General features: G+C 48.0%; 4 protein-coding genes, 1 long non-coding RNA gene and 1 pseudogene across 26 annotated transcripts; 3 read left to right on the top strand and 3 right to left on the bottom strand.

Moving 5' to 3' along the window:
• Positions 1-56,109: 56,109 nt before the first annotated feature.
• On the top strand, positions 56,110-141,896 carry PRMT8 (protein arginine methyltransferase 8). Of its 2 annotated transcripts, none has more exons than XM_082421118.1 (10): positions 56,110-56,658; positions 89,353-89,538; positions 102,653-102,808; positions 104,958-105,021; positions 118,010-118,152; positions 118,724-118,811; positions 125,748-125,863; positions 131,085-131,235; positions 139,033-139,154; positions 139,895-141,896. In XM_082421118.1, the coding sequence occupies exons 1-10, from the start codon at positions 56,584-56,586 to the stop codon at positions 139,976-139,978; spliced, it is 1,185 nt and encodes a 394-aa protein (XP_082277244.1). In that variant the 5' UTR covers positions 56,110-56,583; the 3' UTR covers positions 139,979-141,896. The 2 variants fall into 2 exon arrangements, with proteins under 2 accessions (XP_082277244.1, XP_082277243.1); XM_082421117.1 differs by lacking the exon at positions 139,895-141,896 and having other exon boundaries at positions 56,360-56,433; positions 56,526-56,658; positions 139,033-139,863.
• Positions 112,778-116,606, top strand: LOC309640972 (forkhead box protein R1 pseudogene; annotated as a pseudogene). The gene has a single exon. The product of its transcript is annotated as a forkhead box protein R1 pseudogene (transcript).
• A 12,831-nt stretch (positions 141,897-154,727) lies between the features above and the next one.
• Positions 154,728-318,772, bottom strand: CRACR2A (calcium release activated channel regulator 2A). 8 transcript variants are annotated; one of them, XM_082421105.1, is made up of 20 exons: positions 318,553-318,772; positions 317,834-317,941; positions 263,487-263,731; positions 230,900-231,150; positions 221,490-221,601; positions 220,229-220,412; positions 216,566-216,712; positions 202,037-202,127; positions 198,551-198,646; positions 196,984-197,171; positions 191,498-191,569; positions 187,795-187,840; positions 185,695-185,801; positions 182,147-182,465; positions 178,182-178,314; positions 173,140-173,221; positions 172,923-173,037; positions 166,672-166,773; positions 164,466-164,542; positions 154,728-162,946 (listed from the first exon to the last, which is right to left on the bottom strand). In XM_082421105.1, the coding sequence occupies exons 4-20, from the start codon at positions 231,113-231,115 to the stop codon at positions 162,862-162,864; spliced, it is 2,172 nt and encodes a 723-aa protein (XP_082277231.1). In that variant the 5' UTR covers positions 231,116-231,150; positions 263,487-263,731; positions 317,834-317,941; positions 318,553-318,772; the 3' UTR covers positions 154,728-162,861. The 8 variants fall into 8 exon arrangements, with proteins under 8 accessions (XP_082277231.1, XP_082277237.1, XP_082277234.1 ...); XM_082421111.1 differs by lacking the exons at positions 317,834-317,941; positions 318,553-318,772 and adding exons at positions 271,369-271,651; positions 276,136-276,521; XM_082421108.1 differs by lacking the exons at positions 317,834-317,941; positions 318,553-318,772 and adding exons at positions 271,369-271,651; positions 275,269-275,396.
• On the top strand, positions 182,473-183,726 carry LOC309641265 (uncharacterized protein). Of its 5 annotated transcripts, XM_082421138.1 has the most exons (3): positions 182,473-182,860; positions 182,894-182,929; positions 182,966-183,726. In XM_082421138.1, the coding sequence occupies exons 1-3, from the start codon at positions 182,651-182,653 to the stop codon at positions 183,014-183,016; spliced, it is 297 nt and encodes a 98-aa protein (XP_082277264.1). In that variant the 5' UTR covers positions 182,473-182,650; the 3' UTR covers positions 183,017-183,726. The 5 variants fall into 5 exon arrangements, with proteins under 5 accessions (XP_082277264.1, XP_082277263.1, XP_082277262.1 ...); XM_082421137.1 differs by having other exon boundaries at positions 182,473-182,737; positions 182,792-183,726; XM_082421136.1 differs by having other exon boundaries at positions 182,473-182,803; positions 182,846-183,726.
• Positions 318,773-318,918: 146 nt separating the features above from the next.
• PARP11 (poly(ADP-ribose) polymerase family member 11) lies at positions 318,919-354,647 on the bottom strand. 8 transcript variants are annotated; one of them, XM_082421127.1, is made up of 10 exons: positions 354,439-354,645; positions 353,835-353,890; positions 346,253-346,409; positions 337,312-337,440; positions 336,334-336,454; positions 333,936-334,011; positions 330,833-330,905; positions 330,623-330,753; positions 323,425-323,576; positions 321,430-321,901 (listed from the first exon to the last, which is right to left on the bottom strand). In XM_082421127.1, the coding sequence occupies exons 4-10, from the start codon at positions 337,435-337,437 to the stop codon at positions 321,585-321,587; spliced, it is 996 nt and encodes a 331-aa protein (XP_082277253.1). In that variant the 5' UTR covers positions 337,438-337,440; positions 346,253-346,409; positions 353,835-353,890; positions 354,439-354,645; the 3' UTR covers positions 321,430-321,584. The 8 variants fall into 8 exon arrangements, with proteins under 8 accessions (XP_082277257.1, XP_082277256.1, XP_082277253.1 ...); XM_082421131.1 differs by lacking the exons at positions 321,430-321,901; positions 346,253-346,409; positions 353,835-353,890 and adding exons at positions 318,919-319,564; positions 321,265-321,365 and having other exon boundaries at positions 354,439-354,647; XM_082421128.1 differs by lacking the exon at positions 346,253-346,409.
• A 7,273-nt stretch (positions 354,648-361,920) lies between these two features.
• On the bottom strand, positions 361,921-502,732 carry LOC309640969. 2 transcript variants are annotated; one of them, XR_014252468.1, is made up of 10 exons: positions 491,604-502,732; positions 490,554-490,629; positions 392,740-392,957; positions 386,897-391,584; positions 386,222-386,419; positions 381,520-381,585; positions 371,383-371,906; positions 369,387-369,560; positions 368,941-369,108; positions 361,921-368,826 (listed from the first exon to the last, which is right to left on the bottom strand). It is a non-coding gene; the product is annotated as an uncharacterized lncRNA (long non-coding RNA). The 2 variants fall into 2 exon arrangements; XR_014252469.1 differs by lacking the exons at positions 361,921-368,826; positions 368,941-369,108; positions 369,387-369,560; positions 371,383-371,906; positions 386,222-386,419 and adding an exon at positions 378,333-378,434.
• Positions 502,733-576,716: the final 73,984 nt, after the last annotated feature.

The raw sequence follows: 576,716 nt of genomic DNA, 5'->3' as shown, positions 1-576,716 counted from the left end.
GGATTCCTAACCACTGCGCCACCAGGGAAGCCCCAGGGAAAGGTTTTTAAAGACAGGGTGAGGGAGGGGGGCTGTGGGATGTGTCATTGGCTCGTGGACATTCTTCTGATTGGTTGGTGGTGAGGTAATCGGGAGTCAGCATCTTCAACTTCTGGTTCCAACCGGTCTAGGGGTCTACGTGCTTGTGGGCAGCATATGGTTAACTTCTCCCGCCCAGTGGGGGCTTCAGTATCTGCAAAACAGCTCGAAGGACTTGGCTCAGAATGTTATCTATAGCCCTTGAGGAGGAACTAAATGTCCTTGACTTTGTTAAATGGCTAAACTATTACTATTTTGTCTTGCTTGACTGTTTTTCTTTCTTTCTGCATTTTCTCATTTCTCTGATTAGATTTACTCTTTGGAACTCAGGGAAGGCCTAGGAGGCTAAAGGTTTTCTACAGACAAGAGGCAGGTGGAGGGCATAGGGGGTGGGTGTCTGGTCCAGGAAGGCCCCATAGGGTCCTGCTCTGTTACACTATGGGGACTGCGCGGTTTCTTTAATCACTCTCCTTCTAATCTACTTTCAGGTTATCTTTAGCTTTTACTCCCAGAAACTCTTTCTGGGAGTGTTTGTGCCTAAAACAGGGGTTTTGGGAGTAGACAGACCTGGGTGTGAATCTCAGCTTTGCTGTTTACTGTGTGAGCTTTCGAACTGTCTCTGAGCTCTTCTAACCTCAGTGTCATCAGCTGCAGAATGGGGCCAGTGAACAGCCTGAAGTGACTCGGTGAGGTTCGCAGGGCATGCTCCAGATCAAGTGCTTATGTGAAGGGCCTGACACGTGTGGGTGCTCAAAGTAAGTCAGGGGTACCTGTGGGTTTGGAAGTCTTCGTCTGTCTTGCCTGATTTCTTACTGCTGTAATCGAAGGCTAGGACTCTCCAGGGTCTGGGGAATGCAGAGCTAGCTATGCCAACCCTTTAATACCTGCAGATAAAGACACAGCATCCTCTGGGGGGTGGAGCCTGGGGACACCCCAGGGAGGAGCTGGGCCTCCTGCCTCTGCTCTGTGAGCTGAACACCTTTGAGGCTCCCCATCACCCCAGGTGGGTATGTTGTGTCCAGAGAAGTAGAGGGGGTCTCATGCAAGGTCCCTCCCCTGCTTCAGCCCCGGTGCCGGGCACCCACGTGGCAGGCGAGCTCCTTCAGCGGCAGTTGTGGCTGCCACCACCTGTGTGAATGTCACTGGTACTTCTCCTCAAGGGCTGTTGTCGTTTATCTAGATTTATCTCAGTTCTCAGTGGCTGCAGCTGACAAGTGCCATAAAGCTGGTCTTGAACCGTCAGTCTCCTGTGATGAAAAACTGAGAACGCACAGGGTCTGGATGTCAGCCCCTTGTGTCCAACAAACAGGTCTCAAGGCAGAACATTCTCCTGACCACACCTGTGTTCATGGGCTGCCCCCCCGCTGCCCCCCAACCAAGAGGTTGACGTGGTTTTTTGTAGACCCTCTTCATTCTAGGGTCCTGGGGCCACTGGGGTCGTTCCTGAGTACTTCCACTGTTTCTCTCTGGAGGCTCCAGGGCCATCAGACACATGCACCCCGGTGGCCTCCTTGACAGCCCGGCAACCCCTGGGTGTCCATGCGGTTTGGGGCCCTCCATCAATTTGCACAGGCTTGCCGTGTACTCAGAATTTTCTAGGTCAGAGATGCAAATAGTGGCCCCCATCCTGGTTTTCGTCATTGGTTCATGGTGAAATAAGAAAAATAAGAAGAGTGGTGAGTTTTCATAATACTAGGCATAGTCAGTTTCAAGGACTGTTCTTTACCCTCTGAGATGGAGAGATTACCTTTTTTGGCATTAAAATGTCCTTTTGAAATTGGTGGTCATTTCTTTTTTGACAATTGGAAGCATTTAATTTTCAGTGATTTTTTAATTTCTGTGATTTTTCTGTTCAAGAACTTGGCCCACATGTCTACTGGGCGTTAACGTTTTCCTGTTGATTTGTAAAATAGTCTAGAGTTTAAAAACATCAACCCCTAAGGAAAATATTCGCAAAAGTATCCCAACTTGTCATATGTCACTTAATTTTATGGTCCACACTTTTTGATGTGTCGTTTACATTTTATATATTCATATTCTTTTTGCAATTGAGATAAAGCAGCGAAAAACAAGTCTCTTTTACACTTTATCTCAAATTTGTGTGTTATTTTTTCATTTAAACTTCAATGTCTTAAATTTATTGGTTTCTCCCCTATTTGTTTTTATGCCCTTATTTGGACAGATCAAAAAACAAGCAATCCTTTATGCAGTCCCAAACTTTCAGAATTTTCCTTACCTGCTAAATCCCAATGCCTGGAGACACTGCTCTAGGTGGCCTCTCCTGCCCCCTCTCCTGGGTAGCGCTGGTCTCAATGGAACAGGCTTATCGGCCCCAGTGTCACACCTCATTTAAGGGTGATGTCACCGACACAGCTGGGGGCATTGTCATCTGTGATCGATTTAAAAAAACAAAAACTGATGTACTTTCTGATAACTTCCTGATTTCTCTAAAATGTTAGATTCGCCTTTTCTCAGCTTCCATCCCAGTGTCTTTCCTGATTGACTTGTTGGCGTAAAACTCCACTGTTAGCTCACGGTTACAGCCTTCATTCTCAGCAACGGCTACTGACGCTTACACTTTTCAGTAGGCACTAATTCAATGTGTTATCATTTCCGTTGGCAACAGCTAGTGTTACCATCTGACTCAGAGTGATCCACGTGGGAAGTAAAGATGGGGGTGACTCTCTGGGACCTCACATTTATCCGATAGTCAGGAAAAGTGGTGCCTTCTGTGTCACCCAGATAAACTTGCTCCCATCCACCCATTTGCTCTCATGCGTGAAATTGTTGCCTTAATTTTGGAGCATTCATTGTTCTCTGTGGGAATTAGGGGTCCCAAACAGGGCCAGAAATGGGGAGGGTGGTGTGGCAGAAGATTTAGGCGCCGTGTGGTGTGGAGAGAGCCCTGGGTGTTTGGTGCAGCCAGCTCTTCTTCTGACTGTAATGTTTGTGTGACCCGGGGCAAGTCATCACTTGCGTGTGCCTCGTCTTTCTGCATCTGGAAGACAAATAGGGTGGCCTCTACTGGGATGCCCACACAAACCATTGAGGCACAGGATGAAGATATTAGACCTTGTGTTGATTCTTATTTTATCTTTAAAAATAATCTCTCTGGAGAGTGATTGGAGCCCTGTGCCGGCCCCCTGTATGGCTCCCCCTGTAGGGAGCTGAGGGAAGGAGGAGGTTCATTATGCGAAGGTGTTGGCAGTGGCCTCCCTACTGGTTTGTGAGCTTTCAGCACGCTGCAAGGTTTTGCCATTTCCCCAAGCCACGTTAAAATGTATTATCTAGTTTGAGCCAAACTAACCCTTAAAATGGATGAGTGACTTAAAGATTCCTCGAATAAATGCATGGATTAAAGACAACAGTGATTTTGCAAAGACAAGAAAACAGCAAGAAAAACAGCAGAATCAACCCTTCTTCTGTGCCTGGAACAATCTCTCCATCACTATCATTATGAGCTAAAAAACAATGAAAGACTTAATTGGATAAGAAGTTGACTTAAACCCCCCCAATTCTCTAAGCTTTAAAAATACAGACTTACTTCCTCTTGCTAATGATGTACTTTGTGTGGTGTGTCTCCCACCCGAGTACTAACCAGGCCTGACCCTGCTTAGCTTCCGAGATTGGGCACGTGCAGGGTGGTATGGCCATAGACTGTGTGGTGAGTTCATGGTGCCCTTGTGAGTTACCTTTCTCAGCTCTGAGGATCATAAAAGCAAGCATGAATTGATGTATCAAAAGTTTTATGTTTGAGATATTTGAATTGGTGTATGTCAAAGCATAATCCCAAAGTTTTTTTCAAAAAAATGATGCAAATTCTACCATATTGCTCTCACTAAAAATATGGTTGTGGCTAGCATTTTAAGGAGAGCAAACATTTTGCATAATTAATAAGTAAATTTCAATATATTGGGAACATTTAAAAATTTTCATGGCATCCTTTCAAAAAGCATTTTCTGTTTGCTTTACAATAAATATATTAATACAGAGGTACACACATATAATTTATATACAAAGAAATGCTTGTTTGGGGGTGTGACCCAGGATTTTTATTGATAGAGATATCCCATCAAAGAAGGGTAAGGATGTGAAATTGGCAATTGTGGAGCAATCTTCTGGCTGTGATGTTTTCCTTGGGATCTCCTTCAGAAGCCAGGTCACATTTACAGGAAGAAACATTTGGGAGGGGTATATCAGGATCTGACATCTAACATTGATTTTTAAAAGATCAATCATAATTTATTGAGATCAACAAATAACTTCCACCTTTTTGTCACTGAGGAACACAGAAACATTAACAGAGGGATACGGGTTTTGCTATTTCAAATGTCCTTTATTTCTGAACCGCTCAGAGATGCTATATATTTTTAGGGAGTAGTGGAGTGAATCATTAAATGAAAATTTACTACTTATAGAAAAGATAATACAATGGGAGCATCTTAAATGATCTCTATTTTCTAAAACTGTCCTGAAATTTATAATTCTATCAAGATGCAAGTAGAGCAAAAGCACAATTGCCATTTAGAAGTTTTCTAAATGAAAAATAAATGCAGATAATACAAAAATGTTTTGAGAAACAAACAGTGTCTTAAGGTCCTCTTGGTCTTTCGTGATTTTGACGGGTGTGGCCTCGTGGAGGCTTGGGGACCCTGGGAGGGAACTTACTCCTGTTTTGAGGGAGGGGGTCCAGGGGAGACCCAGCCCCAGGGGAGGATGGGGTGAACCACTGAGCCTGGGCAGGAGCCTGCTGTGGGGAGGCAGTGGTCCACCCAGCTTCCTTGAGTTTGTATCCATGGAAACGTAGGATTGGGGGATAAATGGAGGGAAGGAGGAGCAGGAGGGGGGAGGGGGAGGAAGTCATGGCAGCTAAGAGGGGCTTCTGGAGGGTGGGAGCCAGGCCTTCTACCCTGTGCCCAGGGATTGGGGAGCAATGTTCTCTGTCAGATGCTCCACCTGGATTACCAAATGCATGAGGACCCACTTCCAGGAGCTTGACTTTAATCACTGCTTCACTTACTCATTTTCTCAGATCAGCAACCCCCTGTGTAGGGACGAGGAGGTGTCTGTCAGCCTCCCGAGCTCCCAGAGGACCATCAAGAGCTTTCAGCTCACTCGACAGAATTGGGCTTTTGAGAAGAAGAAACGCTTCTTCTCCGCTTTTCTTCAAGGTCTTGTAGTCACCCTCTGTAGGTCTCCAACGCTTCATCTGCATGGCTCACCTTGCCACTTGCCCTTTTGCTCCACGTCATCATCTGCTTTGAATATTCCCAGAAGCTGGGTGATGGACCGAATCTCAAGGTTGGCAGGTCTAGGCTTCTAGGGACCCCTGGGCTTTGGTCTTTCTCCATCACAGGGTGACACTCTCACTGTCCCCTCTACCGGGAAAGCCTTTGAACTCATGACCATGTGGTGAGCATGTGTCCATCCATAACCATCAGGCCTCACTCCTGTGTCCCCAGGGCCCTGTGGAAGTCCTAGCACAAAGTGGGTGCTCAGCGCTCTCCATATTTGTGGAATAAATGCACAAAGAAGGGGAAAATCTATTGTTGGCTGTCCCTGAGGACTCACACACAAAGCTCTGCTGGCTCAGCAGACGGTTCTGTTCAAAGAGTTGAAAAGTCCCCTGGGTATAAAACATCTGTGTAACGTAATTAAAAATATTTAACAAATGTTCAACATTGGGTGACCATAAACCATTCCTCAGAATTTACGCTTTGAATTACAAAGAAGACCTCAACGTTGTTTGAAAAATAAAATTTTCTATTATCGCATTTCAGTAAATTTAGAAAACAAGTCACAAAAATCTAAAAACAACTCTGGAAATCTCAAAACTCTTCTAAATAAACTTTGAATCAGAAAAACAAAATCACAAAAACCCAAACTGCACAATTATTTAAAATAGTGACAGTGAAAACACTTTATATCAAGATCTGTGGAATAGAGCCAATGTTACACAAAGAGGAAAATTCATAGCATTTAATACTAAACTAAAAATGAAAGTGTGGTAATGAATTGGACACGTGAGCATCTAGCTAAAAAAGTTAGAAATGGAAAAAAGAAACACAAGGGAAGCACAGCAATGGAAATAATACTGAAACAAACTGTTTTGGAGCTCGGAAAATCTGAAGACTTGATAAAATAATTGAAGAGCAAATTGTAGGGTGGCTATTATTTCTTCTTTTAAACCGAGAAGGCAGAAATACAAACGTGAAAATGAGAAAGAATAAAAAACCAAAGACAGAGAGGAAAATGACTTTTCAGAGCATACCTTCCAGAACGCTGTGCAGTGGGGGAGAGACGGGAACCGGTGGCAGCTCTGTCCGAGGCTCCTAAGCAGCAACCTACCCCTGACCCGTTCCCCTCCCCCGGCACGTGATCTGCCCAGTCCCTCCTGGGGGGATGGGAAATAGGAAATTCCCATTTGGACCTACAGTGTGGCTGGGATCCCAGGGTGGTTCCTGGAGCTGTTGTGAATTCCCTCGGATGCACCCTCTACTGGGAGATATGAGGCCATACTTTGGCCTCATCTGTATTGTTCTGTGCCTACATCTGCTACCAAAGATAATTCTTAAAAAGTAAAATGACAGATTCTAGATCCAAAGTCTTTTATGGGTTGGATTATTATGAAGCTTGAGGAAAGTGTAGAGCTTCTCTCTGGGACATACGTGTGTGTTTGTGGGGTAAATGAATGAATGAATGAGTGGTCCAAGGACAAAGCCATTGTTTGATGACCTTGAGGATGATATATAACCCTGTGGGCCCTGCAGGTGTTCCTCCCTGTAGACCTTAAAACCCCAGGGAAAAAGCCGCAGCTCCAGGGAAGCGTTATGGGTCCTACGATAGCATTACATTTTATGAGCTATTAATTCTCAAATTCGACATGTCCAAAACCAGCGTTCTTAATGACGGCTCCCAAACCTGCTTCCCCTTCCCCTCCATCTAAGTGGCCCACCATCCACCTAGGGTTGCTCAAGGAAAACCCTAGGGGTCGTCCTTGTTTCCCTTCTCCCCTTACTCACATCCAGTCTACCATAAAGTCTTCTCAAGACTGCTTCTAAGACATTTCCCAAACCGGTACAACTTTGTCTCCCACCCTGGTCGAAGCCCTCATGGTTTCCCACCAGGAGCGCTGCAGCCAGCAGCTTCTTACATGGTATTCACCCTGCTGCGCCTTCCCTCTTTGGATTTCTCCATGTACCATGCGGAGTTATCTTTAACCATAAACAGACCACATCACCCTTCCTGGTGAAAACTTTGCAAGCGCTATCCATCCGACTTGTGATAAAATCCAGACCCATTTCCCTGGCCTGGGGGCTCCTGACTTATACACACAACCCGGCCCCTCCAACCTAGTCAGTGTCAGCCTTGCCTTTCTCCCCGACACCTGGTACTCCCTGGCCACAGCGGCCTTTGTTTCTGTTCCCCAAGTTTGTTCCTACCTTAGAGACTTGCACTGGCTTCCCTTCCCGTGATACACTCCCCCAAATCTTCTTATAACTGAATCTATTTTAATAACCTGCTTTCAGCTTAAACATCACCTTTTTGAACCCAGTTCAGAGTACCCTCCCCCCGCCCCACCCATTCACTCTCACATCTCCCTGTGGTATTTTCAGTATATTATGTACAGGGTGATCTCAAAGTCTTTGTGCTTTTCCCTACATCTATGGAAGTGGCCAGGAATGAGAAGGCTGTTGTCCTATTCCTGCTTAGCCTGGAACCCAGGCAAGGATTTGGGTTAATTTCCTTTCTTATCAGATGTGCTATGGAGCTTTGTTTCCCGGCCATTCTGGGTCAAGGAGAGTGCAATTCCCAGATGCTAGAAGACTCTTCTCCTGCATGCGATGCCTTCCTGGACCTCCTGGCGATCACCATCCCGGGCATTTCTCCGTTCTGGCACCTTGCTTCTTGTACTATTTTGGCCTGTTGATGTCTAAGGGGATGGGGACAAGGGGAAGGATGCCTGGTCCAGACAACAGCCTTGGGACCACGGTCTCTGGCAGCCCTGGAGCTCACCTTCCCAGGGCAAAGTCCCAGGGAGACCAGCACATTTCCCCCAAAGTCACCCCCTTTTAGTCTTTTTGCAAAATCTAATTTTCTGGCCACATTCTCAGTTCCCTCTAGATATTTCTTGTGATGAGGGTGTGTTGAGTGAACGTCTTGGTCAGAGGGGAAATGTAGAGGTCAAATCTGCCTCGGCGGGAAGGGCTTGGCATCCAGGTCGTGCCAATAGCACCGTTTCGATGACAGGAGCTAGGCTGGTACGTTCAGGGCAGAGTGTCGGTGCCGCTGCAACTCCTGGGGCAAGAGAGCAAAACAGGGAGAAACCCAGGCGATGCAGTGATGGGCTGGCCTGCTTCCAGGGCTGAGAGCGGGGGGACCGACGTGGTAACCTGGCACTGTTAGCTATTATTTGAATCTTCACTGTTATTGTTATAGCAGCTATGGTGTTTCAGCCACTAGCTTCTGATAAACTGGGTAAACAAGCGCATCTCGGGGTTACTCGAGGGGCATTGGGGCAGCGCCGATGGGTTCCATTTGCTGGTCTGATGGCCTGAACGGGCTGGGAGGGGGAAGGTGGCCATAGTAGCTGGCACACACAGCTCTTTGTTCTGACTTAACACCTGACATTGGCTCCTCCTGTGGATGAAATGCTCGCCAGCCTGGAATCCCCGCTTAGCGATGGCCCCAGCACACGCGCACGTGCAACCTGCCCGTCCATCCGTGGGACGTGTGATGGTGGGTGTTTCCTGGGGTCGGGTGTGAGGTCCGTCGGTCCCCTCAGGAGAACCATCTCTGAGCCGTGCACCTCCTGGTCCCACCAGCAGGGGCTCCTGTATGATTCCACCTGGATTTAGAGGCTCGATTGATAAGCCTTCACTCTAGGCCTGCATCCTGGCCCGGGATGGTGGGAGGGGCCGCGGCCCTCCTGGGGATGCACGGCACCCTCCTCCTTGCCGAGCTCACCTCCTCAGGCACGCGCACTGCCCGCAGGCCTCCCGGGCCTGGGCCCGTAGATGTTCACGGAGTCCAGGAGTGATTCTCCACTCTTGGGTTACTGACCAGAGGGGTGTAAGCGAGGTCTCTAAGGGTGAGACCCTTGCAGTCAGGTTGTCTGTCCATAAGTACGGACTCGCTCGTCACCCACCGCTGGCATCCCCACGCCTTTGCTGTTCGCCCCCAGTCTGCCCTGAATGTCCCATCTCAGCTGCTGCTGGGCCTCTGCGCCTCCTGATAGCTTCCGTCTCCTGTTCGTAGAATCACCGGCCCTCCTTCCCAACACCTCACTCCCCCATCCTGACCCCCTGCACAGCCTCACTCTGGCCCTGCTGCATAGGCTGCCTGCTGTTCTGGGAAGACGCCCATCCTGGTTTGACCCTTGTGGGTCGCCCCGTGCCAGCCTGCCTAGGCCCTCTGAGCGGGTTCTGGGAGCCGAGGCTCCGGGCTGGGGACCGGCTAGACCTCTTTAATTCAAGGGGGACCAATCAGACTTGTACTGGAAGCAGCGTCCCAGATTGTGTGTCACAGAGGCTTCTTGTGCAGCCAGCAATGCCTGTTGGAAGGGGCTGGCTCTCCCCCGACGCCTGGGAAATACCACTACACGCTTCCCATCAGCTCGGCCTCTGATGGAGGCTGTTGGTGGGAATAGCTGGGCAGTGACGCTGTTAGAAAATGGTGCTTTTCTCTTCCCGTTCCTCTTTTATTTTAAGCAACTAGCAGGGCCTCCTCCCACCTCAGTGTGCTTTAGTGCAGTGGGCTGGCCCCGTTTTCCAGAATGGTGTTGATCTACTGCTTCAAAAATAAACGTGCAACCACCTCAACTGATTCCTTTGGTAAGAAAAACAATTGTGCGTGTCTTTGAATGAACTAAGCACGAGGACCCTTTCTGAAAAATGGGGAGTGAACTCTGGGGCGTCCGTGCTAATGAGCTGGGAGGGTGAGGGCTGCCCTTTCTCAGCAGAATCTGCTCACCCACTGTGAATGTTCTGGAGAGCCCTGGTGGACCCGAGATAGAAAGAGTGTAAAGACAGAGAAGGGTGTGTGTGAGGGGGTGAAGGGCGCCCGGAGCATTTTATGCTGTGTCTAGACAAGAGAGCAAGGTCTCATTTTTGTTTTCCCAGATAGGTACTTTGTATCAGAATACCTAAATGATGAACCCGCTGATTCTCTTCTAAAAATAGATAGTTGATATTATCAGAGCTGTTCTTTCTTGATTTACAAATGTTAGTTTTATTGGTGGCATTGCATTTGTTTTATTTGGGGGGCACATCTAGTCCAGTTTTCGTTTTCTCCTCATCCTTTCGTACCTTCTCCAAATCTCCTGTGCCGTTTCGTACCTGTGTGCCTTTGCTTGTTCCCAGTGCCTGGAACGCCACCTTCTCCTGCTCCACTGCCCCCTCCCACGCCCCGTGACCAGATTCCTCCTCATCCTTCAAGACTCAACTCAGACATCACTTTCTCAGGGGGAGCCGTCCCTGTCTCCTTTATCTCCCCACCGCCCCCGCTCCGACGCCAACCCCTAACCATAGGCTCCTGCCCGCTGATCTCACTAACCCCGTGCATATATTTCCCTTCTTCCTACCCATATGTTAATTACAATTTCAGTTCACGTGTCTCTCTTCCCTTCTAGACAGTAAGCTTTTTGGGAACAGTGAATGCATTTCAGTCCTTGCTGCTTCCCTCGCAGTGATTCCAAACCCTGACACATCACAGGGTACCCTGATGTTGGTACCCTTCCCCCTGCACTCGCCTCTTCACCTGGCCTCGCTCTAGACACCGTCCTTTCTCGAGAAGAAACGACATGCCTGTGGCCACACCTGCCATGAAGGGTTCTTATTTTTATGGTGGCCAACGTGTAGACCTGCTCAGCAAATTTCGTTTTGTAATCTGTACCCTCTCCTGCCTGTCTCGAGAGTTCTCAAATGTTTTGGCCTCAGAACTCCTTTATAATCTTTTTTTTTTTTTTTAATATGACCTTTCAGTTGGCTCCATTTTCTTTCTTTTTTTTTTTAGATTGATTGATTGATTGATTGATTGCTATGTTGGGTCTTCGTTTCTGTGCGAGGGCTTTCTCTAGTTGCGGCAAGCGGGGACCACTCTTCATCGCGGTGCGCGGGCCTGTCACTGTCGCGGCCTCTCCTGTTGCGGAGCACAGGCTCCAGACGCGCAGGCTCAGTAGTTGTGGCTCACGGGCCCAGTTGCTCCGTGGCATGTGGGATCTTCCCAGACCAGGGCGCGAACACATGTCCCCTGCATTAGCAGGCAGATTCTCAACCACTGTGCCACCAGGGAAGCCTCCCTTTATAATCTTGAAAGTCACTACGGACACCAAAGAGCTTTTGTTTAGATGGGTTACATCTATTGATGGCGCCTGTATTACAAATTAAAACTGTGAAATTTAAAAAAAGCTATTAACTTAAACATAACAATAATATGCCCATTACATGCTCACATAAATATTTGTGAAACAAAAAACTTGAGTGAGGGGGTAGTGTTATTTTTATATCAGGGTTTCTCAACCATGGCACTCTTGAAATCTTGGACCAGATAATTCTTGGTATTGAGGGGCTGGCCTGTGCATTGTACAGCATCCCTGGCCTCTGCCCACTAGATTTTAGGGGCACCCCTCCTCTCAGTTATGACAACCGAATGTCCCCGGGGAGCAGGGTGGACAACCTCTCCCTGGTTGAGAACCACTGTGCTACATTTGCAAATCTTTTTGATGTCTTGATTTACGGAAGACAGCTGGATTCTTATACCTGCTTCTGTGATCACTCTGTTGTGATATGTTGTTTTGGTTGAAGTATGTGATGAAATTACAGCCTTCCACAGACACATAGTTGGAAAAGGGAGTAATATTTTAATAGCTTTCAAAATAATTGTGCATAGTCTTCTTTGGTGCTACCCCAAAACTCAACGAGTGGTGGTTTCTTAAAGCTTAGTCGTAATGTGGAATCTGAAACCAGTTAATGAACTTTTCCTACTCTGTTATATTCAAATATGTCCGTTTATCTTAACCTTTGGCTTTTTTACCCATGTGAGATTTTTGGAACATCACACATTACACTTCTTTGGAAAATGTTTGTGCAGGTCTTTTCCAGGTTGACACATCTCATTATAAAAGAAATTGTATGTGTTCATATTAATCTTATTAGAAAAGTTTTTAAGTACTGGGCAGCTGTCAAGGTCACAACGACAGATCCAAATTTTCCAAAATTCTAGTTTCCTCTGGAAAGATCCAATTTTGTCACTGGCCAAAAAAATACTGTGAACTGTTCTCCTTGAAGTGACCGGCTCACTGATTTTTGAAAAAAATGGCTCTCAAGTACCAGAGTCTACATAATTGTAGTATAAATTGTTCTTCTGAGTGAAAATACTGTTCCATGTAGAAAACGGCTGCTTCAGCCCACGACTCACCGGCATGTGGGCTTTTCCTCCTGACACCCCACCTCGTCCTGATGTGCAGCCCAAGTGCTTTCTGGGTACCTCCTTCAGCATCCCAGAGAATATTGTACAAAGTGTATCAGGAGTCGAGATGCAATAAAATTCACGTTTACTGCTTCATCAAGGGCATTCCTAAGGGAAACTAGCTTTTTTTCTTCTGCCATTCCCCCACCTTCAGCCCCCCGTGACGACCACAATGACCAGCCCTGCCTTGATTGGCCCTGGGGCCCAGCAATGCACCCACCGTACACTCTGCACCATCAGTGCAAGTATCAACACATTGGCAAAGGTAAACAACAGCTTAGATTTACCATGACAATAGTTTTTTGTTGTTTTTTAAAAAAATTTATTTATTTATTTATGGCTGTGTTGGGTCTTCGTTTCTGTGCGAGGGCTTTCTCTAGTTGCAGTGAGCGGGGGCCACTCTTCATCGCGGTGCGTGGACCTTTCACCGTCGCGGCCTCTCTTGTGGCGGAGCACAGGCTCCAGTCGTGCAGGCTCAGTAGTCGTGGCTCACGGGCCCAGTTGCTCCACGGCATGTGGGATCCTCCCATACCAGGGCTTGAACCCGTGTCCCCTGCATTGGCAGGCGGATTCTCAACCACTGCGCCACCAGGGAAGCCCCATGAAAATAGTTTTGATCCCGCTGAGCCCTGAAGGGGTTTGGGGGATGCCAGGGGTGACCAGTGGATGCCTTCTGGTCTGCACCAGCCTTGTTCTGCTTTGATGGTGAAGTGAAACCACTGCAGGAGTCCGTCTTGAGCGAACAGGAGCTGTTCATGTGATGTGCTGGGGAAGTGCCAAAGAAGGGCCCGTGGAGGTGATCTGATCCAGCCCCTTCGGGTTACACATGAGCATACTGAGGCCCAGAGAGGGGAAGTAACTGACCCGGAATCTCACAGCTACTTGTGGCAGAACCAGGCCTAGAACCCAGGTCTTCTGAGTCCCAGTCCAGTGCTCTTTCTACCACACGCCTTGGTTCTCAAGCACTCGTGGGGCCTCTGACACATGTCCACCAGCAAAAGGATGCTTGCGAAATGTGGGGTGACCGTACTTCCTGATACTTGCGTACGGACTGTCCCTTTGTAAGTTTGCTTTTGCCCAGCAACATTTGGGAGGCTGCATGTTATCTGCAGTTGCTTGGCCTACCATGACTCCACCTGGCTACCAGGTGGACAGGGGGCTTAGTGATGCGTCCGTGCTCTGACAGTCAGGCCCCCTTCAGAGCTGATTAGCCAAGAGAACCCTGTGGATTTTTTCTGCTCCATTAGGTCACATCACAATATGATTACTTAAGGACTCCACCTTGCACCTTGACTCACTTAAAAGAAGCCTCTGGAACATTTTCCAGGGGGAGCTGCCCTAACTCCTTCGCCTTGACCTTGCTCATTTCCCTGATCCCAGCCATCACTTTGATCTACTGTGCCTTGGGGCATTTCACGACAAAACTGCAGCCATTTTTCTCTGTCCAGCAGGTGGGGAGTAGGGAAGGTAGATGTGGCTTCTCCCCATAAGTAAGCTGCAGGACGCCGAGTCAAAATTATTGATGACGGTGAAGATGAGAACATCTTCCCGGTGACCTGCAATTTTCTTTAGGAAGAAAGTGCCAGGCCTGCTTGGCCTTCAGGCGGCTGAGCTGAGAAAATGGGGGACACCTTCCTCTTGGCTTCATTCAAATATCACGGAGAGAGGATGCATACATTCCCTCTGGCCAAATGCCAGAGCACAGGAAATTTTAGAAGAATAATCTGAAATGGAACTTGAAAATTATTTCCAGCCATGCGTTTCTTGTTTTTTCCCCACCAGATAGCTCTAAGAGCTAATGTCCTGAGTGGTCTCCTCAGAAGCTGCCCTGGGCTGGGGTCCCCCTGTCCAGGGCTGGAGGCTGGGCTAGGCGGCCTCTTCTGGTCCCTTCCTGCAGTTCCTTACTTGTAACTGAGGGCCCACATCCAAGGAGGTACCAGAAGGGCAGCTGTGTGGCCCGGAAGCCCCTTGTTTCACAGACAAGCCTGTTGCAGCCTGCCCGCACCCCCAGGCTTAGGAACGGGGCTTGCTGTCTTCTGGGCCTCTTCCCAGGACATCTGCCTCCCTAGGGTGGGATTCTGGGGTCAGGCCTCCCAAGGTGGAGGAGGCCTGGATTGCAAGACTGGTTCGTCTTGGGGCCCCTGAGGGCCGAGGAACGTTCAAGCCACAGCCCCGGTTACTGTGGGAAGGCTGGCCCCCCGGCCAAAGGCTGCCGTAGAAACATCTGAAGACCCGAGAGGCAAGCATCTCTAAGATGTGGTGGGGCACGAGGAGGGTACAAGAGGGGCCAATCAGAGGACTGCTCGGCAAGCCCTATGTATCAGTGGGCAGAGCGCAGCTTGGTTGGCATTTCAAGAGAAAAAAATCAAACAAAAGACATTCCAGCCTGTCCAGAGCTTACAACCTGATGGGGGAGACAAGTAAGAACTGGATGGGGTCATGTTTTCCTGTGATCAGAGAGCCCCTCCAGGACTCCTGGGGCCTCAGGCCTCAGCGGGCGGGACCACAGGCCTGGTGCTGCGTCCTGAGGGTGGTGGTTGGCACGTGTTCTTGGGTGACGATCAACAGGTGCGGCGCAGGACGTGGCCCCTGACTTCAGAAACCTTGCTTTCTGTTGGGAAAGGCCAGAGGCTACACTCTCCACGCCGAGGTGACCTCGAGGTGGGCCTGGGGGTGATGTGTCTGGCTCAACGACTGGGGGCGGGGGGCACAAAGTCAGGGGGCATCCTTAGAAGCGAGCTCCCTGCACAGCTGGAGAGGACCGGCCTAAAGCAGCCCACCCCGAGGGCGCTGCACCCAGTCCTGAGGTTCAGGCCTCCAGCCCCCGGCTGGCTCACATCAGGCCCCCCGTGACCAGGTCCTGATGTGGCTCAGCTCGGGTGGTACCCTGGTGCTCTCGTTCATTGAAACCCCCTTCTCAGGCCCAGCCCCCAAGCCTGGCTCCCGGCGGGGAGGGGCCTCCGGCCTCTGGTGGAGCACGACGGTCTTCAGGGCTGGGACGACGGGGTCGCCCGTGTCTCTCGCGGAAAGTTTACGACGGGCTCTTTCAGGTTTCAAGAAGCAGTGATAGGCTCAGGTCACTTCAGGTAATGGGGGCTTATTGTAAGGCTACATGAGGACATGGCCAAGGCGGGCGACCTCTGGCTCTCAGCCGCATGGAGCCCTGGACGGTGACGGGGGCCCAGCACCTGATCTCGCCTGGAGACTGCTTCCTGCTTCCAGCATTTCATTTGCATCTGTCTCAGCTCCTGCGGCCACCGCCTGCCCCCCGGAGGCTCTGGCTTCTCTGTCCTTCTGTCAGTTTCTCCTTAAGTTTCCTCTACATCCTTAAGAGGGAGGACATGGCTGGGCTCTCGGGGCTGGGGCCCCAGCAAGCCCACGTCCTGGGCCGCTGGTTGGCCTCAAGGTGGCCGCTGTTGGCTCCGGCACTAATCCCACGTCCAACATTTGCGGCCGGGGTGGTGGTGTCACAGGGTACAAAGCATGGTGACCCACATGCGAGGTGTGGCTTATGGATGCCCTCTTGAGATCTGGGCACATGCTCGAGGGGAGCCCGTGGCGGGGCCTGGGGTGAGGAGAGAGCTGCGAGCTGGGGTCAAAGACCCCGGGCAGCGCGGGTAGAGCCTCAGGGACACTTCCCCACGTTATTAGAGGTCCTCATACGTGCCCACCAAAGGCCCTTCATAGACCCCTAAGAGATGGGATGGGAAAGGACTGTCGGGGGCCCCAGTGCAGCAGCCGCCTCGCCTCCAGCTCAGGTGCTGAATCTCCTGGACCCCCGCCTGCCTCAGCCCCCTCCCCTCCCCGGGCACCAAGGCGTCTCCCACCTGCCCCCCCGGGCCTTATATGGGAAAGGCAGGCGGCAGCAGGAACCAGATAGGGACCAGGCTGCTCCCTTCAGAGCCAGGATTACTCATTTTAGAGGGGAGTATTTACAGTTTGATGGGAAGTGAATCACCAATCTTGATGAAAGACCACATTATGCGAAAGCTCTTTAGAGGAGGGGTGATGGGGGCTGGAAAGGAAGGGAAGCCACCGCAAAGGAAGTCGTTCACGGCTTAGCATCCGAGGAGGCGTAGGCCAGGGCCAGGGAAAGCTGGGTCCCAGTCCCTCACCCAAACCCGACCATGATCCACCCACTCGCCTTTGCCTTTGCCGCCAGCAGGTTGGCAGGGGAGAGCCGGGGTGGGGGTGGGCAGGGGCCTCCGAGCCTGGGGGTGGAGGCGTAGAGCGGGAGGACCAGGACCCTGAGACGGGACGGGGGAGCGGGGGAGCTGGAGGAGGGGTGGGGCGCCGCCCTTACTTCTGCTTCTGTGCCCCCTCCCGAAATTGGACCAAATCCTCCCGCACCCCCAACAAAGACAGGGCCATTCACTGAGGTGTGGGTGCTTCCATGCGCGCCAGGTGGGAGCTGCTCGGTGGGGGGTTTCGGGCAGCAGCCCCACCTGGCCACCAGGGGTTCTCTCCTCAATCGTGTCTGAACTGCCACCCCAGGCGACAGACAGGACGCAGAGACAGAGCCCGCTCTCTGGGCTCTGCCCTGGCTGAGGGCACATCTGGCCAATGGCCTTGACCTCCAACCCCGCTGCTGGTGGTGGAGGCCGGGGGAGGGACGGTGGAGTTGAACCTGTTAAACTAAAGATGGCTGGCTAAGTCCTCCCACCTCCCTTCCACAGACGGCCAGACAGGTGGGGGGCGGAAGGCCATTTTGCAGAAATGAGAGCCTGAATGCCCAGGAGGTCAGGTGACATGTCTCTGCCCTCCCCCCACCCCATCAGGGACACAGAGAGGGGACAGGGCTGCAGAATGCAGTGAAAAGAGCGCTGACCATGAGCATGCAGTCCCGGCTTTACATCCAGTTCTGCCTCTTGCTAGCTGTGTGACACAGGGGAGGTTCCTTAACTTCTCTGAGCCTAGTTCCTCATCTGTGAAATGAGGATAATACATCCCACCTCGCTGAGGAAATGTGGGGATCAAGCAAGGACGCGTCCATGAACTGTTTAGCCCAGCTCCCGGCCATGACCACGTGCTCCATAAAGGTCGCCTCCCTTCCTTCTCGGAACCACAAGTCCTGGCAGCCACATCAAAGTATCCTAGGGCAGCCACACCATGCCACCCCCAGAAGATGGCCACCTCCTTGCTGATTCACCATCCGCTGCGGCCCAAGCGACAGTATTTGCTGGGACAATGGCTCTCTGTCCAACCTGGGGGACAGGGCCATTAGATGAAATGTTCTCGACATTTTTCTGGATCACAGACCTCTTTGAGAATCTAATGAAAGCTATGGATTCCCCTCCCAAGGGGGTGGGGGGAAAACCCCAATACCCACACATCCACCCACACCATTTTCTATAGAATTTCAGGGGACTCCCAGAATCTCCGTAGCCACCTGCAAAACTCTTTTGCCAGATGGAAAGCCAAGACACATGAGCATAAATTGAGCATTGTGAGTGACTTGCTGTGTGGCCCAACTGTCCCCCAGTTCGCAGTCTTTCCCTTGTGAAGTGGCCAGGACCATCCTTCCGAATCTACCCAATGGGGTAGGAATAAGAAGTCAAGGAGTGAGCGTGGGTGATCAGGAAGGTGACCCTGGAGGGGGAGCCGTCCAGGATTGAGTCGTCTGTGCCTGGAGGACACATCGCAGTGAGGACCAAAGGACAAGGGGCTGAAACACTGGTGGTGGCCACCATCTCTTCCCTCTTGACTAAGGATTGAACAAGAGAGGAAAAAAAAAAAAAGGCCAGGGAGGGGAGGGGAATGTTACCAGACAGAAAGAATTGAAACCCTCTAGCAGGGAAAGTAGGTGAACAACAGAACAGAAGCTGTGAGCTCTCTTAACTCAAAGAATTCTTGGTGCGGCCAGGACTGGGGGGCCTGGCCCGCTGACTATCCCAGCCGTGGAGACACTAAGGCCAGAGAAATAGCGCCCCGGGGGGACGGTGCCACAGTGGTTCAGAGAGCACCAAGGGGCCCCCCGCCGGAGGCTCTGTCCATCTTTTGCAGAGAAGGCGTCTCATAAGGACGAGACGCTCTTTGGAGTTTCTGCTCCACCAGGATGCGAGTGAGGTCCGCAAGGGCTGGAGCCCAGGCTCACGCAGCCACCCTGTCTGTGGGGAAGCGCAGACAGCCCTCTCTGGCTTCCCTGAGGCCCCAGGCTCTGGCCGGCATTGGGGCGCCAGAGTCAGCCGCAGGTTCTGTATTCTCAACTCCTGTGCGGGGTGGTGGGGGTCGGGGGGAGCCTCCCCGCCATGCTGAGCACGCACACCATTGACTCCACAGCCACCTTGACCTTGAGTTCATCCTTACTGCATCAACGTGTTTTTTTTCCAAAAAACGTGATCTGAAAACCATACATAGTAGAAAATTTGGAGAATATAGAGCACCAATACAGGCAAGAATAATATAGAAAACCAATACAGAAAAGAAGAAAAGAAAAATCACCTGCAATCCCACCACCCAGATCTGAGCACTTGTTGACCTTTGATTAGATCTTTCCCGTCGGCCTCACCCCACCCCACCCCAATTCAGCAGAATTTAAATCACAGAGTTGCCAGCTTGCTGGGGCTGGGGCCCTGTGTCTCAGATTTCCTGTCTAGAAAATATAGCTACCTGCTAACAAGATTAGCCAACTGCTTTGCCGTTGTGATCGCATCTGTTTGGCCAGGCGAGAGGCGTGCCCATCATTACAGGCAGCGAAGATAAAGACAGTTGGAGTAAAGGCCTCTTTTAAAGCCGCGCAGCAGCCGAGCGAGGGAAGCTCGGGGCTCCTAACTCTTCACGAAAGTACGTGTTCCCGGACTTGAGCGCAGGTACATCCACACCAGCCTGCTAGGACCAGGCACCACAGATCCATCTGGGATCCGTCCGGACCCGTGCCCTGGCCTCCGTGACACAAAGTCGGAACAGCAGTCAATCCCCAAGACAGAGTTTACAATTTGCTTTTTGAGCCAATCAGAAATTTGGACAACACTTCCTCTGGTGCACACTCTCTCTGTCCCATGCCCCTTCCATTTGTAGGGCCTTCCTGACCTTTCTTAACGCGATGGGACCCTCCCCTTGTGTGGCAAGTAATAAACTCCGTGTCTGCTTTCCACGGCTTGGGTGGCCTTTGTGGAGTTTTCCCGTTCTCTGGGTCTCATGCCACTCACGTCTGCAGTCAGTGGCTAGTTACTCCCTCTCGAGGTTGTCACCTGCATCCCTCTTTGTGTGTGCTCATCACGGGGCGGGGGAGCTTTTGCCGAGTCTCTGGGGAGAAGGTCAAGGCCTGGTTTATTTGCCAACTTGCTCAGAGGGCCTCCGCTCGAAAATGATTGGCCCCATTGGGTTGCTCCTCACCCACTTGCTTTTCTAGGTGGGAAGTTTTCTTTTCTTCAGTTATGTGTGTGTAGAGGATGTAGGGGCGTGATAGTTTATGTGTGTCAAGGTGGCCCGAGGACCTGACGGCAGGGGCCACTATTCCAACTTTCACCTTTCGGTCAGATACCTTTTAGTTCCTCAACTCTTCTGGGGACACTTGTTTTGGAAATCAGAGCCTGATTTGATTGACTAGAAATACAAGAACTTCTGGGTGCAGTTACCAAATATTCACTCTTTGGCGACCAGCTCTGGACTGGGGTTCTCGGGGGCCCTTCAGTACTTCCTCTTTGATGGAATAGATGGGCCCGCCCACCTCTCCCCCTCCCCATTCTTCCCACATGTCTGGGCAAAGTTTTTTTTTTTTTTTTTTTTTTCCCCCTCTTAGGCATGACTTCAAGCCAACATTGAAAGAGTTCGCATTCTGTGGGCCCAGTGTATGGGGAGGGCGGGCGTGGGAGCTACTATATGGGCATCCCAGTGTAACACAGTGGCGGTCGCCTCTCCCTTCCCCCGTGGCAAACCAGCTCTGCTCTCCTGAAAGCCTTGTTTGACTGCAGACGCAGTCATTGTGTTTTCTCTTGCATAACTGGAATCGGAACCTCTTGAACCCTACCTGCAAATGTATGCAAACAACATGCAGAAGTTTGTGACAGACACTGCCAAAGGAAAACCTTTTGCACGTGGAGTGCAGCTGGCACCTAACACCTAGCGTGGCACTGTTGGCGGCTGGGGGCACAGGAGCAATGGGAGACCTTGGGGTCTCCTCCTCAACTGCCTTGCAACTCGGGGGGTGGGTTGGCCAGTGAAGGGGTGGACAGAGCTGGGGGCTCCCTGTCTCTTTCTCACTAATGGTGGTGTCTTCAGAGCCGGATGGGGACAGAATCTGTAGGCCTCTCCTGGGACAGTTCCAGGTGCCACATCTGGTGCTGAGAAAGCGTTAGAGAGGGCCGGAGCCCTCCGACCTCCCCATGCCATTACATTTACATTCATCTCTACTGCTTTATAGTTAACTTCCAATGAAAACATTTCTTTTGCCCCTCTGGGAGGTTAAGCTTTGGGTATTTTACTTTTCCAGGACCCCTACTGACTACCAGAAAACCATTTAAACTGTAAGTCTTAAAACTTGCAGGCACTTCAGTGAATATCTGGTGCGGCCCGTTTGTTTGACACACGAGAGGACTAAGACATAAGTAAAGGGCTTTACCTCGGTTCACAGACCTAGACTCTTAATCTGCCACTCATACACCTCTCTGGGTGACATTAATGATTGAACAGCAGGCTCTTGGCAATCCAGGAACCATTTGAGATATCCTGGGGACAAAAAATACTTGACTTCTTTTAAAGGGTCAACAGTTAACTTTACGAATGAAGACACACCTCTGTCACTCTTTGGAGTCTACATGGGCTGTGGATATCACCAGCTTCTAATTGTGCTTTTCCAAAGACCAAGCAGTAGGTCGGGCTGCCATGGTTTTTCTTAGACTTGCCAATAATTTCTGGGCTTTCCAAAACGACCTACTTTTCCTGATCACTCTACTTTCTGGCTGCTTCTAGGCAATGATGTAGTTAGAAGTTATGGAGAGGAAGATAAAGAAGGAAATGGCAGAATGGGGTGCAGGAGTAATGAAAATAAACATTTATTGAGCACTAACTATATTCCTGACATTATGCTTAGTGCTTTACCCAATATTATCCCCATTTTACAGATGGAGGAAATTGAGGTTTAGAGAGGTTAAGTAAGTTGCCCAAAGTCTCACATCTAGTAAGTAAGAGGAGCCATGACTCAAATTTGGGGCTTCCTGATTTCAGAGCTCAAGCTTGTCCCCACCATGTTTATGGGGCCATGGTGGAGGGAGAAAGCCAGCTTTCCAGGAAACTTCTCAACGGCCAGAGCAAAGAATGTTTCTTTTATATCCTGCTCTTGCTGTTTTGATGACTGGTCTTGATGGGATTTTTAGGACCACAGTGGAAGTGAGGGCAGGAAAAGGAGGACAGAAATTCCCTGGATTCGCCATGCTCAGGACTTGCTTCTTCTTGCCCACTTTTTCCTGGGGCTGATAGACCGCAATTTTTCCAGCAGGTATGGCCTGAGGATGCTGGGGCTTTACGTTTGCACTGGTAAAAGCACTTTTCAGGCTCAGATAAAAATTCATTTAGCTGTTTATTTATCCATCCAACCAGCATTCGTTAAACACCTCCTGTCAATTCTTTTTTTTTTTAAAAGATTTATTTTTTTATTGATTAATTGATTGATTGATTGATTGCTATGTTGGGTCTTCGTTTCTGTGCTAGGGCTTTCTCTAGTTGTGGCAAGTGGGGGCCACTCTTCATCACGGTGCGCGGGCCTCTCACTATCGCGGCCTCTCTTGTTGCGGAGCACAGGCTCCAGACACGCAGGCTCAGTAATTGTGGCTCACGGGCCTAGCTGCTCTGCGGCATGTGGGATCTTCCCAGACCAGAGCTTGAACCCGTGTCCCCTGCATTAGCAGGCAGATTCTCAACCACTGCGCCACCAGGGAAGCCCTCCTGTCAATTCTTGAGCCAATAAATTAGCAAAGCCACTGACCGACAAACCTAGCTCAGATTCAGAAATTCATAAGCTAATTGCAGCAAAGCTTTCTGTAGATTCTCCAGGGCAATTTTTTATAACCCTTTATACTTCCCACTTCTCAGCCAGTGCTTCACCAGCAGGACCCTCTACGGTGAAGGAAGGGGGAAGAGATGGAAATGTTGACCTGCTTAGCGCCTGAGCTCAAGGTTTTGGGAAAGATATGGAAGCCAAAGGCTAACAAGAGGCTTTGGCATTATTTGTGAATATCCCTTCTCCCTGCTATTCCATTTCCTTGGGTGCTTAAGCTAGGCTCCTGATTATAAGGGCCAACTGTTCACTTAAAAATCCATCCCAGCATCCTCAGCACAACCTCAGAACTAACTGCCGGCTGCCACTCACCTGCTCCAACGGAATTAACGGAAGCTGCCAGCAGCCCTGCCCTGACCTCACTGGACAGAATCACGTCCTCAGCGGACATGAGTTTCTCTTTCTTCTGAGACAGCCTCCCTCCTGTCTTGGAGCAGGAAGTGCTCTCACGTGCAATCCACGTTGCCTACAGAGAAGGGAGTTGGGCCTCTTATTTATCCTCACAACGAAGCCCATTTTGTGCTCACGTATGAGTGTCAGGACTGGTCCTAGGGAGAGCTGCTGGCAGGGCCAAAGACAAGCCAAGGAGAAGGTGTGCCAGGGAATTAAAGTGCTTGAGGAGGGTCAGCGGTCCCTTGACTGCAATCAACATCAAAAAGCATGGTCACTTTGGGCTGAACTGGTCGAAGCCAGTGAGGTCACAGAAATGTATCTGTTAGAAAGATCTGACTGGTCCTTTCCCCTGAGATCTTGTAGCATAGATACAGGCAGATGGAAAAGACATGCAAAGCATGCATCACTGCATGAGTGTAGGGGTCAGTACCTATTGGAGAGTGGTGAGTGGTGGAGGTCACAGGAGTGTGTGTAGAAGGAGTGAAATTAGCAGAAGAAAGGCCCTAGGATTCAGGGTTTGCTTATGGTAAAATCAGAGACATCTGGAAGGATGGAGCTAGAAACCCGACTCATAACTGGCCTTGAATGTGAGATTTATGACTGAAACAATGTTATCCTGAGAATTTCTAGTTTCTGGTTTCAGATGTAAGATTATGGCTGATGGGTGAATGTATACACCTACAGGTATACACGTGTACCTATCTGTCTTGGACTTTTGGAAGATTTTCTCTGGCTGAAGATTGTTAGCTAGGTTAGAATATCAAGGAAGGTTATAGTTGCTTTTTCTCCATGTCTCCAAGAAGTTGGACTTTCATAAACTCTAGTGGAGGTTTGCAGCTGCATAGAGGGAAAAGCACTGGATTTAAATTTGAATCTTGCCCCTGCCAAGCTGTGTGCTCTAGGACAAGCCATTTACCATTTTTGGCAGTGTTCTAGAGAGTAACAGCTATCTTGCAGGATGCTGTTAACGATCAAGAGGGAGTACAACCAGGAAAAAGTTATGTAAACTGTAAAGAGCTGTCATCACCTTACAATGGTGATGGTGATGATCTTTATACCCCTGGGATGTTGGCACACGTTCTCGCCTAGAGCAGTTGTACATGCAAGATGATCCTTCCAGCTTGACGATTCTCATAGTCAGGTTAAAGTATGCTGCTGTTACCTGGGGTTTAACACACCGGGCCCTACCACCTACTGCTTTATCCCAGAAGACGTGGGGCTGGGAAAGCCTCCATTAGCAATACTCAAGACCTTGGTTACAAATGAGTGGCATGTACAAGGGGGAGGGGATAGTTAACAGCCTTTGAGAGCCATCTGAACAGGCAAGTTATTTTTGTTCAGGAACACAAAGCAAACATTAGCGGTGAAAGAATGCAAACCACATCTTGCCTATTTAAAGCAATAAAGGAAGGGAGCACAATTACACAGGCAAAGAGGCTCTTTTGTTTCCCCAGCCATGAGTTCTGGTTAAAAAGTGCACACAGACCACAAAGATAGCCGATACCGTCTCCTCAACTCCTAATGCAATGTGTTTCTTCCGTGTACTTCTTTAAGAAAGAAAAAAATACCCTGAAAATAAAGCAGCGTCACACTTTCTCCAACTTGCTATATCTCATTTGAGCTTTCTGTTTATATTCTGTTGAGAAAATCTCAAGACATTATCTGTTTTCTCTAAAGTAGCAGTTGATTTTTCCCAGGCGTGGAGGGGGAGGATAAATGTAATTTTTCTAAGAACACACTCATTCATTTACTCACTATTAAGACCTGTCACCTCCTGAGCTCTCTCCTAGGTGGGGATTAACAAAAATAAACTAAACCCTGCCCTTCGGGAAGAAAAGACATACACCCTAACATCTCTCTTTGATTTGTCAAGAGAGAGGTAAGAGGTTTGGGGGTCAGAAAGAGGAGCAGTTATTTCTAGTATATCTGAGCTTCTAGGGGTAGATTGAGTGCCTGATGGGGAGATAGTGGGCATTAGCACTAGAGGTAGGCTTAAACCAGATCACAGGTGGCCTTGGATGATGGGTTAAGGCTTTGTGACTTAATGTTTAAGGCACAGGGTGTAACAAATTTTTTGAGTAGGGGAGTAGCAGGATCTGCTATCCAGTCTGGCTATAAATAGAACCTGAAATTTGGAATCTCAGTTTTGAGAATGAACCTAGAAGATAATTGCACGGGTGGATTTAAGGTGACTTGAGAATGTTTGAAAGGGAACAGCAGTTTGGGGTTGCCCGCCCACTAATGTCATACTTGCTGCTTCTGTTTATTTGGCATGGAGAACTAGGCACGTGTACCAAGGAGAGCTGGATTCTTTTGTAATTCACTCTGTGGCCGAGATAGACAATTGAGAAACCTAGAGGACGTGTCTGAAATGCTGAATGGGAGGAACTGGTTACCCCAGGCGGGAGATGTCTCTTCCTAAGAGGGGGGGCACAGAAGCCAGACACGATAACAGGCTCTGGTGACCAGGATGAATGCATGTTGATGAGGGAGGGGAGGGATGCTGGGGGCGCCAAGCTCTGGTGATCTCGGCTCAAGTCTGAGCGTTGCCACTAATCTGCTGTGTGACCTTGAACAAGTTGCTTTTCTTCTCTGGGCCTGAGTCTCCTCATCTGTAAACTGAGAGGTTAGACTGGATGGTCTCTAAAGTTCCTTTGAGCTCTGACATTCTGTGGGTCATGGAACTGAGCGAGGCTGCGGTCCCTCTGGCATGGCATGTGGTCCCCAAGTGTCTCTTCCCCCTCTTTGGTGCTGAGGAAGACAACTCAGCAGGGTGTGCTTTCCCCCAGATCCCCGGCCAGGTCTTACAACCTGAGTTCAAGTTCTGGCCTTGCTATCTGCCAGCAGTGTGAACTTGGGCAAGTCACTTAATCTCTGTTTCCTTTTCTAAAAAAATGGGTAAATTCATGTATCCATGTCCTCCAGCCAAAGACTCTTCCTTTTGGCCAAAGGAGATAGAGCCAAGCTGTATGACATTCATCTCTGACATCCAGATCTTGCCCATTGCTGAATTTTTGCTGGTCAAGATCAGGAGGGGGTCCAGAGACCGAAGTGTGTAGTTGGCCTAGGGGGTCAATCTTCTTCTGGTTCCTTTGCTGCAAGGTGAGTTGTTGGCTCCTGTGACTTGCTAATGGCTGCAGAATATCATCAAAGATCCTGGACAGAATATATCAACCAACTGCAACACAGGCGACCATTGGAAATAAAAGGATGTTTAGTTCTTGTGACCGGTCTCAAAGCCAGGGGGCCTAGATAAAACTCAGACAATGAAAACATGTCCCAGAATCCATCTGGGTCTGCTTTAGAGAGCCAGGTGGCTTTTTCTTGTACCTGGTCAGATACCATCCTGCTTGTCCTGAAGTATTGACATATAGGGATAGCAAGACCTGTTTGCTGTAACATCGGTTTCTCTTTGACTACCTAAGAAGAAACTGAGAGGTCTGTGATTATCCAGCATGAGCTAACTCTGGCTAATGACGTTTGAACTGACCTGCTGGATTTCTAGGGCAGAGGGTGCTGTTTTTTATGATGTCTGTTATGGTCAGAGACAAGTTTGGACCACCTTTCTCAGTCGTGTTAATCCCTCCCATGGGAACTGTGGCTCTCAGAGCCCGTGATGTGCTCTGTGCTTGCCTCTTTTGGAGGTCTCTGAGTATACTCTTCAGGGAAACTTGGAGGGCTGGTAATTTGAAGCACCTGAAAGTCTCCACTAGCTATCCTGAAGAGATAGAGTATGTTAGTGTGTTGGCAGGTGGGTGTAAGCATGATGTCCACAGGAGAAGTAATCCCCTTGTGGGGCACATACTGTACTAGGAGAATATTGTTTAGCACCATAGGGGTGAGTCAACTCTTTGTCCCTCAAGGTGGACAGATTCCTTGAGTGGATTCAAATAGTTCCTGCAAAGCAAGAACAGATGGACTCTTGTAGCTGGAAGAGCCGCAGTATTAGTTCCCCTTCCTGGTGGGCTAGGTTTTGCCAATAGGGTTGTAATAACCTCAGCAGAAACATCTTATTGAAGTGCAGACAAATTTCAATTTTTAAAGACTCAAGTTTGGAATTAATAATGTGAGAGAAACTTAAGAGCCAGAAGGGCCCACAGAAGGAAATCCACCTTCTTAAGTGTTTAAAGAAGTGTTATTGGAGTTTGTCAAAAATCAGTTAAATTCAGAGCAAGAGCTAAGTTTGAAGAAAAACACAAGAGTTTTGGTTTTTCCCAAGTGGCAGAAGAACATAGGGAGTCAAATAGCAGGAGGAGGAAGGTAAGGGAGCTCGTGCTGAGAAAAGAGAGCAAAGCACAGGGATAAGCAGTAGATGACACGCACGTGAAAGAGAATCTCAAGGGCTTTGCACACCCCCTACATGAGCCATTATCACTATTCTATTTAGTTGAATATAATATGTGCATATATACAATTTTTCTTTTTAAACAAGTTATGGAAATGGCAGGACTTACTTACATCATGAAACCAGTATAGAAAACTTAGGAAGGTTGAATCATGAGAATTTGAAAGCAAAATATTGTGCTGACATTATTTGTATAGGGCAACTTATTTTTGAAGAACCTGAATCAAGCCCAAGACTCTACCTCGGAGCTAAAGCCTTTTCTAAGTATCTCAACAATGTAGTAAAAATAAAAAGACTATTATGTAGGTATACTTTTCAGTGTCCACGCGAAGAAACACAATTGAATAACTTCCCTTTCAGACATTTTTGACTGTTCATCTGGGCTCTAGATATTCCTGGAATGTACACACAACTACTGATGGATATTTTTGATCAGTTATCTTTAGTTTTCCAAGAGAGGGAAAAATAGTGGGAAGGAGACCAAAAAATTAGAGGAAACTGTTTTCCAATAATATGAAATTATCATTATAAGGCTAACGAAGTCTATTCTGCATGGAGAGCTAAGGAAGGTGAAGATATAGAAAAGCAGAATTTGACATATGCACTCGGAAGAGTGGCTTCACACTGTTTTAGACAATAGCATGGGCCCTTGACAGTTGTATCGAGCTGTATGGTAAAAAGCCAGCACTTATTTATCCCCAAAGTATGGAAACTAAGGTGGGGGGTTGTGTCTTCTGTATTAAATGAAATAATCTCTGTCTTAGACAAGACAGATCTTCATGCAGTTTCCTCTCAGATGAACCATCTTGTTCTTGCCAAAATTCCCCCAAGTGGCCATTGCAATTCCAAATTGTCTCTCATGTTGTGTTAGAGAACTGAGAAATGGGTTAAGACAACAGAGAACGTGAAAGCAGCAGGTGTGAGGCCAAGAAGAGTGTCGTTTTAGGTTAAGAAGAAAGACCCCGAGAAAACCAGAAGACTCAGGAACGAGGCTGTGTGTCTTGGGACCATGGTCAGAGGCCAACGGCTGGTCGTCAGCGGTCAGGGGCTGACCCGAATCCTCCAGATTCCAGGCAGATGGAACTTTAAAGAAGGCAGTTCCCCAGAACAACACAAAGACAAGATTGGGGAAGGGGCCTTTGTAAGCTTTCGAAACGGTGACCTGGGGTAAAGTTGGTCCCAAAGGATGCCAGTCTGAGGAGATCTCCTGAACTCCTGCATCCCAGAGACCAGTGCCAGGACAGACTACTTGATACCATGTCTGTGCTCTTCCTGTCAGCTTTTCCACAAACAGCACTTAAGACATTAGACAGACAGACAGACACAGGAGCAGCAGTTAGAATGCTAGACAACAATTTCCCCAGGGAGCAACCCAAGTCTGACCAGACAACCAAGAATTCGCACAGCATCTCATTCTTAGGAGAACAGAATGAGCTCAGAGCCAAAGGGCCTCAAGGTGACCCTGGAACTCAGTTTGGGCCGAGCTCCCCTCCAGCCATGGGCCAGCTGGTGGGAGGCCTGGAGGCGTCGGATGTGAGGTCCACAGCAGAGAACAGAGTCTCTGGGTTCCAGGAAACGAGGCTTCTAGGCTGTGACTAAGCTCACGCGGCAGGGGACCCTCCGTTTCTGCCAATTGCCTCCAGTCAAAACCCACCTAGAACACGCCTGCAGTTGAACAAAAATGGGGTTTTTTGACTTGTTACAAGAAGGAAGAATGCTCACCTGTGGAGGGGGTGTCAGAAGAAACTTTGGGGTTTGGGCTTGTGTTGGGTGATTCTGGGGAGGGTGTAGTTCAGGATGGCGGAGTCTCTCTCTGGGTTGAATATTAATCAGGAAGCAGGTGGGAGGTTCTGACTGTGGATCTTAATAATTGTCACCTAGAAGTTGAGACGCTTGGACATATACCTAGGATGGGGAGACGCCTGACCTTTGTGCGTCTGCTTAGACCAGATCATGAAGTAGTCTTGTTTTTTGTCTTCCTTGTGGTCGGTGACTGTGTCTGACGTTGGTGTCCTGGGAGATTATGTCCAACAGAACACCCTGGTCCAGCGCCCGCCCCTACTCCTGACAAACCGAGGCCGAGCTATGGGCAACAGGGCAGTTCCTGAAGGTCTGGGGCTGCGTTTCTCTTTGTCACAGAGACCAAGTCTTCAGTATGGCTGGGAGACTCAAAACAGAGGACTGCGGAAGGATGTGTAGAAATAAACAGCACGAGGGAAATGAACAATTCTTACGTTGATACTTTCCTTATCTGGGAGTCGCTTACGCAGAAGCCTTGGCCACTGAGAAAATAGCCAAGAGATTGGAAGCAAGCCGGCCATGCTTCTGAGCACCTGAAATAAGTCCCCCAACGCCCCGCATTTTTACAGGAGCACAGGGTTTTACGCAAAATCGATCTGTTCTGTCTGGCACACATTCTAACTAGTTTCGTTATCATGCTCACAGTAGGTTAGAAATGCAAGGGGGTAGGGACGGGAACGGTCAGACGTGGGTAGGTCCTGAGGACATAATGCTGATGAAAGAAGCCAGATACTCAGGACTGCATTTCTACAGAAATGTCCAGAAGAGGCAAATCCAGAAGGACAGAAGGGAGAGTAACGGTTTCCAGGGCTGAGGGGAGGGGAATGGGGAATGACAATTAAATGGGTATGGGATTTCTTTGGCAGGGGGAAAGAAAATATTTGGAATTAGATAGTGGTGATGGTTGCGCAACTTTGTGAATATACTAAAAACCGCCTTAAAAGGGTGCATTTTGTGATAGGTAATCTATATTTCAATTAAAAAAAAATGTTATAATGAAGAAGATCTGGCAGCCTGGTAACGTGATAGCAAGAGAGGATTCAGACACGGAGATCTTTACTCAGAAGGCAGAGCCACCTAGAGCCCCAAGCTCTGCCTGCAGCCTCTGCCGGCTTCACCAAGGCCACCCCACAAATGGACACCATGTCCCTGTTGGTCACGTGTGGACCTGGGCGCCAGGGGATAGAAAGATGACTAAGACATGGTCCCTGTGCTCTGGAGGGGTGACACCTCACACACAGCAGTGGGCATCCGTACTGATGACCCCCTCAAGAGAAAGTTGCCTTATTTCCAAAACGTTTAGTTTAAGAAGGCAGAGGAGCAGGTCATCGGTAATAAATTTGTAAAAAAATAATTTCTTTCAAAACCAGCAACTGTTTAAAGAAATATGAAAACTTCTGGCGTCCAACGTCAGTGAGCTAGAAAGATACGGCATGCGGAATGGTTCGTTTCCCAGAGAAGCGGGATGCTCGCTGTGTCTGCGGAAAGGCAGACGTCCCCACAGACCTCTGTAACCCCGGACAGCGGGTGATTCCCCGTGTATTGCGAATCCGCCAGCCTCCTGCGTCTGGGATCTCACAACGGCTGCCCCCGTTGTACTAACTTTCGTTATTTTGCCAAAAGACTCTGTGTGCCTCTCACTCAGAGGGCCAAGAACACAGAAAGCTGTAGCGGAGGGAAAGAGGACCCAGGAAATGGGGGGCTGTGTTTGGGGGCCGCTCAGGGGAGGCCTGATTAAACTCCCCCCCCACCCCGTTCTCCAGGCTCTACGTCATCAGTTTTGCTCAGCGAGTGGAGATCCGTGTGTGCCTTTACCTCCAGGGTTTTCCAGGGGGAGGTGCAACGTGAGGGCCCACCTGGGACTGGTATCTCTCAGAAGGAAGGACCACGCACTGCTGTAAATCACTGCCTCAGGCAGACAGCTGCGGCCAGGGTGGCTTAAGAGGGGACCGTGGAGGCAGAGGGAGAGGGGAGTGGAGGCCTCTTTCGGCAAATCATCAGCCTGAGACATGGGGGTCCTTTGCTCGAAATCGTCATTTCGGTACTCAGGCCACTGCCAGGGACCCTAGCTTCTGACTTTGCCACAGGCTTTGGGACACAGGGCTTGCTTTTCCAAATAAACATTTAGGAGTTTTCAAAGCCTTGAACTCAAACCTGCCCGTGAAAACGATACGTTTAAAGGGAAGACTCCCCCCGGCCGACCCCGCCCTGGCTTTGACGTCGAGGCTTTCCACACTTGATGGAGTCCAGGGGCTGAAAAACCAAGAGCTGGGGACCCATGTCTTGGGGGACTAGAACCAAGCTGAGTTGGGGGGCAGAAGGAAAGGTGGTTTCTTCACAGAGAAGGAAGTAGTGGCCGTGAAGGTGCCTGGGGAGGGTTTCAGTGACTGACCTTCGGAGATTGCGTGGAGGCCCGGGGCTTCACCTGGGCTCCTGCCGCTTGCTGGGCTTTGGGCAGGAGTCGGGAGGGCAGGATGGGGTGAAAGGCAGCAGGAGTCTGAGTGTGGAGACTCACCCAAGCCCCCAGCCCTCTTCCGTCCTCTTCCCGTGACCCCCCGCAGGTTTAAGGAGCTCAGGGGTCGGTCAGACTCTCTCAGGGGCACAGAGGCCCTCTGGGGTGACCTTCAGTAATGGGGATTTATTGTAAGGATATTTCTGGAAATTGGAAAGATTCCATAAACACTGAGGGCGGATTGGCTTCCAGGAGTTTGGAACAGGATTCTGGATCTCAAGCAGCTCCAGGGATCTTGCTTATCCGGGCTTTCCGGCAAAATGGAACCCCTGGACCACGCCCCCTGGTGCTCGGGGCCCCGGCCCCGACCCTGCTGCTGTCAGCCAGCTGTGCTTCTGCTTATTCTCGGCCCCGAGAAGCTCACTTGCGCTTCTCTCTCTGGGCCTTTTAGCTCTAGTCACACTACCAGCTGCCTTTTCTCTCGAATTCAAATCTCTGGAAAGAGTTCGATTAGACCATTGTCACCGTGGCCCCTGTCAGTAGCCACTTCCACGGGAGGCCACCTCCGGGAATGATACACAGGCCATCGTGAAGTGAGATGTCCACCGGTCCCGTCAGCTGTAGCTTGGATGACAGAGTCGCAGCTGACAGCCGGGTGTCCTAGGTGGATGCAGACTGTTTGTGTTGGTGGTGGGATGGGTGTGTGTGCGGGGCGTGTCGAATGAGGGAGTAGCGGGTCTCCTAAGACTTGGCCTGTCTGAACTTTGTTCCAGCAATAAAAAATACGAAGCTAGTGCACACGGGAGACAGCCCTGCCCGCAGAGCTCTTTCTCCCAGAGTCAGGTCTCCCCGAGCGAGGCTGGGAAGTGCCGTCTCGTTCCGAACTCTCTCTCTCTCCCTTTTTTGGGTCCTGTAAGTGAGAACAAGAAGAGGCGACTGGAAGGTTTGCAGAGCTCTTTCTGGCTACAGGAGATAATTCTGATTGCCCTAAGGAACGGGCTTCACTCTGCCCCTGCTTACCTGACACCTCAGCCCATCCGAACCTGTTCCTTTTTACGCCAAACTGAACGTTTCTGAATTCCAAAGTAGTATTTGGAGCCTAGTGAGTCCTTAAATGTTTGGTAAATGAATGAATGGACGAATGAATGAAAGCCATCAGCCCCTCGAAGAGGGCTGGCTGGGAGGGAGTTGAGGCGTCCGACTTTGGTTGAAGAAAGGCCTCGCTTTGAATCGTGGCTCTGCCCCTTGCCAGCTATGTGACGTCGGGACAGATTACTTAAGTTCCCTGAGCCTGCCTTTCCTCAACTGTAAGGTGAGGATTATGCCCACGGCTAAGTGCTTGGGGCACCGCCGTGACCACAGAATTCCCAGCACAGGGCCCGAGGCGAGGTGCTCGTGTTCTGAGAAGCATAATGACCAGGCTGGCTCCAGGGGGCTGGCGGGCAGGGGCACGAGACCACCAGGAAATCAGCCGCCCGACCGTGTCTGTGGACGGGGAGGGAAGGCCAGGCCCAATCCCAAGCCGCTTGAACCCTCCTCACCCCCAGGGAGTTAGTAAGGCTGCCAGGACTGCGGTCCACTTCCAACCAGGGCTAGGCTAGCAGTGTGGCAGGCGGGCCGTGTCCCAGCCAGGCAAGAGCAGGATCCAACGTAGGGGTGACACCACCACTGGTGCCATGGGGTCCATGAAGGCTTAGAGGCCAGAGACCCATTGCCATGGGTCAATGGCGGGGGGGGGTGGGCAAATCGAAAAGCCGAGAGCCAGCAGGATCAGAGAACAGGAAGCCCGGGGGCTGGGGGCTGGGGGGAGACACCGGCTGCCCGGAGGGTGACCTCTGATCGGAGGCCGGGAGCGCCTCCCTTTTGTCTGCCCCTTCAGTCCGCCGAGTGCCAGCCTGATGCCAAGCAGGCTCTTACAGTCTGAGTCTGTGATGCAGTGCGGACCGGAGAGAGGGGAGGGGAGGGGAGGGTCTGGGCGGGGAAAGGCACTAGATGCCCAGCGAAGCCCCAGCGGGGACCCCTCGCTGCCGGTGCTGCGGTGCGCTCGTGCATTGGTGGAGGCAAGCTGTCCCCGTCACCGTTCCCCGCCCCCGACCCAGCGGGTCTCCTCCGTCACGGGCCCACCTGCCCGCGCCTCTCGCATCCCGACTTCTCATCCCTCGGTCCCCCAGCATCAAGGGCCCGGGAGTCTTCCTCCCAAGACCCCTAGTAAGTCCCCCGCGTCGTCACGTGCTTCTCCGTGACCCACCGTGTCAACCACTCCCGCGATAAGTATGTCACCTCCTCGGCCTCCTCGTCTGCCCAGTTGAGCCACCGCTGTGGGGGTGACACCTGGGCTCAGTCTTGCTGGGTGGCTGCTCTGCTCCTGCTCGGGCTGGCTGCGGGCGGCTGAAGGTCACACGCGCTCCCGGCTTCAGGCCAGCACGGGGCTTCCCAGCTGTGCTCAGTCCCTGCTGAGGCCCCAAGGTCCCGCCCACCCTCACCCCTGGTCCCCACAAGTGCCGTCCCAAACCCTCAGCTGTCTCCCTGAGCTCTGTTTCCTGCTAACTTCCCCTCCCCAGCCCCAGCTCCCGGCAACCTCACCTCGTACTTCAAGGTGAAAGTGAAGTTCAGTACGTGGGAGGACCGTTCTGCCCACTCCTCCTGGCAGCCCCTCGTCCCACTGCACAGGTGGAGGGCGCTTGCTCCCCGCGCCTCGGCTCTGAGGCCCATGCCCTCCCTGTTGCCTGGGGGGCTTATTCCGTGTCTGGTGGTTCTCTCCCTGCCTGAATCTTTTTCCTCACCGCCAGCTCCTTTCCCTTGGTGTTTGAACTCGCTCCTGGCTCTTTCAATACAATTTACGACAAAACCCTCTTTCAACCCCAGGTCCCTCTGAAACTAGGGCCCTGCCGCCGCTTCTCTTGACAGTTCAACGTTCTTGAAGGTACCGTCTGCGTTTACTGTCTCTACCGGCATCCCCTCCTGTTCACCTGCCAACCCTCACCATCCGGCTGTCATGGACTGCCCACCTCCGCTCTCGAAGATGCTGTGCGACCACTCAGTTGAAATCACTGCTGACCTCCGATTATAAAGCCCAGTGGACACCCCTCCCAGGCCCCCCATACCTCCAAGGCTCCTCCGAGGGTTGCCGTTGACCTCGCCTCCCCCGAGATGCCCTCCTGCCCTGACTTCCCTGACTGTGCTGTCTCCTGGTCTTCCTTCTGTCTCTCGAGCCCGTCTTTCTCAGTCTCCTTGCTGAGATCCTCTTCCTCTGTTCACCCCACTTAAAGATTGGGGTCTTCCAGAATTCCGTGTCTGCCCTCTGCCGTTCCCAACTATCACGTTCTGCTTCAGTTCAGATGTTATCGTAGCGCTGATGACTGTCACCTGGCGTGGGTGCCCGGCCAGAGGTCTTTCCCGAGGACCTCCTGTCAACGGGACCTCCTCCTAGCTACCCCCAAACTGAATTCCCTCCCTTAGGCCCAGCCTGCTCCTCCTTGGTTCCCTATCTGGGTAAATGTTGTCTCCAGCCACCCACTGGCCAGATCAACCACTGCACGAGACCCAGCTGTGGCTCAGCCCACCCGGGTGCCTGCTCTGCACGGTGGTTCCTTCCGCTCTGCACCCAAACCCAGCCCTTACCCTGTTGGTGGAGTTCATCCTTCATCTCAGCTGCCACGGTGTCCTCCAGACCCCTGACATCTCTTGCTGGGGTTTCTGCAGCCTCCGTCCCCCGCCCATGCCCCCTCCCATTCATTCTCCACGCAGCTGCCAGGATGAGCGTCTACAAATGCGACACTGCGTCCTCCCACTTAAAATTCTTCACGGCTTCCCCAGTGCCTTCGGGATAAAGTCCAAACTCCTTAGCAGGGTGTCCAAGGCCCCCCACGTCCCGTGGTCTTGATGAGCGTGGCGAGTGGGACCCGGAGACTGGTGCTCAAGTCCCGGCAGCACTTTTGCTGTGTGACTTTGAGTAAGTTACTTAACCTCTATGAGCCTCTGTGTTCTTCTGTGTCCAGCTGTTGGCGGCGGGGGGGGGGGCAGGCGACACCTGCTCTTTGGGGGCTGAGTCTGTTTCTGTACCTGTCTACTGACTTCTGTCTTAGGGCAAGTGTGCAGCCAGTGGGGCCCACTGTTTCCTGCCCTGGACCAGCGCCTGCTCTGTCTCTGGCCCATCAGCTTATGCCCCCGACAGTCGCCCGGTGCCCCAGCGCTGGCTCCTGAGCTCTGTCCTCCCCAGAAGCCGCCCCTATCCCATCCTTTCCTTGTTTCCCCGCCACTGCCACTGTCTGCAGCCCCCGCCGGGGCCCGGCGCCTTCCACTTCTATTTGCTTAACTCCTCACCACTGTTTAGGGTTCTTCTCGGGAAGCACCGGCTCGAAGTTTCTCCTGCACACACCTAGACTAGTTGCTGCTCCCAAATGTTTCCATAGAGTCTTTCCATCGTCCCGTCGAGGCCCTCACCTCCCGTCTCTCTCGAGGGCTCTTGGCTCAGCGAGGCAGCCCCGGAGGGTAGGAATCATGTCTTACTTATCTTTATATCCCTAGTGCCCAGCCTGGCACCTCGGGCTGTCCGTAAACCTTTGTTGCATGGACAGCTTAAACTTGGAATTGTCTCCGGGCGGTATTGGAATCCTCACTTTCATTATTTATCTGTTTATAATGCTCTCCTTCTTGTTTGTTTCTGTTCCTCCGGGGAGTGGGGGCTGTCAGGTCCATGAGATTGTAAGCTCCCTAAGGGCAGGGTCGCTGTCTGAGCGGTGCAGTCAGCACACAGGTGACCCTCATCAGTACTGCCGACTGCCGGCCTCGGAGAGGTGGGAAATGTCACGTGGGGAGACTGGGTCCTTCTCCCACTTTGTGCAGCGCAAACCCAGTGGCGTGGAGGGTCCAGGGCTGTCCCCGAGGCACCGGCTCATGAGAGGTGGCAGTGGTGGTATGGGGCCGAGCACATTTGGGGGGTGTGCAGAGCCGAGGCCTGGTTGCCTGGGAGGGCGCTGGACATTGGACCCGGGGACCGTCAGCCAAGGACTGACCTTTGCTACCCAAACGGTTTCAGCTTTTGTTTTAAAATCAGTTTCAGGCCGGTCAGAGCATCTCTGAATGTCACTTGCCACCAGCTGAACGAGTGACTTGCCTGTTTGTGTTGCGAGGGATCCCTGGGGGTTTCTTCTGCCTGATGACCTGGGCTGAGCTGCCAGCCCCCTGCCCGCCAGGTCCTCCTTGGCTCTGCAGCCTGCCACCGCCTCCCGAGTTGTTACACTCCTGGGGTACGCATTGCTTTGATCTCTAGCAGAGGTGGAGGTGGCATGCAGGCAGGCAATCTGCACAAACCTCCCTAAGTGTGGTCCTGCCAGAGCGAGCAACGGCTGTCCCCTCTGGCCTCCCTGGGAAGATGAGCTTGCCTCTTCCCCCTGGCCAGGGGTCCCAGCGCTGGGGTCCCAGGAGGCTGATCCTGGGGTGGGGAGGCACAGGCAGCTGCTGTGCGCAAGTCCTGGGAGAGCCCTGTGCCCCAGAACACTCTTGTTTGTTATGATCACTCTTCCCTGTCCTGTGGGTGTGTGGTGTGCGTGGAGGACGGGGCTCTGAAGGGTGATGAACTTCGTGCCTCTAGTTCTGTGTTTTAGACATATTTTCCCATGTCAGAGCTTTTAAAGGTGGTTTTCTGATAATTTGCCAAAAATGGGGTTGGGCTGGGTACTCAGCCGAGCTTCAGGAGTCATGCGCTTTGTCTACTAAAAATCTAGGCATGTTGGTAGCGGGAAGACCTCATTTGGGTCACTGGTTCTAAGACCGATTTTAATAAAAATTCCTTTATCTGCCCTCCCAAGACTGGAGTTTCCAGAGCAGAGGCCCAAATGTTTTCTGGCCCCTTTGGGAGCCAAGCAACTTTGAGGGGAGCTTCAGCCGGCAGTGGGGGTGGGTCAGGCCAGGCACACAGCAGCCCTTCTTGCTAGGAGCTGGGTGTCTAGGAATGAGGGAGCCTGTGGCCTCGCCTCCAGAAGTCTTTGGAAGGGGACAAGCCCTCCTCCACGTGCAGTGACAGAAACGTGAGCCTGTCAGGTGAGGCGGGGGGGAAATTAAGGCAGCTGGTCTCAGGCAGACGTCTTCTTTCAAGTCTGATTCTCCGCATGAAAGAGGTTCTGCTATTGGCAGGTATATAAACAGTGAACAGGCGAGCGCCTGCGAGCGCGTCTGCATTTACAGGCCCTGGAGGACTCCCGTCGAGCCCCAGCCCTGGTTCGGCCGCAGACATGTGTTCTCCCTCCCTCTCCCCTCTCTCTCTGGGGGCAGGCTTCTTGCTCAGGGCTGTGCAGACAGGTCAGGAGAAGAAGCAGATTGGACGAGTCCCTGCAAAACAGTCTTCTCCGGTGGAGCCCTCCCGGCTGGGTTCATCAGGATGGTCGCCCTGGAGCTCTGATGGCCACCTCTTGCCCTCTTTCTCTTTTCTGCCTGACAGAAGGTCTGCAGCTGTTTACAGGTTCTGGACGTGAGCATCCGAGCAGGCAGCAGGGCTGTGAGCCAAATAGGGACAGGGCTTGGAGTCGGGTCCTTTGTGGACGGTGGAGGGAGGAGGGGCCCTCAGGAACTGGGCTGGCCAGGCCCGCGTCTTGGAGAAAACAGGCAGCATCTTGAGCGAATCAGCATCCTGTATGTGTATGTATATTTGCAGGAACTTGCATTTGTAGGGTCCGCCTGGAGTGTGATTGGCTGTAGGTGGGAACCAATTTTCCTCCGGTGGTGCTGGATGTGAGGAGGATGGGGAAAGGGGGTCGCGAGGGCTGTGGGGCTGCAGGGGTCTATTTACAAGGCTACCTGGTTGTACAAAAATTATTTTTAAAAATCTGCTTCCTAATCTTGCTCCAGAAAAATGAAAGGCAGTGAGCCTGAAAATAAGGGGTACGGGGAAAGGCTGAGAACCGGGATGTGTCCATTGATTCATTCACTCACTCACTCATTCATTCATTCAACTAGTGTGCATAAGCACCTTCTGTGTGCTCAGCAGAGAGCGGGGCCAGGCACGGAGAGGGGGACACACAGCAGGTCTGGCTCCGTGCCCTTGGGGCTCACAATGGGGAAAACAAGAGGTACGGCCAGGACGCGGCGGAGCCCCCGTGCAGCACGAGACTGGGAGGTGGCTGCACTTTGTTCATCTTGGACTGGAGAGGGGGGACATGGGGTGCCCCGGGTACCTGGATTTCCCTGTGGTGGATATTCCTATGGCCTTTGAGTTTGGAAGCATTTCATCTGAGCACTTGTGATGGAGATCTTTAAAAGGACACCACCCTCTGCCTTAGGAAACAGAACCCATGGAACACAACTTCATCTCTTTTTAATGGTTTGGTCCTAACCTTCCCTTCCCTCGACTGTCCCCCAGCCTGTTCTTGCTTTGCCGCTGCGGTACCCTAATCGGCCGTAACCCTTACCAATCGAGGACCGACCGGAGGAAGGACAGAACCGATTTTGTTTAATGAGCAAGCTGAGCCTCGTATTCAACCTGAGGGTAATCAGCTTTGGCTTGGTGATTGGGGTGTGGCAGGGACAGTGCGATGACTGTTCTTGTACTCTTCTGAGAGCGTTTTCCTTGCCTTAAGCTGTGCTCTGCAGACTCACAGTGACTGGATGTAACTTTTGACTAAAGTAGGACAAAACTCTGTAAGATGCTGTGTCCAAGTGAGTGACATGGTGTATAGTACTTTGAGAGTTTAAAGAAAAAAAAAAAGATTCCCCTGGGGCTGGGAGGCCACAGGAAACGTTTTATGGAACGGAAAGTTAGCTAGACCTTGGGAATGGAACGGGGCCTTTGCGAGTCGAGGGGAGGCGGCCACATTATTGAGAAGGGGCAGACTGAACTCTCCAATGGAACCAGGACATCTTCATGATATGTACACATAACTCTTCATGAGGCTCTGTGTGATGCCACATCCTCCACCCCGCAGCCCACGCAGGAATTTATCCTATAGAACCTGGGCCCCTCCGCATTCCACAGGAACCAGTGGCACATTTGCTGGCCATGGGTGCTGCCTGGATTGTGAGTGTGAATCACAGGACGGAAACTTGTTCCCCCGGCTTTGACTCCAATGACAAAAAATGGGACAGCATCACTGAGCTTCCATGTGTGCTTCAAAGGCAGAGGAGGAAGAGGGCTGGTTTCATCTCCTTCTTGTGCTGTCAAAGGCCCATCCCCTTCTCTAGAATCCAACTTTCCCTAATATTTCGGAAGGATGACAAAGTTGCACTTGAAATCAGGAGCCACCAGTGGGTATTAGCTCATGTGCGCACCTATTATTAACGAAAAACGTGAGGGTCTTTTTTCAATGTATAAATCCTTGGGAAATCCAGAATAATAGGCAAAAGCAAAAAAAACAAAACAAAAACACAACAACCATTCAACTGGGCCTAAGACCCTTCCAACAGATGGCCGGTTGTCCATCCACTTAAAATGGGAGGGGGAGCTTGTTGAAATCAGTCACTGTCAATGAATCAACAGCTATTTTTCAAACGCAGGAAAATTTAAAATAAAATGTAGAGTGAGGCGTTAGAATCCATTCATTCATCTAACCACCCTTTATTGAGAGCATATCACTTCTTTGGCTCAAGATGAGGGTTTCAGGGCTTCCCTGGTGGCGCAGTGGTTGAGAATCTGCCTGCCAATGCAGGGGGACACGGGTTCGAGCCCTGGTCTGGGAAGATCCCACGTGCCGCGGAGCAACTGGGCCCGTGAGCCACAACTACTGAGCCTGCACGTCTGGAGCCTGTGCTCCACAACAAGAGAGGCCACGATAGTGAGAGGCCCGCGCACCGCGATGAAGAGTGACCCCCGCTCGCCGCAACTAGAGAAAGCCCTCGCACAGAAACGAAGACCCAACACAGCCAAAAATAAATAAATAAATTTAAAAAGAACTTAAAAAAAAAAAAAAAAAGATGAGGTTTCAGCAAAATTGGCAATCTCACCCTTCCATCCCAAACTCCCAGAAATGACAGAATATATACCTTAAAAAAATATAAGCAGTGCCAGAAATCATAAAAGGATGTCCCTGGTACATCAGAAATGGACGAATTCCTGAAGGATGGAAAGTAGTCAAGATCAGATTGATGAAGGAACTCACGGCTCCAAATGTCCCTACAGAAGGATTACTAAGAAATGGGCTCCGGGGCTGGAAGTGGCAGACGTGGGGCAGAGGGAAGGCCAGCATACATGAGAGGGTGAGCAGCTGGGGTTACCAGGAGGATCAGGCAGGCAGGTGAATCCCTCCACACCTCCATATCTGACCCCCATGGGGCAGGCAGTGGGCAATAGAGATTGCTTGGATGCTTGGGTTAGAGAGGCAGAGCAGTGTTCTGGGTGGCTGACACAACCCAGGAAGAAGATGTCCACTTCTACACTCCCTGCTCACTCACTCTCCCAGGAACAGGCACTTTCCCTTGCTTATGTTGGAAAGGCTGGGGTAAAACCTGCCCCACCATATATCCAGATCCTTCCCTCTGCTGACCAGGCCCACATGGACTTTCTGATACAAAAAAATGAGCGTGCCTCCAGGATTCACCAAAAAGATGTGCAAAAGGTACGGATTGCAGCAAACAAAAGTTCACACTCAAGGAAATGCTGACCGTGTAAGCAGAATAGGACTTTTCCAGAGCCTTTGGAATAAGTACAGCTATCGGATCTGTAAAAAGTCAGCCAGAGAGACCTTGGAAACTAAAAGTGTTCACAACGACACATGTAAAAATCAACAAATGGGCTGGACCAGCAGAGTGGATGTAACTGAAGAGAAATTCGTGCACTGAAGGAGTTCTCTGCAGCATGTGGTCTAAAGGACCACGAGATGGAGCTACGGAAAGAAACACTGAGATGCGGAGGGCACATTCTGTCCACAAGAAGTTTCCAAAGGAAGGAAAGGCTGGAATGGAAAGAATAAAATAGAAAAGAAACACTGCTAGAAAATCTACCAGGAGATAGAAAAGAAACCATTTAAGACAAAAGCCCAAGATTAAATAGGATGACCAAGTGCCAAGTAGGGAGAATGACAAACACCTATAACTAGTTACAGCACAACCACAAAGTCAGAGGAAGACTACTAGAAAAAACAGAAACAAAAACTTAACAACTTCCAGAGAGAAAGAGGGGGGAAAAAAAAGATGATCTAAACAGAAGAAGGATGAAGAGGACAACAGACCTCTCACTGGCTACACTAGAGGCAAAAAGGCAGTGGGACCACGGGCATGAACCCTCAGGGCTGGGGAAGACAGTGAGCCAGGAATCTGTCCCCAGTAAAACTCTCCTTCAAGTGTGTAGGGGAAAAGAGTCGTTTTGGACATTAGGGATTCAAAGAGTTTACCATCCACTGTCTCCCTCTAAAAAAATTAAAACTGATCACAAAAGGCAGGATAAAAGTGGGAGTGAAGAACCTCCTTTTGGCCAACTGCACACACTTCTGTCTCAGAAAGAGACAGTCAGTTTGCTCCTAGCTGGGGATGAGTGGACTCACCCATCATCTCCCCAGGACAGCTGGCTGAACAGAAGCAACTGCCACTATAGAAGGTCTTTGGCTGCCTTTGCGCGGTCACCATGGTAAAGTGTGCAATGGACCTAATGCTGGCGATCTCCTCTCAACCCCCATCAGAGCCCATGCTTTTGTCTCTGGAGCCTAAAGAGGCATGGCTACCTGGCTGGGGCTGCCAGCATCCCATGAAGTGTTTGCTGTCTCTTCATTCTCAAATCCATCCCATGAGTGTTCAGAGGGGCTGAGGCTGGGAGAGTCTCTCTCTCCCAGCCTGATGCTCTGGGTGGCAGTAGACACAGCTGTGTGACCTTTACCCATTGGAAGCAGTGCGATGACAGACTTAGGTTGCTAAGAACGTCAGGCATATGCCTGACTGGGAGGTCTGCCCAGTGGCCTGGCCAGTTGGAGAGACTGACAGCTGTGCTGGGTGGAGGGGGAAGATTCATCAGGAAGTGGCCCTGATGTCTCTGGGGAGGAACAAAGGAAGGAAATAAAAACTGTTGTAGGAGGTTACAGGTACTAGAAGTGCAGGCGAAGTCACAGGGTGCTGCTTTAGGACACCTGGCGGGTGGGAGAGGAGGCGTAAGGGGCTGCCCCAAGGTCCCCGGAGTCTGAGCTGGCCTCTGCGAGCCGGTCCTGGCTGGTAAGTGGTCTGGATCCCCTGGCAGGCCTCTGCACAGAGAAAGGCTCGGAAGCTCTTTAAAAATTCATGCTATTAAAGTAAACTTCTCCCTCCAATTTCTCTCCTCTGCATAATTGTGTCTGAGAAAACCAAGCGGGGTTAATGTTCCAGGCATGAGTTTGTGCTTCCGTGGTGGCCGCTGTTCGTGGCTGGGCCTGGTTCCCTGTGGGCCAGAGCTGGTCCCAAGCCTCCTTCACCCACATGGGCCTTGGCCCGGCTTCTCCTTGGCTCTCCAGGTTGGGGGAGGCTGGGAACCAGCCGTGCCCAATCGGCTGTCTTCAGAAGGGCCCCAGGAACTCGGCTAGTGTTCTTATTATAGTCCTTGACTGTGCGATCTAGTGGGGGGCCCTTGAAGCCCTATGTCCTGCCCCCTGGCTCCAGGCATCACTAGATTTAAACCGTTTTCCTTAGATAACTGTCTTCATTGTTTAAAAAAAAAAAAACCTCCAAAGACACAGCTACCGTGACATCTCTTGAAAAGGCTTTCCTGCTTTTCACTTGCTGATGGCCAAGAAAGGTTAAATCACTCCTGTGCAAGCCCACTGGGCTCAGGGGAAGGACCAGCCTGAGGGCTCTCCCCACCCCCGAGGAACGCTGGACGCACATGGCCTCGTGCCATCTTTGCCCCGGAATGAGGAGGCATCTTGGTTCTGGAACCTGCTGTGTATGCTACATATTACATGTTTTTACACGTTACCTGTTAGTGTCGGGTTCGGCCCTCCAGTTTCTTTATTCATGCTTCAGGCACTATCCACTCATTTAAAAGCATCTCAAGGGAAGTGGAGGACACTGTGGAAGTGAGGGCAGAGAGGAAGAGGCAGTGGTGGTGGAGAAGATGGGAGAGGAACAGGAAGGCGTTTGTGGCTGCCTTGCAAATAGACGCCCGGCGGTCCCAGTCCACGGATGCTTTGCGTGGGCACGGAGAATGCGGAACCCTGGCTGGCATATTTCTCCATAAATTCCCAGCTAGAGAGACCCTCTCTGCAAGCCTCACTTGGATGCAGTATTTTAGAACAGATGATTCCTACCAGGAGACCATGAGCATTTGAGATCCTCAGAGGGAAGAGGTGGCATTTAAGCTTTCTTTTTTTTTTAAACAGAAAAACCACTTTGCAGATAGGTAGGGTTGGGTGTTCTTGTGGCCCACGTGCTGGAGCCCTTGGAGCACAAGCTTTCCCAGTACTTTTTCTTTCCCTTCCTCATTTGTTTGGAGCTGGGGAAGCATCTCTCCTCCGGATGCCACCACGGGTTCCCAACAACAGAATGGAGAGTTGAGCGTGACCCACGGATTCAGCTCGTCGAAACTCTACAGCGGAAGAAGGGTGACCAGGAGCACCAGGGACTCGAAGGGCTGGGACAGACCTTAGTCACCCCCTCCCACTTCTCTCTTGATAACTCCCTCCCCAGGGTCTTCAGCAACTTGTGGCAGAGCTGGGATTACAATTTGAGACTCCTGATTTCAGTTCAGTGCTTTTTCCCAACCCCCCTCCCCAGAGCTCCATGCTTTGTCTGCAGCCTGCCGGCCAGGGCACAACTTATACCATCAGGCAGGAGCATGAAACCCCGGTGTAACCTGATTGGGAAGAGTGTGGGGTGAACTTCCACCCCAGAACAATGCTCCCATCAGCATGGAACTGATGCTTGACCTTCCACCATTAGAGATTCATTCCTTTGTCACTTGGAGGTGAGGCCGGCTTCCAGAGTCTCCTCCTGAAATTTACGTACCTCTGGGATGGCCACCCATGGCTGACAGCTAGCAACCCTCTTGGGCTGTTTCTCCAGGAGAGGTGATAGCTGATGGTGGTAGGGGTGGAGGCGAAGGCGGGACAGAAAGATATGAAACTCGCGGAAGCAGGAGGACAGAGCTGGGGCTGGTGTGAGAACGGGTCCTCCCTGTTGTGGACTTTCCATACATGCTACCACCCACCTGCCCACTACATGTAGGACAGAGCATGACCAGATACACTGGTGGGAAATTCCTGTCACCGAGGCACGAGCAAATGTTTGGAAACTGAAAGGGGACGACAGGGCTGCCCACCCACCTGCCCTCTGAGTACGCCCAGCCCGAGCCATCGACCCTGGGGCAGGTCCCCTCTGCTCCCCCAGGCTATCGTTTGCATGGATTGACCAGCATGGGCGCTTTCATCCATGGCTGAAGAACAGAGGTGCTTGTGCTGTTATTTTGTGATTGGAAGACAGGCGAAGAGACCGAGGCAGCAGAGGGGATGGTGTGTGTGATCTGTGTTCCACCCTGGCACGGGGCCTTGTGTCCTGGCAGATGAATGGAAGGGTTAGGGTCAGAAATGGAAAGGGCCGTTTCCCCAGAAGGCTCAGTGAGACTCAGAGCACGAGAAGTGAACTTGGGGGCTCGGCAGATCTGCCCCAGCTTCTGCACGACATCGGGAATTGCCAGGTGCACAGGGAGACAGCAGCCTCCACGGCCATCAGCATCCTCCTGAGGGACATTGACAACGTGGGCCACGGCAAGGCTCCGGGAAGCAAGTTCAAGGTTACTGGACGTTGACCAAGGGGAGCAGAGACGAAGAAGACTCAGTGTGAGTGCGTGCAGTGTGGTCCTGCAGGGCTTCCTAGAGACTCTTAGTAGGGTCTTCGGGGGGTTAGGGCACTATAAGGGATTCTCTGTCACATGAAGTTTCAAGAAGAGGAACTTTGGACCATTGTTGCTTAGTTGTGACACAGGGTGGAGTGGCCTGGTTATACTGGAGTTCCTCTTACACCAGCCGAACCCTGCCTGAGATGCTGATAGACAAAAATGCCTCTGATCCCAGGACAGGAAACGAGCCCTTGGTCTTGCTTAGACAAAGTCCAGTAGTTCATGGGTGCAATCTCCTTCTTCCCCACCCAAGTCAAGGCCATGATTCTACAGGACTGGAAACTTTGTCCCAAACTCGGCTTGGGAAAGGGCAGAGTTTTCAGGGACTGCATTATCCAATCAGGAGAAGAAAGGGGGAAGCCTACCCTTGTCTTATGAACTTGAGGGTAAAATGAGGCGGAAGGAGGGGGATGAGATTTGCTCAGAGCCTCCCAGCCGGAAACCGTGACTGGCTGGTTTATGGGACAGCGGGGAAAGATACAGGTGGAGATTTGTTTCAAAAATAAAAGGCCATCTTCGCAGGCTGCAGAAGAGTCAGGGTGTATAAGCAAAGTTGTTCTGATGTCATTCTCCCCCTCTTCCTCCGCCATCCACCTGCCAAAGTGCCGACTCCTTCCTTCCTGCCTGTGATTAATCCTAGTTTGTTCAGGATGCATTCACTGAGTCCTGAAGCTGTTGAGTGGCAGATTTGGCCACTTGCATAAGCTGAGTTTTCCAGAAGTTAAGGGAAAAGGGCAACGTCCTCCATACCTGCCAGTATGGTATGTGACCCAGGGTGACACCACTCAGAGCAGTTACTAAGCAGATGTGACAGAAAGAGCTGCAGCAAGAATACGGTTTGATAGGTGCCATTTAGATGGAGTGGCCCTGTCTCGAGCCATTGCCCGGTTGACAGATACTGGGCCTCTGGGGGTGTTCTGTTCGGAGAGTCGAACAGAACAGTGGATGCAGTTTTACAGAGTGAAGTTGGTCACATCCACACCCAGCACGCCGTCGCACCCGTTTACTGAGGTGTGCGACGAGCCTGGCTCTGGGTCGGGCCTGCTGCACCAACCTGACCCACGTTTGTTTTTTTTTAATTGAAGTAGAGTTGATTTACAATGTTGTGTTAATTTCTGCTCTATAGCAAAATGATTCAGTTATGTATATATTTTTTCTTTTTAAAATTCTTTTCATTATGGTTTATCACAGGATATTAAATATAGTTCTCTGTGCTCTACAGTAAGACCTTGTTGTTTATCTACTTTATATGTAATGGTTTTCATCTGCTAATCCCAACTTCCCACTCCGTCCTGCCCTTCTCCCCCTCCCCCTTGGCAACAACAGGTCTGTTCTCTATGTCTGTGTCTATTTCTGTTTTTTAGGTAGGTTCATTTGGGTCATATTTTAGATTCTACATATAAGTGATATCATATGGTATTTGTCTTTCTGTCTGACTTTCTTCACTTAGTATGATCATCTCTAAGTCCGTCCATGTTGCTGCAAATGGCATTATTTCATTCTTTTTTTCTGGCTGAGTAGTATTCCATCGTATGTATGTACCACATCTTCTTTATCCGTTCATCTGTTGATGGACATTTAGGTTGCTTCCATGTCTTGGCTCTTGTAAATAGTGCTGCAATGAATATTGGGGTGCATGTGTCTTTTTGAATTATGGTTTTCTCAGGGTATATGCCCAGTAGTGGGATTGCTGGGTCATATGCTAATTCTATTTTTAGTTTTCGGAGGAACCTCCATGATGTTCTCCATAGAGGCTGCACCAACTTACATTCCCACCACCAGTGTAGGAGCGTTCCCTTTCCTCCACACCCTCTCCAGCATTTGTTATTTGCAGACTTTTAAACGATGGCCATTCTGACCAGTGTGAGGTGCTACCTCACTGTAGTTTTGATTTGCGTTTCTCTAATGATTAGTGGCACTGAGCATCTTTTCGTGTGCCGATTCGGTCCACCTCTTTTTGCAGGTGGGGATTTTGGGGCTCAGAGAAGTGGAGCGATGTGCCCAAAGTCACAGAGGAAAGTATCAGAATCTGGATGTAAAACCAGGTCTGTGCTCTTCCTCCTGGTGGAGTTGTGGGGAGGCATGGCCTCTAGGCTGTGTTCAGTCCCCCCACTAGGAGCGTGCTCGCCTCTGGGCTTGGTGTGGACTCAGTGCCCGACCTGGCACTGCTTGGCCTGCAGTCACTGCTCTGAGGTCCCCAGGCGCCCCCTCCTCCCGTGAGGCCCTAGGAGAGAAGCGGCATGTCCACGGGAGAGGCCCTTAGCTTTTCCAGCATATTTCCATCGCAGGAGAGGGAAGCCCTTCCCTCCGGAAGCCACAGCTGCATTTGAATTAAACGGATACCTGGACGGTCCATGGAACCGAAGCCACTCTTTCCTTGCTGTGTGATTTTTAAATGTCACCCAACCTTTATGCAGTTTTTTCCCATGGAATAACCCTGAGAGATATGTGAGAATGATAACTGATTTTTGTTTTCCCCACAGGCGAATCAGCCCCAGAGTGGACCGCCCCTGATAGGATGAGAACTCTGGCCGGCTTCGCCAGCAGCCCAGCTGGCCGCTGTCTGGACCATTGCCCATGGCCAACGTTGTGTGTTGGGGACAACACATTAATCTGAATAAATTTTGAAGCCAAGACTCATGAGACAGGTATAAATTCTATTTGCACGTACCTGGAAACATAAAATGAGGCAGACAAGCGATTTTTGGGTAATCTGCCAATTTGCACGATTCATGCATTGATACGGATCACTGAGACCTGACAGGGTTGTAATTGACCAGAGCGCCGCAGCCTGGGCTGTCAAGAAATTCACTGGTTTTCCCATTGAGCTCTGCTCCTTGGTAAGCGTCTGGGAAATCAAGTGATGACTGATTATAATGACTGCTTGGTGATGACTTTGAGACCGCTAAAGTCAAACAGGACGGTTTAAAAAAATGGAATCTTCCCTTTGACCTCTGGAAAGCCCTAATCCTGGCCCAGTGCTGGAGTGACCATTGTAATGAACATTAGCTGCAGGCCCCCTTTGTAAATCTCCGACTGGACAGGAATAGACCTTCCATTTGATCACTCTGACACGTCGGGGGAGAGGGTGTCCCACTCCTCAGCCTTTGTTTTGGTCATCAGAGTTGAGTTTTGGTTTGAGATGCATGTGACCGGCCTTCGTTGTTATGTGGGTGTGGTTAGAAACATAATTCATGCCAGACATGAAAAGGACAAAGCAGAAAGGGGATGTGGGGCTTGTCTCATGCAAACCCCTTCTTTTAAAGAAGAGGCGGGGGGCTCAGAGAGGGAAAGTGACTTCCTCAAAGCCACCCAGCTATTGAAACGACAGAGCTGGGACGAGAGCACAGATCCGATGGCCCCCGGCAGTGATGCTTTTCCTCCGCATCACGCCGTTACTGTCCCACGTGGACAGACATGGTCTTCTCCGCAGCGATGCTGGGAAGGAAACTCACTTTTCTTAGAACGCTATTTCCTAGGAAATGTGCTTAATGCTTTATCTACATTGGTTCATTTTATTCTCCCAATGCATCTGCCAGAGAGCCATCACCAGGAAGCCACTTCTACACCGAGGGAGAGGCTACCTACTGGTCTGTAAGACCACAAAGCCCAGGCCCTTTCTCCCAGGCTCTGGCCAAAGGTCTCTTCTTCCTTTTGCTTCTTCTTCCCTTGGCCTCTCTCACACTTTCAGGCATCCTCTGATAGCCTGAAATGGGAGGTTTTAAGTGGTGTAAGGTTTCCTTGGGTTAAGGGGTCACGGGTGGGTCACATCTTATGGGCAAGTCTGAACACGACAAATGTTATCTCAAAAGGGACCAAACAGGACTCCTCTGGGAAGTGGAGGTTGTGGTTTTCCAGGTGGCGGGTTTCTGTCAGGCCCCCTGAAAAGTCGCAGTGGCATCCTGCCTCCAAGCCAGGCTCTCCTTCCGGCACAGCCTTCTGGGAGGAACGGGAAATGAAGGTGGCCCCGAAGGCCTGAGTATCCTCTGTGGCCATTGCACCCACGTGGCAGGTAATTGATGCCTACTTTTTTTTTTTTGTCTTTATTATTTTTCAGACTATAGAGCCTCTTGGTAACATCCAATTCATGCCCGGCTGCCTAGACTTGGAATCTGGTTTCCCTCTAGGGAAAAATACCCCATGTCTCAGCCCATCTCGTGAACACTTTGCCAGACTGTAGAGCTCTTGGTGTAGAAATGCCTTTTAAACAAGGATCGTGTCTTTTATCTCGTGGATCCTCCCCCTCAAGTGCTTAATCCAGGGCTTTGATTGCAGTAAATAGTTTTGTACTTGACACTGGAATAGCAGAGGGGAAGGAAGGCTGGATGTGCACCTTCCAAGGGTTCAGGCTACACTCCGAGGAATCAAATTTTGGAAAGGATCTGGCAATATATATTAAAATGATATCCCTTTTGGGAAACTATCGTATGGAAGCAAAGATCCTGTTCATAAGGGTGTATGTAAAAGAACATTTATTGCAAAATTGCTTAGAGTGACATTCAAGATGCTTAGAATGACTTGAAAATCCATCAGTAGGGTGCTGGTTTACGACAGCATGGCTTATCCACACGGTGAGATGTTTTACGGCTTTTAAAAATAATAACTTGGATTTACATGTAACAACATGGAAAGGAGTCTATCATACACTGTGTAACAAAGAAACCAAGTCGCTGAGCCATGCCTATTATTCCACATCTATACAACACATATACAGACTTTCAATTTATGATTTTACGACTTTACCGTGGTATGAAAGTGATGCGCATTCAGTAGGAACCATACTTTTAACGTTGAGTTTTGATCCTTTCCCGGGCTAGCGATAGGCAGGGGAACCCTCCCTCATGATGCTGGGCAGCGGCAGCGACCAGGTCTCCCCGTCAGCCCCGAGATCACAGTAAACAACCGACATACTTATAACCGTTCTGTACTCAGACAGCCGCTCTGTGTTTCACTTTCAGTTCAGTATGCAATACATTACATGGTGTATTTGACACTTTATTATAAAATAGGCCTTGGGTGAGATGATTTTGCCCAACCGTAAGCTAATGTAAGTGTTCTGAGCATGTTTAAGGTAGGCCGAGCTAAGCTGTGATGTTTGGGAGGGTTAAGTGTATTAAGCACATTTTCGACTTACGATATTTTCCATCTGGGAGGGTTTTATCAGGAGGTAACCCCATTGTAAGTCAGGGAAGATCTATTCATACGTTTGCATGAGAAACGAATGGAGGATACACAGCAAAATGTTAGTATCACCGTAGAGGGGTAATATTTTACATTTTAAAAAAATCTAGCAGAGGTTTATATTAAAGAAAAAACCCTTTGGGAATGGAAGAAATAGATCAGGGTGGTTAAGTGGTCCAGAAAGGAAACAGGTGGAATCAAGCACAGTTTTCTTTGCCGCCTCCATTCTCTGTGCACCTTCAGGTAGGGCCACCCCTGAAACTTCAGAGATGAGCCCTGCACTAGGGCAGGTCACAGTGTGTTATATGCCCCAAGAGGCATCAGTACTTAATGCTTTTGGGGGGCCAAAGCTGCGAAACTTCCCATCCATACAAGTTTTGGAAGCACACAAGAACTTTGGTATCTTGATAAAGAAGGTGTCCCCAGCCTTACCTGAATGGAGGCTACTATGCTTCTGGTCCAGGCCTTAAAGCCTCCAGGGTCTCCCTGTCCGTATCAATAGATAGCTCTTGCAGGGTCTTCCTGACTATAAGCCATTTATTATAGCTGTATTTAACCTATAAGAACCAATCCATATGACCTCTGATAGTACCTGAATCCATAACCAACTCCTCCTGGAAGATAGGTCATCAGGGTAGGGCTGTCTTTTCATCTTTTAGTCCAGAATGCCTGGCACAGTGCTTGGCTACTGTAGTAGTTGTTGTATAAGGGCCAATGGAAGAAAATGTGTGTTAAGTTACTGCACCAGATAGACTGAGTTGATATCTAGCTGGCTTTGGGGGGACTCAGGAGAGATTTTCCAGAAAAAGGCGAGCCTTTATGAAAGACTTGAAAAAGAGGAAAGGAGTGGCGTGTACAACTTCCACCAAGAAGAAAAAGCTGATTTTTGTTGTGATAGCATTTTAGAAAGAATATTTTAGTATCTTTAAGGGCTCTGCTACTGTGTCCCTCTTCTGCTTTCTCCAGAGAAGTTTGGGTTCCATCGTAGGCCACTGAGAAAATGTCTGGATGTCTTTTGAGTCCTTTTCACCCTGAGAGAAAGGCAGGTAAAAATAGTCTAGCTTTTCCGGGGCCTAAAACACCAAGGATTAAGCTCTGAATGCAGAACTACTAAGAAAATGCCTCCCAAATATAGTGAGAATAAATAGTCAAACCAAACAGTATCACATCCAGCACAAAACCACAATGAGTTGATTCAGTCAGACATTATCCGAGCAAGGAAGAAATAACATTCTGGTTTTAATGGCAAGAAAAAAAAAAAAAAAAGGGAAGAAACCCAAATTACTTTGCAGGCGTTGGTGGCACTCTTACAAGTTGTTTGTCGGAACACAGTTTAAGAACTAATTCAGCCTTGGGTTGGGGAGGATTAGGACCGCAGAGGCTCTTGTGCAGGAGAACTTCCCAGGTGTGGGGCTGTCTGGAGCCTCAGAACTTCCCAGGTGTGGGCTGTCGGAAGCCTCAGCCAGGTAGCCGGCTGCTACAGCCTTGGCTTGTCTCCCATCTCCCAGAAGACACGAAGCACACTGCTGGGTTCGCTGCTGGGAGGTGGTGATGGATAACGGCTGTGGCCTGATTCTTGAGGAGCCATGGATTCACTGCAGCGTGTCTCGGCCATATGTGAGCCCTGGCCACGTGTGAGGTTCCCTGAGGAGGAAGAGGGGGAAGACACACGATATTTCTTACACAGCCCCTTTTATTGAAGCAACCACACTTGAACAAGCTAGAATCTGGGCTTTCCCAGGCAGTATGGTCTGCAGGTCGGAGAAACGGCATCCTGGCCCCCAGGCACTGGATTTTGGGAGGCAGCAGAGGAACGGTTGGTTGGCTTCTGGAGTAGAGCTACTACACACAGTCTTCACCTTCCGGAGGCCTGGGAGGAGATGATTATGGGGTTGCAGCTTGGGGTGGATGGAACTTCAGAGGCCTTGCTCAACCTTCCAGGGTTTGCAGCTCTGCTACAACAGCTACACCAAATCATTAGTCCAACTGAAACCTTCTAGTGACAGGAGACTAAATTTCTCTGCGGCATCTCATACAGCGGGATAACTTGTCCAGTTATAGCCCTCCGCCAAGGTTTCGTAACAACCTCTGCATGCTCAGCCAACCACCGCACAGCTTCACGCTCTCAAGCACCTCCTGGTCCTCAAGAACCTCTGTGTGAGGGTTGGATAACGTGGGGGTTGTTGTAGTTTTGGGGGGACTCGCCTGTGACTTGGGGATCTTTCTCTGCGGGTCTTTTTATCTCTTCCAAACATCCTTATCCAACTATCCTCAACCATGACTACCCGTTAGCATCACCCAGGGACTTAAAAAAAAAATCCGGACGCCTAGCCCTCACTAGATCGTAGTCTCTGGGGGTGGAACCAGAGCACTGGCATTTCTAAAAGTCCCCAGATGATTCTCAACAAGGTTGAGAGCCACTCCCTTGTTCCTGGAACCTGGGTAACCTCTTGAAGATCATGCCGGCATCCTGGATTCGCATGCCGACTCTACCACTGGGGCAGTTCTCTGTGTTTTTGTGTCATCTGTTATGGTGTGGGGACAGTGACAGCATCTCTCTACCTCAAAGAGTTGTCGAAAGAACTTCATGAGGACACATCTGGGAAAGTCTCCAGCACATAAGGGCTCTATCAAGTTTAACTCAGAGCCTAGCACAGTGCCTAGCAAATGTTAGCACAATGTCCGTGTGGTCTGACCATAAGCCAGGCATTGTTTTAAGCATTTTACATGTACTATTCAATACATTTTGTTGCACTGAAGATCTAGCGTAAGAAAAATGACATAAGCAAAATGTGTCTTCGAGACCTCTTTACCCAGTAGGACCTACTGTTCAGACGACTCATTTAACTAACATCCTGGAGAACTTCCTGTACTCCTTGTCATATGTCCTTTTGCCTCCCAGCAGAGTCCTTTCCAAAGCTCTTCTACAAAAGTTCTCTCTATGTCAAAGCCTCCAGGGTGATTAAATTAACACCTGTTCAATGGTCATTCCAGTATCTTTTGTTGCCTATTGCTAAGCCCAGGGCCTATTCATGAGCTAGGTATATAAGTGATGCCCAGTAAGTTCTTTGTGGAAAGACTAAATCTTGCAAAAGACTATGTGACATACCTATGCAAAAGAGAAGGAGAAAGACCGAATTCTTGTAGACAGTGGGGATGGTGAGAAAATGCTACCGCAAAATGCCCACTATGTGCTAGGCACTTTTTATGCATCATGAATTTTCACAGCTCCAGGAGATGGGTATCCAGGTAATCTTTTGCTGTGTAGCAAATTACCCCCAAACTTAGTCTCTTAAAAGTAACAGTTATTTTGCTTGGGAATTTGTAAAGAGGTGGGAGTGTAGAAGGGGCAACTCCTCCCTGCTCCAAGGTAGCTCTGCAGAGGACAGGAGTGTCCCCTTTCAGGACTGCTCTGTCTTGTCCTCCAGCCACCCTGGAGCCACCCTGGTGGCCTAGCCTCCTCAGGCACAGCCCCGGGCTGGCTCGGGGTTGGATGGGTTGGACTACCAAACTCTTTGCTATGAGAATACAGCTCTCCATCTCAGCCTCTCCACTCCCCATTCCAAGGGGAGCCGTGCTTGGGGAGAAGCCAAGCCAAGCAAAAGATTTCAACAGAGAATGGAGGAAACACACCCACTGAGGTTCTCATAGCAACATAATCACGCACAGGCAGCAGCCTATTTCGGTGGGAGCTTGTCTGAGCTTCCCTCCCCGCCCCGGTTAGTCACAGAATGGATGCACTGCACAGGCTGCAGCAGTGTGAGGTGGGGTAGGGTGGGGGGAGAGCGCTGGGCTGGAAGCCAGGGGGCTGGGGAGCTGCTCTGAGATGCTCCGTCAGCTAGCTGATGGATCACAGACACGTGTCCTCTCTCTGATCTCGGGGTCCTTCTCCGTCAAATGAGAGGATAGGACTGAAGAATTGGGAAGATCCTTTCTGGTTTCTGTTGATTGTACAAGTACTGAGCCTCTCTTGGTAGGAGATCAGATGTCTCAAGATCTTTTGTCTCTGAGAAGGATGCTGAGAGAAAATGGGGTTCAAGAGGGTAAAGGTCACTCCTTAGATTCAGCTCATTTGCCCCCCACCACCTTCTGCGTGTTGGCAGGATGTGAAAGGGAAGGAGAATGACCAGGTGTTGCCAGACTCTGCTCGCTCACCCTGAACACGCATCCAGGTTTGTGGTCTGAGAGAGGAAAAGGTTAAGGAGGTTAAGGTCATTCTTTCATTTAAATGTACTCCTTCCTCAACACACACACACACACACACACACACACACTCACACACACACTCACACACACACTCACATACACACTCACCCATTAACTCAAGCCTCTTGCCCACTCTCCATCCCCTCCTCTCCTCTCCCTCCTCCACTTATTGCAACGTATCCTCTCTCTTTCCCGAGGACCAGGTGATGGAAATGTCTTTAGATCCTGGCCCATTTCGTCAATGGACTCTGGGGTTAGTTGAGGACAATCAGGCTCACACCTCCTGGCTGTCAAAGGTGACGTTAAATAACAAATAGGGCATGCATGCAGGACTGCTCTGCCTAGGTAAGCACAGGGGTGAAGTGAAGAGAGCCAGGATGCCCAAGGAGCCCCTTTTAGGTCCCTGCCCTTGACTTGTGAACTGAAAGCTTGAAAGTGCAGCCGTCTTCGAAGGAGTCAGCCCCAGAGGCCTGTTGTAATGGGGGACACAGAGCGCCCCCCTCCACCGTTTTATTCCCCACCCGCCTGACAGATGGCCAGTAAGACAGAGAAAAAGAAGCTCTCAAAGTGAAGACAGGAATGCATTGTATAAAAATTCACACCCCCTGCTGCCGCCCAAACTCCCTTAAAAAAGGATCAAGAGAATCCTAATGGGTACGTGACATCCTCCTTCTCTCCCATAAAAGGGACTTCAAAATCTGGTGATGCTGGGGGAGGGGTGAGGAGGGAGAAGAGAGATGTGTGGGCAGGGGGCTGCCAGGGAAGACCGGGGCAGGGGGAGCGCGGCGGAAGGCTCACGCATCCGACTTTCTCCCACCCTCTTTCCCAGGCTACCTCTGGCTGAACCTTGGTCCCACCCTCTCGGCCTGGGCGAGGCTTGGAGCCCCAGGCCGTTGGAGAGGGAGAGTGGGAGGAAAAAGGGGTCGTGATGCCACACGTAGCCCTAGAGTTGAAGGAGTTGAGGACCCTCCCTCACCCAGGCATCCACCCCTTGGCTCCCCAAACCCCAAACGCGGAGGGAGGATGCAGGCATTGGCAGCGGAGCGGGAGAGCTGGGTGGGGGGGAGGGCTGGGATGGGGGCGAGGTGACCGTGGCCCAGCCTTGCTCAGGGCCCGTCCTCGGTGGGAGGACGCACACCGGGTCCGAGGACCTGCCGGAGCCCAGCCCCGGCGCCTGCCTTCTCTGAGCCTCACGCGTGGCCCGGCTGCGTCCGCGCAGCCCTCGCCCCCCACCTCTCCGCCACCACCCCCCACCCAGCAAGTTGTCCACGGCGCCCGGGAGTGGAGGCGGCCCAGAGACCCCCGGAGCCCGGGCGAGGGGGCGGCCCGGGGCGCGGGGCCCCTCGGTCTGCGCCCAGCAGCAGCCTCCCGCCCGGCCCAACCTCCTCCCCGCCCCCACTCACCGGCTCAGCCCCCGGGAGGGACGCGCAGGAAGCGTGTTGCTTCGCCCGCTGATCGGCAGAAGTTGAGAGGAGTTGTCGGCTGCCTCGGCCGGCCGGACTTTGCGAGCAGCCGGCGAGGAGCCGCCGCCGCCGCCGCCGCCGCCGCCGCCGCCTCCGCGGAGCCTTCGGGGCTCCCTCCCTCCTGCCTGGCCCGCAGCGCGGGTGGAGAGAGGCGGGGAGGGGGTCGCGGGCGCGACAGGAACTCGAAACTGTGTGAAGGAATCCGAAGCCGATGAGAAGGGAGGAAAATAAAACAAAGTGGAGACTGCAGGAAAGACTCCACCGTGGTTGATGGTACCGCCTGATGCTCCAGCAGAGGGACTGGGTTGGGCTTTTATTTTATTTTATTTTTCCTCCCATTTTCTCTTTCTCTCTCTCTTTTAAAGCTACACCAGCTCTCTCTTTCTGCACTATCTCTGTATCACCAAACCCTTGCTGGCTCTTATGGGCATGAAACACTCCTCCCGCTGCCTGCTCCTAAGGAGGAAAATGGCGGAGAACGCGGCCGAGAACACCGAGGTAAGGAGGCGAGAGGCCGGGCTCGGAGACCCCGCAGCCCGCCGGGACCCCCGCGCCGCGCGCAGCCGCCGCCGCCGCCGCCGCCGCCGCCGCTCCGCACCTGGTGCCAAACTTTCCCAGCTCCATCCCGCTTGCTTCTGCCGGCCGTGTGCGCGTGTGTGCGTGTGTGTGTGTGTGTGTGTGTGTGTGTGTGTGTGCGCGCTGGGTGCGGGAAAGACAGTGCCTGTCTCAGGCCCCCTCCCTCTTGAAAATGCAAAAGAGTCGCTCTCACCCCAGCTCCCTCTCCTGCCCCCCGCTGCTCGCTTTCCACCACCACCACCACCCCAACCAAGTCCCAAACCCTGGGCGGCCGCGCTCCCCTGCCCTCCCCTCTGGGCTCCGTTAGGGCTCCAGAGTGCCGGTTTCTGCCGGATCGGGATGGGTGATCCGGGGGCCAGGTCTGCTCCCTGCGGCGCCTTGACCGTCTCCGGCCGGCCGCTGCCTCGGCGTTAGCCTTCAAGCTCGAGCTCTCGGTCCCCGCAGCACCGCGGAGAGCTCCTGGCCGCGGGGATGGGGGTCGGGGAAGGGGGCCCCGCCGCGCCGCGCCGGGATGGCACTTGGGCACCACCAACAGACCCTCGCGCCCAGATCCGGGCCGGGGAGAGGTCTGCCCTCCAGCACCTACGAGCCGCCTCTGGGACGCTAACCCCGGGGAGGGAGCTCGGGCCGCGGCCACCTTAAGGACCAGGGACAGCGCCCGCGCCTGCCGCAGCCGAGCCCACGCGGGCCGTGGGGCCTGCGCGCCGCGCTGCAGCGGGAAATGGGTCCGCAGCCGCTCGTCCCGCAGCAGTTCCCAGGAGGTCGCTCTAGCTCCGCAAATTGCGCTCTCGTCCCCCGCCTCCGGCAGCCCAGCGGCTGCCCTTTCTGTACTCTGGAGTTGGCTCGGAGCCTCAAAGAGCCCTGCTGGGATTTGCGTCCGGCGACTGGAGGCTGCGTTCCTTGGCCTCGCTCTGACCCTGCTGTCATTACAACTGGGTTAGCCCGTAGGCTCTGGGCACCTGTAGTCACGAAGGGGATCCGCGTGGGCAGCCCCCTTACCTTCGTGGAGGAACGGTGCGCCGAGGGGGGGGGGCGGAGTGGGGTATGTGTGTGAAGATCATCCCTTACTCGGTGGCAGGAAAAAGGCAGAGAGCAAATTCCCGGGCTCTATTAATAGCCGGGTGTCTGGTGGGGCTGCCGTGCACTTCACATATGGTTACCCATATGCAGCGTGGGGCGGGATGGAGGTGTGGCACGGGGATTGTCCCTCTGTCTTGCTGGGTTGCAGAAAGGGGCAGAGACCCTTCCCGATCTTCTTCCCTCGAGTTCTGAACTGCAGCTACCCCCTAACCCCACCGCGGAGGCAGCAAAGCTTTTAAAATCCCTGTTCTCTGAGAAACTAGAAGCAGCATGCATCTGGCAACTGTCGATTTCGAAACAAACACGCTCTGGGGGAGAACAGTGGGGTGTTCGGGAGCTAATGCTGTCGCCTTGAGTTAGGGCAAAGCATGCGCGCCTGCTCTCCCCTCGCCACTTCCTCTTCCCCCCTCACCCCGCCCCAGGCGAGCAGACACTCAGAATGATGTGTAGTGCAAGGCAGAGAGCTAGCCTTACCAATCCCCTCGCCCTCCTCCCTCCCATCGCCCACCTGCAGAATGGGTTTCTAAAACTAGCCCAGAGTCCAGGCTGCACTTCTGTAATCTGTTGGACCAGCGGGCACGTAGCAGTCCCTGCAGCCGTGTGGCTGGAGCGCTAGAAGCAAGAAACAGCTTCTCTCTGCCCATCCCCCTACCGCTCGGCTTCTAAAAAAAAAAAAGTTTTCGCAGGTCTCTAGCCCCCCGGTACTCCGGTTGTTGTGCCGTGTCTGGGTGCAGACCCCGGCCAGGTTCCGCAGTGTGCACGGCGACGTGAGCTTCCCCACCTCGGCCCGGGTTCAAGGAGTCCGGAGCAGGCAGAACGACGCGCGCCAGGCTATTTTTACATGCTTCCCCCGCAGCTCCGCGCTCCCCCTTCTCGGCAGTTGCACATGCCAGCTCTGCTCAAGGCATCAATGAAAACAGCAGTATAGGCGGCCGAGCTCCTGAGAGCAAAAAAAGAAAAAAAGAAAAAAACACAAAAAAACCCCACGTCGAACGCCTGGCACAAAGGGGGAGGGGCAGATCCAGCTGGGGCTCCGGGAAGGGGAGTGAGTCTGGGGTTCAGTTCTTCACAGCTTCCCCTGAGAAGGGGAAGAATTCAGACTTGGTCAAACGTGCCCACTGGAGGCCTCCAGGCAGCGTGACAATCACTTGGTTTTCTTCCAGGAACTGGCTGTTTTTGGAATGAGCCAGGACTAGAGCAGTACTTCCAAAAGTGAGGTGTTGTGGGTCTGCCTGCATTTATGGTGAGAGGGAGGGAGGCAAGGATGCCTCTGTGGTGTGTGTGTGTGTGTGTGTGTGTGTGTGTGTGTGTGTGTGTGTGTTGTGTCTATGGTGGTAGCGCTCCTTGTTTTTTAATTCAACACATCTTTATCGAACACTGACTCTGTGCCAGGAATGATTAGGCTCTCGAGATCCAAAGATGAAGACACCAGGCCCCTGCCCTCAAGGAACTCACAGTCTGGTGGACTGTAGTGCCGGATGGTCCAGATAGTTCGGTAGCACCTTTTCCTGCCTTTCCTTGGTGTGGTTTACAAGCACTTTATCTCATTTCATCCTCACCATAATCCTGTGAGATAAGCAAAGATTAGTTTTCATTTCTTAGCCCCATTTTACAGGTGAGGATGCCGAGGCTGAGAGGTCCAGCAAGTTCTGAAAGTTAGCTGGTCAGCTAGGACAGACAGCCTTGGAGCACAGACTGCCCCCACTTCTGATTCACTGCCCTTTGCCCTACATTGCTACTTCTATTCTATTATTATTATTATTATTATTTTGGCCACACTGTGCAGCATGTGGTATCTTAGTTCCCCGACCAGGGATCGAACCCATTCCCCCTGCAGTGGACGCAATGATTCTTACCCACTGGACCGCCAGGGAGGTCCCTATGTGACTTCTAAGAAGATGCCACGTTTGGATGGCAGCAGGAGAGAGGGATAGGGAGAGAGGATGTTTGGGAAGGGAGAGATGCGGTGTTGGGACAGGCAAGGGTGACAGGGAGAAGGTGACCTCTCGCGAGGTTTTTAGGGAGAGATGTTCTAATCCTTAGGCAGGAAGGAGAGAGTGGGGAACAAAACTACCTGCTTGTGAGCAGAGCCTCCCTTGACCAGTGAAGCTTGGAGCTGGGGTGAGGAGCATCCAGGGTGCAGGCTGGGTGGGCACGGAGAGTTCCGTTTCCGCTTTTTCTGGCTCTGTCCCTCAGATGCGCTTCTCCTCCTCAGCCGAGGGCATCATCCCCTGCTCCGCATGTGTCATTAGAAACCTTCTACTGTCTGGTCTCCTTCCCAGCCCGCTGTCTGCAGAGGCCACCGCCCTCACTCTGCCCTCACTAAGGCAACAGCCTCTCTCCTGTCGTCCTCTTCTCTAATCCAGCCCTCGATGGGCTTTCAGAAGCACAAACCTGCTCATGATCAGACATTGCTTTCAAAACTTACCATGTCGCCCTGTTGCCTTTAGGACACAGGATAAAGCCCATTTCCTTAGCCCTTCAGTACCTGCCCCGTGCAGTTCTCTGCAAACACTGACTTCATGTCTGAATGCCTTTGTGCTTCCTGGTTCCTCTACCTGGGCTACTCTACACACACACACACACACACACACACACACACACACACACACACACACACACACACACACACACACACACACACACACACACACACACCGCCGCCTCTCTGGAAACAAAAGATCTTCCTCAACCAGCAAGACCCAGTTCAAAGGTCTCTTCCTCTGAGAAGCCTTCCCAGATAGGCCATTTATCCTCCACCCCATGGTGAGTGAGTTTTCCTTCTCCTTCTTCTGTGCTCCTAACGCCTGTCTCTCACTTTTCCTATTACAAGATAACTGGCTTTTTTTTTTAAACATCTTTATTGAAGTATAATTGCTTTACAGTGGTGTGTTAGTTTCTGCTTTATAACAAAGTGAATCAGCTATACGTATACATATATCCCCATATCCCCTCCCTCTTGCGTCTCCCTCCCACCCTCCCTATCCCACCCCTCTAGGTGGTCACAAAGCACCGAGCTGATCTCCCATTGGCTTTTTATATGTCTATTTCTTCAGTTGGATAATGAACTTTTTTGGGGGAGGGTGTCTACCCTGGTCTTAACACTGTGCCTGACACAGAGTAAATGAAAAATGCTGACAAATGTTGACTGATTCAGGGGATTATGAACAAGCTCGTGAGCCTTCTGGGTGTTAATCACTCACGGCTTTCTGAAAATTGGGCCTCCCATCTCCCACTCCTGTGCTTAGGTTATTGTGGACCCTGAAAACTCAAAAAATGAGTAGAGTTTCTGGGAATCGAGGTGCTGCAAAGCTCAAAGCATGGGTACACTTTGGTTACCTGTGTACCTGCTTAATAGTCTGTTATTACTGACTCTTCCCGTGGGGTGTTTGTCTGAATAGCAGATAAATGGATTAATCACAATGTCCAATTATGAACCCTGGGGGATGATGGACCCTTCTGAGCTTCTGCTTGCTTTACTGGTTCTCGGTGAAAGCCTGATGCATTATGTACGGTGCGACTCCCTGATTGGGGTTTTCGCACCTCAAAGGAGAACCCCCAGGGGTGAGAAAACAGTTTTAGCAAAGGAGTCATTTTGGAGACTGGTTTTTGAATGTGCTATTGACTTACTGGCCTGGGGAGAGAGAATAATTATGGGCTGGGAAAATTCCTACAATAGGACAGTGGGGTTAGGGTACCAATGGGTGCTGCCTTGTGAGTTATGGGGAGAGCTGGGCTGAATTCCGACGTGGTGTACGTTGGTGGTTTTGGCTCATGGTTCCCTCTTCTCTGGGTTTTCGGCTCAAGCGTGTGGTCCTATAGCACAAAGGTGAGGGGAGGAGAGGAAAGAGGGCAAGAGGAGGCTGGACCCAGGCCCACTTCTCTGGGGTCTGCATCGTGTCTCTTTCCGACGAGCCAGACTGCCTGGCTTTACACTGAACTCAGTGGACGTGTTGTTATGATGAACAAGTCCCCGAACCCCTCTGGGCCTTGTACGGCTGTTGCGATGATTGAATGAATTAATTCGTGCAAAGGGTTTAGAGCATGGTGAGCTCCCGAGGCCTGCAGGATCGTCAACCTGTCAGCTTTTAGGAGTCGCGCCAGAAAAGTGCCAGCTGGATGAACTCTCCTACTTCCTTATTTCTCCAGCTGAAGTGATCGCCAAACCACAGTCTACATCCCTCAGCAAACACGGATTTCAGCCCTGAGCTGAGCTCAGGAGAATTAAGAAGATGCCCACGTGTCTTTTGCGCCCCCCCGCCCCCGAGAGACTTGGCTCTTCAGAGAGCCCTCCGTTGGCTTTTGGCTGTCAAAGAGGGTGAAACCACACTCCCGTCTCTGACTCGGGAGTGGGTTTCATTTCCTCCTCGGCGCAAACTGCGATGTGAAGTGATGATCACATTCCAGCGTGGAACATGCAAAAATCTGTAAAAACAGCATTTACACCTTGGAGTCTACGGTGCCAGCAGGAAAAAATGGGCAATGTGGCGAGATGTGAGCTGCCAAGGTAACTGGAAGTGGGATCGTGTTGTTGTGTGACAGGCAGGCGTGTTGTCCCATCGTGCACCGACTTGGCGAGAGGAGGGGAAGCGCCGGCGGGAAGGGCCCTCCGGAAGGTCACTCTGTCTGCGCTTCCAGCCCTGAGCCCACTTCCTGCACCCACGACGCAGTTGGCCCCTTGGTTGCTTGTTACAGAGCTTCACAGGAGGCAACTTCCCCAAACCCCCTGTGCATCTCAAGAGTCAGGAAGTTAGTTCTGCCTTAGGTCTGAGCTCCATCTCTTCCATTGCAATTGGAGTCACCTTGGTTTATGTTATTCTAAAAGGAGATTAAAAATCGTCTGGCTGCCTTTGCATTTTGGGCTGCAGGAGGGGTGTCTCACCCTCTTTACCAGCCTCTGTTCGGAGTGATTCCAACCCCTTCCTCTGAAATTCTGGATTAGCCAGGAGAGGCGTGTTTGGGAAGACATGCCCCTCCGGTGGTCCCCAGCCCGCTGGATATTTCACACATCAAATGGCTTTTCTCCTTCACTTGTTATTAGAAGTCCCTGAGGCATCACGGCTTTCTCCAGATTTGTAATGGGTGACCCATAAACAAAGATGTCTTTTTAAAGTGTAATTTTATAAGAGCAAACAGCTCGATGTATACATTTTCATAAAGTCATAGAATCTTAGAGCCGGATGGGAACTTCAGATCATTCAAATTAAGAGACGGGAAAACATTCCCAATATCAGAGTGCTTCGGTGTTGGTGTCGGGTCCGTGTTTCCTCTTAGGTCAATGCCATTTCTACCTCCTTTAGCACCGGCTTGACTGTTTTTACATTTGGTGCTAATTTTCTGGTATATCCTGATATGTAATATCGAAAACCAGTGTTTCCCTATGTAAGATCTAGGAATTGTGCATAGCAAGATCTCTCTCCTTTTCGTACGACATGTAAAATGCTTCGGCATATATCGTCTTGTTTAATGGGTGCCATCATACATTACATACATACACACATATGTTACATCCTGTACACCATACATAACTTGGCAAGTTACATATTATTGCCATCGTACAGATGAAGAAACCAAAGCACGGAAAGTCAGTGTTACTTGCCCAAGATCCCACAGCTAGTAAATGATGGAACTCAAAGTCTGGTTTTCTAGCCACTGAGACCTCTGCTTTTCCCAGTCCGCCGGGCTGTGAAGACAGCAGAAGGAACAGAATAGACACTTAAAATACAAAGAGAAAGAATGGAGAAATTAACAGGAGAAACAAAGAATGGTGGGTTGGGAAGAAACCGAGGAAAAGACACCAGCCCCGGCTTTCCTCTCCTACTTTCAGTTCTCACTGCTATGCCCCGTGGGTGGCGGGGACCCGGTATAACTTGTGGCCAGGACAGTCCTCCTTCCTCCCGGATGTCCCTGGGTCCGGGAGTCCTAGCTGGTGGGCCAGGCAAAACTCTTGACTAACAAAGTATACCTTTTTGGAAGCTGGACTGAGGCCACCATGTTAAACCTGAACCCTCATCCAGCTTCTTGCATGGGATGAAATGAATAGCAGAGACTTCAGGACAGGAACTTGGTTTTTTAAATTTATCTTTGTAGTTTTATTTCATTGTCTAGGGCTTGTGCAACAAAGTACCACAAACTGGGGGCTTAAATAACTGAAATTTATTCTCTCACAGTTCTGAAGGCCAGATGTCTGAATCCAGGCGTCAGCAGGGTGGGCTCCTGCTGGAGGTTCTTAGGGGGAAATCTGTTCCCTGACTCTTTCCCCACTTCTGGTGCTTGTCAGCTATGCTCTGGCTGGTAGACACAGCACTGCCTCTCTGCCTCCGTCTTCACGTGGCCTTTTCTCCTACGTGTGTCTGTATCTCTTCTTCTTCTAAGGACACTAGTCGTATTGAATCAGTGCCCACTCTGTCCAGTATGGCCTCATCTTAATCCGATTACATCAGCGAGGTCCTTGTTTACAAATGAGGTCAAATTCACAGGTAACAGGGGTTAGGGCTTCAATACATCTTTTGGGGGGACTTGATTCAACTCATAACGTCACCCAACATGGTGCCCACACGTAGTAGGTCTGAGTAGAGAGTGGCTGGCAGATGGCAACGAATCTGTAAAGAGGGCTCAGAATAGTTGCAGAGTCAGTGAAGGTTGTCTCTCTCCTTTTTTTTTTTTTTTAAATTTTTATTTATTGATTGATTTATTTATGGCTGTGTTGGGTCTTCGTTTCCGTGCGAGGGCTTTCTCTAGTTGCGGCGAGTGGGGGCCACTCTTCATCGCAGTGCGCAGGCCTTTCACTGTCGTGGCCTCTCTTGTTGCTGGGCACAAGCTCCCGACGCGCAGGCTCAGTAGTTGTGGCTCACGGGCCCAGTTGCTCCGCGGTGTGTGGGATCTTCCCAGACCAGGGCTCGAACCCGTGTCGCCTGCACTGGCAGGCGGATTCTCAACCACTGTGCCACCAGGGAAGCCCTGTCTCTCTCCTTTAAGTCTCTCTCCTGCTGCTTGCCCAGTGTCCACCTTGCCCACTGTTTCCGCAGAACCTTGGTCAGGCCCCCTTTCCTTGAGTTGCAGCAAAATTATAACAAGAGCTGCCATTTTCACCTCCCTATTTTGTGTTGGGCGTGCTGTTCAGTGCTTTGTATGCATTGCCTTGTTTAATTTACGCAACATTACAAAGCAACTCTTCTTATTCCCATTTTGTAGTTGAAGAAATGGAAACTCACAGTGGTTGGTTGTCTTGACGAAGATTATAGGACCAGTAAGTAGTCCCATACTACAGTCCTGCTGCCGACCGGGGCCTCTTCCCCCTCTTTTATTCACTTCCCCAGCGGGAAGCTTGTCCTCACTTTTGCCCACAGCAGGTCCCACCCACTGAGAGCCTCTTGGGGGCTGGAAGGAACTGGTAAACGTCCATGTGTGGGAGAGGGGGAAGCTGGCTGGAGCCTGCCAGGAGCCTGCCAGCCTGTACCCGGCTCCGTGTGTTCAATCCCCTTGTCCTCCCGGGGGATTTGCTTTCCATCGTTGCCAGAGAATTATTGTAGTGGTAGCATTGTGAGCCCATTTCTAGCTTCCGTGAAGGGCTATTCTGGAGGATGGGAGCGGTAAAGACTTTCTCGGCACCTTCCAAACAGTTAAGCCACGTGGGTCACTGGCTTCTGGGCCTGAGGCAGTTTTGTGCAGAGGTTCGGGGCGCAGGCCCTGGGGCTCGTGCCTGGGTGCAGACCTCAGCCGGGCTGGGTCCTGGCGTGCACGCGTTACACCGTCATCTGTGCCCGGTTTCATCATCTGTGTCGTGGTGGTAGCACCTTATCCCGCGGAGCTATTATGAGGGTTAAATGAGCGACTTTGTGTGAAGCTCATGTAGGTACACGGCAGACGCTCAAGATGAGCTACGATTTATCATCCGGGTTAGCCGGTGGTGTCTCAAAGGGGCGGGGGGCGCACAGATGGATAAAGGGCCTCCACTGGTGACGTGATGGACTCACTGATCCACACGTTCTCAGGAGGGGCAGGTTTTCCACGCCCCGCGGGCTGGCCTGCCCCACTCCACACGCACACTCAGTGTTGGGCTCCAAGGCTCCGGTGTTTGCGATGTCCACAGCAGGAAAACAAAACCTCACAGAGGCCCTAGGGATGGAGAGAAGTGGCAGATGGGCACCCACCGCTTCAGACCTCTTGGCCTTCTCCGGGCGCCCCCAAGCCCTGCTGCTGGGACAAGAGCCACTCCTACTGCTTGATAACTGGACTGATGTTCCCCACGTTCCCACGGCGGGAGAACAAGGCCTGGCAGGAGGGGAGGAGGGCAGAGGTGTCGCCCAGGCAGGCGCCGCAAATCGGGTGTTAATTACCGAGTTAAACACCCTGTCCTCTTGGCCATGAATCCAGTAAAGGACATTCACCGGGGGTGAGGCCCAACCAGAGGGTGGTACAGCTGAGACCAAACCACTATAAAGGGAACGGCGATTAGCAAATCCCTCCTTCAGGTCCCCATCTGTAGCTCTATTGTGAAGGATCATCTCTTGTTAGCTGAAGGGAAGGAAAGGGGTGGCCTTTAACAGCTGGGGCTGCCAGAAAATGAGAGGCTGCAATTCCCCCAGACGCATTACATCCAAGGGCTTCGTCTCACCCTGACAGGCAGTTATGACAGCACTTCTCTAAGGAGACGCAATCAGAGAATCCCACAAAAATGATTGCAGCCCATCACAAGGGTAAATGGGATCCTAATTAAGGGATGTTCTCTATTAACGTGCATCAGTGCAATTCTTGCCTTCAGGTACCTAGCAGGGGAGTGATGAATATTTATTGAATGGATAAAGGAAATAAACTTGCACATCACACGTACACCAGCCAACTTCCTTTTGTTACAGTCTGTCTACTCCCAGCTCTCCAGAGTGAAAGCTGCGGTTCCCAGTGTACAGTCGGGGAGGGATTTGGAGGCAGACCTGAGTTTGAGTCTTATCCTCATCCCTCTGGGATTAACACCCATTTTTATAATCCATGAAGATTAAATACAATCACAGGAGAAGACAGAAAAAAGAAACTCGACACATGTTTTCACCTTTTTCCTCCTGTTGTAACTTTGCGTTTATTTGCTTAGCTTTTGTTTTGCTTTTGGGGGAAAATTTGCAGTGCAAAGTGGAAAGAGTCCTTTCGGATTTCAGCGCGGGTGGATGTAGACGACCTCGTGCAGGCTGCGGGGCGGCGGGTGTGTTTATGCGTGGAGGTGTGGACACGCACGTGAGTCTGCGGGGCCGTCACGCAGAAGCACGTGCTCGTGCGCTTATGTACTTGTCACGCGTGGTTTGCAGTTCACAGCAGGTAACACACAATGAGGTGCATATTTAACCACTAGCCTGGAGCTCTGGGGTTGACCCAGGGACTGATGACTCAGTGTGGTGGGGTGTGTTGTATGGGGGGCACCTGGGGGCGGGGGGTTGGGGAGTGAGGCCCTGGGTGGGAATCTTGTAGAGCGGATCTGAGGGTCAGGGTCAGGAAGGTTAGCAGCCCTGGCTTTGCAGCTGATGTACGACCTTTGTTACGTAGCTCGCGTGCTGTTTTCCTCGGGTGGGGGCTGGGGGGCCACCCTCTCTGGCGCTACACGCTCTCCCCAGGCCATCTCACGCCTCCTCTCTGATGCGCTGATGATTCCCAGCCGAAGCCCAGACCCGGCCCCCGAGCTTGGACTGTATGTCTGGCTGCCCGCAGGACACCTCCACTCAGGGGCCACACAGGGACCTCAGACTCCTCAAGGCCCCTCCTGGTGTCACCACTTCCCACCCCTCTGCCCCCTCCTGCTTGTCCTCATCTTGCTGAGTGTGAAGTTACCCAAGGCACATGCCCCGGCTCCTCTGCCCCGTCTCCATGGCTGTCCTGGTGATTCTGCATCTCATCGGCTTGTCCTTTGCCCTGAGTTTGTCCTCCTCTTTCGGGTCCCATTTTGGCCGTCCTGGACACGCCCCCCCATCTCTTGCCTGGATCTCTGCATCACCTCCTGGATGCCCCCCACACAGCCGCGCCTGGCTCTGGTCTGTCCTCACAGCAGCACGAACATGCCTTCTGAAGTGGCGACCTGACTGTGCTTCTCCCCTCCTCAGACGCGTTCAGTGGCTTTTCCGTTATCATCGGAGAAGGACCCACCTCCTTGCCGTGGCTTAGCTGGCTCTGCAAGCTCATGCCCCTGAATGCTGTTCTCTGAAGTCCTTCCCTTCCGCTCCAGCTACACTCACCTCCTTCCCTCCCCTCATCACCTCCTACTCTTCCTTCAGGTCTCAGCTTAGATGTCACCTCTTCCAGGAAGCCTTCCCTGGCTCCACCCCCCTCATCTAAGTCAGGCTTAGCTCTCCCGCCATGTGGTCCTACAGTACCTGTGCATCCTCTGTCATGGTGCGCGTTGCTTTGTACTCACTGGCTGACTTCCTCGTCTACAAGTCCACTGTAAACTCTGTGAGGGAAGGGGCTCCGTCCGTGCTGTTCACCATCGGATCCCAGCACCTAGCACAGCGCCTGGTACCTGTTAGAGGTTAAAAACCTTTTGTTCTACGAGTGATCATTGTGACATATACCTTTCCTGCACTGAAAATGTTCTATGGATGCTGGCGTGTAAATCATTATCTATGGCTCCCTTCCTTCTACGCTGGTTGGGACTGTCAGTCACCCAGCGTCCCCTAAAGAGGAAGTCTCTGAGGTCATAGCCATCATCTGCCAACCCAAAGCAAGGCTGCAGGTAAGCTGCCCCAGACAGATGTTCACCGCTGTGCGACAATGGCAGGACTGCAGAGAGAATGGTGACACTCAGTGCAAACTGGGTAAGAGGAGATTTTCAGACAAACAAGGACATACGTTTCGTACCCTCCTGAACAGGCAAGCCTTAAGTCTCAGAAAGGGCAGAAGGGGGCGGTCAGGGCTATGCCTGGGCCGTGGGGGGAATTCCCTGCACTTCTGCGGTGGGAAGAGGGGGCGGAGAGACCGTGGAGATAGCCCTGCAAAACCTCACTCGAAGCAGGGCAGTCTCGGGGTTTGTATCAGACAATGTATTTTCTTCCCACTAGGCCTGATGCTTCATCATCGGCTGATGTGAGCAGGGGCCATGGTGGGGTGGGGGAGGCAGATATGTCCAGACAAGGGGTCTGAGCAGCCCTGAGGCTCCGGCTCCTAGCTGCAGGCTCTCGGGGGCCCCAGGCTCCTGCGCCGGGGCCGGCGCTCTGCAGGAGGATGCGACTTCGGGCCCAGCTGCTCCTGAGTGTTCTTTATTCACGGCTGTCTTAGGCCGGCACTGTCATTCACTCTTCTATTTATAAAGTTAAAAATAAGATGCTCCATATTCCAGGAGGGAAAGAAAAGCAAACCAGCGGCTTGGGCTGCCGGTACAGCAGGGCCCTGGGATTCTGTCCACACGGCCAGCTCTGGTGGCTTTTCCTGGAGGCGTCACTGAAGCTCGGCCAAGCCTGTGCCCACCTCCCTTTCTTCTTCCAGCTCTGCTTCAGCATCAGAGACCAGAGCTCTCAGCCCCGCCCCCGCCCCTGGAGGGTACTGCACACGCCCTAGTCAAGGCAGCTGGGTTCCATCCTGAGCACCAAGGCGGCTCGGCCTCGGCCTCCCTGGATTATTCACTCTGGTTCCTCGGGCCCTCAGCGGATACCAGGTAGCCTGGGAAGAGCCGAGAAGCTTGAGGCAGAACCCGCGGCCCTGACTCTGTTGCCATCTGCCCTCTGCCTCTCAGTCACCCGTGTGAGAAACGCCTGAGTTGGTCCTTGTCTATCGCACCTGATAGGGCGGCCCTGAACTAGACGGAGGCCAGGGCATGAGGACCTTTGGAAAGCGGGGAGGCTTTGTGCAAGTCTTAAGCTTTGCTGTGACTCCCCTGCTGCTTGCTGCAGGTGCCTTCCAGGCCAACCTTGTGCCTGTTTCCCCTTATCGAGCTGCCAGCGGGGATGGAGACAGCTATCACCATCCTCCACATGGCTTCCCCTTCCAGCCTTGCCCACGTGTGCTAAACTTGTGCTGTTGAGCACGCGAGATGCTTTCCCCTCGAGGTGGCAAATGGTGTAGAAAGTGGAGGTTTGGGGAAAAGCAAAGAGGTGCTGTCAGTCTGGGTTTGGCGGGGAGCTGACCTCTTCTAGGGTCCTGACTTGAACAAGGGCTGAAGGGGAGGAGGCTGGCAGGCAGGTGTTTGTCCGGGAGAACGAACCTCTCTCCGGAAACCTCTGCCTGCGCTTCTGCTCTCCGCCTGCCTGCTGGCTCGGGCTCTCCCTTCCCCAGGCTGGGCCCTCTGTGCTGCTGAGAGTGATGGCTCTTTCCTTTTCAGGCAGGAGAGACGTGCAGGGCTCACGGTTCAGCTGGCGGGGCAGGCAGCCTCAGCTTCTTGGCTCCGGGCTCTAGGGCCCTGCATCTTGGAGAGGCTCCCGTCTTGGGCAGTGGTTCCTTTAACCCCCGCATGACCAGACACTTGATGTGCCATGGGTCTCGCCTGTTCCGAACGTGTACGGGGTAGAGGGAATGAAAAGGAAGGTTTGAGTTTCAAACCTGTTAGCGCCATACTTCCTTGTCTTCCCCAGTGTGCGCTGCTGGACCATTATTTCTAAAGTACTGGGACCTGGCATGTCTCCCAGGATCCAGGCCAAGCCAGGATGTTGTATTCCTTTGGTACCATGGCTGGTGCCAGCAGCCGAGCACCATGCCAGGGACCCAGAGGAGGGGTGATGCCACGGCCATCCCTGCAATCACCGTCCTCTGACATCTTCTCGCCCCAGGCCTTGGAGGCCCCCTTGTTACCGACTGCAACGGCCTCTAATCTCACCTGGTCAATCGACGGCATCAGACGCTGTTTGTGTTTCGTTTTTCCCGATTCCCTCTCCTCTTTGGGGTCCTGCATCCTCCTTCCTCCCATCTCTCCCGCACCTGTGACTGTTCTCTCTCCAGCCCTCCCGTGGACCCTTCTCCCTTCCCCCCCCGTAGTGACGCTGACCCCGGCTTCCCGTCCCTGGATGACCTCATCCTCCTGCACGTCTTGTGACGTCCAGACCTGCACTCCTGGCTGGGTTTCTCTTCCTCAGTGTGCGGCAAGCACTTCAAGTCCACCCCGACCCAAACCGAGCTCCCTACCTTTCCTCCGAGCTTGTGCATCTGTTCCTGCCCCGGGCTCCTGCCTCCTTGAAGGGCACTAGTCAGCAGTCATACCAGGGGCCTCCCTACACTCACTTCCCCGCCCCCAACCCCAGAGAATTTGTAAGAGAATCCTGCCAAATCGACCTTCTTCCCATCCTTTACTTGCATCTCTTTCTCCTTATCCCGCTGCCTCCGATCAGACCATCATTATCCTTTGTCTGGATCACGGCAGCCGCTGCCCCGCTTCTGTCCCTGCCCTTGCCAGGTCGTCCTCTTCGTGACAGCGTGATGCCTGCACTCCAGGTGGCCTCAGTGGATGCCGGCTGAGCGAGTGCATGAGTTATGGGTAGAGACGCTTTGCTCAGAGGAGCAAAGGCGGGTGTTTGTTCTGCAGCTGCTGGACGTTGTGAGTTAACGTCAGGGTCACCGTTCTCCTTCTCTTCTGGCCCTGGTGGAGATGCTTGGGTATTAAAGAACTTTAGGTTTGAGCTCACGGGGTTCAGGAGACCTGGGTGATAGTCCAAACTCTGCAGCTTGCTTACTGGGGGACATGTCTTTTCTGAGCTGTCTTTGACCCTGAGAGCACAGCAAAAAACAAAATCGGGGAGCTTGAGGTTCTCTGCTGCTCCGCGTTTACCAAGGAGCCTTATCCTTTAGGAGGAAGAAGGACAAAGATTATGACAGGGCGTGAACCTGGAGAGGTGGCTGAATCGGTAAGGAGAGGTGCTCTGGTCGTTCCTTATGTGAAACATCGTTCAATCCACCCGGCATCACCCCACCCTCCCAGAAAGTGCTAATGGGGGGCTTCCAGGCTGTCCTTCTTCCCCTTGCCGTCGTGACAAAATGGGCTGGGTCTTGGGGGTTCCAGAAGCCTCTCTGCAGAGCTCTGATTTACTAACCCAAATAGGGCAAGTGCCTATTGAGCAGATAACTCTTATTTAAGTTTCCGTATGTTTCGGGGTGAGTGGGGATTTTGTATTCAGGTTGAGGGGCTGGCTGAGTGACCCCCAGGGAGTCCCTTGGACCCTTTGGGCTGGTTGATCACATCTTACCTGAAGCCAGGGGACAGGACCAGTGAGTCACTGAGATACCCTTCAGGTTTCCGGCGCTGACTCTGCTCTTCCCGTCTCAGTGTTCAGCGCATGAATCGTGCCTGTGACAGGGTGCATACCCTCTTCTCTCTCCAAGGTAACCTCCCTGTCACAGTGTCTGTCTACACCTCACTGTGCCTGGACCTTTTTGGAAAGCCGGCCACTTGCCTCTTGCGCGTCACTTTCCCATCAGTATCAGGGAAGTGTGTGGTACCCAGCATATGAGTAAAGAGAACACCACAAGTCACCAGTGGGAAATGTTTAATAGCGACGGTTTTAATTCAGTCCGTTGCCTCGGCAGAACCATTCCCTACAGCGTATTATTTTGCAGTACTTTATCCCGTCCAATTTTAGATAATGAATAGCCACAGTCATATCCATGACTGTGGCTAGATATGGCTCTAGTGATTTCATCCAAGGAGCCTAGTGTGACTTAACACATCTGGGAATCCTTTTCTAGGCCCCAAATCCTGAAGGACAAGGAGGGGCTGGGCAGAGAAGCAGGCAGGAGTGATAGCGACTGTCCTTTGGAGAGGGGGGCTCCGAGGAGAGGTCCGCTGTCAAGGTCAGAGAGTTGACTTCAGGGCCAAAGCCGGGCTCTGAGCCCTGACTGTCCCATGTGTCAGGTTGCTGTGTCTATTTCCCAGTCTCGGCTAAATCCATCCTCTCTCCTCTGCTTCCTGCAAGGTGTTCTCTTGTCCCCCCACAGAAAGCCAAAGAGCTCAGTTTCCTTCGAGGTGGGTGCCTGGATGGCTCCGTGCCAGAGCCCTGGCCGGGGCTGGAACCAGGACCCTCCCGCTCACCTTGCTGGGATCCCGTGCCAGGGACCAGATCCGTGCTGGGGTATGCCTGGTATTTCTGGCCGCAGGATGTGGTTTGGAGAGGAGTTGCTCACCCAGAGCCTTGGAGCCTTTCCGATTCCCCCAGCTCTTTCACTGGGGATGCCCAACATGGCTGGATTAGGGGGTCACCCTGCCCCAGGGGGAGGGGTATGCACGAAACGATGTGCCAGCGTGCTGGCGTCTTGCATCTGCTCCCCTCATGTGCTCTCCATCCTTCTCCAGCCTGCTCTCAGCCCCAGAAAGCTGAACGGCGTGGACTGCATCAACAGGCTCCCGTCCCACCCCAGCTCCCCCAGGCTGCTGGCGGGCAGGGTTCCACGGTGGGCTGCTGTGAGCTGGGGGGCCGCCAACGGGAGCATCCGCAGATCAGAGCAGGGAGGGGCGTGAGCTCAGAACAGCTATTCCTCCAGCTCCTTCCCTGCAGGGTCCACCGTCCACTCTTCCCCTAAACCGAGGCTTCCACGTAGCCTCTCACGCAGCCCTCACCACCTCTGGGCTCCAGTAACTTCTCTCTTCTTGACCCCTGACACGTAGAGGTCACCGTGGGGTCATCTTACCAGCACCGGGGGCTTCCGCGAAGCTGCTCTTACGAACAGAAATACTTGATGGTGTTCACCCAGCACTTACTCTGCCCCAAGCATCTTCCCAATCTCTTTCCATAGATAATCTAATTTCATTCTTAAATAGTCCTGAGAGTAGATGCTAATAATGTCCCTGGCTTGCGAGAGAGGGAACTGCGACTCAGAAAGATGCAGTGAATGTCCCCGAGTCACAGAGCAAGGAAGTGGCGGATGCTGGTTCCAAACACGAGCAGCCACGTCCCAGGACCCAAGCGCCTGCTGGTTACTGGTGGGATCCCTGGACCAGCCACGCCCGCCTCATCTGGGAACTTGGGAGAAATGCAGATTCTCAGCCCCGCCCCAGGCTGACCGGCTCCGAGGCTGGGGGGTGGGGCCCGCAGTCCCCTCTCCAGGAGTGGGATGTCCCCCGGGGTTTGAGGACCACTGCTCTCACTGACCCCCGCTACCTCAGCCGCCGTCCCTTTCCCCCAGCCTTGCGTGGCTGGACTGGCGTGGCTGGGTGCCCCTCCGGCCTGCTCTGGGGAACAGGCTCTGTCAGCGCCGGGCACTGCCCCGGGCTCCGGTGCTTTCTGTGTTTGGTGACTGTGACCAGCCCAGGCTCTCCTCCCAGCTGCTCCTCAGGGCTGTGTTCCTATTTTCTGGGCTTGTCTTCCACGGATCTTCTCCTTTCTCTGGGCTTCAGTGCCCCAGGTGTGAGCACAATGCTGAGAAGTAACAGGAGGACATGGGCCAGACCTCCCTGCACAGATGTTTCATTTGGCCTCCCGGTTCCTGCTCCCACAGGGGTGTCCGCATCCACCACCCCCCCCCCCCCCGCTTCTCCACGCGGCCCACGCGGTCTCCGCATACATGCCTGCTTGATCCACAGTCTCGAATCCGGTGCCGCCACTTTCCGCGGATGGGAATCCAAGGCCAGAGAGGGTAAAGGTTGGTCAGGGATGCCCAGCGAGGCAGGGGCAAAGCCGGGGCTGGAGAAAGAGCTCCCAGGTCCCAGCGTGGCCTTCGCTCATCGCGTGGTCCTTGCTCTGGGGCTGAGGGTCGCTGAACCTTCACCAGCTGCCCAGTCAGACACTTGCCTTCTCAAGATCTTTTACGAACCTACATAAAGGCGGGCCCTCGCCAGCTTGTTGGAGATGGGGTCCACGGTGGGGTGCTTCACGAGAGGGACAGATGTTTGTGTTCAATGGGGAAAATGACCAGGTGCTTAAGAGGGTCCAGAGCGCTGCACGGTGGGACCTGAGTGGGATGACTTTGCCGGGAAAGTGTTTTTGTGGAGGCAGGGCTGCCATTACTGGTTTCCTGCCCCTCAGAGTCTCGGCCTCGGAGCACTGCCCCTCCTGAGTCTGACTCCACGTTCCACCAGTTTCTGACTCTATGACCTTGAACCAGTGACTTGTTGTCTCTGAGCCACAGGTATGCCCTGGGAAAATGGTCTCTTGGGCTTGTCTGCATCCTCTTTCCCATCATTATAACAATATACTTTCTTCCTCCTCTCAGGAGTGACGGGACCTTGTGAGTGAATTTGCACTGAAGTGCTCATTTGACAAGTAAACGTTTAATGTGTTGTATTCACCACCACTCCCAGCCAAGTCTCTTGATTCAGGAATTTTGAAAGGGATAGGAAAGATAAAATGGGAAATGCTGCATCCAGATTTCATAGTTTTTCAAGCCACCAGAATAATCAGGTTTTGTCCATTTTTCCTTCTGCTCCTATCCATTTTTTTCTCCATTTTTTTCATGGTGGTCAAATACGCATAATATAAAACATAACTGTCCTAATCATTTTTAAGGGAACAGCTCAATGGTATGAAGTACATTCACATTGTTGTGCAACCATCACCACCATCCATCTCCACAACTCTTTTCGTCTTGCAAATCTGAACTTCTCTGCCCATTAAACAATAACTCCCGTTCTCCCCTCCACCCTCTGGCCACCACCATTCTACTTGTCTCTATGGATATGACTAATCTAAGTGCCTCATGTAGGGGGAAGCATACAGTATTTGTCTTTTTGTGTCTGGCTCATTTCACTTAGCATAATGTCCTCAGAGTTCATCCATGTTGTAGCCTGTGTCAGAATTTCCCTCCTTTTTCAGGCTGAATAACAGTCCATTGTATGTATAGACCACATTTTGCTTGTCCATTCTTCCATTAATAGACACTTGGGTTGCTTCCACATTTTAGCTATTACGAATAATGCTTCTATGAACATGGGTGCACAAATATCTCTTCAAGACCCTGCTTTCACTTACTTCGGGCATATACCAAGAAGTGGAATTACTGGATCATATGGTAGTTCTAGTTTTAATTTTTTGAAGAAGTGCCAAACTGTTTTCCATGGTGGCTGCAGCATTTTACATTCTCGGTGCAAAAGGTTTCCAATTTCTCCACATCCTTGCCAACACTTATTTTCCCTTTTTTTTGTTTTCTTTAATTATTAGCCATCCTAATGGGTGTGAGGTGGTGTCTCCCTGTGGTTTCAATTTGCATTTCCCTAATGATTGGTTCTATCAGTTTTTGCTTCATATATTTTGCATCTCTTTTATTAGATGAATAAACATTTGAAATTGCTGTGTCTACTCGATGAAGTGACCACTTTATCATTATGAAGAGATCCTCGTTTTCCTGATATTATTTGCTGTGAAATCTACGATCTCTGATATTCTTATAGCTACTCCAGCTTTCCTTTTATTTGAGTTAACATGGTATACTGTTTTTCATCCTTTTTTAAAAACTGTTTTTGTGTTAGAAGTAAGTTTCAAACAGGGAGGCATATGGTTGTTTTGAAAATCTAATATGATAACCTCTGTTTTTTAATTGAGGTGTTCAGACCATTTATAGTTAATGTAATTATAAATATTATATTGATCCTGTAGGGTTTAAACCTACCATCTTGCTATTTGTTTCTATATTACTTATCTGTTCTTTGTTACACTTGCGCTCTTTTTTAGACCTTTTTTGGGGGACGATACTTGAGTATTTCTTAAGATTCCATTTAATCTTCTCTGCTGGCTTATTATGTATAACTTTTTGTGCTTTTATAAAGTGGCTGCCTAGAGTTTGTAGTAAGTATATTGAACTTATCATAGTCTCTCTTCAAGTAATATTACAGCACCTCACATGTACTACAAGAATCATACAACAGTATACTTCCATTCCTTCCCTTCTGGCCTTTGTGCTATTGCTATCATACATTTTATTCCTACCTATGTTATAAATCCTAGAAGACATTGTTATTATTTTTTAATTTTTTAATAATCATTTAAAGAGATTTAAATAATAAGGAAAAGGTCTTTTGTGGTTATCCATAAAAGTTACTTTTCCAGAGCACTTCATTCTTGGTGTGGATCCAGATTTCCATCTGGTATCATTTTCCTTCTGCCCAAAGGATGCCCTTTAACATTTCTTATAATGTAGACCTGTGGATAATGAAATCTTTCACCTCTGTATGTCTATACAAATCTGTACTTTGCCTTTGTTTTTTTATTTATGATTTTTTTAATAGTAATCTTTTATTTATTTATTTATTTATTTTATATTTATTTTTAGCTGTGTTGGGTCTTCGTTTCTGTGCAAGGGCTTCCTCTAGTTGCGGCAAGCGGGGGCCACTCTTCATCGCGGTGCGTGGGCCTCTTCACTATCGCGGCCTCTCTTGTTGCGGAGCACAGGCTCCAGACACGCAGGCTCAGTAGTTGTGGCTCACGGGCCCAGTTGCTCCGCGGCATGTGGGATCTTCCCAGACCAGGGCTCGAACCCGTGTCCCCTGCATTGGCAGGCAGATTCTCAACCACTGCGCCACCAGGGAAGCCCTTTGCCTTTATTTTTGAAAGATATTTTCACTGGGTATAAAATTCCAAGTTGAGAGATTTTTTTTTTTTCCTTTCTGTATTTTAAAGGTGGTGCTGTCCTGTCTTCCTGTGTTGTTTCTTATAAGAAGTTGGCTGTCATTCCTATATTAGTTCCTCTGTGTGTAACATACCTTTATCCCCTGCCCCCGGATGCTTTTAAGATTTTCTATTTATCAATGGTTTAAGCAATTTGATTGTGATATAGTTTGGTGTGTTTTTTTCCCTCTAATTTCTTTTCCTCAGTGTTTGCTGAGCTTTTTGGATCTATAAGTTTATGGTTTTGGTCAATTTGGAAAATTTCAGCCACCATTTCAATGTTTCATTAAGTATTTTTCTGTTTCCCCTTCCTTTGGTTGCCACAGTCACATGTGTACTGAGTCACTTGAAGTTCTTCCGCACCTCACTGATGCTCTGTTTAGCTTTTTTTTCAATCTTTTTCTCTCTGTGTTTTATTTCGGGTAGTTTTTATTGCCTGTGTCAATCTTTTCTTCTGTGACATGTAATCTGGTATTAATCTAATCCAGTGTATGTTTTTAAATCACATATAGATTTTATCTCTAGAAGTTCATTTTCTACCTTCTATGTCACCACATAACACACTTAATCTTTCCTCTAGTTTCTTGGACATGTGAAATACAGTTACAATAATAATTTTAAAGACTCTGTCTACTAATTTCATCATCTTTGTCCTTTCTAGGTTGATCTGGAGAGATTGATTTTTCTCCTCATTATAGGTAGTATTTTCCCACTTCTTTGGCAAGCCTGATAATTTTTGACTGAATGCTAGACATTGTGGAATCCACACCTTGTTGGGAGCTGGATACTTTTACACCTTGTTGGGAGCTGGATACTTTTTGGATATCTTGTATTTCTAAGCTTAGTTCTGGGATGCAGTTAAATCACTTGGAGAGTTTAACCCTTTCAGGTCTTGCTTTTAAGCTTTGTTAGGTGGAATCAGAGCAATCTTTAACCTAGGGCTAATTTTCCACCACTGAGGGGGGGAAAAACTCTTCTGAGTATTTATGAATTATGAGGTTTTTCCACTCTGGCTTGGGGAGACAAGGACCCTTTCTGGCCCTGTGTGAGTACCTTAAAGTCGTCCCTTTATCTTCTTTGTCGTTATTTTCCTGGTCTCAGGTAGTTTCTTCACGTGCATAATTTGGTCAGTCTCAGCTGAAGACTTGAGGGGCACTCACTCCAGATCTCCAAAGCCCCCTCTCTGTTGAGTCTTCTACCCTCCAGCACTCTGCCTTTCAAACTCTAGCTGTCTTGCTTTCCTGATTCCCACCGCTGTCTCTTCCACCAAGGAAGATGCCTCACTCTGCCTGGGTTTCCACTTCCTACAACCCAGCTCAGATATACCAGGCAATAAGCTGAGCCATCATAGGGTTTGCCTTGTTTGTTTGTCATCTTTCAAAGGTAAAGTTTTTCATTGCCTGATATTCAGTGTCTTGAAAACTGTTATTTCACATGTTTTGTTCAGCTTTTAAACTGACCATCAGAATTGCCTGGGAGTGCTTTGAAAAATCCAGATTCCTGGGATCTGTCTATGGCTAATTTGAGGCCACCTTTGGAGTAGATCTGGATATTACTGGGTGGCTGACATTGTTCCTTTTCTAGCTGGAACATCAGTATTTTCAGTAAATACACTGGAACCTCTGATTAAAGGAGTTAGTCACTTCTGCTAAGAATCTGGGTGGAAAGATATTTATTTCGAGCAAATGGGTTTCCTAGAACTGGATGGAAAGTGTCCGGAGGAGTCCTTGGAAACCAGATGGGAATCTGGATTAAGCTGATGTGGCTTTGGTCTTGGCCTACAACTTGTGATTTTCTTTCTGATTTGTGACTCTGTAGCTCGTTTTTCTCCAGCCATTGGCTTACTGGACAGATGATGGGGCCAGAGACTCTGTGAAGGACCAGTTCTTGGGTCCTGAACAGCACCACTGTGGGGACTAAATCGGCCAGTCAGTTTCTCTGAAACTCAGCACCATTCCCTGCAATTCTGGTCTTGCAACACTTCGCTGTGAAGAGATTGTTGGAAAAGCGTCTACAAATACACTTGAATCTGTACTTGAAGCCACTTGTAGTCTACATGGATGGAAATATGGGGGTTAGTAAATGCATTCTGTATTTGCAAGATATTTCCGTCTCCTAGAAATCTTGGGAGATAAAACAGTTCTCGGTAAAGACATTTGGAGCACCACTGAACCCTCCAAAGAGTGTTGAGTATTATTCGGATTCTTATGATTATTCTTCTCAGTTTTGTCTTCCTTGCTGCCACCTCCCCGCCCTCTCAAGGGGAAAGAAAGGTCTCTGGTTGCATGGTGGGAAGGAACCTTGCATAATATATTTATGAAGGGCAACATTGACCTGGTAGAGGTGTAAGGATACTTTAATCATCACATCCTTATTGAGCCCCAGCTCTGTGCCAAGCATTAAGGGGGAAACAGTGACACGCAAGATCTGGGTACCGGTCTGAAGGAATTTCCTTCTTGGCTGTAGAAGCCACACCTACAATTGTGAGACAATTTGCATGAGACTGTTTGCCAATAAAAAAGGACAGAACGTAACCAGTAGCTTTGGACCAACAGATGCCACAGGAACCCAGAATAGGAGCAGGAGAGACCAGGTGTCAGCGTCTGGAGAAAATGACTGAGTTTCCATGAGGGTCATGTTCTTGAAGACAGCAACTGCATAATTCTCAGAAAGCTCTGGGGAAGAGGGGTAGAGCAGAGCCCAGGGAGTAGACGGTGTGGAGGGTGAGGACAAGGGGTCAGGCAGCCAGAGGAACAGAGCGCTAAGGGCAGCCAAAGCCACTGTGTCCAGTGCCAGAGGAGGGCCCAGGCAGCATTCCCAAATAACACCAGGGCAGAGAGTCAGTTGGCCAGAGATGCCAGTCTTGTTCTCCTCTATCACACTTTGGAATTGCCTCTGAATATTTACACACACAGCAACTTTAGTCATCACAGAAGCCCGTGGAAGAGGCAGGACACATAATTATTGCCATTTGACAGAGGAAGAAACTGAAGGTCGGAAAGGTTAAATGGATTTTGCATCATAACCTGAATAGGGAGAGAACCAAGACCAGAACCCACAGGTGCCCCGAATGTGTGACCTTCGTCTGACACCCTCTGCCTCCACGGTGACCCTGGCTGAGTGTAGAGTCACCTGCGCAGCTCAGGTCCCACAGGGATGATGTGACCCATATCTGGGATGAAGGCTTCATCCAACTCCAGGCAAGATGAGGGTGGGGGAAGAGATTGGCTGTATCTTTCTGCACATCTGTCCATAAAGGAAGCAGAGAGGGTGCTTGGTGACGTCCTTCAAGTCAAAGGAGAGAGAGGCCCGTGTTGGCTTGGGGAGGGGAGAGGGAGGGAGGGGAGGGGACGCATGGCAAGTCTGCTTTGTAAACCCATTAAGGAGGAAGAGCCAGGAGCCAAGCATCCAATTAACCTGACATCTCTTGCAGCCAAAATATCTGAGGATATAAGAAGAGAATTCAATATGTGGAGGCTTGGGGGAAAAGTGACTAATAGCTGGAAAACAGCCCCAGTTTATTTAAAAAACAGGTCAGGCGCAACAACTCCAGTAGATTCCTTCCCAGCAGTTCCAGATCTGGGAGACAGAGCAGGTGCCGTGCGGCTGCAACGCCGTCCTGATGTGAAGCAGGCATGGCCGTTGTGCCACAAGCAGACTGCCAGAGGGGCTGCCGGGAAGCGCCGGGAAGCACCGGGACACCGTACACGGCTGCCAAGGGCTGCCCTTGGAGTTGAGCCACACTGTGACCCTGGCCGTGACAGCAGGATAGGGACCGGCCCAGGCCACCCAGCCTGCAGGTGGCAGAGCCCTCACCCAATCCCGGTCCTTTTGCTGTGAGAGCCAAGGTGCTTTCCGTAGCCCGTGGCCGCCTCTCCTTCAGGTGACCTTGGCCCGGCTCTGGCATTGTCCGGGAACCTCAGTAGCACCGAGGCAGAGGCAGGCTGGCCTCTGAGGGCTGCGCCAGGGGTCACAGAGGAATGCAGAAGGCAAGAAGCTGTCCCCAACCTTGCCTGGACCAGGGCTTCACAGGGAGCCCCGGGAGGGCTTGTTAAAGTGCAGGCTGGCAGGCCTCACCCTCACAGGAATGGATTCTGCTGGTCTGGGGTGGGGCCTGACACCCACCCAAGGTGACTGACACAGACTGTAAGAGAGAAACGCCGCCCTCCGTCAGAGGCCTCAGACGGCTTCCCGCAGAACATTAATTTCTAGAGATGTTCATAGCTCTCTCAGGGAAAAAGAATGCCGCCGCTATTACATTGGTAGCACTAGACACCCTCATTCCCTCTGGGAGATTCACGATTCGTTTTGGCAAATTAAAGCCTTAAAAGGATTGCAATTAAGAAATCTCTTTATATTTTGTAGCATACACATATATCAAATCATTACACTGTGTGCCTTCAACTTACACAATGATATATGTCAATTTTATCTCAAGAAAGCTGGAAAAGAAAAGAAATCTCTTTAGCTTTTTTTTTTTTTTTGGCCCAAACTCACTTGACCACAGAACCCCTTGTTCCAGGAGTGTCTGTTCCGCGGGAAACAGTGTGGAAAAACGCAACTCCAGACAAGCCGTTCTCAGTCTCTGGGATGCAGCGGAATCACGTGTGCGGGCCTGTGTTGGAATAGATTGCGGGGCTCCACCCCAGAGAGTCTGATTTAGTGTTGCCAGCGAGGCCCGGGAACGTGCATTTCTCACAAGCCCCCAGGTCACGCTGATGCCAGCGGTGCGGGGACCACCCAGTGAGAGCCACGGCACGAGGCCCCTCTGTGAGCCCGAGGGCGAGAGGAGGGAGGGTGAGACCTGAGGGTGCGTGGCAGGACCCGGGGGAGGAGGGTTCCAGGGAGCACAGACTTGGAAGGGGCTTGAGTCTGAAGTGATGAAAAAGCACGTGAGGGCGGGCTCTGCTGAGACGCCAGAGTTAGCGTCAGGGACACAGTATAATAGAGAGATGCCAGCTGGTGACAGCAGCTGACGCTCTGTGACAGGCATCAGTGTCTGGCCTCACCGCAGGGGGCTCTAGAGAGAGTCTGTGCCTTTAAAAAGCCAACGCTAGAGGGGCGCATGAGGGTGACAGTTGACAAATGAGCAAGCCTGGGAGCGATGCACAGGGAGACAACTCCAGCTTGTAGGCCCAGCGGTGTCTAGACCCTTCTCCCCATCCCCGAGTCGTGCAGGCTTCTGAGCCCCAGGGGGAGGAGCGGTGAGCCAGGTCCTGGCATCTGCTCCAGCACCGTGCTTCCTCCTGGGGAGGCTGGCTGCAGGATTGCTTTGCTGAAACCCCCTCTCTCAGCCCAGGTGATAGGAAACACGGGTGCAAGGGAGTGGATGGGAGGGTGGAACCAGGCCCATCTCTGGCCAAAGGCAGGCATGAAAGCTTTGTATCTGTGGTGTGGTCATGGGGGACCGGAGAGTCCCAGGTGCCCGACACAGCCATGCCTGCCTCGCTGCTGCCCGACACCCACCCTTAAAATGTTCCCCCTTCAGCTGAGCTCTGGCCCCTACCTAGAGGCAGACAGATGGTGCTAGAAGATCTAGCTCCGGGTCACTACCGACCGCGTGGACCACGGTCAAGACGGCAGTCTTGTGAGTAAACACGGGGGGAGAAAAGGGTGATCCCAGGCTGGGTGGGGAGACGATGAAGGCAGCTGGGAAGGAACACGCAGTGAGACCGGGGCCAGGAGCCCCCCTGCTCCCACGCCCTTCTCTGCTCCCCCTGCACCCCCCCCACCCCCTGCAGGCCCCTTTTTGTCCCTCTGCGGGACCTCAGCATGGCAGGCCGATGCTGAGGACAGACTAAGGTTAGAAAAAGCTGTCTTGACATTTGGAGACAGAGCAGGATTTGGCTCCTCCAGGGGCGCCTTTTGTTCTCGGGAAAATCATTTGTACAGCTTGGGCCAGTGCCAGGGACTGCCATTTATAGCCCAATGGGCTTGGGGTGGCTTCGGCTGCCTGGTGCAGACAGCGCTGGCTGCTCTCCGCCCCCGGCCGTCGGCCTTCGCCTCGGGTCTCCCCCACTCCTCTCCCTCCTTAAAGCCTATCCTTCCTCGCCCCATCCCTTCCCCTATTTTCTTAGAGGTCCCAGTTCTAGATTTGTGCACGTGACCCCAGACACCTTCCCTTCCTCACATGAACCTCAGCTTCTCCTACAAACTGGAGCCCACTGTCCACTCCCTTTGGAACTCAGTCACCTTGGCGAGGTGCCTACCTGTGCCACCCTCCACCGAGGCATTGTCCTCTGTTTCCACATTGCCTTTGACCTTCATTCTTCCCTCCCAGGGCCGGGCTTCCTGCCTGGGCTTGCTTTGCCACCCACTTCTGAGCACAGGGCCTGGCTCCCAGCAGGAGCTGTCAAGCTTGGTGGGACTGAACTGGCCCAACCACGGTATCAGGGTCAAGAGCACAGCTTTGCTGTCAGACAGATAATAAATGGTTCACATCTTGGCTCTGTTACTTGCTAGCTCTGGGCTTAGCAGTTGACTGAATTTTTGAGCTTCAGTTTCTCCGCCTGTAAATTTCAGTACCTCACTTATTATTAGGCTTTTATGAGATAATATTTGTGAAGTGTTTAGCACAGTGCCTGGCACTCAGGGGGCCCTCAGTCACTGTTAGGGATCACCACCACCACCACCACCATCATCACCGCCACCATCATCACCATCACCATCACCACCACCACCACCACCATCATCACCATCATCACCATCACCATCACCACCACCACCACCACCATCATCACCATCACCACCACCATCATCACCATCACCATCACCACCACCACCATCACCACCACCACCACCACCATCATCACCATCACCACCACCATCATCACCGCCACCATCATCACCATCACCATCACCACCACCACCATCACCATCATCACCATCACCATCACCACCACCACCACCACCATCATCACCATCATCACCATCACCATCACCACCACCACCACCACCATCATCACCATCATCACCACCATCATCATCACCATTATTATCATCATCATCATCATCGTTATCATCTACCCTCATTTTTAGGTGCAAGTGGGGTTAGGTAAAAAAATTCTGTCCCTGAATCCCCAGCCCTGCCCATGGAAATCCCCCCCACCCTTTGAGGACCAGCTGGACACCTCTTCGGCAGGGAGCCATCCTCCAGTCTCCAGCTTTGGTGTTTCCATAGCCTTTTATCTTATCTCAGCATTTAGGAGCCTGGGCCTGTTCGCTGCAGTGGGATGGGGTGGACCAGGGGGATCGCAGGTGAAGTACTGGGGAGAAACACTGTGCTGAAGATGCCCTGGGAAAGGCCAGGCCTGGGGGCAGGACACAGCATCTGAAGAGTCCCCATCAGCAGTTGGTGCTAAGAATAGAAGACAAAGTCACAAATCCTCTCAGTGGAAGGTGACCCTGAGCAGACTGGGAGCAGGCAGCAGTGGGAGGTTTTCCACCCGAGTGGCGCCCTGAGCCCTGGGCCCTGGGGAGGGAGGGGGAGAGCAGGGCAGGGCGGGCCAAGGCTGGAGGCCACCATGTGGATATGTTACCAGAACCTGACAAAGAGTCTCAGGGGACCCCGTGGAAGGGACCTTGGACTCAGAGTTGAATGGAGCTCAGGGGTGCAGGAGGCCCCTGTGACCTTGACTGTGCAACAGCCTGGTCCAGCTGGGACTTTTTCTCTCTTTCATGTATTTAAGTGGAGTCGAGATTGGGGTGAGCTTCATGCACAGAGCCTCCTCCAGCTTTAGAGGCGACTGCACAACTTCCTGAACACAGCAGCCTCTGGACACGTGAGGCTAGACAGAGGTTGGCTTTGTTTTAGTGCCCTTGTCTGGTCTCTGGGTCACACATCTTCAGAGGAAGGGCAGTCACAGAACTGGAGGCATGAGGACACGTCCTCCCAAGCCTCTCCCCCCGGCTCCCCTGGTGCCGCCAAGGTCCTCCGAGAAGGATGCTTCCTGCTTCTCTCCCTGCCCCATCCTCACTCCCTCTACCCCCTCCCTGGCGGTCTCTCCCAAGTGAACCCCTCAGCTCCGCTCTGCAGATGCTTTCCAAATCCAGAGAGCCAGCCTCAGTTTCCCATCCGAGGTCTGGGATCACGTTTCCAAATTTCTACTTTTGGCTGTTTACAAATGTAGTACTTGTTAGTGGCATACATTTAAAAAATATATATATATAACAAGCACAAGGAAGGAAAGCTGCACTGTTCACAGCCCGTGAACAAGCACCGTGACAATTGCGGCCGATCCCAGTGCCTTCCCCTCCTCAGTCACAGGCATGAAAACGTTTTAATTCTAAAAATGCGATCACCCTGTCTACTCATCTCCCACTGGTTCTCCTCAACCCACAGTTTGTCACGATCGCGTTTCTGTCATTAAACACTCTTCTGCGACATTTGAAGTGGCTGTGTAGCCTCCAGTGTGGACGCACCATAGTTTGTACAATCGGTTCTGTTTCATGGAACCCCCAGGTTGACTCTTTATTTTCTGCCATGACAAACAGTGTCGTCACAAAATTCTTACAGCTACGTGCTCAAGATTATCCACGATCCTTTCTTTAGGATAAATTCCCAAAAATGGAATGGCTGGGTTAAAGATTTGTGCTTTTCAGGGCATTTTGTCAAATTAGTTTCCCAAAAGTCTCACTAAAGGTATATGCAAGCACCTATTTTTCTGCAACCATTACAAATGCAGTTTCAGTCTTTTTGGAAGGGGGAGGTTTGAGCTTATTTGGCATTTAAAAGTTATAACTTTTTGTGTTCACTTGAAGTTACCCGATTTCTAGAGAGGTTAATATTTTTGCAGCACGTCAATTTGCCGTTTGTGTTTAGCCTCATGTGAATTGACGGTAAGATCCTCTGTCCAATGTTAAATTGGAGACGTTCCTCTCGTTCTGGCTGGCTTGTCAGGGCTCTCTCCATATTAAGGTTATTAACCTTTGTCTGCCATGTATGTTAGAGACGTGCTTCTCAGTTTACCATTGACCTTTCGGCTGTGTTTATGGTATTTACCGGCTGGGACGGCATCACTGCCCGCCTGCCAGACATCTTTCCTTATATGATGCAATGACACGTCCAACTTCTCAGAGCCAAATCGAAGTTCATTATTTCCCCCCGCCTCACACGGCTCTTCCTGCTGACTCACTCATTTCTGTTAATGTCACCACCACTTTCCTAGTCACCCAGGCTTGAAATGTTGAAGTCATCTCTGATTCCAGCTTCTCTCTTCTCCCCTCCGTTCCGCCAGTTGCCAACTCCTGTGGGTTCTATTTCTGCTATTTCTCTTGCAGGCAGCCCTTCTGACACCACAGCGGCTCGTTATCTCTTGACTGGACTTTGGAACCAGCCTCAGAGGTCATACCTTGCCTCCCCAGCCCGAGTGCCCCCCTCTTCCTTCCCCCTTGCCCCTCCTGCAGGCTGCCAGAGCATCAGTTTTCCCCAACTAAGCTCAAACCTAGAAATCCCTGGTTACAAACTGCCAACAGCTCCCCGTCGTCTCGTATTAAAATACAACCTCTTAGCCTGGCTGTAATCTCTGCGAGCCGAATCTCCCACTATCCGGGCCAAGTTCCCCAGACACACTCACTGCTGTTCCACGCTTTTCCTGGTTGCTGAAGCCACACTCTCCAAGAACTCCCCCCCACTGTCGCCCCCCCCACCCACCAAAATCTGCGGAGAAAGCGCCCAGCGATCCCGGGCCTCTCTGACTCTCTCACTGAAGTGACTTCTCTCTCCTTTGAACCCCCAGAGCAATCTGCTTGACCTTCTCTTGTAGAGCAAATCTTTCTCCATCATCCAGTGGAGCCTCAGGGGTCTTCCACTTCCACTAGACAGCGTCCTTTGAGGGCACGGTTCCCGCACGTCTGTTTCTTCCACGGGACCATACAGCGCTCACAGCCGCCGACGTTCAGTGGGTGTTTGTGGAATAAAAGGCACCAGCCCGGGTGGTGATGCCTGGAGATCATGCTCCACTGCTGTTCCCCACCCCAGGCCCGGCCTCCTGGGACAGGGCACCCCGTTAGCCGATGGGCAGAGCGCAAGTCCCCTCTGCAGGAGGCCGAACTGGGCTGACAGCCTCCGGCCCCAGGGCCTGGGTCACAGTCACCTCTTTGTCCCCATGACCGGTGGTTACTGAGGTGAACGGACCCTGAATCCATCCATCCTTTGCCTCGTGATGCGATGCGTGATGCGTGATGCGTGGTGTGTGGTGCCTGGTGGGCACTTTGTAAGTTGGCACCGGCGAAAGAATCTCAGGGGACCCCGTGAAAGGGACCTTGAACTCAGAGTTGAATGGAGCTCAGGGGTGCAGGAGGCCCCTGTGACCTTGACCATGCAAGAGCCTGGTCCAACTGGGACCTTCTGTCTCCTTAATATATTTAAATGGAGTCATGATTGGGGTGAGCTTCATGCACAGAGCCTCCTCCAGCTTTAGAGGTGACTGCAGCCAGCACGGGAGTGTGCAATTGACAGTCTATTTTTAGCCTCCTGGAGACCGTGACCAACATCCCAAGTGGAGGGTGGGCACACCTGCTGCATTCTAATGAGGCAGCCCGTTGCCTCTGCTGCCAGACAGCCCGGGATCGTGCCGACCTGAAACCTGATGTTGCTAAACTGGGAAGTCTGCCTATTTCCCAGAGGCTGTAGCCTAGATACACCAGGAAAACAGGACCATCACCCCACCCTCCCCAGCTCGCTCCCCTCCAGCCTGGGACTCTGGGCAGTCTTGGGGCTGTGCCCGAAGCACGATGGAGGGGATGGACTCGGATTTCTTGATCTTGCTCTAGGACCTCCCTGTTTCCCTTGCTAGAAAGGAGATAGTAAGTCTGCATTGACCCAGCTTACAGATGAGAAAACTGAGGCATAGAATAAGGAGATGTTAATGTACTCTGAGTACTGCTGCTACTACTAATGAGAGCACTTACTATATGCCAGAAACTGTTCTAAACTCTTTACAAATATTAACTCATCACTGAAAATAGATTTTTCAGAATTCTGCCCCTTTTGAGGCCTTTGCTGTGCCGTGCACATCTGGATTTCCTACACTTCAGGGAAAGGTGTTTCTTCTCCTGGCAGAACGATGCTTCTGCAGTGAACTCTGAACCTCTGGGCTTCCATCTCCTCCTCTGTCCTCCCGTTAGCCCGTGGAGGACGAAGGGCTGGTCAGTGCCGGGCAGCAGCTGTGGGGTGTGGAGCTGAGCTGGCTGTCAGGGTCGGGGAACCCAGGAAAGGGCAGTGCGCTGGCAGGAGGCTGGCTATCAGTGTGGGCGCTTGCATTTCAGAGGAAACTTCCGCTGAAGTTCAGAGTAAAACTGTGAGTCAGAAACTGGGGGTGGGTGGAGCGGCAAGACAACAGGTGTGAGAAACCAGAACCTAAGAGACCTGCATTTTGGGGGCCAGGTGCTGCTTGCGGGGTGGAGAGAAGTCCAGGGGCTTGATCTGCCTAAGGACGCAGGTGGGACTCATTTTAAGAACTCAAACTCACGATGCGCTGGGCCCTTTTCTAAGCACTTTCCAGATACTAACTTGTCTAATCCTCAGGATGACTCTAGGACGTGCGGACCATTTTATTCACATTTTAGAGTTGGGGAAACTGAGGCACCAAGAGATGAATAACTCTGTCCAAGGTTGTGTAGCTGTGAGTGGCAGGGCTGGGATTCACGTTTCGGGGGGCTGGCTCTGAAATCCATACTCCAGCCACTCTGCTCTGGGATGCTATGTGATGCCATTACATCTTTCCCTTTATTCGCCTCTAAGGGATGGTATTATTGTCCCCATTTAACAGATAGGCAAACTGAGGCCCAGATCGGCTCAGGTCACCCACTAGTAGGAGATGGAACTGGGTTAAATTCAGGTTGGTTGGGCTCCTGGGTAGCACACCACCATCCCACACAGCACAGCCAACAGCTTGGGGACACCATCGCCCCTTCGCTGTGACTGCTGTGGCTGATTGGAGCCGGCTTGGGGCGGGGCGGGAGGGGGAAGGAGAGAGGGCGGAGTCTCAGAGGGCAGGACCTCATGAGTGCTGTTCACACCTGCCCCTTCTCTTCCCCGCAGGTGAGCAGCCCACCCTCTCAGCCCCCGCAGCCCGTCGTCCCAGCCAAGCCCGTGCAGTGTGTCCACCATGTGTCCACTCAGCCCAGCTGCCCGGGACGGGGCAAGATGTCCAAGCTGCTGAACCCAGAGGAGATGACCTCGCGGGACTATTACTTCGACTCCTATGCCCACTTTGGGATCCACGAGGTAAAGCATCCTGAGTTGGTGGCCGAGCGGGGCAACCTCGGTTCTGCTGTGGCCGCGCTGTTTCCTTGGACAGCATCATGTGTGCAGCTCTCTGCTGTCATTAAGGGAGTTTTCCCCGTGTCTCGAGGGCCCTGGCCCTGTCTCCATCCCGGGGGACCCACAGGCGGGGGGTCAGGGCCAGGCCTGGAGCAGGTGAGCAAGTGAAAACATATGTTTGGCTGTTCCTCAGCCGAGAGCAAGTGGTGCTTCCGTGGTCCTTGTTTTACGGTCCAGCACCCTCACCTCTTCCTGACCCTGAGCCTGGGAGGTCCGGGAGAACTGGACGTCCTTGGTCCTTGCTACAGGAGCTCGGGTGCTTTGCAGCTAGCGTCCCAAGGCCACAAGGACCTTCTGGCTTCATGATGTCCAGTCCTCAGTCAGGCACGAGCCCTCAGGTTCATCCTGGACCAATGAGCACTTCCAGGGAAGAATCAGCAGGCTTCCTTGGAAACCTGGCTCTGTCTGACACCCTGATTGATTCTCAGGAAATTCTTATGTCTAAATGCTGTCTTCTTCCGTAGCAGGGAAGATTGATGTTAGCTGTAAAACAGAACAGAGCTTCCCAACTAGAGGCTTCCTGGCTGCAGCGGGGGCCACAACAGTATTTTTACCTCCCTCCCCACCATCTCCGGCACTTTCTCACCCCAAATAAACAACTGACACGAGCCGAGTGCTTGCTCACGGCTGGCCACTCTTCTGAGTACATTATACGTGTCATTTCATTGAATTCCCAAGAACTCTATGAAGAAGGTATTTCTATTATCCCCTTACAGTGTGAAGACATATCGAGAAAGGAACAAAGGCTTGCTTGCTATGCAAATGCTTTTTGAAAATAAGTCTCAAAGCTCCCCTTTCAATTAGATGCTTCTGTAAACCCTTCCTGTATCCAAACAGTGATGCTGCATTGCCAGAAGCGTGTTTAACAAGTAATAGGCGACATGTTTTTGAGTGCCTGCCCCGCACTGGGTATTACTCCCAGCATTTTATGTTACTGGCTCGTTTATTCCTGAGGTCAACCCTGTGAGGTTGGTATTATTATTTGTCCCCATTTCACAGATGAGGATATAAGACCTTAAGAATCTTATCAACCTTCCTTCATCTTTGCTGGTTCCTTTCCGTGCAAGGTCACGAGCTGATAACACGCAGAGCTAGAAATGAAACCTTCACGTTTAGGGGGCCCGGGGCTTCATTTCCTAATTTCCAGGCCATACAGCCTTTCTTTCTTTCTGGAAACTTTGGCTTTGTTCCTGCTGGTCCTTTTGCAATTTCCCATGGAGGTAGAGGGTGGAGGGCTTTGGCCCCTCAGGACTGCTCTCCCCATCAGAGCATTAATTAGGCCTGGGGCCTGCAGGGGAGGGGCTGGGCCCTGGGTTTAGTTCTGGGGGCCTGGCCCAGGGGGGCCTGGGCAGCTGAGCCTGCAGCTTTTGGTGGGTCCCACTGGGGTGGGGTTGTGACGGTGCACGGAGCCCGGTCCTAGGCCTGAGAGGTGAGAAGGTCTGGGGGGCAGGAAGGATGCTTTCAAGAGCTTCCCTCCTCAAGACCCTGCCTCTAATTAAAGGACAGTCCTGTGTCCTTGGGCACCTGTCTCAGAGCAGATTGCTGGGAAGAGACAGCAGTTTCAGGGATCCTAAAATGCCCCCCTTGGGCCTGCCTGGACCCCCATTAGGGACCAGCCGAAGGCGGCGTGCCCCTCCCATCCGCCCTCCCGTCCTCAGGCCCCAGCCCCGCAGAGCCTCCTCCAATTGATTCCCCCCATCCCTCCCTGCAACACACGTAGGCACCTGGGATGTGCCCTCCGGTGCCGTTGTATCTCTATGATTCCTTCAGGACGGGGTTCCCCGGCACTCCGCACATTGTCTGATTTGTCTAGGTTTGATGAAACAGCGGCTAATCTCATCACTCAGGCGCTGCCTGGTCCCCACGAAGGCCGGGCATCCGGAGGGTCTGATCTCCACTGGGAGAAGACACCCAGGGTCACCAGGTACATATAGTACGTACCAGGCTCCCTCCATTTCATGTATTGCTAGAAAAATCAGACCTGTTCCTGCACATATACAAACACAGTGCAGACTGAGCTAATGAACTTGGAGTAAAGGATCTGCAGGTCACCATCTCATTTCTCTCCTTAGTAACCTGTCCTAGAATAGTTTTAGCAGCCCTTCGCAGTGGGAAGTGCTTCCGGTCACCCAGCTTAAATCCTTCTTGCTGCTGCTGGGGGCCAGGCCTAGATCCTGGCTCCTGGGGAAATGCATAGGTCTTTCACGCTGGGGCAGCTTAGCTGGCCTCCCTTCATCCCTGAGCTTCCCCTCCGGCCTGTTTGGTCTCCATGATCATCTGCTGTAAAAGGAAGCGAGGGCAAGTAGATGGCCTCCTACCGTCGTTGTCTGCAGACAGGGCCCGTTCATTTCTCGTTGTCAAACACAAGGGATCTCCTTTCCATGCCAGACGGCTCGTGGCGATGCCTTTGCCTCCTCGGTCTGGACAAGACCCACGTCTCACCATCCCATCCGGAGCCGAGCTGGCCATTTGGCAGCCTTTTCCCGTCATTAACAAGACGCTCACACGGGCGGGCAGAGGCACTGCCAGCTCGCTGATTAATAGTGATCAGTGAGTGTTTGGGAAACATGGTGCAGGCTGGATAGGGGTGGTTTAGTCTATAAATACAAACAAGAAGCGCCGAGTGGCAGGGGGACGCTACTGGGAGCTGGAGAGCACAGCAGGAGGTGCTTCTGGACACTTTTCTTCTTGCATCCCATGGCCTCTCCTGAGATGACCCCATGCTCAGCCTCCGGAGGTCAGGGGCCAGGGAGAGCAGGCCTGTGCATTCCGGACCAGGGCCTCTGTGAAAAGAAAGGAGTCCTGAACAGGAGCAGATGTGACAGATGTGTCCTTGTGCACAGAGGGGAGGGGCCCAGCCCCTTGACCTCTGAGGTCCTAGCTCTGAATTCTCAGCATCTTTATGGGGCCTCAGCTGCCAGAAGAATCAACCCCAGTGGGGCCCTGTTCCCAGCCCCCCAGCCCTGGGCGCTGAGCCCACTCCTGGCCAGCTCTCTTCTTTTCACAATCTTACTGCAGGGTTTTTTGAAATAGATTCTTCAGGGCCTCATTTCCCAGCAATTAGTCAATGTGCTGCCATGTGTTCAGTGGGAAGGAGATAAAGTCACCCACAGCTGGGGGTGGGAATTGTTTTCACTGAAGAGTGGCATGCTCCTGGCTGAATGTCTGGAGACGTCTTTGGGCTGTTCTCCTTCAGGGGTGATTAAAGCAGGGGTACGGGAAGGGTGGGGAGAGACAGCTGTTTCTTTGAACAGGGTGAGTAAGGGGAACTTACAACTTCTCCCCCGCCCCCACAACTTGTGCCTTCGGAATGAACTCCTGTGGTCTGGAGCCTTAAGGAAGGGAAAGGGGGGGCCGAAGAAGTGATGAAAGACAATGAATTAAAGGGGGGCCCTTGGGGGGATCCCTTTTAGCCACAACAGGACCTGCAGAGATACTGGGCCAACCTAATTCCATCAGGAAAGGCAGTGAGAACTTTGAACTACGAGTATGATTGAGAGATTTCTGAACCTTTGTCATTATTCTGCCTCCGTTCCTTACTCACCCTCAACAATTCCTTCACAGAGATGAAAAGGTCACAGTTTTCACAAAGAGCAAGAGCTAGCACTTTGGCAACACTAACTCTGCCTATTTAGTCATGACAACAGCCCTACGCAATAGCGGCTATTTTTACCCCATTCTCCAGGTGAGGAGATTGAGACATGGAATGCTGAATGATGTTCTGGGCTGGCCGGAGAGCTCAGAAACTTCGGAGCTATGATTCGTGTGCAGGAGTTGGGCTCCGTCCTTATAGAGCACCAATTTCACACCGTGCCCCGTGCCTGGTTCTAGGGATACCGTCTTACAGTCTTGTGGTCTCACAGTTCTGAGGCCTTGTCCTTTTGATGTTGAGAGGTCTTGCAGCGTTTCGTTCCAGAGAGCTTCTGGAGAGAGAGGCTAGAGCTCACTTTCGAAGTAGTTAAGAATCAGACATGAACTCAATTTAACCAAACCCTCACCTTATTCAGTTTCTAATATGACCAAAGATATAAGCCTTGGGGCAACACAGGAGGTAGTGCTGGGCTGAAAAGCAAACACAAATGTTTTTAGCCCCTGTGGGGCCCCAGGCCCTGTTACAGGAATTAAAGTCCCGCATCCCAATCCTACTCAACTCCTAAACCTGCTCAATCCCCGATTGGATTGAACTGACCAGCCCATCATTCTAGCTGCCTAACAAAAGAAAGGCTATTCCCTCCTGGAAAAACAACAACAACAAACTAACTTCAGGTACTATTGATCCTTAGACACCATCTATGGCATAAAATAAAAATGATTAGACCTGTGAAGAAACAAGAGAATTTGGTTCATAGTCAAGAGAAGAATCATCAATAGAAAGAGATCTATAGACAGCCCAGCTGTTGGAATGATTAAATAAAAATTTGTAAATAACTATAATAAATACGATTTTAAAAAATTTCCAGGAGGAGATGGATACATTAGGTGAAATTGAAATCCTACAACCGAAAAATACAATAGCTAAACCAAATATTCGCTGGATGGGATTAATAACAGATAGGATACAGAGAAGAAACTATCTATGACCACGAGGACAGGGAAAGAGAAATCATTGAAACTGAAGAATAGAGAGAAAAAAATTGACAAGTGAACAGAGCCTCAGTGACTTTTGGGACAGAATTAAGTGGTAAAACATGTGAGTAATTGGAATTCCAGAGGAGAAGAGAAAGAATGGGACAGAAAAAAAATGTTTGAAGAAATATAGATGGATAAATGTCTAAAATTGATTTTAAAAAAACCCCAAAAACAAAACCCCCAGCAACTCTCTGGATTGATTTGCTCAAACAATGAATCCACATCTGAAACAATCTCTGCAACTGTAGTCACCACCTGATTACATTTATGATGATCTGTAGCCATTCTCCAAGCTCCATCTCTCTTCTGCACAGGCCAAATCGGCAAATTGGATGCAGATGTGGGTTTCCTGGAATTAGTCTCCTGGATTAATGGATCTCATGGAGCTAATGTTCCAATAGTTCAGAGCCAGTGTCCAGTAATCCTCAAAAATCTGTTTATTTTCCTTTCTCCAATGCACACATGCTAGCAAATGCCTGCAGGTCATCTTGGGGAAGACTTGGAGAAAGATTAACAGTACACATTTCTGTCAACATAACAGGGTTTCTCCTCATGTGACATGGCCTCCCCTTCATTTAAGGGCTCCTACGTCTGTAAATTGGCTCAAGTCTGGGAATCCACTGAGGGGCCATGACTCCCTCTTTTGGTGATTCAAGCGTGACTTCCATTCACGAGACCTATAACTTTTCTGCTTAAACAGATCAAGTAAGAATTTAGTGTGTTTTCCACTGTTTATTTTCTAGAGGTACTTTAATGAACTGGCCATAGGTCTTGGTGAGCCACATTATCCTGAATACTGCTTTGGCTCTCCTATCCTTTACAGTAACCATGCCCACCTCATCTTTGGCGATTACACACTACAGTTTGGCCCCCGATACCCCAGGATCCTAGTTGGATATTGTTCCCATGGCAATTAGGAATCTCAGTTCCCAGTGTAATCTCTGATCTGTAGAGAAGGGCACACAGAGCTCTTCAAGGCTACTGGACTTCCCTCATAAACATCTTCCTCACAGCTGTGGTTAGAGGTCTGTTCTCTGGCGTTGGTGAGCGAGTCTCATGTGACAGATGCGTTTTAACATTCCAGTCTCCTGAAGTCTTTGGATACCTTCCTCTTCAGCAGATCAAGGAAGTTCTGGCATTTCCACTTCATTTAGTGTAGACTAACTTTTGGTCCATGTTTCAGTCAATCAACCATACCAACTGTTAGAGGCATTCCAAGCCCCTGGAGGTAAAACAGTGAATCCACAGTCTTTGCTTAGTGGACCTATGTCAATAGACTTGGCTCAATCCAACTTTATGTTCCCTCCATCTTGATCACTCACCTTTACTATACATACCCACATCTATTCCCTATATTTTAATCTATATGTTAGAAGTATCATGCAGTTCTTTTGGTGTGTATCACACCTCCTCGTGGGTCACTCTTTGTGCCTTGTTCTTCGGGGTCTGCGTGGAGTCAAATCCAGTTATAGGGTTGGTGGGGATGGGTCCTGAGGAGTATTAACATTACCTGGCAAGCAACTACCTCAAAGGACACCAGTACGAATCTTCAGGAAAAGGAAAACAAACTTTCTTGGGCAGGGGTAGAAGGTGTTTCTACTGGCAGAGAAGATGGTAACTTAGGGACTTGAGGTCCCAGCTTCATCAGAATCTGCCTGTATGTTCCCGTTCCAATTTTCAGGACCCCATTCTTTCCCAACAGATGACTCAACTTTAACAAAAGAGGCCTTGCAAGGATGGGAATTCAATTTGTGTTGTAATTCAGGCAGGATTAGACTTTGGCTTTGGTTTTCAGAAATCTTGACCCTGCAAGAAAATAAGGTTTTTGTTCCATTCTTTTATTTTCTTCCTTTTCTTTTCTTTTCTTTTTTTCCCCCAGAAGTCATAGAAGTTTTCAGGTGCTATATGAAGACCTTGAACTGGGAATTTAAATCCCTGAGCTCATCATTTTCTTTTTCTAAGTTTTCTAGCACAATTAGCAGCAACCAACCAACAAATCCACCCCATTACGTTCCTTACTTTGACTAAAATGTTCTAAGGTAGCAAATACTTGGTCATCCGGAGTCTTGTCTTCTGTAGGAACTTTGTCACTGGTGTCTAAGGCTAAAATTTGAGTAACTCTTTTGCCATTTCACCAGTGCCCTCTTCACCAATGGCAATAGATTTCTTAGTGCCTTTAAATCTAATCAGATCAGAAAACCAATTCCAGAAAACTCAGAACCAATTCAGAGAACCCATTCTTAGATTCTGCTCCTTAGGAGCTATTCTTGGTACGAAATTTTGTATCGGTCAGGGCTCAACCATGGAAGCATATGTATAAATTCAGTTCAGGATTGCAGGGAATTGGCTCATGCAATTGTGTAAGGTCTCCATGTCTGATGCTGAAGCTTGAAGGACAGGGAAAGGACTATGAATGCAAAATAAGGGGAGATCAGGAGTAGCTACAACTCATACGCACAAACTTGAACCCTATGAGGACGGGCTGAAACACACATCCATTCTATTGCCTTTGACCTTGGTGGGGAGCATATCCTATAGAGCCTGGAGTGTTCCACCTTGGAACTAAACACACACACACCTGCCTCAGGAGTCAGAGAAGCTGAAGGCAAAGGTAGAGCAATTGTAAGCCCAGCTGCTGCTTCATGCCAACAAGGTGGATCAACCCATCAGCAGTGACAAATGTGAACTGCAAAATGCTTCCTGCTTCCTTTGTATCTTCTGAATCTCGTGGGAATCTCCCTCATGAACCACCTTGACTGGAGATATAGTAGAAAGACAATTCTGGGAAATATAGCTCCACCTGGTAAGGTGACTGATTACACATGTGTGCACAGAGCTTCAAAAACATGAAGCAACATCTCCAGAGCTAGAGGGAGAAAAATACATCCCACTGTTGAAGATTTTTGAACACTTCTTTCTTGGTAATTGATAGAACAGATACACACACAAAAAACAGTAAGGATGTAGAAAATCTGAACAACACCATCAAACAACCCAACATAGTAGGTATTTATACAACATTGCATCCCCAGAGTACAGAATATACATTCTTTTTAAGTGCACATTGAAACATTCACTAAGATAGATCATATGCTGGCCCATAAACACATCTCAATTAAGTTTCAAAAGACTGAAATCAGGTAGGGTATGCTTTTTGGTCATAATGGAATTAATTTAGAAACCAGTAAACAGTAAATTATCTAGAAAATCTCCAAATATTTGGAAATTAGGCAGCAACTGAGAACAGGGTCAGAGAAGAAATCACAAGAGAAATTAGAAAATATTCTCAACTGAATGATAGTGAAAGCACAGTGCTATGGATCTGATGTTTGTGTGTCCCTCTCCCCCCCCCAAAACTCATGTGTTGAAATCCTAACTCCCCATGTGATGGTGTTAGAAGGTGAGGCTTTGGGGAGGTAATGAGGTCATGAGGGTGGAGGCTTCGTGAATGGCATTAATGCCCTTATAAGAGGCCTTGCTTCCTCGGTCTGCTTTCCATCATGTGAGGATACAAGGAGAAGGCAAACCGGGAAGTAAGTCCTCACCAGACACTGGATCTGCTGGCACCTTGATCTTGGACTTCCCATTCTCCAGAACTGTGAGGCATAAATGTTTAAGTCACCCACTCTATGGTAATTTGTTATAGCAACTGAAGTGACTAAGACATACAACATATGAGACTTTGTGGAATGCAGTTAAAGCAATCTTTAGAGGGAAATTTATAGCTTTTAAAAAAAATTTTATTTACTTATTTATTTATTTATTTTTGGCTGCATTGGGTCTTCGTTGCTACGTGCGGGCTTTCTCTAGTTGCAGCGAGTGGGGGCTACTCTTCATTGTGGTGTGCGGGCTTCTCATTGCAGTGGCTTTTCTTGTTGCAGAGCATGGGCTCTAGCACGCGGGCTTCAGTAGTTGTGGCGAGTGGGCTCAGTAGTTGTGGCTTGCTGGCTCTAGAGCATAGGCTCAGTAGTTGTGGTGCACGGGCCTAGTTGCTTCGCGGCATGTAGGATCTTCCCGGACCAGGGCTTGAACCCGTGTCCCCTGCATTGGCAGGCGGATTCTTAACCACTGCGCCATCAGGGAAGCCCCGGAAATTTATAACTTTAAGTGCTTCCATTAGACAAAAAGAAATGTACAAAACTAATGATCAGAGCTTCCACCTTACAAAGGTAGAGAAAGAAGAGCAAATAAAGCCTAAGTTGAAGGAAGGAAATAATAAAGATGAGAGCAGAAATCAATGAAGTAGAAATCAAACATTAGAGAAAACCAACAAAGCCAAAAGTTGACTTTGAAAAGACTAATTAATTTGATAACATTTAGCTAGACTGATCAAGAAAGAAAAAACAAAAATTATAATATCATAAATGAAGGCAAGGACATCATTACAGATCATATAGACATTTAACAGGTGACTAGAGAATATTATGACAACGTTATACCCATAAATTTGACAACTCAACCGAAATGGATAAATTCCTTGGAAATATACCTTGTTAAACCTGATGTAAGTATGCATAGAAAACTAAAATAGCACTCTATTAAATAGATGAAATTCATAATTTAAAATTTTCCCGCAAAAAGAACTCCAGACCCAGATGGTTTTACTGGTGAATTTTATTAGACATTGAAGAAAAATATCAATCTCATGCTAACTTTTTCAGAAAATAAATGAGGAGAGAACACTTCCTAATTTGTGTGATGAACCCAGCAGAACTTTGCCAGAGAAGGTAACAGAAAATTACAGGTCAATGTCCCTCACAAATATAGATACAAAAATCTGCAACAAAATGTGTATAAATAAAATCAAGCAATATTATAAAGGATAATACGTCATGACAAAATGTTGGTTTAATGAAACCAATCTATGGAGTTCAACATATTAAAGAACAAAGGAGAAAAGTCATATACAATTTCAAGAAATGTATAAAAATCATGTGACAGAATTCAACACCAATTCATGATAAAAAGTTCTCAGCAAATTAGAAATACAAGAAAACTTTTCCAATCTGATAAAAGACATTTATGGAAAGCTCACAGCCAAAATCATACTCAATGGTGATATTTATATATCATTGGAACAAAAGAAGGGGGTGTGTGTTCTGTTCAGCGTTTTACTGCATGGTAACCTTTGCAAGTGCAATAAAGCAAGAAGAAAGAACAAGAAATAAAAAACATATAAAGTAGGAAAAAAAGAAATAAAGTTGTCTTCATTCACAAGTGATAATATTTTTAACAAAGAAAAATAAAGGAATCTAGGGAATTCCCTGGTGGTCCAGTGGTTGGGACCCGGCACTTTCACTGCCGAGGCCCCGGGTTCAATCCCAGGTTGGGGAACTAAGATGCCTCAAGCCATGAAGTGTGGCCAGAAAAGAAAGAAAAGAGAAAAAAAGGAATCTACAGATAAATCCTACTAGAATTAATATGTGAAGTGAGCAGGGCTGCAACATATAAGGTCAAGGTATATACTAACATAAAACAATTGGAAAATGAAATTTTAAACATATCTTTTACAATACTATAAGGTATCATAAAATAAGATAGTTAAGAATAAATCTAATGAAAGAAATACAAGGCCTCTATACTGAAATCTATAAAACATTGCAGAGAGAAATTAAACAAAACCTAACTAAAGGGAGAGCTATTTTAGTGTTTTGGGTTGTAAGACTCAGTATTGCTAAGGGGTTAATTCTCCCCAAATAGATCTATAGATTCAATGCAATTCCAATCAACTCCAGGAGGCTGTTCTGTATGAATTAACAAGTTGGTTCTAAAATGTGTATGGAAATGCAAAGGATGCAGAAAAGCCAAAATCATCTTGTAAAAAGAGAACTAAGTTGGAGGATTTACATACAGTACTTTGTTTCAAAGTTAATACAAAGCTACAGTAGTTAAATGACAGTTAAATTGATATATTAATGGAACAGATCAAAAAGGCCACCCATATATAGTCAATTGGTTTTCTGACAAAGGTGGCAAGTTAATTCAGTGGGGAAAATGATAGTCTATTCAGCAAATGGTGCTTGAACCATCTATTTGTATGAAAAAAATGAACTCACACACCTTATACCATATACATATGTATATACATATATCCTTATACCATATATAAAAATTAATTTGATGTGAATCAAAGACCTAAAACTAAAAGGTACAACTATAAAACTTCTAGAAGAAAACATAGGAGGATATCTTTGTGACCTTGGGGTAGGCAAAGATTAGGCAGGACAGACAAAATTCTAATCATAAAAGAAAAAAACCAAAATACTGGTCTTTATCAAAATTAAAAACTACATTTCAAAAGACAAGATTGAGAAAATGAAAAGGCAAATCACGGATTGGGAGAAGATATTCATAACATGTATATCTAACAAAGAATTTGCTTCCAGAATATAGAAACTCCTACAATTCAATAAGGAAAAGATAAATAGCTCAAAAGAAAAAAAAAGGACAAAACAGATAATTTACAAAAGATATATATGAATAGTCAATAAAATCATGAAAAAATTATCTGCATCAATAGCCATCAGGGAAATGAAATTAAAGTTGCAGTGCAGTAGCAGTGCATATCCATTAGAATGACTGAAATGTTAAAAAATTAATAAGACTAAGTGGCCAGCATATGAAGAAACTTGAACTCTGGATCATAAAAAGACAACTATTTTGTAAAACTATTTGGCAATTTCTGATGAAATTAAACACCTCCCCTAAGACCCAGCAAACCCACTTCTAGGTGTTTACCCAAGAGAAATGAAAAGATATACAAATCTTCCTCAACTTACAGTGGGGTTACGCCCTCATAAACCCATCGTAAGTTGAAAATATGTTAAGTTGAAAATGCATTAAATACACCTGACCTACTGAGCATCACAGCTAAGCCTCGCCTACCTTAAGTGTGCTCAGAACACTTACATCAGCCTACACTTGGGCAAAATCATCTAACACAAAGCCTACTTTATAATGAAGTATTGAATATCTCATGAAAAACCACTGTAAGTCGGGGATGTCTGTATTCTCAAAACTACTTAAACAAGAATGTTCGTAACAGCTTTATTCACAGCAATCCAAATATCCATCATCACGTGAATGGATGTGAACATGTGATATGTTCATACAGTGGAATACTAGTCAACAACAACAGCAACCTTGGTTACATGCAATAAAATGAATGAAATCTCAGAAATTTTGAGAAGGAGAAGTTGGACACAAAAGTGTACATACTGTATGATTCCGTTTATATGAAATTCTGGAACTGGCAGAAGGAATCTTTGAGACAGAAATTAGATCTTTGGTTGTCTGGAATGGGGGAGAGGATTACCTGCACATGGGCATGAAAGGTCTGGAATGATGGAAATGTTCTATGTCTTGATTATGGTGGTGGTTACACAAGTGTACGGTTAGCCATATATTTAAAATCTGTGCTTTTTATTGTATGCAAGTTACATTAAAAATTGTACTAAAAATCCCAATACTATTGATTAGTCAGAGTGTTGGCTGATATCTTTTTTTTTTTTATAAGTTCTATTTATTTATTTATTTTTATATTTATTTTTGACTGTGTCGGGTCTTCGTTTCTGTGCGAGGGCTTTCTCTAGTTGCGGCAAGGGGGGGCCACTCTTCATTGCGGTGCGCGGGCCTCTCACTGTCACGGCCTCTCCCGTTGCGGAGCACAGGCTCCAGATGCGCAGGCTCAGTAGTTGTGGCTCACGGGCCTAGTTGCTCCGCGGCATGTGGGATCTTCCCAGGCCAGGGCTCGAACCCGTGTCCCCTGCATTAGCAGGCAGATTCTCAACCACTGTGCCACCAGGGAAGCCCTTGGCTGATACCTTTAATGGACGAAGATCCCTGTCTCACCACCATACACAGATAAATCATGTTCTCCTTGGGTTGGAGACAGTAGTAAAGGGTAATCTAGTTCCTCTCTTATTACAAAGCACTTAAATAATAGTGGATAAAAAAACATGTTTTCTATTCTTAAAAACAAGCAAATAGAAAAAGTACACACACACACAGCCTCTTTTAATAATCTGTTTCACGACAATTCTCTCATGATGGCAGAAAGTTCTGCTTCAGGTCTAACTTAAATCTCTCATGCTGTGTTTGTATCGCTCCTTTCTTTGGGTTTTTGATAAGTTGGAGCTTTCCCAGGTCTGGACGTGAGTTTCTCCTTTAATGGTACAAGGCGATCTTTCGCCTTGTAAGGGGCAGAGTTTTAGGGCGTGGTGTGTACTGATGCAGGGAGCCCCTGGCGCAGCTGTACTCTTCCGTGGCTCTGCCTCATGACAGAACTGAGGTCCCTGAGGAATTTGTCGGGACAGCCCTGGGCCCATGACCTGGCAGGTGTGCGCCCAGGTGCCCTGAATACATCAGCTCTACCTTTCCTTCCATACAGGAGATGCTGAAGGACGAGGTGCGGACGCTCACTTACCGGAATTCCATGTATCACAACAAGCACGTGTTCAAGGACAAGGTCGTGCTGGACGTGGGGAGTGGCACTGGGATCCTCTCCATGTTTGCTGCCAAAGCAGGGGCCAAGAAGGTGTTCGGGGTGAGCATGCCACTCCCTCCACTGGCCTCTGCGGGGGCGCTGGCCCTTCCAGGTCCCCCTCCTTGCTGGGGTCACACCCTCCAGGAGGAAGTCAGACATAGCTCTCAGGAGGTGGGCAAGCTCCCTGGCTCCCTGTCACCTGGGCATTGCTCCTGGCCTTGTCCTGGAATAGCTGACATTTGTGGAGGACTTTTGACTTTTCTGAAACCATTTTGGTGTCATCATTACCTTAGAGTCTTTAGCCCTACTGTGGGCTGTGGTGGCGGGGCAAGGTGGCTACACCTGAGAGCTCTGGTTGGAATCTCCACTCTTCCACTCCCGAGAAGTGTGATCTGGACAATTCACTTCTCTTCTGTACCTCGGTTTCCCCATCTATAAAATGGGCATAATTACAGTACCTTGCCCACAGGGTGACTATGAGGAGTGAGTGATTTTAATACGTAAACCAAGTGCTTAGAATGGCACCCGGCGTTAAGTCAAATGCTCAGTATTTATTAGTATAGTTGGGGCCCTAGGTGATAACAAGACGGTCTTCTTTCTCTGTTCTTTAAAGGCAAGTTGGTAGATTTAATTCTGCTGTTCTGGCTACTGCCGCCTCTCCAGCTAGAGGTGGTGCTGGTGGACCTTCTGGGAAGGCTCCCACAATGCAGCTGCACACAGCCTGAGGACGGGGGGCTGGGAGGGTCCGGAGCTGGGAAGAAACTGAAAAACAAGAGCTCTGAGCTTCCGACTGACATCTGAAAAATGCAGTGGGTCTAGGGCTGGAAAATGGGAATTCATCTTGATCAAAATTCAAGGCACACTGCAGTCAGTCAAACACACAGCACGTGCACAGGACAGCCCAGCGCAGAGGCGGCGGGGAGCTTTCAGTGGGGCTTCGTTAGCTCGGTCATCCTGCAGCCTGCCCTGAGGCCCCCTGGCTCCCGGTTGACTAGAGCCCTCCAAGTCCCCGTGTCCCCCATCAGTGCCTGTCCCTAAGCCCCTGGCAGGAACGGCATCCCCCTCCATGCCTGACCCGGAAGGTACCGGGGCCTTGGCTGGAGGGCGTCTCTGGGACACCTGAGCTGTCTCAAGACACCTCTGTTGTAGCCTTGACTGGGAAAGCTATGATGTACTCACCTGAGGTGCGTGTTGAGGGTACGGGGCCAGCCCGGACGCCCAAGGTCAAGTCCTGCACTCTTCACGGTACTGCCCCTCCCCACCGGCCAGCCTTCCTTCCTTCACAGGGCCTCCCCTGCAGGATGGGGGCTTCTGGCCAAGGGACTGACTCCCCTTCCAAGGCGCTCACAGAGCCTCAGGGCAGGACGTGCACCCCCTGTAACGCCCCACCCTCCCTCCCAGGGTGTCTCTGAGGCCCCAGCTCAGCTCCGGGATCGGACGGGAGCCCAGGGCTGAGCCGGGCAAGGCAGGGCTGCCCGTCCTTCTCTTCCAGGTGCGGGGCTCCAGCCGTAGGTCTTGGCAGCTGTCCCTCTGTTGCCAGCAACCTGGCCTCCCCGCCTGGCCCAGACCTCCTACCCTCAGGCTGGGGCTTGGTCTGCTGTTCCCACAAGGTCCTGCTCTCAGCGGATGGTCAGCGAATCTCTCAAATACCTTGGCCCTTTGCTTAGGAGATTTGGGGAGCCTGGAAAGGCTTCTAGATTCAAAAGAACCAATTCTTTCAAAGGTGGAGACTGCGGAAGGAATGAGAGTTAACAGGCGTCTGCCCATGGGGTGGGGAAGGATCTTAAGGTGCCCTGAGGCCCTGACTTGCCATTTTCAGATGGTCCTTCTTGTGGACCGTGCCGTTTAACCAGGGAGGGCTGGGGGTGGGCGGATGACCTCAGGGAGGCTCACAGCCACTCTGGGGGTCTCTGCCTCCCACCTCCTCTCCCGGGAGGGCAGTGACTGCGCCAGGAGAGTGAGGCCTGCCAGCCCCTCCCAGATCTCCCAGCTCAGAGACTGGGCCCTCCATCGTGGGGCAAAGGCGGACCAGCAGAAGAGCCACTGGCCCGTGCGTCGGGAGGGCTGCGGGTTAGGTTTTCATCTGCCACGAAGCAGCCGTGCAGCTGTGGGCAGGTCACCGCACCCCTCCAGACCTCTGCCCCTCCATCTGTTAAACTGGCCCTGGACATACGGTGATTCTTGCTCCTTTGCTCTGTGTCCTTTCCAGATTGAATGCTCCAGTATTTCTGACTACTCAGAGAAGATCATTAAGGCCAACCACTTGGACAACAGTAAGACTTACCTCTGCGTGCTTTCCCGTGGATGGAAGGGGCTGAGGGGGCTTGTACTTTCTTGTCCGGGTGGCAGAGACTGACCTAAGAGCGCTTGGCCTTGGAAACGTGGAGGCCAGCCGAGGCCCTGTTAGCAGGACTGTGCCCACGGGGCTCTGAGGGTCCCAATCCCTGCCAGGTCAGCCAAGGGCACGTCTGTCCCAGCTCAGCCTCCAGTGAGCCCAGCCTGAGGCTAAATCCTTCATTTCCAAGCCCTCTGCCTGGCCCCAGCTGCAGGCATCTGTTGAGTTTTGCAAAATGGCAGCCATTCCTCCACCTCTTCCCTCTCCACGAACCCTAGCCCTACCTCTCCTGACACCCACCTCGTGGCATCCCCCCCCAGACCCCAGGCTCTTCCTTTGGAGAACTGCGGTCCTCTCACGCCACAGGCCCTGCTGCTGATGGGGCTGTCTTGGCAAGTAGGTTGCCCTTGGGAGCGGGACCTCCTTGCAGCTGGAGTCTGAGTATAAAGACGTGTACGTTCCCTTCCTTTCTTCTCCTCACTCCTTTCCCACGTGTTCGTGACATCCCTGGCCCCTCCCTCTGGGACCCGTCTTGAACACACGCACCCCCGCGAGGGTCCCCGATCAGAAGAATTTCTGTATCTCCCATCAGTCAGAGGGATGAGATTTAGTCCCCAGGCCCTGTGCTGAGCGGGGCCAGATCACGCAGCGTTTATAAACTAGGAAAACAAGGTTGGACTTTTTTCCTAAGGATGATGAAGACTTTTTGAAGGATTGTAAGCAAGGGAGGCGCATTCTCTATGGTGAATGGGTTGGGATAGGCTGTAGGCATCAGAGTGCAGGTAGAGACTATTTCATAGCCCCGGGGGGAGGTTAGGCCTGTGGTGTGGCCAGGGTGGCAGCCGTGGAGGTGGGAAGAAGTGACCTCTTGGGCGATGCTGGGAAATAGAGGCCAGAGGACCCGCTGACGGACTGCCTGGGGCAAGAGAAACAAGACAGGAGCAGGGCTGGCTTTTTGCCTTGAGTAAGAGTGGATGGTGGAATGTTGAGTGACAGGAGGAGGAAGAAATCAAGGGTTCTCCTTGGCATGGGTCAGGTTTGAGATCCCTGGGGAGATGCAGGTGGACGTGTAGAGTGAATCTGGAGTTGCAGGGAGGGTCAGGCTCTGTGGTTGGGGGTCTCCAGCGTATTGATGTTATTTAAAGCCCCAGAACAAGTTCCCTCAAGGATAGTGTAGAGCTACAGGAGAGAAATGGGCCAAAGATGGAGCTCCAGCGCATTTCAACATTTGAAGGTCAAGCAGAGGAGAAGAGGCCAGCAAGAGGCAGAGAAGATACAGTCAGTGAGGTCAATGGACCTTCAGGAAAAAGAAATAAAGGAGGAGGATGCCAAGGGATCCAGTAAGATAAGAACAGAGACGTGACCGTTGAATGATTGTGACCATGGAGGATATTGGGGTTCTTAACAGGCGCAGACTGGGGAGGGTGGGGATGGAAGTCCAGGTAAAGTTGGTTAAGGAGAGACTGTGAAGGAAGGGCTATAAATAACTCCTTTTGCTGTGATGGGGTAACAGGAAAACGGAACTGTAGCGACAGGGAGAGATGAGGCCAAGGAAGGGAGTTGGTTTTTAAGGATAGGAGATATGAAAACATGTGTACGATCCCACTGTCCTGTAGATAGACAGAAAAAATTGCAGATTTGGGAAAAAGTAAATTCAGAAGCAAGGACTTTGAGAAGGTAAGAGGGGGTGGGATCCAGAGCACAGTGGAGGAGTGGGTCTTCTTGGAGAAGGGACAGCGTAGCCACAGTTACAGAGGGGACGTGGGGCGTGTGGGTCCGATGGAGGTGGGCTGCTGGAGGGAAGCTGGAGGGCTGCTGGATTTGTTGCTTCCATTTTCTCAAGGAAGAAAGAGGCCGTCGTTGGCGCGGGAGACGGGGAGGGGAGGGTGTGAGGGTTTTGGAGGGAGATGAGAAGTGATGGGATGGCCTTGCAGAGGGAGGGAGGGAGGGCTGGTGCGGGGGAGGGTCAGCGCCCGCTGGAGATGGCTGGGCACAGACCTGCAGGGGCCCCGTCCTCCCTGGTGTGTGGTTGCTCCCGACCACTTTCAGCGGCTCCGGTCGGAGCGGAGGGGAGGGCCAGCTGGATCTGGGCGCCGCTGGGGCCACAGTGGAGGGAGGGAGGGAGGGAGGAGCCAGTGGTTGATCTCAGTAATGGACCATGGAGTCTAAGCTGGGGGAGGAGGGAATGAGGGAGTGAGGGGCGGTGGTGGGCAAGTGATAGCGGGGAAGGGGCAGCGTGGAGGGGGCCGTGGGCAGAGTCCAGGCGTCCTTCCAGCCTGGGTTGGGGAAAACGTGGCTCACATCCCCCCGCCCCGACCTCCGGCTTGGCCTCCAGTCTCCCTTGGTTCGGGGGAGCAAGATGTCTCTGCACACTCGTTGAGAAAGTCCTTGACCTGGGCAGAAGGGACAGAGAGGGTACCCCTCGACTTGCCTACTAAAGATGGAGAAAAAAACCGGCCAATTCTTTCTCTACAAGGGAGATGGAGCCTGGCGTCCTCGTGTTTTCATCTGACCTCCCTCCCCCAACTCTGAGAAATACGGCAGGTGCTTCTGCCCACTTGAGAGATGTGGAGACTGAGGTTAGGAGACGTGGGGCAGAGCCTCTGCTCTCGGCTGCCGTTCCTGTGCTCTTTCCCAAAGTGTGTTTAGTTGGACAAGGAAGCACCGGGAGTGCCTGCCAATCCTGAAAGTGAAAGTTCAAACCTCTTAGGAGGGGAGGGTGTGTGCAAATACCTGTGGGATCAGATTCCTCTCAGAATTACTGAGTCTCGACCCTGGGGGCCCTCAGGAGCCTCCAGAGAATATTTGGATCCTCCCCTGCCTCTGCCCTGGTTTCACTGCCCAGTGATTCCTTCCCCCGGGGGTCTGTCCAGCCCCCTTACCCTGTATCTGTCTCTCTCGCTTCCAGCTGTTGGAGTCTGGTGGGCCAGCCTCCCTGGCTCATCTCGGTCCTCTGCAGAGGGTGATGGCCCTGCAGCCACAGCCGAGTGGGGACGGGCGCCCCAACGGGAGGAATCCCTGACCTCCGGGAGGGGAGGGGGCAGCACCCTCAGAGGTCCCTCTGGCTCACAGCTCGAGATCCCTCCTCCCCTCCCCTGCCTCCAACTCTTGTAATTTTTTTATTCCCCTTCCTTTTTCCCTTTCCTCCTTTTCCTCTTCTTTCTTCTAACCTTCAGAATATCCCAATTTCCAGAAAAGGGGCAAATACAGCTGTTTTTTCCTCTGAGCCTGGGAGCAGGCTGTTGACACGATGCCCTGTCATCCCTAAACATGTTAGTGCGTGTTTCCTACAAACAAGGGCACTTCCTACGTAGCCACACGCAACCATCCAAATCGGGAGGCCAGCTTCCACCGCCGCCGAGGTCTCGTGCTCAGGCTGCAGCTGAGGCGGGCTTCCGATGCGATAGCATCCTTCTCGGCAAGAGGACTTGGTTCTGACCCGCCCACTGCACTTTGTTGTCCTGTCCTGGTTTCCTTCAAGCCGGAACCGTCAGACGCCCCTTAACCTTCGTGGCCTTGATGCTTGACAACCACAGGCCAGTGTTCTGTGGGATGTCACTCAGTCTGGGGACGTGGGACACCGCCTCACGGCTGGATTCAGGTCACCCGTCGTGCAGGGATGCCTCGGCCGTGATGCTGCATCCTCATGGCGTGCTGGGTGGCGTCCTCGCAGTGTACGTGCGTCCTGTTGCGACGGCGTTTGCCTTGATCCCTGGCCTGGGTTATGTCCTCCAGCCTTCTCCCCCTTCATTAGTGATTAGTAAGGTTTTCTGGGAGAGGTACTTTGAACCGTGGAAATACTTCCTTCCTCCCCGTTAATTTCCTCTCTTATTCGATCGGTTATAACTGTTAGTGTCAGTACTTAACTCTGATGCTCAAATTCTCCCTGACTTGGTCCGTGGGAGCACCTTCGAGCTGCCGCTATGTCCTGCCCATGTACCCCCTTCACTTTGCGTGAGCTTTCTTATCCTCTGGCACAAATGTCCCAGGCTCATCTCGTACTTTCCACGTCTCTGTTCTAGAATCAGCCATTTCCCTGCGGAGTCTTGAATCCTTTTAGTGGACAATGGCTTTTAGAAATGAGGACATGGGGCTAGGTGTGCCCATTGATTTTAGGGTGTTGAGGCTCCCAGACTGTCTCCGTGGGAAAAATTTGTGTGTGCGCTCACATATGCTCACGTCTGTGGTGTCAGGTATGTGGACACGCGTTGACGTAATCATGTTTCCGCATCTATGCACATTGTCCGGACGCCTTCATGTGATACCCCTGCTTCTAATTCAGCACCTCGGGGTTTCCTCTCATCTTTCCCCCTTTTCCATGTGATTCTGTCCTCTGACAGTGAAACCCTGGCTCTCATCCTTCTTAATATGTTTACATACTGGGTCAGTCCCCGTATGTAAACAGTCGCCCACTGTCACCACCTCCTGCCCACGCACCTGCTACCCTGTGCTGGGCTCCGACCCCCATGCTGGGCAGCCCCCCGCATGACCACCTCGTCTCTGGGCTCAGGCTCCGGTGGGTGGAGCCACGCTGCCTCTGCACACAGGCCCCCCCAGCCAGGTCCCTCCAAGGGGCCTCAGATACCCCCTGGCCTGTCGTGTGCTAGTGGCATCTGGTTTGCTCAGCCCGCCTCATGACTCCCGGAGGGAATCGTTCCCTGCTCTGTATTTTGATGGCTCACACTTGATTCTGTGCGAAGGAGGTGACGGCCCAGGAGGGACAAAGTGTTGTCCCAGGTGAATAGCCACCCCCGTGCCCCGTGTCTGTCCTACTCCTCACACCGTCCTGGGGGCCTTTTCAAGGCAAAGCCGCCTCTATTTCTTCTTCCCCGGGGGGAGCAACAAGTGGGTGGAGCTGGCGAGGCCCCCGGGGCCCTGTCCTCGGCCCTAGCTCGCTCTGCCTTGGCACGTGTACTAGAAAGAGGACAGCTTGGCTTCCATGGAAATGCTTTTGAAACGCTGCAACAGCCAATTGTGTGGGTCTCGGGAGCGTAGGTGTAGAGACATAAATAACAACCCAGGACATAAAATACCTGCTACCCAGAATCAATCAATCTCCCTCCCTCTCCACCTCCGTACGGCTCCCGGGATGGGTTTGTTCCCAGGCAGACACACACCTCCACGCAGCCACCTGCAGACGTGCCGCCTTCACGTGGCTCCTGCCGCCGAGAGGCCCGCACATGTGCTCAGACTATCCTCTTGCACTCCAGCACCGACAGCTCCCATTTCCTCTCTTTCCCTGCCCAGGAGACCAGTGGGCTGCCGGGATGCTTAGGAATGCGGGTTCATTTGTGAAAGGTGACAGAGGAGCTCAGGGATTGAGACAATTTTTTAGTTCTAGAGAAAACATTATAATCCATCTACTCTTCAGAAAAGTAAAGGGAATAGTTGATGCCTCCTTTCTCTTCTTCTGCCCTGGGGCATCAGTGCCATAGATGGAGAGGCCTGAGAAGAACACGATGCACAGAGAGGCGGTAGGAGGGCCTTCGCCAGGTGGCTCCCCGTGGAGGAGACACCTCCATGCCCAGCTTGCAGGGCTCCTGGGGGATTAGATAGAATGCATGTGAGGCGCCTCGCACCACAGGCATTAACTGTAGGTCCTTCTTACATAAAGGAAGGACCTTTATGTAGGAAAGACCTACAGTTCTGCACTTTGCTCATTCCTGGCCACTCGCCCCAAGCCTCTTACAGACGATGCTTGAATTCTCCGTTCCTGTGACATCCCTCCATGCTTGCAGCCGTCCAGTCCTGGGATGAGTCCCCTGATGGGGACCCCACTACCAGCCGCCTGGGGCTGTGACCGTTCGAAGCACTTCCTTACACCGAGGTAGAGCCTGCCTTCCTGCAGCCTGACCGATGCTCTGTGTCGTCGCTTGGGGACCACAGAGAATGGGGGGGGGCGCCCCTTCACCTGGCAGCCCTTCTCCCACAGATCCAGGAGACACACCCCCAGTTCCCTCACACTTTGCTTTGGTTTCAGCCCCCTTCTCCTCCGGCCATGCTTCAGTGTCCCTCTCACCCCGCCCAAGGACCCAGCCAGGCGGCTGGAGGGGCCCAGATGCCGCCCTGCTAACATCTCCGGCTTGCTTAGCAGCTGTGGGGAACACCGTGCCACGCTGGCGCTGAGCTGGCATCAGCCACGATCTGCAATCTACCCTCACGTGGCTGCGAGCAGCAGCTCCTAACCTGTGTCCGGTCTGTGGACGCTTTGCGTCCAAACTGAGAATCACACTTTACATTCACATCAAACCTCACGTTGTTAGATTTCCTTACAAACTACTTGATCCTTCCTTACAAACTACTTGGACCCCCCAGAGCCTTACTCTTTGGGGGTCACTGTTCTCTGCGTGGTGGTGTCGTCTACACACTGATAGGAGCCCTGGGGGAGTGGGGCAGCTCCCATGGGCTGGTCCGGTTCAGCTCTGAATCAGCACCCTTGAATACAGTCGGGGAGCAGCTGTGAATCCACACAATCATTGGTCGGCTTCCCCGCCCTGAGGCCGTGGAGGGGATGCCTTGTCAGACCCCTGTGGAAGGCTGGCACGGTGGTTAAGAGCTCTGGCCGGTTCACACTCAGCTCCGGCAGATCAGTTTGTGATCTTGGATACCCAACCTCCTGTGCCTCCGTTTCCGGCTCTGTGAAATGGGAATAATAGTGGTACGGACCACAGAGGGTCATTGTGAGCCGTACATAGTTACCGTATGTAAAATCACGGCACGCTGGGGCGCGTAGTTAAATTTTCAGTGAATTTGCGGAACGGATGCGGGCATTTTTGTGGCTTGAAATTGGCCACAGTGGGAGTATTTACACGGAGAAATCAGCAGATGCTACAAATCAGGGCTTCTTTCCTGGAGAGCCCAATGGTTAAGTGTCTCTCAGCACAGCCCTTCGTAAAACACAACAGTGTACGATGTGCAGTTAGCAGCTAATAAATGTTAGCTATTGTTATGATTATTTCATTCATTAACTTGACTAATAGCCCTGTCCAAAGAAGGCATGAGATTAATCAGATATAATTGTTTTTAATGAACCTGTACTAGTGGCTCCTGGCAATGGCTGCTTTCCTAACTGATCAGAAGCAGCCCGTGAATAATCTGAGGAGTGGGTTTTGTGCACCACTCCGGGGGACGGGGGGAGTCGTCAGCCGCCCTCCGGGCCCTGCTCCAGGTGCCGCGGAGTTGGCAGAGGACGGCACAGACCAGGTCTTTGCTCTCGTGATGCTTTCTGTCTCAGGGAGGGGACAGGCACAAAAGCAAGTGGACACACAACATCACAGTAGAATTACAAACAGTGATGGCGCTTTGGAAGGACAGGATGGAGGAGTGGAGAAAACTGGGGGTTCTGCTTTGGGTGGGGTGGTCGCCCAGGCATGCCAGACCCGACTCACACCGCCCGGCGAGAGGTTCTCTCCCAGCCCTGCTGCCGGTGACGTCACGGGTGAGCCGGAATTGGGTGCGGTGGGAGCGTTTACACTGCTGACAGCGGTGGGTAACCGGGTCGTGATTCTATCCGCTCGCAGATGCAGGACAGGGGTCTCAGGGAGCTTGGTGACGTGTACCAGGCTGCAGGACAGGCCTAGGTTTTGGCTCCCCTTTTGACGTCCCAAAGTCTGCTCCTCTCATCAGACAAATGGAACAATAAAACCAACCACACACGTCCACACACGTTCCCATGAAGATGATCGAGGTAACATATGTGAAATCACTCTGCCAGCTGCTAGTCAAATGCTACTGGTGTTTTGCTCTCAGAATTAGGACTAGTTTGAATATCTTTTGTCTCTGAAGCCAGTACCCTCTTTTGAAAATTGCTTATTCATCCATCCATCCACTCGGTGAGGATTTCAGTGAGGAGTCAAGGGCTCTGCTCCGTCCTGTAACTAGGAAGCTGAAGTAGACAATGGAGAGGAGGGGATCAGAGGCTGGAGGTGGGTCAGGCCCTCAGGAGGGGTGTGCAGCCGGCTCTGTGTCACCCAGATAGGCGTGTGAGTCACGTGGCTTTGGTGCCACGGGGGCGGGGGGGTGGCGGCATCGGGGCGGCGCCACGGCCCAGTAACTCGCTCCCTGCCCTCACGCTCACGACCCTCATGCCCACTCTTCTGTGGCACAGGGTCTGCTCTGCGAGCCAGGGAGGGGCCTGCAATGGGGACACCATGAACTTCGGGCTCTGTGGGGTCAGCTGGCTCTGATGAACACAGTAGGGGCCCAAAGGAGATGGGTCTGGGCTGATTTTTTCTTTTTTTTTAACTTATTTATTTATTTATTTGTTCTTGGCTGTGTTGGGTCTTCGTTTCTGTGCGAGGGCTTTCTCTAGTTGCGGCGAGCGGGGCCACTCCTCATCGTGATGCGCGGGCCTCTCACTGTCGCGGCCTCTCTTGTTGCGGAGCACAGGCTCCAGACGCGCAGGCTCAGTGGTTGTGGCTCACGGGCCCAGTTGCTCCGCGGCATGTGGGATCCTCCCAGACCAGGGCTCGAACCCGCATCCCCTGCATTAGCAGGCAGATTCTCAACCACTGCGCCACCAGGGAAGCCCTGATTTTTTTTTTTTAAAGTCAAACGAGTGACCAGGAATCAGAGTGACTACATTTCTGTAATAATCACTCAAGACAAAAAGAAAAAAGATCCCACTGAAAACAACCCCCCAAAATATCTGGGTGTCTAATTTGAGAACTTGAAGTTACAGGGGAAAATCTCCCAGGTTAGAGTTCATGGGTCCCCGTTGTACACGTACGTATGACACATCCTTCTAAAACTTACCAGCCAGGGTCCTGTCACAGCTGGTTGAACAAAATTTCATCATCCTTATGGAACAGAAACAAGGCTCCAGAGGGTGACCTCAGTGCCATCCCGAGAAGTGACACAGTCTTAATGATGTGGGATCCAGATTGGGAGTGGGGTTCTGCAGCCGGTAGCTAATCAGAGCCTAAATATCAGTGGCTAAGATCCCCCTTGAAAAGGTTTGCCATGGAGACGAGATGCCCGGGGCTGCATGTGCCCACACAGGCCTCAGAGACAACCCAATGCCCTCACTTGGTTGCCATCAGCCCCACCACAAACGCAGCATTCTGCAGATTGGAAACTTACATTGGGGAGTTTCAGTGGTTGCTAGTGGCGACTATGGAAAACAGGAAGAATATCCCTGATGATTCAGGGGGGCGATTGTATTTGGGTCCATAGGGACAATGTAGCCTCTTTTTCAAAAATCAGGATTGAGGAACTGCTGCAATTTAGAGTCAGACTGGACATGAAGGCACTGCTTCTTCATTGATGTCAGCCGTCTCCACTGGCAAACTTCGCAGAATGCCTTACACATGCTCAATACATATTTGAAGACTCAGAGCATGTTGGAGCTGCAAAGTATCTTAGGGATTTCTAGGTTCACTCTCTCTCCCTTTTTACCCTGATAAGGAAATTGAGGAAAAGAGGGGAGGAACTATTTGATGGAGGTTACTTGTCAGATGGAACGAGAATATAAGTCTTCTGCCTCCAGGACCCAAGCGTAAGACTGTGAAGGTTGGGCACTGCACAAAAGCACCTGGACAAGGGGATGAAAGGGGTCTGGAATCCAGGCCACAGCTGGACTGAAGGGAGGTGTGCATTTTTCCTTTCACAAAGGGCCCATCTACTCAACAAGCCAAGTTGGGGGCGGGGGTCATGCCTGCTCCCAGAAATATTTGGATGCAGAAGGGTGATAAGTGGACAGAGGTCCAGGCTGTTCAGCATTGTAGGGGGTTAATTGATTCCTTCTGCCTTTGATAGGCAGAAACTGTGATTTTTGCTGTTCTGTGATCCACTGCACCTATGGTCTATCTTCTATCTATCTATCTATCATCTATATCTATCTATCTATCATCTACATCTAACTATCATCTGTATCTATCATCTACATTTATCTATCATCTATATCTATCTATTATCTACATCTATCATCTGTATCTCTCTATCATCTACATCTATCTATCATCTATATCTATCTATCATCTACATCTATCATCTATATCTATCATCTACATCTATCATCTATATCTATCTATCTATCATCTACATCCATCTATCATCTACATCTATCTATCTATCATCTATATCTATCTATCTACCTACCATCTACCTGTCATCTGTTGTATCCATGTTGATCAGGGTAAGCAGCTAATGGGTAGCAGGGCTAGTGCAGGAACAGCCTGCACCCTCGCTGGGGGGCACCCGAGGAATATTCTGTACATTCCTGTCTGTTGGGCTGGGTTAGAAGTTCTTGTCCACCTCTGCTTCCCACGGTCTATGGAGTCCTGTCTATGGAATTACGGGCGAGCCTTGTCCTAGGCACCCAGAGTGGAGGCCATGGGGCACCAGAGGCAGGAGAAAACATCTTCCTGGGCCTCAGGGAGGTCGTGATTAATGCAGGAGGAGGGACCGACCCATAGCCCCACAGTCACGTGCAGACATTACGGAAGAGCCTTCAAGAGATGTGCAAAGAGAAAGAAAACACTTTCAAATGTTTACAAAAATAAGACAAACCAGGCTTTGCGTGCAAATGATTAGGCAGGTGGATCCGGCATATATCTGCCAGTGCTTTTTCGGAGTAAGAACTAAGTTAGGTACTCTATTTGCATTTTCATAAATCCCGTGCCTTGTCCCCTTGTGGATGACCCTTCTGCATCCTGGGTCCTGCTCTAGCTTGAGCTCCTGCCCTTGGGTCTCCAGCCCCCAGGAGCAGAGCTTTGACAGCCCCCTCCCCTTCTGAGCCTTTTGGTGAAGACTAGCCCTTCCTACTCTTGCTTCCCAGGGGCAGGGCTTGTGCGCAGGAAGCAGGAGGACCACGCAAGCCGGGGGGTGATCAGGGCCAATGTGCCCTCAGCCACCCCCAAAAGAAGAAGACTCTGCCAAATGCCCAGAGGCCACAGTGGTGGAGTCGCCATCACTTTCTGGAGACCAGTATCCCCCTCGGAAGCGGTTTGCCTCTTCCCCCAGCAACTGGGAGCTCACAGAGGAGGAGGAGGCTGAGGAACAGGATGACAGCTCCGCGGTGGCTCTCCCGTCCCCTCACAAAAGGGCCCCGCTCCAGAGTCGGAGGCTTCGGCAAGCCAGCAGCCAGGAGAGGAGGCCCTGGTCCCGGCCCCCTCTCAATTACTTCCACCTAATTGCACTGGCAGTAAGAAACGGTTCCCCCTGTGGCCTCAACGTGTAACAGATCTACAGTTTCACTCGACAACATTTCCCCTTTTTCTGGATGGCTCCTGAAGGCTGGAAGAATACCGGGCGTCACGATCTCTGCTTCCGAGACAGCTTTGAGAAAGTGCCGGTCGGCATGCAGGCCCTGATCCTGCCTCTGGAAGTTGACCCACGAGGCGCACCGCCGCTTTGCAGAGGAGGCCAGCACCTTGGCCTTCAAACTGGGCTGGAAAATATCCAACAGTGCATGAGCCAGCCAGATGTGATGCCCTCCCTCTTCGACCTTTAGTTCCACAAACCAACCGTCAGCCCGTGCCTTATTAAAGTTATCTGCAGCAAAAAAAAAAAAAAAAAAGAGAACCCCACTTTGTGCCCAAAGTGCCTGACTACTACTCCTTCCAGAGGGGCCTTATCTGATTAAGCTTTGATTAAACACCATGCCCTGGAGAGCAAATCATCATTAGACACTGCTGATCGGCACCCCAGCACCATCCACTGTGAGGGCGGGGAGTAAAGCCGGTGACCTGAGTGCCGTTTGCCGTCTAGGAGTCTGTCATCCACATTAATTTTCAGGAAACTCAGATTCAGGACAGAGGTGGTGTTTTCCTTTGTTTTTTACTCCTGAGTACAGGCCATTGTTTAGTTTTCCCAGAAAAGCTCAGGCATTGGGTGGTTTTTTCAGAGGATGGTGCAAACAGAGTTTCCTTCCAGAGGAAAGGTTCTGATGGGACCAGCCAACCAATACATCACCCTGTGTCAATTGCACAGCCCGTGGCATCTAAGATAGCTTTTGCTCTGAATGCAAAACGAGATTCCAAAACTCTGTGTATGTCTACGTCAAATGATCAAAAACTCAACTGAGAAGTTTCTCCTGCCACAGAGGGATGGGTCTTGGAAGGGACTCAGGAGCAGAGGCCGTTTAGAGAAGGGCCTTTGTCCTGATCTTACCCCCTTTACCTCTCCATCAGCCGGTCACCAAGGAGACGGTGCCAGATAATGCTTGCCTTCTCTAGAGCCCCAACTGCGAGCCTTCACTTCACCTGTGACATTTCATTACATCAGTACAACCTCCCACTATGTAGATATCACTTCCCCTGGTTGTTCTCTGGGGAACTGGAGTTCGGTTGGGTCAAGTAACTTGCGGAAAGTCATACAGCTGATAATGAGAAGATCCAGCACTTAAACCCAGTTTTCCTGAGTGCGAAGCCCATGCTCTTGTCAAAACACCAAACTTCCTTCCTCTCCAGCTCTAGATGGGCACCCCGTGGGGCTGAGCCCAGGCTGTGAACAGATACAAGGGTAGGAGAGGCAGCTTCTCTTCCTGCTGTGGGTTTGAATCATCGCGGTAGCCTGACATGGGGTGGGGACGCCGATGAGTGTGAGAGTCGCTGCTTATCGGACCCGGGCTCTGTTTGCACGGTCATCATTTAACCCCTCTAAGCCTCAGTTTCCTTATAGAGGAGAATAAGAATAGAGTGTTTACTTCAAAGACTCGTTGGACGATGACAGGACAGGTGCCTGTCTTGGGCTTAGCACAGTGCCAGGCACATAGCAACTGCGCAATACGTTTTAGGGGGAACATGCAAAGAGTTGTCAATCCTCTTAGGGTAAACTAGCTTGGTGAAGGGGGAGGTATGCCACCTCCTAGAAGGAGAGTCAGAACAGCGCTGACGCCTGTAGATGGATCGGGTGCTGATGTGGGGTGTTCATGGCTCCCGGTCACGGTGCCCGAAAAGCGTGGCCGTGGGGTTCTTATTTTCCAGTCATCACCATATTCAAGGGGAAGGTGGAGGAGGTGGAGCTGCCCGTGGAGAAGGTGGACATCATCATCAGCGAGTGGATGGGCTACTGCCTGTTCTATGAATCGATGCTCAACACCGTCATCTTCGCCAGGGACAAGTGGCTGGTGAGCCTGCCGCGTGCCGCCCCTTCGCTGCTGCTCTGCCGGCCGCCGTGCTGCTCTGCCCTACCGCCTGCAGCCTAGGAAGAACACAGCCACCGCTTCCAGGCCCCTCTCTTTAAGCTAGATTTGCTTCTGGGGCCAGAATGAGCTTTCTTAGGTCTAACCTTGGCCTCTTTTGGTATAATTGACACCCATTCTTTGCTGTCCAAAGTCTGTGCCAGTCAACAAGTGCTAGGGACTTGCATGGCTGCCAGAGAGCCCAGCGTGCTTTGACCTTGGCTTCTCCAGGCTCAAAAGTTAAAACATCTTCCACCGTCCCTCACTGGACATACCTTTGCCCCTCCCCATGTGTCCCATTGACCCCACCTCGGCCCCTTGAGTTTTCCCATGTACCAAAGTCAGAAGTGAGCTTCCCTGCCCAACCCTAGTCCTGGCCAAGGTGACAGACAGTCTGCTGAGTGAGAAATCCTGGCAAGGGGGTGCCTGTCTGGTGACTCTATGTGCAGTTCAAAAATGTGATGTCTTTGTCAGGTGAATAGATTACGAGACCCATTTCTCCACAATTCATCAACAGAAACCTGGAGGGCTTATGTTTCCAGACCGGGCAGCATTGTACGTGGTAGCAATTGAGGACAGACAGTACAAGGACTTCAAAATCCACTGTAAGTCACCTTCTGATTGGCTGTTGAGATTTTTTATTTACTTATTTTTGCGCGTTTGGGGTGGAAAGCGCTTCAGAGGGCCGAGGATGTGCGGCTGCTCTCGCGGACACACCTGCTGTGCCTCTGGAGTTTACCTATGACGCTTTCTGGATTCTTCTCTCTGGATATTTTCCCCTGGTCCCAAGAGTGGGGTTCTACAGAGAGGAAACAAGCAGCGCGGCTGGTGGGAGATAAAGCGGGGAGAGAATGAACACAGTGCGAATGGAAAATGAACCAAGCAGTAGAAGCCGAGGTTTTGCAGAGCTTTCCGGGGGGCTGGAAGCTGTTAAGGGTCATTTATCCCCAGCGTCCACGCAGGGGCAGGGACCGCGGGGTCTCCGGCCAGGCCAGTCGTTTTTGAACCATGCTTTTGTACCCTTCAAACTTTTTAGCATAATACTGATTCTGCTTCACATTAAGTAAAATACGGGGAGAGATGGGGGCTGGGCATGTAGGTGTCAGGGGCAGGCAGGGGACTTATCCGCACCTGTGTTCATTATGTCCATCAGCTGAAAACGTGTTCTCTTAGAAAAAAGCGACCCAGACCCTCCAACGTTTTATCTGGTCCCCAAAGGGTTGTTGTGTTCTATTTCATTTAAAGGGTAACCATTCTCCGTGACCCAAACCTGGTCCTCCGCGAGATTAAACGGATTATGTTTTCATAAGGTTTAGAGACAGCTGTGTGTCCTCAGCCAGAACTAAAACGACCAAGGGGCAAAGACCCCCCCCACACAAGCGGGCACGTGTGCGATGCAACCAAAGCACGAGCAGAAATTCCAAACGGTCTAATGGGCTCTGCAGATCTGGGTTTCGGCCCCTGCAGTGCTAAACCCCCTTGGCAAGACTACCTACAGTGGAGGGGTTCCCAGACGGAACAGATGGGCCTCCTGCCCCCAGAGGCTAGGCCTCCAGAGTTCAACAAAGTCTTGTGCTATCTAATCATTGTTCGTGCTGCTGGCGATACCACAGCTGGGCTGTGCCACAGCATGAGTGCATCTGCGTGTGTGTTCACACCCTTCTGGAAATATAAACTCAGAGCATGAAGTTCAGAGATGGGTTCAGGAGAAGACAGAAATGGGACGATTGTCTGAGGCTCTGTGCCCTATGCCTACAGCCCTTCTGGCATCATTTCCAACATTCGATAAACAATGAGAGGTAGGGGGGCCGAGGTTAGATGATCCTGCTGTGAAGTTGGCCAGCCCTGGCTTCACATCCTATGGGTGACCGTGAGCAAATTACCTAACATCTCCGAGCCTCGGTGGAGATGAAATCCCCAATCCTGTAGACTTGCCATGAGGATTAAGTGAGGTGATATATATTAAGGGACGTGAGAGTTCTCGGTGCTGCATGCACCAGCCTGGTCTCCGAGTGTATCACTAAACCCCTTCCTGCTCATGGCTCTGGCCCCCGAGCCTCACTGCCAAGCTTGTTGGCCTCCAGTGGCTCAGAATCTAGGACAGATGTGCCCTCCTGATAAGTTTCAGAATGAGCTCAACAGTGAATGTTGATCAAATGCATATATAAATAGGACATATTTTGCCCTGGAGCTGCGTGGTAATGCTGTTTTTGGAGTTCTTGCCGTAACTGTATAAATCGTGTTTGGCGGAGAACATTCAGGCCCATTGTTTGTTCTCACGTGCACTAAATACTGATTGAGCTCCGACCCTCGACACAGCTCTTTAAGGAACTTCCTCATGGTTTAAAAGCAAACATACCTCACCCTCCTCCTCGCCTGGATCATGGACCTTGGGCTCACGCATCTTGCAGTGAGGACTGGACCAGTCCCGACAGGCGCTGGGGCACTGGCCGCTACTCAGGTACCAGCCCAGGACTGGAGACCATGGGGTGGAGTCTTGTCCTGCCCATTGCAATGTTCATACCTTCTGAAAAAGAAAAGAAAATTAAAAGTCAGCCCCATTTTTTCTTGTGGAATCTCTGTAGTCTGTCAACACCACTCCCCCCAAAACGAAAAATCAAACACACCTTTAAATTTTATTTAACATATTCTCAAGTTTTCTATTTAAACGTTTTCTTTTTTAATGCCCTGTTTCTGTTTTTAGTGAAGGAAGCAAGCCCATTTAGAAATCTGTTTTAAATAAACAGGGATTTTGATTGCTCTGAGCTCTTAATCAAGAGTGAAAGCATAAAGGTTAATGATTGTCAAGGGAACAATTGTAAGCAAATTCCAGTTGGCTCAAGAACCAGCTAAAAAAGAAAAATCTTCAAGTGGGGCAGGAGAGGGAGACACGCCCAGTCCCTTGCAGAAAGGAAATTAAGAAAACAGTTTCTCCCCTTCCCTCCCCCCTTCTCCTCCCCTCCCCTCCTTTCTCAACCACGTGCAACGCGGGAACACAAGCATGAGTGAAATACAGAACCTGCCCTCAATTTGCTCACCGACTACTAGAGAACACAGAGAAAGAGAGACATGATTGTCATGTACGAGGCTCACAGCACATATTTTGTTGAGTGAATGAATGAGAAAGTAAATGAAGGAATAGAAGTAAACCAGCAGACAGATGTGCAAGGTGGACGGTTTAACCCTGAGAGAGGAGCAATCATTAAAATTTTTTTTTACTCTGGGGATTTCTAGAATCTCAGAATTGGAAGGAAATTTGGTAGATATTCTATTTGATTTTTTTCCCAGTACATGAATCTAGAACCTGCTGAGGGTCAGAGGATGGGCACCAGCTTCCCCACCGACGAGAAGACGACAAGGAACCCCTCGTGTAGGTTCGGTGGTGCCTGTAGCTGAAGGGTTGAAGGGCAGAACCTCTTGGAGGGCTCAGATGCTCTCCATGGGTTTCCCTTCCACCACCACCCCGACATCCAGAGTTCTATTTCTAGCCTATTTTACGCCAGGAGCTGACTTTGATCTAAGAGCCTAAAATGTATTAAACTATTATACCCACCTTCCTTTCTGTCTAGAGGAGAAGCTGTAAGTGGCACCTGGTGGCACTTGCTCTGATTTTCTCTGAGGCAGTCCCATTTGCCCTAGCAGGGAAGCTCAAATTACTTGGGCCAGGGAAGGGAGGGATTATGTAGCTACAGGTCTCTCCAATGAAGAGTGAAATTTGTTTTCTGGTCTTTCATATTCCTGTCTTTGTTTTCAGGTTTATTATGTCCTCTGATATATCCATTCTGCTCATAAGCCCATTGGAAGAATTCTTCGTCTCTGATACTGTGATTTTCACTTCCAGCATTTCCATTGGCTCTTTTTTATAGTTCCCATCTCACGGATGAAATTCTTCATCTGTTCATGCATGTTTTTCCCATTAGATTCTTTTTAAAAAAAATAATAGGCAGTCTCTCTCTACAGGTTACATTCTTTTTTAAAAAAAATTTATTATTTATTTTTTGGCTGCATTGGGTCTTCGTTGCTGTGCGCGGGCTTTCTCTAGTTGCGGCGAGCGGGGGCTACTCTTCGTTGCGGTGTGCGGGCTTCTCACTGAGGTGGCTTCTCTTGTTGTGGAGCACAGGCTCTAGGTGCGCGGGCTTCAGTAGTTGCAGCACTCGGACTCAGTAGTTGCAGTGCATGGGCTCAGTAGTTGTGGCTCGCGGGCTCTAGAGCACAGGCTCAGTAGCTGTGGCTCGCGGGCTCTAGAGTGCAGGCTCAGTAGTTGTGGTGCATGGGCTTAGTCGCTCCGTGACATGTGGGATCTTCCCGGACATGGGATCAAACCCGTGTCCCCTGCACTGGCAGGCTGATTCTTAACCACTGCGCCACCAGGGAAGTTCCTCCATTAGATTCTTTAAAATATTTATTACAGGTACTTGAACGTCTCTGTTAGATAATCCCAACACCTGATCTCTGAGTCTGTTTCTATCGACTATTTTTTCTTTTGGTGATGGGTCATATTTTTCTTTCTTTTCCATGTGTCTTGTAATTTTTATTAATGCTGGACCTTGTGAGTAATGCTGGACAGTAGAGACAGATGCATAATTTATGCCCAGAGAAGAGCATGCCTTTTCCTCTTCCAGGCCATTAAGGTGGGACTTTTAGTCTATCTGGTCTGCAGTTATGGTAGGTCTGGGCTTTGTTGCTGCTTTAGTTACATTCATTGCACCATAGCATGGTCCTTTTCAAGAGTTTGTTTTAATACATAAACTAAACTTCACAGGTCCTTCTGATGTTATTTTTTTTAATCCCCAGAAAATTAATTTCAATATTTCCTGGTGGCTGATGACCCTCACCCCCCATTCACTCATTCAATAGACAAGACAGAATTACAACAAAAGATTAGTGTGCTTGATGTCTTCTATCCTCTCCCATCCCTGCCTCGCGTATGGTAAAGAAGCTAGTGGGAAATGAATGGTCAGCAGAAAGGAGAGAAAAAAATCTAATGTCCTGGCTGATCGGTCATTGAATAACTGCAAGTGGGGCAGTCTGGCTGGGGAGATAAGACACGAATTAACCCCTAAGAAGATAACTAAAACACGAGGCATTGTGAAGCAGGGCAGGCTTAAAAGTTTGGGAATACATTCCAATTAAAAAAGCGTTATCCGTGGACCTCTACTGTGCCAGATTCTCTGCTGTAGGTGCTGAGGATACAGGAGGAGAGGGCCCATGGTTGAGAGTCGTTGGGGAAGGCGTCACAATGGCCATTTGAGACTTTAAGTCCATTTGAAAATTGGACTGGAAGGGACTTCGAAAATCATTTAGCCCAAGGATTTCTAACTGGCTGGAATTGCCTAGGTAGACGTGAAAATTCCAGCTCACTGGGGCGCAAATCTGGAGATTCTGATTCAGCAAGTCTGGTTGTGGTCCAGGAATCTGTATTTTAAAGAGTGTCCCAGATGATTCTGGAACACAGAACCACTGAACCAAACTCCTCACTTTACAAAACAAGCCAGAGATAAGGGGACTGATCTGCCACGGTCACACAGCTTGGATGGTGGCAAAGCCAGAGCGCAGACCACATAAGGACAGCAACAATTGTGTATCAAGGGCTTTCTATGGGCCAGGCACTGTCTTATGTACTTTACATAAATTATCACATTTATTCCTCTTAACAACTCTATAGAGTAACTATCATGATCGTCATCTCCATTTTAAAGAAGAAACCAACTCTTTGGGAGGTTAAATTCTTGCCTAGACTTGCACAGCAAATAAACAGCAGAGCCCAGATTTGAAGCCCAAAGCCCAGGACTTTAACCATTACCCACATAGACTCTTAGATATCTGCCTAACTTTTTCACTGAACCTTAACTTAAAGCAGGGCCAGGAGAGGGAAAGAGCAGGTACGTGGCTGCAGGTCTCTTGAGAAAGGGTTTTAAACAAAGGCGGTGTGTTTTGGTGTGCATATTCTATCTGGGTGAGCATGGACAGCCATTTCCAGATTCTAGAAGGAGGTCTTCTCTGAAGCATGTGCTGTTGACACACTTCCCCAAACATAGGTAGGTTCAGTTGGGACTTTGGCACCAGCCTCGTGTATATAATGGGATCTGACTGGCATCTTATCCTCAAGCCAGAATTTCACAAGTGCTCACCCTCTGGGAGATGCTTATTTTCTCGGCCTCCTCTCCCCGAGGAAGGTCTTTGTGTGCCCTTGAAAAGAATCTGAGTAAAAGGAGCACAGCTTTCCCTGATCATTCACACCTCCCTCCTCCCACCCCCCTCTCCTAAACACGTGCAGGCTCATGAGTTCCCTAAGGTACCATTTGTTTGGTGAACATTTAAAAAAAAATTAATCCTGTAAGATTTTAGAGAATAGCGTCTCTACTGCAGTGTATTTCTAAACCCCTCTGAATAAACGGACAAGTGAGATTTCAGCTGGCCAGTAACTAAAGACTCCGCTCAGGCACGCTCTGAGCTGTGGGGAGAGCAAATGGCTTTCCTGGTTGCTCTCACGACTGAGTCAGTGCAGCTGAAGGATTAGGACCCAAGCCGGGTTTGAGCCCCAGCTCCACGGTTTCCCTGCTGTGGGATACTGGGCCAGATACTGCCTGTGAGCCGGATGCCAGCTTCTGCAAGCCCCTGTTTTCTCATCTGTCGTATGGAGGTATCCTCACGGGGTTGCTGGGGAGATTCAGTGAAGGGTCTGGCCAGGGCTAGGTGATCAATCAATGATTACCATCATTTAAGGGTGATCTTGGACCACCAGACCTGCATTCATTTACTCTCCAACCCTGCATCCTGAATACGTCCCCTGCTTAAAGCATCTTGTGAACAGCCCCAAGGGGCCAAGGAGCACCGTGGGGGTGCTTTGTGCCCCAACGGGGGGATATGTCTTATGAAATGGATCTTTAGTGAGAACATCATGGCGAGTGAGAAAGTCAAGGCCTCTCCTGGACCACCCCTGCCCCTGCCCCTCACTTTTTCAGTTGAGAAAATGGAGGTTCAGAGAGGTTAGGAAATTTGCACAAGGGCCTGGCCAGTCGGTGGTGGTGCTGGCATTCAAACTGCAGCCTGTTTCACTGAAAGCCCATGTTTCTTTCTGCCGCTTGAGAGGTTCAGCTGGCGGGGATGGGAGGAGGGAAAGAGATGGGCCTTGTAGGTGTGGAGAACGAATGGAACAAAGGCTCCGGGGTAGAAATGTGGACGGCAGAGGAGAGAGTTCGTAGGGAACTCTGAGGCTCAGAGAGGGGGCAGGAGAGCAGGTACAGGAGAATCAGGAATTTGGGTTCTAGTCCTGACCCTGTGGGAGTCTGGCTGTGTGACCTTGAGGAAGTTTCTCAGCCTCTCTGAGCTTTACTTTTCCTAACCCTAGAGCGGGACGTGTACAAGTGAGATGGTGTGAATGAGCGTCTGGCACATTGCAAAGCTCTCCACCAGGCAAGCAACTCTCCTCTCCTCAGGCAGGGGAACACAAGCTGCCCCCCACCCTCTAGGACTCAGGAGGGTCGGGAGACTTCTGGGGGTCCCGCTGCCAGCCCTCACTCCTCGCTCTGTTCCCACAGGGTGGGAGAATGTCTATGGCTTTGACATGACCTGCATCCGGGACGTTGCCATGAAGGAGCCCCTGGTGGACATCGTGGACCCAAAGCAAGTGGTGACCAATGCCTGTTTAATAAAGGTCTGCAGACGCTTCTTGCTCGGGCCTGGGTGTGCGGGGACCTTGCTGTGCCACCTGGATGCTTGGGCCTAGAGTAAAGGCCACGCCAGCTCCTGCAGGGCCCCAAGCTGTGAGGCAAGGTCACCTTGGCCAGAGCCTCTGGCAGCCCATGGTGACCCGTCAAAGCCGGCACTGTCACTGAGCAGAGCTGGGGCGAGAGAGCCACTGGACTCCACGTGGCACAGGTGGGGGGTGGTCGGTGCATGTCGCTTGGTGCTGTGAGGGGGGGAGGGGTGTCGGATGGGCTTGGAGGAGCATCAGAGGGAGGACATCCTGGAGGCTCAGGTCGGGGGAAGCCCCTCCATTCCGAGGGGGCCGGCCTCTCAGGCACGAAGTCCCACACCCCAACCCGCTGTGTAAGCAGCCTCACGCCCGCCCCTCTAAGCACACCTGTGACCCCGCCGCGCGAGGCTCCCCTCCTCCTGAGTGCCCTTGCTGGTACGGGCCCTCCCGGCTTGTCCTCCGAGGCTTTCTTCAGCGCAGACGGAGAACAGCTTGCCGGCATCCTCGGCAGACCTGTCCTTACCCAGTGCATTCTTATCGCTAACTATCCAGACGTGCCGAACTTGCCAGGGTACAGATCAAAGCCCCCCCAGACCTCCCCTCCCTTCCAGCCCCACACTCCTCCTAGAGGCAACCGCTGTCCACAGGAGGAGCTGATCTGTCCAACCCTTTTTCTAAGTATCTGCATTTACATATGCTAATTTATCTTCATTTACGTATGCTAATCTATCCTGTCCAACGATGGAACACTCTTGATATTTCACTGCTTTTTCTAAAGTCTAGAAAGACATCAGTCTCATAGGCTTCAAGTTAATGTTTTAATCGAAGAATCTGGGTTCACTGTGTCAGCTGTCGTCAGCCCTCCCAGCCCTCATCTTGCTGAGGCACACCTGCCTGCCCTGGTCCTGTGCACATCACTGCTTTTTCAGCAACGCTGGGGGGACGCGACGGGGAAGAGCCCAGGGGTGAGGGGAGGTGTCTGCAGGACTGATGCAAACGGCTGCTTTGTCCAGGTGAGAACGGTCCCTCGTCCCTGGTCACAGTCTTCCTGAGAAGAAATGCAAGCCTTGTCACCGTGGCATTTAAAAGGGACCTCAGAGGACAGATAAAACTAGATGTACCTCGTACAGGTCCCATCAGATAGACACCGCCTCCCTTTTGGAACATCCTGCCTGAGCATTCTGGCTCCAAGTCTAAGCCTTGGCCTCGCACGCACCGAAGGGTTTTGCTGCTTCTTAACTCGGCCCTTTCTGAGTCCAGGCAGGGTTGATGAGGTGCAAACGTCCTTTTATTTCTTCCCACCAGCCCCTCTGTCCCCGAAGCCTCTCTCTCTGGCTTCCCAAACAAGATCCAGTAAAGTACACCGCAAATAACTCACCCATAGTGCAAAACATTGCTGCCAATATTGTAGTATGAGTAGAAATCTCCTGGTGCAACTGACTGCCAAAATGACGCATGGCAGCTGTATGGAACCGATAGGCGTCTGCCCATGGTGGCATGGGGATAAGATTCCTTCAATGTGCTTGGGCCCTGGGTCGCTCTCTGCCCCTGCCCTGCAGGTGTGGCCACGGCACTTGTGCACGTCCATGGCTGGTCCCAGACTGGCCTGCTCTGTCCCCCCCCTCCTTCCTCTCCCCCTCCAGCCAGGAACAGGCAAGGGTCTCTCCTTAGTTACACCTGAGTGCAGCCTGGGACTGTGGGTATGGGGGGGCTGGAGCTCTGGGCCCTTCATGCCTGTCACCTTTCTTCCTGAGCTCTGAGAAGGGCAAGGACGGCTGTGTTTGCTTCTGCCACCAGGAGAGCCGTCCGTCAGCTCTCGCTAATGTGCTCAGCACCATCTTCCTGGGGAAAACACTTGCCCTTCTTCACACACTTAATTGCTATTTTCATCGCTATTAACGTTGCGGCTTGTGACACTTTATTATGATTAAGACTCTGTTTTGACCAGACTTCTGCTCTGAGACATCCATTTGTAACCTGATGTAGTGATGGGGACAGCATCGGCCGAGGCTCCTCTGAGTCACCGATGCCTGCGGAGCCCTGCGCCTGGTGGGGCGGCCTGAGGCCGAGCCAGGGGTCTCGCTGGGGTCTCAGAGAGGCTGCGGCGGCTGCTGAAAGAGAAAGCCTTCTGGCAAAGGGATCAAGGCTCTGGGGGTCAGGATAACGCGTCTGCCTCTGGACACTTTGGGCCTGAGAGGAGGGAGGGCCCTGACCAGAGGCCTCTGTGTCTCTGAGGCCCAGCCACAGCTGAGTCACCCGCACAGGCTGCCTGTCCCCACCCCAGAGACCAGCAGTCTCCTCCCTTGCGCCCATTCTAATGCAGATCATACTTCCAGCCTGGACGGTTTTTGTTCCTTCAGAGGCCCCTGTTAAGATGCAAATGTCCGTAGGACCTAGAGAATGCTATCAGGGCATTGGGGGCTGACATTGGTATCTGAGACCCTATAGAGACGGAGTCCCTGATAGAGGGGGTGTTTCTGTGTGTGTGTGCGCGTGTGCAGGCGTACCATTGCTCTTGTGCACGCTGAGAGTGGTGAAGAAGCGAGCGGAGGACAGAGCAGAAAGGAACCAGGTCCAGAGGAGTCACGGGGTCTACTTCCCAGGTCTCTCTCTGAGTCCAGGCCAAGAGGCTTGAATATTTTTAGGTAAACCATAGAAAGTCTTGGAAGGCTTTAGATCCAGGGAGTGGCATAGTGTGAATGCGTCTCAGAGAGATTAGTTGGTTGGTCTGAAGGAGAGGCCTGGGGAGGGGATGGGAAGGAGAGTCCTCAGGCAGGGAGACAGTTTTAGGAGAAGAGTGATGAGTGTCAGGGGTTACATCGCTCACTGAGGGCGCACAGACTATAACGTCCAGACCCCGCGTCTAAAGGGCTCCAGTCTAATGGTGGGGACAGGGGCAGAGGTGGTGAGACCCCCGAGATGAGCCAGAAGCAGGGTGGAAAGACCAGGCGAGGCCCGTGGCAGAGGGCGCCCGAGAGAAAGGGACAGGGACCTTGGAAGGAGCCTGGAGCCTGGCGGGCTGGCCCCAGTGGAGAAGGAGAGGAAACGTCAGTGAGTGTAGACAGCGCGAGCCCAGCCCAGTGGACCCTGCCGAAGCCCTTAACAAAATCACAGTTAAGCACAGCTGCTCTAAGAGTTCTGGGGCTGGAGGGACCTGCAGACACGTGGCCGAGAGGGATGGCAAACGTCATAAGCTGACAGGTACTGGGGCTAAAAAGATTTCCCCAACGGGGGCAATGGCCCAAACTAACAGGGTGACGTGTAATGAAGGACCCTCCCCCCTGCACTCGGGTCCCAGAAAAAAGGATTATGCGAGGGATGTTGTGGGGAGGGGCTTGGCCAGGGGGAGCCGGCAGAGTGCGCTTTGAGGTCAGAGGCTGCTAGAAGTGGGTCCCAAACCAGGAGGGTGAAGGCGTCAGACGTCATGACTCAGGAGAGGCAGTTTATGCTGGAGAAGAAAAGGTTTAGGGGACCCACGTGAGCAGGAACGGGCGTTGGCTTGTTCCGTGGGTGGAAGTTACAGAGGCTGGTGTGGGCCCTGCTCGCTAGTTCTGAAGCAGGACCTACTGACTGGAGACATGGGGAAGGATTGACCTCCTGGAAGGCGGTGAGTGCGTCCTCCCAGGCGGAGTGCAGGAGCCCACGGCGGCCACTACCTGGGCACGCTCCCCAGGGCTCTTGCATTCTCGGGGCAAAAGGGGACTGGCTTTCTAACCCCATCGAATTCTGCACGCCTGACCCGGGCTCACAGGGACCTTTAGTCCTGTTCCCCATCCTTGGGCTTGCATCTGAAGTGATGTCACCGACTTCGAGGGCTCCCACAGTCCCCTGCACCTGCAGCCCCACCCTCTTCCCAACCGACAGGTCAGAGGATGTCACAGCTGCCAGCCCGCACCGTGACAAGGCTCTGGGCTGGCTGGCTGCCTTGACCTCGCCTGCGCCTCTGCCCACTGCCCTCCTGTGGAGACAGGACTTGGCTTTGAAGCCCCCAGGATGCTTTGCATCAGGTTTTCCTTTATTCATCCTAGAAACGTGTAGAGATAAAAGTCTCTGTCTCTTCGCTGCTCTTGTTTCCCCACCCGGAGACCCCTCTCTCCTGGTCATTCCCAACATCTTGCATCATCCGGGTCTCAGGGGCGCCCCTGGGAACCGTTCCAGGCACACAGGTGTCTGTCTGGCCCGTACAGAGCTTTCAGGACAGAGGTCTCTGCCATACAGCCCGGCAGTGGGAGGTTCTTCCTTAGAGCTCACTGAAGGCGGTCTGGATGCCTCCCGGGCCTTGGAAGGTTTGCTCGGTCTCTCTGGAGCCGGCCAATGACAGGTCAGCATCCTTCACGCAGAAAGAACAGCACGTTGCAAACCATTGTTCATTACTCCTGCTCCCACGCAAGATTGATTTTCAGCCACTTCCCAGCTGAAACTGTTAGAATTATTAGTTCCTTGTGTTGTCCATTCCTAGCTAGAACTGAAAAATTCTCACCTCTTATTTCCCCCTTTCAATTTTTTTAACTGTCCGGGCTTGTGATAAATGGTCAGCCGACTTCCCCAGGCTCAGTCCGTGACTGTGTGGGCTTGGTCCGTGACTGTGTGGGCTCGGTCCTCACCCCTGAGAGAATACTCCGTACCTCGCATTGCTGGGAAAGGAGTAGTCGGGTCTGCCGGAATCTGGGAGGGCTTGACAGAGCACACGCTGCTGCTTTGATTCAGTGGGTCTGGGATGCCCTCCCCTCCCCTCCCCACCCCTTGGAACTTGCCCCCCCGGCGATGCTGATGCTGTCCTCCAGGGACCACACCGTGAGAGCAGCTAGATGCACCAGTGATGCCGAGGTGGACGGCTCTGAGGACATCTGGGTCGGGTTTACACGGCTCCTCTCATCCGCCCTCCTCTCCTCTCCCCTCCCCCGCATCAGCACTCGTCCCCGGCAGATTTACCTTCCTAATTCTGCTGTCCTCAGGCTCTGACTCAAATCTGTTTGCAGCATTGCCTTAGCGGACCCCACCCTAGAAAGGATGGAGGAGGTCATGGGGAGGGGGGGTGGGTGGGCCTGGGAAGTCCCCGCAAGAGCCATGACACCCTGGGGAGTCTGCCATCCATAGTCTCCCCGGGGAATGAAGCTGAGGCTGGCCCAGACCCGGTGGAGGCACTAAGGGTCCGCGTTCTCTCTTCTCTGGGCTGCAGGAGGTGGACATCTACACGGTGAAGACGGAGGAACTGTCCTTCACATCCGCCTTCTGCCTGCAGATACAGCGCAATGACTACGTCCACGCCCTGGTCACCTATTTCAATATCGAATTTACCAAGTGCCACAAAAAAATGGGGTTTTCCACAGGTGAGCCTTCCGCTGGCCTTGCAGACCCTCCTGGCCTCGTGCCAAGGCTCTGTGGGACGTGACCTCCCCGGCCTGGACGTGGGGCAAGGGCCGGGGGCATCAGCCAGGGGCCCTCACTCGGCACCTCCTAAGCCTCTCCAGCCCTGGAGGAATCGCACGTCCCCAGGGTTTTGGCTGCCCGAGGAGAAGGTAAAACACTTGTGGCTGGAGTGGGCAGAGCTGAGAGCAAGTGTCGGGTGGGGAGAGGCAGGCGTGGAGGCCACCTTTCAAATGCACGTTTGTTCACTTAGTGTTTCCCGAGCACCTTCTGTGTGGGTGGAGGATACGGAGGGGAACAAGATCTCTCTCTGTCCGCTGCCACGCCTCATGACAGGTTCAGCGTCTGCTTCCCTAGGCTGCAACCTGTCTCTACGTCTCCTTCCTGTCTTCCCAGCTTCTGCCCATCTTCGTTAAGTCCCTGACGTGCTCCAAACTCCTTCAGAGGTGCCTCATTGCCTGTAGCAGATTAGCCCAGATTGCTCCGCCTGGTAAATGGCAGGGGGTTGGTGCCCTGCCCGGCCCCACCCCACTTCCCCAGCCTCATCTCTCAGCACCCCACCCCTTCGCTGCTGCTCACGCAGCCCAGCATGCGCTGGCCCTGCAGCTCTCTGCACCCAGGCGTCTTCAGCCCCTCGGCCGTGGCCTCTGCACGCCCCAACCCCTCGTCCATCCAGGGGGCAGGAGGGTCTTCTGTCAGATTTGTCTCCTTCCCTCCTGTATTTGTCTGCTGGGGCCACTGTAACCAAGTATTCCTCATGGTTCTGGAGGCCTCTGGAGTTTTCTCCTGAGGCCTCTCTCCTTGGCTTGCCAACGGCCGCCTTCTCGCTGTGTCTTCACATGGTCCTTCCTCTGTCCTCATCCCTGGTGTCTCTGTGAGTGTCCTAATCTCCTTGCTCTACAAGGGCACCAGCCAGATTGGATGAGGGCCCACACTAAGGGCCTCGTTTTAACTAAAGACATTCTCTCCAAATACGTTCATATTCTGAGGTCCTGGGGGTCAGGGCTCCAGCACATGAATTCTGGGGGGAGACGATTCAGCCTATGGCAACTCCCCCATCCCTCTCCTCACCTGGCCACTTCCGGCTCAGGCTGCATCTCTCAGCTCAGGTATTATGATCCCCTCCTTCCCTCTAGGGTCAAGGTTAGGCCTCCTTCCCGGGGCTCCCTAACATCCTGTGCTTACGTCTGTCATGGCCACGCTTAAAGTGATACGGGTGCAGTCTAACAAAAAGATAACAAAAGGGTATAAAAAGGGGCATAAAGAGTTAAGGAAAAAGACCTCTCCCCCATCCATCCCAATCCCATGCCTGAGAGGCATATTTGTTAACGATTTATTTCGTAGCCTTCCAAAAAATTTCAGTGGTGCACAAGCAACTACATACCTATATACACTTTTTTTTTCTTTTTATTTGAAATAATTATCGACTCACAAGAAGTTGCAAAAATAGTACATAGATTTCTGTGAACCGTAGACCCAGCTGCCTCCGCTGGTGGCATCTTCCATGACAGGAGTACGACATCCAGCTACACTTTTCTTGGAAACACAGGTCGGCTCGCACCATACACACTGCCCTCTGCTCCCTGTCTTTATTTAACCATGTGTCTTGGAGATGCCGCCATAGCTGCAAGGAGATATATCCAATCTCTTTTTTTAAACAACTACCCGGGATTCCAATGTAGGCTGTGCCATTATTCACTGAACATTTCCATCGTTTTCTGCAGACCTGGGTCTCCCCACCGCTGGGCTCACATCTCATTAATCTCTGCCTTCTTAGCTCCTCCCAGCGGGGTGTGGCTCAGAGATTTCTAAACAAGTCTCTGTTCAATGCGTTTATGAAGCTAGGATTCCTGCCCTGAGCATGTGTTCATCCTGACCACTCATGGGAGGGCTTCCTGGGAATTGGGAGCTTGTCGCCGGGGCTGAGTGAGCGTGCACGTGGCGGGGATAGGTGAGTTCTACCAGAATTTGAAGATATGATGATTCACTTCCTGAAGCCATGGTGCCAATGGTCTCTTTCACGTGGTGACAGTGATCCCATTTGATCATGTTGTTTAATCCTTCGTCTGTGTTGCCCAGTTTTCTGATACCTTGTTTGATGTATTTTACATCTATACAGATGAATGATACTGGGTCTGTAGATTTGTTTTCTTGTGATCTCTCTCTCTCTGACTTTGCCAGCAGAGTAATTCTGATCTCATAGAATAAGTTGGGGAGTGTTTCCTCCTCCTTTATCTGCTGGAAGAGTTTTTGAAGGATCAGTGATATTTCCTTTTTAAATGCTTGCTGGAATTCCTTAGTGAAGGCACCTGAGCCTGGAATTTTCTTGTGGGAAAGAACGGACAAGAGACTTCACCTAATCTCTCACAGAAGGGCTTTTTCCAGAGTTGGTGTCTTCTGATCATCAAGAGCAGGGTCTTCTGGTCTCCATCAGCCAGGCCAGCGCTGGTGCCTCCTCATCCTGGGGAAGACCAGAGGGCCCCGATCCGGGTCACTGTCAGCTGCTACCCTCCCTACGGGAGCAGCAGACGAGCTTATCTTCTCGGTGGGTGCGCAGGAACAGCCAGCAGGGGGAAGGGATATTTTACCTGGACCTTGAAGGATGGGTGAGACTCAGCTTTGCAATGGTGAGGATTGGGGCAGTGAGGGCTGAGGAACAGCCCGCTTGAGGACGGTGCCTGTGACTGGAGGCCAGGGATGGAGCCACGGTGCCTGGCTCTGCTTCCTCCATCCCTGGGTGATGCCTCCCCCAGGGCCCGCCCTGCTGCAGGTGATGGGAAATTCAGGTGGCAAGGGTACTCTGGAAAGAGTTCTGTGTCTCAAAAGCCTGGGCTCCAGCCCCGTAGCTCCAGGCTGCGTTTTTCTTTCCCTGAGATGATCTGTTTCCGGTGGATGACAGTGTGGTTTTGGTCCAGCATGTAGCAGACGTCTTTACCATCTTGGCCATCTTTACCAGCTGGCATGGCTTTGGCAGTGGGCTTTACGCAGACCCTCTGCACTCTGACCAGCAAGGAAAGAATATTTCTGCTTTGTTTTTAAGGACCTCAGATGCGCAGAATTAGATTAATCCTGATTCGTGGTTCATGACATACTACCATCGTGGGATCACGCACAGTTCACTTTTGGCTTATTTTTTAATTAATACAAGGGACACCTGTGAACTTGCCACCTAACTCAGTAACTAGATTGTAAATAAAGTGTTATTAATTAGAATGTAATAGTAACTAGAATGCATTATTAACTAGAAGGTAATAATTCTAAGTATAATTAGAATGTAAATACATTAGTTAATATCAAGAGATAAACTATTGTTAATTAGAATGTAAATATTAACCAGAAATACATTATGAATAAATATAATATGATTATGCTTATAATTAATAAATGCAAGTAAAGTAATTCAGAGTCACATAATAAATCCCCGTGAGCTCACCATCTAACTCAAGGACTTAAATACTACCCATAGCTTTGCGGCTACCTGGATGGTCCCATCTTATCCCCTCCCGCCACATCGCCTCTAAATGAACATTGTCCTGAATGTTCAGTTCCTTATCCCCTGTTATTTTAAAAAAGTTTTATCACGCGTATGTGTAGGCCTAAACAAGGTATCGTTTGGTCTCAGCTGGCTTTGAACTTCAGGCGAAGTGCAGCCGGCTGTAAGCGGCTCCTCCCCATCGGCCCCCAAGGTTTGCAGCTGCTCCGGGAGACCCACGCGAAAGCACGTCACGGATTGTGCAGTTGAAAACAGTCCCCGTGAATGGCGCTGGTGTCTGCCTGCTGCGTCTCCGGGCAGAAGCTGCTGCAAACGGGCACAAGCACCCAGGGTTCCAGGCGGTGCCAGCACAGCTGCCCCACCCCTTGGACACAGCCTCGGAGGGCGGGGTAGGAAATGGGAACTGGGCCCCCTGGGGCTACCGTGTAGCGGCTGGAAGGGCAGTATCCAGAGAAGAAGCAGGCCTGCGCTAAGTCCTCGCTCTTCCAGGAAGCCGCAAGGCAGGGCGATCAGGCCGTGGAGGTGATCTTAAGTGAGCTCCTTTCCGGGCCTGGGGCTCAGTATGAGTGAAATGACATGGTTGGACCTCGACTGCCTGGCAGTCCCTTCCCAGCTTTGCCACCCTGTGACACTGAGCCATTTTCTCAGGTCAGAGAAGCTTCCTCATGCATAGTCTTTAATTCTCCAAAAAGCCTGTGAAGCCCCCAGGGAACACAATTACAAATTTACAGCTAGAAAGAGTATTAAATTCCAGAAAGAACTACCAGCCACTTAGCCACTGGGAAGAGAAAGAGGAAGCAGGATTCCACTCGCTCTCCAGAAGCACCAGGAAAACGCTTCCTGTGAGAGGCCCCAGCCATTTGTTCCACAGCCCCCTGTGCACCCCACCCCCATCCTCGGTCACAACTCCCACCGGACTTTATGGCCAGCTACCTGAGTGTCTTCTCACTTAGGCTGCAGGATCTCAGGGGGCAGGGCTGTATTGGCTGTTTTTCCCCACATTTAGGACCACATCAGGCACATGGCAGGCATCCTGAGTGGATGTCTGCTGAATGAATGAATGACTGAATGAATGCATGCATGAGTGAATGTATGAATGAGTGAATGAATGAATGCCTGAATGAGTGAATGCATGCGTGAGTAAATGTATGAATGAGTGAATGAATGAATGCCTGAATGAGTGAATGCATGTGTGAGCGAATGTATGAATGAGTGAATGAATGAATGCCTGAATGAGTGAATGCATGCGTGAGTGAATGTATGAATGAGTGAATGAATGAATGCCTGAATGAGTGTGTGAATGACAGTACGGTCATAACAGGGAAGCCTGAAAGCCACTTACACTATCTTGAAGGTTGTAGTTGGGGCAGAGCGGGAGGGAAAGTCTTGTCTACTGACCAGAACTCTGGATGTCGTGGTCCACAGTGATACTGAACGCTCACCCTTGTGCACAGCAACTTTCTGGAGAATCCCTAGAACATTCCAGACCAGGACAATGAGGCAGCACCGCTTTACAGGCCAGAGCTAGTTGATGGATAAATGAAATGATATACCACTTTCCACAATGATTAAATAACCACCTAATGCAATGGCTTAGCAATACCCTAACCTGGGCCTGCTATGTTACAGATAAGGGGACTATATAATTCATCTTTCAAATGAGGACACTTTGAGAGTGAAAGGGAGAGGAAAACGGTCCTGGGCACAGCAGGAGGCTGGTCACGCTCAGTGTGTCCTTTCCCCTTCCCATCACCTATCCTCACAGTCCCTTGGGGGATAAACTTTCTGCAGAGGCAGAAAATGAGCCCCAGGGTCACAGTGCAAATGCATGGCAAAGTGGAGACTGGACACTGGGCCTACTGTTGCCTAATTAAATGTCCCTTCCACTGATAACCCACCCAAGAGATGTATTAGATGTAAATGATTGAGTCTGCACAGCAACTGGCTGTGTATCTGCAACACCTGGGGGGAGACTTTTACGTCTTAGCAAGCCTGCCCCCATCTCACACCCCAGAATTACTGAATTCAAATCTCTAGACTAGAGTCAGAATATCTGAATTGTCATCAACTTCTCCTGGACACCTTGATGGAGAACCTGCATTGAGAAAACTGCTTTAGCAATGAGTCCATGGACCCATCATGGAAATGAGATGTTTGGGGAAGTTCTTAACCTTTTGATGTTGACGTCAAGGGGAAATATCACTCTCCTCCAACCCAAGGCTGGTGTCTTTTGGGGGACCAACATCAGAGGTGGACTTCTGGGCTCGCTGGCTGGCAGAGCTGAGCCAGTGAAGTCTCTGGGAGTCTCACAGGCATCTGATTAGGAGGCAGAAGGAAGCTGCTGGAATCTCCTTGCCTGAAGGTCTTTAAGAACAGGAGAGACACCTGTCTGGGTTGGCGTGGGTGGCAGCGGGGGTGAGAGTGCTGTCAGTCACACGCTGCCATTCTCCACGCACCCCGGAGACGATCTTTTGACGATTCGTTTAGATGTCGTTGGAAGGGAAGGTGCTGGGGAGCAGGTGGGCTTCGCCTGTGGACCGCAGTACGCCTTGGAGACCAGGAAGGCCGGGTGTGTTTGGGGATCCAGGATCCGGGCGGCACAGGCTCTATGTTCATGACCCTCCTTCAAGCCCTTCCAGATCCTCCCCTCCACTAGACCTTGAGTTTGCATCGATTTCCTAAATGCACACATCGAAGGCTACTCGAGTATCCAAACCACTGACATTTGATCAAGCTAGTTCATTGCAAAGGACACAGAGAGACAGACTCTTCATCACCATTAAAATAGATCTTGGGGTTTGAACGATCTTGGTCTGACTGGGTATAGGATAAATCCCCAGTCAGGTTTTGTGTGAACTCCTCCGGGCTGGACCGCAGGTGTGCATACGGTCATGAGACAGCCCCAATCCTTCCTGTGATTCAAACTCTGCCTTCTAGTGATTCTCAGGGCCTAGCCTTTGTTCCAAAGCCATCTCTAAGGCCACATATAAGTCTTTCCATGTGACAGCCTTTGAAGTATTTGAAAGGCAGTTATCACATCCTCCCTAAGTCTTCCCACCTTTAGCTCTGGTCCTAAGCAAAGAGGGAATCAGTGTTAAGGAGTCCTGCATCCTGGTGGAGGGCGGTAAGAGCCTGAAGGGCAAGAGGAACTGACTGTAAGACGGGTTCTTCTACAACCCTTAGGCTCCAAAGCCGCAATGTCACCGAACACCTCTGGGTAACTTGAAGTGTCACAACATGCCCCCTCTGGGGCTTTTTACCGTCGTTCATTTATTCGGTACTCACAGACCTAGCAAGGGTGGTGACGGGCTCTGAGGATAGAGCAGTAAGCAGACCCCGGCCCTCACGGAGATTGCAGTCTTGTGGAGGACACAAACACGTAAAAAGAGACAGAGACGGTTATGCAGGGGCATGACAGCCGCCGTGGTAACATAAGCCCAGGGTGCCCTTAATCCAGCTGGGTCAGGCAAGGCTTGCCCAAGGATGTGACCTTGAAGAATGAGGAAGGGCTGGTGATGAGGGACGGAAGAGTGTCCCAAGGACGGCTGCTGCTGAGGAAGGGGGCCCATAAGACAGGACCCCTCATCTAGTTGTAGAATTTGTAGTGTGCCCAGAGGGATGGATGGGATTTCATGGCAAATACAGGGGAGGGGAGGTGCAAGCCTCAGTGTGGCTTTGGATCATGCATGAGATGTGGGTCCGTGGAATGAGAATCATCCCCAATTTCTATTCATCCAGGTAGGAAGGCACGGCTGAAACCCCAGGGCAGGCCTGGGCCAAGGGAACTAGGATTGGTTTTAGGACAGAGAGGCAGGCAGGGAAAGCTATTTGTAGGATTGGGGTATCTGGAATTGGCGAAACTGGCTTAGCCGTGGAGTTGGCATGAACGGTGTCATTTAAGGGGAGACAGGGTGCACCACCCTCCAAATCTCTCCCCTACAATGTCTGAAAGTCTTCACTCTGTTGAAGTAATGAAAAGCAGTGGCACTGTGAGATGCGTGTGTTAATGCCGCCCCTTGTATGACTCTGTAATATCAGCTTGTTTCTCTTCTGGTCCCCAGCGAAGACCCGCAGTCCCGAGGCGGGGGGGCTTGACCCCGGGAGGAGTCCCTGGGCTGAGCGGGGCGTCCTGCGGGCTAGGAGCAGGCGCAGGGCCTGGGTGCCTGACCCAGCGAGAGCGCTAGCTGGGGTGTTCAGCAGCGTCGGGGGGGGGTCCCGGCCCCTCTGGAGACGTCTCCTCTAACTCCTCCTCCTTGTCATCCTTCAGCCCCTGACGCCCCCTACACCCACTGGAAGCAGACTGTCTTCTACTTGGAAGACTACCTCACTGTCCGGAGGGGGGAGGAGATCTACGGGACCATATCCATGAAGCCAAATGCCAAAAACGTGGTGAGTGCTGAGGCAGCCTCTGTGAGGCCGGGGTCAGAGAGGAGGAGGGACCCCGGGGCCCGGCTTCCAGGGAGCTGCCAGGACCCGCTCACTCGCCCGGGTGCCTGGCTGCCGTGGGCACAACCAGAAAAGTTACAGGGGAAGCGGTAGGAAGGCGGGTTTGGATGGGATGGCCTCCTTCAAGGATTCCCACCTGGACCCCTTAAGACTGGGGAACTGGAGCCTTTCTGTAGGACACCCTGGGGACCCTCCCAGCCGTGAGGACAGCTTCCCGCCCTTGGTGGGAGGTGTTTTGAGAACAGAGGCTGTGGCCATGGACTTTGCCTCATTTAGGACCAGCTGAGCCAGGAAAGAACAGTGTGTGGTGGCTTGGAAGACCAGGTTCGCATTCCTCAGGCTGGCCTGGGGGGCTGGAGGCCGTGTGAGTCTTCCTGAGCCCCCTGGGGTGCGGGCACGTGCCAGGCAGGCGCCGAGGGTGGGAGACTCAACCGCCCCACTTCTCCCGGGATGAAACCAGAGGGAACATCTGTGTATTCTAACAGGAAGGACTTAGGTTAGAAATCAAGGCCTTCCGTGAGGGTAACGGGGCACCGGAAGGGGCTCCCGAGGACTGCTGGTGGGGAGGGGCGTCCTGAGCTGGAAAACCCTAGCGGCGCAGAGGCGCCCGGCCCTCTGCCTGCGGGGGGGGGGGGGTCCCCGCCTCCTTCCGCGCTGACGCCCTGGCTCCTCCTTCCTTGCAGCGAGACCTCGATTTCACAGTAGACTTGGATTTTAAGGGGCAGCTGTGCGAAACATCTGTATCTAATTACTACAAAATGCGTTAGCACACGTGGGAGGCTGCGGAGAGCGAGCGAGCACGGAAACTCACCTCCATCGGAGGCGCCGCCACAAGGGACCCTGTTTGCAGGACTACACGCTCCAAACCGGAGTCTGACACTCTGCCCTTGAGATTGGTGAACTCAGCCGGCCTCCTGAGGGTCCTGCCACTGGACAGAGGGCCTCCAGCTCCTCGGCTCTGCTCTGGGGGCCCTTCTCAGAGGCTCTGTCGTCCCGACAGAGAGCCACGGCCAGCGCGGCAGCCGGGCCCCGATGGAGGAGTCCACGCGTGTCCCCATCGTCCTCCTTAACCGTGACTCTCGGACCTTCAAGTTTTGCATGCTGCAGGCATCTAGGACAGATCGCTTCACTAGACCCTGGAGACTAGCGTCTTTGATAGCATAAGGCAGACTCTGTGCGTGCGGCGGTGCGCGGGCAGCATACCTATTAGTTCCTTTACCCGGCACGCTGGTATGTGCTTGCAGATACAGCCAAGCGGCAACGTCTGTGTTCATCCAGGGCTGTGTGCGTGTGTGCGTGCGCGTGTGTGCGTAGAATATATATTACTCTCAGAGGAGATTCTGTTGCTTTTGAATAGGAATCTGTTTTGTGATTAGTTCTCCCCCTTCCCCACCCCTTCCCAGCTATGAAATGTCCTCTGTACTAGCTCCGGTCTCCTTTTGACTAGACTGTGGCTCCGAACCCTGGACATAGGACCATGCACTCCGTGGGCGCTCAATAAATGCACATGAGAGCGAAGCGATGGGGCGGCTGTTTTCTCGGCGCTCTGGGCAGGGGGGCGGGAGGAGGTCAGAGGCCACAGTGGAACAGAAGATCCAATCGTGCTGCTCCCAAAAGGAAGGTAGCTCCTTGGTAAAGGGAGCCTTGAAGCTAGGACCAGTCCAAGAGCTTCTCCCTTGTGACCCTCAGGGGTGGGAGGAGAGTCCTGCAGCTGAGGTGGGGGGACATGAGTGAACCTCGAGTGCTCCAGAATGGGAGGCGACGTGTAGCCTGGAGAGAGGCCAAGGTCGGGGCGGGAGAGGCTGGGAGGGTCCAGAGGAAGCAGGAGATGGTAGCTGAGCTCACGGTCCTGGGCTGCTAGTGAGAGACTAGGGCAGGGTCTGAGGGCAAGGCCGGTGGAGGGACGGTCCAGGGCGTGGTGGTGGACAGTCTCGTTCCTGCTCCCTCACCCCATTACTGGCTGCCTAGGTGGGTGTCTTCCCTGGCCTGCACCCTCCCCATCAATGGGACGCCCCCCCTGCGTCTTGAATAGGGCACCCACGGAGCCCAAGTGAAAGAACTTGGGTCCTGGAGGTGACATCCTAGGTTCTACGGAAGCTCCCTTCCCCAGAGTGGTTGCTAAATCTCCAGTTCCCAAAACGATCTCTGCCCTGCCACCTCTACCCCTTTAGACTCTGGTCCCATCGTGGAGAGGGCAGAGCCAGATGGGGGCCTGCCGGGTCAGCAGAGGCCTGCGATTCTTCGAAGGCCCAGAATGTTCCCTCCTTGGGAAGGAGCAGAAGGTGTGAGCTACTGCAGGGGCCTCAGGGAAGTGCCTGGTGACCCCTGATGCCCTCCCGGGCTGGAGACAGCCCTGGGCAGGCAGAGCTGGTCCTCCAGCAGGGGTGCCCCGTCCCATTGTCTGCAGGTCACACACTGTGACTGCATTTGCCATCCGGCTCCGAGGGGCAGGTGTGCCCTGGACCAGGCAGGGCCTCTGGAGTTCTTCACCTGTCCCCGTTCCCCCCTTGCTGCTCCAGGGCTCAGCCGCGGCAGGAATGAGACCTCTGTGGTCGGGACGATCACGCGATGAAAAGATGGGGCCTCACCCATGCGCAGGGACCAGACCAAGCTGCCTTGAGGATTCAGTTGCCGAGGGGCCTGAGGGCTGCCTCTTTGGTGTGGGAAGGAGCGAGCCAGGCCGGCCCAGGCCGAGGGCGTCCAGGCCCGGCTCTGCCTCCCGTGCTCTGTGGCCCCAGCGAGTGCTCTCCACACTGTGTCCCCGGAGCCCTGGGGCCTGTGGGCCGTACCAGGGTCAGTGGGCAGGGCTCTGGTCCCCCTCCCCAGATTCATGAAAAGAACAATTCTTCCCTTCTCTGTTTTTATATATTACTAAAAATAAAGATAAAGAAACGAAAAGGAACCGAGACCAAACCAAGGACCTTTGGAAATGGCTCACGCAGGCGACCCTCAGTCCACCTGGCCCTGATGCCCTGAGGTCAGCCATCCCCTGGGGTCTCCCTCTGCTCTTCTCCCCTACCCACCAGCCCTGTGCAGTTTCACCCAAAGGGCTTTCTTCGGCCCCAAAGCAGCCTTTGGGTCTCGGCTGGATGCCCACCTCTTGCCCCAGAACAATATTTTCCCTTGCTTGCATCTTTATCTCCTGCCCCATCAGCTCTGGAATATTCTCCCTGGACCTGTCATCACTCAGAAAGGGGACAGGCTCTGTGGGAAGCTACGGAGGCTTGGTCTGGATTTTACAAGGCGGCTCCTAGCTCTGAGGACGCCCCGCTTGGCGGGCAAAGCGGGTTTCAGTCCCCACCGGCCCCATGGCCCCGTGCCCTTGTGCAGTGTAAAAGCTGCATGATGGTGCACAGAGGCCCTGGGAGGAGCTGTGGGGAGCCCGCAGAGCACTTGTTTGTTTCCCTCCAGCTGGTGTAAGGCTGTCCTGAGTTTCAGTTCTGAGCCAATCATGCTTTCCTTTAGAGACCTGTCGGGGAAACTCCTAGGCTTGGTCCAAGCGTGGTAACAGAATCTCTGTAGGATGGAAATGCGAAGTGTTTGGTTTGGTTTGCTTTCTGGTTATTCTTTAGCTTCCAAGACAGGTGGTCTCACCTGTGTTATGTTCCCTGGGAGAGACGCTCAGGTGCTGGGAAGACAGGGGGCCCATTTAGAGGCGGTGGATGTAGCTGACAGAGCCCACAACACGGAGATGCAGAGCAGGCCTCAGCTTGCCTGTAGGTGGGTGTCCTGGGAATGGCAGTGCCTGGGAAAATGACAACCGACTCCAGTGGCAGTGGCCCCTGCCCTTTCATTGCCCTCTGGCATCTGCGTACGTGTTGGCTTCCCCGAAGCCCTGGGAGTTGGGCACGGAGGCCCTGCCCACATTGGTAGCTGAGCCTCTGGGCCCCGGGGGGAGGAGGAGTGGGGTCCTGGGGGAGCTGGGCCCCCATCTCCACACCTGCTCACGTGTCCTCTGCTGCTCTGCTCAGTCCTCTGCATCTCTGGCTGGGGAGGCCTCTCTTTGTAGCTAGAGACAAACACAGTGCAAATCGTGGAAGGCTTTTGTCCCCATGTTTTGGACAAGAAAAATAGAGAAACTTAATCGGGGAGAACAGTGAGTGCATTAAAAGAAGGAAGGGGGTTGAGGAAGAACGGGGGGTCCCCCAGAGGGCACGCGAGGGGAACCCTTTAGTGGGAGTCGGGGAGCCCCTGGATTCTGCCCATCCCTGGGCAGGGAGCCCATCCAGCTTTGGAGAATTCCGTCCATGGCCAAATCTCACATGGCCACCAAGAACCAGCAAGGTTGATGACCTTCCGGGAGCTCTGGGCATTTGGGAGCTGCAGGCGTTCCTGACACCCCTGGGGGCCGGGCGGGGAGGCCCAGGCTGGGCAGAGGCCCAGCAGTATTTCGGGCCTCTCCAGTCACCAGACGAGGAGCGGGCACCCCGGCGGCCTCCCTTGGGCCCCGGGTCTTCAGCACCTGCCACCCTGGCGCCTTGCTCTCCTCCTGGGCTGCAGGAGTGACGTCTGGAGGGTGTGGAGAAGCACCTCCACCACGGCCCCCTCCCTCCTGCCCGTGGGAGCGCCGCAGTGGGACTGTCATCTCCCCTGATTCCGTGGGAAATAAGCAGTGTCTGCTCTGAGCACGTTCGGGACGGGATGAGGGCTCAGCTCAACAACAGGGTGCTGCGGAGACCACTTCACTCGTGAAGACTGTTTTTCCCTGACTCTGCCTCTTTTTTCCTTCCTTCCTTCCGTGACTGTACCTGACTCAGTAGTGACTTTCTCTGTGTCCCTCTCGTCCCTCTCTGGGGGATTTCTCCCTTCCGTCCCACCCCCCTTCTCCCCAGGCCTGCAGCCGCGGTGCCCCTCTCGTGGTCTTATTTGGCCTGGATTGTTCATGGGCCCCTCTGCGCTTGCTCTGAGGTCCACTGCAGGCTTGGACTTCCCCGCTGGACCACAAGCTCCAAGGGCAGAGATCTGCCTCTTTCTGCCGGAGTTTCCCCTGGACAGAATGGGGGTGCAGGTGGGAGGAACAAGGCAACAGTGGACCAGCTTGACTCCCGTGGAATGTGCCCTGGAACTACTCAAGGACCCCTAGGCTCCTGTCCCTGCGATCTGTGCCCCTCGGGGAATGCCCGTCTCCCCTTTGCCAGGCCCCACCTGGTCCCCTCTCGGCAGCCTTCCTTTCCTCTGGGCACCACACCTGGTACTGCACCGATAGGCCCAGCGTGGTTCCAGACCTCAGTAACGGAATGAAATTAAGCCAGACCTCTCAGCCCATCCCCGTGCCTCGGGGCAGTCACCTGGTCAAGCGCCTGTCCCTGGCCTACTGGCCAGCTCAGATCCTTGGGCTTCTGCCCCGCCTCGTCTCCCATCTTGAAGTCCCAGGTCCCACATAGGACAGGAGCCCCGTCTTGTTTTCACAAACCCCCCTCTCGACTACCTGGAGGGTCCCCAGCCTGGTTTCTGGAGCCTTCTTCCTGAAGACAGTTTCTTCTGGATCCCTGCCCCCTGCCTGGCGTCTTGAATGGCGCCTCCCTGCAGGCCTGGTTTCTGAGCGCAGCCCCACCTGTGACGCATCCTACCTTACACGCTTGGGCGCGTGGGGCCCAGACCCTTGGCCTGTGGTCCTGTGACCGCTGGGAGGAGTCTGGCTTCCTGGGGATGGGAGATCACCTCACACCTGTCTGACCACACCGGATGTGCCCGGCTCACGTCCAGAGCCTCCGAGGCCGCTCTGCCCCCGTTCTGTTGGAAACAGCCCATGTTCAGCTGAGCCTCAGACACAGCCTGCTCAGTGAGCAGAAATTGAGCCAACAAACGTGTATTGGAAACGGCATGGGCTCCAGGCACTGGTAACAGAGCAGAGTCTGCGGCACTGTCCCTGCCCTTGGGGCTCCAGGTACGCACTGCGGGCTGGTCAGTCTCTGGGTGGGCGGGGCCTGCGCTTGCCCCAGAACTGAGAAGCGGGGTCCCTCAGCCGTCCTCCCTGACCACCCCACCTCTCCCCCGTCCCCTGCAGTCTTGGCCCCCTCAGCAGGGGACACAAGCTGTGTCCAGGTGGTGGTGGGGGGCCTGATCTGCTCTAGAGAGAGACCCTGCTGAATTTCCCTGCTCTCCGCAAACTGCCCATGGCGGCCCTGCCTGTCACTTTCAGAGAAGGCCCGGAGCCCTTCTTGTACCCTAGCAATAGGTCATCTCTCACTGCAGAAGTGAAAAGGGTCTTTACCAACCTCTAGGCTGTAGCCAATGACTCGGCCTCAAGAGAAGCCAGAGCACACGGGGCAGAGGAAACCCCTAGGGTGCTGGGTCAAGGACCCAGGCCCCTGCGGTCCCCACCTCCTAAGGCAAGCGTCCATCCCTGGATGACTCTGCCAGATGACGGAGGTTTGGAGCCAAAGGACCCGGTCGAACCTCAGCACTGACGCTTAACTAACCACGTGAGTCTGGGCCAGGTAAGACTGAAAGGAGGTAACACGGATGAAATGAAAGAACTAGAAAACACGTTTGGAAATGGAAAGTACAATGGAAATTCCAGTTATGGTTACTATATTAATAACATTTCTGCCTGCATTCCAACCCTGTCATTGAGAAGCACGGCTGGGTGCCAGTGCCTGAGGCCCGTGGGCCTCTGAAGGTCCTGGGGAAGCAGCAGGCACCGCCACCCACGGTCAGCAGCTGGCTAGGCCCTGGGGCTGCAGGCTGAGGCCCAGGGTTCGGGGAGAGTACTGCAGGCGACACACGTGTAGAGTTTTGCCAAAAGCCTTGGGCAGGAGCGGCCTGCTTTGTGGCTCTGCTCATGAGCTCGTTAAAGGCTTCCCACGTGGCTTGCTGTGGTCTTGATGTTTGTCACCCAGCCCTTTGGCAGGCAGCGACCGCCTGGCACCAAGACACATGTGGCCTTCCATTAGAACTAAAAGCTCCTCAATTACTGAGATGCCACAGCCCCACCTGGGGTGCTCCGGGCAGGGCCTTCCCTTGTGGCTCTCTCTACCTGCATTTCTAAGAACCTCCTGGTGACCTTGAGACCCAGCTGGCCTCGGGCCTCAGTTGCATCCTGGAGAAGCACAGTAGGAATCTGCAGCATTCACTTCACCTTGGAATTCAACTCACGCTGCTTTTCCCAGGAAAAGTCATATTTGGTTTGGGTCAATAACATATTCAGTTCCTATAATGGGGACGCCTATTCTCTTTGATGGCTAGAGTGAGAGACTCAGAAGTACATTCTGGGAACCAGCAAGAGAGAGGAGGCGGGGACCAGTAAGACCAGTCAAACCCATCTTGACTGCAGTAACAGCCACAGAAATGCTCCAGAGCTGTCTGGCTACACTGAACAGGAAATAACCGGCCAACACTCCACTGTCACAAATCGTCATTACTGTGACAGAGGCATGTGCCACTACGGCGTGGTGAGTCGGGAGAAGAACAGAACAAGAGGGTCCTTCTCTGTGCTCAGGGCCAGGAGTGCGTCTCCCAGGAGAACACCTGTGCGGGAAGGAAGGTGTGGTCTAGGAATCCTGTGTGATCACCAAACGTGGAAGACCCACCCGGCAGGGGAAGGAGACACACTCCCACCTGTTACCTGGAGGTGGCTCCCAGCTTAGGCGTGGGTGCCGAGCCATCCTCAACACAGTGGCTCCGGTTCTGGTCCCAGTTGGACCCAGGAGAGCTACGTGAGGAGCCTCTTCCAGTTTCCTCATTCCATAAACTTGTCTCGGTACCTGCTGGGTAGCAGACACTATGCCAGGCCCTGGGAATAGAGCAGAGAACAAAGCAGACGCCAGGAACAGACGCTCAACAAGAGTGATACATATTACGAGGGAGCAGAGACTGTTAGGAGATCAAGAGAGCCTCTCTGAAGATACGACTTGAAAACTTGAAAAAGCAGAAGAGGAGGGGAGAGTAAGGGAGAGAGAGGTAGGGGATGTGTAGGCAGAAACGGCAGGTACGAAGGCCCCGCCCAAAGGAGTCCACACAGGGAGGCACGTGTGAAAAGAAGAGCAGAGAAAAGGAAAAGGCCGGGGCTGGGGGAACGGGGAGAAGGGAGGCCTGGGAGGCAGCCGGGGTCCGCGGTCGAGAGCCTGTGGCCATGTCAAGGAGACTTTTTCCTCGGTCACTGAGAAGACACTGGAGCTTTAATCAGGAAAGTGACAGGACAAGGTTTGCAGGCCACACGTGCTCTCAAGCTAGTGAACTCAATTTGGCAGTCGCTTCCCCTGGAAAATGGCAATAGACTTAACTTATTGCCTATTTCAGAAAATCAGCCACAGAAGATGTACATGCAAAGTACACCCGGCAGAACCCCTAGGAGCCCCGGGTGGAGGATGGAGAGGAGGCGTCTCCGGATGCTGGTGCGGAAACTGGCCGGAGTTCAGATGGCTGCCTTGTAGGACTGCCCCTCCCCAACACGGAAGCGCAAAGGGGCAATCTGTGCAGCTCTGAGATCGTTTGCATCTTCCTTTCTGGTGTCGGGTCGTACTGTTCTTCCCACAAGGACGGCTCGGGGGATGTAATTGTCTGGCAGGCAGGAGGGCGCGTAGGGTCCGCACCAGGCCGATGTGTGTGCCGGGGTAGTTCAGCTGCCTTCAAGCCCCAGGCGGCTGTTTCCAGGGGCCCGTGACGCGTGGCATCACTTTCCACTCACAGAGCGTATTCCTGAAGCATCTTTCAGAGTCGCCATGGGTCGTAATGGGTTTCTGATGTTATGACAATTGCTTTCTGGCCACGGTTGGTTAGCTCGGTTGGATGGAGCTTGAAGCCAAAGACACAGGCTTCTCAGGCTCCCACTCAGCTTCACAGTCATGGATGACACCTTGAACTCCAGCCAGCCTGAACAGACCTGGGGCTGTAGCCTGGCTCCTGCAGCCAGTGGCTGAGACCCGCAGCGAGGTGCTGGAATTGCTCGTTCCCGTGTGAAACCTTCCCTGTTAGATGGCACATGATCACACCTCTGTCCCAGGCTGTTGCGAGGGTTAGATGAGATAGTACTCGACGGCCGGGAACGCATCCTGCGCAGTGAGACGGTAGCTCCCTGCTCTCAGAGCTGAGGGTCCCAGGCAAGAATGTGCAGGCGCCCCTGGGAGGGAGAAGCCCCTCCAGGCAAAGCCTCTGCCCACAGTGGGTCAGAGTGCTTGCCTCCTGGGGCCAAGGGCACACGAACCACCGTTGCCTGGAAAAGATTCTGAAGGAAGCTTGAGGATGCCCGGATTAGAGACGGGGTGGCAAGTCAGAGCAGGGCCAGGGCTTGGGGGACCTCAGGCTGTTAAATGAGACTCACGCCACCCGCCACGTGGTGCAGTTGGAGCCAGAGCACACACCTGCCCGTGGTGGTAGGCTCCCGCGGTGTCGTCACGGAGGACCCGCGGTCCCCTCACGTGGGAGCAGCCTGAGGCACAGTGGAGTGCACGCTCTGGGCTGGAGGACCGCATTCAAACCCCGATCCTCCCATAACCTCCCGGCTGCGTGACCTGCAGCCTCTCCACCCCAGTTTTCTCTACCTGCACACTGGCGGTAACCTGTCGCCTTCCTCAGAGGACGGTGGTGGAGCTAAATGGGACCCGTGCCCGGGACGAGGGGAGCTGGCATGGGTTTGCTGTCACGACTGTGGTTGCAGCTGTGGCTCTGACCTGGGTCCACTTGAGCCCCTCCAGGGCTGGGACACACAGCCCCGCGGAGCCCCGCCTGGCTCCCTGCGTCTCTGGGCGGATGTGTGCCCAGGCGTGGTACCCTGCTGTATTGTCAGCGTCTGTTTTTGTGCCTCCCTCGATGGTGATCTCCTGGAGGGCAGGTTTGTATCTCACTTGTGTTTGCGTTGTGTCGAGTACAGACCCCGCCCATCATAGGTCTTCTAGGTGTTGGGGAATATTTGCCAAATGAGCCGATGACGGCTTATGGTCAGCACAATCCCTGCTAGGCCTCCGTGTTTGTTCTCACCTATGAAAGGAAGGTGCTAGCCTAGAACCATCTCCAGGCCTCCACCCAGCTGAAGAAGCTGTGATTTCCTGCTTCTGCGACTGTATGCCTCTTATTTTGTGACCCTGGACTCAGAGTTTTCCAAGGAGATCCTGCCCCAGACTTTTTAGTGGGGAGAGTAGAACGGCTGCTGGGCCGTCAGGGGTCAGGGTGAGAAATAAAGGCTCGAGGGGGAAACAAGTTCCCTCCAGGACTGCAGCATGACATCACGGCGACTTTGCCAACGTGCAGCAGAGTGGGCGCTGGGGACCAGGCTGCCAGGTCCCTCCAGGCTCTCGACTCCGTTATTAGTCTGTGACTCTGCTGAGCTGGGACTGTCTCTTGGAAAATCACTTTAATAACTGAGCGGAAATGGAATTAAGGATACGGCTGCCAGCTGGCCAGGGCTGGGCGACGCTCATCCAGCGGGGTGTTAATTCAGCTCTGCTAATATTGCCTAGTGATTATCTCTGATCAGATTCCCTTCAAGCATCACTCCTACAGTGTGTTCCTAACGAGTGCGCCTTTGGAGAGGTGGGCCTCTGCAGAAGGTGAGGGGACCAGAGGGGCAAGTAGTGCTGGGCAGGCGTCGGGGATCAGGGGAGGGCTGGGAGAGATGACCAGTAGATGCGATCACATCTAAGCAGCGATCTGGCCCCGGACTTGAGGTCCTGGGTTGGATGAGTGCCAGCTGTGCTCTGGAGGAGCTCTTCATGCTTCCACAGAGAGAAAATGGTCCACAGAGGGTGTCACAGAAGAGACTAGTCAACTCCGAAGTGCCAGGTACTCGTGGGTTTTCTGTTACTCTCTTCCAGCCCACAGACCACAGCTAGGTTTGATTACTCCTGATCGTGGAGGGAACTGTGGCCTGGGCAATTCCAAGCAGTGGATGATACAAAATTTAATTTTTCTGGCTTGAGGTCTGCGGTGTATAATCCCCAAGCCCCAACTTAATTCTGAGAAATCCCCTTATGCTAAGGCTCTCTGGATTTAGTTGGAAAAACGTCAAGTAAAAATTCAACTAAGTTGGAGATTTAATGACTTAAAGTACGGGGCGGGGACGTACTGGCGAAGCCCGGATGCACATGGACCTTGGGAAGGCCAAGGCTGACGGCACGGCGGCTAGTGGGCACGTGCGGACCACGGCGAGAGCTGAGTTTGGTGGGTTCTGAGGTTTTCCTTCCGCCCCTCTCCTCACCACACCTGGCCTCTCTCACTGCCGTGTTCCGGGACCAGGGTGACAGATGCTAACTTGTCTTCCGGCCTCCAGTCTTGCCCTCATCCTTCCACTCCCCCCTCTTCGAGCACAATGGCAAATCTGAGCGCCACTCCCCTGCTGAAACCCTCCGATGGCTCCTTGTCACCGGCGGGTGATATGTAAAAGCCTCTGGTCCAGGGAGGCTCTTAAGTTCCGGCCTCTTCTGCTTACGTCCCCCACCCCAGAGTCCTCCTGCCTCACTCTGCTCCAGCCCATGAGCCTCGCAGCAGCCCTGCTGGACCCCAAACGGCTTCCTCTTCCTGACAGCTGGGATCCTCCCCTCCCACCTTTGCCTGCTCACCTCTCCCCTCCGCCAGCATCTGCACAGACTCTCTCACTTCCAGCCCTCTCTTTGCTAGTAGCTCCTTCACTGGCTCTGAGCCCCTGGGTAGCGTATTGCTTGGCAGGATGGCACGTATGCAAAGTTTCATGGAAAGTAGTTCAACTGAAAAAAAAAAAAAAAAGAAGCACAACCTAAAAGTTGAGAATTATGTTTTATTCGGCAGACTTACTAAGGACTGAAGCCCAGGAGACAGCCTCTCAGATGGCTCTGAGGGACCACTCCAAAGAGGTAAGGGAGAAGCTAGGATATATAAGAATTTTTATAAAACAAACCCCCAAAACAGGTACTGGAACATCAAAAGATTACTGCTAACTCAAAAAAAAGCAGACAAAACAAAACCAGACATCTCAAGTTAATGAATTTAGTGCTTTTCTATGTATGGGAAGATGCAAGAGTCTGGACTCATTGAAGTCATTCCTTTGATATGTTAGTTAACTATCTAAGGCCAGTGTCCTGTTTTCCTCCATCCTGAGATCCCCTCAGTTGGGCTGCAGTGGCTGATAGCTTTATGGCCGCAACATCCTTTGTTCACTGAGATGGCAGCTGACATTCTTTGTACACACCATCATGGTAGTGAGACAGGCTGGGACCTGGGACCCTTTGCTGGGACCTTGTACCCTTTGCTGCAACGCTTGCACCTGGACATGTCTCTCCTCAAGCAACAAAATACAAAGAAACTGTACGGGACTAAAAATAAACAGTGCATGCTCGGTTGGGGCAAATTCTGGACCGAAAGATACAAAGAGACCAAAGAACCCAACTGCCACTTTTGAAGAGCCTGGAGCAAAAGCAGGGTACTGGGCATGCCTCCTGCACACACCACCACCTAAGGGGTGGGCAAAACACCTAAGCCGCCCCTCCGGCCTGACCCCTGGACACACCCCTACCCTCACCCCATATAAGAAACAAGCTTGCCCCCCACCTTGGGGAGAGAGCCAGCAAGGGAACCTGTTGTTTGTTCTCACTCTCCCTGCTGCAGCAGGGGCCCCAATAGAGCCTTGCCTGAATTTCCTGTCTGGCCTCTGGTCAATTTCGATTGATTAAGGAGGCCAAGAACCCTGGTCAGTAATAGTAGGACGATTGGGAAGGGAGTCAGGGATGAAATTGGAATAGGTGGAGCGTGTGGATTCGTGTGTTAGTGTGTGTGTGCACGCGCGCTCGGGTACGTGCGGTGGACCAACAGACGTAGGATGATGGGGTGCAGCACCTGAGCCCCAACTCTTCCCCTGAGTGTAGGGATCACCTACACTGACTGCTGTCCAGGCCTGGTAATTAGAGGGTCTGCAGTACTGGGGAGGTCTCAGAACCCTGTTAGGCCATCTGCTTCGCTCATGACCAGCTGTGTGGATGGAGGCAAACCTTTGAAATCCTCTTAAGGAATCCAGACAGAGGGAAGATTGTGGGTGGAGACACAGAGGCACGAGAGAGCAGATCTGAGGACAAGTTCACACACAGGTGGGTTGTTCACTTTCCATTACTCCATGCCCTTGTTAATATTGGTAATAGTAAACAATTTTTTAAAAGGTCTTTTAACTTCTAATTAAATAAGAATTTCTTGTGGGGGGAGTCCAATAATACAAGGATTGGTTTTTTTTTTTTTCTTAGTACTTACCAACCAAGTGTGTTGAAAGAAATAATCCACCAGTGTATTCTCGGTAAAATAACAAAATTAAAGGAACACTTTCAAACACTAAACAGACACCAAACAATAACCCCCCCAAAAGAAACACAATATTATTATCTTTTAAAAAAGTTATTATTTTAAAATTACTTTTTAAAATAACAAAATTAATAAAACAAGTAAAAGGAGGATAAACAAAAATAAATAAATAGTAAAAATAAAGAAAAACTCCCCAGGTGATTCAATGGGCATCCAAAGCTGAGAACCTCAAGTTGGAAGCCTCACCTTCCTTGTGCAACTGGGGCGGAGCGGTAGGTGGGTCGTTTCTGGGAAAGCAGCTCTCCAGATGCTACCACTGTAATCCCTGCAATCCTGGCCGCCTACCTGTAGATGGAGGACGTGCTGCGGGGTCTGCTCATCGAGCCTCAAAGCGATGACGCTCAGAGATTAGAGGGAATATGGCTTAAATTACAGCAGGAGAAAATTGGGTTAGATCAACCAAAGTGGGCCGAGGCTCCGGAATATCTGGGCACAGACTGTGACCCCTGCTGTGACAGCAGCCTGTGAGGTGTTCACAGGTGGCTTATCGGCAGCTGTGGGGCTCTGGAGAGAGCAAACAGCCTTCCTGGAAAACAGAATGCGGAGATTTGGGAAGGCTGGCCGTGACCGCCAGGGAAGTGGGCTGCAGTCTCCTCATCTGGGACAGGAGGGGGCTTGGTGAGCCCAGCTCTGGGGTCAGCCTGGCACTGCATTTGCACACAACGGCCAATGCAGATGACCCCCTGGCCAGGCAGGGATTGAGCTGGGAGTGAGGGCGCCCCGCATGCCCGTGGGGTGGTCTCCCTTGTCTCCTATGAGCTGAGGAGGGAACCCAGACCCCAGGGGCGCCCAGACACCGCTCAGGCTGCAGACTTCCATGCCATTGAGAGAAGGGGAGGGGTGGGGAGGGGGGAAATGGGCCCCATGAATGAAAACTGCTCTGGGAGGGCGCAGGAGAGGGGGAGGGAAGAAGGAGGGCGGGGCTGGCACAGAGGAAGGAAAACGCAGCCTCATCTGCTTGTTTGTGTTTCTTGTATTCAAGATGCTGACTTCTAGCATATTTTTAAATCCATCAGACGTGAAAGGCTGATTTAAATAGATCTGCAGTATGAAGCTGGCAATTTCACTTGCCACGGTGGAGGAGCTGGCAGGACGCTGGCGAGGATCCAGCGCCTCTCCCCGCGCCAGGGAAGCTGTAGGAGCGCGGCTCTCCGGGGAGCTTTCAGGCAGGTGCTTTCCCCGCTGACTGGGGGAGGGCGACGCAGGCTCGGGGGGAGGGGAGAGGGGTAGTGGGAAACTGAACTCGAGATGTGAACTGGCCCAACGTTCTCCTGGTCCAGGGGAACCTCCTGGTTTAACCCATCCTGACTCCCTGTCACACACTTATACTACATACTCTCACTTCGATCTCAGCTCAGAAGAATCCTAGACTCTTGGGGTTAGTGGGCTGGATGTGAGGGCCTGGCAACTCATGGTATCTAGTTTCTCGCCTGCATTCCTTAAAGCAGAACCTCAACACCTGCTTGAATGCCTCTAGCGTCGGAGAGCTCAGTACCTCACGTGGCAGCCTGCGCCATTGCTGGAGAGCAGTCACTGGGTAAACTTCCCTGGGATGACGCGAAAGCCCCATCCTCTGCGTTGACTAGTTCTTCTCTTGTCCTCCTGGCATGATGCCAAAGTCAGCCCCTTACCCCTGAAGACGTACTCAGCTCCCTCCCCCAGCCCGGTGCCTAGTCTCCTTCCCATAAACCTACCCCATAAATCTCTGCAAAACCAAAATATTTCTGGGTGCTAAACTAACATATTTCCTGTTGTAGGAATGCATAGTTTCCAATGCAACAAAATTCCAGGAACGACAAAAGACTCTGTCATTCAATTTTGTTGTCATTCAACCCACTCTGGCCCCTGCTCTGGGACCAGGCTACGCTTACTGTTGGCCTTCGGTGTATGGAGGTCCCCTCATCCCCAGGAGCTTGTCTCCAGGGAGAGGCGCCAAGCTCCTAAAGAGACAGGTGTGCACAGGTGGGCAGGGGCAGCAAGGCTGGCAGAGTGGGCTGGGGGAGTTGGCTCGGGGCCCTGCAGGGGGGGGAGCCTGGGGTCGTTGTGACGGTGTTTTTATGATGCGTCAATGTATAGTTGTGGGTTTCCAGGTGTTTCCTCCCCTCAGTGCCCTGAAGCTCAAGGGCTGTCAGCAAGCTGGTCTTCCTTTCCTGCTCCCTCATCTCCTGACACAGCCCAAGACAAACATCGGGTGTTTTAGAGCCTCAGTGGTGGCACTGAAGTGGATCCATCCTTCACTCGTTCATGAAACATAAACGCTTGTGAAAGAGGTTGTTCAAAAAGTGTATGGTGGGAAAATAGACACAGCATCATTTACAGTTTTAACCATTTTAAAATGTACAATTCAGAGGCATTAAGTCCATTCACAACAGTGTGTGCAGCCATCACTCACTGCCCTCCAAGGCCAGAACTTGTGCCTCATCACAAAGTGAAAGTGTTTCATAAACCACGCGGGTAAAGATGGTTCGATTAGGAGTCTGGTAGCTAAAGTCTTAAATCCGCCCATCCACCCGTCCGGTGTCTGTTACGTGCCAGGCCCTAGTAAATACAAAAGTGAATGAGACCTGAACCCTGCCAGGGGGAGCCTGGAGCCTGGATGCCGGGCCCTCATCCACCTTCAACGCAGAGGGGGAAGATACAGAGCGTTCTTAGACCAAGTGTCTAGCTTGGAGGAATGCAGGTTTTCCTTGTTTTATTAGCCTAGGGAAATGGGAAATGCTCTTGCGTGAGACCCCAGCTTCTCCCAGTACCAAGACTTGAGGGATTTTCTCTCTTGCCTATTGTGTTTTGCTCTGGTCTCTTCACGGGAGACAGATGTGATAACTGGTTTGCCTAGAGCTTTTCAGTTGACTAAGCCCTGTCCCCAGGGTTCTCATTTGACCTACACATGCCTGGTGAGGGTAGTCGGGCAGAGAGAACTCTTTTACAGCCTGGGAAGCTGGGGCTCAGAGCATCAGGCAGGTCCAGGTTCTGCCCAATGCCGCAAACTTGTGTGTAGGTTCTCCCTCTGCACAGGTCTTTAGGGGCTAGAGAAAGCCTTTGGGAGAGGCACCGCCTGGGTGAAGGTGGCTGGTTCCACACCAGGAAAGAAGAGGGCCGGGCAGGGAAGTATCTTTTAATGCTCAGAGGCATGGAGCCCAAGTCAGATTGAGCTGTCGAGCTGCCAGCGGGAGCCGGGGCAGCTGCAGGGTGATGAGACAGAGGCTTTGATGGGCCTCACACTGTCTGAAAGGCAATCAAACCGCAGCAGCTGGAACGGTCCTCAGCACTTTGTGTTAAAGCCGGAAGCAGCTCCACATTGGAGCCAGCGGGCAAACCCCATGGGTCTACTAGGCCACAGGGGTCCAGGGGTCCAGCCGAATGACCCACCAAGTGGTGGGCCTTGCTCTCGAGACACGATGCTCTGCTCTTAACTGGACCTTTAGGCAAACACTGCTGGCCAGACACTGTGCCCAAAATGAGGTGACAGAGGTGAATGTTCGTGCCCTCAGGGGATCGGTCCGTGGACACTGTGTATAAATAAGGTCCACACCCAAACTTTACAGGACGGCCCGGCAACCCATGGACTGGATGTTGGATCACCCCAACCCTCTGCCCGTGACCTAGTTCTACACCTGCTCATTGAACCCCACTTCCATAGCCACATGACCCAAACTCATTCTTATGCCCCTTGAGCACCACATGTTTTAATTCTTCTTTTTGAGTCAAAAAAGATTCCATCCTCTCTCTCCATGTTCTTTGGGCATTTTTGCTTAGTAGTGCAGTGTTTTTATGTGTAGTATTTATTTTTATAGGTCAGATGGGTGCAGTCATAATCATTATGATAGCACAGGCCTCCTTGGACCTAGGAGTCCTTATTTTTGGGGAGTGGAATCTGCCGGTGCTGTGACAAGGGCCTGCAATTACCACTTTTGGATCAGAGCCCAAGCCCTGATAAAGCCCCAGCCCTTGGAGGGGATCAGTCCCTGGACCTGACCCAGTCCTGCCCAAGGATGATAAATGGCCCAGCCTCACGAGCGCTCCTCAGTTTCCACATTGATCTCAGGTCCTCTGCCAAGCACCATTCGGCTTCCCAACCCCCATCACTTCTAGCAGGGTCCTTCCTAAACAGGGCACTTCGATTATGTGCCCTATTTGTGCGAAGGGTAGAGTTATGATGTTCTTTGTTACTGCTGCTGCTGCTAATTAGCATGTCTATTAATAGAAACGTTAATAGTTAGGAAGTGGGGAGGTTTAGAAAGCTCCTGTATCCTGCCAACCATCTCCATCCTCACCCCACCAACACACACCCCGGGATAAGGAGGGAGGGAATAACTAATGACTACGGATTTTGACTGAATTGGTTGGAAATTGTAGAACCACTTTCTGTTCCCCAGAATGATAGGAGGAGAAATAGCAGGAAACCTAGGGCCAGTCAGCAACAGGACATCTAAGTCTTGGTTTTTGTATGCTTATATGCTGTGATTTCATTATTTTGAAGTAATTAAACTGCTTTTTAAATAAGCTTCTGATTTGCAGTCTTCCCACACCTATCCCTTGTGAGTGAAACTTTGTGGAACGTCTGAATTCCTGGCAGGAGGGGGAACACTGCCTGAGGATTGCTGGCCTCCCTTCACTTCCCCAGGGAACTGGACACCTCCTTGAGAAGCTCATCTCCAGCAGGGCAGCCAAAAGCTCAAGGTGGAGGGGAGGGTTTCTCAGACCTAAACAACTTCTGATTTTAAGGTCCCTCCTCCATTCTAGAAGAGAAGAAAGACTTTGGGGAGGAGGTTTGGGATGGGGCTAAGGAATGAGACCAGAGTCCTGGCTACACTGTGTGAAGTGGGAGAAAGAAAGCAGGGATGGCAAGCAGAGCTTGATTTGTGCACAGGGCAGATGGCTACCAGTGTGAGTTCTTTGAAACTTTAAATCCAGCTATTTAAAATATGTTCAAAGACCTAAAGGAAACCATGACTAAATAACTAAAGGAAAGTGTGAGAGCAATGTCTCACTGTAGAGAATGTCAATAAAGAGACAGAAATTATCAAAAAGAATCAAACAGAAATTGTGGATTTGATAAGTACAATAATAAAATTCACTAGAAGTACAATGAAAAATTCACTAGAGGATCCCAACAGCATATCTGAGCAGGCAGAAGAAAGAATTAGTGAGCTTGAAGATAAGGCAATTGAGATTATCCAGTCTTTGGAACACAAATAAAAAATAAATAAAGAAAGAAAAATGAACAGAGCCTCAGAAACCTGTGGGACACCATCAAGCATGCCAACATATGCACAAGCAGGTTCTATAAGGAAGGGAAAGGGAGAGCGGAACAAAAATAATATTTAAAGAAATAATAACCAAAAACCCCCCAAATTTGATGAAAGCCATTAATTTATACACCCAAGAAGCTCAGTGAACTGCAAGTAGGATAAACTCAAAGGGATCTATTGTTAAACACATCAAAATCAAACCACTGAAAGACAAAGACAAAGAACTTTGAAAGCAGCAAGAAAGAAGCAACTCATCACATACAAAGGATCCTCAATAAGATGAACAGCTGATTTCTCATTGAAACCATGGAGGCCAGAAACAGTGGGATGGTAAAGTCAAAGTACTGACCAGGGGGAAGAAACCCTGTCAATCAAAAGTTCTATATCTGGCAAAACTATCTTTCAAAACTAAAGGATAAATTAAGACATTTCCAGATAAACAAAATTGAGAGAGTTTGTCTCTAGCAGACCTGCCCTACAAGAAATACTACTGAAATAAAAGGACACTAAATAGCAACTTCAATCAACATGAAAAAATAAAGAGCACTGGTAAAAGTAATTACATAAATAAATTAAGATGATATAAATGTATTTTTTGTTTGTAACTCCTTTCTACTGACTTAAAAGACAACTGCATAAAGCAATAAATACAAATCTATGTTGATGGGCATAAAATGTATAAAGATGTAATTTATAATAATAACAGGGAGGGGGGAATGGAAACTATACAGGAACAAATTTTTTAATACTATTGGAATTAAGTCATTATTAATCCAAACTGTTGTAAATTGAGATATTAATGGTGACCCCCAGGGCAACCACCAAGAAAACAAATAAATTATACATAGTAAATAAAATTACAAGAGAATTACAGTTCTACAATAGAAAATTACTAAGACAAACAACAAAAGGCAGTAGTGGAGGAATAGAGGAACAAAAAGGACATCTGAAATATAGAACAGAAATAGCAAAATGGCTGACACAAATCATACTTTACCTATCACATTAAATATAAACAGATTAAACTTTCCAATTAAAAAGCAGAGACTGGAAGAAAAGATTTAAAAACATGATCCAACTACATGCTGTCTACAAGAGAACCACTTTAGATTCAAAGGCACAAATAGGTTGAAGGTAAAAGGATAGAGAAGATACATCAGGTGGAAGATGTATCAACCAAAAGACCTGGAGTGGCTGTACTAACATCAGACAAGATAGATTTTAAGACAAAAATTGTGACTAAAGACAAAGAAGCACACTTTATGATGATAAAGGGTCAATTCATCAAGAAGAGATAACAATTATAAACATACAAGTGAGTGAAGTAAGTCAGACAGAGAAAGAGAAATATCATATAATATCGCTTATATGTGGAATCTGAAAAAAAGAGTACAAATGAACTTACTTACAAAACAGAAATAGAGGTCACAGATGTAGAACACAAACTTATGGTTACCAAGGGAGGGATAAATCAGGAGACTGGGATTGACATATACACGCTACTATATATAAAATAGATAACTACTAAGGACCTATTGTATAGCACAGGGAACTCACCCAATACTCTGTAAAGACCTATATGGGAAAATAACCTAAAAAGGAGTGGATATATGTATATGTATAACTGATTCACTTTGCTGTATAACAGAAACTAACACAACATTTTAAATCAACTATACTCCAATAAAAAATTTTAAAAAATATATAGTAACTTAGAAATAGAGCCCCAAAGTACATGAAGCAAACTGAGATCTTTAAGAGGAGTACAGGAGAAGCAGCTCTGTCCTAAATATTTGACCCCCATGAATCATTATGGTGCTTAATAGTCTAGCACTAAGGATTTATTCCTTTGAGTTAAAGTTTTGTCTCCTTTAGAGTTCTTTGTTAAAGTATAAATATGGCCCTGAATACCACTGGCATTAACACCTTAGCGGAAATTGATTTAAGATCCTTTGGAGCAGTGACCACTCATGACAGAGACAAAGGGTTGAGCCATTTATGATGGAGGATGCAGGTGCCACCTGTGGGCCGGGGGGAGAGAAGGGGGGAGAGGAGTCCAAGATTGGGCGGAGGTATGAACACTGGGGAAAGAGTACAGGGCGGGGAGAGGTGGGAGAAAGTCAGGGTATCACAGAGGAACAGAAAAGACCCCAGAGGGGCTGTGAGGGGAAATAAGTGGGACAAGGAGCAAAGCGACAGGGCTGTTGGTTTGGTGACGGAGCTCGTGGTGGCCACTCAGGGTGAAGGCAGCAGCAGACCCGGGAGGAGCCCAAGGAATCGGAATCGGGGAGCGAGCGTGGGGCCAGGGATGCGGACGAGCACAGGGCATCCCTGGGAAAGCACCGGGGACGGGCTGAGGCCGGGAGAACCACGGCGGGGAGGGAGAGTGGTGGGGCGTGGGCCCGACTGGAAAACCAGGAAACCCGCAGGACAAAGACGGGCAGGGCCAAGAGGCAACGCCGGACACAAGCTCAGAAGCCGGGGGAACGGGCTGGACAAGCAGGCACACAAACGAGGTGGTGTCCGTGCGGTTCCCAGTTACGGGAGGACGCTTAGTGTTAGCTGCTGCTAAATCTGCAACTGAGGCAAGGCAAGGGGTCTGGGCAGAAACTCGACCTTGACAATGACCATAGCCCCTACTTGTCAGCACCTATGTGTTCTGGGCACTTCACATGCACTGCCTCCCGTGATACCTAAACATCCCTGTGAGGTAGACATGGAAACCTCCCGTCTACAGACAGACAGGAAACCTGCTTAAGTGACTTGCTCAGGGTCATTCCCGCAGCAAGGGGGTGGAGCTAGGAGGCTTTTCTGACACACTGTGCTAGGCTCTGGGCCGGGCTGGCGGCCACTGGGGTTGCTTCAAAGGAATAGGGAGGGAAGGGGCAGCTGAGACCCAGGGACACAGAACTTCTGAGAGTCTCTCTGAGGTCCCCCTCTGCCATTTTTTTTTCAGGTGGGGTTGGAGAAGGAAGCAGCAGAGGCCTAACGACCCTTCCTGCCCCTCTTTCTGCCTGGATCTTTGAGGGTTCGTGGGGATTTACCCAACATGCTGCAAGGCCAGGCACTAGGGTCAGCTCACCCTGCTCGAAACCCAAGCCAGGGACTAGTGTCTGGGGATAAAGGCACCTGTGGGCTTGGGGAGCCCCAGGTACAGCCTGCTGGCCCCATGAGTCCCGTTGACATCTCTGTTTTTTGTCAGAAGCCGGAGAGCTTGTTCACTTTCTCCATGCTATCCCCTCTCTTCTACTGCCCTCCACATGCACACACACAGACACTGGAGGGCCACTTCTGGGTGACCCATCCCACTAGTGAGACCATCAGCAGTGCCCTCTCCTAGGGAAAGGAGCTTCCTGTGGGTCCCTTCACACCTGGACTGGGGGCCAGCAAAAGTTAGACAGTGAACACAAGCCCTCTGAGCAGGAAGAACCTGAAGCATCAAACAGCCCACCCCTTATTTTACGGATGCGACGGGGGCCCGGGAGGGAGCAGGCGTGCCCAAGATCCTGGGCCCCTCCTGGTGCTCAGTGCTGGCTTTTGTCCCCCACCTCTGTGGGCTCCCAGGGGCCTACAAAGGCTGGACGAGAGAGAAAGTCTGCACATGGCGGCTGGTGCTGGCTTGTGGCCCATGGGCTCTGACCCTGAGGCTGGTTTGGGCAGGAGGCCACAGGAATACCCTTGGGAGCTCTGGCCGGTGGCTCTCCCTCCCGCCCCGCGGTCGGGATGGCTGTGTGCAGGTGTCTTGAATCATCTTCTTGGAGGCCTGTGGATACTTCCTGCTCCCTTCCTTCCTGCATGCCCCACCGCACATGGACACCACCCAATTTCCTACAGGGGGCCTGGGTCTAGCCCTAGAATGGTCATCGGCAGTGATATTTATGATCATTGCATCCAAACTCCCAGCCAGGGCAAGAGTGCCCTCGCCAACCCCCTGGACACCAGCCAGTGACGCTGGAGCGCTGCCAGGGGTTGGGACCTCACCACCTAGTGGATGGGCCCACACACGGGCCCAGATCAGTCCCCTCCATCCAAGTGCCCTGTGCCGGGGCCCTCACAGGGGTGCCAAGGCCGACAGCTACCCTCTGTTCACGCTCAAACCCCAGCAAAATGTCAACATCACAGCCACACTTTAAAAAAAAAAAAATAGAGCCTTCTAGAAAAAAGTAACATAAAGTGAAATCAGTAACTGTGGACCTGGTGTTGGGCCTCCCTGCCTGCCTGTCAATCTACCCTGTTAATCATCATGTACAAATTTTGAAGAGCTATTTTGAGAAACATTTAGAAAATGGCTTTTACATAGCTATATATACTTATTTATACCCTCAGACATGGCCTCTCTGTTTAGCAACAGATGGTTTTGTTGCCCTGGTTTTCATCTCCTAGTCAAAGTTAAGCAGTTAGTAAGCCCACTCCCTGACCCCAGGCGTACATTTATCGCCCACACTCCACCTTGGCGTCAGGGGTCTGGGTGGCCGGCGGGGAGCAAAGGCTGTGGTTTTTGGAAGGCATGGCTCCAGAGACCCCAAGGGGACAAATACTGGTGGAACAGTGGCTGCTGAGAGAGGAGGGGCCCAGAAGCTTGGGAAGGAGCAGGACCACTGGGGGGAGAGGGTGGGACAGGATGCAGGTGCCCCAGTGTGCTTTTCTCAACACCCGCGGGCGTCTCAACGTCCACGAAGCACATGCCAAGGGTATCCCACTGCCATCCAAAGAACAGGCTCCAAGGCCAGACCAGCTGCCCCAGTGCTGTGTCTTCGGCCTACAGGAAGCAGCAAGTCTGCCTTGCTCAGTTGCCATGGCAACCTCAGTGCCGAGGCTCCTAAGGGCAGGGGGCGAGAGGGAGGTGGGAAAGGCACGTGGTGGCTTTTCTGGAAAAGCTCATCTGTTGTTTCCCCAGGAAACCAAGCTGGGGGGAGAAAAAAGAAAGGAATAGGCAACTGGGTCTAGACAGAGAAGGGGGAGAAAGACCCCAAGATGCTCCAAGAGCAGCTTTCCTGACGGGCTGTGTTTTCCTTCCTTTGGGGTGGGGGACATCACTGACAAGGATAAAGGTCTGGGTGGGCCTTGGTGAGGGCATCTGTGCAGGAGGCAGGGTAGGCCCCATGGCCTCAGGCCTGGGTGGGAGTCCTAGGGGGCCTGTATCAGCCGCAGCAGGCTTTCTTCTTGGCGGGGCGGTCAATCTGAATGGTGTCGTCCCTCACTGTGTCTTCTTGTTCCTTGAGGATCCTGGGAGAGGGGAAGGTAGAGTGTCAGCAGCAGAGGAGCTGCTAGGCACCTCAGGTTACAGGCCATCTGGGTCATGAGGAGGGACCCAGCCTCCCCAGAGCATCAGAGAGAGTCCTCCAAGTCTCCCCCGGCGAGCGCAGGTGCACGACTATAATTTGTAAAGCCAGAGTGTAGTCAATGTGGGTCCTTCATAACACCTCCTCCAGGAAGTCTCTCCTGATGCTCTGACAGCACTTGGATCCTTTCTCCGTTCTAGCCCCATCACTGGGTGTAATGCACTGCTTCTGTGCTGGCTCCCTCAGCAGAGGGTGAGGTGCTGACGGCAGAGACTGTATCTTTTGTCTCTGCAGCCTATCACAGTACCCAGCACACAGCAGAGGCTCAAAAATTATATTTATTGGTTATTAACTTTATGGTGGGGCTTCCCGCATGAGCACAGCTCCAGATTAACTATAAGAGGTGAAGGATTAAAAATAGCATTAAGTATCTTATCCCTGCTTTATACTTTCCAAGAGCTTTCACCTGAAGCATGTCTTCTGATTTTCACAACAACCCTCGAGTGGGCAGGGAAAGTACGATGGGTGTTCCTTTGCGGGGGGCAAAGCTCAGAAAGGCAGGGTGACTTGCCCCGGGAATCAGTGGCAGAGAAAACCCTAGAATTTTCCCCATAACTCCCTAGGTCTTCCATAACTCCACCACCTCTCCAGTGCATTGAAGAAGTTGTCCTGGGCTCTTAGTTACTCAAATAAAAATATTTTTTAGATGCCCCAAGATGAAGGCTGAGCGCAAAATGAGCACTAGTCAGTATTTGCCGGCTGGATTGATGGAGGGATGGATGGAGGGAGGGATGAACGGACAGACGGAAGGAGGGGTGGACGGATGCCTAGATGGATGAATGAGTGAATTGCCCAAGGATTGAAATGGGGCTTGTGTGGTTCTGTTTCCTTACTCCCAGTGCAGGCAGAGGCTTACGGGACCGGTCTTTTGAGTGTTGTCCTCTTGGGTGCCTCTGTGTCCCCCATCGCAGCCCCTCTCCTTGGGTCCCCCTCCCCCTCCCCCAGGAGCCCACAGTATAACCCAGCTGGCTGCCAACTAATCCCTGCTAAAATATTAGCCAGCATTGAGGGGCCTCTGATCTGACCTTTCCCAGGAGCATTTGCATTTAAAAAGAGGATCCCTGGGAAAAAGGCAGCCTTTAAGGCTCAGAAGAAGACTGCACCATTGTAAAGCAATTATACTCCAATAAAGATGTTAAAAAAAAAAAAATAGGTAATGGATTTTGACAAAAAAAAAAAAAAAAGAAGACTGCAGTTGGGGGGTGGGCGGGGTGACAGGCAAGGAGGCTTTCTTTTTGTCACTGTGTTTCGGAGGGCTGTCCCTCACCCCTGGGGTCCCACACAAAGGCCTAGGCCTCCAGCCGCTCTACCCAGACGGCTCAGATGGACAGAGGGACCGGCTCAGATGGACAGAGGGACCGGCTCAGATGGACAGAGGGACCGGCTCAGTGGTGTCTCTTTACCTGGCCAGATGGAGCACGGACTCTTGGGTGTTGTGACCGGAATAGGCACTGCATTCGTAGAAGATCAGGTTGTGCTTCTGGAATCAGACAACAGAGGGCATGAAGGAGAATATGGGGGGGGGGCGGCTGGAGGGAGCCATGGGGGGCGTGGGAGAATGCCCCTCTGCACTTACCACACCCTCACTTCCTTGTGTCGTCCCCTCCCCACTCTGTACCAGGTTGATATCTGTCCCTTGTGCTCCCTGACTGATGTAGGTTCTGGAACTATCTCTCAGGGGAGCCGTAACAACTATAAAACAACAGGACCTACACTGCTGCCTTCGTGTTTTACACTTTCTGGAATTGCTGTCCGGGATGTACGGGCTCTTTCTTTTCACACCAGCCTGTGATGCAGGCCGAGACACAGAGGCCAGGGTGGGCAACATCCGTCCCACTTTACAGGCAGGGAAACTGAGGCTCAGGAGGGTACAAACGGCGGGTGGGCCTGTTCAGGTCACAGCGGGGCTCCCAGCAGCCTGCTTGCCCCAGGACACGGGCACAGTTAATTCATACACCAGTTAATTAATACTCTGGCTGCCCATGCCGTCCGCACTGGCGCCACAGGACAATTGTCCATCACTTTGCTAGGCCGAAGCTGGACGGTGAGAGTGGAGGTAGGGGTGTCGTGGCCAAGGCCCATCTTATTCCACTTATCACTCCCATTAACAGGTTTCCTGCTTCCTTAATGACAATGCTAATGGCATCTGGCATGAGCCCTGGGGGGTCGGGTAGCTGAGTGCAGACACTTCTGTGGTTGCAGGTCAGGAGGCCCCGCGAACGCTGGCCCAGCTCCATCCTCTGCCTTCACCCAGTCTGGTCCCTGCACACCTCGGTTGGCCCTGACTCCCCTTCCATCTGTGGAAGGATGAAGGCTCTGTGTGGGTGCGGGCAGCACACAGGACCTAGAACTGGGAGATGTGATTTGCCTTCCAGCTTCGAGTCCCGACCCCACCCCTGGGGCCGGGTGATAATTTGAATAAATCACTTAACTTCTCGGAGCCACAGGTTTTTTTTTCACTAGAAAGGAAGAGAGAAAGAGAGAAAGTGAGAAAGAAAGAAAGAAAGAAAAAGAAAGAAAGAAAGAAAAGAAAAGAAAATGGGATGATAAACTAAAAACACAGGTCTGCAGTTCCTTAATCAAAAACCTTGGATCCAGATGTATTTTGGAATCCAGAATTTTTGAGTTTTATAAAGCGAATACTTGTCTGTAATGTATATTATACAATAGCCTCTGTGGATCTGGGATAGCACGCTATAATCAAATATATTAATAATTCTTCAGTGAAATATTTGAATATTTGTTCAAAGTGAGGTAAACAAAACCCACATCGGTTCCGGTCAGGTTTTTTCTGCCAAACGCAATGCAAAAGCCTTTGTGCTCAGAGCTCCTTGGGCTAGGAAATGTGGATGCAGCCCGTGGACGTGCAGCTGCGGGCCTTTCTTCCTCCTTTTCCCCTTGAGTTTCACCACCTGTGCCTGCCTTCCTAGCCTCTGAGGTCCTGAGTCCCTGTCTGGAGCAAGCACACTGAGGATTATGGAATCCTGGGGCTGGGAAGCCCTGTCTCCCCCGACACACAGTTCCCCGAAAACCACTCTGAGGCAGTAGAGGAAGCCAAGGAGCGAGCGTGGCTTGTGTTGCTGCCTGATTTCCATCGCGCCGCAACGGTTCCCTGCTTGGGCAAGAGGGCTGATGCTTATTTTAATGGTCAGCTCTGCAGTGCCTGCCCTGAATTTATCTGGAGTTTGCAGCTTGGACGCTCAGTCTTGGTAGGAAGGATGGATGCTCTAACAGAGCTGCCCAAGGAAGAGCACGCTGCCCGACAGGTAGTGAGTGTTTCATCCCTGAAGGCAACCAAGTAGGGAAACACAGATGATGGGATTCAAGGATCAGCTAGGGGACTGAAATAAGTAACTTCCTACTATCTGAGGATTCATAATTCTGAGTTCCAAGGAAGAGAATCTGGGAAATTCCCCACACCTGAGTCAAGTTCTCTGCGGAAAGTTCCACGTGCAGCAGCTGGACCAGCCCCACGATGCCAGGACACCATCCAGCCTGCTTGCTGCCTTCACAGGGGGCTCCCCGAGAAGGTTCCCACACCGACTCTTGGGCACATGCCCGACTCCCCTCGGGGTCCCTCCCTGTCCCAGGGGGATGCTCGCCCCTCACCTTGGCCAGCTGCTCTCCCAGGCCCCGCGGCACTTCCCGCTCTTTCTCGTTGTCAACTTTGTTGCCCAGCAGAAGAACAGGAATGCGGTCTCCCACAGCTTCCTGCGGAACAGATAATCCCCCAACTGAGAGAAGCATCCTTCAGGAGAACCGGGAAGGGCAGGTGGAAACACTGGTTGCAAAGACACAAACTAGCTTGCGAACCCCCTGCTGCCACAAAGGCCGGCGATGACAGACTCACCCCAAAGCACAGAGGGGACCACCATCTCCCAGAGCCCCAGTTTGCCGGGCTTCTGCAAGGTGCTCAAGGCTGCCTCTGGGTGCCTCCCAGCCCTCTCAGCGCAGGGACCACCCTTTACCCCGCTCCTCGGGTCCTGGCTGGAACATGCAGCCTCCCCGTGAGCTGGCACTGGGAGCAGGATGAGGGCACAGCTGACGCTGATACCACAGGTGTCCGTACGGAGCCCCCGAGGGCGTTCCCAAGTGACCAGACTCGATCGATGTGACCAGAATGAACAAGGAGCTGCTCAACGGGCTTGTGAGGTGGTTCAGGGGCTGCACCGTCAGCAGCGTACCTCCAGCGGCCTTGACCTGGGCACGTAGCTCCCCGCGGGCTGGGTCCAGATCCGATTCACGGTCTTGGGTCCACAGCGCGTGATACATGACTGTCATGTGCCTCCCTGGAGGTCACCCCATGGGGACCCCTGTCCTGGGTGTCCTGGCTCTGAAGGAGCCCTGATCCGGAAGAACGGGGGCCACAGCAGTCGTACTTCATGGGCCAGAACAGGTTTATTCCAGGGCTCAACCCTACTTACCCCTCCAGGGGCTGTGTCCTGTGTCATATCAGCCAGGGGCCTGCACCCCAGGGTCCCTGCATCCCAGGGTCCCTGAACCCCAGGGCCCCTGCATCCCAGGGTCCCTACACCCCAGAGTCCCTGAACCCTAGGGTCTTTGCACCCCAGGGTCCCTGCATCCCAGGGTCCCTGAACCCCAGGGTCCCTACACCCCAGAGTCCCTGCACCCTACATCCCAGGGTCCCTGAACCCTAGGGTCTTTGCACCCCAGGGTCCCTGCATCCCAGGGTCCCTGAACCCCAGGGTCCCTACACCCCAGAGTCCCTGCACCCTACACCCCAGAGTCCCTGAACCCTAGGGTCTTTGCAACCCAGGGTCCCTACATCCCAGGGTCCCTGCACCCCAGGGTCTTTGCACCCCAAGGGCCCAGGACGCACAGCTACTGAGTCAATATGGTAATGTTCACATTTACGCAGGTTGTTATTTTTGCTTTGTGAGATATTTAATTAGGGGCTTTTACTCATAATTTGGTAATAAATAGGTATTCACTGCAGCTCTGTTTCACTAAGTAGAGAGGCCGTGGGACACCAGAAGCCTGCCGGCGGCTAGTTTCGCCAACAGTTCGGCCGCTTTACCCTAGACCCCGTCAAATAAATGTCCATGGTCCATCTGACAGGTCACCTGTTTCGGGTTTAAATAGCATCACATTCGAAATGAAGCCTCCGTCGTTCCTCAATCTACACATTCATTTTTATTGCAGTTCAGCAGTGAAAAAACCTCTCATGTATTAAATGAGAATGTTAAAGCTCAGAGAATCCAAAAGAACATCCAACAAAGTTAGCGTTATGAGGACCCACCCTTTAGTATACGGGGCCACCTTTCTCTAATCCTTGGCTCTGAATTCTTATTTCCAATGACCTCCCTGCTATTTAGTGTCTCATTAACCAGAACGCTCTAAAGGCAGTATTTCCACATATTCGTGGTGAGATGGTAATGAACGTTCGTAACGATGACTCAGAGGCCCAAGATCTCACAGTGCCTTCTGACCCATCAGAGGTAGACTGACTTATGCACATGGTGGTGGATGTGTTGGGTAGACTTCGCCATATTCCAGTTATCTGCGAGTGAGAAACCCACTGATGGCTACGTGCGTGGACCCTGAGGCTCCCTTCTTGACCAGACTGCGGGTACCGGGAATACCCCGTCCCCCACCTGTGCTGTGCCGCAGAAACTTGTGCGAAGAGCTTTTCACAGAAAAGGAAGAAAAGAGGAAGAAGCAGGAATATGGGCCAAAAGACTTGCTATTTGGAGCACACGCGCGCGAGAGATATTTGTAGATGGATGTGTGAGGAATGACTAAGGCTGGTGAGGTTTCTTGACATGGAAATGCTCTGAAAATAAGAGCATCAGACTTGAAATCCCAGGGTGGGATTCTAGCCTGGAATCTGGTGTTACTTGTTACGGGCGATGGCTTGTTCCTCTCTTGCAAAGGGGATGCCGGGTCCTGAATGACCCGATAGGATGAGGTAGGAACAGTCAGCCCAGCATCTGGGCCCTGCACCATGAGCAGCAGGGCTGCCGCTTGGAAAAGGAGAGGCCGCCTTCCTTCCTAAAGTGATTCCTGGCTAAAAAAATAAAAATAAAAGAGCTTAGAAGGAGCAGGAAAAAAAAGCCCAGGCCCCAGCTGGAGCGGTGGTTTTCTGTTCTTTGCAGCGTTCCCCTCGTTATACAAACTCTCTGGACCCCTCGTGTCCCCTCCCAGGGCCCTGGCCTGTGCTGATGTAGGAGAATTAGGCCTATCTCCAAAGACGTGGCAAAAATAAGTGAGAACACACATAAGGCCAGGGCGTGTGCCACCCACTGCAGGCAGCCAGGCACCCTCACCCCGGCCCCAGGTCACCCTTCGACACAGGAGGCCCTGGGGCTGGGCTGGGGGTTTCATGGTCCTCTCTGACTTGAACCTCGAGACTTGAGCTTTTTGCCTACACTTTGCACCATTCACCTACTTAACGAGGGTGCTGGCCTGCCCACTGCTTGGACAAAGAGGCTCATAATTATCCACCAGATGAAGCCACACTTACTTTTAAAAGTCCAAAGGGCACCTCCTTTGGTGACTAAGTCTAAGGCCACCCAATGTCTGCAGACATTTTTATAGGTGTTGCTAAAGTCCCATGGGCACACCAGGTCAGAGGGACCGGTCGGAGGGCAGCTCCCGGGCTGGCCACAGTCTCTGTGCAGGAGGCCCAGGCTCTGTCCGGCTCTGCCACGTCTCTCTGTGGGACCCACCCAGATCCCTCCTCTCTTCCCTCTCTCTTCCCTGAGCTGTGAGGTGGGCTCCAGAGCTGGCTTCTGTCCTCCCTCTAGCCTCTCCGCCTTCCACCACTTCAGTTACCTTTCTCTGAACTTGAACTTCCTGGAAGACAGACTTGTTGAAATTCAAAAGATTCCCCGTCTCTGATTTTCACTTACAGGAGCTGTCAACTCAGAGCAAGGGTTGGCTTTCAGCTCAGGACGTGCAGCTGTTGCATTTGGTTGGTTGCAGTGTGTGTGTGTGTGTGTGTGTATGTGTGTGTATATGTGTGCGTATGTGTGTGCGTGTGTGTGTGTGTGTGTATGTGTGTGCATGTGCGTGTGTGTGTGTGTGTGTGAATACCTATTTGCTGGGAGGCAAGAAAAAGCACTTAGCCAGGCGAGTGCTGCTATTTCTCCAGAGGCAGAACAAAAAAATTTCTCAGCACATTAAAGCATGCATTTATGCTCAGAAGAAAATGACTGCAAAATTATATCTTGGGGGTTTCCATATTTATCCGCCCCCCCCAGACGATGAGTCAAAACAAGATTTATTTGCGTAGTTCGTTCTCAACTGCCAGCACTTTGAGCTCAACTTGGAACGTGGGAAAAAAAAAAAAATCAAACTGCTATTTTTTGCCGTGTGCTGTACATTGTCACTGGTGACAAAGATCACAGAGTGAGAGCCAGTCAGCCATCCAGGAAGGGAGAGGAAAGCTGCAGAACTATAAAACAAGAGGCTATGTGAGATTAATCTCCCTGGTTTTTTTCTGGCTCAGAGGCACTGGCCTTGCTGGTTGATGACTTGGGTCAGATGCCACTTCCTTGATGCATAGGCCTAACAGGACAGTGCTCTTGGGATGACAGAAAGAGCCAAACGAGATGTTAACACGCCAGGACTGCAGACATTGCGGACCAAACATCTGGATTCGGGAGAAATACCAGCCCATTGGGCTTGTACCATATCCTATCTTCTCTACCTGATACAGGCCCCAACGTCTTCAGATGTCCAGGGTGCCTCACGGTCTAAACATGGGGCCCTTAGAGCCTGACCAGTTTCTCCTCTAGATGGGACTGGTTAAACCAGTACCACGCAGCAGAGATTTGGCGGTCAGGAGGGTGGGGGATGCTGAGTTGGTAGGAAGGTCTAACTGCTTTGATTTCCTGGAAGTGCACAGGAAAGCCAAATGGCGGGAGAATCAGCACAGAGTGTGTCTGGGCCCTGCTTGGGTCTCTTCTGCAGGAGGCCTGCGGGCCAGGTAAAGGTGCCGAGGTGGGAGAGGAGGGGGTGTGGGGCAGGACACCTCATAAAGCAGAGCAGTCGCCCCTTCTCTTGTGCCCAAGGCATTTAGTTCCCTCTGGGCTGGCAGGGTTCTCTCATCCACACACACTTGCTCCATCCCGGCCCCCCAGAGGGTCAAGTGCCAGCCCCTATAGAATGCGGGGGCCAGGAGGAACCTTCCAGACCCTTTGGTCCACCCCTTCATGGAGTGACTGGCCCACGCTTCACGGCCAGGCGATGGCTGGGCTGGGACGATGAAAATGTTCTTTGCAGGGAACTCCACGCCTCCCCAGCAGCTGTTCCTGCCCGACACAACCTAGGAGTCAGTCTTTGCCGTGTATAATCTGTGGCAGTTTCAGCCCTTTCCTTGGGTACAGCTTTTCAGGTTGATGGGGGAAGGGGCGCTGGGAACAGCTGGCCACCATTCACTTAATAATAAGGCTTCTGAACCCAAAGCCTGTTATTAAAGCTCCCCCTCCACCCTCCCTTCTCCCCGGCAAGGCGAAACACTGGGAGTGCTATGGAAATTCAAGGTGCGCCACAGACATCAAGTGCTGATTATTTTCAGTTCCCCTCCGATCCAATAAGGTGTCAAGTTTTAATCTATCACCTGACGTCTCTGACGGCTGGTTGCCAAGGCGTAACGACTTCGCTTTTCAAGAATCTTGAGAACAACTGCATCTAGGAGGCCACGGCTCCATATCCTCAACACACAACCCCACCTGACACACCTGCTCGCAGAACCCTGGGGCCGCTGCATCGGTGAATCACACTGAGTCCTCCAGAGCGCGCGGCGCGGGCTGGGCACGTGGGTCGTGCCCCTCAAATTCTTGGTGAAGGAACACAAACATCTTTGAAAAGGATTTAGAATCTTGCTTCTCAAAGTGTGGTCCCTGGACCAGCAGCATTGGCTTGTTAGAACTTGTTAGAAATGCAGAATCTCAGGCCCCAGCCCACACCTGCTGACCCAGGATCTGTATTTTAACCAGGTCTCCAGGAGATGCTTCATGCATATTAGAGTTTGAGAAGCACTTGTTTAGGCTGGAAACCATGCTGGCTGAGAAACAAAACCACCTGGGGGACTTTTGCTTTTTTTGGTTTTTTTGTTTTTTGGATTTCCAGCACCTGAATCATTCTCTTTGGGCCCTGGTGTCTGTTTTGTTTCAAAGCTTCACAAGTGATCCTGATGTTCATCTCAGTTTGGAATCATCATTTAAAATTTACCTGTACCTTCTGCTAAAATTTTAAAGCAGGAAAACGCAAACTACAAATTATACAGAGAAGCCCCATCCACATATGGATAATTCTGAGTTAACCACAGACGGATCTGAAATCTCAGCTTAGCTTCCACTGGGGAGTGGCTCAGGCGATGCTTCTCGGCCCTGCCCCGGGCAGGAACAGGCCAGTCACACAGTGCTCGACCCAGCTTTCTGCAGAATGGCCAAACTCATGCTTCAAGCTGCAATGATGACCCCCTGACATTTCTTCACCTCCACCACCACCTTCAAATTCAACCAGATGTTTCACTTCCTGGCTAGATCCCAGGCTCTCTGCAAAACAGGGGCCTTCGAAACTACAGCCCCCTACTAATGGCAGAAAGCGTAGTTCTGTAAGTTTCTCTCCATCCATCCCTACTAATCCCAGACTATTTGCATTGCCTCTTCCCAGCTCTAGTATACAGTCGCCCCTCCCCCCATGAGGGCAGGGACCGCACCTCTCGTGTTCACCTTTGGGTCCCCAGTAACCAGCCTGGTGCCGGGCACTTGGGTGGACTGACGCACGGACGCCTGAACCGGTTTCTTCCCGGAGAAGGTGGGGTGTGAGTCAGGTGTCCAGAGAGGGCAGCGGGCCCAGGAAGAGGGGCCGCCCGGAGGCCCCCAGCTCACCTCCACGCTGCTCAGCCACGGCCGCACGGCCACGAAGGACTGTCTGGCTGTGAGATCGTACATGACGACGACGCCGTCGGCCTTGCGGAAGAACTGCCGGGTGATGCAGCGATACCTGCGCGAAGGGCCGGGTCACGTGCGCGGCCTCCTCTGCCGCCACAGCCCGCCCCCGCGGGGAGAGGAGAGGCGGGGTTACCCGGGAGGGGGGCGTCCTCACCTCTCCTGCCCCGCCGTGTCCCACAGCTGCAGGGCCACTCGCGAGTCGTCCACGCGCACGGTCTTCACGCGGTAATCGATGCCTGCGGGGGGAGCCGAGCATCATGTCCAAGTCCGGAAGCCACGCCCCAGCCTGGAATCCCATCAGCCCGAGGGGCGGCCCTCCCCCCGCAGCTCCTGACAGGTGATGTGGGCCGGGACAGAGCATTGGGCCGGGAGGCCCGGGACCTGGGTTCTGGTCCTGTCTCTGCCGCTGACCGGCTGTGGGACCTTGATCCAGTCACGGAGCCTCTCTGAACCGCAGGCTTTTCACTGCAGTGTAATCCAGACCCTCTTTAGGGATCGAATGAGATCACATACGGAAAAGCAATCTACCAACGCAAAGAATCATCATTTACTCCCTCCTTGGGAAGATGGAGCGACAGAAAGACTGTCCTCAGAGCCCTTCCTCCCTCCCTCCCTTTTCTTCTTTCTCCCTAGAACCCTTTTCAAAGTTCCCATAGTAAAATCCGAATATCCCTGGGGGATGGATCACACTTTCAGACTCCCATTGTGGTGAGGCGAAGGTAGGTGGAGGAGAGGAGCAGGAGGGGAGGGCTTGGCAGGTGGAGGGAGGGACGGAAGAGAAGAAAAGGGGTGGGGGAGGGAATCAGAGGCAAATCCTCCTTAGAAATGGAATCAGAGCTCCTAATCCCAGCCATTAGGCCACTTGCAATCCTCCCTCTGAAGCTGTGACCCTACCTGGAGTCATGGATCCCAGAGAGAGGGTGCAGGGCAGGGAGATGTACTGTGGACCCCACAGCAGCCCTCAGACAGAGGACCTAAATGTAGGTGCTTTGATAACAAACATTCCTCCCTCCTACACCCTGTGAGAATGTTCACAGATGCTCAACCAGGTTTTAAAACGTTTTTCCCCCTTAAGGCATCAGATCTTGGAACCAGAGGGCATCCCCTCCCAACCTCTAAAAGGCCCAGCCTCTGGGGTCCTTACTCTGGAGGGCTCAGGGGACAGCAACAGCAGCCTGGCCAGATAGAGACAGACAGACAGACTGACAGACAGACAACAAAGAGGCAGTTGATGGAAAAGGGCATCCCTGCCACGGTCTCCAGGCAAAGGCGAGTGTGTGAGGGGCCGGGCAGGGGAGGAGAGATGGGAGGGTCATCTGCTCCTACAATGTTAGCAGGACTACAGAAGCCCTGGGCTCACAGAAGAGAGTCAGAGAGAGGATGCGCGTGTCTGGGTAACGAAAAGAGGGACGTGTCCCATTGGTAGAATGCTTGGTATCCCCAGTTTCCATGTGCCATCTCTCCCTCCTCACCGTGCTCCCCTGGGACATCCACGTGCAGGTTGCTATCTGCACACACACGCGCACACACACACGTACCCATACTCACACGTGCACACACGTGCACCCCCCTTCTCTTCCCAAACCGTAGAAGGATAAAGAAGCAGGAGCCCAGCCTTGCCCAAGCTGGTCAGCAGCCTCAGCGAGTTGCAAACCCAGTTCTGAGGCTCACTGCTCTTTTCATAGCAGTACCCTGGGCACGGGGCCCCTGGCAGCTTCGTTTCACCTAGGAAGTCCAAGGCTAAATGCTCCCATCAGAACAGATGGGAACCAAACCCAAGGGTGTTTTCTTAGCTAGAGCGGTAGGGCTTTCCCCATCGGTGCTCTGGGAGACCGGGGGGCTGCCCACAGCCTAATAACAACCCAGGGGAAAGCCAGCCGCGGTCATCACACCTTCGGAGCCTGACCTGAAGCCCCCGAGGATGAGCCCTCTCTCTGAGGGAAAGGCAGGTGGTGGAGGGACGGCTGGGTCCCTCGACCTCACTGGTAATCGCTCTGCTGGAGGACGGGGAACTTGTCCTGCAGGGAGCTCGGTGGACCAGAAGCTTGGCGAGTCCCCGCTGGTCCACGAGGTAGCCCTCCCTGCAGCCTCAGACCTGCAGGCTGGGAAGCAGATGAACAAGCCCAAGGGATGCGTGGGGTTTGGGAGGACACGGGGAGTCAGTGTCCAGCAGGAGAGGCTGCACAGAGTGACGAGGTACCAGAGGGACTTCTGAGACCCCCTCTGCACCCGTTCCAACGGTCCGGGAGCCCAGACCCCACGTTCCTGCCTCAGTCCTGCCTCTGACCAGCTGTGTGACCTTGACCTTGTGTGACGTGACTTCACCCCATCTGGGAGGCTTCGCTTTCCCCATCTGTACACTGAGGTGTGACGGGGGTGCTGGAGGGAAGTTGGGTGTCCATGATTTTACGTCCAGCTGTAGCGTTCAGCAAACACATGGAGGTGACCCCCGACTTGCAACCCCAGTGGTTCCTGAGTGAGGACTGGACCTCGGGGGCCCCATCACCGTGGAGTGTGCTGTGTGTGGGATGTGTGGGTCAGAGCTGTGGGTGATGGACCCCAGGAAGGGCGGCATTCACCTTTCTGGACAGGACAGGTCATTCCAAGCAGGAGCGCTTGGGAGCAGGGAGTGCCAGCGAGATGTCCCGGAGGGGAAGCTCTCGGGATTTCTCTGTGGAGTCGAGGAGAGGGATGGAAACGGACTGGTGCCCAGGAGAGGGCAGAAGAAACACCTTGGGCCGTGGGCCGTGGTTTAAAGCAGGGCCAGGAACCAAGGCGGGGCCTCGGGAAGAGCTCTGGACTCAGAGTCCGGGGTTCTAGAGCCTTAGCTGCTGGCAGCCACTCTTCTCATTGACAAAATGAGCTCCAACGTTCTGCAAGAGCCATCGTTTGACGTCTCCAGGACACCCGCAGGGCCCACACACCTGCTTTACAAGGGATCCGCTGGTGCTAAGGAGGGGAAGGCAGGGGCGCCCCAAGACAAACTGTTGCATCGTGGAAGCCACACCACGCACAAGCCGAAGGTGGAGGACAGGTCACGTGCTCATGAGGGGCTGGGCGATCAGGAAGGCCCTTCGGTGATGGAGGAGAGCTTTAAGGCACCGCCGCGCCCCTGCTGGTGCTGTGCTGAGGGTCCAGGGCTGCTGTGCTTGACAGGGGTTGGCCTGCTTGAGCCCAGGACTCGGTGGCTCATCTGTGTCTTTAAAGGGAGCATCTTCCAGGCGGCTGGTGTGACATCAGCTCCCTGACACGTGTGCCGGGGAGGCTAATTCCAGCTGCTGCTCTGGCTCGTTTTGCACAGCTCCATGAAGGGCGTTCCAGATTTGGAAACTTTGATATTTTTCCCCTTCCTAAATTGTAGGTGTTTCCATAATTGGCCTCCTGGGGAGTGCAAATTAGTCTGATTTTCTCTTTTTCAGAGCTTTCCATCTCGGGGGCACCAGTTGGAGGTGTAAGCAGACCCCGATTCCCTGATTTTACCAACAGGAGAGGCACCATGTGCACCGCCGGAGGGACGCCCCTGGGGGCTGCGGCATCCCTCCCCTGCTCCCACAGCCTGTGCCCGAGCTGTGACCTCAGGGGTGGTTCTGTGGCCACCCCATGGAACGCTCCAGGGCGGGCCAGTCCAGCTCTGCAGCCGCTGTTTCCTGCGTCACCACACTCGGCACACGGGGGTCACTCCTAGCCATCCCTTCCGGCCGCATGAGGCCAGGCTCTTTTGGGCCGTCTTGCCATCAGAGTCCCGATTCTTCACCTTGGGATGCGCCCAGTCTCTGGGTGGGATGGGGCGGGGGGTGGGGCAGGAGGGGGCTCCGGATTTGGAAACTGCAAAGGCTCAGCAGTAAGAACAGGGCGCCTACAGTCGTGGGAAGAGACCCATCTGTAGGAAGAAAGTTGGAAGGAAGGGCCCGTTCAGGTTATCCTGGAGGAAGAGACCAGACTCTCCCCAGGCAGACTCTGGGGCAGGAAAGTTTGTCTCGGATCGTCTTGGAGGGCCAGCTTGTGAGACCTCCAGGGGTCAGAGGTGGTCTGGACAGAGCCCTGGGCTTGGAAGCAGTCTTGGCTGGCCCGGTTCAGATCTCTCATTTTTTTCAGGTGAGGAAAGACTGAAGCCGAAAAGGAAACACCTTCTCCCGAGGTCACACAGCTGATCAGTGGCAGAGCTGAGATGAAGGTCCGGGACTTCCGATGCCCCATTGGACCTTAGCAGCCTCCCCTGCCTGTGCCAGCCTCTGCCCGCCTCCTGTGGCAGAAATTGGGCTCTGAGCATGCACAGCACAATACTGTTAGGGAGACAGTGGGCTGGGACAGCAGGGGTGCATGTGGGGTTGGGTCAGGACCAGTATCAGCACCAACCAGCTGGTGGGAATGAGGACCCGCCTCTGGACCTCTCTGGGCCTCAGTGTCTTGGTCTGTCCATTGGGCTGATAGCAATGCTTGCCTTTCAGGGTTGTTGGGAAGACAGATGGAAATGATAAATATCAAAACCCATGGGAAATATTCAGATCATATCAATGTATTTTTAATATAATTGACCTAGCGTGGTTAAAGGGCACATAGAAGGCACCCAAACGATTCATTGTGTTTTTTGCTCGAGTGATTCACCTTGGTAGAAACTAAAAGGTCAATATGCCCTTGGGTCTTACCACATACTCCAATGCAAGGAGCACCTCTGGGTGAAGGGGCAAAGGCTCCTATCTAAATACAGAATTGCCCGAGATAATAATGGAGGCACATGAAGCCCTGATCAGCTATTTGTAGCTGAGCTTAACGAGCGTCCACAATGGACTCCCTCTGTCACCCAGCAGGCCCGGGATGCAGGAGGAGGAAACCTGATGGGTAAAAGAAGCCCCCAAGGCACTGTCCTCCATCCTGCCCGTCTACACGAGTGTGCATGCACACACACACACAAACACACACACAGAGAAAGTGGGGAAGGGATGACTGAAGACAGACAGGCTCAGAGAGGGGACAAAGGGCCAGAAGTCCACCCTTGCCAACTTCAGAGACCCTCATCTTGGGCATAGGAACCGTTCGTGGTCCCATCCCCGTGGAGCACCAGGCAGAGGGGGGCCTCACCTACCAGCCCAGCCCTCGGCCCCTCCCACGGGGCTCCAAGTCCCTCCCTGGGCACCCTTCTCACAGCCGCCCCTTCCCAGAGGTGGGCTGGGGTCCAGCCCAGGGCCGAGAACTCACCCACGGTGGCCGCTGAACCCGGGGAGAAACTGCCGTCGCAGAACCGGCTCAGGAAGGACGTCTTCCCCACGGAGGAATTGCCCACAAACACGATCTTGAAGAGCCGGTCTGGGGTGGACACAGAACCTTCCTCCTGTGGAAGACAGACAGTAGGGTCAAATGCTGGGACGGCCGCCTGCCACCCCTGCCCCTGACCTGTCCCTGCGGTGTCCAGGGAGGGGCCCGCAACCAGCACCGGGGAGGCTGCTCGGGCCTTGGATGCAGGAAGCTTCGGGCTTGGGGCACCGAGGCTCCTTCCAGCTTCAGCAGCGGGAAGAGAGACCTTCATTCCACCACCACTGTTGCCCATGTGCTGCGCCGCAGGCCCTGTGCTGGGCCGGGTGTGTGGTGGAGGGAAGGCGGCCACGTGTACAGATAGTCACGGCACGATGTTCCCAGTGCCCAGAGCACGGACGAGGAGTCAAGGGTCTCGGGGTGCGGGGGGCTCTGGGATGGGGCTTAAGGGGGAAGCAGAGATTCTCTGCAGGGGGTGGGTGGGGAGGACAGGGTGGGGGTGTTTGCAGGGGAAGGGGAGAGAGAAAAAGACAGCTTGTCTATAACTCGGGGGCAGAGGCGTCCAAGGCTGGGGTCGGGCCTCTCGTTTCTGCCCCGTCACTGAAAGCCCGGACCGGAGGGAGGACACGCTCGCCTCCCTGCATGCAGCCCTTCTGTCCCAGCTCACCTTCCATCTAGGGTCCCTGCCTGCCCTGGAAATAAGGCAAGACAGCCTCCACTCAGTAGCTTGGGAAATCCCAAGATGCCAGGCTACGGGAAGAACTTTCCAGAACACAGTCATGGTGCTGCTTCTCCAGCCAGCAGCGGAAGAGACTGGGAACTGGCCTGCCTGTTACTCTGGCACGCTACAGCCCAGCGGGAAATGGACTTGCTCCAGGATGCTGGGTGAGTGAGAGGCAGAGTGAAGACCAGCACAGGGTCCTTCCTCCGAATGGTCATTAAGTCCAGAAAGCCGCACGCTCCCCCAAATCCTGCCTTCAGGCCCAGCCCAGCGCTGCCAGGCCAGATGAGGAGGCTTGTTAGAATCTGTTTGGAAGTGGATTTGGGGGGAATTAGCTCCTCTCGTTGAGCAAATACCATAGTGGAGGAGCAGCAGATATTAGCAGTACTTGAATTTCAGAGAAAAGCCATTAACAGCCTTTTGGGGAGAAATCAATTCCATGCTGTACTTAGGAGGGAATTCAAGGTCAATTACAGGAATTTAAACCCAACTTCAAAAAAAAAAAAAGAGAGAAACCCACACTCAGAAACGCTGCCCTGGCCCCAGTCTCTTTGTTCCTGCAATGCACAAGCGCCACTCTCTGCCAGGCTTGGGCTCCATCCGTCCTTTGTTTGAGACTAAAGCTCAGCGCAGCCATTGGTCCACCCGAGGCCTGGGGACGGTGGGAGGAGCTGGTCTTGGCTGCAGAGGCAGTGGCTGACCTCGCTCTGCGCTCCCCTCACCCTGGCCCCTGCCTCCCGCAGGACGCTTATTCCGCAGACAGGATACGATCATCAACCCGGTGATGGTTCGGTTGGGGGAAGGACCCACCTCACAGGAGCAGCGAAGCTATTCCAGTTCTTGCCCTTAACCTGGGGGACAATCCACCTGCCCGTGAACGACAGTGAGACAACAAAATTGTGGGGAGGGGCTGGAGAAAGGCTCCCTCCACTGGCAAGTCAGGGGATCTGTTCTCATCCTCCTTCCCACCACTGTTTTTTTTTTTTTTTTAAAAGCTTTAAAAAATGAAAGTAATACATACTAATTTCTAAAATTAGGAAACTTAGCAGAGGGGAAATTAATAACTATTCATAATTTACCCCCCAACCCTGAAATGGTCACTATTCCTATTTGGATGCATTTCTTCCAGGTTTCTTTCCTTTTTTTTTTTAAAGAATAGCTCTTTATTTATTTATTTTTTGCATTTTAATTTTATTTATTTATTTATTTATTTTTGGTTGTGTTGGGTCTTCGTTTCTGTGCAAGGGCTTTCCCTAGTTGCGGCAAGCGGGGGCCACTCTTCATCACGGTGCGCAGACCTCTCACTGTCACGGCCTCTCTTGTTGCGGAGCACAGGCTCCAGATGCGCAGGCTCAGTAGTTCTGGCTCACGGGCCTAGATGCTCCGCGGCATGTGGGATCTTCCCAGACCAGGGCTCAAACCCGTGTCCCCTGCATTAGCAGGCAGATTCTCAACCACTGCGCCACCAGGGAAGCCCCAGGCTTCTTTTTTTATATAGATGAATCAATATATGTTTTTTGAGAGAAATCTGATATACTATGTATACTTTATTTATATTATTATATATAATATAAATTTATGTATAATTTTCTATTTGTTCCTATGTTATTAAATTACATATAAATATTTCTGAGTCACTGAAGTTTTCCAAAAATGTGCTTTTTAATAGCACTATATAACATTCTATTAAATTAATATAGTCTAATTTATGTCCCTATTGTTGTTTTTTCAATTATTTGCTCTTATGTACTTACATTCTTGAATTAAGTTTTTGTCTGATTTTGGTTATTTCCTTAGGAAAGATTGCTAGAAGTAGGAGGGCTGGTTCAAAGGAGGCGGACCTTTAAAGTTCTTGATTCCTATTATCAAACTACTTTCCCGAAAGCTGGTACCAATTGATGGCTCAGCGGCCTTGCAAGGGACCCTCTGTTGAGGCTGCTGTGTGACTGACTTCCAGCAGATGCATTTCCTCTCTGCTGCAGTTTCCGTCCCAGCTAAACGGCAGCGCATCTCGGTGCAGCCGGTGGGGATGCAGAGCGGTGGGTGAGAAGGCTGGGCTCCCATCACTGCGGGCTGGGTGGGCTTCCTCGCTCTGTGCTCTACTTTCCCACCTGCCTAAGGGGAGAACAGATCTCTGATGCCCCTCATCCGACAACTGCGAGAATCAGATGCCACGGCAGACACGGACGCTCAGCCTCTCCCTTCACCCCATCTCCCGTGGACCTCTTAACACTTCTTTCACATTTGGGGGGCTATTGTGGGGTATTTAAAGCCCCATTTGTGCCCACTGCCAGCAAGTGTAGTCTGTGCACTTTTGGGGATGTACAAGGTGGTGTTGGAGGGATGCCCCACCCACCAAGGGCCCCACCCACCAAGTTCTCCCCCCTCCCTTGGCCCAGGGCCCTTCAGAGGAGTGGTCTGTAGGCATGAATCTTAATCCAGGCCCAGGAATGATAACTGAGGCCAAGAAGTCCCTGTGCAGGGGCTGGAGAGGGCTCGCTGGCACGCATGCTAACGCGTCACTCGGACCGCTCAGCTCTGAAGGCCGCCACAGGGTGAGGGAACTGTTCTAGAGGGTCCAGTAGCGGGCAGGGGGAGGGCTGAGGAGCCAGTTCCAAGGCCTGGGTCACAGACAAGGTGAGGAGCATCCGCAGTGATCCAGAGGAGGACGGTCCCTACGGCCTCCTTCTCCCGGAGAACTCAGCAGGGAGAGCTGGTGGGGGGCGCGGGGATGGAGGGTGGGAGTGGAGGGTCACACCGCCGGGAGGAGCAGGAGGCGAGCTGATTAGGAACTGAGAGAAAAGCGATGGTGCACAGACTTCCCCAGCAGGAACTGGCCTGCAGGGAGCGGTTACAGAAAGGACCAGAAGAGGTACCATTTTTAAAGCATGTGACAGCTGACGCTAATTGCCCAGCAGAGGCTCTGTCCTACTCTATAAATGCAGAATCTGAATCAGAAAAAACCACATAGGGGCCAAAAACAGAAGTTGTTAGGAGAGTGTCCCCAGACCCCCGAGTCTCCATCATGACACTGGGCAGAGCAGAGACGGGTGGTACCCGAGGGACACAAATTTGGTGCATCACCAGGCCTGCTGAGTCTGGCTTCCTGAGTGGCCTTGGGGCTCTTGGGCTCACACTCGAGGAACAAGGCACAGAGTGACCTACAAGCCAGCGTGGGATGCACCCTTACCTTAGACAGGGTTTCTTTTCCGACGGGCTGCCCTCGGGGAGACGCAGGCCTAAGTCCCAGAGGTTGGGACGGCCCGATTTGTCCCTCCACTCCCTGGTCGGCGGCCTCCCCTTTTTCCGGGCATTTGCCCAGTGGCTGCTCAAAGCCGCCCCCCAGCAGCTGGGGCAGTGGGTCCTCTTCAATGGAGATGATTCTGCGGAGCGGCCGGGGGCCCAGACCCCCGGTCCCCGGCCCCTCTTCCGTAAGCGGGTACCCACTCAGGCCCAGGGAGCTTCTCCTCCTCAGGATGCCAAACACTTCTTCTTCCTCCTCTGACTGGCTGTTTTGGAGAAGAATGAAGATTGGGGAGAATATCGTAAAATGTATCTGAATGGAAGCTGGGGGTCTGTGACAAACAGATAGTTGAGGAGCACACTTTTTGGGGGCCAAGAGGAGCCAAGAAAGGGAAAACCAGACCAAGCATTGCTTAGCTCATTCATTCAATGTCCTTATGATGAAGGAGAGATGAAGGTGAAGGTGATGATGAAGGTGAAGGGGATGATGCTGAAGGTGAAGGTGGTGAAGGTGAAGGTGAAGGTGATGAAGGTGAAGGTGAAGGTGATGAAAGTGAAGGTTATGAAGGTGAAGGTGATGATGAAGGTGAAGGTGATGATGAAGGTGAAGGGGACGATGATGAAGGCGAAGGTGGTGAACGTGAAGGGGATGATGATAAAGGTGAAGGTGATGATGAAGGTGAAGGTGGTAAAGGTGAGGGTGAAGGTGATGAAGGTGAAGGTGATGAAGGTGATGATGATGAAGGTGAAGGTGAAGGTGATGAAGGTGAAAGGGATGATGATGAAGGTGAAGGGGATGCTGGCTCCCAGGTATTAAGCTAATGACAGCCAGCAGCAGATGCACACAGCCCCCGTCCTCATGGAGCGCTTGGCTTAGCAGGGCTAGAGCAGTCATGACACACTCACTACACTGTTCCAGGTTGTGGGAAGTGCCACAAAGGAGAAGTAAAGGTGTGAAGAAAGGAGCATAACAGATGTGGAAACAAAGCATCCCGGGTTAACAGTCGGTGGCCTTTGCCCTGGTCCCATGCCAGCCCTTACCAGCTGTGTGTCCCCAGGTAAGATGCCAACTCACCAGGCCTGTTTCCTCACCCTTCCGCCCTGCCCTCCTCCCCAGTAAGCCAGTGCCTAAACCAGACCTGTTAGGGAAGCAGCCCTCGGGGATGCAGGTGAGGGGGACCACTGCTCTGGGAGGGACCCCGGCATGGCAAGCGTCCACCACCAGCTCAGGGTGGGAAGGAAGCCCTCCACCTGCTTCTCCTTCCTTTCTCCTTAGGATCAGGAGTGAGTGGCCTCAGAGGCCTGAGTGCACGTTTGCTTCCAGAAGCACCTGAGCATCCAGAACCAGGGGAAGCAGCAGGAGGTGTGCAGCAGTCGGGCACCAGACGTGGGTCCAGGGCAGGGGCTGTGTCCCCAAGGTTTGCGAGCAAAGGCCCCACGGGCCCTCCTGGTGCGGCCCCTTCTCAGGTCTTTACGAACAAGTCAAGCTGAGGATTGTTTTACGGGGAGGAACTTGAGTCCAGAATCGAAACACACACACACACACACACACACACACACACACACACACACACACACACACTCGAGAATTAGAAAATAGAGCAGGATGCGGGTGTGAGGCGAAAGTGAGCGAAGGACACAGAATATGCAGAACAGGGGAAGCCCCTTCACTTTGCCCCAACTCCCGTCCCCCGGCTTCTAGCATTTCTGGCCCCTAAGGACCAAAAACAGAAAAAAAAAAAGAAAAAAATGCGAGTATCACTGTTCTGAACTCTGGACACTTCTGAAAGATAAATTAAGGTATAGTGCTTGCTCACAAAAGTGCTGACTTAGTTTGGATCCCTTGATATAAAATAAAGGATTTGTAGCAATTCAAGGACTGTTACACTTATTTATAAAGTCAGCGTTTTACAGAAACTGTCATCTTTCCAACAAATTTCTTCTACATTCTGACGAGCCTACTAAGTGCCTAGCCACTTTAGCACACAATTAGTGTTCTCATCTGCTTTCACTCTGCTCACACACACGAGTGCACACGTGTGAGCACGTGTTGTGAGCAAGTATGCACGCGCACAGATGCAGAGCATGGCTTTTCAAAGGCCTTGCAACTAGAAAAGAAGTGGACACTGAAATGACCCTAAATGAAGCGTTTCTTGGCAAAAGCTTCTTACTTGGGAAATTCTCAAGCACTATTACGTTCTGGAATACCTTCCGCTTAGCATGACTAAGCTCCTTTTCGGTTTTGCCACCAAATGCTATGTACCAGCAGCAGAGAGCAGTCACCTCTGACAAGGTCTGCATGGGAATTCAGGGTTTGCAATTTATCGATTACTCATCAATTATCGTCTGTTTCCTCCACACAATTATAAGCTCCATGAAAGCAGAGATGGGGTCTATTTTGTTCACCCCGTATCCCCAGCACACGGCACTGAGTCTTGCACACAGCAGGCACTCAATAATGGATATTAAGGGCAGGACTCGTGTCTAATTGATATTTGGAGGCTTCACAGAACTCAGAGAATGTCAGGTACAGAGTAGGCAATCGGTCTCTGCTTGTTGGAAGCACATATTCCATTCCGAGGAACCAACAGGTGAACTGTTGCTGCAGGAATTTGGCTCCCATGTTGTGTCTCCTGGTTCAGCTATTTAGAAGAGGAATCCACGATGGTCAGGTGCAAGGTCTTGTCCCATCAGCGGATCGACATCCCCAGGTCACCTCCGCTTGGCATACCTGTCTATTTCATGCTTGCTGTCCTCAGGGTCTCCCGGATGGATGAGCAAATTCACACACTTTGTCCCGGGTTTGATACTTGGGGATCTGGCAGCCTCCACCTCTCTGTGGCCATCCATGGGATGAAGCACACGCCCCAGAGAAGACAGGGCACGGGTAGGGGCGGGAGGCTGGCGAGCCTCCTTCGGGGAGCAACGGGCCACCCCTCTGGGGACTTAAATGCAATCGTGTGCTGTCCAGCAACAACCAAGCATGTTATCCCTGAGTTAATTTAATATGAATTATTGAAAGGAGTCTGTCAGGTACAGGCGCCATTCTCATCTGTAAAGGACTTCAACGATTGGAGATTCCGTACTACACTCTAATTACCCTTCAGACTCACGCAGTCCTGTCCCTGGAAAACCGAGAGCATCCATTCTGCTCAACAGACAGCAGAGCCCGGCCCGGCACCCACTCCCTCTCTCTTTCTGACCCCTCCTCCTCCCACCCCCTCTGTCCCTCCCCTGATCTGCAGCCCCTCTTCAGCGCTCCCTGGCAGGAACCTGAGGCGGCGTCAGGAGACAACGGCCTGTCCTAAGTGCTTGCCCTGCAACTAGATGTCAGAACAGGAAGGCACGCGTCCTCCAAGCTTCAAGGGGAGCGACACTGGCTGACCCCAGGCTTCCCGCCAGCGCCAATCTGCACTCAGCTTGGGCTCAGAGCCTGCTCCCAACCTTGCAAGACCAAGGAACAGGCAATGCAGGAGCCCAGCGGGGACGCCTTACCTTCTGCGCACCCCTCTGCCATCCACGTACTGGCCGATCACAGAGCCGGATCGCTGCTTCTGGCTCGCCTTGGGAGCAGCTGTGTTTGCCTTGGCTGCCTTGTCTTTCTGTAGAAACACAAAATGCCCTCAGATCCACACCTACTGATTTGTCCCAACGTTGGAGCGGAAAAGGGCTCAATTTCCCCACCTCATAGTTCAGGCTTGAAATAAAACTCTAAAGGAAGCAAGTGACGGCCTGGGCTCCCAGCTAGCCTTCACCCACTCTTTCCTTTTGCTGTCATCTCTCACCATAATTCCTCCATCTCCCGTCTAATAAGCTAATCAAAGTTTCGAGCCTGGGGTCTGCCAGGTTACCCTTCGCAGGAGTAGTGATAATTTGCAAGAGGACAAGCTAAATGTGGGATGCATAGGAAAAATATTTATGGGCAGAAAAAACTCTGTGCATCTTTAAATCACACACACTTTTCAGTGGGGTTTCAATCCCTCTTTATTTCCAAACCCCCAGATAGGAGGATCAATGAACCCAGTGCCTTGTCCACAGCTACGAAGCTAGGACAGGGTATTTCAGATCTTTCGTGGAAGTAGGCTGGCTGTAGGTAAATTGCTCACATATCTGCAATGGAGAGACTGGGAGGAGTGGGGGACTTACACCTGCCTCGCCAGGGCTCCCCTGACAGATGTCTTCCAGATAAGGGGGGGCGGTTAGATCACAGGAAGAATCTCTCATTAACCAGTCAGCCCCGTGGTTCCTAGGGATCCTTCCTGAAAGAAGGAGGGGTTGCAGTGCTCCCAGGGCCCCCGAAGGTATGGCTGTGATCCCAAATTAATCTTTAATCGTGATTTGGCATGAACATGATTTTATCCCTCTTCCTTCTATTCCCCACGAGGGTTCTTATTCCCTTCATTCCATTCCCTTCTCAAAGCAGAATGAGTTTGGCAGGTGAAGGGAAGCGAGGTCAAGGGATTAAGGTGACATTTGTTAGGAAGTTTTAAAATAAATTCAGTGTTACTTCTTAAACAATTATAACCATTACCACCATCAAACAAACATGTGTAGGCTTAAGTCTTCCTCTGATAGTACACACAGGTGGGTGGCAGAGACATGTTGCTGACAGCCAGTGGTAGAAAAGACATTGTGATGTACAAGGTCCCTAAAGGATTTGCACTTATAAACTAGGTTGCACCGAATCCGGGGCAAACTAGCTGCCGTGTACTGACCGCATTTAGGGCACTGAACAGCTGAGGGTCCAGCGCAAGACCTTCCTTTCCAAGAGTTTTTCACACACACAAAAATCCCTACAATATGGAAAAAAGGACAGAGATTCTCTTTCCTCATGTGATGACTGGGGTCATGGTCCAAGGAGGCTGATGATTTGCCCGAGGACACACGTGAAATTCACGGTGCGATAATCCTGATCATCAGAATGTCACATCAATCCATCCTGCCCGCCTTTTTCTTCCCTTCAGAGCTTCCACAGCTACTGTCTAAAGGGGAGGATGTTAGGGGAATGAGAAATCCTAGATTCTGTTTAACGCAGCCGGAAGTGAAATTCTTTAAATAAATACAGGATTTTCGTGCTATTTGGGAAAGTATGTAAGTGTGGCACTCAGGTTCAGAGAAGCATGAGTCCCCATAGGGTAAAAAAATTGTACATAAAATCAACTATGTAAACGGTGAAATATACATTTTAAATTCTTTCTACGACAGTGTAAAAATGAAAATTTTTCATCAAAATGTTAATGAAGAAAAAAACTGAGCATTCTGGTTTAAAAGCGATGGTGCCATTTCAACTGCACCGTCTCATGGATGGAACGATCGTTTCTACATCCAAGAAATGTGGGACCCTCCCAAGTATTCCAGTCTCGTGATGCCAAGGGGAAAGTGTGTCACTTCACGGAAAATTAACACACTATGACCCTATAGGTCAACCTGAATTTTGACTATTTTCAAAAAATCTTATGCCACCGTCCTGCCCACACAAAGGAGTGACCAGATTCCAAGCCTCAGGATCTTCTTGGGCCAGTCCCAGCGCAGGTCTGGCTGCCACTGGACCCCAGTCTTTGTCTTCCCCCAGGGGAGGGGGCACTGGCCAATTACCTGAAAACATATGTCCCGTTCATCCCGAAGATGCTTGTTCCTTTCCCTGTGGATGGAAAAGGGGAATCTATTCAAACACGGGGCTTGCAGTCAACAGATCCCATAGCACTGGTTTGACGGTCAGATGGGTACAGAGGAAGGCCAGGCATGGAAGGCCCGGGGAGGGCGTGGAACCACTTTCCTTAGGGATTGTGGCTAAGGGCAGAGGGTAACTGTGTGTAAGTCAGGTCAGAGGCAGGGGGATAGACAGAATGGCCTTGTGACACCCAGGGCCCTTCAGGACCCTGCATTGGTCCATCTGATTACTAAGGGAGCCTTCCACAGAGCTGACCAGGTGTTCCAGCTCCGCCTTGAACTTGCTGTTGCCCCCCCTTCTCTAAACCTTTCATTCATGAGTGCATGCGTGCCTGCATGCCACACGTGTCTCCCTGAGCCCGCACTGTGTGCCGGGCACGGCTCCAGCTGTCAGGGCTACGCCAAGGAATGGAAGAAAAAGTTCCTGCCCCCAGGGCATTTGTATTTCATTGCTATTGAGAAAAATAAAGTGGGGAAGAAGTGGCATAAAGAGGGCCAGAGATGGAGGGTGGTCAGGGAAGACCTCACTGAGGAGGTGGCATCTGAGCAGAGGCTTAAGGGGTGGGGAGGGGAGAGCCCAGCAGGGATGGGGAAGAGCGTCACAGGCAGAGGGAATGGCAAGGGCAGGGCCTGGGGTTGGGAAACACGTGGTGTGCATCCAGGGGAACGGAAATGAGGGAGCGGATGCTCAGGGTGAGGTCAGAGGAAAGATGGGGGAGGTGGGAATCTGCCATCCCCTGCCTGTGGGCCATTGTCAGAACTTTGAATTTATCCCAGTGAGATATGAAGCCATGGGGGGTGGGCTTTGGCCGAGGAGTGTCCTGACCTGACTCAAGTTTTAAAAGGAGTCCTAGAAACGCTGTGCTAAGAGTGATGTGCCAGGGACAAGGATGGGGCCCTGAGAACTGGCCCATATTTTAAGCAACATGGAGGTCATTGGTTCCACATTCGGTGGAATAATGGGAGAAAAAGCCTGGTGGAGGGTTGAGAAGGTGAGGCTGGGAAACGGAGACGGCCGAGTGTAAATGGAAACAACTCTTTGGAAAGTTCTGTTGAAAGTGATGAAAGAAATGGGAAGTAGCTGGATGGGCCGGTGGAGACAAGAGATATTAGACAAGAAATATTCTAGTACATTTGTCCATCTCTCCCAAAGAGAAAAAACTGACAATAGAGGAGAGAGAAGAAAGACGGGAGTAGCCCTCGAGGAAGGTGGGATCTAGTTCCAGAGCACGAGCTGGGGCGCTGGCCTTGGCTAGCAGTGAAGGCAGAGGTGGGGGGCGGAGCACAGGGGGAAGGTCTCAGGATGGCGCTGGCTGCCGTGAGGATGGGGAGGAGGCGTTAGAGCTTCAGTGGGGGACTGAGTGGCCTTGGGGACGCGGTGCAACCGCAGAACGCACTCGAGGTTACGGTGGGAACTTTATCTACTAAAGCGTGAGGTTAAGGGGATGGCCGGGTGGCCTCGGAGACTTTTGTGACTCTCTGACCCTCTGACTCTCCTGGCCAGTGGCCTCAGAACCAGCAGCACTTTTGAAGGGGAAGAGAGGGCACAGCGGCGGTCTGGCCCTTGTCATTGCAATGCGGCCGTGCTCTGGCGCCTACTGTGTGCAGGCACTCGGCTACGTGTGCTGCATGCACCCTGCGTGTTAGACCAGAGGCGGGCTGGAGTAACGGCCTCGGTCCCCAGGTCCTGCAGGAAACAGCAGGAACATGTGTGGGGTTGTTTTGGACCAGTTACACATCTGATGGGCAGGCAGGCACACAGCCAGGGCCTCAGGACAAGCTCGTGGGGGCAGTAGCGGGGTGCGGGGAGGATATCTTATAAACCCTGAGCGAAGGGAGCTCCTCCTGCCACAAGGACCCTCCCTCTGCGGGCAGTGGCGTCAGCAGCCTTGCAACCGGGTGAGGACTTGGGGAGCCCCGGGGAGCCACGCCTTCATCTCGTCTCCTGGAGCATCTCCATGCAGAGGCTCCGATAGGCAAGGGAATGTTCTGCTCTGTATGTGTGTCCTCTGTCCTTCATGGCACCGCCCTGCAGCGACGGCTGCGCACCAGTCAGCCAATTCTCCCAGGAAGCCTGTGACACAGGCATGTCCAGGTGATGGACAACTGCTCAAGGTCGCACAGGTGATGAGGGGCAGGGCTGAGTCTGGAACCAGCTCCAGCTCCAAAGTGCAGGTTCCTACCAAGCGCCCTGAAACTGTTTCCTGTGCCCCCATTTCCCTTAGGACGGCAGCCCCTCGCCACTGGGTCACACCCCGGCCGTGGCCCCGATCCCCCCCCCCATTCCCGCTGTCCTCCCTCCCCACCTGCTCCCAGCTCTCTCTCTGTCTCCCTGATGCCCGTTTCCCCCGGCTCTCCGTCTCCACCGGGAGATCTCACTGCGGAGGAAGAGTCTGCCGTAGGCTGTCCCGCCACATCCGGGCCCTCCCCAGCTGGCTCGGGGACCACACAGCAAGGTTCAGGCTGGGATTCTGCACAGACGCTGGTCTCCATGAAAAAGACCCACAAGTGTTGGCAGAATGCTGCCTTGCCATCCTCCCCTGCGCCTTCACACTGAATCTGCCCCTGTATTTTTTTCTAAGTACGATAGAAAAAAGGGAAAAAACCCAACCAAACTCATTCTTGTACATCTTATTCTCTGCCTTCACTAAAGCCTTCCTGAGAATCCAGACCTTCTCTCACAGGGATTAGAAGTTGGCCACCAAGGACCACTTCCATCTCCCCGGCCTTTGGAATCACATCTTGAGGGAAACAAATCTGAAATGCATTCAGTTTGAAGAACTTTTCTATTTGGTGGCAGCAAAGATGCCAGATGCAGTGATCTTACCTTGCTTTCAAATTAAAAACAGAACAAAACAAAACCTAAAAACCTTCCAAAGGTACCCAATTCAAACCCGCCTGCACTTTAAAAATCAGGCCCCAAATTTCATCACTATTCCCCAAGAGGTGTTTGACAGGCAGCAAGTATAGTAACTTAGAAACCTCAGAGACGAAACTGAACATTCCATCTTTCCCCACACCCGTTTGGGTTTGGTTGTTTTTTTGGGGGGATAATCCTAACCAAACCAATGAGCTTTGAATTTACAGTTGGCTCAACAGGCTGAGGACACTCCTGACGCCCTTATTGCTGCTCTGTTTGTGATTCATTTACTCATTCAACAAACACGAACAGAATACGGCAGAAGAAAGAGCATCGGCCAGCTGTGGACTCAGTTCCGGCTCTGGCAGCGAGCGCCTGGGTCACTCTGGTAAATTACCCCCTCTCTCTGATATCCGCTTCCTTGATGGCTCAGCCCTGTGTTAACAGCTGCCCTACTTCCCAGGTTTTGTTGAAGACGAAGGAGATACTACATCTGGCATGGATTAGATGCTCCATAAATTCAGTTCTCCTCCTACCTGAGCAAGTCCCGTGCCAGGTACCAAGCAGAAGGAGGCAGCGCCTGCCTGCAGAGGTACAAACTGGAGAGGGGGGTGGGCACCTGTGTAAACGGAGCAAACATAATGGAGAGGCGGTGCTCAGCTGCCCGACAGTGCGTTGGCGACCAGGGAAATGTCGGTGCTCCCTCAGCGGGCAGGGAAGACTCTGGGGGCGCCCCTTCCCACCCAACGCTCTGGGAGGCGGACGCACCTTAGGAAATCCAGCTGTTTCAGGAGCCCTGACTTCTCCCGCTGCAGACTCTCCGTGACGCGGTACACTTCCCTGCAGGGGACGCAAGACGGCAATGATGAGTGACATGGGGGGGCAGGGGGTGCTACCAGGGCACGAGGCAGTGATGAAGTTGGACCCGGAAGGTGGTGCCCGGGCTGGCCTTCCGCTGGAGAGCACGGCCTCGTGCAGGGCTTATAGCCAGGTCTCACCAAATCGTCTCAGACACCCTGTTTGGAAGGTGAAATGATCCCTGTTTTATAGACACAGAGAGTCAAATAGGTTTGATAACTCTCCCTGGACAACCCAGGACTGAGCCAGGGTCCTAATCTAGACCCCCGACTCCCTGTCCCAAGGATACAGCTTGATGATGACTGCACTGTTTTCTCAGGCTCCCAGTGGTCCTGCACTGCCCCCAGCAGAGGTCAGGGAATCAGAATCAATACGCTGCTCCAGCCCAACCTCAGAGGGTGAGTGCCGAGCTGGTGTTTCTCCCTCCCCCCGTCCCCCCCATGCTGGTTTCGTTTGTTTGCAGGAGCTATTGAAGACCTATCTTTCCTTCCCCACCTTCCCCCAACAGTCTCCAATCTGTTCCCGGAGAGCTGGAATTTCCACTGTTGCGCATTCATTTCTTTGACTAAAATTTCTTATCTCTAGCTACAAAGCAGAGATTTAATGTATCAATCACAATCTGTCATTTACATCACAGTGTGAGCGTGTCAATCATAGGAGTTTTGAGGAAAGGGAGAGAGAAGCTGAGACATACACAGGGTGGCTGGAGGGCAACTCAGGCTGCGAGGCAGGGGGCTGTGTGTGCTTTGTTTACATCTGTATCCTCGACACAGTGGCTGGCTTGGAGGTGCAGTCAACAAATAGCAGTGGGAAGAGAAAAGAGAGAGAGGGCGAAAGGAGGGGCGGGGAGGGAAGATGGCAGGGATGGAGGGAGGAAGAGAGCCGGAAGGGGGGAGGGGGGGTTAGGGAGGAATCCAGCACCACTCAGAGAAGAAAGGAAAAAAGTAAAGCAGAATGGGGTGATGTTGGAAAATAAACCTTGCTTAACTGCACAGTTCTGCTTCCATCCTTCCCTCTGTGCTCTGCACCACAGTTCAGACATTTTAAATCTCCCCCAAGCTTACTGCAAAGGGTCCCATATTTCCAAGCCACAGCCTAGTAAATGCGTCACTGCCACGGTCGTCAGGGCTGTCTGGACTGTCCACTGGCTCAGCTGCGTAAGGACGGTCCCCTGGCAGCCCATCCACGGCACCACGAGCTTGCTGGGGCCACACGACTCGTCCGTCAGGCTCGCAATCGCCTGATTCCTTGAGCGGTATCTGTGGGGTTTTCCCCTTTATAGCATAATTATAAAGTCAATTTGCGACAGTAACAGACTGTCTCAAATTCCAAGTTCACCTCAGACAATGCTTATTAAGCAACAGAACTTCTCTGGCTCCTGCAGAGCTGCAAACTCCCAACATTTTATTACCAATTATATTTAATGTCAACTGGAGGGAAAACAATGTCTTCCCCATCACCCAAGCTGGGGCCCTAAACGCCGTCCGGGACACTGCTCCGACGGGCACCAGGTGACCACAGCTGTCTGCTCGCAGCCTGGTGCCCTGGGAGCGCAGGTTGCCTGCGTCCCGCTTTGGGGCTCCGCCACCCCCATCCCGGGTCCTGCTTCTTCCTGCGGCAGCCGGAAGCAGACGGCTTTCCCCGCTGAGGCCGGTCACTCACACCGGAGACCTCACCTAACGGGTTCTCACGGTGTCTGACCGAGGGGCCAATTCCTCCACAACACAGAGGACCTCACTCCAAGCCTCCTCTGGCCCTGCTTACAAGGCACCAGGGACCTTGGCACCGTGCACACACACACATACGCACACATACGTGGTATGTATCGGTGCAAACCTACGTCTGTTTGTCTAGTGGACACACATCTGTCTAAACATGCACACATATGTATATTCAGATAGATTTTTTTGTGTTAACAAATGGAAAAGCATTTCTGCAAAAAAAAGACACTTGGATATTTGACTAAAATGACCTTGAAAGTCCTTCTAACCTAGATGTTCTACAAGTTTATGTCTGGCTAACAGGTGAAGTGAAAGGAACAGAACTTGCCATTTTGCGGTAGTAACTGGTGAGAGGTTTATGGCTGCTGGGAGGGAAGGGCTGTTGGCTGTGTTTTTATGAGAAAGAAAGAAATATGGAGCGTTCTCCAAAGGATCCATCAAGTGAAAAACGCAGGCAAACGTAGAACAGTGTGCTGTCGCTTTGTAAATGAAGTGTGTGTGTGTGTGTGTGTCTGTGTGTATCTGTGTGTGTGCCTGTGTGTGAGTGTGTGCGTCTGTGTGTCTGTGTGTGTGTCTGTGTGTATCTGTGTGTGTGCTGGTGTGTGAGTGTGTGCGTCTGTGTGTGTGTGTCTCTGTGTGAGTGCGTGTGTGTGTGCGTCTGTGTGTGTGTCTGTGTGTGTGTGTCTGTGTGTATCTGTGTGTGTGCCGGTGTGTGAGTGTGTGCGTCTGTGTGTGTGTCTCTGTGTGACTGCGTGTGTGTGTCTGTGTGTATCTGTGTGTGTGTGCGTCTGTGTGTCTGTGTGTGTGTGTCTGCGTGTGTATCTGTGTGCCTGTGTGTGTGTGCATCTGTGTGTGCCTGTGCATCTGTGTGTCTCTGTGTGTGTCTGTGTGTGTATCTGTGTGCCTGTGTGTGTGTGCATCTGTGTGTGTCTGTGTGTGTCTGTATGTATCTGTGTGTGTGCCTGTGTGTGTGTGTGCGTCTCTGTGTGTGTGTGTGCGTGTGTGCGTGTGCGCGCGCGCACATGTACAGAACACTCTGGAAGGATCCACAAGGAGCTGTGACTGGCGCCCTCTGGGTGGCGGGAGGCTGGGGGTCAGGGGGTGGGGGGCGCACCTCTTTCTGCCACATTTCCTGCCTTGTCATAAACCACCTCTCCCCCAGATACAAGTTAATTAACAAAACAGACAGAGGTGCTGCCTTCCAGCCGAACTTCGTCTTTATATTGTCTCCCCTGCTTGATTGCGCCTTCTTTATCTGATTTTAAAATCCAGTTCTCCTTCCTTGGGCATCTTCAGAGAACAGGAGAATTCATTTTGTCCGTTCAGAACTCCAGCTGATACAGGACGGGCTCTGTTGGTCTAGAGGCCCACTCTCCCCCCTCCCAGCAGCATCCGGCAGCTGGACGTCATCGGGGAAGCACAGGGTATCAGGAGGACGAGGCGCTGACCTTGTTTTCTGACACTAACTAGCTGCGCGGCGGCGGGTTGCTCACTACCCCTCTCTGAGCTTCCGATTTTCATTTGTGAAATGAAAAGGTGGGTTCCAGCACAAAGGTCCTGTCGGTACTGCTGGTCTGGGATCCTGCTCTACGGAGGACTAGCTAAGCGTCTCCCTGCCCTTCTCTCCGGGCCTCTCTGGACGAGACACGCTCTCCTGGGCTCCAGCCGGTTCCCCAGCTGCACACGCTGCTGCAAGCTTCTTATTGAAAAAAAAGTCGTGAAGGTTCTGGACTCATTTATCTCTCCCTCCTAACCCTCCTTCCCTCTTTGTCAATTCCCAGCCTCCGGAGATTGTGTCCCTGGCTTGCTTAATTAAGATAAGACTTCAGAAAGATTTTAATCCTCACGCTGTGGTGTGTTACCCCTGCTCCGGGGCTCATTTCCATTTGCCGTTCTCATGCCTGTGCCTTTCAGATGTTTGCTTTCAGGACTTGATTGAATTTTAAGAGCCTGACTCCTTAATTCTGTTTATAAAGTTAAGCGCCTGGTTGACCTGATCTCAATGGGGAGGAACTGATTTTGCTTGTTTAATGAAATATCCTGTCCTTCCACCGGGCATCCAAGCCTTGGAATGGAGGGGTTGATTTTACTTTAAGTCAGCTGCTTGGGAAGACATATCTTTTTCAACTGGAGCTGTCTTCCGAGGGTAAAACTCCAAATCCAAACACATCCCCTCCCTCTCACTCTAGATCATTCCCGAACAGTACAGGACACCATACATGAGCCAGACAGCAGAACAATTTGATTTAGGCTGATGCACCAACGATTTGCCAGCGGTCAGAGTCAGGGGTTCTGAACAAAGAGAGTTAACACACGTAAAACATCAAGCATTGGTAAGACTGCCCTTTTTTTTGAAATCAGACTTTATACGTTACCTCACCCAGGACCGGGCACCCAGGTTTTGCAGAATGACTACATGAGTCCTTGAACAAGCGAGTGAGTGAAGGGCGGCCAGTCCTAGTGCTGGGCACAGATTTTCCGGCTGATTCATTTGTCACTGTGGGGAGTCAGCAGCGTGTGTCCAGCGCTTAGCGTCTCGGGACAGGTACTTAACACCTCTGACCCGCTTAGCGTCTCGGGACAGGTGCTTAACACCGCTGACCCTCTTAGCCTCTCGGGACAGGTGCTTAACACCTCTGACCCTCTTAGCGTCTCGGGACAGGTGCTTAACACCTCTGACCCTCTTAGCGTCTCGGGACAGGTGCTTAACACCTCTGACCCTCTTAGCGTCTCGGGACAGGTGCTTAACACCTCTGACCCTCTTAGCATCTCGGGACAGGTACTTAACACCTCTGACCCTCAGTTTCCTCATCCATAAATTAGAGCGGATAACAACAGTACCTGGCACATCAGGATGCTGAGAAGTTCAAATGAGATAATGTCAGATTTTTGACATAAAAAGTGCCCAGGACAGTGTTGAAAGCACTGAGTAGCTTTCAACAAATGTTGCTGAGGTGAATCCGCCAATGAATGCCCTGGTACATGGATGAACAGATAAGCGAGTGAGATTCCGGGGCCTCAGAGAGCCCTTGCTCTCAAAGCCCAACACTCCTGAGACTGATTCCTCAGTGACTTCTCTGGCTCAGGTGCAGGCCCAGCCCTGGACTGGTCCCAGGGGCACCTCCATCCAGCAAGCTGAACCCAATGGCTGGACACCTAAAGTAGTTTATCAGCAAACCAGTCCCCAAAGATGTGGGGCTGCCCACACAGAGGAAGGCTGAAAAAGGAAGGAAAAAGAGGAAGGAAAAAAATGGGCAGAGCTGGGGTGAAGCGTCCAGGGCACTGTCGCACGCCCTGTCAAACTACACGCTGACCTCGGAAGTCTTCCTGGCCCACCCTGTTCTCCCAGGTCTCCGAACCATGACAGTCAATGTCTGGTCTTTCCACTCACTCAGGATCTTCCCCCAGACTGCCTCCTATTTGTTGGTTGGATAACGTCTTTCTAATCACATAATAAATGTTCTGAGAACGAGGCTGTACGTTTCTTGTCAATCCTAGGTAGTGCTTGGCGCAGAACTGGTCTGCTTCATAGTCTCAGAACCCTAGAAGGTTAGAAGAGGTCCCAGGGACCAAGGAGCCCCATCCCCATGTTATGAGCAAGGAGAAGGGTCTGGGGGGCGGGCTGACGCGCTCACAGCAGGGGACGGATCTGGAGGGCACAAGTGTGACACTCACATCTCCTTCTCCTGGTGGAGTTTTCGGGCCTCTTGCTGGAGGCTTTCCAGCTGCTGCTGGGCGTCCTGCAGCTCCCAGGACGTCCGCTCCAACTCCCGGGCCAGCTCCTGGTTGGTGAGCTTCAGCTTGGTGTTCTCAGCCTTGGTTTCGTGCTTGTCGTCGTGCAGGGCGGTGCACTGGCCTTCCAGCTGGAAAGGAACGGGGGCGTTGTGCAGAGGGGAGCGATGAGCAAGCACCACCCCCCATCAGGCTGGCCTTTCCCAGCCGTGCCCTGTTTCCTCCACTCGGTGGGTGGGAATCCATGCTACTGCCCCTCACGGCCCTCAAGCCTCAGTCAGCTTTGTTCTGCCCCTTGATGCACACATACACGCTTCTGGAGGCAGGAAGAATAAATTCAGTTTAATGAACGTGGCCAGTAAAAGAAGGAGGAAGCAACAACAAGGAATTTTGGGTGATTCTCAAGAGGTCCCTGAGTAATCAGGCAAGCATGCAGTAATTAAGTCGAGTGGCAATCATTCACTGGAGGGATAAATCTAATTGGTAAGAACTTAATGCATAATAGTGAGGAGGAGGGAGAGGAGGAGAAGCCAGGTAGACTGTGCAGGGGAGCGGGGAGGCAGCTGGCAGTGAGAGCGTCTTGCTGCAGGAGAGAAACCGAAATCTACAGGTTGGGTACTCAGAGGAGTGGAACCGTCTCCAGCCTTAGCACGGGGGTGTCTTCAAGTGTATTTTAATGTGCTGCTAAAGATATCCCTCTCTATTCAAATGGAAGCAATGTGTCCGGGTCTGTCCAGGGCTGGATGCCTTCCAGCACCAGACAAAACAAAACAGGAGGCCAGTGGCATCCGGGCCTCTCTCTCCTACGAGCCCCTTGCTTTGGAGAGGCGGCGGCGAGCGCGAGGCTTGCCGAGGTAACCCGTCTCCCTGGGGTCCTGAGCCACGCGCTCCTGGCCACAGCGGATGGACCCTGGGACACCACCCAGCCTGTCTCTGGGGACTCAGGTGCAGCAGGGGTGCGTCTGGTGTCTGCATCCACCCTGCGGGGTGACGGGAACTGTCCCAGAGGAGGCTGAGGCACCTTGTGTGGGCACACGGGAAGACAGGGGATGGACACATTGACCTTCGTCCTGGTCAACCTGCTGTTCCAGCTGGAGGCATCCCTGGCCATCCTGGCAGGAAGACATCACAATCTGTGGCCTCCCCCCAGATACCAGTGTGTGTGACCCCCGTACCGCAGCATCCCCCTTATCTCTCATACAGGATGCAGGAAACACAGTAACGTTTTGGCATTCTGGTGGCTCCTGGGCATAATTATACCACGATGTCTGCGGAGGATACTTGGGAGAATTCTTGGCAATTTTTCCAAGTTAAACACCAGGCGTTGGAAAGTAAAGGCTTTATCTTGGGATCACCTGTGATTTCAAATGCTCTCTTTTGTACAACTAAATGGTTCTTCTCAGATTTAAGAAAACAGAGTCCTTAAGTGAATGGCAGGGGAAGTGGGCAGGTGCCAGAGGAGAGGATGGAGTGAAAAGCAGGTGCTCCGAGGACACGGACAAGAACAGACCCGCCTCTGCTTCTGAATGAGCTGCTCCAGCTCCTGCTCCTTGGAGAACAGCCTCTGTTCCAGCTCCTGACTGCAGACCTGGAGCCTCTTCGTGTCCTGCCAAGCCAGGAAGAAGGACACGTGAGACCCAGATGCACCGGGACGGAGATTTTTTTTTTCCCCACCTTGAACCTGCTCAATAGCAGGGAGGGGCCCGCCCATCCTTTGGGGTCTTCCCACAACATCCCAGGGCTTTGGTCACCCGCCTGCCCTGGCGGATGGAGAGTGTGCACAATGCCAGCTCCCACCACGTACGACCATGTCGGATGACCGCCTCCCACAAGAGAGGCAGCGGCGGATAGTGGGCGGGTACCGAACGGGGAACAGAACAGGGGCTGAGCTGCAATCTCAGGCCTCAGGCTCCTCGTCTGTACACTGGAAGATGGAATCCTTCCGGCTCGGATATGCTGTCCATGTTGGGCGCAGTCATTCAATCCTTTAAACTGCCCTCCCTCTGAAAACACAGGGGCCCCACTTCTTCCTCCTTCAGGCGGGTCTAGGCTCTCGCTGTGTCCCCGCTGGGACGGAGGGCTCCCAAGCCCCCGGGGGGATCTCTGCCCTGAGCTCCACAGCCCCTCCCTCCTGCCCTAGGACCGGCCTTCCCCACTCAGGGATGCGGAGACCCCAGTGACGCAAGCGGGAAGGGGCCTGGTCGTGGGACAAAGAGGAAAGTGTGTCGCTGGCAGGATGCCTGACACTCTCACCAGAGCCTGATCCGGTGTAAGGGCCCTGAGTGGGCAGCGGGAGACTTGGGGTCCAGCCCTTGCCTTGCCCAGCTTCCCTGCTGTTTTCTTCCACGTCGCTGTCTCTTGGGAAACAAAACTACCCGCACCACCTGCAGCTCTCTGCTTGTCCGAGGCACGGCCGCGGCGCATGACAGGCAGGAAGAGAAGAAAGCATCACAGCCTCTGTATAACTCACCACGGGAGCCCCCCGGGCTTTCCGTGACGTGGAACGACACCGTCCCAAGGAGGACGGTGGTGAGAGGCAGCCCTAGGGGGCGGCCTGTCTGGGAGCAGCAGAGTGAGGGGACAGCAGCCCCCGTCCAAGCCCAGGGCTCTTCCTCGGCTCCTCTTCTGGGGATGCCACCTCGTCCCCTGCCCATTTAGGACAGGCCGGCGGGGCTCGGGGTGAGCCCGTGACTGTCCTCGTGTCAACCACACCTGACGGTGCAGGCAGGGTACGCCAGGCAGCCCCTGCTCCCCATGTTTGCTGCAGGGAATCTTCTCCATCCCGCTGGTGGGGGGTGGGGCGAGCAGCTCCAGGACCCCCAGCTGATGCCGGCAGCCCCACGAAGGCCAGACGGAGTGTCTTACTGCCCCTGCCTGGCACAGAGTGCTGAGGGGGTCACGGCCAGTGAGATGTCGAGCTCCAAGCCCTGGCCAGAGGCTGCAGCCTCTCACGCTGTCATGCACTGTAGACCACCGTCCTCACACGGTGGCCAGGCCAAGCCTGCGCGTCCAAAGGCTTAACAGCACAGCCGAACACGTGTTCACAGCTCCCACGCGTACGCAGACAGCATACATCCCAGCGCTGAGCCTGACAGGTATTTGGGGCTCAGAGGCCTTGAGAAGGGAGGAGCCGGAGCAGAGGGGAGGGGGGGGTGCGGCAGCGGGGTCAGACCCCCCAACTGGTGCAGATTTGCCCTGGAATTCCCCCCCACCCGACCTCTTTCTGCGCCCAGTCCCCAGGCGTTGACCCACCTTTTGCTTCTGGAAGCAGCATCTTTCCTTAGCTATGACCTTTGACCTGTAGTCATGGTTGGGGGGAGAGGGCCGAATGCCGCCCCCTCCCCCCGCCCCAGAACTCAGCCCCTCTGTGCACAAAGCCACTGGGGTAAAGGGAGCGGGTCTACTATTGCAGGGGGTGCGGCGGGGGTCAGGCTGATGCTCTCAGAACCCCCCCGTAGGGTCCACTCGGTGAGGAGCTCCGAGTTCTCTCTGCCGTGTTCGCCTTCACTAACGCTGGAAGTCGGGGGAGGGCGGGGTCAGCCAGGATGTATTAGCGCTCTGAAAAGGAAGGCGAGGGGGCGGTCTGGAAATACTGCCCAGCCTCCAGAGGGCTCCGGGTGGAGAACACAACCGGCTTTTTCTGGAAGGCATTCTGACGCCCTCTCAGCTGGAAGGGCATCTGTGATAAGAAACGGGGCCGTGGTGTGGATAATCGGCAGCCTAAAGTGAAACGTTGGTTTAGACCAACCTGCCTTAAGGAGCAGGGAAGGGATGTGACAGTGGCTCAGGTTCAGCGTTGAGAGGCAGCAGGTGATGGGGTCTCTATCTTCAAAGTTCATACGTTGAAACTTAACCACCAAGGAGATGGCCCCAAGGAGGTGGGCTGTTTGGGAGGTGACTAGGTCACGAGGGCAGAGCCCACCGGAGTGGGATTAGCGCCCTTGTCCGATACCCCAGAGAGCCTGCTTGCCCACGTGAGGACACAGAGAAGTTGGCAGCCTGCAACCCGGAACAGGGCTGTTACTGGAACCCGACCACGCTGTCACCCTGACCTTGGACTTCCAGCCTCCAAAGCCGTGAGAAGTGAATGTTTGTTGTTTATAAGCCACCCAGGTTATGATATTTTTGTAATGGCCCCGAACTAAGACAGGAAGCCACCTTTCAAGATCCAAGACTTTTCCGCTGAGAACCCAACACGTGGATAATCCGAAAATGGATAAGAGGGAGTTTCCTGTAGCTCTGTCTGGTGAATATGTTCCCCTAAAGCATCCTGCTTAGCCTGGAACAGGAAGGGATTTCACCAGTTCTGAGCTCCCAAGACAAACAGCAGGGCTTGGTGGAAGGCTAAGCGCCAGACCAGGAGCAGGAATGTGAGTTTTACATCTTCCCCCGTAGAATCCGAGAAGCGTGGAACTTGAGCTGTCTTGGGAATTAAAACGTCTAGGTTTCCAAGGGGAAAGGATGGGAAAGCATCGGCTCTAACGAGGGTCCCCTGAGGGCAGCTGCTGGGCGCGGAGTGGCACGGGCTGTTGCATTTGTGCAGGCTTGCCGTGGAGGTCTCGGGAGCAGCCAGCATCGAGCCAGTCTTCAGGCTGCTTTAACTGGTAAAGCCCCTCCAACCTTCTCTGCATTTATTCCTTGTTCATTCGTTCACTGATCCAACAAAATACTTGTTGAACGCCTGCCTGCTGTGCTCCAAACACGGTGGAGGTGCTGAGGGTGCATTAGTACGTAAAAGGTAAAGATCCCTGCTCTTTGGGGCTTGCATCTTAGTAGGACGAGACAGACCACAATCAATAAAAATAAACCAGTAAATTATATGCCATATTTGAAGGTGACAACGGCCTTGAAAAAAATAAGCAAAACAGGGAAACAGGAAATCAATAGTGCCACGGGGCACTGCAATCTTAGAGCCGGGGCTGAGGAGAGGGCACGGTCAGAGCAGGTGGTATCTCAGCCTGGCCCGCAGAGCCAAGCCCCGGGAATGGGCTCTTACCTTCAGGAGAAACTGCTCTCTCTCACTTTTGATTTGCTGTTCCATCTCCTCATAGAGGTGCTGGATTTCTTCATCGTAGGCAGCAATTTTCCTGCACAGGTGACAAAAGGAGAGTGTGAGGAGATGCCTTTATCCCCCAGTGGAGCTCTGGGTGGTTGGGTGACCATGGCGGTTGGGTCAGCCAAGGCTGCAGGGTCAGCTCCTCGGATCAGCTGACCACTGAGGCCCGGCAGGACCCTCTCATCCTCCTGTCTCCCAGCTGTCCCTCCCAGATGATCCACATGCCCCCCCGGGGAGTGTCCCCGGCTCCATCTTCCTGCCTCTGCTTTATCTCAGCACCAATCCACCCAGCCTCTGTGACACTCACCATCCTATTGCCCACTGACCCCTATGCTTGCCAACAGCATAAAGGTGTGTGGTGTGGGCTTCCTTTCTGCTTGGTTTCTTGGTTTATCTCTTTCCCACTTTGGGCGCTTTCTCTCTGCCTGGTTCCATCAGCACCATCTGAACTGTACTCTCCTGGAAACTATGGGCTGAACTTTGCGTGACCCTCATTTCTCACAGGATCTCAAAAGGTTCCATGGTGATGACCACCACCACCATCACGACGCCCCTAGAAAGGAAGGGGGCCACACCTGTCCAAGGGCTCACCCATCTCGGCACAGGGCCATGGGAAGGGCGAGGCTGGTTAAATGCTGATGGCAATAGTGACACGCTGGGTTCTCAGCGTCCCCTCCTACTCTGGAGAGCCCCACAGGACACGAAGTAAGTAGCTGGCCTCTCTGCTCCTACATGGAGATGAAGACAGAGGCGGCTCTGGGGACAAGGTTTGTGGGTCACCCCTGGGATGGCTCCTCCTTCTCTCCCAGTAATAGATCCTCCTTCAAGTACTCCCCCAAGTTCAAATGGGAAGGACCAAGTATTAGCATTTGAACCAAGACTGGAGATGATCACATGTGACATTCCCAGGGGACTGCATCTTCACACCTCTTCTCTGACCGGGCATGGGAGGCCCAATCTGCCCCTCGCTCTCTGCCCTCTTTCCTGTTAAGGAAACTCTAGGCTCCAGCAAGCAGCCTTATGTCATAGCTCTCCAGGTCTGTTTTGAACCTGTAATATACACACCTACTGCCAATTTTGGCACCTGCTATTCTAAACTCAAATGCTGGCACTCCCTTGTTCTTTATTCAACGAAGGAGGCTTTTATAATTGAGGAAACAGCCCTGGTTCTCGGTTCTAAGAGGTACCAGAGAGATTTCGGAAGAAATCATCAAGGATAGGAAAGCATTCATTCCCCTGAGCCTTCTGTCATTCAAACTCCTACCTCCCTGTATCCCTAAGTCCCACTGGAACTCCAATCCAGCGCCAGGCCTCCCCCGCCGCCCAAGGCTGCACCACAGCCCATAGGCTGCTCCTTCCTCACTCGCTACCTGTTGGGGGAACCTGGCACCACTTGCACAGGCTGCCATTTTGACTGGCATCCTTCCAGTTCTACAGAAACCACACAGCTGACCCAGACGAGGGAACCGGTGTGGATCTGCATGGTCAAGGTCACTCACCTGTCTGAGTTCCCTTTCTTGGTTGTATCCCCAAGACCACAAACCTGACTCTGAGTGAGTACGGCACTGGCCCAGGGTGTGCTCAGCAAGCGGACACAGCTCTCCAAGACTCCTCCAAGCCAAGGCTCTGTGTTCAGCACTGGGCTTCCCATCCCAGGAGTAACAAATGTCTTTCTGGTGAAGAGTGAGAACTCTCTTCTTGGTAAATGACAAATGTTTGGACTGTTACTTTGGTTCTTAGCTACCCCATAACAATTACAAGAAAATCTTGGCAAGAAATAAGGAGCTGAGGCACCTGCTGTTGCATAGGGACACCTCAGGGACAGAAATGATACAGTGGAAAGGAAATTTCAGAAACAAAGATGGTCTTCCCCTGGTGCCTGGAATTATCTTCCTGTGCTGGAAGAAATTCTGATGCTACGTGGTAAATGGTATCCAGGAAAACTTTAGAGACGGTGATTCCAACTATATAAGTACCAGGGAACTAATAAAGTGATATGAGAAAAACTTAAAAATGGATTTGACGCTGCTAAAGCAATACTAATTACAGTCATGCATATAAGCTGTGTACCATTTAGGCCTAATAATCATGCAGAGCATTAATTCTACACTATCATTAAATGTGTTATATTAACTTGAAGTTTTATTGGATTAAATTAATAAACTCTATGCTTCTCGTGCTCACATGTTAGTCTGTTAGTCGCGAAGTAATTTTGCAAATTGCTACAAACAAACAAACAAATGGGGGGAAGAGAGATGTAGCCTCTGAATGGCACCTACCCCCAGCCCTCATCACAAAGGATGCGCCCACCACAAAGAAGTCCTGGGATGCAGGCGGGCATCAGCGATCCTGGGCCCACACTGGATCAGACATGGAGCTCATTCTTTGCAAACGCTCTTGAACAAAACCGGCCAGCATCCTGGGAGGCTGCCAAGGCCTGAATGACTTCAGAGGATGAGCCCTGACCCAGGGCCGGACACCCGAGCCCCGGGAATGAGATCATTAAGGTGCTGTGCACACCACTCCCATCACCAAACCAGCTCAGAGGGCAGAAGACCTCCTCCGATCCCAAAGTAGCACCTGTACCCCCGGTTCCTCCCAGCATCATCTCGATGACCAAACGAGAGAGCAGGTGTGCAAGGTATTTGGAACGGCAAAGTCCTAAATGGATGTAAGGGATTATTTATTATCGTAATTATTATCATGGGTTGCGGGGGGCAAGGGCTAACACTCCCCAAGGGGAGGAGGGTCTTTGTTTCAAGAATAAAAGGGTTGCTAGGTTTGGAAAGGGTCAGAAGCAATCAGGAAGATGAAGAACAGAAAGCTTAGTCAATAAAACCTCCTGTCGGAGCGATCCATTAGAGATGCAGGCTGTGTGTGAGCAGGGGCTGCAGAGAAATTATTTTTCTGGGAGAAACAATGGCTAGAGACACTCTCAGAAGATCTGGGCACATGGTGTATGGTGCTCCAGCCGGGCTTACCACGTTCTGCCATCAGAGGAAAGAGGCAACTGATTATGTTTGCTTATCATACACCCCTTTGTTACCTCAATTTCTAAAACCACTCAGATTGCCTGACACACACAAACACAGACTTTGAAGTCTTCTCCATGAGTATTTCCCTGTCTGTTCCAACGCACTGACCCCCTTCTCTGACCTCGGAAGACACCATATGTCTTTATTTGAACATTTCAAAGTCCTGAACTACTCTTTCCTTTGGGTTTATGCTGCCTTCACTAGGTTATGAACACTCAGACATTGATGTCACCCACAGAGCCTGTGCTCAAAATGTTAATGCTGAAAATCTGTAAGAAATAAATTTAAGACTTTGGATACCAGACTCAGAAGTCCATGGGTGGACCACATGGCGGGAAATACCAGATTCCAGGGGAATTGAAGAATTTCGGGGTTGGAAGGCTTGTCTGATCCAACCACCTATTTCTCCAGTGTTAAAATCCTCGCCACAAAATCTCCACCAAGTATTTACCCAGACTGGGTTAGAACACCTCCAGTGAGAGGGAACGCTGGATCTCTAAGCAGGTCTTTCATCTATGGACTGTTCTGGCTCATAGACATGTGTCTTTCTATGACCTTATCCTGCCTCTGTGTAATAACCCTTCATATATTTAAAAACAGCATTAAGACTTCAAGGAGTAGCCTTGGGTTGCGGTCATGCCTCTCCACTTCCTCCAGCCATGTCTCACATGGAATTTTTTCTTTTGGAAGTCCCTTCACCATCCCCTTTACTCTTCTCTGAATGGGCTCTAATTAAGCTTTCTCAAGCCATAGAGTCGCAAACTGAATGCCCATTGTATGAGGTCTGATCGGTGCAGATTAGATCTCTCTTGATCTAGTTGCTGCCTACCTATTCATGCAGTCTAAGAGCACATTCACTTTTCTGGGCAGTCACATCACATAGTTGATGAATGCTGAACCCATTTGTCGACTAAAACCCCTAAACCTGATGGCAGAGTGATGGTTTTTGTTTTAAAGATGGTGCAACTGAGGGACTTCCCTGGTGGCACAGTGGTTAAGAATCCACCTGCTAATGCAGGGGACATGGGTTTGAGCCCTGGTCCCGGAAGATCCCACATGCCACGGAGCAAATAAGCCCATGAGCCACAACTACTGAGCCCATGTGCCACAACTACTGAAGCCCGCACACCTAGAGCTTGTGCTCCACAGCAAAGACAAGCCACCACAATGAGAAGCCCACTTGTTGCAACTAGAGAAAGCCCATGTGCAGCAACGAAGACCCAAAGCAGCCAAAAATAAATAAATTAATTAATTTAAAAAAAAAAAGAAAAAGATGGTGTGACTGAATCATATCTCTCCCACCTTGTGCTTTTGCCATTGGTGTTTTGGATTTTGGCAAGATCTCAAATGTAATTCTGTTAGATTTTATGCTTGTTTGATTCAGTCCATCTTTCTCAACTGTCACTATCTTAATGGATCCCAACTGGTTGCTCAGTGTACTCAATGACCTTCCAAATTTTGTTGACATTTTAAGTTTTCAATCATAATGTAATCTAAATAACCTATAATGTTGGTTTTGATTATTTAATTTATCTGAGATTTACTTAGAAGACCATTTTAGGGACTTCTCTGGTGGTCCAGTGGTTAAGACTCCGAGCTCCCAGTACAGGGGGCCTGGGTTTGATCCCTTGTCAGGGAACTAGATCCCCCATGCTGCAACTAAGGAGCCCACATGCCACAACTAAAGCTCCCATGTGCCACGAGGAAGATCCTGTGAAGCCAAATAAATGAAATAAATAAATATATTTTAAAAAAGAAAAAAAGGAAGAGCATTTTAAAAAATATATAAACTGTTGGTTTCTAGTTTTATTGTATTATAGTAAGAAAATATATTGGTAAGGGATTACTTTTTGGAATCTATTAGCCTTTCCTTTGTATCCCCATATTGTCAATTTTTACATAAGTTCTATAACAAGAATGTGTATTCTACTGCAAGGCACACAGCTCCACATTCATCTCTTAAATCAAGCTTGCTGGCTGATAGTTTCAAATACTTTGTATATTTGATGTGCTTTTTGCTTGACTGATATGTCAAATTTGAGATAAGTTTGTTGAAGTCTTCTAAAACTCTTTTAAAGTCTTGTTTTTATCAAATTTTCTTTGTTTTTCTAAGCTTCTGCTTTTTGCGTTTTGCTATGTTGTTTGGCACATACCGGTTTATATTTGTTGTATCTTCTCTATGGATGGACCTTTTTTTTTAATTACTACAAAATATTCTTCCTTATCTCCCTTAATTCATGCCATTGGTAAACATGTTGAACACGACAAGAACAGTCTGTAATAGAGCTCTCTGAGCTATTAATTAATTACATGGGAGCATAAATATGCAACCTGTCTTCTATTAACCACTCTGAAAACTCTCCCTTCCCCCAGGGCAGTGTCTAATGATTTCATTCTATGATATCTATGCCTAGTTATTTTGAACAACAGAGGGAGGAGGAGACAGAGAAGAGATAGATAAGAGAAGGGAGGGAAAGAGACACGAGTTCTCAGGGGGATGGGGGACATATGTGTGAAGGAGCCAGGGAGAGTGAGTAAGAGTCATGAGCACTAATTATTTATCCTCTCCTTTCTGTCTCACTATGATAGCTGGGGAGCCTCTCTTGCGTAGTCCAGGGTAGTGTAGGTCTTAACCCCCTGCTGACACCTACAGTTGGCTCCGAGTTCATTAGACCCAGAGTGAGAAGGCCTCGGTTCAAATCCTGCTTTTGACATTTATAAGCTTTCTGGCCTTGGACAAGTCACATTACCTCAATGAGCTCGAGGTTTTCTGTATCTGGAAAACCAGATGCTAATACCTGCATTAGAAAGAAGTCATGTGTAAAAAAAGGGTACACATGAACTTATCTACAAAACAGAAATAGAGTTACAGATGGAGAAAACAAACTTCCGGTTACCAGGGGGTAAGGGGGGGGAGGGATAAATTGGGAGATTGGGATTGACATATACACACCACATATATAAAATAGGTAACTAATAAGGACCTACTGCAGAGCACAGGGAACTCTACTCAATACTCTGTAATGGCCTATATGCGGAAAGAATCTAAAAAAAGAGTGGATATATGTATATGTATGACTGATTCACTTTGCTGTACACCTGAAACTAACACAACATTGTAAATCAACTAGACTCCAATAAAAATTTTAAAAAAAGAAAGAAATCATGTGGACTTAGTAAGATCATGCATGTGGAAATGTCTAGCAGACCCATTACATCACCACCAGCATTAACAAGTATTGATTGACTACTTCATAAAACAACATTCTGGGTAACATAATTTACACTTACCGAATGGTCTCTGCACACCAGGAATTCAGCATTTATGAACTCCAAGTCCACGTGTAAGTGGCGTGGAGGAAAGGGACAGGCAGAAGAGGCCACACACCACCCCACGGTGCCAACCCCACCCCATGGTGCCTTCCTGAGCTCCAGATGACATAATTCTGCGACCACACAGCCTTGGCTGAGTTAAGTGGAGGAAGTTACCTGCGCCGGCAGTGGGGCGGGTGTAGAGTTATCAGGGGAAAAGTTAAGAAAGGCTGAGTCCAGACAAGGGAGATTTTCAAAAGTGGGGGGAAGGAGAACAATTGTATACTGAGGATGTTGCAAGGGTAGTGATGGATTTGGAAAGGATGGAACCTACTGAAAGCCAGGGTGAAAGGCCCAGGTGTGACCTCGAGGATGCAATGCCACCCAGGACGTCTGACTGTGGTGGATGCGCCTCTCAGAAGGATGACTCTGTGTGTGTGTGTGTGTGTATGTGTGTGTGGGTGTGTAGTGTGCACATGCATGGTATCAGCGGTACTGGAGGTCTAAGGATGGCACACGTGGGAAGCAAAATGGGCTGGGAATAGAGATGCTCATGTGAATACAAGGCTTAGGTTCAAAGAGGCCTTCAGAGAGAATTTGCGGCGAGCAAGGACTTTCCCTGCCAGCCTCCCACAGGCACTGTGGAAATTAATTAAGCTTCACAAAGTGCACTGCACACAGAGAGTCAAGGTGCCAGGCTAGAACAGAGCATTAATACTCAGTTCCACCGGGGTTCCAGCTGATGGCACACAGGCCGAGCCTTTCTGCTATAGAATATTACTTGGTCAACATATTTTTTTCCTGTTCCCTCTCTCCTTTGCCTTCACTTAGGAACAAAGGGTCTCAGAAAGTCATCTGGTCCCGCCTCTAGGTTCTAGGCAGGGTGTGCTGAAATCATTTCAGGAAAAAAAGTAGCGTCTTCCTTCCCTAAATGAAAGGATAGTCTTGACCTTGAACAGAACAAATGGCATTCTTCCACAGTTTAGATAAATTTCAGAAGCTTGAACTCAAAGCAGAGCTTCAGAAATGGCCACTGGCCTTGGAGAGCAGTCGCTCTGATCTCATGTGTTTCCGTGTGGACCGACAGTGGTCTGATGCATAGGACTCTGGTTTGCAAGGCCTGGGGAAAGGCAGATGCAGAGAGAGGAAGAGTTCCCCTCCCAACACAGACAAGTGTCCTGTATCCCATGTGAAGGAAGTGAGGGTCGGGGCAGTGCAAGTGGCCAGTGTGTGGTCACCTGTTTCCCTGGGCCAGAGTGGGGGAAGAATCCAGGCCTCAACTCCCGCCCCATGTGCATCTACAGTACCACACTGCCCTCCCAGCATCCACAGTTTTAAGACAAATATCATACGATATTGCTTATATGTGGAATCTAAAAAAAAAAGATACAAAATAACTTATTTACAAAACAGAAATAGAGTCACAGATGTAGAAAACAAACTTATGGTTTCCAGGGGGAGAAAGGGGGGGGGATAAATTGGGAGATTGGGATGGACATATACACACTACGATATATAAAATGGATAACTAATAAGGACCTACTGTACAGCACAGGGAACTCTACTCAGTACTCTGTAATGATCTATACGGGAAAAGAATCTAAAAAAGGGGGGATATATGTATATGTATAACTGATTCACTTTGCTGTACACCTGAAACTAACACAACATTGTAAATCAGCTATACGCCAATAAAAATTTTAAAAAAAGAAAAAGAAGGAAAGAAAAGAAAAAAAACAAAACAAAACTGACAACTCCAAACCTCTGCATTTAGGATGGTCAGCAACCAGATTCCATCTGGCATCTGTCAATTGTGGAGTGAGCACGCCCTGGGGTGAGGAATGGGGCCGAATGTCTGGAGGTTGCCCCCTTTCCCGGGTCTCCCCCGCCCCTGCCCCTCATGCTCTGATCACGGAGTGAAGACCCTGGGCCAGAAACATCTCAATGAGTCTGTTATTTGCCGGAGAAGAAAATGGAAGCAAGTTCAGCCTCCGCCAGCTTTGCCGTGGGGATGAGAACAGTCATGAGGGACTCAGACTCACCACTGCCCCCTCCCGCCTTCCCCACACAACTGCGGTCTCCGGCTGCAAAGGGAGGCTCTTACTAGAAAAACCCACTTAGGGTTCCCTTGTTCCCCTGAAATCAGTCTCTCTCAGTCTCTCTAATGCCTCTCTGTCTCTGTCTGTCCCTCTCTCTCTCACATGCACACAGCCCCACACAATTAGGGTAGAGGTGAATGAAAGGCAAACATAAGAGTTTGTAGAAAATTCTGCAAAGGCTGTAAAATCGCCAATTGGATTTTCAAGATGGATGGTTTCTCCCTAATTAGATTCTGCTGCCTTGTATAAACCAACTTTGCAGCTTTATCCCATCCTATAAAGCAAACCATTTCTCATCAGTCAAGTTTACAGATCATGCCCACGGTGCACACAGAGCACAAATCGACCTCACCTTTCCATCTGCTCTCAGGGCCAAGTTAACAATGTGTTTCTGCCTCCAATAATAATATACCAATAAAAGACACGTGCGTGACTAAGCTGTGGCCTTATGGCCTAGAGGGCTCCCCAAGAACTTCCCTCCACTCTGAGAACAGGAGTGGAATTATAGACTGCAAGGGCTCCTGGGCGTGCCTTTTGCAGGCTGGTACCTTCTGGAAGAACAGGCTAGAGCAGCATTTCTCAGTGGGGTCTGGGGTCTGCCTGCATCAGAACCCCTGGGGAACGTGTGCTAAGATGCACATTGCTGGGTCCCCTGCCCCCAAAACACACTGATTTAGACCCCCTGGAGGAGGGACCTGGGAATTTACTCTTTAATCGAGAGTCCCTGGTCATTCCTAAACAAGCTAACATTCAAGAACCACACAGCTAAGGCTCGTCACAAGTGGTACGTAAGGGCCACCTGCCATATGTACGATGCTTTAATTGCTGCCCTACCTGGAAGCAAGGCCAAGGAAATGATGACCTCCCCGCCCACACACACACACACACACACACACACACACACACACACACACACATCACAGAACACCAGTTCTCAGGCTTGTGTCAGGTGCCGGGATCACAGCTGGGCTGCCTGTCAGGTTGTGAGACACATTCCCTCCTGGTCTGGACACCCTTGCAGAGCTGAGGAAAACTGGTCTAGACAGAAAGCACCAGCATAGTGGCTGGGTGGGAGCTGCAAGCGAAGCCCTCCCAGAGCCTCACCCCCCATGCTCCCGAGAAACTGCCGGAGGCCTAAATCATTTGGACGAGGAAAGACTGCAGAGGAGGGACTGATGCCAATGAGGGTGTGGGGAGCATCGCGAAACTTGTCAAGGCCAAGGGTGGTCCACCGAGGATGCAGAACAGGCTATTGAGCTGCAGAAGACTGAGAGAGGGCTGCCTTTGATCTCGAAAGCACTTTTCTTCAAAGAGCTCAAAGCACTCCCCAGACACAGCCTAATCCATTCTTACCCCCATCCTCCGGGTTAGATCTTGGTAAGGAACTCAACCAGGGCAACTCCTCCGGCAGATTCCAACTCTGGTCCAAAGTCAGAATCCCTCTGGGTATTTTATACGCGCAGACTTGGAGCCCTCACCCCTGACCAAGGCAACGGGGCCCTCCTGGAGTAGGGCCCCAGCATCCCCTACTGGTGAAAGGTCTGAAGTTCCTGCTGCCTCCAGGCAGTACCGTTCTACATGGGGAGAGCTCAAGTTTTTTTTTCCAGATCAACATAATTGGGCAGGGTGCTTTCAGTGGCAAAGGAATTCGTAGATCTGACGGCCAGAAGTTCCTCCTCACATCAAACCATGTCTCCTATGGTAAAATGTAAGGTTTGCCAAGCCTCTGCATGGTGCACACAGAGAAAAGCGGCTCGGTTGCAATCTGACCCCCTCCTCCTCCGAGGGAGGTGGAGGGAATGCAGTCCGCTCTGGAGGTGCCGCAGACGAGCTGGGCACCAGCCCAGGGCCCTGCGTTCCACCTGGCCCCCACCTCACCCCGCCGGGCCGTGGCTGCTTCTCGGTGCACACGCACCAGCGTCAAACACTGAACCCAGAGTCTAACTCAGATCTGAGGTTTTCTCAACTTCCGTCCCAAAGGCAAGAGGGTGGGAGGTTGAAGGCCCCCAGGCTTGCTTCTTTCCCCTGCTCCCGATATGCAGGGTCAGAAAATAAAATCCACGGCCGGGAGGAAAGGCCTGGAGGAAAGGCCTGGAGCTGCTTCTGACACTGCCCTAGAGCCTGGGCCTCCGGACATCAGCTTCAAGATGTCAAGCCCAAGCACTGCCCCCGCTGTATCCTCCTCCCTCCTAGAGGCTGGGGGTGACCCTGGAGGATGCTGCAGGGGGGCCTTTCTCACTCACTGCAGTGAAACTGTAACCCTGAGGGACACGGCCAGCCTGGGGACCTGGGACCAGGACTCCCCCCAGGTCGGTCGCAAGTCTCTGGGCCCCGTGGGACAGAGAAACGAGGTGTGTGGTTCGGAAAAGGGGGAGGCAGCTGAGGCCACTGCTGCCAATGGCCACGCTGTCAGGTGCTTCAGCAGCAGGGGATTTCCTGGTCGGCTTTGCGGCAGAATTTTTACAGCTCTGCCTCACTGGTGTGACCATAAACTCCTCAAAGACGGGGACGTTGTGCTCCGCTGGCTCAGCTCAGCCTGGCACAGAGTAAGTGCCCGTTACGTGCCAGCTACTAGTCACACGCGGCTGTACCCTGGTGCCCAGCCCTGGGCTGCGCACAGCAGTCAAGTCTCGTCGCCCTCTCTGGGACAAGCGCTCATTTCCCAGATGGAGAGACGTGTTAGCCCCTGGGCTGAACAGCCTGCTCGTGGCGGAGCCTGGGAGATGCTCTGACAGTCAGGGTTCCCCAGGCTGCAGCCCGAGCCAAACGATTCCCCAGACCTTCCTTTCTCTCCCTTCACCAGCCAGAGTGTGCCCCTCCTGCAAACAAGCCCAGACCCCCAAACTCGCCTCCTAGATGTCCCAGAATCACTTAGCCTCACGCTGAGGAGCCATTTGTAAAACCTCCCATCTAACTATTCTGTATCCCATTGGGGTTTCAGTTTTTTCTTTGACTGCTAAGCTGCAAGGACCTCCAGGGATCCCCTGGTCCAGGTAGAACCCGGAAACAAGATGTGAACAACCTTTTTCTTTCTTTAACAGAAGAGAAGAGAACACAAGAGACTCTAAGAGAAGACCTCAGAGCCCATCACATGTCACGAGGGTGAACACATTTCATGAAACTTTTGTCTGAGTTATTCACACACACAAGTGTGTGGGAGCTGCAAAGTCAAGCGCGTATCTTCTGGCCAGTCACAATCAGAAAGTTTGAACAACACCAATCCCGTTCTTGAATGTTGCCGGTAAGGAAACAGATGCACAGAGAGGTAAAGCACATTGCCTGAGGTCACACAGCTGGTCAGTGGCAGTGCCTGGGCAGGACCTCAGGTTTCTCCTGTCTCCTGTTTCAGTGCTCTGCTCGCTACAGGTCTCTGGGAAAAGGACTGCCAGAGAGCTCAGTGACCCCCAAGCCCACCCGAGCCCCCCGGCCGGAGTGGACCCCATCAGCTGACCTGGGGCAGGGGTAGCTGGCAGGCATATGAACGGAGCATGGGCACAGACGGCTGGAACTCCTGGCTGAGCTAGTTTCGACCATGCAGCTGAGAGTGACCTTGACTTTCAGCTCAAGAACTTTTTAACCATCATTAAATTGGAACAAAAACACGAATGGAGGCCACTTAGAGATGGATGTATGGCCCAAGAGGCTCTGCAGTAAGTCTCTCCCTGCGGAGGTGCAGGCCAGCAGAGGGGCCCCCTGCAGGTAAGATTCTGGGCCCTGAGCTGGGTCACTGCAGGCATTCAGGCCCTCGTCTCCTTATGAAACAAGGGAGCCGTCCCCTCTGGGGGTGCCCCCTGACTTTCACTGTGGCCCCTTGGGGTGATCAGTGCTGGACTCAGAGAGGGGGGTGGTGAGGGGCAGAAAATAAGCCTCATTTTACACGTGGGAAAATTGAGGCTCAGAGAGGCCAAGACACCACAGCAAGGTCACAGAGCTAGCTGGTTGGAGAGCCACACATGACTCTGACCCAGAGCTCCTGATTCCCTGGGCCTGCTTCTCACATCCACACAAGAGGCACCTGGACATCTTGTTAAAACGCAGAGTCGGGGGCTTCCCTGGTGGCACAGTGGTTGAGAATCTGCCTGCCGATGCAGGGGACACGGGTTCGAGCCCTGGTCTGGGAAGATCCCACATGCCGCGGAGAAACTAGGCCCGTGAGCCACAATTACTGAGCCTGCGCGTCTGGAGCCTGTGCTCCGCAACAAGAGAGGCCGCAACAGTGAGAGGCCCGCGCACCGTGATGAAGAGTGGCCCCCGCTCGCCGCAACTAGAGAAAGCCCTTGCACAGAAACGAAGACCCAACACAGCCAAAAAATAAATAAATAAATAAATTAATTAATTAATTAATTTTTAAAAAACAAACAAAAAAAAAACGCAGAGTCGGTAGGCCTGGGGCGAGGCCTGAGGCTCTGCATTCCCAAGAAGCTTCCAGGTGATTCTGAAGCTGCTGGTCCGTAGACTAGACTTCGACAGCAAAGCTCTACACTGTGTTGTCTGGAAGGATAAAGGGATCCTTATACTTCACCTCCAACTCTCCACTTCAGCCAGGCAAATCCTCCAAGACTCACTGACATACTTATTTAAAATAGTAATAAATGTTATTATTTTAACGTTCATCGAATACTTACTAAGTGCCAACACTGTTCTAAATGCTGACATGTAATCCTCACAGGTCTATGAGACGGGTATTACCATCCCTATCTTACACATAAGGAAGCTGCAACTCAGAGAGGTTAAGTAACTTGGCCTAAGTCACACAGCTAGTAAGCAGCAGAACCAAGATTCGAACTCAGCTCTGACTCACAGCTTATTCAGCTAAAGGCTCTATAGCGTATACCCTCAACCCCTCTCTCTCCCAGCCCTGGGAGCCTCGCCCCAGAATGCTCTGAACACTCCTCTAGCCCGACCGTGTTCCCTCCAGCACCACACGGCCATGATTTCTCATAATTCAGGGTCCTAAAGGTCCTCTTCCAGACCTGTATACCCAGTGCGCCTCAGCAAGTTATTTTAGAGTTGATGGGGAGGAGGCGTGAGATGAAAGGGAGCTCAGGGTGGCGCGTGGACAGCGGTCCGCACACGTGGTGATCTCTCTCTAAATTAGGGGCTTGTGTGCTTTCTTGTGGTCTCTGTTGGAATCGCCGAGGATTCCTATGGAACATGAGCAAATCTCCGGGTGGGACAAGGGGCCCGGGGAGGACCTCCTCAGGGTGCTTCCGAGCTCGCCCCCCACCCAGCCTGCGTTCTGGCTAAGGCTTCAGGACGGTAAGCTGTCCTGAGTTACCCTGTGAGTCACAAAATCGAGCTCCTTGCTGTAATGTTCACTGATGAGTGTGGACAAGCACAGCGCCCCGCTGGCACACTCGTCCTCACAGGCCAAGGGACACCCACCTGGTGGGCCCGCACCTGCGGCGCCCGGGGCCTGGCCAACTTGGGATTGGCTCCCAAGCAGCCTCTTCAGGGCCCAAGCGCATTGCCTGGTGCGGCGTCCTCCAGTACAGGAGGAGTTCTAGAAAGCACTAAATATCTGGAGAGACCCCGGGGCCAAGAGGGCAGCAGGAGAAACTTAAGACCATGACGGGAGTGAGAGGGCAGGAGGGCCAGGGTCTGGTCCAGAGATGGGGGTAGGTCCCATAGGCCGGGGCCTTACTGCCCCGGGGCAGACAGAGTGGTTTCTAATGGGTCTCGGGCACCAGACCATCTTGCTCTGAGTCCTGGCTCTGCGCTTACACACTGTGTGTTCTGGGGGCGTGTTACTTCCCCTTTCAGTGCCTCGATTTCCCCATTGGTAAGTTGTGGATAATGATAAATACCCAAATGGGTTGTGTAGGAATTTAGGATAGTGCCTAGCACATGGCGAGGGCCTAATAAATGTGAGCGAGGGCTTAGAAATAGATATCCGGTGACAGCCCCGGGCCCGGCCCCCGCTCTGGCAGATGGTCATAAGGCGGCATCACCGAATAGGAGATGGAAGAGGTGTGTCTGGTTTGCACGCGTCCGTACAGAGGGCGGCTGAGACTGGTACCCACTTTTTCAGGGCGCACTCCAGCTCGTCCTTCTCCTCGTGGGCTTCTAGGAGCTGCGAGAAGATTCTGGTCAGGAAATCCTCAAAGTTGGACAGTAAGTGAGGCTCGTCCTTCTTCAGCTGCAGCCAGAGTTGCTTGACGTCATTTTCACTGTGAGAGAAAAAGGAGCATTAGGGTGGGAGCGTGGACGTGAGGCTTCACGGGACACACGGAGGTCCCAGGTGTGACGCCAATGGCTAGAGCATCATTTTCATCGTCAGTAAGGAACAGCAGTGGCTGACATTTATTGAGCGCTTGCCGCATGCTGGCTGCTTTATGCACATTTGCTCATTTGACCTTCCAGTGAGGCAGGTGCTGCTAACACCCCCGTTTACGGGTGAGGGGACGGATGAAGAGGGGGGAGGTGAGCGGCCTCAGGTCACTCAGCTGGGAAGTGATGAAGCCGGGAGTCACGCTGGCCTCCTAATGGCCACACTCAACAGCCTTGCTTTCTGTCTCCCGCGCTGAGCTGGTGGCGGGGAGCACACAGAGCCGTGGGCCAGGAGCCTCTCCAAACGCCAGGAGGAAGCGGGAGGACAGGAGCCCAGCGCGCATGAGGACGGACGCCGTGGAGCTGAAGGAGCGAGCCTGCCGCCCCAGGAAGGACGGGCCTCACAGCTGAGAGGGAAGGAGGTGGCATCTGCTGGATGGCAGGAGGCAGCTGTCACCGCAGGGAGAGGAAGGGAAGAGGCAGCAGCCCACTGGGGCCTGGAGGCAGCAGGCGGGGTGACAGGAGAGAGCAAGGGACGGAGCAGGTCTGAGAGATGCGTGTGCACGCACGGAGAGACGGGTGGAGAGTCGGGAGGACGGAGGCCGGCAGAGAGGCACAGACACACAGGGACGTGCCTAGAACCGCTCCCTCCCCAACAGGCAGGCTGGCGCTCAGCGGAGGAGACACACGGGTCACGGTGATCAGGGAGGGGAGGGCCGGGAGGCGGCACACCATGGACCTGCTCTGCCTCTGGAGAAACTCAACGGTCTACAGCCAGCGATCAAACAGACAGCCAGAGGGTGACCTGATTTCACTCATTAAATTCTAAAACCCCTTTGATCTGAAGGTAGCTACAACTAGGGACCCTCAGGATAAAGAATAAAATCCCTTGTGCTGTGTAACAAGCACTATATCTGAGAAATTTTACTCAAAAGTGATACTTGATAGTGCCATGTTAGTAATGTGCCTGGGGTGTAAATGTTACTCTCCACACCCAGCAGAGAAGAGGCTCACCGAGAAATGAACCTACTTCTGGTCAGTTATCTGATCATCTATCCAATCATCCCTCCTTCCCTCTTTCCTTCCCTTGCTCCATTCCATCCAAACATCCACCAACTCATCTAGACCATCCATCCATCCACCAACTCATCTAGACCATCCATCCGTCCACCATCCATCCTCCCATCCATCCACCCAACAAGTATTTATTATTTGTTGAAAACCTAGCACTATCTGGATGACATGAGAGATCTAGGAAACGAGAGAAGGGGAGGTAAGGAGCTTCCTGTTTCCCAGAATAATTTCCATTTTCTCCCATACAGAACATGCTGTAGCTGTGGCTCTATTGGGCTGTAGATACAATGGGGATTGCACAAAGGGTTCAGAGATAAAGGGTCTCTGGGAGATACCACGATGACCTCCCATCACTGTGGCAGGTTGCCCCTCATAAGGTAAATGCATTATAAAATCAAATGCACCTTGCTGGCCGAGGTCTGTCTGTTCCCATCCCCTGGGTTCCTACTGGAGCCTGGCAGAGAACCATTAGGGTGAGAGCCTCCAGTGAGATTTGCAGACCTACCTGACGCTCTTCCAAAGCTATCTGAACCTCCTAGTCGTGGCCACATCACCCCCCCACCCCCGCCAGATTTCTGGAGAAGGGATAAGTCTCTCAACACTGGATGAAAAATAAGCCAAGGCCGATTAGCTGCCAAATCACTGAGCCAGTCGAAGCACCGAGAAAAGTGGGAGCCCAGGTGTTCCGTCTACCACTTCCGGACAAAGCCAAGGTCACTCTCTTGGAAGGACACAGGGGTGCAGGGTGAGAAAGGGTCCTGGGTGGTCAGTCCATCCATCTCCCTGCTTCCAGAACAGCACACAAACCATCTGGGTCGGTGAGATCTTTAAAGACCTCTGAAGTTTTCCAGCCTCCTCTGTTTCCTCATCTGGGTTCCTGCAGTCTGGACCGTTTTCCCTCACGCTGCAGCAAAAGCCCACTTCCTTCTTGTTTAACTTCAAGGAGGATGACAATGGCCGGGCACCATCTTCTGTGTGTCGGTTTTTATCGACCACTCCTGGAACCTTCCCCAGAGCCTTCTCTTCTCCAGGAGCTCTCGTGTTGGCTCGGCCCTGCGCGGGCCTTTGACTGACGTCCTCAGAGAAACCTCTGGTGAGCTCTGATTTGAGAGCCCTGCCAGGAGGGCGGCGGCCCAGAAGTGATGGGCGGGCAGAGAGACGCCTCTCTTTCATGACAGCGCCTTGGCTCGCCCACACTGCCCTCTCCTGCCCCCTCCTCCAGGACGAGCCTTCACGGGGTCGTGGGCATGGTCACTGGGCTCTGGCCTCTTGTCCTTGGAGAAGTGGAGCTAGTGTCCCCTCTGGCTCGCCCAGGCTTCTGCCAGGCTGTCTCAACTCTGCCACAACCTAAAAGGTGCTGGGAGCTACACACACTTTCTTGGCCTGCATGTTGTGTGAAGGCCCCTCTCTCTTGCTTCCCCTTTATCATTTTCCTCCACAGTCTTCTTCTTCCCAAGCTCCAGACACATCAGCTCCAACCATCAGGCCATTCCCCCCCTCACTCATGAAACACACACCCAACCCAAGACCTGGAGACCCCAACACAAAAAAAGAAAAAGGTGATGGGAAAGGGGCAGAAGTTATTCCATGTTTTTCGGGCCACTCTCTGGTTTCCACTAGCTACAACATCACTTGATTTCATTTCATTTAACGGCACAGGTCTGGGTTTACATCCATGCGTCTCTTTCTTACAAAACACTTTTCGCAAAAAAGAAAAAAAATGGGGGTATTACGTTTGGTTTGAAGTTGCAGCCACCTAAAATTTTCAGCTGAGTTACTGATCACCCAAGTGATGGGCTGGTAAAAACAGGTTCCCCTCCCACCTCGGCTTCCAGAACAGGTTTGGTTCGGCTCGGGGATCTGATGCGCAGACGCGTCCGTGTAAGGTGGCTTTGGCAGGAGCACAGCACGTGGGACGCACTGCAGCCCCGGAGACCCAGCGGCGGTGGAGATGCTGGTGAGCTGATGGTGACAGGAAGCCTTAGGCGCGACGCGCCGAAACCCTCAAGGGTTTCAACCCTTGCACAGCCCTCTGATGGGCGGGCAGCCTCAGGGAGCAAGGCCAAGCCAAGGACTGTACTGCAGGGGGGTGAGGAAGGAGTGTGGGAGATCAGGGGACAGGAGTGTTTCCCGTGAAAATAATGTAAAAAGCAGAGGCAGAGCCCTAGACCCTGATGCAGACAGGTCATGGCCAAAAGCAGGCTGCACGGAGCCAGTGGCCTAGCTGCAAGCAGGGACCCAGGGCTTGGCTGAGGGCTGAGTAGGCGTTAAGGTTGGACAGAACAGATGGAGAGGTTGCCCCTAGGCTGGGCTCCATCCCCCAAATCACAGTCGCCACTTACTCTTCCAAAACCTTTTGGGCTCCAAGCCTGTCCATCAGCGTCTGGAACTGGGCCTCCTCATCTTTGTCCACGTCACCCAGCTCCTCATCCCCTCTGGTCTGATACACCTCCTCTCCCCGGAGCTGGGCCAGGTGCTCACCGGTATCTTCCTGACTTGCCTTATTCTGGCTGAAGAAGAAGTGACCTGGGGGACGCACGGGCACAAGGATCTGGATTAGGCGACACTCACCCAGGAAGACCTTTGCTTCCTCATTTGCCAGGAATCAATTGAGGTTCAGCTGAGAGGAGAAAAGGGGAGGCCAGACTCCCTGTAGCAAAGATCCTTGGATGCCAGGCTCTGGATTTTATGTCTTTCCTACTTGGATGAGATTCTGCCAGAGATGCTAGAATCTGGGAAAGGCAGAGCGCATGGCAGGTACTACGGCACCTTTGTGGTTCTTAGTCTTTTAAAGGCTGGCTTAGAATCATCTCTTCATTGATTTCTTCTCTCAACAAGACCGTTCCCCCCATCGCACTCCAGCAGCCTGCTTGCCTATGCTCCGTGTTATCACCTAGTCATCCTGGCCACCGGCATCACTGTGCTCCACATTTACAAGTCAGTTATAAATTCCTGAAGGTCAGGAAAGGCATCAGATACTGCCAGGCAAATACCTGGCACCTTGAAGGAGGCAGATGTATGGTGATTTATCTGACCCATATTTGTTCTAATCAATACCTGATCAGTATTGGATCTGATGGTGTATCTGTTTTTCTTTTTTTTTTTTTATCTTGTTCATGGATCTCAGTTGTTTTTCCTCCTGGTCACCTTGAGAACGCCTGGTCTATTCAAACCCTTTACAGATTCCTCTGAAAGCCGTTGCCCCTCAGCCTGGAGGACTCGGCCACACTCAGGTTGAAACGAGCCACACACGCCTCCCACTCTGTGGTCCACTGGTATCTCGGCAGAAACGGACAGGCTGGAAATCCCATCTCAGCCCCCCCCCCCTAAACTGAGCTTTCTGCCAGAGCTTCTCTGCTCGTTCCTTGCCATTTTCCAGTAGGAGGGGACCTGGCGGTGACAGCGTGGTGGGCACTGAGGGGGCAGTGGTGTGAGCAGTGGAGATGGACACATGAAAAGAGACCAAATGACCCACAGCCTGGAAACTTCAGGAGGCAGGAGAGCTTGTGCTTCATGGACCCTCAGAGCTGGTGGGGCAGGGATGCCCTTATACGGCTTTAGGCCAACCCATACCCTGGGGCCCCAGCATCCACCAGAACTTACTAAATCCAGTGGTGAACTCCGCTGGGGTCAGAAAGCCATTGCCGTCAGCATCCAGGGCATCAAACACATCCTCCAGGTCCTCCAGGCTGAGGGGCAGCTCCTTATGGAGCCTCTGCAAACGATTCAGACCGCGCTGGTTAACACTGCTCATCACGGACGGCTGCCCAGGGGCGCAGCGCCTTCCGCCCCCGCCCCCCGACAAAAGCCAGAAGCCGGGTTCTGAAGCTTCACCACCCTTCTCCTCCTCTCAGTATTAGGACACCCACCATCTCTTGGTTGCCTACTCATGTGGTAAGCAACTTGCTGGATGATTTATAAGTAAATATGTGTATATCTATTACTATATTTATATATAATTTATTATATATATGTTTGCATTTAATTTTCATGACAATTCTTTGAAGTGGGCATTATTATCCCCCTCTTATAGATGAAGCATGATGTTAAATGACCTGTCCGTGCCAGTAAGTGACATGGCCAGGATCAAATCCAGGTCTGACTTCAAAGCTGGCACTGTTCACAGCTGTAAAGGACCAGAACTGCATGGGACTGAATCCTGTTTAGGATAATACCTGCACAACACGATGCGGCCAAGGTCAATGAGATAATGAATGTAAAGAATATTGCACAGTGCCTGGCACAGGGAAAGCGTTCAGTAAAAAGTATGAGGGAGGTAGAGAAAGAAAGGGGGGAGCAGAAGGTCCCCACCAAGGCCACTGACCCACCAAGGTCACTCAGTGAGTGAATGGCACAGCCAGGTTTCCCTCTGGTTTCACCTGCTCTGCCCAAGCCCCTCCCTCTGTCCCCCTGTTGCCATGCAGGTATGGGTCACACTCTCAGAAGCCTTCCCTGATGGAGGCCACTCATGTCCCAGGGCTGCAGTTTCTGTGGACACACACTATGGTCCTTTAGCTCTGAAGGGAAGCTGGACAAGGCCACTGGGTGACACGCACCCATCATCCCAGCCTGCCCCCCACTCCTGCTCCCTGCTGGCCCTCAACTACTTCCTGAAAAGACACGAACTGCCACTGGCTTAAGGTATGGAGAAGAGTATTTGTGTTGGACTTCCCTGGCGGTCCAGTGGTTAAGACTTTGCCTTCCAATGCAGGGGGTGTGGGTTCAATCCCTGGTTGGGGAGCTAAGATCCCACATGCCTCACGGCCAAAAAACCAAAAACATAAAAAAGAAGCAATATTGTAACAAATTCAATAAAGACTTTAAAAAAGGTCCACATCAAAAAACAAAAAAAGTATTTGTGTTGTAAAAGGGAACTGGCCAAGATGGGGAGTGAGGTCACTGGACCTGAGTCCTGGGCTGCGCCGGACCACGCAGGGAGAGAAGGGCAGACACTGATGGATGAGGAGCAAAGTGGCTGAGCTGCGGATGCTTCCCTCTGGCCTCCGCCTGATGCACCGGTGGCCCCAGGCCAACGTTAATTTGCATCGCTGAAGCAAGTACCCTCTTCTACCCTAATAATCAAAACCTCCCAATGAAGACTCCCCAAGGGAGTTCATTACAGCCCAGCTGACCCTCCCCCATCCTCCCAGTTCCCCGAGGGATGACTGCACAAAATTGCCACTGTGGAAGTGACTGACGGCTGAAGACAAGAACCACGGGGCCACAGGAAGGAAGGTACATGCCCATCTGAACAGTCAAAAAGAGCTGGCAGGTGTTGAAAGCCCATAATGTAACTTGCGAGACACTCGGTTTGACCCTCAGGCACCCTTCTAGCTGATAAGCCATAACCATTAATTTGGCAGGTACTTGCATTAAGAGAGACGATGGGGCTTCCCTGGTGGTGCAGTGGTTGAGAATCTGCCTGCTAATGCAGGGGACACGGGTTCGAGCCCTGGTCTGGGAAGATCCCACATGCCGCAGAGCAACTAGGCCCGTGCGCCACAACTGCTGAGCCTGCGCGTCTGGAGCCTGTGCTCTGCAACAAGAGAGGCCCCGATAGTGAGAGGCCCGTGCACCGCGATGAAGAGTGGCCCCCGCTCGCCGCAACTAGAGAAAGCCCTCGCACAGAAACGAAGACCCAACACAGCCATAAATAAATAAATAAATAAATAAATAAATAAATAAATAAATAAATAAAATTTAAAAAAAAAAACAAAAGAGACACGATGATGCATTACAACGTGGGGAGACAGGATGATGTGGGAGCCGTTTAAAATCACTGAATTACATAGGAATGAGGTTTTTAAAAAGGAAGGTGAGAGTGTGTGCAAGGATTCCAGAAGTGCATCTGCTGAGCAAACAGCAGAATCTCTGGCTTATCCACAATCCATAAACCAGCGGTCTCAAAGCCAAAGGCAGAGAATGCAGGGCGAGGATGGAGTCAAGTTTGCAAGCAGGAAGTTCATTAGCTCCATTTGAAGCTAAAGGCATCACATTGTAGGAAGGGTGAAAACCCAAGATTCCAGGCCTTTCCTTGGGATAATCCTGCCCCCCTCCCTACCCTCCACCTGAATGTGATCTCTAAAATGTGGTCTCTCACACTGTGCCGGACCCAGAAAGGGGCTGAAAGGAATTGCAGAGTCAGTGGGACCCTCAACTCGCCTCTTGCCCAAAACACCCACACGTGGGCACCCATGCTCTTGTCAGCGTCACCCAGGAAGAGCCAGGTCACAGCCCGCCTCAGGCACCATCCCTGAAGCCAGCAGCACTTCTGACCCCAAGTCCTTCCCATGCTCTAATCCTGTTCCTTGTCTCTGTCTCAAACCGGCTTCCTGCTCTTGCTGTCACTGAAGCTGGGGAGGGCAATATGACATCCTCCAAGTCATACTCCCTCTTCACATCCCGGCAAAGTAGTACCGAGGTCTTCTCCAGCCTTCTCTGCAAACGGCACATGCCTGATGCCTCAACCTCTCTTTATTGGCCCTACCTGAAAAATCCTTTAGTCTTAATAACCATAATTACCTCTTATTTATCCTTCTTCTCTGGGCCTGCAGAGCCACGTAAAACCAACTTATTCTGCTCTTGTCCCCTGGGTACCTAGCGCTGTCTACATTTTTAACTAAAGGAGCCAAGCCAGGTGGAGAGGGACACGATGATTCATTCCATGGTGCTGACAACCCGCGAAGCTCTGAGATTTGCCTAAAGTCACAGTGGAGGCCAGGCTGGGATAAAGAAGCAATTTCCCCTTCAGGGCTTCCGCTGTCAGCTAAGGGTTCTCCGTGCATCCATGCATCCTTAATTCCTTTCTCTCACTGCTATCCCACCCCTGCCACCAAAAGTCTGCCCGGCCAGCACCACCTGTGCCAGCCTTCCAGAATCCCGCTTCACGGGTGGATCCTGTCTCCCACTCCCACCTGGAAGAGCAGGTGAGGGGGGAGGGAGTCGGGGAGAAGGCAGGCTCGCCCTCCTCACTCTGCCCACGGCCCAACCAGGGGCTATTTACGATTCCACACTCCCTCCGACCGTGGCCTCCCTCCACCGCCTTCCAGTTCACTCTAAATTCCTGCTTCCTCTGAACCCTGAATTCCTGCATCACTTCCTCAGGAAGCCTCTGCAGCCCCCGGCTTAGACCAGCGATCCAGAACCCCCCAAACACATTTCTTTCGTTCATAAGTCTCACTTCGCTTTGTACTTCACATACTGATGGATGCGATTAGTGGATGAATGTCTGCTCCTTCAGTGGCCTGGAAGCTCTGGGAAGAGGGATCCCGTTCATTTTTGTTCACTGTCATGGCCCCAGGATCTAGCCCAAGGCTGACAACCAGGCAGTACTTAGATGCTTGTTGAACAAGTGAATCAACAAACGAGTGACTACGAGTGATAGCCAGTGGTCCTGAACTCCTGTCCACGGAGCACTGGCCTAGACCCCATCCACTCTAGATCCTGACCAGCCCCCGTCCCCCACCCAGGGATGCTCGGCGAGGTCTTATAAACTGGGGCGTGGAACAGGAAACAGTCCTGCAGGAGCCATGCTGAGGGCGCAGGCTCCCAGAGCCAGGGGAAAACGCTGTCTCCCGCTACACCTCAGCCGGACTCTCTACCTTCCTGGTCGCCAGCCTGCAACATGCCTCGTGCAGCTTAAAGCCAAGGGTTGCACAGCTTCAAATGCATCTAAGGGAAATGCTCATTAAAGAGAAAACCAGGAGATCCACCTTTACAGCCAGATTAATCTCTCCCTCTTTCCAGGCTCCCAAAGCCTCCTGTTCAGACCCTTCTCCCAGCACCAACCACTCTCTTCCCTGTGGTAGAGCCCAGACGCACCAGACATCTTCAGGATGGGACTGTGAGGTCCAGAGGCGGGATCTACCTTGATTCCGCCTGGTGCCTTGATGTGCTTGGTGCAGGCTGACGGCCGGGTGCAGACGGGAGTCTCAACCTCTGCGCTGTTGACATCTCGGGATGAAGAATTCTTTGTTGGAGAGGGAGGTGGGGGAGGAGCTGCCCGTGCTTTATGGGACATTTAGCAGCATCTCCGGACACCACTTAGTAGATGCCCGTGGCATCTCCCTCTCCAGTCACTCCAATCAAGAATGTCCCTAGATGTTGCCAAATGTCCTCTAAGAAGCCAAAGTGCCCTCGCTCACATAGACTAGACACAAACAAGCGCAGCACCAGCTAGAGACGAATGGAAGGGACCCTCTCCAGCAGAAATGCCCCTTCTTGATCTCTGAGGCAGACAGATGACTTGCACTTGACCTCCCAGTACGACAGTGCGGCCACTGTGGAAACAGCGTGGGATTCCTCAAAATATTAAAACTAGAATTGCCATATGATCCAGCAATCCCACTCTGGGGTATATACCCCAAAGAACTGAAAGCAGGGACTCAAAGAGCATTTGTACGTCCCTCTCCATAGCAACGTGATTCACACCCAAGGGTGTGAAGCAACCCAAGTGCCCATCGACGGCCAAATGGATAAACAAAATGTGGTAAATAGATAAAATGGAATCTTATCCAGCCCTAAAAAGAGAGGAAATTCTGACATGTGCCACCATGTGGAATCTTGAAGACATTTTGCTAAGTGAAATAAGGCAGTCACCAAAGGACGGATACTGTATGATTCTACTTATACGAGGTCCCCAGAGGAGCCATATCTATAGAGACAAAGTAGGATAGTGGTCCTGGGGGCTGGGGGAGGGGGATGGGGAGTTAGTGTTTAATGGGGACAGAGTTTCTATTTTGCAAAATAAGGAGAGTTCTGGTGAGGGTTACACAACAATGTGAATGTATTGAAAAGCACTGAAATATTCACTTAAAAATGGTTTCAGATGGGGAATTTTGTTACGTGTATTTTACCACAATTTAGAAACATCACAGAGTGGAGGACACTAGGAATTGTGTTAAGACTCGGGGTATAAGTCCCCCCACCCCCAATGACACACACACACACACAGAGCATTTATGGAGAGATTTCCAGGCCCCAGCTCGGGGCTAAGTGCTCTGCATGTACACACGCGCCTGACTCTCTTCTAACGCTGGGAGTTAGTTATAAATAATTCACAGATGAGGGGCTACAGCTTAGAAGGCTTAAGAGACTTACACAAATTCACATTGCTAGTAAGTGGCAGATTCAGGATTAAAACTCAGGGCAATGTACCACAAAATTCTTTAAGAGTCTCTTTGTTAACCTAAATCAGGAGTCAACTAGCATCCCCTGTAAAGGCCAGATCATGCATATTTGAGGCTTTGCGGGCCTTTGTCACAGCTTCCCAAGTCCGTGTTGTAACTTGGAATCCGCCGTGGATGGTACGAGAAGGAAAGAGGCCGGCTGTGTTCCAATTACACGGCACTCACAGAAACAGCGAGCGAGCCAGGTTTGGCTGGCTGGCCAACTCCTGGATGGTTCTTTACAGTTTGGCTAATCCAGGAACTCCAGGCAGTGTTTCAGAGTGGGTACTTGGCATTGGTAATAACCATTACACTCCTCTAAGAAGTCAGGGAAACAGGGTTTATGAGGCTGCTGATGTCTTCAGAGATCTCCTGCCTGACCTGTCCCCATCTCCCTCTCCCAACTGGAGGCGTCCCTTCACACCCTCTCCAGCCTGGTCCTCCCGTGTCCCTCTGCCTCTCACTAGGGACCCTCCGGCTCACGACTCTGGTTCTCTAGCGGACCCCTTCCCTGCAAAGCAGTCTTCACCCCACTTCTGCCTAGAATGATCTCCATGGGACACACAGAGGGGTTCATTGTGGAGGAGGGAGTGAGGTCTGGGGGGCCACGGGTGGAGCTGAAGACCCTCCAACCTCCGCCTAAACTCTGCGCTCACAGCTCAATATCATCCATCCAACGTCCTGTAGCAGGACCTGCTCCTGCGCAATCCGAGCTCAGGGCGGCTTGCATCCTGGCCTCGGCCCCGGGGACCTGCTCCTTTCCGTCTGTGGTCCTGCTCGGTCAGGGTGTCTGTTTGCCCACGGCTGCTGCTCTCCGATCACCTCTCAGATGCCTGGGTCTCCCCACCTCTCGGATGGCTGGGAGCCTGTCTCAGCCCCTGCAGGTGGATTTCTTCCGTTACTCAGGAGAAAGAAGAATGGCCGCACCAGGGGAGCGGCCCTGCCCCTCCCGCTCCCTCAAAGGGTGGCAACTGCGTGCGGTTTTGTGCCAGCTCCCCTCGCCCGCCGGCCCCTCCTGCCCAGGCGCCCCACCCCAAGCCAGCCACTCTCCGCCTTAACAGGCCTTTCCCGGCATCTGGATCTCGGTGCGCGTGCATGCTGTGAGCTCTTCTCCGGGTCCCGAGAGGCCGTGCTGGGAGCCGGGGGTGAGAAAGGGGCTGGTGACCAGGACCAAGGGGCCAGCCACCGGCCGCCGCGGTACGTGCGGGGGTGACAGCAGCAGGCAGATGTCCTCAGTCCTGCCAGGAGAACCAAGGGCGCGTGGGCCTCACAGGGAACCCAGGGGGGACAACAAGAGGGTGACTTTCTTCCCAAATCTCCTTCCAGCCCATCCTCCTCCAGACATGACCGTGAAAGCGGCAGGGAGGCGGCCCTTCGATGACGCGTTTTGTTCTCTCGTGATATCATTCTCTCAGCTTGAAGAGCTGAACTTTTCAAATGCTTCGCCGTGCACAGGCACGCAGAAAGTTCAGGAAACTGCAGCCGGCAGAGCTGAATGCCACGGACCCAGCAGACCAGCTGGTGGGATGGCCCGCCCTCCTCCCGCTGTCTGGACCAGGGGTGAGGCCGGAGGGAACAAGGCTGCTGTGGTGTCTCTGGGATCTGATGCTTCTGACTTCATTCCGAGCCCAAAGCAAATGATTTCTTGAACAATTGATACTTTACAGTTTAAACTCACCGTGCCTCTGCCGGCCTTCACTAAAGAGTGGGCTTCGGTGCAGGGGTTAATGGGGGTATATTCAGTGAGAGTGCTGAGTTGCACTGTGCATGTGACCCACGGTTGACCCTCAATAAAAGAGAATTCCCTTTTCTTTCTTTCTAGAAGGAGAAGCACAAATGAAACATGCCATTAAAACCACTCCTACAAGCACCATGGCCACAGGCCTGTGAAGGACAACTATGAATTTCCAGGCTGGGGTCGTCGAGGTTTTCTCAAAACACACCTAGGCTGGACTTCTAGGTGGGGGGAGGCTTTGGGGATGAGTATCAGGGGCAGAAATTTACCAGGTGTCAATTGCTGAAAACTAGAGAGGCCCAGGCCCGCTTGTGGGCTAAGGTACCACTGTTCCCAGGTCTTTCCCCTCAAATCCTGCAGCACCTACTGGACGGGGAAGAGTCTGGGAGAAGCCAGAATATTCCACCCCGTGGGGCTGGTGGGAGAAAGGCCTGCGGTGCTCCATCCAGGTCACAAGCCTCCAGGCCGCGAGGCTCACACAGCGAGTGGAGGTGGGACGGATACGAACGAGGCTCTGCATCTCATGGCCCAACTTCAGTGTACTCTGAAAAACCAGCCTTAAAGGAGAAAACCTGCCCGTCGTGGGCCTTCTTCCCCTTTGTGCAGCTGTGTGTCCCTCCCCAAGATGCCCCTGACGTGCGAGCGATGGGAGGGCGGTGTGGAGAGATGCTGTCCGAGGTCCAGTGCAGCCCGCGCTTCCTTTATTCTCGGGGTGAAATCATGACTGCAGCATGAGAGACTTAAGGAAGACACTGGGAAGGCACCAGACCAGGGGTGGGCAAACCACGCCCCGCCCTGTAAATGGGACCCAGTGCCTGTTTTTGTACAGCCAGAGAGCTAAGAATCGCTTTTACATTTTTAAATGGTTGAAAACAGTATCAAAAGAAGAATAATGTTTGGCGACACATGAAAATGACATACAATGTACATTTCAGTGTAGGTAAATAAAGTTGTTTGGCAACAGGCCACACTCTGCTGTTTCCACACTGCCTGTGGCTGCTAGCGCTGCTGTAACCGAGCAGGACCTTACGGGGCCTTCGCGGGTCAGACCCCTCCCTGTACCCTCTGCTTTAGCTCCTCTCTGGAGGACCTAGATAATAGTATCTGATGCACATTTCCTGAGTTGTTTTACAGATGCTAAAACCACCACCAAACGGAAGACATTAACTACTTGAAGACCACGAGCACATAGCCCCCAGGCCTCCTGGAGCCTAAGGATTGATCATGTGAACCCCTGTGATACCGCCCTGGTACCACCACCAACCAGAGAATTGTGCACGAGCTGATCACATACCCTGGGACTCCCCTCTCTCATCCGGCCTTTAAAAATGATTTGCTGAAAACCACTGAGGAGTTCGGGTGTTGTTTTTTTTTTACTGTGGACCATTTTTGAAGTCTTTATTGAGTTTGTTACAATACCGCTTCTGCTTTATGTTTTGGTTTTTTGGCCCTGAGGCATGTGGGATCTTAGCTCCCCGACCAGGGATCAAACCTGCACCCCCTGCATTGGAAGGCTAAGTCTTAACCACTGAACCGCCAGGGAAGTCTGAAGGAGTTCAGGTGTTTTGAGCACTAGCTGGCCCGGACTCCTTGCTTGGCGCCTGCAATAAACGCTGCCCTTTCTTTCACCACAACCTGGGGTCAGTAGGTCGGCTTTACTGTGCATGGGCGAACAGACCCAAGTTTGGTTCAGTAACACCATGACAGAGCTGACTGAGAGTCATGGCACCTCGTGGGAGTGGCTTGGGCACAGCTCGGAGCTGTGTTGTAACAAGTCAGTGCCTTTACACCTTTGTTCCAGAAGGTTCTTCTCCGTGTCTCACTTAAGTTTCTTATACTGCTGCCACCATTTTCCACAATTCTGGGGAGTTACTGACTCAGAGAAAATAGCCCCCGAGTCTGACACCAAGTGAAGGCCAGAAAAAGAATGAACCCAGGAGATCTAGCTCCCAGGAGAGTTTAGGTCGATGCCTCCTTCCAGGACAGAGTTGACGGCATCTTTTCTGTTAAAGACGTCACCTCCTGTGGGGCAGGCTCCAGCTCAAGAAAGGGAAACCCATGCATTCCAGGTGGCATTCCAGGTGGGCAGGTGCAATCTGGGACCCTCTTACCTGCATATCCCTCCTGGCGATGAAGCCCTTGCCCTCGGCATCACAGGTCTGGAAGAACTCCTGTGCCTTCCTCAGCATGGTCAGCTGTGCCGGTGCCAGCTCCTGGGTCCCCTCACACGGCAGGTCGTCCAGGGAGCCCAGGCAGGCCCCGCTCCCCTGGTGCCCCCAGCCAGGTCCCCGGGGTCTGGAGACCACTCTCCTGTCGGGGGTGGCCATCCAGATCTGTCAATTTCTTCGAGTCTTTTCAGAACCTGAAGGTGGAAGACGAGAGAGAGGAGTGGGCATGGTAGGGATGGAGGGAGGCTGGAAAAGGATGAGAGGGGATGGGAGGGAAGCAGAGGACCGCTCACCAGTGCCTGTTTCTCTCTTCATCAGCACAAGCTCGGAACAAGGGGAAGTGTGCCCTGATCATTAACAGATCAGCCAGCCCATCAAAGAGAGCAGAGAAGAAGGGGGAAAGAAAAACAGACATTTCCAGCTTGAAAGGAGGTGGCCAGAGAATTTCTCCTGATCTAAATCAACGGCAAGAACACAGACGCTGATAGATCAGCTTCCATTTCTGGAGTGTTTACTTGCAGGCAGGCCCCACACCATGGTCTCTATATACATTTTCCCATTTCCTCGCCCTCTAATGGTGGGATTTCAGTCATGGTGACCGGCAGTGGAGGAAGGTCTTTGGGGTTGGGTTCCTCCTCTATAGCCCTCCAAATAGAGTGCATAGCAATCCACTACTACTGACCAGCTGTGTGAGCTTAAGAGAGCCCCAGAGCCACTCTGGGCCTGGGAATTAGTAAACCTGATCTCTCCGTTCTAGGTCTGACTTTCTCTGGCCCCCAGCTTCCCTGGCCCATGTCACAGGCGATGCATGGCATAAAAGAGGCAATCTCACAGTTCTAAAGAAGTCGGCTACGAGCACTAGAAGAGAGGCACCACCTCTTATTTGATTTTAACCCCAGGCATCAGCCCAAAGATGGTATAAAGTAAGTGCTCATTGATTCTCTGTTGAATGAAGGAAGATCGCTCTTTCGTAAATTCTTTGCAGGGATGCCTGAAAGCATTTTATTTCGGTCAGGAAGCTCTTTATATGGGATTTTCATCTCATAAAGAGCAAGTCTGGACTTCTGTTTCCAGAAAAGATGGAATAACAGGGACTGGATTTACCCTCCCAGTTGAAATAACCCAAAATCCAGATGAGATGTATATATACATATATATATATATATATATATATATATATTTTTTTTTTTTAAATGATTTTCCAGACACTGGATGTCAGGCAATGAAGGATAGTGAACAGCAGGGCTGGGACAAGGGTGAGCGGAGGGAGGCCCCTAAAGTATCAGATTAAGAGGCGTGTTGAGTCTCAGGTCCTAACCCTGTACTCCCACTCTTGAGAGTGTCTTCTTAAGGTGCAAGAAGAGGATTCCACTCTCGAAGCTGTGTATCTGAGAGTGACCAGCTTTATAAATTTTGCTCCCAAAGGGCCCACACTTGCCTCCCTCTAGTCTAAGCCTTGCTCCTGAGAGATGGGAAACAAATGAAATATGCCCCATTATTGCCTAAAGAGTTTTCAGTTCATGGCACAGGAAGGGGAAACCCAGGTGGCGCCTGACAGACACCCTAAATAGAGGAAACCCAACTATATGCTGCCTAAAAGAAATGTACTTTAACATAAAGACACAAATAGGGGACTTCCCTGGTGGCGCAGTGGTTAGGAATCTGCTTGCCTATGCAGGGGACACGGGTTCGAGCCCTGGTCTGGGAAGATCCCACATGCTGTGGAGCAACTAAGCCCGTGCACCACAACTATTGAGCCTGCACTCTAGAGCCCGTGAGCCACAACTACTGAAGCCCGTGCACCTAGAGCCCATGCTCTGCAACAAGAGAAGCCACCACAATGAGAAGCCCGCGCACCGCAACAAAGAGCAGCCCCCGCTCGCTGCAACTAGAGAAAGCCCACGCGCAGCAACAAAGACCCAACGCAGCCAAAAGTAAATAAATAAATAAATAAATTTATATTAAAAAAAAAAAAGACACAAATAGGTTAAAAGTAAAAGACTGAAAAAATATATAGCATGTTAACACTAGTCAAGGGAAAGCTGCATATTGATATCAGGCAAAGTAGATTCTATAGAACAAAGAATATTAATGGAGATAAAGTCATTTCATAATGATAAAGAGGGCAATTCATCAATAGGATAAAACAATCTAAACACATATGCACCTAACAACAGGTGCAAAAAGCAAATGCATAAAACAAAAACTGATAGAACTTCAAGGAGAACTAGGCAAATCCACAATCACATTCAGATTTCATTATCCCTCTATCAATAATTAATAAAACAATTAGACAGAAATCAGTAAGGATACAGAAGACTTGAACAAAACTGTCAACTATTTTGACCTACTTGACATTTATAGAACAATCCACCCAACAAAACCTGAATACACTTTCAAGTGCACATGGAACATTTACCAAGACAGTCCATATTCTGGTCCACAAAACAAGTTTCAATAAATATAAAAGGATTCAGTCATGCAAAGTATGTACTCTGACCACAATGGAATTATGTTAGAACCAATAACAGAAAGACCTCTGGAAAATCTCCAAATGTGAAACTATGTAACATACCTCTAGAAACCCATGGCTCAAAGGAGAAATAAAAATGGAATTTAAGAATAATTTGAACTAAATGAAAAAGAAGTACAATATTTCAAATTTTGTAGGATATTGCTAAAGCAGTACTGAGGAAAAAATTTATAGCCCTAAACACATATATTAGAAAGGAAGAAAGGTCTCAGGCCAATGGCCTCATCTTCTACCTCTAGAAACTAGAAAAAGAAGAGTAAATTAAACCCAAAGTAAGGAGAAGAAATAATAACAATCAGAACAGAAATCAATGAAATAGAAAACCATAGAGAAAAACAATGGAGAAAATCAACAAAACTAAAAGCTAGGCCTTTAAGAAGATCAATAAAGAGAGAAGATACATATTATAGTATAAGGAATTTAAGATGACATCATTATAAATTCTACAGACATTAAAAGGATAATAAGGGAATATTATGAACTACTTTATGCCAATAAATTTGACAATTTAGATGAGATGGACAAATTCCTTGAAATATCACACTAAATATCAAAGCTCACTCAAGAAGAAATAGATAGCCCGAACAACACTATACCTATTTTAAAAATTTTAAAAGAAAATCAACAACTCAGTTGTTTTTAAATGGACAAACATTTGAACAGGCGCTTCACCAAATAAGATATGTGGATATCAAATAACCACATGAAAATGTTCATCATTATTAGTCATAAGGGAAATGAAATTTAAAACCAAAATGAAATGCCAATACACACTTGTTAGAATGTCTGAAATGAAAAAGATTGACCAAGTCTCGGCAAGGATGTGGGGTGACAGAATGGAACACTCATGTGTCGCTGGTGGAAATGTACACAAACGTACAATCCCTTCGGAAAACACTTTGTGGTCTCTTACAAAAGTCAAACAAACTTCTACCATCTGATCCAGCCATGACACTCCTCAGTATTACTTACCCAAGAGAATAAAAGCATACGTCCATACAAAAACTTGTCCATGAAGGTTCACAGAAGCTTTATTTGTAGTAGCCAAAAACAGCCCAAATGTTCATCAGCAGGTGAACTGGTAAGATTGTGGTATAAACACACAAAGGGATGCTACTCAGCTTTGAAAGGAAGGGACTGTTGATCCAAGCCACAAACTGCATGAATCTCAAAATAATCATGTGAGTGAAAGAAGCTGGACAAAAAGAGTGCATCCTATTTGATTCTACTTACATAAAATTATAAAAAATGAAGACTCACCTATAGTGACAGGAAAGAGATAAGGGAGGGTGGGGGAGGGTGAAAAGGAGGGATGACAAATGGGCAAGAGCAAACTTCTGGGGGTGTGGATATGTTCGAAATCTTAATTGTGGTGATGGTTTCATGGAGATACACATATACATACAGACAGACACACATATGCAAACGTCCATACATGTAGATACAAATATGTATCAAAACATCAAATTATACATTTTAAATATGTGTGGTTTATTGCATGTCAATAGTTGACTAGATCTATTTTTTTAAAAAAAGAAAAGGTCAGCCAGACCCTTCTCATATTCCCCGGGACTTGCAAATCTAGGCCTGCCTACTGTGTTTATTCCCAGGATCCTGTTTCTTCCTCTTACCTTCAACTCTGGCAAGCCGGAAATGGCTGAAAATTAAGTAATTTCCCTGTGAAAATGCTCAGTCCCTGAGTGTAGGGAGCTAAATGAGCTTGGAAAGTAAGGGAGCAGGGCAGAGTCCCTCCTGCGGACGATTTCCCTTTACGAGTTCGCCTCCTTTCTCCTCTGGCTTTGACCTGCAATCTTCCCACAGCATCTGTGGGGTTTCCGAGTGGAAGGGAAGACAAAACAACAGAAGTGCTTCTACTTTCATTTCAAAATAAAATGGAAGCCCTGTGATGGGCTCGGCTGCCTCACACTTGGATGAAGCCCTGTGATGCCCTGGGCCCCGGCTGGACACAGCTTTCTGTCTCCAAGATTTTTTAGGCCACCAGAAAGTACACTCATAAAAGGGAAAATGGTGCGATGCGTTCCAGAGGCAAAGGGCGAAGGCCATCACCATCACAAAGGGAAAAAAGAGCCCACTTTTATCTGCCCGTCTCTATCAGAGCCGGCAGACTGCCATTCTCCCTCCAGAATGGTTCCATGAAAGCCTTTATATACACAGATGGAAATTATCCAGCCCTCAAATATTTCCAGGAACATTTCCCAGACTTCCAAAGTAATTCACAGCTTAGTAACTGCTGTAATCAGAACGTTCACGGACCAAGCCTAAATCCCTTCTGAAGGCCCTAAGCTCTCTTCCCCCTCACTCTGGGCTCCACGGAGCTGGAGAATGGCTGATACCTTGCAGCACACCACACCCGAGGCCGACTTGAAAGTCACCCTGATCCCCCTTGAATCTCTCCTGCAGCAGACAGTTAGGAAATCAAGAGCCCCAAAGCATCTTCAGGATCCATTCAAATCCCATTAATCACCCAGGCTCCAATGGAGGAATATTCTATATGTGGCAGTACCCCACGTGTCCACCACTAACTCCGCGTTGGCCGTGTCAAAAAGAGGCAGATGGGCCAGTCGTGTCAAGCTGTGAGGACACGGGAGGGCTGCTGAGCAAAGGATCTGAAAGGGAGCTGCCCCAGGAAAGGACGTGAGATGCTCACAGGTCTTACCAGACCCCTGGGAGGGAGAAAATTAACGAAGAATCAAGGCCTCAGACAGGAGATGTGTTAGTTTCCTAGGGCCGCTGCAACAGAGGACCCAAAACTGGGTGGCTTAAACAACAGAAACTTACTCTCTCACAGTTCTGAGGCTAGAAGTCCAAAATCCAGATGTCTCAGAGCAGGCTGTGCTCCCTGAGACTCCAGGTAGGATCCTTCTTTGCCTCTTCCCAGCGTCTGGAGGTGGCGGCCACCCTGGGGTCCTTGGCTTTCGGCTGCATCTCTCCTGTGAGCTGTGCCTTCTCCATCACGTGGCCTCTCCCCTCCCGTGTCTGCCCTCATCCTCTTCCTGTCTTATCACCAGTCGTATTGATTAAGGGCCCACTCAATGACTTCATCTCAACTTGACTAATTACATTCATAATCATCCTACTTCCAAATCAGGTCACATTCCGAGGTCCTGGGGGTGAAGGCTTCAACATACCTTTTGGGGACACAATTCAGCTTCTAACCGGTGGTGTCTTAGAAGACCCTGAGACAGGGATTTGGGTGAAAGTGGCTTGTTTGGAAGGGACACGGGAAACACTGTCCGGGGAGTGGGAAGGGAAGCAGCCTGTGAGAGGCACCTTCTCCAGCCAACAACGGGCGAGCAGCAGCTGCTGGGGTTTGGGGCCTCCCAGGAACTCGAGGGCAGATCACAGGTCTCAGGGATCCAACCTCAGGGGAAAGGGTCAGGCTACTTGTATGTCAACCCCTCAGTCATGGGGAGACTGCCCCTGAGGGTGTTAACCCCCAGCGCTCCAGTGGGCCACGGGGGATGGCTTTGGAGAAAGCCCCCAGGCAAAGGGACAGAGGCCAGCAGCTGGAAGTGGCCACAGGACAAGGAAATGGTCAGTCCTCCCACTGTGATGAGGGCAGGCCACCAAAAGCATCTGGTACATAGGACGTGGGGGAAGGAGAGGCTCTGGGCCACCCACATGCCATCCACACAGGCCCTAACCCTCAATTGCCCCATCTGTAAAAAAGCAGGTGACAGTACCTACTTCCTGTGAGGACCGGGCCACGTAAAAACACGTAAAACGCTTGGAAACGATGCCTGGCACACAATAAGTGGTTGGTAAGTGTGAGCTCTTACAATAATTTCTAGGGCATTTTCAGTATTATCCTTTTTAGTTCGAAATTCTGATAGCGAGGTGACTCCTTGGGAGGTGATAAAATAATGAAAGACATATAAACTCATAATGATGCTAATTATATTTCGCAGTTTAAAAAGAACTTTCACTTTTATCATCCCATTTCCATAGTGATCCTGTGAAGCTGTCAGGACTGGCTGTCTTTTCCCTCTTTTAGTAATGAACATCTCAGTCTCCAAGAGGTTACGTGACACATCCAGGGACATCAAGAAGAGCTGGGACTCGAACTTACCACCCCTGAGAGTAAGTGAGAAGACCAGAAGCATACTGGGGCTGCGTTTGTTTTCTAGAACTCAATGAAGGGCAGTTTTCAGTTTGTCCTCCCTCCCTGTAAGAACACTCCACAGTCTGCGCCAACTCTCAGCCTTGTATGTGCCTTCAGGGCCCAGTTCTAAGTCCGCCTCCTCCGAGAAGTCTTCCCTGACTCCCTGGTCTGGACTGCTTTGGCCTCTGTCCCTCTGAGTACTTACTCTTTTTTCATGCTTTATGCATTAGAACACCCAGCTTGATCCAGTTGGCTAGATTTTCAAGTGCACATGATATGTCTTATTTCTTCTGCAAAAGCAGAAGCCCTACCAATAAATCTTAGTAAGTGTGAAATTGATATTTGATCATTTAAATGAACAAATTCCCAGCCTGGTACTTTGCATAGAACAGGTGCTCAGTAAGTGTGTGCTGGTTTCCTAACTGGCCACTGAGAGTGAGGGCTGAGAAGGGAACGTATTGGTGGTACAAGGAAAAATATCTATCTGGTCTTTGTGCCAGTTCCTGGTGCAGAGCTCCTAAAACCCTCAGAATTTCCTGAATGAAAGAAGGGTCTTTTGTTATTTACAATGAGCCCCTTTTCAACTACACCTGAGTTCATGCTAAGGAGTGACTCTGGGTGGGTTTCAGGAATGGGGGCTGGTGGCCAGAGGAACCAATCATGTGATTAGAAGTGTCGACTGAAAAAAATACACGGCCTAAAAGTTGAGAATTACGTTTTATTTGAGGCCACTCTTGAGGACCCTAGCACGGGAAGGCAGCCTCTCAGATCTCTCTGTTCCAAAGAGGCAAGGAAGGAGCCAGGATACATAGGAGTTTTTGCTGAAAAATAAAACTCGTAGTCGAAGATCAAAAGATGGCTGCTAATCACAAGACCCGGACATCTCAAGTTAATGATTTTAGGACTTCTCTATGTATGGGAAGATGCAAGAGTCTGGGCTCATTGAAATTATTCCTTTCATACGCATCGTAAATATCTAGGGCCAGTATCTTGTTTTTCTCCATCCTGCATCACCCCAGGGTGCACGGCTTGGGGTGGCTGCAGTGGCTGATAGCTTGATGGTCTCAACATTGTTGTTTACTGAAATGGTGACATTTTTTGTCCACAGTAGGTTGGAACTTTCAGCCCCACCGCCAACCTCCAGGAAGGAGAGAGAGGCCGGAGCTTGAGTTAATCACCCATGGCCAATGATTTAATCGATTCTGCCTACATTAGAAGCACCAAAGGATGGGGCTTGGGGAGCTTCCGGGTTGGTGAACCCATAGAAGATCTAGGGGGTGCCACACCCATGCCATACCCTACCTTCCCTTGCCTTGGGCATTTCTTCCTTCTGGCTGTTCCCCAGTTGTATCCTTTATAACAAATGGTAATAGTAAGTAAGGCACCTTCCTGAGCTCTGAGCGCTAGAGAGTTTTTGAACCTGAGGAGGGGTTGTGGGAAACTCAGAATTTACAGCTAGTCGGTCAGACTTATGGGGGTGTATGATGAGGCCCCCCAAGGTGGCTGTTCTCTTGCTCTCTGTACATTCCCTGCTCGACCAGTCCCTGCCGCACCCACACCTACTCACATGACTGACCTTCCCTCTTAATCATACAGCCTAATCAATAAATGCCTAGCACTTGCCCCTAGCCCCAGCTAGTGACCGTTCTCATCTTCAGATCAGAGCGTCTCCACTATGATAGTTGATCAAAGGGGTGTTCAGGGCTGTATCCCTCTGCTGGTTTTCCTGGTAACCAACTGATGGGCCAACCTATGTCAATCCCCTCTACAACTGGCAACCTCCCTCTTCCCCTGGGAGCGAACACCGCTGCCAGGTCCTGCCTGCCGTCTGCCATGCATGGCGGGGTGTCACTCCAGGACCCTTTTGCTTCCGACATGTAAAATCCCCTGTTCAATAAACCACCGATGTCTCTGTCGCCGTCTCCAGGCTCTTTTTTCGGTTTTGAGGCTGGGCGAGTACAGGGCTTACAGGTCTGCGGCGTGGAGCACAGGGTAACAACTTGGGACCTGCAGCTGGCATCTGAATGGGGACAGTCTTGTGGGACTAAGCCTTTACCCTGTGGGGTCTGTGTTAGTGTTAGAATAGGACTGGATCCTAGGACACACATTTGGTGTCAGAAGTGGTGTTAGAAAAAAAGACACCGCCATATTTAACAATCAGTCCCCCTGGGTGGGCGGGGAAGAACCCCGATTTGCAGCTTCTGCCTATTTCTATGGTGTCAATATTCCCACCGTGGCCACAGTCAAGCTACCGACCGTCAGCTCTCACCACGAAAGAAATTGTGAGGCTAATGTTTCTGCCCAGGGCCTCCCGAGAGGGTGACCTCTGAATCCCCAGCACAGTCTGCACAGGTGAAGACGCCTCTTTAAACTGTATTCCCCACCCTAGGCTTACAGGGCGGGGCCCATTTTAAATCCATCTGAGTACCTGGGAAAATGTGCTTTTCCCAAGCTTCAGGGTCTCACAGGTGGCCTGCCTGACATTCATGCCTGTGGCCCCCCGACACCCCACAGCCCTGGGAAGACCCTCTGGTGGGACCAGGGCAGTGAGACAGATGAACAAAGATGCTGCTTCTTCCCCAACCACTGCTCAGGATAAAAATATTAAGCACAGGAGCCAGGCCAGTCTGGAAAGGAGTCTTTCCCTGTTCTGTATCAGATTGTTCTTTACTTCTTCAACAGTGCTGGGGGGCTTCGGACAGTCCCACCTCTTCTCTGATAGCCCTCTTACTGTGGTGGGTAAGAACATCAGGTCCAAGTCCAGAGCCCCCGAGCCCCTGGCTGTGTGGCCACAAACAGGTTACTCAACCTCTCTGAGCTCCGCTTTCCTCACCTGTACAATGAAGGCAAGAGTAGTACCTTACGAGTGTTAGCTACTGTTATTATTCTTATCATTATGGAACCCAAACTGGCCTCCTCCACCCCAGATACAATTCTAACAAAACAGACTCATAAACAAAAAAGCAACACAACGACAAAAAAACACTACCTGAAGAGATATGATCTACCTTTGATGGCCCAGCGGGAGGGGACCTCATGGTGTGATGTCACCCACCACAGGCCACCAGGAAGGCCACATGCCCCACCAGCCCATTTAAAGGGGCAGCTGTACGAAGCACCTTTGAGAGGGCAACTCACCACTCTGCCTGCTGTGGCTTATTCAACCGCTATGTTCTGCCTCCTTTTTCCTTGAATTAGGTCCAATTTCCTTGTCTGGCCTCAAGGGAGACAGGGAACAGCTGTCTCTACCGCTATAAAATAAGTCTTCCAAGTCTGGACAACTAATATTCAGCGGCACCATTCACGCTTCTCTTGCTATATTATGAGATACGTTAAAGGCCTTGATCGTGATTTGGGGGTCTCCGCGACACGACTGCTGTTCACACTAATTCGTCTCATAATTAGTGGTTGTAAACCACTTTGAAGATAAAAGGTGTTTTACAAGAGCTAAGTCCTATTATGATTAGCTTTCCAATATTTCCTTGCAGATGAGTACATCAAAGCCAAACACAGGCTCAGAGTGAGATCTGGTGGTTAATCAGACGTATTTCAAGGCGGCTGGTATATATTAAAGACACTGCTGCAAAATTTACCAACATTAAAAAAGTGCCTGCTTTCTTCCCAACAGAACAAGCTCTTTCCCAAGACTATCAGTGCTGATGTCTGACAGACGAGCGGAGACCAAGAGCTAATATATCCTCTGGGCCTGGAAGAGAATGATTCAATAATGGCACCTGGCTTTGTATAATGTCTTGATTATTGTCAACATGGTTCTGGGTCCCCTGTTCTCATTTTATTTTGTTTTCGCGATCATTCTATGATATGGGCAAGTAAAGTTAACACGATCCCTGTTTGACAGATGAGGAAGCTGCAAAGTGGTACAGCTGGACACAGTTACGGATGCAGTTACCAAGGCAACACTATGGATGCCCCATTCACTTCCCCTCCAATATCTGTGCACTACCCACCCCCTCCACCGTCCCCGCCTTTGTTCTAAGCTCCCTGCGCCTGTGACTCTTACAAGGCACATCCTTGGGCTTCTGGAGTTGCTTTGTCTCATGGACAGAGCCAGAAGTGTCTGAAGTTTTCCAGTCACCCCTAAATAGCCCTTAGCCAATACCTGCTGGTGCAGAAGCAGGGAAACCCATTCCTCCCTGCTTCAGTGGGGAAGACTCTGAGCTGGGATTTACACTTTTTCAGGCCAGGCTGAACCTGGAACTCTGCCCCCCATCACACTCTGGCTTTCTCCCCTCTCCTGTCCTGTGTTCCACTCCTTTACTAGGTCTTCCTGGAGCACTTCCTTAATAAACCACTTGCCTGGTCAGCCCTCTCTCGGGGTCTGCTTCCAGGGAACCCAACCTAAGTCAGCTCTCTCGACTCAGCACGAATGATAATGTTTTGCGTGTTTTCTATTAAATACGTGCTCCCAGTTCCCCTTAGTTCCAATCCTTCCCTGCCAAGTCTCCAAAGCAGATGGAACGTCATGATCAAAGGGGAAACAGGGGCTTTGAGAGTAGAGATCTAAGAGCTAGGGGCATTAGGGTGGACACAGAACTAACTGTTTCCCACCTGTCCCATGGGAGGAGGGTCAGATGGGACACTGAATATGAAAGTGAACCGTGATGTTGTACACAAACGCAGACGTATCCTCACCATTGCTATGGGGAAGGGCGGAGAGCAGAGGAAGAAGGGCAGAGAGACGGGCATGCTCCACGGGGAATCGACTCCTACGAGAAGCGAGTGCCTGGCACCAGCTCCTCGTGGAGAGGGGCCAGTAAAGGCTCCAGGCTCTTCTGCCCACATGTAACTGCAGGGCAAAAAGATCTAGGAAAAGTGACAAGCTTTCTCTTCCAGAGGCCTCCTTTAAACAAACTTAAGTGATATCCACTTGTTTCACCAACTTCCCCAATGGGGAGGGACAGACCTCTGTCATCTAATATTTAAGCAACTGTGTCCTCATATCCCTGATGAACACAGATGCAAAAATTCTCAACAAAATACTAGCAAACCAAATTCAACAGCACCATTGAATGGACTGTGCACCATGATCAAGTGGGATTCATGCCTGGGTTATAAAGACGGTTCAACATATAAAAGTCAATCAGTGTGATACACTACCTTAATAGAACGAAAGATAAAAATTGTACAATTGACTCAAGAGATGCCAAAAAAGCACTTGACAAAATTCAACATCCATTCATGACAAAAACTCTCAACAAATTGGGTATGGAAGGAACATACCTCAGCATTAAGGAAGGCCATATGTGACAAGCCCACAGTTAACATCATACTCAATGGTCAAAGGTTGAAAGAATTTCCTCTAAGATCAGGAACAAGACAAGGGTGTCCACTCTCACCACTCCTACTCAACATAGTACTAGAAGTCCTAGCCAGAGCAATCATGCAAGAAAAAGAAATAAAAGGCAGGCAAATCAGAAAGGAAGACATAAAATTGTCTGTGTGCTGATGGCATAATTTTATATATAGAAAATCCTAAAGATTTCACCAAAAACCTGTTAGATCTAATCAATAAATTCAGCAAAGTTATAGGATTCAAAATCAACACACGAAACTCAGCGGCATTTCAATATACTGACAGTGAATTATCTGAAAAAGAAATAAACAATCTCAATTACAATAGCATCAAAAACAATAAACTACTTAGGAATAAATTCAACCAAGGAGGTGAAACATCTGTACACTGAAAACTATAAGACACTGATGAAAGATACAAAGAAGACACAAATAAATGGAAAGATAGCTCATGTTCATGGATCAGAAGAATTAGTATTGTTAAAACGTCCATGCTACCCAAAGCCATCTGCAGATTTAATGCAATCCGTATCAAGGTTCCAATGACATTTACTTGCAGAAATTTAAAAAAAAAATCCTAAAATTTGTTTGGAACCACAAAGACCCCTAATAGTCAAAGCAATTCTGAGGAATAAGAACAAAGCTGGAGGCATCACACTTCCTGACTTCAAACTATATTATAAAGTTATAGTAATCAAACAAGTATGGTACCAGCATAAAAAACAAGACATATAGACCAATGGAACAGAATTGAGGGTCCAGAAATAAATCCACACATATACGGTCAACCAGGGAGCCAAGAATACTCAATGGAGAAAAGACAGTCTTTTAAATAAATGGTGCTGGGAAATTAGATAGTCACATATTATTCAGCCATAAAAAAGAAGGAATTCCTGCCATTTGTGACAACATAAACCTTGAGGGCATTGTGCTTAGTGAAATAAGTCAGACAGAGAAAGAAATACTGTATGATCTCACTTATATGTGGAATCTAAAAAAAAATTAACTCTTGGATATAGAGAACAGATTGGTGGCTGCCAACAGTAGGAGGTGGGGGGATGGGTGCAGGGGGTCAAAAGGTACAGACTTCCCCTTATAAGATAAATAAGTCCTGAGGATGTAATGTACAGCAGCATGACTAGTTAATCACACTCTATTGCATATTTAAAAGTTGCTAAGAGAACAGATCTTAAAAGATCTCATCACAAGAAAAAATTATAACTATGTGAGGTGATGGATGTTAAGTAAGTGTGGGATTCATTTCACATATATTCACAAACATACACCACATCATTATGTTGTACACCCTAAACTTCCGTAATGTTATATATGTCAATTACATCTCAACAAAGCTGGGGAAAAAAGATAGAAAAAAGAGAAAGAAGCTGTGCTCAAGAAAGCTTGGGAGAAATGGCTAGTCTGATGAACTCGGTTTCTTGAACCTAAGCGTCCACAGACGATCCTCATGAATATTAAACACAGCATCGGAGGCACCAGCACAGGGCCTGGTGTTGAGGGCTGTGGGATGTGGATAAAGGTCCTGGCTCTTCAGAGGATGGGTAAATCCTCACATCTGGGGGACATTTTTGCTACCGGTGACTCAAATCCCACCTAGGAAACACACAGAGATGAGAACGCCTTACTTTCCACTGGGGCCACAATTTTATGACAATTTAGAGAAAACTGGCAGAAAAAGCCCCTCCTAATAGGGCTGCAATGTCTCAGAAGAAAACGGACTCAGTCCTATCCTCTTCCAGGTTGTGGCGACGAGGAGGTGAGGAGGAGGGGTACCAGTGGGCTGTCTGCTTAGCCACGGGAGTCTGGAGACTGTGTCCAGCCCAGCGAGGGCAGACCCTTGTGCGTGAGAAGGGGGTGGCCTCAGGGCAAACTAGACATCCCCTCCAGAAGCCCCAGCTCTCAGCTGTGAAGCTTTCTGCATCCAACCCACAGATGTCGTCTGCCTCACTGAAGCTCACCCTTGAAGACAGAGATGCAGAACTGTGGCATCCCTACCTAAGTGAGACATGCAGAGTATTTGTCAGAGGAGCATAAGGGCCCCAGGAGGAGAGCCAGCTGAGGATGCTGGGGTTGGACCAGGCTTTGAGACAGGGAGAGGATGGGGCTCCTGGCCTGGGGCAGCTTGGGGATGCTGAGACTGTGAGCCTGGAGAGGCACTTGGCAGAATGCCTTGGCCACGTGCTAAGCCACAGGGTCTGTGTGCACGCTTGGCGTGACTGGCAAGAGGCAGTGGTGATGGCCAAGGGGGCCAGGGCGATCCGTCACCCCCGGCCGAAGCTCCAGCCACAGCCACAACTGCAGACCAGACGGGTATCCCCAGTGACTGCGGCCTCTGCTCAGCTCAGAATATGCACGGTTCATCCGAAGCAAAACCTTCTTATTCTGTACAGCATGTGGGCGCTCGTTCACTCATTCAATGAATATTTACTCTGGGCAGGCACTGTTTTAGGTGCCAAAGAGGCAGCAACAGGCAAATCCAGCAAGCTCTGGACCTCGTGGAGCTTATATTCCAGTGGAGAGAGGCAAACAATAAATCTCTAAACCCAGTCAGCATTTTCAGATGATGGAAAGTGCTGGAGGAAGACAAGCCCATCCCTAGAGCACCTCTCTATAACCCTCACTGGCACTGCTGCCAGCTCTGCTCCCCGGGAGGCTGGAAGAAACCAGAGTGGGGAGGCGCCTCCTTCTAGTGGCTTCCCAGGCAGAGCCGTCAGCAAAGCCAGGGCACTGGGAGGACACAGAGGAGTGTCGCCGTGTCTGCTCCCAGCTGCTGACACCTGGCAAACTTCGGTCACATGTATTCCATAAAAAACTCATTTAGGCTGTATATAAGATGTTAATAGTGTTAGCTCTAGATGATAATCTTAAGAGATGATTTATTTTGATTTTATTCTGAATTTTCTTTGTTTTTTCTTTTTTTTAAATTGAAGTATAGTTGACTTACAATGTTGTATTAGTTTCAGGTGTATAGCAAAGTGATTCCATTATATATATATTATATATATATATATATAATATATATATATACACACACATACATTCTTTTTCATATTCTTTTCCATTATGAGTTAGCACAGGATATTGAATATAGTTTCCTGTGCTGTACAGTAAGACCTTGTTGATTACCTATTTTATTTTGTTTTTAAAATTTTTATTGGAGTATGGTTGCTTTACAGTGTTAGTTTCTGCTGTACAGTAAAGTGAATCAGCTATATACATATACATATATCCCCTCTTTTTTGGATTTCCTTCCCATTTAGGTCACCGCAGAGCACTGAGTAGAGTTCCCTGTGCCATACAGTAGGTTCTCATTAGTTATCTATTTTATACATAGTCGTGTATACTTGTCAATCCCAATCTCCCAGTTCATCCCACCCTCCCTTCCCCCCTTGGTAGCCATAAGTTTGTTCTCTACATCTGTCTCTCTTTCTGCTTTGCAAATAAGTTCATCTGTACCATTTTTCTAGACTCCACATATAAGCGATATTATACGATATTTGTTTTTCTCTTTCTGACTTACTTCACTGTATGGCAGTTTCTAGGTTATATATAGTAGTTTGTATCTGCTAATCCCAAACTCCTAATTTATCCCTCCCCCACCTGCTTTCCCCTTTGGTAATCATAAGTTTGTTTTCTATGCCTGTGAGTCTGTTTTTGTTTGTAAATAAGTTCATTTGTGTCATATGTTAGATTCCACATATAAGTGATATATGGTATTTGCCTTTCTCTGTCTGACTTACTTCACGTCGTATGATAATCTCTAGGTCCATCCATATTGCTGCAAATGGCATTCTTTTTTATGGCTGAGTTGTATTCCATTGTATATATATATACCACATCTTCTTTACCCATTCATCTGTCGATGGACATTTAGGTTGCTTCCATGTCTTGGCTATTGTGAATAGTGCTGCTATGAACATCTGGGTGCATGTATCTTTTCGAATTATAGTTTTCTCCAGATATGTGCCCAGGAGCAGGATTACAGGATCATATGGTAGCTCTATTTTTAGTTTTTTAAGGACCCTCCATACTGTTCTCCATAGTGGCTCCACCAATTTACATTCCCACCAACAGTGTAGGAGGGTTCCCTTTTTTCCACACCCTCTCCAGCATTTTTTACTTGTAGATTTTTTAATGATGGCCATTCTGACTGGTGTGAGGTGGTACCTCACTGAATTTTCTAATATTTTTGTAATTTCAATGTGTTATCTTTGCAATAAAGGAAAAGACATATTTTTTTTAAAAAAATGAGAGGATTATTCTAGCTAAATCAAATGAGTAAGAAATATGTTTGGACAGGTAGGCACGGACCAGACCTAAGGGTGATGAATAACATCCTTCCAGGCCACTTTATGGTTTACAAAGCAATTTCACAATAAATACCTCCTTCGACCCTCACAAGACTTTCCCAAGGTTACACAGAAAATAAACTTCAGTACAGGAAAATGCCTGACCCTCAGGGCCCTGACTTCAAGGCCAATGTGTTTTCTGTTATTCCACCTGTCCTTCTGTAACTGACCTCACTTCTCTTTACAGCTGAAGCCCTCCAAAAGCCGCTGAGCACCTCAGCTCCGGCCCCTCTCCCCGCCACCGCCTTTGCCTCTCCTGCAGTGACCAAGCTGATTGACTCATCCATGCATTATTAAACTATAGTCTTTCCCAAGCTCCTACCAGGTTCTAGGGGTATTGAACTGGGTCTTGGGATACAGGGCAGAGCTGAAAAGGTCTCCAGTGCAGGAGAGAGGTGTTACCAAGTTAGTGAATATATACTACAAATCATGGTCATTGCAGTGAAATAAAAGTAAAGGGTATTACGCAAATGATTAGCATCAGAGGAAGCTGCTTGGAGCGGGGCGCTCGTCCTTCCTCCATATGGAGCAATACATTGTCACTGAGCCGCAAGGTAAGCCAGGCAGACATCCTAATTGGAGGCCAAGATCACAAGAGCACAGTTCTCAGAGGATGTGCATTCTGGATGGAGAGGCAGCGCACAAAGCCGGATGAAAACTTAATTACGGGCAGCATGGGGGAACCTCCCTGGCGGTCCAGTGGTTGAGACTTCGCGCTTTCACTGCAGGTGAAGTGGGTTCGATCCCTGGTCAGGGAGCTAAAATCCCATATGCTGTGTGGCACGGCCGAAAAGTAAAAAAAAAAAAAAAAAAAAAATGGGGGTGGGCGCAGCACGGGCACTCACAGCGATGGAACAGCCCCTGGAACCCTCTCTGGAGCAAAGCAGAATTTACCAACCAGATCACCAGGGATGTCACAAGTCAATTCGTGATTGTCACTGGGAGAAGCCACAGAAAGAAGGGGCACGGCCATACAGGAAACGTGTAGCTGACAATGCAAGATCTAAGTGAGGGTCCAGGCCTTCAGCACTACAGGACACTAGAGGTGGGACAGGACGGGAGGGGGCTGACAAGGAAGAAAGTCTTCAGGGCAGGAGGGGACATTTAAAGTGGGCCTCAGAGAGTGAATGGGATCTGGATGTTCCTCAAGGTCATCCCATTCAGCAAGGCCACGAGGATGCCCGGAAGACCCACAGCACAGCCTGTGGGCCCTTTCTCCTCCAGACACTGGTGGCTGGCTTCCCGACCGCTCCATCACATCAGAGGGATTTTAAGCGTCTCTCCCGCTCTGCTCTGAAGAGCCAGGCATGCTGCTAGACACCCCAGGCTGAACATCGAGAAGATTTCCGCACAGGGCGAGCTCCAAATGCTGAGAACACCTGGCTAACTAGGTCACCTGCACAGTGGATTCTACTGCGATACACGCACGAGCGAAGTGCCAGACTGCCAGGTGCTGGGACCCACCGGCAGCAGACAACTCAAGTCGTGTTGGTTGCCATTTGACGTTACAGGCGCTGCTGCGGTGATCTGGGCTACGATGAGTGACCCAGCCATATAGACTCAACCCTAACAATGGTAATAACCATACAACAACGGCAGCAAGCTTTCATACGGTGCTTTAGAGTCAACAAAGATGTTTGTCATCTAAGCCTAACAGCTAACATCATATTTGTAACACAGACATGACTCTATGGCATCCAAAGCTCGTGCTGTCTGATTTGTCATAAGAACATGCCAGCAGTTACGGCTTCTGGACAACAGCTGGTGGAGGGCCAGGCCCAGGGTGCTGGACGTCTCCCGTCTACTTCTCCTCGGGGCACTGAGTCACCCGCGGGGAAACCTTCATCTCCAAGGCCTGCGAGCAGAGGAAGAGAGCCTTCAGCGGAGGCCGGAGAAGCTGGCTTCATCCGGGATCTCATTCTGCGCTCTCTCTGCGTTAAGAGCATCAGGCTTTGGCTTTAGGAAGCCCTGGGTTCAAGCCCCGGGTCCGTGACTTACTACGTGTGTGACCCTCAGCAAGCTCCTAACTTCTCTGCGCCACTTTCTTCTGTTAAGCATGGATAATATGAGCATCTCTCCCATAAACGTGTCGTGAAGATAATAAGGTACAGTGCTTAGCCCGGGGCCCGGCCTATGCTTAGTGCTCGTTAAGTATTAGTTGTATTATTACCATTACTATTATTATTATTATTACAGAGAGGAGAGCTCAGTGTCATTTCTTCACCTGAACCCACAGACTAGGGCAGCACCCTGGGGCACGGCATCTTCCTCTCTCTGGATGAAATCAGCAGCCGGGGGGAGGGGCAGAGCACCCAGGGAGGGGGTCCCCCTTTCCAGGCTGGCAGCATCCTCCTGCGAGCAGCAGGGCCTGCAGTGAAGCGCCTCCCTCTGTGTTCACGGCTGGTGGGGATGGCGGACTGTCACCCCTGAGCCCCAGAGCCACACTGTCCAACACAATCACCACGAGCCACACCAGGCTGTCCAGCTCTGGAAACGTGGCCGGTCCAAAACGAGACGCGCTGTAAGAATAACCTAGCTCCCAAAAAAGGAATGTGCGATGTCTAATTAATAACGTTTTAGGTTGACTACATGCTGAAATGATAACCTTGGGGGTATATTAGGTTAAAGAAAATGTGAATACAGTTAATTTCGCCTGCTTCCTTTCCTTCTTCTTCAGTGGCAACTAGAATGTGAGAAAGTTCGTGTGCTCACATAGACTTCGGCTGCACAGTCCTGGTCAGGAACATGAGCTCCATGAAGCCGAGGCTCCGTCGCTCCGGTTCACTGCTGCGTCCCCAGCCCCCCGGGACAGGCCCTGAATGCAATGAGCACAGGGAGGTGTGAGGCCTGGAGGAGAGCTTTCAGAGCTGGAGGTCAGCTTGGGGGGGGGGGCAGTTTGGGAGTCGTACACAGGAGTACACTGAGTCTGGGAAAAATATTAAGAACGTATCCCCAAACGGCAAGAGTCAAATCAAGTGCATCCCAAACCTACGTTCTTTCTACTAAATCCCTTTACCGCCCACAGCAACGTGGAGTAGAGAAAGAAAACTAGACTTCGGATTTTCTTACAAAGCACATTCCCCTCCATCGCCACCGATGTCCTAGCTCTGGGCCTCGGGCTCCTGAGCTCCCCTTTTGCAGCTTGTAAACCACCAGGGCCCCTCAGTTTCATGTCTCATCCTGGCATATAGAGAGGCTGAGCCCTAAATATTTCCACGCTCTCCTCTCCATGTTTGGCCCCCAAAGAGCCTCTCTGGCTGAGATGCCTTCACATCACCCATATCCATGAAGTGTCAGCTGAAGGTTCCCTTTCATTTTACTTGGGTTTCAATACTTTTCATCAGAAGCCAAAGCCTTGCAGACTCTTTCCTCGATCTTGTCATGAAATTCCCTCAGAGGTGTTTGATTCTAGAAATAGCCTCTGCTCTGCCACATCTCCTTGAAAGAAAAAAGACATCTAAATAACAAGCATCCTGCCATATCCACATACAAATCTCAGAGGCAAGTGGGTCTGTTGCCCTTATATTTGCTCTTCCTGTTCGGTTGCCATTTTTACCGACGAAGTGCCTACATTTTATTCCCAAAAAGGAAGGTAGTCAATATACCTCCAGCCGCCCATGTTCTCCACGTACGCCTTGAAGGGATCCTGATGTCCTGTGAACATTTTCTGCTGCCTTTGTCCCTGTGAAACCCTCCAGTGTGCTCTGCTCTGCTTTCCCCTCTGGTCCCCTCCTGACTTGATGCCACCCACCTCCCTCAAAACCGAGCTTCTTGGAAGCATCTGTCATTTCCACTTCCAACCCCAGCTCAAGAGTCTCTTGAGTTTTATCTGCGCAAAGGTATTTTAGAGCCAAAACTGATTTCTCAGAGAAGAAAAATCTCACTCTCACCTTCCCGGGTGACACGCCGACACTATTTTTGATCAGAAAGAATAAAGAAAGATTGGCCAGAATCAACTGTGTCATTCTAATGCAAGAAAAGGACCTCCATCAAATAGCAGGGGTAGAGCTGCTTCCAACTCAACCCGATGTGGGATGCAAACCGCACTTAACCACCCACCCGTGTTTCAGCCGCTGAATCATTACGGATTTTCATCCCCTTCCCCAGCCACCCAGCAGAGCGCCTGACGGGCCAGCAGTGGCTGGTGCTTGAGGAACGCACGTGAGTTTTAACCAACCAGCAAAGCCCAGGACAGCACATCTGCCTCCTCAGAATAATCATGTGCTGCATCCCAAGGCCAAATGAATCCACCCGGCAGTTCTCGTGGGCTAACATTTACAGAGGCCCCTAGTGCAAGGCGCTGGGTTAGGGGACAGGGATAAAAAGTGAGTGACACGTCATCTGGGCCCGCAGAAAGCTCACCGTCAAATGCAGACAGATGCACGTGACAACCTAAAATGTGAGGTAGAACGGGGCAAGGTAATAAGTGTGTGTGCGTGCGTGTGTGTGTGAGTGTGTACTGAAAAAAAAAAGATGGGAAGGAAATATACCCCAATGTTACTAGTGATTATCTCTGTTTATTGGGTTTATGGGTGATATTTTTCTCTTCTTTACTGTTTGCTACATTCTCAGATCTTTCTTCTTAGGATAAACATAAATGTGATTTGGTGAGAAGTGAAGACTTTGCAGAGGATGGGGTACATACATGGGCCCTGCAGGATAGGGAGAATTGGGCAGGGAGGAAACGAGGGGAGGAGATTCCAGGCAAAGGGGGCAGCATGAAATGGCCCACCAGGCTGCAGCAGGGGGAGGCCGATTTGGGGTAACGAGAGCAAGAAGACTATGCCTGGGCATTCACGTCGAGAGAGGCAGGACTGGGGGCCTGGGAGCCTGGGAGGCCAGGCCAAACGGACTCAGTTGCTTATTCTGTGCTCCTCTCGCCCTTGGTGTTTGCTGTTAATACATCACTCATCACACTGCGTTACACTTGGTTCTATTCAAATCTATCCCCCACTAAATTTTTAGCTCCTGGGGGTCAGGGATACTGGCTCACTCATTCTGTAACCATAGCATTAGCACAATGACTAGCACAGAACAGGAGTCCACAGAAGCTTCTTGGATGAGTTGAATGCTAAGGGGGGTTATTCTTTATTTCGTCAGTGATAAGGACTTATGGGTTGCAGAAACTTACGCACTTAAGGCAGCTCATACATGCCAGGCGCTGTGCTGGGTGCAAGGACATTGTCCTAACTGATCCCACTTACAACCTTGTGTGATGTCGACCGCCCTCGTTTACACACGAGGCTCAGAAAGGTCAAGTCACCTGCCTGAGGTCATACAGCCAAGGGTAAGAGAACCAGGACAGTTTGAAGACAGTGTGGAGGATGGAGTCAAACAGAAACCTCGTAGAAACAAGGAGACTAGAGCAGCGAGGGGCTGTGGTGACCTGGGCTGGCCCAGCTGCTCAGAGTCGGGAGGGGAGGGGAGGGAAAGGCTGGAGGGCAGCCTGAAGGCAGTGCTGACACCTGAGCAGGGACCGCGCCTTCCCAAGCAGGCTCGTTATTTCTGATGTCAACTCAGAGACAAATAGCTCCACAGGGACTCACCCATCCCTTGGAAGAGCTCCCGCCTCTCAGAAACAGGGCCTGTGGAAAGAGCCCCTCGCCAGCCCGGGCTGCGGGCACCCCTGCCACTCCCCCATCCGCCTCAGGGCTTTACGACTTCCTGGACCTCGACACTGTCCTGACAATGTCCATCAAACTGGCCCCGACCACAGCAGACATGAACTCCCCCGGCTGAGATGGAGGCAGAATTGGGAGCCAGAAGTGGCTTCCCATCCATCTCGATCACTGACTAAAGAGGTCAACTTTACCGACTTCCTCCCCACCCCCCCCACCCCCCCGTACCCCCCCACCCCCGTCCCCCATCAGTTTCCTCATCTGTAAATGAGGAGGGTCCATTTGTAAATAGGGCAGATCTTAAAGGGGCAGATGCCCTTTAAGACCCTCAGACTAGGTTTACTGTTGTAGGTTCTCAGGGACCTCGACCCCTCTCTAGCGTGTAAGCCCATCGTAACAATGTGTAGCATCAGTCAACCTCTCCCTCTCCTGCCGGACCTGAGCTCCCCGAGGGCAGCTTGGCCCGTTCCCAGAAGCATCCTCAGCCCTGTCCTGAGTGCCCAGCACGAGGCCGCACCCCGTGTCTGCCCACTGAATGGACCGGTGGCTGGTCTTGGGGCCGCCCCTTCTCCGGGTTGTCCCCACCTGTGGGAAGGCAGCCAGCCCTAGACGTCCCGTCCCAGCAGGAATTCTCTGGGAGGCATGACTCCCTGGGGTCTGGTTTCTCCCCACAGTTCAGGGGGCCAGTTAGTGTCAGATCGGTGGGTGTCCTCCACCCACCCCGGGAAAATCCCTCCGGTTTTCTTGCAAATAGGACGACATCGGAGGTGGAGGTTTGGAAACAGTTTGTGTGTCTGCGTTCAGAATACTCTGCTGCTTGACTGGAAGCATCTTCACTGGTGCCCTCTCTCAGGATCACAGTGAGAGCAAGGCTCGGGAGGGGGCGGCTCAGCGCCCGGGAGGCTTAGCGGCGGCAGTGGTCCTCCGTCCCTGACTTCAGCATCACGCTCACTTGAAGATGCCCTTCTTTTTCACAACCCATAACGGGCAGGGGTTCCTGGAAGCAGGAGGATGCCCAGAATGACCTCTACCAGAGCATCCTATCCAGGGGACCCCAACATTGCTCCCCGAGGTCAGCAGCTGCCTTCCGACCTGCACCCAGCATTCTGCAGCCTCGCCCTTGACGTTAAAACAGAAGCCACTGACCTCACAGTGTCAAAGCGGGGTGTCCATGGAGGAAGTGACCTGCTTTCTTTAAAGACATTCATCGCCACAAAATGACATGACGGTGTTCCTGTGCCCTTCCTTCATATCTGGGACACCAGGTGACACTGAATCCCCAACACGGCGGATGGGTGGCTGCTCCCGTTTCTGCTTCTCTCTGCAGCCCACCCAGGCCCCCCTGCCCACCCCCAGTTCAGGGCACGGTAGTCCCTAGACAGCTCCTGCCAGGCAGCATTTAATCGCTCCTCCACCCCTAAGGCAATCATTCTTAGGGTGACCTCTCTGCTTCCGTGCTACTGGTCCTTTCTGAGTCTGCTATTCAAAACAATGCCTGGGAAATGCACGCACGCGATCCAGTCACGTGATTAGTGAGTGCCAGGACAAACACTCTCAGCTCCCGCTGGGCTGGCCAAAGAGTCAGGGAGGACTCTGGTTTCCCAGGCTCCATAAAGAACGTTTCCCCTGCTTCTGTTGGCAGAAAGTAGGGTTTGGGTCTGGGTTTCGACACAGTGCCCACGAGATGCCTCCAGAAGATAACTGGCTGGTTATTAACAAAGTACAGTTGGCATTGTGCATGCTTGGAAGCTGGCTGCTCTCATTCCAGTGCGGTGGGCTGAGGACGGTCCCTCTGGGGTTCATCAGAAGTGATGGAGCTTTATTTAGGGGCCTGCAGAAGGGATCAACTTCTAAGGCGTCGGCAGATCCACCCACTGATGTGGGTGAAGTCACCCAGAGCTCCCGGGCTGGGAAACAAATGCTTCACTCAAACTCACGAAGCCGCCGTGGAAAGAGGTCCCCCCGACCCCCAATGCAGGGAGGGGCGGAGAGCAGAAGGGACCCAGTGTTGCGCCGTGCAACCCCAGGCCAGGCAGGCAGGCCTCAAACTTCCAAGCCACACTGCTCCCTCCTCAGCGTCCCTCGGTAGCCCCCATGCTTGTGGAAGGAAGTTCAAACTCACTTCCCGGGTTCCTGGGCCTTTTGTGCCCTAAGGAGGTGTGGCAAAGGCAAGTCCCTGAAATATGCCAGGAGAGACGGAGCGGAAAGGCACCGTCAACTTCCGGGGTGCTATCGGGGGGCTCTGTACAGGAGTTCCCACTCGTCTTAGGAACAGCCCTCTGTGGTAGCCACTCTGCCTCTGTTCTACCTCTAGCCGTGCCTTCTCAATTTCATTCATTTTGCTTCCATTTCTGAAAAACTCCTTTACTCCCTCCATCTCACCAAGTTTTTTTTAAATGGTTCTTTTTTAAAAATGTATTTATTTTATTTATTTTAATTTTGTCTGCGTTGGGTCTTCGTTGCAGTGTGCGGGCTTCTCATTGCGGTGGCTTCTCTTGTTGCGGAGCACGGGCTCTAGGCGCGCGGGCTTCAGTAGTTGTAGCGTGTGGGCTCAGTAGTTGTGGCTCGCAGGCTCTAGAGCGCAGGCGCAGTAGCTGTGGCGCACGGGCTTAGTTGCTCCGCAGCATGTGGGATCTTCCCGGACCAGGGATTGAACCCATGTCCCCTGCATTGGCAGGAGGATTCTTAACCACTGTGCCACCAGGGAAGCCCCATCTCACCAAATTTTATCCATCCTATAGGCAGAGCATTCATTTCCTGGGGCTGCCGAAACAAATGATCAAAAACTGGGTATCATATATACACTACCAAATGTAAAATAGATAGCTAGTGGGAAGCAGCCGCATAGCACAGGGAGATCAGCTCGGTGCTTTGTGACCACCCAGAGGGGTGGGATAGGGAGGGTGGGAGGGAGACGCAAGAGGGAGGAGATATGGGGATATATGTATATATATAGCTGATTCATTTTGTTATAAAGCAGAAACTAACAATTGTAAAGCAATTATACTCCAATAAAGATGTTAAAAAAGCAAAAAAATACCCAACTAGGTATCTTAAAACAACAGAAATGTATTCTCTCATAGTTCTAGAAGCTGAAAGTCCTAAATCAAGGTGTCCACAGGGCCGTGCTCCCTCCGAAGGCTCTAGGGAGAGTCCTTTCCTTACTTCTTCTGGCTTCTGGCGCCTCCCGGTGTCCCTTGGCTTGTGGTTCCATCACTAGCGGCTCTGCCTCTGTCTTCACACGGCCTTGTCCTCTTTGGGTCTCTCCTCCGTGTGCCTCTTATAAGGACACCTGCCATTGAATTTAGGGCCCACCTGAATAATCGGGATGGTCTCACCCAGAGATCTGTAGCTGAATGACATCTGCAAAAACCTTTTTCTGATAGGCTCACTTTCATAGGTTCTGGTAGTTGGGACAACCAGAACCTCTCAGTACATTAGAATCATCTGGGGACAGTTTTAGACTCCAGATGCTTGGGCCTCACTCCAGAGATTCAGTTTCACATGATCCTGAGTGCGGTCAAAGTGTGAGGAGCGGGGTCGGGGAGGGGAGCAAGGTTTTATTGTTTGGTTTCTTAGAGTTTCCCAGGCTCGAGGGCTCACAGCCTCTCATCCAAGCAGACATCATGGGTGACACCAACTTTCACTGATAGCATGATTTTCAGTTTACTCACAAATCACACTGCCTGTCATCTATTGTTTTTTCAATGTTGCACAAAGAAGGTCAGAGACCTCAGAGATCATTTCGTCCGATGGTGCCCCACCCTCTCCAATCAACACCCCATTTTTATAACACATATTTGGAAATGCCCCCTTCGCCACCAGAAATGAAACTCCTAGATAAATCAGTTGACCCATATGCATCATTGAGCTCTAACTGGAATCTGAAGGAGAAAAAGGAATGCCATTTATAACAAAATAATAACTTTTTCAGTAAGGAAGTACTAATGCGTGACTGCTCTGGAACCCAGAATGAGGCAGACAATGCTTATACCTACTCGTGATGGGTAAGGTTAGGCTAAACAATCCATATAAGGAGCACAAGGAAATAAAAGAGCAGAGGACAACACAATAAAACACGTTAGGATGAGAAATAACAAACCCGTTTACCTGTCTGCATCTGATAACAGGAAGGAAATCACCTCACTGCGAAATTAAATTACAAGTGTGGAAATAGAGAAAACAAAGAAGTAAATTATTCTTGTGAATGAGCTAAGCCTTATATACAAGTATGATGCAATATACTTCAGCGTGCTGAGACATGGAACAAAGTATCATGGAAAACAAGTCTCTAACCTGGAAACTCCACCCATGGAGGGGGGTAGGCACACATATTCAGTCTTTTTTTTTTTTTTTTTTTGAATTTTTGAATTTTATTTTATTTATTTTTTTTATACAGCAGGTTCTTATTAGTTATCCATTTTATACATATTAGTGTATATATGTTAATCCCAATATTCAGTCTTTAGCATTAAAAAAGCCTTGGAGGGCTTCCCTGGTGGCACAGTGGTTGAGAATCTGCCTGCCAATGCAGGGACACGGGTTCGAGCCCTGGTCTGGGAAGATCCCACATACCGTGGAGCAACTGGGCCCGTGAGCCACAATTACTGAGCCTGCGCGTCTGGAGCCTGTGGTCCGCAACAAGAGAGGCCGCGATAGTGAGAGGCCCGCACACCGTGATGAGGAGTGGCCCCCGCTTGCCACAACTAGAGAAAGCCCTCACACAGAAACAAAGACCCAACACAGCCATAAATAAATAAATAAATAAATTAAAAAAAAAAAAAAAAAGCCTTGGAAACATCCTTTTCCTTTAGGGAGAGGGGAGAGGAAGATGGATTGGAAAAAGTTGTTTGGTAGATCTCTAATGAGAACATCAGAGTCAGAGTGAAACACACAGGCAACCCCAAAGGAAATCATTGTAATATGTAAATTTTGCAAGAGGTTTCTTATCATTGAACTCCATATATATGTATATAGATAGATAGATTAGATTATACATATACATACAGTAGAATATAAACTATTTCAAAAACAGCTTCTATAAAGAAGTTCACTGCGATGGTGGCATCTCAGGTGCCTGCTAATTTAATAATGTGCTGCCCTATGTCCATGTCTGTTAGATGGAGTCTCGAATCTCCTGTTACAAAGGTTTCCTTGCCTTTGCAGTAACTCCACATTGCACTGAAACCCTTTTCAGTTAAATGTACGTTTGGAAATGCTCTAAACTAGACAGAACGCGTGGAGTGGGGAAATTATCCAATCACCTCAGGACTCTGCCTTTATTCCATTTAGGCTTCTCTTCTCGTCCCAAAACAACCAGCTCCTAAATCACTGGGCTTTGGGCATAACTTCTTCGAAAATGTTTCACACTACTATGTCAAAGGTATTAACTGATTTCTCTTTGTGTTGGATTGAGTTTGGCAGGGCAGGTGACGATTCTTCACTGATGGGGTTGATTTGCCCATGCAACCACAACGAGCATCCCTAACCCGCACCCAGTCAATGCCAAGGGCCTCTCTTAGTCACACGGCCGCTCAAAGCCACCCCACAGATTTCCAGAATGCCCTGTGGGGCTTCAACACTCAAAGCACTGTGGTCCTTGGCCCAGCAGTAGCACCTGGGAGTCTGCTGGAAATGCAGGCTCTTCAGCCTTGGACTAGACCTACTGCATCAGAATGTTCTTTTAGAAGGAGACCCCCAGGTGATTCATCCACTCACGGAACACAGCGAGGCACTGCTCCACCGACCCCATCAGGAATCCTCACCAAGTTCACCCTCATTCATTTCTCCAATGAGGAAACAGGCCCAAGAGGGCAGGTCAGCTGTACATTTTGCTCCTCTTTTTTCTTTTTTCTAATTGAAGTATACTTGATTTACAATATTGTGATCGTTTCAGGTGTATAGCAAAGGGATTCAGTTATACATATACATATATATGCATATATCTATGTTCTTTTTTCTTCGATTCTTTTCCATTACAAGGTATTGAATATAGTTCCCCGGGCTCTACAGTAAATCCTTGTTATTTATCTCCTCTCCTTGTCACTAAGTTCCTTGAGGACAAGAAGGACAGGATTCTTCTCTTGAATGCCCACCCAGCTGCCAGCACAGAGAAGCCCACACAGCTGTGGGCCTAGAAGTGCCTGTTGTCTGTATTCCCTCTGGACTCCAAATTCTCCTTTGTACCCAGAAAGCAGCTCGCTCCCTTTGCTCGTCCACAGAAGCACAGGCCACATGCCCCCAGGCCCTCAGGGTCACTGGGGCACATCTACCGCCTTGGTCTTGTCAGTTTCACCACCAGCCCCAGCTGCACGGAGGACCACAGGGTTTGAAGAGGCACCGGCTCCCTCCCCCTCCCCCTGCCTGTAGGCCGTTGTGGTTAGCGTCACACTCGAGAAAGAATAAATAGAAAGCAACCCCCCACCCCATTGTTCTAAGATAACCACAGAGATGACAGATGCTGCAAACTTGGGCAAGATGAAAGATAAACAGTGACTATAAAAAACCAAGAAAGGCGTGTCCCAGTGACGAGAAGCCCCGGCCTGCAGATCCTTCTGCTGGGGTGTGATTTCAAAAGTCCAATACGGCGGCCTGTGAACTGTGCCCTCCTGGCCCCATCCCCGCCCCCAGGCTGGCCAGGCTGGTCCTTCACTGGTGAAGAGAGTGAGTGCCTCACAGGGAGGTAAGCCCAGCTCACCTGCTCAACAAATGACCAGGAACGAGAAAAGCTGAGCTGGAGGACAGCGAGGGGAAAGGAGGCTTCCTTCCGGCCGCCTCTCGACCCCCGGCCGAGGCCGTCTCAAGGAGCCCACGGCCTCGGGAGAGTAGGACCATCAGCCTCCCCCCAGGCTGCAGGCAGAAGGATGGCTCAACACCTTAACTCACAGCCTGCGCTTCCGGGCCCCGCTTCCTTCCTTCATCAGGCAACGGTGGACCCAAGACAGGAAACCACCCACCTCCTTACTCCACGGTGAATTTGTTTCTCTTGTCAAGAAATTCAGGACCCAGCCTGACACATCCGGGTACCAGGTGGCACTGCAGCTTTCGGTCCACATGTCCTCACTCGGCCCCTCCGACCAGGATGTGGCTCTTCCGTGTCATCTCTCACGCCTGGCACAGGGCCTGGCATGCAGAAGGCGCTCCATAGATGTTTGGGTATAAAAGACCCTCAGGGGCAATGAAGCCAATTCCTCTCTATACAGTGTGACAGACCGCAAAGGATGAGCCATCGCCTTTGTCAGGAGAACAAGACGGCATCCTCTTCATGTGCCTTCTTCGCGGCGCGTCGCCATCTCACCCATTTTCAGAGGTGTTCTCTTTGTCGCGACCGTCCTCACCATGCCACCACTGACAGCAGTCACAAAGGTGAGAGGTGTAACCGTAAACCACGCCTCTTTTTTAAGACTCTGGAGGCAGCATAATATATCGGCTAAAACAACAGGTTCTAGAGCCTGAAATTCTTGGCTCAGATCCTAGGTCTGCCATGTACAAGTTATGAACCTTGGCCGAGCGACTTCACTCCGTTACTGTTTTCTTGTCTCTAAAACAGGAGTAGGAATACCTTGTCCTCGTGGGGTGCTGGTGCGATGATATATGTCATCGAACAGTACTCTTGACTGTCTTGTTCGTTTTTACTGCTGGGCTCTGAGCAGCTAAAGTTCTCCAAGCAGAGCAAAAGCGACCAGCGAGCAGAGTTCCTTCCCTCCTGCTCTGAGATGAGAAGAAGGCAGGGGCCTAGCAAGGCAAGGATGCGCTCAAGCGCTCAGACGATAACACACAGGGGCCAACCCATCAGGTGCAAGTGAAGCAGAATCACATCCACGTAGACGTCTGCCCTTCCCTTTCTTCTGGAAAAAGACAGCCTCCCTGGCTTTCATTTTCCACTTTGAAGAGACATGAGGACGAGAGCAATTTCCCTTCCTTCTTAATCTACTATGAGAAAAGCAGCACCCTCATGTGCTCAGTGAGAGTCAACGCTCAGCCTTAGTGGAAGAGACAGAGAGGGGGTGGAGAAAACGTTGGATGTGGGCAGGCTGGTCCCCAGTTAGGGACCCTTAGAGACAGCTGCCACTCGATCCAACCGGCTGTCAACATACCGTCATTAGAACCCAGTGTTTCCAGCCCTTTTGATCATTCAAAGATATTTCCGAATTTTAAAATGTTGTACGTGTTCAGGTACAGGACGAAATACAGTTTTATTCACTGCAACGTTACTTGTAATAAACACCAAACAGCTATAAACAGCTTGTGTCCATCAGCAGGGATTGGTTGAATAAATGACGGTGCATCCATACAACAGAACACTCACAACCATACAACATCTATGGGATGCAGCGGTCCTTAGAGGGACGTTCATAGCGATACATATAACGGAATACTACACCCCTGTGGAAAAGAAGGAGAAAGCTCTTGGTTCACTGATAGGGAAAGATCCCCAAGATCAAGGAAGCGAAAAAAGTGAGGCAAAACAGCGTGTATAGTATGTATACTATAATTATGTAAGAAAGAATGGGATGGAGGGAGAATGTATACTTGTACTGCTTCTTCTTTGCAATAAGAAACTCTAGAAGGATGTATAAGAAACAAATAAAAATGGTTACTGGGGAGGGGGCAGGACGGGCAGATGGAGGCTGGTATAAGAGGTCACTAGATATCTTTCTATAATGATTTGATTTTTGAGCTATGTGAATATAGCACTTACTCCAAAAATAATATAAAAACAATGTGAACACCAGCCACTGTGAACAACACACATCTACAGGCTACACATGGCCTGTTGGCCTCAGCTTTACAACCTCTGCACTAAGGGGTCCCGAACGGGAGGCAGAAAGTTGGCAGCAAGGGGTCCAAGTTGTATTGGGTCTGAAGACCAGCAGGCTGTTCAAATCTGGCATCTGGAACCCCCTCTGGGTTGCCTGGCAATGAGCTGGTTGGGCCCAGGAGCTCCTGTTCTCCCAGGAGAAGGGGGTGCCACTCTCCACCCCCTTCGGAGCTTGGGTTTCTCCACCTTCCTCCCAGTTAAGGCTGACCGGAACCCAGATGGTCTGTTTGCTCCCTTCTGTTGAGGCCTCTCCCTGACTTGTCCTATAAAAAAGGTGCAGCGATAGGAGCGTGGCGTCCCTCCACTGGCTAGAGCGTCATGTGTGTTCCACTGGGCCCAGCCACGTTCCCTGGAGGATGCCGAGAGAACAGAGGACACGGCCCGCTGATTCATCTCCCTGTGCCTTCCACCCGCACCAAGGGACACAGTAACTATTCACCCCTGGCCCCGTGTACGTCCTAGTCTTGTCACTGAAAAGAGCTCTCTTAGTGTTCCAGGTTGAATTACGATCTCCAAGAAAAGGCACAGTGAAGTCCTAAATCCCAAGACCTCAGAAGGTACCCCAATATGACCGGTGTCCTCAGAAGAAGACAGTCACGTGAAGACAGAGACACACAGGGATAAACCGTGTGACAATGCTGGCAGAGCGTGGATTACGCGGCTGCAAGCCGAGAAACGCTAAAGATTGCCAACCAACTGCCAGAACAAGGAGGAGGCCAGGAAGGATTTCCCCTGCAGGTCAGAGAGGGAGCAGGGCCCTGCCGACACCTTGCCTTTGGACTTCCATCCTCCAGAACCGTGAGACAACACATTTCTGTTGTTTTAAATCACCCAGTGTGCGGCACTCATTAGGGCAGCCCTAAGGAATGAATACACTCAGGCCAGCTCTAGTGGCAAAGGCACCTGACATTCTCCCACCTCAGTAGGTGCTGATGGCAACTCTGCCCAATGAATGAAAATTCTAGGCCCTGACTGATCACGTTTTATCGCACAGGTATACAGCGAACAATCAAACAGTACGCAATTACTGAGTACTGACCTCGTGAAGAATATAAGAGAAGTAGAGTATTCTGTGACTGCCCTCAAGGAGTCGACAATCTGAAGATTTAAGACAGACACATAAAACGTAACAACACACATCACAGTGGCCAAATAGGCGTGACTTCACCCCCCAGGGGACGCTACATCGGTCACCCGTAACTAAACCCCACTGCGCTGCCATCCGGACTCCATCTTCTACTGTATTGCATTTTGGCTGAAGAACTGGGGAAACTAGAATGTCAGGCTAGCAGACAACTTCTAGAAGCTGTCACCCCTGCTCCTGGCCTGGAACTCAAACTTCTCGCCCACCCACCGCGGAGGCCCACTGCTGTCCGTGACGTTCCTCTGCCACCCTTGATCGAAGGCTCTCACGTTGGCTTCTCACCCACTTGCTTTTTCTGTTCAGAGAGGCAGGCCCTGGAGGGACAGTCAGCCTTTCCTGCAGCCCTCCACAAACCCGGCACGTGGAAAACACAAGCGCCACGTGGTCTGGGAGTCCACTTTGGTAAGCTGACCAACAGTTTTTAAGAGGGGCTACGGAAGATGAGAGATACTGTCTCCTGCGGCATCATTCCGAACCTCTGCTCGTTCGGCCCAGCCTTCCTGCAGGCGGCTGCTCCCACCATACCTGCCTCTAGGAGCCTCTGATTCTCACCATGAGAAGCCTCGTGTCCAGCTACACACCCGGGGTGGGCAGGGGTGGGGGCAGCTCACCTTGACTGGTCTCTCCTGCGGTTTCTTCTGGATCCCGGTCTCCGGGGTCCTGCTGCACCGGGGCTCCTCCTGCAGCTCTCTCCGTAGTAAGAGCCGTGGCCGCGCTGAGTGCCAGGTGGAGCCCCAGGCCGGGCTGACGAGGCGAGGTGGCAAGTCGCCGCTGCCCCACCCTTGACAAGCAGCCCAGTGGCCCGTCTGTGGCTCCAGGCCAGTCTCCTGAAGGGCAGCTGTGGTCAGGGCAGGACCTGCCAGCGGAACACACAGAGGGAAGGTGTCTTCAGTTTGGCTTCAAGTAACTCATTATAGATCTCAGGATAGAGAAAGCCCTGAAAGTCTCTTAATTTTCCTCCTGGGACCCCTGAAATCAACTGCCAGCTGTGGTCTGGGTCAGGCTTTGCAGCAGACCCTGGTTGCCTGCTTAATATCACTCATTTTTCCCTTCCTCCTTTCCAAAAAGATGCCAATTTTGTTCATCACTCAGGGTAATAGGCGACCTTCTGCTCAGCTCAGGGCCCCATCCAGTCAGAGCAAGTGCAGGCCCTTGCCAGAGAGGGGCGGGGGTGGGCTTCTGACCTGCCTCTGCTCACTGAGACAGGAGAGGGGCTTCGTGGGAGGGACGCTGGAAATGTTTTCCTGGCCCCTAAGGGAGATGCAGGCCCACCTTCCTCTGGTATCAGGGAAGTGGCAGGGTTAAGCTTTGTTCTCTGGGATGAGATCTCTGGCTTTAATGCTGACCTGGGACTCCATCCACACAGCCGTGAGAAATCACTGAAGCCACACCTAAAGGCTGCAAGAGACAGGATCTGACTTGCATTTTTAAAAGGTGACTTGGGGGCTTCCCTGGTGGCTCAGTGGTTGAGAATCTGCCTGCTAATGCAGGGGACACAGGTTCGAGCCCTGATCTGGGAAGATCCCACATGCCGCGGAGCAACTAGGTCCGTGAGCCACAACTACTGAGCCTGCGCGTCTGGAGCCTGTGCTCCGCAACAAGAGAGGCCGCGATAGTGAGAGGCCCGCGCACCGCGATGAAGAGTGGCCCCCGCTTGCCGCAACTAGAGGAAGCCCTCGCACAGAAACGAAGACCCAACACAGCCATAAATTAATTAATTAATTAATTAATAAAAGGTGACTTGGGCTCCTTGTGGGAATGAATTTAGGATGGGGAGGAGGGGGAGTGGATACACTGAGACCCATTAGGGGAATATTACAGTCCAGACAAACGCTGGTGTGTCCTGACCAGGGCGGAGGCAGATGAGTAGGTACAGGTGAATGGATGCTAGGCTATTTAGAAGTGGGATCAAGAGGATGGAGGGGTTCGATGCGGCAAAGGCGGAGGAGAGGTGGAGGCTGCCTTAGACTCCGTGGTCCTCTCTACATCCATCCTGGAAACTCTCAGAGATAAAACGACTCCTGAAAATCTCCTCCTCTTGTTTGGTCCATGCTCCTTCTGGCATCACGTCCTCGGTGGGTGGGTGCTGAACAGAACAAACCTCCGCTGGGTGAGCCACGCCGTGACTGCTACTCACTGAGGTACCTCACGAGCTGCTCGGGGCGCTCACAGAAGCCTTCAGTACAGGGTGGGCTTCTAGGTCCAGAAGGCCGACCCCCATTGCACTGCTTTTCCCTCTCCTAGTTTTGTCAATACTAAATAAATATGCTGGACTTCTATTTCCCGCGTTACGGCAGGCTAAGTACTTAGACGGAACCTCCCACTGAAAATCTTGTATAAATGATAAAAAACAATATTTCTAAAAGCACTGATAAGCTGGCAAGAAAGGAAGGAACTCACTGGCCAGGCATGTCTTCAGATAATGGGATATTCAGGTTCTGACTATAATAATGACTATAATGTAATTAAAGAAATTAAAGATGTGCTGGTAAATATGAACAGGGAACAACAACAACAACAAAAATGAGAAATAATCAAGAAGATTTGAAGAAAAATGGACCCAAGAGAATTTTTAGAAATAAAAATTAAATAACTGAAATCACAGTGGACAGACTTAATAGCATAGTAGATACAGCCTGAGAAAGAAGCAGTGAACTAGAAGCTAGGTCAAAATAAATTAACCAAATGCAGCCCAGAAAGACAGAGACTCAGAAAAATATGGGAGCTTAAGAGACATGAAAAATAGAGGCTAACATATTCTTAAAAGCAACCAAAGAGAAAGAGTTCCCTTTCAATGGTTACAACGTAGAATAACTTCCACACGCTAAACCAAAGTAACTGTCATCTGAGAATTCTAGCCTTAAAGAAAATGTCCTTTAAGAATAAGAGAAATGGAGACATTTAAATAAAACTCTAGTTTGTCACAAACAGACCCTCATTAAACGACATTTTTTAAAGGGGTATTTCAGATGGGAGGAAAGATTCTAGATGGGAGATCTGAGATTAAAGAAGGAATGAAAAACAAAGAAAATGAAAATAGAGTTTCTCAGTCTGTTGTTGAGGAAATAACATCAGTTGGGAGTCAGTCATATTTATCTCCCATCTTGCTGTCATTTCTTACTACCTGGGAAGTTTGAATCAAGTTACTCTCTCAGGATCTTGATAGCCTCATTTTAAAAATACATAAGCAAGGTCTCTGTGAGGAATAAATGAGCCACCACATATAAATGCTCAGAACATAGATTCTGCATTTAGAAGGTGTGAAATAAATGTTCATTTCTTATCTTTTCAAAAATTAATAAACAAGCAAGTAAATAAGACATTGTTAGCAAGAAAGAATCCCTCCCTCTGCTTCAAGTGTGAGATAGAATTCTAGCACTTTTCCACATCATAAAAGGCTGCACTGCAGAGCTGATGCTTTAGAGGTTTTCTTTTCATCTTTTCAGTAGCAAGCCTAAGATCTTTCAGACAAAATATTTATGATTTCTTTATTTATTTATTTTATAAATACTGCATGTGAACACACAAGCCCCAGGGATAGACCCTGGATTCCAGCTTAACTCACAATTTTAAAATAAATTTGTGTTCACAGTTTCATGAGATCATAAAATACGTGCTGGCCCATCCATGGGGGCAAAATGCCCTGTCCTGCCCACCCCTTCCCAGGGCTCTTCTGCCAACTAGGAGGTAGCAGCGCACAAAGGATCCCTCTGTGCAGTTTCTGCATCCTGCCCCGCCCCGGCCCCCGGGCTGACAGATACCCTCCCCAACTCCACCCCTAACTTCACTCTCCTTTGCATTTAGGGCAAGGAAGCCAAGCTAAGGAAAGCGACCTTAGTCTCCTTTAGATTCTCTGCCTAATTTTCATATGGCACCAATTTGGTGGTGGGGGGCAGGGAGGGGAGACGGGGATGGAGAAGTGACAGATACACTCAGAACCAGTCTTTCCCTGATGATGTCAAGGAAACAAATAGCACCAGTTAGGAGGTCCTAGGACCCGGGCTGACATCCTTACTCTGCCCTTTGTCACCTATGTGTCCCCAGGCAAGCCAGTTAACCTCTCTGACTTTATTTTCCTCACCTGTAAATTGGAGTCAACAATTATTCCATATTTGTAGAGCATTTTACAATTTCCCAACTGTTTCCTCAGTCATAATTTCATTTACTATGCACCGTCAGGTATATAATACCCAGCATAATGCTCACCTCACTGCTGTAAAGATTTAAAAGCAGAGCGTGGACGGCTGTGTACACGGCAAAGAGCTCCATCTGCATGAAGGATCATCACCAGCGTCACATGACTGACCCTCTTAAGAGCGGGGGCTCTGCTGTCCAAGTGCCCGTGCTTGGATTGATTCTACGCTGACCGGCTGTGTGACCTTGAGCGAGTTGCTTAGCTTCTCAGTTCCTCCCGTCTAAGTGAAGGATGGTAAGATTAGCCCCATCTCGCAGCTCAGGGCTCCGAACACGGGAGGCTCTCCGGGAACGAGAACTGACTGTAGCGACACCAAGCTAAGCCCGCGGGTGTCTGACCACACACATCCGCACTCCCTGACTCCCAGCATCCTCCTTCCTTTCTTATCCGTGGTTACATCCACTCTCCCCACGCCTGGGCAAATATTGGCAAAGGGAGGGCAGAAGCTCTGAACAACAGGACACACTGTGGACGGTTTCTTGAAGACGACCAGCCTTCAGATTCTCACTAGATTTGTGGGTGTCTCCAGGCTGCTCTGGAAGGAAGCAGAGCCCAGGCTCCCTGAGGTCCCCGGCAGCCCGACTCTTCCCACTGCCAGCTGAGGGTCTTGCTTCGGCAGGCCAGAGAGTTCTGGAATATAGGTCGCCGGCTAAGCCTCAGTCCCCTAACTGGACTGTGCGGCCACCCTATTAAAAGGCACCCAGGCCTGAGCCAACACCACGTGGACCTGTTAGATGACCTACGAAGCAAATGGTTAATCAAGCCCAACTTGATGAATGGATGGAAACCACTGGGTTGCAAAAAATATAAGCAGCCCCAGGTAAACGCACTTTCACCTGTCACTGCTTCACCCCACTGTCACGACCTGCCTAAGAGACGGAAAGGACAGCTATTTCATCAGTGAGGCAGCCCAGGCCCACCACCAGCACGTGGAGAAGCTCCTCCCGACACGAACCTGCCACCAAGCACAGCTGCTCACCCACCTGCCGGCTCTGGCCCCCGGCACTGAGTTCTAGAACTGCATCCTAGGAGGGCCGCATCAGGACCCCATCAGATGAGGCAGGCCCGGAGGACGGGAGCTGGTCACTCAGCTTGCGTCTTAGTCCCAGGAAAGAAAACACATGCTCAGTTGGCCTGACGGTCAGGCTACCCGCCGTCGGCAGTGGGGTGGGTACACGTGTCCCCCGGGTGATAGCGAGACGGTCAGCCATGACCACCCCTGTGCTAGTTAGCGTCTCTTTCTAAAGTGACTCTGGACAGCCTGGCCCAGAGACTCCGCCGGCTGCAGACGGAGCATGGCACCGCTGCCCGGTGAGGGACACGCCACAGCCCCGGGCAGGCTGGGGCAGAGAGGTCTCCACCAACCATTGTGACCAGACCTTGGACGGGGCCAACTGTGAAAAGCTGCCTTTGGCCCTATAACCAACCAGGGCTGACGAGGCAGCAGACAGGAAAGAAATCAACAGTGACCTATTGTTAAAAGGGTATCACCTGGCTTCTCCTTGCCGTCTGTTTTGTTTGGCTTTCCCGGTGGATAAGTTTGTACGAAGGGAGTCAGTCTCTGAGGGTGGGCCTACCTGCTTCCCCCTCAGCCCCACGGCACCTTCTGTGGGGTTCCGATCACCATCTCCTTCCTAACGGAGTGTGGTCCATGTAACACACAGCCACACCCATGCAGACTCTAGAGAGCCCCCCTCCAGAGCAGACACTCGTGTGCCAGGCAGGGCCAGCTGTGCTTGATTCTATACGACAACCTCTATCCACAGGAAGCAGGAAGGTTCAGAGGGTCCAGGGCCGCATCCTGGGTCCTCACAGCTTTTAGATGGTAAACTGAGTCAGTGGAGGCCAGCCAGAGGAGGAGGTGACCCTTAGAAATATGGGGAGGGTCAAGGCACATCTTCCGGCCTGGGCAGAACTTCATCGGTTTAATTTCCATGCAGACTGGTCCTCAGATGCTGTCTACTAAGACGGACTGAAGAGCCCCCATGGAACATTCTTCCAGGACCCCACCACTCCCATTTGCTGAATTCCACCATCCTTGCAGGACCCGCTCTGTTCTCGCCTAACTAGTTAAGCCTCTCCAAAGCCCACGTCCTTCTAGAGAACATACAGTCTGTCCTGCTCCCTTGGCAGGGGTCTCCTATGCTGTCAGAAGAAGTACTGTGGCCTTTGTTCTTTCTCCCAGTACAATGCACTGCACACAGTAGGTGTTCAACCATTTTGCTTTTGTTCTGGAGGGTTTTTTTTGGGGGGGGGGTGCATTAACATTCAATAAAACCACATTGATTTAGTCCCTCCAGTGTCAGGAAATTCAGATGTGGTGTGTGGAATAACATGATCACTATTCAGTACAAATTAGAGCTTTTGATTCTATTTCTAATTCCAGTAAATAGGACTTGTGCGTTTAAAAAAATATTTTTAGTTTGCAATGTGTGATTACATAATGGAGGCCTAATCATTTTTTTTTTTTTCATTAACATTCACTTCCCTTAGCAGTTCCTTTCTGCGTCTTTGTTTCTGATTTGAGCTGTGGTTCAAGGTATTAAAATTGCATTCCTTAAAAAGAAGTTCCAGAGCAGACTTTTTAACTGGCCCTCCCCACCCCTGTATTTCTGACTGGACTGTGCCTGGGGCAGCTCACCTGGTGTGGAGTCAGGGGATCTTACAGGTGTGCTAACAGAGCTCTGGTATCAAGCAGAGCCCTCCACCCACCAGAGCAGCTCTTTGCAGGCAGCCAGCGTGGGGCGCAGGGAGAAGCAGCATGGTGGGGTGTCCCTGAGGGAGGTGTCTATACCAGAACTAGGTGTGTGGACTCAGACGACTTATTTACCTCTCTGAGCCTCGGTTTTCTCATCTGTAAAATGGGGATGCTAAGTCCTAGATGAGAAAAAGTGCCTGGCACACGGCAGGCACTCAATACATTCTCTTATTTGCAGGGGTCCCTGTGGAAGTCTGTTAGGGGCCTTGCTGCTTCTCCAGCTGCCTTCATGCCCAGAATTACACCACATCTACTGAAACCAGAACCCCGAGCCCCGAGCAAAGATGAACCCCCAAAACCTGAGTACAGGGCAACACAGCAGGGGCTAGTATAGTTCACGGAGAGGGTAATGACAAGCAACAAGAAACGTGCCAGAGAGCTGGGCATATATCTGGAGAAAACCATAATCTGAAAAGATACGTGCACCCCAATATTCATAGCAGCACTATTCACAATAGCCAAGATATAGAAACAACCTCAATGTCCAATGACAGATGAATGGATAAAGAAGATGTGGTACATATATACAATGGAATGCTACTCAGCCATAGAAAAGGATGAAATAATGCCATTTGCAGCAACATGGCTGGACCTAGAGATCATCATACGACGTGAAGTAAGTCAGACAGAGAAAGACAAATATCATATGCTATCACTCATATGTGGAATCTAATTAAAAAATAAAGATAGAAATGAACTTATTTACAAAACAGGAATAGACTTACAGATATCGAAAACAAACTTATGGTTACCAAAGGGGAAACATGGTGGGAGGGATAAATCAGGAGCTTGGGATTAACATATACACACTACTATATATAAGAGTCTACTGAATAGCACAGGGAACTCTACTCAATATTCTGTGATAACCTGTATGCGAAAAGAATCTAAAAAAGAATGAATATACATATATAAATATATATATATATACGTATAACTGAATCACTTTGCCGTACACCTGAAACTAACACAACATTGTAAATCAACTTACTCCAATAAAATTAAAATATTAAAAGTTCGTTAATTAATTAATTAATTAAATGCCTTGCTGTGCCCCTCCCCCCAACAAAAAAAGAAATGTGCCAGAGAGACACAGCGCAGAAGATAAAAATGCTAGAAAGAATGCCTGCTGGAGAACTAGGAAACACACTTAGCCACATTTGTAGCAGGACAACCACAGCCCAGAAATAAAGTACCTTGCCCTGAGCAGACGCAGGGTCAGGTGACAGCAAGACACAAAGAGGGCACAGAAAAGCACAACTGATCACCATCAGGAACAAGAGCTGACGTGGTGACCCAGCCCCTGCCGGCCAGAAAAGTGAATCCCAACGACACATAGCTGGTTAGAGTCAGAACTGTTCCCGGCGCTCAGCATCCCGAGGGGCAGGCTGGGTTGAGCCCGTGACCCTGGGGCCAGGTTGCCTGGGTTCAAATCCCAGCTCAGCCTCTTAGGAGCCGTATGACCTCAAGCAAGTTACTCCAGCTCTCGCAGCCTTGGTTTTCTCATCCATAACATGGGGAGAATAACAATAATAGTTACCTATCTTGCAAGGCTGTAGTAAGGACCAGTGAGTCCACTGGAGCCAAGCTCTCAGCCACGCCTGGTGCATTTCTGGGCATCCAGCCTCAAGGCACAGGTGGGAAGGGGGTTCCTGACATTCTGTGTTGGATCAGGGTAGCGCTGCGGGACGCTGGTCTCCTTCCCCCACCTCAGCACCAATGCAACCTTCCAAACCAGCGGGCAAGGGTTTGTGTTTACACGGCTTCAATGTGGCAAAGCTCCATCCATTCACCAAATCCTGGAGCTCAACACGGAGCGATCTCTAAAGTAAATAAAGTGAAAATCAGCCAATCGGCCCAGTAATAGGAGATTTTCCTCTTGTCTGCCCTGGTAATTCAGCCATTGGAGCCAGCCTGCTATTCCCCTGAGTTAAAAAGGGAGTTCAGGAAGCTGCCTGGCCAGAAATGCAATGCAGGTCTGGGAGGCGGGCGACCACACCACTGGATCCTGGATCCGGCGGGTCTCAGCACACCCACAGCGTGTGCACTATGTCTTGCCCTTCTCAGCTTTCCTCTCGGCCCAGCAGGACACGGAGCTGCACAGACCCAGGGGTCCCGGGAGCAGAGGGCCCGGGCCAAGCCAACGAGCCACAGGGCTGCTCTACTATGCAAATAAAGGGCCTTCAGCACAGGCTCAGTGGGTTCAGAGGCCCTTGGAATCTGAGCCTCGTGGGACACCTGTCTGCTCCCTCCTCCCTGCATCTTCCAGAACCGCTGGAGTGTCACCAGAGTCAGGCTCTGCTGCCCCGTGACTGCCCCCTTGGCCACGCCAGCCCGACCAGGATGTGTCAACAAATGGGCAGGGGAGAAAGTACTGCTGACATTCTGAGAAACCAGGGCTGGGAGCCAAAACAAACTGACAAAGGGAATGCAACGTCTCGGAAGAATCTGTCACAAAAGAAAAGCTCATATTCCTCAAGCTGGGAGAGGCCCCTGAGTGTCACTTAGTCCCCCAGACGGTGGCCCCTGAGAGTCCCCTCAGGCAGACAACCCACTCCCCACACTGGCCTTCAAGAGGGTCTTCCTGTGTCTGACCCAGTCCATCCGTCCCCGTGACCTTGTCTGAACGGGCAGAGCGGTTACAAGGCAAGAAAGAAGGGAGAGACCAGTCTGAAGCAGGTGCGGAGGCCGCAGAGGACAGAACCTGCAGGGCACTTCCTCCCCATCACCTCGGGCTCAACCACAGATGAAATCAGGCCAAATCGGCCTTTGAGAACAGCGGGGAAGGGATGACAAGGACCAACAGGTCACGAGCTGAGTCGTGGAAAGGGACAGGGAGTCTTGTCTGTGCCAAAGCTGTTGGTGCGTCCAAGCCTCCAGGGCCAGTGAGGTGTGAAGCTGTGGGCCCCAGCTCTGGGGCAGCCAAACTGCCTGCTGCAAATCCTGCCTCTGCCGGTTACTGGCTGTGTGACCCTGGGCATGGTGCTCTGCCTCTCTGTTCCTCATGTACTCTTCCTGTAAAGCGGGAATGATAGCAGCGCCTACGCCACTGGGTTCTCGTGAGGCTTAAACAAGCAGATGCACATCTGGCGCTCGATGTGTGCTGACTTTCATCAGGATGACAACTCGCCCAGGACATCCTGGCTTCTGCCCATTGTCCCAGAGTCATTGCCAACACTCTGCCTTTCACTCTCAAACGTGAACGGGTTGCAGGATGGATGGTCAGGCTGAGTAGCTCTTGTCTTTTTTTAGGTCCCCCTGGTTACCTCCCTGCTCCACGCTGCCTGAGGATCGGACAACCAGGTCCCAGAGGGTGTGTCCCCCAAGGTAGCTCTGCCCCGTGCCAGAAACTTGCTCAGTTTCCCTTTCCTCCTTTTCTCCTCCCTTTGTCTCCCGGTCTCCCGCCTGTTCTCTCTGCTGCTTCCCTAGGGGTGCCACCTTATTTACATTCCGACTTTAGTGGAGACTGCCCTGGCTCTGCACACGGGGATGGGATGCCTTCTGGCTCGCTGACTAGACTAGCTAGGTCTCACCACATTTCCCTTAGAGAAATGGAAACCCTCTGAGACGTCAAACATGACTTGACCACCAGACGGGTGAATGGAAATCATTTTCCATTTTGCGTATGGGTGTGAGTGTGTATTGTTTAAGAGGGAAAAAGAGAATAACAGTTGGAAAGGGTCCATCCGATGCGGGGGTCTGTCTGTGAAAAACCCCACCCAGGGCGACTTTATAAAGGGAGAGGCTGGAGGCTGCCCCCCGCATGGCAGTGGAGAGGACCAGGAGCTCAGGGGTCGGCACCCTCTCTGCCACTCACTCACCACTGGTGAAGGACCGTGATTTCTGAAGCCTCAGTTTCCCCATCTGTAAAACTGAGCACACTTGGCCCTAGGTCACCCAGATGCTCTGACACTGTGAGAGGCCTGGCCCTGTTCTTAGGATCCTGAAAAGGCACTTGTGGAATTCCACAATATTCTGCAAACACATCTTCAGGGTCTGTCCAGCCCTTTTCATGGGTGAAACACAGGAAGGAACCAAGGCCTGGGACAGTGTGACAACCTGAACGAATTCTCGCCCAAGGAGTAATGGCAAATGCCTGAGGGCCCTGAGCACAGACACAGCACGCACGCATGTTCTGTGTGGGCGTGAACTCAGCGACAGACTTACCAGATCCCTGGAGGATCCCCCACCAAACTCCCTCAGCCCGGCCACCCCCCAGCTGCCTGTGGGCTCAGCAAACCCATGACAGGGAGCCTCGAGGCAGGGGTGCAGAGCCATAGCTACTGCAGCCCCGATCCCGGTGCTTGGGACCATCACAGGTTCACACATCTCCAATCACCACCAAACCCGACGCTGCTCCAAACCTGGGCTTCCCTGTCCAGCACTGGGACCCCAATCTCCGTCACCATGGTCTCTTTCTCTGCTCAGGCCTCTGACATTTATTTAGCTGCCAGACTGGATCTATTCCAGCTTTCTCTGGTTCAGTCCCTGCCCCACCACTCATGTGCTGTGTGACCTTGGACAAGTTGTTGACCTCTCTGAGTCTCAGTTTCCTCCTTTATAGAGTGGAGACAGTAGTAACAATCTCTTTGTAAGGTTGTTGGGAGGACTAAATGGGATCCTGGGTGGAAATGCCCTACCACGGGCCCTGGCCTATAACAGACTGTTTCTCCTCCTACCCTCGCCCCTTTTAGCAGCATCCCAGGTCCTGCCCTTCTCCGCATGCCCTGCAGCCCGGCTCAGCCTCCTCTCCTTCCTGGGTTCCCCTCCCACAGCATCCTTGGCTTCCCAAATATCGCTGCCAAATGACAAGTTCTTCTGAACCCCAGTGACCTCACTGCCCTTCTCAGAACCCATCCCAAAATGCCCAGGCCGAATAAGAAGCGCAAGTTCCCTGGCCTGACACACCAGGCCTTCCCCGACCTCGTCCCAACCAACGTTCTGCACCACACTGCCCACTGCGTTTTCCCTGGTCCCCAGACACCGCCACCTCCCCGCCTCTGCTGAGACGTCCCTGCCCCCAAATGCCCTGACCCAGCCTCCTCCTCAAGGCCCAGCCGAAGCGCCACCTCCAGAGGGCCACCTGACCCATTCCTCGCAGAGGTGACCACCCCCTCCTGCAAACTCACCCTAGACTCATGTTATTCATCACCCTTTCCAGTCAGTCCTGAGAGGCGAGGGGACCTCCGAGGGCAGACACAAGCCTCTCATTTACCCCCCAAAACTGTGCACAGAGCAGCTCTGATGGGCAAACACTACCCAACATGGCCATGCATGGTAATGTCACCCAAAAACGGACACGAACCCTGGACCCTCAAACTAAAATAATTCCAATTCTATACAGTACGCTGCCCTAGCAAGTTTCATATTCCTAGGCCCACAGCCTTGATAAAAAGATTCTTTGGTACATGCTGGTTTCTTCCAGAGACAGGGAACTCACCGCCTCATGAGTTAGGCTCTTCTCCTGGACTCTGATCTGCCCCCCTTCTGGGGACTCCCACCCTCCAGGCCTTTCCTGCTGTCTGGAGCCGCTCAGAACTAAGTCATCTGGGGTCCTTGGTATCCTCTTCAGATACCAAACCCAGGGCAGACTCCCAGCAAGGTCACTGCGTGTATGTGGACAGACGTATGTAGTCAGAGGGCTTGCCCGTGCACGCACACACGTACACACACATGCACACACACATGCACACACACATAGGCCAGAGTCAGCAAGGCTGGCTGAGTCACGCAGCCAGACCACAGCTCAAGTGGGGCCAGGGAGGAAGTGCCGCCCCATTTCCTGACCCTCCTTTGCTCTGGGAGGTTCTCTTTCTGTCTCTTTGTCTTTCTGACTCCGTCTCTCCCAGCACTTTGTTTCTACTCAGGGCCACAGCCTGCTGTCCTGGCCCTGTTGCAAGGGCTCCCGGCAGCACTGACCTCCAGGTGAGGACTTCTGGCTTCCAGACCTGCCATCCTGAACAAGTCACTTCACCACTCTGAACCTCGGTTTCTTCTTCTGTGAAATGAAGAGGCTGGGTGTGGCGACAGGGTCCCTGAGGTCCCTTCTGATCTCAGACCGGGGGCTTCTGGCCCTCCTCTAGTCCGCAGAGGGTTCAGAGCGTCATGGGGGGCCAGGGCCAGGCAGGGCCTGGGGACAGGGGTGGGGAGTCCAGCTGCTCCTGGGGCGCACACCTCGGAACTCCATGTGCTGCACACACTCGCTGGCCCCCGCGGCGGGCCAGAGAGCAGGAAGCGCCACCCGGGCCGGCTGCCGGGCGGGGGCGCCCACCCGCACCTCCCACCTCCCTCCCTCCTCCGGACCCACCTTGCACCGGCCGCCGCCGCCTCGACTCTGCCGCCACCGTGCGCCGCCGGCCCACAGCTGTCAGGCACCGCCCGCTCTCCCGCCGCTCCGCGCGACCCCGCGCCGCTGAACCGGCCCCCAGTGGAAGCGGCGCCGGGAGCCGCCGCCTCCTGGGCGCCCTCCGGGATCTGCGCGCGCCCGCCGCGTGGGGACCGGGCCGGTGGCGACCTCTGACTGCCCTGCGAGGGAGCCTGGGTGTCGAGGGCGGGGCTGCTGGTAACAGCCTGCCTGACTGGTCGGGCTTCCTGGGCCCCTCTGTTCTGGAGTCCCAGAGGCCTCTTGCCCCCATTCCGGGATGTTTCCAGGCATTTCTCTAAAGGTGGACATCAGTCCCCGGCCTTAGCAGCCCGCTAGAAAAAGTTACAGACCAGGTGAGTCTCCCTGAAAACCTGCAGGCCCCCTCCAGCTGGTATCTCTGTGGTTTTGTCCTTTATACATTTCTGCCTCTTCTGCACATTCTACCGTGGTCATGAGGGCGTGTGTAATAAAAAGCATCCAATTAATAAAGCATTAAATAAATCTTCAAAGGCCTCCCGAGGCAGTCGGGCTGAAGGATGACCCTGAGCCTGGCACACAGGGCCCTCCACGCACACTCTCTGGACACGAGCTAACTTTCCAGACTCACAGCTTCTCCCCCAAACACACACATGCAGCCACGCTCTGGCGGCCACACACCAGGTGCTGGGGGCTCTTGCTTTGCCTCGAATGCGCTTTCCCATTCTTCTCTGCCTGCACACGAAATCCTACTCATCCATCCAGGCCCCACTGAAATGCCCGCTTCTCGGGGAATCCTTCCCCAGACGCCGGCCCCAACAGAACTCTCAGCCCCTTCTTGGTGAACCCACGGTTCCCTCGCTGGTTTATAGATTAGCATCTCCTTTCTCTCCTCGGTTCTGCTCCCCTCCCCTCCACACCAAGCCCCGTTCCAGGAGGGATGGAAACACTCGATAAACACTTATCGAGATGCTGTTACAAATTGCCATGTGGTGTGGACATGCCTCTCCATGAAGCCCGGGTACCACAGGCTCACAGCCTCCCCTCGCCCCACCAGAGCGAGGGGATGCACCAGAGCCGTCCCCACCAGAGGTTCAGAAGGCTGTCAGGCCTCCCCCGCCCTCCTTCTCGCACCCCTGCGCCACGCACTGGGTTTCTCCCTGCTCTGGGGTATGCCTGCTTGCATCAGCCCCAAGGTCAAAGATGACTGTGTCCATCCCTGAGTCTAGTGCTGCCCCGTCATACACATGTGAGGGCTGGCCTTCCAGGTAGCAGAGCAAGCTGCACAGATGGCCTGCCCTTCTCCCAGCCCCTTGAGGGGAAAGGAGGACCTTTATTATCAGCGTCCGAGGATTGCAAGGGCTCACGTAGCTCATCTGATGTGAAGGCTACCCACCCCCGAGGGCAGAGAGATCAGGGGCATCAGAGGTACCTACCATTGCTGTCGTTGTTGTTAAAAGGTCGTATCAATACTGTTATGGTGCGGGTTGAGATTGCCTTTCGAGTCCTAAAGCCATTCCACGTACTGATGCTTGTTTGCCCCCCCGGGTCCCACGAGGTCTTAAGATATCAGCAGTGAAGTACACGTCTGGAGCCAGAGACCTGGGTTTGGACCTCGGTGCTCCAACCTGTCTGCTGTGACCTTGACGAGTCACTGAACTTGCCTCCATTGCTAGCATGTGGGCAGTGACAGTTCCTGTATCACAGGGTTGCTCTAAGGGTCTAAATAATAGTGTGTCTTTAAAGGGTTTAGAATAGTAGCTGGTACATAAAAAATGCCGAATTTGTTGGCTCTTACTGATTCTTTGCTACTGTTCATTGTATTATTTTACAGGTGGAGTAACTGAGGGTTGGAAAGGCTGAGACTCATCCAAGGAATCGCTGCTTCCAAGGGGCTGTTTTTCTCACCAAACTCCACTTATTCTTTGTGAGGGAGCTCCTGCCCACACACCCCCCCGCGGGGGCGGGGGGCACGTAGAGCAGTCTGTGGGCTTGCAGGGCACACTTCAGGGAGATGCGCTCTCCTCTTCCTGAGTCCCCCCGGAGTCTCTGTGTTTTCTTGCTAATGTGCTGCTCTCAACTATAATGGGCGGCCAGTTGCTCGTGTGTGGTCCCCCAGGGGAACAGTGGAAACATTCCCTGTCCAAGTGCAGGAATTTCCTGCTGGCCCTTCTTCCTTATTATCAGCAGCTACGATGACAGAATTTCCAACAGGTGGAAGCCAAAAAAACAAACAGACCTTTCAATGTTGACTCTCCCAGGCGCCACGCAGAAGGACAGCATCTGTCCTGCTTCCCAGAGAAAATGTAAATTTTTTTTAAAGCTATTTTTTTTAAAGCTACAGTTGTCTCTTGACCCATTGGAAGAGAAAAAATAATCAAGACTACAACTGCTTAACGTTATTTCAGGAAAAACAATACAGAGGGTATAAAACATCTCACTAGACAGCAATAAAAGATGAGATTTGTAGTAGGATTTTGCTACTGATTCGAGAAGTTGTAAGTCCTCCTAAGTCCCGTGGAATCTCCTTGGTGATGCCTTTGGCCTGCCCCTAGTCTCCTTTCCCGGTTTGTCACCTGGGCTCAGGTTTCCTCGCCTTTTTCTGCACAATGACCTTGACTGCATACTTTTATTCTCTCCTGCACCGAATGCTCCCTACACAGGACGGCCAGATGATGACAAATGCAAAGCACAGTCTAGACCTGTCCCCTCTCTGCACAAAACAACCTTCCATGAACACCCTTTCTGTGTTTTCTGAATGAACTCCAAAATCTTTAGGCTGGCCTCCAAAGCCCTCGGCACCTGTGAGCTCGCTCCTTCTGACTCACTGACAACAGGCCTTTAAGAGCCCCTCGTTTGCACTCCAGCATCAGTGCTGTGCTGACTTTGTTCTCCTGCCCAAAGGGCCTTCCCTGCCCTCTCCATCCAAAGTCCAGGGCCAGATCCAGCTCTCACGCTGCCCCTGCACAGGAAGCCTTCGCCCTCACCTCACAGCGGGGGGGAACATCCTACTCCCCACCCCCGACTCCCAACCATGTCTCCCAGAGACGCGATCGCACTGCCGCCTCATACCCAATTTATTTCTGGAGTTGGTGTCCCAGAGGGGAAGGGAATAGAGAGGTAGAAACAAACTCTTTGGCTTTGAGCAAACCGGGAAGTTTCTCCCATCTCCAGTTTCCTCATGCGTCATATGTCGTTAACACAGGACGGACCTGACGAGGTTGCCGTGGGGAGCAGAGGGGATAATTCACGTAGGCAGCACTTAGTCCGGAGCGTGGGACTAAGTCAGGGCTCACAGTGACAGAACGGAAGAAACAAGGAGAGAGACAGGGTGGGGGGAAGGCAGGGCGGGGGGATAGAAAAGAGGAGGGGATGGAAGGAAAGAGAAGGGAGAAAAAGAAATCGATTACCTCCTTTTTCTACTGGAGTCAAAGGACTTGCCTCTTCTTAGATGAAACACACACACATAACCTTCCTTGGAGACAAAGTTTGACATAAAAATGACATCAGGATCAGGGAAAGGGTGACATCAATTAATATTTTTAGGTCCACTGTGTACATTTATGAGCTGAATCCTATTAGAAACTTAACATCTTCAAAATGGGAAAAACGGTGGCAGTCACCCATCCACCCCCTGCTTTCCTGCTACGGAAACGGCAAAGGGCAAGAGCCGCTTAAGAGGCAGAGTCCAGACTGAAAAGCTTTCAGCCCAGAGCTCTTACCTTCCTTGTACATCGCTTCTCCAGGCTTGGGAAAGACACAGGAAAAACCTCCTGCTCAGAGGGTAACTTCCAGCACGAGAACGTAAAGCGTTTGATAAACCAGTTCTCCAAAAAGCAACTATAAAGCTTGGTCAAAACTGTCACAAACAACCATTTCAGCCCTCCAGAAACTGACCGAAAACATGCCCCAAACTGAGAAATGTTTGTCCACGAAAACGACTGAATTTGTGTTCTTGCCTGGAGCTGCTCCCATCCCCAGCAGCTCTGTTGTTTGATGGTTCAACCAGGGCAGACTGGGAAAACGAGCCCTGTTTTGTCATTGCCAGGGGGGCCTCTGTATTTGGAGAGGTGTCAATTTACACAGTGATTTCAGAAGCAAGTGCACAGGGAGGGCCCGCGGCTCTGCTAGCTTGACACTGGTGAGCAATGGACTGCTGATTACCTGGAAATTTAACAGGAAACTGAGGGAGGTGAAGCAGCCATGGGGAGAGGGATAAACTCTCCACATATCACGGGTTGCCCCAGGTTGCAAGCACTGCACAGACAGGAACAGCCCACGGCACCCACACAGTTCTGGCCAGTGGAACCTGCCCACACGTACGGTGGAGATGCGAGGGCTTGATGGAAAACAGAAGCCTGGGCAGACTTGGAAAAAAAAAAAAAAAAACCTGTACATTGGCGTGTGCTGCCCAGCTCACTCACAGATTTATCAGCAGAGAGTGGAGGTCTTACTGGCTCGCGGTACTTGAGCCCAACCTGTGACCAACCTTTGGTTGAACACTGATCTAAGAAGACAACGGGTGACTATAGAAAGCTAGGCTCAAGAATAAAACACAAGAAAAACCAAACAGCAGAGGCCTTCATGGATGCACCCTGCAGAAGTGGTAAACTTGGCAGATTTAGTGCGGGCAAGTTATTAAACAAACACACACACACCAAAAACCAACAGCATTCAGCGGAAAATTAGAAGACATCGTCGCTAAATATACTACGTAAAATACCCAGTTTTCACCAAAGAAATTACAAGACAGTCAAAGTAACAAGAAAGTGTGACCATATTCAGAAAAAAAAATTGCAGTCAAGAGAAACTGTCTCTGTGTGTCCCTAAGATGTTGGGTTTATCAGACAAAATCTTTACAGCAGCTATTACAAATATGTTTAAGTAAGTAAAAGAAACTATGTTAAAAAATTTAAGGAAAGTATGACAACAATGATTCAATGAATTTTAAAAACCTCAATAAAAAGGTAGAAATTATACAAATGAATCCCTTCTGAAACAATGGAGGCCACAGAGGAATGGACTGGCATATTCACAGTGCTGAAAAATATCTTCCCACATAACCAAAGACCAGGATAATGTTTTACTAGCAGACACACCTTACAAGAGATACTAAAGGAAGTCCTTTAGGCTGAAAGAAAGTAACACCAGATAATACTCAAAACCACAATAAGAAATGAAGAGTTCCAGAAATGATGAAGATGTGCGTAAATACAAAAGGCTCTATAAATATATTTTCTCATTTCTTCTCCTAACTTCTTTAAAAGAAGTTGTATAAAGCAAACATTATAACACTGTATTATTGGGTAGAAATAGCTATGTAGAAATAGATATGATAATAATGGAACAAAGGAGGGAGAGGAAAGGAAAATATATCGAAACAAAGTTTCTAGAATTAATGTAGTGTTATTCTCAATTAGATTGCAGTAAGTTGAGATGCATATTATAATACTTAGAGCAACCATCAAGAAAGTACTAAAAATATAGCAAAAAAATCAACGGAGGAATTAAAATGATACACTAAAAATAGTTATTTAACACAAAAGAAGGAAGGAAGGGAGGAGGAGAGGAATTTAAAACGACATGAGAAAAATAGAAAACGAATACCAAAATAGCAGATGTAAATCCAACCATATCAGTAATTACACTAAATGTAAATGGCCTACTGTGATATTGTAATTTATTATAAGAAATATGTATTTCGTCTTTGCCCATGGTTTCTGGCTCACAGATCCCAAAACCCTTGGGACTTCCTAAGTGATTAGAGCAATAGGGGCATCTTTTGTTATAATAGTTGGTCTCCTGTCCTCAGTTCCCCAAATAGCTTCAGAGTCATACAGGTAAAATGGGTGTCTTGTTATTTATAACAAGCCCCTTTCTACCACAACTGAGTTTATGTTAATGAGATGACTTTTGGAAATCCCCTAAAGATGGGGGAGCTAGTTGTCAGGGGAACAAACCATGAACAACTGAGAGTTGGAACTTTCAGTCCCACCCCCTGATTTCTGGGCAAGGGAGAGGGGCTGAAGGTTGAGTCAATTACAATAGTCCACGATTTAATCAATCACGCCTGTGTAATGGGGCCTCCATAAAACCCCAAAGGATGGGGTTTGGAGACCTTCCAGGTTGGTGAACCAGAACACTTCCATGTGCCACCATGCTGGGTGCCAAACTCCACCGGGAAAGAAGCTCTTTTGTTTGGGACCTTGTGCTGTGTATCTCTTGATCTGGCTGTTGATTTGTATCTTTTGATATCCTTTGTTTCCTGACTTCTGTGAGCAACTCTAGCAAATTAATCAAACCAGAGGAGGGGGTCGTGGGAACCTCCAGTTTATAGCTGGCTGGTCAGAAGCACAGGTAACAACCTGGACTTGCAATTGGCATCTGAAGTGGGGGACAGGCTTGTGCGACTGAACCCTCAACCTGTGGAATCAGATGCTATTTCCAGGTAGTGTCAAAATTGAATTGAAAACCCAGCTGATGTAGGAGAATTGCTTGGTGGTGTGGGAAAAAAGACCCACGCATGGAACTGGGTACAGAATTGTCACTAAACACTCCACTTAAAAAGCACAGATTATCAGACTGAATAAAAAAGAGCAAGACCAAACTATATCCTGTCTACAAGAGAAGTGGCTTAGAGTCAAAGGAACAATGAGATTAAAAGTAAAAGAATGGAGGAATTCCAGTTTCAGCTGTAACACGTAAAGAGCTTGGAACTCATCACTTCTATACTTGTGACGAGATAAAAGCTGAACCAACTGAAAATAAATGAATATCTTAGAAAATGAGTATCAGAAAATGGACGTCACAGCCAAGGCACCATCCTGGGGGAACAGGTGAATATGGAGAACCACAGCCTCGATCAGCTCATCTGGGGAAGAAGTCGCTGTGGCCATAAAAGGGTAGACACACTTAAGTGATAATTTTGATGAACTGCTGGAGGCTGAGTGTGGATTTGCTGGAGAGTGAGAATCTCCTGGAGGTGCAGTTTTAGGGAGGCCCCCCCATTTTTACGAGTTCTACTTTCAGGAACCCACTGGATTCTCAAGGTCAGGACCCGACACAAATTCCCTCATGTTTCAGGCAGAGGTTGGGGGAAGTAACCATTTTTATATATGCCCAGAACATTCTCCATAACGAAGTTCTGCTCTCCAAGGGACCAACTTTACCAGAGCCTTATCCACTGGGGGGGAAGGGCAATTAACCAGCTCCAGTTCCCTAGAGCCTTCCTGTCTCACCTGAAGATACACACACTATTATATATAAAATAGATAACCAACAAGGACCTACTGTATACTACAGGGAACTCTACTCAATATCTTGTAATAAGCTATAATGGAAAAGACTCTGAAAAAGAATATAAATGTATATATATAATGTGTGTATGTATAACTGAATCACTTTGCTATACACCTGAAACTAAAACAACATTGTAAATCATGTATACTTCAATTAAAAAATAAAGGGAAAAAAAGACAAAGAAAAAGAGAGAAGGAAAATGACATAGGTCAGAAACTTGGATCTATATAATCAAAGAGAGAACATCAGGGAAGGAATAAGTGAAGTAAAATAAAATTTTTTACTTATCTTATTCTTAATTGATCTAATTGATAAATATTTGTTTAGAGTAATAGTAATAACAACATTTGGGGTGATTATACCATATAGATAAGTGAATGACAGCAATATTACCAGGGACAGGAGGAAGAAATTGAGAAGGAAAAGAAAGAGGGGAAAATAAAAAAAGAAACAAAGGACAAGTGTAACAAATATAAGACGGTTATAAATGCAGTAGACATTAATCCAATGTTATAAAAAATCACTTAAAATATGAATGTCAAATACAGAAATCAAAAGACCGAGATTGTCACAATGAGTAAAAGCACAAGACCCAACTATATGTTGTCTATAAGAAACCCAATTTAAATATAAAGACACAGATAGATTAAATGAAAGGGGTGCGCCACGCTACACTAATCAAAGGAAAGCTGCAGGAGCTACATTAATATGACAAATCAGACTGCAGAACAAGGTATGTTGTCATGGATAAAGAAGGACATTACCTAGTGATACAGGAGTCAATTCCCCAGGAAGACTCAATCCTTAACATGTACGCACCTGACAGCAGAGTGTCAAAATAGAAAGCAAGGAGAAAGAGACAAATCCACTATTACAGTTGGAGACTTCAGACCCCTCTTTCAGTAACTGATGGATTCAGTAGGCAGAAAATCAATAAGGATATAGTTGAACTGAATAGCACAATTAATCAACTGGATCTAGGCAACACTTACATAACACTTCAACAAAAGTAGAATACACAGTCTTCTCAAACTCACATGGAATATTCAGCAAGATAGACACATTCTGGACCATTAAACAACATTTATACACAATTTAAAAGGATAAAAATAATACAAAGTGTGTTCTCACCGCAACAAAATTAAAGTAGAAATCAATAACAGAAAGATAGATGGGAAATCCCAAAATATTTGGAGATTGAACCACACGTTTCTAAATAACTCATGGTGAAAGAAGTCTCAAGTCAGTCTACCTACCTCTCCAAACATTACCTACTTTCCTGTCTCAAGAGAAATTTTAAAATATTTTGAACTAAATGAAAATGAAATACAACTTATCAAAATGTGTCGAATTCAGTGAAAGCAGTGCTTCAAGGGAAATTATAGGATTGAATGCATATATTAGGAAAGAAGAAAGATCTAAAATCAATAACCTAAGTTTCCATCTTAGGAAACTAGAAGAAGAAGAACAAATTAAATCTAAAGTAAGATCTTAATAAACGAAGGTGAAGTGGTCATGGATTGGAAGACTCAATGTTGTTAAGATGTCATTTCTCCCTAATTTGATTTTCGGTAGAAATGACAAGTTGATCCTAAAATTTTATATGGAAAATGCAAAGACCTAGGGTAGCCAAGACAATTTTGTAAAAGAAAAAAAAGTTGGAGGACTTACGCCACGTGATTACGAAACTTATTAAAAACCTTCAGTGATCGAGGCAATGTGGTATTGGCATCAAGACGGGCATATAGATTATTGGAACAGAATTGAAAGTCTAGAAATAAAACTTTACATTTATGGTCATTTGATTTTCAACTAAAGTAACAAGACAGTTCAATGGAGATATGATCATCTGTGCAGCAAGAGGGACTGGGATGGGGGATAGCCGTAACCTGGACCCTTCTCTCACATCACACATAAAAATTAACTCAAAGTCCTACATGTAAGAGCCAAAACTATAAAACTTCTAGAAGAAAACACAGGAGAAAAATCTTTGAGAAACCTTGTGAAAATCTTTATGGCTCCAACACAAGAGCCATGAAAAATGGATAAATTGCACTTTATTAAAACTAAAAAACCTTTATGCTTCAAGAAACCACCTGAACAAATGGTAAAATCCAGCCACGGACTGGGATAAAATATTTGCAAAACATGTATTTGATAAAGGACTTGTATCCTGAATATAAAAAGAACTTTTACAACTCAATAAGAAGACAAACAACCCCACTGAAGAATGGATAAAAGACTTGAATAAACATTTCACCAAGAAAGACATATGAATAGCGAATAAGCACATGGAAAGGGGCTCAACGTCATTAGTCATTAGGAAATGCAGATGAAAATCACAGTGCGATACCACCACACACCCACTAGTGTGCTCTATTTAGAAGGACAGTATTGACGAAGATCTGGAGAAATGGGAACACTCACACATTCCTGGCAGGAATGAAAATGGTACATCTACTTTGGATATAAACTTACCCAAAACCCAGCAAATTCACTCTAAGGAATCTATCCAAGAGAAATGAAGATGTGTTCACACAAAGACTTGTAAGTGAATGTTCACGGCAGCATTATTCATAATAGCTCTAAATTGGAAACAATCCAAATGTCTACCAGCTGCTGAATGGATAAACCCAATGTGGTATATCCACTCAATGGAATGCTATTTGGTGCTAGAAAGGAATGAAATACCTGTGCATTTTACAGCATGGATGAACCTAAACAAATCATGCTTCAAGAAGCCAGTTGCAAAGTCTATATATATATTATATGATTCATTTATATTAAATGCCCAGAAAAGGCAAATTACAGAGACAGAAAGCACATCCGTGACTACCTGGGTCGGGAGATGGAAGTCAGTGTTGACTGCAAATGAACTTAATAACATTTTTAGGATGATAGCAATGTCCTCAAACTGGCTTGTAGTGATGGTTGCACAACTCTATACGTTTATTAAAAATAATTAAATCATATACTTGCAAGGGGTGAATTTTAAGGTATGCCAATTATACCTCAATAAATCTGTAAAAACAAAGTCTGATGCTCAGGACTGATTCAGCAAGGGAGACGTGCCCTCGGAAGATGTAAGCCCAGAGAGACAAGTACAGACAAGGACATCCTGCTGTGACATAAATTCCCTCTCCCTCCCCCTGACCCATCCGGGCTGACTGCACGGTAGCCCCAGCCAAAGCCAGACCTGGTCAGGTCACGCCTTTCCTGTGGGCCCTTGGATTTCACTGTCACACGAGCTCTGGGACATGGTGTCAGGTTTCAGCCACCTGCTCAGTACTTTTTAGCATCACGATATCGAGATAATTCTGATACCTGTTGATAGTCCATGTGGATTTATTATAAATCTAACAAAAATAAATTCTCATCTACAATCTTGGCTTTTGCACAGAAAAAGAACTAAATGTACTTTAATGCTTTGTACTCGCATAACCTGAGTGACACTTTCTGCCCCAACAAGAATACTTATCAAGCATCTAAAACATACTTGTTGTTCGTCCCCCAGGAATGAGTATGTGTGTGTGTGTGTGCACGTTCCAGGAAACCTACGTGGAAGATGAGGCCTGGAGATGTCATTTGGTGTCTTGAGTGTTCTTTGAGGGACACATCTGGGAAGGAATGAAAGGCTGACGTCATCACTTCCTCTGCCAACTTCGCTGCTTTGGGACTTTTCTTTCTTTTTTTTTTTTTAAGGAAAGAATTTTGTTAGGGCTGCAGCTGGCTTCCCCCAAAGAGGGATCAAACCAGCACATTTCCTGCTCTTGACTTTCCCTTTTACTCTGGACCCTGTCGCCAGCTGAGTTTTCCAAAATTCCTTAACAACTCATTTCTTGATTCTCATTCATTTCACAGCAGATGTTTATGGAGCTCCTAGTTTGTGCAAAAGGCTATCTTAGATGCTGTGGGGCATACAGAGATGGCAGAGAATGGCCCGTCCTCAGAGAGTTTACAATCCAGTTCCAGCAGGAGGTAGACAAGGTGCACACAAATACCTAAACTAGTAGCTAACGTGGTAACAGTGATACAAACTGAGCCGTCAGAGTTTTGAGGAACCGAGAAGCCTTTGAGGGGAAGGGTCAGGAAAAGTCTTTATGGAGAAAGTATTGCTGAAATCAGACCTTCAGGATGGATGTAACTGTGAGTGACAAAGTGGCAAGACCACTAGTAGAAGCAAAGATATGTACATGGAAGTAGAGGCTTTTAGAAATGGGAAAGCACAAGATGTATTTGGGAGAAAAACCATATCGTTTTGCTAAAATACAGAACTGTGTCCGGGAGCAGTAGCACATGAGTCTATAAATATAAGCTGAAGTCCAATCACGTGGGACATCGACTCCCAGGCAAGATTCTGATTCACTTCTGGGCAGGCAACGTGAACCTTCTCTGACTCAACAGGCACGTAAATGATGGAGACGCAGACTCTGGCTCCATCCTGACCAGATCCATAAGTCACACCTGGAGAATGTCCCCACATGGTCACAAAATAGGGATGGTTCTCCTGGGTGACCTTTAATTCCCATCCAGCCTGAGACTGAAGCTCAGTGGGCCCTGGGAGGCCATGAACGGAAAATGAACTCTCATCTTTTGAGGCCCTGTGTGGCCAGAGCCAAGTATGGATCTTGCGGTAAGAGCTGGCCACCGGGGGATGTGCCCCGGGCGTGGTCTGCTCACAAGTCAGTCTCTTCTGAAGATTAGAAAGCGAGGATGGCCTTCCTACATGCATGGTCTCTCGTGTTTCAAGGACCAGGTGGGCTGGTCCCTACCGCTAGCACGATGGTCGGCCAATACGGGGCGTGCGCCCATGCTGTTTCAGGATCTGTCAGATAAATTGGTATTAATTCCACTGTACAGACAAAGGTTCTTAAGTGGAGGAACCAGGCAGGCTCAGGCAGGCTGTCAGAAGAGTTTAGAAGGTGACAAATATGCAGAATCTCTCCCAGCTCTCCTCCGGGGATCGTTCCCTAGACGACTTGGCTGCTGGTTCCAGGAATACAAAACACCTGCTGGGGCCAGAAGTCGTGCAATGGAAGCAGAAGGGAAGGGCACAAGCGAGGGGTCCTATCTCAGAAAGAGGGACGGAGGGGTCAGAGATGTAGTAAGTCAGACGACTGACTTTTAAAAAAAATTTTATTGGAGTATAGTTGACTTACAATGTTGCATTAGTTTCAGGTGTACAGCAAAGTGAATGAGTTATACATATACATATATCCACTCTTTTTTAGATTCTTTTCCCATATAGGTCATTACAGAGTATTGAGTAGAGTTCCCTGTGCTATACAGTAGGTCCTTATTAGTTATCTATTTTATATATAGCAGTGCATATATGTCAATCCCACTCTCCCAATTTATACCCCCCACTTTCCTTCCTGGTAACCATAAGTTTGTTTTTTTCATCTGTGACTCTATTTCTGTTTTGTAAGTAAGTTCGTTTACAAGGCAGTAACTTCTGCTTAAATACCGTGGATCGGCCCTGAAATGGAAAAGGATGAGGGTGGGCACTGGCTGTGACAGCTGGAAAATTAAACTGAGTTAATACAGAGACCGTGACAAGCCAGCAAAAAACAGGCCACCAGCATTCCAAAGAAGCCGCCATCAGAAGCCAGGTCGAGATTCGGGGCTGCTCAGTGGATTTAGTTAGCTGGACATCCCCTGGGTTCTTTTCCCACTTCAGCCACTTGGCAAGCTCTGTTGAACGTGGGCATTTTTTCTTCTGCTGAACTGATGACCTCTGACGTGCCATCCACCCCTAAAACTCTCCATTCCTTTACCTCAGTAAATTTCACTACCTGGGCTCAAAGTATACGAAGGATCTGAAAAAGCCACGTGGTTCTGGAGATTTTAAATGTTTTGAAGCCAAAAAACTTTATATTTTAAAAAAAATAGCAGAGTCCTGATCAGACAGTTAAATCGGGATACTCACTTTCTGGCATTTTCTTTGAGTGTATCACACACACACAAAAAAACACCATTTCTAAAGGTAGAAGAGAAGACAAAGAATTAGAAATAGAAGTAGGGAAAAAAGTAGACTCAGATTCAATATTTTAGTACATGCCTAACTTGCAGAAACCTAGATTTTAATTGAAAATATCTACAAGTCTAATTAAACTTGTAAAATTTTTCTAGAACGGAAGCCAATTCTACAAATCAGGTCATCAGTTCTCATTCCTCTCCAGCCTCGAGCTTCTACACGTCTCCATGCTCATTCCTGCTCCTTGTTCCGGATTTTGCATCACAAATGGATGGCATCATATCCACCCGGACAAGAAAAGTCTTTCACTCCTTTTGCTCGCCCCTGACACCCTCAGTCACCAAGTCCTGCAGGTTCAATCTTCTGCATGTATGTTGACTGACAGCTCCTCTGCTTCCCATCCTGACACTGACTGCTCAAGGTCAAGGCCTCATCATCGCGCACCTGAACTATTGCCACGGCCCTGGAAACGAGCCGTGTCTCTTTATTCAGGGCGTGCATCCTGTGTCAGGCTCTCTTAGGCCCGGGACGCCGTGATGAGTAAGAGAGCCTCACTCACACGCTTCTGGACAATAAAACCTCTAAGGTTTATTAATGAATGAAACTTCTAAGAGCCGGACAGTAAAACCTCTAAGTAAGATCACTGTAAATTAGGGTAAGCTCTAGGAAGAAAGCAGAGGGAGAGGTAGCCGAGGGCAGAGGGGCTGCACAGACAGTGCAGCTCTAGGAGGACATGGGGAGCTGAGGCCTGGGGGAGGAGAGGCCGGCCTCACCCAGAGCGTTCCGGGACCCCAAAGACAGGAGGCTGGAGGCAGCGAGCAGGAGAGGCTGGTGCAGGGCGAGGCTCAGAGACCGAAGGATAGAAAGCCTTGCTGTCCTCAGGTTGGAGCTGGGATATTTTTCTAAGTGCAGTGGATACTAATGATAGGTTTTAATCAGGGGTTGGGGGGTGTGATGTAATCTGACTTATGTTTGTTGGAAATCACTCAATTAGCATTTGGCCAGTGGACCGGAGGGGGTGAAATGAATGAAGAGAGGGCAGTTAGGAAACCACTGAGAGGTCACTGTTGCTTGGCCGAGCCGGACAGTAGAGAAAGTGGGGAGAAGGGGATGGATCCGGGATGTGTTCTGGGGAAGGGCCAGTCTTGATGTGTTGGTGTGGGGTCATGAAGGAGGAAGAGGATGTCTGATGGGAACTCACTGGTGGATGCTGGTGGTATTTATTATGCTGGGAAAAACGAGGGGGAAAGCAGGTTTTAGACAGTCAAGTGGAGGCCAAGAAGGCTTTTAGATACAGGATGCTGTGGGTCAGGAGAGAGCCTGGAGATATAAAACTGGGAGTCATCACTCAATAGATCCTATTTAAATCAGGGACGAGGTGAGATCACCTGGCAGCAGTGGAGGGGGTGCAGCTAGAGAAGACAAGACGTGAGAAAGGGAGGTATGAGAACGCCCAGGATTGAGCCTTGAGACCCTCCAGTATCTGGAGGTCAGGAAAAGGAGGGACAGCCAGCAAAGGAGGCTCTGATCTCCTCAGAGCCTAATCCACCCTTCATGCTGAGGCCAGGGTGACCTCTCCAAACTCAGATGTGGTCCTGACTCCTGCCTGCTAAGGCTCTCCCAGGTTCTCTGATGCCCCCCCCCCCCGAGTAAATCTAGCCCCTTAGATGGTATACAAGTCCCTTCACAATCTAGACCTAACCTTCCCTTCCAGGGTCCTCTTCCTCCCTGCTTTTTTCACACACTTTAAAATCGTGTTGATTATCTGGGTACACATCTGTCTCTGTTACTAGATGTAACTTAAGGAAAGGGATTGTGTCATTTGCATTTCCAATGCCTGGCACATAGTAGGTGCTCAATGACATTTGCTGAACAAGAGGAAAGAAGGAAGGAAGGAAGGAAAGGAAGGAGATTCTTTGCGTGAGAACCTTCACACAAAGAAGAATACATGACAACGTCTGTGCCATCTTCTTCCCTGGCATTTTTGGAAACCTTGAAATCTGGGTTGGGATGAGAAGAGTGCCATCTAGAGGTAGAGAGATGCAGGAATGGACCCTTTCTGAAGTTTTCCCAGAAATGTAAACCACTGAGCAGGCAAAGCTGGAACTTACACCAAAGTAACCTTTGCAAGAAGCCAATTAATAATAGCAATGTTTGCAGTGACATGGTACTATATATAGAAAATCCTTGAGACACTACCCAAAAACTATTAGAACTAGTAAATGAATTCAGTAAAGTTGCAGCATACAAAATTAATATACAGAAATATGTGGCATTTCTATATGCTAATAACAAACTATCAGAAAGAGAAATTAAGAAAACAATCCATTTACAATCACATCGACGAGAATAAAATACCTAGGAGTAAATCTAACTAAGGAGGTAAAAGACCTGTACTTGGAAAGCTATAAGACACTGATGAAAGAAATTGAAGACAACACAAACAGACGGAAAGATGTGCTGTGTTCTTGGATTGGACGAATTAATATTGTTCAGTGACCACACTACCAAGGCAATCTACATATTCAGTGCAATTCCTATTAAAATACCAATGGCATTTTTCACAGAACTAGAACAAATAATTCTAAAATTTTTATGGAAACACAAAAGCCCCTAATAGCCAAAACAATCTTGAGCTGGAGGAATCAGGATCCCAGACTTCAGACTATACTACAAAGCTATAGTAATCAAAAGAGCATGGTACTGGCACAAAAACAGACATATAGATCAATGGAACAGGATAGAAAGCCCAGAAATAAACCCACACACTTATGGTCAATTAATCCAAGACAAAGGAGGGAAAAATATACAATGGGGAAAAGACAGCCTCTTCAATAAATGGTGCTGGGAAAACTGGACAGCTACATGCAAAAGAATAAAACTGGACTACTTTCTCACACTATATACAAAAATAAGCTCAAATGTATTAAAGACTTAAATGCAAGAACTGAAACCATAAAACTTCCAGAAAAAAACACAGGCAGTACATTCTTGGACATTGGTCTTGGCAATATTTTTTGGATATGTCTCCTCAGGCAAGGAAAACAAAAGCAGAAATAAATAGGATTATGTCAAACTAAAAGGCTTTTGCACAGTGAAGGAAACTATCAACAAAACATAAGGCAGCCTACTGAATGGGCAAGGATATTTGCAAACAATATACCTGATAAGGGACTAATAACCAAAATTTACAGAGAATTCACGCAACTCAACATCAAAAAAACAAACAACTCGATTAAAAAGTGGGCAGAGGACCTGAATAGACATTTTTCCAAAGAAGATATACAGATGGCCAACAGGCACATGAAAAGATGTTCAACATCACTAATCATCAGGGAAATTAAAACCACAATGCGATATCATCTCACACCTGTCAGAACAGCTATTATCAAAAAAGACAACACACACACACACACACACATATATATACATATATACACATACATATTCACATATATGCACGTATATATACATGCGATGTATATTACTGATGAAATATTACTCAGGCATTAAAAAAATGAGATCTTGCTATTTGTGACAACATGGATGGATCTAGGGGGTATTATGCTAAGTGAAATAAGTCAGATAGAGAAAGACAAATACCGTATGATCTCACTTTGTGTGGATTCTAAAAAACAAAACAAACAAAGAAAACAAAATGGAAATAGACTCATAGATACAAAGAACAAATGAGTGGTTGCCAGAGAGGAGGGAGGTGGGGGGACAGGTGAATAAGGTGAAGGGAATTAAGAGGTACAAACCTCCAGTTATAAAATAAATAAGCCACAGGGATGTAATATATAGCATAAGGAATATAAATAAAATATTGTAATAATTTTGTATGGGGACAGATAGTTACTAGGTTTATCACAGTGATCATTTCACAATGTATGCAAATATTAAATCACTACCTAGTACACCTGAAAATAACATAATATTATACATCAACTATATTTCAATTTTTTAATTTTTAAAATAAATATTGTGCATGCCCATGTGAAATATCACTGCAGAGAATATTTTTATGTTCCAGTTTTTATTTGAGTCAATTGTTTCAGGAAACATGCAGGTTTGGTTCGGCTCTGGAACATTATATCCCATTCACGTATTTATAAAAGACCCAACTTACACCCTGTTTCATGGTTCAGCTAAAACCACTAAATACCACATGTAATAGAAAGAAGAATGGAATAGGAGTAAAAGACTGAATCTTATCGCAGTTATGTGATCTCAGGCAACTCAGAATTTTTTATCTGAACATTGGATTTCTGAAATGTGAAATGGGGAGAATTTTCACTGCATTCCTCTATCAGTCTGTTGTGGAGAACAAACAAAATAATGTGTATGAAAACATTTTTTAATTGTTAAGAAAATTTTATTGAGGAATAATTTGTACGCAATGAAATTCATAGAGCTTAAGTATACAGTTCAATGAGTTATTTTAACAAATGTACATACCTGTGTAACCCACACTTCAATCAAAATGCAGACATCACTACCACCCCAAAAAGTTACCTCTTCCCAGTCAATATTCCCCAGGCCCTGCTTCAGATCCAAGCACATCTCTCTTTTTTTTTCACTGTAGATAATATATATATATGTTTTTTTGTCTATTCTATAACTTCAGATTAACAGAATAATACAATATGTACTCTTGTGTGTCTGGCTTTTTTCCCCAGCATAATGTCTGTGAGATTTATCCACATTGTTATACATCAGTAGTTTATAACTATTTATTATTGAATAATATGCCATTATTTAATCCATTCTCCATTTTGAGTGCAATTGGATGGGCTTTGGCAAATGTATATACCCTGTAACCATCACGACAAGCAAGACAGAACATTTCCATTATCTCCAAAAGCTCCCTTGTGCCCCTTTTACCACCAAACCTTTCTCACACCATGACCCCAGGCACTACTGTTCCGCTTTTTATCACTATAGTTGTGCCTTTTCTAGAACTTCATATAAATGCACTCATACACTGTGTAGACTTGAGTGTCTGCTTTTACTCACCAAGCTGTTTCTGAATTTATCCACATTGTTGCATGTTATCAGTAGTCTTCTAATGAGTGAATGTATCACAATTTGTTTATCCCTTAACTAACTGATGGACACTTTGGATGTATCTAGTTTGGGCCTATTATTAATAAAGCTGCTAAGAAAATCCGTGTACAAGTAAGTCTTTGTATAGACGTATGTTCTCATTTCTGTTGGATAATTATGTAAAAGTGGGGTTCCTGAGGCATTTAGTAACTTTATAAGAAACTACCAAACTGTTTTTCCAAAGTGGCTGTATCATTTTTGCTTTCCCATCAGCAATGTATGAAAGGTCCCATAGCTCAAAGACCTTGTCAACACTTCATATTGCTAGTCTCTTTAATTTTGGCCATTCCAGTGGATGTGTAATGGTATCTCAATGTGGCTTTAATTTGCACTTCCCCAATGACTAAATAGTGTTGAGCATCTATTAATGAGCTAATTTGCCAATCATATATTTTCTCTGGTGGAGTGTCTGTTTAAATCTTTTACACTTAAAAAAAAATGAATCATTTTTCTTCTTACAACTTAATTGTAAGAGTTCTTGTTTTGGATAAAAGTCCTTTATCAGATACATGTTTTGCAAATATTTTTACCTAGTCTGTGACTTGCCTTTTTATTTTCTTGAAATTGTCTTTCAAGAACAAAATTTTAAATTTTGATGAAGTTTAATTCATCAGTACTTTTGTTTTGTACCTTTTGTGTCCTACCTATGCCTACCCAATGTAACAAAGTTTTTCTCCTATAGTTTCTTCTAAAGTTTAAAAAATTTTAGCTCTATGTTTAGATTTATAATATTGTGAGTTATTTTTTAATGTATGGTGTGACATGAGTCAAAGTTTATTTTTTCCCACATAGGTATCCAATTGTTCCACTGCTATTTGTTAAAAAGTTTACCTTTTCTCCCATAGAATTGGTGGCTTTAACAAAAAACAATCGATTATATATGTGTGGGTCTATTTCTGGACTTTCTTGTCTGTCTTTATTCCAATATGATACTGTCTTGATTACTGTAGCTTCTAATATGTCTTGAAATTGGGTAATGCAAGCCGGTGCAAATTTTCTCCTTTTTCAAAATTGTCTTGACTACTCTAAGATCTTTGAGTTTCCACATAAATTTAAGAATCAGCTTGATAATGTGTCGAATTTATAGAACAACTTGAAGACAACTGACATCTTAACAATATTGAGTCTTTTCATCCATAAGTATATAGTTTTTAGTGTAAAGCTCTTGCATACATCTTGGTAAACTTTAAGTATTTCATGTTTTTTGACACTATTGTAAACAGTATTATCTTTATTCCAATTTCCAATTATTAGTTGCTAGTATATAGAAACACAATTGATATGTTGTGTATTGTCCTTGTATGTGCAATCTTGCTAAACTCTAGTTAGTTCCATTCACTTTTTTGTAGGTTCATTTTTGTAGTTCTATTCACTTTTCGTAGATTTACTTTTTTGTACATATTAAGAGTATGTCAACTGTAAATATTGTTTTATCTCTTCCTTTCCAATTCACTTCCTCGTTTCCCTTCCTTTTATTCTTTTTCTACTTGACTTCATTTCCAAAGAGCTTTGGTGTAACGTTGAGTAGAAGTGAGGAAAGCAGACATCCTTGTCTTGTTTCTAATTTTAGGGAGGGAGCCTATAATTGTTCGCCGATAAATATGATGTTAGCTGTTGGCTTCTCCTAGATTCCATTCATTAGTCTGAGGAAGTTCCAGTCTATTTCCAGGTTGCTGTGTGTTTTTATCATGAATGAGTTTTGAATGTTCTCAAATCCTTTTCCTGCATCTATTGAGTCGATCATGTGGTTTTTCTTTTTGTCTACTGATGTGATGAATTATTGATACATTGCTTGATTTTCAAAGATTAAATTAATATTTCATTCCTGGGACAAACTCCACTTTGCCAGGATGTTTATTCTCTTTATATGTTGCTGGATTTAATTTGCTCATGTTTTGTTAAGGGTTTTTGCATTTATGTTCTTGCGGAGCACTGGTCTGTACCTTTCTAGTACCGGTTTTCTCTGCTCTCCGAAAGTAGAGCATTCTATGTAACCTTTTGTAAGCCGAAATGGCAGAAAGCAAAGAAGCAATGACCTTAGGACACATCTTGCTAATGGATGCACAAAATAAATCGAGATAAAGCACGGATGCTCACACACACAGTTCAAGGCGGTGGAGGCTTGAGGCTGAGAGGCGGAGACGTTGAGTGTGGTTCCTGGGGAAGGAGCTTGGCTGGGCCACTCCTGCTGCCGCTCTGGGGTGCACACTGCCTCTCTAATGGCTCACTACAAAACAAGCGTTGAAAGCTGTTTGCCTTTTTTCGTAACAGCAAAAATCCTCTTCGGATTTCTTTCGGTTAGCAGAAACAGGTACTAATATAGGTCTTTCATAAAAGTGAAGTGGCACAACGCGAACTTTCAAAAAACAGAGGATGCCTGTAATAACATTGTCTGGTTTGGGTATGAGAATAATGCTGAATTCATAAAATGAGTTAGGAAACACCTTTTCTCTTTTGCTTTATAAAAGCATTTTTGTAGGATTGGTATTATTTCTTCCTTAAATATTTGATAGAATTCACCAGGGAAACCATTTGGGCCTGGAGTTTGTGGACAAGTTTTAAGTTACAGATTTAAAATATTAAATAGATATATGAATTTCCAGTGCATCGCTTTCTTCTTGAATGGGCTCTGTCAGTTTGAGTTTTTCAAGGAATTTTTCATTTCATTGAAGTTGTTGAATATATTGGCATAAAGATGTTCATAATATTCCCTGGTTATTCTTTTTTTTTTATAAGTTTGTCCTGACCACTTTAACTAGGGTCAGGCTTCTTTTTTTTTTTTTTTTTTTTAATTTATTTTTGGCTGTGTCGGGTCTTTGTTTCTGTGCAAGGGCTTTCTCTAGTTGTGGTAAGCGGGGGCCACTCTTCATCGCGGTGTGTGGGCCTCTCACTATCGCGGCCTCTCTTGTTGCGGAGCACGGGCTCCAGACGCGCACGCTCAGTAGTTGTAGCTCACGGGCCTAGTTGCTCCGTGGCATGTGGGATCTTCCCAGACCAGGGCTCGAACCCGTGTCCCCTGCATTGGCAGGCAGATTCTCAACCACTGCGCCACCAGGGAAGCCCTCCCTGGTTATTCTTTTAATGTTTGTAGAATCTGTAGTGACATCCTTTTTTCATTGCTGATATTGGTAATTTGTGTGTTCTCTCCTTTTACTGATCAGGTTGGCTAGAGGTTTATCAATTTTATTGATTTCTTCAAATGAACCTGGTCTTGGTTTCATTGATTTTCTCTACTTCTGTATCATTAGTTTATCTTTTTATTTTTATTATTTCCTTCCTTCTGCTTACTTCAGGCTTAACTTGCTCTTCTTTTTGTAGTTTTGAAGATGGAAGACGTGATTATTAATTTAAGACCTTTTTAATTTTCTAATGTGATCATTCAACGTGATAAATCTTTCCCTAAGCACTGTTTTAGCTGCATCTCACAAATTTTAGCATGCATGTTTTCATTTTCATTCAGTTCGAAGTATTTTCTAATTCTCTTTTTAATTTCTTTTTTGACTATGTGTTATTTAGAAGAGTGTTAATTTGCAACTATTTGGGGATTTTCCTGATGTATTTATGTTATTATTTTTGTTGTGGCCAAAGAACCTACTCCACATAATTTCAAATACTTTAAATTTATTGAGACTAATTTTATGGACCAGTTGATGGTCTGTTTTGGTGAAAGTTTCATGTGGACTTCAAGAAAATTGTGCTTTTGCTGGGTGGAATGTTCTATCACTATCAATTAGTTCATACTGCTTGATAGTATACTTTTCATTTCAGACATTATATTTTGCATCTCTAGAAGTTCTAGTTGGGTTTTTATTATATATTCCATTTTCTTCTTCAATATGTTAATGTTTTTCTTTACATCTTTTAGCATATATATAATTGTTCAAGGTCCTTATCTGCTAATTGCATCATCTCTCTCATTTTTTGATCTCTTTCTATCGATTTATTTTTTCTCCTGGCTATGGGTCATATTTTCCTGCCTCTTTGGATCCCTGGTAATTTCTTATTGTATGACAAACATTGTGAATTTTATGATGTTGAGTGCTGGATTTTGTTGTACTCCTTTAAAGAATGTTGGGTTTTGTCCTGGAATATGATTAAGTTACCAGCAGGTATGTTTATTCTTTTAGAGGCTTGCTTTTAAGCATGATGAAGTGGGTCCAGAGCAAAGCTCTACTATAAAGGATGACCATTCTAAGAACTCTGCCCGATGTCCTGCGTATTGTAATTTTTCTCCATTCAGGTCAGTGTAATGGGAAATATCCTCAGCCTTGTATGAGCTCTGGTAATTGCTCAACCTAGTCCTTTCTGATGATTATTTCTTCAGCCTTGTGGAGTTTTGCTTCACACAAATGCAGATCATCAGCCATAGACTGGAGGGGACCCCTCTGCAGCTGTCTGGGGCTTCTCTGCACCACAAATTCTAGCTGCCTTGGCCTCCCCAATCTCTGAGCTCTGATCAACTTAGTGAGACAGCAGGACTTCCTTTGCATCCCCTTGCCCTGCATTGCAGCCTGTAAACTGCCTCCAGACAGTCAGCTGGGGCATCACAGGGCTCTCCTAGTTTGTTTCTCTTCCTTCAGAGATCCTAGTCCTACACTCCCTGTTGTTCAATGCCTTCTAATTCTTTAGGGGAGGAGGGAAGTTCCCAAAGCAGTGGCTTCTACTCTAAGTCCCACTTGTGTACATTAATTCTCATTATAGCCCTCTGAAATAGACACTACTATTGTTATGCTCATCTTACAGATGTGGAAACTAGACACAGTGGAATGAAAAATCTCACCCCAATTCATGAATCTGGTTAACGTTAGAGGTGGGATTTGAACCCAGGAAGTCTAGCTCATGGTTTTCAGCGCTGTGCTATATTGCTTCTCAAGTAAGTATTAGAAGTATAAAATTCCCTAAAACACGCCTCGATATTTGAAGAAAGAGTAGGATGTAGCCCTGGTCTCAAGTTTAAAGAAGGTGCATTTAAAGCATGGGCTATAGGTAGGCCGTATTTCCATGCCTACAGGATGGCCTGGGGCTTGACTCCATTCATGCGGACCTGGTACAGCTGGGGGTAGACGTCCCATGAATACTAAGAGACACCAGTGCTGGGGTGGGCAGGAGGAGGACGCATGCTTCAATATAGAAGAGGGCGCCTTGGACTGACCCTGGCACCACCGGCATTTCAAAGAGTGATGTGTTCAATTTGCCCAGCAAGGCTGAGAGTCAGCACTTCGCAGCACGGACATGATGGTCTGGAGAGCAAATCAAGGGGGACACTTTGCAATTACAGAAGCTGCTATGGAGGCAGGGAAGTCGGGGCTGTGCAGAGAGAGGAGTAACTGCTGACTGCACAGCTCGGCCATCATCGCAAGCAGAGGCAGCAGACCGGACGGATGCCTGACTTCCTCTCCTTCCCGTGCAAAGAGCTGTCTTCATTCATCATCCTCAGACTCACACCCTCAGGCAGTGAGTGGGGTCTTCGCAGCTCACCAAGTCTGTGCCCCAGACCCTACGAACATCAGTCTTACACTCTCCAGAAATGTCAAGATTTCAGGGGGTAAATGCTATTTTGCACAGTACAAGCTCATCACCATTTTTGAAAGTAATAACTAAAGAGGCTCCCAAAAGAGTGATCTGTCTTTTAATCATTGATTTTTTTACTCAGTCATTAAAAGACAGCTATCTTAACTCTGTATTGGGCATTTGCTCAGTTGAAAAGCCCTCAGCATTCTGCATATTTTTCCACAATAGGCTTTATAACACCCTGTCTTGCTTACCCCAATACCTTGGCAGCCAGCAGACTGCATTTTATAGCTCTACTCCAAGAGATGTTTTCATGCAAACCTTTGGTTTTTTAGGTGCAAATGCCTCTCTGAGTCAATCTATCTCCCTTTTGCATGATGATGTCTTGGCCTTCTTTCCATCCTCGGGATGAAAAATCTACCTTCCATCTGTGCCAGTTAGTTATTAATTTAATGTCTTTCAGCTCCAAACCCCCCATCTTTCTCCTGCTTTGTAACACTGGAGCTGGACCCTACAGGCTAGGTTTCTTGTTGCCAGCTGGCAGGACGTGAGGTTTGGACAATAGGAGAGTGGGTGGGACAATGCAGGGCTGGGAGAGAAAGAGGGTCTTTTTCTTCCCCTTCCCATTGTCTGTTTCTCAGAGCAGCGGCAAGCGGATCAGCGAGCAGGCATCCCAGTGGCTACTCACAGGGGCGGCAGGCTGCCCTTGGCGGTCAGCAGTGGGCGTCTTCGTCCTGGTCACCATCACCCATCACCACGCTGCAAGCAGCGTGTTCCCGTGACACAAGAAACTCTCCTCTGGGGTCTGAGGCCAGCGTGCACGTGGGCCCTTTACTCTGAGTTTCTAAGCTTCTTCCCTGTTCACTTTTCCCTCAGACCCCAGCCAAGTAGCTGCTTCCTGCAGTTGCTGGCTCTCTATCCCTTAGAGTTCTTTTGGACCCCTTTTCATAGTTGCCAACCCCTTCTATAGTCAAAAGTCTCTTTATTAAATTTCCCTGTTCAAACTTCCGCTGTGATTTCTGTCTCTTGCCTGGAGTCTGAGCACACTAAGTACACTGTGGTGTTTGATTTTTATTTTCGAAGAAAGGACTCTTTTTATTTTGCACAAAAGACTCTCTTTTATTAGGAAGTGTGTGTGTGTTTGCATGACTGTGCCATTAACATAGGTTTAAAGTGGCAACTTAGCACCGTGGCTAAGAGCACAGGAAATGAAGCCAAACTGGCTTTGCCACCTCCTAGCTGTGTATCCTTGGGCAAATAGTCTCTTTGTGCCTCAGTGTCCTCATCTGTAAAATGGGGATAAATAGGCTTACCATATAAAATACAATGTGCCCAGTTAAATAGGAATTTCAGATAAACAACAAATAATTCCTCAGTATAAGTGTTAGGGGAACCACTGACTAAAACCCCCTGCCCTGGCCAGGTTTGCACGAGTTATCTTACGACAGGAGGTCCTGGTAAGGAACACAGAACTAACAAGCTACCGCCAACCGGAAGAATTCGGGAAAGGTCAGAAGGAGAGAGGAGACTCCAGTCCATATGTCCTACCAACCTCCCAGAATCCTTCTCGCTGGAATCCACCCTGGCTGAGCGATGTGCGGGCCACCAGGAAGGACCCTGAGTCAGAATGATTGGCCAGAGACAACCTGGAAACTCACTCCCTCGCCATAAAACCCGAGACTGCAAACCACATGGCAGAGCAGTTCTCCTGGGTTCCCTTACCCTCCTACTCTCCGCCCAGGGGGTGGGGGGCCCTTCCCAATAAAGTCTCTTGCTTTGTCAGCACATGTGTCTCCTCAGACAATTTATGTCTGAGTGTTAGACAAGAGCCCACTCTCGGGCCCTGGAAGCGGTCCCCCTTCTTGCAACATAAGTATGTTCCAAATATTGCAAGGGCGTCCATCCTGTTTTTGTACTTGCTAAATCTGGCAACCCTAACACTACATTGTAAATGGTCAGATGAGTGACTATGTGTGAAGGGCTTGAAACAATCTTGGCCCAAAAGGTCACGGGAGTTGTCACTCTTTTGCTTGCTTGTTACAGGGTAGCAGTGCCCTCCTCCAGGGATGCTCTGCTGTGAGTCACAATGTTCCTGCTGTGTTCATTGTTCCCTTTAGCTGCACTGCCCTTGCACCCTTCAAAGCTGCGTAGCCAGGCAGTCTTTTTGGCGGGAGTGGCCACTGAGGAGATGATTATGCGCGGGACCCCGGGAAGCTCAGTCGTAGGCTGGGCCCTGATCCATGAGGCGGGCTGCAAGAAGCGTGCTGTCCAGTAGAGCAGTAGGAGCGAGTTAAGCCCATCAGGATTTAGGCTGGAGAGGATGGAGGGGACGGACCAGCAAGGACCAAAGGGAAGAAGAGCAGATACACAGAGATGAGAAAATGTGTCATGAGAGAGACACGGAGGCAGAGAGGAGGAGGACAGGTGTCTTAAAACCGCTGAAAGCCTGGTACTGTTTCCAGTTCCAGCTCTCATGTTGTCCTGCAGTGAACCCCCTTTTTCCTCTTGAGGTGGCAGAAACGTCTGCTCCTTGCAAACAACACGCACAGTCCCCCCGCCCGCCAACCCTCACAGACAGCCAGTCAAGGAAATGATTACCCTGACTTCATGTAACTAATGACTGTCTTTCAGGCTCTGGTAGGGAGGCTGGGGATAAAAGTTGAGAAGCGCCGTCTCTTTCCCTGAGGACCCTGGCATCTGGAGGATGGAGAATTCGGGGAGAACACATGTGGAGACAGTATACTACTCAGTAGATGCAGTGTGTGTAAGGTATGGTCTGTGTACCCGCGGTGTGTGTAAGGTATGGTCAACTAGCTCACTTGGTAGGAATTACAAGTTCATCTCCTGGTAAAGTTAATGTTTTCTGAAATATATAAAGCATTCTCACGCTAGCAGAATATGAGATGGGACAATTTTTTCCTTTTCTTTCCTTTTGCTTCCAGGCGTTGAACTACACCTCACATCTGGTGCAATGTTGTAACCGAGCTGGAACCTATGGGGCCTTCGGGGTGAGACCCCTCCCTTGTATCCTCTGCTGTAGCTCCTCTCTGAAGGAGCCGGATAACAGTATCTGATGCACATTTCCTGAGTTGTTTTACAGATGTGAAACCCCCCACCAAATGGGAGAAGTTAACTACCTGATGACCATGAGCACATAGACCCCAGGACTCCTGAAGTCTGAGGATTGATCATGTGAACCCCTGGGACACTGCCCTGGTACCTCACCATCTGCCAATCGGAGAACTGTGCACAAGTTGATCACATACCCTGGGACTCCTCTCCCTCACCTGGCCTTTAAAAATCCTTTCCTGAAACCCATGGGGGAGTTCCGGTGTTTGGAGCACTAGCTGTCCTGGACTCCTTGCTTGGCACCTGCAATAAACGCTGCCCTTTCCTTCCCTACCACCCAGAGTCAGTAGAACGGCTTTACTGCCCACGAGCAAGGGGACCCAAGTTTGGCCTGGTAGCAAGGTAAGTGTTCTGGAGATTGCAATCTGGGGAAGGTAGAAGGAACACAGAAAGCCAGAAGCCTCAAGCAGTAGGAGAAGCAAGGCATTTTACAGCTTAAGGGAATAGGAGTACAAACGTCATATTTTTAAAGCGCATGTACGTATACTCATTTATAAATTACGTACAAGGGGGTATATGTGCACATGCATACGTGCATGCAAACACACATGTTAAAAACAGCCTGACAGTGAGAGGATCTGCCACAGCGATAATGCTTAGAAGACCACCAGACCATCTCCTCCGAGGGATCACAGAATCGCGTTCACTGTGATCTCTAAATACTGTGAAGCGATACAGGGCATAGTCCTTAACCAGAAGCTCGGGGTCACAGGAAAGAGGATGAAGAAGGGTGGGAGGGGGAGCTGATAGTGTCAAGGCTCCAGGCGGTAAAAATTCAATAGAGACCAAGGACAGCCCTTGAGGAACCCAGCTGAGACCCCCTGGAGGGGTAGGCGCGGTTACTGGCTCAGCGACGTCAACCCCAGGGCGCCCTCTGGCGGACGGCGGCGGCTGTAGCCAGCGTGGACCCGCGCACCGTCAGAGCAGAGGACCATCCTTTCTCTGGTTTGAAGAACTCAGGAGCCCCTTCCCTCCCCCACCTCCAGCTCCTGGTAAATACGCAGGACTACACCCCGGACTCCCGGACCCAGGAGAGTCAGGATTGTTACGAGAACCACAAAGAAAGAGATTTCACCCCCTTCCCGGTCAGTCATTGCCACCAGTCAGTTTTTCTTTCTAGAGATGTGTCGCTACCTTTCTGATCCAGGGGTACGGATACCTGTGGGAATTAGGACAGGTGAGCCACGGAAGGCTGCTCTATTCACTCACAGACCTGTGTGAGCGCAGGAGGCACTGGGCACCGTGTCAGATGTAAAGTACTTGCTACAGCCCAGGCTGTGCTCTAACACTGAGGTGTACTGACCCATCGAGCTGTCACAGCAGCCCTGGGGGACAGGTGATGCTTTACGGATGGGGCAGCTGAAGCGCAGAGGGGCCACACAGCCTGCGAGTGCTCCTAGCAGGACTTGAGCCCAGGCTGCCCGGCTTCAGAGTCTAAACTGCTAATCGCTGCACTGTGCTGCCCTGGACACGAGTGTATGGCAACAGGCCTCACCACGGAGAATGACACAGTCTAGTGGGTGTATTCCCGGAGCTCATTACCCTTTCGAAGTAGGGGCCCCAAGTCCCAGCTCCCCCTGCCCTGGCTTCGCTTCAGCACAGAGGATGACAGTTTTTGGAAACCAAGGCCAGTGCTACTGAAAATAAACCCGTGTTTCCCCTTCAGCCCTCACCTTAGAACGGGCCAGTCCCTGCCCTAAATGATAATTAGACCGTCTTCTCCAGTGATGGGATAACAAACCTTCAACAGACAATTGCTTTAGGCTGATGTATTCAATCCAAGAAAATTGTGTGCAAATTAAATCATACTTTCCTGGTGAATTACACTATAATGGCAAGGAGGGAATTTATAACTTTCTTAAAGAGGAGTCTCAGAAGACCAACGTATTTGGTCAAACAGTCAGAAGTTCGCCAGGAGAACTCAATGCACAAGGCCCGCAGGCAACATGCGCTGGATTTCAGTATTTGCTATTTCTGATGTAGCAGTTAAGTCCATAACAGCCTTGGTCCTCTGTGACCTGAGTCTGATCATCCGTTCCCCGCGGTGGATTAGTGACCCAAAATGAGAACAAATCAACTGAAGGAGAGAAATATAAACCATAAAATTGGGCTGTTGACAGAGATCCTGCATCCCGTGGTTCAGTTGCCAGATCGGAGGTGACGGAAACTGACCCAGCGGGTGGACACAGTGCTGAGGCCCACGCTGGCCAGGCAGTAGCACACGGTCAAGCGTCAGGGCCCCAAGCACCCCTAAGGCACCCGGTAACCCCCATGCCGGTAGAAGCTGGGGACCTGCCTGCTCTTTGCAGGCTGAGGGCAGCTAGGCTCAGGCAGGCGGATACCAGGACTGCTCTCCAACGTAGGTGGGGATTTAGTCCCTCATACGACTCAACTTATGTCTCCCTCACCTGGTGAACAGGATTTGCTATCCCATCATAGGAGACTAAGCAAAGAGACTAATGTCTCTGGGGCTTTTCCTCCTTGATAGATATATAGATATAGGTATCTGTATAGATACAGGTATAGATATAGGTATAGGTATACATATACATATACATAGATAATACACTTAGATAATTTTGTATATTCCTGGGTGAGAGAACTCACTTGGCCTTGTGTTTAAGTGCTGGGCTTTGGAGTCAGACAGCTGTGAGTTTACATCCCTGCTAGTTACTGAACCTGGGACATGTCACAGTCTCTGAGCTTCGCTTATTTGTAAAATTGGGATGATGACGCCAGCCCACAGCATTGTGAGGATTCACTGAAATAATGTCTATTATTCTGCAGCTATCATTTCTGTTAGGAAATTCACATTTAGGTGTGACTTGCAAGATCTGTGTTTGCCAAGAAAGGTGAAAGCGTGTCGTGACAACCCAAGCAAACCCGGACGAGTAAAACTGCTGAGCTGGAAGAGATCTGGGAGCTCACCTGAGCGGGGGACTGGGCTGAAAGGAGGAAGAGGTGAAAAAGAAGGTGAGGAACTGAGGAATTCCGAAGACGCTTCTCATCTGCACTGATTCATTCCCTCCAAAACCTTTCCTGAGTCTCTCCTATGTACAAGGGGCCACGTCAGATAGTCTCCTTGCCCCAAACATTGTTAGAGGCTGGGGCGGGGGGGAGATGAGGCATGAGCCCACCTCGTGATCAGCCACGAGAGCAGCTCTGAGGACAAGCGCGTGTCTGCCTGGAGGGCCACTCATGAAGGGGCGGCCTCGCTAGTCACCTTCCCTGGGAGGCTGCCCAGTCCAGCTGCCTGTCTTTCCTGTCCGTAAACATCCTCAAGGCAAGGAATTCCACTGCTGCCCTGTCACCAGTTCTGCGTTTTAAAACCATGACAGGAATAAGGACCTACTGTACAGCACAGGGAACTCTACTCAACACTCTGTAATGACCTATATGGGAACAGAATCTAAAAGAGCGTGGATAGATGTACAGCAGAAACTAATACAACACTGTAAATCAACTATACGCCAATAAAAATTAATTTAAGGGGCTTCCCTGGTGGCGCAGTGGTTGAGAGTCTGCCTGCCAATGCAGGGGACACGGGTTCGAGCCCTGGTCTGGGAGGATCCCACATGCCGCGGAGCAACTAAGCCCGTGCACCACGACTACTGAGCCTGCGCGTCTGGAGCCTGTGCTCCGCAACAAGAGAGGCCGCGACAGTGAGAGGCCCGCGCACCGCGATGAAGAGTGGCCCCCGCTTGCCACAACTAGAGAAAGCCCTCACACAGAGACGAAGACCCAACACAGCAAAAATAAATAAATAAATTAAAAAAAATTAGTTTAAAAATAAAATAAAATCAAACCAAACCATGACAGACAATTCTTTTTGATGTCTCCAGAAACATCTTGTTCTGTAGTTCCAATCTGGCCCCTCTGGTCTGTCCTCAGAGAGGACGGAGGGCATCTGGGCACCATCTTCTGCATCACAACCCTTTAGGGGGTTGGAGACAGTTAAGAAGTTCCTCCAGAGCTCCAGACACAATTGCCCATCATGGACTGACGGAGAAAACAGGACACAGACACGGTCCTTCATTTTCACGCAAACAAGTTTCTGCCAAATTTAGTGACACGGAAGACAGTGCAATTGCCTTTGGCCACGGACAAGCTGTTGGACGCAGGCAGGGGCAAGGTGGCTAGTGATTTTCTCCCAAAGACGACAAATAGACTAGGAGGCACCCTGGGACCACGTCATCACTATTAAAACCCACAGAAGTTCATTCTAAAACTGCAGTTTTAGGGGACAAGGGAAGTCTGCTCCCCATCCAGATAGTCACCTCCTTAGGGAGAGGCAAGTGGCAAAATGAGGAATACAGAGATAAATCAATGTTATATTTTAATTTGACCCTAAATAATTTGAGGTGGTACTAGCAGTTTTTTTTTTTAAATCCATTTACTACCTCCTAAATCCTTCCTTCAGAAAGACCATTTCACAGACACACAATATTCCATCTTATGTATGTACTGAAATATATTTTTCATTCTCCTATTTTGACCAGGTACGTTGTTTCTAATTACAGGCAGACCTCAGAGATACTGCGGGCCTGGTTCCAGACCATAGCAATAAAGTGAATATCTCAATAAAGTGAGTCACATGAATTTTTTGTCTTCTCAGTGCATGTAATAGTTGTATTTATCCAACACAGTAGTCTATTAACTGTGCAATAGCATTATGTCTAGAAAAACCCATATATATACTTTAATTAAAAAATACTTTTTGCTAAAAATGGCTAACCATTATGTAAGCCTTCAGTGAGTTGTAGCCTTTTTGCAATAGTAACATCAAAGATTACCATAACAAATATAATAACAATGAAAAAGTCTAAAATATTGTGAGAATTACCAAAATGTGACACAGAGACACGAAGTGAGCCAAATGCGGTTGGAAAAATGCACTGATAGACTTGCTCGACACAGGGTGGCCACAAACCTTCAATTTGTAAAAACACAGTATCTGTGAAGTGTGGTAAAATGAGGTATGCTTGTATTTGATCTTTAAAAATAATGTTACAATGATCATCTTTTTATATTAAAAATAATTTCACAGAGAAAAATGTAAAGGCCTTTATTTAGGCTCGAACATGATCACAACTATAGGTTCTATTTGTCTGATTTCCCAGCAATTTCTAGAAGAAAAGAAAGCCCTAGGATCTTTTGGTTGTTCACAAGGGCAGATTTCCCAGCTGTGCAACCAGCATGGTGCTCAGGTCAGGGAGACATTAGTTCCACTGTGCTCTGTGCTGGGCACATTAAATCGGAAATAGTATCTGTTCCAGACACCACCCTTCCCAAGCAACATGGACAAGCATCTAGAAGAGTTCAGAGAGCAGCTAAGACCCGGAGTAGAAAGACCCTGAGCTCACCTCCTCTCACGAGCACACCAACATTGCGACTATCTACAGAACGACCATCCAGGAAAAAGACCCGAAGGGTTCAGTAAAATCCAATCACCGTCAGATGAGTATCGGCTGAAAGATGTGAGAGACTTAACCCTGAAGAAGAAGACTGAAGCTATGAGATCACAGATTGCAAATATAAGGAAGAGCGTTTGGGGGAAGAAGAATTAGAATTGCTCTGATGCCTAAAAGCTATAGGAAGCAGATTTCAAAAGATGTGGCCCTAGAACAGTTAAAAGTGAGAGAGAGAGAGCGCTGGTGGCCCCTCCTGGATTTAGAGATTGCCTTCTCCCCACGGAGGACCATGAGAACAGAAGAGCTGGGTGAAATCAGAAAAGGCCTGAGAGTGAGGCAGTTGGTCCTCCTCCTCCTCTGTGCCCTTGGATGCTGGCATTCTTCAAGATGCCTCCTCACCTCCGGTCACTACCCACCTCCAGGCACTTCCTACGCTCACCTTGGGTGAGCTCATTTGCCTCCATGGCTCAGACAGCTACTAGTCCAAACATGACCTCCAAATCTCTATCCCTGGTCCTGATCTTCCCCTTGAGCTCCATTACCACCCAGAGAAGATTCTTTTAAACTGCAATGGATCAAGATCAGACTTCATTATCTTCCTGTCTTCATCAGTCAGGACTCTCGTTTGCAAGTGTCAGAAACCCAATAGTAACTACCTGAGGCAAAGATGGTAAGTTATTGGCTCAGGTTAACCAAACCGTAGGACAGGCAGGGATGAAACTAGTTTCAGATGCCTGGCACCAGAGGCTGAAAGGCCACCAGAACTTCCTTCCTTCCGTCTCTCACATCTACTTCTCTCCATATGTTAGTTTTATTTTATTTTTTCTACTGAAGATGAGCTTTTTCCAAATATTAGAGACATAACCATTAGCATCTCTAGGTTTGGAACTTGACAGATTCACCATCAGAAAAAAAAAAAAGGCCCTTACCCTGAGTGACAAGTCAAAATTCAGAATTATCACAGAAGGTCTCAGATTAGGTCACATGCCCATATGTTGGTCAAACACTCTGGACAGTGGAGAAAATAAGACAATATGATTGAACTAGCCTGTATCTGGTATCCACCCTTAGAACAATCATTATAGCCAAGGAGATGCCTTTTTTATTAAAATATTTTTATTATTTTTAAATTTAAATTAAAAAGGTAGCTCTTGTTAAGGCTCACTTATTCAAGTTGGGTCAGAAGAGAACAGGTGCGCCCAGGTGTGTCTGCTGTCCCCAGGAGATGGGAGCAGCACCAGGTAAATAACATGTGAATGTCCACTGCGCTCTCCAGCAATGCTCTGTGTTCCGTATCCTTCATCTCCCCCAGCGACATCTCTACTTATCCAGTCTTGCCCACTGTGCCTGAACTTCCTAAAAAGTTTGGTCGGTTCCCCAGACAAAATCCAAACTCCTTTGCTTAGAACACAAAGCCCCTCCCAACCTGGCCCAAGCCATCCCTCTGGCCGTACCTCCGCTGATTCAGTTGCTCCACTCTCTGCTTCCCAGACAAGCACACGTGGCTGCCACACCTGCTCGCTATTCCTCGGACACACAGCCCCCCTCCAGCCCCGCACGTTCGCCCACACTCATTTCTGCCTGGATTGGACTGTCTTTTTTCACTCTGTCACCTGTATTTTCCTTCAAGATTGAGGTAGAAAGTGGCCTTACTCTTAGGTTAAACCTACCCTGCTCTCCAGGCGCATCTGACCCCTTTGTATTTCCCAGGACATGTGAATTCATTTCTCTGATCAACACTTATCACAAGGAATTATCATTTATTTGTTGACCTGTGTGTCTCTTTCTGAGGCCAAGAGCTCCTGGAAGGCAAGGACCATCCGTTGTTCAACTTTGAAGTCAGTTCTAGCACTGGGCCTGGTAGGTGAATGGCTATCCCCGGGCACATAGTGGACGGTCAATCAATGTTTTGTGGTTTTTTAAAAAAATGTTTTTATTGAAGTATAGTTGATTTACAATGTTGTGTTAATTACTACCGCACAGCCAAGTGATTCAGTTATATATACATATGCATTCTTTCTTTATATATTCTTTTCCATTATGGTTTATCATAGGATATTGAATATAGTTCTCTGTGCTCTACGGTAGGACGCTGTTGTGATGTTTAAGGACTAAAGCAACAATGAACAGTTTCTACTTTCGAGAATTCATTTGGTAGTTTTAACAGCTGAAACCTCACATTACCAAAACTCCTTAGTTCCTTTTTTTTTCCTCTAGGAAATGAGAGTGAATTAAAGGCTAATGAGTGGGTGAATTTGGTTTCATTATTTCCATCCAAAATACTTTATTCAAGTTCGCCAAATGCTATTCTAACAACCATCGCCCCGTATCGCCATACACTTTTGAAGCTTCTTCACTGTCATATTAGTCCGAACGGTAAACAGACTTTTATCTTCCCTGGGCTCCAAAGTGCACACTGCGCTACTGACAAGTGAACGGACAATGTACCTGTGGGGTTGGCTACATGCTAAACAAGGCAAATACCTGTTTTTCAGTCCTGAGCCTTTTCCCTAGATTAGCAGATTTCGCCGCAAAGATCCCACACAGTTGTGCTGTGTAAACTGTTATTACAATTAAGAGCATTTAGTTTTGAGTGATCTAACTTTGCACACGCATTAGAGTTTATTCAGAATGACCCCCCATGTCATTCCCTTGCAATTTGCTTTCTCACGTGGAAGACTACGGCATGAAGTCAGCCCGCCAGCTCCTGCGAAGCCCCTGTACTCCCTCTGCTCTAGGTGGGGACTTACCACCCAGAGTCGTGCCAGTTACCTTACGCTTCATAGCCCCAGACATTTGGGGGAATTCCTCAAAATCTAGATTCCCTATGAGGATCTTCCCTGCCTGTGGATGTCACATAACCTGCGTGGCAGCAGGGAACACCCCCTGGGGTATCATTCCTCTTCTTACAATGGACCAGACTCTCAAAGGTCATCTGGCAAGAGCGTCCACTTTCTCTCAAACACCTCTGGCTAGGGACTTCCCTGGTGGTCCAGTGGGTAAGATTTTGCGCTCCCAATGCAGGGGGCCTGGGTTTGATCCCTGGTCAGGGAACTAGATTCTGCATGCCGCAATGAAGATCCCATGTGCTGCGACTAAGACCCGGTGCAGCAAAAATAAATAAAAATAAAAATAAAATAAAATAGCTACAAGGATATATTGTACAGCACTGGTAATATAGCCAATATTAAAAAAAAAAAAACAAAACCTCTGGCTCCACTGAAATACCCTCAATCTCTGCTACTTCATCCTTTACGTTAGTATATTTTGCTTAATATTTAGTGTTCTGTCTACCCTCCTTTTTATGGTCCAAGACTGATGTTAAACTGGGAGAACTGGGAACATAAATTGCTTTGCAGAAGTGACCTTGTTTTTATTTTTGGCGGCTCTGAGAGAGTGAGAGCTGTGGATCACAGAAGACGAGAGCTAGAATGGGCCTTAGACCACCCCCTCATGTTACAGATGTGGAGCTGAAGCCCAGGGGGAGGAAGTGACTTGCCAAGGGTGGGGAAGAGCCAAGATGAGATTCAAGTTAATGCAGGGAACTGTGAAACCAACGAATATACATGCGCATATTTAAGGCAATGAGCTAGATTCTGCCAGAAGAAAAGAGAAGAAAAATTACAACCTGGCCCTGAGGACTTGACAGTCGGTGATGGCAGGTTCTTAACCGCAGGCCATGGTAATCTAGGAAGAGCCAAAGCCCTAGGTGCTATTGTTGTTATCGCTGATGATGAAAATGGATGAAGACTTCTCAACAGAGAGTCCTCAGGCTGCAAGGAATATCCGAAATCCTACTACTCTCATCAACAACCTGCTCCGCCCCCAGCCCACCAGGCTGTCTGGAAGCCGGGGGATGGAATCTAGGTCACGGATGGATTCTTATTCGTGCCGCTTGGCCTGTCCTTGCCTGGTCTTCCTCTCCTGCATCTTGTGCTCTTACGCTCCTTGAGAGGCGAAGGCCTGTGTTGAGATCTGACACTAGCTCTCCACTGTCACGTTTCCCAGGCCTCTGGGCCTTCACCCTGGCCTGACAGATGCCGTCCTCTGGGAAGAACTCAGCCAGGGATAAAACTGTATGTAAGTGTGGGGCAGCCAGTGTGCATCAGACACTGTACCAAGCGCCTTCATAACCCAGTCTCGGGTAATTCTCACAGCAGTGTTAAAAGACAAGGGGACAGGACTTCCCTGGTGGCGCAGTGGTTAAGAATCCGCCTGCCAATGCAGGGGACACGGGTTCGAGCCCTGGTCCGGGAAGATCCCACATGCCGCGGAGCAGCTAAGCCCGTGCGCCACACTGAGCCTGCGCTCTAGAGCCCGTGAGCCACAACTACTGAGCCCACGTGTCACAACTACTGAAGCCCGTGCACCTAGAGCCTGTGCTCCACAAGAGAAGCCACCGCAATGAGAAGCCCGTGCACTGCAACAAAGAGTAGCCCCCGCTCTCTGCAACTAGAGAAAACCCACGCGCAGCAAAAAAGACCCAACGCAGCCAAAAATAAATACATAAATACGTAAATAAATAAATAAATAAAAAGACAAGGGGACAGCGGCTCAGAGAAGCTGGGCGACTTCTCCCAGCCCACGTGGCTAGAAAATGGCTAAGCTGGGTCTGTAACACACGGTGGTCTGACTCTGAAACTTACGTTTTTCATTACATCACACTGCTTTGCAAACAGAAAATGCTAGACCCAGGACACACATATTTTTTAAATGTTGATCTTATAATACACATAGTTTTTAAATGGAGGCTATCAGAGCCCAGAGCAGGCAACTACAGCCACGTCACAACGAAGTTACAGCAGAAGCTGGATCACGGGCCCTGTGGTCACAAAGCCTGTGGCTGGGATCTCTGCCAGCTCTGAGACTGACACATGACCTCGGGAGTCAGCTTTTCCTGTCCTCGCAGTGACAAATTACTACCTGACCCCATCTCAGTTTCACAGGAACGGTATGAAATTTTACCTTTAAAAAATCTGCAGCGTACCAAGTTCAATTCCTCGGACTTTGAGAGAAGTATTTCAGAAATGTGTGTTGATATGTCATAGATTCCAATTTTAAGCTAAGTTTATGGCCCAACGTTTGGTCACACATTTGGTAAAGAGCACAGATATGCAGTGTTCCGAGGTGCTGACTTTACAACTATAAGAAAGCGAGTCTCTTAGCTGTGCCAAGGAGGATGGTGAAACTCTGGGGCACCATAACGTAATGATGACACAGAGCATCCCGGGAGGTAGCCTTGTGGGGAGATAAAGAGGTGGAGAGTAAGTCAAGACAGAAGTTACAGGATTAGAGACTGTGAGTTTACTTATTTGATGCCTGAAGAGGGAAGGTTTGAAGAGCATCTTTGTATTTATGGACTCAAAAAGTACCCCCAAATTATTTGCTGGATGACATAAAATTTCATATGAGAAAAGGAAAGAAAATAGGATTCAGTGATAGTACGGGAAGAGGTTATCTGGGAAGCGCTTTCCGACAGGCCAGATTCTAAAACATTTGAAGAGGTCACTGTTGGAAAGGGGCCTGCTTTTCCCAGCAATTATTACAAACGGGAGGAATACAGACCCAGATGGACTTGACCAGGGACGGTGCCACCTCGTGGCAGAGGAGACCAGGCGCTTTCTGGAGGGGACTTCCACCCTGCTCTCTGAAGTTCAGTGACGGGAGCTCAGCTCCTGACTTTGCGGCTTGGGTTCTGGGGTGAGATGCTGCCCTCTAGTGCCTGTTGCTCCACGCTCAACAGCACCTCACTGCCCAGGCGCCAGTCTAATTAGGAGCCCCCGGCATCGTGGGGTCGGTCCTCCACCCAGACAGGATCGCCCTACACAGCAAAGCCGTTCAGGACACACTGTTAGTTGAATTAAACTATCCTCTTGAGAAAACTATGAGAGGAGCCAGTGCAGTGTTGAGACGTGAGGATGTCAAGTTCCCTTACACCCCCTGAGTGTGGACCACACAGGGGTGCAGCGGGGAACACGCAGAACACCTGGTCTGGGTATCTTCATTGGGCAGACACGGTCCGAGGGGTGCAAGGTACGGGGAGGGGTGGCAGGTCTAAACTTCATGCTGAGTTTCTAGCCCTGCCTCGTGGGTGCAGGGGTTGGTTGTTTGGGAGTTCCAGACAGGATGGAGAATTTCTTGGTGGGCAAGCTGAAGAAGGCATTTCAACTAGCAAAACGGAATGACACAGACAGTCTTTAAATCTCCTCTTATGCCTGACTTTGAGTTCCTTGAAGGAAGGCAGGGTTTTCACCACCGTATCCTGCCTGACACAGTGCCTGGTACCTAGTCCAGACAGATACTCAGCTAGTGCTTTGTTGAATGAATGAATATATTCACTTACAATTTCCCTGGGAGAAGAAAACTAGTCCAAATAAACAGTTAATTAATAGGTTGAGAGAGAAAAAGAGAACAGCCCCTGACATTTAGAACCTCGCCTGGCACCTGCACTGCCATGTTATTCTCCCATTGCTCATCAACTCACGGAATGCCAACCTCGGGCAAGGTTACGAGGAGACTATGACCAAATGAGACACAGCAAGGCCACCTCATAATTTTGTCTAAGCACAGACGAAAATAAGGTCAGGGTGCCACCCAGAGAATACCAAACACCCACCCCTCAGCCACAACGAGGTCTGCTGCTTCTTTACACATTACAGCTTATCCACAGGCTTGTCTTCGCCTCCTGCAGATAAGACCTAATCGTAGACTCGCCTGCCTGCTTCCCGGCAGCCTCCAATCTAGGGCAAAGCCCCATTTCCTTAGGTGCTCCCCGAAATCCTCAATAAGCTCTTTCCAAGCCCCTCTTCCTGGGACACTCCACCGCTCCTGGTCTGGACTCTCGCTCGCTACAACCCTGCTTGCTTAGCTCCAGGGCTGCTTCTGCGGACGTTTGGCCGAAGGGCACTGACCACGTAAATGTTAAGGAGGAACAAAAAGAACACCCCAAGCGCAGCGTGGACCCTGTAAGGATCCCAGGGCTGTGAGAGTTGTGTTCGTTACGGAACACTTCCCCAACGAGCGAGGGTCTTCTATATTAACACCCGACAATACCCCCCTAGGCGTCATCCTAAGCACTTCACAGGCGTCCTTTCCTCCCGCAAGGCAGCACTATTATTATCCCTGATGACAGATGAGGCGGTGACGCACAGGGAGGGGAAGTAACCTCCCCAGGGTCAGAAGCTGGCAAGCGGCGGCGCTAGCGTCCATCTAGGCCATCTGACTCCAGAGCCCAAGCTTCAGATAAACAGGACCCCGAAGGTAGAAGGAGGTATGCAGTGTGTGTTCTGGGAGGGCGGGAGGGGGCACACAGGAAGGCATGAGCAAAGGCCCGGGGGCAGGAAGTAACAACTCTGCCTAACGCGCATCTGGACACTTAGTAAGTTGAGTAAAAATCTTCGCAAGCCCCGCTGCTGTCCCCAGGTAACCCCAGCACTGGCCTGGCTCCCTGAAGGCTGGCTCCCAGGGCCAGGGCCAGTGCAGGCATTAGGGCAACACATTCTGGTTCTTTAAGTGGCTTTGATCCAGTCACCTTCACTTTAATGATAAAAAGTGCTCCATGGGCCTCCACCCACACCTCGTCTCTCATCTGCCGGAGCCTGGTAGGGTAGCTGGGTGTGGCCAGAATCCAGAATCCACCTAACTAACGCGCGTCCCTCTTCTGGGTCTCCACAACCATATGTTACTTCTTAGGGAAGCCTCCTCTGACCCCCAGGAGAGGTTAGATCTCTTTGTCACAGGCTCCCGAGTGACCTCACCTTCCCTTCTGGTCGCTCTTGTGACAGTTCAGGATGTGTCCTCCTGCTGCACGGTAAGTCCCACGAGGGCAGGGCTGTGTTGGACTCGGTCACTGCCGGGCGCACCCCGGGAACTCAGAGTCGTGAACTCAAGGAGGAACAGACTGAGTGGCGGGAGATTCGGGGAGAACCCGGTCAATCCCTTTCCCTTCCCATCCCAAACGCTTGCCTCTTGGGCCTCAGTCAGGTCAGGTGTTGCCTAGAGAAATCCACCCACGGGCTTTTCTTCTAACAAGAGTCCGGTCAGTCCTTCACAAACTTCACCTTCTGAGAAGTGACCTTCCCCCTCTGGTGAGTTATCCAAGGTCACACGGAGCCAAACAGCAAAGCCAGAAAGAAAACTCAGATCAGCACTCTCAAGATGGGGCTTGATATGTATACGTACAGCTGATTCACTTTGTTATAAAGCAGAAACTAACACACCATTGTAAAGCAATTATACTCCAATAAAGATGTTAAAAAAAAAAAAAAAAAAGATGGGGCTTGATTTTTTTTTTTTTTTTTTTTTTGGCTGCATGGCTTGCAGGAGTTTAGTTCCCAGACCAGGGATCAAACCCGTGCCCCTTGCAGTAGAAGCGTGGAGTCTTAACCTCTGGACCGCCAGGGAAGTTCCTTGATCTTTTTCTTAAAGGAATAAAGAGGAGGAACGGGGCCGGAACACTGATTCTCTCAGAATGCCATCGAGTGTGGACTTAGAATGCCTGCAGCTTCCACGTGTGACCCAAGGAGATACTGAAGTGTAATGAGCCTCTCAGGACGAGGTACTTCTTAAAAAGGACCAGGAAAACACAAGAAGCACCATCTGGATTTATGGTTAAGATCGCAGCGATGATCTGAGTTCACTTCTGGATTGTGACTCTCCTGAGCTGGCTTAAATAGTGAGGTGAGAGTCGGAATCAGCTTGCTGTGCAGCCTCTCCATAGAAGGTACAGCAAAGCTAAAAAGCTGCAGGGAACACAGATGTCTTTGGCAAGGCCCTATGCTCCCTTCTCACAAGAAGCCAGTGCTAATTTCTTAGATCCATAGCCACACAGGGAGAAAGTTCAAATAAAAGCCAAGTTCTTAGCCTGCAGGGCTGAGGAATGAAAGCCAGGAAATTAGAGTTGAGAAAACGCATTACATAATCTTACAGCAGGAGGCCGAGCTGAGTCACAGCAAGGAAGGGGCCGTCAGGTGTTAGGCATAAGCAAGACACCTTCCGACCTGGGATGGATGGAGCCCAGGGCAGCAGAGGAGGGGGGCGGGGGAAGAGAGGGACCAAAGCAGCTCCCCAGCCAGCTCCCAGCCTGGAGTCTGGGAAAACATGAGAAGAAAACTACTCCTGCGGAATAGTGAAGGTTAATGATGAACTATGAACATCTTTCCAAGACGTTTGGGGCTCACCTCTCCCTTATACATCACTCTCACTGACCAGGCAGCCCCCGAGAACCATGTACCTCATATTTCTTTAAAATGTTCCTTTCTTCCATCAGCGGTGCCCAAGCATCACGATCCAATTATTCACGGGGAGTGAGGCAGGGCGGCTTGTTTCACCAAACCTCTTCCTGCATTTAGTGCAAAGGGGTAAAATGAAGCAAAATCACTTTGCTAAAGCTTCTGATCAAAAATAATGTTTGACAAGCCTTTTATTTTTCTTTTCCTTGCTATCTTTTCATTATCTTTCCTTTTTCTCTTTACAAGTACAGAATGTATACTTTCATTTAGAAGTGGACTGTTTTACGCAAAACAAAATGTTTGTTGAAAAATAAATAAAACATCCTTCCCTGGGGCCAAGAGGGCAGTCTGGGACGGAAGCACGACCAGGACCGCTCACTATTAAGACTGTTTTTAGCGCTGCTCCTGGTGACCCGGGAGGTGACCTCAAATAACTGGATGGCTTAGGCACAATTCTGTAAAGATGTCACTTTTCTACATCATCAAAGCTCAGGTGAATTTTCATCGTAATGAATCTCAATAATAGTCCAGCATTTAGACAGACTGGGACATGGTTTTAGCGAACGGAAAACTTGACTGTTTCTGTGGGTAGTAAGCCTTAGTCATTCTGCTTTGCATTTCTCCCAGCTCTACAATTAAGGTATCTTTGATACCTTCCTTTTTGGCCAACAGAAGCTTAAAAGATTAAGTGAAATGTCTAACGTTCTTCAAAAGGACATACCGGGAGTGGCTGGAGGTTGGTGGACTCAGGAAGCTTGCTCTTCGGGTGACCGCAGAACACCCTCCAGAACGCTCCTCTGGGCCAGGAGCCACCGAGACTAAAGGCGCCAGGCCTTGGTCTATTTCAGAATTTTCAGTTGCACGGAGTAAATGCTGTTCCGCACAGGTTATATGCTTAGCTAGTGCTCCTGATGATTCAAACTGAGCGCAAGGGTCTTCCCCCACCTGCAAGTCAGTTACATAAGAGTTACAGGAAACAAACACCTCCTGAGTCCATTAAGTTTGAGCTGAAAACTTAGGTTTAAATAATGCCAGGTGGAGATGAGACACAGAAATCACAGAAACAAATACATGGCACACACAGACCTCCAGGACCTGCTCTGGAAAGCTTTAATCACTCCATGTAGAAACAATACATTCATACATCCAAATAACTCCCAAGTCTTGACCAGCCTCACTGGAACAGTCTATTGTATTTTGTATTTGGCATTAATACAAAACCTTCCTGTTCATTACCGCCAAGATTTAGGAGACTGTTACTTATAAACACAGTTTTTTTTTTACCCTGAGGCTGATATTACCGAAGTGGAAAAGAAGAATTACTATCAGCTGGAGTGTATTTAATGCAGAATTTAAAAAATCATTTATTCATGACTCTGGAATGTTTCTCTCCCCACTCCCACCCCCAACACTATGTGATGACAAGAGAAAAGATGGCAAACGGCGGTGTCTGGTCTGATTACACTGATGACACGATTCTCAACTCGATCTACTGATGAAAACAAAGACACTAACATCGATGAACTCAACACTATCACGTTTAAAAAAGGGCATCACAATCAGCTCTTCCTTATAAAAGGGGAGCTGGTGTCGGTCTCAGACATGAATAACGGCACAGTTGTTACTTACAGTGTCTATGGCGGGGCACTCTGCCTACTAGAGATGAGCCAGGTAGCCACGTGCAGAGTTCACACCCGTTGCCTTGCAAGTTTCAACCTTGGGCTCTTAGTCTCCTGTAGATCAGATCGGCACGTGTCCAAAAGAGTAACAACCCCCAAAGCTACAACAGTTATCCCATTCAAGTGATGCAAGAGGCAATCATGTTAAATTGGAAAAAAAAAAAAAAAAAGATAGCCGTGTTGAAGTGCGGACCATTTTAACATCATTTTGTATGCAAATAACAAGTAAGCAGAAGAGCGAGCGTTTCAGAATCTGACTCCCTGATGTCTCTACGGTCCTCTTTTGGGAGCGAGTCCGGAGCAGCAGTGTGCCGCCTCCCACAAGGCAGCCTGGTGACTTTCCCGCCTGTATTTCCCTGATGACCTCAGCATGCTTCTAAGATGTGTCCTTTCTAAACACTAACAGCACTTGATCGAAACCGGCTGTTAGTCTGCACATCAGAATTGGGAAATCTTTTTTGTCACCTGACTGCAAAGTATTGGACGTGCAATTTCCTGAGTACTAGGTACTCCCTGTGCACGACTTACTTTCGGCTGCACAATCACGTGTATTCTGGGCTACGATGAGGATCTGGGGGTATGTGGCAGCTGAAGAATTACACACCTAATCATGCTCCCTACTCCTGATCTGTATTATTTCTAGATGCCTTCCCAGTTCAAGTGATGGAACAAGCGTCCCAGGCATAGACGTTTACTGGATTTTTCTTGAGAAGTTAAATTACGTTCACTACCTTTCAGCCCAAACTGACTGAAGATAATGGAGAGGGAATTTAGTATTAAACTGAGTTAGAAAAAAGTTTCCCAGAAAAGATACCAGTGTTCTTTTTTTTTCAGGTAGAATCATAGAAAATCAAGGTTGGAAAAACACTTAACAGTCATATGGCCAATTCCCCCACCTGACACCCAAACTCCTGTATAACATCTCTGCCTCGTTGTTGCCCAGCCTCTGCTAGAATAGTTTGAGGGGCAGGAAACTGTTCCAACATCACTTAGCCCTCCTTAAAACAGAATAGCCAAACAGGTGCAGCAGGGAAACAAACTTCCACTGGGCATGATTATGCATTATACCGAACTTTTCAAGAGAGTTAGCAGATTGTCAATTGCTACTCAGAAGAATAAACCAGATTTGTTCCAAGCATCCCAGGCCTTCTGCAAATGATTCAAAATGGGGAGATACAATTTAGAAGTATGAACTTTTATAAATCATTGCTGAATAGCTGTGTGTTTGTGGGGGGCAGATAAAAAAATCTCTTAGAAGTAATCATTGTAGTGACCCCAAAACAAAGGGAAAGTATGTGTTTAAAATAATAAATAAAAGTTTCATTCTGAAGATGCAATAAAAACCTTGTGCAGTAAGTCCTGGTACGAGAATTCAGGAGCGCAGGGGGATGACGCGCGGGCTGATTACGGTCAGTTCAGCAGAAGAGAAGGAGAAGGGCAAGGCCGAGTGTGCGGCCTGCCGCCCGAAGGCATCGGGAGCAGGGCACCCTGTCTTGATCCTCTCCTTCTGGCTTGTTTGGCAGCACTGCCAACGATTCTCTTGTTTCTATTTCTCTCAAGGTACTCAGGCTGCTTCAAGGTTTTAAATTCCACCCCCGCTTCGGAAGACTAACAAAGCAACACATAGATCGGTGGACAATCATTTCAGAACTCGTTTACAAAGGCTCAATTCCTCTGAAGGGACACCTTTATGTCTATGTTTTTATTTTTTGAACATACATATGAATAAGTCTATTTGAGCTGAAAACATTTACCCTGAAGACACGGATGTAAACTTTAAAGATGGAGGGACTCAGCTGATTGCGTTTTGAGCGCTGTCTTTCACCCCAGGTGTTAAAACAGCAATGGTATCGATCTGTAACAAACATGAGTAACAAACATGAGTAATGGACAAAAACAAAACAACAACAAACCAACCCTAAAGTCAGTATGTCTTTTTATAGGGAGGCCCCTTTCTTTCACATCTGCTTCAAAAGGATCAGATAATTAACATTGAGCAGCTAGGTGACCGGCAAGCAGATCTCCCTGCGAAAAAGAATAAAACTTCTCCGACCATGGAAGCTTGGAAATGAAATCAGTGAAAGTCTATCAAGTACTCGGGGTAGATCTGGTTGGCGTCGAACACCACGAAGACCCTGGGATTCCAGGTGTCATCCACACAGCTGTCATACAAATTCACGTAGCTCCCGTCTTTGGAAGGAGGGCGCACGAATTTGGAGTCTCCGTTTATGTAATCTCCAATCAGCACTCGGGCAAGAAACATAGATTTGTACGTTCTAAACAGATGCTGCTGTTGCAGGTTTACGCCGTGAACCTGGAATGTGTTTCCGTGCTTTACGTCGTCTTTGCAGAAGCGGCTGGCATAAGCAGCATCTCGAGCAAAATAGGTTCCTTAAACAAAAAGGAGCCCGAAGAGCCAAGATTACTCCAAGGAGTGTATGAAACACAAGCAAAAAAAACACTGTGATTGTTAGGGGGAGAGACACACAGAATTGTGTAACAGGAATAGACATGGAATTTCCTCGCCGGTAGGTTTTAAAGAAAAGAACAGAAATCCGTCTGTTATGGACAGCTGTGATGCAGGCTGCCACTGGGATAGATCTGTTAGTACAGACCAGAGTCCCCACCACCAACACCATCCCCGTCCCCACCAAAACGTAGCAACCAGACTTGTGTTTTCAAAAAGAGTCTTATAAAGAAATCCAATACGTAAGATGGATACAAATGGTTTCTGTGATTACAAGTGACAGGATCTGCCTTGTCACTGCTCGGACCTCCCTCCCACTTCTGCTTCCTTCCACCCTTTCCCCATCCACCATCCACCCATCTAAGCATCCACTGGAGAGCACAGTGAAACCACGGGTCTGCAGAGATGATTTCAAACCCCAAGAAACCACATTTCTGTGCTACAGGGTAACTGTTCAATAATATTTCTGGAGATGAGAGAACCCCATATCCAGGAAAAGATTTCTGTAGAGTGTGATGTTATTCACACCTGAACGTTCCAAAAGGACAAGCTCACTTGTCCGCTGCCTAAAGAGGAAACCTCCGTGAAGAATCCGACTCTTCCAAAATGGTAGGCCTAGGAGGCTGACATCATTAAGGGAATACTTAACCTAAAACATTTCGGAAATGAACTGCAAAGTCTATTACCCAAATCCGACGGGACTTAATGTAACACCTTTCTGATCCTCTTACAGTTAAATAAATGGGATGGCCTTTAAAGTCGTTATTTTTAAAATTAATTTACTCTTAAAAATGTAGCACCTCCTGATCCTGAGTGGTAGCCAGTTCTCTTGCTGGAGGTAAGGTACAAAATAAGGACCAAGCAAAGAAATGTCCACCCCTTACCTTTTCCCCTCCCCTCTCTCCTTAATTTGCTTGAGTAGTGAGCACAAACTGGACAACTTAGACTTTCACAACATTAGAAAAAAGGTGAGGATTTCCCCCATTATTCCTTGATGCTCATTAATATTCCTACCTATCATTTTCTAAAAAACAAAACAAAACAAAAAATAGACCTATGTACAGTGTACACATTAATTGATTTATTTTATAGTGCTCTAGGTACTTGACATAAAACAGTTCAGTGTATGGGTTTATCCATGGAAGGGACTTATGCATGGAAAGTAAACGTCATAATGCAAAAATCAGCTAATCTGGACATGATGCCCCATCTGAGTGACTGGGACTTGGGGGGTTATCTAATCTGGTAGAGGTGTAAAAAGTCTTCCTTCCATCTTGCACACCCAGGAAATGGCTTTTCGGTGTCTCAGAAACTCTGAGGGTGTGCCAGGAACCCAGTACAGTAACTTTTAACTTAGTGACTCTCAAGCCCCTGAGCTACGAACAGTCACTCCTCTCTCAGGAGAGGAGAGTCTCTTCTAGCGCTCCAACTGGATCCTGATAGTTACCTTTTCCAAAGAGAGCACCGTGTATACCGTTGATTCTCCAATCAAAGTTATGAATGCAAATTGCTTCCACAAATTCACTGCTGGTGCCATGAAATAGCATCTGTTCATTAATCTGAGGCACGCCTCTTTTTTTCTTGAGCTGAACCTTTTTCCTAAAAACACAATACACAGACACAAAACACACAGATATCTACCATAAGTGGCATTATAAATTTTTCAAGGAGCAAACCTCAATAGAAAGGGTAAAACAGAATACAGTTCTTTAACATACATCATAAGTGGACAAATAGCTCTGGAAAAAAAAAATCTCAAATGATCTTGCACACATAAATCATCTCATCAAAAATTATTAGTTAATATTGACACTGAATGTTGAAAATTATACCAAAAACTATAGGTATTCCAGACAATGCCCCATCATAGTAAAGTGACTGATCGCCTAAACCAACCAAGCTTTACAGATGCTTAAAAACGACACTACAAACAGTAAATAATACATAGTTCACAGAGTCTTTAAACAGTGAATTCCTCGAGCACGGACCATGCCTTAATCTTTTTATCCCCGGAGTAGGACATGTTGGTTAAACTGAACTGAACTTTGCATCTTAAGGCTGGAAGGGACATGAAGCCATCCAGTTCAAACCTCTTGCCAATGGACAATCCTCTTCCAACACATAAAATGATATTCAATGTAGGACTTATTGTAATAGTAAAAAAACAAACAAACCGAAAACAGCCTAAAATTCTTTCACAGCAAAAGGAATCATTATATATTTATACATGAAAGTTAAAATAATGAACTAGATCTATATGTATTAACATAGATACCTCTTGAAAAATAATGCTTAATGCAAAAAGAATGATGCAAAAAGAGACCTATATCTCAAAATAATAATGTGTATTGTAGAGGTATACAAACATAGGTAGTAAAAAATATAAAATCACGGATAAGAAGGTATCACTGCAACTTGAGGGGGAAAGAAGGAGGAGAGGATGGGGATGGGGGAAACACTCCACCTTGATCTCTAATGCTGTGTATCTTAAAAAAAAAAAACCAAACAAAAAAACCCAGACACAAAGATGAAGAAAATGTCACAAATATTAAAATGTTAAATCTGATTGGTAGGTACATGGGTGTCTGTAAACTACTGGCTGCATTTTCATTTAAATATATTTCATTCAAAAGATGTCTTAAAGATTAGAAAGAACCCTCCCCTGTTAACTCCGTAATGAGAGCTGCCCCGTGCCTGCTCAGCTCACCCCGTGTCCGGCACTCCCCGCTCCGCACGGCAGCCGATCTATTGGCCATCAGCTGTAATTGTGAGAAAGTCACCCCCCGACGGTGAACCAGAATCTGCCTCCCTGGTACTTCTACTCTCGGTCTTAGTTATTCCCTTCTGAACACAGAACAACCGAGCGCTTAACACAAAACAACTCCAAATATCCAGGAATAACTGTGAACACCAATAGGCTTTCTTCCCCAGGTGAACAGACACCGCTGTCTCAACTACTCCTCCCATGGCACAGCTTCTAGGCCTTTCTCCACCCTGGACAGCCTTTAGTGGGCAGGAATCTGCTGGACACCTTCTAGTCCGAAAATGCTGGGAAGAACCAGAAACAGAGCCCAGATGTCGTGGGACGGCGCCCAGCTGAGCTCGCTCTGCACCAGGCGTCACGCTACTGACGGAAGCTTGTCGTCAGTTAAAGCTGCCGGGGCTTTCTCAAAGCAGGCTTCTCTCGGCTCGCTAGATTTGTGCAACTGATGTCTAAATCTCATGCAATAGGTTTATTTCAATTAAGCTTTATCTTGATATAGTAATTTTAAAAGTATAGAATTTATAAAGAGCAGGCAGCTTAGGGACTGTTCGGGGCTGGGGGGAAGGACAATTGCCCTTAAATGCCGAAGGAATGGAAATGTATATGGTCGTTCTCAGAGCCCTCTGGCAGCATGTATCAAAATTCAAACGCATATGCTTTCATCTACTGGAGACAGTCTTTTCAGACCATTAAGCATGACGTTAGGAAGATGTGCATTAAACAAACATTTATTTCAGAAAAAGCCAGCATGTTTTCACAAAGAACAAATTATGCCAACTTTCTTTTTGGACCTTTATGTACTGTCTGCCTTGTTTTTTTTACAATGCACATTTGTTGCTTTTCTAACTAAGAAAAAAATCTTTTTAAGAGAAGATAATCATATTTGTTTAGACTCACTGTTTCAATCTTCCAAGGTCTTTCTGACTCCTGATTAATTCACCCTACAAGTAAGCTTCCCCTTCTAGTTTTGAATCTTCCACAAGTGTGATAAGCAAGCCTTCTACATTTTCATCCAAATTCCTGACAGAGATGTGGAAGGGCTCAAGAAGAAAGCATGCATGCCATTCAAGTTACTCTTTGATAAGACTTTTAACCAGGTATTACTTTTTCCCTTTGTATGGTCACCCGGCACCCATCTCTCCATCTCGCCTCCATCGTAAGGACCTTTCTCAACCACTCGTAGAAATCAAGTTACACTGTCTAAGGGGCTTATCCACCTACCACTTTGGCAGTCCTCTTAGTTAGCGGAGCATGAGTGAATTCATTCTGGTTTTTTCTAAGTAAACATTTCTTTAACAAACGTCCTTCAAATATTAAGCTTCACGGTCTATAATGACTAGAATCCACGCTATAATCAAGATATTCACTCATCACTACTTTTCAGGCGCAGATTAGAATGAACTTTGGTTTGAAAATTCACTCGAGTCTCTCTTAGATAAGATAAATGAAGTGGTGGTTGGTGAAAGAGCCGGAAGTGTGGGCACCGAAACTCTGCTCAGTCACCAGATAGGTACAGCGTCTATGGGATGGGGTGGTCACAGCTCTGCACCCCCCATGGTGTGCACGGTTTACTTTAGTGCCCATCGCCAAGGCACCCAGGACACGCGGAGACTCACACTGTGACCTTGCTCTAGAAAGGCTAACATTGAGTTCCAGGGCCTCTTGGGCTCCAGTTAAACCTTCAGGGAAAGTCACAGGACTGAAACCAAACTAGGTTCTCCATCACCCTGCCCACCTTCGCCCAACCCCACACTCATCTCTGAACTTACTGAAAATGCTGTTGCACCCACTTCTCAAAGATGTCTTAAAAGTACCCTCCTCCCCAGGGACTAGGGTGCCAACCGGGCCAGGCTGGGTGTGCCCCACATTCCAAATGCAGCAGGAAGAGCTTCGCGCTCTGGACTGAAATAGGTTCGTCCAGTTTAGACCAGCGGTTCTCCCTCCTGGCTGAACACCGGAATCACTTGTAGATCTTTTTAAAGATAAAACTGTCAGAACGAAGAGGCTCTGATTCAGTGGCTCTGGGATGGGTGACAGATGCCCAGGTTAAAGAGCTTCCCCAGGTGATTTTGACAGGCAGCCAGGATGGAGAACCTCGCACCTAAATCAGCATTCTTAACAAAGCAGCAGCCTTCCCTGCTCTTATTTCCTGCTGCCTTATCCTTCCCCACCCTGGACCAGTCCAACCGTCTCCCCTCACTACTCTAGGATTGGGAGTGCTGGAATCAATCAAACATCGCCATGGTTCCCACCCCAAATCCGCACGTTCCCACGTCAGCTAAGCCCTCGACACTGATGGAGACCCCATGGTTCCCAGGTTAGCTCTTTCTCCCCGCCATGTTCCACAGCGGCTGTTTCCTGTCTCCCCTTTTCCTCTCTCTCCCTCACATCCCCCTCCCTAGCACCTCATTCTCTGCAGGCGACCTCACTTCTTCCTTCCCCAAGGAAACAAAGTATCAGGAAGGAACTCCCTGACCTACCTCATCTCTGATCCCCTCCCCCTCCTCATCTGTAAATCTAACTGGACCACCCTGTCTCTCTCCTTCTGACCCACGTTCTCTGAGTCCCACCCCATTACCCCTCCCTCTCTCTGCTGTCTTTTAAACTCTCCCTCTGCGTAGGTTCTTTCCTACAATAATGTAAATATCCTCAGGTCTCTCCCATCTTTAAATTCGAAAAACAAAACCAAGCACCCTTCCCACGCCCACGTCACCATCTTCTCACATCTCTCCCTCTCTTCACTGCCGAGCGCCTTGAAAGAGCTGTCAGCGTTTGCTGTACACACAGTATAGCATCTACCAACGTTGCTCTTGCCTAGGGTACCAAGGACATTTTATTGCAAAATCCAAAGGACGTTTTCAGCATTCATCTTTCTTGGCGTCTGCGCCGTGTGTGACCCTGAGGATGACAAACACTGGTGTCCACCGCGCTCTTCCCGTGGCTCCTGTGACCCCACATTCGATGGGTTTTCTTACACCTCATGTGCTTACTTCTCAGTTTCCTCCCTGGGCTTTCTCTTCCTCTGTTCCTCCCTTCCATAGTTTGGTCCTTACCCCCTTCTTTTCCTAATCGACATAAAATACCTGGTCATCTTATGAATTCCTTTGGCTTCTATGACCTCACACTTTCCAGTAACTCCAAAACCTTTATCTCTGCCTACACTGCTCTCTTGAGCTCCCAACCCATGTATCAACTGCTAACCCCTCCCCGTCCTCCCCAGACCAAAACCTGTTCCTACCCATTTCCCTCAGTCGATTAGAACAAATAAGTCTGAATCCTTGGAGTTATCTTTCCCATCTCCCCTACCCACCCCATCATGCACATTAAATCAAGTACCAGGCAATATCATTCTGTATCTCTAATATCTCAAAACAGTCCTCTTCACTGCAGTGGTACAGATAGCACCTTGGTTCAGGCCATCCAGTGTGTCACATTTGTAAAGACTGAAGCAATTTCCTAAGTCGGTCACCCTTCTGTGATCCCTTTAAGCCCGTTGCTCAGCCTCAGCACTGCTGACACTTTGGGCTGGGGGGCGCTTTGTTGTGGGGCCCGTCCTGTGCACCGCAGGATGTTTAGCATACCTGCCCTCCGCCCCGCAGACGCAGTGGTACCCCCCAGCCTACACCGTGACGACCAAAAACAGCTCCAGTCATTGCCTAACATCCCCCAGTGGGCAAAATCACCCCTAACTGAGAACTGCTGCTTTAAACTCCTTCTCCACAGTGCAGCCTGATAAATTATTTTTCTAAAATGCAAATCAGCTCCATCACTCTCTTGCCTAAAGTCCTGCAATGGCTTTCCACTGTCCCAGGGAAAAAACTCAAACCCCTTAGTTTGTTTACAAGGCCCTGCGTGGCCTGGCCTGTGCCAACTCTCTGACCCAGACGCCAGGTCAGTCCAACTCATAAGGCTGATGGAGAAAATCACACGACCACCCAGTGGGTCTCCCACAAACCCCTGCATGCTCTACCTCCTGAATACTTTTCTAGCACCTTCTCTCACCATCATCCTATCTTCTGTCCTATTTGAAACCCTCTCAATGTTCTGCATTCCCTCTTGTCATCGATCTCTGGCCCATGCTGCTCCCGATGCCTGGGGTGCCCTCCCCTCTCCTCCCGCATCCAGCCCAGACGACACCGGCTTAGGAAGTGCTCCGTGACACCCCACACACACCCTACTTCTGTCCAAGCTCTGGTCCTGTGCACTCTTACATCCCGAGCGCCTAGAACAGTGCCTGGCACAAAGCTGGTTCTGGAACATATTGCTGGAAGAAGGGAGGAAGGAAGGAAGGCCTGGACAGCATGCAAACTGACATCTGCTGGACTCATGTGGGCTTCCCGCCTGTATAGTGAGTCACAGGTTACGTGACAATGGGGTGGACGACTTTATTTTCATCCTTCAGGCAGAGATCAGAATGACAGGCTGTCTTTAAAATGCGACTCAGTATTTTCTGCTGTCACAGCAGGTGGCAGGTTCATTTCCCATCACAGATTTCTATAGGCCGACCTCACATAACATCATGAATGGCATCTACAGAGTAAAAACATCTCCAGTGAGATTCTTAGTATATGATGTGTTGGGGATTCACTGGAACATTTCTACCACTAGGAATTAATTGAGGTCTCAAATTATGAGGAAGACTGATAGGAATTCCACCTCAGAGGCCCGATTAAGAAGAAGGAATTAAGTCTTCATCAGAACATTTTAGGAAAACTTACTTTATTCACTGAGAGAATAAGATCAAAGAAGACGGAGGCTTCCATCCTCCTCTACAAAAGAATCACCTAAACAAGACCTGAATAAAACCTAAACTCAGTTAAACTCAGTATTGTCAGAAATAAAAGTGGGCTGGGCCCAAAGACTCAACATTACAAAGAATACAAGCTGAAAACCCTTATTTTATGATATAAACTATTATGAGAATAAAACCTGGAGTTTACTCAGGCTGTAGGAACTGACCTACCAGAAGCATGAAAGAATTCTGCATATTATCACCAAACAAAAGTCAGCCTGATTTTCAAGTATATGAGAATGAAATGAGTTAAGGCCTGGGATTCGCTTTAAAATACTTCAGCAACAACAATAACATAGCAAAAGAGGAGACAGATTATGATGGTAAATCCAGATAAATGTTAAATCAGGATGATGGATACACAGGGTTCATGACATTAGACTCTATTATTTGAAATTTTCCTGACTAAATGTTAAATGCTTGTATTAAAAAATATTAGAAATCAAACCTTGAACACAGATTTAATAAAAGTATTTCAGAAAATCACTTATTTTAAGTAATGCTTGTTATTCAGAAAAATACAGCACAATGTGTTCATGTGGACAATACCTGTAAGTTTCTTGTAATGGGCTTTATTTTTAGGTTAAGTGCACACCAAGCAATCCAATGGGTCATTTCCAACCTAAATTGAGTAATGAATGGAGATTTTAAATCTAGAACATAAACTCCGGGCTAAGCAGGGAATTTGAAGGTACGTTTTACAATGTCCTTCAAAACTAAAAACAAGCAAATGACTCACAGGCTAGGAAGTCTGAGCCAACAAAGTCATAGTAACAGAACTAAACAGCTCCCCAGAACCCCTGGTAATGCTGATTCAGCCACGATGCCCAGCTCGAAACTCTGAAAGCAGTGCAGAAGAGGCTGTCAGACAGTGTTGTACGGGATGCTGGTGCTGGCTTACAGAGCAGCTCTCCCTGAGGATGAGGAAGAGAGCTGAAAAACCAGGTCAAAACACGCACAGTGCGTCTACACAGCTCACGTGGTGGTGCCACTGACAATGAATACGATTAAACATTTGTGCTTCACTGTTTCTGAGACTGTAAAAGTCTCAGAGGCCAAGGAGGGGGTTCAGAGTAGAAACTGTCTCACCTGCAAAAGAACTCCCACAAGTCTAGGTTTTGAATTCTCTGAATTCTTTTAATTCTGTTGCGATCCACTGTTTTCCCAAAGAGACTAGCAACTCCATTGTATTCGTGTGTTTGATTGTGCAAAGGAATGAGCTGGAAAGAGAAGTTTGCACAGTTTTACTGGGGTCCTTTCCAATCTCTCCCACCTGCAGTTGGTCAGTGCGGCTCTCACCTGATAGGGCAGGTCGGTATTCACATTCTCCCAGTGGAGTGGCATGGGGATGGCCTCATTTTCACAGATATAACTTTAAATAGAAAAGACAAAACAAAATATTAGAAGCTGATTAGAATCACTGTCAATGACTTAGACGTTTTCTCCCAAGCTGAATTTTCATGCTGAGGTATTGTGACAAACGCAATTAAGTGTAGTCCTTGGTTTCTTTATTTTAAAATATTTATTGAATATCGGCTTGTGTGCAGCTTTTTAGGGGCTGAATTGAGAAATCTGATGGGAAACGTCTAATCCTACATAACATTAAGATTTCAAAAATAGTTGTTTAATTCAGTCTTGTTTTTCTTATTTTTTCAGAATTTCTTTTAAATGTAGGAAGATTTTAGGTGAAGAAAAGGAATTTCCAAGAAGAAAATCAAAACTTCTTGATTAAAACAACAAACCTCTTTAGCAGATGTATACTGACTATTAAATACCATCCAAAACCCTCGGCTGCACGTTCGACATCCTTCAAGATCTAATTCAAACCTAAACCCTTCTCTCCTTATTGTCCACTATCCCCCTGCACGGTCCGCATGAACTCACTCAGTGGAGAAGCCAGTAAAGTTATCCACCATGTTTAAGCCACTGGATGTGAACACAGAAAAAGACAAGGATCTTGGGGAGCTTGATGGCAAAAGGCTGTAACTGATAATATTGATATGAATCCTTTCTGGTGACTGGAGGTTATGGAAGAAATTCATAAATTTCAAGTCTATCTTTAGCGTACTTTTTAACTCATTTCAACTTTGGGAAGATCACACAATCATATGATTTAAAGATGAATAGGTATAAAAAAGTGAACAGTGGACGGTTTCCCTCCCACTCCAGTCCTTGGTCTAGTTCTCACCTCTTGCCTCCATTCCAAGTAATCACTGTTTTTAGTCTCTTGGGTATTCTTCCAGAACTTCTCGAGGTTAACACAAGCCTTTTTTTTTTTTTTTTTTGCACACATGAATGGTAGCATAATCATGTGTCTTTTGCAGCTGCTCTTTTTTTTCACTGACTATGTTCTTAGAGATCCTTCTATATCAGTAGGTAAGAGAGCATCCTAGCACAGAGCCTGGCACAGGGCAGACACTGCTGCATGGACACACCCCTACTGATGACAAGCCCCCTACTGATGACATTTAGCCTTTTTCAACTCTTTGCTACTGTTAAGGATGCTGCAAAGAACAAGTCTGTCCCTTTGTCATTGTACATGGCCACGTGCCAATTTTTAGGATAACATCTTTGAAATGGCATTTCTGAGTCAAAGAATATATTTATTCCTGATTTTGACAGAAACTGCCAAAGTGCCCTCCTCGAAGGCTATACTCATTGACATTTCCCCCAGAAATGTAGAGAATGCCTATTTGCCAACAACCTCTCCAAAGGAGTGTGTTGTCAAACTTGAGAATTTTTGTCAATCTGATGGTAAGAAATAATCTGGTATAATTTGTATTTCTCTTATTACGAGTGAGGTTGCATGAACTGTTCAAATTCTTCTAAGAATTCTTCTGTTCTCATCCTTCTAAGGGGTTGCTGGTCTTCTATTTAGAGATTCCGAAAAGTACTTCAAATACTATACAGATGAACCCTTTGACTGTGATACCGAGTAACAATACCTTTCCCAGGTTTTCTTTGTTTTTTTTGTTTTTTTACTTTGCCTGATGTATCTTTTAGCTATGGAAAAGATTTTTGTTTGTTTGTTTAATGTTTGTAGCCTTAGTTAATTGTAAATTCCTTGCCGATAGGAAATGTACTATTCACTTTGCATGTCAAAAAATGCTCAGTGTATTCCTGTAATAAATAAACATCTGTATATCAATACCTCGTCATCTTCATCACTCTTCTGTATCCTACCTAACTGTTCTTCCTCTTTTATTATCTTGCTTTTTGTCCTCTGTTGTGGTTAATTCCCTCCCTGTCCTATCTTTGTTCTATGGCTTGTATAGTCTGTGAGAGAACAAAGTGCTTGACCCCATTACGTGCTTCTCCCCACCAAAGGGTACCAGATATAATAACACACAGTTACAATAACAATTTTCCATTATTATGTCTCATTTTTCTCCCAGATTCCATACCCTTTGAAGATAAGTAATTCTTTTATTAAAACCCTTACACTTAAGAATGAGGATGTGATGTAGCTGGTAAGGAAGTAAGATTCTCTCCCTTCCACAGAAGTACTGGAGCATTCATTACATAAGTACTTGAGTAACTTTTAAATCATGACCCTAAAATGTAAGCCAAAAGTCTCAAGAAGCTAACTGACAGAAACTTTAAAAATTTCTGTCTTTAATCCTTTCAAAATATCTCCTTGAAAGGAACAAATGGGCATCTCCTACAATTCGCATGCTAGCATTGTTTCTGTTTCATTTTAAATTCTTTGAACAACAGGAATTTCAATACTTGATTGAGGAATTGTTCCAGAAAACAGGAGACATGCCCTTCAACTCCATTCATATGAATAACAAATATTTATTCTCTTGTGGCATTTATACCTCTCTTTTCAGGCTATAGACAGCAGGAGACAGAAAAAGGAAAACTTGCCACCCAGATCCAGGAAGCAGGAAGCTGTGCCCTTGTCCCACGCATCCCCATCTTCCCAGGTCCCCTTTAGTCACTACAGATTTGAAATTACTTCTAGGAGTTGCCCAATGGGGTTCAGTGGAGGTGAAGACAAAGTGGGTAATTACCTAGGATTTATGGTGCAAATAACTGGATGGTCCTGTGAGAGTCTTTCCAAGCTAATTAAAACTTACCTCAGTAGGTTATGTTAAGGATTTATAGCAGAGAGCATAAAGCATTTTGTAACTACCATGCAAAGTGCTCTAAAGAATTGAAAAATACAAATATATAAGGGGAAATGAAAAGGACAACAGGAAAGGAAATGCCAGCAGAAAATAACAATACTGCTCTTGCATCAATGAATGTGAAATTCAGTAGAGAAAAGATCAATATTAAGATTATTAAATAACCTACTGAAACATTTTCAGTTTATCTGTTCCTCTGTTAAATATTAAGGAAGAAAAGAGAGAGAAAAAGCCCACTCTTGCTTTCCACCCCATTCTCTCCACAATACCTGAAAGCACTGATAGAAAAAGGGGCTCTTTTTATTAAGCGCTGTTTTCCAGTGGTGAGATTCATCTGCTTCATTTCTGTGCAAAAAGACAAAGATGTTAGATAAGTCCACAGAAACACACTGTGCTGTAAATTGTCATGAAAATTTCTAGCCACACTACATGATGGTCAGGGAATCATGGAGCTTTGGGAGTAGCTACTAAGCACAGTATATTAGGGATACTTGACCAACATCTGTTTATCATGGCATAAAAATAAGCTTCATCGCTTGATCTAAGCTCACACAGGAGGAAGCTAACCTCATACACGGCTCAGTATGTAAGGTCTATCCCTTTCTGTACCATACTTGGGTTAAACTGACCTGAAAATAGGAGAGTTCTCAACTTAGGAAAATTAAGAGTACTAGAAAGAGAAAGAAATTACAGTACTGAATCTTCTGGTTGGCTTCTTAAGTGAAAAATGTTACTTTGATTTCTCCAAAAATTTTGGAAATGATAAAAAAGATATATTACCATGATAAAACGTGTACAATTCACAGAGTTTCAAAAATTTGTACATTTCTTGCCTTCTCTTTAAATTGTACACCTAAACCAAAAAAATAGAAAACCTAGCTAGACTCAACACAGACTTATATGAAAGATTCTAGTGATGAAAAACTAATGAACTAACTAAAGTATCATTTTCTTCTTTCCTCTGTTCCTCAGCTGTGGCAATATTTACTAGGTCCCCCTCTTCATTCCCACAAAGATAGGTGCTAAGTCTTAATGTGAGATTCTCGTCAGTTTACCTTGTCTAACTGGCCTCATTCCACGCCAAGATAAAGGGGTTCACCCATCCAGGCCAATGCTGTGTGAAGTGTGTTTGCCCTTTCCGTATTCTCCTAGGCTCTGCACACGCTGGCGTGACCACCGTGCAGGAGAAAAGAAAGGGCATCCCAGCACATGCAGTGAAGCCTGTGCTGCGTTCTTCTTACACTACCTCGTTTTGAGTTTGCTTTTCACCATTTTTATAGAGAAGCCGAGCTGGCTTGGGGCAGAACCATGGGGGCTAACTTCACAAGTGGTACATGGGAAATGCTAATACCTGTACCTCTGAAGCAGTGTCATCACACAGAGGAGCGGGAGCTGGTGCTATTATATGTGACCCCTATTCTTTGATGAAGACTTAAATAAACTGCACCGTCTGAGAGAAATCTTCCAAAAAATACAGCTTACGAGAAAATATTCTTTCAGAAAATGCGGCTTGCTGGGCTACTACCAAAAGCTCTGACAAACTCCGTCCTCTACATGAAGCTTGATGTCTGCACATTGTGATGTCTCAGTATGGCTTCAAAACTGACAGGTGTACACGAGACTGAAGTGTCTGCCGACACCTTCCGTCTAAGACAAATGTCAGGCCCCATTAAAGGCAGCCTATTTGCCTAATGTCGTAAAATATGCTTAGTCAGGAGTAAGAATCTAATGGCTTTAACTCTTGATTTAAAAAAAATACTAACTCTGGGGGCACAACAGTCATTAGAGATCTGATTGCATCAGTGTCTTAGTGGACAAATCTCCTGCAGCATGTCTGGGCCTTGGCTCCTCCAAGGGAATCTCCTAGGGTTTCAACACCCTCCCTCACCACAGTACAGCACTGACTCTGTCATAACGACTCTACTCACAGAAAATAGGAAAGAACATCTACAGGACTGAGCTGTGTGGCAGCCCAAAGGCGCTTTTGTTAAGAAAGCCTCCCCCTCCAGGTTTTGTTTGCCTCTAAGCGGTAAACAGCTGAGGCTGGCAGCTTGAAACTGCAGGGTGAGTCCAACAGGTTTCTCATAGGGTCCCTAAAAACATGCCCATGTATCATGGATGAAATACAAAGCGGGGCTGATTTCCAGATTAGCTGGTTAATCTGTGAAAGAGCCAACAAAATCAGAAAGTGGCAGGCGGCAATGTCCGTTGAAGAGTAGTTTTCTAGGAAAGACACCAAGAGATGGGTCATTCAGCTGAACTTTGGTCTTAAAACTCAATTCAGCTACCTATGACTCTGTCGTGTAACCTCTCTGATTGATCCTTAAAATATCTGACTGATCCTACCTATTTCAAAAGGCTGAGAGGATGATGAATAAAACAATGGCTTAGAGGTGTTTTGTGTTCCTTAGAAGAGAAGCATTACGGGAAAATACAGGACAATCTCCATATATGTTAGTATCTATAAGCATATAAATAACCTTTATAAAAGGCAATGTTGCTCAAAAAGATTTTAAATCTTGAATTTTTGTACAGGTATTTTTATGTGTTACAAAAAGGATTTACTCTGCTGTTTGCAAGTATGTCAACTAATCCTGATTTTCAGAACTGCAGATTTCACCATATCAACATACTAAGAACACACAACTATTAGGGAAAAAAACATACCTGCAAAGTCTATCTTGTAGCTGAATTTGGAAGTAGTAAAAGAAATGGAGCCACAAGGGTTTGTTTTGAAGCTTTTTTCGATATCTTCACTGCTAACTGAACACTGAATGTTGGTATCCGGCTTTAAGACAAACCAGAAAGTTCATTTACCAGCTGTTCACAGGAATGGCTTGGCCACAAAGGCAGTAATGGGGGACGGAGACCGAGATTGGAGGGACAGAGGAAACTTACTAATCACCTGTTCTAGTTCCCAACACACGGGGAGAATCACAGCTAAGACAGCATATGGAAAATAGCTTAAGGATTTCCAGCAAAGAAACTTCAACAACTGGTTATAAGGACTTTTTCCAAAGTATTACAGTGTTTCCAAATTATTGCCAAAATTACACATCTTAAGTGGCTCAAATCAAATCTTCTTTAAGTAGCCTTGTAAGCAAAAAAAAAAAAAAAAAAGTCCACAAGCTCTTGAGTATGGGTTCAAGTCTCAGCTTAACCGTTAACGAGCTGTGTGACTCAAGACCAATTACAGTAACTTTTCTGAGTTGCACTGTCTTTGGCTGTAAGACAGAGTGCTAGAATATGCTTTCAGGTTGCCGTGAGGCTGGAGGAGAAGACACCTCTACACCCCTAACCTAATACCAGGAGCGCAGAGGCGTTTAGGACCGGCTTGGTTGCTTCCCCTTCCCTTTGTCCACCAAACCAGGCCTGGCCTTGCTCACATGTGCCGAGACCATGTACCCCTCAGTCACACTTGCACTCTGGACACACAGAAAACACACACCATTTCTTCTAAGTAAACACTGTGAAAACCTGGGGAAAGGAAAAGGACCAGAAGAATTTCTGATTTTTCTTTTCGTTCCGCCCTCTGACTTCCCTGAGGTTTGATTTCTTTCGGGTGCTGCCCGTACTCCTTTTTCACACTGGCACAATGGTGCTCCGTGAGTCCAAACCCCGCCTGCTCCGCCGGAGGGGCGCTACCTGAAACATGTGCCACTTCCCGCACTCCGCCAGGTAAAACCAGCCCCACTGCGTGTCTGACGTGTCCATCTCATCCATCTCGCTGTTTGTAGTCTTGGATAAGAATTCTTCTGCTCTGTGAAACATCTCCTGAAAGCCAGGAAGAGGGAGAGGAAGAAATCGTTTTCTTAATAACCACTGTGCTTTTCACATATCATTTTTCTTCTCACAAAGAGCTGTATTCCAACAGTGATGTTGACAAATAGCATTCTATCTCGCATACTGGCTCTGAAGATAAACATATTAAAATGTTAAATTATCACATCTGCACATCTTTCTTGGACATGGGCCATAACATTCCAGTTTTTTAGCAGCAACTGCTACAGAAACGATTTGGGTGTTTTGGGTTAATTGCTTATAAGAAAAATTCCATAGTGGACTGTTTAGAAAGAAAAAGGAAAGATTCAGTTTGGGATTATGAAATAAACCACAAATTTAATTTTTTGTTTAAACTGTCCACGATCTGATTAAAAAATCTGGTCTTTATTTTAAAAAATGTTCACTATCCTCACACTTAACAAATAAGACAAACAATCAGACACTTAGGTGGATATATCAATGTCCACGCAACCACTTAAGTAAGCTGTATCAGCACCTATAAGCACTCCAGATTCTCAGTTTAGTGCCAAGAAATTTCTGTCTTATCAAATGTTCACGTATTTGGTCAAAAGGATCCACTATCACAACTAGTTAAGACCAAATACAACTGATTTTTGTTTTAAATATTCATATTCCGGGAATTCCCTGGCGGCCCAGGGGTTAGGACTAGGCGCTTTCACTGCCGGGGCCTGGGTTCAATCCCTCGTTGGGGAACTAAGATCCTGCAAGCCGTTCGGCACGGCCAAATAAATAAACTATTCATATTTCATTTAGTGGCACAGAAAGATGTTTATAGCATATAGTGTTGAGTACAAAGAAAGTTACGATAAATAGAAATAGTATGATCCGATTTTAATAAAAAATACATCTATATTTACCCACATGAATGTTTGTGTACGTGTCTGTATATGTATGTGTGGGTATACGCATATGTACATACACACAGAAAACGTCTGGATGGATACATAAACATTTATCATAGTTTTTCCTGAATATTAGGATAATAATAATAGTAATCCTTATAGGGCTCTTACTATGTGCCAGGTGCTGTCCTCAGTACTGCACAAATAATAAGTCACTTGGGCCTCACAACAACCCTTTAAGATATGTATTATTAATACCTCAAATTTATAAATGAGGAGGTCACACAACGGGGATGCCAGGATTCAAACCCAGGCAGTCTGGATCCAAGGTCTGTCCATGTAAGCACCATAGGATACTACCTTATACTTCCTTATCAATGACTTTATAATCTTGCCTATATTATATACACATTATTTTTGAAAAGTTTTAAACATTTTTGGGTGGAGACTGTGATGAAGAGGAGGTCATCAGAAAAGGGGCGAAGAAGTTAGTCAAAGAAGATTCAACTTTATCTGGAATGTGGCTTTCTGTTCTCATTCTTTAAGGGTTTTTAAATTATTAATTTAAATTTGCACAGCTAACACATGAAAATCTCTCCTTGCAAAAAACCAGAACATTCAAGATAAAGCTAAAGACTCTTTTTGACTATCACTTCCATTCCTGGTACCTCTCACCTTCCTTCGCCAGGGTTAATCAATACTGTTTGCTTACTGTGCAACTTTCAGGCTTTGCTCTGTGTGTGTGTGTGTGTGTGTGTGTGTGTTTCATCATATACACACATATAAACTTATATGGTTTCTGCTGATTTGTTAAAAATTTGATTTCCTATATCTCTTTTTCTTTAACAAAGAATATGTACTATACTTGGGTAATTTGGAAAATATTTGTTTTAAATTTCATTGTTTAAAGTGTACAGAGGTGGTGTAACCTGGGATAAGCTTCCATGGCCTTGTTAAGGCCACAGCTTCCTCCTCACAGAGCCTGGATGAAAGGCTCCTTCCTCCCGGGGCTGCTGGGAGAGGTGATGCTTGGTACTGCAGCAAAGTACCAGGCACAGCACCTGAGCTCAGGGAATGGGGCTTGTTATTTTCTCATTCACGTTTGGAAACTCTCTCCAAGGGATGCTTTGTGATTATGTTCGGGATTTTTCCTTCATGTTTTAAAGTGGATTGGCCACTAAGAAATGAAAACCAGAACACCCTAGAAGCAAGAGCTGCAGATTTGGGGCCCGCTATTTACCTTATGTATTTTAACCCAATAAAAAAGGCAATGATTTAAAATTTAAGATCAGTTGTGTAGGTTAACTATTCACAACACCTGCTCTTCCTTCTATGACTTATTGTTCACATAATTTGCTCATTTTACTCTGAGAGACAAAGAAAGCGAGAGTGACTTAAATTTAGTTTTTCTTCTGAAAATAACCAGAAAAATTTGGAAGGATGAGATTCAAGGAAATAGTTAAGATAAATATGTGGCTTATGAGTTCCATCTAGGAGAAAAGGGAATGGGAAATAGGAAAGCCCCCTTTACACAGCATACATGCAACATGTGTGCTTTGCTACGTCACACTGTTCCCAAGACCGCACCGTGAGCCAGGTTACAAGTGGACGTGTTTCACCAAAGTCCCTTCAGAGCGTCCTGTCATGAGCAGCTCTCGCGGGGGGGGGGGGGGGGGGGAGGTGGGCAGGATAGACTCGTCTCACATTCATCCCTATGCGGAGAGGGCAGCACCACAGACAGCTACCACTGCCCTGAAGCGCTTCAAATTTTATAAAATTCCTTGTCAGTTTACACAAATTTTTTCCTGTACAACCCAAGGCACAGTAGAAGTCATTCTCCAATTAACTTTAGGGAAAAAAAACCAAAGCAGAGAAGATACAATTATGTTGTCTAGAATCATGGAGCTGGCAGTTCAAAGAAGATTCTAGAAACACCCGAGGCCTCCAGACCGTCAGCTCTTCCCTAAGCTATCGGCCCCCTGCCTCCTTTTCCTACATGGACAGTTGTTCCTTCTCTCCTCTGGGGCCAAAGCTGAATGTGACTGCTTTGCTTCACAGATGCTATGGCTTTCTTTCCAAAGACTCAGACACAGTTCGTAAGACTGACTCTTACGGTTTTCTACAAGTTCATCCTCCAAAGGAATGGCTATTCTGTATAATTAGGCTCAAAGAGTTAAGTCAAGCTTCAACGAACAACTTTAAAATACTGTAACCAGAGTAGCAATGGATCTAGGATAGAATACATTTACAGGCAACAAAAGGAGTGTGCACCAGTTGTCCACCAGGGAAAAGGCAGTGAATGAATGTTAGTGGAATGAATTAGATCAGCCACAACACCATCATCTGCCTTGCTTTTCCGGTTTTTAATTGGCAGACGATGATACTTACTGAACTTCAGGCTGAGAAGGACAAAAAAGCTAGTATAAATTGGAAAAGCGTTTTGTAAATTTTCCAGTGCAATGGGTATGCTGGTGGAACTTGTCTACAACGCTAGCTATTCCAACCGGAATACTTATGCAGCCTGGGAGCAATCAATCTGGATCATCAAATTGAAAGGCCAGGTGGAAGATGGGCTTAAAATCAAAATCCTGGTCTATGGGAGAAAAATAATACCACCTTCCAGTTTGGTTAAAACCTTTCTGATGAGTTTATTAAAATAAACAAAATATAATCTATTTTGTTAGGATAAACATAACACCTTGAGGAAATCAGAGCTGGTAATGAAAACTTCCTTGTCTCTTATAGGAAGAAGGTCCAAAACTGGATACTGAAAGCTTACAAACAGGGTGGAACTTTTGGAATGACGGAGTAAGGAGTGCAGTGGGCCCCTCCCCAGCAAAACTGCATTTTAACTGGTGGACATTATTTAAAAGAACAACAACATTTAAAGTCTCTGGAAATTGTCTTAAGATCATCTAGCGAATAGAGAAATATTTATTCAGGAAAATCTACTAAATCTCCAGAACAGGCAAGAGTCTGGCATTTGGGCCGAGATCTGGTCCACCACTCCCCACCCCACCCGCTCAGTGTTGCAGACGAGAAGACAGGGGCTCCCTTTCCCTCCAGCTCCCAATCTGGGCCTATTTCACTCTGGAAGGGTCAGGCTGCCCACAAGTGGAGAAGGTCTACTCCGGGCAGGCAACACAGAGGACCGATCTCCTTTCCTCTACCCGGTCCCCACTCATTTGGTGGAAGCTCCAGTCCAGGCCCAGCCGGCTGTGAACACTGGGCCCTGATTGCTCCCACCCAGGTACAGGGCGGTTTCTAGGGTAGTGGTTTCACGGCAGGAGGGGTAAGTCAAGTAGACCAGGGGCTGCCACCACCCCTCCCACCCAGGGTGTCACTCTGGGAAGAGTGGGCTCCCAACTCCAGCTCCAGTGACACAGGGGTTCTACTGCAGGAGGAAAAGCACATCCTAAGGACAAAGAGATCCATGACTCTGCCTGAGGGGACTGATTCTACGTGTAACGGAGTGTAGAGAACCTCACGTCTAAGAGCATTATCGAAAAAAATGGAAATCTTTGATGAAAAACAATTAAGGAGAGGCCTGAAGCTCTGATACAAGCAGAATGGCACAGTAGGCAGAAATTTAATATAGAGAACCAGGGACAGCCAAGAAAGCCCTCCTGGGATTATAGTCAACGGTGGGAGTCGGGAAGGCTGTGCACAAGCTCTAGGCGGTATCTACCCAGGAGCGGTCAGAGCAGGTCATGGGGCAGACGTGACAGCATTCCCAAGGCTGCACACAGACTCATCAACACAGGGGGGTGGCCTCACTGGCACAAGGGGGTTAAACATAACCTCTGACCGAACACTGACTGAACTAGCCTTTCTCCACTGAGTCTTACTTTTATAGAAAATCAGTTGTCTGTTTGTTTGTGGGCCTATTTCTGGACCCTCTATTCTGTTCTAATAAACATTTTCTCTATCTTGATACCAATACTACACTGTAGTGTTAGCGCTCCAAATTTATTCTTCTTTTTCAGAACTGCTTTGGCTAGTCTAGATCTTTTCAATTTTGATTGGGATTGCATAGTGACCTATCTGGAAGAACTGGCATCTCAACAGTATTGAGTATTCCAACCCATGAATGAGGTACACCTCTTGACTTATTTAGGTCTTACTTAACTGTTTCAATGTTTTACAGTTTTCAGTGTACAGTCCTGCATATCACTTATGCAAGATTCACGACTAAGTATTTCATATTTTTGATACTATTGCAAATGGAATTGCATTTTAAATTTCAATTTCTGATTGAATGTTGCTAGTACATAGTGATACACTGATTTTTGGATATGGTTCCTGTATCCAGCAACCTTACTAAACTCACTTATTAGTTCTAGGAGATTTTTGGACATTCCATCAGATTTTCTATAGGCATTAGATAGCTAGCTAGCTAACTTTACTTCTTTCTTCTAGCATATAGATGCCTGTTATTTCTTTCTCATGCCTTACTGCACTGGTTGTAATCTCCAGTACAATGCTGAATAAAGAACAGGCATTATTTCCTTGTTCCTGATCTTAGTGGGGAAGCATTTGGCCTTTGACTACTAAGTTTGATATTAGATACAGGTATTTTGCAGATGCACCTTGTGTCAGGGGTCCCCAAGACCACTCTCTGGTTCACAAGAACTCACAGGACTCAGAAATTGTTCTACTCATGGTTACAGTTTATTACAGTAAAAATATACAAAGTGAAATAAACACAGGGGGAAAAGTAGGTGGGATGAAGTCCAGAGGAAACCATGTACAAGCTTCCAAGTGGCCCCTCCCAGTGGAGTCACACAGGACACGCTTAATACTCCCAGCAACCATGTGTGACAAGTGCAAAGTGCTGCCAATCAGGGGTTTTCACCTGAGCCTAGGTGTCCAGGGTTTGTATTGGGAGTTGGTCATGTAAGCCTATAGCGCCTTTGTGAATGACCTCAGCTGCTGAAGTTCCAGATCTCCAGAGGCAAGGAACTCACCATAAATCACACTTCTAGTATAAACTTTCTGGACAGACTGGTGGAGGATGGCTGAAGTTTTCAGGCATGCAGATACACTCATGAGACAAACCATTCCAGGAGTTCAGTTCTCTGGAGCTAGGCAAAGGACAGTCATGGAAACAGGCCTTTCTTGAGAATGTGCAGGGTTTGAGCAACCGAGGCCTGCTGAGTTAACCTTTTCTGCACACCCCGTATCAGGCTGAACAAGTTCTCTTCTTGTCCAAGGTTGCTGAGGGTCTGTATCAGGAATAGATACTGGATTTTGTCAAATGCTTTTTCTGCATGCATTGAAATAATCACACAGTTTTTCATTTTAGTTTGCTTATATAATGAGTTACACTGATTTCTGTTCAAATATTAAACAAACCTTGCATTCTGGGGATAAACATCATTTGATAATGATGCATTAACCTTCTTATATACCGTTAGGTTTGATTTGCAAAAATTTTGTTTAGAATTTTTGCATCTATGTTCATTAGGGATATTGGCCTGTAGTTGTCTTTTAATGTCTTTGACTGGTTTTGGAATTAGGGTAATGCCAGTTTCATAGAGTGAGTTGTGAAGTATTACCTTCGTTTCTATATTCTGAAAGTTTGTGCAGAAAGGTATTATTTCTTCCTTAAATGTTTGTTAGAATTCGCCAGTGAAACCACTGGGCCTAGAGTTTTCTTTGTGGGTAGGCTTTTTCTTTAAATTTAAATTCTTTGGTAGACATTGGGCCATTCATGTGATTTATTTCTTCTTGAGGGAGCTCTGGTAGTTTGTGTCTTAGAAAATATGTCCATTTCATCTCAGCTGTCACACTGATTGATGTTAAGTTGTTCATAACATTCCATTATTATCCTTTAACGTTTGCAGAATATGTAGTGATATTATCTCTCTCATTCTCAATATCGGTAATTTGTATTCCTCTTTTTCTTTTTCCTTTTGGTTTCATTTTCTCTGTTGTTTTCATTTCAGTGCTTTGCACTCTAAGCTTTATTTCTTTGCTCCTGCTTGAGCTTAATTTGCTCTTCTCTCATTTCTTAAGGAGGAAGCTGTGGTCATTGATTTGTGACATTTCTTTTTTGATATAAGCATCAGTATAGCTATAAATTTCCTTCTAAGAACTGTTTTATCAGCATACCACAAATTTGATATGCTTTTATATGTTCTATTTTCCCTTTTTATTTCTTTGATCAATGGGTTATTTTAGAGCGTGCTATTTATTTACCAATACTTGAGGATTTTACAGATCTTTTTTACTGAATTCTAATTTAATTCCATTTTAATCAGATAGTGTACTTTATAGGACCTGAATTCTTTTAAATGTATTGGGACTCCTTTTATGGCCCAGAATATGGTCTATCTTGTTAAATGTTCTCTGTGTAGTTGAAAAAAATGTGTACTCAGCTGTTGCTGGTGTACTGGTCTATAAACATTAATTAGGGCAAGTTGGTTGATAATGTTCAAGTCTTCTACATCCTTGCTTATTTCTACCTACTAATTCTACCAATTATTGACAGAGGAGTATTAAAATCTCCAACTATAATGGGATTTGCCTATTTCTCCTTACAGCTCTATTAGTTTTGCTTCATGTATCTTGACACTCTATTATTAGGTGTATAAATGTTTAGGGTTGTTAGTGATTAACGGACCTCTTTATCATTAGGAAATGACATTCTTTATCACTAATAATAATATCTCTGAAACCTACTTTAATATTAACATACCACGCAAGCTTTCTCTCTAGTGTTAGCACTGTATATCTCTATTTATCCTACTTGTGTCTTTACATTCAATGTATGTTTCTTGTAGACAACTTACAGTTGGGTCCTGCTTTCTAATCCAATCTGACAATCTGCCTTCTAATTGGGGTGTTTAGAGCATTTATTTTGGTATGATTATTGATATGGTTAGGTTTAAGTTTATCATCTTGCTTGGACCCATCTGTTCTTTGCTCCCCTTATCATATACCTTCTTTTCGGGATTTCACTTTATCTCCTTTGGTGGCTTATAACTCTTTGTGTGTCTACACACACTGTTTATTTCTTCACTTTCCATGCATGCCAAAACCCACTCTAATTTAGCTTTTCTAGCTTCTGGGCTAATATCTTCCACCACCGTCTCTCTCTCTCTCTCTCCCACACACATACACACAAGGAGGCGCTTGCTAGGATCTCCAATGAGCTTCAAGTTACTAAATCCTATGCACTTTTATCAGACCTTGTCTTATTTGACCTCTCAGTAACATTTCACAGTTTACTCACTGTCCTGCATTACTTTTTTCTTGGTTTCCATTAAATCACTCTCTCCAGATCATCTTAGATTTCTGGCCACAAACTCTCAATCCTCTGCAACTTTACTTCGGTTCAGCCTATAACTTGTAGGTTACTGGAGCTCAGTCTTAGCCCTTTTTTGTCTTTCTCAGCATCTTTAAAACATGGTCCTCAAGAATTAGGAAGTAGTTCAAAGGCATTTTTCACAGAAAAAAAGTAATGAAAGAAATTTGATCACATACAGTTTGCAAAGCTGAAATATAAGATTAATTACAATTTTCACAAAAATCCTTTTATTTTCGTAACACCTCAATGTGTTCAGTCTGTGTTACTGAGTTCATATCAGCTACTGTTCAGCAAATACAATGGTGTAAAACCAAATAAATTTTCACATAATCTTCTAACAGAGCCCCAAGTCAATTTGCTTTGTTGATAAGGATAGAGAAGGGACCAAGACTAAAGGGGCATTACCCAGCTAAAACAGGTAAAAGTCTGAATATTGCTGAGAAGCTGTCAATCCAAATTTAATGCCCAATTTAATTGTTTTTACAAAAAAAATAAACTATTAACAAAATTTCTTTATTAAATGACTCTGTTGGAAGTCACATCTTATCAATGGCACATGACATAGAAAAGCAATTATTATCACTTGAGTGTTTCAACATGTGTTTAGTTTTAAAACTGAACAAACTACCTGAGCAAAAATACAAATCCGTTCTTGCAGTACACGTAGTATGTAACGGGGTAGAAATACTCCACAACTTTTTGTTCTGCTTGTGGGTGGAAGCTCACGGTACAAGGGAAGTCAGTTTTCATTCAGGCGGTGATATTTCTGTGAGCTGTGACACGGGCTGAAAAAGGTGCAATCCATTCAAAACTGACAGAGCATGAGCTATACGAATAGCAAGGAAAGGTGCGGCTGGGTTCCTAAAAGATGTTTTAAACATCTGGGACAGTCAGAAGGCACCAACGTGCCTCCTGATTGTAGCCGAGTGTGGAAGGAAACAGTGAAAACTGAATACCAGCAAATCTTGACAACTCAGAGTACGTGCTCTCAGATGCTGAGGAAAGCAATGGCAGTGTGTGCACGATTACTCTTCCCACCTAAGCTTACTAGCTGCCAAGGACAGAAGTGCTGACAAGAGTTTCTGAAAGGAGGGATGAGATAAAAACGTTTCTTCATGATGCTAATAATACCAATGGTCATTCTTGATTTCCAGAGGCCTGCTGAAGTGGATGCTGAAATACAGTCAGCATCATAAATACCTGGAACCTACTATTTCAAGGCCAAAATACCCCAAATTTTCATGCTGAGAGTAAGACACCAGATTTCCCAAAGTCAGCAAACTATGCTGCAAATGGCTCAGTGGCTAGGCTGTGATTTCTTCCCGGAATCTGATGGTTTTCTTTACTCATCAGAGAGTGAGACTGACTTTACTATTGTGGCTGTATAAAGAACACAGCCAACGCTACAAGAAAACATGAACAGATATTTTCCGGAGACTGAAGTAGTCCCAGAATCCATTCGCTCCCTGCTTCCAAACATTCCGGCTGGTTGAAACATCCACCCCTACAGTTAGTTAATATTATAAGTGTATCAATTTGGCAACTGACAGAGCACTAGGAATAGTCTTCAGGGACTAGGAAGAGTCCCAGAATCCCCATAATTGCTCAGTCTGTGTTTTCTCTTGTTATTCCAAAACATCTAACAGGGCCAGCAAACACTAGCTGCAAATCTTGACAATCTATAATTACAGCATGGGATTTCCTATTTTAATAGAAATATAGGGTAAAAAATTCAAGTGTCTGGGTCTAACCTACATCTCAAGCTACCTATCAAGTTAGATACTTCGTAAGAGGCTGCAAAAATGTCATCTTTTTAACAATAAAGACATTATTCATTTTTAAAATATGTAATATAAACAATAAAATATTGTTTAAAAGTGGTGATCTGCATGGGTGCTGGAAATTTGAGAAACACTGCCCTAGGGATCTCACTTGCTCCCAAGATTTTAGAAGCCGTCTGTCTATACAGGCTGAGGCCATAACGGCCATTTCTAGCCCAGCCTTCTCCTCTGAGCTCCACTCACTTATCCAACTGCCCCGTTGCCTTTTTACTTGAATGCCTCACAGGCACGTTACACCTATCACAGGCCCCAAACCAAACTCCTGGTCCCCTCCACGTCGCCCCCTTTCCCAGTCTCCCCATCTCAGGGAAAGTGGCCCTTCTTCCCGGCTGCCTGTGCCAGGAACCCAGCCTCCGTCACTCAAAGTGCAGCCTGGGTTGACCCACTCCTCTCTCTCCCCCGCTTAGTCCAAGCCCCCTTCACCCTCACCCTGGACTACACTGTACGTTCCTAAGTGTCTTTGAACAGACCTCCTGATGCTCCCTGTGTGAGCTTTTAATCGCTGCTGGAACAAATTACCACCAACATAGTGGCTTAAAGGAACACAATTTCTTATGTTACAGTTCTGCTGAAGTCTGACGTGGCACGCACCGGACTAAAATCAACTAGCGATTCCTGTCTGGAGGCTGTCGGCGGGGGGCTGGGGGGGCCGTGGGCGGGAATCTTATTTCCTTGGCTTTTCCTGCTTCTAGAAGCTTATCACATTCCTTGCTTCGTGGTCCCCTTCATCTCCAAAGCCAGCAATCTTGTATATCTTTGTTTTTTTTAATTCATTTTTATTGGATTAGTTGCTTTACAATGCTGTGTTAGTTTCTACTGTACAGCAAAGTGAATCAGCTGTACATATACATATATCCCCTCTTTTTTGGCTTTCCTTCCCATTTAGGTAACCACAGAGCACCGAGTAGCGTTCCCTGTGCTATACAGTAGGTTCTCATTAGTTATCTATTTTATACATAGCATCAATAGTGTATATATGTCAACCCAATCTCCCAATTCCCGCCCGCCCTTGGTATCTTTGATTATCCTCCCATCCTCACATCCACTCACTTCTGTCTGCATCTTCTAAGGATACTTTTAAGGACCCTTGTGATTCCACTGGGTCCACCTGGATAATCCAAGATAATCTCCCTGTCAGTAGTCGGCTGATCAGCAATCTTAACGCCCCTTTGCTCTGGGACCAACACATTCCCAGTTCCCGGTGACGCGGACACGGTTATCTGTGGCAGGCCATCATCTGCCTCGTACACTCTCTAATAAATAACTCGTGTTCCACACAGCAGCGACAATGATCTTTTTCAAAACGCAAGTATGTTCATGTCACTTCCTGTGTAAAACACTTCGATGGCCCCCACTCCTCCAAGGATAAGGTTCAAACCCTAAACGTGTGCCACAAAGCCACACATGGTCTGTTCCTACCTACCTGCTGGCCCTAACTCCTGGTTCACCGCATTCCAGCCACACACGGCTTCGCTCACAAGCTCCTTTCTGCCTCGGGGCCTTTGCTCAGGCTGTTTCTGCTGTCTGAACAGCCCTCCTCCCCTCCCACCCAGCCTTCATGTGGCTAACTCTTGCTCAATCCCTCAGATCTCTGTAGAAGTAACTTTCACTGGGTGGCCTGACCTGATCTCCAAGTCCAGCACTAGCTCCTCCTATTACACGTCATCGTACTTTTTCTTTCAGAGCTTCTACTACAATTGGAGCTCAATGTTACTGTGTAACTATCGGCTTAATGTCGCCACCCTGCGCAGACTGCAAACCGGTGTGGGCTGGGCCTATTCTGCTCTGCTCACCACTGTAAACCCTTGGATTCAGAGCTGACTGGTTTATAGTAGGTGCTAAATAAATACATAAGTGCCCTCAGACGTTATTTCCAAAGCAGGTCTAACTCTTAGAGGGGGAGCTGCATGAGCCAAAGACCTCGGCATCCTGCTTGAGCATCAGGCCAGGCGGGCCACACTGGGCAAACTGCCTCACCCCATCCCTCAGGCCTCAACCACAAACACGTGTCTCCAGCCTGCTTCCCAAACTCTGTTTTGTCCCCTGATACCAAAAACTATTAGACTCATTGCTTAGCCTTGTGCAGCACCTGCCACGCCAACCCTGGAAAGGCCACAGTATTTCTCTCCTCCTGCTCGTGGGCTGCATCACTAGAAAAGTTCCAAACGCACAGGAGATGGTGTCACAAAAACGTCAAGGTTTCCTGCAGTTCGAGAACCCTTCCTTTAGCTCTGAGTCCCTGTGACTCTCCCACAGGGTCTTTTCTACTCACTTTAAAGCCTAGATCCTAAGTTGGACTGGGAAGAGTATCTGTTCTGGAGCCAGAAAGTTCTGGGTTTAGAACCTGGCTGTCCTCATTCAGAAAGTGCACCCAACTTTGAGCCTTAGTCTCACCGCTAAAAAAGAGAACAATAATTTATAAATCCCCACCTCAGAGGTACTGGATGACCCCATACTCTATTTAGACTGCCCGCAGCCACCAAACACTGGCACGTCACACTCCTCTGTCAGCTCAGCTAAACCCACTGCTAGAACAATTACAAAGAACGCCAAGAAGATAAAGCTGTCAGTTATGAACCTGTGAGTGTACGCTGGCCCTAAGAACACATCTTCATAGACACTACATTCTCTAGAACTTTCACTGCCAGGAACACATCCTACCTCTGTCCCCCTCCAGCCCGAAGGTACGCCTATAGAATATACTGCCTCCTCAGACAGGATGTCGCACAGATGCCAGCTGCTGCCCCCGCAGCGCCCCACCCTCATCCTCTCGCGATGTCCTCACCGAGACGACCACGGGACATGCGCTTTGTCCACGTCACTCCTCCATCCAAGCTGTAGTGGCCATTCTCTCACTTCCACGGCCGTTGGCCATGTTGCTTCCTCTGCCCTTCCCGCAAGACCACTTCTGGGACTTGGACACCTAGCTCAAGTGTAACTTGCTTCAACAAACCTTCCCAGGCCCCCAGACACCCTCTGGTAACACTGTCCCCACTCAAACTGTATCTCCAGGCCCTGGAGGGCACGCTCTGACTTGGTCCAGGTTTGCCCTGCCCCTCCCTAGTGCCTGGAATGGTGTTTTCCAGACAATAGATGTTTATTCAGTGTTTGTTGACTGACTGCGTGAAATAATGACTCATGACTGAGGGAGCTGGATTTAGACATACTGACTTTGAACTCTCGGAGGGACAACCAGTAGAGCTGTCCGTCACCCAGTTCAGAAAGGGGGTCAGGACTAAAGATGTACATTTGGCAGGCAGAGTCACTAAAGAGGTATCTGAAGCCTTGGGGCTCACCAAAAAAGGATGTGCCGAGAGAAGAAAAAGCTTAAGGTGGCACATTTCAGGGGCAGAAGAAGGCAGTGCAGCTCACCCAAGATTATGATTCAAGGATGAAGCAGAGAAAGGAGAAGCAATCCAAAGGAATACAGTCCCAGGAAATCCAAAAAAGAGAGTTTTGAGAAAACCTCCAGTGGCATTACTGTTGCAGAATGACAGAAGAGAGGGAGGTGTGCAGGTGGCCGCTGTGCGTGGTGATTCGAAAACTCTTGGTGACCCCCTAGCAAGTCAGGTGCTGGGGCAGAGGCGGGGCTGGGGGTGCTGAGGTCTGAGTACGAAGGGCAAGTGTAAGACTATTCTCTCAAGAGGCTGGACAGAGGAAGGAGGGAATCATAGTGCCAAGGGAGCGTGGAAGCAGCTGTGAATATAAAACAACAGAGAAAAGGGAGGCTCAGCGGGTAAAGCGCTGGACCAACGTTATCACTGCCCCGACCCAGCGGCAGGGTGGTGGCGGAGAGGACACGGGTGCTAAACGACTCTGTGGCTCACCCACCTGCGAGATCTGGGGGAAGTCACTTCCTTCTCCCTTAGCTAACTCATTAGATTGTTCTAATCATATGAATTAATAAGCGGAAAGGAATTCTGAAGAACTTATCACTCTTCACAAAGTAAGGTCCTATCACTGCAACAGATGATTTGTTATTGAAACAGATGTTTGTCATTTTTCATTTTCTATTGTCAGAGAGAAACTGAAACTCCCTCCTATGTAATGCTGATACTGACTCCGTTTCCTGCAAAAAGGGGGAAGACAGCAGCAAAGGGGGGGAAGACAGCAGCAAAGAGACAGAAAAAGGCAGGGCGAAGTCAGGGTACACAGAGTCAAGGCAGTGACGGCATCCCCTCCAACTCCTTCCTACAGATCTGCCATTTTCCTACACTGGGGGACGTAAGCCCAGGGCCACCTGCCCCGGGTGGGTGGAGAACTGCCAGGATTTCACACCAGAACTGAGTGCCTGCTGCCCTGTCAACCTGCTTCTGCCTCGGCAGGGACCTCAAGGGGCCTGGTCGGTGAAAGGCTTGAACGGAATCATCACTGACCTCGTGACTGTCTTGAAAAATAACATAAAATGGTGCACTGAGATAAAGTTTATTTATAGCTCCTTGGTTATCTTGTTTTGGGTTCCCCGGCCCAAGAAAATGTTCCAGGTTCAATGGTGATTTTCCATACTCAAACCATGTCATGGAGACTTCCCACGTAGAAGGGGCAACTGCTTCTGAGCATTATCATGGCCAGAGTCAGTGTGGTATTTCCTCAAAACACTTGCGAGCGGAATACAGTATCACACAGAAGGCGTATTTGCAAGAGGAGATAAATTTGCAGATCACAGGTGGCATATCAAAGTCATGGAAGCTACTAAAAAAATACAGGGAGAAACTAGCACAAGTCTTCAGTTAAAGCAGTCCTCTATGGCCTTCCTCCACAAAGCAGAATTTATTGTATCATTCAATAGAAAGAAATGGTAAACAGTAATTTAAATTGGTGGGTAATACAAAAGTCATCTGTATTTATCTTTAGGATGCACTGTGGGTTTTTTTTTTATCTTTCCAATTGTGTTTGGCTTCGAGAAGCATTAAAATTAATTTTCATTCCACGAGCACAGCTGGACAGACTATTCAGATGCCTCTTCTATTCAAAGAAACTAACAAATTACAAGAGGAAATCCATATGCAGAATGTTCACTGTACTTTTACAATATGAAACTGCCCTTATTGACAACATTCATACGCTCAGAGGAAGAAAAACAGTACCGGTAAGAAAACACAGGAGCATTAAGATCTATCAGAGCAGCGTGACAAGGGTCAAAAGAAGAATGTGGGCTTGTAGGTGGAAGGTTCACCACTGTTAACAAAAGTCAGTCTGCTCTACTGAAATCAAGCAAAATCATTAGGGAGATTTCAGAGAAAACCAAGCCTTCCTTCCAAAGAAGTGAGATAATGCTATAACAAACCAAATATATGAGATACTCATTAATGCCTTTTTAATCCTCACAAACACACGAGTGATCCAATAGCCAGTTCTGATGTATATGTGATGGAGGAGGCAGAATGAACCATGGGCGCAAAGGACTCTTCCTAGTATTGATGCAATCACTTTGTTAATTCAGTGGATATTTACTGAGTGCCTACTGTATGTCAGGCTCTGTTCCCTAGTCTGAGGATACCGTAGTAAACAAAACAGACAAAAATCTCTGCCCATATGGAGCTTCTAACACGGTGAAGGACTTAGGACATGTGACTTTGGGCAAGACATGTACTTGGATGACTAAAGGGCATGTTATGGAGAAACCAGGAAGGAGAAGGACTGCCAATAAAAACTGAATACAACACAAACACACACATACACACATATAATAAGAGAAAATGAAACTTACTGATGACAGATAGTGAAACTGAATATATAAGCGGAGAGCACATTCTCACAATTTGAAATTATTTTTGCTAAAATCAAAACCCAGCAATTACTTTCCTCTGATGTGGCCTTAAAGGATTGTATGTTTGAACCAAAAAAAAAAAAGAAAAAAGTGGGGGGGGGGGCTCTTATATGATGACCATCGCTATTCGATGGCCTGGGATGTAACCATGATACACAACCAAAAAAATCCAGACCAACAGACTAGTTTCTACCGGGTAAAAACGTAAAAACAGAAGTAAATTTACTGACAAACTCTCTAACTTATCTGGAAATATATGCCAGGAATGGGAAAAAAAAGAAGTAATGATTACAGCAAAGGAGTTACTGCAAATATGGAAACAGGGTTATTAAACTAAATTTAGGAAGTTATCTCAGCACGTGGGGTAGTTGCACATATTTAGGCCAACAATATGCTTATACGTGATTCTGCCATTTTTCCAGTCAACTCAAAGGCGTAAATAGTGTCTATTTGCCGTGTAACTAGGCGATTTCACCTCTAACGGGAGATTAATGGAATACTCTTGGCAAGCGGATTCCACTCTTTGAAGGCTGCATATTAAATAAATGAATGTACAAAAGCAAGGTAAACAAAAATGCATGCAGACACAATGCAAATACCGGAGGGAGACACAAGACTTGCAGTGGAAAAGCTCCAGGTCATCAGTTTCTGTCCACTGGAAAAAAAAAAATCTAAGAACCTCACCACCTAGAGGCTTAGAACACACGCTCGACCACCCCAGTTTTCCATGGCTGTCCACCAGGAAGGGAAAAGGAGCCCCGGCGGTTCCCCTTAGGCCCATTTCGGGACCCGGAGGGCGAGTCCCCTCGCTTTGGACGGGGATGGGGGTGGGCCTGGCGGGTACACCTGAGCCTAAGTCAGTCACAGGTCCGAAGCCCAGAAACTCCAGCCAGAGAGCAAAACGCCAAGTTTACAAAGACGGTGGAGGGACGGGGGCGGAGAAACCACAGCGAGTCCAATCACTGGGACGGGACAGCCGCACGGCGCTGGGGACCCACCGAGCCGTCTCCACTACTCGCAAGGCGGCTGCCCGAGCCGCCGGGGCCGGGGCCTTCGCGTCCCCGGAACTCATCAGCCGGTCGGCGCGGCCTGGGAGGGTGGGGGGCGGGGGGCGGGGGTGGGGGGCGTAGTTCCCGGGAAACCCGCCCGTCCTCTCCCGTCAACCCCGCCCATCGGTCCGCCCCGTCCCGCCCGGCTACTCACCGGATTCGCTTCCCACATAACGGTGGCGAAATCGAGCGGAGAGAGCCTGGCGGAAGGGGCTGGCCGCGGGGCCGGGGTGCTGGATTTTTCCCGAGGGCCCGGGGAGCGAAAGGACGGAGAGGCAACCTCCTCGCCAGCCTCCCCGTCATAAACCGGCGTCTTCGAACCCCCTCGAACCTCCCGACTTCCGGCCGAGGCCGGCCAACCAGCGCCAGCCCCGCCCCGCCCCGCCCCCGGAAGCTCCCCCCCGCCCCTGCCTCTCCCTTCCGGCCTCGGCGCGGAGTGGGCGGGGCCTGTGAGGGTCTGGGTCGTAATGCGGTTGTTAAAGGGCTACCAGTCCAGCCACCCTCCGGGGCTGCATCCCTTCTGCAAAGTCCCCTCCAAGTGATCCTCAAGCCTCGATATTTATTGATGACCTCCGATATTTATTGATCACCGTATAGGGAGTGTAGTGGCCAAGAGGCAGACAGGCCTGGGAATTAATAGCCTGTGGGACAAGCTTCCGACTCGGTTTCCTCGTGCTCAGAATGGAGGTGATAATAATAGTATCTAAGGGTGTGGTGTGATCATTGAAGGCACCTAGCATGGTGTTTGGTATACAGTAAGTGCCCAATGAGTGACGGTTATTTGCCAGACACTGACACTGTGCTAGGCTCTGCAATGAGCAAGAGCGACCCACATGCAGTCGTCATGGAGCTTAGAGTCTAGAGAAAAAAGTGAGAAGTAATTTAGATAAAATGAAAAGGTGCAGGATGGTCTACAGGTAGTATGGCAAGTACAGGGTTCTTTGAGAGGGTGCCTACCTAGGACAGGGTGTCTGCCGCCCCCCAGTCCAACCCCCCCACCAAGAAGTTTAAGCCAAAACTTCAAGGATGCCCTCCTATTGAAGTTACCTGAGCTACAAAAGGGGAAGAATCTTCCAGGCAAAGAAGTACCATCTACCCATAGGAAATGAAAAAGGAACAGTTTAAGCTCCTTCTGAATTTTTCTACACCTCCACACATTAAAATTTTTTTACTTGATCAAAGAATACCTACAGATTTTTTCACCTACTATGATATAGATATCCTTCATTCCAATATGTAGAGTAATTCTATTTCAAAGTAGTGGGGAAAGAAAGGATTATTCAAGAAGTGATACTGGGGCAACTGGCTTAGCATTTGGCAAAAATTAAAGAGGGAAAAAAAAAAAGGTAAAGTGAAGATCCCTATCCCAATCCATTTACCAGAATAAATTAGAGAGCGCAAATTTACACACTATTCTTTTATTTTTTTTAAAGATTTATTATTTATTTATTTATTTATTTTTGGCTGTGTTGGGTCTTAGTTGCTCACACACTATTCTTGAGTCTAGTTTGGCAATATGTAACAAAATCTGAAATTTCCATAATCTTTTATTAAACAATTCCATTTCTAGGAACTAATTTCAAGGAGGTAAATAGACAAATGTACACAATAATCTGTACAAGAATGTTTATTGCTATATATTTTGGAATAGTAAAAAATTGAAAATGACTTAACTATCACAATGGATTATTTCAAGTGTATATGTGTGTAACATGCGTACAAACTATGAAATGCTATGTGTATGTATCTTGCATCCTACCATGCTTAAAATGTCTTATTAGTTTTAATAGCTTGTCAGCCGATCTCTCTGCAATTTCTATGTTAACAATCACATCACTTACAAATAATGCAGTTTTCACTCTTCGTATTGCATTGGCCAAAATTTCAGAAAATTTTTGAAGAATCTTTGTTGCTGCACGGGTTTTCTCTTGTTGCGGTGAGCGGGGGCTACTCTTCATTGCGCGGGCTTCTCATTGCTGTGGCTTCTCTTCTTGCAGAGCACGGGCTCTAGCATGCGGGCTTCAGTAGTTGTGGCCACTAGGGCTCAGTAGTTGTGGCTCGTGGGCTCTAGAGCACAGGCTCAGTAGTTGTGGCACACAGGCTTAGTTGCTCCGCGGCATGTGGGATCTTCCCAGACCAGGGCTTGAACCCGTGTCCCCTGCATTGGCAGGCGGATTCTTAAACACTGCGCCACCAGGGAAGCCCCTGGATATTCTTTAAATACACTATCATCTTCAAAGAAATTTCTTTCTATTCCTAGTTCACTATAAGCTTTTAATTGGGAAAGGATGTTAAATTTATCAACTGTCTCTTGAGCTCTATCACTATATTCCTTTTTTATTCTGACTCATTAATATAATGAACTATACTAGTAGGTTTTCTAATGTTCAACCCATCCCTACCTTCTTGAAATAAACTCTGCTTAGTCACATATTCATTATTCTTTGAAAAAACTGCTGCATTCAATTTGTTAATCTTTTATTTAGGAATAAAATTTATTTATAAGTCATGAAATTGATCCATTGTTATCGGTGGGTTTTGGTGATTGTCTTTAAGTTTTGCAAAGTGAACAGTAGCAATTTAAATAATTTAGGAACTAGCTCTTCTTCGAAGGTGGACTGGATTTTTACAAAGCAAGTTTAACTGAAAAGATTAGGATGAAGTCCTTAACTTTTTGTGGGGTTGGAGCTATACTTCATTTCCTTGAAGCCTTCGGGTTGCCTGGGCTGGTGGTCAGAGAGGGAGATGGAGAGAACACAACTGACGTGGATATATCTCAGGTGGATATGTTTTTAAAATATACTGCCATATCCCTAATATGAAGAGAACACATTTCATAAACTGAAAAGGGCTGTGAAAAGTCTGGTAATGATCTTTATTCTTGTTATTCTGGATTTATGACCACTGTTAGAGAGCAAGTGTGGGAAGAGACCTCAGATCCTTTAGTCCAGGGGTCACAAGCAGAGCCAATGAGCTTTAGCCCACAAAGTATTTTAAAAGTTTTGATAAGTGCCCACCATTTTAAAACTGGGAAATTTCACATTAAATAATGTGTTTCTCCAGCTTCCCTTACACACTATCCTCCTGTGCCAACGACTGGTCATACTGACCCCTTTGGACTGGGAACAGGTTCTTAGCTTTACCTGAGTTACCAGACCTGTATCTCTTTTCCTCGTTTAAATTACCTTCCTGGGCCCCTTAGGTATTTGGGTTCATAACTGATGATAATCCACCTCTTATTTTGCTTAGGAAGTGGAATGAATCCAGGACTTTCTAGAATGTTCTCATAGGAAACAACGTCATGCACTTTCCCATAACTTTTTCCAGGGAGGGTTCAGACATGGGGCTCAGCCTCCCATGGTCTTCCAAGAGATGACTCTCTGTGACATGGTCTGGGGCTGGGACGGCTTCCCTCTGCATCATCGTTCCGGGCTAAGTGCCACAGCTGTAGAAACTATGCATCCTGACCACGGTCACTAGTTTTCTCAGGAAAGCCAGACAAATAGAAGACATTTCCCTTTATCTTTCATGTGTCCTATGTGTGTTCTGGGTGGTGATGTCTTAAACTCCGCTAAGCCCAGCCCAGGGATCCTGAGGGAGGGCAACCTCTCTCGCACCTGGTTGAGTTGATTAGATCTTGGAATGCTAGGAGAGCAGGGAGGAATTGCCCAAGGGGAAAGGAGGGGGCGGGGGGGGGGAAAGGAGCAGAGGAGACCTATCTTATGTCTGGAAAGCAAGAAAATAATCAGATGGAGAAAACAGGCAGATGAAGGAAGAGACTGGCAAGGTCAATTTGTGGGGTGGGGGTGGGGAATCAACCTCCCCTAAGACAACAGAAAGAGAAGAAAGAACCAAGTAACTGGTGAGATGCACGATATAGTATTATCTATTATTTGAATGTTATTTTCATAATTGTTTTTATTTTTAACGGCCACATGGACAGCCAGAAATGGAGGGGGCTAGCTAGGAATGTATATGGGGGACGGGCTGTTTTCGACAGAAAGGGGGAAGCAGGAGACGGGAAGAGGCACAGGGAGAGATGAGGGGCCGCGAGAGGGTCCAGGAGTGAGGGAGAAAAAGCTGCATTTGTGCCCATCGGCCCTGAATATAAAGACCCAGCCTCAGTCTGAAAAAGAGCCAACAGTGAGGCAGCGCCAGAATCAGCCCTGCTGCTGGGGTCTGACAGTTAACAACTCCAGCAGGAACTAAGAGGTGAAATAAGCAGATGAAACATTTGCTGAAGCCGAGATAAGCATCCCTGGGTAGGAATTTTTTTTCAAAAAATCAGAATGAATCCTGTAAATCTTCCTAATTAGGAAACAGGACAAGGAATTAAATTCAACTGAAAAAAAAAATGAAGTGCTAAATAATTCACTCACACTGAACGGAGAGGCTCTCTTGCAAATACCACTGATGATTAGTTTTTGCTGCTGGGGGGGGTGGGCAGGGGGGAAAGATGTAGGCACAGTGATAGACATCAGCATGCAGCTCACAGCAGCAGTCAAAAGCAGCAGCTGAGATGTGTGGCCATCCTAATTAGAGGATGGAGAATTCTGAAAAGGCTCTTGGGCTGTGACATTCCTGGCTGGGGCTTTCCTTCCAGGAATGCCACTTTAGGGTTTTGGTCATCGCATTGTCAAAAAGGACTTAATAGGAATGATCTGGAAAGAGAGAACAGAAACGACTTAGCGTGTGAGAAGCTTCAAGGTGAAAAGCAGAAAGCAGGAAAGCACGTCAATAAGATATCATTTTTAAAATTAGGAGAGAGGGAGGCAAGCACAAGCCTTGAGTGGTGGAAAGGGCGGCTGGAGGGGGGGACTTTCGCCATTTCCTAAGAGTCACATCCAGGGAGGTCAGGAAACCACAGCAGATTATCAGAGTTGCTCTTCAGTTCTTCATTCAGCAACTATTTAGCAAGCTCCCTCAATGTTCCAGGCACTGTCCCTAGCTTCCTAGGCTATATCAGTGAACAAAATAGAGGGAAATCCCTACCCTTGTGGAATTTACGTGCTGGGGAAGGTGAGGTGGGGCAGGCTTGGGGCTTGGGTGTTGGGGGGATGGACACAGAAAACGTGATGTAATAAATAAGCACATTGTATAGAATGCTGTAAGGTGATAAGAGCTATAGAGAAAACATAGATACGGGTAAGGGATGTTGAGAGTATTCAAGATGGTCCTCATTGAGAAGCTAAGATTTGAGGAAGTAAGGGAGCAAGCTGAGTGATATCTGGGCAAAGGGGATTCCATGCAGAGGGAACAGCTGGCCAGAGTTCCTGAGACAGAGAGAGAGAGAGAGAGAGAGAGAGCGAGAGAGAGAGAGAGCGAGAGAGAGAGAGAGAGAGAGAGAGAGAGCGCGCGCGCGCACACGAGTGTATATGCGTGTGTGTGTGCGTGTGTTTGAGGAGAAGGTGTGCAGATGGAACAGGGCCTGGTATAACACGAAGTGAGGGCCTGACACTGTTATAAGCTCTTTATGTAATTAGCAAATAGAATTCTCACAGCGACCCTGTCAAGTAGGTACTCTCTTTAACCCCTTCTACCTGAAAAGAAACTGAGGCACAGAGATATTATTTAACCTGTCCAAAAACAAGAATCTGAACCTCGGTGCCTGGCTTCAGGACCTGTGCTCCTGCTCACTACTCTGTGTGGTTTCCAGACATCCACTTCTACCACCAGCCCCGATCACCCAATCGCAACTGGAATTCAAGTACTCCACTAGGACAAATTGATGTTCTTTTTTAAAAAAAGCAGTGTCGTTCCCTGCTTTATCACCTACAACCCTCTCCCTGGCCCTTTGCTCCCTTCTCTACCAACACTAGAACTGCCTCTCCTGCAAGTTCATCCCTGCAGTCCATTGCTTCTGCCCAGAAAATTAAATAACTCTCTATGGATAGAGCTTCCGTTCAGCTTGGGAGGGGGAGTTGGGGAGCAGTGAAGGGGTGCTTCTGTGGATTAAGAATGCCCTACAGATCTTGAGGAGGCAGGGTGGAGCACACATTGCATTTAAGAACTGGATCTCGCCTTTCCTTCTACTCCATCAGGCGCTGTGTGGGGCTGTGTGTGTGTAGCTGTTCACTCAAGACAAAGCACCTTTATACCAAAAACCACTGAATTATGCAATTTAAATGGAGGAATTGTATGGTATGTGGGTTATAGCTCAATAAGGCTGTTAAAACAATCAATTTTTTTTAAAAGATAGGATCTTGGCTTTCCCCTCCCTGGTTTACCCTCCTCCTGACCTCTATCCTCAGGGACCCAGAACCACACTCAGAAAGATGTTCACGGTTCCTCAGCCCCAAGCACAAAAGTTGCAACTTTGTTTTGACTCTGAGGGTTACAGCTTTATGCCAAGGAAGACAAACGACTCTTTCCCATTATAACTTCAGTATCAATTTTCCTTACGAGAAAAAATAATTCTAACATTTTAATGTTAAAACAAACACGTACATATTATGGAGTAGAAGGCAATATTCACGTACATGAGGGTTTGGAGCAGTTTCTTGCTCGTGGTTAGCTGCTCCCAGCTGGGGGTGGGGAGGCGCCCTGCCTCTCTGCCACTATGGGATGTGCCATGTTAATGTCTAGGACAGTCAGGAGATTCAGGGGCTGATCCAAGTTCTGGTTCTGATGCGCTGAATGGTGTTAAGCAAGTCACATCCCTTTTGGGGCCTCTGTTTCTCATCTGATGAGATAAGTGGACCAGGTAATCTCCAAGGTGGCTGCCAGCTCTCGCAGCCCATGATTTGATGCCATAAGGAGATGCTGGGGTCAGATATGTCAGGCAAAGATACAGGAAGCAAAAGATACACTCTGTGCCTTTGAGGAACTTTTCATTTACTGGAGGAGACTAAAAAGAGAGCCACATGTAAGACTTGACAAAGATATAAGATAAACCATGTAAAGAATGCAAGAGACAGGAAGTAGCTGAGAATCAGTTGTGATCAGATCTCTGGTCCAGTTCACCTTGCTTTGACTCACCTGTGCACCTAAAGCAACAAGGAGGCTCTTACCCTGCCGAGTCCTGGATCTCATGGGCTGGGTACCCCTAATACAAAGGCACACCTTATCGATCTTGTGGATGGCCTCAAATCACCAAATAAGAAACTCTCAGAGGAGAAAAGCATCATCCAATCCAAACACCTCCATCTCCATTTAGCATTTGGGAGGATGCTTGTCTTGTGCTTATAATAATTTGATAGAATATCCTCAACGTTATCCTCGATCCTGAATAATCCTGAAACAAGAACAGGAATGCACATAGTATCCTTCTCTTCAAAGCCCAGTGGGTTAAATAAGAAATGGTTTAAGACAAGTCTTGTCATTGGCATAGACTTGAACAATATCTGCCCAGCAACCACTTCTCAAAAATCAGTGCCCTAAAAAAAAATTAAGTTCTTACACCACTTTGTAGGATATTTGTGCATTTTCCTATCTAGTTCCATTTACTCTCTGGGGCTGTTTCTGAACATCTCTGCAAGTCTCCGGTCACAAGCCTTTGCATCAAGTCTTAACCTGCCCTGAGTTCTCAAAAAATTGAAATGAAAAGGAAATAGACGAGAAAAATCACTATGATCTCTCCCATTCAATTTGTTCATTTTCATTCTTCCTGGGAGCTCTGGCCTCCTGGATTAATACTCACTCTGGAGACTAGACTAAAAATTGATATCTCTGGGTGTGATCTTGGGGAAGGCCTGCCTGGATGATACACGGGTATTAAACATTTGGCCCCAAGAGGTTTCTTCCAATCCAAATATTCTGGGGTCCAGAAAAGAATGGTGGTCCCTCATAGATTATTCAAAATTGGGTTGTTACTCCCAGGCTGGAAAAATGCGCTCATTGCATCACTAGATGGCGCTGGCAGACAGGCAAGAATGGCTCTGATGTTAAAATGTGAGCACAAACTTTCTAATAAACCAGAGAATTCCTTTGTTTCTGGATGACCAAGATCAGCTTTTGTCAAGCACATGTCAGAATAGCTTTCTGGAATAGCGATAATCTAACTGTACTGTTTTACCCTAAATCAGCAAAATGGTCAGGACTGAATGAAAGCAGTATAATATACTTCTGGGTAAAAGTATTAGTAAAGAACTATAAATCTCTTAACTAAGTAGGGTCCAAAAACAGAGTTGGTGATAAGGTTGACATTCTTATTCTGATACGGATGGGTCTTTGCCAGTGAGATGATGCGGACCTGAATTCGGGTAGCCCCAAATGAACTTAGGAATTAAAGTAGGAACTCTCCTACTTCCCAAGAAACCATATTGTTTTAACAAATCTGGATCTGTGTGAGGATTATCTGATGGGTCAGTTGATGAATAATTCACTATTTGAACTCTAACGACTAACCAAGTTCCGATAAGTGAACATCTAAGCGGGGTCGGGATTTTGGATTTGGAGGGAAGCATATGTGGCCTCTGCCTCCCTCTCAGCTCCCACGGTAACCACTTCCACATTAACGAGGGCTCGTCCAGTCTGTTTAAACTCTCATGGTAATTGCAAACTGACCACTGTCTTATATTTCCAGAGAGTTCCAACAGTTAGAAAGTTCGTCCTCAGATTGCGCCAAAGCCTGGCCCTTCATAACTTCTACTCATGGATCCCGTTCTGCCGTTTTTTTATATGACTGCTCCTTGAATATGTGATGATTTCGGCCTTCTCAGCCTAAAATAGTATCAGTTTCTTCAACCATTTTTCATATAACATAGTTTCTGCATCTTTCTTGGTTACTTTTCTCTGATTTATCTTCAAATATGTTTTGATCCCATAGCCAGCAGGCCCCTTAGTTGCCTTGATTTAAACACTATGTATCAATAAATGCAGCCAAAATTTGGTTAACTCTCTTCACTGTTTTTTCGATGGAGCCTGTGGGCAACTAAAACCCCCAGGTCATTCCCATGGGTGTGGTAGGTCAGATCGGCCCAATCCTTGGATATGCAATTGATTTTTAGAATTAAAATGCAGGTGTTAAGCTCTGTGATACGATGTGGATTTAAGCTCATAGCTGTGGTCTGTCAAAATTACACACGATCATTTCATTCCGACTCTGGTGCCAGACAAACCTGGATTCAAAATTTTGTTCCTCCCCTCCTGAGCTGTGTCATCTTAAGCAAACGATTCATCTCAAATCATCAATTTCCTCATCTCTAAAATAGAGATAACATTCCTACCTGCCTCCCAGGGTGGTACGATTTAAGTGTGATAATTCTGTGGGAAAAGTATGTTTAACATAATTCACAGAACACAGCAAGTGTCCTTCATATTCGCTGTTCCTCCTTGCCCATGTCATGTGAAAATCTGATAAGTATCCCCTGTAAGACAAAAAATACTCTCAGGGAAGAGTAAAGAGAGACTTCCATGGCTCACCACCATAGCGCCCTTTCAGGCTGATATACACACTAATCAGCAGTCTTTAGGTGCAAGTCTTACGCCAGCCATGGCTGTTCCCACTGGCTGTGAGCCAGTTCACGTCTTAGCCACAAGGAGATTATGATGGATCTTGTCAAGCGCCGTGCTGAAAGCAAGTATGGTTTTGACGCCACTGCTTTCTACTAGTCCAACATCCCCATCAAAAAAAGGAATAAATGAAGACGTGTTTTGTTTTCTGAGATTTCGGGTTGGCTCTGAGCGATCTCTGCTTTTCTAAAGACTTACAAAGAGTCTACTTAATAATCTGCTCAGTTGATGGGTTAAAGTGGTCAAATTGTGGGTTATTTCCCCCCTTCGTTTCTATCATTATAATAATGGTTGTGGAGTAAATAGCTTTTTAAAATTCTGTTCTAGAATATTCTGCCAGGGATAATTGTCAAGCTGACTGGCTTATCGTTTTTATAATGTGCCCCTTTCCCCCTTTTTTGAGAATGGGGACAACTTTGTTCTTCTCTTGTCTGTTAACAGTTCTGCTATTCTCCATGCTTTTTCAAACATTATTGACAAGGGTTCTGGGAGTTCTTTGAGCAACCTGGGATGTGATTTGTCTAAGTCTGGAGATTTGAATTTATTAAGGGGGCAGGGGCGGGGAAAAAACACCACACTAGTTTCTAGCTCTGGCTTTTCCCTTTATCCGCTGAGTGCACGCGGGCAGGTTTTGATTTTATTTCAGCTGTAATTTCCCCATCTGGGAAATAGGCATTTGGACCAGATGAAGTTGAAGGCCCCTTCAAGGTCTGATGGTCTCTGCTCTATGTCTCGAGCCAGCTAACATTTTCTAACTAACTGTTCTCATTTATCTTGGCTTTCAGTGTCCTCTCAGTAAAATTGTTCTACCTTTTATTTTTAATTGAAGTATAGTTGATTTACAATGTCGTGTTAGTTTCAGGTGTACAGCACAGTGATTCAGAGATATATATACGTGTGTATATATATGTATATACGTATATATATTTTCAGATTCTTTTCCCTTATAGGTTATTACAAAATATTGAGTATAGTTCCCTGTGCTGTAAGTAGGTCCTCCTTTTTTTGTTTTGAGGATACATTTTGGTTTAGAATCCAAACACCTCAGTGTGCCACTCAGAGCTGACATACCCGGCCTGACATTTCATCCCACCCATGTTCCGCGGGTACCAGCCTTCTCTCCATTCAGGTGGGCGTGTCCACTTTTCTGTGTGTGTGTGCTCCTCCCCATCCTTTTGCTAAGGTCACTTCCCCAAGGTGGACTATTATTCCCAGCCACCTCGCTCAGTCAGATTCTACTCCTCCTTTAAGACCCAGTTCCCATTACCAATTCCCTTGGGAAGTGTTTCCGCACCACTCCCAGCCCCAGGCTCTCCTTCCTCTAAATTTCTGATGCACTCAGCGCAAATCATCTGGCCCTTCCTCATGACAATCCTTGTGGCATCTGGGTGTGGGTGTGTTGTTGAATTCTACAGTTGTTGATTTACCCTTGTTGAGCAATGCCCGGGGTGCTCAATAAACCCTCGTGGATGTTGAATGAATTCCAGGCCATTATCATCGCCAACAAACACAAGAAAGAATGCTCAACATCACTAATCATTAGAGAAATGCAAATCAAAACTACAATGAGATATCATCTCACACTGGTCAGAATGGCCATCATCAAAAAATCTACAAACAGTAAATGCTGGAGAGGGTGTGGAGAAAAGGGAACCCTCTTGCACTGTTGGTGGGAATGTAAATTGATACAGCCACTATGGAGAACAGTATGGAGGTTCCTTAAAAGACTAAAAATAGAACTACCATATGACCCAGCAATCCCACTACTGGGCATACACCCTGAGAAAACCATAATTCAAAAAGAGTCATGTACCACAATGTTCACTGCAGATCTACTTACAATAGCCAGGACATGGAAGCAACCTAAGTGTCCATCGACAGATGAATGGATCAAGAAGATGTGGCACATATATACAATGGAATATTACTCAGCCATAAAAAGAAACGAAATTGAGTTATTTGTAGTGAGGTGGATGGACCTAGAGTCTGTCAAACAGAGTGAAGTAAGTCAGAAACAAATACCGTATGCTAACACATATATATGGAATCCAAAAAAAAAAAAAAAAAAGGTTATGAAGAACCTAGGGGCAGGACAGGAATAAAGACGCAGACATAGAGAATGGACCTGAGGACACGGGGAGGGGGAAGGGTAAGATGGGACGAAGTGAGAGAGTGGCATATACTACCAAATGTAAAATAGATAGCTAGTGGGAAGCAGTTGCATAGCACAGCAGGATCAGCTCGGTGCTTTGTGACCACCTAGAGGGGTGGGATAGGGAGGGTGGGAGGGAGATGCAAGAGGGAGGAGATATGGGATATCTGATTCACTTTGTTATAAAGCAGAAACTAACACACCATTGTAAAGCAATTACACTCCAATAAAGATGTTAAAAAAAATTTAAAAAATTTTAAAAACCAAAAAAAAAAAAAACCTGTATGCTGTAAAAAAAAAAAAAAAAAAAGAACATCGAGGTAATTCCCTAACACAGGGAAGTGCCTTTTTCATCTTAGGAGTCAAGGAAAGGTGAGCTCCAGTAGTTGAACTCTTGACCTCTTGATACATTTCAAGACAAAAAAGGGATTCTAGTACACAGTTGATAATGAAGCCCAAACTGGCTCACTTTCTTCCGGAAGCCAGTGCAGATTAGGGATTGGAGAAAAATTGCTGAATGCACAAAATTACTAATTGGTTCAGGATGGAGCCTGACTCATTGGTGCCTATGCTGGTCCAACCTTTCCTATACCTAAAGCTTTGGGTCGGAGGCCAGGGTTATACTTACCTAATAAATAGTATAGTTACATTTCTTAGTTAAGGGAGAACTACTTCTGTGTGTCCTACATCAGCACCAGGTGTACATCCCAGCAGACGTGGATTGTGCAAAGACATTAGCACATGGAAAGGCAGGACGGGCTCTCCCCCGCACCCCATTTGTGAGACACTTGTCCGTAGTAAGTTGTAAACTGTAGTGAGTAATCTTAACAGAACACTTCAGGATCACACCACTGTCATAAAAGTACTAGAGTTGTGAGGAAAGACTTGTGATGAGATTGTAACAAAGGAAAAGTAAAGTCTTTCCAAAAATAAGCTACTCACATGCTCAGGAAGCATGTCAGAAACACATGCACTGGGCATTCCCCAGGGACCAGACCCTGCTGCAGACATGGCGTTAGGGATGCGGAGATACAGAAAAGACTCAGAGACTTTGCTTACAAGAAGTTCACAGTCTTGGGGGAGAGGCTGCCAAACAAACTGTGATATGAGGAGAGCTGTGACGGTGATTAGTGAGGCTACAGCCCAGAACTTAGGAGGAAGTGAACATCTCTCTTCCTGTGGGGACTGCCCTGGGCCATACTAGCAAACACCTTCTCCCCGCTTCTGAGACCTCCCCACACGGGGCAGAAGAGCCTCTCTCACTTCCCTGGGGTCACTACCTCTGCCTTAGGGGGGAGTCTTCCATCTCCAGGGGAAGTCAGGGACGGAGAGGCCCGCATCGCTTACTGCTATAATGAAGCTGCAAACGAACAAGTCACTCCCAGCTTGTAAAGCAGTGTTTGTACAGCGCTTTCATTGCCCTGGTTGGGGGTGATAAACGCAAATTTCCCAGGCAAAGAGAAGTGAAACCGGTGCTTAGTAAGCTCGTAATAGATGGCAGTGTTTATAACTGTTAAACATAATGATAACACTGGAACTCCTTCCAGGAAAGCAAAAGTAAAAGTGTGTGAAGGAACAGCCCGGCCACATGTGTTGCTGGACGGGTCGCCAGGCGTGGGAACATAAACTCCTGCACCCTGGCTCCCTTTCATGTAACAATCATCCAGAAATTACACCACCTAAAGCCACAGCACCTCCTGTTCCCAAACCTTGTCACTAGGCGCTAAGGAAGTACTTTCCCTGGGAAATCCTACGCCTGGGAAGCCAGCCTTATCCCTCCCGTGCCTGAACCCCTGACCCTCATCCCCCCAGCTTTCCAGGTTGCAAATTCCAGGCAGCCCATTGCCAGGATCCCGGCCGTCCCACAGTCTTTCCCCTTCCCTTCCAGCTTGGTCTCTGATACTTCCCACTCCCCTGCTGGATCTTTCAAGGGAGGAGGGTAAGATCAGCCCCTCCTTCTTCCTGAGCAAGTGAAGGGCAAGGTCAGGCTTCCAGGGGCCCCGGGACAGGACCGGGCTGCTTTGCGAGCCCCTGAGCATCTGCACAGCCGGCCTCCCACCAGCAGGAGGCTCCGTTCCCGCCTCTTTCCACCCCCAGAGGCTCTCCTGAGACAGGAATGGAGGTAGTCCAGGTCCTCTTGGAACCAGGGCCTCACTAGTGCAGGATGAGAAGGGATGGGTTGCAGGATTTCCTCCCACCGGGAAGCCCCTCATCACCACGGTGGTGAACAAATGCTCATTAAACCCCATCAGGGGATCCCAATGATGTAGAAACATGCATTCAGGGGAGCAGATGGGGCATGGGGCCCTGGCTCTGCCCTGTACCAGCTCTTGGTCTTGGGCCGGTGAATGTCTCTGAGCCTCCTTTTCCGCATTTATAAAATAGGGACAGTAATTATGTACCTCATCAATTTGTTCTGAAGATTAAATCTGATCACGCACATCAAGCACGGGGCCCAGGATTGGCATATTTCACGTACTATGGGCAATATCTGTTTTATTACGTGAAAATGGCTGTTCCCTTAAGTGGAGAGGTGATCTTTCTTAAACTTTATTTTCTGCACTTTAATGTACTGATGAATATATTAATCAATGCATAAAAAAATAAGTACATGTATCTTTAAAATATAAGAAAAACAGAAGTTCTTTCCCAGAGTAAAAATTTTCACTGGTGCGTTAGCTCTAAAAGGCTTAATAAGACCTTCTCTAAGAGCGTAAGAGGAGTACATAGCAGGAGGGGGTCATGAAGCTGTCCTGTTCTACTGTGTCTGAAGGTTTTGGCTGTGCGTGTCCATGAAGGCCTTCGTAACGTGGTTCTAGGAGGATGCTTTAGGACCCAAAGCACAATGTGTTATTATTTCCCAAATGATGCAGGGTCCAGCCCTGAAGTCACCATCTGCAAGAGGAAACTGTCGGACTTCTCACGTTGAATAGAGCTCTGTTAGAACGCACCCCCGCCCAGAGACACACGTTTGCATCCAGACTTAGAGACAAGTGGGGAAAGTAAGTCAAAAAGAGAATGAGGAAAGCAACACAAGACCGATACCTATACCTTCTGCTTCACGCTGTCTCGTGCGAGCCGTGGAGGCTCCCACCCAGACAGATCCGGGAGATGTTAGGACACCGTGCATCTCCTTTTCCCGTGTCCTTGTTGTGCACCATCTTGCCGGGAGGCTCTGGGACAAGTGAAGGGTCTGGACACGTCCTGCAGCTGCCGGATCTGCTGGGAGGAAGCCCAGACAGAAACACCCCGGGCCGCGTGTGGGCGTGGTGACCGCTGTCTCCACCATCTCGCCCTCTCCAAGGGTCCCTTTCCTGATGCCATCCTCCCACTCCCTTAAAATGTCTTGCTAGGTCCTTGGAGGCACCGTATGGCTTTTCCTCTGTTTGCTCATTTGGTAGGGACACCACTTCAACACGTGGAACCTCCCACCCACCTGCTGGCTCCACTTTGCCCTTTAATCACATCTTAAGCCCCCGCGACTGGCATCTGCCCACCTTCCTCTACTGCAGCTCTTCCCTCGAAAGCCGGGGGCCTTCTTCTTCTCAATCTGGAGACTTTCTAAGCCACCATCCCCTTCTGCGTGGCCTCCTGAGGCTGGTGGCCCAGCTGGCGGCTCCCTCCTTCAAGCGATGCTCTCCACTCCTTTGCAGGCTCCGTTGTCTCCACTTCTTCAGGCAAGAAAGCAGGTTTGAACCGACAAAGCAAGGCTCTTTGCTTCCTCTTCCACCCCAGTACGTGCGCACACACACAGACACAGACACACACACACACACACACGGCTCCCTGAGTGGGGGGTTCCTGCAAGGCGCCCCCTTGGCCCGGGCTCCTCTCTCTGCTCCCCTCTTTCTCAGAGGGTTCACCCCGTCCCAGGTTTTCAGGCTCTGATGGAAGCTTCCACAGTCTTCATTTCTTTGTGACTCCCAGCTCTCCTGTGTCTCATGGTTTAAAGGTCTGTTCTCTAGATTCAGTTACTGGAACTAAAGACGTCTCCCCTTACCAACCTCTCCGTGGGCCTTTGGTCCTGGCTCCTGAGTGGTCCCCTCCCTGCAGGCCCCATGTTCAGCCCGGTGACCAGCCTGGCTATAGAAGCTCCAGTCACCCCGTGTACCAGCCTGTCTGTCTCTGCCTTTATACCATCCCCGCGGATGGGCTGGCCTGCTCCCCACGTGTGTGTGGGATCGCAGCCCTCAAATCCACTCACTGGCCCAGCAGTTCTCCCCTCCCCCCCACCCCAGGCTCCACTGGATCTGCCTCACGAGCGTTCAGACCTGCTCCCGCCTTAGAAACACACACACACAGGAAACCCCCTCTAACCCCACTTTCTCCTCCACCATGTCCCGCTCGCTTCTCTCCTTCCCTTCGCGGCAAAACTCCTTGAAATGGTTTTCATACTCACACTCTCCAGTCTTCCCTCCGCCGTTCTCTCTGTTGAACTCATTCTATCTAGGATTTCATGGCCCCGCCCACCGTCCAGGTCCCTCCCACACATCCCACCACTGCCGAAGCTGTCCTTACCCAGATCACAGTGACCCGTCCGCCACAGAGCGGAGGGCCACTCCCAGGCCTCCTCACCCGGGGCCCCGGGGCAGCGTCTGACAGAGCTGGTCACCCCATTCTTCCTTAACGTACTTTCCTCTTCGGATCGTCAGTCTTGCTTCCTGGACACCCCTTTTCTGTCTCCTTTGCTGACTCTAGCATCTTTCCTGCTTCTCAATCTCAGAACGCCCAAGGCCCAGTCCCCGGTCCTCTCCCCTTTCCTAAGTACTCCCTCTTCCTTCGTGAGCTCATCCAGTCGATGGTCTTAAATATAATCAATACGCTTGTGATACCCTCATTTATAATCACGCATGTACATGCAAATTTCCTATTCACGGTCTCTACTTCACTGTTTAATGGGCATCTGAATATACCGCAAACTAACTCCTGGTCTTGCTTACCAAAGCCTGCTCTTCCCACCACGTTCCCTAACTCAGTGAATGGCCTCCTTCTGGTTGCTCAGGGGAGAATCTTAGAGTTTCTTTCTTCTTTCTTTCTTTTCTTTTTTCTCTTTCTTTTTCTTTCCTTTCTTTCTTTCCTTTCTTCCTTTCTTTCCCTTTTCTTTCTTCCTTCCTTCCTTCTCTTCCTTCCTTCCTCTTTCTCTCTCTTCCTTCTTCTTTCTTTCCTTTCTTTCTCCCTCCTTCCTTCCTTCCCTCCCTCCCTTCCTCCCTGTTCCTCTCCCCGCCCCCATACTCTACTTTAATTCTTCTGCAAATCCTACTCTCTTTACCTTCAAAATATGTACACACTATAACCACATCTCACCTCTTCCAAGGCTGCTCCCTAGACCATCCACTGTGTAATAGCCTCCTAACCGGACTCCCTGCTTCTACTGTGTTGCCTACACTATTCTCAGCAGAGCTCTCAGAGTGATCCCGTTAAAATGTAAGTCTGATCATGTCACCTCCCTGCCTCCCAGGACAATCAGAGCAAACATCGAGTGTTGACACTGACCTGCAAGCCCCTCCATGGCCTGGGGCCTCGTGGCCCATCCACCCCTTTTCCAATCACTCTCTCCCTTGACTGCTCCTCTCCAGCTACCCGGGCTCCGCTCCACCTCAAACACACGCTGGCCCTGGTCCCACTTCCAGGTCTGCACGGGGTTCTCCCCAGATACCTACAGGGCTTGCTTCCTGACTCCCTTCAAGGTCTCTATCCAAATATCATCTTCCTGGTGGAGAGGCTCCAATTACAGGCAGACCTCATTGTATTATGCTTTGCTTTATCGCTCTTCACAGATACTGCATTTTTCACAAATTGAAGGTTGGTGGCAACGCTGCGGCAACCAAGTCTGTCGGCACCATTCTCCCGACAGCATTTGCTCACTTCATGTCTCCGTGCCACATCTGGGTAATTCTCGTAGTATTTCAAACTTTATCATTATTATATTTGTGGTGGTTGACCTGTGATCCATGATCTTCGAGGTTACCATTGCAAGAAGAATGCAACTTGCCGAAGGCTCAGATGATGGTTAGCACCTTTTAGGAATAAAGTATTTTTTAATGAATGTCTGTACCTTGTTTTTCTAGACATAATGTTATTGCACACTTAATCGTCTACAATATAGTGTGAACAGAACTTTTCTATGCACTGGGACACCAAAAACTTCATGGGACTTGCTTTATTGCGATCCTCACTTTATTGCTGTGGTCTGGAACTGAACCCGCCATTAATTCTGAGCTCGGACTACACTCTATTTAAATATCCCCCTTGGCAGTCTCAAAGCTCCCTAACTCCCTTCCCCTGCTTGAGTTTTTCCACAGCCTTATCATCAACTGACATTATACATATTTCCTTTTTAGTCTTGTTTGTTTGGTTGTTTATGGTCTGTCTTTCCCTATAAAAAAGTAAGCTCCATGATGGCAGGAATTTCTGTCTGTCTCATTCACTTCTGAATCTTCATGGCCTAAAATGTGTCTGACATGTAGTGGACACATAATACATATGTGTCAAATGACTGACTGAATGAATGAATTTCTCCCTTCAAAATGATTTTCATATTTCCCCCTACATTTGTCATTCAAACTTACTAGCCCCAGTTTTGGACTTACCTCCTCAGGTCTGTATTACTGTCATAGCCTACACTCTGGTGTCCTTATAAGAACAGGACCAAGAGCAGGAAACAGTTTCCTGATACCCAGCCTGGTTCTCCCCACTGTCTGGCCTATTTAGCCTACGTACATTTTTACTGTTCTGTCCGTAGCATCCAGCTGTGCGGGTGGGCTTAGCCAGAGATTCTGGGACAGCACAGAGCTTGATCATGCCTGAGACCCCCGTTTAAACAGTCACAGGAACAAACTCTTTTGCCCATTGTTGGAGGTTACAAAGTCTTAAATGATACTCTTATTAGACGCTGTGGTTTAAGAAACAGTACAGAGAGTTGAGTACATAACTGGGAACAGAGGAGCCTGGGACAAACTAAGGAAAACAAGCACATTCTTTTGGGGACATGTTGAGTTTCTGGGAGCCCCCATTCCAGGGCAATAATGAGGCTGAATTGAGTGTAAGAGACATATCTGTGATTTTCATATCCTTTGCTCCCTTCTTTTGCATATGGCAGCAGCCTTTCTCTCTGAAACCAGGAAAACCAGTAGAGCATCAGCAAGGCCTAGGGCATTGCAAATGCAAATACCAGCAGGACCAAGTAGAGGATGTAAATGAGGATAGAATCGGAGATTATGGCAACCTGGAGGGGGCATGGTCTCTCTAAAGGGATCGCCATTATTCAGCTTGGCCAGTGGTCGCCATGGGGAGAAATGTGGGTCCAGAGATTTTCAGAAGAAGCTGGAAATCTGGAATTTGATGTAAAATCTCCTACATTGTAAATGTTGGTAATATATTCAAAAATTTTAAAATACAGCGTGGTCCAAAAAACACATCTCTGGGCTGGATTGTCCTGTGAGCTGCTTACCTACAACCTGTTATGTAGAAAAAAGCATGAGCGGCAGAATCATACTGATTCTGAGTTCAACCCTTGGCTCTACCTTTTGGACCACGAACAAAGTTATTTCAAGTTACTTAACCTGAGCTTCATTTTTTTCCACCTTTAAAATTGGGATGGTGCTTCCAGGATTGATATGAAGATTAAATGAAACCACCTGGTTGGTACTCAATACTAATTTCCCTTCTTTCTCCATCTCTCCTCTCCCCTCTTTCTCACTGCACAATAAACAGGAAAGAATAGCTCCTCCACATGCGTATTTGAAGCAAGTTAAGCAACATTTTTCATCATTTGTCATATGTTTTTCTAAGAAAATGGACCACGAGGAGCCTAAATGCCCACTTCCAGTGTCTTATCAGACCTCATTTGCATCCGTGATGAGAAGCAAGCCTAAACAGGAGCTTTTTGGTTGCTGTTGTTATTGTGTTTTATTCTATTATGTTGGTGTTTTGTTGTTTAAAGGATAAGAGGACAGAGGATGTACTAAAGAAACATTCTTCCTGCAACCTAAAAATCCATCAACAGATGAATGGATAAAGAAGATGTATATACAGTGGAATACTACTATATATACATAAAAAAGAATGAAATAATGCCATTTGCAGCAACATGGATGGGCCTAGAGATTTTCATACTAAGTGAAGTAAGTCAGAGAAAGACAAATATCATATGATATCACTTATATGTGGAATCTAAAATAATGATACAAGTGAACTTATTTATAAAACAGAAATAGACTCACAGACATAGAAAACAAATTTATTGTTACCAAAGGGGAAAGGGGATCGGGAAGGATAAATTAGGAGTTTGGGATTAGCAGATACACACTGCTGTATATAAAATAAATAAACAACAAGGACCTATTGCATAGCACAGGGAACTGTATTCAATATCTTATAATAAACTATAATGGAAAAGAATCTGAAAAAGAATATATATATGTATATATATACATATATATAACTGAATCACTTTGCTGTACGCCTGAAACTAACACAGCATTGTAAATCAACTATCCTTCAACTTAAAAAAAAATTCTTCCCGAAATTAAATTCTGACAGTACAATCTCCCTTTGCTTCATTGTCGGGATTGAGATTTCTGTTTCCTTTTTGAAGCGATTGCAATCTAACTCTTTAATAACCCAGGTTAAGGTTTGCTGGGGATCAAAGTTAAACTCAAACGGTGCAAACAGAAATCTCGATCCCGACAATGAAGCAAAGGGAAGACTCAGAGCCAGCGAAGGAAGCCCTCCAGCAGCCTCAGGTTCTCAAAGAGCCTTTACAACAGTGCAAGGGAGGAGCACAGAACAAGAGGAGAACAGCAGAGAGTGTCATGGGTTTGTAGCCATCGTGTTAGCAAGGCTGGGGCTCAGAATCTAGCTGAGACTTGCAAAAAATGCTCCGGAACAGCTAAAAGAGCTTTGTGTGAGTGTGCTTTGAGCTGGGAGAATAGGGAAGGGCCAGGGGCAGATGGTGTTAGCTAGAAGATGACAGATACAAAGCAGAGTTGCTCCACTCCTAAGTAGCTGTCATCTCCTCTATCTCCAAGAAGGATCTTCAACATGGTTAAAAGGAAACTACAGCCCTAGGTGTGAAGCTCTGCAGGAAGTAAATACCTGGCCTCTTTAAATAAGCTCAGGTCTCCACGTCCTGACAAATCTCATCCCTGGGGATGACAGAACTTGTAGGTTTCATCACAGAACCATTGTCCGTAATCTTGCAGGAATCTCAGGAGTGATGCCAAAGGATTAGTGATGGGAAACAGTCCGAGTTATCAAAAGGGGGAATGTGTAGGTTCCGGAAAGTTTGCATCGTTGAGTTTAACTTTGATCCCCAGCAAACCTTAACCTGGCTTATTAAACAGTTAGATTGTAATCGCTTCAAAAAGGAAGCAGAAATCTCAAAAAGCCAGCACAAGTTTGTATACAACAAACCACATCATACTAACATCATTTCATATTTTTTTCTTTCTTGAAAGGTTATCAAAAATCACCAGGTTGTCCCAGAGGTACTGAATCTTTCAGCAGGGGTTTGGGCAAAGTTTCTCATGGTAAGATGAATAGATAAGGAAGAGATGATCTCCAGCTGGGTAAAGGCACAACTAGGCAACCCACTGTATCCAGAAAGCATTGGATGATTGAGCCAAGTCATCCAAAAAAAGGTGTACAGTACAAGATGCCTCTGGTCCTTCTGTGGGGACCGGTTCTGTTAAATATCTTTCAATGACGTGAACGGTAGGCCAACATATAAATGAGGGCTGACACAAAATGGAAACGTATAAGTAATACACAGCATGGCAGAAACAGGATACGGTTTGCTAAGCAAGGAGCCAAAACAAACACACGGAATTTAATGGGGGAAAATGAAAGATTTTCATTTTGATTAAAAAAAAAAAAGACTCAGTTATTCAAACTATTGACGAGAGTTCATGTGAAAAAAAGAAGTCTTGAGGATTTTAGTTAACAAAAAGCTCAATTTTCTGACAAATTTCTGACATGGCTCCAAAAAACTAATGCTTGTCATGGCCACATGACAAGATGGTGCGCATCTGGTTGGCTGCCCGCGTCAGAGCATCTGGGTTTGTTCCAGGCACCATGCTTCTCCTTCACATTCAGTTTTGTGGCCCTCTGTAATTTTTTTTTTTTTTAATTACAAAAGAAAAGTATAGCCATGGTAGAAAACCTACAAATGTAGAAAGGTGAAAAGAAGAAAACAAAAATGATCTGTCACCATTTAGTGATAACTACTGGTATCGTTTTCGCATGTGTCCTTCAAGTCTTTTTTTGTGGGAGATGGAGGAATACGGAGGGAAATTTTTTTTTTTTTAATTAACATCATATCCTGAATTCCTGCCCCCAACTCATTATATATTCTTTGAAAACACAGTTTTAACAGTCACACCATCCATTATCATATGCACATGCCTTAATTTGTTTAAATTGACTCACTCGTGGACATTTAAGCTGTTTCCATTTGGAGGCGGTGGCAGGGAGGTGGCACCAGATTTGAAAAGGATATTGACCAAGGAGTGGGCACCCCAGGGAGGCCAGCCTGTTTAGGGAAAGGTCTTAGAGGGACAGTTAAAAAGCTGAGCATGTTTATCCCAGGGAAAGGCCCTGATGGCCATCTTCAAACCCTTGATTTGCTGTCAAGGGTGGACGGCAGTGAATTCGTTTTGTGTTGTTCCCGAAGGTTGAACTAAGACAAGTGGAAAAAGGTTGGAGGGAGTCTGATTTCAGCTCCATCTCTAACTGTCACTGCTGCCTGCTCAAGGACCGAGATGCTTTGAGAGGGAGTAACCCCTCCATCACGGAAAGTGTTCAAGCCAAGACAGGATGGCCACCTGGTGCCGGAATTTGTAGATAGGACTCCTCCGCTGAGTGGGAGACTGAAATAATAACCTCCAAGATTCCCTCCAACTGGAAGATTTCATGCTTCTTTCTTACCCTCCTTTGAGCCCACTCGCAGGAAGAATTTATGGCAGGTAGGGAGTAAAGAAGTCGATGTCATTAATTTTACTGCTGGAGGAAGCGTTGTAGCTCAGAGATGCAACACACACCTTTGTCCTCTGTACCGGCTCACATCTAGACGGCATTTTACAGTCAACAAAGCCTTTTTCACGTAGACCTTATAACGTGATTCTTGTAACAGTTTTGTGAAGTGGGTGTGTCATAAGTGTTCTCAGCTTTAGTTACTATGGCTTTACAAGGTATTTCGATCTCTAGTTGCGCACGTGCCCCCAATTTTTTTCCCTTCCAAAATTGTCTGAGCTATTCTTGGCCCTTGTTTTCCTCCCATATTAATTTTTGTATAAGCTTTTCAAGTGCCTGGGAAAAAACTCATTTCCATTTTGATTGTAATTGCCCTGAATTCATAGACTTAAATTGGAGGAGCACGAATGCTATCGGGTCTCTCCGTCCGTTTATTTGGGGGTGGCCTCTTCCTCAGTAACCTGCCCCACCCCACCCCCTTTCTTATTGGAAGAACACACTTCCCACGATAGAGACTGAAAATATGAGATGCTTTCTCAGCCTCCCTTGCTGGTAGGCATGACCTCACAACTTAATCCCGGGGAGTGCGACTAGAGGTGACATTCTACGAGAACAGTTTGATAAACACGGATGTGTGAAGAGATACTTCTTTTACTTCCTTCAGAATGAGGCTGTACGAAGGGGACTTTACACGTAGACTGTAGCTAATACAACCAACCTGCAGCCATGAGAGGACAAATCTGAGGGTAGAAGCCCTGCCGCAGAAAGATGGAAAGATCCTGAGCGTCTGATGACATCTTTGCGTTGCAGGACTGACCTGCACCTGCCTGTGCTGGACTTCTTGTTACACCAAATAATAAATATTCTCATAGTTAAGACATTTCTGGTTGGCATGTGTTCCTTGCATGTGAAAGCATCCTAATTAATATACCATGTCTTTTTTCATTTCCTTCAATAATATTCCATCTGCTTCTCCACAAGCACCTTCTTCATTTTTGTGAATAAGACGTTTTTAAAAATTACATTCCTAATTGTCTAAGACTGGTGATTAGGTAGGCTACTGATTTGTTTGTTGGTCTTACATCCAGCTTAGTGATCACTCTTATTCGTTCCAAAAGTTTCTCTATAAAATTTCTTACAGACTATCATATCATCTGCTAATAAAGACCGTTTTCCTTTTGCTTTTAAATTTATCTGATTGTATTAGCTAAGACTTCTGGTACAGGACTGAAAAGAAGCAGTCAGAGTGAGCAGTTCTGTTTCCCCCTGACTTGGACATGGGTGCTTATTGATTTCCACTTCTCAGGACCCCTGCAAGGCAAAACTCCAGGGGCCCAGCTCACATTACTTTGCCACTAGATGTGATTCTGTAATATATTTTAATACATATTCTTTACTAGGTTAACGTGTTCCTTTTTCCTATCAGTTGGGATTAGGCTTGGCCGAGAGTAACACAAAAAGACTAAATGGCAGTGGATTAAACAAGATAGAAATTTATTTTTCATGCTCAAGAAATCCAGTCCGTTTGGCACATCTCAGACATCCAGGTTCTTCTTATCATGCTGTGCCGCCGTCTGAATGTAAAGGGTAAAATTGTATGCTTTTCTCAAGGGATGAAGAAAAAACATTCAATCAAATTTATCATTGACTTAACGAATTTTTTAAAAACTTAATAAACTAGGCCTAGAAAGTATGGCTCAGATTGCTAATTTCACCCTGGTATTCATTCTCCCTTTATTCCATTGTAAAAAAAAATCTTAATCCTTTCTTCTGAATTTTCCATTTTATTTGCATAAATGTATCATTTTCTCTTATGATCTGTTTAACCTCCCTTCTAAGGCAATATAGTTCTGTTCCCCTTTTTATTCTTGGTATTGTTTATTCGTGCCTTTTTCTTTATTATGCTTACTAGACTATTTTCTTTTATTCAAAAAATCAAATTTTAATTTTATTGATCTTTTGTATTGTTAGTTTTCTAGCTCACCCTTTTTTTTTCCTTCCTTCTCTTTTTAGAGTCTTCCTGTTTTTTATCCCCCTTGCTTCTTGAATTGACTGTAGACTCTTACTTTTTACCTTTCTTTCTTTTTATAAATTAAATTTAGGTCTTAATTGAACCTTATAAGTCTACGCTAACTGCATCACATGTGTTTATGTAATCCTTTCCTTTTTTCTTAAACTATTTTGGACTTTATGATTTCTTCTTGAACCCAAAAGTTATTTAGGAGAGCATTTTTAGGCTACCAAACATGCTTTAATCTCCACTTACTAAAAAAAAAAAAAAAAAAAACCAAAAAAACAAAACAAAACAAAAACCTCTTTCCCTGGCTTGTAGGTATCGAATTTAATTGCATAGTGATCAGAAAATATGTATGATATAGATTCTTGGAAAATTGTTAAAATCTTCTTTGTGACATGGTCAAGTTTGCAAATGTTCCATGTTAACATGAAAATCAATTATAATCTTTATTTATTGTGGGGGGGTTCTGTATAAAGCTCTTAAATAAATTTACATATATTTTCTTCAAATATTCTATAGTCTTACAAAGTTTTTTTTTTTACGATTCATCATTTTCTATTGGAAGAATGTTAAAAATCTCCTATTATTTGTATAAAATGATCAGTTTCCCCCTTTTATATGATTTGAAGCCATGTTGTTCAGTGTATGCCAAGTCATGGTTGCTACATCATCTTGGCAGATGACTCATTTTTTACTATATGGTGTCTCTCTTTTTCCTTATTTTTTTGCCATAAATTCCATTTTGTCTAATATTAATATTGCTGCTCAACGTTCTTTTGGAATTTGAATGATCTGTCTTCTCTCTTGCCCACCCTTTGTTTTCAGTCTTTTGGATTGATACTGTTTCAGGTGTATTTTTCCTGTCACTAGTATATGGTTGGATCTCTTTCTCTTTCTCTCTCATTCATTTTGATAATCTCTGCTTTCAGTTGTTGCCTTTAATCCAACTACAAGTACAGAATTATGAGTTCTTATTATCTTATTTTGTTTATTTTTAATGAATGAAATTTCTTTTTCATCTCTTTGATTATCTTAAACTTTCTATTGAAGCCTTCATCAGACTGCTTTGTAAAATTATTTTCAGTTGGCGTGAATTATTGTTTGTTTTTCTTAGCACTCATTTCCTATGTATATTCTGGAAAGTTTGCAGGCTCACTTTATACGGGAGGCTTTTTGTTTTGTTCCCTCTCTCTTGCATCCAGTTGAAAAGCTTTGTGGATGCTTCCACCCAGCACCCTGTGCCCTCAGTCCATAGCCAGGTTTACGATGGTTTTCTGGGGTCTCCTGCCCCCACAGTGAGAATAAGAACGTTGCAGAGTCACTCACAGAACCTGGATCAGTTCCTTGTTGGGTGCCTGGGTCCCACCTCCCTCATCCTACATCTTCTGGGAGAGTCAGACCCTGTCTTCGGACAGTTAGCCTGCTTCCACCATCCTTTGTGTGGACACTTAGCTTCTGTTACCCCAAAAGAGCCAGGCTCCTTTCTGCTGTGGCCTGCAAGGCCACGGCTTCATCCCTCCTCACTGCTTTGAGTGATCCATAAAGATATTTTTTCTTCTTTTTGAGTTTGGCTATATCTTTTCAGGTTTGTTTTTTCTTTTTATACTTTGTCTTTCATTGCTTTGTGCTTAGAGCACAGGGAATGTGGAGAAATATGAAATGAAGGGGAGCCTACTTGACTGGAGGTCCATTTCATATCATCTTTTTCTTAAAAAGTAAAATATAAACCCCTTGGGCTGGCACTCAAGGTCTTTTGCAATCCAGATGCAGTCCACTCCACTGCGGGCATCCTGGACTCTGCCCACTTGAAGTTAACTGCTGCTTCCTGAACATAGCACGTGCTCTCATTCTTCTGCGTATTTATATGTGCTGTTTCTTCTGTCAGGATGGCCACTCTGCCACATGTGTAATCTCCAAGACCTTGATCAAAAACCGTTTCACCTGGGAAGTTGGCTTCAGATCCTCTAGGCTGTTATTTCTTCTCCATACAATGCACTCAACACATGTGTACTGAGTGAATGAATGAATGAATGAATGAATCATATGGTGTAAAAGATTGAGTAGACACAAGTACATGTGGTTTACAGCCATAATGTTACCTCCATGGTCAATTGTTTATCTAAAGGTCTGCTCTGACCAACTGTAGTGTATCATACTGATCAAGTGCATTTAGAAATAAGGGGAAAACAGTGGAGACAGTTTTTCCATGAAGCTTGTCTTACATCATGGCCATTATGCTAACTCCGCATGAAGCTGGTTAGGAGAACCCATATCCCTTTTGTAAAAGTGTGACTTTTACAACTATTAAGGCAACATGATTAGGGACCAACTGTCTCATTTCCTTCCTCAATATCAGGGTATCCTTTTAAAGAACAGATGTTACCCTGAGCTCTATTTTTTTATTTTTAGAAAAGTTTAAAATATGACGGAAAAAGCTTAATGACTTCAAGCTCTAGTATGCTTAACTGTTGTAATACTATAAAAACCCAATTGTATCTTTCTATTCATTATGATTTCATCTCAGGAGAAAGGTTACTTTTGTTGTTGTTTTTTTTTTTTTTTGCTCCCTTTTTGACAGGGGAAAGATAATTTATCAAGGAAAGTGGTACCAAATGGCATGTTTTTTGAACAAAAATATTTACCTAATTGTCCAGCTTTTCGGGAATCCTTCAGGATACTATTTCTTCCTCAGGAACAGAATGAAGGCCCTGTGACATGCAAGAAACAAAAAGGGTATCAGTCTGGTGGGAGTTCCTTGCACTTTCTTTTCCTCCAGCTTGGTTGCACAGCTACGGCAAAAACAGAAGATTCAAAAATGAGTAGCATTTTTGTTCTAAAAACATCTAAAATTCATCTCAAACCTGTATCTCTTCTGGGCAGAGAAATGCAATCCATTCTAACAAGTAATTAAACAAACAAATGCCTAAAACCACAGTCTCCTCTGGCGCCTGTCTACACCCGCTTCTTGCCTGTACCTCTTCCCCCAAAGCCCAGCCACGGTGACCCCCTCTCCCACAAGCCCACCTTCCCCTGGTCCAGCACCGTCACGGCAGGGCTCTTGTGTCTGGCCCAGGCATGTGTTGGGTAAAACTACATATGCAAAACATGGGGAAGAGAATTCGGAAGCGAAGGTGAACTTATCATCCTATTTAACTCCAGAACTTTGCTCCCTGTTGCCAGGAGTTGTCACAGACTTCTGAAAACCTGAAATTTAATTTATGTGAGATTTTTTCTTCTTCCTAGTGATTCAGAAAAAAAAGAAACCCTAAATTTTTCTCCAGATTGCTATTTCCTCTGCATTCCTAATCTGAGCTCAAAGCTTTATTCATTTAACGTTATTTAACAGAAGATGGTTAACTACTTACTCTGCTCTTTGCACTATTTCTCATAGATACTTTGAAGCCGTCGTGGGGCTTCAAAGAGAAGGATTTGGAGTTTCGACAATTGAGAATTCTGAATCGATTTCAACGTCTACAGAAAGGATCCAAATTGGATAAACTGTCTTTTCTCCTTGTATAACCAGCCATCTCACTGTACTTGAGAGATTGTAGTCCCTCCCAGAGAAGGGGATGAGGGAGTGGGACATGGGGATTTTTTTTGCTTAAAGAAAAAATATCTGGAAATATCTTTTTGCTTATTGGCTTGATCCTTTGTGCTAAGCAACTACGAATTTTTGAAGAGGAGAACAAAATTCACAATATATGTATGTCCAACCATTATGTTGTGCACCTTCAACTTATACTGTGATGCATGTCAATTATATCTCAATAAAACTCTGGGGAAAAAAAAGACAGAGGAGAGCAAACAATAGTCACGAAGAAAAAGAAGCACTGTCTAAAGAGGATGCATCAATCAGCTCTGAGACAGGTAACTGTGGTACATTTCATCTCTTTTCATTTCAAATCACATTTACGAGCATCTGCTAAGTGCCAGGTGCTGAGCTGAGTTCTAGACCAGTGCTGCCCAATAGAGATATAATGCAAGCCACATATGTAATTTGGAAGTTTCTATTAGCCACATTAAAATGATTAAAGGGAAATAAGTTTTGCAAATTTTCAAATATTAGAAAAAATATAAAGATTAAAAAATAACATTTCAAACTTTGGAAAGATTTTTTTTAAAAAAAAGAAATAGGTGAATGTGGTCTGGCCCTGCTGACCTTCCCCCCAGCCCACTGCTCCCAGCCTCTTTCCTGAACTTCGGCTTCCCTGGCCTTCCAGGTCCTCCCACAAACCAGTCTTTTCCCCTGGGATCTTCCACAGCTCAGGTCTCTGCCTGGTGTCCCCTCCCCATCTCTGCCACTACTTCTTGTCGTTTGGTAAAGAGAATGCAGTGATAGACAGCCGACAGGAGCTGGATGGGTACCCAGTATCTGGGGGTGTTCACACTTGACCAAGTGGGGAACGATGCTTTCATCCAGGTACGTAGAATGGATCCTTGTGATGGAATTTTGGACTCCATGACGATAGGACTTCCATCTACGATTGTGTAGATTGTTCTTGACGTAGAACTTGAAGCTGAGGGGTGAGTGAGATGGTAAACCCATCTGCACTCTGCTCACCAAGCCACGCCCTCCGGCACAGAGCGGTCTCCTCCTGAAGGAAGGGCTGACTTTTCTCCTTTTCACAAAGCCACTGACCTAGCCAGTGGCAGCTTCGTGCTGAAGGGGGATTTGGGGGCTGGGGAGAGGTCTTGCCAGACCCTCTTAAGATGCATCTCACAAGTGGCCCCCTGCATTGTCTCTGTATAAGTTCTGTGGAGTCGAGGAGATACATATTTGTGTATTTGTGATCATTCTTAGGTCTTGACCTTGAGATTCTCTCAGGGAGAAACAGAAAAAGAATAGAAATATCAATCATTTCAATAAATCTTATTTTGGGCCCAACATGAACCATCTCTCCTCAAGACTCTGGTTCCCTGGAATTCAGATGGGGTTTCCATGACAACAGGAGACATGAGCGTCTCAGACTCTCTCAGGGGGAGTATTACTAAGAATTAGGGGAGGACACAGTCCCATCCAGATGAAGGAGGCCTTCTGGAGAAAGGTCCGAGGGACATAGCCATTGGATATCACTGTCCTGACGGTATAAAACCTCCCCTACGATATCATACCCACTGTATAAGCTCACACCATTCATTTAAAAACCCCTACCCATGTAAGCAACATTAGAAAATTTCCAAAACATCCCCTTCCCTTCTTCCTTCTTCCCATCTGCCAATAATCAATCAACCATTTAAAAAAAAAAAAAAATTAGTGCCTGCTACGTGCCAGCAGGTACAAGGGGCCACAGTCAGTCTCTGGTCTCATAGATCTTAACAGACGTTTCCAAGGTGGTTTCTCCAAACAGAAGATTTTAGGTCTGAGATGATCTCGGGGAATTTGATGCTCCGATTTCCAGAATCCCCGGATCCCCCTTCATGCTCTGTAATGTGTTGCCAAATACTGAAGGCACTTAGTTCTAAGTCGCTGATTACATGTCAAGGAGAGCAAGGTGCCCAGCCCCTCCCCAAAAAGGATGAAGCTACTTCTTCCTTGTGCTCGCTCACCGCCTGGGAAGTGCATTCAGATTTCCCAAACGCCAAGTCGGTGACACTGACCTCCAGGACAGGACTTTATCAAACTTCCTCTCTGAGCCTCGGTTGCTAAGCACACCATTTAGGTCTTCTTCACTCACTCTCCTTCATGAAAGCTTTTAGGCCATCTGTAGCCTCCTATTTATTGCTTTAATGTCAGATGTTGGTTGAGCTTCTGTGTTAATTTTGCAATCAGTTTGGATAAACAACAAAAATGATAAGACACAATCCCTACCACGTTTGAACTCATGGACCAGTTGGGGAGGAAGAAAGTAGTAAACCATTTCAGTTCAGGGTGATAAGAGCCACAGCAAATCCTACAGAAAGACAGAAAACATAGCTCTTAACTTTAGCTGATGCAATTGGGGAGGCTTCGTGGAGCAGTCATTTTGAGCTGAATCTTAGAGTATAAATAGGAATTAACCAGGTGGGGAGGTGAGGGAAGACAAGTCCAGGCAGAGGGAACAGTGTGTGCAAAATGCCAAGGAGGGTGTGCTGGACGGTCCACGGAGACACACCCTCCCTCCAGGGCAGTCTTCTCTATCTGAGCACCTGGGAACTAATGAGACATGTTACCTGCCCTCTCTCCTACACCCAACACACAGTGGTGGGACGGGCATGGAATAACCACTAGAGACACTCCCATTCCAAAAGGGGGGAAACAGGAGACATACGGGAGTCCCTGGTCTAAAGCAACTCTGAAATCTGATGGGAACATGTGGTCCGTTCCCTGATTAGACCAAGCCCTGGAAATTACCTGCTGCGGTCTTGGTTCTGTCCTAACAGCCATTCTTCCTTTTCCTGAAAAGGTAACCTATATTTGCAACTGAGACATTTTCTCAGACTACTTTCAGGCTGTAAAAGTTTGGGGGTCCAAAGACCTTTTTCTTTTTTTTTTTTGGTATGTTCTCTGTCTCTTGCAGTCTAAGCTAGTGGTGTTTCTGCTTGTACAATTTTCTTAAAACCTTTGGAAACCTCCTATGAATCTTACTGTGGTTCATGCCATTAGAAAAATAAAAAGTCACATCCACAAACCTCTTGGGGATAAATCATTCTCTCCCTTTGGCTTCTGCCAAAGCTACCAAGGATTCTTAAAACTCCTGGATTTTGTTTGTTTGTTTTCATTTTTGTTTTTGTTTTTGAATGAACAGTTCTCTAAGGCATTACTTTAAATCTTTCCAAGGTCTTATCAAAGGACTTTACAATCATACTCTCAATTTTGTCTTTACACCATGTTTTTCTGCCCCTGCCCTGAATTTTATTTTTTTCCAGAAGCTATTCTTGATTTAACACGGATTTCCATCTGGAGAGGCAGGAGACTTTCCAAACTGTGCAGAGTCTGTCTCCTTTATATTTAACTTTTTTGTTTCCTTGAGCTTCTCTCTCTCCTCTCAAATTTTAATATAAGCAGCAAGAAGAAGTCAGGGTGACCTTTAACCCTGCCTGGAAATCTTAGCTAGATCACCCAACCCAAAGGGTGCACTTTCTACTTTCCCCATTATTGCAGGCAAGAGTGTTACTCAACTTTCTGCCTCTGCATAATGGACCCTCTTCTCTCTAGTTGCCAGTAACGTCCCTCATTTTTCTTTAATCCTGATAGCTAGCTTTCTCGAGGGACACCAGGCTTCTGCTAACAGCCTCTTTGAGACCCTTTAGATTTTTTACTAATACTGTCCTCAAGGTCCTTCCAGCTGCCGTCCTCCACTGTCCCAAAGCCACTCTCGTATTTTTAGGTGTTTTGTGACAGCAGCCGCTGCACTTGTCTCCCACCTTCTGCACCCCGACTTTGGACTCCCTTGTCTATTTCCGCCCCCGGCTGTCGCCCATGAAGCCTGCTTCCCGTTCCTTTCCATGCTGTGGGTAGACGATTTTCTTCCAGAACTTCGACTCCTTCTGAAGGTCCTGGGAAATCCTTCCAACATACCCCTCCAAAGATCGGTTCCCCAGAGGAGCTGTCTTGGGAAAGAGCTGAAAGACAGGCTTAGTCAAAGTTTTTATTGGAGGCTGTCTTCAAAAAACAAACAAACAAATACCTTTTCAGGGTACCAAATATTTCATCGGGAGAAAAGCATCAAAATTCTGTGGGAAACATTTTTAATTCTCTGTTTGAAAGCAAAATCCAGACAGTGAGATCCATTTCTAACATCTCAGGAGAGAGAAAGAAAAAAATGTGGGCTTAAATTTCTGTTAGGCTAATGTAGGTTATTATTGTTTTACTTTTATTTTCAAACATTAGCTTGACAGTAGAAGGAGTGCATGGCCAAGGGGGGAAGGCTAAGGACTCGTGCAGACCTGGGCAAGTTTCCTAAGGCCACAAACCTCAGTTTCTCCATCTCTAAAGTGGAATTATAATTACACTTACCTCCGAAGGTTGACGTGAGGGTTAGAGGAGATACAAAGTATGTAAAGTAGCAGAAGCAGAACATCCAGTGGATGGTCACTCACCTCCTCTGGCCTCATTAATACGGAAACTACAGAAATGACTCCTCATGGTTCCTCTGAAACCTCCACTGGTCGTTCCTGAAGCTTCTGGAACCAGGAGTCTGTGTTCCCACTCCCCGGGGAGGACGCTTTGCTGGGGAGGAGTTGGGGGAAGGCAGCTTCCCTCTTGCCCTCTTAGGAATTAGGATCTCTCCCATACTAAAAAAAATCCCAAGTTTAGGACTACGGAATGTGGACATCTCCAGGGACCACACTGAATCTGTTCCCAAAGGACTATTTCAGGGAAGAAACAAGACCCATTTAATTTTATGTCTGCCTTAAATCCACCCTTGATGTCATCTTTCTGGGTTTCTCTCCTCCACAGCCCAAATCTCTTCCATGCTGCTTCCCAGGAGAAGCCTTCAACTCTGTCTCCCAAGCAGCCCTGAAGCAAGAGGCTGGAAGCCAGTCTAGCCCCTGCAACCAGCAGCGGGTCCCAGCTCCCACTGTGGCATCAAGCTGGGAAAAGCATGGGATTGGGAAAAGGAGAGAATGACAAAGGTGAAAATGAGCTTCAGAGAAGGAGTTTTAGGAGAGTAGAGAGGAAGCATTGTTTGGAAGCACGATGACGTACCCAGGTGGGAAGAAGTTCTTGGGGGGAGATGTGAACAAAAGCAGAGACACAGGAGAGGGGTTTGAAGGGGAGGAGTATGAAATACACTCGAGGGAAAAGCTGCGAAAGGAGGGAGTCGGAGGAGGAGTTAGTCAGACTTGCTGGGATTCTGGCAGGTTGCTCTCCCTACTTTTCCCCACCTTCCTCTGGATGATTCCACCTTTTTAGACACTCTGTCTTCTTTGCCCCCTTCTGGCTTAGCTCGACTCAGGTTGTCTCTCTCTGGAGATGACGCAGCCTCTTGGTCAACCGGCCCCTCCCCGCGCCCCTGCCCCTACCCATGCAGCTCACAGCCCCCGGGACCTCTCTTCAGTCTGATCTAGTCCCCGACCCACCTCCGACCCCAAGCCCCTTGGCGGATCCCGCACCTCCCGGATCGGAGGTGGATCGCACACCCTCAGGGTCAGGTCTGAGCCCCTCATTATGGTGCATCAGTCTTTTGTGATCTGACCTCCCAGCCTCATCTCTCTCCATCGTCCGCTCCAGCCTCTCTGGGGAGCCCATCACCCAGAGCCTGCCTGGCCCCCGTCCCCTGTCCTGCATTGGTTCTGCCTCTCACTCTGTCCTTTCTCTCTCTCTGGCCGACTTACATGCATTTGAGCACACGGGGCGTTTCCCCTTCACGTCAGATCCATTTGCCCTGCTTCCCCAGCGAGTTCCCGTTTGGTTTTCACGTTTCGGCTCAGACACCCTCTTCTCCTTGACGCCTTCCCTGCCGGTACCACCCCTCACCCCCGCCGAAGCTGACCCAGGCACACCCACGCTGGCTTCTGTTTTCCTGCTTGCTCGGCACCAGCTTGCCTCTGATGCTTCCGGACGGAGACGCTGCCTTATTCTCATCTAGGATGGTTTCCGGAAGGATTCCCACACTGACAGAGTGAACGGATGGATGGACCCTCACCTGGCGGCAAAGAAGAGGTGGTCGGTGGGGAAAGAAGAGGTGGCGGGGGGAGCCAGTGAAGGAAGGAGGTTTGGTGAGGAGGAAGGTGCGAGAAAATACAGAGAAGAAAACAAAGGGTTTGGGTAAAAGCAACACCTGTATTTTTGCGGAGGCTGGTAACTCCTATTTTAGGGGAGAAAAGTCCTGCATCCAAACAGCACCTTGGGCTATTTCTGCTGCTTCTAAATGAAGAATGAGAGTGGGAGGGGGTCCCAGACCCTAGAACCAGCACCACTTAGGAATCACCTGCCTCCCCCTTCAGGCCTCACTTCCTGGGCCTCCAGATGCCTTCCTTCCCTTGGTACTAACTCTGTCCCTGCCCTTCCCTTCACTGTACCCCCAAACCATCACACCCCACCAGGGACAAACCCCCCAGTCTTCCCTCTTACTCAGGGTCCCCACCTTCCTCCTCTACTTCCTCCTGACTTATTTCCCACGCTGGTCCCTCCCCACCCCATCTCCCCCAATTCATCTCCCTTTCCCACACCCTAGGAGCACACGTCATTCATCCATTGGCCCAAATCCCCAACCAGAGGCGTGCTGCCTCAACCGCTCAGCCTCCTAAAAGCCCCCCAGGTTCTGTTAAGACAATAGGAACATTTATGGGACAATCATTTTTTAAAACCTCCAAGGCACTCCATTGCCTCCGCTCAAGATACCACTTGACTCAATGTCTTGGACGTTGCAGGGCCTGGCCCGTGGCTGAAGATGAATGTCTCTGCGTGTCCAGGGTCAATGACTTGTGGGGTTTTATCAGCGCCGGCAGGGTGGGAAAGGTAATGGAGAACCAGTTCAAGGGACCCCACTCCCCCTCCGTCCCATCCTCACCCCTTTGGTGCAAACGCCGTCTACACAGCCTGGGCACCACGGTTTATTTTTATCTGTTGATTTTGCAATTAACAAAGAGAAGGCGCCTCTTTCCGACACGCTGGTTCAGGGGTTCAGCGCGTCTCGCTACCTTGACCTCTTTACCAGCCTCCGACGTCGCGGCGTGGCTGCACAACTGGGAAAGATTTACACTTATTTTCCTATAATGGAAAACTCATCGCCGGACATCGAGTTACTCACTTTGATTTGTTTTCTTTGGAAGAAGCGGCCGGCGGCGGCGGCGGCAGCAGTGCCCCAAGCTGGGTCATTAATATGGCAGCAACAGCAACAAAGACCTTTACAGCCGCTGCCTGTAAACCGTGGATAAAGTTCAAGCATTTATTCTGTCTGAGGCCTCCCAGTGTCTATAAAAGCCCAGCACGATTATATGATCAGTGTCAAGACCCACTCTCCCTCTTTGTGCTCCGGGGTGCATTTCCTTGCCCTGTCCCTCCGTGTTGCCACCGCAGCTGCTCTGGTGCTAATAGCAACCCAAGGCACAGACGACTGGAGTGTTCCTTGGGCTTTGTTTTAAACATGGTGTTTGCTTGTGTTAACTACCGCCTGGCTCTCTGACACCCGTGAATGGAGCTATGCGGGGCTGTCAATCAACAACAATAATAATGCCATCTGGGTTTGAATAATACTAACGAGAAGAAGAAGAAGAGGGATACTGTGTATTAACATAGCACCTTTGTCCCAGAAGCTCAGAGGGCGTTTGGGATAATAATTCACTCATGCTCGGAGCGCTGCTTGGCGGTAGATATTATGATTCCACCGTGGGGGACTGAGACACAGAGAGGGCAAGTGGCTGGCCCCGAGGTCACACAGTAAGTCAGGGGTGGCACAGAACTTAGTTGCTGAGAGTCCCCCAAAGCACTGGCCCTGCAGGATCACACTGATCTATGCCTCTGTGCCTCTGGTTTTAAGCTCTAGTTATACGAGGAGCTATAAGACCTAGTTTTTCCATACCTTATGGGATGAAGGAAAGGAAGAAGTGAAAAGAATGTCCTAGGGTGGAGGACACCTCAGAGATACTCAGCGTTTTCAGAGAGCCCATCCAAGCCAGGGGCAAGGAGGGGAGGGTGACCGGATGTAGGGGTACCACGCCGAGAGACATCTGGGATTTCCGAAGGGCTGGGAGGATGGTGGGAGGATGGTGGAAGGATGTTAAAGTGAGATGGATAAAGAGAAAGAGAGATTTCCCAAGTAGGGGAAAAGGTGAGCTCAGCACAGAGCCAGAAAGCTCTCAGAAGGCCAAACAAGGAGCAACAGCCAGCCAGAAGGAAGGATAAGGCTGGAGAGGCCAAGAATTTCCTGGTTTGGTCTAAAATCCCATTCTGCACTTTGCAGGTCCCACCGAGGTCCCTCCTTTCCCAAACCCCTTAGCACCCGGGGGGTTCAAACCTGTCACTTTAACTCAGTAGATTCTCTCCTAACTTCTCTGTGCCTCAGTTTCCACCTCTGTAAAACCGGTTAATAACATTGTCCCATTGGGTGGCCTAGCACAACGCAATAACTTCCAAATTAATCTCTCCGACTCCAACCTCTCTCCGATCCCTGTCATTGGGTCGTGATGAGGATGAAATAAATAAAATGCTGAGAACAGTGCATGACACATAGTGGTGCCTTATAAACGTCAGCTGCTCTTATCACAGGCGGTAATAGGACTGTAATCGTCACCATCATCATCTTCCTCTGGCCTCTTCCTCCTGGACAGTTAAGGAATGGAACAAGCACCATGGGGAAAGTGTCCAGTCATATAAGGCCACATGATGAAAGCTTCCAGGGCCACCTCCCTCGGCCGTGCTGTGTCACTTTCAGGAACAGCACTCTGCAGACCGGCACTGCGCTACCCTCACGCGCTGTGTGCTTTAATCCTGTCTCCTCTGATAGACTCTGAACCGCGCACGGTAACACATCTAATTCTCCTCCATCCCCCAGGGCACCCAACTCCACTTGACAGGCAGCCTTTGCTCGGAAGACACATGTCACTTTTCCATGATTTCTCGACCACCTGCCATGTGCCGGCCTCTAAGCTGATGTATTAGGGAGGCTCTTCCCCCGGGAGATCAACTTCCTTGGTAGAAGAGATAAGCCATATGAGGAATAATTCACAAACCTTAGCGGGCCTCAGAATTCCTTGGACGGCTTGTTAAAAAGAATCTAAAATGACTTCGAATGCCCATCGAAATTTCATTTTTATTCTTTTTCAGTGGAACTTGTGAAAGTCTGTAAGAAAAGAAATGACGAGATCAAAGAGATAGCCCAGAAAATCAACCTTGCAATGCGGTAGAGCGTGGATGAGACCAAGGAGAGACTGAAGTTGGGGAAATTGATTCGGGAGTAGCTGTCGTATTCTAGGGAGGTGCGAAAAGTGCCGAGCGAAATAACGAACTGATGGATTGGTTTTGAAGTCTTCTTAAACCTCTCATCAAATCCTTACTCTCCCGGTTCCCTCTCCCTTGCAGAGCTGGAGCTGACACCTTCTGCCCTATAAGTTTGTTATTTATGGTCTCGTCTGTCCTTTGCTTTTGTCCCTGACCCAGTTTAGAGACGCTTTATCACTGGGACTGCCTCTGCGGCCCTCTAGTTTCCAAGGCAAGCATTCTTGGCAATCAATAAACAGATTTACAGTTCCTCCCCAGACTTTCCAGGCAGAAAGCCCCTGTGTCACATCTCTCCAGGGCGCAGGCAAGTCCTCCTCCCTCTTCTCCATCCCTCACCCCATGCGAGGACTTTGACCTTGAGTGGATTTGGGCTCCCGTTTTCTCTTTTCCTCTAGACTCTGAGCTCCTTGAGGGCAGACCCCAACCTCTATCCCGCATTCCTTTTCAGTGTAGCGGCTGCCATAGTGTAGGTGCTGGAGAAATCTGTCTTGAAAATAATTAAGGACACATTTTATTAAAACTATCTGTCATTCTTTGTGTATTAGATATGGAATGCCACATCCCCTGTAGATATCCTTGTGAAAGCATATGGCTTACGGGATTTCTGTTTCAGACAGAATTTGTTAGATCCACACAAGAAGGCAGTGTCTGTGGGACGGCCTTCAAGAACAAGAAGTCACCTCCGTAACAGAGGAGTCTTCACAAATATATATGACTTCTTCCCTCCCTCCCTCCTTCCTTCCCTCTCTCCCTTCCCTCCTCTCTCCCTCCCTTCCCTTCCTCTTCCCTCCCTTCCTTCCTTCCCTCCCTCCTTCCTCCCTCCCTTCCTTCCTTCCTCCCTCCCTCCCTTCCATCCTTCCTTCCTTCCTTTCTCCCTTCCTTCCTTCCTTTCTTCCTTCCAGCAACACACGGTGACTGTGTGAGATTCTTATACAAGGCACTGTGGGAGATTGGTTCCTGCCCTTAAGAAGTTCAAAATCCAATGAAAGATACACACCCACTCATCCTTTTATCGGATAAACTGAATTTTATTTGAAACCAAGGCACAAACCACACAGGTCCGCCTGTGTAGGAAGGAGAAACAGGATCGCGGTGCTGGAGCTAGAATCAGGGGAGCTGGACCGCTGGGCTGCCTCTCTGCAGAGGGGCTGTAGGCACAGCCTGCTGGGGTGCGGCCCAGGGAGCCAGAACCGCAGCGATAATGTGGCAAGTGAGCTGCGGGGAGATGGAGAAAGATACTGATGGACCTAAATGAGCCGCAGTGAGGACACGGGGTCCTACTCACAGACACGGACACGGATGGAAGCTTTGGGAACAGTGACATGAACCCCAAGTCCAATAGCACTGGCCCCGGTGGTCAGCCGGCCTTGGCCCTGTGTCTTGAGGCTGCGGTGCTTTCTACACTTTCCCCCGTGGCTGCAGGACACGCTGGACACTTCCCTTTGGGGCCTGGGCCTGGGGATTCATCTGGCCTGGGTCTGGATCTATCTGTCCTTGGAGCGTTTTTCTTGAGAACCCTCACTCCCTTCCCTCTCCTCACCCAGGGCATGGTCTTGACCTTCAGCCTGAGACGGCGCTCTCAAGCTGAAGCTCTCAGTCTTTGAAGCTCTGTGCTCCCCCCAGGAGACAGACCACCACGATGGGCAAAGGGCCCCCGGGCGCCGGCCCCCTGCTCTGCTGCCCAGTCCTCACCACGCCATGGATTTTCCTGGAGGGAAACAGAGGAATCCACACGCTCCCGGCTTGAAAAGATTCCACGCTGTCTGCACAAACAGAGCCTAGAGTCTCCCGGAACTGCCTTGCTCTCACCTCACCCCCAGAAAGGCTCCCTTCCCAGCCCTTGCAGGCAGGCTGTGAATTGTGGCTCTGACTGCCACACACTGATGTACTATGGGGCTGAGGCTTGGGGTTTCTGCCTTAAAAAAAATAAATCTCTGCATTTCCTCTCTGCATTGGTCATGCTCGTCTCTGAGGACCTTTACTTCCCAGGCAGCCCTGAGCAGCACAGACAAGCGGATTCTTGGGAGCGGCCTGACCTCACTGCAGGCACCCAGGCATCGCTGTGTGGTCTGCAAACACGATCAGCCGACGTCCACCAGAGCCACACACACGACGAACCGTTCACCATGCTCGGACGCCTTTCCACGCTCCGGCGCCTCTGCCCACAATGCCCCTTCTTTCCTGCTCTGCTTGCGGAACTCCTGTTCATTGTTCAATGCTTAGCTTTAAGGGCGCTCATATTGGGAAGACTTCCCCGCCTCCCAAGTAGAAAGATCCTGGCTTCTTCCTTCACTGTGCTCTTTGGAGGTGCCTCAGTGACAGTGCTGAGGAGGCTGATTTATGGTTGTCTGTTTAGAGATCACTTCCCCATCTAGACTATGAGCGACCTGGGGGAGGCCCTCAGGAGACAGTTGTACAGGTTGTGCACTGTTCAACCCTCTGGGGTGCCATTCACATTGTAGTCTAAATATATCCTGCACAGTTCTAAGCAGCAGCTTTGAGGTAGTTGGATCTTATTGTTAACAGGGCCTGGCACATAACAAAAGTTTGTTTATTCAACCTAATGTAAGGCCTCTGCTCAGATTTTTACTCCTCCTGCCCTGGTCCCATACAAGATGAAAGAAACACGAGTGAGCCCAATAGCCTCACAGTGAGAAAATGTCCAGTTCCCCTTGGAGACAGTACATTAGTTATAGATCTAGGAAGATACTCAAGATCTCAATAAGGCCTTCAAACAGCTAATGGCTGGTCCAGGGGTATCAAAGGGGGTTTCAGCTCATGGGCCAAATCAGATTAGGAGACAGTGACTCCCCAAAGCATTAAACTGACAAGTCCGCTGAGTCAGCATCCGAGCTCAGTGGGAAGGAAGGCCCCATGGATGTGTGAAGTCTGTCCTGGAGGAGCGATGGGAAGTGGAGGCTTGTGTGCCACGTGGCTGCCGCCCTTTCCAGTCTGGTCCTGGACGAGTGACAGTGAGCCGTCAGACAGTATAATAGGAGCCACTGTCCTGTCCTGCCCTGATGTTCTCGGGGTCCTATGACTGGTACATGAATTTTTGTCCCAGTGCCTCAGTTTCCCATCTATGTAATGAGATAACTTTCTTTCAGGGTTTTGGAGGGTCAAAGGGGAGCTTCTAATCCCGGCCCCGCCTCCAGTAAAAGAAAAAGATTCTATGGGATACAGAGAGGCCCAGAACGCCTTTCAGCTCACCAAGCAATATAGGATCTGCCCCCATCCTCACTCTGACACCCATTTATTTTCTGGGCGGCCCCCCTACCCCTGTATCCTGAGATTAGGAGAAAATGAAGATGGGAGGGTAGGAGAGGCAGTTATAATAATAACAACGATTCTGACTACTTGAAATGCAGTAGACAGGCATCAGTGGGTAGGGCAAGGGTTCTGGTTTGCCCTCTATCACTGAAGGAAGGGCCAGAGGGTCGTGATCAGGACCCCAGGCTCCGGGACCCCCTCGCCTGGGCTCAGCTCCAGGTCGTGATACTAGTCAGCGATGTGACGTCGAGCAATTTGCTTCACTTGACACTCCAGTTTCCTTGTCTGTGAAAGGGGGCTGACGTCGCACGTAGCTCTCAGAGTCGTGAGGATTAACTGACCTAAGAAACGTGTGGTACTTAGAGCAGAGCCTGGTTCACGGTAAGCTTCCAGCGTTACTGTTACTTGTGCGGTTACTCTTACCATATGGTGCTGCCCTCCCAGCCCAACAAGGAAGGGGCCGTGGACATAGACAATGTGACAGGAGCACTTGAGGAGGGACCGGGGACCACCCAGTAGACCAGCAGTGACCCACTCCCATTGCTTCCACCCCACCTCCACCCCCGTTATCATTCTAGCTTTCACGGCCTCAGCTCAAGCTGTCCCCACCTCCCACCGCATCCTTTTCTCAGGTGGTCTGTGCATGAGTGAACGACCACCTGCCCCCAGTGTGCTCGGCTCTCTGCCAGGAATGTCAGAGCTCAGACACTCTGTCTTGAGTGCCAACCACTTAATAAAAGACCCTATGGACACTGGCACCTATAAGGTTTGCAAATCCCCTGGATGATGCCGTGGCTTGCTGCACTATTCCTAAGCGCATGCGTTTATTTATTACTCTTTTATCGGATGCTAAGTTGACTATGAGAGCAAGATCTCGGAGGAAACAAGAGGGATGCTCGCCCAGCCCTGGCGCGTTTCCTGTGGATCAGCGTGTAGAATGCCCGGGCCTCCCCTGTCTACCTGGCAAACGCTTCTCCGTCCTTTCAAGCTCAGCACAACCCTGACCTCCTCTGGGAAGCCTTCCTGATCATCCCCGAACCTCTGAGCGGACTTGGTAACTCTTCTGTGAATTCTTTTTGCCTATAATTTATAATAGACTTTCTGACGTTATGCTTCAATTGCTTATTACATCCTGAGCATCCTGCAGGCAGGAAAATCCTAATTTACCTCTGACTGCCCGGCGCCTGACAGGGCCTGGTGCACTGCAGGGGTTCATCGTGTTTGTAGTGACACCTCTCTGCCCACAAAAGCTCTCTGGGGCCACGGATTTTCAGAGTTTAAGACTTGGTTTCAGGTATGAATCCCAAGCTGCCAGAAGGATTCAAAGCAAATGTGAGGGAAGATATGTTGACAATTATGGTCATAAAACTCCAGAAAAACTTACCAGAAATTCTGGAATCTTTTTCTTGGGCTTTACAAATGAGGGAGGATAATTTGGTCCTGATCCTGTTTGGTGGTGGGGACAGACCTGGCTCTCCACTGGCCTTCAGCTCCAGGAGTCTTTAAGATGACTTCTGGGCATATGTGGGTGCCCGTGGGCAAGAGGCTCACCCACTTCCACCTCTCCCTCGCCCTGTCACACTGTGTAGGGTGCCCAGAACTGCCTTTCTGCCCAAGTTACAGCCTTCTTTCCAGTCAGGTCAAGTCCCACCTTCCCTACAAAGCCTCTTCTGATCAGCCCCATCCAAAGGGAAACTCTCCTTCCTCTGGGTTCTGGGCAGCACGACATTGACCAGGCCTCTGATTGGTTCAGAAATGTCACATGGGAAATTGCTCTGAAAGAAAACATTATTTCTCTTAGGCCTCTGTTTCGCTCCTCAGCGCTGAGCACAGTTTGGGATCCTGGTGTGTGTGTGCATGTGTGCGTAAGTGCATGTGTGTGTGTGTGTATGTGTGTGTGTGTTGGCATGGCAACATAATATGTATAATCCGATTCGGAGATCCTGGTGTCACATCTGGAACAAAACAAACTCATTTCTAACATCTTGCAGGGTGCATGAGGTCTCTGCCACACTAAGGTCTCGAAGAAACGAAGCAGCCCCCAAACAGGGTGGAGAGCTGACATTCCTTCCCTGCCTGCTGGCCTGCCCTCCCCCTGCCCACCACCCCAGATACAGAATGGAAACTTTCAGGGGAAAAGAATTCTGAACAGCTGTGCGAGAGACCACACAGATTCCCCACATCTGCCAGCATCCAGTCGGTGAGCTCATTTCCCCGGGGGCTGCCGTCTGCGTCTGTGGGGTCCACGTCAGTCTACCTCGGGAGGGGCTGCGGAGGAAAGAGGAAGTGGCCCCAGGTGGAAGGAGACCTTTCTCACATCAGAAAGCTCACTGGAGACAGGCTGAAGGGCGAGGGAGCCCACGGACGCCTGCCTTGACGAAGAGAGTTTGCTTTCGAGAAAGTCCCTTTGTCCGTTATGGTTGAAAGGAGGTATTATCAAATGTACAATGGATTTTAAAAAGAAACTTCACTCCCATCAAGTCCTCCTCCTCCCTCCCCAAAGTCAAAGTCAAGAAGCGACTGCTGGTTAGAAAATATCCTACAAAGGAATATGGCCCTGGACCACGACAGCTTTCTAGGGTTAAAAACAACGTTTTCATGTGTACATGCCCTATCGTCCACAAAGAGCTTTCACCCTTTCACCTGTGGCATCTCATCCCCAGGTGGCCGTCTGGGAGAGGTGGGCAGACAGCGCTGACATCCGTGTTGGTACCAGGATAGGTACTGATGTGGATACTGACGTGGGCAGAGCACCCACCCTGATTTTCTAACGTGGAAGCTGAGACTTACAGAGGCTTCCTGGATCGCCCAAGTTCACAAACCAGAACAGAGGACTCGGGCTCTTGCATTTGACTTGTAAACCCACGTACTTTTCCTTTTGCAAAACCGTGACGTGGTCTCTCAAGCTGCCTTTTTCTTCTTCTCCCACTTCTTGAGGGCCCTGTCTCACAAACCCAGCCAAGCCCTGGGATTCCTGTGGGTAGGACACAATCTCTTCCCAAGTTGAGTTTGGGGTCCACACCCCGGCAGAGCAGCAGAGGGGAGGGTTTCAGCCACACTATCCAACCCCTTTGGAAAGCCCACCGTGATCCTCTGGATGTGTGGCTATGGCCCCAAAGTGTGGGGAACCAGGCTTGTGGGAGATCTGGGTACCCAGGCAGCCTGGCATCTCCTGTCGAGCTGTAGGGCATCACCCATCCTGGGCCTGGGCGTTGTCACCTGTAAATTAAGGGGGCGGGGCCAGTGATTTCCAGAGACACTCCCAGCTCCCCGGCTTCCAGGGTTCCGTGACGGACAGGGGACAAGGGTGGAGAATTTCCCTGGAGGTAGCCTGTGCCTCTGAGACCCTTCCCTCCAAGCTCGTCCTGCTGTCAGCCTGGAGCTGGGCCGGCCCTGCCTGGCTTGGGGACCGCTTTGTGCAGCACTGGTTGAAGGCTGGGTGAGGGCGGGCTGGGGCCAGCAGGGGGGAGACCCACTGGGGTATTTTTTTCAGATGCATATGTCCCCTCTCAGGCAGCCCTTTCAGCGCTTGGGACAATGTGCTCTTTTTGTCCCCAGCTCTTTCAGCCGCCTGTTCATTCTCTTTGCATCTGCTGTCACACAGGACATCCCGGCTGGCAGGCGACCATGGGGACACATTGTGCTCCCTTAATGAAGCATGGGGCTGGGGATATGGGGGTGGTTGGGGGCCTGTGAGGGCTAGGGGTGAGCCAGGGGCACCCCATCTTTCCACTCCAGGCTCCTCTAGAGGAAAAGGACCCTCACCCCCTCTTTTACCTCTTACTGTCCAGATGGATATGACTAGTTCCACATCAGAGGCTTCGGAGATGGGATGCTTGGTTTGGGGGTGGGTGGATGTGAGCTGGAAGACAGAGGGTGCCGTTTTCCCTCAAGGAAACTGAGGCACAGCTGGGCAGGTAGGAGGGAGCTCCTGGGAGAAGGGGGGTTCCACCAAGAGCACTGGGCCTCCATCCTTCCCACAAAGAGATTCCCTGCGCCATCCAACATCCGAGCAGGTAAGACAGGACGCTGGGTACCCTCTTTCATTCTTTAAAAACTTGCCATGCCATCAGCCACCTGGGGTTAGTTTCTAAGGGGTAAGTTTTGAAGCCAGGTGGTCAGGGGAATGATCTCTTGTGGTCCCCTCAGGCCCTCATGTGTTAGAGGTGGAGGCCTTCTCCATCCAGGTGAAGAAGGAAAGCGGGATGGCTACAGAGTTTGCAGGAAGTGGCCAAGGGCCATACAACGTACAAGAGCACACACGTGGGCAGCTGGGGGAGGTGGCAAGGTCATCCGTGGGTCTTCCCCTCACCCCAAATGTTCTGTAAGAAGGTCCTGTCATCATGTTCCCCACCGCCCAACAGTAAAGAAAAATGAAATTGCTGGAATCCTGGGGGAAGAGTGGCTTTTCTCCCTTTGTGGCTTGTAGACACACATCTGTGATCTCTGCACCAGAGACGATGATGCTACCAGAGCCTACGGCTGTCTGCACGGTGGGCATGGCCAAGGCACCTCCCCGTCTCCCATCCTGGTGCCAGCGGGCAAGACAGCCCTGACGTTTCCAGTCAGGGCTGCCCTTGGTCGTCTGCGGCTCTCAGGGCCAGCAGAAGTCCTTTTCCCCAAAAGGGAGCCCCTCACTCCAGGCCCTTCCCTACTTGCTAGAGTCACCTTGAGTATGCCAGGCTTCACTACGACGTTCTGGCCTGTGCAGATGGCTTCCGGACGGTTCCTGCAACTTCAGAGTTGGTCTTTCTGGTGTGTTTCCCGCCCCAGTCCACCCCTCACTCCTCCTGGCCTGCTTCCCCGCCGCCCACCACCCTAAAGAAAAAAGCCTGGGCCTTGTCCAACAAGGCCCCCTGTCCCCTTTAACAAGCAGAGTGTGCTGGCATTGCGATTGGTGGTCTTCTCCCTGAAGGTCGTTAATTGGTACAGAATGTAGACTTTAGTTGTCTTGCCAGCCCTGATGAAAACGCAGCTGGCAGGTAGCCGAGACGGAGGAATTTGTCATAGGTTAGATCAGCCCAAGCCTAAGAACCAAGTGCGCGGCTTATGCAAATAGTTTTGCTTAGCATGGATCCTGTGTTCCTCTCCCCCCTCGCTCCCCCGGCAACGTTTTTCCAACCGAAGGGTGGGAGGGGTACAGGGGAAGGGGCGGAGCAAGCACTTACTTGCCAGATCTCATTCCACATCAGAAAGGAGCAAATCGCTTTCCCTAAAAAAAGAAAAAGGCAGGGGGAAAAGAAGACAAAACACCCATCCTTTGGGCTAATGTACAGAGCCGTTTGAAAGCTGAATGGCTCAGTAAGAAGGGCCAGCAGTGAGTGTATTTGGAGAGAGACTATTATCCCCCATCAAAACCCATTCACGCTCTCTGGGAGGCCTGCAGAGCACCTGGGTGGGGACTTGGAACGTGGGGATCTCTTCTTCCCTTGGCCACGATGATGTCACCTCCTCAACCCAGATGCTGACGTCAGCCTCATTTGGCCAGAGCATCTGGGCACCTGCAAATCCCAGCAGAGAGAAGGGTTGCAGTGGCTACTCTCAGCATGTGTATCCAGCAGATAAGCCAATTCCAAGCTGTGTGATTTGGGATACACCACTTAACCTCTCTGAGCTTCAGCTTTCTCATCTGCAAAAACAGGGGTAGAACCCTTCCCACATATTGAAGTACTACACCTGGCACATAGTAAGGGCTCAGTATGAATAAAGCAAGATAACAAGAGAAAGTAATGCGAACGCTGCCCTGTAAGCCATAAACAGTAAAATGTTGGCTGAATCTTGACTGGCTCCTAAGGTTGGTGAAAAGACCAACAAATAATCAAGAGAAAAGTTGAATTTCAAGGCGTCAAGTTGGTTCAACCCTGGTTGTATTGAAGATGGGGGCGTGGGGTGTGATTGGGGAAGAAAGCTGCGAGGTTAATCTAGGACAGGGTTTCCCAACCTCAGCTACTGACATCTGGGGCTGCGTGATTCTTTGTTAAGGGGGGTGCTGCCTTGTGCCATTAGGACGGTTAGTGTCCTCTACCAACGAGATGCCTGTAGCAGCTTCCCCGGTTGTAACAACCAAAACGGTCTCCAGACATTCCTAAATGTTCCCTGGAGGACAAAATCTCTGTCAGATGAGAACTACCACTGGTCTAAGATAATGTCCCCCAGACAAGCAGATTAGGGACCTGGTGAGCCTCTCGGATGTGGGCATGGGAGGCTTACACTTCTGCTGCTGCCTGACACTGTGGCAGAGATCGCAGTTCCCTGGTTAAGGACCATCATGAAGGTCAAGGAGGGTGTGAACCGGATTTCTGTGCATGCCAAGGATGGAGAGGGTATCGTCGACTCCCGGTGTCTAGTCTGTCATGGAAAGAGCTTGGAAGTCATCATTCCATCCTGGCAACAAGTAAAAAGCTGAACAAACTGAACAATCAACAAATCTTAGATCCATCAGAGAGGTGAAGTCAGAAGGCAAAGCACTGCCCCTCAAACTGGAGAGACAGACAAGTGAATACAGAAAAGCACAACTTAGAGGACTAGAAACCCACCACCCAGGGTAGGAAAACCTAAACTGTAACTGACAGATGCTGGAGCCTCAGGATGGACAAGTCTGAGAGGTAAAACTCCGGGGGGACCCCCTCCCCATTTTTGTCAGTTCTACCTCCAGGATCTCTACCAGGTTCTCACAGTGATTATTGGGGGGTGGGGGGGAGGGGAAAAGGAAGAGCATTCTGTTCTTCTTAACAAGGCCTGACCTCAAGAGAAACTATTTTCCTGGAATCTGTCCTACTGGAGTCTGATCACAGCCCAACCAGTGGGGGAAGGGAAATACCTACAGCCCACTCTAGACATCGTATCACACCTAAAGCATGGAGGTGGGGGACCGAGAGGTGCTTGTGGAGCTCAGAGTCCGGGGACACAGGCTCACTAAAGGACTGAGACCTATTATAGGACCACAGAAGGCTTCCTCTCCCCCTAGCCTCACCACTACATCCCTAAAGTCTTTGCACCCAGGATATCATGTCCGCTCAGCAAGAACAAATTACAAGGCATACTAAAAGGCAAAGACAAAGTTTGAAGAGGTGGAGTAAGCATCAGAACCAGACTGGTATGTGGCAGGGATGTTAGAATGACCAGACTAGGAATTTAAAACAACCACGATTAATAACCTAAGGGCTCTAACGGATAACACAGATTGGCAATGTAAGCAGAGAGATGGAAATTCTAAGAAAGAATCTAAAAGAAAGGCTAGAGATAGAAAGCACTGTCACAGAAATGAAGGATGCCTTTGATGGGCACATTAGATCACATACAGCTGAGGAAAGGATCTCTCAGTAAGCAACAAGGTCCTAGCACAACAAGGTATAGGATGGGGAGCTGTATTCAATACCTTGTAATAACTTACAATGGAAAAGAATTGGAAAAAGAATCTCTATCTATCTATCTATCTATATCTCAACTTGATATTTCAATAGAAATTTCCAAAACTGAAAAACAAGGAGAGAAAAAGACAGAGGAAGAAGAAGAAGAAGGAGAAGGAGAAGAGGAGGAGGAGGAGAAGGAGGGAGAATAAGAAGAAGGAGAAGGAGAAGGAGGGGGAAGGGAGAGGGAGGAAGAGGACGAGGGAGGGGGGAGGAGGAGAGGGGAGAGGAGGGGGAGGGGGAGGAGGGAGAATAAGAAGAAGGAGAAGGAGGGGGAAGGGAGAGGGAGGAGGAGGACGAGGGAGGGGGGAGGAGGAGGGGGAAAGGGGGAGGAGGAGAGGGGAGAGGAGGGGGAGGGGGAGGAGGAAGAAAAAGTGTCTAAAACCTGTGAGACAACTACAAAAGGTGTAATGCCTGTGTAATGGGAATACCAGAAGGAGAAGAAAGAAAGAAAGAACAGAAGAAATATTTGAAGTAATAATGACTGAGAATTTCCCCAAATTAATATCAGACACTAAATCACAGATGCAGGAATCTCAGAGAATATCAAGCAGGATAAATGCCACAAAACTATACCTACACAGATCATATTCAAACTGCATAACATCAAAAATAAAGAAAAAATCTGGAAAGAAGCCAGAGGGGGGCAAAAAACCCTCATCTATTCTATAAAGAAACAAGGATAAGAATTACATCCAACTTCTCAAAAAACCAGGCAAGCAAGAAGACAGTGGAGTAAAAGCATTTCAAGTGTTGAGGAAAAAACCCACTAACCTAGAATTCTGTATCCATCAAAATTATCCTTCAAAACTGAATGATAAGTAAAAACTTTCTCAGACAAACATTAAGGGAATTCATCGCCAGCGTATCTGCCTTGGAAGAAATTTTAGAAGAAGCTCTTCAGAGAGAAGAAAAACAATATCAGTCAGAAACTCGGATCTACATAAAAAGAGGAAGAGCATTAAAGAAGGAATAAGTGAAGGTTAACTTATTTTTCTTGTTCTTAATTCATCTAAAAGATAACAGTTTGTTCAAATTAATAGCAATAATATATTCTATTATGTATGCTTATGTATGTATATACATGCTTATGTATATATATATATGCTTATATATAAGTGAAATGAAGGACAGCAAAGATACAAGGTATGGGAGGGAGCAATTAGGATTATTTTGTTAGTATAAAGTACTTATACATGAAGCACTACAGTGTTATTTGAAAGTGGACTTGGATTAGTTGTAAATATATATTGCAAACTCTAGGGCAACCACTAAACAAGTTTTTAAAGAAAGAAGTATTACTGATACACTAAGAAACTATAGAAAATAGAATCATTGTAAAATGCTCAATTAAGCCCACAAAGGCAGTGGATATTACACTGAGATCACAGGAAATAAAAGCAAAAACTGAGAAACAGCACTACATCAAACTTCAGCACAGCAAAGGGACTCATTAGCAGAATTCAAAGGCAATCTATAGGATGGGAGAAAATATTTGCAAACCGTATATATGATAAGGTATTAATATCCAAAAAAATAAGAAACTCCTAAAACTCAGTAGCAAAAAAAATTTTTTTACCTGATTTAAAAATGGGCAAGAGACTTCCATAACCATTTTTTTCAAAGAAAGCATGAAAATGGTGAATAAGTACATGAAAAGATGCACAACATGCCTTATCATCAGGGAAATGCAAATCAAAAACCACAGTGAGAACACCTCACACCTATTAGGATGGCTACTACTTTTAAAAAACACGCACAGAAAATAACAAGTGTGGTGCCGAAGATAAAGAAATTGTAACCCTTGTGCACTGTTGGTGGGAACCTAAAATGGTGCAACTGCTACTGAAAACGGTACGGAGGTTCCTCAAAAAATAAAAATAGAACTACCGTATGATCCAGTGATCCCACTTCTGGATATATAGCCAAAAGAATTGAGGGCACAGTCTTCTTTTTTTTTTTTCATTGGAGTACAATTGTTTTACAATTTTGTGTTAGTTTCTGCTGTACAATGAAGTGAATCAGCTATTTGTATACATATATCTCCTCCCTCTTGAACCTGCCTCCCACCCACCCCCATCCCACTCACTTAGGTCATCACAGAGCACTGAGCTGAGCTTCCTGTGCTTTATAGCAGGTTCCCACTAGCTATCTATTTTACACATGGTAGTGTATAAGTCTTGAAGAAGTATCTGCACTCCCACGTTCACTGCAGCATTATTCAGAATAGGTGAGAGGAGGAAACAGCTTAAGCATCCAGACGAATAAACAAAGAAAATGTGGTATATACACACAACATAATATCAGCCTCAAAAAAGAGAGACTCCTGTCATAAGCTACGACATGAATGAACTTTGAGACGTTATGCGTAGTGGAAAAAGCCAATCACAGAAGAACAAATACTGTATGATCCCACGTAGATGAGGTGTCTAAATTAGTCAAACCCACAGAAGCAGAAAGTAGAAGAGTGGTAGCCAGGGGCTGGAGGGAGGCAGATAGGAGGAGTTGCTGATCAATAAGTATAAGCTTTCAGTCATGCAAGATGAAAAAGTTCCAGAACAGTTTGCATACAGTTAACACTTTTGTACTGTACACTTAAAATGGCTAGGATGGTAAATTTTATGTTATGTATTTTTTACCACAATAAAACACACACATACACACACCATAAAAGAGAGCGGAAAACAAAAATAGGAACAAAGAATAAAGACAAGGGATAGAAAACAGTAACATATATGGTAGATATTAATCCAACTATATCTATAAGCACTTTAAATGTCAGTGGTCTAAATATACCAATTAAAGACAGAGATTGTCAGAGAGGATAAAAAAGAAGACCCAACTATACGTTATATCTACAAGAAAACCATTTTAAATACAAAGACACATACAGATTAAAAGTAAAAGGATAGAGAAAGATATACCATGCTAACAGTAATCAAAAGAAAGTGGTGCAGCTATATTACTTTCAGACAGAGCAGATTCCAGAGGAAGATAGGTTATCAGGGATAAGGAGGGGCATTACATAATGATAAAGGGGCCAATCCTTCAAGACGACATAACAATCCTAAATGTCTATGCACCTAACAACAGAGCGTCATACTGTGAGGCAAAAGATTGAAAGAACGGCAAGAAGTAGATGAGTCCACTACTATAGCTGGAAACTTCAACACCCCTCTATCGGAAATGGGTTGATTGAGCAGAAAGAAAATTAGCAAGGACAAATTGAAATCAATAGCACCATCTATCAGCTGACTATGATTGATATCTACCAACTATTTATCCAACAATAGCAGAAGGCATATTCTTCTCAAGCTCACAGGCAGTGCTCGCGAAGATATACCACATCCTGGGCCATAAAACACATACTAACGTATTTTAAAATACAATGTCTGCTCTCAGACCACAGTGGAATTAAAGTAGAAATCTATAACAGAAAGGTAGGTGGAAAATCCCCAAATACTTAGAGAGCAAACAACACACTTCTGAATAACAGAAGGATCAAAGAAGAAATCTCAAGGGAAATTAAAAAAAATTTTTTTTAACTAAATGAAAATGAGAATACAACTTGTCAAAATTTGTGAGATGCAACAAAAACCATGCTTAGAGGGAAATTTATAGCAGCAAATGCATATATTAGAAAAAAAAAATCTATAATCAGTCATCTAAGCTTCCATCTTAAGAAACTAGAAAAGGAAGAGCAAATTATCACCCCCCCCAAAAAAAACAGAATAAAAGAAACAAGAAAAATTAGAGCAGAAATCAATACAATTGAAAACAGGAGATCAATAAATAAAAACCTGTAAGGCTACAGGCAAAGCAACTGCACATAAGTGCTGTACTCCAGCTGATAAAGTTATTTCCTATGGGGGTATGAGTAAACAATATGATTCTTCTATAACTGTGTACTGGAAATGGACAATTAAGTAAATGGAAGGTGGGGAGTGGGGGCCAATTGTTCACTGTTGGAGTGAGAGATTACAGATAAGCAAGGGGCGGAGGCTAGAATAAACCATGTGGTAATGGATTAGAGTTGAAGACCTTAGCATGAACTTATGTTCCCACATGGTTACACCTAGAAATCTTTACTGATATGTGTACATACATGAGATAGTGTACACACATTTATCGCCTTGCTTTGCCAGCTGAAAGAGCCTAAAAGCAATGGCACTCCAGTAGCAATGTGCACAGCTAGTACCCAGATCTTGGTTTCTAACACCATCCTCCAGTGAAAGGGACCAGGCTTCTCAAAGAAATAGCTGATTCAAAGACTGGGTCAGGAAATACACAGAACAAGTCTGGAGCACCTTGCATTTCCAGAAAGTAAGGAAGTCCTCAAAAAGTAAAGTGAGTGAAAATTAAAGTGAGATAATATATATGAAAGCAGTTTATAAAGCATTATGGCTTGTAAGAATTGTATGTCAGTAAGAACAAATGGATCTGAGTAAGGTCTGTGAGTTTCAGTGCATGGGCAGTATGATATCTGCTTTGACTGCTCTGAAGGTTTCCTGATTCTAGGATGTTGAAGTTGTAGAATAAGCAAGTCTGAATAAAAGAGATATCACTGTATTTAGAGAAGAACAGGTCCTTGCTTTTGTAAATATCTTAGTACACAAATCATCCCATTCCCAATGCACACAGAGATGAATAGCTGCTTCTCTTACATGTGCATGTTTTAGATTTATCAGGGCTGTGAAGCCTGAATCGTAAACTCTAAAAAGCCTGGAACCTTCGGCAAATATCTAAGAGGGGCGTCCTGCATTCTAAGCACCATGGTATTTTCTTTCTTGACAAGGAAGGCAGTTCATTGCCCTCAGTGTCCCCCATCTCATCCTGCTCCACAAAGATCGACATGAAAAGGTACAAACGTTCTGTTTTCTTGTCTAAAACTCTATACAGTAAGCCCCCTACATACAAACGAGTTCCGTTCCGAGAGCGTGTTCGTAAGTCCAGTTTGTTCACAAGTCCAACAAAGTTAGCCTAGGTGCCCAACTAACACAATCGGCTATATAGTACCGTACTGTAATAGGTTTATAATATTTTTCACACAAATAATAAAAAAACACAAAAAATAAAGAAAACTTTTAATCTTACTGTACAGTCCCTTGGAAAGTACAGCAGTACGGTACAACAGCTGGCACACGGGGGCTGGCACCGAGTGAACAGGCAGGAAGAGTTACTGACTGGAGGAGGGAGAGGAGGTGGGAGATGGTAGAGCTGAAGGACTGTCAGAAATAGGAGATGGAGGGCAAGCTGCAATTTCACTCATGCCTGACACTGATGGCACAGGTTCTGGTTCCTTGCTGGATTCATTCTATCTACCCTCTTGAAAAAACGATCCAGTGATGTCTGGGTAGTAGCTCCCTTTTTCTTGTCATAGATGACACGGTAGCACTGGATTGCATTCTGAATGGCTACTGCAACCTTCGTGCACCATTCTACATTCGGGTCCTGTGCCTCAAAACCTAGCAGTGCCTCCTCAAGTAAAGTAAATCCCCTTGCCATTTCCTGCATCGTGAATCTCTTCAGTTCTTCAGTTACTTCTTGCTCCTCTTGTCTCTCTTCTTCCTTTTCTCTGGGCCTCCAATTCCATCAGGTCTTCATTAGTAAGCTCCTCGTGTTGCATGGCAAGTTCAGTGAAGTCCTCCTCTTGCTTGAAATCTAGCTTGAAATAAGGACACTGTACTACGGTACTCTATACAGTACTGTACAGTAAAGTACACAAAAGTACAGCCACTTGTAGAGGATGCACGCACGTGACAATGTACGTCAGACACGTGAACTAACTTACGTGATTGGACATGCGAATAAATGTTTGCATGTTTGAAAGTTCGAAACTTGAAGGTTCGTATGTAGGGGACTTACTGTCATGGCTCCTTGTGGTCAAAAGAAGTGCTTTTCTGGACATTCCTCTGAACAGCAGCACAGTTTTTCCACATGAAATATTCACTAACCCATTAAATATAATGAGTAACAGCTGGAAACAACCTGATCCACCACCCCCTTGCTACTAGTAACTGCTCTTAAGGTACCTCCAAAGGACCACTGGCTCCACATGACAGAGCTTGAGAAACATTGGCCTAACACACAAGATGCCAACTCCTTAGCATGACACAGAATGCCCTTCACAATCTGGCCCCGAGATTTCCAGCCTTCTACTGAGCTACATCTCATACCCTCCCTCCACACATGTGAGCATCTGTGTACCTCAGTTTCCTCATCATTAAAATGGGGATGATAAAACTCACATGGCTGTTGGGAGACTCAGTTCAGTTCCTACACTTAAAGGGCTCAGATAGTGTCTGGTACTTAGTAAGCACTCAATAAATATTAGTCTCTATTAATTTTTTACATTAACCTTTGACACAGCCCTACAGAACTTCTTATTGTCTCCAAACAAATAGTGTTTTTTAGAGCATCTGTATTTTGCATATGTATTCCTCTACCTAAAACCTCTTGTCTCCTTTCTTTCCTTTACGGCCTAGCAAACTCTTACTCATCCTTCAAAACCCATCCCAAATATTTCATTTGGGATGCTCTTCTAGTTTTCAAGGCGAAAGTCAAGTGTTCATCCTTTGTTCTCCACAGCACCCAATACATACCTCCATCATGGCCTTGCCACACAGTACTGAGGGTCAATCCAGGCCAGTAGTGAAATATGCATCCACATAACCATGAGTTCTGACATCCAGCAATCATGCAAGAAACTTTTACTGGGGAGAAATGCAGTGATAAAGGCAAAATGGGGCTTCCCTAGTGGCGCAGTGGTTAAGAATCCGCCTGCCAATGCAGGGCACACGGGTTCGAGCCCTGGTTCGGGAAGATCCCGCATGCCACGTAGCAACGAAGCCCATGAGCCACAACTACTGAGCCTGTGCTCTAGAGGTCATGACCCACAACTACTGAGCCCATGTGCCACAACTACTGAAGCCCACGCACCTAGAGCCCGCGCTCCGCAACAAGAGAAGCCACCACAATGAGAAGCCCGTGCACCGCAACAAAGTGTAGCTCCCGCTCGCCGCAACTAGAGAAAGCCTGCACGCAGCAACGAAGACCCAACGCAGCCAAAAATAAAATAAATAAATAAATTTATTAAAAAATAAATAAATAAAAGCTAAATGGCATGGTCGCAAACTGGGAAAGGATTAACTTCAGATTTTATTGTAAAAATATGCCCACAAGAGGGCAAGAGGTGCTTAAGAATGATTTTTTAAAAAGTGGCTTTGAGGGCTTAACTAAAAGGGCACAATTGAAAGTTTTAGCGCTGGAATTATGACCCAATGGCAGCTTAGCAAGGACACTACTCCCACTGGCTCAGAAAAGCCCTCAAATCAGTAATTGGGGGTCCACTGCTTTCCCTCCTGGAATGTCTCTCAGCTGTCTGGATGACCTTGGACACGCAATGCCCACATTCCACTGCGCGCTCATGGAACCCTGTGCTCAAGACCTACCTCCTCAATAATGCTCTGACTTGGATCCTTCTCTGTCTGCTACTCATCAAAACATGTTGTCTGATAGCCCATCTATTTAGAGACTTTGAAAGATCTAACCGTAGTTTTTTTGAAACAACTCTACTGAGATAACGTTGACATATAAAAACTGCATATATTTAAAGCGTACAACTTGATGTCTTGATATATGCATTCACATCCACAGGAAAGTTTAAGAGGAGGAGGGTGTCGGGCAGGTAGACAGGACCACGGGCAGCCCTGTGCTGGCACGGGCTCCTTTGGTGCTCTTCTAGGTACTGGCCTCACCTATCCTGCAGGAAACCCTACCTCAGGAAAGCTTAGAAAGACTGCATCAAAGTGGCTTCTCCGTATCCCCACTTCTAAGCCAAGATGTGACTAAGCACTCAGATGCTGGCCATCTTGCTGTTAGTCGCCTGGTCAGTCCCGGCCAGGATCTGATCACCAGTTCTGGTCAGACACGTCCTGCTTACATGTCCATTGATGGAAAACCATACTGGACCCCAGAACGGCAGTGACTGTGGACTCATTCGTATCCTCAAAGACTTCTCAATCTTCTCTTCTCCTCTCTGAGTACTTCTGGTGTCTTTCTTCCCAAATCCCATGTTCTGCCATTTGGTCATTTCCGGAGCTTTCTTCTAGATCTTTACACCCTCACCCTTGCACCCCTTCCACTGCCTTATGACAAGCACTCCATCCATTAGTCACCACATTGCCTACTCCCCCCTCTCAGCTCCTCTGCTGATAACCTATTGAAATCGTCAGCAGAAGTAGATTATCCACTCTGGGAATCTATTTTCTTTGACTCTAATCACCCTGGTTGACTTCTCCTTCTCTGAGACTACAAGACTTTCTCCTTTCTCTCACAGCCATCAATCGATTTGTGATCACTGATTTAGAATAATTCTTCTATGAGTCTAGACAGAACGTTCATGCACACAGACAGTCCTTGCCAACATGACACTTAATAATAATAATAATGACAACAACATCACCAAATGGTGCTGCCTGGACTTCCTTTTTATGAGGAGGGAGAGACAAAAGTAAACAGCTGGTATCATAGAGTATTTTAGAGTAGACAGAGGGCTTTTATCTATTTCAATACAAGCCTTCTGACTGACTGCTCACTTCATAGTCTGTCTGCTCCCAAAGTAAAACAGTTCTGTGTATTCCAATGCCTGAGAGAGGGGCTCGAGGCAGATGATTTAAGACGACAGAGCCAGACCCAAAGGTGCCGGAGCAGGAACTGGTTCCCCTTATGCTGTCTCTCTTCCTTGGGGGAGAAGCTGACAGTGGCTGATCCTAGTTGCTAGCCAGGAAGAGAGGCAGAGCAGAGGAGGTGCTGCTTCCTCTCGAGGTCTCCCTCCTTGGACCGGGTGGAGCGGATTCCTTTGCCTGTTGTTTTCCCTTGGGGCCCCGCAGAAAGAACACCCCAAGTGTGAATGCTTGCGTAGAAGGGACCCAGGACTACTGTGGAAAGTCTGTGGGTATGGGGAGATGGGGGGCATTGAGGTAGAGGATGGGGTGGGGAGAAGCAGGGTGGAGCTTCAGTGGAGATCAAGTGTACAACCACTGCATGGGGTGGTTAGAGAGGAAGTGAAAGGCTCTTTGCCCCAAAATATGGCTTCCCCAAGCCTGAGAAAATAGCTGGAATGCCCTCATTACACATCCTGCTTCTTTAATACAGTAAGAGTTTCTGATAAAATGCGAAGATTTAATCAAAAAGAAGTAGTATCTTATACTCCGCTTATTTAACGCTGAGCCAGGCACAAGGAAGTGAGACAGCAGACAGGTAAGTTCTGACAAGTCAGGAAGGATGGTACAGGAGAGATGCCCAACGTGAGGAATTGCCCAAGTGATGGATGCAATGTGATAGTAACATGAGCCCAAGTGGGGGGAGACGGTGGCTTTAGGAGAGGGGGAGGGACACCTATGACAAGACTCACCCATTCCCCTACTTTGCTTCAGCCATCCCAAGCCTGATGTGAATTTCACCGTGCGTGTCAGTTACTCAGGGGGACCCTGAGCGTGCACCTGGGTCAGGTTCTCCACGCTCACCTATATTCGGGGCACTCATCTCAGACTGTGGCCACACACTCAGTAGGGAGAATGTTGACTAATGTCTCTCTCCCCTGCTGGCCTGTGGCCTCAGGAGAGTTTGGAGAGGGTAGGGGGTGGTCTGGTGTCGCTCCTCACTTTATTATCAACATCTGGCATGGGGCTTCCTGCACTGCGATTGAATGAAAGAATAAACAAATATGCCAAAAAAGAACACACAACATGGCGAAGCAATTGCCAAGTGAGAGAAAAGGTAAAACAGCATAAGAATCTGGAAAGGGGAAAATATCTGGAACACTCATACTGTTGTGAAACCATAGAACTACAGAGCTGAAAACGCCTTGGAGATTGAATGTGCAGCTCAGTATATAACTTATTACTACAAATGCTAGCCCTGTCCATTGTCGGAGAACGTTAATCTTTGGAAACATCCTTCTCAAATTGAGCCAAAGATTGCCCATTTACTTCTACTTGTTGGTCCTAGTTCTACCTTCTGGAGTTAGCCATTTAATAGTAATAGCTAAATGTATTAAAGTTTATGTGCGAGACCTTGTTTTAAGAATTTTGTATACATTACATCAGCTAGCCCTCAAAATAATCCTATTATTATCTACATATTACAGGTGAGAAACTGAGGCTCAGAGATGTTAAGTACCACATGCAAGGTCACACAGCTAAGTAAGTGGTAGAGCCAAGATCCAAACCCAAGTCTGCCCAATTAGGTCTCTCTCTTACCTTCGACACCTCATTCTGTAAGAGTAATTTCTTTATGTGGCATCCCAAATGTGTGTTGGCAGTTGTGATATCTGCCCTATGACAATTCTAACTATGTCATCGTTGCTCCATTGTTCACATGTCAGAATAATAACAACAACTTATTTTTGTATTTAATCACATGCTAGGCATTGTAATAAGTTCTTTAATATATTATCTCACAACAAACTGTAGAATAGATATTCTTCTTCTTCTCTTACAGATGAGGCTAAGAGACACGGAGCAATTTACCCAAGATGAGACAGATAGTAAATGATAGATTCAGGATTGAAACGTGACTCTCTCTTACACCAAAGGGAAGGATTTCATTTACTTTTTTAATGTTTCTCAAGTTACCATCTTGACTTGGCCAAAAACTGAGATCCTCTAGGGAACAAATATTTTAAAACCATAAACTTAATTGATAAACAAGAAATCTGATTATTGAAAAGAACAATAAAGTAAATATTTGCCAACTGTGATAAAGAAAACTATATTAAATATTTTTAGAAACTTAAGAATGAGAAAAGAAACATAACAAAAGATATACTGATATTTTTTAATTGCGAAAGAATACCATATATAATTTTGTAACAACTTTAACTTAGATGAAATAAATGGTTTTCTAGGAGACTTATTCAAAAGATGTAGAAAACCTGACTTAGAGCAATAATGACAGCAAAACTGAAAAGGTAATGAAAGATGTAACTCCTAAAATGGCATCAGGAAATGCTCTAACCTTTTTACTTTCAGTAATGGAAGCTTGTTCCAGCCTGTTTTAGACCAAACTTGTCCCTGAGAACAAGTAGAAGAGCTGGATTAAAAGTTAAATAAATAAAGAAATAATCTATTCAAGGCACTGGAGAGCCACCAGGGCAGCAAATATTTGTAAGAACAAGATCCCAGAGGGAAGTCCAGATTGGTGAGTTCAACACTCGTTGTGGCTCTTCCCTTAGTGACATTTGATCAAAAATTGTGGCTGTGAAGCTGAGAGCACTTTCAGCACCTGTCAAGGTTTGGGGAACAAAGTTTGGAGATCAGAACCCCCCAAGAGGAAATACCTGGTTAGCCTCCCTGGTTTTCCATTGAGATCCCAAAAGACTATCCCTTAGGGGTAAGAGTGAACCAGAACCATACTGGCCCCCACCAACACGAAAGCCCACTTCAAATCTCTAGTTGGATTATTGATCAGCCCTAATCTAACTGCCTACAAGAAACAACCACAACAAAATTCTATGGAAGAGGACACTACATAGAAAATCAAATTATCTCTCCAATATTTTATATAAAATATCTAGATAAAAAAATATACAATGAAAACACTAACCCAAACAAAACCTGCAGCTGTATTAATATCAGACAAAGTAGATTTTAAAGCAAGAAATATAGAAATATGTCTTTAGTAAAGACGAGGAAGGTATTTTAATATGGTAAAGGAAGTCATTTCACCAGGAAGACATAAAACTTTTAAATTTGTATTTACCAAAAAAAACCCCAAAAAAACCACATACCTTCAAAATGCATAAACAAATATTGACAAAACTTAAAGGTGAAATGGACAAATTCACAACCACAGTGGGAGATATTTAGTGAAATTCTTATCAAAATATATCATATACAGAAAAGTACACAAATTATAAGTGTAATGCTTTATAGTGGGAAATTATAACATGTTTCTTAGGAACTACAGAATGAGCAGACAGAAGTCAGTAAGATTATAAAAGATTTAAACAACATAATTAACAAACTTGACTTAATTTACATATACAATATATGATACCCAACAACTGCAGAATTCAAGTGCATATAGACTTGACAAAATATATTCACCAGAACTGACTATATGCTAGTTCATAAAGCAAGTCTCAAAACATTTTCAAATTATGCAGAATATGTCCTCTGATCACAGCAGATTAAACTAGAAATCAATAATACAAAGATAACGAGAAAATCTCCGTGTAGTTGGAAATTAAGCAACATGCTTCTAAATAACCTGTAGGACAAGGAAGAGATAGTAGATATTTTTAAATTAAATTATTATGAAAATATGACAAATCAAAATATATGGGATACAGCTAATATAGTACTTACAGGGTAAAGTGTATAGCCTTAAGTGCATATATTTGGAGAGCTAAGTTTTTAATCTAAAACTCAATGATCCTACACATAAGGAAAAGACAACTAAGTGGGGAAAAAAATAGGTAAACATCCCAAATAGGCATTCACAAAGGACGATATCCAAATTGCCAAAACATGTAAGAAAATGTGTTCAACTCAGTTATCAGGAGCAGCAAATTTAAACCCACTGAAATACAACTGAACACAGACCACAGTGGCTAACATTAAAAAAAAAAAAAGACTCATAACACCATCAAGTGTTGGTAAGGATACTGAGCAACTAAAGTTCTCATGCACTACTTCTGGGAATATGAATTTATACACCCACTTTGGAAAGCAGTTGGTGGAACCTAGTAACGGTCGACATATGCACATTCACTGACCCTATTTTTCCACTCCCAGTAGAAACGTGTGAGTGAATGCCCCAAAGACATGTACAAAAATGTTCAGAGCAGGGTTACTCATACGCTCTAAAACCGAAAATCATGCAAATGCCCCTCAATAGCAGAATGAATAGATAAATTGTGGCATATTTTATACAATGAAATACTAGACAACTAAAATGAACAGACTCTTGCTTCACACTGCAAAAGAACACAAGAGTATATATACTGTATGATTCCGTTTATATAAAATGCAAAATCAGGCAAAACTAATCCAAGGTGATAGAAGTCAGGGCAGCGATGATGTCTGGGGAGGAAAGTGGGGGGCAGCGGCTGGGAGGAGGCAGGAAGGGGCTTCTTGGGTCTAAGTCATGCTCTATTTTCTTGGGTCTAAGCCATGCTCTATTTCTTGGGTCTAAGTCATGCTCTATTTCTTGGCCTGGGTGGTGGTCCTAGGAGAATGTTAACTCTGGAATAATTCATCAAGCCAAAACTTATGACTTGAGTGCTTATCTCTGTGTATGACATACTTCAATTAGAATGTTTAAAAAAAAATTTAAAGTCACTAGACCCAGATGTATCCATGGATGAACTCTACCTGACCCTAAAAGTTGCAGATAATCTTTGTGATATATAAATTGTTCCAGAGCAGAGAAAAAAGGTGAAGGACACGAAACTCGTTTAAAAAGTTTAATGTAATCCCAAAGACAAAGCCTGACAAAGAAATTATAAGCCAGCCTTACATATGAACTAGATGCAAAAATCCTAAACACAATATAGGCAAATCAAATTCAGCCATATAATATAAGGATAATATCTCATGACCAAGTAAGATTTATTTCAGGAATGCAAAGTTGGTTCAACACTAGCGGCATAATTTATATATTAACATCATAAGAAAAAAAAATCCCATTTTCAAACTAGGAGTACAAGGAAATTTTCTTCACTGTATGTGGGTTATCTACCAGGAATGGTGAAAACAGAAGCCTATCCATCAAAATGAGGAACCAAAAAAAGGATACCTCGATTATTACTGTTACTCAACATTTTACTGGAGATCCAGACAAATTCTGTACACAAAAAAATATACACAGAAATAATAAAAAAGAAAAGATAAAACTGTTATTGTATGCAGATTGCATGATCATCTACCTTGAAAATCCAAGATTATATATATATATATATATATATATATATATATGTAAAATTATCCCTGGCGGTCCAGTGCACTCCCATGCAGGGGGCGTGGGTTCAATCCCTGGTCGGGGAACTAAGATCCCACATAACGCAAGGCATGGCCAAAAAAAAAAAATTATTGGAATCAATAGATGTCAGATAGTGCTAAAAATACACAAGAACTAATTGCTTTCCTATAAATCAGCAATAACCAAATAGTAAATCTAATAGCGTTTGCTATAGCAACAAAGTCCTAAAAATAGGCATATACTTAATAAGAAACATGTAAGATCTATAAAGTGAAACTATGACACTTTCTTAACTGAACAACATAAAAAAGATTTGAGTAAAAGTTAGTTTCTGTGCCACGGTAAAAATGTTCTATATTATAAAGTAAATTTCCCCAAATTAATTAATGAATTTAAAAAAAGTCCCAATGAAAATTGCAACAGATTTTTTTAACGTATCTTGACAAATTAATTGTAAAATTAATCTAGCGGAGAAAATAAACAAATAAAGGCAGGACTTTTTTGATATAGAACAATATTACAATAAAGGCGTCAATGAATTTTTTTTAAAATAAGTTTATTTATTTATTTTTGGGTGTGTTGGGTCTTCGTCGTTGGATCTTCGTTGCTGCACGTGGGCTTTCTCTAGTTGCGCGAGCGGGGGCTACTCTTCGTTGTGGTGCGTGGGCCTCTCACTGCAGTGGCTTTTCTTGTTTCAGAGCACAGGCTCTAGGCGCGCGGGCTTCAGTACTTGTGGCTCGTGGGCTCTAGAGCGCAGGCTCAGTAGTTGTGGCGCACAGGCTTAGTTGCTCCGCGGCATGTGGGATCTTCCCGGACCAGGGATTGAACCCATGTCCCCTGCACTGGCAGTCGGATTCTTAACCACTGCGCCACCAGGGAAGTCCCATGTCGATGAATTTTAATTAGGCCTGTTAACTGGTTGGTTAATAGTTTTATCACTTATAGTTTATTGAATCACCTAATAATTAAATAATATGGTTTATAATAACAAATACAATTGGCATTCCTAGGTTTGGGAATGGAACTGACTGGTAAGGATACAGTTCAATGGGTAGGAGCTGAATGATTCAGGTGTCCTAGACACCTAAAGTCAGTGGGTATTCAGTGTATCATATACTTAGTATATTTAACAGAATCGAAAGGGTAGGTTAATCAGGTAGGTGATCACTTCCTTTAGTGAACTCCTACTGTTCAAAATAATGGTGTTTAAAACACTATGGGACCTCCCCACCCCTTAGGTATGGGCTATGCATAGTAACTGTTTCCAAAGAGATCAGTATGGAAAGAGTGGAGAAAAGAGTAAGTTTACCATGAAGAAACCAGAGAAACACTGTTACAGCCAGGTGATCCAGGCCAATGTCAGCAGTCACAGGTAATGTTGATAATATGCACCCTTGATATTTTGTGAGGAAACTGGCACTTTACTTCTGTGATCTTCCTCCCCAAATTTATAACCCCAGCTAAATCATGAGAGAAATATCAGACAAATCCCAATAAAGGGACATTCTACAATATACCTGACTAGACCCCCGCAAAACTGCCAAGGTCATCAAAAACAAGGGAAGTCTGAGAGATTGTCACAGCCAAGAAAAGCCTGTGTGACATGATGACTAGATGTAATGAGGTTTCCTGGATAGGATCCTGGGGAAAGGACGTTAGGTAAAAAATAAGGACTTCTAAATAAACTGTGGACTTTAGTCAACAGTGTATCAGTATGGGTTCATTAATTTCAACAAATGTACCACACTAATGTAAGATGTTAATAATTGGGGAAACTGGATAAGGTGGTAGATGTGAACTCTCTTTACTATCTTCTCAATTTTTCTGTAAATCTAAAACTGTTCTAAAAGGTAGTCTATTTAAAAAACAAAAAAGCAGGGCTTCCCTGGTGGTGCAGTGGTTGAGACTCTGCCTGCCAATGCAGGGGACACGGGTTCGAGCCCTGGTCTGGGAAGATCCCACATGCCACGGAGCAACTAGGCCCATGAGCCACAACTACTGAGCCTGCGTGACTGGAGCCTGTGCTCCGCAACAAGAGAGGCCGCGACAGTGAGAGGCCCGCGCACAGCGATGAAGAGTGGCCCCCGCTTGCCGCAACTAGAGAAAGCTCTCGCACAGAAACGAAGACCCAACACAGCCAAAAATAAATAAAAATTAAAAAAAAAAAAGCAAACAAACAGTATAAACGATATTATTACAAATGACCAGAAACCTCTCCCTGGGTGATGGACTTAAAGAGAAGGTTTGAAAAGCTCTTCTTTGTGTTTTCTGCATATTTAAAAGTTTCCACAATTAACATGCATTACTTTTGTGCATAAAAAATACAATTTAAAGCCAAAGCAAAGAAAACTAGTATCCTTTTGTCTCCTTCCTCCTCGGCCCCCTCATCTCCTCTCAGTCCTTTGCATATTCAGCCTCATCCTAGGCTTTGGGACCAGCTCCAATCTGTACCAGACCCCAGCAGAGGGGCCTCGAGTGAGGCAGTAAAAGGGAAAGCTGACACTTGGCTGGAGCAGAGAGTTTGTTTATCTTAAAAAGAAATTGTGCAAACAATGCACTTCCTTGCATGCTCCTCACAGTGCAATTCACAGTAGCCAAAAGGGGGAAATAACCTAATGCCCATCAATAGATGAACAGATAAACAAAATATCTATATCTATCTATCTATATAATATCTATCTATACCATGGACTACTACTAAGCCATAAAAAGGAGTGAAGTTCTGATCCACGCTACCATAAGGATGAACCTCAAAAACACCATGCTCAGTGAAAAAGCCAGACACTCTAGGTCACACAGTATATGATTCCATTTATGTGAACTACCCAGAACAAGTAAATCCACAGAGTCAGAGCAGACTGCTGGCTGCTAGGGGCTGGAGGGAGGGGGAAATGAGGACTAACTGCTTAATGGGTACTAGTTTCCTTTCCGGGGTGATGCAAATATTTTGGAAGTAGATAGATGTGGGGGTTACACAACACTGTGAAGATACCAAATGTCACTGAATTGTTCACTTTAAAGTTGTTAATTTTATGTTATGTAAATTTCCAATAAAAATTTTAAATTCTCTGTAAAATTTTAAAAGAAATTGTGGAGATGAGCCTCTCTGGGCCCTTTGTTTCCCTGGCGAAGTGGTACATATCCCGGTTTTGCAAATCCTGGATGCCTCTGCAGGGAATGCATGTGAAAGGCAGAACCTCTGACTCAGCCTAAGGACTTCACAACCTACCCAGGAGGGAAAGGGGAGTGAATGTAGCGGATGGAGTCAGAACAGTGGGGATGCAGGCCCATAAAGCTGCAGAGAAGGCTGAGCTAGCTGGAGGGAAGGAGAGTCAGTCCCTGGTAAGAGCGTGGGCTCCGGGTTCAGAAAAATCTGTGTTTGTATCCCAGCCCTGCTCCCAGCTACAGGAATCTCTTTATCTCTCTGAGCATCAGTAACTTAAGAATACTGATATACCACAATCTCTCATCCACAATCCCCGAATCCCAACAGGAAGTTCTACTGTAAGTTCGGTGCAAACCCATTTGGTTGCAAAACCGGGCTTGACCAGAAGTAAAGCTATTTATAGGCTTTATTTATTCCACTTAATATGAATATTCATACATTTCATTTTAGACATATTAATGCATTTGATTAGAGAATGCTCCCCCCGACCCAGCTGAGGGTGTTTGATTAATGTACGGTGCAGGTACCTCATTACCTTTCTTATATCTGCAAAATTAATTAATAAATTAATTCCAAAACTCATCTGGCCCTGAGGGTTTTGGATAAGCACTGACGACCTGTAAACGATCAAATGTATTACATGTTTGTTACATGCTAGTCTAGTGCTTCACGCTTTGCATAGATTTTCTCATTTGATGCACATAAAACCTGTAACAAATTGGAACTCAATAAATATGAGCTGCTGTTATGGAGTGGCATCTATATGGGAAATCTCCATAGAAAAAGTGAACTTTAAGGATTTAAAGGTGGCGAGTTGGGAGGGGAATGGTGGATAGCGTGGGAAAGGCTTCTACAAAAGCTGGGAAGAGGGGCTATTTCCATTCTCATTTTTCTCTCATCTCAACAGCTGAGGAAAGAAAACAGTTGGAGACAGGAACCCATGGCAAGGAGTCTGTATTTGCTAAGGAAAGGTGGGAGGGTCTGAGGAGGAACGACCACGGATTATGGATTTCAGTCCAGCTGGAAACTGGATTTCCACCATTTCCCCTCACTCTAGTGCTTCCACATAAAACCAAATGAAGACAAAATGTAGACGCTACCAGGATGTTTTGTGGATGGAGGAAAACCACATGTTCGTAGTTCTTTAAGGATACTGAATTCAACGGCCACGTTCGTGTGAGACATGTTGCAGAAGGTGTCCTTCCTAAAAACCTGAAAATACTTACATCTCAGCACCTGATGGACTATCCATCAAGGTTTTCCTGGATAACTGAGAGAGGGCACAAAGAAAAGCAAAATCACAGTCAACACTGAGGACCACAGATTCAACTTCCAGCCCAAGGTCACAGAGCTGCCTAGTATAAGGCAAGGGAGGGGACTCAAATATCCTTCCTTTCAACAACAGATGTATTCACCGCTCTAGGGTACACTTAGAAATGGTTGAATCAAGGACAGTTCTGCGAAGGATTCATCAGAGAAGCCCCACTCTTAACACCAATCCCCAGCAGCTGTTCTAAGTGTCTTCTTTTGTCATAGGTTACATTATCCAAGTTTAAACCACACAATGAAAGATCCAGAAAGATCTCAAAGGAGAGCCCACAGAATGATTGGCAATGAAAGGCAAAAGGGTTTTGCCTTTGTCTCCCTGGATTTATGGCATGCGACAGAGGTAGTGCCCAGCCTAACCCCACAACCAGCCCCTTGGATGTCCTCGGGCAAGACCGCTACCATCAAACAAGAGGATTTAACAACTAATCGCCAAGACCTCTTTCAAAAGTTCTTAAAATGTAACTTCAGATATATAGAAAAGTTGTGAAAATAATACAAAGAATCCACCTACACTCTGCATCCAGATTCCTCAAAGATTAACATTTCACTCTGGTTTATCCTTTTCTGTGTGTGTGTGTGTCTGTGTGTGTGTGTGTGTACTGTGTGAGATTAAATTGCAGACATGAAGCCCCTTTACCCCTATTTACTTCAGACTGTCTTTCCCAAAAATAAGACATACTCTAATACTACCATAATACAACTCTATAAATCAAGAAATTAGCATTGATACCAATACTACTATCTAAATTACAGACTTGACAAAGATTTCACCAATTGCCCCAATAACGCCCTTTTATTGGAAAAGAAAATCCAGACTCGTATTGTGTTCATTTATCATGTCTCTAATTTAGTCCCCCTTAATCTGGAACAGTTCCTCAGTCTGTCTTTGTGTTTTCATGCCGTAGACATTTTTGAAGAGTAGAGCTCAATTTGTTCGTAAACTGTCCTTCAAGTTGGGTTTGTCTAATGTTTCCTGGTGATTAGATTATACATATTTGGCAGGAACTCCATTTCAGAAAGCACATAAAGTCAATTTGTCCCATTATTGCTGATGTTAATTTTGATCACTCATTTAAGATGGTGTCTGCCAGGTTTCTCCACTGTAAAATGAATATTTTCCCCCTTGTAACTAGTAAGTGTATGATGGGTAGACATTGAGATTATATAAAATTTGAATACTCCTCAAACTTTTACCGATCGGTTTTAGCATCCATTGATGTTTCTTGCCTAAATCAATTATTATGATGGTTGCCAAATGGTGATTTTCTAATTCCATCATTTCTTCTACATTTATTAGTTGGCTTTCCATGATGAGGAAGAGCTTTTCTTTCTTTCTTTTTCTCTTTCTTTCTTTCTTTTCTTTCTTTCTTTCTCTTTCTTTCTCTCTCTCTCTCTTTCTTTCTTTCTTCCTTTCTTTCAAGTGTAGATTCATGGATTCTTAATTATTCCTTTAGTATTATTATTCATTTTGATGTTCAAATTGTTCTAGATTCTCTAAGACCTTCTTTAATATTCTATAAGAAGAGAAGGATGAACATTATGTGTTTGTAAACACTCAGTTATTTTTAAGGGTGATGTTTAAGTTATAAACGAAATGTTGAACCACGGCCTAAAATACACCAAGGAAAGGGATGCCATGGTTGAGTACCCAAGCCTTAAAGAAAAGGATTGAATGCTTTGAACCTAAGTGTTTGTGTGGGGCTGGGAGAGAACAGCTATGGGAAGGGGGCCCTTGAGTACAGCTAAGTCCGTGAACTGTGGAAACCTCTCTGATACAATGGGAGGTTTGAGTTTCCCATTTCACTCAGGTCATAGCTGAAGGTTATTTACTTAAGCTTTTCCAGGAGCTGAGTCTGATGGGCCATGCAACCCTTCCACTCTTGTATTTATTCTGACTGTATCCAGTTGGCTTAATTTCCTCCCACTTCTTCCTCCACACCTGCCCCCAACTAGCAGGAAACAGAGCCTCTGGCCATCACCCGTGAGGCTGAATGAATTATTTGGAAATGGTTTCTTCAAGCACGTGGAATGGCATTTGTAACTTCTGGGTTTGGTTCATGTGAAAACTACGAAAATCTCACTGGGTAGGAGAATCCAAAGGTAATCTCCAGGGCTACAAGCTGTGTGTCCCTTGTGTTGGTCACAACTTGAAAGTGTCATTCACTGTCCACACTCATCCCACCCCAACTTTAGATAAATCTACATAGACGTTGGTTCAGGCTGGAAGGGAACGGTTCTCTTCTTAAACTGGGCTCCACTAGGAAATAACGGCATGCCTGAAAATCACTTGGAAAAAATAAATACCTCTGCCAAAACCCAGTCATCTAAATTGGTTTAACATCTTTGGGCCGGGGCAGAGGGTGACTAGTCGTAGGTGCCTAGGTAACCTGCATTTTCTGGACTCTCTGGACAGAATGAACAGGTTGGGTGCGTGGGAGGGGGCAGCCTCATTCCCTCTTGGTCACCCAGCTCAGTGGCCAGGCAGCACAGGAATCTGCACATGTGCTTTCAGGAGACCAAGGGGCCTGTGCTTCAGCAGTGGCATTTAGACGCTCCTCTGAAATGCTAATAAAGACTCCATTTGGGGACTGCTAACAAAGTTCTCAGACTTGTTAATCGATCCCTCCCTCTGAAGGCCAGAGACAGCAGCGTTAAACAAATGGCTCGAAGTACCCAGAAAGGAATTATTGCCTCAGCTGAAAGACTTCCAGGGAAAGACATTTCCTGGTTTTCCTTGATGGCACGTTCTGCTCACTCAGTTTTCTGGCCGCCGGTATGTTGGCTACATCTACCCTCCATCTCTCCAGCTGATTTTAACCTAATTTCCAGCTCATCACCCTTCTAAAGAAATATCCAAATGCTCTCTCTCCTTTCATGCTATCTCCCTCTTCTCAGATTAAGGAGAAAAGGAAATTGAGGGGTAAGAAGGACATGGAAACTGAGACAGAGTGCTGCTAGGGTCCAGTTGTTGAGCGGTTCTTGCATTTAATCCTCACAACAAATGAGGTAAAGCTAAGGAAACTGAGACTTGGAGAAAATATGTGATTTGCCAAGAGCTCTAAGATCCAACCCTCTTTCCGGGTGCTGAGCTATGTCTGGTGAGTCAGAGGACTAGTTTATGGTCATAGCTTGGCTACGGGTTTTCTGTACAACTTTAAGTAAATCATATAACTTCTCTGAACCTGTTTTCTCAACAATAAAATAAGGATTTGTTTGTATGTATACAAATGTATATATAGAGATAGATATGACTATCCAAATGGATATCCATATATATCTCCACATATATTTGTGTAAATATATCTATATCTATCTCTCCATATATCTCTATCTATCCACCTATCCATCCACCCATCATCTATCTATCCAACCATCATCTATCTATCCATCCATATCATCTATCTATCCATCCATCCATCCATTATCTACCTATCTATCCATCCATCCATCATCTATCCATCCATTATCTATCAATCTATCCATCCATCCATCATCTATCTATATATCCATCCATCATCTATCTATCCATCCATCATCTATCCATCCATCATCTATCTGTCTATCAGTCCATCCATCTATCTATCCATCCATCATCTGTCCATCCATCCATCCATCTATCCATCCATCCATCCATCATCTATCCATCCATCCATTATCTGTCTATCTATCCATCCATCCATCATCTATCCATCCATCCATTATCTGTCTATCTATCTATCTTTCTATCCATCCATCCATCTATCTCTCTATCTCCCTCCTTGAAAGGATTTGCAGAGCCTCCATCTCCTTATCTCCTACTGCCTAATCAACCCACTCCAATTTGCCTTCCTATCCCAGCACTCCAGGAAACAGCTTTCTTTAAAGTCTTCAGTGACCTCCAGGTTGCTAGTTTCAATGGATATTTACAGTCCTTATTTTTTCATTATATTAGTTTCATACAACATAATGATTTGATATTTGTGTATACTGAAAAATAATCACCACAAAAAGTCTAGTTAACACCAATCACCACACACAGTTACAAATTTTTTCCCCTGTGGTGAGAACTTTTAAGATTTACTTCTTTAGCAACTTTCAAATATATAATATGGTATTATTAACTATAGTCACCATGCTGTAAATCACATCCCCAGGACTTATTTATATTATAACTGGAAGTTTGTGCCTTTTGACCCCCTTCACCCCTTTTGCCCACCCCCACCCCTACCTCTGGCAACTACCAATCTGTTCTCTGTATGTATGGTTTCAGGTTTTTAGGTTTTGTTTGGTTTTTTGGGTTTTTCTTAGATTCCACACATAACTGAGATCATATGGTATTTGTTTTGTCTGTCTCACTTACTTCACTTAGCATAATGCCCCCAAGGTCCATCCATGTTGTCACAAATGGCAAGATTTTCTTCTTTTTTTACAGCTAAATAATATTCTGTTGAATATATATACCACATCTTCTTTAACCATTCATCCGTCAGTGAATACTTAGGTTGCTTTCATGTCTTGGCTATTATAAATAATGCTACAATGAACGTAGGGGGTACATATATCTTTTCAAGTTAGTGTTTTCATTTCCTTTGAATAAATACCCAGTAATGGAATTGTTAGATCATCTATGGTAGTTTTATTTCTAATTTTTTGAGGAAGCTCCATACTGTTTTCCGTAGTGGCTTCACCAATTTGCATTCCCAACAACAGTGCACAAGGGTTCCCTTTTCTCCACATCCTTGCCAACACTTGTTATTTCTTGTCTTTTTGAGGATAGCCATTCTAATAGTTGCGAGATGATATCTAACTGTGATTTTGATTTGCATTTTACTGATGGTTATGATGTTGAGCATCTCTTCCTGTGCCTCATGGCTATCTGTATGTCTTCTTTGGAAAAATGTCTATTAAGATACTCTGCCCATTTTTAATTTTTTGGTTTTTGGTTTGTTTTTTTTTTTTTGGATATCAACTCTCTATAAGATATACAATTTGCAAATATTTTTCTCCCATTCAGTAAGTTGCCTTCTCATTCTGTTGATGTTTTCCTTTGTTGTACAGAAGCTCTTTAATTTGATGTAGTCCCACTTGTTTATTTTTGCTTTTGTTCCCTTTTCTTTTATTTTCAAATCCAAAAAATCATTATCAAAACCAACGTCTAGGAGCTTACTGCTTATGTTTTCTTCTAGAAGTTTTATAATTTCAGGTCTTACACTCAAGTCCTTAATCCATTTTGAGTTAATTTTTGTGTATGGTGTAAGATAACGGTCCAGTTTGATTCTCTTGCATGTCACTGTCCGGTTTTCCCAACACCATTTGTTGAAGAGACTCTCCTTTCCCCATTGTATATTCTTGGCTCCTTGTCAAAAATAAATTGACCATATATGCATGGATTTATTTCTGGGCTCTCTATTCTAGTCCATTGATCTATGTGTCTGTTTTTATGCCAAAACCATACTGTTTTGATTACTATAGGCTTGTAATATAGTTTCAATGAATAGAAACAACATCCACCCAGGTTTACAAGTCAGAAATTAGGTGTCATCCTCTATCAGTCATTACCCTCCCTCCATATCTAGTCTATCACCAAGTTCTAAGTATCCTCTTCATGTCCATCATCACAACCCAAGTACACTAACAGCACCTCTTCCCTGGACTACTGCTGATCTTCCAAACCACTCTTGTTCCCCTCCAGTCTGTTCTCCACACTGCAGCCAGAGTGATCTTTATGAACCGGAATCTGATAATGTCATACTTCCTGCTTAAAATCTTTGGTAGCTTTCCTCGCTCCCACTGCAAAACGCATAATCCTTAACATGACCCATAAAGCTTGCCAGGTCTTTCCCTCCTGACTTCTCTGTGCTTCATGCCCCACGATTCTCATTCTGTACGCTCCAGCTACACCACCTTCTTTCACGTCTCTGAATCTGCTGTAAACCCATCCTTCCGCAGGGCCTTTGCACATGCTCTTCCTACAGCCCCGATCACTCCTCTCTCTTCATCTAGACAACCCCTACCTTTATTTTTATTTTTTTAAGCGTTCATCTCAGTCATAACTTCCTCCAGGAGGACTTCTATGACCTCCTTGGCCCACAGGGAGTTGAATCTCCCTGTTATGTGTTCTCATAGCATTAATAACAGTAGAAATTCGTTTAACCAACCTCCCCTTAACTGACTTTCCAGATTCACTAACACTTTCCAGCTCTCTATGATTGGTACCCATGGTACTCTGAATGCTGGAAGCTGGTAGGCCACTCTTTAACGTGACTGAATATTTCTGTTTCTCTCTTGTTTAGAGTTTGCTTATCAAGGGTCATTTGTATTTGCTCCCAAATTGATTCACGCTAGTTGTGCACGCTATTGTAATTTACATAACTGAATTAAATATTATGTAAGCCAATGAAATGTGAGTACAAAAAGTATTCATCTGTATGAGAATTCAGTTGGATCATTTGGGAAGACTTGATAAAGGTAAGGCACCCAAACTTGCTTAGCAGTGAGTGAAACAATTGTAAAAGATTGGGGAGGGCATTATCAAACTACAGAAGAATTCTGCAGATTTCTTTTCAAGTCTGTCTTTAACTTCTCCCTCCCCTTTCAAGAAATCAAAACAGGAAATCATGGACGATGTATTAAGGGTGTGTTTTATACAAGAAAGAACACAGAAAAGGCATTGGCTCTGCATCAAAAGATTCATGCAGATGTGTGTGTGTGTGTGTGTGTGTGTGTGTGTGTGTGTACACACATATATCTGTCATGTTAAAATACATATTCGTGGTATATATCTTTTCTTATAATTCCTTCCTCCAGATCAACCCTTCATACAGGGAGTAACACTGGAACATCCCCATCAGGACTCATCATAGAATTCACAGAGCCCAGTGTAAATAGAAATATGGGCTCCTCATTCAAAGTGTATTAGGTATTTCAAGATGGTGACAGCACAGCCTTCAACCAAGTGTGGCGCCCTGTGATTCAGCAAAGGTCCCATCCCCATGAAACAGGCTCTGGTTCCCATCTCCTAGCACAGAATTTGGCATGTGATAAGTGATTCTTTCACTCAGTAGGTATTTATTGAAGGCCTTCAATGTGCCAGGTACTGCTCTAGACTCTGAAAATATAGTACTGAACAACAGTGATGTTGAACATCAGTGATGTTTGAGCTACAAATTTGGCTCTGAGCTTCCTGGTAACCAAAGCAAAACATGAGATACCATCAATCACATCATTCTTATTATCAGAAAGGAGGAAGCAAACCAATGTCCCAGGGATAAAAAGAGATAGCAGTCTACCTCTTACTCCCTGACAGAACCAAATGAGATGGCAGCTGTGAAAATAACCTAAAGAAACAGAAGGTGCTATGATACACAGGGAGGTATTAGCATTAGAATTCTTTCTTTCTATTTATTTATTTATTTTTGGCTGCGTTGGGTCTTTGTTGCTGCATGTGGGCTTTCTCTAGTTGTGGCGAGCGGGGGCTACTCTTTGTTGCAGTGCGCAGGCTTCTCATTGCAGTGGCTTCTCCTGTTGTGGAGCATGGGCTCTAGGTGCACGGGCTTCAGCAACTGTGGCACGTGGGCTCAGTAGTTGTGGCTCACGGGCTCTAGAGCGCAGGCTCAGTAGTTGTGACGCACGGGCTTAGCTGCTCTGCAGCATGTGGGATCTTCCTGGACCAGGGCTCGAACCCCTGTCCCCTGCATTGGCAGGCAGATTCTTAACCACTGTGCCACCAGGGAAGCCCCTAGAATTCTTTCACAGGATGAAAGGGAAAACTTTTCATTGTGACATCTCTGTTTTTCCTGGAAAGGTGCTCAGTAAATTCATCTTCGTAGGCAAAGAAACTTTCAAATCGGCTAACGTTTTAATGTTGGAATCCAACCATCACTTCAGCCTACAAAAATTTCAACCAGTCTGTACAAGTTTCACCGATCTCCCTTCCTGACCCTTACAAGAGGAAGAAGGCTGCCCAGTGCCAGGCGGGCAGGCATTAAAGATGCCCTGGGTCTCAGTCCTCCCCTCCCCCTCCCCCACTCCAGGAGGATGGAGGCTGGAGATGCTGGAGTCTTCTCCTGCTGCTCGATCCTCATAACCCCAAGGCCCCAGTGGGTCCATCCTCAGTGACATGGACAGGACTTGTGAACAGACAGACATGGAGCCAAGACAATGTTGCTAAGGGCAGAGAAAAGGAACCTCTGCCATCCTCACCTTCCTGCCATTTCACTTCTCTCTTCCTCTCTTCCTGGCTTGCTACCCATTTCTTGGTGTTTCTGTGCTCTCTTCTCACCACCATCACCACCATCGTTGACTCAGAGGAAGTCCTATGTAGTCTACGTTTCACAGAGACAGACAGTTCGGCAGGACAGACATAGGCAGGCTGGCTTTGCCTTTCTTTGTGGCTGTTACCCTGTGTCTGTGTCTCTCTCTCCCACACACAGACAAACCAAATAAAGACCTGTGTGTACTTCAGAGAGAGAGAGAGAGTTTGATGGGAAACCAATACATAAAAAATACCAGCTATCTTGACTAATAGACTTTTATCTAGATGGAAAAAAAACAAAACCAAAACCTCATTAGGTCAGAAACATCTTAGGACCCTAAATGGAGCTCAGAGAAGTTCATTTTGTGACTATTTGAAACATTAAACAACGAGCCCACAGATTCCCTCAGCCACCTGTTTTAGGCTTTTCAATACCAAACGTCAACCCATAGAGACCAGCTACAGCCAGAGAGAAAAAGATCTGAGCATCTCCACCAAAGATGTCACCAGACTATGAATCTACTGCCCTTTGAAGTCCCCCATAAAGTGTGAAAGAGACAGCATCCTCACCAGCCACTGGCGTCAACAACTGACACGGGTCCCTTCAATGGGTACCCGCTTAGGTATCAAAGAGACACCTTTAATGAGAGAAGAGCTTGCTGCGGGATTTCTATTTTAGGCCTCGTGCTAGTAAATATAATTCTGTTTACACAGTCTCGGGTCTGGGACCAGCTCGAGCTGCAAAATGACTGTTTGAAGTGCACCTTAAGTGTGGTCTTTGAAGCTCTGAGCTGTGGTACATGTGGTCGAGTCTCTTTCTTTTTCTCCACCGTGGCAGAATTGTCAACTGTTCTTCAGTGGCTTATATAACATCCATGTGAACAAGGCGAGGACCTGGGGGCTGGGGGCCCAGCCCACTGGAATTGTGGGTGGCTGTCCTTGGCATTGGAAGAGAGTAGCACCCCTGGCCTCCACCCACTAGATGCTTGTAGATCTGCCCATAGTCGTGACAAACAAAGAAGTCTCCAGACATGGCCAAATGTCCCCGCGAGGAGCAAAACTGTCCCCAGTTGAGGACCACTGCTCACAGTACTTCTTCACTACATCCCTCAAGCTTTATTAAGTAGGATTTTAAGTTTTGTTCTAAGACTCACAGATCTTGAAATCAAACTTATGGCTACCAAAGGGGAAATGTGGGGGAAATGATAAATTAGGAGATTGGGATTAATATATATACACTACTATATATAAAATAGATAACTAACAAGGACCTACTGTATAGCACAGGGAACTCTACTCAATATTCTGTAATAACCTATATGGAAAAAGAATCTGAAAAAGAATCGAGATATATAGATATAGATATATAGATATATCTGATTCACTTTGCTGTACACCGGAACGAACACAACATTGTAAGTTAACTATACTCCAATAAAAATTAAAATATATATATAAATAGAAAATAGATTTTGTTCTAAACATTTGTTCATTGATATTATGTTTTTTTCTTTAACCTATGAATCAATTCAAAAGGTTTTAAATTCTAAACATATGTTGCTTTTTTTTTTAGTTACCTTTTTGTTGTTCATTTATAACCTAATTAGACTGGGTCAGAGAAGGTGGGCTCTACAATCCTTATTCTTTTGCATTTGTGGAGACTTGCTTTGTGGCTGAGTACCTTGTCGGTTTCTGTAACTATCTCTTCTGTGTTTGAAAAATGTGCATTCTTCAACTGTTGGGTACACGATTCTATACAGGTCTGTTAGATCAACTTGTTCATTGCGTTATTCAAATCTTAGACAGTCTTGCCAATTTTTGTGACTCCTGACATATCAATTACCAGAAAGGTGTATTTTAAAATCTTCTGTAACGATTTGTCAGTTCCCCCCTGAAATTCGGTCAAATTTTTGCTTTTGTACATTTTGAGGGTCTAAAATAGGTAAATACAAATTTGGATGTGTTATACTCTCCTGATGAATTGTTCCTTTTATCACTATATAATGACCTTCTTTTTGCCTTAAAGATATTTACTCTGCTGCAGCCTTCTAGATAGTTTTATTTTGATTAGTATTTGCCTAATATACCTCTTTTTATCATTTACTTTCAATTGTTTTGAATCCTTCTGTTTTAGGTATCAATATGTATTTTGAAAGCGGCATAAGTAAGTTTTCTTTCTGTTTTTTTCACATTGAACCTGACAATTGTCTTTCAACTCGTGAGTGTAATCCACTTAGATTTATTGTGTTTCTTAATATATTTAGATTTATTTCCACCATTCCTTGAGGGACTTTCTATTTACTCTGCTTTTTAATGCCTTTTCTTCCTCTTTTCCTGTCTTCTTTTGGATAGATCAAGGTTTCCATATTTCTCTCTTTCCCTGAATTAATTTAGAAATTACATGTTCTGTTTCTACTCTTTCAGGGGTTATCCTGAAACTTTTGTCAAGCCAGTTGGACCTAAATTCTAAAGTTAATATTACTACCCTCTTCCTAAATAATATAAGGAATTTAGAATATTTTAACCCATCTTACATATCGCTATCCAACATTTTAGATAGTTCCACTTCAGTTTTATACCCTAAGTGTTATTATTTTCACTATTGTTGGCTTTGAGCAAATTAATGCATTTTTTGGCTTTGCCTAGATGTTTATCAGCATCTATAATAACCATCCCTTCTTGCCTCTGAATCTTTCCCTCTGACTTCAATTTCTTCTTTCCTAAAACACAGACTCTAGAAGTCTTTTCCATGAGTGTCCTTGAATAATACATTTTTTTGGTCATTGCTTTAGAATATCTTTATTTCCTCTTGTTTTTAAATGATAGTTGAAGATGGTAAAAATGAAGACTGACCATTTTTTTTCTCTCTGCACCTTAAAAATACTATTTCATTGACTTCTGGCTCCACTGTTGCTTTTGAGAAGTCAGTTATAAGTCCAATTATGATTTCTTAGTGAGCAATCCATATTTCTCTCTTGTCGCTTTTAAGATCTATTCCTTTTTGGTTTTCAAAAGTTTTTCTATGATGTTATGGGTACAAGTTTCATTCGATCTTTCTTAGGACTCATTTCCTGCCTCTGAAGATTTGTTTCTCTCATAGGTTCTGGAAAATTCTCAGCCTTTTTCTCTTTGGTTGTTTTCTTTCCTCCTTCTCTTAATATTCTCTACCTGAAATTCTATTACTCATACGTTTCCCCTCTTTCTATCCTCCATGTCTCTTAATCTTGTTTTTATATTTTCTATTTATGTATCTATGCTGCATTGGGGGCAGTTTTCTGAAATCTGCCAGTTCTTAACCTCTTACTTCAGCTATGTGTAACCCATGTCATTTACTGCACTTTGTTTTTCTAGGTTCTATTTGTTTCTTCAGGTCTGTCTGGGGTTTTTTTTGGTAGTGTCTTAATGATTTTTTTTCCCTTTATATATCTTTAACGATTTAAAAAAAAACACTAATTTCTAGTCTGTCTCCAAAAGCTCTATTTTCTGAATGAAGATTCTTGGTGGTCTACACCTATTGTTTGCTGTATCTGCTGATGTTTGCCCGTGGGGGGTTGTGAGACTATAACTTCAGAGTTGAGAATTCACTACGGTGGGAATGAGAATTCTGAAGGGGCTGCACTAAGCGCGTGTCCTGCAAGGGCCGTCTGTGTACAGTTCTCCATGGGATCCCAGCAGCACTGTCCAGAAGATGGCTTCTCGTTATTGTTGATTTGAGGGTTCCTGGACCACTCAAGTAATGTCAATGCAAACCCCTGCTCCACGTGAAGGTCAGCACATAATTATGAGATTACAGGGGACACTTGTTTTCCTTCCACTCATAGCCCAGGCTCAACAGACAAGCTTATACGGCATCTCCCTTTGTAGGTGACCAGAATGTTTCCTTATAAACCTCTTCCTCGCGTTACGTGAAAGCCTTCATTCCAACCCTCCACCTGGCACAGACCCAAGGCCTCATATTCAAATTTCTGTGGACCTGAAAACCCAATCTAAATTAGAAAATTTAAAATCCTAAAAGCCTAAAACCCCAATCCTCCCCATACCTGCCCCAGCATCCAGGGTCGCCCCACATCCGTTCACTCATTTTCAATTCCTGCTTGTTTTCTCCTGGGGGATCCTTCTTACTTTCTGTGAGCTCATCTTTGCATGTAGAAAAAACAATTTTTTTATATATATATTTTGTTCAGCATTTCTAGGAGTTTTGAGATAGGAGAGTTTTCAGGTCATCTAATGTGCCATATTGTAGAAAATAGGGATCCCCCCACCCAGACATGACAGTCAAAAGCACTAACTTGATGATTCCCCATTACCGAAACAGTAACTACCCAGCTCATCAGCAAGACCTGGAGAAAACAGTCTGGCTCATACGTGCTTTTCCTGTTCCATTTTCCATCTCTCTCTTCTTTTTAAAAAATTCTTTTTTATTTTTACATAATTTTTAAAGTTTATTTTCCATTACAGTTACTACAAAATATTGGCTATACTCCCGTGTTGTAGAATACATCCTTGAGCCTGTCTGACGCTCAATAGTTTGTATGTCTAAATCCCCCACCCCGATATTGCCTACCGCCCCTCCCCACTGGTAACCATTAGTTCATTCTCTATATCTGTGAGTCTGTTTCTTTTATGTTATAGTCACTAGTTTGTTGTATTTTTTTAGATTCCACATATAAGCGATATCATATGGTGTTTATCTTTCTCTGTCTGGCTTATTTCACTTAGCATAATGCCTTCCAAGTCCATCCATGTTGCTGCAAATGGCAAGATTTTATTCTTTTTTATGTGTGATTAGTCCACGTCTTCTTTATCCATTCATCTGTTGATGGACACTTAGGTCATTTCCATGTTTTGCTTATTGTAAATAACACTGCTATGAACGATGGGTTTCATGTATCTTTTTGAATTAGTGTTTTGGTTTTTTTTTTTTTTTTCCCGGATATATACCCAGGTCCATCTCTTCTTAATGCCCTACATTCTAGCCACACAGACAGCACATGGTTCTACCAACTTCCACACACCTACAACGACCAGACTTAGGCTCTGCCGCATCCTTCTCTCATTTCACAAACTGCTGTTTTCTGGCCAGAGCAAACCCCAAATATTGGGTCCAACACTCCAAAACATAATTAATCAAGCCCTCCCCGAAGCTCCCACTACATACATACCTTGTTTAGAATCCTTATCACATAGAACAAAGCATTTTTACATCTTTAGCTAGATTCAGATCTTTTATGGGGTTAAAGCAAGATTTTATCCATCACCCCCAACATGTAGCACAATACCTGGCACATGGTAGACACTCTAAGATGCTATAGCAATTGTCTTGAATTATGAGGCTATTCAATTCTTGCCCAGAGATATACAGCTTGAAATTATGGTACCTTTGTGTGTCATAAGCAGCCTTATTTTTGAAAATTTCTACATAACTGCTAATTGTCACTGGTGCTAGGTTAGTCGCAATACAGGGCAAATAGGCTCAGTCTAGCCTCTGCCCATAATTTTTATTAGATATTAGTCCTGACTCATGATGAAGTTCCATTTCGATAGCTGAGTGAGGGGTCACTTATAATCTAGGACAGACAGTACAGCTGCAAGACATAAAGACAACAATACAAAAACATAACCAGCCTGTCTTACTCACTGTTGTAACCCCACAGCACGGTCACTGACATGGAGCAAGTGTTCAATGAACACACGAATAAACACGAATGAGTGGGCAAGAGATTATGTGATAAAAAAAGAGAAACTTTAGCCAAGTGGCAGACAGAGGAAGTTAGAAGGTATGTCTGACTCCACCACTGGACTTGTGGCTTGGATCGTATCTTATTCGTCATGGTATGTGTCTCGCATGTACAACACACTGAGTTGAGTGTGGACTAAGCAAACACTTCGTTTGCTTAGAGGGATGAATGAATGAATGAGAAACTTAATTATGTGCAAACTGAATGAGAAACTCCCAGATCTAGAATTACGGAGAGAGGGAAACCGAAAGGCCAACATGTTGGATAAGAAGGAAGAAATTAATTTTCATAAACCTTTTGGGTTTGGCCTCATCCGTGCACGCCAGCCTTACTCGCTTGACCCTCCTGCCCACCCATCCATCTATCCATCCACCCACTTACCATCCATTCACTCAAGAAACATTTTCCAAGCACCTACTGTGTGCCAAGCACCGTGCTTGGGGTTTACACATTTCAGTTTTGTATTGAGAAAACCTTGCTGATTCTCTAGCCGTAAAATGGTCCCACCGGCATGCTGGGAGCTGATATGTCTCAGAATTTTCATTCATTCCTCCTTCATTCATTCCTCCAGCAGAAATCTTTGAGCACATCCTCTCTGCCAGACACTGTGAGGCACCAGGGATTCATTCCTTATTTTATGTGTTTATTCATTCAATAAACAATGTGTAAGCATCTAATGAGTGCCAGCCATAGATGGGGTCTCTGCTTTCAAAGAGCTTAATGTTAATAGTATTAAGACTCAGGCAAGAGACAAGTAAACAAATAAATAAACTAGTTGAGATAATGATAAGGCAAAATAATAATGAAATCGGGATGTGCTGGAGAGTGAGTATATGACATGCATATGATATAAAATCACTGTGGTCCCTGCCCTCAGAGGCGGAGACTTCTAAGAAAGCAGAGCCCTCACCAGATGCTCTGGGTGCCGCCTACCTGGATTCTTTGGACAGGCAACCCTGATGCGAGCACACGGCCGTGTGACCTGGCCTGGGGGCAGAGAAGCGGGGTCTTGGAGAGAATGGACCAGAAGGACGGGCCCCCTGTAGAGGCCTCTCTGCCTGCACTGCGTGTCACCAGGGGCAGAGCTCCTCGCCCCGTGGCCCTGGCTGACCTGAGAGCATGAATATCTGCCTTCAAGCCATTCAAATGAACCACCACGGCCTCCATGGTCAGGAACTTTGACTCCCGGTGGACCTGCTTTTGAACTAGTGGTCTGGAGGTGAATGACTCCATATCTTGTTACTAATTCCCTACGGCCACCACTTCTTCCTGCCGACCACTAGCAGGAGGGCTGGGCGGGGACGGGCACAGAAGTTCAGCCGGGGGTCCTGGACGGATCAGTCCACCCAGCTCCGGCCCCTGCCATCTGGCCTCCTGCTGCCCCCCTCCCCCTGCCCCAGTGCTTTAGCTTGGCCTGACCGCACAGGTTTTGGAAGAGGCCAAGGTCACCGTGGGCCGACCTCCCCAGATGGACGCAGCCCGACACCGCGGCTGTGATCCAGCCTGACCATGGATGCTCGGGGGCACTTACGCCAGATGAGGGCTGGGCCTCCACCGGTGAGGCTCTCATTAGACCCAGAGACCACGGCTTGATTCCCCTCCTCCCCTCCGCCGGTTCCTTCCGGACCCCAATCTCCTTACTTCCCAGCCCTGCTCCTTTTCCTGCCCCTCAAGACACCATCAGCCCTCCTCTGAGGTTGGTGTTCAAGGGAGAGGCCCTCCACCCAGGAACCCAGGCGAACACTGGTGAGAACCATCACTGGGCACCGTTCCAGGGGATCAGCAAGTGGTCCCCTCAGTTCATGGGGCCACGGAGGAGCCCGGCCCTCCTGGACTGCAGGCTGGACGGTCTCCTCCGAGGGGCCAGGCTGCAGAGATCGGAGGCTGAGTGGGGTAGTGGTCTGGACCCCAGAAGCATCAATTCTTGTTCTAATGGGCATATTTGCTCTGTGCTTTGACTGCAGCCATACAGCTTGGCCTAAAACACGTTCTTTTTTGTAGGGGCTTATGATGCAGGGAAACGGAGGTGCTTCGTCTTTCCTAAAAATTACAGCCTTGACCGTCACCCTTTGAATATACGTCTGTAAGCGCATGTATCACATTGTACTGAGATATTCCCCTTGTACATCCATTTCCTCCACTGGACTGTGGACTCCTCAAAGACGGGGACCCTTTCTTATTTGTCCTTGGCCCTCTCGTTGGTGACTGAGGAAGGAAACGGTGAGGATGACAGCTGCGTCGCTAGCCCAGAGCGAATCCAACTTTCATTCCAGGTCTCTTTGGATTTATCTTGGAGTTTATTCCAACTATGCTCATATCCAATGGTTCAGACACTAAAAATAATCTGGCATGAAACAATTAAAATCAACATTTGCTGGAAAGATGGATTACGGTGTGGTGTCTTAGTTTAAAACAGATTAATAAAATGGTGAGACAAACACTGTGTGATATCACTTACATGTGGAATCTCAAAAATACAACAAACTAGTGAATTTAACAAAAAATAAGCAGACTCACAGATACAGAGAACAAACTATGGTTACCAGTGAGGAGAGGGAATGGGGGAGGGGCAATGGATTCAGAGCCACAAACTACTAGGTATAAAATAAGCTACAAGAATATGTTGTACAACACAGGGAATATAGCCGATATTTTATAATAACTATAAATGGAATATACCCTTTAAAACTGGTGAGTCACTATATTGTACACCTGTAACTTCTATAAAGTTGTACAGCAACTATACTTCAATTAAAAAATAAAAAATAGCCAATGAATTGAAGTATAACTGATTTTTGTGTACTAACCTTGTAGCCTTGCTAAATACTGTTTTAATACCTCTTTTTTTAAAGAAAACTATTCTATCAATAACTACACAATTGTTTTGTCTGTGAATAAAGATGATCTTTTTTCAAAAAATAAAATCAAAGTAAAAAAAAAAGTAAATTGCAGTGAAAAAATAAAATAAAATGGTGAGCTTCAAAACTGTGTATGATTCTGTTCAGATAAAGTTAACTGTGAGTGAGATTTTCTTCTAAGATGCTCTTCTCCTAAGGTGCTGCTAAGATGCTCTGCTTCCGATTCTCTTCTACTAAGGTTTCTCTTAGAAATCAGGTCTTTTCTAAATTGAGAAGGGGCATCAAGGATCCACTGGTATCCCTTTTCTATCTGGTCCCTGGATTTACAGCAAGAACCGCAAGCTGGAGAAACAACACGTGACTTCAAGAAAGGGGGCCTCCTGGGGGCCTCTAACCAACCATTTCTCTTTACCTGCCAAGTGGAGATAACCAACCACTGAGTAGGCTGAGTGACGTGGGCTGATCCCACAGCCCTGCTGAGCCAGGGCAAGCCATCTCCCCCGAGAGGCAGCTTGTGTCTGGGCTGGTGGCAAAGCTGTCTGCTTCTACACCCTCCTAGTGTGGGAGCCAGAATCTAGAAAGGGACCCTGACCGGAGAAGCTTGAGTGAGAACAGCTTCCTTCGACTGAAAGCTTCTGTAAGGGCAGAGATCGTCTCCATGCTTACGGACAGGCTATGGCCCTGGTGGCTGGTTGTCTGCTGAGCTGGAGAGGGGATGTTCCTCCCGTGAGTTCGGCTCTAGCTGCTGCTTCCCGCTGCCCTGAGGAAAGATCGTCCTCACCTTCTCCTTACCTGGCACAGTGACTCAGGGGGAGGCTTGGAACCAGACCCCAGGACACCGATTCCCAGGACACAGTCTCGCTGGCAGAGGGACCTCGGAGTTTGCTGTGAAAGGCATGGACTCTGGCGTCAGGCAGACCTAGATTCACATCCCAGTTCTGCCGGTTACTGGCTGTGTGACTTTGGGCTAGCTACTCGATTCTCTCTGTGCTTTGGTTTACCCATCTGTAAAATGGGCATAATAACAGCTACCTCGTGAGATTGTTGTGAGAATTAGGGATATGATATTTCTAAAACACAGAATAAGATACCAGACATACAGAAAATGCTAAATAAATGCTCACTAAATAATTCCGTGGTGTCATCTAGTTCCCTGGAGTCCTGAGATCTTTCCCAGGAGTTTAAGAGCCCCTTGGATGGGAAAGGGGGCAGGGAGGAGAGAAAAAGCGAGCTGGGTTATCCGCCCCCCTTTAGCTAAAGCAAATGCTCTGTTTCTGTTGTCTCTGTCTGTTCCACGTCTAAGTCTGATGCGTCTACTCTAATCCAATCCCCTCGTGTGGCAGATGAAGAAGCAGAGGCCCAGGGACCGTAGGGATGTCCCTTGGCTTGTCCAACATGAGGCTGGGAAGCAACATCCTGGGGTGTCTAAGAGCACAGGTTCTGCAGTGATGCTGCCTGGGTCAGGTGTCTGTTCTATCACTGCCTATCTTTGTAATCTCGAGCTTGTTACTCACTTCTTTGTGCCTCAATTTCCTCATCTTTAAAATGCCTGCTTCTATGTGGTATACACACACACACACACACACACACACACACAATGGAATACTACTCAGCCATAAAAAAAGAGTGAAATAATGCCATTTGCAGCAACATGGATGGACCTAGAGATTATCATACTAAGTGAAGCAAGTCAGACAAAGACAAATATCATACGATATCACTTACATGGCATCTAAAATACGACATAAATGTACTTATCCACAAAATAGAAACAGACTCACAGACATAGAGAACAGACTTGTGGTTGCCAAGGGGGAGGGGGGTGAGGGAGGGAAGGACTGGGGCTTTGGGATTAGCAGATGCAAACTATTATATGTAGAACGGGTGAACAACAAGGTCCTATTGTACAGCACAGGGAACTATATTCAATAGCCTATAATAAACCATAATGGAAAAGAAAAAAACTGTAAAATGCCTGCTTCTAAGGGTTTTTGTGAAGATTAAGTAAAATTTTATATCTAAAATGCTCAGAATGTCATCTGACATAGTGCTAAGGCTAAGTGATTATTTTTAGAACACCTGACCCCACTTCACAGTCTAGGAAAATTTAACTGTGAGTAAGATATTGACTTTAACGTGTCCTCATCCTTCACGGCAAACAGGATGCTTCATGAGGTGAAAAGAGCTTCAATGGGCTGTGACCAACACAGAGAAGTGTCGTGTCTCCTCCGGCCCTGAAGGTTACTGACTTGGGTCAGACACTTTTGCTCAGAGAGTGAGTGGACAGATTTAGTTTAATGAAGAAGGAAAGCCCGTGGAGGACAAAAAAAGGAGCGGCTGGAAGGACAGAGGCTCTATTCTAAGCAATTTCTTGCTCCACCGTTATCCCTGCGGATAGGTTTGTGAAGCAGGGGTATGTGGGACCATTTCGGTGCCATTTTGACCACTAGAGTTCCGTGGAATGTTTGCTATCCTTAGAGGGTGGATTCCCAAGGAGAGGTAATGTCCACAGCAAGACTAGCCATGGTACCACCACCCCCGTTCCCTTGCTGGACCTGGCTTTGGTCTGTTTTCCAGGAATGCAAGTCATCCACTTCTGTTCCCTGGTTCCTTCTGTGACCGGGTAGCATTGGCAAGGCACAGACAGCTCTGGGCCAAGGATGGAGAGAGGCTTTTCTCCTTTAAAGCAGGCTTCCCAAATGTTCAAGACCATCAGTGCCCCCATTTTCTAACCAATACAGTCCAAACTCTTCAAGAGCCTCCCGGGACTGCCTTCCCTGAATTCCATCCTTCCATCCCCAACGTCACATCATTCGATCCTCTCTGCCCACCTTCACTCTTTCTCCGCCCTCTCCTTCCCCATCACACACCCATCCTCAAGATTCTCACCCGTTCTCCAACGCCTGCATTGAACCCCATAATTGGATGGGCTCCATACCAGGTATCCTATAACACACTGTGCCTCTCCTATACCATTTACCACGTACTGCGAGCAATGAAGTTGGAAATGTAGCTGAGGAGCTTTCTAAGCCAGCTGTAGAAGGAGCAGCTTGATTCCTCCTGACCCTCTACAGCAAAGAGTGAGGAGAGAGATAACACGAAGATAGGAACTGTAAGCCAAGAAAAACCCAAAAAACAAAAAACAGAACTTGGAAGTTTGGGAAATTCCCAGCCTGTCCATACCGCAAAAAATACAGTTTGTTCTGCGGAGAACACTAAGGGCGTGGCTGAGCAATGCCGTGACAAGGAGATGGTGAATGTGGCTGTGGCTGAGCAATGCCGTGACAAGGAGATGGTGAATGTGGCTGTGGCTGAGCAATGCCGTGACAAGGAGATGGTGAGTGTGACCCAGAGGTTCGCCCAGCCTGCTCAGGACACGCAGCATTACAGATGGGATTAGGCCAGCAGAGGCAGCATTAGAGATGGGATTAGGCCAGCAGACACGCCAGCATGAACCAGAGGGGGCAGGCAAAGAGGCATGGAGTCAACGAAGGCTGTTAGACATCCTGGATGCTACAGGTTGGGACCATAGAGCTATCTGGCTACACATGTGTGCTATCCTTCCAGAAAAGGGAGGAGGGACCCCAAAGGCAATTCAGAGATGACCAGGGCTGCCACTCCCACCACAAGGCCCAGAGAGCACAGGCCAGGGGTCTGAGGGGAAAGGGGAGGGCGGGGCTGTCTCCCCCTCTGTGTCAGAGGAGAGGCCTGTGGCCCTCAGCAGAGACCCACAGTGTGGGCTGTCCCCCCATCCCCCAGAGAGCCACCTTATGGACGGGGCCCCACCTGGAGCCCCTGCACCGTTGTGGGGATGACGTTGCCACCCCGATGGGGCTGGAGGGCAGAGCACTGAGTCAAAGAGGATTATTCTTGAGGCCTCGGATCTCATGGAATTTGCCCTGCTAGGTCTGGGACTTGCGTGGGACCCATCACCCCTTCCATCTTTCCTACTTCTCTCTTTTGGAGGGAAGATATCTGTCCTATGCTTGTCCCATCATTGTAGTTTGAAATCACATGTCTTGTGTGGTTTCACAGGTTCACGGCTAGAGAGGAATTTTGCCTCAGGATAAATAACACCTCAAATGTCGTTCATATCTGATTTAGAGGATATTTAGATGAGACTGAACTTTAGACATAAGAGTTGATGGTGGAATGAGCTTAGAATTTAGGGGCCGTCAGGATGGAATGTATGTATTTTGCATGCAAGAAGGACATGACTTGGGGAAAGGGCAGGAGCAGAAATCTATGGACAGAATTGTGGTCCCCCCGTTCATATGTTGAAGTCCTAACCCCCAATACGATAGTATTTGGAAATGGGGCCTCTGGAAGGTAATCAGGTTGAGATGAGGTCATGAGGGTGAAGCCCTCATGATGGGATTAGTGTCCTCATGAAAGGAGGAAGAGACCAGGGCTCGCTCATGATCTCTCTTGCTCTCTCTCTCTCTCTGCCATGTGTGGACCCAGCAAGACTCCGCAACTGTGAGAAGTAAATGTTTGTTGTTTCAGCCATGCCATTGATGGCATTTCGTTAGAGCAGCCCAAGCACACGAATACAACAACCAAAAAGGTTTTCCTGGGACCCTCACAAAGAGAACCACGGGCTACACAACTTACAGTAGAGAAATCAACAAACGACATGCATGGGCGGAAATTCAAGAAAACACATGGAACTTGGAAGAGAAATCAGAAACACAAGTCACGATCTTTACAGGGGTCAGAGATAACCAAGGTATTTCGGTTTTGAAAAAGTGGGGTTAAGTGCCAAGGGCTTAGGCATCTCCGATGTTTTTCAAAATCACTTCCTTTGGGAAGTCTTCCCTGGTCTCCTGCTGGTTTCTCCCTGAAAGTTTAGCAACTTATTCCACAGAGATATTTCCAGGGACAGCGTCATCTACCCAGCCCTGTCTGCGCAGAGTGGGAACGGATGCATATCCTTTTTCGGTCCCCACTGAGTGCCAGGGAGAGCGAAAGCAAGATACTCCTGTTCACTCATCCGAGGATGCTGTGTCGCCAGCAATAACTCTGAAGTGCTCCTCACAGTTTTTATGGCACTTTTTATTATCTTCATCGATCCTCATAACAAACCCTGGAAAGTGGTTGGTGTCATCGTCCCATCTTACAGATAAGAAAACTGAGGCTCAGAACGGTGAAGTAACTTGCCCAAGGTCATTCCATTCATAAATGGAAGAACTGGGTTCCTAGCCCAAAGCACTTGACTCTAGAGATCATACACTCATCACTATGCAGGACCGTCTCTCAGGCGTGTGTGTGTGTGTGTACACAGGCACACAAGTGAAAGAAAGGCATGTGGTGGAAGGACGCGGGAGTCATTTATTTCTGTCCTTTCAGACTCTTTGAGTGAAAACTCCACACTTAAGGGGTAGATTGCAATTGCTTATTAATAAAATAAGTTTTATTAATACATGTGTTTATAAAATACTTTCTATTTTGAAAAACTCTTTCTTCCAGAAATGAGGACTGGGGAAGGGGTATGACACAGAGGCAGTTGGGGTGGTCATTGCCATTCATTCATTCATTCATTCAGAAAATGCTCATTAAGTCCCTTTCCTGAGCTAAATTCCGTGCAGGTGGCGGAGGCCTCTCTGGACCTCAGGCCCTGTCTCTGCTCCGGCCCACTGTGCTCCAGGCCCCGCACTGGGGTCCTCTTCCCGTGATGCTGACTGGCGGTCAGCCTCGGCGGCGGGGACGCTGGTACCTGTGCAGAGAGTCTCTGATGGAGACTTTGCCCAGGCATTCAGCGGCGACAAGAAAGGAATGTGCTTTCATTCTTCCCAGGCTCTACCTGGGTGCGCTGGAGCTGCTGTCACCAGGAGGCTTCTGTAAATAAAGCTGCTTAATCTCCTTAGCCGGATGGGGGTGTCAGCCGCCGGGAGCCGGCAGGAAAGCAGCATCGTGCCTCAGATTCCCCAAATTGTCGGGAGTGGTGGGTGATCCCACTCAATCAGAGGGGCCTGCGCTGGCTTGTCCGAGGGAGGGGAGCTGGGTTCAGGGTTTTCTCTCCGTCTGCTGCTCCGGGCATGCTCCGTGAGGCGTCTTTGCCAGCCCAGAGGGGCTGAGCAAATTCCCTGGACGTCAGGCAGCTGGGTGGCTTCCAGAAGCACTAACACTGCCACTTCCTCCCACTGGAGAGCTCCCCAGGGCCTTACACGAGAACTCCCAGCTCCCCAGCCCAGCCCTTGGGGCTCATCACCCTATAATGTACCCAGAGCTATGCATCTGTGGGTCTCTGAGGCTTCTGCAACTTGTGAGGCCCTCTTTAAGAAAAAGGACACCGACCAAACAGCTGGAGCCTCACCAGGTTTTGGGAGGGGTCCATGGCAGCAAGGAGGCCTGAAGCTCAGCTTCGTCAGAATCATGTAAAGACTCCCAGTGCCGACACCTGCCTTTTCAGTCTCTCTCTCTTGACCCCTACGTGGATCCCTCCAACCCCGCCAACATCTGTGCTCAGAGGGCATCTTCATCTTCTGTTCGGCATCCTTACTCATGCTTCTGTGAGATAAGTCTACATGTAAACGACGCTTAGCTCCTTGAGATACTAGATTAACGACAACTACTATTAGAGTAACTGTTTTTCTGGATGCCTCCTATGTGTCGACTTTGTGCTAGATGCTTACAGCCCACAAGGCAGGGAAAGATTAAAGACCACTCTGTTCACGTGAGGCACTACATCTCAGAGATGTTAAGTCACTTGCCATGGGTCCTATGGCTAGTAAGTAGCCCAAAAAAGGTGTAAGTTAAAAATCACATCTTTCAGACTTCAAAGTCTAGGCTCTTTTATGCACACCAAACTGCCTTTATTCTTTTCTGTGTTCTCTGTAAAGTCCTCCATGAAGCCCAGTGCCAGACACACAGTAGTATTTTCCAAATCACTTACACCTGGGTGAGAATGTTCCTTAGAGGGAAACAGGGCCACATATTTGCAATTGGGTCCCAGAAAAATTCAAGTCTTAGTGTTACCACTATACTAGACTCCTAAATGTTTACTATTTGATGCTTATTCACTGGCTTTTGCATCAGGCGCCCCATTTCTGCTTTTCACATGCAGACCTCGCCTACATGTACCAAGCAGCTATATCACAATAATGCTGGGGGAAAATCCCCTGAAATTCAACGGTGTAGCTCTAAGCATCTACTTCTTGCTCACGCCTCCATGGTTCAGCTGGGCTTGGCTTGGTTTCTGGTCGGCTCCGTGTGCCTCTCTTCCTCCTTGGGCCAGTGGTTTCCCAGGGTAAATGCATCTCAGGGCAAAGAAAGGCACACAGAGGACCAGCCCCATCGCTAAAGCACATTCAAGCCTTTGCTCGTGCTACAACCTGTTGACCAAAGAAAGTCATACGGCCAAGATCAAGGTCCAGGACAGGGAAGTCCACCCTGCCTACCATGAGAACACACAGGGCAGAGATGCCTGACATCGCTGCGGGGAGACCAGTGATCAAGGACCTCCGTGTAAAGCTGAAGAGAAAGATGCCCCCAGCTAACCTTCAAGCTCTCAAAACAGGCTTCCAGTTCGTTCAAAGGGTGTCAGGATAATTCCTTTCAAAATTCTCCAAATCGGGCTTCCCTGGTGGCACAGTGGTTGAGAGTCCGCCTGCCAATGCAGGGGACACGGGTTCGAGCCCTGATCTGGGAGGATCCCACATGCCGTGGAGCAACTAAGCCCGTGAGCCACAACTACTGAGCCTGTGCGTCTGGAGCCTGTGCTCCGCAACAAGAGAGACCGCAACAGTGAAAGGCCCGTGCACCGCGATGAAGAGTGGCCCCCACTTGCCGCAACTAGAGAAAGCCCTCGCACAGAAACGAAGACCCAACACAGCCATAAATAAATAAATTAAATAAATTAAAAAAAAAAATTCTCCAAATCACTTTAACTTCAAATGCCAACAGATCTATGCTATGAAGTATTTTCAGAGAAGAGTAGGAAGAAAATGGCAAGCACTGAAAACTCAAAAATGCTGGGTGACCCAGCTTCCAAGAGAAAGCAGCCCACGGAAGTTGAAAACTACTTTTTAGTAGGACTCCAAAGGCACATAACTGGGGAGTAACTCAAGCTCGTTTCCAAGTCTCTTGGTCTCGAGTAGGTGGGACCGTAGTTAAAGGAGAGCCCCCCACCTCTCCACCTATAAAAGTTTCTGCTGACGAACTTTTTCAGTCATTTGATATCAAGAAGGGAGGCAATTTCCATTCTTTCCCTGCACCGGGCCGTGATTAAAAGTTTGGTGTCCTACCTGTATTTGAACTAGCAATCTGTCTGTTGAGTTGGACTACCTCTAGCCTGGGGGGGATGTCAGGTAAACAGAGGAAAGCAACTGGAATTCACTCACAATAAAACAAAGGAACAAAAGGTAAAAAAGCACTCTGGAATTCACCAAGAAGAACCCCATACTTAAGTTGTCAGGGATGCATTCTCCTTTAAAACTGTTTTGTCATTGTCCCTGGAAATCAGTGTCAGTGATGACTTTTTAAAAGTAGAGAGGGATAAATTAGGAGGTTGGGATTAACATATACACACTACTATATATAAAATAGACAACCAACAAGGACCTACTATATAGCACAGGGAACTCTGCTCAGTATTCTGAAATAACCGATATGGGAAAACAGTCTGAAAAAGAATAGATATATGTATATGTATAACTGAATCACTGTGCTGTACACCTGAAACTAATACAACATTGTAAATCAACTATAGTTCAGTAAAATAAATAAATAAATAAAATATCTTTTGAGAAATATGTGTAGTAATTATGCATCTTTTAATGCAGAAACAGATGCGCCAAAAATAGTCAGGGGGTTATTTCTATGTATGGAATCATTAAAATAAACAGTTATTTATTTATTTAATATATGATGTTATTTCTCCTTTATTTTATTTTTATTTTCTGTTTCTTCTCTATTAGCCATGTGTTAATTATATACTACAAAGAGGAAAAGGTTAAAATAAGAAAAGGAACAAGCTTAAAATTTTTCTTCTTTTGGAAATGGCAAGTCATGGAGAAAATGTGTTTATAATGTGTCCCAAAGTGTATTCTGCAGACACTGGTTCTTCATGCATTAATGAAGGTCCTTAATAATTAATGGGGTCCTTGATAATTAAATTTGGAAAGATCTGTCTTAGACCAAATTAAAACCTTTAAAAACTGCAAGAGGGAATAACCAAGAAGAGGGCAGAGCAAGCAGCATTCCCAACCCTACTAGACCAATGATCCTTTTTTATCAAGAAGCAGCCCTCCAGAGTAGCGCATCTTGGGAATTACTATCTGAGGCCATCAGTGCCAAAGCATCATTTCTGGTGCAGAGACAACAAACTGTTTAGCAAGACTGGTGGACTGGACCGCTGCCAGCCACGATGCCAAGCAGGTCTGTGTTGCCCTCTCCTGGGTTTAGTGGACCCTACTCCCCCCCATCCCATTTCCCGTCTTCTCCATCCTGCACGCCCTGCCCTCTGCCCTGCAAAGCTTCAGTAGCAGAACCAAGATGGCAGAGTGGACATATGAGAACTCCTCCGTGGAGGCAGGAGGCTGCTGCTTTGCGCTCTCACAGCAATTTGGGCCGTCCTTCTACATAACGCTAACACAGCTCATTCATCCTTTCAACCCCACTATTCATTCAAAAACATGGGCCTTACATGAGCAAGACGCTGCACTAGGCACTAGGGATTCAGTGGTAAGAACAACAAACACTCTCTTTACCTTCCTGGAGCTTAAATTCTATCGAAGAGAATGAATCAGCAACGAAAGAATCAGTAAGATGGGTCCTGAGTTAATCATTGTTAAAACTGGGTGGTGGATACACGGAGTTATTTTTACTATCCTCTCTACTTTTGTATACGTGTGAAATTTTCCATAAAAAAAGGTTTTTTTAACGTAAATAACAGAATCACACAACTAAATGCAAAATTCCATTGGTGACAAGTATTCTGAAGGACGGAGAGAGATGGTATGATATGAGCACTTAGGGGAGAGAAGCACGGTAGGTGGGGAAGGTTTTCTCAGATGAAGCAATGAGTGAGCTGATTTCTCTGGAAACCGGGTCACCAAATAGCTACAGGACGGGGGAGGAGGCTTCCAGCAGAGGGGACAGCAAGAGCACAGGGCTTGAGTAGACAGCGTCACACACGTGGGACCCAAGGAAGCCGCGTGGCTGGAACCCCGGGGTAGAGAGGATGCTGGGGGAGAAGCCGGAGAAGTGGGAGGGGCCGGGCCAGGGCTAGTCTGGGAGCATCCAGGAAAGCGGTAAGTCCTGCTCATCTCTAGCCCCGCGTAGCCTCTGTGTCTGTGGAACAAGTCTGCAAATGAATACATAAAGCATGAGTGAAATGACCGACGTTAGACAGAGGAGGGGCCAGGGCCGGGTGCAGCCAGGTAGCCGAGGTCCTCAGATGTTCTGCCCTTTAGGGACCTACTACCCTGGCCCATCCACTCCCGCCTCTGAGATGAGCCATGGCTGGAGGAGAGCCGATCTTCCCGCCTCTGACGTTTCCTTCCACCTGGAGCTGTCACTGGCCTCCCTGACACCCCGCCTCTCCGCCTCCCCACACCCACTCTGTCCCAGGCAGGTAGAGGGTGTATTTCATTGGCAAATTTGGAAGGAGAAGCTGGGCAGCCCTTTCCTCTCTTCTTCTCTTGGAAGCCGGCTGCCCACACAAGCCTGCGTCCTGCCCCCTACTCCGTGCTCTCAGTTTTACCAGAGGCCTGGCCCCAGAGAAGGCAGCACAGCCCTGCTGCGGCTGAGAGGACAGTCTGCCCAATACTGGTGTTTCAGAGAGTGAGCCCTCTCGCCCATAGATATAAACCACTTTCTCCAATTAGTCAATAATGAAAGGGATAGTTCAGCTCCCATCACTTCCTCCTTTGCCTTATTCCCCTGATGGCTCTGAATCAGGATGGGACAGAGGAATGTTATTTATTGAATCAAGGCTCCCACTGTGTCTCCTAAAGAAAGTCACCCTCGGGGGGCTCCCAGCATTGGAGGGGTCACCTGCCCATGACCCCCGGGGCACAGTCTTTGCTCCCCTGAAGCTTCTGCTTAAACTTCCTATTTCTTTGCTTTTAGTCCTTGCTGCAAGATCCAACTCTCATTCTTTTATTCATTTATTAAGTAAGGTGGAGAGGGTTCCTTCTCCCATGGGGCTTACAGTCTAGTGAGAATCCACAGAAAGAAACACAATAAAAAGCCAAGATAGGGAATTCCCTGGCTGACCAGTGGTTAGGACTTGGTGCTTTCACTGTTGAGGGCCCAGGTTCGATCCCTGGTCGGGGAACTAAGAACCTGCAAGCTGCGCGTCACGGCCAAAAAAAAAAAAAAAAAAAAGCCAAGAGAGTAACAACTACTATAAAAACAATCTAAGGGGGCTTCCCTAGTGGCGCAGTGGTTGAGAATCTGCCTGCCAATGCAGGGGACACAGGTTCGAGCCCTGGTCTGGGAAGATCCCACATGCCGTGGAGCAACTAGGCTCGTGAGCCACAACTACTGAGCCTGCGCGTCTGGAGCCTGTGCTCCGCAACAAGAGAGGCCGCGATAGTGAGAGGCCCGCGCACTGCGATGAAGAGTGGCCCCCACTTGCCCCAAGTAGAGAAAGCCCTTGCACAGAAACGAAGACCCAACACAGACAAAAATAAATAAATAAATAAATTAATTAATTAAAAAAAAAAAAAAAAAAGAATGCAACACAATTCTTAAAAAAAAAGAAAAAACAATCTAAGGCAACATGATAGAGAGTATCTGTGGGCAACTTTAGATTATGTAGCAGGAAGTGGTATTTAAGTGGAAACGCGAATGACAAGAAGGAAGTAGCCATGCAAACTTCTGGGCAGAGGGAACAGCATCTGCAAATGCCCTGAGGTGGGAATGAGCTTCATGTGTCTGAGAAAGAGAAATAATGATGTTACGGCACAGGAAAGACGGGGGCAGGATGCAGGCTGAAGGCGGGGTGGCAGGAGCAAGCCACATGGGGTCTCGTGGGCTTTTTTTGTAACGTATCAGGAAGAACCCTGGGCCTTTCCCACAATCGTCACTGTGTCCACGACGGGTCCTCCCTCTTGTTCAGCAGAAAGGCGAGATTGTAAATGAACGAGAGCTCAAAGTCTGAAGCGCCGCCCTTTCAGTCATATCCATGGTTGCCTGTTGGGTTTTTGTTTGTGTTTGTTTTGACTTTTAAGAATTACAGTAAAGGGTCAGTGCTTCACCCAAATAAGTGAGTCACTAACAGCAGAATTTCAGGCAGTTCTGGGGGAAAACTTGGGGATTCCTTCAAGTCTCCAGACTAGGGTCATAGGCAGGGACAAACCAGGACTGAAAAAAGGCAGTAACAGTGGGAGGGAAAAGCAAAACAGAGTGCCAGTTATTTCAGTAAAAAAGCAAAGACGCTAGCAGCGCATCCCCCAAAGAGAGAAGCACGTGGTGACACCTGTGCGGAAGTCCCCTCCGTCACCTTCTGAGCGCTTGGAGGAGGAGACCTGAAGAGCAGAGGGGAGGGCACCTGTGTAAGCTGCCTTTTGGGGTTCATTGTTCAGAGCAGGTGCTGTTGGGGAAGATGGGTGTGGGGAAGATTCTCAGGCTCAGGCTGGAAAATATCCCGCCCGAACTAAGAACGCCATTTTTCTCACTCTGCCCTGCCAAGAACCAAACTCCAGGCACTGCAGACACACGGGAGAGGGGTGCCCACAGGGAAGCCCCGAACCCTCCAAGCAGCCAGGAAGCAGCCTTGCGCCCGGCTAACCTGATTGGCTGCAGAGGCTTCAGACTCACCGGTCGCTTCCTGTAGATGCGGATGAAGTTTTGTTTCTAGTAACCAAGTCTGCCCACCGGGAGAAGCCTTCCGAGGTCACAGTCTGTCTCTGTCACAGGATAGTTGGGATTTCCCCTGATCTTAAAAAGCCCCAGCATCCCGGGGGGTCTCTAATTCCTACATCTGCAGAGACCTTCAGCCAGGTGCCCTGTACTCTTCTCTGAGCTGCAAACCTGCTAGATTCCCACACTTCCCAAATAGGCAGAAGTTCCCAGCGTGATTTGGAGCGCTCCGTCCTTTGATCTGGGTGCCGTTGTGCTATCAGGAGCAGAAATCAGAAGGAAGCGCTCTGCTTTGCCACGCAGCCAAATGAACAAGCACGAACTCCCCTGGACGGTCCCCTTGGCGTGCAGTGCTGGGGGCGCTGATTAGCAGGGAGCGCAGGATAGGAGCCTGTGAGCCTGTCTTCTCCCCTTCTTGGTCTCTATCTACAGATTGAAGCCTGAAACCTGCCCTGCAGAGACAGGGAGAGCGAGCGAGCTCACGGGGAGACCCGCATCAGCCAGGAACCAGTGCAATCAAAAGCGAACAAAACTATTCCGAAAACCCAGGGCAGCATGCAGGCAGGCAGGGCTGTCCCCCACTGTTTGAGTTTAGTTCCTGTCTGAGCGTGAGGCCGGACGGGCTTTCTGAAAACAACCCCCCGCCTCCTTTCCAAGTTCAGTTCATTTCCATCCAGCAAACTTCCACTGAACGTCTGTAATGTTCCAAGCTGACTCTGATGCGCTGTCCCCTCCGGGAGCTCCCGGGGAGGTGGAAGGGGCAGCTAGAGTGAGGTTTGCAAACTGGCGCTCCCCGGGCCAACGTGGTCCAAGGCCTGGTTTTACAGGACCCGCCAGCTTTTTACTTGGTTTTGTAAAAATCAAAAGAGGAATTGTATGTGGTGGCATGTGGAAATTAGATGAAATTCAGATCTCAGCGTCCACAGGTAAAGTTTTATTGGGACACAGCCCTGCCCTTGGTTTCCCTGTGGTCCATGGGTGCTTTTGCCCTAAGGTGGCTGCAGTGAGTAGTTGCGACAGAGGCCACATGGCCCACAAAGCCCAGAGTGTTTGCTCTCTGGCCCTTTACCGAGCAGGTTTGCTGACCCTTGGGCTAGAGTTCTGTCTCCAGCAGTAATAATATAAGGTCATTTCCAAAGATAAGAAAACTCCCATGCCGTCGAAGCGTTCTTGGGTCTCTTATTATTTATAACAAATGACTTGATGACTTGGTGAGCTGTCACTCTGCTACGTGGATGTGGGGTTTCTAGTAGTCTGGGGGAAAAGGACTCAGGCTCTCCAAAGAAGGTTCTGAAGTGAGATTACAGTAAGTATTGGAGAGGGAAGAGCGTCCTGGGTGACAGTCAGAGTCAGACCTCCTGGGTGCAAATCTGAGCCCCACCGCTAACCAGAGGGACCTTGGACAAGATGCTTAACTTGGCTGTTTCAGTTTCTTGACCTATAAATTGGGCATAAGAAAAATATTTACCTACTAGGGCTTTCCTAAAGATTAGTTAATTAAAAGATATAAAGCATTTAAAAGATTGCCCATGATTATTAGTGAGAAATGTCACAACTCTCGCGTTTCTTTAAAGCTTATGTGCTTGTACACTGTCATTTAGTGACTAGTGAAGATGGCTAATGTTTGCTATGCTCTTCTAAGGAAGTTGGTTTGCTTGTTTGTTTTGAAACAATCTTTGGCTGGAGACAAGGGGATCCTCGTGCGTTGCTGGTAGTATTGTAAATTGGTACAGCTGCTATGGAAAACAGTATGGAGGTTCCTCCAAAAATTAAAAATAAAACTGCCATATGACCCAGCAATTTCATTTCTGGGTATTTATCCAAAGAAAATGAAAACACATATTTGAAAAGATATATCCACACAAATGTTCATTGCAGCATTATATACGGTAGTCAAGATACAGAAGCAACTTAAGTGTCCATTGATAGATGAATGGATAAAGAAGGTGTGGTGTGGTGTGTGTGTGTGTGTGTGTGTGTGTGTGTGTGTGTGTGTGTGTGTAAAAAGGAAATACTACTCAGCCATACAAAAATGAGCTCTTACCATTTGTGACAACGTGGCTGAATCTAGAGGGTATTATGCTAAGTGAATTGAGAAAGACAAATACAGTATGATCTCACTTACCTGTGAAATCTAAAAAACAAAACAAACAAAAAAACAAAATGGGGCTTCCCTGGTGGCGCAGTGGTTGAGAATCTGCCTGCCAATGCAGGGGACACGGGTTCGAGCCCTGGTCTGGGAAGATCCCACATGCCGCGGAGCAACTAGGCCCGTGACCCACAACTACCGAGCCTGCGCATCTGGAGCCTGTGCTCCGCAACAAGAGAGGCCACAATAGTGAGAGGCCCGCGCACCGCGATGAAGAGTGGCCCCTGCTTGCCGCAACTAGAGAAAGCCCTCACAGAAACGAAGACCCAACACAGCCAAGAATAAATACATAAATAAAATAAAAATTTTAAAAAACCAAAAAAACAAAAAAAAACAAAAAATGAAAACAGTCTCATAGATACAGAGAACCATCAGGTAGTTGCCAGAGGGAAGGGGGAAATGGGAGGGCAAAGAAGCTGAAGAGGATTAAGAGGTACAGACCTCTAGAGAGAAAATGCATGAGGCACAGGGATGCAATATACCACATAAAGAATACGGTCAATAATACTGTATTACTTTGTATGGGGACAGATGGTTACTAGATGTATCGTGGTGATCATTTCATAATGTATGCAAATGTCCAATCACTATAGTACACCTGAAACTAGCATCATATTGTCAACTATATTTCAATTAAATAAAAGAATGTGGATACACTGTGATTACGGTTATATAAACAAAACATGCATTTGAATAAAAAAATAAAAAATTTAACAATCTTTAAGGGAAGTTAACTGGTTGTACAATGAAGCTGAAATCTCTCTAGAGAAAAACCATCACAAAGGAATGACGTAATTTCATTCACTGTAGAGAATAGGGGTCAGCTGAGTGCTAAACCCAGCGAGATAAGCAGGATGTGTTTTTCTGTTGAACATTAAGGGAAGTTTCTTGTGGCAGCAAACTACAGAGCAGAGGGTTAAAAGAGGTAAAGACTCATCATCCCTGATAACCAACCACAACAGAACAGAAAAGCTAGTTCGTAGCTGTTAAAAATAAATCCGAACGCCCCAGTTAGTGAAAACTGTATTCAGAACTGTTTGATGAATGTGAAGTTAGACGTATACACACTACTATGTATAAAACAGATAACGAATAACGACCTACTGTACAGCACAGGGAACTCTACGCAGTGCTCTGTAATGACCTACATGGGAAAAGAATCTAAGAAAGAGTGGATACATATATACGTATAACTGATCCACTTTGCTGTACAACTGAAACTAACAAACGTTGTAAATCAACTGCATTCCAAGAAAAATTTTTTTTAAATGTGAAGTTAACTACAGATATACTTAACGTCTTCCTGTGTTATATCATTTTTGAACTTTGATCTAATTGGCACAAGCAGACATTAGGGAGTGATTCCAATGGGTGTTAAGACTTTCATAAAGAATGACATTTTTGTAGAACATTCAAGAACTTTTTAAAGTTATCTTCGACTGCAGGAAAATCTTGAGGAAGAACTCACCGGCGTCTCCGAGGCTTGCTTTGTGACCCTCCACCTTTTGAGTCACGGTCAATATCCCAGTGTGACGAAGAGGGTGGTGAGTCTGGTGAAGGAGCCACGAACCTCAGCCCCGTGACCTTCAACAACCCGGTTACATCTCTGACCTCAGTTTTCTCGTCTGACAAAAGAGGGCAGCCGACGGGCTGAACTTTAGGTTTCCTCTGAGTTATTAGCAGCCGTGACCTTTAAGTTGCAAACTGGCAGCATGACTTTTGTCATCTCTGCTACTGTATTTGGTCAACGTTTGAGAGTCTATAGCAGGGGCAGGTATAGGGGAAGGGAACGGGGAAAACGATGATTTACAGATATTCTAACACTTATTTTCTCTTTCTGTGAAAGAAACTCGAAAGAAACCGAGAGGGTTGGTTTCAATTTGAACTTCCGGCCTTCTGTTAAGCATCTGATGTGGGCTGATCTGAACATGACACGGTCCCTGATGGGAGAATTGCTTATCACTGTGTCCACGTATTTCTGTATTAATTCACAGCATGATGGCGAGGAAGGAACCAGGAAGAACCTGGGTAATCCCATGAATGCATCCCTTTAGTTAGATAATCTGTAGTATTTATGATTTTGGGGGAACCACAACTTGGCATGCCCCGTTTCTTTTCCCAGCCTCATCTCTTCCTACTCACCCTCCTGCCTCTTAACTTCAGTCAAGGGAATCTGCTCCTCTCCTTTGCCTCTACCGAGGTCAGACTGTTTTCTATACATCAGGGTATGACACTCAGCCCCGAGGGGAAGAGGGATGACCTTAGCCACCTGCTGCAATTACATTGCTTTAAAAATTCAGGTGTGCCTGGGGCACTTCTGCTACAGTCCTGTTAGAGCTGCACTGCTCAGACTTGGGGGGGCCTATAACACCCTTACTTTGAAACTAAAGAAAGAAAGATCAGTGCTTTGGGCGAGTGTCTTAAGTCAGTTCTTCAACAGGCACCCGGAGATGGAGGTTGACAGGGGAGTGACTGTGGGAAAAATACTTATGGGGAAGTAGGACAGTCCCAACAGCCCCAGATGCTCCCACGGGGAATTCTGGAGAATTGCGATGCCTTCTAAGAGTTGTCCTGCCCTGAGGAGAGGGGGCCAGGCCTTCACATACCCCCATCCACCTGTCATCGGATGTGGGTTGCCCCTGTGGAGTACGTGACCTTGGGTCAGGTGGCTGTCTTCAGCAGAGGGCAATTCCCAGAGATGGACCAGCCCACTATACTTCCAGCATCTGGGAGAGTGAGCACTTCATCCGGAAGGTGGATTCAGGGCAGTTTGTCACCGCACACACCGCAGTGTGCTTTCACTGTGAGTTTGGAGGAGGGAGGGGAGATTTTCATCATTTGGGTACCACACACAGGAGACGGCTGTTTGTTTCACCTCGGGTTCCTCAGTGTCAGGCCACAGAAACCAAGGCAGGATGCCTTCATCTATTGATGGGACCAAAAGCATAGGAACCTGCAGAACTAGGTATGGACACAGAGGAGAAACTAGGACTAGCATCACCACAGCTTCTGGACCCCTCATCCGGCTACTGGCCTGGGAATTAACACCCTCCCGTCTTTGTGGTGATGGTGTTGGTTCATCCTTTCAGCTCTCGGCTCAAGATCTCAAGGACTGGGAAAGAGAATCTGATTGGCTTAGTTTAGTTCACGTACCACCACTTAGCTAGGGGCAGACAAAGGATGGTCTCCCCCAAACTGCACACAATGGGGGTGGGATGCCATGAGGAAGGGGATATATATGCTGAGACACACACACACATTCACATATGTACACACAAACCCATAAACGTTTAAAAGTGGCGCATAATTAGCCAGGAGGACACATCCTTTTTCCCATCCATCCTCGAAAAGGTACGAACAATGGGCTCAGACATCATTCTGGCGCAAAGAGGATGCAGGACACCTTGGTGAGAGTGACATCACACCCCCAGGTCCCCAAAGGAAACGGCATTTCAAAATGAGCAAGATGAAGTTCTAATCATCGAAACAGGTTTCTTTCTTAAAGAAGAAAAACAAAGGCAATGTCTTCTCACTGGGAAGTTTCCCATCAGAATTTTCTAGAGACCAAAACAGCAAAACAGTTCTTAAACAGAGTCAGAAATTAACACTGGACTTTCCCTGCAGTTGTTTTGCTGCCCTTTCCCCCCTTTATCGCAGGGAGGTTTAAGACTAAGGCAGGTGACGCCCAGGAGATGGAGTTTCTATTCACTGCTCGTGGTGCCAGGTGGACCAAGGTTCACAAAGGGTATCTTCAGGTCACTGCTTGGATGTTGTAAGTTATATATCAGGCAGCTGTTTCCCGGGGAAACAGGGAGACCTCTTCACTAAGTGTTGCACAGCGCAGGCTCTCAGTGTGTGTTGGAAGGAAGGGAGGAAGGAAGGAAGGAGGGAGGGAAGGGAGGGAGGGAGGGAAACAGAAAGGGGTAAGGAAGCCTACCCTTGACTCATCAGCATCTAGATCACAGGTAGATCACACATCCTACTCAGGCATGACCTCTTCTGACTAGATCCCCTGTGCAGAGATCTAGAATTACTGAGGAATCTCCCCGTCATTAACAAAAGAGTACGGGTGTAAGTCAGGGACAGGAAAGAGCCCATCCTGAGAGTTCTGCTGATTAGTGATTTACTCGAAGAACTGATGATTGAGAGGCTAACAGTTTTATGATAGAAATGTGTAAACCCTTCTAATCCAACAATCTTATTTTACAAATGAAGACACCAAGGGCTAGAAAAATAATGTGGGACTTCTGCTTCCGGCCAAAATGGAGCAGCGGGGACCTTATTTATCATCTGACTCAGACAAAAAAAAAAAAAAAAAAAAAAAATCTCTCTGGATCAGCATGTCTTTCTTTTCTCTGAAAACCAACTCAGGACTGGAGAGCAGGGCTGGGACTAAGGTGAGGCAAGTGAGGCCTTCCTGCCCAGCGCTGAGGGCGAGGGCCACCTCAATCTTGCCCGCTTGGCACTCTGCTTGCCTCCAGGGGACAATCGTGTGTGACTGAGGTGAAGGTCCAGGTAAGGATCTCGGCTGAGTGCTTGGAGCTGCACTTTCTGCTTCCTCTTTCATGTGGTTTTGGTTTGGACTCTACCTTTGATAAAGACGTTCACTCCCATCAGCCTCCCTGCCCCTTCCACCAAAGCCTCCCCCACCTCACCCGCCTCCACTCGGCTGCTTGAGCCCCGCCCACTGTGGTCACGGTCGCCTCCCAACCCCCCCCCCCCCACTGTCCCGAGAGGTCCCCGGAGCACCGGCCACTTGGCGCTTCCTTGGGCCTGTCCGGCTCTTTCTCCCCAGCTTTGCGTGTCGTGCTCCTGACCTGTGTCAGGCCTGGGCAACATGGACTCCAAGTAGAGAGGAACTCTGGGCAGATTGGACTGGACCAGCCTTGTCTCTTCTTGGGAGACACTGATGCGGGGTGACAGGTGGCGTTTGGGGAGGTGTGGACGAGGGGGGGGATGCTAATGGGCCAGCTGAGTGCCCCTGTGGCTAGAAGGCTCTGTTTCTAGCAGTCGTGGGACAGCGGGCCTGCCCACTCTCTCTAGAAGTCAAAACAGAACTTGCAAAACCGAGTGCAAACAGCCTTCCTGCATCTCCCAAGGCCCCCGCTGATCTGCTTGGAGCACGAGCCCTCCACAGATATCAGTTTCTAGCCGGCACCCTGGGTCATTCCCTACGCGATGGAGGGAGGACGGATGCTTTCCCTTATCAAAGCCAAGGTCAGGAGTGATGATAAGAGAATCTTGGGCTGAAAAAGCCCCCTTAAGGGTCATCTCTTGCATCCCCCTCCAGCTAAGGCTTTCCGTCCTCCTCTGCAGATAGACCCCTGGCTGCGGGCCTCCCCTGAATCAGCCCCTGCTCATTCACACTCGAGCGATGGGCAGCTCCATGAACGTGGGACAGACAGGGAACGACACCTTTCTGAGATCTGGGTTAGATGTCACCTGCTCTAACACAAGACCAGTCCCTCCTGTCTTATCTCTTGCGGAGAAGGGAACAGAACAGCAGCGGGCTGGAGGGCTGGAGGAGGACCAGGAGGAGGGACTGAAGTCAAAACCAAGGCAGCCGAGTCCAAGGCTGAGGACACTTGGCTCCGTCTAAACCCTGGCTCCTCAAATTGTGGTCCACGGCCCAGGAGCATCTGCTTCCCCTGGGAGCCAAGGAGAAATGCAGAATCTCGGGTCCCACCCCAGACCTACTGATTTCACTTCTGCAATTTTATCAAGATCTCCCAGTGACTCATTTGTCCGTAAAAGTTTGAGAAGCGCTGGGCTAGGGCTCAGTCTCCTCATTCACCGTGAGCTTTGGGGCAGGAGCCTCGACCCAGAGCGAGATTCCTACACCACACCCTTCCCTGAGCCCCCGAGGGCAGCGGGCTCGGCTCCAAAATCATCCCAACCATCTACCCCGAGCCGGGTGGGAGCGGTCCTCCAGGCATGGGTCCCCCATCTCTGTTGCTACTGGAGAAGCCCAAGCTTCACACCCAGCTGGGGCCCTGCTGGCTGCAGCCCCACGTCGCCCCGCTTTTGCGCTCGGTACAGGGCACTCGGTTTTGTGGGGTGGTGAGGGTTCTTTTTCTTTATGTGTGTGTGATTCACTTGGCTTGCTTTTTTTGTTTTGAACAAGGGGTGGGTTTTATGTCTCTGAATGACGCCCTTGTGGCCTGTGTCCCCCCCACCCCGGCCCCCTTCGAGGCAAGGCCTCTGCTTTTAAGCATCAGGGTTCTGCCACCGGACCTGGGGAGGCATACTTAAAGCTGTTTAAATTGACAGACCAGGCAAACAGGATTAACTCTGCGGGCACAGAAGGGGAGGCAGGGGCCAGAGGGGGCCACGGCACGGTCTACATGGATGAGCAGGAGGACAGCCGGCCGGGCTGGGCAGGGGCCTATCGCTCGAGCCGGCCAAGAATTCTCGATCTGGGAGGTAGGCAGAGAGCTTGCAATCTGCCGGTGATTGGATTAGACATGGTGTGAAATTCGGAGCAGGGCCGCACGGCTGGGGCTGGGGCCCAGGCTGCTGTGCAGCCCCAGACCGCGTGGGGATGCCTGGCCTGCCCCAGCAGGCCTTGGAGACGGCTTGGATGTCACGGCCCTCACAGGCTCCCCAGGGCCTGGCCTGGCATCTTCCCGCCCCACTGAATCTGCCCCTGCGTTCTCAGGGAACGTGGGGCCCCACGCCCCTGCTCAGAGCGACCCTCACTCGGCCGTGCTCTCAGCAGAGGTCCGGCTGCCGAGGTGGGAGAGGCCCCGTCTATCAGGTCTCTCTCTTGCTACCCTCCCTTTGCCTTTTCCTTTGTCTCGTTTCTGTCTTCCTCGTGTTCTCTCTCCCTCCTGCATGGCCTGGTCCATTCAGAGGATTCTGCTCCATCTGGATCTGTTCAAGACCCCGCTTCCACTCGTGGTTTCCACTTTCTCAGGGCTTGGGAAGTCCTGACCGGCATCTCTGAGGACTTTGCAGCTTCCTCCTGAAGCCTGATCAGGCAACCGGGGCTGGCGGAGCCGGAGGGCGGGTGGGATTTCTCCTCGCTGAGAAGCTGACAAGGTTTAAGCCTTTCTGGCGAAGGCGAGAACACCAGGTGCAGGTCGAGAAAGGGAAAAGAGCGACTAGAGGAAGAGGTTGACTGGGCGGAACTGGATTTTAATGGGCCTTCCCAGACCCCGGCCAGACCCCAGTTGGGAAAGGGGCTGTTTTAGCCAGAAGAATCAGCCTCTGGCTGGCGATGGTGACGCAAGCCACTGGTCAGGGCACGGACGCCTGGATCCCAGGCAGAGGGCCGACGCCCGTCATCTCCTGCCCTCCCTCTGACTTTTGTCACAAAAGGCAAATTTAAAAAAAAATCTCTAAGCCATCCTGCCACGCGGAGAAGTCTTTGATTCTAAGTCTGCCCCTCAGCTGCGGCCCAAGTACAGCGTTGGCCAAACGTCCTTCCTTGTCTGTTTCACTGTGTCTGAAGCAAGAAGGTCAGGGATCACACCCCCTTCATCTGCTTTGAAAAGTCGCCCATCTCTTGCTATAAGAAAGACCTCCACGGTTCAGCTAGTTCTAGGACCACAGCATGTTAGAGCTGGAACAGGGCACAGAAACAAGCTCCCTTACTTTACAGATGATGACACTGAGGTCCCTGGGGCCCCAGTGTCACGTCAGAGTATCCAGACATCTCTCCAGCTCCCCTGTTAATGACCAGCCCTGTCACTAGTCAGGGGAGAGCATGCCATGAACAAGGTCTCCTGCCCCTGGTGCATCACTTTCCTCTCCTGCTGGCGCCACGACTCCACCTCCAAGGACACCTGAGCACGGTTCCCAACAAACCACAGGAGGTGTGTTCCCCTGTGGTACCTGGGAAACACCTGTCAGGAGGGTATCCTCCTCCCTCCCCCTGACCTCTCCCCACCCCAGGGGCAGCTAGACTTTCTTTCCTACTTGGGGATTGTGAGTGCCTCCTTGGTGCCTTTCAGAGAGGAGAGCCTGTATTAGTCTATAGATTTCAAGGCATGCCACACTTCAGATCCGCCTGCATTGTCTACCTAGGTTGTGTGTTAACAAGAATTCCAGGGTTTGCTAGGAAGAGTGGTCCAAATGTCTGCTATGGGTGAGGGGGAGAATGGTGACTCAAACTGCAGCCCCTGAACTTGGCGTAGAAACAGGCAAGCCAGTGCACCCCGGAAGAACACACGTCCCCAAGCCTGCAGAGCTCCACCCTTAACTCCAAAGAGGTGCCTTCCCTTTCTCCAGCCCGCGGCAAGCATGCTCGGGGCTCCCCAGCCCTTGCTTGGCCATTGAGACGAGTGATTTTCCAGTGGAGAGAAAAAGCTTTTTGAACCTTCCAATCCCCAGTATGCAAACAGAAAACAAATTACAGAGACACCAACAGCCCCTGGGTCTTATTCAAAATGTCCCCCAATTCTGCAGGCACCTCCTACCCACAATTTTCTGTCCACTGTTTGTGGATGCCAGTCTCCCAAACTGGCCCCCGCAAAACTCTCCCCACCCTGTGCTCGTAGGCACTTCTCCCTGGTGGGGAGATGGAGTCTCTTTCCTTTCCTCTTGATCTGGACTGGCCTGTGACTGGCTTTGACCTACAGAATTTGGCTAAAGTAACCTGGGACTTCCAAGCCCTGATTTTCAAGAGGACTGGTAGCTCCCGCTTCCTCTCTCTTTGGAAGCCAGCAGGGATGTGAAATGCCAGAGAGCCCAAGACCGTGTGCTATGCGGAAGCCCAAGGCAGCCAGAGGAGAAGCCACGTGCAGGACCCCCAAGGCCCCAGACACAGGACTGAGATCGTGGTTTCCCGCCAGCTCGGTGTCAGCAGAATGCAGCCAACGAATGACCCCGGATGACTCCTCATGGTCAGAACTGCCTGGCTGAGTTGCGCCCAATTTCCTGACCCACAGAATTGTCGTTTTAAGATGCTAAGTTTTGGGGTGGTCTGTTACACAGCAGTAAACCCACTGAAACACTCTGTGATCGTGTTTGTGGCCCGACACCAGTGAAGCCATGACTTCTTTCGGTCGTGTTTCAAAGTCAGTCTATCACTGACTGCCGCGTGGGCTGCAAACCACCCACAGGACTGCCTCATTCCTCGGAACTGAAGGAATCACCCACGCATCTTGACAGTGTGTAGACAGGATCAGGAGCGCGTTGGAATGCTCTGGTGCAGCTTTGGAAAGGACAAGTGGGTCTCTTACATTTCTTTTAAGTCTGACAGTGTTCCATTCCATCCTCGTTTCTTTGGCCCCTTCACTGCCTGGGCTCCTGTGCCCATCCAAGGACTATACAGTTTCAATTCCCTGCAGGTGATCTGTAGCGCATCCCAGGGTCATTGTCTCCATCCATCCCCCCAGAAAGTCCTATCATTCTTCTCCTCGGAGTTCTGGAGTAAAAGTTCTCTTTACCAAGCCAGGTGCCAAACATGAGCAGACCTTGTCCGAAGGTGTGGCGTTCTGCCCACGGCCATGGAGAGCTTGGTCCCGCAATCTGCTCTCCTGGGGACATTCGCAGAGCTCTTAGTGTGCAGTTGGCACTCAAAAGTGAGTCCCCAGGCAGGTAAACCGCCAATGGTTCAGTAACGCTATTTCAAACCGTATTAGATAGTGAAAAGGCTGGGGAGAAGAAGGGAGCAAAAACAGTGTACTAAGATGAGCTCAAAAGTACTTATTCTTTAAAAAAAAACCCTAGTTCCCATCAATAGGAGACTGGTTATATAAACCACAATATTCTCACACAATGGAACATTAAAAGCTATAAAAAGAATGAGGAAGTTTAAAAAATATATTGATATGGAAAGTTATCCAATGTACACTGTTCTGCAAAAAAAAGTTTCAAAATGTGTACAAAGGGTGCTTCCTTTTTGTCTAATGGGGAAGGGCAACAGTAACGTATATTTACACGTGTTTGCATTTGCATAAAGAAACACGGAGAGAATACACGTGAAGTTAACAACAATGGCTTCTCCTGGCAGAGCAGAGAGGAAAGAGGGACGTGAGGGTAGGTGGATGACACGGTGAACTGAAATTTACCATAAGCTTTTTTATTGTTTTGATTTGGGGCCATGTGAACTGCATTACCTAATGCAAAAAAATGTTAGGGGGGAAAAAGGATACGTACTTTGCCTAATTTGATTAAAGAAAAGCACAAAAAGCAAAACCAGGATCCGAAGCTTTGGGTGGGACCATGCCTATTTAAGTTGCCCAGGAAAACCCCAGGATTTACAAAGAGCTTGAAAAATCTCAGGAAGGAGGAGAGGCAAAGGCAGCGCTCTATCACGGTTTCCAAGAATCTGAAGCCACATTGGGGTCTGCAGGGCGAAGTGGGAGAAACAGGCTCCACACCTGAAGGAGGTGTTAGACTCTAAGAATTGTTAGGAGGCATTTCCATCTGGACTTAGGAACCTCACACTCTGATTTGGCTGAGTCTTGAATGAGCTTCCAGACCCGTGATTCCAAGATAATTATCCCAGTCCAGATGTTCCTCGACAGTGAGAAAGAGTTCCTTTCTCCAGCTGTATCCTAACGGCAGGTGGAAACTGGCAGGTCTGAACCTGAGCTCCATGGGTCAGGGGGCTTGTGCCTTGGGTACTAAACCTGGACAAGGTGAAATGACTTGCATTCATTAAATTAGCATTCCTTCCCTCCTTTTAGAAACAGAAGATTATAACTTCCTTGAGAGCAGGGACACACACGCCCTTCCCATTTCCGTTACTACTTGTGGAATGAATGAAGGAATGAACGCACTGTCTAAAACCTATGAAATACAGTTTGTTTGCAAGTTGTGTGAAAAATCATTTGCAATAAGCCATCAAATGATTTTCTGAAGCAACAAAGGTCCCAGGCGGTTTCTAACACTGGGAGAAGGTGATAGCTTTGCCAGTAGAGGGCAGTGGTGACTTGTCAATTAATACAAGTGTGTGTGTGTGTGTGTGTGTGTGTGTGTGTGTGTGTGTCTATGAGTGTGTGTGTGTGTGTGTGTGTGTGTGTCTACGAACTGCAGCCCACACTCTGCTCTATTCCTTCTCTCCAGAGTCAGCTTCTTCCTGCTGTTTCTGTCAAGACAGAATGACCTGCCTTCGGTCAATACATACACTTCAGTGATGGACAGCTGAGGTCACAGTCCTTGACCCACAAAACCCCCTTGGCTGGACTTGGCAAACCCACTCTGTGCTGGAATGAACTTGAATTCTACATTAATACCTTCTTAATAACATTCAGAGACCGTGGGGATTGTTTTCTGGGAAAAGAAGATGCCGCCTCCTTCCCTCTTCCCCTGGGGCCTCTGACCCCTCTTTATCTCCTGACAGGCACCATATCTAATCACAGGAATGAGGGGCAGCCCAGCAAGACCTGGGCGCTCTCCGGGTGGAGGGAGCCGGCAGTGACAAGCTCTCAGCCAGGATCCCAGGATCGCAGGCTGCTCAAATATTTAAGGGTACAAAGAAGCAGCTGTCAAGCACTTGTGCATTCGGGAGGGAGAGGGAGTCGGGCATAATTAGCCTGCACTGGTTCCCCGAAAGGACTTCTCCTCCCCTGGGGCCCCTTGAGCCCAACCGACTGCATGCAAATCAGCACCAGAGGAGGTTGTTTCCCTGCATTCCTTTCCTCCAAAACTCTGGGAAAGAAGACTTTCTACTCCAGGGTAATAAACGAGTGCTCCTCCACAGACCTGGCGGACGTCCTTCACCCCTGACTTTTTCTGGACCTCAGTCATTTCATCTGATAAATGGGAGAACTGAATTCACCAACTCGCCACTTCCCAACTGAGGAGCCACGTGGTACCCAGCAGAATGCAAACAGTGACCCTCTGGGACAAAACTAACTCCAGAAAGTCAGGTGTGTGCAGGGTCAGGTCAGGCCTCACGGGCCGAGCGTGGTGTGGCCTGGAACCTCTAAGGGCGGAGGCGGGGGGAGGCAGGTGTCACACAGGAAGGGAGAACAATGACATCCAAGTAATCATCCTTCGATCTGTGTAACTGCTTATAGAGCGCGCTTCCATGCCCCGCACCTCCTGAAACCTCAGGATGGATTGTGATGTTGACCAGAGCGGGGACGGCCCCACTTTAAAGACGAGACTGGAGCAAACCCGGGGTGAGCACCTGCCCCGTGGTTCTCCAGTTTGCTGACTTCACAGCCAGCTCTCCTGCAACAAATGGGTAGAAGGCACTGGTGGAAACAAGCAAGGTGCCCGGCTTCCACACAGAGGTGGCAGGAGGCTCAGGATGGGGGATTCGGGCAAGACCTTCTGGGGTGGGAGGGTCCCCGTAGGTAACCCCAAACCATCCCAAACATTGTGGGTGGGACGGGGCTCACTGGCTGTAAGCTGCTGGGCTTACAGAGCTGCAAGGAAGAGCAAAAAAGGGAGACGCCATCAGTCTTGGTTTTCAGAGGTACAGACTAAAGGCTGTTTGGTGCTTAGGGTTGATTTGACTCCAACATGGCAAAAAACTAAAATCCTCTGTGTACTTAGCCTGCAAGGGGCTACGTCAAGGGATGGATGGCACTGAGTGTGGTCCGGTGTCCAACTCTCTCCAGCAATGAAGAACGACAGTCTTTATGGGGAGCCTTTCGGCTGGAGGCACTGGTTTGCCTGTGACCTGGGAGAGTTGGATGGGGAGGTGTGGCCAGGGAGGGAAGCCCTGGTAAAAGTAGGTGGAGTCAACACCCAAAGTTGTGCGTGGCTGGTGCCCATCTCTGTCCTGCAGATGTTTTAGAAACACCGTAGGGCACAGTTAACTGGGTACCTCACTCCTCTCAGGTATGAAATCACTGAAAATGATCGTAACAATTACTGTCGTATCACGATGCCTTGATATAGGTATCACGTTTCCTGGTCTCCGTACACATATTATCTCACTTGATCCCCCCAAACCTGGAACACATACAAGGCAGGAACTATTACTGTTCTTTTACAGAGGAGGAAGCCGAGTCCCAGGAACTGAAATGATTTGGTCAAGGTTACACAGCTGGAACATCACTGAGCTGAAGCGCAAACACAAAACTCCTGACTCCATCTTCCAAGTTGGGAAGAGGAAGAGCCAGACCCGGCAGCCTGGCCTCCCAGCCCTTTCCGAGGGCCTTGCTGGGTGCAGCTCCAGGGAAAGGCAGTACAGAGCTATCTGTGCAGTCCCCGTGACTTCAGGAAGCTTGAGTGGCCTTTCCCCACTGGATCAGGAGGAAGAAGAAAGGAAGGATGGGGTGAGGGTGCAGCAGAGGAGTGCGGAGGGAAATGAGAGAAAAAGCAATGGGCTGGGAATCCACGGCCTTTTTTTTTTTTCAATTGAAGTATAACTGACGTACAGTATTATATTAGTTTCAGGTGAACAACATAGTAATTCAATATTTTTATACGTTCCAAAATGATCACCACGATAAGTCTAGTTACCATCTGTCTCCGTACAAAGTTATTACTGTATTATTGGCTACGTTCCCTATGCTGTACATTACATCTCTGTGACATTTAAATTTTATAACTGGGACTTTGCACCTCATAACCCCTTTTGCCTATTTTGCCCCTCCCCCCTTCCCTTCCCTCTGGCAATCACCCATTTGTTCTCTGCATCTACGAGTCTGTTTCTGCCTTTTTGTGTGTGTTTGCTCCTTTGGTTTCTTTTTTTTTTTAAGAGTCCCTATATAAGTGAAATCATATGGTATTTGTCTTTCTCTGACTTATTTCACTTAGCACAATACCCTCTAGGTCCATCCATGTTGTCGCAAATGGCAAGATGTCATTCCTTTTTATGGCTGAGTAATATTCCATTGTATAAACATACACCACATCTTCTTTATTCACCTATGGATGGACACTTTGGTGCCCATGTCTTTGGTCCATGTCTTGGCTATTGTAAATAGTGCTGCAGTGAACATAGGGGTGCATATATCTTTTCAAATTAGTGTTTTCATTTTCTTCAGATAAATACTCAGAAATGGAATTGCTGGATCATATGGTAGTTGTATTTTTAATTTTCTGAGGAACCTCCATACTGTTTTCCACACTGGCTGCACCAATTCACGCCCACCAACAGTGTAGGAGGGCTCCCTTTTCTCTGCACCCTCACCAACACTTGTTATTTCTTGTCTTTTTGATAACAGGCATTCTGACAGGCGTGAGGTGATATCTCATTGCGGTTTTGATTTGCATTTCCCTGATGATTAGTGATGCTGAGCATCTTTTCATGTGTCTCTTTGCCATTTGTATGTCTTCTTTGCAAAAATGTCTGTTCAGATCCTCTGCCTGTTTTGTAACTAGATTTTTTTTTTGATATTGAGTTGAGTGCTTATAAATAACTTTGGATATTAACCCCTTATTGGTTATATTGTTTGCAAATACCTTCTCCCATTCAGTAGGTTGTTAATGATTTCCTTCACTGTGCAGAAGATTTTTATTTTTGCTTTTGCTGCCCTTGCCTGAGAAGACAAATTGAAGAAATATACTGCTAAGATTGATGTCAAAGAGCTTACTGCCTATGTTTTCTTCTAGGAGTCTTATGGTTTCGGGTCTAAGAATCTATGGTCTCGGAGTTTAGTCTGACTGTGCTTTTAGCTGCAACTTGGGGAAGGTCACTGCATCAATCTGAGTCCCAGGCCCACCCTGCATAAAATAAGATGCTGGAACAAATGATTCTAAAGTCCCTTCTGGCTCTAAAACGTTAGGATTAAATATTCATCTGTGTACACATGGACACACACACACACACACACGGACCACTGCACCCAGATTATGAATGCTAACACTAATTCATTCATTCATTCAGTAGTTGCTTGTTATATGCAAAGCAATGTTAGTGCTCAGTCATGACTTAAAGATGAGCATAAGCTAGTTGTATATTTGAATTTCAAAGTAAACCAAACTATTTACGTTGGTATTTCAGCCTGTATGTACCAAGAAGAAGGCTGGAAATTTAGGATAAGTCATCAGTGACTTGAGCTCGCAGGAGATGCTGGGTCCCCATGTTCATGCTAGCTACGAGTAAGCTCAGAGAGTGTATCTTGCTCAGGAACTAAACCACGTATCCAGCACATAGTGAAACCGAACGCACAGGCTTGATGAACTATTTCACGTGCCAGGTTCCCCAACAAGAGCTGAAATTGCCCTTAAGACACAGATCATCCTAAGAGGTACCACGTCCTGTGGACTTTTTCCCTCATTAGTGTAGTGAAATAACTGCAGATGGGAAAGGGGTAACCAATGGTGGTATTTTGCTGGGAGAGAGGATGTTACGAGCCCTGGCAGGGTGACCATCTCTCCTGCCCACTTTTGCCTAGTGCCACCGTGGAAGGAAACACTTCCTTCTACTTTCCAGTTGCATCTGCCCCCCTAAGCTCACCGAGAGGCCGGGGCTGAGGGTGGAAGCCAGGAAGGAGAGAGAGCCAGTTCAGCAAGACACAGAGAGGTTGAGCCAGTGGTCTCGACCCACACAGGAAATCGGATGCAGGGGCCCTGGCGCAGCCCTGGAATTCATGAGCTCCAGGCTTCGCTTCTAGACAGATGCTTGTGTTTCCTCCGATGTTTGTTTAATGGCAGAAACATTTCACTGGAAACCAGAGACCTGGCTTCTCTGAGGCTCACCTGTTGCTTTGGAATGTATTTATTTGTACACGGGGCCCCGTCTCGGCAGACTGTTCCCTTCCTCCAGCCAGAAGGCTGATGTGCTCACGTCACGGTCTCCACGGCAACGGACCCTGATATTACAAACGGCAGATTGTGCCTCCAGGTAGATAGAAAGTGACCCCGGCAGGTAACGTGGGCCAAACAAACTTCCTGGTTCCAGGCAAAGGTCTCAAAGAAGAACAGTAAAATGTGCCCTCACTCCCCACCCCTGGACACGCTCTTCTCCGGGGCAACAAACACCTCACCATCTGAGGTCTAGTTTTTTCTCCCATTATTCTTGCGAAGGGAGGCAAAAGCATTTCTGCTTTCCTTACTGATCACCGCCCCTCCCTCAATCCCTCTGCCTCCAGGCTACTCATAAAACTAAAGACAAAGACGAAACGCCAGCTCCCCTGGGTATGGTCATGTCTGAGCACGGACCCTGGGTATGGAGACGTGCGTCCTAGGCATGGTGGTGGTGAATCTTCGTGGGTCGGTGCTGATTCACCCTCGAAAGGAAAGGAAAGGAAAGGGAAGGAGAGGAGAGGAGAGGAGGAGAAGGAGAAGGGAAGAGGAGAAAAAAGAACAGAACAGAACAGAGCACTGGAACTATGGGAAGCCACCCCTCCCCCAGCCAGCACATCTCTGTACCACGACGCCCCGAGCGCCAGGGCTCCTCCTCATGGTTTGCCTCCAGGGTCCCTGACAGCCTGACCCTCAGTTCCTATGGCCTCCAGGCCATCAGTTCCATCCCACCAGGGCCAGGGGACCCGGCCCTCTTACAGCCTCTCCCGGGCACTTATCTGCTTTGGTGTTTCCTGTGTCCCTAAGCTTGGAGCTGCCTCCTACGCCAGACCATGGCTCCAGGGCCCTGGAGATGGAATGATGGGCTCGGAGGAGGTAATGCGGAGCACGGGGTGTGAGCCACGCACCCGGCTCCCGCCCCCCTCACAACCACCTCCCTAGGCTTCTCCTAAGGCCCGCCTCTGAGGCCTGGCCACAGCTGGCGGGGCCATCTCAACCCAAGCCTCCAGTCCTGAGGAGCTCGAGGAACTGAGCTGAGATGCCAATCGAAGTGTGTCTACCTCAGAAACCAAGGGCTGGCCTGGCCCTTCCTCTTTCAGCTTCGGACCATAGCGACATCCCCAAGCCACCTGCATCTCATACAGAATACACTCCTGCCCGCAGCAAACAGCTACGGCGTCCATAGCCTTGGGAGGGGCTGGTTAGTCATCACACTGCCAGGAAGCGGACATCTCACCAGTGGTCTGGAGAAAGGGGGACCCGGGAGAAGGCACTCTCTGTCCCCACCGGGCCTGCATGTCCAAATCTGACCCACCCTGCAAGACCGCAGACAAAGCCCATCCTCCACAAAGCTTCCCTGAAACACACCTGGCAGGGACCTCTGCACACCCACAGCACCTGATCCAACCCCTGCCCAGGTGTGTTATCACTGCATCTCGTGTTCACAGGTAAGCTACATCCTACCTTCCCTACTAGGCTTCATAAGCTGCATAAGGACAGGGTCTGTGTCTGATCATTGTGTCCTCTTTTGCCTTGAACTTAATAGCTGCTTAATAAACCAGAGTAAATGCATAAATGACTACAATGCGATGGGCCGTGTGTGACTTCAGTGTCCGGACTACTTCCACCCACCTTCTCCTTCCACTCCTAAGGGCTCTTATCCCTGCCCCACTGCCGGCCACACAGAGATGCTACTTCACACCCAGCTGTGGATGCGTGTGCTGTGTGCTGTAAGGCTCCCCTCCCCACCTTCCCAATCCTAAGTGTGACACATAGGTTAATGTTACCTAGTCAGCTCTTTTGGGGCAGTGACCTTCCCAAAAAGGCATTTCTTTTTATTTTTCAATCAATAAAAACAGAGCTCCCCTTTTGAAATTTTTGTTTAAGGTTCTAGACCCTGGCCTTGAGCTGTAGGCAAGAGACCTCCTCTTCCAAGATGACGAGATCCTTTCTTCTACGCAAATTAAACTATAAGCTTTCCTAATGGAGCAGATCTCTAGAACTGGCTATTTCTTCCAAATGAACCACATACTGTCTTCTTGGTACAATTAGTTTTAGCTTTGACTGCAAATGACAGAAATAGTATTGGCTTAAACAAGATGGGAAGTTATTTCTCCCTCCAACAGAAGTCTGGAGGAGTTAGTGCAGGGGTGCCAGGGGGGCTTCCTAAGGTCATCAGGGCCCTAGGATCCTTCTATGTGGTCTGTTATTCTCAGAGCTTGGCTGCTACCTCATGGCTCAGAATGACTGCTGAGCTCCAGCTCTCATGCCGGCAGCCCACCTGCCGAAACAAGGAAGCAGTGAAGAGGGACACACTTCTTCCCTTTAAAGACACTTCCAGGAACTTGCCCACTACATTTCCCCTAAACTCTACTGGCCACAAGGGAAGTCGATAAATGTCATCCTTCTTCTGTTTAGGTTACAGATTGCGTTTGTAAGGAAGAAGCAGGTAATAGCTACTAGAGACACTAGCAGACCTAGCTCTACTTTGTCCTGAATAATTATTTTTCCATCTTTGAGAGACCAGTTTTCTCATTCCTCAGTGGCCAGGATTGGCAGAATCTCTACGTCCACCTTTGCTTTTTTTTTTTTAAACCATTGAATTATACACTTTATTTTTTTATTTTTTTTGGCTGCACCACCACACAGTATGTGTCTTAGTTCCCCGACCAGGGATCGAGCGCATGGCCCCTGCAGTGGAAGCGAGGAGTCTTAACCACTGGACCGCCAGGGAGGTCCCCACCTTTGCTCTTTTTTTTAAACCATTGAATTATACACTTTATTTATTTATTTATTTTTTTTGGCTGCACCACCGCACAGTGTGTGGGATCTTAGTTCCCCGACCAGGGATGGAGCGCATGGCCCCTGCAGTGGAAGCGTGGAGTCTTAACCACTGCACCGTCAGGGAGGTCCCCACCTTTGCGTCTCATAAACCAGGTGTTTAGACGGGGCTGGGGGATCCAAGGTACAGCAGGTTGGGTGATTTTCTCAAAACATGCAGCCAACTAAAGCCAAGACAGGAGGGACACACGGAGGTCCCGACTCCCAGGCTCACTGGAGTGACAGCTCTAGGAGGCTCAGCTGGGTCTGAGTCAGGAGAGGAGCTTGTCACTGCACAAAGCCCGGGGTGCCGACGAATGCCAGGACTGGGAGAGACACGGGGGCCTGGCTGAGAGCAACCTCCGGAAGCTGTGGGTAAGAAATCTGTGCCCGGAGGCGCCGGGTGCCAGCTGCACAGGGACTGTGGCTCCCTGGTGCCATCTTGCCCCTCAGCGCCCTGCTCTCCTCCCAGGGCAAGACCTGCAGCGCCTGCTCCAGCCGTGGCAGACTCCCACCACCTGGCCGGGAGCTTGGGACCCCGAGAGGCAAAGCCCACAGCTGCACCCATTCTTGGGGGCACCGAGTTTCCAGGTGAACACATCCCTGCCTGGGCTGGTAGCTACGCACAGACTTTCCTGTTACCGTCCTGAATCTGGCCCGGCCCCTCCAGCTCGAGCCTCCCTGAGTGGGACGTGCCCTCCCACTGATGGGTCTCCTCCCCAGGGCCTCGGGAAAGGTATTTGGGCTGGCGGTTTGCCTGTCCCTTCTCCCTGGGTGCCAGGTCCTCTGAACGTCCCACAGACTGTGGGAAGGATGGTTTTGAAAGATCTTACACACGTAGGCTTATAGTGTCCTATAAGGTGGGGATGTGCCAGGTCCGGACTAGCTTGGGCTGGAAGGCAGGATGCCTGGCTTCTATTCAGGGTTAAGTGGACCCACAAGGGAAGAAAGACACTGTCCTGCTCAAAGTACCTTTCAGGGGAGAGCAGTGGGGAGCCCATTCAAATGGGGAAACGGAAGCTCTTCAGGCATCCGTCCTTCGGAAATGCAGCCTCCCTCCCTCGGCCGGAAGATCACCTCCGGACTTCAGGTGAGTTAAGTTATTCTCACTCCCCTTTCACAGGGGAGAACACTGAGGCCCAACCACTAGGATGGGGTATAATTTCCCACTTCCTCTGTATCCTGCACAGCTCACGGGCCCTTTCTAAAGGGCTGCTGGGCCACCATCCAGGCATGCCCTCGTGCTGGATCTGCAGTGGTGAATCCTGTTTTTTTGAAAAGCCCAGTGTAGGAGGGTTAACTCTTAAGGACAGTTAAGCTAAGCTTCCTTATTATCAAACAGGGTTCCCTGCCTCCCCTCCTCCTCCTCCCACCTCCCTCTTTCCCCTCCTCCTTCCTTTCATCTTCCTCCCCTTCTTCTCCTTCCCCTTCTTCTTCTCCTTCTTCCTCCTCCTCCTCCTTCTTCTTCATGAAAATGTTGTTTTTTAAAAAATGAAATCCTCCCCTGTAAGCCTAAAGTCTCCTCTGACCCCCCTGCCCAAGTCCCGCTCTTCACTCTACTCCCCAAAGGAAGCCCCATCACCAGTTCAGGGTGCATCTTCCTGGCCCGTGGGTGCACGCAGAGCTCTTTTTTCCCCCGACAAAACAACAGGCCTGGAGAAAGAGGATAGAGGGCTCCCTTTCGCACCAGATCCGGACAGTTTTTGCCTCTCCTTTCTCTTCTCCAAGAATCCTCCAAGAACAGGTTCATTGCACCCCTCCCCGCTGTACTTGGACTGAGTTCTCTCTTACACCATCCTCTTCATACCCCAAACCAAGGGGGCCCAGGGAGGGGCCGCCCGGGTAAGGAGAGGAAGTGGGCATTGGCCCAGCGGCCAGGGAGGAGGCCCTTCTGGGTGTGGTGGAGAATGTCAGAGGCCTGAGCGCCTGCAGAAACGCATCCATGGGAATGTTCCCAGTCTGCTTGCCATGTTATCCCAGGCTGGAAGATGGCTGCATGACCCTTGTCCCCAGATAGGCAAAATCAGACGCCGAGAGAGGGCAGAACTGCGCGAGGACATCCTGTCTCCTGCCCCACTCAGGACCTCGCCACGACTCCACAGAGAAGCCGCCTGCTCTGGAACATGTCATGACTGAGTCTCTCTTTTGGTTTTAGGAACACGAGGTACAACAAACAGATGGTGAATGGCTGAATGGCGGCCATCAGGACACCTGAGCTCTACTCTTGCATAGTTAGAATTAAGAATTTTCCACGTCCTGTGTTGTCTTCATATGCAATATGAATGGAGAATAGATCTTATGCCTCCTTGAGACTTCTAAGTTTAAAAGATTCCCATTTTGGAAGGAAGGAGCTAGGAATGAAAGTAGCAACAGGCATTGGAAACACTGGTCTTCAAATCCACCAACTGTGGTCTTCGGGCAGGTTGTGTTTTTTGCTTTTTTTGTTAATTGGTCGTTTTTTTAACATCTCCAGTTCTCTACCTATCTACTTAATTTTTTCCAGTTTTAATACTTTTTTACTGAAGTATAGTTGATCTACAATGTGTTAATTTCTGCTGTATAGCAAAGTGATTCAGTTATACATATATATATATTATTTTGTATATTCTTTTCCATTATGGTTTATCATAGAATATTGAATACAGTTCTCTGTGCTATACAGTAGGATCTTGTTGTTTATCCCCCACCTACTTTAAAGTAATTAAATGGATCTGAGGATTAAATGAGATGACACTTACAAAAGGAGCTAGTTTGAGACCTGGCACACGATGGGTATTTGGTAAACAGTGGTTTCATAACCAGTCTCACTTTCTTTGAGTGTCGTGGTCTTGCCCCAATTAGTTTAATCCAGTGGACATCACGCATTTAAAAAAAAATGAAATTTGGGACTTCCCTGGCGGTCCAGTGCTTAAGACTTCGCCTTCCAATGCAGGGGGTGTGGGTTCGATCCCTGGTCAGGGAGCTAAGATCCCACATGCCTCGGGGCCAAAAAACCAAAACAGAAAACAGAAGCAGTGTTGTAACAAAGTCAATAAAGACTTTAAAAAAAATGGTCCACGTCAAAAATTCTTTAAAAAATAAAAAAAATGAAATTCTTTCCACACGTCCAGGTTTGTGGACTGTCGTCGTAAATCCCCCAATCTTAGTGGCAGGCTGGAAGGTTTTTTAAAAATGTATGTAACAGTGGTTCATTGAGCAAGCACCGAAAATGAAGTGGACAGCTGAGGCAATTTTCTAGATAATCCCCGCCCCAAATCGGGGATGCCTGGGGCTGAAGGATCAGGACACTTGTGCCAGTCCCTGCCCCGTCCTGCCCAGTACAGACCTGCTTGTTTCACTGATCCTTTCCTTAATAGACTTATTTAAAAATACAATGTTGATTCACTATTTATCTCAAACTGTATGCAAAGATTCTTCGGAGGAAAGAGAGAGGGTTGTGTCTCTTAGCACCTTAAGTGCTAGTTTTTAACAGACATTAAATCTGGATTAACAATCATAATAGCCTGACTTGCTGTTGCTTTTGGAAAAGCCAGAAACACAGCCTTGTCTGTTGCCTCGGTTTTTTTTAAATTAAACTATAGTTGATTTACACTATCATGTTAGTTTCAGGTGTACAGCTGCAGATTCTTTTCCATTATAGGTTATTAGAAGATACGGAATACAGTTCCCTGTGCTATACAGTAAATCCTTGTTGTTTACCTAGCCTCCTTTGTTTCCACCATGTCTCCACAAAGGGCCCAAGGTGTCTATGAACACTGCCAATTTGCAAAGAGAAAAGAGAAACTCGGAGAGGTTATGGGACTGGTCCATGGTCACACAGGGAGGCTATGATTACATCTGAACAACAATCCAGGTCCCCAGATTTCAGGTACATTTGAGAACATTTGAGAAGCCTCTGGGGAGGGTCCAGCTTCAAAAGAGAGCGCTGATGCCCCGACAGCCTGATGCAATTTAAGGAATGCTGGAGGACCAACCAGTCTTCCTCCCTCTCTACCCTCTTCACCCAAAAGCATTCCTCCCACTGAGATGCCTGAAGTGATTCATTCCTTGGAGGATTCCCAATCACTGGTCCAAAGATGATCTGGGGCTGGTTGCACACTGACTCAGTACGCCGGGGGGTGGAGGGCAGGGATTCACATTTGTTAAATGCTCCCCTGGTGACCCACAGCCAGGTTTTAGTTCACTTTGATTTGAGTCTTGCTTTCCCAGCTGTCCTAATTTGAAAAGGAAGGACACCTCAGAGGCATGAGCCCAGATGGCTGGAACCTTAATGCAAAATTATCCTGGTCCTGAGAGACGGCCCTCGATAAAGGGTCTCCCTGATCAAATATGCTTGGCAATGCTAATCACACTTTTTGCTTTCTTGCAGATTTGCTGTTCATATTAGCGTGGTAAAGGCTCTCGAAATTCTTGATAAAACTTGGTCAGCACAGCGTTTCCCAAATGGAGTTGACCCAGAACCCTCCCCCATTTTTTCCCTAACACCTGTTAGTGTTCCAAGGGACACACTTTGGGAAACGCTGACTTTGTGTAAACCACTTCTGCAGCTTTCTCTCTGGACAATCCAGAAAAGTAAAGGGAGATTAACGGGAGCTGGAAAAGTTCCAAAAGGTTAAAAACATGACCAAGTAAAAATTTCATCTGTTTCATAGTTGTGCTTGAGACCAGCTCGATTTTAAGGTCTCATGCAAATACCATGCAGGAGATTCCCACAGACTTGGGTGCGAGCTTTCTATATTTTCCCTATGAAGTGAGTTTTTGTACATCAAAATTGTTTTCTACAAATATTGATATTATTTGTAGGTGGTTTTAGAGTTGATGAAGTCCTCAATATGTTGATATAATACATATGAGTTGGAGGTGAATATTAATATCTCATTTTACGACAAGAATATTGACATTCTGTAAGCGTAAGCAACTCCTTTGAGAGCTGGAAGTGCTCAAAAATAATTCAGTCCAATGTTCCTAAGCCTGATTCCACATCACAAATACGTGGTGCCTTTGCTAAAATCACGCGCCCTGGACATTCTGCTGCAGTACTTCTCGTGTAGGGCCCAGGAAGCTGTCCCTTTCGTTAACCCAGGTGACGCTGATGCTGTCTGCCTGTGGACCCATGTTGGGGTTTAATCCTCTCTTTTTTTTATTAAGAAAACTTAGACCCAGAAAGATAAAGGGAAGGACCCCAAACCACAGAGCCAGGGCTCAAACATGGATTTATCCTCTTCCAAGTGTACTGCTGTTGCCCCTGAACGCTTGCTGCCTTACCTTAGAGCACAAGGAGTCGGGGTGGCTCGTGGTGGGTGGCGAGTCGTGGTGGTTCATGTAAGATATTCAATTAGCACATCTGGAGGCAAGAGGGAAAGGCACTTGGGGGCCAGCTAATCTTTATAGGACTCATATCTGTGCAAAACCGTTTTCTTAAATGGATAAAATAAGATTTTCACATTCGACATTTAATTATTTTCCCTTTAAAAGTGACTCAGCACAGACATAGAGAACAGATTGGTGGTCGCCACGGGGGGAGGGGCTTGGGGGAGGGATGGAGTGGGAGATGTAAGCTTTCATGCATAGAATGGATCAACAACAAGGTCCAACTGTATAGCACAGAGAGCTACATTCAAAATCCTTTGATAAGCCATAATGAAAAAGATTTATATATATATATATGTATAACTGGATCATTTTGCTGTAGAGCAGAAACGAACACATCTTATACTTCAATTAAAAAAATACTAAAACAGGAAAAAATAAAGAAATACAAGTGATTCAGCCTCTCAGAATCTGTCTCCACACTTCCATCTTTCAGAAATCCTTCCTAGAATCATCCAACCCACAGCCCAGGCTTTGATCTCACCCCTCGTCAGCAGCTGGATATCCTACTACCCTTGAAGATATACTTTTGCCGATCTGTTGAATGTAAATATTCCTGAGACCTTTTCCTGACCTGTGTCCAGCCAGAGGTAAAATCTCCGTCTGTCCTCACTCTGGGTCCCCACTGGGTCTATACCAAGTTAATGAACATCATCAGCCAGGCGTGGTAGAAAAATAGAGCTGAGGGTCAGGAAGCGCGGTTGTCATCCCAGTTCTGCCACTAACTGGCTGGCTGCCCTCAGGCAATTCCTTCCGCACCCTCTGCTTCCATTTCCCCGTTAATAAGTGAACACATCGGACTTGATTAGTATTTCCCAGGAGACGTTCCAAAGGACAGTTCCTCAGGAGGTTAATGATTGTTATATGAAAGAAGGCCCTCTGTGGTTAAGTACCTTTCAGAAACACCAGGACACGTGGGTCTCTACTGCAGGACGCCTCAGAGCCTTGACCGTTCCTCATGCATCTCCACAGGTGGCAGGGGGCGGGGATGGATTGTACAGAACTCTTGCTGGGGAAGCATCCTGCGAGATTAATGCTCTACTTGGCCAGAGTCTGGGCAGGACTAGCTGCAGGGTCCCTTCCAGGATGAAGAGATGTGAACAGTGGACTAAGAACTGGGCCAGAAGCCAGGAGATTGGGGTTCAAACCTCCCCTACTTACAAGTCGTGTGACGGCCCCTGTCTGAGTCTGTTTCCTCAAGCACACCTCAGAGGGCTGTGCTGAGGTTGTGCACTGCACCCAACACCTGCCTGGCCATGAAACAAATGCTGGAACTCTACTAGGACCTGGCTTTCTCACCGGCTGGCGTTCGAACTCTTACCTCCCACCCAGGTCTTCGTCAACCGCTCCATTAGATTTCCTTTCTGAAATCGTTCTGTGCATCGACCCTAAAACTGCCTATTTTATTTTATTCTTTTAAATTAATTTTTATTGGAGTATAGTTGTTCTACAATGCTGTGTTAGTTTCTACTGTACAGCAAAATGAATCAGCTCTACGTATACATATATCCCCTCTTTTTTGGATTTTCTTCCCATTTAGGTCACCACAGACCCCTGAGTAGAGTTCCCTGAGCTACACAGTAGGTTCTCATTAGTTACCTATTTCATACTTAGTATCAACAGTGTATATATGTCAATGCCAATCTCCCAGTTCCTCCCACCCCAAACTGCCTATTTTAAAGAAGAGTTTGCGACGGTCCTGACCGCTGACTCAACCTGCCCCTGGGCATGAGCTCCCTTTCCTTCGCCTGTTCTCTGGAAGGGGGCTCTTACAACCAGACCTGGCACTGAACACAGCCAGGTATGCGTTCTAACTCCAGGCTTGAGAAGATGTGCACCAAGGCCCCTGAAGCTCTTCTAACCGAGCCAGAGGCCTTGGGGAGTTTGCTGGGATGCCCGGCCACCTGATGAAGGGGTCCTCGGCAGTGAGCAGACAGGATTGCTGCTGACACACAGTGTAGCCCACTCAGGCCTCAGGAATGCTATCGCCTGGCCTCCCCGGAAGGCAGGTGTTTGTCTAGGCTGACCCAGGGTCAGCCCTTCTTTCCCCTGGGCTGAGCCTCCACATTCTGACCCGGTCGGGGTCAGGGGTCACAGGAGATAAAGGTCAGGAGGTGCTGACGGTGGTGGGCAGTGGATGTCCAGTGCATCTTGCATTCAGGGAAGACCCAGAAGAAGTTTCTCCATTAACAGGGATATCAGCGTGGCTTGCTGGGAAGCAGGACCTCAGTAACTTAGGATCGGAAGATGCTGTTCTGAACGCCGATGCTTTCATCAGGGCAGGCGAGCGCCGCCGCCACTATCCTAAGAGCCTTCCACGCGCTCAGTCCTTCAATCCTCCCTATGCTAGGAGGCAGCTTCTATTCTTTTCCTCATTTGCATATGCACAAAGAGGTGAAGTAACTTGCTTCAGTTTCCACCGTCATTTAGTGGTGAATCTAGGAAGTGGGTTCTAGAACCTGAGATTCCACCCACCTTGCTAGCCTGCCTCTTGAAACTTAATGAGGGGCTCACTCTTTGAAGCCCAAAATGGGGCTGTAAAAAAGCAGGTTTGTTCAAGCTAGTATTTCACAGAGCAAGGCACTGTGGCCTTACGAACAGGGCAGGCCAAGAAACCAGAAAATGGGACCCAAGGGCTAGCACCCACGTGAATTCCATTCCGCTAAACTGTCCGCCCATTACTTTACTTCCTGGACTTCCCTCCCCTGGGGCGCTGCACCCTCATCCTGCCTGCACCGTCAACACAGGCGGCTAAAATAGGTATTGAAGGTGCTTTAACCTTTACCTCCTTTCTCCGGGAAATAACTTGGAGAGGTGAGAAGGCCAGCACAGGCGACATGGCCATTTATTTCTTCACTGAGTCAACAGTATTTATAGACACTCAACCAATGCAAGAAAAATGAGATCAGGATCCTTCCTGTTAACAGCTCCCAGACTAGTAAAGGGAGAAGACAACGACGCAAGCATGAGACTACAAAAGAGATTCTTAAGTGTCCCAAAAAAAGCTCTACAGGACTTGGGAAGGGAGCACCTGGCTGGGGAATCCCAGAAGGCTTCCTGGAGGCAGTGAGATTGGAACTTCTGCCATCACCAAGCAGCTGTTCTAAGCTCCAGAGCCAGTCACCAGCCCTCCTGGAATTCCTTGCAGGATGCGTCACAAAGTTCCGGCTCCCAGCTGAGAAAGTGCAGCCCGGGGCTGAGGCAGCCCAGAGCCCCACCAGCCACAGGCCCCCGTCACAACTCTGAGGGGCCTGTCAGAACTTCCTGAAGAAACAGCTGCTTTAAAGTAGGGGATGAGGAAGAGCTTGGCAAGTTAATCCACCAGCGTTTTGCCCGCCTCTGCTCTGTGTTGCCGGCCCGGTCCCTAGGAGACAGCCTAACTGTGCAGGAAGGCAGAATGGATGCTGGCGGAGACAGGACGGCAGGGAGGGAGATAAAGGCGCTCTCTTGGGTATCACTGCCCTGCGGTGATTGTCCAGTTCATTTTTCCCCCCTCACCCTCTTCTCTTCCCCTCCCTCAACTCTGCTTGCTCTAAAGGCCCCAGAAAGATAGGTGACCATGTTCATAGGAGATTGGCCTGGGAGGCTGCTGAAGGCCTATGTCCCAGGTTGTATTTGCCTTCTAGCTCTCCTGTAAGATGCGGAGATTGGGGATTGTGTCGCTTCACGCCTCAGACTGGGGGGGCAGGCAGGTGGAGGAAGAGAAGGTAAGAGGCATCGCCAAGACCATCCGGCAAGCTGGTACCCAGACCCCTGAAAAGTACCCAAGCCCCAGCAGCTCATGTAAGCACTGTTCCCATCACCGATGGCTAATCTGTCACTCATCCATTTCTCCATCCCACAGAAATATATCCAACACCTAACAAAATACAGACGCTACAACCTAATTACGTTCCGTCAGCGGCTGGAGCTCTTTCTCAAATGTTAATCTCCCTAAAAACTAATCCAAGATAAAATAGGAAAGTCTTGCTACTTTTTAAGGCCCAGTTCAATTGTTTTAGGGCATGGTTTCCATGTGCCTGGTTCAACTCCTTGCGAGACAGTGACACTTCAGAATCAATGAACTGATTCATTCCCTGAGGACAGATATATTTGCTGCCATTAGCAATGCATTTATTCAGTCATTCCTCTGGAAAACATTTTTCACGTGTTGTGTTTCATGCTACTGGTGGGTAGGAGGAAAGACACGAGGCTCCAAAACAGGGAATTCCTATCTTTTTGTTGTTGTTCGCACTTGACATCTGCCCTCTGCGCAGCTCCCCGCTAGCCCTAGGAAGGGGTGCTGCAGGCCCCTTGGTGCAGCTTGGAGAGTTTGGGTAACTGCACCAGGGACCCAGAGCTGTAAGCAAGTCACAGGCACAGGGAAGAGACTCCCATGTGGGCAGGCACGGGAGCCACACGTGGAGGAAGAGGGGGAGGAAGCAAAGACCGCTGCCTTCCTATTGGGCCACCATTCAAGGCCCTTGGAGAGAAAGGCAGGAAGCGATCTGACCCGAGGAAGGAAGATCAAGATGACGTAGCCCTTCACAAAGGTGTGCGCCTGACCCCTCCATGGCTTTGTTCATCATCCCTAGAGGGATGATTTGCACAAACACTCAGGGTGGGGAGAGGAAGAAGGTAACCAGAGGCTGAACAGTTCGCTGACTCAGATGGACACCAGACTTGCCCCATCATTCTCCACTGTGTAATAAAAGCAGAGTGGAGGAGGAACGCCTTTGGAATAACTTTCACAAATGACTCAGACCAAGGCATTTAGGTGAAGGGGGTGGGAGACTCATGTGGGAGGGGGTTGGGTAGCAGCAGAGAGGATAAAGAGGAAATAGCCCCCTGGCCTTGGCCTGCCCAGCTCCAGCAACCTCAAGGTCATCCCAGGGGCATGTCCAGGGCCACAGACGGACAAGTCTCCCATTACTCATTAGCCAGCCTGGGCACTGGTCCCCTTGTCCCTGTCCTTGGCCACAAACAGAGATGAAAGCCGAGCCGCCAGCTCGGGGAGCGGGGGCCTGAGAGCTCAGGGGCTGTCTCGGCCACCGGCATTATCAGAGCCTGGGACAGCCAAGAGAAAGGGGGACGCTGGGCTTCCACACACTCTGCGCCCTTCACACCTCCGCCTCACCCAAACAAACGTGAGCAAAAAAGCCATCATTAGTGGAGAGCGGATTTTAACAGACAGCTCCCAGGGCAGACTCCTTGAGCCAGCTTTGCAAGGACACGCCAGGATGTGGTGATGAGAGGGAAAGAATCCTTCCCAAAACCCTTTCACCAGACCCACGGGACGGATGTCTCTACTCTCACCTCGAGGCTGAGAAAAAAGCACCTTGGATTCAGGTGCAGCCACACCGTCCCGGCCTTGGTCCTGCCCAGACTCTGCTCCCCACCACTCCCCTCACTAAGGGGCTGTGGGTAGGTGCCCATGGGCCCATGTCTACCCTTGCTTTTCCAAGCTTCTCCCACCCATCCCTCCCCAACTGAGATCACGGAAGTCTAGAAAGCAGCAGGTCCCTCCCATGACCTTGTCTGAGTGATGCAGCTGGCCTCATAAGTCCCCGATACCCCACTCGGAACCAGGCCTGGCACCAACCACATCTCAGGGCTGCTGTCTTGGCCCCGGGTCTCTGCCCACGGCCCTATCAATGGAAACTTGAGGTTGATATTCTAGGCAGAGAAAACGAAGCAGAGAGCAGGAAGGGGCTGGCGTTCAGAGCCTCCAGAGGGCCTGGTTCTTGACTCTCAAGCTCTTTCTTGACTAACAGCCAACAAGGGCTAAACGATCAGGGTGGCAACAGGAAATCCTCATGCATCCCATTTTCTCAGCATTCGAGAGGCATCTGAAGAGTGACTAGAATGTGCCCGGTGTCGACTGGGGTACATACAAAGATCTGGTCCCTGATCTCGAGGAGGTCCTGAACTTGGAAAAGAATAGGGTAAACAGACACCACTTATAACCATGAGCGCTGCCACCGACTGAGCCCCTAGGAAGTGCTCTGTTTCTCCAGCCATCGTGTAAGATGCCACACTCACGCCCGGTTTCCTTGTACAAAATAGGACACAGACGCTCGGAGTGCAGGCCAGGGGGAAGTGTTGCCAGTCACGCCCCAATCTGGTGCGTGAGTCGCAAGCAGGGACAGGACAGAGTTGACTGAGGCAGCCACCTGGGAGTTTACTTTCTCCCCTACCACTGCTTCTTTTCCATCTCCTTTGCGTCTCACCTTTGCCCTCTGACCTTTGAGTCTAGATCTGATCCCCGCCTCTCTTGTCTCTTGTTACCCCTGTTGCTTAAATCCATTCCTAGGGTTGCAGGCATCACCTTTTGTTTTTTTTCTAATTTTATTTTATTTTATTTTTATTTTTTGGCTGCATCGGCTTTCTGTTGCTGTGCGCGGGCTTTCTCTAGTTGCGGCCAGCGGGGGCCACTCTTTGTTGCGGTGCGCGGGCTTCTCATTGCGGTGGCTTCTCTTGTTGCGGAGCACAGGCTCTAGGCGCACGGGCTTCAGTAGTTGTGGCACGCGGGCTCAGTAGTTGTGGCTTGTGGGCTCTCGAGCGCAGGCTCAGTAATTGTGGCGCACGGGCTTAGCTGCTCCACGGCATGTGGGATCTTCCCGGGCCAGGGCTCGAACCCGTGTCCCCTGCACTGGCAGGCGGATTCTTAACCACTGGGCCACCAGGGAGTCCCAAGCATCACCTTTTTAGTTGCAATCTCCAAACCTGAAGCTCCAGCTCACACCTCACCTCGTGCTCCAGACCCCCATTCCATCCCCAAATCATTTCAGATACTTAACACCATTTTGCCATTCGCAGGCTACTTTTTTCCAGATCTCTTTGCCCATTGCTGGGATTTCAGTAACCTGAATCTCTTGTGTCATTTTATTCTCTCCCCATCCCAAGACTCCTTACCTATGTCTTCTTGAGTTCTCACATCACTAGCTTACTCAAATTTTTTCCATGTTCCCCTAACACCTATAGAACATGGCCAGATGCCTACAGACATCTCTGTGTTCTGGTGCCAACCTACTCTCTACTCTCTTCTCCTCAGATCCTAGACTCCAGGATTGTAACCTATGGGGGCTTCCCGGGGCAGACCTCTCCCCCATACCCTCTGCTTTAGCTCCGCTCTGAAGGACTTAGATAATATTGGGTTGGCCAAAAAGTTTGTTCGGGTTTTTCTGCAAGATGTTACGAAAAGCCCAAAGGAACTTTTTGGCCAACCCAACAGTATCTGATGCACATGCCCCAAGTTGATTTACAGATGTGAAACCACCCACGCCTCCCATCAAATGGGAGAAGCTAACTACTTGAGGACCATGAGCACACAGACTCCAGGCCTCCTGGAGCCTAAGGACTGATGTGAACCCCTGTGACACCACCGTTACCTCACCATCAGCCAACCAGAGGATTGTGCATGAGCTGATCACATACGCCGGGACACCCCTCCCTTACCTGGCCTTTAAAAATGCTTTGCTGAAACCCTTTGGGGAGTTCGGGTGTTTGGAGCCCTAGCTGTCCCGGACTCCTTGCCTGGCACCTGCAGTAAATGCTGCCCTTTCCTTCCCTACAACCTGGGGTCAGGAGATCGGCTTTACTGTGCGCAGGCGAGCACAGCCACGTTCGGTTCGGTAACAGGATGACTCACTACTGCTCTGGGGCATCTCAGTGCTTCTGTTCGCTGCGTCCTCCTGGGCGTCTCTCTCCAGAGATGCCCACCCCCCTTGGATGCCCCTCCTGTTCCCAGAGCGAGATGGGGGCGCTTCCCCCCTGGATTCCCCTGCACACGGTTATTTTACACCCTCTGGTACTTGGGCTGAGCCTCTTCTTGCACTTTGGTGCTGGGGAAGGAGCGTGGGCCATGAACTTCGAATGGGTGTAAATTCTGGCTCAGCAACTTCCTAGCCGTGTGTCCTTGGAGCCTTTAATAGGAGCCTTTTTTCCCCCATCTGTAAGACTGGCACCAGAATATAACCTTGCTGTGAACGTTACAAATAATGCGTGTAAAAACACCCCACACGAGCAAGTGATCGATGGGCAGTCATTATTAATATTATGATGCGTTTATGTATTTCCCACTAGAACATAAATATTTGGGGTTTTAGGCTGACCAACTTCTTTTTGTTTTGTTTTGTTTTGTTTTTTGCATCAACCTTAGTCACCAGCACAGAGCCAGGAATACAGAACTCTTCCCAGCAATGCTAGCTGAAGCCTGACAAAACTGGAGGAATCAAGATTTCCTCTTGTCTCCTTTGCTGCTGCCCTGGATGGGCCCGCTGGCGTCCTGGAGTCAGAAGCCTCCAGGATCACGCCCCGCCCCTCTCCCCTCGCCTCCGCCTCCGGAAGGGCCTCTGTTTCCCCAGCCCAGGTGCCTCAATATCCACCCCGGCACCATACATATAAGATGTTCTGTAGGGTCGCTGCATGGAAGGACTCAGCTGTAGGTGGAAACGAAGGTCGAGAGCTTCTCAAAGGAACAGGAGTCATAAATCACTCTGAAGTTGGGATGCAACCCCAGGAAGCCCTGCCATGCAAACCACAATTCCCTAAACCTCTGTAAGAAGTGGCCTCGAACCCCCTGGAGACCTGGCAGGAGATTCCTTTCTCTCAGTTGCTTGGCACTTGGCCGTTCTAATTCTGGCTGAACCCCAGAAGCCCAGAGGCAGAGAAAAACTAAAAGCCGGAACACCCCTGCCCTGGGAAATGCTGGCTGACTAGGCTTCTATATCCCATCCTCGTGGCTCTTCCTAGAGCCGAGGCCGGAGATGGTTCATATCGCAGCTGGGAGTCCCGGCTAGGGGTGACACCGCGAACCCCAGTCCCCGGCCTCCGCCTTGTGCTGCGGCGTGCTGGAGGCCAGGTCTTGGAGCCTGGGAGGAGAGAACACTGGTTGCAGATGCGAGCTTGCAAGGAGCTTTCACGTTCCGAGCAGGGCTGGGAGGCGGGGGAAGTGAGACTCCTGTTCCCCGGAGCTCCTACAGGCAAAGCCGCCCGTGAGCCTATAAGCCCCAGCATAGCCTAAAGGTGCTGGCTTCAGTCTGTCTTGGCCCAGAGTAAATCAGGCCCAGAACCAGAGAATGCACTGGAGTCAAAGTGGAAAATGAGACTGTGCAGGAGAAAGCTCTCCTCTCCAAAATATATAGGCATCAAAGTGTACCCCTGTCTAGCTGGGACAGGAGCCATCAAAATGCAAATGTGGGTTTTGAGAATGCTAATGTTGGAATTGGAGAACAATACCGAGACAGACTTCTTGGGGCCGGGGAGAGGGCCCCAGGGCAGGATGTGGGAGCCGAGTGGGGGGCAGGGATGAAAGGGGCAAAGGAAGTGAGAGAGCCCGAGAGGAGAAAACAGCAGGAGTCAATTGAGGTTGAAAGACTGCTGGGCCGGCTGGGAAAAGGGGAGTGCTGGAGGGGACGGGTCAGAGAACCTGACCGCTGACCGCTGACCTGAGGCTGTGCGCCCAGGAAAGGGGAGGGGGGAGTTCAGCCCAGGGGGTGGGGCAGCAGGACGCGCCTGGAGTCCGGGCTTGGACTTGAGGTCAAGGCCTGCAGAAAGAGACAGAGGGACCCGTGTTTCTGAAAGGCCGGTGATGCCAGGAGACGTGCTCTGCTTGGGTGCAGCTGGCCTGAGAGGCTGAGAGCAAGGGGGCCTGGGAAGGGGGCCTGAGAGCCGGCGCGGGCCAAAGTCAGGCTTGGGTTGGGAGCTGCTTCCCAGGGTTTCAACTCGGCTCTTGCCCCTGTGGACAGGTTGCTCCCTCCCTGGGCCTCACTTTCTTATCTGTAAAACCAAGACCACTGGTGCTGGGAGGACCAAGTAAGTCAAAACCAAGCCTGGCACAGGGAAACGGCTTGTGATGTTGGCTGTCATTTTCGTAGATTAAGAAACTGAGGCTCAGGACGGCTTGAGAACACGTGCAAGTCAGACAGCAGGGCACTGATGGAAACGGGATCCCAACTCCACTGTCAGATCTGTGCCTGTCCCCCTGCGGAAAGCAGACCCCCGACGTGGGCCGTGGGACCCCAGGGAGGCCGCGGAAGACGTGAAGCCTGGAGCAGGTAGAGAGGCAGCAGGAGGGGAATCAGTGCCAGGAGAGGGGCTCGTCCTGAGGGTGGAGTCCTCATCTGCAGCAGGGTCACCCCCAGCCCTGGCCTACCGTTACAGCTTGGGCAGTCACTCTGCCACAGCTGACTCTCCACCCAGGCTGGGCGTTCCGGAAGGCAAGGACCGTGGCCCGGACCTGTCTTGGGTCCTCCAGGGCCGTGCACGGCACGGGGTGAATGGTCGCCAAATGGGTTCATTCACTAAACACGCTCTGTGCTCAGAGGAGGGAATATACAGGTGCACACCATACGACCCTGCCTTTGGGTAACTCTTAGCCTGGTGAGTGGATGCAGGAAAGAATGAATGGAACCTGGGAAGGGCCAGTCAGTAGAAAGTGTAATACTATGTAACAATCTAAAATGATTTTTAAAAACTCCATTTTGTGGTGATGGAAATGTTTTGTATCTTAATTGTAGTGGTGGTATCATGGGTATATACAACCCTTAAAACTCATGGGGGCCTCCCTGGTGGCGCAGTGGTTGAGAATCCGCCTGCCAATGCAGGGGACACGGGTTCGAGCCCTGGTCTGGGAAGATCCCACATGCCGCAGAGCAACTAGGCCCGTGAGCCACAATTACTGAGCCTGCGCGTCTGGAGCTTGTGCTCCGCAACAAGAGAGGCCGCGACAGTGAGAGGCCCGCGCACCGCGATGAAGAGTGGCCCCTGCCTGCCGCAACTAGAGAAAGCCCTCGCACAGAAACGAAGACCCAACACAGCCATAAATAAATTAATTAATTTTAAAAAAAAATTTAAATGTAAGCAGTTCTTTAAAAAAAAAAAAAACTCATGGAATTGTACTTTGAATGTAGTTCATTTTACATAAGTCGTTTCTCAATAAAGTTCAAAAATTCCACCCCTACAAAAAAAAAAAAAAAAGCACACTGCTCACTGCTTTCTGACCAGAGTCAGACCCATCAGGCACCCCGCTTTCTCTCCAGCACAGACCCGAGCCAGACCCACACGCTGGCCATTGCTACGTGGGTGCTGTCAGAGTCTCAGAACTCCGAACAAGTACTGCCTTTACAGAAAAGGGGATGTTCACCCCCCTACGCACACCGCAGTCGGGAGGGTCCAGAGCTATTCACAGCCCTCACCTAGACTCTCCTGGGACAGGGACCGCCGGGGGCCCCGGGGGGCAGGAGGCCAGGGGAGCTGGGACGATGCTCTCTGGCGTGGAGCTCCTGGTCCCCGCGGCGGTGCACTGGGTCCTCACGGGGCATCCCCACCCCAGGGAGCCCACCAGTGGAGCTCAGCGCTTGGCTACCCAAAGATCTACCTTTTCAGGTGGAGTCAGCAGAAGGATTCCGTGAAAATGGTGGTTAAAGAGGGCAGCTTTGTGAAATAGTCAAGAACACACATATGCACACATTTTCTCATTTAGACAAGACTCATTTCCTATGGGGTGAACCACAGGGAGCCGGTGTTGTGTTCCCTCTTCGGTGGAAAACACCACAGCCTGAGGCTGTGTGTATGTGAGAGAGAGAGAGAGAGACAGAGAGAGAGACAGAGAGAGAGAGAGAGGGAGGCTGGGAAACTGAAAGTGAATCAGGCAAGGGGCCTTTCTGGGGCTCACAGGAAGGATGAACAGAGGGCCAAGACGGGCCCAAGCAGGGAATGGCTGACTCCAGTGAATCAGGTCTATACAAGGGCCCTAGTGTGAACGCGGAAAATGGCCTGCTCGCCACACCCTTCCCCATCAGCTCTGCCCACAAGGAGTCCGCACTGCAGGCTCTGAACCTCCCGCGCGTTGCCCACAAGAGGAGTCAAAGGATCAGGAGCAGTACTCGTGCCGGAAGCCAGTTCAAGGGAAAGGCAGAGACCCCCGCCCAAAGGGCCCACAGAGGCAAGGATGTGTGGTGACTTGTCCACAGCCAGGGGGACAGTCAGAGAAGATACAGACACATTTTTGTAGACTCTCAGCTCTGGGATCCACGTTGGGTGTCCGGATTCCACAGTGAATGGGAACCAGTACAAGCACATAGAGACCAAGTCTGGTGCAGTGTCAGGTATGGAAAGGGCTGAGTTTTACAGTCTTGCATGCACTTTTTACCGGGAGAAAATGGAAAAAAAAATGAGAAACTGGGCTTTGAAGATAGACCAGTGTTGATGTACTCTCTCCAGTTTGACAGCTTCTTGCTCTTCCCCTCCATCATCACCTCTTCCCCACCATCATCACCTCTTCCCCACCATCGATTCTTCCTCACCATCATCACCTCTTCCCCTCCATCATCACCTCTTCCCCTCCATCATCACCTCTTCCCCTCCAGCATCACCTCTTCCCCACCATCATCACCTCTTCCCCACCATCATCACCTCTTCCCCTCCAGCATCACCTCTTCCCCTCCAGCATCACCTCTTCCCCACCATCATCACCTCTTCCCCTCCAGCATCACCTCTTCCCCACCATCATCACCTCTTCCCCTCCATCATCACCTCTTCCCCACCATCATCACCTCTTCCCCACCATCATCACCTCTTCCCCTACAGCATCACCTCTTCCCCACCATCATCACCTCTTCCCCACCATCATCACCTCTTCCCCACCATCATCACCTCTTCCCCTCCAGCATCACCTCTTCCCCACCATCATCACCTCTTCCCATCATCATCTCTTCTCCTTCATCATCACCTCTTCCCCACCATCATCACCTCTTCCCATCATCACCTCTTCTCCTTCATCATCACCTCTTCCCCACCATCATCACCTCTTTCCATCATCACCTCTTCCCCACCATCATCACCTCTTCGCCACCATCATCACCTCTTCCCCTCCATCATCACCTCTTCCCCACCATCATCACTTCTTCCCCATCACTATCATATCCTCCCCACCATCATCATCCTAATTCAAGCTCCCAACATCTCTCACCTCCCAGCCTGTCTTCTCACTTCCACTCTGTTAACTCACGCCCCGCACCTCAGCTGGAAATATTTCTAAAATAAAAACTGGAACATCGAATCCTCCTCTTAAAACCCTCCCGTGGTTCCCCATCGCCCTCAGGATCAAGACTGAAGTCCCCAACATGTTCTTCAAGGCCCTGCAGCACCCGGGCCCTCCTCTCCTCCCAGCTCTCTTCCAGCCATGCTGGGTTCCTCTGGTTCCTTCAGTGTGCAGGAGGCTTCCTGCCACAGGGTTGGTGCACACGCCAATGTGATCACCCGGCGGCACTCAGTTCAACTTGTAATTCTATGTGTATGGTGATTGTTTGATCAGTGACTGTTTAATTGATGGTTGTATCTGCCACTGGAGCATAAGCTCTCTGAGAACAGAGACCACAGTTAGTTTTACTCTCAATTGCAGTGCCAGTGCTGGACAGAGTGCCTGGCCTATAGGAGATGATTAATAAATGTTTGCTGAATAAGCAAAGGAATCAAGTAATGGAGCCAGTTCATTTCACAGATGCTTCATAGCTGGAAAGCACGGGGGCCAGATTAGGAGCCTGGGGCTTGGAAGGGCAGAGACTTGCCAGAGATCACATGGCTTGGCTATGTGGGGGAGCTGGGACTTGGTCTGAGTATCATCTCCCTTCCCTTTTATGTCATTTTGACTCAGCTATTTGGTGGTGGCAGTGGCAGTGGCTGTGGCAGTGGTGCTGGTGGTGTGTGTGTGTCTTTGGTGGAGCTGACAGCAGAGCCAGCTTCTAGATCACAGCTAAGGTAATGGTGCCCAGAAAAGTCTTTTGCCATGTGTACATTTCCCCACTGTAGCATCTTTTCTTTCTCCTTTAGAAATAACCATGATTGGTTCCCAGACAACACTGCTAATCTAAAGAAACAGTAGGTTCAACTTTAAAAAATATATTCCAGCTTTGGGAATGCATTTTTTTAGTCCAGTTAAAAATACAGGTTAAGCCTACTACATACCAGAACAGACACTGAAATCAACAAAACATCAGAATAGATGACCAAATTTTTTTACTAAATGGACACAGTAGATTCTGCTCTTTGGTAGACAAGGCTATAGCTTGTGGTCTCGAAGTTCACACTTACCAGTAAGTTCTGGAGGGGAACTCTCCTGTTTACCCTTGGGCTGCTGGGCTCATCATAATCGATGCTCCATGAATATCTGTAGAATGAATAAGTGAATGGAACTTTCAATGGGCTGGAAAGAGTCCTGGATAGCAGAAGGAAAACCACAGCACCCAAAATGCTATAACCATCTGTTCTAGCATTTATTTGCTACCTCTTGGAAGGCCTATGATCTCCTAATACAATTGCCTAACAGAAACTGAAGACCAGAGATAAGTTTGGTCACCTTTTCACCATTTGAATGTAGGTAAGTTACCTAACCTGTCTGAGCTTCCACAGCCTCATCTGTTAAATGGGTACAATGATTCTTTACTCTCCTGAAGATAATTTTTTAATGAATTCAACCTAATATTTACCGAGTGGCAGGCACTGTGGTAGACACTGGGGATGTGGTACAAAAAAAAAAAAAAAAACAGAACTGGTCTCTGTCCTTTCTAGTGGAGGAGACATTAAGCAAATAAGTACAAATAAACTTGTAAAATTACAGTTTAGGGTGTGTGCTGTGATGGAAAACCACAGGGTGTCATAAGAGAGAATGGCAGTGGGGCCAATTCAGATCAGGGTGACATTTATGCTGAGACCTGAAGGAGTCAGGAGTTGGCCAAGGGAGAGGCTGGGGTGGGGGGATGAAGGGAACAGCATGTGCAAAGGCCCTCCAGGGAGGAAAGAGGTGGGGGCGGGGGAAGGGGACAAGGCTGGGTGTGGAGGGAGTAATGCTGATGCGCCAAAGGTTTTAAGTGTGTGTGTGTGTGTGTGTGTGTGTGTGTGTGTGTGTGGCGGGGCGGGGGGGGGGGGGGGGGAACGCGACTTGATTCCATTCATGTGTTAAGAAAAGCCCTTGGGCTGCCGGGTGAAAAGTGGTTTGGCCTGAGAACGAAAACCAGACCTCAATGTTCCTCTCGGTGTTGAGATAAGAACCAGAATCTTAGAGGTGACAGGGGCCCAAACCTCTCATTTTAAAGATGAGAAAAATCGGGAACCATAGTTGTGAAGAGACTCAGCCAGGCTCACATGTGTATTTAGCTGTGAACACGGAGAGAACTCGGACGTTTGATATCTCTTTCCAGCACCTTCTGCACTCTTGATGGGTCTGTGCCTCTTCTTGCCTTCCACAAGTGGAGGAGAAAAGACTGACGGGTGCTGGAGCTCTGGGGCAGCCTGGAACTGGACTGTCAGCGGCTCCCAAGGATGGGTTCCCAGGGATGCGCCCCGCGCCGGCGCCGGAGTCCCTGGCAGCTCGCAGCAGCTCACGTGCCGCAGTGGGACCTTGCGGCTCACAGCCCTGAGGCAGCCTCCCTCCCTCGTAGGCGGCTCAGCCCTCACTCTTCACTTCCCTCCGGGCCTCTACCTGCCTAAACACACAGCCGGAGCCTGCCACTCCACCCCCGCCCGTGGGCCAGAAAACAAGCAGGAACCGCCATCCGCCGCGCCTCCCTAGGACCCGGGACCCGGATAGCAACCGGCTAAGCGGCGCTGCGATTGGCTGGCCCGACTAAGCTGCGCTGCGGTTGGCTGCGCCGGGCTAAGCGGCGCCACGATTGGCTGGCCCGTCTAAGCGGAGCCGCGGTTGGCTGGCCCGGCTTAGCAGCGCGGCGCTCGCCCAATCGCGGGCCGGGCCGGGCCGGGCCGGGCCGGGCAGCTGCGGGGCCTGGCGGCGGGGCCGTGGGGAGCGGGGTTTGACATGCCTGTGGTATTTGCTCAGAGGGGCATGACCACTTTGGGCAAGTCTTTAAATGTGAGTCAGCTTTCGGCCGATCCCTGGGAAAAATTCCTTCGGTGTTGTCAGGCAGGGTTCGCTCGCTGCAGCTTTTTTTTTTTTAAACAATTCAAAAGGGATAATCCCACCGAATGGGAAAAGGCCTTCGGACCCGGTCCCCAACTTCCCGAACAGGGGCCGCGTGCGGTGCTGGGGGACCAGGCACCCCAACCCGGGCGGGCGCCCCCGACATGCCGGGCCCAGGGGATGATTGTCAGCAGGATCGGGGCACCTTCCTCCCCTCCCTGCGCCCCCAGCCCGGTCGCCAGCGGGGCACATACTGGGGGGAGCGGTACGAACAGCGCCCCCTGGAGTTGTGCAGGCGTCTCCCGCCGCGTGGGAAATGCCTGGCCCACCCCTTCCCGGTCCTCCCTTAGCTGCCGCTCGCCCATCGCACTGTGGGTCCAGTACTGAAGCCCGCACTTTGTAGCTCTGGGATCATGGCTGATCTCTTCACCTCTCTAAGCTTCAGTTTCCGCATCCGCAGAGTCAGAGGCAGCGGTCCAGAAAGTGAACTAGTCCGGGAGAGGGGCCACTTGAGGTGCTCTCCTAGCTTGGGTTCCCCAATTGCAAGGGCAAGTCGTTCTGCACTCTGGGCCTCATTTTCCACATCTGTAAGATGAGGGAGTTGTTCTAGAAGAGTCCTTAAGGGGCGTTCCAGTTCTATGAGGGTAGCTGCATCAGGCCATCCCTGTAACCCCTTCGGGGAGCCTGTGCGCTTCGGGCGGACGTGGCCCTGGGGCTCGCCCACCGGCTCCAGCGCGACTCCAGGATGCTCCCCTAGTCTGCCCAGCTTTCCCTGCCCGTGTGTCATCTCAGAGACTCGCAGCAGACAGGGTTGGGAGCAGAGAGGGGAAAAAAGACCAAAAAAGGCCAAGGGCTGAGGGAAATGAGCAGAAACTGGAGGGATTTATGTGCAATTTGATTTTAAATGAACATCTTGTGCAAAAGAAGAGGCAGCTTGGCACGAGTTACTGGTGAGTTCATAGCTTAGGCACTCTTGGTCATAGGGATATGATACTGTGAAGATCAACTTAGCTCATGTGGCAGCAGATTTTAAGAAGGTTGACCAGAGGGAGGCTGTAGAGTCTCTGCCTGGGAATCTTTCAAAGATCTGGTAGGCACCACACTGCTTCCTTGAGGGGCTTTGAAATGCAGGCTGTGTAAAACTGTGAGAGCCCTCTGAATCCACCGGAACAGGGGAGCTCTGGGCACCCATGTGTGTGAAGCAGGTTTGATAAAAGAGCATCCCATTCAGCTGCTAACTCAGGGATGTGACCTCGGGCAAGTCTCTTGCCTGCCTTTTGACTTGCTGTGGGAAGAGGGATAAGGCTAATTGACCTCTGAAAGTTCCCTCCAGCTCTGACACCCCATAATGAAATGGAATAATGTGTGGATAATTGCTCTGAAAACAACAGAGCACTGGGGGGTCTTTAATTGCTCTGAAAACAACAGAGCACTGGGGGGTCTTTTGGTTAAACTCTGCAACTAGTTGTAAATCAGGGCCTCTACTGCCTACCATCTGAGGCGGCCACAGGGCCTTTGTTTGGCATCAGGGTTTGCTGCAGCCCGTGAATCAGTATTTATTCCGTTCCTCACGTCAGCGCCTTCGCCAGTGTTCTCACTTTGTCCTTGGTTTCTCCACCTCCCCTTGCCTTTTCCAACCTCCTGTGACTCCGATGGACTGTGTTGTGCCTTTACCAAGCTTGGATTCCCTGTCAGTCTGGAGGAAGAGAAACTAGAACCAGATTGGTTTGTCACCACTAATTTTGACCATGCCTCTTCCTCCTAATCTGACCTTCCCATTCTCCTGGTGGTTCTGAGCATCGTGGAGATGGTGGTGGGGCAAGAGGTAGGTTGAAGATAAAGAAGGAAGAAGGCAAGGGCCAATCATAAAGGAAAGAAAAGACCAAAAGTGGTATTTTTTTCTTTTAAAATTATTTCTACCAATTCAAAAATAGAAAAGGCCAGCTCAGCTATGATAAGGAGGGTCAGATGATCACTAAATGCTAAGCAAAAAGGGAATTCCTCAAGACCGTGGGAACCTAGTGGAGAGTTTGGCTCTGCTTGGGCAGGTCAAGGTAGTCTTCAGAGGAGGTGACATCTGGGATAGTTCTTAAGGATGGAGAGGAATTTTCCCTGCAGCGAGAAGCACATCTATGCTGAGGGTAGGGCACGAGCAAGGCAGAGAGATGGGAGCGTGCACATCTCCCCTCTCTCTAGGTGGGCTTGAGTCACCTAGGAGAGGCAGGTGCCAGGTGTGTTGGGAGCATAGGGTGCTTGGGTGAAGATGGCAGAACTGAAATGGAAGATAGAGACCATTTAAATGGTCTTACCTGTCGTGTTAAAGAATTTGGGCTTTATTTGGGAGGAAATGGAGAGGAATTGCAGGCTTTTGAATCAGTAGGCAAGATCAATGGTGAAGAACATAGTTCAAAGGTTAGGTTATACAGTGAAATTCAGGTCATGAACAACTTAAAAATGGAATGGATAAGTATAGAATGAAATAGAAAATATCAAAGAACATGCACGTAGTAAGTACTGGTTCGCGAAGTATATGTCTGTGTGTATGATTGTGTGTGTGTCCTGGGTCACGACATAAAAGTTACTTATTACTGTCAGTTATGATCTTAAAAGTCTGAACTCCATTGGATTTGCAGCCCCTCCAGGGGGGTGGGCTGGAGGGCAGAGACACAGGAAGTTCTTGCAAACAACAGACGACCTGCATTCTCTCCCACTTCAAGTTCGTGAGAAGGAAGTTGCTTAACTTTTGAAGACAGTTAGCTGATCTCTTCCAAGGCCTCCTCTGCAGAGGAAAGGTGATTACATTTGCCCTGCATGACGGAGGGGGCTATTGACGTATTTGGTAACCTGCTGCATTGGCAGGACACCTGCCTGACAGAGCATGTAACACGGCCAGGAGTTGGAATTCGGTTCCTTCCAATCTCTGCCCCAGACCCTCATGATCCTGGTACAAATCATGATGCTGTGACTAAAACGATGGTGTTCTTCCATTCTTCCAATGAAACATGATGCACTTACTGCAGCCATCAGTGGGGGCCAGTAGATGTGTACGGTTCCCTGATATGGTGTGATTGGTATCTGGGTACCAGTTCAGTGAAGATGGGAGACAGACGTCATCCCCCACTCGTGAGTAATGGCCTTATGTTTAAAGCACTGAAGAAGATGACTTCATAATGTCTGTGGTCAGTAATACCAGTGTCTTAACAGACCTGAGTGTAGGGGAGCCCTGTGGGGATAATGTATGTCAACTGAAAAAAATGCACAACCTAAAAGTTGAGAATTATGTTTTATTTGGCGGACAAAACTGAGGACTTAAGCCCGGGCCACAGCATCTCAGGTCACACCGAGGGACCGCTCTGAAGAGGTAAGGGAAGAACCAGGATCTATACGGGTTTTTGCGACAAAGACTGGGTAGCTGGAACATCAAAAGATTATTGTTAATTAAAGAAAAACCAGACATCTCAAGTTAAGGAATTTAGCGCTTTTCTATGCAAAACTCTGGGCTCATTGAAGTCATTCCTTTGGTATGCACTTCAGCTATCTGGGGCCGGTATCCTGTTCTTTCCCACCGTGAGTCCTCTCAGGGTGCGCGGTCGGGGTGGCTGCAGTGGCTGAGGCTTGATGGTGGGCATCCTGTTTCCATCCTGAGTTCCGTCAGGGCCCACCGTCAGGGGCAGCTGTAACGTGTTGGCTTGGTGGCTGCAACATCCTTGGTTTACTGATACAACGGCACCGTTTTTCATTCACATGTAGTTTCCCATCTATGCAGTCATAGGACATCTCCCTTCTGCTGGCCTCACAAAAACCAGAGCTGCTGCCACCATAGGCCCTAGGACATAACTCATTGCTTTAAGACTGGTTCTCAGGGTCTACGTTTGTCCTAACTCGGGCAGCCTTACATGCAACAGGGTTTTGTTACTTTCCAGAGTTCAGCCACGTGGAGAATGTAGCTCCCTTGCTGTAATGCAACATGGTCCAGTCTGTTTCTTTATAAGGTGACTGACACTGCCTGTGACGACACGCAGTGCACACCCACGCCCTCCTCTCCCTACCCCAACCAAACCCTATGGTACAGATACCAGCCCATTTATGTAGCTCCAGACATACAGCTTCCTGGTGACAACTTCAGGGCAAACATACCCACGCCTCTCTTGGACTCCATAAATCTGCATATCCTTCCTATCCGAGCTGGGATTTTTCCAGTTCCTTTGTCCCTTGTTCCTGACTGGTACCAAATTTGCAATAGCAAAACCAACCAATCATAGTCTGAACACCACTCTGTGCCACGCCCTATACTGGACACTTTATATATTCAGCAAAAATCCAGGAGATATTATTATCTCTCTTTTACAGATAGAGCACCAAAACTTGGATATTGTTAAATATTTTCACATCTAGCGAATGATCAAGCTGAGTCTCAAAACCAAGTTTCTTTAGATGGTAACCCATGCTTTGACCCCCTAGATATACTGCATCTCCTGATTCCTTTCAAAACCATCCTTCCCCAAGAGCTGGGAATACCTTCTCTCTCTCGGCCCATTCTATCTTAGAAAAAGCAGGAAAACTCACTTACCTCCTTAAGATAGAAGGTCTAAGTGGAATTTAGTCTTGCCCTGGGACTCATACAGAGGAAGAATTTCCAAAAGTTGTATGTTCAGACTTCTGCCTTTTTATGGAGTTCCCTGGTTGTGAAAAAAAAGGGTTGTTCTCAGCGTCAGATAGAAGAGAGGATAGGAAAGTGCCCCAAATTACACAGTTCCTGATCTAAATAAGCTTGAACTCTGAGCCAACCTAACCCCTTTTCTTCAACACTTATTCACTCCTTATTCACAGCTTTGCCCTCCATCCCTACCTTCCTCTGGACATGACTATTGTGTCAGAAACACCGATCAGTCATTCCAAAAATATTGGAGTGAGTCTATACTAACCATCTTTGGTGTGCATAACCCTACTCTTGGCATGGAAGTAATTATCCAAGGCTTAAGCACCGGCCGCTCGACGTGCAGGAAAAAGATCAGAGGTGGCTAGATGCATAAAGAGCATATGATGTAGGAAAGGTGTCACAACTGCCAGGTTGGAAAACAGACCATCCTTTTCACCAGCCTGACATAACAATGCTTTCCCTTTTGTCCCTTTGCTTGGAACAGAGAATAATAGAATTTCCTGAGTTGGAAAGGTTCTTGTGGGTCACCGAATCCAGCCCTTCCCACCTGATGCAGGAATGTGCACCGTCACTTCCCTTCTATCGCTCAGCCGACCTCTCCTGGAACACTAACTGCTAACTGCTGTTTTACATGGACTACTTACTCCGTCTGGGGGAAGCTTTCATGTTTGGAAATGGCAGTCATTCTCTAGCAAGCTTGATTTGATTCCCCAATTCTGCCACTCATGAGTCCTCTTTCTACACCTTGAGGTGATAAAAGTCCTAATCATAATAATCCTTCAAATATTTGAAGGCATTCTTAGCCTTCTCTTCCTCATGCCCAGTCTGTGCCAGTTTTGCAATCGTGTTGCTACTCTCTGTAATGTCAATTTCACGTGTAGGGCAGATTCTAGTAAATGTGTGAATCCTGAGCTTTGACCATGTGCCAACTCCCTTCAAAGACATGATCTCATTCAATTCTGCATCCAGCCTCTGAGATAAGAACACTTTACCTTTTATAGAGGAGGGAATTGTAGCTCATGAGGTTAGGGGTTTAGGCCAAGGCCATATAGTTAGAAATTGACAGAAGTGGCCCATTCACCTGAGCCTTTTGCCAAACACATGTGCATTAATTTTTTCCTTGATATACGAGTTTCACCAGGGCAAGGGTGGTACAAGACATCCAAGATACAGGCCTTCTTATCCTTAGCTGAATAGAAATACTGAGAAGAGGTGATGTCTTTCTGAAATCTCAAGTCTGACTCAGTAGAGCCCCTTTCTCCCTCTCCTTCTCTCCCACCTGATTCTGGCTGTGGATTGTAACAAGACACGGGGCCACCTCTCCATTTTGGCAGATAGAGGAACGGAGCAGAGAGGTTGATACTTTCTGTCCATATTGACTCAGGGACCCTGTCGAAATCAGAATTGAATCTCCAACTCTCAAAGGCAGTTTTCTGTACGCATACACAGAAAGGGCTAATTTCACGTGTGTATGCTCAGAGTGGAGAATATTGGAGACATTTGCCACTTTTCCATAATATTTTTGGAATACAGGAGCCCTCTGGTGGCCAAAACAGCGGGACGGTGTCCTTGGGAAAGGCTGTCTGAGATCTCCTGCCAGGGTTCCTCTAAGTCATCTCTGGCTTCATTTTGAGGTCACTCCCTTTGCCATTTAGCCTTTTTCTTCCTATGTTCATGGAGGGTCATTTGCTTTTTTTTGCACATTCTCCTTTCTTTTTTCCCCGTCAAGTTCCTCTCCGCACCTTCCCCTCCAGCCCCAGCTGTCGCCCCCGATCCCCCTGGAATCTCTCCTTCCTGCGGTCTTTGGCCTCAGAGGACCCTTTCTGAAATCTGGCCAGTTCCCCTGTGGCAGGTGCCGATCGACAGCTGCTGCCTCTGCCGCTGCTTCAGTCGTGTGGAATTCAAATCCCTTGTGGGTGTTCAGAGCCTGCAGATGGATTAACTAATGATGCCTGTTCATCAACGAACATTTGCAGCCTCCCGTTAAGCTCACGGGGGATGCTGATCGTCACCCAGGACCCAGCTTTCTTAGAAGAGCAGATGACTTTCCTCTCCCTTAAGCCCGAGGAGCTGACCGCACATCACCTGGTTCTCGGGGTGGTCCAACTATCCAAAGCTCGGCCATTCCAAGTTTCTGTGTTCAGCTCTCTGAGGCGCGGAAGTCTGCTTTCCTCTTATAGTTCGCACAGAATGGCCTGGCTTCTGGAAGTCCTTGCCACGTTGATACCAACCAGGGTTCTCGGCCTTCTCCAATCAGTAGAAATTGACTAGGTGACAGACAAGAAATTCAGGCATGGCTTTATTGGGGTGCCTGCTGCAGCAGGGGGGAGTGAAAAGGAGTAATAAGTCCCCTTGCTCACTCCCCAAGGTGCGGGTGCAGCAGGCTGGTTCCTTCTATGGGTGAGGGTGTCGGGCCAGAGGGGTGGATGAGGGGGCTTGCTCACCTCTCTGGTAGCGTTGTGTGCAGGGGGCATGCGCAGTACCCTGCTTTGGCTCCCAATGCCTTGTGTTCGCTCCCAACTCTTCAGAAGTGGCAGTTGGGTTATTTTGGTCTTTTTGTGTCTTGTTGTCCATAATTTGGCCCAACTGCACATGCACGCGGTTATTTTTAGTCCCTCATAGTTTCTTTGTATTCTGTTGCAGGAGGAGACGTTTATCCAGGTGCAAGCACTGCAGCAAAGGGTCCCAGGTCCCAGGTCCCAGCCTTAGGACTGTGTCTCAACACATCAGCAAATAAAGACCCACAAAATAGCCATTCTATATGTGGATAATTGAGAACTGACCGTCGATCCAGAGGCAGATAGTGGTGGCTTCAGTGGACTACAGTGAACCACATAAGGGGAAAGGACGCTAAGCTAGGACGAGGCAGAGATTTTGGTTAAGATTTTCAACACAGTCTTGCTGGTTTTTCATGTAATAAGGGGATGGGGCAGTGTAACACTTAGGAAGCACATTGGACTCTTGGGGAAAAAGAGCTCCTTTAAAATGAGCTGGTGACTATGACTTTACGATGCTTAACTATTAGTGGCTTAATCATAGGGCAATGATATTGGCCAGTTCATGACCCTCACTCTGGAGACAGTCAGAAAAGCCCTCCAGAGGATCCAGAATCTGCCACAGGAGGGTGGCCAGGGTTGAATGTAGGAGCAGTTTTTCTGGGCTTGTATGAAGGTGAAGCAAGAGGAGGGCTCTGGGAGGGTCATGACGTTTGGAAAGCTGCAGCTCTCTATAATCTGCAGAGGAAATGGCTAGAGAGGGTGGAGAGGGATACAGAGGGCATAGTTAATCTGGTCCAGCTCAATGAGGGATGGTGCGGTAGCGACAAAATGCAGCTAAGTTTCTGCTTCTACTCCCTCCAAGGCAAGCAAGAGTGGCCACTGGCTGAAGCAGGCTGAACTGAGGCTCCCGGGGATGAGGGGTAGGGCAGCACTGGAGACTGCTCCCTGCAGGCTGCAGAATTCTCTTCTCTCTCGATTTTAAGACAGTGTAGATAAGTCTTTTTAAAAGCCTGCAGGTGTAGATGGGTGGAGCCCTTCCTCCAGGAGGCATGGGCTGGCCTCTGGGGGTGCTCTAGAATGCTCTCCAAACCTGGCATTCTGGAACCTCCTCAGGCTTCCCGTTTCCTGGCATTTTATGGATGTTTGAAGTGCATGATGTCTAGGGGTTGGGGGTGAAAGGGTGATGCTGAAGCGTGTGCAAAATCTGTCATCTGGACCCAGTGCCTCTCAATAGGCTGCCTCCTTGCCCTCTATCACTGCCCAACAAACCACAGCTACTCTCCCATCTCTGCGTTCTGACGCGACTTACAGGATTTGCTAGCATGTCATCATTCCACCAAGAACCCTTGCAGTACAGCAGCACGTGGTTGACTGCATTCCCCTTGGTCAAGTGTATGTGCTCTGACCACGACATCCTTTCCAACAGCGCTGCCGGCGTGGATGCGTTCAGCCCTCTGTCCTCACACGAGACTTTGGGCAAAGGGCCTGGACCAGGTCTATGAATTGTGCTTTGTTTAGCAGCTCCCTCCAAAGACAGGCGCTCAATCAATTATTTGTTATCGTGACCCTGATGTCGCAGTGAAAAGTGCACTGGATTGGAAGTCAGAAGCTCTGGTGGAGTCCCTGCCTACCATCCATGAGCTGGGTGACCTTGACTCAAGTCTCACTTTGCTTCTCCAGTCTCCAGGTTATTCAAGGAGGAGATTTGGACCAGATCACCTTGAAGGGTACCTATAGCTCTGAAATCTTCTGCTTTCGTAGGGGTGCCCCCCTCCAGAATACTGTAAGCTCCTCAGGGACAGGGGAGAACCTCACCTGCAGGGTTCCTGGCGTGACCAGCCCTTGAAGGTGGTGGTGGAGGGGTGGGAGATAGATCCCACCCACCCAGTCACCTTCCAGGAGGAAGCTAATGATGCTTTAGGAGTAAGAGGCACCAGGAGAGGCTGGAGCGATTGCCACCTCTTGTTTGCATGCCTACCACGCACCCCGTTCTTAAACTCCCTCCATCAGGAGATGCTGGGAGCCAAACACCGGGCCAGATCCGGAAGAGCAGGACCCAGAGGGCAGCCCATCAGCCTCACACTCCAAACAGGAAGTTGGAGCTGAGCTGTCAAGACCTGTAGAAAAATGCTCCCCACCCCACTAGGCATTGGGAGAGCTCTGCTTCCTCATGACAGGACGAGATTTAGGCTTTTCTATGGAAATGTTCATGTAAATGGAAAGAATAGGCGAGAAAGTTCGGGCATGGAGCCGAGGCTTTCGTAAAGGGTAAGATTCCTCAGCTGTCATAAATATCAGTGGGAGGGGAAACAGGTGGTGAATCCCTGCCTTCCTTACACAAATATTTTAAGTGGATCATAAACCCCCTCTGTTCTCCCAACCAGTAAGTCCTTGCAATGTTTTCGTGCTCGCAGCTTAGAATGCCAGGAATTTTTTTCCCCAAATCAAGCTGGTGCATCACTCTGCTAAGTGACTGCTGGTGTTTGGGGTAAATAGACTTCGGTTCGAGGAGGAGGGCTTGGGTCCTAATTCCCTCACTTTGATAACTGATGAAGAGGCTGGCCCGACCTCCTGGGCTTGATGGACTTATGGGTTGTTGGTGGAAACGTGTCTTGTTTCCTTTCCGATACCCGAGCCCTAGCACACAGGAGTTATGTTCACCAGACAGGCGAGGTGGGAAGTCGTGGCAGCAGCTCTGGGCGAAACCAGGAGGACGTGATGGGGCCAATTGAGAGAGGGCATCGCTGGTTTCTGATGAGGGGGTGCGTGTCAGGGGAGCAGAACCTGGGGGAAGCCTTTTCCTGGAGAGGCAAATGAGGTCCAAAGGGGGATCCCACGACCTCTTCAGAGGAGGAAAATGCTCTGAGAAGTAAAAAGAGGTATAAAGCGAGGAGACATTATCTGAGGGTCTTTTGAAGTCATCAGATCTTGCCGAGAGAGAGGCTGGTGGTAAAGCTCATTATGTGAGCATGAGATGATTCTGCTCACACCAAGGCAGAGGGGAGAGAAAATCTAGAACTTAAAACTGCAAGGTCTCTTAGAGGTCTCTGGGTACTTTATTTTATCCATAGTAGCTTGTATCTACTACAAACTACTCTGTATAAAATTTTAAAAAGCAACAAGGATATATTGTACACCACAGGGAAATATAGCCATTATTTTGTAATAACTTTAAATAGAGTATCATCTATAAAATATTGAATCACTGTGTTGTACACCTAAAACTAATATAATATTGTCAATCAACTATACTTCAATAAAAAAATATTTTTTGCATTTTTAAAAAAAAAGTTCTCTCGGGCCAGAGCTTTCATTTCATAAACTAGGGCTTATTCCAGGAGTAACTGAGAGGACTTTTTCTAGGACAGGGCATGTTTAGTTCAGACTTGAGTGGGAATACCAGCACCTCAGATACTAACTGTGACCTTGGAGGATGAGAATGCCTACGTCTTGGGGCTCTTGAGAGAACTGAATGAGGAAATGTACGTGAAAGCCCCCAAAACTTGGTGTGTGCCTAACAGATCCCACCTGACGGATGATCACAGCTCCTTCGTTGTGACTGTGACCCTCTTGACTGTGAGCCTGTACTCTCTCGAGAGTCAGTGAACGAAGGGTAACTGAGTTGCTGCTGTCTGCCAGGCGCACTGCTGTTCTATTATAGGCATTTCATTAATTACTAAGATCATATTAGTCTAATGAATCTTTGTGAAACCATTAGCCATCGTGCTGATAAACAAATAATGACAGCGGTGGTGGTAGCAGTGGTAACAGTGACCGCTCTAGATATTGCACATGAAATGAGGCCAGGAAGAAGGAGAAGTGCTTTGGGGACCTAGCCCTCGAGTTGGCTCCAGTTTTTGTTTTTGGTTTTTTAAAATTATTTATTTATTTATTTGGCTGTGCCAGGTCTTCATTGCGGCATGCAGGATCTTTAGTTGCGGCATGCGGGCTCTTAGTTGTGGCATGCGGGATCTAGTTCCCTGACCAGGGATCGAACCCGGGTCCCCTGCATTGGGAGTGGGGAGTCTTTTTTTTTTTTTAATTAATTAATTAATTTAGTTAGTTAGTTTTGGCTGCGTTGGGTCTTCATTGCTGTGCGCGGGCTTTTCTCTAGTTGCGGTGAGCGGGGGCTACTCTTTGTTGTGGTGCGCGGGCTTCTCATTGCAGTGGCTTCTCTTGTTGTGGAGCATGGGCTCTAGGCACGCAGGCTTCAGTAGTTGTGGCACATGGGCTCAGTAGTTGTGGCTTGCGGGCTCTAGAGCGCAGGCTCAGTAGTTGTTGCGCACTGGCTTAGTTGCTCCGTGGCATGTGGGATCTTCCCGGGCCAAGGCTCAAACCCATGTCCCCTGCATTGGCAGGCGGATTCTTAACCACTGTGCCGCCAGGGAAGCCCAGGAGTGGGGAGTCTTAACCACTGGACCACCAGAGAAGTTCCGACTCCAGTGTTTAGTTGCAAGTGATCTGAGGAATGGGAACTCTCCGTGTCACTCATTCACTGGGCAAACATTTATTGAGCACCTACTATGTGCCAGTCGCTTTCCTAGGAACTGGCGACATAGTGGTCAACAAAAGCAAGATTCTTTCCCGAAGTGGAGATTACATTCTGGCGGAGGCAATAAACAGAGAAGGAAATAGATCTGTTGTGAGGTAGGGGTAAGAAGTAGGAACATAAATGGATCAGGGCCAGGGGACAGAATAGTCGGAGGGATTGCTGCCTAGTGAGGGACTCTCTCTTGGAGGAGGTGACAACCGAGTAGAGGCCTGGATGGGGAGGGAGATGGTCATGTGATCACCATGGCATGGGGGCAGGGGTGGATTCCAGGCCAAGGGAGGTGCTCTGAGGTGGAACTACAAGGAGGCCACGTGTCTGGAATGTGGCTTGATCCCTGGCTAAAGGTGAATGTTCTGTTCCTGCCTGGTTGCAGGAAAATGAGTGATTCACTGCTGAGAGGCTCTTCTCTGGAGAACTTAGGGACAGGCCTGGGGCAGGGCAAGGCCCACAGTGGAGATGCAGGCCAGAGGGACCACGCGTCTTGGGACTTTCCAAGAGATGAGAAGAGGCCGTGAGGACTGCCCGTGACTTAGCAGGGAGTCTGAGAAATGGCCTCGTGTGTCAGAACACAGAGCCGCGTGGCTCTGGCTCAGTCCGGGGTCTGTCACCGTCCAGTGTCCGAGGCAGTTTTGATGGAGGAAAAGCAAAGCCAGTATCAGCTTCAGAGAACTGGGAAGCTTTCCCCAACTCCCCACTTTTCCACTGAACTATTCGGGATCATCAGATATGACTTCCCAGTTGCCTTTAAAGTTTTTTATATTTCCCAATAGCATCATCTCTTAAAGTAGACCCATGAGGGCAGGGGCCCTGTCCAATCATAGAATTCTCCTGGGAAACAAAGCACTAGCACAGACGTGACACACAGTGGGGCTGGATGACCCTGCTATTGCTTATCTAATAAAGTTCCACAAGCTTACTTCCTGCTCACCTCATCAAAGTCCCGTCTTCTTGTTTGTTCCCCATTTTATCTCACTCAAGCTTCAACAGTTACCCTGGAAGGTAACCTATAAGTTTGTGAAGGCAGAATATTTTCACTGGTTCCGGTCCTTTGGGACTTTGCAAACTTGTCTCTATTCGCAGCCTTCTCTCTACCACTGATGAATTCTTCCAGATCCATGGCATAGTGACAAGAGCACAGGGGCCGGTGGCACTGTTTCTAACCTTTACTAGCCATGCACCCTTGTAACCCAACCTCTGGGAGCCCAGGTTTCATGCCTGCATTTTATAGGGTGCTGTCCTAGATGTTAGGAAGACCCAGTCAGTATTATACCCGTTCTGTAAACCCTAAAGTGTACACTGAGGTTGCAATCATACCAGCGACATTCTCCCACCAACCTCCTCCTGATCGTTTGAACTGTCTCTTCCTGAACTTCCTGCCTCTGGAATTTTAATTTTTTTTAATGGACAAGTGAACACTGGATTTGTCCAAAGGATAAATATTTTCCCCCTTGATTCTGACCTTACCTTTCCTCCTCTCCTCCCTTCCCTTTGGGAATCCTTGGAGCCCACTGGGTCAATGGCTTCAGGGAATAATCGATAATGATCCCTAGGTTTTTCCCAAGGACATAAATATTCAGAGCCCATTTCCCTGTCATTCAAATAATTTCAACTCAATACACGTGGCGTGAGCTTCCAGTCTGGGTTGTGTATTGTAACTGGAGGCCGTGAGGAGTTAAAGGTGAATAAGGGGACATCACAGAGCACAGGTCGAACGGGAGTGATGGATGCACACATCACGGGGAGACGTTGCACAATAAAGCAGGTGGACCTCCACCAGAGCGAAGTGCTGGGGGACCCGGAGGCCTGAGCCATCAAAACCGGCCGAGGGGATTAGGGTCCCCTCCTCAAGCTGGCCACTTCTCTTGCTGGGCCATTGCCTGTGTCTCTTCTGTACTCATTTGCAGCCTGATAAAGGCTGACGGAACAGGGCAGGGGCCTTTCTTACCCTATGGGGAGAGGGTTCTATGGGGAAAGGGTACCCCATCCTGAGAGCAAGAGCCCCTGAACCAGTGGAAGGAAGACCAGGAGGGAGGGGCGGGGAGGTCAGATCAGGGCTTGGAGAAAGAAACGAACTTGGCCTGTCAGGAATCTGTCCTGTCCCAGGACCGCTTGGGGTTTTACACCAGGGCCTGGACTGTGCCACTCTGCTTACACCAGCCCTGGCAGGAGGCTCCAACGCGCCGCGAGTGAAAGGAGCCTGGACCCGTCATTAAGACTGTCTAGCCGGGCTCTCTGTCCTTTGTCAGGCCCGGGAGGCTCCGTATCATTACTCCAGAGCACTGGCTCCCCTCCGCCTCATTACGCAGTACATTAGCTGTGGGAACTAAACCCATTACAGAAAGGAGGGGGGGAGTATTGGCACACGGGGAAAGAAGCCTTCTCAGATCCAGCTAACAACTTGTGCCTATTCACTAAAGAAGATCATTAGAAAACTCCCATCTCCTCCTCTCCTCTCCCCTGCATCCCCCCAACTCCCCATCATTTGCCACGTCAGACATGGAGGGGGAGGGGAGGAGAGAGAGAGAGAGAGAAAGCAAGTCTCACACTCAAAGATGGTGCGTTTTGGCTCGGTGGAGACACTGACCAAGATAAATTAAGTCCCACTTCATGACTATTCTCTATCCCCCCCACAACAAAACAGACCGGGGGTATGCGTTTCTTTTTTCTTTCCTTGTGATGAGAACTTTTTTTTTTTTTTTGGCACACCACATGCGTGATCTTAGTTCCGTGACCAGGGATCAAACCCATGCCCCCTGCAGTGGAAGCCTGGAGTCCTAACCACTGGACCACCAGGGAAGTCCCGAGAACTTTTAATATTTACTGCCTCTGGCAACTTTCAAAGTCACAATACAGTATTATTACTCTAGTCACCATACTGTACATTACATCCCCTTTGTGTTTAGTTTCTCTGTGGAGAAATAAGCTTCAGTAAGTAATAGCCCAATGTGCTTGTCCACAGCAAATGAGGATTTTAATTTAAGGAGAATTCTTTGGTTTTGTTTTTGTGTTTTGTTTTACGTGTTTTATTGAAGTTTAGTTGATTTACAATCTTGTGTTAGCTTCAGGTGTACAGCAAAATGGTTCAGTTATACATATATGTATCTACCTAGTCTTTTTCAGGTTCTTTTCCCTTATAGGTTATTACAAAATATTAAGTATAGTTCCCTGTGCTCTACAGTAGGTCCTTGTTGCTGGAATGCTTTTATTTCTACTATTCAGTAATGTAAATACCAGGGCTGGAAAGTCATTTTGAGATTCATCAATTTAAACCTGTTTCTGCAGATGAGGACACCAGAGCCCAGAGAGAGTAAGTGACGTGTCCCATCCCTGACGAGAGCTGCGCATGAGTTGTTTGCAAACCTGGGGTTCTTTCCTTTCCGACAAGCTTCCTCCTGTTTGCTCATCATCTCTTTCAATTTTCCTCCCTCCTTCCCAGCTAGGGGTTTGAGAATATCCTCCAAGAAATCCATTAAAGCACCTTGGATATCAGGCCACACGGGATTTGGACCATCAGCTGTGGCCTTGCCACTTGCTCTTCCTCTCGCCCATGTTAAAAAACAAAACAAAAGACCAACAACAACCCCCAAACCCTCTACGCAATACGGTTCGTGCTGCTGGTCTCAGGGCAAAGGTCCACCTGAGTTCTCTCTGTGTTTCCCAACTGAAGCAGAAGCAAGCTCACGGCCCCGTTGCTACCTGGACGCCTCCTCTGGCGCCCTGTCTAGTTCCCGCGGCAGCCCCTAGCCAGACATGGAGCTGATGAATGTGCCTTCGAGTGTACGTGCACTTTTCCCCCTCCGAATGTTCCAGCTCAGTCTGAAACCGCTCAGTGAAAGAGGGGACTGTGGCGAGGACAAGCCATGCGTGGCTGTCCCCTGGCCTCCTTGGATCACTGGAGGAAAAGCATATCAGGAGAATGTCAGAAACCCCACCACCCTAGTAACGTGGGATACTGAGAAAAGATATTTTTCTCCTTAAATCGGAGCCCTTTTTAATTTGTGTGCATGTGTGTGCGTGTGTGCATGCGTGTGTGTGTGTGTTCACTGTACTCTGCAAAATGGTCTGATTAGCATTTCCTTTTCAGTTGGTCCTTCTCTATCCCAGCTGCACCAATTGTGGTCAAGAAAACAGAATTGGTGCAGCAGCCATTCAGGAAAGCAGCTGAAAGGGAAAGAGTGGGGAAAAGACAAGGGGTGAGTTTTCTTACAGCTTGAAGAAACTCTTCCAATAAAAAAGACAGAGAAGAGATGAAATGAGATATTTGGAGGGAGTAGACAAAACGATGCCAAAGATTCAGGAACCTGAATTAAATGATACAAGCGGGGAAAGGTGACTCCAACTAACAATGGGAAATAAATGAAAAAAAAAAATGTAGAAAAATGCAAAAAAATTTCTTTTTTTCAGAACAATGGGACAGAAGAGGCTGGTGTTTTGAGAAATGAAAAAATAGAGATGGAAATTTGCTTATTTCCTTTCCCTGTTTTTTTTTTTTAATTAATGCTTCTTTTAACATATCCTTTTCTAATAGAGGGAAATGAAATTGTCTGGCCTTCAGCCCCAAAAGAGAGGCGGCTTCTTGCCTTTGAGTGACTTAATGCAGCAGAGTTAGGGTTGATCTAACCATCCTTGCTTTGGGACGGCATCTGGATTCTTGTTTCCTAAGTTTCCCCCTTGATCTTGAGCACACTTCCTTCTTCTCAGTTGCCTTCTTCTTCCCTCTAACATTATTGGGATGTTGGGAGAAGTAATCTGAGATCAGCAGAGTGAAGGCTCTGGAGAAAGTGTAAACCATGTTCATAATGATGATTCTTGGGATCCTTTTTAAAAGATCACATGCAAAACCTTGCTGTGACAGCTCATTTTTATATGCTTATACCTCACCCTTCAAAATCACCTAATAGGGACTGAAATAGCTCCAGCTGGCTCTCAGCCCCAAGGAGGTTGTTCTTGGAAAGTGTGATCTCCTATTGTCCATTTTCAAACTTGAAAGAGATACAGGGGTGTGTACTTTACAGGGAAGAGTCAGTACCACAGTTCACATCGGGAGGAAGCCGCCAGCAGTTAGGCAGTAACTTGGGGGGATGGACTGGACCATCCCCCTCTGGTCATGATCACAACCCAAAGCAAGTGAGAGGTCTCTGTGGGATCTCACAATAGCCCTAAGCCTCTCTTAGGGTCCAGGTCACCCAACCCAGGGTATCAGTACTGAAGAGTTTAAGACCTTGAGTCAAACAGACCTGTGTATGAATTTCAGCTCTACCACTTACTGGCTAAGCAAACTTGAGCAAGTTACTGCCTTCTCTAACTGGCTTCAGTTTAAAAATGGGGATACATTATTTGCTACAGAGAATGGCTGGGAGGATTGTAAAAATGCATGCTAACTACCTACCTTGCAATAAGTTTTCAATAAATTCTAGGAATATTACATGATGGACCAGGAGATGGGAAATCCGGTGTTGAAATACACATGAGTCCAAAGCTGGCTCTGTCACTTTCCAGCTCTGTGAGCCAGGACAAGTTAATTAACCTGTCAATGCGTTGGTCTCCTCATCCATAAAATGTGGGTAAAAATATCTACCTCATTACGTGGGCTAAATTAGATAATTTGTATAAAGCGTATGAGCCATATCAGGCAGATAATACATGGTGATGATAATTTTTATGTTTATTTCCTAAGACTTTGGTGTTCTCCCTGCCACCAACCATGTATGCGATCTTTAAGATGTGATGGAGTTTTCAAAGACCTTCATTTCCCTATCTATAAAATAGGGGTAGAGCTAGATCTCTTTCTCCATTCCAACACTGTGATTACGTAAACTTTCTATTTTTATGAGTTTTCTGTTTCAAAAATGCCTATTAAGTAGAGAATTGCATTTCCAGAGCTGTTCCCAGGTGATGTTCTTCCCATTTTATAGCTGTAGATGTAGACTCTAAGGCTTAAAGAGATTAAATAATTTACCCAAGATCACAGAACCCGTATGTGGTGCAAGCAGGGCCACGCCTCAGTCTCCTGGGCTCCAACATCAAGGCTTTCCTCTGCCGGACAATGTGACCTCTAGGAAACAAGTCACAGTAATTTCTCTGTGCCAATGAGTGGACCGCACAAGAGGGTCCAGGCTCGCTTCCCATATAAGGCAGCGCATTTGTTACCTCGGGTCCAAAGGGGTCTCTAGAAGCCACTTACCCCTTCACCTGCCCCGAGGAACCTTCCCCAACCTGCCGCAGCTAACCTCCCCCGTCTCGGCACCCTGAGACCACCGGGGTTTGTTCGAACTGAGAATGTGCTATAAGTGTAAAGCACACACCAGATTTTAAAGACTTAGTATTAAGAAAAGGTCTAATAGAACATTCATAATTTCTATGTTGATGACATGTTGAAATGATTATATTTTAGAAATTTGGGTTAAATAAAATATTATTAAAATCAATTCCACCTCTTATTCCTTTTCACGTTTCATGTGGCAACTAGACTATTTAAAATTAAGTACGTGGCTGACATCTGTAGCTTACATGATGTTTCTAGGGTCTGGGATGAAACCACCAGCGTTTGAGACTCCGCTCTGCCACATCCTCCCGGTGTGACCATGGGCAAGTTCCTGAATCCCCGTGGGCTTCCATTTCCCCATCTGGGAAATGGGGATAAGAATAAGACCTACCTCGTAAGGTTATTGTGAGCATTTAATGACTTAAATTTCCTCTCTTGGAAGGCGTTCCACTTCCTCTCCACCTCTTCGGGATCTGCGTCTTCCAAAACAGCACGGTTTCTTGGAACTCCTGGGACTTTAGACGGTCCTTGACTTTCTTGCCTTATTAGCTGACAATTTCAGTGCGCGTGCCTGAAGTAGCATTTGAAGCGGTCTGTGAGTTCCTTGAAATCAGGTCCTATGTTTTCATCTTAGTATTTCCCTTCCTGTCAAGTCTCCCGTGGACCTAACCTAGGGCCCGGTCAAAGCGGTGTTGCATAAATGCTTATTAATGGATTAGTTGATTAATATGCCTGCCCTGCCCCCATGCCAGGAAGTTGGCAGTGCTTAAAAGGAAGTGATGGCCTTTCCTCTGGTCATTCTCAAGCCATCTCTCTTGGTTATTTTCTCCAGCACGGAACAACCCCATCTCTTTCATTCCAATTGCCCTGCCACTTCTTAGGCTTTCAGAATGGATGGTGGCTTTTTTTTTTTTTTTTTTCAGCATGTGAATATTAAGATCAGCTGTCATTTGAAGGCTTGAAGGAAGTGGCTGGGTTCATTAAATTCTAATTGCGCTGATGGGTAGGCAAGATAGTTGCTTTGATTCAGGGAGCTCTCCCTTGGCTCTTTCTGTGGTTCTGGTGGTGGTGGAGAGGGATGCTGAGAGCAATGGTTACTGACGTGGTGTTGAAGGGAGTTCAGAAGCACCACTGCTCACCACCCTCCCCAGGCTCCACCTTCACGGCTGCCGAGCATCGCAAGTCTGTCATTACCCCTCCTGGGAACTTACCCAGGAGGGGAAACTTTCACTAGCTTTGGATCTCGCTCGAAGTTCAGGGAACATGTCTTCCGGGGAAATCAAATCCCCCCAAACAACATACCTTTGAGGGAAAGGATCCTGGCTTTGATTTCTCTCTAACAATCTGGACTGATCTGGAAATTGCACCACTAACGGCCTTTTCTTTTGAATTAAACATGACATCCCTTGGAAACACCCTTCAGATGCTCCTTGACATTTAGGAGATGGCAGCCTAGTGAGTCCTGAGCCCTTAGTATGGAATCATATGGAGATATTGAAGCTGCACGATGCTAGAAGGAGAGGGGGATGTAAAAGGTGCTGGGGAGGAACGTGAGGGGCACCACGGGAAAATTCTGCCACGTTTTCCCAAGGCCAGTCCGAGAGTAGAATCTAGGTGAGCCAGGAAGTGTCTGACTGACAGGTGTAGGAGACGCTGCGTTGCACTGCTCAGATCTCCCTTCTGGACAGAAGGATTTACTCCCCTCCCCGGCGGGGATGCAGTTGGCTCACAGCACTCAGCTCTCAGCTGTCTCCGGAATTGCCCTTGCTGAACAGAGATGCCTCCTCCATGGACAGATCCCCTTCCCAAGGCAGCCTGGGTAGTAAGGGTACAAAGACATGGCCCTGTGACTCAGCCTGAGGCACCTCTGGGGGCACGTCCCCTGTAACTGATGGACCAGCCGAGGCCTTTGGGACTGCACTGCAGTCCAGCCCACCCTCTGCTCCTACCTGCTTTCTTCTCTTCCGCCGTAGGTGGTGATCCAACGAGCACTTCCCAATAAATGTCCTTCACGCTAATCTTCATTTCAGAATCTGCTTCCTGGGAAGTCTGACCTACAACAGGTGGCCCCCTTCTCGGCAACCAGGTGACTGCGTGTCGGCCTCTAACACCCTTACTACCCATCCACTGCCAGACAGCTTGCAGAATCTGCCTCTTCTCTTGCTCTTGGCTCCCTGTGTGCGTAGCTCTGACATCACGTCTGCAGCTCCACGCACTAACTTTGAGTTCAGTCTGCGTCTTAACAGATAAGCATGCGCTGCTGGCATCTCCCGAGGTCTCTCACTCCATGTCAGCTGGGACCCCCCCAGAGGGAGAGAACTGCGTCTCCTATGCTCGTCGTACCTCCCCACCAAACTCAGTTTCAGACTCATTTCTCTTTGGGGGAATAATTAGTGCTGCCTGTCGAGCCTGGCTTCCAGAAGCCTCTGGGACTTAGTGCTGCCCTGAGCCCATCACCAAAGCAAAATGTCATAGACTCTGGCTGTCAGTTTCTGAGGACATTTCGTCCACTTCTCACTGGAACAGGAGTCGTCCTAGGCATCCCTGAAAGGTAATTGGACTTTAGCTGGCTTTTTAATCAAGAACGCTCAAGATGTCAGCTCGGCTCACTGCCAAGCACGGGTCCTGACCCAAGCCTGGCACCTTAGCATCTGTCGTGAATCCCAAACAGAGCAGCCTAGAAGGGCTGAGTCCACTGACAAGGGCACTCAGGCAGCCAAACGGTAAGATGGAATTATAATAAAAGGCCAAACACAATGTATTTTGGTTTGCTCAGTGACGCACGCTGAAAATGCACATCTAAATCCCACGTAGCCTCGCCAATGTGGAATGATCCTCCCCGGGGCCAGCTAAGCATCTTCTGCTTAAACCTGCAAGCCCAGCAGCAGTTATGCTTATTCTTTAGACTGAAAGAGTTTCTCCAGACTCCCTGGCCACCCCTCCTGGTGCCTTTCCACCCAGACAGACAGGTAGGAAGTTCGTTCAGTTCTCCGATCAAAATTCTCCTGGTTTCCGCAACACCTGTCCTCCAGGAGGGGCAGGGAAGAGCGTATCCTTCATTCCTCACAGACTTGCCCGCACTTGACTGTCAGTCCTTCCAGGGAAATGGCTTCTCTGGTGGGTGCCTGTGTGTCCACGGCACCCTTCCCCAGGGCCAAGTGCCAAGTGACGAAAGTGTCAGGGCTTTTGAAATTGTCAGAGAAACTGATTTCCTTGTCAAGTCTCGTCCTGTACAGTTGGAGGGCCAGATTCTACTTTCGTGTCAGCTGCCACGCAGATCAAAGGCTGCTGACAAGGGGCTGAAGCGTTGGTGCCTGGCCTGCTTCAACCTTTCCTCGGCCCAGCACGGGGAAGGCTCCTGGCTTTCGGCTTCCTTGAACTCTCTTATCAGTCCTCCTTTGTGGGCCAACAGATGAAGGGCCTGGGAAATCGTTTTGAGGGACATAACTCAGAGAGAGAATTCTTAAATTGCAACACGAGGCCCCTTTCTGGTGCAGTGAACTCCATCAGATGGAAGTCCCAAATTGCCATCTTTTTTAAATTTATAAGTCTCTCTGGAGGATTTTCTTTTCTTTTTTAAAAATTTTATTTATTTTTGGCTGTGTTGGGTCTTCATTGCTGGGCGCCGGCTTTCTCTAGATGTGGTGGGCAGGGACTACTCTTTGTTGCCGTGAGTGGGCTTCTCATTGCGGTGGCTTCTCTTGTTGCGGAGCACGGGCTCTAGGCGCACGGGCTTCAGTAGTTGTGGCTCGCGGGCTCAGTAGTTGTGGCTCGCAGGCTCTAGAGCACAGTCTCAGTAGTTGTGGCGCACGGACTTAGTTGCTCCATGGCATGTGGGATCTTCCTGGACCAGGACTCGAACCCGTGTCCCCTGCATTGGCAGGCGGATTCTTAACCACTGCGCCACCAGGGAAGTCCCTGCATGATTCTCTTGGTAGATGCTTTAATAGTTACTAAATTTCCCAAAGGTTGGTTATTAAAAAACTGAAAGTCTCCAATATAGCTACCCTGCCATTCATTATTACTGTTGTCTTTGTTATTAGTTTAACAAAGTATTAATAAAATTTATGGTTGGAGTCAAGTGCAGAAAAAATTTGCAGAAGGAGGGAGGCCAGAGGAAAGAGGAGACAAAGATGGGGATGGGCAGAGTCAACCATGCCTTGGGAAATGCAGGCGTATTAGGAGTCCAGAACTGGGGGCTGGGCTTCAGCGGCAGCATCAGAGGAGGTGAGATACCAGTCCTGGGGGAGAATCTCCATCCACGGATCCCACAGAGCAAGAGTGAGTCTTCCCTCTGCTTATTGTTGGGTAGGACACAAAAAAGATGACCTCTGAAGCCCCTTCACGTTTATCCTAAGACCATGAGGTAAGTGAGTGATGGACAGGTTCATGTTATCAGTAACCCCAGATGTATCTGAAGGTATTTCAAAGTCAAGGTTAAGACAGGGGATGGGATGCAGATGAGCAGTTGTAGAAAGCATCCAAGTGTCCCAGGAAGGAGGCATAACAGTCAACTGAGAGTGTGGAGCGTGGTACCCGGAGCGTGTACTTCTGGACTCAACAGGGACCACTGCTGGTGTCTTAATTCGAGCTTTCTCTTCAGTCTTTTGGCCCGTGCTAAGCAACATCCCTTGATTGCCCTCTCCTTTATACCTACTTCTCCTCCCAGATACCCCCAATTTTTCTGACTGGTCACTGGCCATCTGCAGGACTCAACTAAACCAGACAGGGGAGATTCTCAGCCTTTTCTTTGAAACTACATTCAGGCGCTACTGGAGACACCAAAGTCTCAAAAATGAAAAAAGAAAATATCTCCAGCTGAGACTGAGCACAGCATTGACACACTTAGCCCAGAAAGCTTCCTTTTTTACCTAGCTTGGCTGTTGGGAGCTGTCAGATCCCGAGACCAGGGAGACTTACTCCTCTGGGTGGCCATTCCTTCCTGCCCATTCTCAACTCATTCTCCTCCACAGCACTTACAAGAGTGTACTTTCCCAGTCTGTTTAGATCTTGAGTCTTAGCAAGAGGTTGGATGGTAAATTTGCATAGAGAGGAGTCCCACATTATCTTAATCTATTTGGTTTCTGAATTTCAGGTAGCAAGCTGTGAGAATCCAGACAGCACGGTGTGATCCAAAAATTTATCTGAATCTCTTAAGTTCTCGAGTTTAGGCAGCAAAGTTTACTTGTACCTTTATTTATTTCCATAAAAGTGTCTCTCACTTGACAGTGGATTTCTTGAGGGCAGACCACCAGATTTCTCTTCGTTTCTGCCTGGCACATCATGTACTAAGTACTTGATAAATAAATCAAATTATACAAAAAAAGTAGAAAACGCTGGTTAGACATTGGGATGGGTAAACTGGATCAGATAGGACTGGACACTAGAGAATGAAAAGTACATTGAAAAGATTCAGAATATGAAATGAAGTTCTCAATCCCGGTTGTCTATTAGAATCATCCAGAGAGCTTTTAAAACACACTCTTGGGGGCTTCCCTGGTGGCGCAGTGGTTGAGAATCTGCCTGCCAATGCAGGGGACACGGGTTCGAGCCCTGGTCTGGGAAGATCCCACATGTCGCGGAGCAACTGGGCCCGTGAGCCACAATTACTGAGCCTGCGCGTCTGGAGCCTGTGCTCCGCAATAAGAGAGGCCGCGATAGTGAGAAGCCCGCGCACTGCGATGAAGAGTGGCCCCCGCTTGCCACAACTAGAGAAAGCCCTCGCACAGAAACGAAGACCCAACACAGTCATAAATAATAAAAATAAATAAAATTTTAAAAAAAAAGCCCTAATTACCATAAAGAACAAGAAAAAAAAAAAAAACCACACTCTTGGTTGGGCTCCATCCTGGACCAATTAAATCAGAATGGAGGTTTTGAAACTGGGAATCCAAGGTTGAGAACTACTGATTTAACCTAATTTGCTGAGCCCCATGGTGTGCCTCTCCTACTGGCACTAAGTTTAGCCTCTGCCAGTTGACATGTGTTAGGAAAATCTTTCCATTTACAGACATTTGTTTATTTGCGTGGGGCCAGACAGGCAACACCCAAGTTTGGTGAAGCATCTGGGCCATCGAGAATGTCAATATCACTTGATGACTGTGTCCATTTCATGAGAAATTACTAAGCCCAACAGAATGCTAGATGCAGGGAGGGTTATGAAAGGACCTAAGACAGGGTGCCTTGTTTCCAGGAGAGAAACTAGGCAAAGGTGGTACCTGTGAGCCTTTACAATGCAATGCATCAGCAGTCACATGCCAAAGTGAATGATGGAGATCAAGGTGGTGGTGGGAGTTCAGGGGACGTGGCGAGTTACAGAGGGAGGTCAGTCTTGAGCTGGACCTCAAAGGATGAGTAGTATTTGAAGAGGTGGAAGGGAGGGAAAAGAATACTTCCAGTTGCAAGCACTGGTAGTGTAGGGCTTGACAGTGATGAATTTCTCTGATCCACGCTGGCCCTCGAAATGCATCTAGTTCTCACGGGTCCCAGGTGAAAGTCCAACAAGGATGCAACATCTTTCAGACTCCCTTCCTTTGGTCCTCTCATCAGCTCCCCGATGCTCTCACTTCCTGGTCCTTCACATCTGGGCCAGAAACTCCCCCAGTTCCCTTGAGTCAATGATAGATCTAGACTCATTGGTCTTATGGTCCAAAGCTTGGCTCTTCACTTTTTTGCCTTCAGCATCTCTGAGATTGTTAACTGAGAGACATTCTCTCCTATGAGTGGCTCCTGGACCTCTCTCTAGCTGGTCTAGTCCATCCTTCTCTCCTCCCCACCAGCTGTACCCCAGAATTCTAAGGCATTGTCTCCGCCAGAGCAATGAGGGTGGTAGCAATTGTTGTCCGAACCTACAAGAGAGCCTCTCAACCATTTTCACGTCATGGAACACATAGGAAAAGTAATGATATTCACATAGCAAATGGAGCTCCCTGCTCTCTGCTATCTTGCAGAAGTGACTGGTCCTGAGGGCTGAGGGGATGGTTTTCTGCTCCCTGGAACTGGGCAGCTGGACATCAGAGGGAAAGCCATGTTCCAAGCAACTCTGCTGCTAGCTGATACCCTAACCTCTGCCAACCTCCAGACCAGTACAGCCATTCTCAGTTAGGTTTCCCCCATCTTTGGGAAAAAAAAAAAAAGAGGAAAACTTTAAAAGAGATACAGACATTAAGGCCCAAAATGAGATATTTTGGCTTCAAGACTAGACTTTGATCGCTTGGTAGGACACAGAAAACTGGTTCAGACTTGAGCAAGAATGTGCCTCTTGTCAAAGTTCCTGGAAAAGATGAAAATCTTAAGGGTGCTGAGCAGTTGTGCTTCTCCCAATTGGGGCAGGACCCTCCTCTTGCTAAGGCGACATGTTGTCCAGTCATTTTCAGCTGGACACTCTCAGCAGCCATGGAGGAGCTGTGATAAGGAAGAAGATTCCCTTGCCTTAGTGGGAGCAAGATGGGATGGAGGCAAGGTCCCAGCGCTGCTGCTGGGAGGTTCCATCTGAAGGGCACATCAGTGCTCAGGGGTACGTACACAAGTCCACTGGGGTCCAGACAGGAAGTGGGTGCAAGCACCTAAGATGACATAGTAGAATGTCCCAAGGATGGCCAGAATGTCCCAACAAGTGAGGGAGAAAGGCAGCAAGCAACTCTAGAAACTTGATGCCCAGGCAGGAAGGGAGATAGCCAACACTGCCAGACTCCTGAACCTCCAAGGCTAAGAATTAGCAAGGACACCAAAACTACTTCCTCTCCCCTGTGCTGCCGCCATGCTGGGGATGGCCCAACGGGAGGGAGTCCAAAGCCAAACTGGAGAATCACATCACCAGCGGGGTAGTCTGGATGGACCAGCCAGAGAGAGAGAGACAAGCCTGGAGTTGGAGAAGAGAGGAAAAGCTAAACTAGGGTACCAAATGGGATTAGAACCAAAGCAAAGGAGCAGCCAAGAGTGATCGCTTCCAAGTTAGGAATCGTGTCTTATGTGTCTCTGTGTTCCTATACCTAGCACAGAGCTGCCATGAGGTTGAATTAATTTTTTTCGTGTGTTGGGGGGGATCTTAGTTCCCCGACCAGGGAACAAACCCGTGCCCCCTGCAAAGGAAATGCGGAGTCTTAACCACTGGACCACCAGGGAAGTCCGAATTAATTTTTTTTTAATCAAGGCATGACTGTAGAGCTGAGCCCAAAGTCATAAGGATCAAGTGTCTCAGCCACAGAATCAAGGGCTGCAAGGGCTGAGAAAGCAAGTCGGGCTGACTTGCTGTGTGTTAGATGCCTGTGCAGGTTATCTGGTCTTGTGGCAAGGACAGCCTCATAGTCCAAAGAGAACCAAAGCACAGGGCCAATACCAGCAACATCACTGCCTCGCAAGATCCCGAGATTCCGGAGTGCTTTCCGGTTCACAGAGGACACTCAGTAACTTATCCAGTGCATCTGATCTGCACAGACACCTGCTGAAGATATCCAAGAGTGGGTGAGAAGTGCTCCCCTTCTTCTGACCGGGCTTTTCTTTCTTGACTGCCAATAAGACGGAGTGGACGCCAGCAGATTGTTTACCTACAACACATGTGGAGTGGGAAATCAGGAGGCCCATAGGAGGGACCTTGGCTCCATCCGAAAGCCAGCTGTGCAGGGAGCCCTGGTGGACGAGGGACTGGGGAACCAGAATAAATATTGAACTTTCATTTTGAAACACTGTGCTGGTGCGGCTGTTGCCCTTGTGATGGGCAAGCCATGAGGGCTAAATATTTACACTTTCTAATGGTTCCCACCAAACTGCTGGATGCCCTCACTCTACTGTAAGTTATCTATTTGTTTGTTCATTCATTCATTCATTTACTTACTTTCTTATTTTTAAAATGTGTTTGTTAGTTTGGGAAAGAGGTTGGAAGGGGGAGGTGTCAAACAGAAGTTGAGTCAAGATTCTCTTCCATCTCAGAGAAAGGAAATAAAACCACAGATGGAAAGTCAAGGTAGAGAAAGTGCTGACTGGCTTCTAGATCATTTACTCACAGTTGTATTTAAAAAAAAAAAAACCACAAAACTTTAATTTGGAATTATTTTAGGTTTACCAAAATGTTACAAAGACAGTAAAGAGAGTTCCTGTATATCTCTCAGCCAGCTTCTCCCACTGTTAGCATCTTACTTAAGTGTGGTGCTTGTGTCAAAACTAAGACAGTGATATTGGTGCCACACTACTAACTAAATGCCACAGTTTACTCAGTGTCACCAGTTCCCCCATTTCTGCCCTTTTTCTGTTCCAGGATCCAGTCCAGGATCCCACATTGCCTGTAATTGTCATAGCTCCTTAAGTATCCTTTGATCTATGTCAGTTTCTCAGTCTTTTTCTTGTTTTTTTATGACCTTGACAGCTTTAAAGGGTGATGTTCAGGTATTCTGTAGAATGTCTCTCAGTTTGGGTTTATCTAATGTTGCCCCATGATTAGACCGAGGTTATGGGTTTGGGGAAAGAATACCATGAAGGCGAAGTGCCCTTCTCACTGCATCATAATGGGGAATACACACGGTCAACGTGACCTATTATTGGTGATATTAACTTGATCACTAGTTTAAAGGGGTATGTTTCTATGGAGTTCCTATTTTTCTGTAGAGTTGTTCTTTTTTCTCTTCCTTTATTCTATTCTTTGGAAGCAAGTCACTAAGTCTAGCCCACACTCAAGGGGAGAAGAATTAAGCTTCCCTTCTGGGAGAGGGGATTATCTAGACATACTATTTGAAATTCCCCTGTAGGGGAAATTTGTTCCTTCTCTCTCCTTTATTTGTTTAATGATTTACTTATATTAGTGTATCCGTTTCTCAGCACCACCATAACAAATTACCACAAACGGGGTGGCTTAAAAGAATAAAGATGTGTTCTTCCACAATTCAGGAGGGTGGAGGTCTGAAATCAAGGTGTTGGCAGGGTTGGTTCCTATTAGAGGGTCCAAGGGAGGACCATCCCCTTTCACGCCTCTCTCCTGGCTTCTGGTGGTTGCTGGCAATGCTTGCTGCTCCTTGGCCTTAAAGGCATGCCTCTGTTCTCTACCTCCATCTCTGTATCACCTTCTCCTCTTCCTATAAGGACCCTCTAAATTCAGGATGATTTCAGCTCAAGTTCTTTAACTAATTATATCTGCACAGACACTGTTCCCAAACCAAGTCACACTGTGGTATTCCAGTGGACATGAATTTTGAGGGGACACGATTCAATCCAATACAATCAATATGGACTCAGGAAGATTTATTGTATTCTTTAGATTCGAATCTGTTTGTTTGTTTCCTCAAATGGTTCCAGCTTTGGCCATGGGAAGCTCTTCCAGGTTAGCGTTTGTATCTTTTTCGCACGTCCCCATCTTTCCTTCTCTTTTCTTCTCTTTTCCTTCCTTTTCTCTGTCTCTGTGTGTCTTCTTTACTTCCTGACTCCAAAAGATGCTTCAGGCTCATCTTATATTTTCCCTGTCCTAGCCCTAGAATCAGCCATTTCTCCATACAGCTCTGATTCCTTTTATTGGAGAATGTTATTTAGAAACAAGGATCCAAGTGCTGGGTATGTTTGTTGCCAAGAGGGCGTGGCTGCTTCTGGGTCCTCTCTACAGACAGAGTTAGCAAATATATGTACATGTGCTAAGTCGTGTACACGCACATGTCTATATTCTTTTCTGTATCTCTAGATCTCTATACGTACTAAATAAGTTCTTACCGCTCTCTCCAACTGCACCCTGGACTCTAGCCTTCCCTCCAGCGAAAATGTAACTTCTTTTTCTGGTGGTGAGAAATTTGGCTCTTTTATCCACAGTTTATTTACTTATTTGTTCAGCCCTGGTTTACACATAAAGTAGTTTCAGAATTGCTAACCTGTACCTCTGTGAGAAACACATTTTCCAATGAGAACACAGTGTTTTGTACAGTGCTTTCTGTCTGTAGCCTTACCGTTTCCAGTTAAAACACCATTTCCCACAGTTACTTAGGTCAGCTCCTTCCCCCCTTCCCGTCCCCCCCCCCACCACCGACTCCCCTTCAGTGTGATTAAGTCATACATTTGCAATACAGTTATCAGGTCCATTTGTCAAAGTCTCCATGACATTCTAGGATCCCCCAACCTCCTGGTTGGTTTTTAAAAATAGCCTTTATTGTTGAGAGCAGTCTTAGGTTCACAGAAAAAACTGAGCAGAAGATACAGAGATTTCCCATACAGCCCCACCCCACACATGCACAGCCTCCGCGTTATCAACATCCTTCACTAGTGTGGTACATTTTTTATGATTGATGAACCTACACTGACAAGACATAATCACCCCAAGTCCATAGTTTAGCTTAGGGCTCACTTTTGGGTTTGGACTCATGTACAATGACATGTATCCATCATTATAGTATCATACAGAGTATTTTCACTAAAAACCCTCTGTGCTTAGCCCTTTCATACCTTCTCCCCCTCTTCCAGCCCCTAGTGGCCACCGATCTTTTTCCTGTCCCCAAGTTTTGCCTTTTCCCTTATGTCATACAGTTGGAATCACACAGTATGTAGCCTTTTCGTAGCTTGATAGCTCATTTCTTCTTAGTGCTGAATAATAGTCCCTTGTCTGGATGGACCACAGTTATCCATTCACCTACTGAAGGACATCTTGGTTGCTTCCAAGTTTTGGCAATTAGGACTAAAGCTGCTATGAACATCTGTGCAGAGTTTTGTGTGGACATAAATTTGCATCTCCTTTGGATAAATGCTAAATAGTGTGATGGCTGGATCCTATGGTAGTGTATGTTCAGTTTTGTGAGGAAAGTAACAAGCTGCCTTCCAAAGTGGCTGTACCATTTTGTATTCCCATCGTAGTGAATGAGAGAGTTCCTGTTGCTCCACACCCTTGTCAGCATTTGATGTTGTCTGTGTTCTGGCCATTCTAACTGCTGTGTAGTGGTATCTCATTGTTGTTCAAGTTTGGATTACCCTTGATGACATATGATGTGGGGCATCTTTTCATGTGCTTATTTGCCATCTGAATGCCCTCTTTGGTGAGGTGTCTGTTAAGGTCTTCAGCCCATTTTTTAACCGGGATGTTCGATTTCCTATTATTGAGTTTTAAGTGTTCTTTGTATATTTTAGGTAATAGTCCTTTATCAGATTGCCTTTTGCAAATATTTTCTCCCTCTATGGGTGGTTGTCTTTTCATTCTCTTGCCAGTGTGTCTCACAGAACAGAAATCTTTCATTTTAATGAAGTCCAGCTTATCAATTATTTCTTTTGTGGAACATGCCTGGGGTGTTGTATCTAAGCAGTAATTACCAAACCCAAGGTCATCTAGATTCTTTTCTATACTATCTTCTAGGAGTTTTATAGTTTTGCATATTACACTTAGTTCTGTGATCCATTTTGAGTTAATTTTTGTGAAGGTGTAAGGTCTGTGCCTGGATTCTTTTTTTTGCATGTGGATGTCCAATTTTTCCAGCACCATTTGTTGAAATGTTGAAAAACCTGTCTTTTCTCCTTTGTATTGCCTTTGCTCCTTTGTCAAAGATTGTTGACTATATTTATGTGGGTCTGTTTCTGGGCTGTCTATTCTGTTCCATTGATCTATTCTGTCTTGATTACTTTAGCCTGATAGACTTGAAGTCTGGTAGCATAAATTCTCAACTTTGTTCTTCTACTTCAAAATTGTGGTGGCTATTTTGGATCTTTTGCCTCTCAATATAAACTTTAGAATCAGTTTGCTGATATCCACAAAATAATTTGGGGATTTTAATTGAAATTGCTTTGAATCTATAGATCAAATTGGGAAGATTTAACACCTTGGCAGTATTGAATCTTCCTATCCATGAAGATGGAATATCTCCCCATTTATTTAGTTCTTTGATATCTTTCATCAGAGTTTTGTAGTTTTCCTTGTACAGATCTTGTACACATTTTACTAGATTATACCTAAGTATTTCATTTTTAGGAGGATGTTTATATTGTTTTTAATTTCAAATTCCACTTGTTCATTGCGGTTATATAGGAAAGTGATTGACTTTTGTGTATTAATATGTAACCTGCAACTTTGCTATAATAGCTTATTAGTTCCAGGATTTTTTGTAGATTCCTTTCTACCTTTTTTACGTAGATGATCATGTAATCTACAAACAAAGATTGTTTTATTACTTCCTTCCCAATCTGTATACCTTTTATTGTTTTATTGCACTAGCTAGGACTTCTGGTATGATGTTGAAAAGCAGTGGTGAGAGGGGACATCCGTGCCTTGTTCCTGCTCTTTGTGGGAAGGCTTCAAGTTTCTCACCATTAAGTATGCTGTTAGCTGTAGGTTTTTTGTAGATATTCTGTACTGGGTTAGGGAAGTTCCCCTGTTTTCCCAGTTTACTGAGACTTTTTATCACGAATTTGAGTGTTGGATTCTATCAAATGTTTTTTCACATCTGCTAATGTGATCATGTGAATTTCCTCCTGTAGCCTATTGATATAATGGATTACATTACTGATTATCAAATGTTGAACCTGCCTTACATACCTGCCATAAATTCCACTTGGTCATAGCTTTATAAATCTTTGTATACCTTGTAGGATTTGATTTGCTGATATTTTGTTGAGGACTTTTGCATCTATGTTTATGAGAGATACTGGTCTGTAGTTTCCTTTTCTTGTAATATCTTTGTTTGGATTGGGCATTAGGGTAATGTTGACCTCACAGAATGAGTTAGGAAGTATTCCCTCTGCTTCTATCTTCTGAAAGAGATTATAGAGAATTGACACAGTTTCTTCTATATTTTATTTTATTTATGGATCTAAGAAGAGTTGCTGATTTTTAAGTTTTTTCATTGTTTTATTCTTGTCAGGACAGAGTGGTGACTTCCAAGCTTCTTTCATGCTGGATCAGAAACTGGAAATCCTAATTTAAAAAAAGAAAAATTGTGTATGGTAAAGTTTACTCTTTGTGGCACACAGATCTGGGGGTTTTGACAAATGCTTGCGGTCAGATAACCACCACCCCAATACTATATGACACAGTTCCATCACACACACACAGTTCCCCACTTTCCGTATTTTAGTCAATGAGTTGCATTGTTTCTTCGAGATCCTACTCTGAATAGGTAACCCTCACGAAGAGCACTTTCCCACCCACTACTGAAGACCCTGACCGCTATGAGGTGCACAACCATTTCATTGCTGACAGTACAAGGTGTGGAGTGGCTCTTCAAGGGGATGTAGAAAAGAAATGAACTTGTAGGAGGCTGAACAAAATTTTAAGTCAAATAGAGCTTTCTGAAACTAATGGTTTAGCTATTAATGATTTATTAATGTAATGTAAGAATAAACAGATATTAATTATTGATGTCTTATGTACTCATCTGGTGCGGGACAATCTGAGAAAGACAGGAAACTTACTAGGATGAGAAGTGGGGGCTAGTAGGAGGCCCTTCTGGTTAAGTGATTTGGATTGAGTGCATCAACATTTATGTCCATTCCCTTCCCAAACCCCATCGACACGGTGGAACAGAATAAAAAGATACACCCTACAAGGACAAAAAGAGGGATCCACACAGGTAAAAGACTTCAACTAAACGGGGCTGTCCCCCAATACATCCACATGGCTGCCCTCCCTCCTTCAGGTCTTTGATCGAAGGTCATCTTGTCAATGCCACACACACTCTGTCTACCCTATTTAAGATTACAACCCAACACCCTCCTCCCCACACTTCTGATTATCTTTTCCTGCTCTAAGATCATACATAACATACTTACTTATTATACCCACTGCCTGTTTTGTTCACTGTTATATCCCAAGCATCTAAAACAGTATTTATCACATCGCAGGCCCTCAATACATTATTTGTCAAATGGATAAATGATGATGGTGGTCAGAGGGTGAATGGATACTGACTTAGCTGAGCTGAGCAATCCATGGATACCTATGGTGGAGCCATGAACAGGAAATCTGTCCAGCAAACCCAGGAGCGAAAGCACCAAGTACCTCTGAAGGTAGGGCTAGAGACCAGGCCTTCTTCACAGATTAGATGAGAAGTCTCCCCCCATCCAGGCAGCCAGGCAACTGCTCCTTTCCCACCCCTTTCTCCCACATGAGCAGAGGATTAGAGAGGAAGGTCCCTCTAGCGGGAAATTAACTGACCCAAGATAAAAACTGACAGACATTGACATTTGAAGATCAATAAGCAATGTCTAAAAGTGAAAAAATCAAGAACTAGAAGGATAATTATTATAAGTTTTATAGTACTGTCTGACTTTTCAAACACGTATTAAGCTTGACTTAAATAAAATCAGACTGAAAGAAGAAACATCCTGGGGACGCCTATTTTGTTTGACATCATCAAACAATTAAGTTGATTTCCCAAATAATTAAAGTTTTACTCTGAAAGCCATAACTTTTTTTTTTTTTTACTTTTTATTATGGAACTATTTAAATGTACATAAAAGTAAAGAGAACAGTATAGAGAATCCTGATGTACCCATCATCTAGGTTTTTAAAAAAGTTTCCAATATGGTTTCATTTATTTTTATCTATTTTACTAGAGAATTTTAAAACAAATTCCAGACATCTTACAATTTCTCGCCAGAATACTTCATATTATATCTTAACAAATAAGAACAATTAGATCACTCATCTTATAAAATTTCTCTGACTTTGTATTTGTCTGATTCTTTTCTTGTGCTGTTATTTACAGTTTTCCTCTTTTTATTTGCTGTAAATGTGTCGAGTTGGGATCTCACATAGATTCGGGTTCATATTTCATAGCATCAGGGGGCATATTCCATTCTTAGTGACATGAAGTTTGATCAGTGGGTTTAGGGATTGGCGACCTGACTCATCCATTACGATGTTTCCTACCAGAAACTTAATGGTTTCACCATCCAGTGATATCACATTGGTTTACCAGACATTGCAAAATGCCATTTCTTCTACATGTGTTCATTGGTATTCTTATATAAAATAGAACTTTCAACTCTTTGGATATCCTGGGAAAATCAGTATAAATTCTTAATACTTTATTTATTTAATATTTTATTTATTTAATCTCTTTATTTTCAGAATAATAATAGGTGACCTAGCAACTTCCAAAGACATCCAATAAGAGATGTTTGTTTCTTTGTTTTGAGGAATCATTATGGACAGCTTTCTATTAATAAAATCAATTTTATCAAAGCATAATTTACATAAAGTATACTGCACTCATTTTGACAAATGTATAACCTACTACGTAATCACTACAATCGAGATACAGAATATTCTATGACCGCCCCCCCAAAGGTTTTCTTGGGCCCCTTTGCAGTAATTATCCCTCCACTTCCATCTCCAGGCACCCACAGATCTGCTTTATTTCACTATTAATTAGTTTTGCCTGTTCTAGACTGCAATATAAATGGAATTATACGGTATATCCTCTTTGTGTGTGGCTTCTTTCTCATTGCATAATGTTTTGGAGATTCATCTGTGTTGTTACATGTATCCACAGTTTGTTTCTTTTTTTATTACTGAGTAACATTCTGTCTTATGAATATACTACATTTTTTTTTTAACCTATTCATCTGTTGTTGGACATTTGGGGTGTTTCCACCTTTTGACTATTGTGAATAGTGCTGATGTGAACATTCATGTATGAGTCTCTTTGTGGAAAAATGCTTTCATTTCTCTCGGAGTAGAATTGCCGAGTTGTACGGTAGGTGAATATTTAACTTTATGAGAAACTGCCAAACTGTTTTTCAAAGTGGTTGTACTCTTGCACTCCCACCAGCAACATATGAGAGTCTTATTTGTTCCACATCCTTTTCAACACTTGGTTTTGTCAGTTTTTTTAATGTTAGCCATTCTAGGGGGTACGAAATGATATCTCATAAAGTTTTAATTTGAACTTCCTGATGACAAAGGAAAATTTGAGCATTCTTTCATGAATTTATTGGCCATTCATATGTCTTCTTTTGTGAAGTGTCTGTTCAAATCTTTTGTTCCTTTTTTATTGGGCTACTTGTCTTATTATATAGTGTTGTATATTCTGGATATAAGTCCTTTGTTTGATACATGGATTGCAGATATGTTCCCTGAATTCATAGGTTTTTATATATTTGATGTATTTCTGTCCACTGCAGTCGTTATTCTTTTCAATGGTCAAATGGTCCTATTTTTAAGACAAAGCTTTTTTAAAAAGAACATGTATTTGAACCATTTTGTACAGGAATATGTGAAACGCATCCCTGTGGTTTTAAACAAAATCTCCTGAGCCCACAGATTTTGATAAATCATGAGTGTCATCTTATAAATACTCATGATTCCCTTTGGGTCTGACGAGGGAGAAGATGCTGACCGCCTCTTTAATAGATGATGCCACATCACCATGGGATATAACTCTAACGAAATAAAGTTGGTTTATAACAAACATGTCAGAACTTCCCAAACAAAATGTGACTTCTTCTGCATACAACCTGGAGACGATCAACCTATTCCAAAGAAGTTGATTAATGCAACTCAGCACAATTTTGAACCCTTCTTTGGATGGCCTTCAGATTCCATTTGGGCGTCTCACAAGAAAATCAACTTGTGCCCTTCAACCTTAATTAAAACTCCTTAAATACGAGACTTGACTCTGGGCCAGGCACAGGACTAGAGCCTTCTTATCCATTATCACACTTAATCTTACACAAATCCTGGAAGATGGGCATAATTAACTCTATTCTACAGATTATGAAACTGACATGGGTAAAGATGAAGTTACACGCCTAAGGCCACGCAGTCACCGGGTGGCAGAGAGTGATGCAATCACACCTGGTTCTTAGTGCCCCCAAGGCTGTACTCATCACAGTATACCATGCCTCTCAGCTTTTTTACTGGTTTCAGAAAAATAAAATCCACTTTAGATGGCAGAAGGCTGGTGAGGTATAGCTTGTTACACACTGTGGACTCCAAGGCGTGTTTGGAAGAGATTTCAAAACTCTTCTCAGCATTGGTAGCTCCCAGAAGAAGTGACCAGTCTCCCAGAGTGACTGCTTGAGAGGGACCAGAAGCAAGTGTTTCTCAGGGTCACCACCTTATTATTCCCATACCCGCTCTTCCTCTTCCTTCCTGTTCTATTACATGTCAATTTTGACTCCTGAGAATGTTTCCTGGTATTTCTAATCACGTGTTTTTGTTTCTCTTTTTGCAGGGAGAGGGCTTGAGCTGCTACAGATACTAGAATCTGTGATCCCTGTTGACACTGAGACATTCTATGTAGTCTGTTGCCTGATTTTGAAAGTGCCTCAGTTTGGGACTTTCATTTTTGTTTTTTGGACTTTTTATTTCGAGATAATTGTAGATTCACCTAATCCAGGGAAATCCGATGTACCTTTTACCCTCGTGGTGTCATCCTTCAACATTATAGTACAATATCCCAACCAGGATAGTGAGAGTGATGCTGTCAAGATACAACCATCTCCACTCCCACGAGGATTCTTCACATTGCCCTTTTTCAGCCACACCCACTTCCCTCCCTCACCCACCCATTCCTAATCCCTGGCAACCACTCACGTCTCCTCCATTTCTATGATTTTGTCATTTCAACAATGTTATATAACAGAATCATACATTATATAACCCTTTGGGATTGGCTTTTTCCACTCAGCAATATTCATTCAGGTCTTGTAAGTATCATATCAGCAATTTGTTCCTTTTTGCTGCTAAGTCATATTCCATGGATGGACCGTGGTTTGTTTAACCATCCATACAATGGAGGACACCTGGGTTGTTTCCAGTCAGAGGCTGTTACAAAGAAAGCCTCTATAAATATTCACACACTGGTATTTGTGTGAACATAAACTTTCATTCCTCTGGCATAAATGTGTTGCAGTGGAACTTCTGGGTCCTACAATAGTTGCATGTTTAATGTTTCAAGAAACTGCCAAACTGTCTTTCAGAGTAGCTGTGCCTTTACATTCCCACCCGCAATTAGGAGGGATTCAGTTTCTCTATATCTTTTCCAGCATTTGGTGGCGTCACTTTTTTTACACACTATTCTTTCAAATACACTTTTAATTTTAGAATCGATTCAGATAGAAAAGTTGCAAAGATGGTACAGAGAGTTCCATGTACCCCTCACTCAGTTTCCCTATGATTAACGTCTTACATTTGCGGGGTACCCTTGTCACAGCTGAGGAAACCACACTGAAACGTAACTTTTTACTGAACTCCACAGTTTACTCGGATTTCACTCGTTTGTCCCCAGCGGCCTTTTTCTGTTGGAGGATCCCATCCAGGGTACCACATCACTTTCCTTTGTCACGTCTCCTTAGCCTTTTCTGGTCTCTGACAGTTTCTCAGACTTTCCTTGATTTTTGATGACCTGAACAGTTTTGAGGTATGTTGGCCAAGTATTTTATAGCATATCCTTCAATTGAGGTTTGTTTTGTTTTTCTCATGGTTAGACCAGGGTAGTGGATTTGGGGGAGGAGGACCACAAAGGTCAAACGCCATTCCTACCACATCACATGCAAGGTACAAGCAATCAACGTGATGCATGAGGTTAACCTTGACCATCCGGGTAAGGGAGTGTTTGCCTGGGGTCTCCACTGTCAAGTTACCTGCCCCTTCCTCCTCCATACTTTACCCTTTGAAAGCAAATCCTCAGCACAGCCCACACTCACAGGGTTGGGAGCTTAGTTCCACCACTTTGAGGAGGAAGTATCTACATAAATTATTGGGGATTCTCCTGTACTACTTTTTATTTTGCCCATTCTGATCAGTATGTAATGATATCTCATTGTGATTTTTTTCTTTAATAAATACAAGCGTCTTTAATAAATGATGCCAGGGCAATTAGATAACTATATGGAAAAAAATGATGTTGGACTACACAAAATCAGTGCGTGCATGTAGACCTAAATGGGAAATACAAACTACAGGCTTTTGGAAGGTAATATAGAAGAATATCTTTATTAACTTGGAGATGTAGAAAGATATCTTAGACAAAAATTTCTATATATTAAGGAAAATGATAAATCCAACTACAGTAAAACTCAGTGTTTCTGATTATCTCATTGTGGTTTTAATCTGCATTTCCCTAATGGCTAATGATATTGACCATCTTCTCATGTGTTTAGTTACCATCCATAATCCTCTTCAGTGAAATGTCTCTTTATGTCTTTTGCCCATTTTCTAATTGGGTTGTTTTTGTTTTGGCTGGGTTTTTTTTGGTTTGTTTTTTACTGTTGAGTTCAGGGAGGTTATTTTTATACATTCTAGATACAAGACTATATTCAGATATGAAGTTTGCAAATATTTTCTCCCAGTCTGCAGTTTGCCTTTTCATTCTTTGAACAGGGTCTTTCACAGAGCAAAAAAAAATTTGTTTAATTTTGATGAAGTCTAATTTATCAATTTTTCCTTTTATGCATCGTACTTTTTCAGTGTCAAGTCTAAGAACTCTTTGCCTAGCCCTGGGTTGTGAAGATTTTCTGCTATTTTTTTTTTCTACAAGTTCTATAAAAGACTTACATTTAAGTATGTGATCCATTTTGAGTTAAGACTTAGGTTGAGTTTCGTTTTTATGTCTATGGATAACTAATTGCTTTACCGCCTTTTGTTGAAAAGACTATCTTTCCACCAGTTGAATTGCTTCTGCACCTTTGTGAAAAAAAAGTTGGACATACTTTTGTGGGTCTATTTCTTGGTTTTCCATTCTGTTTCATTGATCTCTGTGTCTATCTTTCTGCCAATAACACGTCGTTTTGATTACTCTAGCTATATAGTAAGTCTTAAAATTGAGAAGACTGATCCTCCCAACTTATTATTCTTTTACAGAATTATTTCAGCTATTCTAGCTCCTTTGCTTTTCCATAAGTTTAGCATAATACTGTGTATAGCCAACAAAAGCCTTGCTGGGATTTTGATAGGAATTATTTTAAATCTGTATATTAATTTGGGAAGAATTGACATCTTTATTATGTGAAATCTTCTAATCCATATATATGGTCCATCTCTCCATTTATTTAGATATTCTTTGATTTCTTTCATCAGCATTTTATAGTTTTCAGCACAGAACCCTATACATGTCTTGCTAGACTTACACCTAAGTATTTAATTTTTTTAGTAAGTATAAATAATATTGTGTCATTAATTTTGGTGTCCACATGTTCATTGCTATTATATAGAAATACAATTGATTTCCATGTGTTTATCTTGTGTCCTGCACCTTTGTTAAACTCACTTATTAGTTTAGGAATTTTTTTGTAGATTGCTTTGGATTTTCCTTGTAGACAGATAATCATGTCATCTGCAAATTTGGGCAGTTTTATTTCTTTCTTTGTAATTCATATCCCCTGTATTTCCTTTTCTTGCCTCATTGCACTGGCTACAACTCCAGCACTAAGTTGAGTGAACATCCTTGCCTTGTTCCTGATCTCAGGGAGAAAGCATTCAGTTTTTCATCATTAATTATAATATTAGCTGTAAGTTTTTTGAAGATGCTTTTTATGAAGTTGAGGAAGTTTCATTCTCTTCTTTTTTTTGTCCCCTGGGAGTTTTTAACATGAATGAGTATTGAATTTTGTCAAATACTTTTCTACATTTTTTGATATGATTATGTAATTTTGTTTCTTCTTTTGCCTGTTGATATGGTGGATTGACTGATTTTCAAATATCAAACCAGCATTGCATCCCTAGAATAAACCCAACTTCGTTATGGTGTATATTTCCTATTACGTATTGTTGAACTCTTTTTGCTAATATTTTTTAAGGATTATATGTTGGGATATTGGTCTGTAGTTCTTTTTTGTTTTGTAGTGTTTTGTCTGGTTTTCTGATCAGTAATACTAGCTTCATAAAATGGATTGGGAAGTTTCTTCCTCTTTTATTTTCTGGAAGATATTGTGTAGAATTAGTGCTAATTTTTAAAAAATGTTTTGTAGAATTCTCCAGTGAAACCATCTGGCTCTGGAGCTTTCTTCTGGGGGAGTTTAATAATTATGAATTCAATTATCTTAATAGTTGCAGGGCTACTTAAAATTTGAATTTCATATTGGGTGAGTTCTGGTTTGTATTTTTAAGGAAGTTGTCCATTTCATCTAAGCTTTCGAATTCACATATGTAAAGTGGTTTGTAGTACTCCTTTATTATCCTGTTGATGTTTGTAGGACCTGTTTCATTCCTGGTGCCTTGTTACAGACTGGAGAGAATGGGAGTCTAGGCTCCCTACCCAGCCTTTGCTGGCCTGGATGGAGATGGGGCCAGTGTTTTTCTGTGGCTTTGGCTAGAACAGAGCACTTATTGTCTAAAAGATTTCTGTATTGTTAGACTTACCCTTTCCTGGTCCTTTGGCTGGAGAGGGTAGGTTTTCTTGGGGCTTTGTCTGTGTCCGTTGATGTTTCCAGGTTGCCAACTTCTTCAGTCCAAGTGTGGGATATTGATGCAAATAATAATAATAGTAATAATAATAACAACAACCACCACCCAGGGAGCTCACTAATGTGCTGTTCCTTGGGTCCAAAGTCCCTAACAGATCTGCCTTCTCTCCACCTTTCAGAATCTTCTTATGTTTGTTTTATACGTGATGTCTAGGGCTTTTCACTGTACTTAGTGGGAGAAACAGAGAAAAGTATATCTCCTTCACCCTTCTGAATATGGAAGTCAAGAGTTTTCACTGTTAAGTAACCTGACAGTTGTTTCCTAGAATCTCGTACATTTAAGACGTTTATAGTTAAGTTGAGAAAACACAATTAACAACCAGGAACTAGGGATCCCGCATAAGACCAAATTTAAGTTAGGGCTAACTTGTGCAGAGTCCGAGCATCAGGACAGTAAGGATTCAAAGAAGAAAGGGAACAGGAGAAAGACAGGGCAGACATCGGTATGTCCGGGTACATCGTGAGACATTTTGTTTGGATAGCCAAAAGGGTACTCTTGCTTCCACACCTGGAAGTTTGAAAATTAACTGATAATTATAGGAGCTATTTAGTTCTTTGTATGTGCATAAATAGGACTTATTTCCATGCTAGCTCCACCGTTATCAGCTCTATCAATTCAATGAGCAGTTTTGTCCAGAGATGAATATCACAGCGAGTCACGTTACATAAATGATGCCCGGTGCCATTGGCATCCTCGTGTGGACTGAGGCTCTACGGATACAAAGCAAACGCCAGATGTGTAGACATCTGTTTTAGGACAGAAAAATTCTCCAAGCTTCCAGATGTTTCCAAAGAGAGATTTGACCTGCTCTGGACACACAGAGCTCTGGGTTTTTCCATTTGTATTCGGGTGTGTTGACATCACGTGAAACACGGCCTCAGTCTCCCAGAGCTTTGAGGGATAAAGGAGTGTGTGCGCCTCAGTGTAATGCGGGGTGTGGCTGAAATCAGGGCGTGTGAAAGGGTATGTTCTTGGCAGACGTGCTCCTCTGGGGCTCCCGGGCTTTATTCTTGCCTTTCTGCTACCTCCCTCTCCACTGGTCCTCTCTCTGCTGCTAAATGAAAAGGGCAGACGTTTTGAGGACCTTCAGATCATCAGAACTCTCTCTTCCTTATAAAAGTGCCAAGATCTTCATCTAGAAGTGTAGCCTCTCTGATTTACTGTTTCAAACTACAAAATGGTACCTGTAAGGCCTTCCCTCGGTCAAAAACTAGTCCCAGGAAGACTTACAAAGATAATTACTTTGGTTGAGGAAGACACAGCTGACCCAGAAATTAAAACACTTGCTTTCTCACAACTTTCTCCTGCTAATACTATTCCTTACGCTTCAGCTTACCTACCTGTAAATCTCATGTTCTAGGAACTATTGTGCAGGAATAAGACAGACATTATTGACAAAGTATATTTAGCTCCTAAGAGAATAATCGTGTGCATCCACCATATAAAGGTAATAGTATAGGACTGTATCCAGTTAGGAATTGCATTCATCTATAACGGAAACCTTGAAAAAAAAGGAGCTTAAATAAATAACTTTATTTTTTCTTATATAGAAGAGGTCCAGAGGTAGATAGTCTAAGGCTAGAATAGCAGGTCAATAATGCCGTGAATGTACCAGGCTCCTTGTTATTCTGCTTCATGATCCTTCATTTGTTGCCTCTATCCTCAAGATAGCCTCTTGGTCACAAAGTGGCTACTGGAACTCCAGCCACCAATTCTACATTCCGGGCATTAGGAAAAGTGAAGAGAAGAAGCAGAAGGCGTATGCCAGTCCCTTAAGCCTCACCAAGAACTTCTACTTACATCTCATTGGTCAAGTTGGCTATGTGGTTCTACTTGCAGGGGGCGGGGTGGGAAATGGCATTTGTTTCCCTGAGCACATTGCCACCCCCACTCAAACGGGGTTCGTAGGAAGGAAGAAGGGAAAGCAGATATATGGTAGACAATTACAGCCTCTGTGACAAAAACGCTACAAATTAACTTGTGCCTTTTGGGCTATAATTCGGGATCTCAAATACTCACAAATTTGAAAATGAGTGTCCATATCTATGGCCAAATGATTTCATTCCTTGGATAAACACCAAGGTCCTACTGTAAGGCACAGAGAACTATATTCAACATCCTGTGATAAACCATAATGGAAAAGAATATTTTAAGAAAATAAGTATATATATGTATAATGGAATCACTTCACTGTACAGCACAAATTAACACAACACTGTAAATCAACTATACTTCAATTTTAAAAAATGATTTAATTCCAAGCAAGAATATTCTCAAGTGGCCAGGCCACCGGGAAAGTCCAGGGATTCCAGTGGCTGAAGTAAAGGGCAGAGAATATTGGCTGGTGCTTCTCTACAAGCTCCCGTTTGTCCTCTGAGCTGGTTCAGCCCTAAATATAATTTCTAATAACATGAACCCGGGACTGTATACAGCAGTTCACCATACAAAGTGCTTTCAGAGTCATGACCCACCGACTCCTCCGTGAGCCCCAGTGAGATGGGGTGAAGGGCTTTTCCCCCACTTTTCAGGTGAAGCAGAGAAGACACAGCTGGAACACACCTGGCTGTGGCCACACTGTGGGGGGCTGGGACCCCAGATCTTCTGACCCCAACCCCAGGCTCCTTCCTCGACACCGACTACCTAAGAACAACTTACGTCCTTGTGTATTTCCTAATGTAACGAGCACACATTTGCCTCTGCAGCCTCGCGTGGTCCTGTCACTGCCATTTTATAGCTGTGGACACTGTGATTGAGGTGGGGGACAGGGTTAGAGGCCAGCGGGCAGACCGTGACGAGGCCTTTATATTGGGCCGTAATGATGCCCCATCACATGTTCACACTGCAATCCAGCTCCTGGGCGCTCCGTGTAGATGAGACCCAGGCTAGCTCCGGCTGCCAGGCTGGGAGGGTGGGTACCCCTTGTTTCTCTACCGTCCCCTCCACCTGCAGGGCCCACCGGAGCCCTGGAGCTCCTCCCGCTCCCCATGGGACCACAGACGCCCCCAGCAGCCCCGACGTAAATCACAAGAAGGAGGAGAGAGGTTCCCATGGGACTGCCCTGAGAAATGTTGTCTTTTCCCAGGAAATATATCTGACAGCAGATGAAGGGCCGTGTGGAAAACAAACTTCCCAACGCTGTGCTTGCTATCACTGGCTTGCGCCTCCCCTCTCTGTCCTTTCTCTCACACACACTCATGCATCTGAAGACACCACCCTGGAAAACTCCCTTCCAGGGGATTTGCTTTCTGGAAAGCATCCCTCTCTGGGACCACCGTCCTGGTTACCTTCTGGGTTCGACACCCCCAGGTCCTGCTGCCCCTCCAAATGGACAAAAGCCCCTAATGTTGCTCACAAGTATCCCAGGGAAATACAGCTCTTGAGACAAGCTGGCTTTGGAGACTTCTTGGGAATGGTGACCCAGATGCTGAGAACTTGGGAACAATCCTTAACTTCTGGCCCAGTTGCCACCAGTGCCAATGGCAGCAGGTCTGGTGGTCAGCCTCCTCCTGGCCCTGGTGGAGTGAGCTCGCCCAGCAGGCCGCCCAGACCCACAGCATCCCAGAAGGACTGGAGCAGAGATTCCATCTGTCCTGCCCCTTCCCCCCGCAAAGACGTGGGCGAATGTCGGAAGATAAACAAACAGCTTCTAGAAGAGTTCTAGCAAGTTCATTAAATAACCAACTTGAGTTTTCTGTGGCAAATAGGACAAGATCTATTTCTGCTTCTTCCAAGAAGCCCTCCTTGATCTGCCCAGTTCACAGAGATCTCCCTTCTTTAAATTTGGAATGCTTGTTGCCTATGTCACTCATACATGAGGCCTGGGGACATTTGCTGGTTGATAACGTATTTTCATATTTCAATAAACCACCCTTTGCCTGGCAACATGCTGGGTATTCGGTATATATGCTTTTATTTTAATATTCCGTACATTCCAAGAAGGAGGTTTTATCATCCCCACTTCAAAGATGAGCAAAGTTAAGGTTCATGATCATTTGGTGATTTCCCAGCGTCACACAGACCAAGATTTGGACCCAAGTCGGTGATGGAAGCTTTGTGGGCGACGAGCCCTGAGGCCAGCAGTGCTGGTTCTACCGTGCCGCTGCTGAGGCGTCCCCACTACTTCAGTGACCCCCTTCTGCTTCCCAAATCTGGGCTGGTCCTCCTGCGGTAGGGGGCCGTGCAAGGGCCAGCGTGACTCCTGTGGTCTGTAAACCTTGCTGTGAGCGACTGTCCAGCCAGCAGGGGACTTGTAAGGAGTCCTGTCCTTGCTCTGCACCAGGGCCCTACGTCGTCGTTCTCCAGGCAGCCCTTCCACCTCCAGGCTGGGACAGCTGGTGAAATGCAATTTCCCTCCATTAATGAAAAGGGCTCCAGTTGATTCCTAACAGAGACCCAGGATGGTCATCCAAAAGAGCTTACAAAACACTCTCTGGATCCCTTACGTGCTGAGAAATCCAGACCAGCTGGATGACATTTTTCTCCCAATGCTCGTAAACTACAACAATTAGGAGGAAAGGGCTTGGCACGGTGGCGCTGGGGTGGAGCTCGGCTCAGCTCTGGAGAAGCTGCCCAAGACCCTGGGCGACCTCCTCCCTCTGCCCCGCTGTGTCCCCTGACCTAGATGTCAGGGCCCCTCCCGCTGCTTCTCAGCATGGTGCCAAAACACTGTGTGGCAGTGGTAGGGACCCTGGCTGGTTTTGGTTTCGTTTCTGCAATCTTACAAAGGAGGTAATAGAATAACAAAAATGGGGATGGAGAGGTGCAGATTTAAGCCCGGGTGAGTGAACTGTTTTGCTGGTTTCAGAGCCTGCCTCGATTTCCATATCTGTCAAATAGGGGGAAAGCCCAGGTCTCGACCTCACAGCATGTCCTGGGGCAAAGTGAATGGTAGGGTGATGGCGACCCTTCCTTGAATTTCCTGTGAGCCCTTGAGAATCAGCACGTAAATCAGTCATAACAGCCCTGGGCTGCTTCCCCATCCATCAGCGGGAGGGCGCTTAGGAAACAGAGTTATAAAGTTACCCTGAGGAAACTATAATTAGGAAGACAAATCTGCTCTGAAGACATATATCATCGAATATCAGGGCTGAAAGAAACCTGAAGTTCATTTATCATAATGATACCAAAAGTAAATAGAAATCATGCTTAGGGGGTCTTCCATTCCTTTAGCACCAGGAATGGGGACCTGATCAGCTCACAGCACCATCGTCTCCCTGAGGACCACCCTTCATAAGGATCGTATATCGTCCCACCAAGACCCCTGTGCAGTTAGAAGGCAGGCAGGGATCATTACCCTAATTTTCCCAGACTTAGAAACTGGGGACACAGAGACAGTAAGCGGCTTTGCCAAAGTCACACAGGAAGCCAAACGCGGAACCGAAATACAGTTCAGGTCTCTTGACCCCTGATAGAGAGTCACGTGCATCAATTACAGCGAGCTCAGAATTGTAACAGTCCCCATGTCTGAAAAGGATACAGGAGCTGCTTGTCACAAAGCATAATTAGAACAGGAAAAGGGCCCCTAAAAATAGATCCTGGGATTTTACGGTAAATGGTAAAAAAAAAAAAAAGAGAAAAGAAAAATTATACTACAGATTATGAAAGCATGCACTGAAGAAAATGAAATGTGCGTTGTAGTTGCCGCTACCTGTAAAAATCACAGAATAAACAGTGAGTGAAAAATTGACTTGTTTGGGCATCATTTTTCTTGCACAATTTTATAATGGCACCGTAAGCCACCTTTCAATTAATTTTTGCCTTTCAAAATGAAGTTGTACAGAGAGTCACTTCATCACTTATCTCAAGGGCTCTTCCTTAATCCTTTGATACTCAAACCTTTCTCTTTGGAAGCCCAGCCCCCTCTTTGGGGGTGGCCCCTCAGTACCCCCCCCGTCCCCTCCCCCTTACTAGATAACTGAGCCAGGTCCTTCCCCGCTTGGTGGCTCTATCTGGAACTTGAGTGGTTCTCCAACATCCCTTTAGTCAACCTGATAGGATTCAGAGTCTTTTGCGAGGTTTGTCATTTTGTTTTGTGAAGATATACGTGTACTAAGAAGGGATGTTTGGTACACCGGAAACTAATATAATACTGTAAATCAACTATACTTCAATTTTAAAAATAGAATAAACTAAAATAAAGTTTGAAAAAATAAGGGCTGTTTGAAGGTGGATTAATTTGAAAAGAGATCAGTTCATTCATGAGTATTTTTGTGCGGGGATGACTCTTTCCCCCTTTGTTTATCTAACTCAAGGCAGGCGGGGTAGGTAGAACAATGAATCTGCAGGTGACAAGGCCTGTCCCTTTACGTGCCTCCTTCTTCCTAGCCAACCCCAGGGAGGTCTGGTTGGTTGGATTATTTTTGAAGGGAGCCGTCTGAGCTTGTACTGACGGTCCATGTCTACACTTGCTCCTCTTTGGAGCGCCAGCCGTTGGGTACACTCTCTGCAGGATCAGATGGTCTCGGAACCCCTACTTTTCTTTGCCCAGAACATCGTTTCCAGGCTGAAAGTCTGTGTTCCCTTGGTACCATTGCTATTTTCAGTAGTCATCCCCTTTGGGCCATTAGGCCAGGCTAGGACTAGTGCTGCACAGGTAGAGAGAGGGAAGGCAGAGTCTTGAAACTCCAGGGCAGAGGGCAAGGCTTCCTCTCCACCACTTCATTCACTCATTCGTTCACTTGTTCACTCATTTATTCAATGAATATTGGTTGAGTGACCTGGAAGGAAGCAGTTTCCCTCAGTCAGGTAGCATTTCATCCTTCATCCATTCAAGTATTCAAGTCGTTACCCACTCAAGAGACATGTATTGAACAGCTAGTAAGCGGCAGGCATCATTCTCAGTGACGTGAGGGTAGAAATGGGCATAACGTAGTCGTTATCTCCATGGAAGTTAAAATGTAGCTGAAGAGACAAGATACATACATGAGCCGTTGATTCATTGTTACTTTTAGTTGTTGCAAATAGTTACATTTGGAAAATGTATTATTATTTATAAGTATCTCTTTTTATCTCCCAGTCATTCTGCAAGGTGAGTTGGGTTCATATTATTACCATTTGATTTATAAATGAGAAAACTGAGGCCCAGAGTAATTCACTTGTATCTGGCAGAGGCAGGTGTCTCCTCCTTGATTCCAGTGCTATTTCTAGAACAACCATGAATTAACCTTTATAAAAATACCAGTGTCATTATTCAGCCATAAAAAGAATGAAGGATCGATACCTGCTACAACATGCAAGGACCTCAACATGATGCTGAGTGAAAGAAACCAGACATCGAAGGTCACATGTTGGGTGATGCCGTGTGTGCGGAATTTCCCAACAGGCAATTCCATAGAAACAGAGAGCAGATTGGCGGTTGCCAAAGGCTGGGGCCAGGGAGGAGTGGGGAGGAACTGCTCGATGGTACGGGGCTTTACTTGGGGTGAAGAAACTGTTCTGGAACTAGAGAGAGCCGGTGGTGGCACAACATGATGGACGCCCTAAATGCCACTGCACTGTTCACTTAAAAATGGTTAAGTGTATCTTATGTGAATTTCACTTCAGTTACAAAAGGATGTCAAGGATGCTGTGGAAGAGATGACAGGAGTCCAGGTCTGATCGAGGCCAAGGGCCAGGTCCAAGGCTGTCTGTGCCTGTCACAGTGACTTTGCTGTGATAACCGGCTCCCCACCCCCACCCCCGTGACTGAGGACCTAGGTCGGGTGGTCCAGGTTGCCTCTTCCCAGTTTCTCACGACCCCCTGGACTCCTCCTCTGTGCCATGGACTAGCTGTTGGATGTCCATCTTCCCCATTCACTGTTAAGCTTCATGAGGGCTGGACTTTCTCAGCACCCATCACCACAGTGCCTGGCACGGAGCAGGGACCAAACAGCTCTGGTTCTAGTCTCTTCCACCCCTTATTGGCTGTGCTTTTTAATCTCTCCGGGCCTCCATCCCTATGCCTGAGCCCTGTGCTAAGTCGTCTTCCTCAGCCCGGCAGGCACATGGCGACCGTAATCCTGGCTCACATGTGGCTGAGTTCTTCCTGATGTTGTTGGTGTTGCCCTGATGCCAGTGCCTCTGGATCTTTCATCGCTGCCAAGGACTCCGTTTCGTTCTGAGCGAATGCCACCAATACGTTATTTCTGTGGCACCAGTGGGAATTTTCTTCTCGGAGGGAATATTGCCACCTCCCACTGTCTTCCATAAGGACAGAAGAAGCAGTGGCGATAAGGCCTTATTTCCATAAGCTTTAAGAGAGTTTTTAAACCTCTTTAAAATGCTGACAATGGAAGCTACTGGGCCTTTTACACCTTGGCCTCTTCCTGGGCACAAAGCTCATTTCCGTTTCGTGTTAGGATTTAATCTCAGAGCAGCAAGGCAGAACCAACCTCCCTCATTTTATAGGTGGGAAAACTGGTACCCAAGGCGCGACTGATTCTGATTGGCGAGTCGGTGACGTGCAGGCCACGTGCTCGGGCCTCCCCTGGAACGGGCCGCTGCGTCAGGCTCCGGGGGTCTCTCCTGGCGGTCTTCAGCAGCTGGGGACAGTCACCGTCTGGAACCAGTTAGTTTCTCTCCTGCCTGGAGGCTGGAGGCTGGACTCCATGACCCCTGCAGGTCCTTTTCTTCCCTAGGCTTCTCCAATTACCTTCTCTGATTTCCAGCAAACATGCTTTCTCTGGGGAAAAATGAATCCGGGGCTCCAGCTTCCCCTGGGAGCCTGTAAACGATTTCACTTTCCAGGATGGGGAATCTGAGCTCCATGAGAGAAAATGCTCAGTGCGCTGTCAGAAGGAAACGTTTCAACAGCAACACGCTCTAGATTTAGGTCCTTCCTAGAGACTCACGCTCTTAGTGGGTGCAGAAGCAACTGGGAGGTGAACCTGAATCCCCTTCCTGGGTGCCGGCCCCCTCCCAGGGCTCTAACTTGGTTCACTTCCCTGCTTGACACAAGGGTCTCCTCCTCCTCCTCCTCCGCAGACTTTGGGCCAAAAGCTCTGCCCCTCCCGCCTGGCCTGGGCGCTGGGGGTTAATGAGGCCACGGTCTCTTTCCCTGGGGGACTTCAGAGTCTCATCAGCTCTGAGAGTGTGGGCCATATTTTTTTTTCCCCGATTCTCTCTTCTCCGAATTTCTATTCCTTGAACCCCATCTAGGACACATGGCCAGACAGAGGCTTTCTCCGATGCTTCTGGGCTTAAAGATGATAATAGCTTCTATTTCAACGCTTTCCAAAATATCTATTTTGCTGAGCCCTTAATGTGCATGATTTCATTTCCTCTCACAGCAGCCATGTAAGCAGTGAGTTTCTGAGACCTCGTTGAGCGAGACGTCCGAGATCACCCGGTTAGCAAGTGGCAGAGTGGGGGTTGCCATCTGGTCCTGTACTCACCGCTATAACACTCAACTCAGAGGTGTAATTATAGGCTTCTCAGAGCGTCACGTATCATTTTGACACCAAAACACTGGCATTTCTCAGACCTCTTTGTTTGTTTGCTTTACACTAACAGTGTTTAGTTGTACAGAAAAGTCAGAGTAAGAAATCAACTCCCATTTCCCGGGTTCAACAGTGACCAATATTTTGCCGCACTTACATCTCCCCCTTTCTTCTTTTCCTCTTTTTTCTCTAGTACGTTAAAGAAAATTCCTGACATTTTGTTGTTTTGAGCCTAAATACTTCCATATGTAGCTCTAAACAGGGGGGAAAGAGAGGGAAGAAGGGATTTCTGACAGAATCACAAAACCAAACACCTAAAGCAGATCAAAATTTCTTGATATCGCCAAATACTCAGTTCAACTCTAATTTCTCCTCGTGTCTCAGAAGATGCCTTTTTACATTTGGCTTGTTTCAAGAAGGGTCCAAGCAAGATCCACATACTGTGTTTTGTTTTATGGCCCCTAAGTCTCTTCATTTAGAACTGTATCCTCTTTTTTCTTTCCAGTGTCATCGTTTGTTAAAGAAACGGTGCCCACTGTCATGAATGTTTCACTCCCTGGGTTTACGGGATTGCTTCCTTGAGGTGTATTTAACTTGTTGTTTTGTCTCCTGTACTTCCTGTAAAGTCGAGATCCAAAAGCTTGACGAGGTGCATGTTTTAGCAGGAGCACACGTGGGTGATGCCGTGTACTTCCTGCTACATCACCTCAGCAGACACATGGTACCTGGTTTCCCAATTTGAGTGCTGAGAACCTTTCATGTGTTTAGACGGTTCCCAGATATTTTGATGGCTTATAGAGACAAGAGATAGAATACATTTTTAACTTTTTAGTTTATATTGGACTATAGCTGATTAACAATATTGTGATAGCTTCAGGTGTACAGCAAAGTGATTCAGTTACACATATACATGTATCTATTCTTTTTCAAATTCTTTTCCCATTTAGGTTGTTACATAATATTGAGCAGAGTTCCCTGTGCTATACAGTAGGTCCTTGTTTGTCATCCATTTTAAATATAGCCGTGTGTACATGTCAGTCCCAAACTCCCTAACTATCCCTTCCCCATGAGATAAATTTTTTTAAAATTTTATTGAAGTATAGTTGTTTACAATGTAGTGTTCATTTCTGCTGTACAGCAAAGTGACTCAGTTATATACATATATATTCTTTTTCATATTCTTTTCCATTATGGTTTATCACAGGATATTGAATACAGTTCCCGTGCTATACAGAAGGATCCCGTTGTTTATCCAAGAGATAAAATATTTAAATTTCACGTTGTCTTAGATTGTCTGGACTACCTTCTGGCTTCTCTTGCATGTCACGTTTGAAGACGAAGCCTAGTTACATGGGAAAACCAAACTTTTTTTGGCCTCAAGAGGGCCGCAGCTTTGGGGGAATCTGAAAGCCTCCTTTGCAGAGGAGAGAAGAATCACTCTTCGGTGTGGAGGACGAGTTCTTGCCCATTGATAGATGTAGGCAACTTCTCCCTGGAGTGCTATTCTGTGGGAGTGGTCCACGCTCACGAGCTAATGATTCAGGAATTAGAAGGTGTCCGGCTGACGCTAGCACTCCAGACGGGAAGGATGAACCAGGTCAAGAGAGAGGCAGAGACGGACCCTGGATGCTGAGGGAGGCTGTGGAGGAAGCAGCTGGAGGAGAAACACGGATCCTCTTGGGGAAGGCAAGCAGGAGACAGTAAGACGGCCGAACCTGAACTAAGGAATTGAAAAGACTGTGCAAGGAACCTCAGGCAGAGTGAGGGACGACAGCAAATCAGGAGAAGAGTGCTTGGGACTTGGGGATTATTTGTGAAACCTGACCTGAAGAGACTTAGAATCATGGAGTCCTCAGACTAAAGGGCCTGTGGAATAGCCCACTATATCAGTAAACAAAGGATGCGGGGGCTATCAAGCCAGCAGCCGCTGCAGGCCCCACTGTGCACCCTGAGGGGGTTCAGGATGGAGAAAAGCAGGATACAGGCCCCACATAGCTAAGGTGCACATCAAAGGAATGATTTCAGTGAGCCCAGACTCTTGCATCTTCCCCTGTGTAGAAAAGCGCTAAATTCATTAACTTGAGGTGTCTGGGTTTTCTTTAACAGTAATCTTTTGATGTTCCTACTACATGGTTTTTTGTTTTGTTTTGTTTTAACAAAAACTCCTGTATATCCTGGCTCCTCCCTGACCTCTTCAGAACAGTCCTTCAGAGCTGAGAGGCTGTCTCCCTTAATTCCTCAGTGTGTCTGTCGAATAAAATATAATTCTCAACGTTTAGCTTGTGCATTTTTTTTCAGTCGACGGACCCTTGTAAATCATCTAGTCCGACCTCTGTCTTTTGCAGATGAAGACGCTGGGCTCCCTTATTCAAGGTGACACAGGGTCACCGCTGGGACAAGAATCTAGTTTCCATCAAGTTCTCTCCAAGCTCTCCCCACTCTACTGCTCTGTCTTCCTTCCTCAAGGAGCCGTGGCTGGGTGGATGGAGGAAGTCTGGCTGGCCAGAGGCGGAGGAGGTCTGAACTGAGAAGCCAGACTTCATTTATGGCCAACCAGCTCAAGCAGAATTTCCATGACTAAGTCGTATGCCTGTGATTTGCTTCAGTCATTGTAGTGTGTGTCTGGTTCTTCCTCTCTGTGTGAACTGATTAGTACAGAGGATGATGTGCTATGGATGAGAGTAACTACAGAAGGATGAGAGCAGGGTGGGGCTGTATAGTTCCATGGTCCAGGTTTAAAAAAATGAGGCTCTTGCATACCCTCCTCATCCACTGTCTCATTACAGCAATTAAAGCTGGAGGATAAGCATAGACCCAGATACCCTAATGAATGGTGGTGTTGCTGCTTGTGTCTTGGTAACTGATGCTTTACTTGAGGGCTGGGACCTTGAATCAGTCACCTGTCTCTCTCCTAGCACTTAGCAGAGGAAGTAGCACATAACAACACATGGTACTGAATAATGCAGCTAGTTCAATGAATGAATAAACACCCAACATGGCACATCATCTTCCTCAGATACTTTTCTTAATCCATCCCCCTCACTCATCTCAGAACAGTGGTCTTCAGACGTTCCTAGCTTACTCACCACCCCCTACACACACACAAAAATTTTTTTAAATTACGTATTCTCTTTCATTTGTAAGTTAACATCCACAAGTTTACATCAAAATTTAAACATGTAGTTTAAATGGATGTAATTTCCAGAGTATTATAGAAATTGGCATTTTAAAACAAAATCCCTAAATGACACTTCTACACGTTTGCAATAATTATTTGATACACATCATATATTTTAAAATTTATAAGCAAATTCTTTATGTTTGTGAGTCATATTGTTCCCTTTTCTTTTTGAAATTGTATTTCTACTTCGCTTCACTTGTTGTAATTCAACAAAAATATGTGCAGAAAAAAAAAATGTGCAGAAACATAGTTTTCAAAGTTCCTATAACTGTTATGTTCTAATTGTCAAAATTATTATTCTGTATTAGGTTATAATAACAATTATTAGTAGTATGCAGCTGATAAAAGTATAAAATATTACGCATTTTGATAAGAAAATTTTAAATGTAGAATATACCAATATAGACCATATCCTGGGTGGTAAAACAAACCTCAACACATTTAAAATAATTGAGATAATACAGAGTGTGTTCTCCATCCACTGTGGAATCAAACTAGAAATCAATAACAGAAAGATAACAGGAAAATACCAAAACACTTGTACATAATCCATGGGAAGCAAGGAAGTCTCAAGGGAAGTCCAAAAATACATTGAACTGAAAGAAAACGAAAATACATCATAGTGAAAGTTATGGGACACAGCTAGGCAGAGAGGAAAACATGTAGCACTAAATGCTTATATTAGAAAAGAGGAAAGTCTCATGTCAATAACCCGATCTCCCATCTTAAGAGCCTAGAAAATGAAGAGCAAATAAACCAAAGGGTGAGCAGAGGGAAAGAAATAATAAAGGTAAGAGTAAAAATCAGTGAAATTTAAAAACAGAAAAGCAATAGAGAAAATCTGTGAAATAAAAAGCTGGTTCTTTGGAAAGATCAACAAAATTGACAAATCTCCAACAAGACTTACAGAAAAGAGAGAGAGAGAGAGAGAGAGAGAGACCACAAATGACCAATATCAGGAATGAAACTGGGGCTATCACTACAGAGTGCTAGATGAAGACATCAACATGATAATAAAGGAATTCTACAAACAACTCTGCTCTCATAAGCTTGACAATTTGGATGAAATGGACCAATGCCTCAAAAGACACAAACTTATAAATAATTACAACTCACCCAATATGAAATAGATAATCTAAATAATCCTATAACCATTAAGAAAATTGAATTTGTAACTTTAAAACTCAAAAAAAAAAAAAAAAAAAAAACTCCAGGCCCAGATGGTTTCACTGGAGAATTTTCCAAGCATTTAAAGAAGAATTAACACCAATTCTATACAATGTCTTCCAGGAAACACAAGAGGAGGAAAGACATTTCCATTTATTTTATGAAGCTGGTATTATCATGATACCAAAACCAGTACAAAAAAAGAAAAAAAAAAACTACAGACCAATAAATATCATAAGTATAGATAATAATTCTTAATAAAATATTGGCAAATAGAATCCAACAATTATAAAAAGAGTTATACACCATAACCAAGTGGGGTTTATTCCACAGATGCAAGGATAGTTCAATATTTTAAAATCCATCAATCAAAGGCAACAGAACATAGTCAAGATTTGAGACTTGAGGGCTTGATTGATGGCTATTTATTATTTTAGAAGAAAAAGATTCCTTCTCTAGTATACTTTGCTTCCTTATTCAGGAAGGTTGGAAAGATTTACAACGTGGATAGCTTTGCTGATATTTTTATAATAAACATATTAATAAACTTCATTTTATTAAACTTTAAAAAAAATCCATCCATATAATCAGCCTTATTAACAAGTTAAAGAAGAAAAATTATATGATTATATCAACCAAGGCAGAAAACGCATTCGACAAAATTCAGCACCCATTCATGATAAAAACGCTCAGGAAAAAAATACAGAATAGAGAGGAACTTCCTCAACTTGATGAAGAGCATCTACAAAAAATTTATAACTGACATTATCCTTACAGGTTAAAAACTAAATGTTTTCTCCCTAAAACTGGGAGCAAGGCAACAATGTCTGCTTTTACCACTTTAGTCAATATAGTGCTAGAAGTTCTTGCCAGGGCAATAAAGCAAGAAAAGGAAATAAAAAGCATATAGATCAGAACAAAGAAATAAAATTATTTGCAGATGATATGATTGTCTGTGAAGAAAATCCCAAGGAGTCTACAAAAGACTCTTAGAACTAATAAGTGAGTTTGGCAAGTTCATAGACTATTAGATAAACATACAAAGATCAATCAGTTGTATTCCCATATTCTGGCAACAAACAAATGGACACCAAAATTAAAAATGTAATATCATGTTAACGATTGTTAGAAAAACTGAAATATTTATGTATAACTCTAATGAAACATGTAAGATCTAAATGGAGAGACATGCTGTGTTTATGTATCATAAGACTTAACACAGTAAATATGTCAATTCTTCCCAAATTGATATACATGTACAACACACTTCTTATCAAAATCCCAGCAAGATTTTGGTAAATATTCACAAGATGATTCTAAAATTTTAATGGAAAGGCAAAGGAACTAGAAATGCCAGAATAATTTTGAAAAAGAAAAATAGATAAATATCTGTCTACCTGATTTCAAGACTTATTTATAGCTTCAATAAATCAGTAATCAAGACCGTGTGCTCTTGGTGAAAGAACAGACATAAAGATGAATGGAACAGAATACAGAGCACAGAAACAGACACACACAAAGGTATCCAACTTCTTTTTGACAAATATGCAAAAGCAACACAATGGAGGAAAGATAGCTTTATCAACAAATGGTGCTGGAGCAATTGGATAGCCATGGACATAAAAATAAATTTTAAAAAATAACAATAAAAACTTCTCAACTTAAGTCTTACACTTTATACAAAACTTAATTCAAAATGGATCACAAGCTTACATGTAAATTATAAAACTATAAATCTGGTAGAAAAAAATAAGAGAAAATCATCAGGATCTAGGCTAAGCAAACGAGTTTTTAGATCTGACACAAAGAGTACAATCTGTATAAGAAAAAACTGATAAATTAGACTTTATCAAAATTTAAAACTTTTGCTCTGCAAAAGATCCCATCAGGAAGATAAAAATTCAAGCTACAGATAGCAGGAAAATATCTGCAGACTAATACCAGTGTCCAGAATGTATTTTTTTAAAAACTCTTTTAGAAAAGTAAAACTTTTTAACTTAACAGTGGAAAAGCAAAAAATCCAACTAAAAAATGGGCAAAAGACATGAAAAGACATTTCACCAAAGAGAATATAAGGATAGCAAATAAGTGCATGAAAAAAGATTCAATATCATTAGCCATTAGGGAAATGCAAATAAAATCACGAGATACCATTACACCCTCATCAGACTGGTTAAAATAAAATATAATTGAATCACTGAGGCAAAGATATCCTCTCTCACCACTCCAATTCAACATTATCCTGGAAGTCCTAGCTAATGCAAAAAGACAAGAAAGGAAGTAAATTGATAAGAAAGAATTAAAATTTTCTTCGTTTGCAGATGACACAATTGTCCATGTAGAAAATCCCAAAGAATTAACAGCAACAACGAAAAAAGCTTCAGGAACTAATAAACAATTATAGCAAGGTTGCAGAATACAAAAAATACAAAAAATTTAATTGCTTTCCTATATACCAATAATGTTTGGAATTTAAAAATTAAAAACCCACCACCGTTTACATTAGCACCCCTCAAAAATGAAATACTTAAGTATAAATCTTATAAAATGTGTGAGAAAACTATATGAGGAAAACTATGGAACTCTGATGGAAGAAATCAAAGAATATCCAAATAAGTGGAAAAATATTCCATGTTCACTGATAGGAAGATTCGATATTGTTCAGATGTCAAAGTTCTTCCCAAAGTGAGCTATAGATTCAACACAATCCCAGTGTAAATCCCAGCAAACGAATTCTAAAGTTTATATGGGTCAAAAGACCCAGAATAGCCAACACAATATTGAAAAAGAATGAAATCAGAAGATAGACACTACTCGACTCCAGGACTTACTATAAAGCTACAGTAATCAAGACAGTACAGTATTGATGAAAGTATAGACAAATAGATGAATGGAACAGAATAGAGAATTCAGAACTAGACCCATGCTAATACAGTCAACTGATCTTTGAGAAACGACCAATGGCAATTCAATGGCGAAAGGATAGTATTTTCAACAAATAGTGCTAAGAATGATTGGACATTCACATGCAAAAAGAAAAAAAATTAATCTAGATACAGACCTTATGCAAAACTATAAAACTTCTAGAGGATAACATGGAGAAAATCTATGTAACATCAGATTGGCCATGACAGTTAAATACAACACCAAAACATGATCCATGAAAGAAATATTTGGTAAGTTGGACTTCATTAAAATTAAAAACTTCTATTCTGTGAAAGACACTGTTAAGAGAATGAAAAGACAAGTCAGAGGCTGGGAAGAAAAAGACAAGTCAGAGGCTGGAAAAAAAATCTTTGCCAAACACACATCTGATTTTTTTAAAAAATCTGTTATCTAAAATATACAAAGAACTCTTAAAACTCAGCAATAAGACAACCAGAAGGCAAACGATTCAATTAAAAAGTGGGCAAAAGATTTGACAGAAACCTCACCAAAGAAGATACACAAATTACAAATAAGCATAAAAAAGATTCTCCACATCATAGATCATAAGGGAGCTGTAAATTAATCAAACAGGTACTACATACCTGTTAGAATGGTTAGAACCCAAAACACTGATAACACTGAATGCTGTTGAGGAGAGAGCAACAGGAACTCTCATTCATTACTGGTAGGAATGCAAAATGGTGCAGCCACTTTGTAAGACAGTCCAGCAGCTTCTTACAAAGCTAAATGTAATCTTATCATACAATCCACAACTGTGCTTCTTGGTATTACCCAAATGAGTTGAAAACTTATGTCCACACAAAACCCTGTGCACAAATGTCTATATCAGCGTTATTCATAATTGCCAAATAATGAATGTCCTTCAAAGGGTAAATGGATAAACAAATAGCGGCATATCTATACAATGAAATATTATTTAGCACTAAAAAAAAACGAGTTATCAAGCCATGAAAAGAAGTGGAAGAACCTTAAAAGCATGTTTCTAGTTTTAAGAAACCAATCAGAAGAGGCCACACACTGAACCATTACAAGTATATAACATTCTGGAAAAGGTTGGTGTGGATGGTTAAATAACTATGGTCCATTGATACCATGGAATATCACTCAGCAACAAAAACGAACGAACTATTGATACATATAACACCTGAATGAATCTCCAGAGAATATTACTGAGTGAAAAAAGCTAATCCCAAAGGGTTACATAGTGTACGATTCTATTATATAACATTCTTGAAATGACAAAATCATAGGAATGAAGCACAGAATAGTGGTTAAGGAGGGGCCAGACGGAATGGAAGAAGGTGTGGTATAAAAGTGCAACATGAAGAACCCTCACGGTGATGGAGATATTCTATCTCTTGGTTGTATCAATGTTCTGGTTACAATATTGTATGCAAGATGTTACCGTTGGGTAACCCGTACACAGGATATCTGTGTAAAATTTCTTACAACTGCATGTGAATCTATTTTCTCAAATTAAGAAGTTCAGTTAGGAATTTTTTATTAGAAAATTATCCCTTAATAAAAAGATTAAGACTTTTATTTTTAATTACTTTATGTATCCCTGAGTGATATTACTTGCTATTAGAATTAGACAGAGAGCAGTATCCATTCCATTCCTGCTTCTCGTTTTTATAGAAGTAATGCTGGGAAACTTTGTTCACATAAATCATTTGGAAGGAGTTTTATTATAGCGATATGATTTAACTCTCTGAACCCTTTCCAAGTTCTATGCCAAAAATAACATACTGCTCTATCATCAAGAATTATTTTTAATAATCTATCAGCTGACAACTCCATTAGGTCCTCTTCTGATATCACTGAAAGCAAAGAATCAGAAAACATCTGACTTACAAATATCTATTTTTCAGTATTTGAGGTTATTAACCTTCTCTGTTTCTGAGAAGTCATTTAAAATGCTTGACTAAGACTCATCAAATGATTATTAATTATCTGTGTTATTCTTTTTCTTAAAGGTACCTTCTAATTTGATACACCTAGAGTTAGATAAATTGAAATATTGTTAATTCAATACATATTTGCCGGAACGTTTTTGTAAAATTATTTTATATTATCATAAGCTTTATTTTTTTATTGTCATCAAGCTTTTAAAAGCTGCAGATTTAACACATCATTTTATGAATAACATCCATAATTTAGCCTAATCATTGAAGGCAGTCATCATTGTAAATCAAATCACCCAGAGTAGATTTACTCTCTGTCCCGAAAAAAGCCTCAAAACAAAGAGAAGCCAAATGTCTTCAGAAGTAATAGCCCATGAGAAGAGGCCAGATGGACACACATAAAACGAACACACCACACATGAAACGTGGTTAAGAAGATGGCAAATATATTTACACTTCTAATCGGAAGGGAGGTTGGAGACTGTTAGAGGGGGTGAAGGAACTGGAAATATGGGAGAAGACGGGAGATTTCAGGAGGAGTTGCATTTGTTTCAGAGTCTCAGAAATGGGTACAAATGAGCTTTGATGGAGTAAGTAAGGCCAGTGGAACAACACCTTTTTAAAAATGTCCACAGCTACCTCTTGGTAAATGAAAATGTTTTGCCATCCTTTCCTATCCACAGATAAGATTTTGCTTTTGAGCTAAAGTTTTATATTCAATGATAGAAGAGGGAGAGGATAGAGAAAGTGAGAGGGGGGGAAGGGAGAGAGGGACAGAGGGAGGGAGAAGGGAATGAGGGACACAGGGAGGGAGAGAGACAGAAAAGAGAGAGGGACAGAGGAATGGAGAGAGAAAAAAAAAGAAAAAAAGAAAAGATGGAGGAAGGGAGGAAGGAAAGAAGGAAGACAACCAATTTGTCATCTCCTTAGAATTCCAGCTCAATTTCTAGAATGGTGGCGGTCCAATGGGTTAATTTATACTAAAGTGTTAATGGCTTACAGTGGTTATGCACTCCAAAGATCCCTTTCAGCTCAAAGGCTCTGTGAAACATTGTGTACATTAAGGAATCACCGTTTAAAAAGGAATTTTTGAAAAAGTAAGATTAGAGAAAAGAAATGGGGGAGATGATCAGTCGTCCTCGCTCAGGCAATCCAATCAGGAAAGTCGGGGCAGTAGCAGTAACTTACTAAGCACACCAATGGGGCCGATAGATACCATCTACCAGTAGATGGCGGTCTTCATATTAACTGACTCCTAACTGGAACAGCCCTCTTTTCCACCGGATTGTGCAACTTGTAGGGTTGGCTGGCTTCATGCACAGGTAGAAGAGGACACCACCTGCGCCGGGCGAATGGGAGAGCCCTAGGTGAGATCTCCACCTGCTCAAAACGAACTCCCTCACAGACCCCGCCATCCATGTCTAAAGTTCAAATTTATCCAGCCCTTTGGGGAGGGGGGGGCAGATGGCAGGCAGGCAGGGGACCAAGGTTAGTCATTAACACTTTAGCAGGAACTAATCTGGTATATTAACTCAGGAGAGAAAGGACCTTGGAAAAGGATAACGAAAGACTGGTAAGTTCTAAAGAGAAGATCTGTGCAACTTTCATGGTTGTTTACGTGGGACAGTCTGTGTGTGAGCTGGAGTAGCGTGTAAGCGCTGGGTGCCTGAGTTATAGCCTTTAAAAAAAGAAGAGGTAGGAAGAAAAGAAATGGTGGATTAGAACAGGTCAAGTTTGCCTATGGTCAGACCTGAACTCCTCACGTTGTATCCTTCAGCTCCCATGTCAAGATGGAGAACTGAAACCCCCAAGGTTTGCTAAAGAACCTGTAAATCTCCTTATACCTTAACTGGGTCCAAAGCCTAAATATTAATAATTCCTTGTCACTCTCTATCTGGTGCCCGTAGCCCTGGATCTGTTAGGACCAGCACCTTCTTCATCCCTAGGACGGCCCAAGACGTCAGGGGACGTAGGCAAAGAGGAATTATTCAGAGAGGGGCCAAGATGGTGAGAAGCTCGAAACCTGTCCAGTATCTGTTCCAGGGTAAACTGGAGAAGACACGGTCAACATGACTCTGTCTTCGAAGACTCCAATGGCTGTCATGTGGAACATGCCAGAGACATTCTATGCAGACCCAAAGGTAGAAGCAGATTTATAGAGAAATCAGTTATAATGCAATGTAAGGAAAATTTCCTCTTCCGTGACGATGATGATGGAAATAATAATATTATTAACTCACATTTATTGAACCATTGCACGGTGTCAGTCACTGAGTTTCGCGTGCCTGATCTCATTGAATAATTAGGGCGCTCCAGTGGAGTGGGTATTATTCTTATCACATTTACAGGAGAGGAACCAGAGGAGCTAAATAACGTACTCAGGGACCTGAGAATTTAGTCCCTGGTGGGGCTGTCTCCTTATGCTGACCGGCCGCCCTGGGAGTCAGTACGTTCCCCTCCACGGAGACTCCAAAGCACACGTAGGGGACGTCCGGCAGGAATGCTGTAAAGGAGACTCATTAGATTTGATGATCCTAAATGTCCTCCCAGCCCTTAGGGCATGTGGGTTCCTTCAATCATTCAACAAATAATGGAGTGCCAGGCAGTGTCCTAGGAACTAGGGAGCTCCTGATACCAAAAGGAGGAGGGGGAGGAGGAGGAAGAGGTGAATTAGCAAACAATTGGGGTTTTTTTTTAAAGCTCAATTGCAATAGGTACTATCTTAGAGAAGTGGGAAAGTGCCATGAGAAAATATAACTGGAGTATACTCTAGTCTGAGGAATCAAGGGAAGCGGCATTTAAGCTGAGATCTGAAAGTGAGTAAGAGGTGCTCAAGCAAAGAAGTAGGGGAAAGGAAGGGAGGGTTCCAGGCAGAGGCAAGGTCCTATACAAAAGCCCTGAGGCAGAAAGACCTTGGCACTTTCAAGGCTCAGGAAGGCCATTGTGGCTGGAGTCGAGGAGAGAGGGAGAGGCAGCAGATCTGAAATAATGCTGGGAGTAAGCAGGAGGTACCACATCCTGCAAGCAGTTATGAGACATGTGAGGCTTTATCCTTGGAGCAAGAAGGGGGTTCTTGAAGGCTTTCAAGCAGGAGAGAGAAATGATGAGTTCTGTTTTCAAAGGCCACGCTGACGGCTGCATGGGCATTGGGATGCAGGGGATGAAGAGAGGTCAGTGTAGGAACAGGAGATTGCCCTCTTTCCAAGGGGTTCACAAGGCACTATCCCTCACACGGGCCAGTGTGCATCTTCTTGAGATGGAGGGAAACCTGGGAGGAGAAGGTCGCCGCTAAGTGTGAGACCTGGTGTCGGTCTCCGCCAGCCTGACCCACCAGTGCTGTCCTATCTGGTCAACAGTCCGGCTGAGGTTTTCCAAACTGCATTCAGCAATTCAGGAACGGTGTGGAGCAGGGTGTGCTGGGGACTCGAGTGCACCCTTCCCTAATCAGGGACAGCTGTCCTGAGCTCAGCCCCAAGCGTCCGCCTCCCACACTGCCCATAGCTGTGGGTTCCTTCCCCACCACCCACAAGGAAAGCCAGGCAGCATCTGGGAAGTCAAAGAGAAGACGGAGAGTTCATTCTTCAAGAAAAAGTCCCAAGTCAGATCATTATTCTAAACGCACAGAAGAGCTCAGAATGAATGCATATTTCACGCGGATCTAGCGAATTATGGTACTGACGGGCCATGTGGTGGGCAGAACAGAGGACTCTGAATTAGGAGGGTGCGGCCGTTCCTGGTTTCTCACCCAACTTACAACTAACTGGGTGGCCTTGGATAAGACTTTTGACCTTTTTCTCTCCACCTCCTCACTCTCTACGGAGATAATAGTATTTGTCACTTTTATCTTGCAAGGATGCTGTAAACCCCAAGCTGGGAAGAAAAGTGTTCTGAAAGTTCAAATCTTGATACAGAGGGGAGGTAGTGGTGGTGTCAGGATGTGTAATGACATCCTGGCTGGGCTGGGGAAGAGCCAGGCTTTGCTTTCAGCAACCTGTGATGTCATTCTCACTGGAAGTCAAGCCTGCGTGTTCTAGTACTTCTTTATAGAATCTCATCCTCCCGGGCCCCCCGAAAGTTCTTTTCCACCACTCTCCCCTCACCTGCCCTTGCTCCCACAAGCCCCCAGCTTCTTAAGACCTTTGTAACTGAAACACTTCAGAAGTAGCTTCAATCAAGTTAAAGAGCAGCTTTCCCTATTCTCTGCTAAACTCAGCTAAGCAGCTCCTCAAATACAGCAGGTGACTACTATATTTAAGCCAGGGTTCCAGAGATGTTTAAACAGAAGTCTTTAATGATACAGTGTAGGAAATGAATGAGCTGGGCAGTGAGTACTGTAGGAGTTAGGGTTGTGATTTGTATTCTCGAGAAATGATTGAAACCTGACCTCCTTGGTTAGAGCAACACACGTCCCCTCCTCCTTCACCCCAGGCACACACCCCTGTTTCATTTTCTTCAAACATTTACCATGTCTAAACTTTTTGATCCATTTGTTCTTTGTCTCTCCACTAAAAGGAAAGCTCTTTCAGTTGGGGGATTGTGTTTGTCTCAACACTGTATCGCCAGACACCTAAAAATGTGTCTGGCACAGAGTAGGTGCTGAGTAAGTATTTAGTTGAATGAACGAATGTTGTTGTATTTTTTAATGTGTAAACTATTATCTGTCTCTGCCCACCAGAATACAAACTCGATCAGGGACCTTGACTCTTATTCTCCATGATATCCTCAACACCTAGAACCCCAAGCACTTGAAAAGTATTTGCTGAATGAATGAATGAATGAATGAAATGAATGAATATGAATATAGGCTAGGGAGTGCAGGAAAAATTCCTGGAGGAAAAGGCATTTGGGCTGGTCTGGGGAGGATGAGTAGAGTTTGGATAGCATCATCATTTCAATCTCGTTATCCTGGGAGCTCTGATATTCATAATGATGAGCTACAATTTACTGAATGCTTGCTATGTGTGAGGCATTATTGGGGGCACTTTATCACCATGTTGTATACTCCAGAGAACATATTTGGACTAGTTTGCAAGTCAATCTGAAATCATTTTCTGTGTTAAAAAAAATCGGTTTTGACACATTCTTGTCGTGGAAGTCAACCATTGTTCCGGGGAGGCTCTGAGCAGCTGCAGTCAAGCCAGAGGAAGCTCCTCCCGCCTGCTGTGGAAGCAGCTGGCGGGTTAACAGAGACCACCACGGACCCTGCAGCTATCGGCAGCTGCTTGAGCGGATGGAAATTCTGCTGCCTGTAGAGGCCAGCAGATGAGAACCGAGGGAGGGGACGTGGCCACTGGGATGGCCCGGGTGTGTCCAGTGGAGTGTGGAGGAAGCTTTTTAATCCCTGAAGGGCAACCAGTTAGCATGGCTCAGACAAGAAGTCTTCAGGTTGTAGTAAGGACCTCTTCTCTGTACCGTCCCTGCCTTCAAGTCCCGTGAGACCACCCAGCTGCGGGGTGGAGGAGGTCTCATGGCTTAGCTTCAATGTACCCTCAGTTTACATACTTTCTTCAGCCTCTTGTGAGACTGCAGAGCCAAATACTTAGCTTTGTAGAATGTTGGAGCTAGAAGGAGCCATAGAGATTATTTAGACCAAGCCCCTCATTTGTTTTTGGCCGCACCCTATGGCATGCAGAACTTCCCCAACCGGGGATCGAACCCGCGCCCCCTGCAGTGGAAGCATGGACTCTTAACCACTGCACCGCCAGGGAAGTCCAAGCCCCTCATTTGAGGGGTCCCAGAGGGACATCATTTTGCCCCGCCACAGAGACAGCTCATGGTAGCTGAGTCAAGCCTCTTAATCCACGACCACTGCTCTTGTGTCCGTTTTGTTCTGAATAGGTTTTTGCAGTATTATTACTACCAGTTCTATTGTTTTTATTTTTAGCAAACAGCAGTAATTGGTATGTAATTAACGAATAATGCTATTAATAATATTATCATCATTCGAGCAATTCTATGTCAGACTTAGTGCTAAGGTTTTTATTTAACATTAACACCCTTAGGATAATATGTTTTCATTTATTCAGAATGACGGAAGTTTCAGGTTGGCTGAGGGGAAGACCTTATAGAACTGATAATTTTTCTATGATTTAAAATGTAATTAATTACTCTAAAACACAAAAACCAAACACAATTCATTTTTCTTGGGAGGAAGCACCATAGAGTAGAAAATTCTCAGGCTATTGGACACGGAAGACTGGTGTCCTAATCTGGATCCTAGATTCTACTGTCTTCTAAATACTTGACTTCAGACAGGTTGCTTGACCTCACTGTGTCAGGTCCCCATCTTTAAATTGGGGATAACACAACTGAACCCATATGCTTTGGACCACATTACCCTGCCACCCTGGCCCCAACAACTTGGACAGGAGGTGGGGTCCTGGGGTCCCCTCTAGAAGGCCAGCTGCCTGAACGTCAGGCTGGCTACACTGGCTCCAGATGGGACAGTCACTAACCAATTAGAGCCTCCAGCAGGACTTCTGAATGTGAGATACTGAGGGGACATGGAAGGTGAGGTGGTCCAGGAGCTTAGAGACAGAGGGAGAGGGGGCCATGGAAACCATCGTGGCTCGGGAAAGGAAAGTGGAGACAAAAGTGGTCACTGGGCAGCCGGGCCCCAGACAGATGGTTAGGAGGTGCAGAGAGAAGGCAGGAATGGACCAGGAGGCGGGGAAGCCCCAGCAGGTGGACCTGGGGGAAGATGGGGAAGGAGAGAGAGACAAAGCCTTGAACAGCAGCAGGAGGAGTGGACCAGCGGCCGTGGAAGGGGCGCCCCTACAGGAGGGACAAGGGCCAGACTTGCTCTAGCGTCCCTTCAGCCCCTGTGGCCTCCAGACCACCCCCCCCACCCCCACCACCGCCCAACGCAGCATATCCTGCACATCCTCCAGCATCCCAGCCAATTCTGACCGCTGCTTTTTCAGAGGAGTTGCGGGTATCTTGTAGAGATAAATGGAGAAAAAGTAAAATGTGGCCTTCCCCTCCAGGGGTGCTTCATCTCTCTTCCTCATAAAAGTGGAGCTGATAGGGTGCACCCAAGAGAGAGGAGCTAAACCCACAGGCTTCGCAACTGAGCGGAGATGGGCTTAATTCCCAGCTCTGCCATTTGCTAACTGTGTAATCTCGGAAGAATTTCTTGATCTCTCTGAGGTTCCTCATCAGCATCTGTAAAAAGTGCACAGCTATAGGGCTGCTGGAAGGCAGGCTGCGAGGATTAGGGGAGATAGAGCGGCTTTCATGATCAGAGCCCCCAAGATCAGCGGGCATTTCCTCACGTCACTGCTGTCCTAGTGCACATTCCTCAGATCCGGCTTTCTTTTCCTCTGCATGTGTGTATGGGGGGGGGGGAGGGGCAGGGGGGAGGGGCAGGGGGAGGGGCAGGCAGAGGAGGCAGAGGACACAGGAGAATGGGTCAAGAAAGATGCCTTCACTTATCACAGGGGAGGCGCCTCAGAGCCTAACTTGATCAAAGGAGAATCACACCGGCCCCTCCTGGGGTCCGCTGGCATCGGTCCAGGCTCCGCCGGGAACAGCACCAGGCCTCCACTAGCGTCCTCTCTGTGCTCGAGGGAGGACCTGGGGACACTGACGCTCCAGCTGCAGGCAAGTTCCTAGAAAGCCTGATGGAATGGATGTCATTCCTTTGCTGTGAGTCATCAGCCCCAACAAAGCCCACTGGTATTTCCGAGTCCATTCCCAGTGCCCAGAGCTGGGCCCGGCAGCGCGGCAGCTGCAGGGAGTGGAATGCGGCTCCCCAGCACTTTGCCCTGGATTTCGTTTTCGGGAAAGGCTCGTGGCCCCAGAAGAGGGGAGGCACTCTGAAGGTCATCTCATCCATGCCCCTGCCTCTGGGCCGAAATATCTGAAGACGTGGCTGTCTGGGGAGGCCCTTCTGACCCATCCGAGTGCGGGGACCAGGGGCACCAGGGTGGGGACAGGAGAATGATGTCCCTTTCTCTGTTGTCTCCTTGACCTTCCACTAGAAGGGCTGCAGGAGAGGGGAAGGGGCACAGAGAAAGGGCAGCACAGCCTGGGGCGGGGGGGGTCTCTACACCCTCACCTTTCTCATTCCTCTTCTATTTTGGTGTCCAGGCCAAGCCACCCGTGCTTCCCTCTCCTTCCAGGCCATGAATCAAAAGCCTGTCTCAGCCCCCGTTCCTGGAGGTTCAGGGCTGCAGGGCTGTCCGTACTCTGTGAACGGTGACTGACGACCCTCGGCCGGGGCAGGCGCTGGGGAGCCAACCTCCGGCCTCAGCTCGCCGAGGTGTCACAGCAACTCTGCAGAAGGTGTTAACACCCCCGGATTTCCCACCCACTGCAAAATTCAATGACCTGATCAAGATCTTGCAGCTGGACGTCCCACAACCGGGGCGAACCCTCTGGAAACTCCAGACCAATTTTCAAGGGACAGCAGCTCCAGTGGCACCCTGCTCCTCAAGCATCTCCCATCCAGAATGAAAGCGTGCCACCCTCTCAGGCCACGAGCCACGGCCCACGGCCCCCGAGGGAGAAGTCTAAGCGTCCTCGCCAAACGGTGAGGCTCATCTCCCAGCATCACTTAAAGCAGGCGAGCACCTCGCAGAGTGCAGCCCCTGGCGGGAGCGTGCCCTCTGCAGGCACTTCCTGCTGTCCTTTCTGAGCTTCCCAGGATATAAGCAACAGCCCTGGGGGTAGCTGTCGTTGCAGGGGACCCAGGGGTCAGCGTCCCCCGCCCCAAACCTGGTGTCCTACAAATACACAGATCATCTGCCTTTGCCAGCTCACAAAAGAACATTCTTGTGAGCACACAGTTGCCTGTGGTCGGGGGATGATCTGAAACCGCTCCTCGTTCCTGGGCCAGCAGCCAGCTGCCTTGGATGGTCAGAGGTGAAATCTGAATGCTGGTGAATGGGAGAGCGGAAGTGCGGCCAGACTGAGCTAAGCCCATTCATGAAAAAGATCCAGTCTCACTTCCTGATTGCCAGGCGTTGTGTGCGTGTGTGTGCACGTGCTCCATTGCTTTCTGCCCCACTTCTTCCCTCCCCCTGCTCTTTTCTTTCTTTTTTTTTTCTCTCTCTCTCCACAAAATCTAAAGTTCATCTTTGGGAAACTGCCAAAGAATGTGTAGCTGGTGTGTGGTTAGCAAAAGAGAGAAAGAGAGAGAGAGAAAGAAAGAAGGAGGGAGGGAGAGAAGGAAGGGAGAAAAAAGAAAGAAAGGACATTAGACCAAAGGCCCCAAAATGATTAATCAGTGCTGGAGGTTTTAAGCCCGAAGCAGTTTTCAGTTGTTCTCTAGCCAAGAAGTGCTTCCTGGGCACCCACACTGATTTCAGAGTAATGCAGGGGGAGGTGCACCTGCCCCCAACCTGAGGCCCCTCTGTGGTACAGCAGGTGGTGGGCCCTTCAGTGCTTCCCCCACCTGCAAAGAGTTCCCCTGTGCTGCTGCCGCATGAAACCTCCCTCCCGCTGATCCTGCACATTTGTAAAGCACTGTCATGACAATTCTTGCCCATGAAGTCCTCTCAGTGAGGGAGTAAAGTCATCTGGACAGGTGTGAGTATTCTCCCCATTTTACAGATGGAAAAACTGATGCCAGGGAGATCCTGGTGGTGGAGTTTGAAGGTGCTGGACTCTCTGAGAGTCTATCCCTGCCTCTCAGGTTTTCTTCAAGCGACACAGATGACACAAAGAGCTGTTCTTTTTTTAACTATCTTTTAATAGAAGTATAGCTAATTTACAGTGTTGTGTTACTTTCAGGTGTATAGCAAGGTGATTCAGTTACACATATATACATGTGTGTACATATATACATATATTCCTTTTCAGATTCTTTTCCATTATAGGTTATTACAAAATACTGAGTAGAGTTCCCTGTGCTCTACAGTAGGTCCTTGTTGGTTATCTATTTTATATACAGGGGTGTGTATCTCTTAATCCTAAGCTCCTAACTGATCTCTCCCCCCACCACCCGCTATGCCCTATGGTAACCACAAGTTTGTCTTCTATGTCTGTGAGTCTATTTCTGACAAAGAGCTATTCTTAGCCTCTCCTGTCCTGAGTTATTCTTCACTGAATTGGGCAGAAGCTTCTAACCACCCTCCAAGTTCCCTCCCAAGGGGCTCCTCCAGGAAACGGGCCATATGACCCTCAGTTTGGCCATGCAACTAATCTCAGTGTTTCCTAGAACTTCAGGGGGCAGACGCTCCAAGCTGCAGACCCACGTGGAGGAGGATGGGTTCCCAACGAAGGAATCTGTCTCACTGCCTTATTTCCTTCCCTCTCCCTCCCCCCGTGTCGCCAAGCCATCCATCGATGGTGAGAGAGAGGAAACATCTGGTCCGGGCTAAGCTCCTCCGCCCTCATGTCAGCGGGGCTTATAGGAAGAGCTGGTTGGAGGTCTTGCAACCTTGAAATAAACCAACGGTTCAGCTGCAGTGCTCCCCCACTGCTATCCCTTCCTCCTCCCCCACCTGAATACTCTCCATCCTCCCCAAAACCACCTCTCACACCGACTCCCGCCCCTGCCACCACCCAGCGGGCACCTGTTGCTGCCACTTCCAGAAACCAGAGAGAGCCACGACCAAAATGGGGGCCCCAGAACGTCTGTGCCAAGACAGCGAGGACACTGATGACCACAGGGCCGGGGTGGGATGGCTCTAGACACACTTCCAAACTCCCTGAACGTGGTCTTCCTCCTGTCTGCCTCTTAGCTCCCCTTGCCCTCTCTAATCATAATGAACCATCCTTTATGGAACATCTCTCTGTGCCAGACACTTAACGCAGATTATCTTATTTAATCATCATAACGACCCTGCAAGGTAGGTATTCATCCCCTTCTTACCGGTGACAGAGTAAAAGCACAGAGAGGTTCAGTAATTTGGCCAAGGTCACACAGCTGTGAAGTGGCAGAGCTCAGATTCAAACCCTATCGGACTCCAAAGCATATGTTTTCAGCCTCTACACCAAGCTGTCACTCAGAATATACCCTGAATCCTCTCCTCCCTCCCAAGAAACCCTCCCGTATTCAGGCACCAACCACCATGCTGTGACAACTGGTGTTTTTCAGCCATCCTCCTCCCTAGCTGCCAGGAATTCTTCATTTGCTCATTTCAGTCATTCATTCATATTCTAAGTAGAGACTTCATATCTACATAGAGTCAGCATGTGCTATGTACCGAGGAAGAGCATCGTTCCTGAATTCTACGGGATGTGCAGTCCTTAGGAAGCATGGCCAATGGGGCAGCACAGACAGTGAATGTTCCCAGGCCCTAGGGGAGGGGAGATCCTCTGTTGAGCTCAGACCTGTCCTCGCCTTCCTGCCTCCTAGTTCTTTTTGTGGCTTTGAAAAATAAATACATGGTGAGAGCCAAGGGTGTTGTGACAAGGTGGCTGTTCAGAGAAAGACCAGGTCCCAGGGTGACATGTTTGGTGACATGTGGCCTTGTTGCCGTGCAAGCCTCTGCAGGTCTTTGGATGATGGCTGGTGGCCATCTTCAGCCTAAGGAGAAAAGGAATGAATGTTTGGCGCCGGTGCAGAGGCAATAAACACAAGAGACACTGAGGAAGGCAGACCGTAGGCAGCAGAAGCTGTGGTTATAGGTCTATAGCTGTGTTGAGAGATTACAGAGGGATGTCGGGGCCTTGTTGGAGAAGGCCCTGAGCGGCTGGTGACGGATGAGCTTTGATCCCGCAGGCCACAGAGACGTCACGATTCACAGTGTGTCGTGATGTCGTATTTACAGAATTGGAGGGAGGAGGGGTAGGCTTAGGGGCTGTCTTGTGGCTGCAGCATCTGGAGGGACCAGTGCCACGGTTTCTGGGCAGCGTAATTGTCCCTGCACAATGCTGGACACACACACACACTCACACACGCAAAGAACCCCAGTCAATAACTTAACATGAGGAATGAATGAGTCTCTTACATACGTGGAAAGAGAACAGTTATCAAGAAAACACCGTGGGTGAATGGGACACACATTGGACGCGGGGATGCACCCTTTCCTTTCCGCCCCCCAGGAATTTGGAAATGAGGGGAATAAAACTGCTCTCATAGGGTAAAACTGTGAAATTAACACACACTGCCTCAGAGCAGAGCTTTCAATGACCTTCAGGAGAGAAGGATTCTCTAGGCATCCAGCCTCCAGCTGAAGGACCATCTACAGAAAAGGTGCACAGTCCTAAAGGGGGGCGACAGGTCAGCCACAGAAACGCAGAAAAAAGGAGTCCTAGGGAGAATCCAGAGAGCTGGCCTGGAGAGAATATCTTGGTGCTAAGGGCAGCTGTGTCTTTCTTGTGGAGATGAACGCCTCAAATTATCATCACACGATAGCATGACACATTTTCGTTTTACAACCAGCTTTTGTGATTTCATTCTGTAGCCACCAAGCAACCACGTGAGTGTAACCTGACGTCCTGAGTACTTTATTCCCAAGGAAAGAGTGAGTGCCAGCCCCGAGCGGCTCCATTCAGATGCCAGAGCTGTCTGTTGGGGTGAGATGGGCCCGTCCACCCTGCAGAGATCCAGGCCTGGATGGAGGGCCAGACGCAGACCAAGATCACGCCACCAGGAGCTGGTCTTCCAGGAAGCCCCCGCCTTCTCTGCCCCTTCCTCTTGGGCTTTCAGACTGTACTTCTCTATTTCAAAACACATCAGAATATAGCAAAGCCCTACAGGTTGGGTAGGTATAATGGCCATTTTTATCAGCAAGGAAATAGAGGTCTCAAAGGCTTCATTCACTTGCCCAAGGGCACTCAGCTTAGTAAACGAGCCTGGATTCCAAACTTGTTCTGACTCCAAAGTGCACGTTTTTTCTATTACCATGTCATCCCTGCCTTCAAGAATGTTCCTCTCCAGCTTATCTTTAGGTAAGAAATTGTGTTTGGTGAATAAGGTAGGGGTCAGAATGGGCACCAGCCTGAGGCTCTCCTCTGGGACTGGTTGCCTTCTTCACTTCCAAGGGCAGGCTGTGGGGAATTCCCTGGCGGTCCAGTGGTTAGGGCTCTGCGCTTCTACTGCAGGGGACACAGGATGTATCCCTGGTTGGGGAACTAAGATCCTGCATGTCGCGCGGTGCAGCCGAGAAAAGAAAACAAAACGTACGAACAGGGGGCAGACTGGGGAAGGCACTAAGGCAGATACAGCTGTCCAGCTGCCTCTGCACCTGCTCAGTGAGGAAGGATGGAGGACGGTGCTCCAGGGACAATGAAAAGTGTTGGCCCTTCCCTTTTATGCACCATCCCACACCTTCGGTCACCCCCAGTTCCCCCAAGTCCCTCGTGGATGAGTGACCTCAAGCCAAGAGGACAGGGTTAGTATTTCACTTCACCCCTTTCTCCCAAATAATATAATCCTGTTTTAACAATTCAGTTCCGTTCCTTGTCTACCTGAAGACACTTAACTCTGTCAAAACCTGAGGTCACCTATGTGCTGCTCCCGAACTCTACCAAACACCCTCACTCTCGAAAGTGACTTGCTTTTAAAAATAGCTTTGCCATTCGTGGATGTGTCCCTAAGTAATATATCGTTCCTTTCTTAAAAAATCAGGATAGGTGAGGTCTAATTTATATGCAGTAAAATTACCCTCTGGGGGTTTAAGGTTCTAGGAATTTTGACAACCCGATGGATGGTGTATCCACCACCACAATCCAGATGGAGAACAATTTCATCACAAATTCCTTGTGCCCCTTTATGGACAATTCCCTCACCACCTCCTAGGTTTTGGCAACCTCTGATTTGTTTTCCAGCCCTGTAGTTTTGCCTTTTCCAGAATGTCAAGAAGGAAAATTTTAATATTTTATTATTGAGTATGTGATTAGGAGAACTGTGCTTGTGCACGCATATGAGCTCACACACCCGTGAGTGTGTGCCACAAAACCCTTATCAGGTTGAGGAAGTTACCTGTGATTCCTTGTGGGGCAAGGACGAGAGCTTTTTATCGTAAGGAAAAATATTCAATGTTATCGAACACTTTCTGTCTCTATTGAGATGATCATATAGCCTTTCTTCTTTTAATGAACTGTTATGTAGTGAACTACATACAGAAGTTTTCTGATGCTGGACTTCATGGAAAAAATCCAACTTGGTCATCATTTATTATCTTTTTTTCTATTTGGCTAGTGTCAATGTTATTGCTGTGTTTAAATTTTTTGCATCTACGTTCATTGGTGAAATGGTTCTGTGATTTTTTTTTCGCTGACAACTATGTCTGATCTTGGCATCAGGAGTATACTGGCCTCATAGAATGTCTTAAGAAATGTTCCTTTTTCAGGAACGAAATTGAGTCATTTGTTGAGACGTGGATGGATCTAGAGACTGTCATACAGAGTGAAGTAAGTCAGAAAGAGAAAAACAAATATCGTATATTAATGCATGTATGTGGAACCTAGAAAAATGGTGCAGATGAGCCAGTTTGCAGGGCAGAAGTTGAGACACAGATGTAGAGAATGGACATATGGACGCCAAGGGGGGAAAACTGCGGTGAGGTGGGGATGGTGGTGTGCTGAATTGGGCGATTGGGATTGGCATGTATACACTGATGTGTATAAAATTGATGCCTAATAAGAACCTGCAGTATAAAAAAACAAACAAAACAACTAATACTAAACTTTCATTGGGTTATTTGTATGGAAATATGTTAATATAAATGTTTCAGACATTACATGAAATTTCTAAAAATCTTATATTTGTATTTGTATGGAAATATGTTAATATAAATGTTTCAGACATTACATGAAATTTCTAAAAATCTTATATTTGTATTTGTATGGAAATATGTATGGAAATATGTTAATATAAATGTTTCAGACATTACATGAAATTTCTAAAAATCTTATATGTTCTGGTATAATATTATAAGTCATAATCCTAGTTATTACTTTAAAATGTATATCTCAGAAATAACTAATTTTCTTGTCAACTGCATTATTATGAACTTTCATCAAATCTTTTACCGTGGTCATTTTTAAGTCTTTTGTCATTTACAGACAGTTCTGGGTGTACTCTGATGATTTTGCAAATATGTTCCTATAGAAGGGTTTCATCTTCCAGAAATTCATGGAAAAGACTCTGACAAGTACAGGTTTCTGGTAACTGACTGTACTACTGAACTGAATGAATAAGCATTTTCAGAACTCTGATGAAACACTAATGAACTCATAAAAGTGCTAACAAAAGATCAAGATGAAAAAAAACAATTAATTACATGGGACTGAGTGAACTGATGAGGATGAGTATAATTTTTGTGACTTTCAGTCTGAATTAAAAAAAAAAAAAAATCCCACAAGGACTCAGAGGCAAAGAATATACAAATCAATTTTCACTGCAAAGTAAAGGAGCTGTTACAGTGGAGGATTACTGGACTGAATGTCAATATTATGACATAGTATGAGTGTGTTTCATGTTTGGTAATTGCAATCATTGTTGCTTTTGTTGTGGTCATCCATGTACAATGCTTGGTGTCAGTCTATTTATCTCTTGTAAAAATAAAATACAGTGTGTGTGTGTGAAAAAAAAACAAAAAAACAAACAAACAAACAAACAAAAACAAAAGAAGGTCACAAAAAAAAAAAAAAAAGAGATTTGAACACAGATAGGTGCAGAGGGAAGACGATGTGAAGACATATAGAGAAGGTGGCCATCTACAAGTCAAGGAGAGAGACTTCAGAAGAGACCAACCCTGCCAATACCTTGATCTTAAACTTCTAGACTCTAGGACTATGAGAAAATAAATTTCTGCTGTTTAAGCCAAAAAAAAAAAAAAAAAGTCACACTTTTAAGGTCTCCAATTCAGTGGATTATAGCATATTCACAGAATTTTGTGACCATCTCCATATCTAATTTTAGAACATTTCATCACCACAAAATAAACCCAGTACCTTTAGTGTTACTTTCCATTCTCCCCTCCCCCAAGCCCCTGGGCAACTACTAACCTATTTTCTGTCTGTATGGATTTGTCTACTCTGAACATCTGGTATAAGTGTGGCCTTTTGTGAATGGCTTTTCTTCACTTAGCATAGTGTTCTCAAGATTCATGCTTGCTGTAGGATGAATTAGTACTTCATTTTCTCCATTCATTTTTACTGTAGAATAATATCCCATGGTATGGATAAAGCACATTTTGTTTATCCATTCATCAGCTGGTAGACATTTGGGTTCCTTTTACTTTTTGGCTATTATGTTTAATAGTGCCATGAACATTTGTGTACACGTTTTGTGTGGACATATGTTTTCATTTCTGTTGGGTATATACCTAGGAATGGAATCACTGAGTTATATGGTCATTCTTACATATAATCTTTTGAGGAACTCCCAGGTTGTGCTCTTTTACCTACATCAGCTGACTCAGTTCCAACAGTGCTCCTAGGAGGTGGTTGTTGATTGTCTCATTTTGCACATGAGAAAGCTGAGGCATGGAGAGTTTAAGTAACTTGCCCACATTCACAAAGCAAGTGACTGGTGGAGCCAGAGTCCAATCTTTGAAATATTGCTACATGCCACTTGTGTCTCCAGAGAACTGTTCAGGATTCGGAGAAATGTGTTCATTAAATCAGTTTTTTTTTTTTTAAAAAAAAAAAAAAAAGAAATGTTCCTTTTTCTTCTATTCTATAGAGGAGCTAAAATAATATTGGAATTATCTTTTTCTTTAATATTTGGCGTACTCATCTATCAAATCATCTGGGATTGGTATTTTCTTAGAAGAGAGATTGTTAACTATTCATTACCCAAACTTAATGGTTTTCCGTTTACCCTTGGGTCCATTTTGGCAATTAGTATTTTGCTTGTAATTTGTCCTTTTCATTTAAGTTTTCAAATTTATTGGCAATAAATGACTTAAAATGTTCTTTCAGATTTTCACTGCTGCTGCATCAGCAGAATTCTAGTTTCCAAAGGCTGCTATAACAAGGCACCAGAAGATGGGTGGCTTATGACAACAAAAATTTATTGTCTCAGTTCTAGAGGCTAGAAATCTGAAATCAAGTTGTCAACAGAGTTGGTTCCTTCTGCGGGCCCTGAGGGACAATCTGTTCCATGCCTCTCTCCTAGCTTCTGAGGATGGTTGGCAACCTTTGGTGTTCCTTGGCTTGTAGACACATCACTCCAGTCACTGCCTTCATCTTTCCATAATGTACTAACTGTGTCTATATATGTGTCTCTTCCCTTCTTATAAAGACACCAGTCATATTGGATTATAGCCTGTTCTAATGACCCCATCTTCACTTGATTATAGCTGCAAAGATTCTATTTCCTATTAAGGTTACATTAACAGGTACTAGGGGTTAAACACATCTTTTGTGGGAGACCCAGTTCAACTCATAACAAGTAGTTAAACCCTCTTTCTCATTTTTCCTTCTTTTTTCTTTTCTTTTTTTTTTTTTTTTTTCTTTTCTTTGGGGGACCATGCCATGCGACATGAGGGGATCTTAGTTCCCCGACCAGGGATCGAACGTGCACCCCCTGCGGTGGAAGCACGGAATCCAACCACTGGACCGCCAGGGAAGTCCCATCTCTTTCTCATTCGTAATGTTCTCGTTTGTGCCTCTCCTCTTTCTTAGTCATTCTTGCTGGGAGTTCTCAATTTCATCAGTCTTTTAAAGAAACATCTCTCAGCTTTGTTAATCCTCTTTTATCTCTTTCTTCCCCCTGTTTCATTAATCCTGCTCTTTATTTAATTCACCTTCTACTTTTTTTTTAATTTAATTTTATTTATTTATTTATTTATTTATGGCTGTGTTGGGTCTTCGTTTCTGTGCGAGGGCTTTCTCTAGTTGCGGCAAGCGGGGGCCACTCTTCATCGCGGTGCGCGGGCCTCTCACTATCGCGGCCTCTCTTGTTGCGGAGCACAGGCTCCAGACGCGCAGGCTCAGTAGTTGTGGCTCACGGGCCCAGCTGCTCCGCGGCATGTGGGATCTTCCGAGACCAGGGCTCGAACCCGTGTCCCCTGCATTGGCAGGCGGGTTCCCAATCACTGCGCCACCAGGGAAGCCCCATCCTTCTACTTTTAAAAAGCTTATTCTTTTATTATAATTTCTTAATTTGGAGGTTTACATGCTACTATTCAAACTTTCTTCTCTCTTAATATGTAAGCATATAAGCTATATATTTTCCTCTAACACTTTCTAACCACTTATAACCACTGTTTTAACCTTATTTCCTACATTTTAATATACAGTATTATCCTTATCAATAAATATTAAGTATTTCTAATTTTTATTATGATTTCTTCTTTGACTCTAGAGTTATATAAAAGTGTATCTTTAAACTTCCAAACAGGATTATTTTTTTAAATTATCTTTTTTGCTCTTGATTTCTTACTTAATTTCTTTGTAATTATAGTATGTAATCTATGAGATACTGATTCTTTGAAACTTCTTGAGACTTGGCTTATGGCAAAACATGTAGACAATTCTCTTAAATGTTTCAAGTACGCTGTAAAAACAATGCCTCCTTATAGAGTTCTATATATATCCATTAGATCAAGCTCATTAATTGCATTGTCCAAATCTTCTATATTCTTTTATTTTTCTGTTGCTTGACCTATCAGGTATCGAGAGAGAATATTAAAGCTTCCACTGTGTTATGGATTTGTCGGTTTCTCCCCGTGGTTTTTACAATTTTGTTTTATATATTTTGAAGCTACATTACAGGTTACATACAAGTTTAAGATTGTTATGTCTTTCTTGTGAATTGAACTTTTTATCATTGTGAATGTGTCTCTTTATGTCTAATAAAGCTCTTTGCCTTATAGTAAATTTTGTCTGATATTACTTCCTCTTTTATTACTTTTTATCAAGTAGATCTTTTCCCAGGCTTTTGTTTTTACTCTTTTAGCATTTTAATGTTTGAGCTGTGTCTCTTGAGAACAGCATAGATCAGATTTTTAAATCCAGTCTAACCATATTTACCCTTCTGTGGAAGAATTTAATCTAACAATTATTTCATTTCTTTTAATCGGAGATTTAGTCCATTTACATTTTAGTGATTACTGATATATTTGTTTCTACCATATTGTTCTTTATTTCTTCCCCTTCTTTTCTGTCTTGTTTCATTTTTTAAAAATTCATTCAGTTTTTCCTTCTACTCGTTTCAATGTTATACTCTTCCATTTCTATTCTTAATGTGGTTATTAGGCAAAAACCAAAAGTTAACTTTTTACTCATCTCCTGATCAATACAAGGACTTTAGCATGTTTCAACCCTAGCAGTACTTCACTCCAACTTTTATCTTTTTTTGCCCTATTTTAGTTCTTTCTTTTCTTAAACCCCACAAACTACACATTATTGTTATTGCTTTGTCGAATGTTCAGATTTGCCCATGTGTTTATCCTTTTCTTCAATCACCATTTCTTCTTGCATCTCAATTCTTTTGGAATCATTCCTTCTTCCTGAACTATATCCTAGTCTAGAGGTTCCTTTAGTGAACATCTGTTGGTAGTTTTTTTTTTTTTTTTAATTTACTTTTGGCTGTGTTGGGTTTTCGTTGCTGCACGCGAGCTTTCTCTAGTTGCGGCGAGCGGGGGCTACTCTTTGTTGCGGTGCGCGAGCTTCTCATTGCAGTGGCTTCTCTTGTTGTGGAGCATGGGTTCTAGAGCGCAGGCTCAGTAGTTGTGGTGCACGGGCTTAGCTGATCCGCAGCAAGTGGGATCTTCCCGGACCAGGGCTTGAACCCGTGACCCCTGCGTTGGCAGGCGGATTCCTAATCACTGCCCGACCAGGGAAGCCCCACCAGGGTAGATTTTGTTGAAAACATCTTTATTTTATCCCCCCTTTAGGAAGAGTGCTTTGCTGGGTATGTATATCTAGATCAAGAGCAATTTTCTCTCAGTACATAGCTTTCTTAGCTTCCTTTGTTGCTGCTAAAAAGTCATCCTTTATAGATAAACAGTCTTTTCCTCTAGCTATTAAGATCTTTTTTTTCGTCTTTGGTGTTTTGTAGTTTTACTATGAATATGTCAATATCTATCATGCTTGGGATTTATAGAGCTTCCTGACTGTAAACAGCCATGCCATTCATCAATTTACTAAAACTCTCAACCATTATGTCTTCTAATTCTCCTTTCTTCCTCATTCTCTTTGTTTTGTGCCCATCCATAACTGTAAACCATATTAAAACTTTTCAGTCTGGCTCCAATGTTTCTTTACCTCTTTCATATTCTTCGACTTTGTCTTTATTATATTCAATGTGGTTTCCTTAAATATATCTTCCAGTTTATTAATTCTCTCCTTAGTTGATCCTAAGCTACTGTTTCATCCATCCATTGAATTTCAATTTCAATCATTTTTCCATTTTTCTGAAAATTCTACTTGGTTCTTTTTCAAATGTGTCTGGTCGAGGCTGATAGACGCTTACTCCTCAATTATATTTTAAACACCCTCTTTATTTTTTGGCATGGAAATTAACTTATACTACATATGTATTTGATTATCACAATAGCTGTAGTCTTCGTCTATCTGAATCTGAAATTTGTTTGTTTTCAGCTAATGAATTTCTGATTTCCGTGTTTTGTAAAAAAAATACATTTTAATTGTGAGCTCATAGTCATTCTTTGGAAGGAATTCTCTGAGGCTAGGGTTTAAAGTGTACTTCTTCAGAGAGAGTTTCTGTTGGTTTTTGCCAGGTGATTAGGGGACCTATCATTTTAGCTGAAAGATTTTTTTAATGTCAGGTCACAACCCATGTGGGAATGAGCATGAAATTGCAGATTCCCAGAGGAGACTTTTCCTTTACTCTCTTATATGCAGGAGTAGGACAGACATCCTACTATCTTCTTCTAGGAGGTGAGTTTTTCCCTCGGTTCAGCCGTTGAAAGTGTCCCAGCTTTCTGAGTGACTCTCCAACATGGACCTTCTCACTTGGATGGACCTGATGCTTTGTCTTCTGAATGCACGACCTGTTGAAACCTATGCTAGGTCACCAGTGACATGGCAAACGCAAATCCCAGTACTTGCTCATTCTTCTGTATTCTAGGTGATCTTCACTTCTGGCCTCTGAGATCTTCCTTTGTTGTCCCACCTGCTAAGTAGTATATTTTTAAAGTATTGTTAAGCTATTGCCTCCAAAATTAGTAGGCAAAAATATGATGAGAAACGTGATATTTACACAGTCTCAAAGTATCCCACCACAAGATATTTATTCATCACAAAGGAAAAAATAGTAACTTCTGTAGAGATGACTCCTGGAAAACACCATCTTCACCACATGAGCAAAATCGACATCACCACTAAAGAAATAATGTGACATCGTGTGCTTCCCCGTGTGGTGCACTCAGAAAGGCACAATCTGACTGTGTTGGCTTCCCCAAAATGCATTAATCACATGGAAATGTTGGTCAAATCCAAACTGAGGATCTTTTAACAAAAAGTTAGACAATACCTTTCCAAGTGTCAAGGTCATGAAAGACAGGAACAGAATGAAGGACCAACCTTGATTAAAGGACAGGAGAAGAACCATGACAGCTAAATGCATTAAATGTCAGGATTAGATCCTGGTCCAGAAAGGTGACACTGGTAGTACAATTGATGAAATTTAAATAAGATCTCTAGATTAATTAATAGTACTAGTTAATAGTATAATTGTGTGTGATGCTAATTTCCTGGCTTTGACCATTGTAATCAAATCAGGTTTTTTTTTGTGGTTTTTTTTTGGCCGTGCCACGTGGCTTGCAGGATTAGTTTCCCGACCAGGGATTGGACCCGGGCCACAGTGAAAGCACCAAGTCCTAACCACTGGACCGCCAGGGAATTCTTGATCATTGTACTGTGGTTATATAAGGTAACACATGGGGAAACTGAGTGAAGGAGAAATGGAAATTCATTGTATCATTTTCGCCAGTCTGAAATTATTTCTGCCAAGAACTGCGAAGGATCTAAGATTTTACCCTGCTTGTAAATTCACAACTTAACCTGCTTCAATGTCATTAATGCTGGTGGAAGACATGATACTCTTACTCCAGGGTCAGAGACGAAGGACTTTATTCTTTTGGCAGATCATGTCACATAAGCATCATAATCACAATGGCTCCACCTCTTCCCCCAAGTCCCACCAGGGTGACACAGGTAACTCACAGGCAGTGAGTCTGTATCACACAGCTTAAATCCCAATCTCTTATAGGAGGTGCATGCAAACCTACCCAAATTCTGGCCTGGACAGAGACGTTATCTTTATTACATTGCAGAAGAAACCAGTCCTTTTCTCCAAAGGAAGACATTCTCTCCATTAAGGCTGTTTGCTGTACAAACATTCTTAAAAAGATAATCCTGAACAAAAGTCTGTCCATGGCTTTCTTCACAACATTTGCAGAAACAAGAAAGACCATGGAAAATTGCCTGCTAACAATTTCAAAATGGAAAGCTAAAAAAAAAACTAAAGAAAACAAAATGGAAAATGAAATCACAGAAAATTTAAGGGACTTGCTTATACCATACTACTAGTGAAAAGAATCAGAATTAAAACTTCGAAGTCACCTATACCCCCAGCTCCATCCTTAAAGTCTTTGCCTAAAGAGGCCCATCACCAAATTGTGCTTCCACTTCATACAAATTGTTGGGCTAAACAAGACCTCCCTGGTGCATCTTCCCTGATTCCCATAGACATATTCCCTACGTAAGGCATTAATTTGTCTTCCAATTACATGGTAATCACTTTCCAATAGTCAATTAAGAAATTAAAAATTTAAAATGTCATCTTGCAAGTATAACTGTACCTGTGTGGATTCTAGGGAGTTGTGTTTCAAATTGAGGCCATCCCCAAAAATCCAGATCAGTACTGCCACACTACCGAACTGATCAACCTAAATGTCTCCTGCTGTTATTCTGTCTTTAAGAAACTCTCTCCCATGTGATATGCCTTCCTAGGCTTGAAATCCTTAAACTACCACTTTCGAAAAAAGCTTCTGTGAAAGGAAAAGCTTAAAATCATTAAGGGAAGGAAGGAACAGGGTGTAAAATGAACTGAAGTCAACCATCCTTATTCTCAGAAGGTCAGTAGGGCTGAGGCCACCGCATCTGAAAATGGGACTTGCACCCAGGCCTGCTGTGGATAAATATTCAACTTCCTTCCACAGTGAAATCACCGAAAGAGGAAGCTTGGAAAATTGACCTCAAATGTTTATGTGGCCTGGGCCCCATCCTCCAGCTGAGAAGGTCTAGTGAGATCATTGTGCAGGACTGCCCTTCTCCAGCATTGGGGGTGAAGGGGACAGAGATCTCTGGGCCCAGCTCCCAGAGTGGCTGATCAGGTCAGGTGTGGGACCTCAGAATTTGCATTTCTAAGAATTTCCTAAGTAATGCCGCTGCTGGTGGTCAGGGGACTACATCCAGGGCTGCTGGTGGTCAGGGGACTACATCCAGGGCTGCTGGTGGTCAGGGGACTACATCCAGGGCAGGAGCCCGGGCAGTAGCTCAGATCAGGGCAGGAGCCCCCTTATCTTCACAGTCCCAGGTCCCAGAGCAAGGCAGGTGCTCAGGGGATGTTGGGTGAGTGCCTGAGCTAGAAACTGCTTTATTTTACCTCTGTTGATCTCAAAGTCCTCATCTGGGTAAGAGTCTACCATGTAAAGGGAGTGTTAAGTCAAGACTTAAGAGAGCAAAGCATCTCAGGTGCTCAGACCAAGAAACGTGCCCAGAAGGCCAACCTGGTCTTCTAGGTTGCCGGTCACGCTGCCTGTGGGTCTGTCCGCCTGTCCAGCCTTGACCAAAAGGAGAACTAAGTGGAGAAGTGAAGAAGGAGCAGGACAGCATCTGGAAGAGGCCAGACAACAGCATCCAAAGCCTCAGGGGGAGAAAAGGGAACCAGCCTGCAGCTGAGCAGAGGTCACAGCCGCAGAGCCAGGGGCTCGGCTGCAGAGTCGGTCAAGCCTAAGAAGGACGGAGAGACAGACAGGAGGCTTGGGACCCAGATTTCAAGAACAGGAAGGAAATCTGAGGTTGGCCAGCTCTGAACTTGACTATCACAGCACACCGCCCCCCAAGACTGGAGCACCCCGTCCACCTCTCCTGGTCCATCCCTGCAGCGGGCAGCTCCGTGGCCCTCCCCAGCTTGCAGCTGCTTCTAGAAGCCGTCTCTTGGAGAGACCCCTGCTCCTTTCCCATCCTGAATCAAGTTCCTTGTCCTTGCCACCACCCTGCCACTCGTCCAGTCCAGCAGGGAGAGCTTCCGGGGGTGAGACACACACACACACACACACACACACACACACACACACACACACACACACAGTTACAGAATTCTCTCTCTCTCTCTCTCTTCCCTTGCCTTCCTTCCCCCTACAAGTGCCCTCACCCCGGACAATGGTCCCCGCTGGTCAGCTAGCTTCTCTCTCCTCTCCCCAGCACCCACATTCCCCACACCTGGGGCTGCCTGTTTCCATGGGGTTCTCCCCAGGATGGGGACCAAGGTCCACCTAACACACCCACACCCATCACAACGCCAGAGGGTGGAAGATTGGGGGAGGGGATGACAACCGTGTAGAAGGCAGTTGATTTGCTGCTCCTAAGAGGACCCAAAACTTCTTCTTAAAGAAAAAAAATGAAGAAAGGCCCCAAGTCCTGATTGGCTAGTGGCGGGGCTCTGGAATGCCTCGGTTACCGTATATGCTCACATAGAAGATGCCGCTGCAGAAGGAATGTGGCCCATGAGCCAGGCCACGGTGGAGTGAATATGGCAGCGACCGCACACTCGTTTCCCCACTGAGGGCCCGTCTCCCTTTCCAGTCTCCGCTCCCACAGCCATGACCGTGGCCCTAGCGATCCCAGTTTTCTGCTGGGCCCCCATCTTGGCTGGAAACTAGGCGAACATATGTTAATTGAGCAGAATGAGAACTAGGACTTCTCTGATGATTTTCCTTGAGGCTCATCCTTTAAACACACACAACTGTTTCTTCCCAAGGCTTCTCCTAGGCAAGTATATACAGTATTTCACGTGAGGAATGTTCTATTCACAATCTCCTACCTTTTTGGATCAGGGAAGGGATTAGGATGATTTTATAGCTGATCAATTCTGCAGTGCCTGGAGCATTCCTGCCCCACACCCTCCAGCCCCCAGGCGGAAACCTTCCTCTCCTCCAATCCCCTCCTTGCCCCCAAGTCAGCGGCACATGCCCCACACCCATCCAGGCCTGGAGGGCAGAGCAGAGGCGCAAAGAGAGGGGGCAGGGAAGGAGAGGAAGTTGGTGTCTGAATGTGCGCCCCAGTTACATTCCAGAGGCAAACAGAAAGTAAAAAAGAAAAAATTAAACTTAGGTCACCACTGTTTCGTATTATCCACGCCCCTGCAGCTCTTCATTCATGCCAGTACCCTCCAGTGGATAAGATGCCCATCCAAGGACAGAAATGGAGAGCCTCAGAGACTGTTCAGTTTTCAGTGGATGGCTATAACGATCAGAGAGGTTCAGTGACCTAACGAAGGTCACACAGCCAGTT

Source organism: Balaenoptera physalus (assembly GCF_965194825.1).
Source record: "Balaenoptera physalus genome assembly, chromosome: 13".
Taxonomy (NCBI): domain Eukaryota; kingdom Metazoa; phylum Chordata; class Mammalia; order Artiodactyla; family Balaenopteridae; genus Balaenoptera; species Balaenoptera physalus.
Note: the sequence above shows the minus strand (reverse complement) of the source record. Positions and strands in the feature narration are given on the sequence as shown.

Excerpts from the sequence above, each read along its gene's own strand:
- LOC309641265 (XM_082421135.1), top strand. The coding sequence starts at position 182,651 with ATGAAGGTGAAGGTGATGATGAAGGTGAAGGGGATGATGCTGAAGGTG. Across the intron at positions 182,930-182,965 it reads TGAAGGTGAAGGTGATGAAG|GTGAAAGGGATGATGATGAA; the intron begins GTGATGATGATG and ends AAGGTGATGAAG.
- PARP11 (XM_082421125.1), bottom strand. Across the intron at positions 336,455-337,311 it reads GGAAGTGGCACATGTTTCAG|CCGGATACCAACATTCAGTG; the intron begins GTAGCGCCCCTC and ends TTTGTCTTAAAG. Across the intron at positions 330,754-330,832 it reads ATACCGACCTGCCCTATCAG|CTCATTCCTTTGCACAATCA; the intron begins GTGAGAGCCGCA and ends TTCTCTTTCCAG.
- PRMT8 (XM_082421117.1), top strand. The coding sequence starts at position 56,584 with ATGGGCATGAAACACTCCTCCCGCTGCCTGCTCCTAAGGAGGAAAATG. Across the intron at positions 56,659-89,352 it reads ACGCGGCCGAGAACACCGAG|GTGAGCAGCCCACCCTCTCA; the intron begins GTAAGGAGGCGA and ends TCTTCCCCGCAG. Across the intron at positions 102,809-104,957 it reads GGGCCAAGAAGGTGTTCGGG|ATTGAATGCTCCAGTATTTC; the intron begins GTGAGCATGCCA and ends TGTCCTTTCCAG.
- CRACR2A (XM_082421106.1), bottom strand. The coding sequence starts at position 231,115 with ATGGCCACCCCCGACAGGAGAGTGGTCTCCAGACCCCGGGGACCTGGC. Across the intron at positions 198,647-202,036 it reads GAGAGCAGTTTCTCCTGAAG|GACACGAAGAGGCTCCAGGT; the intron begins GTAAGAGCCCAT and ends CTGGCTTGGCAG. Across the intron at positions 162,947-164,465 it reads TCCGTGCTCCATCTGGCCAG|GATCCTCAAGGAACAAGAAG; the intron begins GTAAAGAGACAC and ends CCCCTCTCCCAG.